The 576,716-nt window shown below is 44.1% G+C and overlaps 1 protein-coding gene, 1 non-coding gene and 1 pseudogene across 2 annotated transcripts; 2 read left to right on the forward strand and 1 right to left on the reverse strand.

Annotated features, from left to right (window-relative positions):
* Window positions 1–33,824: 33,824 nt before the first annotated feature.
* LOC126455840 (hormone receptor 4-like) lies at window positions 33,825–301,349 on the reverse strand. Its single transcript, XM_050091601.1, has 9 exons — window positions 301,300–301,349; window positions 300,850–301,243; window positions 272,324–272,656; window positions 237,217–237,953; window positions 148,603–148,945; window positions 135,862–136,009; window positions 108,331–109,637; window positions 108,182–108,288; window positions 33,825–33,960 (listed from the first exon to the last, which is right to left on the reverse strand). Exons 1-9 carry the CDS (start codon window positions 301,347–301,349, stop codon window positions 33,825–33,827), a joined length of 3,555 nt encoding a protein of 1,184 aa, XP_049947558.1.
* Trnad-auc (transfer RNA aspartic acid (anticodon AUC)) lies at window positions 56,537–56,608 on the forward strand. The gene has a single exon. It is a non-coding gene; the product is annotated as a tRNA-Asp (tRNA).
* Window positions 301,350–326,951: 25,602 nt separating the features above from the next.
* LOC126458984 (5S ribosomal RNA) lies at window positions 326,952–327,070 on the forward strand (annotated as a pseudogene).
* Window positions 327,071–576,716: the final 249,646 nt, after the last annotated feature.

A 576,716-nucleotide genomic window follows, 5' to 3' on the forward strand; every position in this document is an offset into this window, starting at 1 on the left:
ATAACACAAGAACGCTTTGCATACACTAACGTAGATTACTTACACACTGCGCACGTCAGGTCCGCCAACTGTAAAAACTCAACCATTATTACAATACTGGCCATTAAAATTGCTACACCACGAAGATGACGTGCTACAGACGCGAAATTTAACCGACAGGAAGAAGATGCTGTGATATGCAATTGATCAGCTTGTCAGAGCATTCACACAAGATTGGCGCCGGTGGCGACACCTAAAACTTACTGATAAGAGGAAAGTTTCCAACCGATTTATCATACCCAAACAGCAGTTGACCGGCTTTGCCTGGTGAAACGTTGTTGTGATCCCTCGTGTAAGGAGGAGAAATGCGTACCATCACGTTTCCGACTTTGATAAAGGTCGGTTTGTACCCTATCACGATTGCGGTGTATCGTATCGCGACATTGCTGCTCGCGTTGGTCGAGATCCAATGACTGTTAGCAGAATATGGAGTCGGTGGGTTCAGGAGGGTAATACGGAACGCCATGCTGGATCCCAACGGCCTCGTATCACTAGCAGGCATCTTATCCGCATGGCTGAAACGGATCGTGCAGCCACGCCTCGATCGCTGAGTCAACAGATGGGGACGTTTGCAAGACAACAACCATCTGCACGAACAGTTCGACGACGTTTGCAGCAGCATGGACTATCAGCTCCGAGACCATGGCTGCGGTTACCCTTGAGGGTGCATCGCAGACAGGAGCATCTGCGATGGTGTACTCAACGACGAACCTGGGTGCACGAATGGCAAAACGTCATTTTTCCGGATGAATCCAGGTTCTGTTCACAGCATCATGATGGTCGCATCCGCGTTTGGCGGCATCGTGGTGAACGCACATTGGAAGCGTGTATTCGTCATCGCCATACTGGTGTATCACCCGGCGTGATGGTTTGGGGTGCCATTGGTTACACGTCTCGGTCACTTCTTATTCGCATTGACGGCACTTTGAACAGTGAACGTTACATTTCAGATGTGTTACGACCCGTGGCTCTATCCTTCATTCGATCCCTGCGAAACCCTACACTTCAACAGGATAATGCACGACCGCATGTTTCAGGTCCCGTACGGGCCTTTCTGGATACAGAAAATGTTCGACTGCTGCCCTGGCCTGCACATTCTCCAGATCTCTCGCCAATTGAAAACGTCTGGTCAATGGTGGCCGAGCAACTGGCTCGTCACAATACGCCAGTCACAACTCTTGATGAACTGTGGTATCGTGTTGAAGCTGCTTGTCAGCTGTACCTGTACACTCAATCCAAGCTCTGTTTGACTCAATGCCCAGGCGTATCAAGGTCGTTATTACGGCCAGAGGTGGTTGTTCTGGGTACTAATTTGTCAGGATCTATGCACCCAAATTGCGTGAAAATGTAATCACATGCCAGTTCTAGCATAATATATTTGTCCAATGAATACCTGTTTATCATCTACATTTGTTCTTGATGTAGCAATTTTAATGGCTAGTAGTATATGTATATAACACAAGAACGCTTTGCATACACTAACGTAGAAACATAGGATTACTTACATAGTACGCACGCCATCATCAAACGACAGGTCCGCCAATTGTATAAACTCTACCATTATTACAAATGTTTTCAATCCAGAAAACGTATAAACCCCATACATTTTAATAATCTAATTACAACCCTATACAAAATTATGCATACATAATCACGGTGAGGGGGATTATCTCGTTGTGAATCCAAAGCACCTCCGCAGTACACACATCGTCCCGTGTAAATGTTATAAAACTGTGAGCATTAAACAGAATGAGAATGACCATCTCTATCAAATACATGTTAACACTATTATTAGATTATCTCTTACAACAGTTGAGTGTGAAGTGCAATGTCACTTCTCTCAGCAACACTTCTGGTTCGTATTGGACACTACAATCGCAGTAAGAAAACTTGCAGCTGCTGGCCAGTCCCATAGCACAGGTCTCCCGTTACCTCTGAGACCATACCTACGCAGACCTGTGGCATGCATTATCTATGTACTTTGGATGCCGCGTAAAAAGAGCCGCAACACAAGGATCAAGACTGACGTAAATCTAACAAAACCTGTGTCTATTATGCAACGAGGTTGCCAACCCGGACCGGAAGTACGTACTAAAATTTTTCGTTAGTATTTATTAAATTTGTGTGCAGAAAAATTGAGAAGACACCAACCTTAATCTGGTTAAAGTTCTATATACACATCTTACTGCGTAACTCTCTTCATTAAGGATGTTTTCTGTGTGTTTTACCATGTGAGTGTATATTTATATTTTACTTTTTCCTCCTCTTTGAAGAACGATGATGAAGCAGAACGCTTCTACCCTCGCCAATGAATACTGAATGCCGATGGACTCTCTAACATTAACGTGTTCTCAATAACTTACTTAGGATTTGCTTTCTGTTTTTCCAACATAAACCTTATCACAGCCATCAACTTTTATTTGTGCGACTGGTTGCAAATTTTTTCAAGAAATAGACACATCGTTGGTAAAGCTGGATATAGTACACAACTCCATACACAAAAAGCAGTATCCCGACTGACCGTGTGACTCCAGCCTAAACCGCTAAGGACAGAAACCTGAAATTTGGAGAGGGTGCTGATCTTATACTGTAGGTGTCGTTTAAGATGGGATTTTTCGAAATTACATCCCTAAGGAGAAGTAGGGGATGAAAGGCTGTCTGAAAATATGTCGCTATTAATACAATTTTGAAGCTAAAACTACGAAAATTGGTGTTTGATTTCGCAGTCATAATTAAACAAAAAAGGGCTTCAGCATTTTTGAAATTTAAGCTCAAATGGTTCAAATGGTTCTGAGCGCTACGGGACTTAACATCTGAGGTCATCAGTCCCCTAGAACTTAGAACTACTTAAACCTAACTAACCTAAAGACATCACACACGTCCATACCCGAGGCAGGATTCGAAACTGCGACCATTGCAGCAGCTCGGTTCCAGTCTGAAGCGCCTAGAACCGCTCGGCCTCACCGGCTGGCGAAATTTAAGCCATAGGGCGGTAAAATAGTGGTGGAAGTTTTTTAACGTAGTTCATTATCGAATTACTAATAAAGCATTTTTAAAGCAACATACACTGACGGAAAAAGTGCAACACCAAGAAGGAGTTTTGCAACATAAAAGAAAGTTGGTAGGCGTGTTTCTACATCTGAAAAATGATGTCTATACAAATTTCACGCCAATCGCATAAGAGTGGAGATAGTACCGCCAGTATGTGGATGCAAATCAGGTTTGCTTTAAATATATGCCGTAACGATCGTGAGTCTTAGTTACCTTTGAGATTGGACATGGTGGTTAGGCACGTCTTTCCGGGCGGGAAGGAGCGCCTGGTCTCCGGCACGAATCCGCCCGGCGGATAGGTGTCGAGGTCCGGTGAACCGGCCAGTCTGTGGATGGTTTTTAGGCGGTTTTCCATCTGCCTCGGCGAATGCGGGCTGGTTCCCCTTATTCCGCCTCAGTTTACACTATGTCGGCGACTGCTGCGCAAACAAGTTCTCCACGTGCGCGTACACCACCATCACTCCACCACACATAGAGGTTCCACTCGTCTGGTGTGAGACGTTCCCTGGGGGGTCCACCGGGGGCCGAACCGCACAATAACCCAGGGTTCGGTGTGTGGCGGCGGAGGGGTGAAGTGGACTGCGGTAGTCGTCGTGGGGTTGTGGACCACTGCGGCGGTGACGGAGCCTCTCCGCCGTTTCTAGGTCCTCGGTTAACATACAATACAATGCCTTTAAGGCGACAATGAACACCTCACTGAGTTTGAACAAGGTAATGTAATAGGACAACGAGTAGCTGAATGTTCCTTTGTGATACTGCAAAAAGATTTGGCAGAAATGTAGCCACTGTACACGAGTGCTGACAAGGGTGGTTACGGGAATGTGAAGACTGGACGGCCACGTGCCCCTCCCGGGAGGGAAGACCATCGTGTTCGGCTTATGGCTCTGGCCGTGTTTCTGCATGTGCAGCAGCAATCTGAGCAGCAGTTGGCATCACACTGACACAACAGGCTGTTGCAAATCTGTTACTTCAAGGACAGCTCCGAGCCAGACGCCCTGTAGCGTGCATTCCACTCTCCCCAAACCACAGCCATTTGATTCTTCAGTGGTGTTAAGCGAGAGCTCACTGGTGAGCTGGGTGGGGATCTCTTGTGTTCTCTGATGAAAGCTGGTTCTGCCAGTGACGGCCGTGTATTGGTTAGGAGGAGACCAACTGAGGACGTGCAATAAACTTGTCTGTGTGCTAGACACGCTGGGCCTACACCTGGAGTTATGGTCTGGGGTGTGATTTGGTATCACGGCACTCTCGTAGTTATCCGAGGCACTCTGGCTGCCAATTTGTACATCAGTCTGTCAATTCGACCTGTTATGCACCCATTTATGAACAGCATTCCAGGAGATGTTTCCTAACAGGTTAACCTTCGCCCGCACACCGCTGTCATAATCCAACATGCTGCGCAGAGGGTCGTCATATTACCATGACATGTTCGATCACCAGATCTGTCTCCAATCGAGCACAGTCATCGAACGACAACTCCAACGTCATCCACAAACAGCATTAACCGTCTCTGTATTGACCGACCAAGTGCAACAGGTTCAAAATGGTTCAAATGGCTCTGAGCACTATGGGACTTAACATCTTAGGTCATCAGTCCCCTAGAACTTAGAACTACTTAAACCTAACTAACCTAAGGACATCACACAACACCCAGCCATCACGAGGCAGAGAAAATCCCTGACCCCGCCGGGAATCGAACCCGGGAACCCGGGCGTGGGAAGCGAGAACGCTACCGCACGACCACGAGATGCGGGCAGTGCAATAGGCATAGAACTCCATCCCTCAAATTAACATGCGGCACCTGTACAACACAATGCAAGCACATTTGCATACTTTCATTGAACAGACTGGCGGTTACACCGGACATTAATGCACCAGCATTTCACATTTGTAATGGCTTATCTCGTACTTATGTTAACCTGCGATCTTATAATATTAATCACTTAAATACGTCACCTAGACAAATGTATTCCCGAAAATTAGTTACTCTAAATTAATTATTTTAATTGTATATTATTGTTACAATTTATTTTTCTGTCAGTGTACGTGAAAACTGATATTTGAGTCCTCAGTTAGAAAAAAAACTACCTGTTTCAGTGTTTCGGGAAAATGTACCTCAAAGGGCAGCAAACAGGGGACGAAAATTTTTATGAAATTATGCTTTAGGAAATGAAAGTTTTGTGGAAACATCAGCACAAGAACTCAAAAGGCAGGATTAACAAACGAAGACAGACTCTATCTCCCAGAATATTGTTTTGGTCAGGAGCACATTAGAAAAGACCGTGTTTCTACGGCCTAAACTAGCGTCAAAAGTTGCAAATTGTGAACAACATAAAAATTCGATTACAAAAAAAGAAGGTCTGTGGAGACCAACACAGGTTATATGAGCGAATCATGGGGTGCTAAGTTAGTTACTTTATAGACCCACGTTGTGGGTAATGCCTGATCCTACAGTGTGGTCTGTTGGGAAGCAAATTTGCAGCGTAGTTTTCTGAATATTTCTCCTGCTCATGTGCTCTATCATTATTATATTCACATTTAAAACAAGCTGCCACTCATTGCACCAAATGAAAATTCTCTCGAAGTCATCGTGGGTCCCCCATACAGTCACTCAACGACGATGTTTTCCCTTACACGACAGCTCCGTCAGCAAACAGGCTCGGACAGCTGGCATCTTACCCGACAGATCGCTTGTGTGCATGGAGGGTAGCAAAATTCCTATCGGACTTCCTTGGGGTCCTCCTGACGCTGCTTTTGTCTCTCACGAACACTCGCCGTCTAAGACGACTTATTGGGTTCTACTACTGTAAACCTAGACTCACAAGGAAACATCACCAACTCGGCCTCATATTTTAACGTACAAGATATGAGCCCAGCAATCGATAATTCGTGAAACTTTAGGCCATAATTGTGATAGTAAGCAGTTATGATTTCTGAAAATACAGTTTTCAAACTTCTCGCTCATCTGTTGTTTGTCACTTTCTCCGCCCCATGGCAACTGTCCAATGCCCGAAAGCGAAGTATACCAACAAGAACCCTCCTATTTGCGGGATGTTGACTGCGAGGGAAGACGAGGTGGAGGGTGGTCACTTCTGCCTAGCGTGTTTTGAAATCTTGTCCTAGAACACGCTGATTTGCCAAAACGAGTACCTAAGATGGTAACCTCATGTACGTGTAGCGTTGTCAGAAACAATCCGAGAACTTGTACGGATGTTACAGGGTAATTGTGCTGAGAAATAACTGTTAAGAAAAAATTCGATACGTGCGCTGTTTGCGAGTTAATTGGCATCGGAATAAATCAGAGTCTTGGGAGCGCAAATTCAAGCAGCCACCAGGTATGATTGGTGTTAGTTGTTCTCATAGCGTAGATGATAGCGCACGAGTCTCCTCAGCCTTTGGCTCGGGTTCGACCCTTCCTACCATTCCCAATCCAATTTTTGTGTCCCTCTCTTGTTCGGTTCTAGGAAAACACATGAAGCTCACGTTTGGCGTCATTTAGCTGGTGGAACTCTTGAATTTACGCGAGCTGTAGAGTGCTACAGAATACAGTGCTTCTTAAATGATACCTGTCCTACATCTACAGCTTTTTTAAAGTTGAAAACAATAATCATTTATCAGACATAGAAATATTCGGGAAGAGCCATAATGATTACCTAGTACGAGCCAAAATGAAGCAGAAGCTTGCTGTGCCTGCCAAAGGAAATGGAATATGAAACAACTGAAACATACTGTTTGAGAGTACCAGAACAGACTGAGACAAGAGATATAAAAAAAATGTAGTGGAGACCATATAGACAAAGAGTGGGAGTCTATTAAGAATGCCATTTTGATAACAGCACATGAAATACTGGGGAGAAACAAGGACATTTTGAAATGAAGACTAGCATGATGATGGATATTGGTATGAGTGGGACAAATTCCGTGTAAACCGCAATAGAACTGCGGATAATAAGAAGTAATGCTTCCGCATAAGACATTGTTGGCCTCTAGGTTCTTAAACATACAGCTGGAACTGCAGATTTATACAGTCATGATCAGACCAGCTTCAACCTAAGAACGTGAATCGTGGACACTAATGAGTACTGATCAGCAGCAGCTCAGGATATTTAAATGAACGTTCTGCCCATGATTTATGGGTAGTTCAGGACAACAATGGTTTCTGGAGATCTGCATCTGGATCGCCTCACCCAAGGAACTGACACTGTAAGAACAACAAAAACCAGGACAGCCTGGCTTGGGTATATTTTAGGCTAGATACTGGAAGAGCAGCAAAAAAAAAATTTTTTTGAATGGAGGCCAAAGGGAAGAAGAAAGAAACGAGGATAGACGATGTGGAGAAAGACATAAGATCACTGAGTCAGAGGATGGCGGAAAATCCCGCTAGAGAGGACGGAATGGAGGAAACCTTGTAAGAGGTCCATGACTAAGGAATTTATTGGCTCAAATGGTTCAAATGGCTCTGAGCACTATGGGACTTAACATCTATGGTCATCAGTCCCCTAGAACTTAGAACTACTTAAACCTAACTAACCTAAGGACAGCACACAACACCCAACCATCACGAGGCAGAGAAAATCCCTGACCCCGCCGGGAATCGAACCCGGGAACCCGGGCGTGGGAAGCGAGAACGCTACCGCACGACCACGAGATGCGGGCAAGGAATTTATTGCTAGCGCACTCGAGCAGATGTAATTTCGATGGATTGCTGACGCGTTGCCTGCGATATGTAAGCTATAAGAGAATCTCAGACCAGAGAGCAATGTTGGCTGGAGCAAGAGCTTTTGTGGACTGGCAAGACAGCCAATCCACGAGGACGGGAGGCCGAAGGGCACGCGTTTAAGCTCACGCAGGATGGCGTGAGGTCTGGAAAATGACAAGGAATTGAGACTAGCAAAAAAGGTACATAGCTGTTGGAATACTTAACTTTAATCCATAATTGGTGAACATCGGTCTGACGGTACATGCATCACAAGATAAATAGCAATTGATAATGGCGCCTTGCTAGGTCGTAGCAAATGACGTAGCTGAAGGCTATGCTAACTATCGTCTCGGCAAATGAGAGCGTAATTTGTCAGTGAACCATTGCTAGCAAAGTCGGCTGTACAACTGGTGCTAGTGCTAGGACGTCTCTCTAGACCTGCCGTGTCGCGGCGCTCGGTCTGCAATCACTGATAGTGGCGACACGCGGGTCCGACGTATACTAACGGACCGCGGCCGATTTAAAGGCTACCACCTAGCAAGTGTGGTGTCTGGCGGTGACACCACAAGAGCAGTGGCAGCAGCAGCAGCAGTAGTAGTAGTAGTTAGCAGTCTGGTGTATGGAGTTCGCGAGGCCGGTCGTGGGGAGCGATGGCGCGCCTGAGCGATGTAGTATAAGGTAAAAACAGCCGCGCGCATATGTAGTTTGTTAAACTAAATTTGTACTATTGTTATATCAAGTCCCATGTAAATGTTTCAAAAAATCTTTTAATAACAATCTTTTTTATATAATTAACTTTTTGACAGTCATTCAGATGCACAAATACATACTCTTGAACTAGACATCTGTCGTAGACTTGATTACCGTGTTACATAGCTGCTTTTCTGTGGCGCCTATTTTGTAGCGAAAATATGCACGGGGCGAAATTTTGTTACGAGACATTTTTGTACATCTAGCATCAAAGAAATGGTGCTACGGCGCCCGAATGCACTAATTTAGGTTCACACTTTATATTTGAATAGCGTCATCTCCCCTGAGCTGCGTTTTGGGATAGGATGAGCGAGAGACAAGAATGTGACAGCCATGTACGTTCAAGAGCGGTTTGGTATTTGACACTGCGGTGGCGAAACTGCCGAATGATTCAAAAAGAAAGAACAGATTTAAAATGTTTGTTAAAAACAAACTATCAGAGGTAGAACGGTAATGCGCATCTCACTGGATAAAGAAAGGTTCGCAGTTTTACGTTCGCAGACACTATACGCACTATGAGCACCAAGCGTTCTGCGAGAAACATCAAAACGGTAGTCAATTCCGTTCCACGGCCTACTCAACAGGTCCCTGTTTACTGAGTCGACAGATTCAACAGCTTGATTTCTCAGCTCTTGAGGAGTAGCTGCCATCGACGGAACACAGGCTCTGCATTTTATGTAACCGCACAGCAAAAAATCGCAAAGTGTGAGGTCTGTGGACCTGGAAGGCCAAAAGGAATGAACAAGATCTTCTTGTCCACCTCTTCCAATCGAACGCTGTCCATTGATTTTGTTAAAATAATGCCGCACCTCAAGGTGAAAGTGACACGGGGCGCAGTCAAGCATAAAAATGAAATCATTGCCATCTTCTTGAAGGTGAGAAAACAACCAACTTTGCAGCATGTCCAGCTATAACATTTCGGTCACAGTTTTCTCCGCGAAAAAAGAAAGGAGCATAGACTTCGTGAACAGAAACGGCACGAAACACATTGAGTTTTGGTGAGTCTCTCTCATGTACAACGACGGCGCAAGTATTTTGTGACCCCCAAATTCTTACGATTTGGCGGTTTACTTTACCGGGCAGATGAAACGTCGATTCGTCCGAAAAGATGAATCGTTCGGAAAAAAAATTGTTCTTTACAACACCCTGGACAACTGGAATGCAGCCGGTCGCTGTGGCCGAGCGGTTCTAGGCGCTACAGTCTGGAACTGCGCGATCGCTCCGGTCGCAGGTTCGAATCCTGCCTCGGGCATGGATGTGTGTGATGTCCTTAGGTTAGTTAGGTTTAAGTAGTTCTAAGTTCTAGGGGACTGATGACCTCAGATGTTAAGTCCCATAGTGCTCAGAGTCATTTGAACCATTTTTGAACTGGAATGCAAAATTCGTACCTTCTGTTGTAGCGGCGGGACGCAATTGCTGCACTAACTGCAGCCTGTGAGGCTTCATATGCAGGCGCCATTTCAGAACACTACATACCGTTGTTTGAGAAAGCTGAACTTCCCGGACTGCCCGACTTGTGGATTTCCATGGGCTCCGTGTGATCGCATCTTGGATACGTCCGACTTTTTCATCAGGCGTGCGTGGCCGACCAGTGCTCTTCCCGTTGCATGTGCAACCAACTTCGACGAATTTCGCATGTCAGTCGTACATCTGCTTGTGCAGAGGTTGTTTCATTGTGAATCGACTGCGGAATGCACGTTGCACTTGAACAATGGATTAACTTCGTGCAAATTCCAACAAAGAAAATGTGTGTTGCGGTGTAGTCGCCATGTTGCTACAAACAGCAGCGGAGCTGCATCAAAACTTTGTACCTTCCTCCATCCAGTGACCTGCGCAATGTGTTTCTATTTTTTTTTAGTTTGTCTGCAACAAACAAGTGAAATCTGTTATTTCTTTTTGTATCACCCGGTGTATAAACCATGTGATCAAAAAAGTATAAATCTGAAAACTGAATAAATCACGGAATAATGTAGATAGAGAGGTACAAACTGACACACATGCTTGGAGTGACATGGGGTTTTATTAGAACCAAAAAAATACGGAAGTTCAAAAAATGTCCGACAGATGGCGCTTCATCTGATCAGAATAGCAATAATTAGCATAACAAAGCAAAGATGATGTTCTTTACAGGAAATGCTCAATATGTCCACCATCATTCCTCAACAATAGCTGTAGTCGAGGAATAGTGTTGCGAACAGCACTGTAAAGCATGTCCAGAGTTATGGTGAGGCATTGGAGTCGGATGTTGTCATTCAGCATCCCTAGGGATGTGGGTCGATCACGATACACTTGCGACTTCAGGTAACCCCAAAGCCAATAATCGCACGGTCTGAGGTCTGGGGACCTGGGAGGCCAAGTATGACGAAAGTGGCGGCTGAGCACACGATCATCACCAAACGACGGGCGCAAGATATCTTTCACTTTTCTAACAATATGGGGTGGAGCGCCATCCTGCTTAAACATCGTACGTTCCAGCAGGTGTTTATCAGCCAGGCTGGGGATGATGCGATTCTGAGAACATATCGGCGTACCTCTCACCCGTCACGGTAGCGGTAGCGGTTACAATACAAGAATCACGCATTTCCTCGAAGAAAAAAGGCCCGATAACGGTAGATGTGGCAAATTCAACCCATACCGTGATTTTCTCGTCGTGCAATGGAGTTTCCACGACAGTTCTAGGATTTCGGGTAGCCCAAATTCTGCAGTTGTGGGCGCTGACAGACCCTCGGAACGTGAAATGAGCTTCGTCGGTCCACAACACATTACTCAACCAATCGTCATCTTCCGCCATCTTTTGAAACGCCTACACCGCAAATGCCCTCCGCTTCACTAAATCGCCAGGTAACAGTTCATGATGCCGATGGATTTTGTACGGATAGCATCGGAGGGTACGCCTAAGTGCCAACGAAACAGTAGTGTATGGAATGCCGCTGCGACGTGCGACTGCACGAGCGCTGACTTCCCCGTGCATAGACGAACCCGCTACAGTCTCCATTTCTTCCTTAACTGTCTCAGCAGCATTACGCCTTGTGCTCGGTCGGCCACTACGGCGTCTATCGTCTAAACAACCCGTGGCTTCGAACTTCGAAATCATTCTCGCCACAGCTGCATTTCTCAACGGACCTTTACCCGTTCGAATCCACTTCCTTTGGCGATAGGATCGTAACGCTGAACTAGCACATTCCCCATTCTGATAATACAACTTGACTAAAAGCGCCTTTTCAGGTAACGTCAACATGCTGCGACTGCTGGGCATCTGATTCTCTCTCTCTTTTTTTTTTTTACTTTATTGTTATTTTGACACCTGAACAATCAGGTAGGCTGGCAGCAGCACAATACGCCGCTCTTCAGCCGAAGAGAGTACAATGAGATAAACAGAGAAGAGACATCACTTAGAAAAACGGCGGGAAAAAAACAGTAGACACATGAACATAAAAACACAAGAAGCCGTTCACACTCGATGACAATCCACACTACGAACTGTTGACACGACGCACAAACACTGAAGAATACGATGGCACTGGTGAACAATGGAGTGTGACGGTGAAAACTGAACACTAAACATGACGGCACACACGATACACTGATGGCGGTGATCTCCGGCGCGCGAATGTCCACTGAGCGTGTGCGAGTCCGGGGACCTGCCAAGATGGGGACAGGGGTGAGGTGGGGGAGAGGGGAGAAAAAAAAAGGATGCCAATGGCTTAGGAGATGGGGGCAGGAGGAGAGGGACAGGGGAGGGGAGGCGATTCTCTCTCTCATTACAGCTCCTTTTATACACGATTGTAATGTGCAGTCACTGACGTTTTGCTGTCCAGCGCCATCTGTCGGACATTCTGTGAACTTTTTTTTTTTTTGGTTCTAATAAAATCCCATGTCATTCCAGGCATGTGTGGTCAATTTTTACCTCTCTATCTACATTATTCCGTGGTTTATTAAGTTTTCGAATTTATACTGACTTTTTGATCACCCGGTACATTAATTACAGAGGACGATACGTTTTAATATCAGGGTTCAATAATTTGATTAATGTAGGGTAGCATATGCAACAGACGACCATAGGTAACGAAGTTCAGTATTTGGTCGTAGGTCTTATTAACAACAGATTTAGAGCAAGAATTAGGGGATGAGCTGGGAACGGGGGAGCCGGGGTCATGGTGAGGTTAGGGGATGGGGTAGGGTGATATCTGCCCTGCTGCAAGCCTTCACGTCACGTTTCCCAAGCGCGGCCAACATTCAAAATAGTTTTTTCCCATGGCAACAGCGCGCCATTTCTTTTTGTCCTCAGTGCAGTAGGCTGGACGGCCGTGAATAAATTATGCAGATTGGCAGCGAACCGCCAGTGGCGTGGCGGCCTCGTGGCGAGCTTTGAAATTAACAGTTCGCTCTGGTGGTCGCAAACTGCTGAAATCCGGGCGCCGGTGACGAGAACGGATAGTCGCAACGGGTCTCTCATTGGCGTAACCCTGACGCTCCGTTAACGAAGCGTTTTCGGCTAAATACGGGCGCGTTTACGTATGCAACGTACTGCGTCTGCTCTCTCGGAACAGTGAGGGGAAGTTTTTTGCCGGCAGGTAATGAAATTATTGTTCTAAATAGGTAAGTACTATATTTGCCGCGCGGCACCCGTAGTTCATCGCATTGCCGCCCTCGGTGACAGGACTGAAATACTTTGATAACGTATCTCGTAGCATTTACACAACAGCCGCGACAAAAGAGGTTTATATTTACTCGCTGCCACGTGCCTGTCCCTTATTACTCTCCAAACCTATTTTATACATTCACATTAACCTTTCTCTGCGCTGTTGAAGTCCAAAGGGAAGTTTTAGAACTGATGTAATTATTCTTCAGTGTACTGGTATAGCTTCAATGAGTGTCGTGTTCCTAAACGGCAGTTTTATAGATTTCGTTGGAACTCAGGAAAAGCTTATATAAACTCTTTTAATCCAGCCGGCGTGGTAATTAATTACCCCACTCTTCAACCAAGAGATTTTTGTATACACGAGACAAAAAGACGAGGTGAAATATTTACAAATGATTTTAAAATTGACGAAATAGTTCACTGGAAAAATGTCAGTTGTTTGTGTACAGCTCCTAGGCAATCAGTTCATCAATGCAACAAATGATGGCAACGCTGTCGCTTCCCGAAATATTCAGGCCGTAGGATAATGATATCTGACTATTCACTCGCGGGCTATTTCGTCATGAATTACGCTGGGACGACTTGAATGATTTTAAAATTTGTAAAAGGATGGCTTTTATGGTCGTTTATATATCAAAGAAAGCTAATTTTCTTCAGGAAAGCAGAAAATAGGATAAAATTTAAAAACAGGTTGTAGAAACGGTGACCTTAAAAGCATTATTACAGTTTTACTAAAAGTCGAAGGGATTTCACTGGAAAAAATGTCTTCTTTCGGCAGGGACGGGGGTTGTTAGGTGTTTAGTAGGGTAGCAAGGTGTCAGTGTAAATATAGAGGTTCGTTGGGTAGTATGTACAAAAAAGGAGTTCTACATCTACATCTACATAGATTCTCCGCAATCCACCTTACGGTGCGTGCCGGAGGGTATCTCGTACCACAGCTAGCATCTTCTCTCCCTGTTCCACTCCCCAACAGAACAGAGAAAAATGACTGCCTATATGCCTCTGTACGAGCTCTAATCTCTCTTATCTTATCTTTGTGGTCTTTCCGCGAAATGTAAGTTGGTGGCAGTAAAGTTGTACTGCAGTCAGCCTCAAATGCTGGTTCTCTAAATTTCCTCAGTAGCGATTCACGAAAAGAACGCCTCCTTTCCTCTAGAGACTCCCACCCGAATTCCTGAAGCATTTCCGTATCACTCGCGTGATGATCAAACCTACCAGTAACAAATCTAGCATCCCGCCTCTGAATTGCTTCTATGTCCTCCCAAGTTGGAGTGGTTGTTGGGAAGACTGGGCGGGAGTAGTAGTTTGGGATGTGGGTGAGGCCACAATAAGAATGGGAACAATCGTAGGGAAAGATAGTGAGGGAAGGGGAAACGGGCAGTCATTATTAGGTGGGATAGTTGGGGTGAAGTTACACTTGGTATGAAGGATAAATATGGGGGCGGATTTCGTTGTCTGGGAGAGAGATACGATGGAAATTTCGTTGGGAATGGTTTGTGGTTACTAGTTTGTAATTATTACTTTAAATAGCTGGGTAGCTATATTTTGGTTGATTGACGAGCTCAAGTGGGAGCGATATTAACTTCCTGCTGCTGGGAATGCTTGATATTAATTCTTACTGACCATCATCGGCAAATCTGGTGGCAGCGACCATAATAGCTTTCAGAAAATTTCTAGCTGGTGTGATGATTAGCAGCTTGCTCTAAATGTAGAAAAATGTAAGTTAATGAGGATGAGAAGCAAAGCAATCTCATAATGTTCGAATACAGCATTAGTTGTGTGCTGTTAGATACAGACACGTTACGTAAATATCCAGGCGCAACGTTGAAAAGTGATATGAAATACAATCACTTCAGAGGATTGTTGTAAGGAAGGCGAATGGTAGATTACTAGGAAAAATTTAGGAAGATATGGTTCCTCTGTAAGAATGACCACTTATACTATTCCTAGTCACATTAATGTGACCGCATGTCAAGTGTCTGAATAACCATATTATGGGCACGGGCGGTCTCTGCTCCCCAGCGAGAGGCCTTGGTCGCTACGCCAGCAGCACTTTCGTCTAACAGCGTCTACCTTGTGCAGATATTAGCGACACCCTTAACAGTTTCTTTTCTCGATTTCTAGGATTTGTAGACCCCATGTACGATGAAGAAAAAACTTTAGTTTTAAATTATCTATCGATTCCGCCGATTTTGAGTCGATTACACTTGATGAGGTTTAGGTTCAAATGGCTCTAACCACTATGGGACTTAACATCTGAGGTCATCAGTCCCCTAGACTTAGAACCATTCTCCTGGCCATTAAAACTGCTACACCAAGAAGAAAAGCAGACGATAAACGGGTATTCATTGGACAAATATATTATACTAGAACTGACATGTGATTACATTTTCACGCAATTTGGGTGCATAGATCCTGAGAAATCAGTACCAAGAACAACCACCTCTGGCCGTAATAATGGCCTTGATACGTCTAGGGATTGAGTCAAACAGAGCTTGGATGGCGTGTACAGGTACAGCTGCCCATGAAGTTTCAAGACGATACCACAGTTCATCAAGAGTAGTGACTGGCGTATTGTGACAAGCCAGTTGCTCGGCCACCACTGAATAAACGTTTTCAGATGGTGAGAAATCTGGAGAATGTGCTGGCCAGGGTAGCAGTCGAAAATTTTCTGTGTCCAGAAAGTCCCGTACAGGACCTGCAACATGCGGTCGTGCATTATCCTGCTGAAATGTACGGTTTCGCAGGGATCGAATGAAGGGTAGAGCCACGGGTCGTAACACATCTGAAATGAAACGCCCACTGTTCAAAGTGCCGTCAATGCGAACAAGAGGCGACCGAGACGTGTAACCAATGGCACCCCATACCATCATGCCGGGTGATACGCCAGTATGGCGATGACGATTACACGCTTCCAATGTACTTTCACTGTGGTGTCGCCAAACACGGATGCGACCATCACGATGCTGCAAACAGAACCTGGATTCATCCGAAAAAATGACGTTTTGCCATTCGTGCACCCAGGTTCGTCGTTGAGTACACCATCGCAGGCGCTTCTGTTTGTGATGCAGCGTCAAGGGTAGCCGCAGCCACGGTCTCCGAGCTGATAGTCCATGCTGCTGCAAATGTCGTCGAACTGTTCGTGCAGCTGGTTGTTGTCTTGCAAACGTCCCCATCTGTTGACTCAGAGATCTAGACGTGGCTGCACGATCCGTTACAGCCATGTGGATAAGATGCCTGTCATCTCGACTACACGGCGTTCCGTATTACCCTCCTGAACCCGCCGATTCCATATTCTGCTAACTACGATTGGATCTGGGCCAATGCGAGCAGGAATGTCGCGATACCATAAACCACAATCGCGATAGTCTACAATCCGACCTTTATCAAAGTCGGAAAAGTGTTGGTACTCACTTCTCCTCCTTACACAAGGTATCACAACAACGTTTCACCAGGCGAATGGTCTGCCCGACGGGAGGCCCTAGCCACACGACATTCACATTCACCAGGCAACGCCGCTCAACTGCTGTTTGTGTATGAGAAATCGATTGGAAACTTTCCTCATGTCAGCACGTTGTAGGTGTCGCCACCGGCGCCAACCCTGTGTGAATGCTCTTAAAAGCTAATCATTTGCATATCACAGCATCTTCTTCCGGTCGGTTAAATTTCGCGCCTGTAGCACATTATCTTCGTGGTCTTCGTGGTGTAGCAATTTTAATGGCCAGTACTGTACTTGAACCTAACTACCCTAAGGACATCACACACATCCATGCCTGAGGCAGGATTCGAACCTGCGACCATACCAGTAGGGCGGTTCCAGACTGAACTGCCAAGAACCGCTCGGCCACAGCGGACGGCTGAAGTTTAGAGGTGGTTTTCGCAGAAACGGAGGGATGATGAGGCTAAATATCGTAGACTCTTTCAGTTTAGGCTGTAGACAAGCGACCTACCAAATACGAGTCGAATCGGTTGGCTGTGTCAAGGTGTCTTCGCCTTAATAGTGGTAACTGAAAGCCTTGCGAAGAACATGACCATATTTATATTTTATTGGCGGGAGGACCAGTTACTGCGTGATCACACAACTGCCAAACAATCACTCGAAGCCGTCACATGCATTAAATATTTGGCAGTCTGTGTATGGAGCGACTTAGAGTGGGACGACCCCATAAAACTAATCGCAGGAAATGTACGTATGGCCAAGGCCTCCCTTCGGGCAGTCTGATAGCTTGGACCGAGCCTTTTATGTTGACGCCAGTTTGGCGGCTTTGTGTAGACGAGGATAAAATGATAATGAAGATAAGACAAAACAACACCCATTCCCCAAGCGTAGAAAATCTCCGACCCAGGCGGAAATCGAACCTCATTCCCTCGCTTGACATTCTCCCGCGCTGACCACTCAGCTATTGAGGCGGATCATTCCACCCCCATGCGACATTTGCATCAAATGGGGAAGGGATAAGAAATCGGGTGTGTGAGTACGTCATGCTCTAAGCAAAAGTCACAAAAATCAGCGGATAGCCAAATGCGTATCCCTGCTTGCTCGTCATCAGTTGGTTTGTGAACAACTTCAACCGTTCCTATCGTGTATCGCTAATGATGACGTCAAATGTTGTCTTTATGATAACATAGGGGAAAGAGAGGCATGATTGAGCCCAAACAAAGCAGCAACTCTCTGTAAAATGACATGCGAGTATCCACAAAAAATTACAGTATGTTACACACCTGGTGTAACAACGACGGTGTGATGTACCACGAATTGTTTCCCCGAGCTGTAACCATCATTGCTGACACGTGTTGTCGAAGACAGAGACGTCTTGCAGAATCAGTTAAAGAATAACAACCAGGAAGACTGCGTGAAGTGATTCTTCTCGACAATAACGCCCGCCAGCATTCTGCTAGACTGACAAGAAACGCTATACAGGAGCTGGGCCGGGAAGTCATTCCACACCCACCATATTCACCTGATCTTACGCCCTTAGTTTTTCACCTTTTCCGCTCTTTATCGAACAACCTTCAAGGAACTTACTTTCCAGATGAAAATGCGCTCCGAACATGGTTCGACGGGGTATTTGCCTCAAAACTACGTGATTTCTACAATCGCAGAATCGAAAAGCTTCCCCAGTGTTGGCAGACTGTTGTAAATAGTGAAGGAGAATATATTATTGATGATTAAAGTCTCTGCTAAAAACGCTACATACTTATGCCCCAACCAAATGCTAGAGGGAGTCGTAGACGGAAAAAAACTGTAGGATAAGGCAGAGATTGGAATACATCCATCAACCGAGGCGATTGGGTGCCCTGAGACGAAGAGGTTGTCAGGAGACTGGTGACACCCCCGTCCTAGAAAGAAAAACATGATCTGCAATAGAATTAATGGAATTACTGAGCGAGATGTCGCAATGATAAGACACTGGTTTCGCATTCCGGAGGGAGGCGCTTCAAATCCCCGTCAGGCCATTAACTTTTTGTTGTTGCGTGGTTTCCCTAAATTGCGTAACCGCAGGGAAAATTCCTTTGAAAAGCAGTCGGCCGATTTCATTCCATATCGAATTCGAGCAACTGCTCCGTCTGTAATGTTCTATTCCACGAGGAGCCGTTTGGAGCAGATCCGAAGAAATTTCCAATCGTAGCTCACGTAACTCCAAACTGCACTGACATAATGGAAATGATGAGGCCGCAGAAAGTCCAATACGCGCGATCCAGAAACAAACTGCAGTTTGGATGATCAGACACACGGTCACTTACATAATTCACAATCGATCAGCCGTTTTACGCGATTATTAATTTTACATATAATTAGCACATCAAACAGAAAGATTCCATGAGAACTGTGCAGAATTATTTGACAACTGACTAATCACAATGATCACACAACCATAACTAAAATGAAGAGGACGAAGATGAAGAAGCGAAAAGAGGAAGAAGAAGAAGGAGGAGGAGGAATGTTGATTAAGAATTAATCTTTCCAAAGTATCAAGAGGCCATTCACATAACGGAAGAAACCCTTCATGCATCACACTAATCTTCTAAATGTTAATTTTTTGCTGTAATGCACTATGCACTACAATTTATAAAGTTATTAACAAGAAATTTCGTAAAAAATGGAGCTTTTGCCGAGCGTCTGAAGACCTTGAGTTTCAAACACGTGATCAGTGTTTCCAAGTTATGTTGTTGCATGCATTCCTTGTTTATATTTGTAACAGATAATCCAGTGAATAATGCAAAACGTGTATGGTTACATTTTAATTTCGAGCATGATATTTGTCTTTTCATCTTCCTTCCTTAGTTTCCTTCTCCAAACTGGTTTTATTTTAATGCCAATCGATCCTCTACTTCATGTACATCGCAGAGATTTTTTTTCTAATAGATATAATACACTAAACCGTAGTGCCGAAATAGAGAAGAACATAGTAACGAAACTGTGTTTTCTGTTTATTTTCATACTGACGTCGTTAGTAAATAAGCCCAGCTGACGGAACATTCTACTGCCACTTGAAATAACTATTAAATTACTAGTTAAGGAAGATATCATGCAGTGTAAATAGACACCGCGAAATTTAAAAGTGGCGCACGAGATGAAAGGAAAAGACCATTATTATTGTAGAGTATTGAAATCATTTTTTAAAAGTTGTAGCAAGATTTTAAACATCGACTGTAGAAAATAGTGTTTCAGAGCAGACTTTTGTAGCACCTTCTTCTTTTTATTTGATAACCATATTACTGTAAGTTGGTATTAGGACAGGATATGATTTGTATATTTTTTTTATCTGTTTGCTTAATGTTTAGCATGAGCTGTAAAAATTTACTGTTGATTCATAGAGGAAAATACTTACGTGTGTAAGGATACGTTAAATACTGACAATTAATATGTAATATTGTGGAAATCGATTAATGAACGGTCTGAAAACTTAGAACATTTGACCGCTGTAGTTGGGAAATATCTAGTTAGTTCAGGAACATATTTTTTCTTTGAGACAATAAAAGTATTTTTTCACCGCTACATGAGTAATTATTTCAGTAGTTCGATCAAATTATTTCCTCACTGACAGGATTTTTCATTTTCCACTTAATAAGCGAAAATTGATTTATTCATTGAGAAAGTAGCTGATACTTCAGTATATTTTGCAGTTATGCGGTGATAAGTGAGAATTATCCAGTTAACAGAATTTTTTGTGTATCTAAGAAAGTTTGTTGTAGAAAAGGTGCTGGAATGTTCCATTCCGAAATGACGAAATCTTCTCACTGTCTTTGAGCTCAAAGATATTTATATCGAAAGTTGTAACTGGGTTTCACCTTTTTCATTTAAGATGTTTTCGATGCTTGTGGAGTTAGAGCTGTTTTGGAATTAGCAAAACTACTTCCTTATTTACAATTAAAATCACTTATTTCTCTAAGCGAGACGACCATAACTCTTCTTTTAATACGCACTAGAAGATGGATACCTTTTCAACTGTTTAGATTGAAGATCTCTGAGGCAAAATAACTTACAGCGATGACTGCAGGGAACACTAGGATATTTTAGACAATCTTCTGAGTTAAAATTATTTTTCCATCCCTACAAACTAGATCGTCTTTATGGAACTGCTGCATACGTTTCTTGTTTCTGTCGAATGATTTTTGGCTGGGTATTTTATGTTAGTTCGTTCTCACCTAACGTACTCATTCCTAGGAAACGGACTGGCGGTTCGTCAAAGCGTACAGTACTCGTCACAAATAAATGTCCAACGTAAACAAATATTCGCATTTATTGAACCGGTCTACATGCCAGCGCAAACTCATTAAATTGCATTAAATGTGAGATTAACCTGATAAACAGAAATCAAAGCAATATTCTGTGTAAGCGGTCCATTAAAAGAATGCAAATTGGATTTCAACGCAAACTGATTAGGCACGAAATTAAAAATGATATTTATGCAGAACTGGTATTGCATACACAAAATTAAATTTTTGTATGCCCTTTAAATGCTGATTTAGTAACTTGCACAGACGTCCAGAGGGTCTCAGACCTTGACAGAAAAAAATAAACGATTTAAACTCTCAGGAGCACTTTTTGAATGGCCTGGTGATGTGATTAAAACCACATAAGCATCTTGCAAGCGGTATATTTTTCTTTGCTTTAACATGATACATATATATATAACTTACATGCATTCTAGTAGATGGCGATTTGTTTTGTTGTGGTTCATGCAGTTTTTCATCTGGATGTATATGTTCTTGAATACCACCACATCATACATATTGTAAATAAATAAATAAAACAAATGAAATAAATAAAATAAATATTGTAAATAAACTTTTTCTTTATAGTGCAAAGATTATCACTAACCAAAGATACACAGATATCATTCATTAAATACTGATCAAGGATGTAAATAGAGCAAAGATAATGTGTGTGGTGTGCAAAATGTAACATGTTAATAACAGAAAAATGTTTGCTCTTTAACATAAAGTTATTATTAAAAGACAGTAGGATAAATGTTTTAGTAGCATTTTTTACTGTCACTGGAAATTATTGAAGAAATATTTCAAAGCCAACCGACTGCTTATTATGAAGCAATTTATACAAATTTATACATACATATATTTGATTATCACTGTAGTTCATAAATTAATTTCAGGAACTACAAAATTAAAAAGTTAGAGGGTGGGATGAGAGCAAAAAATCTATTCACCATGTTAGTTTATATTTATACAATTACAGACTGCTATCTTAAACTGCAGTAGTGTGACTGTTAGGGGTGCAGTTTGTGTTTGATTTCTGAAAACGGCCCAATACGCATTTTAGTTCCTGTAAGAGGTCAGTTTTCCTTCTATTTGTTAGTGGCATGTAATATCTGTAAGTTATCATAATGTTAGCAACAGAATGTCCATATTGGTTCATGTGAGTGGCTATTGCGGTTTTATTTAAATTTTTTAGCCTAAAGTCATCCATGTGTTCTCGATATCTTATACTGAGGCTTCTGCCAGTCTGTCCGAGATAAAATCTGCAGTAATCGTTAAAAATAATTTAAAAAGCATTTGTGGCTGGTTGCGTTATTCACCAACTACCATTAAAGGCCACAGAGTTCATAAAATCCAACATGGATAAAATAACTGTTACGTTTATATCTAGGTTTTCGTGACATATCCACATATAAGATCTTTGTGTGGTCATTGTTTGCACTTTTTATCTACTGTGAAACTTTATTTACTTGACACAATTTCGACAACTGGTTTGATGTTTGACAGCTGTTCGTCCTTCAAAGATGTTTATTTATATTTACCGAAGGTGATGTTTAGGTTGTCGTCTATAGTTGTTGCGTATGTAATCGTTCGGGTTTGATTCTATATGGTTTGTCGTTTTAGAAGGGCAATAAAATTTCTAGGTTGTGTTCTGCTTTAGGTCTGTTTATTCATTTAAAATTCTTAGCAGTTGATTTTCCATGTCTATGTAAATTTGAGTTGCTTGTCATTTTGTGTAATAATTGGATCACCATGAATATTTTAGAGGAAACTGAAATTTATATATACGTGGAAAATCAACCACAAGTATTTTAGATGGACAAACACACTTAAAACACAAACACTATCAAGCAAATTTTGTTGACCTTCAAAAACAGTAAACCATATGGGATCGAAACGCAAAAATTGCACACTTAACTATGACAACAATCTAACCATCATTATAGTAAATATACATGAATGCAAACATACACTGTCCTTGAAATACATAACATAGCTGTCAAATTTCTAACTATTTGTCAAAATAAATAAAGTTTTACAGTAGACGAAGACAGCAAACAACGACCACACAGAGAAGCAATATGTATGTACGTCAGAAAAGTTTAGATGTAAGTATAAGTGTCAAACGTCTTAGACCTAAACTACCATCAAGTAGAAGATATTTATACTATTCACATTAAGTGCAGGTTGTATTAGAAAACGGCACTAATGCCGAAATAGGCCCATTTTACAGAATCAACAAACTTTTCAGCAGATAACTGGCATCAGTCACGCTGTGACGTATATTATGCTCTAAGCCCTACAATGCGTAAATATACCATAATGTTATATAAGACAGAGAGCATAAATATTTATGGTGCCGTGTATAAAATTTTTAAAATTATCTTGTGTGTGGGCTATTTTATGTCTTTAGGTGTTGAAATTATTAGCAGGGGCACTTTTGTTCTGTTCCTACGTGTGCTCTCTAAATCGCATAGCGAAGTTTCTGCCGATTTGTACAACATGAAATATATCACTGTATTGACAGCTAATTTTGTAAACACCCAAAACCACTAATTTGTTGTGTGTCCTGATGTTTTTTTTATGACGGTATCTTGCTCATAAGAGTTCTACAGTAAGAAATCTTATAAACTTTGGTTTCTTCAAACTGTGTGTCTCTTCGACAATTTTTTTTATTGTGACACCCTTTTTACTGTCATGCGTTTCCGGTTGTTTTTGTTGCTAAAGTATATTCTTGACACTGCACTCCTTACATCTGTCGTCCCTCGATGTTTGTGTAACACTATAACCTCATTTTCAGTTTTATCATTTTTGACTGGGATCTTTACGATTCTATGGATCACTTATTTAAAGCAAGCCAACGGAGAATGAGCGTGCAATGCGTACAGATATGGCAGGTACTTTTCATCTCTAAAAATAGAGTAGGTTTAGTTTTGTGAACCTCCCGGTGACCAATAACAACGGTGAAACTTGTTTGGAAAAGATTTTATATCTTTTTAGATTGGAAAAGTGTGTACTTCGTGATCGTATCTTTGTTCGTCGATTTTATAAACATTCCGAACAAGTTTCACCGTTGTTATTGGTCACCAGGAGGTTCAGAAAACTAAACCTACTCTCCTTTTCGAGGTGAACAGTATCCGTCATATCTAGATGCATTGCACACTCGTTCTCCGTTGTACTGTAGACTTCGTCTTTATCACTTCCGTAAAGCAGTATAATTTCATCGACATATCAACTGTGGTAACACACAAAACCATCTCACACCTGAACTGTACTGTAAACACACTGCAGGTTGGCAGATTAGGCCGTCAGTGATGACAATGCCTTAATACATTTTAAAAAGAGGTCTAGGCGGTATCATGGAATAATGTGTAAAAACGCTGTAAACTTAACAAGCTCTTTGACAATTTTAAAAATATTTGTAGAATGTATAGGATCTATAATCTGAAGTTCGTCCCGATTTTGTTAAAAAAAAAAAAACCTGCTGAATCTTGGTCAGATTTCTCTTTGCTCTTTGTCGTTAGCCTTCTCTCCTTCTCTGTCTGAACTGAGAGCATAAGGTGCTTTCGTATTATTCTTTGTGGTGATTAGATTAATAATATTTATTTGAAAGATACAATGTTTCTAATTAGTATTATCATTACTCCTTATCCTAACTTCCATTTTTAAATGTTTTTGCAGAGTCTTTTAACGGTGACGTTACTAATTTTGTGATGCTGTTGATTGGCTGCCATTGCTACATCCTTAAATGCACTTCTCATGGTTAATAACAGAAACAACATTTCCTCTAAATTCATGTTACAAAGTCCGATGACTTTTGCAGAAATATTACAATGCAAAGCAAATATTGGTATTGAATTACTGAAATTTATTCTCACGATCATGCATCATCCTGTTGGGAACGAGCCAATGATCACTGATCATGCCGATTTCCACCTCAGGTCTCGTCACTAACATAATTCCGCTTTCTCTTGTTGCTAGTAATCCAATACTATCAATCTTTAATACTCAGTTTAAGAGGGAGAGAAATTTAGCGGATACATTATGCGCTTCCATTCATGTACATCCCAGTTTCAGTGTTGCTCGGCACATTGCTGACATGCTGGGCTACATGACTCTAATGTAATCATGAAATACGATGAGACCAGCAGCGTGGTTCAAACGCCGACTTTTCGAGACAGCGTAATTAAGATATCGGAAAACTTAATAAGTAGCGATGGAAGTTCCAGTGTCAGCACAAGACGTGGGGTTCGCCACTCAGTTTAATATGTCCCGGTTGCCATCAAATTCACCAGAGCCGGGAAGCGCTGAGAGAACGGGCGTTTCACGGAATCTCGGTGCGGGCCCTAGAGAAACAAAACCTGCGTAAGACAGATTTTAACATATAATAGCGACTCACTCGTTACGGCTACTATCTGAAATATCAAAAGGTTAGCGAGAGTCAGAACCAAGCAGCAACAGTTAGAAGTCGTGGAGTAAAATCAACGTCTTCAGTACCCATGAGAATTGTAGCTGGATTAGAACCTACTGAAATATATATTCAAAGATTAGTATTGATTCATTATGAGGAAGTCATTAGTCTATCTATTGATATGAGTTAGCTAAAACATTTTCTTACAACAATAATAGTAAACATTAACTGAATTATCGGCCGATGCATGGCAGAACATAACGATGATACTAGATAAGAAACACTTCTTCATATTCTGCAAAATTATCTTCCTTTGGTCACGAGCCGGCTTTCGGCTACTTACGCCATCTTCGGGAGCCAACTGAAGGTCGCAAACACAGTTAAAATGACTTACCTGATACACAGATATTATTTACACAGAGGAACCGTCAAAACCAAAAACGTGCAGTGGGCCGCCCATGTGGCCCGGATGGAAGGTCACAGATGGTCTCGGAAGCTCCTGGATTTCACATCTACAGGAAAGAGATCTCAGGGAGACCTAAGAAACTTTGGAGAGATGGCCTCTGTGAAGATTTAAACCAAGCAGGAATAGATGTGGACTGTTGGCGGATAGCAGCAATGGACAGAATACAATGGAGGAGGAAACGTGTAGCAGCGTGCGGTCCACTGGGCCTGATCACGTAGAAGAAGTAGTAGAAGAAGAGAGGATATAAAAATTTTGACATGTGGAGTGTTTACATAGGCAAGTATTATATAGGAAAAAATTAACTTCTTTGCGACATAGGACTACTTACATTGGCAAAAAAAACGGAAACTAAATTTTTTTATGTGGGTGTGCATTTAACAACTAATGAAAAATAATTTTGAATTGCGATATTCAGTCGTCAAATGAGGATTGCCTAAGAAGTCGAAAGCTAGTTCCTGACCAAATAAATATAATTTTGTACATTAGAAATTGTTTTCTATTTAATATTATAACAGCAGACATTTGCAAATACAGACAGGCTTCATGCAAAAAGCAGAAGACATAAGATCATAATTTAAGCTGCCGGAAGTTGTTGCTGAAGAATTTAATTTCCCACTCTCTCCAATTATGCTTCCTCAGGAACAATTCAAGCTAGACGTAATGGATAATTGCAATAAAAGTATAACAGATAAATTAATAATGGGAACTTCACCACTGGAAACAATAAAGCTGAGATGCCAAGAAGATCAGTAGCTCCACATCTACACATATGGCCCATAAATGGTAAAACATCGAAACATTGACCTAGGAATATAGAGTAAAACTGTCTCTTTTTATCCAACTTCAGGACTACAAAGCAAACTTTTGGAAGATGAAGCCAACAGAACTGCAATAAATCAGTCAAACAACTACTTACACGCATGCGACAATGCAGTCATACTATGTGATCCCAGAGCAACAATATCAGTATTTGTAAACACTGAAGATCCAAAAGCCCTTCCAGTCAAAGAAAATGAAGACCCAGGAAAACAAAACAGTTGCAGTTAAGTGTATGTCATCTCACAATGGGCTTAGATTGCAATGAAAATGCAAATATTCTAACCAAAAAGAGCACAGAATTTAAACAGATTGTAAAAACCAACATATACACTCATCAAAAAGGTTTTGCATTACGTCGGTTCCGAGAACTTCTGAATATAGACGTTGATTGTTGATATTGTATCACAGACACAGTCCATTTGACTGTTCAGAGATGTCACTAAACCCGCCCAAAGATGTAAACAATCATGCACGAGCAGCGCCTGTTAGACGGAGGGGGTCCGACAACCGATCAGTTCTAGTCATTCCACCACGCAGGAGGTACACGGCTCGTGTTCTCTGTAGTTTAACCATGCCTAGACGGTCAATACCATGGTTAGATCGCGTCTGCATTGTTACCTTGTCTCAAGAAGGGCTCTCAACAAGGGAAGTGTCCAGGCATCTCGGAGTGAACCAAAGCAATGTTGTTCGGACATGGAGGAGATACAAGGAGACAGGAACTGTCGATGATATGCCTCACTCAGGCTGCCCAAGGGCTACTATTGCAGAGGATGACCGCTACCTACGGATTATGGCTCGGAGGAACGCTGGCAGCAACGCCACTATGTTGAAAAATGCTTTTCGTGCAGCCACAGGACGTCGTGTTACGACTCAAACTATGCGCAACTGGCTGCATGATGCGCAACTTCAATCCCGTCGTCAATGGCGATGTCCAACTTTGCAACCACGACACCATGCCGAGCGGTACAGATAGACATAACAACATACCGAATGGACCGCTCAGGATTGGTATCACGTTCTCTTCACCGACGAGTGTCGCATATGCCTTCAACCAGACAATCGTCGGAGACGTGTTTGGAGGCAATCCGGTCAGGCTGAACTCCTGAGACATACTGTCCAGCTAGTGCAGCAAGGTGGAGGTTCCCTGCTATTTTGGGGTGGCATTATGTGGGGCCGACGTACGCCGCTGGTGGTCATGGAAGGCGCCGTAACGCCTGTACGATACATGAATGGCATCATCCGACCGATAGTGCAACCATATCGGCAGCACGTTGGCGAGGCATTCGTCTTCATGGGCGACAACTCGCGCCCACATCGTGCACATCTTGCGAATTACTTCCTTCAGGATAGTGACATCGCTCGAATAGAGTGGCCAGCATGTTCTCCAGACATGAATCCTATCGGACATGCCTGGGATAGATTGAAAAGGGCTGTTTATATATGACGTGACCCACCAACCACTCTGAGGGATCTAAGCCGAATCGCCGTTGAGGGGTTGGAAAATCTGGACCAACAGTGCCTTGATGAACTTGTGGATAGTATGCCACGACGAATACAGGCATGCAACAATGCAAGAGGACGTGTTACTGGGTATTAAAGGTACCCGTGTGTACAGCAGTTTGGACCACCAACTCTAAAGGTCTCGCAGTATGGTGGTACAACAGGCAATGTGTGGTTTCCATGAGCAATAAAAAGGGCGGAAATGATGTTTATGTTGATCTATATTCCAATTTTCTGTACAGGCTCCGGCACTCTCTGAACCGAGGTGATGCAAAACTTTTTTTGACGTGTGTATCTTGCAGTGAAACACTATTAACAACGTATTTCAAGAAGAATTAGAACGACGCAACAAAATTTTATATGAAGGTGAAACATATGGGTGTATGATGAGAAGTGGCCATGAATTTAATGATATTGTACCTGAACACCATGATGATATACACTTCTTCGGTAATCAGAGTTTATGTTGGGGGTAGTGCAGATGACGTCACTGTCGTCTTGCCGGGCAGTCCTGAAGTCATGGCCGGTGGTAGGTTATTTCTGCCGTGCATCCGTGGGTGTCTGTACAGTCGGAATGATGTAATATTTATCAGAATTTATGTACTGGGATTTGCTGCGAGCGCTGATTGCAATACACGCACAAACTGTTTTGACATCACTATTCATTTCGCGAATTCTTTTTACGTGAAGGTCAATATTCTGATCGACAGTCTGTTCCTTGATCTCCATTTCAAGATTATTAATCCTGTGTTCAGAGAGGTGATAGATTATCCTTCACCCCTTTTAAACGCATTTCAAAAATGTGTGGAGTAACTATTGTGAAAATCATGTACTGACTTCTGTTTGGTCACCTTTTGTATCGGTTTCATTTGTTTGCGACAGCAAAAAAATGGTTCAAATGGCCCTGAGCACTATGGGACTCAACTGCTGAGGTCATTAGTCCCCTAGAACTTAGAACTAGTTAAACCTAACTAACCTAAGGACATCACAAACATCCATGCCCGAGGCAGGATTCGAAACTGCGACCGTAGCGGTCTTGCGGTTCCAGACTGCAGCGCCTTTAACTGCGCGGACACTTCGGCCGACTTGTGACAACAGCTAAAGAAGACCATAAGTGTATATGTAACTGAAATTATCTGTAGTTTTTATGTCCCAAAATAAGTTCAATTTAAAACAACCTTATAAATTATTTAATCCGTGCCATTACGTTTTGTCTTTATGCTTGTGAGTGAAATTAGCCTTTGTTGCGTAGTCAGCTAGCTGCATTCTTTATGAGTACAATGAGTTTTTACAAGCAGTGACACTACTTTTAAGCACACAAGCAGCGCAATGTTTTTCGGGCATATGTCGTTAGGTGATTTATTTTAGATATTTGGTCACAGTAGAGCAGCGTTTCTGATATTGAGGTAAGGACAAAATATTGCGTGTTGTACGAGGTGCAGTCAAGTTCTAAGGCCTCCGATTTTTTTTCTAATTGACTACTCACCCGAAATCGATGAAACTGGCGTTACTTCTCGACGTAATAGCCCTGCAGACGTACACATTTTTCACAACGCAGACGCCATGACTCCATGGCAGCGGCAAAGGCTTCTTTAGGAGTCTGTTTTGACCACTGGAAAATCGCTGAGGTAATAGCAGCACGGCTGGTGAATGTGCGGCCACGGAGAGTGTCTTTCATTGTTGGAAAAAGCCAAAAGTCACTAGGAGCCAGGTCAGGTGAGTAGGGAGCATGAGGAATCACTTCAAAGTTGTTATCACGAAGAAACTGTTGCGTAACGTTAGCTCGATGTGCGGGTGCGTTGTCTTGGTGAAACAGCGCACGCGCAGCCCTTCCCGGACGTATTTGTTGCAGTGCAGGGAGGAATTTGTTCTTCAAAACATTTTCGTAGAATGCACCTGTTACCGTAGTGCCCTTTGGAACGCAATGGGTAAGGATTACGCCCTCGCTGTCCCAGAACATGGACACCATCATTTTTTCAGCACTGGCGGTTACCCTAAATTTTTTTGGTGGCGGTGAAGCTCTGTGCTTCCATTGAGGTGACTGGCGCTTTGTTTCTGGATTCAAAAATGGCATCCACGTCTCATCCATTGTCACAACCGACGAAAAGAAAGTCCCATTCATGCTGTCGTTGCGCGGTAAGATTGCTCGGCAACATGCCACACGGGCAGCCATGTGGTCGTCCATCAGCATTCGTGGCACCCACCTGGATGACACTTTTCGCATTTTCAGGTTGTAATGCAGGATTGTGTGCACAGAACCCACAGAAATGCCAACTCTGGAGGCGATCTGTTCAACAGTCATTCGGCGATCCCCCAAAACAATTCTCTCCACTTTCTCGATCATGTCGTCAGACCGGCTTGTGCGAGCCCGAGGTTGTTTCGGTTTGTTGCCACACGATGTTCTGCCTTCATAAAGATACAGGCTATACAATAATCATAATAAGACGTACACTACAGTAGGAAGCATTAAGAAGTTTTCTCAGGAGAAGTGTCAATAAGAAGTTTTCATGGGAACGATCTGGAGAAATTTCATGGACTACTAAGTAGTAGCTGATGGAGCAACGAGCGGGGCTGCAGTCATATTCCGCTCGACTACTGGACATGACTGTTTGGTTGCCAGCCTGCATAAAAGTTCCATCCTATCGTCTCCAGAATAAGTTCCTGTCATAATAATGGTTCGATCATGAACGAAGTTCATTTAAAAAGGTGCACTAGAGTAAGCGATTGTGATTAAGACTTTGGAGAGAGGTGCCTAAATTGTTCCACTTTTGAGATTTCTTTAAATGTAGCCTAAACAATAAATTACAAAATTATTTGAACAATGCCATCCTCAACTGCAGAATGTTGTTCTATCTGATTTAAAGAACGGAAACAATGAAAAAATAAACACATTTCACTTAATTTTCTAAACATCTGCAAAGTGTACAGATTAGGAATTTGTTTTCCTAATTTGTACCAGTGGGTGCATAAATTGTATCACCCTTGTAAATTATGTCCCTGAGCTTGAAGATATTTACTAGTCTACATTTAAGGAAATGTTCCATATATGAATTCTCAAATCACTATTTGGAAGCATTGAAGTATAGCTTTTTCATTTCTTTCCCCACTCGTGCACACTTTCCGCGAGCCCACATTTTGCATTTCAGTATCTGATCATTCCTTTCCATTCGATGTTCCTCATACGACTAGCAATACCAGTCCTCTCTTTTAGGAATGAGCCTCTGTGATGGCTTTCTCATAAAGTCTCCAGTACACTTCCTTTAACAGGTGAAGCTGTAGTCCTAGATTTATTCTCATTTGCTTCGGTTAATTTGTTTTTCACATAGGCTAATCGTCAGCTAATAGTCTCCTTTGCTATGCCTTGAAATTTTGCTTGCAACTTTCATCATTTCCCTCAGATTCGGTGATATTTCTTGCAGAGACTCCTTTAGCCACTCTTTGCTCCTTCTGCACTGAAATTATGGGGCAATCCGTTTCTTCCAGCAATGCCTAAAGCAAGTTTTCTTGCGTCCAACTACATAAACCGAATGTCATCTCCTAAAATGTAAGAATATGTTCTTCCAATTCATTTTCAACTCGTTGGAAGACATCATACCTGCGGCCAAGAATTGTTGTATCACCGTTTGAATTTTTTATTTTTATTCTCCATGCATGCACATTCATTTAATCCATTATACACATCTAGATACACTGTTACAGCTAAATTCTATTCACCTGTGCTCCGCATTCCATAACGCCTCTCTCTTGCTATACTGTCAAACAGAATAATTGGCTCTGAGCACTATGGGACTCAACTGCTGAGGTCATTAGTCCCCTAGAACTTAGAACTCGTTAAACCTAACTAACCTAACGACATCACAAACATCCATGCCCGAGGCAGGATTCGAACCTGCGACCGTAGCGGTCTTGCGGTTCCAGACTGCAGCGCCTTTAACCGCACGGCCACTTTGGCCCAGAATAATTACTTAATAAATAAATAATTTAGAACATTTTTAGGTTAGGCTTTACTGTGACTGTTACTGACATTAAATGAAGCACCCAGAACCCATCTTAAATGACACAAATGACAATATTTACAATAGTATCATCTCTGTTTTCAGCAACTGCCTACACACACACACACACACGTTTTCACCAACTGACTACACACACACACACACACACACACACACACTCACACACACACACACACACACACTCACACACACATGTGCACACGTCCTAATATTTACCATAAATATTGACAGCCGCCAAGAGTACAAGAGATTGACCTCATTCACAGATAATTCATCACACCAACAGCTTGTACCCCTTGTCAGCTTAAAACTGTATGTACATAAACTACTGGCACAAATGTATATCTATCTGCATATTTTATAGCATTAACCAATGTATTACCCCAACCTTTAGGCAGCTAATATATGCAACATGAAATCTTAAGACTCCTTGCCATGTAAATGTTTGCTCTCATATAATCACTCTTTCCCCTCTCTCTCTCTCTCTCTCTCTCTCTCTCTCTCTCTTCAAAGAGTGTCATCTATGTATGATTTTACTGCTGTAGCCAATATGATCATTGTAATTCATGTCTGTAACATTTCACCTAACTGTTATTAACAAGTATGAAGTTTAAGCCATTTTAACATTTCAACTCATTGTATAACGAGTACGAATGTTCAGCTGTTTTAACTTGTCAAAATTGGATTTATATACCACCTGAAGTACGCACTCACATATTCGACACCTCAAAACAAACACCTCCAAATGCTTTAAACAATTATTCTGTAATAATGTTGTTACGATGTATATTCTTTGCACTTTGCGATTATGTCTTCTCTTCTGCTATATGAACCTTGCACCCAGCTGATTCCAGACGCCATATTTGTTTACAAATGTGACAGTACACATGTGATGTGTTACGACAGCAAAAGGAACCTGTGACCACTGGAGGTTTTCTAGTTTACTTATTTAAGGTTTACCATTAGATATCAGTTTAATTTTTTATCAGAAGTAATCCTAAACCATATTCTGAAATAGTGTCTTGTTTCTCCACTAGGCAGTGCCACAAGTTCCTCCAAAAATCGTAACACAACACACACACAAATGCAATACTAACTAATGTAAATCCACCCGATGATGGAGGTTTAAACTTTCGTAACGCGTCGTGGAAATAAAGAAAACGGTGACTGGTAACAGTAAACTTGTTGCTTCATTTAATAATTTAGGACGATGACCTGGTTAGGAAATTCACCACATCCTTTCTAAGTAGTGTGTTGCACTATTAATGCTAAATGCGTTGTTTAAAGTCCGCTATAAGAGCAAATACACTATTGGACCCTTTCGTTTGTATCCTTCACAAAATTACAGATTGCCCCTCAGGGGGTAATTACACCCAGGCTGGGAACAACTGCTGTAGATGAACTATCAACTACATAATTAAGTTTGTACGGAACCATCAATCTGCGAGTCCTACTGTTACTTGTTCAGTTTTATTTTGTAGAAGATGATACACAAGTGAATAAAGTGAGCTTTATAGCAACTTTTTCAGTGTTATTAAACGGATCTAACGCCTGAACGGAAGCATAGGAACTACAACAGAGGAGATGAGGTGAAGCCTGCGATTCCGCAATGTTAGCCGCGGTAGCTTGCAAGCTGCTGGTGGGGTATGGGAGTAGGGGGTAGGGAGTAGGTGGTAGGGGTTAGGGGAGGGGGTGTCAAGGGACAGCGCTAATTACCGCCTTGCGTGCGGCGGAACCGCTTGTCGTGCGGGCTGCATAACCAGCAGGCGCGCCGCCGCTGCTATTGCCTGGGAGCGGAAGACGGGCGAGGGATGGGGTGGTCCAAACTCATAGCAGCCACTCCTGCCACTGTCGCACACAACGAGTCGGCCTGTTAAGCCATAAGACATTAACGTGAACCACATTTAAGGGCAATATTTGGCCACAATAGGGTTGCCGTCAACATTGCCGTTACTTGGCTGCAACACACAGCAATTTTGCCCAATGGTCGAGCAATATTGCTGATGAAGACTAGATTAGATTAGATTAGTACTTGTTCCATAGATCATGAATACGACACTTCGTAATGATGTGGAACGTGTCAGGTTAATAAAAGGTGTCTATACAAGCTATTACATTAGGCAAAATATTACATGACACTAAACTATTTGTTTTTTTTTGAGGTTGGGAAATTACCCACTTACTATATCCAAAAATTCATCTAATGAGTAGAAGGAGTTGCCATTAAGAAATTCTTTTAATTTCCTTTTAAATACTATATGGCTATCTGTCAGACTTTTGATGCTATTAGGTAAGTGACCAAAGACTTTTGTGGCAGCATAATTTACCCCCTTCTGAGCCAAAGTTAGATTTAACCTTGAGTAGTGAAGATCATCCTTTCTCCTAGTGTTGTAGCTATGTACACTGCTATTACTTTTGAATTCGTTCAGACTGTTAATAACAAATTTCATAAGTGAATATATATATTGCAAGGCTACAGTGAAGATTTGTAGCTCTTTAAATAAGTGTCTGCAGGATGATCTTGGATGAGCTCCACCAATTATTCTGATTACACGCTTTTGTGCAATGAACACTCCGTTACTCAATGATGAGTTACCCCAGAATATGGTGCCTTACGAAAGCAGAGAATGATAATAGGCGTTGTAAGCTAATTTACTCAGATGTATATCGCCAAAATTTGCAATGACCCTAATAGCATAAGTAGCTGAACTCAAAAGTTTCAGCAGATCCTCAGTGTGTTTTTCCATTTCAACCCCTCATCAATGCATACACCTACAAATTTTGAATATTCTACCTTAGCTACCGATTTCTGATCGAAGTCTGTATTTATTATTGGGGTCATTCCATTTACTGTGTGGAACTGTATATACTGTGTTTTGTCAAAGTTTAATGAGAGCCCATTTGCAGAGAACCATGTAATGATTTTCCGAAAAACATCGTTTACAATTTCACCAGTTACTTCTTGCCTGTCGGGTGTGATAGCTATACTTGTATTATTGGCAAAAAGTATCAGCTTTGCATCTTCGTGAATACAGAATGGCAAGTCATTAATATATATTAAGAACAGCAGAGGACCCAAGACCGAACCTTGCGGCACCCCATTCTTGATTGTTCTCCAGTTTGAGAAATCACCAGTTTTTTGCATATTATGTGAACTGTTTATTTCAACTTTCTGCACTCTTCCAGTTAGGTATGATTTAAACCATTTGAGCAGTGTCCCATTCATACCACAGTACTTGAGCTTATCTAGAAGTATTCCATGATTACACAATCAAAAGCCTTTGATAGCTGCAGATAGCTGTACGACGTATTATCCACGAGTTACCACGGTTGTCGACCAGACATAGAGAATATATCTACAGCTATCATTTTTGTTATTAATGTCAGAATTGTTGCCACTTTCATTGTTACTATTATTATTATTATTATTATTATTATTACCATCATCATTATTACTATCAATATTAGTGGCAGCAGCTGCAGTAGCACAAGTACTGCCAGTATGAACTTCGTTACTCATAGTCCTCACACTGCCAGGTCAGGCATACAAATCGTTTTAATATTAATCATATTAAAACTGTTGTTTCTTAGGTAACTATGATGTAATAGATAAACGTATGTGTGAATCCCCGGTCTGATGTAAGAGAGAGCCTGATGGCTCTAATCAGATTAGGTTAAACAAATAAACATATTTCGTATTGTAGGGCAATATCTATCTCTGTCCTTGTCTGTAAATGCTTCTCTCTCGCTCTCATCTTTGTTTCCTGCTTCTCTCACCGATAGCGCCGTACTCACATGTCTGACAAGGAATCGTTTGAGTGAGAGGTCGTAGAAGGCCTACGGTGTTTACGGCATTCTACGCCCCACATATTGTCTATCATGCAACAAAATATTGGCTGCTAATGCCAACAGGTGGCAGGACAATGGTGAGCATAGCATGAGGCTACTGAGCACATATGGAAAGGCAAGCGCTCAGAACACCGCTGTCCCAGCCGTTGTCAGTTTTCGTGAGCGGAACTGCTTCTCCTCAGTCAAGTAGCTCCTCAATTGGCTTCAGTAGGGATGAGTGCACTCCGCTTATCTATAGCGCTCGGCAGACCTGTCAAAGTGCTAGCCAAGCCCGATAGCGCTTAACTTCAGTGATGTGACGGGAACCGGTGTTACCACTGAGGCACGGCCGTTGATGTTTGATAAATATCGCCGGAACATTATTTATTTATTTTTACATCCTACATTTCCAGCTCGTGAGAGCAGGGTGCGCTAACATTGTTCTTCTCAGCAAAATATATGAGCTGGCTGGTAGTGTGGCAGAGCGAACGCCAACTGAGACTGTGTGGGTGGAGATTTTCGGGTAAGGAATTTGCCTGATCAAAGATGATCTCCCGAAAACTTTGGTCGATTGGGACACTGGAACTGCACTGGTGTGCAAAAAAAAAAAACGACGAAAGTAACTTTTGCATGATGTGTCGCTGCTAACTAACATATTTCGACGAAACTTGGCCATACATAGGAAGAAGTGCCATAGTATAGTCAGACGGTAACTGAAAGAAATACGCTGTAAGTATCCTGTTTAGGTTTTTATGTTGGTAACGCCACGTAGCGCTCTATATGAAAATCACTGACTGTGCTGTGTGAAGTCTGTGCCTGGTGTGCATTGTTGCAATATTGCTATTGCAGTGTTGGGCAGTTGGCTGTTAACAGCGCGTAGCGTTGCGCAGTTGGAGGTGAGCCGCCAGTAGTGGTGGATGTGGGGAGAGGGATGGCGGAGTTTTGAGAGCGGACGGTTCAAAAAAATGGTTCAAATGGCTCTGAGCACTATGGGACTTAACAGCTGTGGTCATCAGTCCCCTAGAACTTAAAACTACTTACACCTAACTAACCTAAGGACATCACACACATCCATGCCCGAGGTAGGATTCGAACCTGCGACCGTAGCAGTCGCGCGGTTCCGGACTGCGCGCCTAGAACCGCGAGACCATCGCGGCCGGCTGAGAGCGGATGATCTGGACGTGTGTCCATCAGAGACAGTAAATTTGTAAGACTGTATGTCATGAACTTATATATATATATATATATATATATATATATATATATATATATGACTTTTGAACACTATTATTTGTTCTCTATCAAGATCTTTCATTTGATAACTATGCCTATCAGTAGTTAGAATCTTTTATTTAGCTGACATTATTGGCGCTCGCTGTGTTGCAGTAGTTCGAGTAACGAAGATTTTTGTGAGGTAAGTTATTCATGAAAGGTATAGGTTATTGTTAGTCAGTGCCATTCTTTTGTATGGATTTTTGAAAGTCAGATTGCGTTGCGCTAAAAATATTGTGTGTCAGTTTAGTGATGATCAGAATACGTAAAGAGAGAAATGTCTGAGTACGTTCAGTTGTGCTCAGCTGTTTGAAAATCGAATAACGTAACGTAACCAGCACAGTAATTCATAATTTTTCTAAGGGGAGGTTTCAACGCAAAGAGACGAACGTAATTAATACATCTACATCTACATGATCAGTCTACAACTCACAATTAAGTGCCTGGCAGGAGGTTCATCGAACCACCTTTAAGTTACTTATGTACTGTTACACTCTCGAACAGCACATGGGAAGAACGAACACCTAAATCTTTCAGTAAGAGCTCTGATATCTCTTATTTCGTTATGATTATCATTTCTTCCTATGGAGGTGGGCGCCAAAAAAATATTTTCACATTCTGAGGAGAACGCTGGTGATTGAAATTTCATGCGAAGGTCCTCCCGCAGCGGTGAAACGTATTTGTTTTAATGACTGCCACCCCAATTCGTGTATGATATCCGTGGCACTCACTCCCCTATTTCACGATAATAGCAACCAGCTGCCTTTCTTTGAAATTTTTCGATATCCTTTGTCAGTCCTATCTGATGCGAATCCTACGCTGGACAGCAGTTCTCGAGAAGAGGGCGGACAAGCGTATGTAACCAGTCTCTTTAATACACCTGTTGTATTCTCTAGGTGTTCTGCCAATAAATCGCAGTCTTTGGTTCGCTCTCTTCACAACATTTCTTTTACTCAGAGATATAATTAAAATGAAGTCAACGCGAGTTATGATTGACCTTGAGCGGTACAAAAGGCGGGGCATTGTTCTTAATACGGTGTATGGTGACTACGGACGGCAATGCATACTCAAACGTGATCCCATGCTGCACGAGGTTGGTAAGGAGTTTTTGTGGTGTTGGTTGGTTGATGTTGTGGTAGAGACCAAACAGCGAGATCATCAGTCTCATTGGATAGGGAAGGATTTGCCTGAAGCGATTTAGGGAAATCACGGAAAACCTAAATCAGGATGGCCGGACGCGGGATTGAACCGTCGTCCTCCCGAATGCGAGTCCATTTTGTGACAACTTCTGGACGGTTGTTGGCAGACCATTCGCCGAATATCACTTCGTTCCAAGAGCTTCTGCACTTGGCATATTCGATGCGGTCGCGCAGTGTTATCCATAAAAAGGAAGTCAGGACCAAATGCGCTCTTGAGAGGACGCACATTCGGAAGGAGAACATTGTCACATCATTGACCGGTGAATGTTGTTGTTGTTGTTGTTGTTGTGGTCTTCAGTCCTGAGACTCGTTTGATGTAGCTCTCCATGCTACCCTATCCTGTGCAAGCTTCTTCATCTCCCAGTACTTACTGCAACCTACATCCTCCTGAATCTGCTTAGTGTATTCAAATGGTTCAAATGGCTCTGAGCACTATGGGACTTAACAGCTGTGGTCATCAGTCCCCTAGAACTTAGAACTACTTAAACCTAACTAACCTAAGGACATCACACACATCCATGCCCGAGGCAGGATTCGAACCTGCGACCGTAGCAGTCGCGCGGTTCCGGACTGCGCGCCTAGAACCGCGAGACCACCGCGGCCGGCGCTTAGTGTATTCATCGCTTGCTCTCCCTCTACGATTTTTACCCTCCACGCTGCCCTCCAATGCTAAATTTGTGATCCGTTGATGCCTCAGAACATGTCCTACTAACCGGTCCCTTCTTTTTGTCAGGATGTGCCACAAACTCCTCTTCTCCCTAATTCTATTCAATACTCCATCATTAGTTATGTGATGTACCCATCTAATCTTCAGCATTCTTCTGTAGCACCACATTTCGAAAGCTTCGATTCTCTTCTTGTCCAAACTATTTATCGTACATGTTTCACTTCCATACATGGCTACACTCCATACAAATACTTTCAGAAACAACTTCCTGACACTTAAATCTATACTCGATGTTAACAAATTTCTCTTCTTCAGAAACGCTTTCCTTGCCATTGCCAGTCTACATTTTATATCTTCTCTACTTCACCATCATCAGTTATTTTGCTCTCCAAATAGCAAAACTCCTTTACTACTTTAAGTGTCTCATTTCCTAATCTAATTCCCTCAGCATCACCCGACTTAATTCGACTACATTCCATTATCCTCGTTTTGATTTTGTTGATGTTCATCTTATATCCTCCTTTGTAGACACTGTCCATTCCGTTCAAGTGCTCTTCCAAGTCCTTTGCTGTCTCTGGTAGAATTACAATGTCATCGGCGAACCTCAAAGTTTTTATTTCTTCTCCATGGATTTTAATACCTACTCCGAATTTTTCTTTTGTTTCCTTTACTGCTTGCTCAATATACAGATTGAATAGCATCGGGGAGAGGCTACAACCCTGTCTCACTCCCTTCTCAACCACTGCTTCCCTTTCATGCCCGTCGACTCTTAAAACTGCCATCTGGTTTCTGTACAAATTGTAAATAGCCTTTCGCTCCCTGTATTTTACCCCTGCCACCTTCAGAATTTGAAAGAGAGTATTCCAGTCAACATTGTCAAAGTACCATGTTCGAAAATTTGCAGATCAATACGTCCACGCCACATCAAGTCTCCCGGTACCATAACACCTGGACCACCAAAATGATCATGTTGGACGATATCCTCGGGTGACTTACGAGTTCCCACCTCTCGCCCTGTGAGAATACGTCCAGCACTATCGAACATGATATTTTTGGCAGTGCAAGTGTTATAGTGTGGGGAGGAATAATGATGCATGAGTGTACTGAGCTCTAAATCTTTGAATACGGTACCTTTACCGGCCAGACTTATGGTGACACTGTATGCGTTCCCATGTGCGCCTTTCGGGGCGCATTAGGTTCTGACCCCACTTTTATGCGTGAGAACGTGAGAACAAATGAAACAGTGCAATTGGAGGAGCTCTTGAAACGAGAGGGCATTCAGCGAATGGGCTGGCCTGCCTAAAATCTCTTCGAGCACGTATGGAATGCAGTGAGGAGACATATTGCAGGACGTTCACATGCGCCAACGACCTTCTAGCACTGGTTAACCGCACTGTTAGAGGAATGGAAAACTTATGCCACAAGAACTCCTTTCCAGTCTTGTAGCCAGCATGGGAGCACTTTAAAGAGGTTTCATTGGTGTCCGTAGTGATAACACACCTTACTAACAACCATGTCCCGCCTTTTGTAATGTCCAGGGCACCGTCATAAATCGCAGTGACGTCACTGTGATTATTGTCTTTGAAGAAGAATAGCATTTCTCTTGGTCTCATGCGCGTTTCTTTCAGTTACCTTCTGTTCCATACTTTAGCAGTACTTTATATTCATGTTCCTAGTTTCCTGGAACTATTTTACTTGACAGTGACTTAACTGATTTTCTTAAACTTTTTGTTCACTGCAAGGAGAACGGGCTGTTCTATAACTGGACCGTTACTGAGTGCCGGATCTTTTCAGCCATTTGCCAATTCCTTCATTTAACGGAAAAACAATGAAAATCTCGTAAAAAGATTGGTCGCGACAAGGTGAAGGAGACTATTTGTAATTTAAGGCTGGGGAGCAGGGTCGAGCTAACGGTAATCGCGCTCGAACGGTCTCGGCTTTTCCCGATCGCTCCAGCAGAACTGGATACAGTATCGAGCATGCCCGAACAGTCACGTGACTAGCATCCAGTGAGGGAAGGGGATACACGAGAATCTACGACTAGATACAAGGACAAGGTATGGCTCTGCTTAAAATTTGAGAATTTGGTGAAACGCATGAGGAAGTAGCATTAAATCCTACGATCTTACTAACTCGTTTGTTATATTCGACACGCGCAGGATTAGCCGAGCGGTCTAAGGCTCTGCAGTCATGTACTGTGCGGCTGGTCCCGGCGGAGGTTCGAGTCCTCCCTCGGTCATGGGTGTGTGTTTGTCCTTAGTATAGTTTAGGTTAAGTAGCATGTAAGCTTAGGGACTGATGACCTTAGCAGTTAAGTCCCATAAGATTTCACACACTGTTATATTCGAACAAATTTGTAATAAGGAGTTCCTATAAAGTACCTGTATGTATTGGTATATAGGCATTTGCGCTCCTTTTAAGGTAAGGGTGGTGACAAGGGAGCAAGCGTTGTCCAAGAAACATTACTTGATTCCGAATTAAGTAGTATATCTTACTTGGCTGTGGGAGAGTGAGTGGTAAGTAAACAGGCTGTTATAAATGAGAATTCGTTTCACTGTTAAAACTGTTGCTGATAAACATTACTTGATTCCGAATTAAGTAGTATATCTTACTTGGCTGTGGGAGAGTGATAAGTAGACACGCTGTTATAAATGAGAATTTGTTTCGCGAACGCAAATCGATTTGAGCCACAACGATATTTCCTAAGCAGTTCAAATTTTTTAATTTTTGTTCTTTATAACTGACGGCGAATTTTTATAGGTCACGGAGAAACAAAGCGCCTGCGAGAGAAACTGTTGCTGCTGCTCCATAACCCAAAGTACAGCGCCTCAGCAGTGAAACCTGACAGAAACGATAAATCGGTAGGGAGAACGAGAGTAATAGATCGTTACCCTTTAATATCAGATAAAATAGGGTTCCACACCAAGGATAGGCCCTGTCTAATTATGATATTATTAGTCAATAGCGAGCAGAGCCGCCTTTTGGGATTTTGCCGCCCCCCTCCCCTCCAAACACACACACACACGCACACACACCATATCTCCTCCTCTAGTCACTAGATCTCGGGATGAGCGAAAATTCAAGAACTAGACTGAATTGTTATTCTGATTTTTCATTTATTAATTGCTGTTTTTACCTAAGCCCAAGTTACTTATACTATTATGATTCATAGAGCATTAAAAAGCCTATAGGTCGATTAAAATTACTTGATAGTTGTCGCCACAGATTTGCCCCATCCGCTGCCGGCTACCGCTTGGATATGGACGTCACACAAACTCGGCGCGTCGCTTCACAAATGCTGTTAATGTGTAAGGCGGAGCAATATTGGAAGCTGCCGCCACGGTGTATGAGGACAATGGGAGATGCTCTGTCGACATTTGATTTTAAGTGACCAGTGATTGAACTCTGGCAAATGACGGGTTTTATAGGCCTGATTTTAAACTCGTGACCTAAACTAACCACTACCTTCTGATGTGCAACGTACCCTAGAAAACGGCGATCAACTATCTCAGACAGAACTAAAATCACGATCGCTTTGTTCACGTCGTGTAAGGTTAACATCCACGAGCAAAGTAAAGACAGAAAAAATTCATAATGTGTTTGTCTCCGTAGCCATCTTCCGTAGCAAAATTTCAGTTTAACCTTAAAGCAAACTGTAATTTCTCGTTGTCATAGGTTACCTGTAACTATCATTTAACTAGCTACACTTGAACTATCATTTAACTGGCTACACTTGATGCTGCGGTATGACCAAATGAGCAGCCCTGGTTGCAGATATAGGCGTCATTAGCAGATTCCAAACGAATAAAGAATGACTGGAAGAAAAATAAGATCAAATAAACAAAGTCAATACGATGATGAAAACGGCCGCAAAAGTATTAGAAATAAAAGATACATTAAAACAATTAATTCAACAAAAACGAATGGGCCTTTTGATTAGATTTGGAAAACCAAAAAATTTTGCTGTATTCGTCGAGATTTGAACCTCCGACAAGCAGTGGCTGATACAGAAAAACCTCAAGGAGGCGGCGCTAAAGATATCTTTAGCTACCTTTACTTTTACCGTAGGAGAAAGTAATCAAGTCACAAGCAATGGTTAAGAAAGTTTTATTTAAACTGATTATACACATATATAAGACAATGCCATCTTATGATATAAAAAAGTTACAATTGTGGTTCTCTTCCTTAAATCATAAATTGTATGCGCCTATTCTTCCTGGCAAATTGGTTAATTACATCGTGAAAAGGACACTGAATGTCAGGGTGAGTGTTCAACAGAGCAAAGCCAATATGTCGATCCTTCTTCATTGTCGACCTCAGCCATGTTGAAAACCTTTTTTCTACTGTAACAATAGATGCAGGGAGACAAGCAAATATTTTTTGCTGCGTTTGCAAAGTAGGATAGTCAGATCTAGGGCAAACAAACAACGCTTACATAACAGAATCACCAACATTAAGAGCGTTTATGCTCGTTTGCTTGTACTGAATAACCTCTCCCATTAGTCTCTTTTTAATCAGAAAGAGTGATTCTTCTTTATAGAACGGTAGTTCAGTTAAGCACTGATTCAATTTATGTGCCAGATCATTACTGTCATGTTTCAGTAGTTGTGAGGCCAAAAGTATGTTGAATTTTAAATGATAAATATTTTCTTCAGCAAAACGTTCTCTCATGTCAGTACTAAGATGGTCCAGTGTTGGAATAAAAACAGTTCTTTTCCAATATGTCATAGCATTATCATTATGATCGCAGTTTTCTCTGCCTGTAAGACGAGGGACACTAATCTCCACGTTTGACTCTTCCGTAACTGCCTTCGCCTCTTCAACAATATGAGCAAAGTTGCTATCGGCATTAGCACTCATGCTATCATACACCCTGAGCATCGAATCTAATTTTGCTTTTGCTATCACGACGTCCAAGCTAGGGTCTTGTAAGATTTTGCTGACTGGATATGTAATGCTCATAATGTCACTCATTGTAAACAGAGTGATGATAATCTCGCAATTAGAGAGAGCTCGAAGGAGAATATTGGCTTTGGCAGCCGTTGCTCTATCCCTCCAGCACTGTATTTCTTTAATAACTTTGCAAACTGTTCCGAGATCATCTGCGAATTGAATAACAGCATCATGTCGCTCAACTTATCTCGTTTTACAATGTGACCGCAGTGAGTATTTTAGGTGACTCTTCAATGCTGCGAACCGCTTGCTAGACGCTGTAAAGAACGATACTACTGTACTTTTTCAATTGTACCAAGTGAGTTTCTCACAGTTGTAACTTTGCAACTGCGAGAGACAGCGAGGTTGAGCTGATGACTTCGACACGGTGCTACTTGCGCGTTGATAGCATTCTTTTTAGTGTAGCCACAGCTCCTTTCAATTCTGACGTATTAACTGAGCAACCGTCACAGCCTATAGCCACACAGTTCTCCAGTGACAGAGAAAGGCTTTCCATTCTCGTTAGAATCGTAGTACCTACTACTTCACCAGTAAAGCTAATTCACCTTGACTCTCTTGAGGTTCATAGTCAGTGTTTCCACAACAATCATTGTCTTTATGGACGTGTAATTTGCCGTCGTGTAATTTGCCATCACCATCAACATATCTTGCAACTAAACTCAGTTGGGCGATGTGCGCTGTGTCCGTAGTCTCATCGAAGATTATGCTGTAATAACGAGAATCTTTGACTTCCTCCAGTATTCTCGATAGCATCACTGTTTCACAGCATGAAATAAGTTCGTTATACGTTGTTTTACTTGTGGCATTCGCTTTAGTGGTCTCAAGGTGATGTTTTAGTTGCAAGTCTCCAGCGTCAATTCTAAATCTTAGAAGAGCTCTAAAGTTTCCCTCGTTACTCATTATACTTTCACGATCATTTTGTTTTCTAATAATCTCCCATCGTCTTTATGCCCTGCAGAGGAATATTTTGCTTTCCCTGAAATACGATTATTTTTATTATTGGTACAAGATGGTCTTTGTTTTCCCTAATGCTTTCCATTCTCTGTCTTGACAATTGATTTATGGCCTCAAGCTCGCGGTTGTCGACAAAAATAATTTTGCATCTAAATTGCAGTTGTTTCAATGAAAATGCTTTTTCTGCATGGGTGTCAGGTAGCTTCTGTATTAAAAAGATGGCAGTTACAGTGATGTGCAACGTGAACAGTGAATTGTAAGATGTCCACCTGGTTGCCAGATGAGAAAAAGCAGTTTGCTTAGATGCAATGAATTAGAAGATACCTGACACCCACTGCAGATGCCTTGTAAAAGAGGCGAAACGCGTCTGGGTGCATAAATAAAGATAAAATTTTCAATGTGCAGCTGCAAAAAAGGCATTTTCTTTGAAACAACTACAATTTATACACAGCTACTGCGAAAATGGCCACTACAAGAAACGTGTTAATTTTGCATCTGTTGATGCTTCAACATGGTACTTGAGCTGAGAGCGTGTTTCAAGGACACCATATTTACCAGTAAGTTTGACAAACTTTTTTAGTGGTTCAGTCACAAGTTTCTTAGCGTTAATGGCTTTATTTTCTCCAACCATTTTATTATTGACAAAAATTGAACAGTTAATGAAAAGAAGTCCCTTTTTAACCCGGAGTGAATGAGGTGAGAAATTGTTACACCACCTATGAGGTGGGTATGCGATACCGAAAACTCTGATGACGAATTTTTGATACTGTAACCGTGTATTACGTATTTTTTTACTTGGGATATTAATAATTGAGTCTATTAAACAATATGAGTAAGTAAAATACTATGTTTAAGATATAAAATCTTTCTTTTGGGTGAAATAATGAGGTGTTTATATTTTCTCAGAAAAAGTACAAGTTTCAGAAGTTTAACATTTTTTCATACAAAATTCAAAAAAATTAGCATCTTTGATTGATTAATATAATGATATTACCTTCTAATTATAAAACAGAAGATCAATTAGCTCAGCACCAACAGTTCACCTACAAATTAGCACATTCTCCGCGCATAAAAATCGGGTGCTCCATAAATATTGGCTTCTCACGCTTCGAACAACAATATTTTGTTTTCTTGTCTTTATTTTCAGTACAGCCATCACACCTGACATATCTACCAGTCTTTTCTTTTTAGTTACGTTGTAATAAGTAATCATTTCCGGTTTTCTTTCGCCACCTGTCAACTGGTCTATGCTTTTATCGTGGTGTACAGTTGACATAACCAGCACAGGTTCATTTTTTGTAGGTACGTAGGACATCAATGTAACGTCATTCTGGAATCCAAATTTTCCTTTTTTTTTAAAAAAAAATTCCAGGTACACTTGTCTTGTTTTTACGGACTGTGCCGACAAGTCAATGAATGTTCTTTCAAGAGATGGAATATAAGGGGATAACTAGTAAACCAATTATCGAACGTCAAATTCCTACTTGTTTTAGTTATTTGCTCCACTAAACGGTTTACAATATCATATGCTTTATTACTAAGCTGGTAAGGTCCTGGTGGTTGTTTTCCCGAGTATACTTCCAGTTTGAGGATATAGAATGTCTTCGCTTCTACTAGAGCATATATTTTTATGTCGTATTTGGCTGGTTTGTTTGGCATGTATATACGGAAACGACATCTCCCTCGGAAAGATAACAGCATCTCATCAACAGTAAGGTTCTCAGACGGCATATAGTGTTGTTGAATATTTTCAACAAAATTAGCAAAAATATCTCTTGTAGCAGCCAGATTGTCAGTCTGTTTCCTTTCGTCTCGGGTGTTCTTATCATCGAATCATAAACAATTCTGGAGAAAGTCAAACCTCTGGAGTGACACTGTAGTCCGAAAGATTGCGACTCCAGTAACGTCTGCACGCCACAAATCGTTGAAGTTTTGTCTATTTGAGTGGTTTAGGCCCGCTGTATACAAAAGTTCCATAAATGGCTTCAAATCCTCCAAAGTCGCGTCGTTCATGTGGTGTTGCTCTTTATTTTCTGGATATTTTTCCCGATATTCCTTATTTGATTATTGGTGTGTGCAAGTATAGTATTCAACATACTGTTTGTTATAAAAGACTCCAACATTCAATCTCTGTTTTGGCATGTTTTACAGCACCTTTTACGCCTGGAGAACTAGTGATAATATTCTCTGAACGATTTACGAACATTTTGCCTAGGACAATCCTTCATCCATGTTCTACCATCTTTGGACGTATAAAAAATCCCACGTACTTCAGCTGACTGACTAGGATCCGCTAACGCAGATTTTGGCTCTTCCGAATCATCCGAAATACCCTCTTGCTCCGAATCACTTTCTTCACTTCTTTGAGAATTTTTGTCAATCTTTTCTTCGCTGTCGGAGTAACAGGAACTAGCATTTGAACAGTTTTCTAAATTACTTCTAGTATTTCCTGTAGCCGACGGTGATTTTATTCATAAGACATCTTGACAAATATAAAATCTAAAAATTAATCAAAGAATGCTATAAATATATATCTCATAAACTTGCTGATATCTCAAAACTGTAACACCAACTACGAGGTCGGTTGTGACGTATCCTAGCCATCTTTGCACACGTGTATCTCCCTCTGATGCTGGCACAGCAATAAACTCAACACTGCATCTTGACCCCCACTCCCTTACCTCCAGCTACTGTGACATCAAGATCTCTGTGGCAACAATGACATTCAATAATTAGAGCTTCAAAACACCCCGGATATGACATACCCGACCTCACACACACCTGGTTAACTTGTGATAACACCAGCCATCGATACCGTTCAAAGTTATCGTGCACTTGTCTCCGTTCAATCCGTCCCCTCTTGTTGTGCTCAGAAGTAGGAAAGATATAACCTTTTTGAAGTTTCCTTGGAGCTGTGAGAAGCTTGTGTTAATATAAAACACAAGCTTCTAATATTTCCTGACGCTAATACATCCAAATAATTGCCAATATCCGTGGGACTAAGAGAATCGGTCGATGAACTTTGTTGTGGAAGTTTCGACGAAGTGTTGGGCTCTGCCTGTACATATGGTGGTGTTTCTACTTTCCTTTTTCTTGTTACATGACGATCCAGTTTATTACATTATTACGACGTAGGTAAATTAGTTGCCAATTATTCTCGAACAAACACTTTATTCGCACTGAAAAATGCAACACTAGTACTCTTAGCACTAAAACACACATGGTCACACTCTTCGTATTTCTAATATCACTAAGCACTACACTGACTGCAGTTCGTGATAATAGCCAATAATTGCAGTTGTTCAGTTTTCATCACTTCCAAGTTATCGCGACGATTGTATCTTTCAAACTGACTAATTTACCTGGCGGCGACCCTGCTTCCCTTATGTATGTGGCTCGGTTGTTTCTAGAACATTCGCTGCCAGAATGTTCGCTTCCAGACTTTTATTGGGTGTGAACAAATACCTACTGTGAAAGCGACAAGCCAATATGTACCTTACGACGTATAATACAAGGGCGAGTTTCCAAAGATGACGTCATCCGGCAATTTAGGCGTGTGGAACTTTTATTGTCGATTCCGTTCCTTTCTAGTGCATTCGATAGAGGGTCTATATAGTAACAAAGCGTTTTAGGAATCTTCTCGAATGTCACTATTATCGGAGATGTAAGCATAAATAGTTTCCCATATCTAACTCGTAATACGGGTTAGGTAGGGGAAACTATTGTTACGTTATTAGTAAACGTATTGTTAAGAGTCTCGTAAAAAATATTTTTACTGAGAAATTAGTATGAATTACTATTATTAATACTTCTCAATCAACTGATCACTTTCACTCTTGAGTGATCTTTACCCTTGCACTTGCTACAACTAGAACTTTTTACTTATTCATTCTTCAGTCTTAATATTTCTGCTTCAGAATGTAAACGAGCTTCCTACTCGGCGAATAGTCCGTGTTTATAACGCTACGTATCGAAGGTTCTCTGTACAAGAAAACAGTAGAATATTCGCGACTTTTCTCGAACAAATGCCAGACAGAATAACGTATCGAGATCACTAGAATGGCCGCGTCTTTTGTCGTAGGTATGTGTTAGCTATATTATGTGCCAGACAGAAACCAATAAAATACGACAACGCGGACGCGCGTGCTGCATAAGGCAACTGGAGAAGATGGTATAGCAGCCGAGATGATAAAGTGGGGAGGCAACAAAGCAATAGACAACATAATTCACCAGATCTGGAGAACAAAGAAGTTGCCGGAAGGATGGAAGAATGCAGCTGTGGTACCAATACACAAGAAGAGGGACAAGAGAAATGCAAACAACTACAGAGGAATGTCGCTACTAGAGGTCGGATACAAGGTGCTGTCAACACTATTGCTCAAGGGAGTAGAACAGGTAGAAAGTACAGTTGGCGACTACCAAGCGGGATTCAGGAAGGGAAGAGATTGTGTAGAACAGATATTTATCCTGAAGCAACTCATAGAACATAGGGCCTTAAAAACAAAAAGACAGTAATAAGCTTCGTGGACTTCACAAAGGCATATGACTCCATCGACTGACAGACTCTTGTTAGGATCCTGAAGAACAGAGGACTTGATGGAACTACACAAGAACTCATAAAATAAATTATGACAGACACAAAAGCAAGGGTGAGATTCAGAGGAGCACTGTCAGAAGAATTTGAGATCAAGACTGGCGTTAAACAGGGAGATGGATTGTCACCATTGTTGTTCAATATAGCACTGGACGAAGTGATCAGGCAGTGGAGAGCAATAAACGAGGAAATGGGAATACCAAAGACCCTTGTGGGGGACAAAAAGGACAACAGGGCTCAAGTGGACTGCCTAGCCTTTGCAGATGACATAGCAATAGTGTGACGGAAGAAGACGCAAAGACACAACTCGACAACTTGAGTAAGGCAGCCAGAAAGGTGGGACTGAGGATCGCCTATAACAAGACAAAGACATTAAACACCACTGCAAACTGGGGAACACCGGAAGGCACTGTGCAAATGGTGGACAAATTTAAATACCTGGGAGGATTTATAACAGGAAGGAACAGGAGCAAGGAGGGAATAACAAAGAGGATAAAGAAGATGAGGTCAGCCTTCTGCATGACGAGAGAGGTATACAACAAATAGAATATATCCACAGAGGCAAAGATAAGCCACTACAAGGCAACAGTGAGGAATGCAGTATTATATGCTGCTGAGACGATGACACTAGGAAGAAATGGGGCAGAGCAACTAGAGAAAGAAGAGAGAAAAATACTGAGAAAAATACCAGATCCCAAAAGAGGTGGAGAGAGGTGGATGCGAAGACCTAGGGAAGAATTGTACCGGAACACGAGAACACTGTCTGGGGAAATCAGACTCAAAAGGGCAAGGTTTGCTGAGCACGTAGTTAGGATGAGTATGGACAGAATGACGAAGAGAGTGTGGGAAACAACAGGGAGGACAAGGGGAAAGACAGGAACCAAGTGGGTTCTTGAACTTCGGAAGGACTGGTTGGAATTGGAGATCAAGGCCGAAGGAAAGGAAAATTGGAGGAACAAATATACACCGACAAATATGCCGGAGATCAATGACAGAGAAGAATACAGGAAAAGATTAGAATGTCACCAGTGGAGCCGCCAGGAGAAACGGAAACTGAAGATCTCGGAAGAAGAGCGGAAGAGGAGAAGAGAAAGAATGAAGAGGTTCTGGGAGAAGAAGAGGAAAATGCAGTCCACGAAGGGGCTACCCGTGGTCCTATAGAGGCCGTAACGCAAGAAGAAGAAGAAGAAGAAAGTACAACTACTCGATAGCTCGATTCAGTCGAGCAGACTGATTGGGGGAAGGGGGGGGCGCGAGTGGCAATGAGGGCGACCTCATGTGTATCCACCACTGCCGTTAAATCAGGGTTTACTAATTATGCCATTAAACTACAAAAGGTTATTGCACTGACGACTCAGACGTGCCAGTTGCAACGATTAATTGACAGCCTTCAAAAATTCGGCTTCACTCAATGTTGTGGAAGCTTATCTAATGTAATCCGATTCCGTATATATGACGACGAATCGCGTCATCTGGAAAGGTCCATTAATGTTTGATTAGTGCCGTGTCTATTTCGTTAGCATCATTTTGTGTGTGTTGTATTTGATGTGGCTATCACGTGTGATGAAATGCGAAATAAAAGGGCCAGGTCGAGGATTCAGTATCAAAACACATCCCCGAGGATTCAGTATCAAAACACATCAATAGGAAAGCTGCACAAGGAACTGGTAGTGAACTAAACGTTGTTGCAATTTGGCAACGGCGAACGGTTCGCACGTGACGTTGGACCGTAATCCAAAGAAACCATTGTTTTATTTTATATGCATTTCATACGTAAAGGAAATCGGTAGTTGCAAACGCAATTGAGCTGATTCTGGCCGTTCATTGAATGGAGGAGGAGAATTGAAAGTGTATTATTGGGGCAGTGTCGTACTTCAATCGCAACGTCGTGCGCCCACATGAAGAATTCCATCACACAATCCATAATTATTGATTTAATTATTGCCCACTGCATTTAATTTATGGTTGATAATCGGTTGATATTCATAAGTCTACACAGGCTTCGTGTCGTCAACGGCGGCTATTTTCTAGTCATCGGAGAACCAACGCGCCTGCGAGAGAAATTGTCGTTGTTGCCCCATAACTCAAAGATACACCGTCTCAGTGGTGAAAAGCGGCAGAAACGATAAATCACTACGGAGTATGTGAGTCAATACATTCTGCCAGCTGAGTCACAGATCGTTGTCTTGTAATATGAGGTAAAACGGGATTCCACACTTTATATGTCTTTAATTACATTAGTATCAGCCAGTAGCGAGACACGAGTAATTATCTGTATCACATCATACTTCATTCTGCGTCCAATCGATGGAAAATCCGGGACAGAATGTAACGATATTACTCACCATACAACGGATAGGCACAACAAAAATATTGTCACAAAACAATCTTTCGGCCAACAGGGCCTTTGTGGAAAATAGACAACACACACACACACACACACACACACACACACACACACATATATATATATATATATATATATATATATATATATATAACCACAGGCTCTGTGAGTTGCGTTTTTGACAAAGGTCTTCTTGGCCGAAAGATTGTTTTGACAGTCTTTTTGTTGTGCCTATCTGTGGACTCACCATCTCCTCTATATGGTGAGCAGCAACTATCCTTTTCATAATATTGTTTCATTCTGTGCTCCGCGTTTAGAGGTCCTCCAACTCTGCAGATTTCCCAGTTCGTATAGAACGGAAATAAACTAGAAGATATGAGAATAATAAATCGAGATGGGATGGGAGATACGATACAGCGAGAAGAATTTGCCACAAACAACGAAATCGAATGGCGTCGCCTGGAGTAGACGACTTTCCTTCAGAACTGTCGAGATCCTTGGGAAAGCTTGCCACGACAAAACTAATCCACCTTGCGTGAAAGACGTAGATGTAGTAAGATATGAGACCGGGATAATACACTCAGATTTCAATAATAATGTAATTTAAGACGGATGGGAAAAGTGGCACAAGCCGGCCTCCGGAAAATCAGTTTGGTTTCCGGTGAAATATAAAAAGACTCGAGGCCACAGTGACCTTACCAATCATGATAGAAACTTTTATAGCAATAGATTAGGAAATGAGACAGTAAAAGTAGTCGATAAGTTTGCCACTGAGCAACTAAATAACTGACGATGGCTGACGGTGCAGGATATGATATGCAGATTGGCAATAGCTCTCCTTTTCTATCGAGTTAGGAGATCTTTTCTGAAGGCGTTTTTATTAAATGTAGCCTTGTGACGGAGTGAAACGTGTACGATAAACAATTCAGAAAAGAAGAAAATAGAAGCTTTTTTAAATGTAGTGCTACAGAACAATGTTGCAAATTAGATAATTGGATCGAATAACTAATGAACGGGTACTGAATCTAACTGTGAAAAAAAAAAAAAATAGAAATTTGTAATTTTTTCAAACATAGTTTCTGGAAATGTTAGTGGCCATAAAGTACTATCAACAATACAATACAAACAGTCTAGATCGCATAAAACATTTTATTTTTTAAACGGTAACAAGTTTCGAGCAATGATTGATCATTCTCGGACCTTCAGACCTTTACTGTCTAAATGGAGCAACGTGAAACTTATTAGAGGATACATGAAGATAAACACAAATGTAAAAAATGATATAACTGCAGTATAAGCCGAAGAAGCGACACGGTTGCTGACTGCTAAAGCGGGCGGTATGGAACACTAACCGTCCTAGGTCGGTGTGCAGAGCAATTAAGGGTGACGTACAGGTTGCCGTCGCATAAATAGCGAGTGCTCCCCCCACCAGCATTACGTCAGTGGTAGACAGTGGCCGTGAAATACGAATAAAATCAGTAAAAATGCAACTGTGGAATGAAATATTTAGATCACAACTACAGCTATGTAAATATAAAAATAAGCTTGCATAAAATATAATAAAAGAACATGTAAAAGAAGAATAATAAAGAAACAAACCATTAACATTCGAACTACACCCAAGTTGCCCTCTATGGAGAGGTGCGTAACGTATGTAGATCTGAGATGGCTCAAAAGGACGCCCGGGTAACCATAGTAAGAAGATCGATATGTTCCGCTTTCAAGTCAACGATACAAAAGTATGGTTTACAATTTTTGCTTTACTGTTCTCTGGGAATTGCTTTATATTGTTAGAGCCATTGCTACTGTTCCTGTTCTATCTAATGTATATGATATGTTATTTTTTATGTAATTATGATTACGTTCCGAGTCAAAAATTGTAAGTCCTACCTCTGTATCTTCGACTCGAAATCTGAATATATCGATCGTCATTCGTTGCTGTAATTACTAGTCATGCCCTTGGGAACCATACTTGCTATACGTAACTACGTTATGCCCAAGTCCCCATAAAGTGTGGCGCCTCTTTTAGAATCCTTGAATAATATAAGAAAGATCCTCATTCTTAAAATCATTTTAAGTACCTACTAAGAAAATAAATGTAGCTTACAGTGCTAATAATGCATGTAAAGGTTATGTCTGTCTAAGAATAGGCATACAGTATCGAGCGAGGACTCCAGGTTTGTTTTATGTTTTACTATATATACTACGTATTGCACGACAATGAGTCGTTCATTATTCTTTCATTATCTTGTCTGGCCTGATGCCTTTGTTCTGATGAATATAACTTCTGACTGAAATCATGATTATTGTAAGGATTCAGCAAACCTTCTTTACGTCAGTTCCTATCCTTTACTATCCCGCAGAACCTAAAGTTAAACGTGGCCACTGTAATTCTACTAGCTGAAGCCTGTGTGTTTTTGCGGACCGATATAAAACTATTTCCAGTTTTAATAGTCATTAACTGTATCTTCCGTTTTAGATTAGGCGGTATATATAATTTATTCAGTAAAGATATTTTAAAAGTAACTACACAAGACGAAGCTACTCACTAACTTCGGCTTGAGCAGAATTTAATTTGTTTTCCTTGAGAGAGAAATTAATTACTTCTAATATTAATGAAAAGCAAATTATGACGTGATGTCTTTGCTCATAATTCAAGGAGGAGCAGAGATATTGTTTGATGCTGGATCAAATTACTCTTGTTGCAACGAATTTATAGCTGATTTCATGATCTTAATGTTTTGAAATAAATTAAAATAAAATCAGAAGTCGGCTATAAAGGGCACCTCTGGTCTAATTCGAATGTTAATGACTTGTTTCTTTATTACGCTTCATTTGCATGTTCTTTTATTATATTTTATGCAAGTATATTTTTGTACTTATTAGGTCTACAACATCGCTTCAGTCGTTTAGCAATAGATGGCAGCAGCAGCAGGTGGTGGTGGAAGTGGTAGGTGTAAGTGTTATACAACAAGCTTAGACATTTGTAAAAATAACGCCATCAGAATGTTAGTCGATTTGTGATTGCATCATGAAGTTATTCTCTATTGAATACGCCAACTTACGAGCCAAATTCTCGTCATTTGCGAGAAGTTTTAATTTTCTGTTTTAACATGATGAAATCTGCGGCTGAGGATCATAAAATGCTGGGTAAGACCTTTGATGAGGCACCTATTAGTGAAAGAACGTGAAGAGAATGTTTTGAGCACTTCGAAAACGGTGATTTTGACATCGAAGATGGGCATGGAGGTGGAAGAGAGAAGGTTTTCGACCTACTGAAACCGATGGAAACAATCATAGGAGATCATATTCGAGAGCAATTGCTACATCTGAGCCGAGCACTAAAAGACAAACGACGTCAAAAGACACCAGATTGGTATGAAATACAGGTCATCGTCGGTAAAGCATATCTGGTCGTATAGGCCATATGTGTCATTAGTAAAATTGAGAACATCTCTAAAACACCTAAATATATTGTATTAATTTCTGGATTTCATAGTAAAGCCGTGATATGAATCTGCCGAACAATAAATAGGTATGCTCCACACGGACGTGGACATAGAGAAGACGACCTTCCAAAGATGCACAAAATGGTCATCGAGGTCAGCTGATATTGTATGTAGTGCTACGAAACAGTATGTGTACAGCGTGTGCAGTGACTGGGAGTGAGATATGAATGAACAGTGTAGCATTAGCCTTTTATCATTATTAAATAACTAAGTTGTACACTAGAGGTAAACAGAATGAGGTAGATCTGTTTTAAATAGAGTGTCCTTGTATTCTGGAGGGTGAAGGCTCCAATCTTCATCAAGCATCCTGTTTTAGGGTTTCCGTCGTTTCCCAAAATTATTTCAGGCAAATGCCGGGAGGGTTCCTGCTAGGAGGCCATTGCTGACTAGCTGCCCCAACCTTGTCATTCTAGACCTGTAAGTCTGCAAATGTCTGTGTACAGGGTGGTCCACTGATCGTGTCCGGGCCAAATATCTCACGAAATAAGCATCAAACGGAAAAACTACAATCAGATGGCGCTATGACTGGCCTGCTAGATCGCGCTGCCATAGGTCAAACGAATATCAACTGCGTTTTTTAAATAGGAACCCCCATGTTTTATCACATATTCGAGTAGTACGTAAAGAAATATGAATGTTTTATCTGTATATATATGAATTACTTTATTTTTGTTATTCTTAAATTGTAATATCAAGACGTGTCCAATATCGTTGTCAAAGAGATCTAGGGATAAATAAAACTACTACTACTACTACTACTACTTATTTTGGTGCTAATGGAGTCCGTGTGAGCTAAATTCAGTTCTGGGATGATTTTTGCAGCTGTCGTCCTCTTACTTTTCGTCACAATACTTTCAATGACCGTTCATCACGAACACTCAACACACAATTTCATCCGCGTTATAACTTACAGATGATATTTTTCCACTTTCCCTGATTTCAGTATAAATCTTGGATCGGTTCCTCTTGAAACACCAAACACTTGCGCTCCTTTGGTTACGGAATTTAGCCACCATACGAGCACCACGAGCCCACGTTCAAATTCACCGTATCTCCGACATAATGCACTCACAACTACGCAGAACACCGCTCTGACTGTCCGCCTCCGTAGCGTAGCGGTAGCGTTTCCGCCTATCACGCAGGGGGCCCGGGTTCGATTCCCGGCAGGGGACTGGGTGTTGTGTGTCCTTCATCATCATCATTGACCCGCAAGTCGCAGAAGTGGCGTCAACTAAAAAGGACTTGCAATGCGGTGGCCGAACTCCGCCGCATGGAGTTTCCCGGCCAACAATGCCATACGCTCATTTCCATTTACCGCTCTGACCACGGGTGACACTTGCAACGTATTGAGGAAATGAAACAGGTGCCGCATTGTTAGCTAGCACCTACATTTATGTTCGAGCATGAGTTTCTCTCGGTGTTACAACATTTTTGCCCAACACCTGTACGTGTCGCTACCGAGCCAAGTACTAAACTTAATCACGGATTGATCCGACTGGTTGAGTGCTGCCTACAAGGCAGTACAAGGAGTGATTTGTGATCTTGGGACATTTGATCAGAGCATGTCGCCTATCCCTCCAGCCGTAATTGCCAGAAGATGGATCCTGATGATGCCACTGTTTCTTCATGGAAGCAACTCTTTACGAGGCTGAGTAAACCCCACTCCGGACTTCACTCTCTCTCTCAGAAGGAATCTGAGAAGATACCGGGAATAGAATCCAGGGCCTAAAGCAACGAAGGCAAAGTTCGGCAACGGAGAAGTAAAAACTGCAAATACGCACGTAGTCCACTGTCGTATAAGCCAGGACGCAATGTTTGCTGGAAGCATTCTGCACACAAGACGAACTGCTCAACTCGTGAAGCTTTCTGCAACCGGGTTTTTATTTCCTCAGAAAATATTTTCGTAGCGAGTAAAAACGCAGATAGAAAGTGAAGAAATCCACAGCGTACCTGCGTTTCTTCCTCTATTTTCCAAGCAAGCGCAAAAAACATAAGAACAAGCACTGCGCTAATTCCACTCCGACAGTGTGCTTTTCTGATTTTAAAACGCGTGTTTGCTTTTCGACAGCATTCACGTTTGTTTGCAGTGGGATTCTGCCGTAGATTTCACACTTCTCATGGGTAACTCGTTTTGATCCTCCCTGAGGGCTGCGAAATTTCCTGCTCCCTAACGCGGAGAGAAGTCTGCAGATTATCAGGTGCGAATCGTCTTTAGACGTTTTAGCAAATGAGTTTCCTGTAGTAGAAAGTACGAGTTGTGTTCAACCTGTAGTGGGAATTTCGAAATCTCCCCTATTGTGTTAGTTAAATTAGGGCGATTTTTTTTGGTTGTGTTGGTAAGCATGTCTGAAGTGTATTTAGGGGAAGTCCGGGAGAGGTCGGCCACGGGTAAGACGCACCAGTGGCGTAATTCACAAATGCGTCGCTGGTGAGCGAGGAAGCTCTTAAGTGAACAAACGTGGTACAGAAGTGTTGCTGCCAATTTCGTGTTACTTCTGGATAAAATTCACATTTTCTATCCTGGTAAAGACAAAATGTTTTATCGTATAGTTACATGATTTTAGCGTTAAGGCTTGGTTTGCGCAGTATTGAAGCAGTTTTTTTTATTGCGAGCTTGAAGAATTTGTAGGCATGAAACTAACCTAAAATAGTCACCGAGTTCACTGTTTGCAGACAGGAATCAGGGTGATACGTCTCTCCCAGACAAACGGAAGAGATGGACCAATGTTATTTGGGAGAGAAAGAATACTAGTTTTAATGTGAGAGAGATGGAGCATGATTAAATTTAGCTTCAAGGCGTGTGCAATGAGCCCACTGAAGATGGGCGCCGTCGCAGACTATACCTATCTGTCGGAAGAGGTGACTGTGCCAATAAATGGGAGAGCAGAATCTTGTACACAGTCCAATCAGCCACTTCAAAACTCATTAAAAGACCAAGCACATCAGAAGAACAGATTCTGCACAAGTAAAATTCCTTCACTGGCGGAACTTCAACTCCACTTCTGCTAAACCTAAAACTTTCAAGATTTCCATCTCAAAACTGACTATTCCTAAGCCAACACCGGCAAAACGTTTCGAAGAGATATCGTCTGCTCCATATTTTGATGAAAACCATGAATTTTAAGACGAAGGCTGCAACTCTATCCAAAGAGCTAAACTCTGCTGAAAATATTGAAACTCTAAATGAAAAGAGTGATAAGAAAAGAAAGGAAACATAAAAAGCCGCAAAACGATCACAAAAGGAAAATATTAGTGAAGAGAAAAACAGAGTGAAGAATCTCAATAACAGAACTACTGCAAATAGCTCACCGTGTTCATCAGTTACAGACATTGTACAAGACTGTGAAAATAACTGTGATGAAATAGAAAAAAATGAATGTATTGGTTGTAGTGAAATCTGTCGCGAAAGTATTAAAAATTACGATTGGATTCAGAGTGTAGCCTATTCACAATGGTCAACATTTGGTAATAAGTGTAATTGCTGTGGTGAGAAAGACAGGCTGATGCTTGACCGAAACCAACAACCCAGTAGAAAAACCAGTGTTGAGTCAAGATTTATAATAAATTTCTTTGGGCTAAAGTATTTAATAGTGTAATTCTGTATTCATTGCAAAATAATCAAGCAAAATTGTGAAAATTTAATTCACTCTTTTCTTCATGTATAGCCATTTTAAACCACTTGTGTATGTTTCCATCTTATCACATCTCTTGTATTTTAAGCGGCAGTGCCTCAACAATATACTGTACTTAAGTTATGACACTGGGTACGAACATGCTACTAGAAATCAGAAAAAATTACGAAACACACAGATTTTATGCTGAAGGAAAACGACGGCTCAACTCTACCGGACTTACCCGACGGATGTTAAACACATCAGATATTTAGCCAGTTGTCAGTTGTCCAAAAGATTACATGCAGTTTGGTTGTAGGTGTCGGTGATTATTTGTTTCGTGTAAAAATGAATTAACGAATTTTTATTAAATTTGGGCTGCAAAGTTGTAGGAGCGTTAAATATTGCTTTTCCTTAGTCTGCTATAAGTAAAAAAAATAAAAGGGTTAACAAGCCATATAATCGATTCAAAGAAGGTCGTGAAAATGGAGGTGACGAGCGCTCTGGATGCTTTAACACATTAGCCAAGAACTCGAAGTAAAAGGAATGATTATCTACGGCCACCGAATCACAATCGGAGAAGTCGCTGACTATGTTGGCATATGAAGACAATGATTCGGTTGATTTGTGCATGAAAGGAGCGACGGCAAAATTTATTCCGAAATTATGGAATTTCGAACAAAATAAGCGGGAAATGCAAGTTTCTCAGGAGTCGCTAGTGAACAACGGTACAGAACAACTGAAATATGTCACAACACGCAGTACAACACTGGTTTACAAAAATAATTTCGAAACTACGGCTCAGTAGTCCCACTGCAGGGATTCTGGGTTGGCAAGACGGAAAAGAGCCAGACAAGTGCGGTCGGATGTGAATGTTACGCTACTTACAATCTTCAGTTTTAACGACAAATTGCATCATGTTGGCCCACCACGAAGTTGAATGATCAATAAGCAGCACTGCTTACAATCTGACGCTGTTTGCGTGAAGAAATCCGGAAAAAAACCGACCGGATTCATAGATACTCTGTTGGACAATAGCCCGCCTGTTTGAAAATTCTACCATGTTGAGTTTGAAACGGCCCCTTAGAAAAATTAATGAATTACTGTGCTGATAAACCTCTTACATTATTTGATTTTCAAACAGCTGAGCGGAACTGAACGTACTCAGACATTTCGCTTTTTACCTATTCTGATCAATATTTTTAGCGCAACGCAATCTGACTTTCAAAAATCCCTACAAAAGAATGAACCTGACTAGCAATAACCTATACCTTTCATGAATCACTTACCTCACAAAAATCTTCGTTACTCGAACTACTGCAATACAGCGAGCGCCACTACTGCCAGCTAAATAAAAGATTCTAACTACTGAAGTCACTAACTACTGATAGGCATAGTTAGCAAATGAAAGATGTTAATAGAGAACAAACAATGTATTTACCTTAATAATATTCAAAAATCATCATATATATATCAGTTCATGATATACAGTATTACAAATTTACTCTTTCTGATAGACACACGTCCAGATCGTCCGCTCTCAAAATTCTGCCATCTCTCTCCCCACGTCCACCACTGCTGGCGGCTCACCTCAACTGCGCAACGCTACGCGCTGTTCACATCCAACTGCCCGACACCACAATAGCAAATCCCAACAATGCAAACCAGCCACAGACTGCACACAGCACAGTCAGTGATTTTCATATAGAGCGCTACATGGCGTTACCAACATAAAAACCTAAACAGCCTACTTACAAGTTGCCATGTGTGTCACCCTAGTAATTATCAGCACGCGGTCTGAGCACGGGAATACAGCGAATCACTAACAAGGAGAACATGACTAGAGCCATAACCCGATTTCCCAAAAACTTCGGCCGGCCGGAGTGGCCGTGCGGTTCTAGGCGCTACAGTCTGGAGCCGAGCGACCGCTACAGTCGCAGGTTCGAATCCTGCCTCGATCATGGATGTGTGTGATGTCCTTAGGTTAGTTAAGTTTAATTAGTTCTAAGTTCTAGGCGACTGATGACCTCCGAAGTTAAGTCGCATAGTGCTCAGAGCCATTTGAACCATTTGAACCAAAAACTTCGCTCCGTGGAATGAGAGTAAAAATAAGCACACACGTGTCCCGGTTATCCGTCTCTGAGAAGATGATATTTGAAGTTTTCGATTCACTTTATAACGCAATTTAGTGAGTAAGTCTTTTTTCTTTTTAATAGTCACCGTGCAGTCAGCAGACGAACAAGAACAAAGTGATTTCAGTATACACTGGAAAAAATTCGTGGAATTATTTTCTATAGACATGGGTAGATAAATGAAAAAGAATAATAATAATAATAATAATAATAATAATAATAATAATAATCGGGTTTCGAACTCGGGACGCGAAAGTGTAAAGCTGCGATGCCAACCACTGTGCCACAACTTAAGTTGAACTCCTTACTTACTAAATTGCATTATAAAGTATATCTAAAACTTCGAATACCGTTTTCTCAGAGGCAGTGAAGTATCTACGGATAAGCCAAGACACTTGTGTGCCTATTTAGACTCCTGTTCCACTGAGCGAAGTTTTTGGGAAATCGAGTTATGGCACTTGTCGTGCTCTCCTCGTTAGTGATTCGCTGTATTCCTGTGCTCAGTCCGCGTGCCGATAATAACCATGACAGCTCAACATTGTAGAATTTTCAAACAGGCGGGCTATTGCCCAATTACATATTCGCCAATTCCCGCAGGTAACATCGTCAACCGATCACAGATCGGGAGCCTGCGCATGTCGGTGCCGGTTAACACAGAACTACAACGTCGTCTCCCCATTTAGGACGACGGCATGACGACTGGTCGTCCACAGAAGCGGAAAATCGCGTTACTTGGCTGGTCGAGGCGAAACTGACGACCGAACGTCAGACCCAAAAGCACAATTCGCGTCCGATTCACGGCCCGGCTAACGGACTAATCACGGTAATCTATTGTGCGTTATAACGCGTTTACGCCATGGTCGGCGAGCGAGCGCTTATTCCGTTAGGAAAAGCTTCATCCAGTGGAAATCAATTAAAACTGTCATTCGCTCGCTGAAGCGAAATACTGCGCCAACGGGGAATGTGTTGTGTGAAGGTGCGTACACGTCCGACAGGTGGAGCGACGAAATGTGTTCTGAACGCTAAGCTGATTCTAGTGGCGTATGATTGTTTAATAAAGAAAAGTGAAAACTGCCAAGAGAGGGGATTCCCTACATTAATAAGTAATGAAATGTGTGGGAGAGTTAATCTTTTCAATGAACTGTTTGTAGGCACATCTGACAAGTTTGAATGTATAAATTCATGGTCTTGTAGCGACGTGACAATAAAATCTGCAGTCGCTGGAAAATGCATAAGTACTGCCAATCTCTCTTTGCAAGATAAACTGCCGGTAAAAAAAGCGAAGCACCCAGAATACATCGCTGGGAATGTATGTGATAGAGTCGCAGTTTTCTGTGACAGAAAGGCCTCCATAGAGCATTAGTGTTATTCCTCTTTAGTGTTCCTACCAGGCCTGGCAGTTTATATAAAGGGCAAGAACAGCGTCAGATGTTGAGTGGTCATTGTGAAGGACACCGAGAAGCAATTCATAGAGGTGGAGGAGGAGGAGATTAGTGTTTAACGTCCAGTCGACAGCGACGTCATTAGAAAGGGAACACAAGCTCGGATTAGAGAAGCACGAAGAAGGAAAGAGGCCGTGCACTTTCGAAGGAACCAACCCGACGTTTGTTTAGGCTACACTACTAGCCATTAAAATTTCTACACCACGAAGATGATGTGCTACAGATGCGAAATTTAACCGACAGGAAGAAGATGCGCCGGCCGGAGTGGCCGTGCGGTACTAGGCGCTACAGTCTGCAACCGAGCGACCGCTACAGTCGCAGGTTCGAATCCTACCTCGGGCATGGATGTGTGTGATGTCCGTAGGTTAGTTAGGTTTAATCAGTTCTAAGTTCTAGGCGACTGATGACCTGAGAAGTTAAGTCGCATGGTGCTCAGAGCCATTTGAACCATTTTTGAAGAAGATGCTGTGATATGCAAATGATTAGCATTTCAGAGCATTCACACAAGGTTGGCGCAGGAGGCAACACCTACAACGTGCTGACATGAGGAAAGTTTCCAACTGATTTCTCATACACAAAAAGCAGTTGACGGGAGTTGCCTGGAGAAACGTTGCGATGCCTCGGGTAAGGAAGACAAATGCGTTCCATCACGTTTCCGACTTTGATTAAGGTCGGGTTGTAGCCTATCACGATTGCGGTTTATCGTATCGCGACATTGCTGCTCGCGTTGGTCGAGATCCAATGACTATTAGCAGAATATGGAATCGGTGGGTTCAGGAGGGTAATACGGACAGCCATGCTGGATCCCAAGGGCCTCGTATCACTAGCAGTCGACATGACAGGCATCTTATCCGCATGGCTGTAACGGATAGTGCAGCCACGTCTCGATCCCTGAGTCAACAGATGGGGACGTTTGCAAGACAGCAACCATCTGCACGAACAGTTCGACGACGTTTGCAGCAGCATGGACTATCAGTTAGGAGACCATGGCTGCGGTTACCCTTGACGCTGCATGACGGACAGGAGCGCCTGCGATGGTGTACTCAACGACGAACCTGGGTGCGCGAATGGCAAAACGTCATTTTATCGGATGAATCCAGGTTCTGTTTACAGCATCATGATGGTCGAATCCGTGTTTGGCGACATCGCGGTGAACGCACATTGGAAGCAAGTATTCGTCATCGCCATACTGGCGTATCACCCGGCGTGATGGTATGAGGGGCCATTGATTACACCTCAATCACCTCTTCTTCGCATTGACGGCACTTTGAACAGTGGACGTTACATTTCAGATGTGTTATGACCCATGGCTCTACCGTTCAAATGGTTCAAATGGCTCTGAGCACTATGGGACTCAACTGCTGTGGTCATCAGTCCCCTAGAACTTAGAACTACTTAAACCTAACTAACCTAAGGACATCACACACACCCATGCCCGAGGCGGGATTCGAACCTGCGCTCGTAGCAGCAGCGCGGCTCCGGAATGGAGCGTCTAGAATCGCACGGCCACCGCGGCCGGCGCTCTACCCTTCATTCGATCCCTGCGAAACCCTACATTTCAGCAGGATAATGCACGACCGCATGCTGATGGTCCTGTACTGGCCTTTCTGGATACAGAAAATGTTCGACTGCTGCCCTGGCCAGCACATTCTCCAGATCTCTCACGAACTGAAAACGTCTGGTCAATGGTGGCCGAGCAACTGGTTCGTCACAATGCGCCAGTCACTACCCTTGATGAACTGTGGTATCGTGTTGAAGCTGCATGGGCAGCTGAACCTGTACACGCCATCCAATCTCTGTTTGACTCAATGCCCAGGCCTGAGGTGGTTGTTCTGGGTACTGATTTCTCGGGATCTAAGCACCAAAATTGCGTGAAAATGTAATCGCATGTCAGTTCTAGTATAATATATTTGTCCAATGAATACCTGTTTATCATCTGCATTTCTTGTTGGTGTAGCAATTTTAATGGCCAGTAGTGTATTAAATTAACATAATACACGAGTGCAGGACTGGAATCAAGAATGCACAGAGCACTTGGGGTTGCAAATGTACAAATCTTCCGTTTTCCGCTGTGGAACGACTCTTTACTCGTAATCCGACCGTGTTAACTGATACTAAAGGTGCGAATGTCTCAGCCCGATGAGGGGACTGTTAATAAGACAAGGGTGCCGCGTGGAAGAACTGCAGTGGAACGTTCCTAAGGAACGAATAGACCTCGGATACGTGAGTAGCATCCTAACCACACAGAGCTATCTGTGCGTAAATATTACATATCATAAATTAAAATCCCCTTCCGCGTTTTTCTGTCAGTGTATGAAGGGTAATCTCAGCAACTGCTGCAGGGATTTTGATACACTTTTCGCCAACACGACGGGCGTACTGTAAATAACTGAACACATTTTTCTCCGCCAACTTCTGTTGAAAAGATATGGAATTTATTGTGAGACGCTTCGGTATATTCCCACTTCAGCCGCTATAATATCGTAAAGTTCCGAAAGGTGGCAGCGCTATATGTAACGTTCAAAATGGCGTCTGTAACAGAGATGCGTACCAAGCAGAGAGCTGTAATTGAATATCTTTTGACGCAAAACCAGATCAGTGCAAGTATTAATAGGCGCTTCTAGAGTGTCTACGGAGACCTGGCAGTAAACAAAAGCACGGTGAGTCGTTGAGCGAGGAGTTTCTCGCCATCGGAACAAGTTCGCGAAAAACTGTCCGATCTTCCGCGAGTGCTCCCGAAATGCTTGAACATGCTCCTCGGAACTGCTTGCGCGTTACGAGACTGATAGTGACAATTTTTTTTCCAACCTCGTCATAGGTGATGAAACATAGGTTCACCACTATGAACTAGAAACAAAACGGCAATCAATGGAATGGCGCCACACCATCTCCACCGAAGAAAATGTTCAAAGCCGCACCCTCAGGAGGGAAAGTTGTGGCGATGAGGTTTCTGGTACTGTGAAGGGGTTATTCTGTTTGGTGTCCTCCCTCACGGTGCAAATTTCAACTCGAAGTGTGTCGCGCTACACTCAGGAAATCAAATGAACGAGTTGAACGCGTTCGTTGCCACAAAAATGCAAAAGAACTACACCTTCTCCATCACAACGCAAGGTACCACACAAGTCTGCGCAAGACAGAGGTTCTCACAAAACTTCATTGGACTGTTCTTCCTCATCCATCCTACAGCTCGGATCTCGCAACTTCCGAATTTCGCCTGTTTGTCCCAACGAAGGATGAACTTCGTGAGAAGCAGTTCGTGGATGATGCGGAGCTTACTGATGCAGCAAGATGTTGGCTCCAAAGGCGACCAGTGGAGTGGCACCATGTGAGCATACAAGCCCTCCCATTTAGGTAGCGTAAGCCCTTCGCATTGAAAGGAGATTATCTCCAAAAATAGGGTTTTGCAGCCAAAAGACTGGTGAGTAATATCGCGTATTGGAATCCTGAATAAAACCAAAAAATGTGTCTCATTACCTACTGAAGGACCCCCGTAGATAGATTGATTCAAGAGGGAGGTTTGTGTATATAATTTAATAATATTTCGTGCAATGTGGCTGAACTAAGATGATGTTTGTACACTACTGGCCATTAAAATTACTACACCAAGAAGAAATGCAGATGATAAACGGGTATTCATTGGACAAATATATTTTACTAGAATTGACATGTGATTACATTTTCACGCAATTTGGGTGCATAGATCCTGAGAAATCAGTACCCAGAACAACCACCTCTGGCCATAATAACGGCCTTGATACGCCTGGGCATTGAGTCAGACAGAGCTTGGATGGCGTGTGCAGGTACAGCTGCCCATGCAGCTTCAACACGATAGCACAGTTCATCAAGAGTAGTGACTGGCGTATTGTGACGAGCCAGTTGCTCGGCCACCATTGACCAGACGTTTTCAATTGGTGAGAGATCTGGGTTTCGCAGGGATCGAATGAAGGGTAGAGCCACGGATCGTAACACATCTGAAATGTAAACAGAACCTGGATTCATCCGAAAAAAATTACCTTTTGCCATTCGTGCACCCAGGTTCGTCGTTGAGTACACCATCGCAGGCGCTCCTGTCTGTGATGCAGCGTCAAGGGTAACCGCAGCCATGGTCTCCGAGCTGATAGCTCATGCTGCTGCAAACGTCGTAGAACTGTTCGTGCAGATGGTTGTTGTGTTGCAATCGTCCCCATCTGTTGACTCAGGGATCGAGACGTGGCTGTACGATCCGTTACAGCCATGCGGATCAGATGGCTGTCATCTCGACTGCTAGTGATACGACGGCGTTGGGATCCAGCACGGCGTTCCGTATTACCCTCCTGAAGCCACCGATTCCATATTCTGCTGACAGTCATTGGATCTCGACCAACGCGAGCAGCAATTTCGCGATACGATAAACCGCAATCGCGATAGGCTACAATCCGACATTTATCAAAGTCGGAAACGTAATGGTACGCATTTCTCCTCTTAACCAGGCATCGTAACAACGTTTCACCAGGCAACACCGGTCAACTGCTGTTTGTATACGAGAAATCGGTTGGAAACTTTCCTCGTGTGAGCACGTTGTAGGTGTCGCCACCAGCGCCAACGTTATGTGAATGCTCTGAAAAGCTAATCATTTGCATATCACAGCATCTTCTTTCTGTCGGTTAAATTTCGCGTCTGTAGCATGTCATCTTTTTGGTGTAGCAATTTTAATGGCCAGTAGTGTATCTTTCTGTTAAGAGTATGCAGCAACGGGCAGTAGGTTTCCTAATAGGAGTGGTAGGGTTTTATCGCACTGAAATGTCTCATCAAAAGGTGGCCTATTAATCGAAGAGTACGCAATGCGAAACCATTGCCAACAAACTGCAAGGTTTCCTTGAGTTAACTCTTTTCTAACAAACAGCTATGTCATTGCCAAGTGGGAGACCTCTGTGCTCACAGTAAAAATAAATGAGTAGCCGTTATGAGCCGACGGATAGCTGCGAAATTATAGAGGTGCTCTCGCAGCAGCGCCGTTTATTAAACGTCTGTAGCTGACACGGGCGAGTTATAATGAATCAACGTAATTACAGCCCTCTCACGGGATGCCGCTCCCCTGTCAACGGGCTGTCATCCCAGCCGTGATGTATTTCATTACTGCCGCCGTGCTCCAGCGCAATGATATATACATTAGCTAGTAACACAATTCCGCGTGCGACGACAAAATAATGAACGCACTTTTAACACAGTTTTCCAACGGAACAGTAATTGCTGTTTAGGTATGAGAGTTTGGTGGGGGGGGGGGGGGGGGGTTGGGAATGGTAAGTAGAGGAACAGCATAACCACTGCTTCATATTTCGCTGAGCCTGATACGTCTGTCCGAGCTCTGAGCGCCCCAGCCCGCGCGAATTGTTACCGCCATGCAGCAGCGCTATCCAGTCGCTGCTGGGGGAACTGGTTAATCTTCGTGTTTTACGGTCCCTGCTTATACATATCGATAAAACTAACATCGCACTAGACTAATTTGGGACCGCTCTATTGAATGGGCCCGTAAAATTCCGTTTTAAAAATCATTTTCTTTCTAATGGGGGAACAAAAAAAAAATGGCTCTGAGCACTATGGGACTTAACATCTGTGGTTATCAGTCCCCTAGAACTTAGAACTACTTTAACCGAACTAACCTAAGGACATCACACACATCCATGCCCGAGGCAGGATTCGAACCTGCGACCGTAGCAGTCGCGCGGTTCCGGACTGCGCGCCTAGAACCGCTAGACCATCGCGGCCGGCCTAATGGGAAACAAACCGCCGCTGTCCGTTGACTGTCGGCTTCGTATGAAAGACATAATGAGCAACTGACTCAAACTATACATTGCAATTACGGAACTGAAATATCTGCCGGAACATCAGGGAGGAAGGAGCGACACCCGATATTGGTGAACCAGATCTCCACTTACAAACTCTCATACGTCAAAATATGGATCAAATCAAATTAAGAGCTAGAAGCACTTGTTGATCTTTAATATTTTGAAACTCATGTTTTCTACTGTAAGATCGTTACTTTCCATATTTTGGAAGGAAGTAATCGGCATCAAACCAAGAAAAAAAGTCCACTAAACGTGGGCTCTTAAGTGCATACCTAAAGAGCTTTGAGCGCTTGTTTAGTGGAAAAGATGTTTTTATGAGTAGGATAGATGAACAAGTGCTCATAGCTCTTGAAGTATACACTTTAACACTTACTGTTACAAGGTATTTTTTCCTTCTTTTGGTCCGTACTACCACCTCGAAACATAGAAAGCAAAGAGGTTTCAGAAAAAGAGATTGTGTCTCACAGTAGCGAATTTAACCAAGTGCACATAGCTCTCGAGGCAACGGCCTTGCGGGTACACCGGTTCCCGTGAGATCACTGAAGTTAAGCGGTGTCGGGCGTGGCCGGCACTTGGATGGGTGACCATCCAGACCGCCATACGCTGTTGACATTTTTCGGGGTGCAGTCAGCCTCGTGATGCCAATTGAGGAGTTATTCGACCGAATAGTAGCGTCTCCGGTCAAAGAAAACCATCATAATGGCCGGGAGAGCAGCGCGTTGACCACACGCCCCTCCTATCCACATCCTCAATGAGGATGACACGGCGGTCGGATGGTCCCGATGGACCACTTGTAGCCTGAAGGCGGAGTGCTCACATAGCTCTCAAGGTACGTATTTTAGAGCCCGGCCGTTGGGTAGTGCATTAAGCATGAGCGGATACAGATTGTCCAAAATACTACTCACATAGTTCACGGCTGTTATGGAGGCCCAGGTGAAAGTCTCCTCTAGCGCAGTACTGCTCCATTGTCCTATGCCCTTTCGTGTTTTTAGCAGTGATTCGTGTGGTTAATAGCATGTCTGGACACGACATGTGCAAACGACCTTCTGCACACGTGATTCATCCGATCAGGCAAAATATTTCGACCCAATCTCTAAGATCCAGTTCTTGTGTGTGTACAGATTAATAGGAAACATTACAGCACTTCCTTACACACACTTCAAGAACATCACAAAAGGAAGTACGCTAAGGGGCTGGTAAGGCCATCTCATAAGGATATGTACAACAAAAATAACCCACTTCTTGACAGATCATTAAACATAACAGAGTCACATGAAAACTCGAGAATGAGAGTTTCACTCTGCAGCGGAGTGTGCGCTGATATGAAACTTTCTGGTAGATTAAAACTGTGTGCCAGACCGAGGCTCGAACTCGGGACCTTTGTCTTCAGCAGGCAAGTGCTCTACCAAATGAGCTACCTAAGCACGACTCACGACCCGTCCTCACAGCTTCAGTTCTGCCGGTACCTCTTCTCCTACCTTCCAAACTTCACAGAAGCTCTTCTACGAACCGCGAAAGGCAAAGGTCCCGAGTTCGAGTCTCGGTCCGGCACACAGTTTTAATCTACCAGGAAGCCACATGAAAACTGACTGCATGATGGAGAGAAAGAAGACAAATTACATGTGCACTATGCCTGTGAAATCAGTTACGGTGAGTCTGCGTGGATTTTCTTGAGTCTTGCGAAGCTCTAGTCTCATTGTGACCTAATCCGCTGCTGTAGAGTCTTACAAGTGTGAGCAGACATGATGACTGCAGAGGTGCATGTGGAGGTCACCAGAATACCGACTTTACCTCTCTAACTGCAGATATCATCCTCGCCTCTTTACAAGTCCATGACCGTCCACGCTCCCTGCATGTGAAGTGATGTGGAGTCTGGAGTCGAGTGAGTACACTCCACAAGAAGTGTGAAGTCGCTCCCCAGTCTGACATGAAGATACTGCGCTCTCAGCGTCGGCTCTGCATGGGATTTCACTCTAAAATTTTTTAACCTCAATGACAATACTCTTTTCCCAACTTCTTCCTATAATATTTGTAGTTTTACTCCCACCATTGACTGTGCAAAAAACACAGCTTCAAATCTAGTGTCTGTCGGCCTGCTCTATACTGAGAATTCTCGGCCTTGGACCTTCTGGGATGGAATTACTCATTAGCATTCTGAGTGAATCCGCCGACACAAATTTTTACTACCTTAAATATGAAATATATAAACTGAAGCGCCAGAGAAACTGGTATAGCCATGCGTATTCAAATACAGAGATACGTAAACAGGCAGAATACTGCTCTGAGGTCGGCAGCGCCTGTATCAGACAAAAAATGTGTGGCGCAGCTGTTAGATCGATTACTGCTGCCATAAAGCCAGCTTATCAAGATTTAGGTGAGTTTGAACGCGGTCTTATAGTCGGTGCACGAGCGATGGGACACAGCATCTCCGAGGCAGCGATGAAGTGGGGATTTTCCCGTACGACTATTTCACGAGTGTACCGTGAATATCAGAAATCAGATAAAACATCAAATCTCCGACATCACTGCGGCCGGAAAGAGAACCTGCAAAAAAGGGTTCAACGACGACTGAAGAGAATCGTTCAACGTGACAGAAGTGCTACTCTTCCGCAGATTGCTGCAGATTTCACTGCATTAATATGGGCTTTCGGAGCCGAAGGTTCACACGTGTACTCTTGATGAGTATACTACATAAAGATTTACGCCTCGCCTGGGCCCGTCGACACCGACATTGGACTGTTGATGACTGGAAAATCATGTTGCCTGAGAAGACTGTCGTTTCAGATTGTATCGAGCTGATGGACGTGTACAGGTATGGAGAATCCATGAATCATGAATCCATGGTACCTTTAAGTCAGCAGGGGACTTTTTAAGCTTGTCGAGGCACTGTAATGGTGTGGGGCGTGTGCAGTTGGACCCCTGCTACGTCTAGAAACGACTCTGACAGGTGACACTTACGTAGCCATCCTGTCTGATTACCTGCATCCATTCATGTCCATTGTGCATTCCGACGGACTTGGGCAATTCCAGCAGGACAATGCGAAACCCGACACTGATTCATGGTGTCAGTTTCATCCAGCTCTACTTCTGCATTAGTCGATCCCATGCCACGCCGTTTTGCGGCACTTCTGCGTTCACGCGGGGCCCCTACACGATATTAGTCAGGTGTCTCAGTCTCTTTAGCTCTTCAGTGTATAACAAATCGAATCCCTGTATTTGCTGTAGGTTCCACAGGAATAGGTTTTTACTTTTTTCACCAAAGGACTTGGTGTTTGGTTACAATTATTAGCATCTCCCTGCAGGTTACATGTCTGTTTCCATGAAAATATGGAATTTTTCGCTTTACATGGTGTTGTGAGTTTTTCCATGTCTAAATAAAAAAATAATAATCTCATAAATCTTGCTAAAACAGCTGGAGAAATTTATCTGTAGACTTGAAAGACAAGCTCTCGTGGCTTGACGCCTTCCATTATTTGCCTTCGTCCAACTTTTTCTCATTACGTTCCCGAGTGGCGACGGCCAATTAAGGTCGTTGGATTAATGAAATCTGGAATGAGAGCTTTGATATTCTTCCGACAGAAACTGGGTGATAGGACTGGCGCCCTTTATTAGGCATGGGATGATGTGTGGCGGCACGGCTACCTGAGTGACAAGGGCAGAGTATGGCCTACTCGTCGCACCGACGGGGATGCCGGCATTTTGTTCTTTTGTAGTGAGGCGAGAAGGGTGTGAGGGACAGTGGCTCTGAGCACTGTGGGACTTAACTTCTATGGGACTTAACTTCTGAGGTCATCAGTCCCCTAGAACTTAGAACTACTTAAACCTAACTAACCTAAGGACATCAAACACATCCATGCCCGAGGCAGGATTCGAACCTGCGACCATAGCGATCGCGTGGTTCCAGACTGTAGCGCCCAGAACCGATCGGCCACCCCGGCCGGCTGATGCAGAAGAGCGCACTCCGAATTTGACAGGACGACCCGTTATAGGAGGAAAATTTTTTGGAAATCAGCGGCAGTATCTGAGAGTATAATTGCCAGCTGTTTCTGTGTCCTTCCACGCCTGGAGATATTCCTACACAGTGGAGACAAGGAACTAATCTTTCGGTGCGAAGACGAAGTGAGGAGTTGAGGGATATCGCTTCTGGACTGTCGGAGAGATCAGTGGTGTTTTGCTTGTGGACCGCTACAATGAACATTAAGAGTTGTTCACTTCTGGTCAGCTGGAGTGAAGCTGGTCACAAGAGTCAGAAATATTACTGTCATGGTGGTTCGGTCAGAATTTCTCTTTTACCACTGAGTGACAACAGTCGGTATTGTTTGTCATTTCGCGCTTGCTCTGTTTCGGTCGGGTCTTTATCCACGCGCGCAGACCGCCACTGATAGCATCTGCATCATCATCTTTGTGTTCTGAACTGTCGGCGACCGGTCAGTCTTGCAGGTGGTAATGTATTTGCAGCACAGGCATTGTAGCGACATGTCTAATTAATTTGACCGCTCCCAGATTGTGCTGTCGCCTTGTCGCCATACACAGCATGTGTAATCTGTGTCAAGGGCTCTCATTCCTGATCAATATTGTTCGTAATAGTCAGGGGGGTAATGCGTTAAGGCGTACTATAACTCATAAAGTCCGTAAAGCTCCATAACGCAATAGATGATCCCGTTCCTGTATACGAATTCAGCCAACATATCATTACCTACGTTACATTGTACTTTTTTATATTCCATTTAATATTTGTGTCTTGTAACAATTTAAGAATTCTCGCAGTAAATCACTTTGTTGAATTTCACCTTTGTTATCAGCGCCCTTTTCCAGATATGAGTGGTCAGCTATTGATTATCGCAAATAGAACTGTGTCGAAGGCGCAACTCTTGCCGGCCGTTGTGGCCGAGCGGTTCTAGGCAGTTCAGTCTGGAACCGCGTGACCGCTACGGTCGCAGGTTCGAATCCTGCCTCGGGCATGGATGTGTGTGATGTCTCTAGGTTAGTTACGTTTAAGTAGTTCTAAGTCTAGGGTACTGATGACCTAAGATGTTAAGTCCCACAGTGCTCAGAGCCATTTGAACCATTTGAAGCGCAACTCTTAAACTGACCACAAACAGGGTAATATCATAATTTCCTCCATAAATTGTCTTTTGCGTGATAGGAACTGTGGTAGTTAGAGAGGGGTGGGTGGGTGGGAGGGGTTGAGTGTATAAGCCTAAATAATATGAATTTTTTAAATGAATTTGAGTGACATGTCCACCTCTCAACCCGGCATCTCACAGGCTCACTAACAGAACACAATTCAAGGAACAAAATGTTGTAAGGCGAACAGTTGAAGGACTGAACTACGTCTAGCTCATATGAGAAATTTACAATTCCGTTCTGCGGCACAGAAGTATGAGAAATAAACGGCAGAGTAAAGCTTATTCAGGAAACTAACAGTTAGGTACTAATGTATGAAGTGGGCGTGGAATGTTCGAATGACACACGCGCACCAACATATACAATGACGGAAAAATGTTGTAACACCAAGGAGGAGTTATTCGACATAAACGTATGTTGGTAGGCGTGTTTCTACGTCAGACAGATGATGTCTATTTAAATTTCCGGTCAGTCGCACAAGACTGGCGCTAGTAGCGCCATTGTGAAGAAGCAAATCAGGTTTGCTTTAAATACAGAGGGGTAAAAAAAAAATGTATCCACTGTTTAAAAGTCCATAACTTGCAAACTAATAGACGGAGTTGTCTCATTTTTGGTAACTGTGTAGCTTAAAGTCCAACTGAAAGATATCACTGTAGGTGTTCGAAATGGTCATCATTAACATCCACACACAAACGATGCCGCCGAACTGCAGCACGAACTACTGACTGCAACGTGTTCAGTTGGATATTTGCACATGAATGTACGATGGATTCTCGAAGTTCATCCAATGTCCGTGGCCTTTGTCGATAAACGACGTCCTTTAGTGTTACCCACAGGTGAATGTCCAGAGGGGATAGGTCTGAGGAACGTGGTGGATACTCCACAGCGGCTCTACGGCCTATCCATCTTCCTGGTAGATTTTCGTCGAGATACGCCCTAACACGATTTTGTTAGTGGTCTGGGGCACCATCTTGTTGAAAGTAAACTCTTCCATCTCCATACAAATCTCGGATGGCAGGTAAAATGGATGTCAGAAGCTTCTGCAGGTACACCTCACCGGGAACTGTGCCGTCAAAGAAGAATGGCCCAATCAAGCCCCGGTAAGACAACCCACACCACACATTTACTCCTGGCAAATTCACGGCTTTGTCTACATGGACGTTCGGATTTTCGGCGGCCCAGTAGATGCAATTGTGGCTATTTACTGTACCACTGAGTTTGAACTGTGCCTCATCGGACCACACAATCATCTCTGCAAACGGCGGCCTGATTGGCCGAGCGGTTCTGGGCGCTACGGTATGGAACCGCGCAACCGCTACGGTCGCAGGTTCGAATCCTGCCTCGGGCATGGATGTGTGTGATGCCCTTAGGTTAGTTAAGTTTAAGTACTTCTAAGTTCTCGGGGACTAATGACTTTAGAAGTTAAGTCCCATAGTGCTCAGAGCCATTTGAACCATTTTGAACCATCTCTGCAAACTCTTCATCGTTGCGCACCATGTTAGTAAACCACTCGCAGTACTCCATTCTATGATCTGGGTCGACCTCGTTCATTGCATGTAGCAATCGTGGGATGTAACACTTCCATTTTGCTGTCTTCAAAATTCGCCGAATACTTGAGCGACTCACTCCAGTATCACGGGCACACTGTCTCACAGACTTCTGTTCAAATGGCTCTGAGCACTATGGGACACAACTGCTGAGGTCATTAGTCCCCTAGAACTTAGAACTAGTTAAACCTAACTAACCTAAGGACATCACAAACATCCATGCCCGAGGCAGGATTCGAACCTGCGACCGTAGCAGTCTTGCGGTTCCAGACTGCAGCGCCTTTAACCGCACGGCCACTTCGGCCGGCACAGACTTCTGTGGTGAGCGAGTGAATCGTTGTAGCACACGACGGGAGTTAGCTGGACTTGTTACTGTTACAGGTCGTCCAGATCGTTGTTTGTGTACATCTTTAACACAGCCTTCGGCTTCAAATTTGTCTCGAATGCGACGAATCGTTAAACGCGTCGGTGACTCTGTTCGATACTCATTTCGCCATTGCCGTTGAACCTCATTAATGTATTTGTACTTAAAACACCACTTCAAAGCTGACCTCCTTTCATCGAATGTAAGCCTTGCGCCAACCATGTTTACTAGAGTAACTAGGCGCAACTAAGAACAAAACACTGTCATCTGACAAAAGAAAACAAAGCAATACAACGTTTGTGTGGCTATTGCCGGAACTACAAACTATTACACTACCAAAGATGACACAACTCCGTCAATTAGTTTGCCAGTTATGGATTTTTAAACAGTGTATACATTTTTTTGGACCCCTCTGTACACTCTGAAACAGTTGTGACCATTAGTTAACTTTGAGACTGAACGTGGTGAGCTGATATTAGTCAAGAACGCGACAAATACACCTTCATCAGTATCTCACTGACTTTGTACGAGGTCGTCTAATAGGAATACGAGAAACCGGATGTTCCTGCTCTGATACTGCAGCATGACTTGACAGGAAGGTACCTAGTCATTGTACACGGTTACTGGTGGCGATGGTAACGAGAATCTACGATTGCAAGAACTCTGGACTCCGGACGGCCACGTTGCACTATTTAGAGGAAAGACCACAATGTTCGTTGTATGGCTAAGGCGCATTGAACTGCATCTGCAGAAGCTATTTGAGTAGCAGTTGGTACCACAGTGAACTGTTACGAATCTGTTACTTCAAGGACAGCTCCGACCCAGACGCCCTATAACATACATTCCACAGACTCCAAAACACCGCCGTTTGGACCGAGCGAGGTGGCGCAGTGGTTAGCACACTCGACTCGCATTCGGGAGGACGACGGTTCAATCCCGTCTCCGGCCATCCTGATTTAGGTTTTCCGTGATTTCCCTAAATCGCTTCAGGCAAATGCCGGGATGGTTCCTTTGAAAGGGCACGGCCGATTTCCTTCCCCATCCTTCCCTCACCCGAGCTTGCGCTCCGTCTCTAATGACCTCGTTTCGACGGGACGTTAAACACTAATATCCCCTCCTCCTCCACCGCCGTTTGCGACTTAATTGGTGTCAAGCAAGAGCTCATTAGAGGGCAGATTGAGGGTCTGTTTTGTTTTCTGATAGAAGTTCATTCTCTGCCCCGGTCCCAGTCTTGGATGTGTGGTGGATAGAATTAGGCCAACCTGTCTTTGTGCTAGTCACAATGGATCTACACCTGGAGTTAGGGCTTGGCGCGCGATTTCGTATGACAGCAGGAGCACTCCCGCGGTTATCCCACGCACCCTGACTGCAAATGCGTGGGCAATCTGATGATTCGACCCGTTTTGCTGACATTCATAAACAGCATTCCAGGGGGTGCTTTCCAACAGGATAATGCTCGCTTACGTACCGCTTTTGTAAATGAACGTGCTATATAGCGTGTAGACATGTTGCCTTGGATGCTCGATCACCGCATCATTCTTCATTATAGCGCATATGGGATATCTTCGGACGACAACAGCGTCCCCACAACCAGCATTAACCGTACATGTATTGAGCAATCAAAAGCAACGAACATAGAAGACACATACTGACATTCGGCATCCGTACAACACAATGAATGCATAAAGAGATTTTCACTCTGCAGCGGAGTGTGCGCTGATATGAAACTTCCTGGCAGATTAAAACTGTGTGCCGGACCGAGTCTCGAACTCGGGACCTTTGCCTTTCACGGGCAAGTGCTCTACCAACTAAGCTACCAAGCACGACTCACGCCCCGTCCTCACAGCTTTACTTCGCCAGTACCTCGTCTCCTACCTTCCTGTAGAAGCTCTCCTGCGAACCATGCAGTTTTAATCTGCCAGGAAGTTTCATATCAGCGCACACTCCGCTGCAGAGTGAAAATCTCATTCTGGGAACATCCCCTAGGCTGTGGCTAAGCAATATTTCCTCAATAGCCTTTCTTTCAGGAGTGCTAGTCCTGCATGGTTCGCAGGAGAGCTTCTGTAAGGTTTGGAAGGTAGGAGACGATATACTGGCAGAAGTAAAGCTGTGAGGACGGGGCATGAGTCGAGCTTGGGTAGCTCAGTTGGTAGAGCACTTGCCCGCGAAAGGCAAAGGTCCCGAGTTCGAGTCTCGGTCCGGCACACAGTTTCAATCTACCAGGAAGTTTCACAATGAATGAATATTTTCATGCTCGCTTTGATTATTCTGGCCGTTATATCGGTTTTTGCTACACCAGTATTTCACACTCGCTATGGGGTAAATCGCGCTTATTTTAAAATGTGAACTTGCAATGTTAATCACTTAAATATCCTACATACACAAATGTATTCCCGAAATTTCATTACTCTACGTTAATTTTTCTTTGGCGTTGCAATGTTTATCCGTCCGTGCGTATTTTTCTACACCTCTGCAACCAATAAAAATTTTATATTGTAATTTTCACGTATATAAAGCTAAAGGATCGAACAATTTTGAAAATTGTATTTTTTGAATTCAGATAACTGTATCAAACCCCTCAAAGAAACGGAGTTGACAGGGTTATTGGGTGGGGACTTCCATCTCAAACGGAGGCTCATTTACAATCACTGCTCCCGCGAACTGTTCTCGCCTGGAACAGGAAAGGGGTGAAGCGACAACGGAAGTGCAACTGCCTACCACCACACACTATACGATGACTTGCAGAGTGTAGATGTAGCATAGTAGTTCAACTCCAATTTTGTAAACGTGAACCCAGAGGGACTGGTATCACCCTATCGCAATACACGCGCGCCCTTCGAGTTCCTGTAGCAGAACTCCCTACCTCTCCACAGCCCTCTCAGAGATGAGCGGCTTATCTGCTGGGCAGCGTCCCGAGGGGCCAGCAAAGGGGAAGCCGCGATTTTTATCGCCGCTGCAGTGACGCGAGCAGCTGCCGGTGTCAACGGGCGCAAGAAAAACCAGCGACGTACGGCCATTAAAAGTTCCCCGGGGGCTCGTAAATATCACGCTCTACCGGCTCGGCAGCCGCGAGTGAGGGCGAAGCCGGCCAGCCGCGAAATTCCGCGCAGCAGTCTGCGTTCTGGAGCCAGAGCAACTGGGCGCCGAAGAACTTGCAGCGCCGGGTTTGTCCCCTGCCTGCCAGCTAAAACTTCTGAGGCGCATATATATATACAGGGTGCTACAAAAAGGTACGGCCAATCTTTCAGGAAACATTCCTAACACACAAATAAAGAAAAGATGTTGTGTGGACATGTGTACGGAAACGCTTAATTTCCATGCCATCTAGTTTCCCCTTTCAAGCTAGACGAGTTTCATTCTTTGTGGTTTTTTCATTTGATGCTTATTTCGTCAGATATTTGACCAGGTCACTATCAATGGACCACCTTATATATATATATATATATATATATATATATGTGTGTGTGTGTATGTATGTTGCACATTTCCTCCAAAACCATTAGACCGATTTCAACCAAATTTCGTACACGTATCACTTACTGCCTGGGAAAGATCACTGTGGGGGTAAGAACCATCTATCTATTGAAGGGATACGGGTGTGATTGAAAAAGTAGTACAGCCCACGCCGCACGAAGAGACATCCTTTAGTCATCAAATATTTGAGAATAAGAGCACTTAGAGACTTGGGAGAAAAATGACCATAATTTCAAACCGTTAAGAAACATTTTTCGCTGTTATCCCCCCCAAAAGCTGAAAGCAAAAATGTTTATCGCTTGCTACATTTTCGCTTTTCATGCAGTGAAACTGCTACATGAAGCATGACCTTTTAATTTATTACTTCCTTACCACTAACAGTTTTCAGGATACATATTGCAGACGGTATTCAAATATACCACTGAATCATTTTACGAAAGGTAGTTCAGGAGACACGAAATCATAAACACCGAGATGCGTGAAAAACTGCCACATCATGCAAAAAGTTTTAATCTACTACTTCGTTGCTACTAATCCCATTCGCAGATCATTTTGTAGACATTAGCGACATATACCACTGGATGTATTTGCAAAATTCTATCGTTGTGCAGCACGTAGTTCAGAATATACGACATCATAAACAATGAGCTGTGAAAATGAAATTACAGGGTGAAATTCGCTAGTTATACAGAAGAAATGTGTGTACAAATACTTGTGAAATGTAGCTGAAATATGTTTAACATGTACGCATGCAGGCAAAACCACGGGTAAGAATCTTATCCTAAAGCACTGAAAAGATTTCAAGCAAATTTGGTACACGTATTAGTTACCATGTGGAAAGAAACACTGTGGACGTAAGAACCACCAGCGTCCTATTGCGGTGAGAGTGATACCGTGGAGAGAGAACGGCAGGGGAAATGCAGAGAGAGAGAGAGAGAGAGAGAGAGAGAGACAGGAAGGGGGAAATGGACAACGAAACAGAAGAAGAGGAGATGATCAGATAGAGGGGAGAGGAGGAAATGCACATAGAGTGGAAGGCGGAGAGATGAACAGGGAACAGGGAGGGGGAGCAAGAGGTGATGGACAGAGAGCAGGTGAAAGACGAGATGGACAGAGAGGGGGGTAGTGGGGATGAACTAATAGAAGACTGGAACAGATACATACATGGGCAACGCCAAGTACTCAGCTAGTTAAAGTATATCTCTCAAAAATGGATTACAGGACGTAAATTATCGGGATTCAAACAGAATATTTCCCCCATGGAAATAAATAACGTCAGCCTTCGCTTTTGAAACTGTTGGTATCGAGTGTTGTTTATGAACAGGTAGTAGCTAGTTTAGTTGCGCCTTGAACTGTGAGCTAGTTCCACGTAGCAGAGGTTCGGAGCTATGGCTTCCAGAAGACATCTATTACGGGCATTTCGACGACTTTTCGTTGAGCCACGCCTGAAGCCTTCTTCACAAGAGACGCGTTTCTCATCGCGCAGCACGGCGGACGCTGAGAAACCACCTGCTACGTCTCATGAAACGTGACCCTCATCGTGATATGCTAGCGCTGCGCTCTTCAGCAGCAGTTGGCAGTATCTCAAATACTAAACACGCAGCTTGTTTAGGGAAACGTATGTGCGCGTAACATTGACTTGGTGGGTAAGTTCGTAGCGTTTTTCTATAAACACAACAGATATATATACACTACTGGCCATTAAAATTGCTACACCACGAACATGACGTGCTACAGACGCGAAATTTAATCGACAGGAAGAAGATTCTATGATATGCAAATTATTAGCTTTTCAGAGCACACAAGGTTGGCTCCGGTGGCGACACCTACAACGTGCTGACATGAGCAAAGTTTCCAACCGATTTCTCATACACAAACAACAACTGACCGGCCGTGACTGGTGAAACGTTGTTGTGATACCTCATTTAAGAAGGAGAAAAGCGTGCCATCACGTTTCCGACTTTGATAAAGGTCGGATTGTAGCCTATAGCGATTGCGGTTTATAGTATCGCGATATTGCTGCTCGCGTTGGTCGAGATCCAATGACTGTCAGCAGAATGTGGAAGCGGTGGGTTCAGGAGGGTAATATGGAACGCCGTGCTGGATCCCAACGGCCTCGTATCACTAGCAGTCGAGATGACAGGCACCTTTTCCGCATGGCTGTAAAGGATCCTGCAGCCACGTCTCGATCCCTGAGTCAACAGATAGGGACTTTTGCAAGACGACAACCATTTGCACGAACAGTTCGACGACGTTTGCAGCAGCATGGACTATCAGCTCGGAGACCGTGGCTGCGGTTACCCTTGACGTTGCATCACTGTAAGAAGCGCCTGCGATGGTGTACCCAACGACGAACCTGGGTGCACGAGTGGCAAAACGTCATTTTTTCGGATGAATCCAGGTTTTGTTTACAACATCATTATGGTTGCATCCGTGTTTGGCGACATCGCGGTGAACGCACATTGGAAGCGTGTATTCGTCATCGCCATAAAGGGCGTATCACCCGGCGTGATGGTATGGGGTGCTGTTGGTCACACGTCTCGGTCACCTCTTGTTCGCATTGACGGCACTTTGGACAGTGGACGTTACATTTCAGATGTGTTACGACCCGTGGCTCTAGCCTTCATTCGATCCCTGCGAAACCCTACATTTCAGCAGGATAATGCACGACCACATGTTGCAGGTCCTGTATGACCCTTTCTGGATACAGAAAATGTTCGACTGCTGCCCTGGCCAGCACATTCTCCAGATTTCTCACCAACTGAAAAGTCTGGTCAATGGTGGCCGAGCAACTGGCTCGTCACAATACGCCAGTCACTACTCTCGATGAACTGTGGTATCGTGTTGAAGCTGCATGGGCAGCTGTACCTGTACACGGCATCCACGCTCTGTTTGACTCAATGTCCAGGCGTATCAAGGCCGTTATTACGGGCAGAGGTGGTTGTTCCGGGTACTGATTTCTCAGGATCTATGCACCCAAATTGCGTGAAAATGTAATCACATGTCAGTTGTTGTATAATATATTTGTCCAATGAATACCCGTTTATCATCTGCATTTCTTCTTGGTGTAGCAGTTTCACTGGCCAGTAGTGTTCATTGATGTTTTAAGCACTATCTTGCTTCCCACTGTTAACGAGCAATTCTGGGGTGGCGATTGCATCTTTCAACACGATCCATCATCTGTTCATAATGCACGGCCTGCGTCGGAGTGGTAACACGACAATAACATCCCTGTAATGGACTGGCCTGCACAGAGTCCTGAATCCTATAGAACACCTTTGGGATGTTTTGGAACGCGGATTTCGTCCCAGGTCTCACCGACCGACATCGATACCTCTCCTCAGTGCAGCATTCCTTGAAGAATGGCCTGCCATTCCCCAAGAAACCTTCCAGTTTCTGATTGAATATATGGCTGCGAGAGTGGAAGCTGTCATCAAGGCTAAGGGTGGGCCAACACCATACTGAATTGCAGCCTTACCGATGGAGTGCGTCACAAATTTGTAAGTCTTTTCAGCCAGGTGTCCGGATACTTTTGATCACATAGTGTACGTTGAACATTATTAGGGAGTTCGAATTGACTGTCGATTTGGAATTGCGTTATGTCGAGGCCGACGGCCAATTCCTCCACCAATTGTTGAAGAAGTTACTGTTACTATCGAATTGACTGACGATTTTAGAATTGCGTTATGGAGAAGCCAACGGGCAATTGCTCCACAAATTGTTGAAGTAGTTTCTGTTGCCACGGCTGAGAATGGTGAACGTAATGTGCGATCTTCAAGCAGTGCACGAGAAACTCGGGCCAAAGGTTCAAAGACATGCAGATTGCACCGCATATGTTACTACGATCTGATTCGCCAGCATGTGAACCTTGCACTCAGGAGAGAGGTGCTTCTGACTCAGCTGTTTTGATGCACGATGGTGCTCCATCTTACACTGCTCGTGAGGTTACTCTGTTACTTCGCGACACATCTGGAGAAAACCGAATCAATTGTGGATCTTTCAAAACTGATCCCCAGATTTGAACCTGTGTGATTTCGACGTGAAGGGCAAGGTTTATCTACGGGATAATCGTACACGTCGGAAGGTGAAGACGAGCACAGCGAGGGAGGTAGCCAACATCTGACGTCAGATGTCTCGGGCAGCAATAGAGCAATCTCTAGTGTGGTTACAGGCTGTCGTGTATGCAGTTTGTCGTCACAATGAGCAAAGTTAGTGACCTGGAATGTGAAAAGTGTTACTAATTAACAAATTTTACCTTCTCATGTCGAAATTAAAATGTATTTTTTTCAAAGGCTTCTTTGCTCTTTGTGCCCGTATGTCCTTAAACATTTTTCCAGAAAGTTTCAATGATCTACAGTCACTCGTTTTTCACGGAAGCCCTATCAAGCAGCGAAAGTTTAATTACAACCGCCCTGTAACTGCAAATATGTGGTCAGTGGCCTGCGTCCTGGTTTTCATTAATATACTGGTAATATAAATTTTTCTATGGAATCTCTATTTAATTGGTTTCAAATTTTACCCAAGGCCTACCTTAGCCAGAAATACAACATCGCTGCAACCCGTTACTCACAATTTTCTGTACACTAGTATCTTTTAACGAATGTATACCACTCGTCGTCCTCGCATTTAGATTTACTAGTCTCTGTGGTGATGTAAATTTTTCAAATTTGACAGGACTGTACAATTCACTGTTCAAGTTCTTTAACCGCATCAGCTGGAATCCTCTGCGCTTCACTTTCGAGGACGTCAGACAGGAAACACAGATGACTGAAGTCAGGTCATGCTCCACCTATACACCTTACACCATACTGATGCGTTAGATGTTATCTTACATCAGCAGTAAAGTGTGTTCGTACCCCATCATGCTTGTACCACATTAGCCAATGTTGTGCAACATGCGGTAGTGCGTCAACGAAATTGGAGCCTAGAGGGGATTTAATCGAACACTTCATACTTCACATACATTTATGCTAACCAGGACAATATTTAATCATGAAATCGGTGGCAGTTCACATCCACAATTACCTCGTAAAGGCTTGTTCGTTGAAATGAAATGAAATGCCTTGCGACTAGGGCCTCCCGTCGGGTAGACCAGTCGCCTGGTGCAAGTCTTTTGACTTGGCGCTACTTCGGTGACTTACGCGTCGCTGAGGATGAGATGATGATGATGATGATGATGATGAAGACAACACAACACCCAGTCCCGGGCCTCTTTGCATCGCATTCCGCCGCGCTGACCACCCAGTTATCGAGACTCGTTCGCTGACCTATGATTACTGGGACGTTATAGATTCTAATATCGTGTACCTTCACCTGTGTCAGTTTTCCTTATTAATTGCGATCGACCCTGTACATATACTAACGAAATTCTATCGTAATGTTGACAGCTAAATAAATGAATCTCTTGTGCTCACAGCGTGAGGCAAATAATTTCATCTGATTCCATTTCAATGATCAATTTAAACTGGCGCTGTCACCAACAATCAAAGCCAGCTCCACCACGTGAAAAGTGTGAATGGTACTTTTCAGGCGCAGAGGAGTATTACTATAGACGTAAAATGAGAGGAAGAGGATGACACAGAATTAAGTGGCAAGATAACATCTGGGAGGACACAGCTAGGATAAACACCAAATGGACAAACAGTGCACTCCACGGAAAGCAATGGAAGAGGCTCGCAGAGGAGGCGTATGGCCGACAAAGCTCTAGTCACATGTAAAGTAAAGTAACTATATTTAAATCATACTTGTCACGTCGGAGATGCAGAGATAGAGCACGAACCCATTTCGTCCCTTGCGTAACTTGAAGTTATAAAAGTTTGCACCAACAAGCATGTGATATTGCTCTAGGGTAGAAGCTAGCGCGATTATAGCCGGGTCATTTCCAACTCTGCTGTTTGCTTCACAGCCGTTGTGTGAGCAGAGGAGCGGTGCTGCGTTAGCTAGCGGCTATCTTTGTGACGTGTCCACCTGGACGCATTCATAACCCTCAAAGGAACATTCAGTAACCAGCCAGACGATAAACTCCGGAAACCGGCCATTGGACATCACAGTAAACTTCCCAGGTCTTTCTGTCGGTTATGCGGTCAACTCAGAACACGAAGAGCTGATGGGATGTCTCATTTCAAACTCAAGGAATCACATTTTCGCATAACGTCTGCAACCTGATTGAGATATTTTTTTCTTTGTACAAGTGAGGATAGCCATCACCTACACTGCACAACACAATTAAAGGGTCACTATTTCTAAACCCCGCAATGTTCTCCCTTTTCGACGCACAAGTTTGAGATTTGGATCAAAGGTGTCCACAAACTTCCACTATAATGGTGCAAAATCATAGCGCCCTGCGACGTCACCCTCTGGATCGGCGATTCTTCGAAGAGCAAGGTGTCGACACATGCGAAAAAGATGGCCATAGTTCAGAAGTTCATACCGAGCGAGGTCGCGCAGTCGTTAGCACACTGGGATGACGGCGGTTCAAACCCGCATCCGGCCATCCTGCTTTAGGTTTTCCGTGATTTCCCTAAATCGCTTCAAGCAAATGATGCGATCGTACATTTGAAAGTTCACGGCCGACTTCTTTCCCCATCCTTCTCTAAACCGATGGGACCGATAACTTCGCCGTATGATCTCTTCCTCGAAATCAGCCAAACAATCAGAAGTTCATGTGAAATTTAAGGTAGCTTCATGATTACCGGTATTAAGGGGAGTTAGAACGGAAAAATTTTTGCTTCACATTTTCGAATTTTTATCTCATTATAAAATTTGCAATTTTACGAATAAAATGATATGTATTAATTTATAAAACTCACATGGGAAGTGTATTATTTCTTTTTTAAAATATAATCTACACTGGTTGAAAATGTTAAATTTTTTACGTGCATTACTTTAAGATCTTTTATATGGCTGGGGATCGCTGTGCCATAGGAGTTAAATTACGTGTTTGTATTGGCAGCACTGTCAAAAACAGTATCGTATCAAAAATGGTTCAAATTGCTCTGAGCACTATGGGACTTTACATCTGAGGTCATCAGTCCCCTAGAACTTAGAACTACTTAAACCTAACTAACCTAAGGACATCACACACATCCACGCCCGAGGCAGGATTCGAACCTGCGATCGTAGCGGTCGCGCGGTTCCGGACTGAAGCGCCTAGAACCGCTCGGCCACATTGGCCAGCCAGTATCGTATCAAGGCCGTTATTACGGCCAGAGGCGGTTGTTCTGGGTACTGATTTCTCAGGATCTATGCACCCAAATTGCGTGAAAATGTAATCACATGTCAGTTCTAGTATAATATATTTGCCCAATGAATACCCGTTTATCATCTGCATTTCTTCTTGGTGTAGCAATTTTAATGGCCAATACTGTAGTTCCCAATTCATGAATAATTTTCAGAGAGGCATTACCACTGAAAGGCTTTCCCCACGTTTTTGAGGTTTCTGCGTTATATTGCTCGCCACATCGCTATTCGAGTCAGGTCGTGTCATCCTTTAGAACTGTTACTTCTACTTGGAGGTACGAGGGATGTCCAGAAAGTAAGTCCCGATCGGTCGCGAAATGGAACCCACAGCGAAAATCCGATGAAGCTTTGCACTGATGGGTTGGGCGGTGTCTCCAGTATGCCCGTCGATCATGCAGTTCTGAGAGCACAGTGCGCACGTAATGATGCCAAAAGAATAATATATCCCGCCAAGTATGGGTGCCTCCCGAGAGATTTCGCCTGAATTCATACAACCCCACATAACGTAACTGTCACGTATCTCCTTCTTCATGACAACTCTCGGCCGCACACTGCAGGAGCTGTGAAGACGCTCCTGCATTATTTTCGATATGAAGTGTTTGATCACCCACCATACTGCTCGCAAGTAGCTCCCTGTGAGGTTCATCTCTGCTCACATGAGCTGCAGGTTATGAAGACATCGTGGCACCAAACGGTAGACCAGCTTAGAGAATTGGCGGAAAGCGCAGACAGCTGCCTTCTATGACGAGGGTATTGGAAAGCTGGTACAATGCTACGACATATGTGTAAGACAGCGGAAAGTTGGAAAGTTTCTGATTTTCACTGTGGCCGATTGGAACTTTCTTTCTGGACAATCCTCGTATATATCAGGGTATGAATAATTATCAGAAACTTGCAAGAGTACACAAGTAAAAGTACTACATCTATATCTACATCTGCATGGATACCCTGCAATCCCATTAAAGCGCCTGACACAGGGTTCATCGAACCACCATCACAATTCTCTATTATTCCAATCTCGTATAGCGCGCAGAAAGAATGAACACCTATATCTTTCCGTACGAGCTCTGATTTTCCTTATTTTATAGTGGTGATCATTCCTCCCTATGTAGGTCGGCGTCAGCAAAATATTTTCGCATTCGGAGGAGAAAGTTGATAATTGGAATTTCGTGAGAAGATTCCGTCGCAACGAAAAACGTCTTTACTTTAACGATTTCCAGCCCAAATCCTGTATCATTTCTGTGACACTCTGTCCCGTAGTTCGCGATAATACAAACGTGCTGCCTTTCTCTGAACTTTTTCGATGTACTCCTATCTGGTAAGGATCGCACAGCGCGCAACAGTAATTCTAGAAGAGGACGGACAAGCGTAGTTTAGGCAGTCTCCTTAATAGGTCTGTTACATTTTCTAAGTGTTCTGCCAATAAAAAGCAGTCTTTGCCTTCCCCCCCAACATTTTCTATGTGTCCCTTCCAATTTAAGTTGTTCGTAATTGTAATACCAAGGTATTTAGTCGAATTTATCGTGTAACAGAAGTTTAACGAGTTCCTTTTAGCGCTCATGTGGATGACCTCACACTTCTCGTTATTTAGGGTCAACTGGCAATATTCGCACCATTCAGATATCTTTTCTAAATCGTTTTGCAGTTTGTTTTGATCTTCTGATGACTTTATTAGTCGATAAACGACAGCGTCATCTGCAAACAGCCGAAGACGGCTGCTCAGATTGTCTCCAAAATCGTTTATACAGATAAACAACAGCAAAGGCCCTATAACACTACCTAGGGGAACCCCAGAAATCACTTCTGTTTTACTCGATGATTTTCCGTCATTTATTACGAATTGTGAACTCCCTGACAGGAAATCACAAATCCAGTCACATAACTGAGACGATATTCCATAAGCACGCAATTTCACTACGAGCCTTCCGGAAAGTGTTAAAAGCCTTCCGGAAATCCAGAAATACGGAATCGATCTGATATTCCTTGACAAGATAGGAGGTAGTTTACACTATTGCTGCTGGCACACTTCATCCTCCCATTTGCTCATTGAAAATACCGCATACGAGTGTAAAATTGTTCATTATTAATTATTGTCATTAACATCAATTAGCCTGCAGTGCTGGCCTAGTATTAAACTGCGCAACATGACAGATAGGTCGGAAAAGAAGCTTAGGAAATTATCCGGCTGTACCAGGCTATTCATATAAACTTATTCATTTCCACTGCAGGCTAACATGAGCACCGCAGCATCACTTTCTGCAGGAATGTCAAGGCTATAAAAATATTGGTTCAAATGGCTCTGAGCACTATGGGACTCAACTGCTGAGGTCATTAGTCCCCTAGAACTTAGAACTAGTTAAACCTAACTAACCTAAGGACACCACAAACATCCATGCCCGAGGCAGGATTCGAACCTGCGACCGTAGCGGTCTTGCGGTTCCAGACTGCAGCGCCTTTAACCGCACGGCCACTTCGGCCGGCTATAAAAATATTCTTTCGTAGGAGTCGTGCATTCGGAAGGAACCCTCTTCTTATTCAACGGACACATGTGTGTGAGAGGTTCGGCAAACGCCTTTGATTGAGAAAGAGAACCGCTTGGTAACGAGCGGCTGGGAAGCGGCTTTCGCCACCGCTGCGGTTGGCTCATCAGCCGCAGCGAGTGACCGCATTGCTCGCCTTTGATCCTCGGTGGCCGATTGTCTGGAGATTGCAGTCTACCCCCCCCCCCCCCCCCTTCCACCATTCCCTTTTGCTGAAATCGAATCCGAGCCTCACCCACTGTTCTTGCTCCTCCCACTCCAACCAGAGGGGAAGGGAGGTGGGTCCTCTCATTCCTCTCTGGTTCTCGCTCCACAGTCACTTCCATTGTCGAGTAGTCGATCGGCTGCTACTCTTCCGTTTCCTCTGCAGCCCGTCTCCTCTTCCAGAAGACATTAATGCTAGTCTCCTCCTAGTGAAATGAGCCACTGGAGCAGCACATGCCTGTGCGTGCTGTATCCTGAACCCTCGATAACTCGATAGCCGATTAAGTTCTTCCAAATGACTAAAGTCGGACCAACCTGATGAAGTCTGAAGACTTGCGTTTGGTGAAATAAAATCGTATTTTGCTGCTCACTACAGAGCAAACAGATTTAATTTATCGCGATTAATGAAAATTTGTGTCAGGCTGTAAAACAAACTGCGAACACGCTCAACCAGACGCTTTTGGAATCAAATTGGGATTTCCAACATACTCGGCGCACTGGCAGATGCTCTCATCTTATTCTTAAGAACCAAGGACAACTTACATCATTTATATCTGAGGTCCTGCAACACGGTCGCTAGGAAGGAGTTGTTCTTATGCAGCTGAGAAGTGGCGCTCGAAGCAATGTAGAAAATGGGATATTTTCGTAGGAATTATTTTTCACTGTTTCATCTCTGGAGTTGTATTGTCTCACCTAACATTGCCACCTCAAATATCTCTGGAACAACAATAGATGTTCAAAAACGGTTCTCACCATTATGAACATACCTCAGGGGCTTAGGAAACCAAACACTATGCGACATTTTAAAACGTAAACAAATACTATTTTCAACACAAACTTGTGTATTTTAAATGGACATCCCCTATTATTTCGTATGCAATAAATAGCATGAAAAATCACAAAAATAATGGCGTTGTTTGCATCGCAATACGTCAATTACACCTTGATAAACTGCGAAGCGAAGCTGACCCTTGAAATAAATGAAGGGCACAGCTAACGCACGTCCTGAGTCTCAAGCGTGCACCTCACGCTGCCTGTGTCAGGGGCTTACACAATGGAAAGGTGTACGCAATCCACAAAAGTAAACAAGTAACACGTTTAACCCAAAGTTCCGTTTTTCAGATTGTAAATGTATGTCTGTTCTACCGAAATGCCAACTAGAGATACAATTAGAGATAACACACTTGAATTCACTTTGCTAAACACACACACACACACACACACACACACACCTCAGTAGCAATAAGCGAAGTCCAATTTATTGTAAGCTGTATGAGGAGCTAACTTCCTTTAACTATACATTACTCATTGTTAATTACAATGTATTGGTACTGACATTGTTGACCCACTGTTTGAACATTTCGATTCTTTGTAGCTCAGTTACGAACGCCAGATCTTCAGGTAATCTGATGCTGCTCGATCTCAATGTTTAACCGGCTGAGTAATAGTGATTGATTTCTCTGAACAGTTGGCTGATCCAATTATGACATCCAAAAAAGTATGAACGATGTCAGATAATGAACAAATGAACTTCAGCAGCTTGTCTGAATATGTGAAACCAAAGGAAAACTGGCCCCGAAGTTGAACAACACCAATATTAAGATTATGCAACGGCTGTTCGACGTACTGGTGTAGATTTTGTGATGCATACAGGAGTGTGTTCTATGAGTGCATTTACCATGACAGTTGCTGTGTTTAGCATACTGGACTCGCATTCGGAAGGAAGATGGTTCACACCCCGTACTGCCTTCCTAATGTAGGTTTTCCGTGATTTCCCTAAATTGCTTCGGGCAAACTCCGGGATGGTTCCTTGGAAATGGCACGGCTGATATCCTTCCCCATCCCTCCCTAATCCGAGCTTGTGCTCTGTCTCTAATGACATCGATGTCGACGGACGTTAAACACTAATCTCCTCCTCCTACGACAGGTCTACAAAGGTGTCGTCTTTAAGAAATGAAGAGCGTAGTATCCAAATGTCCCGACAACACATTGGCCACAAAATGCCACCTAAACTGGACCCGTGTGGTTTAGTCTGGAGATATGTAACTCGTCCAGAACAGTGACTTTTTATGGATGTAAATGCAGACCTTTTTGTCAACATTCTGAAACAACGACTACTTGTGAAATATTTTCTGCTTTTCGTATTCGTTTCGGATAGTTTTCTAATGGTATATTCGAAACCCAAATTTTCTGACATAGTGGTCTGTGTGAGTCAGTTCACGGGTTGCCGAATGCCATGGCAAAACAACTCCAAAAGAATCATTCTTAGGTTAGCACCGTGCTGTTCAAACCAACTTCCGGGTTAATAAGAGCTTCATTATAATTTGTTTGCTCGTTTCACACACATTATATTCCACAGACTAGTAAGTATGCTGTTAGTACAGGGTGACAATTATTTAACTTCAAATGGCTGTGAGCACTATGGGACTTAACATCTGAGGTCATCAGTCCCCTGGAACTTAGAACTACTTAAACCTAACTAACCTAACGACATCACACACATCCATGCCCGAGGCAGGATTCGAACCTGTGACCGTAGCGATCGCGCTGTTCCAGATTGAAGCGCCTAGAACAGCTCGGCCACCAGCGGCCGGCAATTATTTAACTATATGAAAAAAACGTGAATTAGTTACAGACTACGGCGTGCACACACTTTATTCAACATGTAAATGTCACTACAGATACTCAGATTTAGGGTACGAGATGTTCGATATGCCTGTCATCATTGGCGATGATGTGGAGCAGACGAATAGGGAAATTCTGCCTGACCCGCTGAAGCGTCGGAATATCGATGCTGCAGATGACCTCCTGAATGGCTGTTTTCAACTCAGCAATGGTTTTGGGGTTATTGCTGTTTACATATTGTCTTTAATACAGCCCCACAAAAAGGAGTCGCATGTCTTCAGATCCGGAGAATATGGCGACCAATCGAGGCCCATGCCAGTGACCTCTAGGTACCCCAGAGCAAGAATGCGGTCCCCAAAGTGCTCCTCCAGGACATCAAACACTTCGATGGGGTCGAGCTTCGTCTTGCATGAACCACATCTTGTCGAAATCAGGGTCACTTTGGATAATGGAGGTGAAATCATCTATTTTAACGTTCACGTACCGTTCGGTAGTCACCGTGCCATCAACAAATACCGCACCGATTATTCCGTGATTGGACATTGCACACCTCACAGGGTGGAGAGATTTCTCGATTGCGAAATACGGATTCTCATTCCCCCAAAAGCGCCAGTTTACTTATTGACGAACCCATTCAAATGAAAGAGGAATTCGTCGCTAAACCAAACCATAATGCGTATACTAATTCCGATCTACATCTACATCTACATCCATACTCCGCAAGCCACCTGACGGTGTGTGGCGGAGGGTACCTTGAGTACCTCTATCGGTTCTCTCTTCTATTCCAGTCTCGTATTGTTCATGGAAAGAAAGATTGTCGGTATGCCTCTGTGTGGGCTCTAATCTATCTGATTTTATCCTCATGGTCTCTTCGCGAGATATACGTAGGAGGGAGCAATATATTGCTTAACTCCTCGGTGAAGGTATGTTCTCGAAACTTCAACAAAAGCCCGTACCGAGCTACTGAGCGTCTCTCCTGCAGAGTCTTCCACTGGAGTTTATCTATCATCTCCGTAACGCTTTCGCGATTACTAAATGATCCTGTAATGAAGCACGCTGCTCTCCGTTGGATCTTCTCTATCTCTTCTATCAACCCTATCTGGTACGGATCCCACACTGCTGAGCAGCATTCAAGCAGTGGGCGAACAAGCGTACTATAAACTTCTTCCTTTGGTTTCGGATTGCATTTCCTTAGGATTCTTCCAATGAATCTCAGTCTGGCATCTGCTTTACAGACGATCAATTTTATATGATCATTCCATTTGATATCACTCCTAATGCGTACTCCCAGATAATTTATGGAATTAACTATTTCCAGTTGCTGACCTGCTATATTGTAGCTAAATGATGTGGGATCTTTCTTTCTATGTATTCGCAGCACATTACACTTGTCTACATTGAGATTCAATTACCATTCCCTGCACCATGCGTCAATTCGCTGCAAGTTTTGGTCATATGTAAAATCGGTAAGCGGATCTAAATCCCCTATTCAGTCACTCGTTGACCACGATGGCACCGAAACAGAGGACGACCGAAGAAAGGCAGAAATACTGAATTCAGTGTTCCGAAACTTTTTCACTGCGGAAAATCGTAACACGGTCCCTGACTTCAGCCGTCGCACGGACGCCAGAATGGAAAATATTGAAATAAACGATATCGTAATTGAAAAACAACTGCTATCACTTAGTAGCGGAAAAGCATCCGGACCAGACGAGATACCCTTAAGATTCTACAGTGATTATGCTAAAGAACTTGCCCCCTTTCTATCAGCAATTTATCGTAGATCGCTGGAAGAACGTAAAGTACCTAGCGACTGGAAGAAAGCGCAGGTCGTTCCCATTTTCAAGAAGGGTCATAAATCAGATGCGAATAATTATAGGCCTATTTCGCTTACGTCAATCTGTTGTAGAATAATGGAACATGTTTTGTGTTCTCGTATTATGACGTTCTTAGATAATACAAATCTCCTTCATCATAACCAACATGGATTCCGCAAACAGAGATCATGTGAAACTCAGCTCGCCCTATTTGCCCAAGAAATTCACAGTGCCGTAGACACTGGCGAGCAGATTGATGCCTTATTCCTGGACTTCAGGAAGGCATTTGATACGGTTCCGCACTTACGTTTAGTGAAAAAAATACGAGCTTACGGAATATCGGACCATGTTTGTGATTGGATTCAGGATTTCCTAGAAGAAAGAACACAACATGTCATTCTTAACGGTTCAAAATCTGCAGATGTAGAGGTAATTTCGGGAGTACCGCAGGGAAGCGTGATAGGACCTTTATTGTTTACAATATACATAAATGACTTAGTTGACAACATCGGTAGCTCCGTGAGGCTATTTGCAGATGACACGGTTGTCTACAAGAAAGTAGCAACATCAGAAGACTCGTACGTACTCCAGGAGGACCTGCAGAGGATTAATGCATGGTGCGACAGCTGGCAGCTTTCCCTAAACGTAGATAAATGTAATATAATGCGCATACATAGGGGCAGAAATCCATTCCAGTACGATTATGCCATAGGTGGTAAATCATTGGAAGCGGTAACGACCGTAAAATACTTAGGAGTTACTATCCGGAGTGGTCTGAAGTGGAATGATCACATAAAACAAATAGTGGGAAAAGCAGGCGCCAGGTTGAGATTCATAGGAAGAATTCTAAGAAAATGTGACTCATCGACGAAAGAAGTAGCTTACAAAACGCTTGTTCGTCCGATTCTTGAGTATTGCTCATCAGTATGGGACCCTTACCAGGTTGGATTAATAGAAGAGATAGACATGATCCAGCGAAAAGCAGCGCGATTCGTCATGGGGACATTTAGTCAGCGCGAGAGCGTTACGGAGATGCTGAACAAGCTCCAGTGGCGGACACTTCAAGAAAGGCGTTACGCAATACGGAGAGGTTTATTATCGAAATTACGAGAGAGCACATTCCGGGAAGAGATGGGCAACATATTACTACCGCCCACATATATCTCGCGTAATGATCACAACGAAAAGATCCGAGAAATTAGAGCAAATACGGAGACTTACAAGCAGTCGTTCTTCCCACGCACAATTCGTGAATGGAACAGGGAAGGGGGGATCAGATAGTGGTACAATAAGTACCCTCCGCCACACACCGTAAGGTGGCTCACGGAGTATAGATGTAGATGTAGATGTAGATCCTCCTGCATTTCAGTACAATTTTCCATTGTTACAACCTCTCGATATACCACAGCATCATCCGCAAAAAGCCTCAGTGAACTTCCGATGTCATCCACAAGGTCATTTACGTATATTGTGAATAGCAACGGTCCAACGACACTCCCCTGCGGCACACCGGAAATCACTCTTACTTCGGAAGACTTCTCTCCATTGAGAATGACATGCTGCGTTCTGATATCTAGGAACTCTTCAATCCAATCACACAATTGGTCTGATAGTCCATATGCTCTTACTTTGTTCATTAAACGAATGTGGGGAACTCTATCGAACGCCTTGCAGAAGTCGAGAAACACGGCATCTACCTGGGAACCCGTGTCTATGGCCCTCTGAGTCTTGTGGACGAATAGTGCGAGCTGGGTTTCACACGATCGTCTTTTTAGAAACCATGCTGATTCCTACAGAGTAGATTTCTAGTTTCCAGAAAAGTCATTATACTCGAACATAATACGTGTTCCAAAATAATACAACTGATCGACGTTAGAGATATAGGTTTACAGTTCTGCACATCTGTTTGACGTCCGTTCATGAAAACGGGGATGACCTGTGCCCTTTTTTAACTCTTTTGGAACGCTACGCTCTTCTAGAGACCTACGGTACACCGCTGCAAGAAGGGGGGCAAGTTCCTTCGCGTACTCTGTGTAAAATCGAGCTGGTATCCCATCAGGTCCAGCGGGCGTTCCTCTTTTGAGCGATTTCAATTGTTTCTGTATCCCTCTGTCGTCTATTTCGATATCTACCATTTTGTCATCTGTGCGACAATCTAGAGAAGGAACTGCAGTGCAGTCTTCCTCTGTGAAACAGCCTTGGAAAAAGACATTTAGTATTCCGGCCTTTAGTCCGTCATCCTCTGTTTCAGTACCATATTGGTCACAGTGTGTCTGGACATTTTGTTTTGATCCACCTACCGCTTTGACATAAGACCAAAATTTCTTAGGATTTTTTGCCAAGTCAGTACATAGAACTTTACTTTCGAATTCATTGAACGCCTCTCGCATGGCCCTCCTCACATTACATTTCGCTCCGCGTAATTTTTGTTTATCTGCAAGGCTTTGGCTATGTTTATGTTTGCTGTGAAGTTCCCTTTGCTTCCGCAGCAGTTTTCTAACGCGGTTGTTGTACCACGGTGGCTCTTTTCCATCTCTTACGATCTTGCTTGGCACATACTCATCTAACGCATATTGTACGATGGTTTTGAACTTTGTCCACTGATCCTCAACGCTATCTGTACTTGAAACAAAACTTTTGTGTTTAGCCGTCAGGTACTCTGAAATCTGCCTTTTGTCACTTTTCCTAAACAGAAAAATCTTCCTACCTTTTTTAATATATCTATTTACGGCTGAAATCACCGATACAGTAACCGCCTTACGATAGCTGATTCCCTGTTCTACGTTAACTGTTTCAAATAGTTCGAGTCTGTTTGTCACCAGAAGGTCTAATATGTTATCGCCACGAGTCGGTTCTCTGTTTAACTGCTCAAGGTAGTTTTCAGATAAGGCACTTAAAAAAATTTCGCTGGATTCTTTGTCCCTGCCACCCGTTATGAACGTTTGAGTCTCCCAGTCTATATCCGGCAAATTAAAATCTCCACCCAGAACAATAACATGGTGGGGAGATCTAATCGAAATATTTCCAAATTGTCCTTCAGGTGCTCAGCCACGCCGGCCAGAGTGGCCGTGCGGTTCTAGGCGCTACAGTGTGGAGCCGAGCGACCGCTACGGTCGCAGGTTCGAATCCTGCCTTGGGCATGGATGTGTGTGATGTCCTTAGGTTAGTTAGGTTTAATTAGTTCTAAGTTCTAGGCGACTGATGACCTCAGAAGTTAAGTCGCATAGTGCTCGAGCCATTTGAACCATTTTACTCAGCCACAACAGCTGCTGAGCCAGGGGGCCTATAGAGACATACAATTACCATGTTTGAGCCTGCTTTAACCGTGACCTTCACCCAAATTATTTCACATTTCGGATCTCCGTCAATTTCCTTCGATCCTATTGCACTTCTTATCGCTATAAACACGCCTCCCCCTTCACTGCCCAGCCTGTCCCTGCGGTATACATTCCAACCTGAGTTTAGAATTTCATTACTGTTTACATCTGGTTTCAGCCAACTTTCTGTCCCTAGTATTATGTGGGCATTGTGACCGTTTATTAATGAGAGCAGTTCTGGACCTTTCTACAGACGCTCCTGCAGTTTACTATTACCACATTAATAGTGTTATTGCCTGTTGAATTTTGCTTACTCCTACCTTGCCGCGTCTCAGGAGGCGTCTTGTCGGGCCTAGGGAGGGAATTCTCTAACCTGAAAGACCCACATGTGCACTCCACACGTACTCCGTTACCCTTGTAGCCGCTTCCTGCGTGTAGTGCACGCCTGACCTATTCAGGGGGACCTTACATTTCTCCTCCCGATAGCGGAGGTCGAGAAATTTGCACCCCAGATCTCCGCAGAATCGTCTGAGCCTCTGGTTTAAGCCTTCTACTCGGCTCCAAACCAGAGGACCACTATCGGTTCTGGGAAAGATACTACAAATAGTTATCTCAGATTCCACCCCGCGAGCGAGGCTTCCGCCTTCACCAACTCCGCCAACCGCCTGTACGATCTGAGGATGACCTCTGAACCCAGACGGCAGGAGTTATTGGTGCCGACATGAGCAACAATTTGCAGTCGGGTGCACCCAGTGCTCTCTATTGCCACCGGCAGGGCCTCTTCCACATCTCGGATGAGACCCCGCGGCAAGCAGACAGAGTGAACACTGGCCTTCTTCCCCGACCTTTCCGCTATTTCCCTAAGTGGCTCCATCACCCGCCTAACGTTGGAGCTCCCAGTCACTAATAAACCCCTCCCTCCGTGTGCCTGCTCGGACCTTACAGAAGGAGCGGTCACATGTCCACCCACAGGCAGAGCGGGCGATGCCACACGGCCAGCCTCCACATTGACCCTCCGCCTCGTGCGCCGCGAACGCTGTTGAACCCGCCACTCCCCTTGGGGAGAGGGTGGCCCAACCGCGCCCGGTACCCGTGAAGATGTCTCGACAGCAGGGACAGTGGGTGAAGCGTGTAACACCTGGGGTGTACCATGCGACGCATCAGACTCCCCACTGCCGCTACACTCCGAGGCAGCAGCCTGAAGACGGCTGACCGCGGCCATCAACACGCTCAGCTGTTCGCGAACAGTGGCCAGCTCCTCCTGCGTCCGTACACAGCAGTCACACATCCTATCCATCCTAAGAGATCAATTTACTGTAGAGAGTTAATCAACTTTTAACTATACTGCTAATTAACTAAAGACGGCTGATAGTTGGCGAAACTGTGGTTACTAGACACTTCTTGTAGAAAACAATGAAAATAGCACCACCTGTCTCTGGACTGTATTGAAAACAAACACTAGCACTTCTGGCACTATGGCTGACTAAAGGGACTCTCTGACTGTATTCAAAACAAACACGAAATCTATGGAACACTATTACTAGTACTCGACAATTAAAGCTTCCTAAAAGCAAAAACGTACGTAAGAAGGACAAGTAAGAAAAATACAGTTAACACTTAAATTAACGTAGGTCGCTGCACAGCAGACGTGAAGCAGACGGCAGTTACGACGACACTGCCCTACGTCCAACCATGCAGTTGTACGTCCAAACACAAGCAATTCGGAAGTTATGACGATTTTATTGCATATAGTTCAATAACTGTCATCCTGTAACAACAGTGTACTGTCAAGGTGTCACAACACTGTATAAGAAAACACTACATACTTCAATGGAATGACAAATAACTATTCAAAAAAGTGACTGGTTGCAGTTTTATGTATTTACATTCAATTAACAGTCAGGGATTTTAAAATATCTATAAAATATCTATAATGAATGGGCGGCTGTTGTGACCGAGCGGTTCTAGGCGCTTCAGTCAGGAACTGCGAGACCGCTACGACCGTAGGTTCGAATCCTGCCTCGGGCATGGATGTATGTGATGTCCTTAGGTTAGTTAGGTTTAAGTATTTCTAAGTTCTAGGGGACTGATTAAGTCCCATATGCTCAGAGACATTTGAACCATTTTATAATGGATAAGCTTTAACGACATAGTTCAGTTTCAAATCAGCGGTTTTCTTACCTTTTTGACCGACTTTAATACATAATGTACTCTTCAGTGGATTCAAAATAGAGAATTTTTCTTCCTTATCCGTTGACATTTCATGATCGTAAGTTGACTCCCGAAAGGGGTGTAAGCTAACATTTGCATCCTGAGTACAGTAGAGTGTAGCGTTAAACAAGACAAAATTGCGTCACCAGTAAATATAGTTTGCAAAAATCCCGTCAGAGGCGACGACACCAGAGGCGGTTAATAATATCGAACTACGCCACATAGCTGTCAAACAAACGCCGAGTCCCATAGCAATTAATGATGTAATTGCTTTTGAAATAGCGGTTATTATCTGTTAATAATAACAAAGCGTCGCAATATCCCCGGTGGACGGGGTCTGTATTAACACCGTATCAGCCCTAATCAGTTAGTTTAATAGTCTATTTTTAAAGCTGTCTAACACAAAAGCTGTTTTATATTTTTTTCTTTGGCAACGTTAATCTATTCACGAGGTGATGATGTAAGCTAAATCAGTCCTGTTAGGGAAGAGGAGTTACGCTACATGTAGCAATCTACCACCTACGTACCGTGAAAATAACAATGATTCAAGCTGATACGGATTCATATCGACTGAAGTACTTGCAGCTCATTGTTCACGAATGGAACAGTAAAAGAGGGGAGGAGGGACGGCAGGAAGAATTAGAGATAGCGGAAGTATCCTCTGCTACACGCCATAAGATGGCTTGCGGAGTGGAAATGTGGATTTGAGCCTATTTTTTAGTGAATTATTTAGGAGAGATCGTCCAATGTGATGTGAGTTTTTGCATCTTTTTCCTCCTCCTCCTCTTCTTCTTCTTCTTCTTCTTCTTCTTCTCCTTCTTCTTTTCCTGCGTCTTCTTCTTTGGCATTCTGTCCCAGTCCCTTAATTTTTTGTCATGTTATCCAGAATTTAAAGATATCTTCTTAAGCTTCTTCTCATCTTCACAATTCTTCCTTCCATGTTCCATCGTTGCCGCTAATTTCTTCGTAATACAGATCTCAGCCAAGAAGCACTGCATTCCTCATCCTGTCACCTCATTTCAGTTTAAGTATTTTTCTTAACTACTACATACAAAAAGTATTCAATTATATTTCCTTTATGTTTGAATGACCATGATTCACTTGCATCCACTACATTCCACATAAAACTTTTGTCGAGTATAAGTAAATGAGCCTCAGCTATGCCTACGTCGTGAATACCTGAGTGCGAAATTTTTATGCAAACGGTCGCAGGTCTACATAAGACCAGATTCTGCATGGTTGTATTTAATGTGCACGGAGGTCCATTGTGGGCTGTAATTACCGTATGGCAGAGAAACATGGCAAATATGCTAATGTGTCAATGAGGAACCGATTTACGCCGGAGAAATATTAGTTCCAGTTTTGGTCACCAGGTGGAAAAGTGGCGCTGCAGAATCTTGTCGTCGTCTCCGGTGCTCATATTGAACAAATTGTGACAGCGGCCGTTAGTAACAAAATTAACGTTATCCCTTTCTGTTAATGGATTAAGAACGGGACGTGAGCAGTAAAGGTCAAACAAGTGAGAAAGGCGTAATGTTGATTCTTACTTGTTTGACTTTTTCTGCTCACGTCCCGATCCTTATTCATTACATATGAAAACATTTCTGTACGATTTTCTTGCACATCATAGGGTTGGATCCCCTCATTCGAAGGCACCTGATTGCAAAGCCTGGGCTACTCTCAGGTTGGAATCTCCGCTTTCGAAGATTGTGTCCGTCCGTCTGTCTGTCTGTCTGTCCGTCTGCCCGCCGCTTCCTGCTGTAGCTGTTCGTTCGTCCGTCCGCCTGCCTGCTCGCCGTCCGTCTGCGCCGCTACCGCTGCTACCTGCTGTCCGTCCGTCCGTCTGTTCGCCGCCGCCGCCGCCGCCGCCGCCGGCCGGTTCTCGCCGCCGCCGCCTGGTCGCCGCCGCCGCCGTCGCTGTCGCATTCCGACCCCGGTCGTCCGACCCTGGTCTTCGTCCGTCTGCGTCTTCGTCCGTCTGCGTCTTCGTCTGTTCCCAGTTTGTGTCCTTTCCTTTTCGTGCTGTGCGTTTTTTCTCCCTGTCATCATGTCCGCCCCCACCACCACCGCCATAGTTTACACTTCCCCTTCCGCCGCCTCCACCACTATAACGTGGTGTGCCCAGTCCCACCCCCCTCCTTCCATTCCACCTCTTCTCACTCTCCCTTCGCCCTCGCTCTTTGTCGCCCCCTCTCCAGCTTTTTCCTCCCGCTCCTCTCGATCTGATCCTTTCCCCCCACTCCCCCAGTCTGTCACTGCAGCTCCGGCTAGGGTGGTGGCCCGTCGGGCCACTGTCCATGCCCAGCTCCCCCCGTCGCCTTCGCCATCACCGCCGCCACCGCCACCGTCATCATCATCGTCGCCGTCGCCTTCGCCTTCACCGTCACCGTCTCCGGCGCCGCCTCCAGCCCCGGGACCTGCCACTCACCGTCACATTCCCGTTGTTCCCATCCCCCACACCTCCTCCGCCGCCGTCAAGCGCTCCAGTGGCACCCCTGCCTCTTCTGCTCCAAAAAAGGATCCGCCTTGTCCCCCTTCCCCCACCCCTGATGCCATGGATGTCTCCCCACCCGTCCCTGCCCCCTCCTCCTCCTCCTCTACCCCCTCCTCCTACCGCTACCTCCTCTCCCGTCCGGATCCCTCCCTCCTTGAAGCCCGGAACCTCACCCTCTTCCTTCGCCAGAATTGTCCTGGTGCTCCCATCTCCCTCCTCACTCCTCGCCGTGATTCGGTACTCATCTCCTCCCCCAGCCCTACCCTCCACACAGACCTCCTTTCCCGCATCCCTATCACCCGCTTTGGCCCTCATGCCTCTCTCACCCCTGCTCCCTCGCCACCTCCCTCCCACCAACCCCAACCTCCGCGTCGCCCGCCGATGCTCACCGCCGTGATCACTCGGGTCAGTCCAGTGATCACGGAGGAGGAGGTGTTGGCGGAGCTTCAGGCCCATCCCCATCTGGAGGTGCGTGCGGTTCGCCGGATCCATAACGCTGCCGGCCCCACCCGCCTTATGCACGTTTTTTCTGAGCACGCCCCCTTCATAGACCGTCTCCTGAAGGAGGGTGCCCTCCTTTTTAACCAGCATTATAAAGTTGACCCCTCCCGTTCCCCTCCTCAATCCCTCCGCTGCCAAAGGTGCTTGCGATCTAATGCGCACCCAACATCTGAGTGCCGCGAGGCCCCAACCTGCCCACACTGTAGGCAAGCCCAGTTTTTACGGCAGTGCCCCAATCTCCAGTCCCCCCCCCCTCCTGTAATACCTGTAACCTCCCTCATCACACCTACTCCCAGAAGTGTAAGGCCCGACTCCCTCCTACCACTCCTGAACTCACAATTCCTGTCCGCCCTCTGGACGCCCCCACCCCTCCCGGCAACTCCCTTTGCCCACCCCCTACCGCTGAGGACATCATCCGATTCCTCACCATTGTCCTGCAGAATGTTCATCCTTTTCAGCGCCCACACACCCTCCAACAGATCTCCCTCACCGCCCGATCCATTTTCCACCTCAAAATGTACGCCACCTACTCCAACAACCAGGCTCATTTCACCTTCTCCCGTCTTGACACTCTCGTTTAAATCCCTGTCATGACACGACAGCAATGTATCCTTTTCAACAACATCCGCTCCCTTCCCACCAACAAGAACCTCATCCTCCATACCCTTGCCACCCACCGTGTGGACGCCTTCCTTCTTAATGAAACCTTCCTCCAACCCCACCACACCGTCCACACTCCGCCCTACCTCCTCCACCGCTCTGATAATCCCCTCCCAATTGCGTGTGGCGGAGTTGCCATTGGGCACCATCGCCAGATCCCCGTTCGGCTCCAACCTCTCCTTCCCGACCCCACCGAACACCTGATCCTTAGTGTCTTCTTCCCTGGCCTTACCGTTACCTGGGCCACCATCTATGTCCGCCCCAACGCCCCTATTCCCTTCGACTTCCTCTCCCACGTCGACCGTACCTTCTCCTCCTACGTGATCGCCGCCGACCTCAACATCCATAGTCGTTCCGCTGCCCAGTTACGGCGGTGGAATCGGTTCCTCTCCTCCCTTCAAGGCGACCTCATTCCCATCCCCCAGCACACCCGTCCCGAATCCGACTCCACTCTCGATGTTATCCTCTCCTCCCCCAACCTCCTTGGCCGCATAACGGTGGATGTCCTGGAGCCTATTGGTAGCGACCATCTCCCTGTCCTCCTCACCATTTCAGACAGTCGTCACCCCCTCCCCAACCCCCGTCATGACCCTCCCCCCAAGTACATCCATGATTATTCCCGTGCCAACTGGAATGCCTACCGGGATACCCTCTCCGCCCAGGTCGATAGCCACCCTCTCACCTACCGCCATCCCGATGATGTCACCCATGCCGCCTCCTTTCTCCAGCAGACCTTGTCTGAGGCCGTGGAGGCCCACGTCCCTACTGTCGCCATCCACCCCCACCGTCCTACCTTACCCCCACAGGCCGTTCTCCTCCTCCGTGAATCCCGTCGTCTCTACCGTGCCTTCCTCCGCACGCGTGACCCGGACACACTACGACGCCACCGGCACCTCCAGCGACACATTCGTAATATGCTCGCGGCTAAGAAACGCCGGGACTGACGACAGACATGCACCCGTTTAAATGCTACCGTACCAATCAACTCGTCCAAGTTCTGGTCGGCCTTCCATCGCCTTACCGGAACTAAACCCTCCCCCTATTATCCTCTTCTCCATGATGATCACCCTTTCCCTGACACCCTTAGTAAGGCCAATCACTTTGCCTCCTACCTCTCCGATGTATTTTCCATTCCCGATGATCCCCAGTTCGATTACTCCCTCTTCCCAGATGTCCGCGATCGAACTGACACCTCCGTCCCTCCCCTCGCTCCTGGTTTCCAGTACTTGGACAACATTGCACACACGGAACTCAATGCCCCTATCACTACACAGGATCTCATTGCTACACTCCGCACAAAACGCAACACCGCTCCTGGTCACGATCGTGTCACCTACCGTCACCTTCGTGAAGCTCCTGTCTCTTTCCTCTCCACCCTGGCCAGGCTCTACAATGTAGTCCTGTCCGCCGGTTACTACCCCGACCTGTGGAAAACCTCCCGTATCCTCATGTTCCTTAAACTTGGTAAACCGCCGTCCGCCGTCTCCTCCTACCATCCCATCAGCTTTACCTCGGTCTTCAGCAAGGTCCTGGAATCTATCCTCACCCGACGCATCCACCAGCATCTCCGCCAGCACCGCCTCCTTCCCGTTACCCAGTGTGGCTTTCAGCCGTCCTTCTCTTCCGACGATCTTCTCCTTCACCTCACTCATCTCCTTTCCGAACAGCTCAATTCCCGTCGCTCCGCAATCTTCCTCTCCCTTGACCTCGAACGCGCTTATGACCGTGTATGGTATTCTGGTCTCCTCTTCAAGCTCCAAACCTTCGCCCTTCCCATTAACTACGTCTGTCTGATCGGTTCCTTTCTCTCCCGCCGTCCTTCCTATGTCACCATCCATAACACAGATTCCTACACCTTTTTCCCCTCCGCCGGTGTGCCCCAAGGCTCCGTCCTCTCCCCCCTTCTGTACCTTTTGTACACGGCAGACATGCCGCCGCCGTCACCCCCCATCCACCTTCTCCAGTTCGCCGATGACACCGCCTTCCTTGCCCTTGCCCCCACCCTGCAACGCTCCCAACGCCTTCTCCAATCCCATCTTGACTGGTTCACCGCTTGGTGCAACCAGTGGTTGCTCAAGGTCAATCCTTCCAAAACCCAGGCGATCATTGTAGGCAAAACCACTCCGTCCTTCCGCCTCCTTGATTTCTATCTCACCATCTATGGCCGTCCTATCGCCCTCACTCCCACCCTTAAGTACCTTGGCGTCACCCTCGACCGTCGCCTCTCCTGGACTCCCCACCTCCGGACAATCCAAGCCAAGGCACGCTCCCGACTCAGTCTCCTCAAGTTCCTCCCCTCCACCATCCTCCACACCTATAAGTCCCTCATCCGCCCTATCCTTTGTTATGCCCATCCGGCTTGGATCTCCACCCTCCCTACCTTTTATAATTCCCTCCAAATCCTTGAACGTCATGCTCTCCGCCTCGCCTATCGCATCCGTCTCCCCTCCCCCACGCGGATCCTGTACAATCTCATCCCCTTCCCCCACCACCTCCTTTTCCTAGAAAGGATACGGATCCTGTACACCTCCCGCAAACTCGATCCTCCTCACCCGCTTGTCTCCCCGATCCTCTCCCACCCCCGCCTGCTGCCGCGCCTGTATTCGCACGTCCCACCCGGTCTCCATCTCTCCACCCTCCTTACCCTCTCCCAAGGTGGCTTCCGCCAGCTCCCCCTCCCTGATGATGTCCTCCTCCCCTCCATCTACCCCTCCTATCAGCTTTGACCCTGCCCCACCCCCCACTTCCGGTGTCCTTTCCTTTAGGCACTATCCCTCCCTTCTCTTCCCATCCCTTCTCTTTCCGTTTCCCCCGTCCCCTCTTCCCCCGGGCTTCCCATCCCCCTTCCTCCCTCCCCCCTATCTCCCCTGCCCATGGCATCTCAGCTCTCCCCTCTCGCTCTCCCACTCCCCTTCCTCCTCCTCCTCTCTTGGCAGGTCCCCGGACTCGTACACGCTCAGTGAACATTCGCGCGCCGGAGATCATCGCCATCTGTGTGTCGTGTGTATGCCTCGATTTGTGTTTAGTGTTCTGTGACCGTCACGCCTCAACTGTTCACGTGTGCCGTCGCCGTCATCCGTGTTCTGTGCGCCATGTCACCAAGTGTTTCCTGTTTTTTCGAGTCCAGCGTGTACGGCTTCATGTTCATTGTTTTTTAAATCTACTTTTTTTGCCCGCCGTTTTTACTGTAGTGTCTGTATCACCCATATGACTTGTTATTGTTCCGCTTAAGGCTGAAGAGCAGCGTACTATGCTGCTGACAGCCCGCCTGTATCAGGTGATGAAACTTACAATAAAGGAAAAAAAAATTTTCTTGCATTCATATCGCCAGATTTGCTCCTGATGCCCAAAATTTGAACTGATTCTCTTGCGACGTAAATCGGTGCTGCGTTAACACATTAGAATGTGTACCAAGTTTCGCTGCCATAAGATAATTACAGCTGACGCTGGACCTCTGTGAGTAGATGCACTTTAATTAAACTACCCGATATTACAAGACGTTTGTAACTTAAGGGGTTGTGCTATACCTCCAGATACTGCCTCAATAAAAGTGTTCTTCCCCTTGCTGCAGCATGCACGTATACTGGTCTATTTCTCAAACTAATCGTGTCTGCTGAACGATTATTCTGCTTTGAAGCAGACTACCGTACCATTGTATTCGAACCACAACTTGTATTTGACCTGTACTTCGGCTGTGGTTATTCAGATAATTGCATTTTGACGGAGTATCTCTCCAAACATCAAGATTTATCTACATCGACACTTCGAAGAATGAAGATGGATGCGGTTGTGCTTTCTGGGATAGCAGCTGTCATACTGGAATGGAATTCAAGCTCTCTAAGGAATTCACGATTATGGCAGCCGAGATTTTGGCTATACTGCGAGCTCTCCATTCCGCCGAGAAGCACGTGCGCTATAAGTTAGTTATCCTTCCTGATTCCAGATCGTCCCTGGAACTATTAAGACATCTGCATAGCGGAAGATCCAGCAATCCAGTAGCATGTGACAACATGAATCAGCTGTTGCAGACCACGAATACGAATCAGTAACAGACTTTCAACGCGTAATGGCATTTGGAGCTAGACGCATGGGGCATCCATTTCGGAAATCGTAAGGGAATTCAGTTCTCCGAGGTTTTCAGTGTCAAAAGTGTTCCCAGAATACCAAATTTCAGGCATTACCTATGACCACGGACAAAACAGTGGTCGATGGCCTTCATTTAACGGTCGAGAGCAGTGATGGTTCAAATGGCTCTGAGCACTATGGGACTTAACATCTGAGGTCATCAGTCCCCTAGAACTTAGAATTACTTAAAAAAATGGTTCAACTGTCTCTGAGCACTATGGGACTTAACATCTGTGGTCATCAGTCCCCTAGAACGTAGAACTACTTAAACCTAACTAACAGGACATCACACACAACCATGCCCGAGGCAGGAGTCGAACCTGCGACTTTAGCGATCACGCGGTTCCAGACTAAAGCGCCTAGAACCACTCGGCCACACCGGCCGGCTGAGAGCAGTGATATTTGCGTAGATTAGTCAGTGGTAACAGACAAGCAACATTGCCTGAAATACACGCAGAAATAAATGTGGGAGGTAGTACTGTCGTATCGTTAGGACTGTGCGGCGAAAATTGGCGTTAGTGGTCTACGGCAGCGGACGACCGACGCGAATGTCTTTTTGCTTACAGCACGACATAGCCTGCAGCGCTTCTCCTGGGCTTGTGACCGTATCGGTTGGACGCTAGACTACTGGAAAGCCGTCGACTGTCATATGAGTCCCGATTCTGTTAGTAAGAGCTGCAGGTATAATAGACAGCCAACCATTTGCAATAAATGGTGATTTTCAAATAACCTTTAGCATGCTTTTGGTGGATTTAAACGCGTATTCGTCAGGTGGACGAACCTGCATAAAATCCGATAACATAACTTGTAATGAGAACGCCATGGCCAATATTACGTGTCAGAAAGAAACTCTCTACAGCAAGTGAAGGAATGTGACAAACAACATGGTATATACCAGCGTAGGACAAGTAGTGCTTACAAACTTCGCATTAGAAATCACTCAGTAAAGCTGTCTCCACATGACACGTGTCGACAACGGTCTGTTTGTCCATATGTAAAAATTAAGACTCCATGAATCAAGGGCTTGTCACGTAAGTATAGTAACGTCGAAACCTGGTCAGTTTTGACTTAATATTTGTGACCGATGGCTTATTTGTTCTAATATTTAAGAAAAATTAGAAGCAGGTTTTTTTTTTTAGTCCAGTTGGTTAAGATGGTATGGGCACGTTAAGAGGATGCATGGGCAGAGACTCCGCAAAATTATGGAAGAACTAAAGACGGATGAGAAAAGACCTAGAGGACGCCCAAGAACACGGTGGAAAATGGAAGTGAGAATATCTGTAGAAAGTAGAGGTGTGACCTGGCAGCAAGTGGAGGAAGAAAAGTGGTGGGAGGACCGAGCCAAATGGAGAGGACTCATCAGCACCCAGACCCGGCAGTAGCTGGAGCGTGATTCGGATATAGATAGATAGAAGAAGCAGGTGCTGGTAGAGCTGCAAAACTGGACAATGACGGCGGAAAAACTGAGTGGTGGAGACGAAGCAGGCTTACCTGTGCTTGGCCGGCTTGAGCCCGTAGCGCTCGGAGAGGAAGGACTTGGGCAGCGACAGCGACCGCTGCTGGGCGTCCAGCGTCCTCTGCGGGCCGCCGTCCTCGTCCTCGTCGTCGTCGTCGTAGTGGCCGGCGGCGCGGTGGTGGGCCTGCGTGGGCGCGCTGCCCGGCCGCGACACCGGGGCTTCGCGCTCGGCGCTCCCACTGCCGGCCGAGCCCGAGCCGAGGAAGCGGCCGCGCGAGCCGGCCGAGCCGCTGCCGGCGCTGCCCAGCGGCGTGGACGCGCCCGAGCTCTTGTGCGTGCGCGGGGACTTGGTCACGGTGCGGTCCGACGTCGTCACCCACACGTCGCTCGACGACGACGACGCGGACGACGAGGAGGAGTCGCCGCCGCCCTTGTTGGACGGCGACCGGCTGGCGCCGGGCACCGACACGGGCGAGGTCTTGGTGCTGCCGCGCTGGTGGTGCTCCAGCGGCAGCGCGTCCAGGTCCAGGGAGAGCCCGCCGTTGCCGCGCAGCGCCTTGAGCGCCTTCTGCTGCTGCTGCGGCGAGTGCTGCGGCGGGGTCGGCGGCCCGACCGCGTCCACGGTCTTAGGCCGCTCGCCGAGCAGCGCCGAGCGGCGGTGCTGCTGCTTGTCGAGCCCGTTGCTGGCGCGCCACTTGCCGAACCGCTTGAGGTCGTCGCCGGCGTCGGCGGCCAGCGCGGCCGTAGCCGCCGCGGCGCCGTCCAGCACGCTCTGGATCTTGCGCGTCAGGGCGTCGTACTCCTCCAGCCGGTCCAGCGACGGCGGCGACGAGCGCGCGCCCGACCCGTTGGAGCGCCGCGACGCGGAAGGCGCCGACCCGGCCGACGCCGCCTTCTCGTCGGGAGCGTCGTGGTGCGCCCGTCGTCCGGCGCCGTTGCGACTCCTGGACGCGGCCGAGGAGGCGGAAGAGGACGGGTAGCTCTGCGAGGCGCGCATCGACAGCCCTCCGTTGGCGCCCGCGGACGGCGGCAGCTTGCCGGCCGACGAGGACGGCGACGGCGTCGACGATTTGGTGGGCGGGTAGAGCGAGTCGCGGTGCGCGCAGTGCGGCCAGAAGTCGCACGTGTCCGGGTTGCACGGGTTGGCGTCGGCCGCCGAGGTGGGCGTGGTGACGCCGCGCTGCAGGCTGCGCCGCGGCCGCTGCACGTACTGCGGGGGCGGCGCCGGCACCTGCTGGTGGTGGTGCAGGTGCGAGCCGTCGTGGTGGTTGTGCGGGTTCGTCTTGCGCACCACGAACACGTTGAAGGGGCGGCCGTTGTCCTTGCGGCGCGCCGGCTCCTCCGGCTGGTCGGACGAGTGGTAGCGCTGAGCCAGCAGGGCCCTGGCCGCGGCGCGGCTCCGCGTCCCGTACAGGTACTCCGTGACCGCGCGGGCCTCCTCCGCCACCGCCTCCCAGTCGTCGTAGCGGCAGTCCTCAGACTGTGCCTTACCTGCAATTAAAAAAGAGAAATTTTCGAGCAAATACTAATAAAATTACAATGAAATTAACACCCTTAGCTGCTTACAGGCGTTGACATACGCCAACGGGGACAGATGAAAATGTGTGCCCCGACCGGGACTCGAACCCGGGATCTCCTGCTTACATGCCAGACGCTCTATCCATCTGAGCCACCGAAGACACAGAGGATAGTGCGACTGCAGGGATTTATCTCTGACACGCCTCCCGCGAAACCCACTTCTCAACGTATTGTCCCGCACTACATTCTAGTGCCCCGCCCATTATACTCATTACTCGCGGCGCGTTGCCGATTCCCGTAAGAGTTCGGGCACTGTTTGCGCATTCGCACAGAAGAAGAAGATGGTCAAGTGGCCGATGAGCCTAAACTATATATATTTACTAAGATGGTATCTGTTCTTTCGGACATGTCCGAGGAATATTGGTCCACTTCTCGAATGCAGTTGAGCTACGATTCTTCTTGCCGTGCATTCGACAAGTACTTCATAACTTCCCAGAGGCTTCTGGCACCTGATATCTACGTACAGGTCACAGTAGTTAGTTTGTGGCTGCAGAGCTGCGCCCGATACCGTCCCAGTTGGGTTTCACCGGATTCGGATAAGACGAATTTGATGGACAAGACATCAACCAGAGTTCGCTATCGTGATCCTCAAGCCGTTGCAGCACAGTTGTGGCCTTGTGACACTGACAGTTATCTTGCTGGAGGATGCCATCACTGTTGAAGAAGACATCAAGCATAAGGGGTTACAGGTGGTCCCTAACAATGTTCACGTTGTCCACAACTGTCAAGGTGCCTTCCATTACTACCGCAGCTCCCATTATTATTCTCGAATCAGAAACATACAAATTTGCAGTAACCATACACATCAATAAATATGTACATATATATACACAAATTGTATTTATATTGCATGTGCTCAGTACTTTGCAACCTCCAAGGCACTTGGAGTGGCTTGCAGGAGGTCAATCTTCGTGCAGGATGTAGGGCACAAAAGGCACTGGAGCATGTGGCTGGTGGTTTGTTCTTGTCCACAATCACAGGACGTATCTTCTGTTATGAAGCCCCATCGCTTCAGGTTGTCTCTGGATCGTCCAACTCCTGATCGTAATCTGTTTAAAGATTTCCACACCAGCCAGCTCTCGTTGTGTCCAGGTGGTAGTTCTTCAGCTTCTGGCTTCTGCAGGTGAGGCGTCGCCTTCTTCCGTAACTCCAGTCTTGCCTTCTCTGGTGAAATGGTGAGCTTCTCGGATGTTCTCAGGAAGCTCTTTCTACTGCTGAATATGCTTCTCCAATCTGGTACAGGTCATGCCAGACAAGTAGGCTCTCAACGAAAACTGCCTGGCTGGAATAGCGCCACCATGGATACGCAGAACAGTGGCTGCCAACAAGGAGAGACTGAAATTGGAACAGGACAGTGCCCATCCACTGCACGGACATAAACCACCACAGCAGCTCCCATGAAAGACGAGCTGAATGTCCCCCTTAACATAATACTGCTCCCACCGGCCTATGTCCGTGGCGCGCTGCATATTTCGAGCAGCTGTTCACCTGGATGACGGCGTATCTGGACATGATCATTGACCTGTTTTAGCAATGGTTCAAATGGCTCTGAGCACTATGGGACTTAGCATCTGTGGTCATCAGTCCCCTAGAACTTAGAACTACTTAAACCTAACTAACCTAAGGACATCACACACATCCATGCCCGAGGCAGGATTCGAACCTGCGACCGTAGCAGTCGCGCGGTTCCGGACTGAGCGCCTAGAACCGCTAGACCACCGCGGCCGGCTGCTTTAGCAATAAATGGGATTCATCCAACCAGGCGACAAGATTCCATTGATACGCGGTTCAGTCTCAATGATCCAGTGCGCACTGTAATCATAACTGACGATATAGTTGGGTCAGTCTGGGAACATGTAGGGTTCCTCTGCTGCGGAACACCACGTTCAACACTGTGCGGAGGACGGTGTGCTCCAAAACACTTGTGTCTGCGCCAGCACTGTACGCTGTCGTCAGATCTGCCACAGACCGCTGCCTATCCTGCTTTGGAGAGCGGGAAAGCCTCCGATCTCCATGTTCTGAGAAGAGGTATGGACGTTCAACTTTTTGTCTCCCCCTCGTAGTTTCAGCATTCTTTAGCCATATTCCATAGATGCTTACGACGGCTGACCAGATTCGCCGTTTCCGAAATTCTCTCTTCCGGGCACGGGGCCACAATAATCTGGTTTTTGTCAAAGTCGCTTAAGTAGGCGGTTTTCCGCATTTCTGCCACTTATCGTAGCTACAGTGGTTCCCCATTCGTCTCTTCTCCGTTCACGTGTTTTCCTCTCCGCGTCACGTGACCTCAGCGCTACCAGGTGGCATGCAACCTCTCGGTGGGCAGTGCTCATAATGTTTTCGCTCATAAGTATACAGTATAGCTTCGTTAGCTCGAACTCGCTTTAGACGAACGCGAAAAAAACGCTGGCGAACACGAAAAAAATATTGGTCCCAGCTCAAACACTTTAGTTCTTTTGGGAAATTTTATTGTTTAACACGAATTTCGCTTAAGATGAATTACGAACTCTTTTCCAGCCCCTAACGTAACTAAATTTCATTTTAACACAAATTTCCGATGTCACAGAATTTTTAAGTACTAATCTTGTTCCGAAATGAATGATGAATGAACTGTAGCTACAAAGGTAACTACCCATTGTTGACCCGTTTGGCTCAAAAATGGCTCTGAGCAGTATGGGACTTAACTTCTGAGGTCATCAGTCCCCTAGAACTTAGAACTACTTAAACCTAACTAACCACATCCATGCCCGAGGCAGGATTTGAACCTGCGACCGTAGCGGTCGCGCGGTTCCAGACTGTAGCGCCTAGAACCGCTCAGCCACTCCGGCCGGCGTTGACCCGTTTCTAATGTATTGTAGGTCGGCAACCGTAATTATCACCTCATCAATAAGCGTGTATGGTACATTGAAATAAATTCAATAACTTGTGCATTAACATTTACAAAAGTGTTCGATGCCAGCTGTTCTTTTAGTCTTAGACAAATCGAGTTTAGGTATTGAATAAAAATACGCAAATGGCCGCACGCGAAATATGGCAAAGAGGAAATACAAAGCTCTAAGTGGACAGGTAAGGCTTAAGATTCTAGATGAGGTGGACTATCGAACAGAGAAAACAGCAATGAACAGGTTGGAATCCCAAATCTATCTACGATAATTTAGAATGGAGAAAAAAATAATTAAAAAGTCATTTTGAGAACTTTTTTGTGGAGAACAGTGGTTATTCTTAATACTTTAAGATGAATATAAACAGTCTCAACCGCAACAAACCTTTAATTTTGTGGTTACCAGTTTCGGTCAGTTACTGACCATCTGCAGACCTCATACCGAATTATGAACACAGACTAGGTAAGAGGGATGTGTGCTAATAGTGGTAACATCTAAAATATGTCTCATACAAAAAACAATAAAAGAAGAAATTACACCAAAGTTGGTAGGCAATGGCCTTGAACGGAGAAGGCGTTACAAACTCCACGAACGCCAACTGCTAAGGGGAGCAATGCAGTTGCTGCTTAAACAGTCGGCACTCCGCCCGCTGCACACCGAATTATATCAGTGATAGCCAGTCAGGGATATAGGACGTAAAACAGTTGTTAAAGGAAGACACATTGAAAGGTCTCTGTAGGATTCCTTTCATGTTAATTTCTTAAATATGTTATTTACGGCATAAATTCCTCTTCTAAATTTACTGCGGTGTTTCTGACTATCTGGGAGGAGACTGAGCAGTGGAACGTGTTAGTTTTACGCATAAACAAGAACGATCTGTCACACTACTACACTTTAAAACACAGTTTATATGTAATTCATGTCACACAGTCTCATACGGAACCTACATCCGCTTTCTTTTATATACTGTATATGATAAGATACTGTCATCCCCCTTCCCTTCTGTGTGAGAGGATGAATGAGCAAATGTATTTCTAGTTGCATGCTTGATGGTAGCAGACAAGCCTGTCTGCTAGAGAACAGTAGGACCAACGTCGGAACAGGTAGCTACGCTTTCTAAAAGCAGAGAGGTTTCTATTCTTAGTATGGTCCTGTCCGTCCCTTGTCATGTTGGTATAGGAAGCTGCCTCTCTGGTCACTTCCGTTTGTATCTGTTAAGCACGCTCGGTAGCGGGCCAGGTCAGTCTGTCCGCGGCGAGCGTCTGAAGTGGTAAGATCTCCGGCTAAGCGCGTGTCTGCTAAGTCCGTAGGACAATGAATTTCTTAAGTTCAGCCTAACTGAAAATTTAATCACCTTTATTTCAGGTTTAGCTCTAAAATATCTAATGTTATCTTAAATTGCAACGCAGTGTAATTCGAGTGTGAAGTTCAGAATATATTCCGGTAGTTGCTTTGTCACTACTTTGTGAGTAAAGTGGAACCACGAGTTGATCAGTAACTCTAACTAAGATCATCAATCTTAAATGCGAATGTGTGTGAGATTATAACGTCTCGTCTTGACAATATTATTCAATATAGCAACTTTTCTTTATGTTCAACCCACGTGGGGTGTACTTTGTGAGACCAGTACCACGTGCTTATACAATTGTTTGACCCATCAGGTTAATAGTAAGACGATAGTAACCAGTTCCAGGTTTTTCTTTTGTAAATTGCTTTTCGATCTAATTTATTTTAATTATCAGAATTATTGTGGAGTTACACTCTTTGTGTAAACCAAGTTGACCACGTGAAGCATGTGGTGTAATCATCAAAGTAGCCCTCAGCTATTCTTTTCGGGAAGATTTCACAGAGAGTTAGTATGAATTTAGTATACCAGTGTGTGGTAATTACATGACGGACAGGATTGCGCTACGAACGTAAGTTCTTTGGGTAAAAATTGAATCGGTTGGTTGTGGTTAATTTCCTCTTAGATATGTTTCAACGTTCTTCGTGTGTTATTTTATGAATGCAATGTTGTATGCAGTCTCCCAATCTTGGCTCCGTATTTGATGTGTTCCGTAAGATTACAAACTCACATTTTCACAATCCTAAATAAGGCACCAGTTTAGTTATGAATCAAGTTTAATATGCTGAAATTTCAATGATCAATATTAAAATAAATTTCCAAATACAAACTGATTTATTTCTTTTTATTTAAATTCTCTTTATATATATATATATATATATATATATATATATATATATATATATATATATATACACTCCTGGAAATGGAAAAAAGAACACATTGACACCGGTGTGTCAGACCCACCATACTTGCTCCCGACACTGCGAGAGGGCTGTACAAGCAATCATCACACGCACGGCACAGCGGACACACCAGGAACCGCGGTGTTGGCCGTCGAATGGCGCTAGCTGCGCAGCATTTGTGCACCGCCGCCGTCAGTGTCAGCCAGTTTGCCGTGGCATACGGAGCTCCATCGCAGTCTTTAACACTGGTAGCATGCCGCGACAGCGTGGACGTGAACCGTATGTGCAGTTGACGGACTTTGAGCGAGGGCGTATAGTGGGCATGCGGGAGGCCGGGTGGACGTACCGCCGAATTGCTCAACACGTGGGGCGTGAGGTCTCCACAGTACATCGATGTTGTCGCCAGTGGTCGGCGAAAGGTGCACGTGCCCGTCGACCTGGGACCGGACCGCAGCGACGCACGGATGCACGCCAAGACCGTAGGATCCTACGCAGTGCCGTAGGGGACCGCACCGCCACTTCCCAGCAAATTAGGGACACTGTTGCTCCTGGGGTATCGGCGAGGACCATTCGCAACCGTCTCCATGAAGCTGGGCTACGGTCCCGCACACCGTTAGGCCGTCTTCCACTCACGCCCCAACATCGTGCAGCCCGCCTCCAGTGGTGTCGCGACAGGCGTGAATGGAGGGACGAATGGAGACGTGTCGTCTTCAGCGATGAGAGTCGCTTCTGCCTTGGTGCCAATGATGGTCGTATGCGTGTTTGGCGCCGTGCAGGTGAGCGCCACAATCAGGACTGCATACGACCGAGGCACACAGGGCCAACACCCGGCATCATGCTGTGGGGAGCGATCTCCTACACTGGCCGTACACCACTGGTGATCGTCGAGGGGACACTGAATAGTGCACGGTACATCCAAACCGCCGTCGAACCCATCGTTCTACCATTCCTAGACCGGCAAGGGAACTTGCTGTTCCAACAGGACAATGCACGTCCGCATGTATCCCGTGCCACCCAACGTGCTCTAGAAGGTGTAAGTCAACTACCCTGGCCAGCAGGATCTCCGGATCTGTCCCCCATTGAGCATGTTTGGGACTGGATGAAGCGTCGTCTCACGCGGTCTGCACGTCCAGCACGAACGCTGGTCCAACTGAGGCGCCAGGTGGAAATGGCATGGCAAGCCGTTCCACAGGACTACATCCAGCATCTCTACGATCGTCTCCATGGGAGAATAGCAGCCTGCATTGCTGCGAAAGGTGGATATACACTGTACTAGTGCCGACATTGTGCATGCTCTGTTGCCTGTGTCTATGTGCCTGTGGTTCTGTCAGTGTGATCATGTGATGTATCTGACCCCAGGAATGTGTCAATAAAGTTTCCCCTTCCTGGGACAATGAATTCACGGTGTTCTTATTTCAATTTCCAGGAGTGTATATATATATATATCACCGGTTGTCGTATGACGATTAAAAGATTATAATTAGTGTTAGTCTGGTTGGGAATTTGGTAAGCTAGACTGGATACCTGGTGAAACATTTGCTCAGTAATGCAAGGTTAACTTCCCCAGACAGCTCACAGCTTTTAACCCACTTTTATGGTCTTGAACATCAGCACCGATTTCATAACAAATTAATGCAACAATATTACAACATACAGAATGATTACACGAAAGCTAATGATAAATGAACAAACAGGCGCCTTATACGACGTAACCACTACAAACAGCATTTCGTCAATATATAAAAGAGATAACCAGTCATAATCGATTATGAGGACTCGTAGATTGTATTTTCAGCAAACATGGTTCTTAAGTGGCGCTAATTGTTCCCATGGAGACGGCGTGGTCATATCGACATGCGTCATCCAGCAGAAGAGGATTTCAGAGCTGCGAACGTGGATGTATGTCAGATACGTACTGGCATGAAGGTCAACATGTAGAAATACATGCCAAGTATTGCGTGTTGCTCCTAGATCATAGTGGCAGTGGAAATACTGCTTGACTGACGCCGTTATTTACCATCGAAGCGGTTCAAATGGCTCTGAGCACTATGGGACTCAACTGCTGTGGTCATAAGTCCCCTAGAACTTAGAACTACTTAAACCTAACTAACCTAAGTACATCACACACATCCATGCCCGAGGCAGGATTCGAACCTGCGACCGTAGCGGTCGTGCGGTTCCAGACTGTAGCGCCTTTAACCGCGCGGCCACTCCGGCCGGCACCATCGAAGCGGCGTGGAGGTGTCGATGTGCACGGTCCACAAGAGATGATTTCAAAGTTGCGGCGGCGACCAGTTGTCACAAAATACTGGCGTGCAAGTAAGACAATTGTATTATATGTCAGATACCCTAGAAGACATTCACCAAGTAACCAACAACATAACAACTAAAGTTGGGTACATCATTATATGCTTTAGGTGTCACTTCAGTATGAGGTCTGAAGATGGTCAGCAACTGACCGAAACCGATAACCAAAAACTAAAGGTTTCTTATGGTGGAGACTGTTTGTATTCATTTTAAAAACCATTAAAGATGTTGCAGCAGGTTCAGGAAACAAATTTAAACGACTTCGTACGGTGAAGTATGAAGACTTCGAGACGTTACTGCTAGAATGGTTCAGTCATATGCGTGCATCTAACATATATTTAAGTGGTCCTATGATTCAGTCAAAAGCAAATGAGACTACCAGAAATACAGGCATCGAAGACATCAGCTGTTCAGCTGGTTGGCTGCAGACTGGGTCCAGAAAAGACATTCAATTACATCTGTACAATGTTATGGTGAAGCAAATAAAGTTGACGAAGAAAGTGCGAACAGCTGGTTGCACTGATTCGACTAAGTGAGAGAAAAAATTGTATCGTGTGATGTGTTCAATACGGGTGAAACTGGACTTTCCTACAAACTTTTTACAAATCACGTCCTGGGGATAAAAGGTGATAAGTGTCACGGTGGAACATGCAGCAAACAACGCGTGACTGTTGCCCCTGTATGTAATGCGGACGACAGTGAGAAGTTTCGTCCCTGGGTGAATTTTAAGTTCGAGAAACCACGTTGTTCTGAAAACGTAAATACGGACATCCTCTCTCACCATAAGAAAGCTTGGCTCGACGGCACATCATTTCGCAAGTGGCTTCTTCGTTTCAACAGTCGAATGGTTGCTCAAAACAGACACGTTCTTCTTACATTGGACAGTTGTACTGCACATAACGTACAGGATCTGAACCTAACCAGCATAAAGGTTCAGTCTTTTCCACCAAAGGCGACAAGCCGCCTTCAGAGCTTGGACCAAGGCATCATTTCTCTCACTAAGAGAGCTTATCGCAAGCAACTGGCGCTGCTGAAAACACCACTGCAATCCCAAACTGGAATCAGCTTGACGCAATAAAAAGCCACTTGCGGCCTGGAACGCCGTGTCGACACATCATATACAGAATTGCTTTAACAGAGACTTGAGACATAGCAACACTGCAGATGTCCACGAATTAGACGATGCGAATTCACCTGAGGAACGGGCAATTCTGCAAGATGTTGGGGATCCTAGGACTAGTTTTGAGAAATTCGATACTGCAGACGACGGTGTTGCCGTATGTGCTTCTGTTGAATATGATGTGCCAAAATCTGTGACCGAGGTACAAGAAGGGTTATCATAAGAAAGTAAAGAGGAGGAGAAGACAAACACTATTCCACCCACGCGTCAGGAGATGCTTACAGCGTTGGACAGTTTAGAACGATTTGATTCAACATCCAACGTCACTGCTGGATTTACGAACGCTATAGTTACAATTGCTTATAAGATTACAAGATATTTTCGTTCCCGTGAACGTCAGCAAACCATGCTTGAACTTTTTCCAAGAAAATTGTGTAATTTGTGAGTACTTGTACTTTTACGGTCGCTTTGTAATAAGTCCACATTAATGTAAAATGATTGATACTGCAATATATTACACATTACTGTATCAATGTACATGGATAAGTGTTAAATTGTGTTGTTCATTTAACAAGATTTTTTTTAGAATGAACTCTGGATTTATCGGTCCCTTTGTCTACGGGTTAGCGAGACTGTACTGTACTTGAAGAAATGAAGAAATGTATTGTAAGACAGTAAAGTGTGTATCACGCATTTCTCCGCGTTAACTGTAACTCGTAGCTTCTACGCTCGGTAACAAACACATATGGAAATCGATGTTTTCGTCATTAACTATACATAGTTGGTTTCTATGGTATGTGGCATCGGTGGCCATCTGGTTGGCCGCACTTTAAAACACGCGAGCCGCCAGTTACGCCTCCGCGTTTCCTACACCCGCCACCGTGCCGCGAGTGCGCTGCCACGAACGCCCACGCCTCTGCCAATGATGAGCAAGCATCCCCTCTCCGGAGCTCCAGCGGAAGGTCTACGTAAGTTCAAACATCGATGTGCAGAGTCCATTTTGTGTGTCTGGCATTTCTTAACATTTACGGATTTCCGTGGCGGTCAGGGCTCCTCATCTACGGAATAGTTATTGTATTCAAGACTGGCCGAATTTAAACTTTTGTATTCGTATATATTTCAGTATTCAAATCTACTTTTGGCAACTAACGCTGCAACCACAGCAAAGAAAGTTTTGTATTACTTTTACTTTTTGATATTAGATGTAGAATAAGTTAATATTTGAATTCTCTGTCCGGAAAATCGCATCTGTTCCTCGCCCCTGTATCCACTAAAGAACCACTAAACAACAGGTATGTCACTTCTTACTATTTTCTAGTAAACGTGGTGCAGCCCGTTGGTATCTTAGCCGTCGTGAGCATTCACAATTTTCGAAGCTTCTGACTACGAACTACGTTGCCCATTACTACCATCTCGGAGGTGGACCAATATTCCGTTTAGTACCTTTTTTTGTATTGCCTGTAGCACTGCTCTGGTGTTATATCGTGCCAGCTCTTCCGACACATTTTTAAACTGACACACAAGCAAAATGATAGGACGACAGATATTATAGACAGAAGGAAACACTGTCTGAAGATACGAAACTTCCTATTTTAAAATAGTGTCCTTAACAGAAAATGAGATACTGGAAGACCGACAAATCTTTATCACATCACCATCATCTTGCTCTTATTTTTCTTCTTCATCTTATTTTTGTTCTTCAAAGAGTAAGGTTATAGCCTGCTCCATCTTCACAAAAGTCACCTTTTCCTTCTTCTTCCTGTATCTTACTTTCCTTTAGGTCTATAGTCTACTGAATGTCTCATTATTCTCACACCTTCCATTTCTTCAATATGTTTCTTCCATTTTGTTATCCTGTATTCTATATTTTTCATTATTGCCAAGAATATTTAAGTTTTTCCATATTTATGAATTCATTATTTGATCTATCGGAGTACGTCCTTTTAATTTCTTGAAAATTTCATTTCAGCAGTCTATATTCTTCTTCGATCTTCCGCACTTACTGTCCATGTCTCAATTCCATATGTGAGCATAGGTGTTACCATTACTTTGTACCCTTTTGTCTTTGGGTCTTTCCTGGGTTTTTTTGGCTAATGTTCTGCACGGGTAGTGCCACCTACACTCCTGGAAATTGAAATAAGAACACCGTGAATTCATTGTCCCAGGAAGGGGAAACTTTATTGACACATTCCTGGGGTCAGATACATCACATGATCACACTGACAGAACCACAGGCACATAGACACAGGCAACAGAGCATGCACAATGTCGGCACTAGTATTGTGTATATCCACCTTTCGCAGCAATGCAGGCTGCTATTCTCCCATGGAGACGATCGTAGAGATGCTGGATGTAGTCCTGTGGAACGGCTTGCCATGCCATTTCCACCTGGCGCCTCAGTTGGACCAGCGTTCGTGCTGGACGTGCAGACCGCGTGAGACGACGCTTCATCCAGTCCCAAATATGCTCAATGGGGGACAGATCCGGAGATCTTGCTGGCCAGGGTAGTTGACTTACACCTTCTAGAGCACGTTGGGTAGCACGGGATACATGCAGACGTGCATTGTCCTGTTGGAACAGCAAGTTCCCTTGCCGGTCTAGGAATGGTAGAACAATGGGTTCGATGACGGTTTGGATGTACCGTGCACTATTCAGTGTCCCCTCGACGATCACCAGTAGTGTACGGCCAGTGTAGGAGATCGCTCCCCACACCAGGATGCCGGCCCTGTGTGCCTCGGTCGTATGCAGTCCTGATTGTGGCGCTCACCTGCGCGGCGCCAAACACGCATACGACCATCATTGGCACCAAGGCAGAAGCGACTCTCATCGCTGAAGACGACACGTCTCCATTCGTCCCTCCATTCACGCCTGTCGCGACACCACTGGAGGCGGGCTGCACGATGTTGGGGCGTGAGCGGAAGACGGCCTAACGGTGTGCGGGACCGTAGCCCAGCTTCATGGAGACGGTTGCGAATGGTCCTCGCCGATACCCCAGGAGCAACAGTGTCCCTAATTTGCTGGGAAGTGGCGGTGCGTTCCCCTACGGCACTGCGTAGGATCCTACGGTCTTGGCGTGCATCCGTGCGTCGCTGCGGTCCGGTCCCAGGTCGACGGGCACGTGCACCTGCCGCCGACCACTGGCGACAACATCGATGTACTGTGGAGACCTCACGCCCCACGTGTTGAGCAATTCGGCGGTACGTCCACCCGGCCTCCCGCATGCCCACTATACGCCCTCGCTCAAAGTCCGTCAACTGCACATACGGTTCACGTCCACGCTGGCGCGGCATGCTACCAGTGTTAAAGACTGAGATGGAGCTCCGTATGCCACGGCAAACTGGCTGACACTGACGGCGGCGGTGCACAAATCCTGCGCAGCTAGCGCCATTCGACGGCCAACACCGCGGTTCCTGGTGTGTCCGCTGTGCCGTGCGTGTGATCATTGCTTGTACAGCCCTCTCGCAGTGTCCGGAGCAAGTATGGTGGATCTGACACACCGGTGTCAATGTGTTCTTTTTTCCAATTCCAGGAGTGTATTATGTCGTTATCGGATTCATAACAACTGTCACAATTTAAAAACTAAAAGTTAGATACCGATTCAACTGATTTTCCTTTTAGTATTATTTTAAAACATACTGGTCATTTTCCTTTAAAAGTCGTAACTTTGGTTTTACTATCTGATATTTTCAGTTGTAGAGTTTCCCTATTGAGTTCAAGTGACACAGGAAATTCTAAACCATCCTGACTTTTGCAGAATTATATGGTCATGGGCAAAGAGTACAGTATTTAAATGTGTGTTTCTAGGTATTAAACCTCTCAGTACCAACGGTGTGGAAGGTTACTTTATACTGACCTATTGCCAATATTGTAATCTGGTCAGGTAATTCATATTTTAAAATTTTGAAAAAAATGTTAATTTGTTGATGACTTTTGTACTAGACTCTATAAATATTTAAATTTTTCACTTATACCAAAACCAAAAATTTAAGTCTTAATAGTAGACCCTGTTACACGTAAATATCTCTTTAAGAAGCATGTTGTTGGGAGCAAAGGTCAACAACAGTTAACGAATTTTTTTCTTAATTTTTTTAGGGTGATCACAAAGTAAATCCCTCCTCTTTGGTTGGTATTCCACGATACTGAAAATGTGTTGGTATTGCTACGATTAATTATGCATCTGGCTTAACGTCTTGGCCCCATTATCTAACAAGGCCGTCAATGTATATACGTATTAAAGACAAAAGGAAGTGAGACACTGTACCCTTGTCGTATTCCTCTGTTAATTGCTATTGGTCCTGTTCTCCCTTTACCTGAATTAATTAAAATTTCGTTATTTAAATATAAACCTTTTTTTTTACTTGTAATAAAGTTTTAGCGTAACCTCCTCTTTCCTGTATATTTCACAGGACTATTCATTCTATCTAATCTTCAGATCATGTTCTCGTCTCTTTTCCGTTAACTGCCTTGTTATTCTAATACTGTCACTGTAGTATCGTCCTTTTCTAAAACTATATTCTTCCTCCAGTAGGACATAAGAAAATGATTTATTGTATTATGAAGTGGCCAAAAGCACGAGACAGCTGGTCACGCTCCACGCGTTCCAATTGATTTCACCCAGAGCGGTTTGCAGACGCGTTGTATGAACAAAATATAGTTCATAATCTAACATTAATTTTTTAATATGAGATTTGACATTATTTTAGAACAGGGTACAGAGGGAAGAGTTTCATTCAGGGTACACGTCAACTAAGCTCAAGAGTATGAAAGTTACCCCTAAGGGTGCAAAGGGTACACACTAACAACAGCTGGCAGCGATTACGTTGACCTGTCAATGAGCAACAAATGTCATCTAGTGCAGGAAGTGTATACGAATTTCACTACAGTCTGTGTGTGAACGGATTTTAACTAGACACAGCCCTCTACTAGACATTATGTACCGGTATATATTTGACGACCGTGAACCCAGGTTTTCAAGACCATGTCATACTTCCAATATAAATGCAATGGGATGGTTAACAGAGATGGCTAAAACGCAGACTCTAAATAAGAATGACAGCTTATATGTAACAGAGCCATACGTTAAAAAAATGAATTGTCACTCACTTCTCACTGGGTATTAATATGGTAACAAATGGTGAAAATAAACAAACAGAAAACATAATACTAAATAAGCAACGTGCCATTGCGAAAGTTCAGTAATTTTGTGAACTGTAGAACTGCGGAATAAAGGAAGATGAAAAATTGTTTGCAAACTGTCTGAAAAGCTACACAGTTCCGCAAAATAGGGAAACTGTGGTGCATAAACGGACGCCATCGGCTTGTCCCAAACAGTTCATAATTATGACGACGATGATGATAACGAGGAAGGGATCATCATCAAGATATGACGACACTCGTAGGTTTGTTACACTGCGTCGGAAGGTTGTTACAAATTGTATTGGTGGCTACAGTAGCGAATTTAAAACCGTAGGCCGTCAAATCTACGCTTAACCGAACAGATTATCACAAGACTACAGAAAATGGAACAGAAATCTGTTGCAATCGAATTGTCAGATTGAAAACTGGAGAAGGGCGAGTCACTCTCTTCGAATAATTTTCTCTAATCTGTATAAAGAGATGACAATGTGCCGTCATGATCTAGAAGTAGGAACCTTGGGTTTATTTATTTATTCATCCCAAAAAGATGAAGGCCGTCAGGCGCTCTCTTACTCTTAATCAGGCATTCTACATACTTTACGTTAAGTTCTCATAATAGCTCAACGTGCTATAAAAATTCCTACATTCAGTATGGTTCAACTACTCAAAAATACGCATAACACAGATAATTTGGTGCATAAGATCTTAGCATTTTAGTTTTGCACGTTGATATTCCGGTTGCTAAAGGTTTATATATCGATTGTCATTTTTATATGTAGTTCACAGTTGCTGTTTGAGTTTACTTAATGTCAATTTGTCATTTGGAGATAGTGAGTGGAGCTGTGGGTACGAGAAAATGGAGTGTCAAGTGGAGAAATAGGAACATTTCCGACATATTCTTCTGTTTGAGTTCAGTAGAGGGGTGACCAGGAACGGAGCCAGCCAGAAACATTTGCGCCGTGTATGGTGGTAATGCCATTGGACACAGCGCTGAAAGAAAATCGTTTTCTCTTTTTAAGGAGGATCATTCTGACATGAGTGACTCTCCAAGTTCTGGAAGACCTTCGGGGTTTGATGAAGATCGTTTAAACGCATTAATCCGCAGTGATGCAAGTCAGTGTACTCGAGAACTGGCAAATGTAATGAACTGTGATTATTCCACCACTGTGCGACATTTGCATCCAATGGGGAAGGTTCGAAATTCGAGTGTGTGAGTACCGCATGCTCTAAGCCAAAACCAGAAAAACGAGTGGGTGGCCACATGTGTACCTCAGCTGTTCGTCGTCCATTGGCTAGTGAACAATACCGACCAGTTCTAAATTGTATCGTTACTGGTGACAAGAAATGGTGTCTTGATTATAACACAAGGGGAAAAAGGAGTTGTTGAGCCCAAGCAAAGCAGCAACTCCCCGTACAAATAACTAGCGCGCATACACGAAAGATAATGTTATGCCTCTGGTGAACAGCAAGGTATGGTGTTCTACGAATTGCTTAAACGAGGTGTAACCTTCACTGCTGGCATTTATTGTCAACAACTGAGACGTCTTGCAGACGTAATCCAAGAAAAACGACCAGGACGACTGCGTGAAATGACGCTACTCCACGAAAACGCCCGCCTGAAATCTGCTAGACTGACAAAAAACACAATACAGGAATTGGGTTGGGAAGTCATTCCGCGACCACCTTATTCATTTCCTCTCAGATTTTCACCTTTTCCGCTCTCTATTGAATAACCTTCAAGGAGTCCGCACCCGGTAGCTGAGTGGTCAGCAAGACAGAATGTCAATCCTAAGGGCCCGGGTTCGATTCCCGGCTGGGTCGGAGATTTTCTCCGCTCAGGGACTGGGTGTTGCGTTGTCCTAATCATCATAATTTCATCCCAATCGACACGCAAGTCGCCGAAGTGGTTTCACATCGAAAGACTTGCACCCGGCGAACGGTCTACCCGACGGGAGGCTCTAGTCACACGACATTTACATTTACCTTCGAGGAACTTCCTTCCCGGGTGAAAATGCGCTCCGAACATGCCTCGACGAGTTCACCTTAAAAACACGTGATATTTACGGTCGCGGAATCGAAGCGTTTCCTTCATCATTGACTGAGTTGTAAATAATGGAGGAGAATATATTATTGATTATTAAAGTCTCTGTTAGATGTATCTGATGTTGATTAACTAAAGAAACACTGTTTTTTGCCTTGTTTCACAAATTTTGTTATGGTTACTACACAGTCTAGCTATCGGGTTGTAAGCCCATTTTCAAGTACATTACTGATTCCAGAGACGATGACGGAGAGATAAACATGATGAAAAGGCAAAGACTGACATCTCAACTGCTTAACGGACCGATCCTTGGCTCAATGTAAAATTAGTTCAATGACTATTTTCTTGAGAAATTACGTATGAAATTATACAATTCAGCAATTACACTAACTTGACTAAATATTTCTAGGAATAAGGTTAGGCATCAGCCTAGGACTTTTTATCTGATGAGGGACTGAGTCCGAAAGCTTTACTTCTATTCCGGAGTTGTGGTAGCATCTAAAAGAGGTGAATAATGGAACTGGGTTGGCTCGTCTCCAGGATAGAAAATAAAACTTTAGGTCTCAGTCCATCAGTAGATAAAAAGTTCTAGGCTGATGACCAACTTTATTCCTAGGAATGTTTAGTCATGTTAGTGTAATTGCTGAATTGCATAATTCCATATGTAATTTGCCAAAAAACGGTCATTGAAGTACTTTCTGCGTTAAGCCAGTGATCGATACATTAAGAAGTTAAGATGTATGTCTTTGCCTTATAATCATTTTTATCTTTGCCTTACCATCTTTGGAACCAGTAATGTACTTGAAAGTCGGCTAATAACCCGGAACCTAAGTTGTACAGTAACGATAATGAAATTTGGGCAACATGGCAAAAAACAGTGTTCGTTTAGTTAATTGACAATGTTTCAACAAGAACCCACAGTCGATTCAGTTAAAATGTATCTACTGTGTTTATTAAACTTTTGGAGAATCGCTATGTATTATGCACCAACCAAACAGCTGTTGTAGAAAAATAAACACAGTTTACAACAGTTCGTGAAAAGTAGACAAATAAAGACAAAAATTACGAGCACATCCATATGAACTCAAGTCGCTGGCAACAATGATCCTGACAGAAGAGGAACAGAAAGAAGAATCTTATAGAACGCAAGTATTGAAAAGGGGGCGGGGAGGGAGAAGAAGAGAAAGAAATATAGTGGCGCGGCTGATTGAGAAACGAGAAATAGAGGAGCGCCAGTGGGAGAAGGAGAAGATGCGATGATTTTCTTTTCTGGTTGACGGAGAGAACTGGCCGTATATCTCAATATTTTTCGGGAAAAGTTGTGAGGTTGACAAAAATAAGGGCTCCAGCTTTTTCTTTAATCCAGCAGGTCCTTGAGTCGTGCGCAGAATGCAGGGCAACTTCTTCCATCAGAGATAGAGTTTGCCGGCGATTTTGTTTTATAGATGAGCAGAGCTAAAGCGTTAGACTAGAGAGATTGTTGGTTTGTTGGTTTTTGGGGGAAGAGACCAAACAGCGAGGCCATCGGTCTCATCGGATTAGGGAAGGAAGTCGGCCGTGCCCTTTCAGAGGAACCATCCCGGCATTTGCCTGGAGCGATTTAGGGAAATCATGGAAAACCTAAGTCAGGATGGCCGGACGCGGGATTGAACCGTCGTCCTCCCGAATGCGAGTCCAGTGTGCTAACCACTGCGCCACCTCGCTCGGTAGACTAGAGAGACCTTGCGATTATGTTGAGATGACAAATACTTGATCTCTGATATGAGCTATTGTGGTACGTGTGTACTGAGGATACGGCAAAGTATACATTGCGTATGGCAGTCATCCTGCTAACTGCGTGTATGAAACACGTATAAGGTCCAACATTGCAACATGTTGAATAAGTAGCGCATACATGCATTCCTGACTAGTTCTAATAACAGTCTAGAGTTTTTCATTAGTTGTACCGTGTTGGATTACACCGCAGTAGTACAGGTTCGGCAAAATATGAGATTGCAATAGTTCACTTAAAAGGCGGAAAGAGACGAGACAGTCTACGGCTACTGTCGTCTGAAAAAATAAAAAACGATCTGTGTAATTTCGAGGTTGTGCTTCTCCCTCTGAAATTCTGTCAACGGCAGCTGTGTTGATACCTCGCGATATGCACCGGGCAGCCGTTTTCTGACCTCGCCAGTGCCACAGTATTCGACGCGGCGCTGTACACTTGTCGCTCAGAACGACAGGGCAGAAGGTTTAATTAAAACCTGCGGCATTTTTATTGCCGTTTTCTCCGGGCTCGAGCCGCATTCTGTTACGCAATCGCTCGTATTTGGTCTGGACAGAAGCGGAAAAAAAAGAGACCGTCGCAACAACTGAATGTCTAGTTAAGTGGCCTTTATTGAAATTCCTCTGCAAGCGGAAACCTTGAAATTCCCGTACTATGCATTTTTCTCGTAAGTAGATCGACTACACATGATGTACAACCGCCGATGTTAAAAGTGTACTAGTAGTGCGTTTAAGCTAAGAATTACATACGAAAACAGATTATTTTGTCTAGTTATTAATTAGAATCCGAACGTCGTGGTTTCTACTTTCCTCAGAACGATGGGGATTATTCTGACGGTTGTTCCCGTTCGGTGGCGTCGTATTTATGCTGTTACATGGAAAAGTTCTGTGACATGCCATTTACGCTCGAAGAAAAAAAGAAACCGAAGCACAACAAAGGAATTAACTGAATGACACGGGAATTAGTAGATGTGATATACATGATGTACATGAACAGACAAACAGACGATTACAGTTTCAGAAAATTTGGGTAATTTATTCAAAAGAAAGAGCTTCACAAACTGAGAAAGACAGTAAGACGTTGGTCCAGCTGTGGCCCTTATGCAATCAGTTATTGGGTTTGGCATTGACTCATTTCTTGGATGTTGTCCTGAGGGATGTCGTGCCAATTTCTGTCCAATTGGCACGTTTGACTTAACGTCTGATGCTGTCCATGCCTCATATATATAGCGTACCAGACCTCGTAACAATACTAGAGACAAGCAACAGCAATGCACTCTGGTGGCTGTTCTACTTGTCACAGAGAACTGCAACGCTAATCATTCACATATCGGCGTATGGTGTGTACATGTGCGAAGTGACGTTGATATCCAAGCATGTCTCTTGGGTGTTTACTTCTTTTGACAGGCAGTGTAATACAGCACCTTACACAGCATCATTACTACCTTGGCGTCAATGAAAATAAAATTCTAGAATGAATCTGTCACTCTGCAGTGAAGTATGTTGTGTTTTTAAACTTCCTGACAGCAGATTACAACCATGTATCGCACCGGGACTCGAACCAGGAATCTTGCCTTTCGTGGGAAATCCTGTTACAGACTGAGCTATCCAAAGGTAAGTTTATGGCTTCTAGTTCAGCCCTGGCTCATAGTTTTCTTTGTCAGTAAGTTTCAGAGATGTAATTATGAACAACTATAGGTCAAGTTTCAACAATGAGATTTTCACTCTGCAGCGGAGTGTGCGCTGACATGAAACTTCCTGACAGATTAAATCTGTGTGCCGGACCGAGACTCGAACTCGGGACCTTTGCCTTTCGCGGGCAAGTTTGGAAGGTAGGAGACGAGATACTGGCAGAAGTGAATCTGTGAGGACGGAGCGTGAGTCGTGCTTGGGTAGCTCAGTTGGTAGAGCACTTGCCCGCGAAAGGCAAAGGTCCCGAGTTCGGTCTCGGTCCGGCACACAGTTTTAATCTGCCAGGAAGTTTTATAAGTCAAGTGTCAAATGTGCTTATACAAGAAAGTAATTTCAGTTTCGCTGCTACAATTGACTCGGTATACCGAAAAAGCAGTGGTCGAAATAAAAGAATGGCTGAAAAGTGGGATTAAAATTTAAGGTGAAAGGATACTGACGTTGCTATCCTCATTGAAAGTGAAGAAGAATTACAGAAAGTGGTAAATGGAATGAAGAGTGTAATGACTACAGAATACGGATTGAGAGCAAATCGAAGAAAAACGAAAGTAATGAGAAGCATCAGAAATGAGAACAGCAAGAAACTTAACAGCACAATTGGGGTCCACGAAATGGAGAAAGTTACGGAATTTTGCTTCCAAGGCAGGAAAATAACTCATGATGGACGGAGTGAGGAAGAAATAAAAGGCAGACAAGCTCTGGAAACAAGTGTATTCCTGGCCAGGGAAGTCTACTAGCATCAAAAATAGGTCGTAATATGAGGAATAAATTTCTGAGAACGTACGTCTGTTATACAGCATTGTATGGTAGTGAATCACAGACTGTGGGAAAACCGGAACAGGAGAGAATCTAAGCATTTGAGAAATGCTGCTGCAGAAGACTGCTTAAAATTAGGTGGTTTGATAAAATAAGGAATGAGGAGATTCTCTACACAATCGCCGAGAAAGGAATATATGGAAAACACTGACAAGAAGAAGGGAGAGGATGGTAGGACAGCTGTTTAGACATCAAGGAATAACTTCCATTGTACTAGAGGGAGTTCTAGCGTGTAAAAGCTGTAGAGGAAGACAGAGACTGGAATACATTCACAGTCTGAGATAAAAGTTTAGCACAGGAGAGGAATTCGTGGCGGGCCGCATCAAACCAGTCTGAAGACTATTGACTCAAAGAAAAAAAGTTGTGATCTCTTAGTAACGGCCGCCAAGGTCATAATCATCTGATCGCGGTACACTGATAAATAGAGCCTATAAAGGGAAATCGTCGTCACTGAAAAATTTTATAGTCTGTAGAGTACAGCTCTAAGAAGTTACAAGATGCTGTTTACTCTCTTTTGAAACATATAGAATGATGACAGTTTTATTGTGAGAACAAATTACTGAAACGCACAGTTCTGAGCATGAGGGTTAAGCGGGGCTATGGGAAGTGTGATCGATAAGAAATGGTATGTGGGAATTTCCAGAAAAGCACAGAATACTATTGATCGAAACCGGTCATGTTGTAAGTAGACTGTTTAGGTTTTTTTGTTGGTAACACCACGTAGCGCTCTGTGTAAAAATCACTCACTGTGCTGTGTGCAGTCTGTGGCTGATTGGCATTGTTGAAATATTCGCTATTGTAGCGTTGGGCAGTTGGATGTGAACAGCGCATAGCGTTGCGCAGTTGGAGGTGAGCCGCCAGCAGTGGTGGATGTGGAGAGAGAAATGGCAGAATTTTAAGAGCGGACGATCTGGACGTGTGTCCGCCAGAAAGAGTAAATTTGTAATACTGGATATCATGAACTGATATATTTTATGACTTTTGAACGCTATTAAGGTAAATACATTGTTTGTTGTCTATCAAAATCTTTCATTTGCTAACTATGCCTATCAGTAGTTAGTGGCTTCAGTAGTTAGAATCTTTTATTTAGCTGGCAGTAGTGGCGCTCGCTGTATTGCAGTAGTTCGAGTAACGAAGATTTTTGTGAGGTAAGTGATTCGAAAGGTGTTGGTTATTGCTAGTCAGGGCCATTCTTTTGTAGGGATTGCGTTACGCTAAAAATATTGAGTGTCAGTTTAATGTTGATCAGAATAAGTAAAGAGAGTAATGTCTGAGTACGTTCAGTTTTGCTCAGCTGTTTGAAAATCAAATAACGTAGAGGTTAACCAGTACAGTAACATAGAGGTTTATCAGCACAGTAATTCACAAATTTTTCTAAGGGGACGTTTCAATGTCATCTTATAAACTCGCGATGTAGTATATATATATATATATATATTCCATGCGCACTAGAATTGTTTACCCGTCGTCCCGTTTCCACAGTCTCTTCCCTAGGAGTCGGAACCTTAGCAAGTCAGCCAAAAAAAAAGTGTGAAATCTTATGAGACTTAACTGCTAAGGTCATCACTCCCTAAGCTTACACACTACTTAACCTAAAGTATCCTAAGGACAAACACACACACACCCATGCCCGAGGGAGGACTCGAACCTCCGCCGGGACCAGCCGAACAGTCCGAACAGTCCATGCTGCAGCGCTTTAGACCGCTCGGCGCAAGTCATTCGACATTAATACAGCCCTTTTTTGATTATTTTTTTCCCTTTGACATTTCAATGGCACCTCCACCGTCCACCCATAAGGGAGAGAACCAGCGTTGCCTTACCCTAACAGAGCACGTATCCAAGTAGTAAGTCATATACAAGGGAGGACAAAAATATGGGAACACCAAAAAACACAACGCATTAGTATCCCTAACACGTTTACGAAAACAGTTTGCCTACAGAAGAGCATCCAGTTGTCTCGTATTGGATAAACACAGGTCCTGTGTGCATACCACTCTTCTTGCAAAACAGCAGCAAATTCAGGTAACTACGATGGAGGTGGGTAGTGATCACGCACACTTCTTTCCATTGTAGACCAGAATAGCTCAATAACTGAGATTTAGTGACTATGCTGGCCAGGGGAGATGCGACGACTGATCCACGTGCTGAGAAAAATCAGACTTGGACGATTTGTGCTGTGTGATATCGGGTCACATCGTACTGGAAGACGGCGCCAGCCATGGGGAACAAACATTGTACCATGGCATGGACCTGGTCAGCCAAAATAGTCACATAATCCTTGGCAGTAACACTACCGTACAGAGTACCAGTTGGATTCATACGCTGCAACAATATGGCTGCCCAAATCATCATTGAACCCCCGCTGTGTTTGACTCTTGGAATGTGAACTCGTACAGAAGTTGGACACAGTGTGCAATACGACTCATCCTACCAAATGACTTTCTTCCATTGCCCCATAATTCAGATTCATGGTTTCGGCACCACTGTTTTCTCTTGCGGACATTTGCATCACCGATCTGCGGTTTCGGAATTTCAGCTGGCTCTGCTAGTCCGTGTTCATGGAGCTCCCTTCGTGTTGTTTTGGTACGACTTTCAGTTCTGCAGCGATTTCTTCAACTGACGTCCTCTTATTTTTCGTCACAATACTTTTCAAAGACCTTATGTCACGATCACTCAACACAAAGTTTGGTCTGTATCGTGACTTGGTGAATGCTGTTTTTCCTCTTCCCCTGTATACGGTATAAATCTTCGATACGGTACCTTTCGAAACGCCAAGCACTCTGGCTACCTTGCTTACGGAAGAATCCATTATACGAGCGCCATGAGGTTCGAATTCCCTTAGCTCCCACATAATGCACTCACAACCACACAGAACACTTTTCTGGCCACGATTGATACTTGCAACGTATTGAAGACATTAACGGCTCTGAGCACTATGGGACTTGACTTCTGAGGTCATCCGTCCCCTAGAACTTAGAACTACTTAAACCTAACTAACCTAAGGACATCACACACATCCACGCCCGCGGCAGGATTCGAACCTGCGACCGTACTGACGACATTGTGCAGGTGCCGTTCATGGTCAAATACAACAGCGCAACCTGCATGCTTGACTAAGATCTACGTTTATTAGATTGAAATCCATATGATCAAATTGTGTTCAGCGCTCGTTGAATATAGAAATTGGAGAACAGAGCAGCAATCAATAGCGAAATCCGTCGTTTTACTATAGCAGATCTAGATTTCAACCATTACATAGCAATCTTCAGTGCATATAAGAACAAGAAATATTAGTCCAAAGTCTCACGTATTATACAATACTGGTTGATGTAGAACATACAGGACATATGCGACACTTTGGACTAATGTCTCCTGTTGTCACATGCACAGAAGATGACTATGTACAAGTTGAAATTTAGATCTGCTGTAAAAACGTCGGATTTCGCGTTCGACTGCTGTTGTTTTCTCGACTCTGTCAAACGCATTTCTAGCCGTGTTTCCACATTTTTGTCGAACCACTCTACGTGGCAGATCTTCAAGCGGTACAACCCTTCCCATCATTATCGGCCAGACTGTTTACACTGATGAACTAAAACACCATGAGCACCTGCTTAATAGTCTGTTCGTCCGTCATGGAACCATTACACCAGGGATTCAACGTGTCAGGGATTCGACAATCTGTTGGTAGGTTTGTGGAGGTAGCTGTATGTGGCAATTGATGTCTACTCGCAGGTCATGTAATTCCCGTAAATAACGGGCCGCTGATTTGCGTACGCGATGATGGCGCCCGATAGCGACCCAGATGGGTTCTATAGGATTTACATCTGGCGCATTTGCTCGCCGAGACATCAACGTGAGTTCACTATAACGCTCCTCAAACCACCGTAGAATGTTTCTGGCTGCCAGACACGGACAAGTACGAGGTGCATTCAAGTTCTAAGGCCTCCGATTTTTTTTCTAATTAACTACTCACCCGAAATCAATGAAACTGGCGTTACTTCTCGACGTAATCGCCCTGCAGACGTACACATTTTTCACAACGCTGACGCCATGATTCCATGGCAGCGGCGAAGGCTTCTTTAGGAGTCTGTTTTGACCACTGGAAAATCGCTGAGGCAATAGCAGCACGGCTGGTGAATGTGAGGCCACGGAGAGTGTCTTTCATTGTTGGAAAAAGTCAAAAGTCACTAGGAGCCAGGTCAGGTGAGTAGGGAGCATGAGGAATCACTTCAAAGTTGTTATCACGAAGAAACTGTTGCGTAACGTTAGCACGATGTGCGGGTGCGTCGTCTTGGTGAAACAGCACACGCGCAGCCCTTCCCGGACGTTTTTGTTGCAGTTCAGGAAGGAATTTGTTCTTCAAAACATTTTCGTAGGATGCACCTGTTACCGTAGTGCCCTTTAGAACGCAATGGGTAAGGATTACGCCCTCGCTGTCCCAGAACATGGACACCATCATTTTTTCAGCACTGGTGGTTACCCTAAATTTTTTTGGTGGCGGTGAATCTGTGTCCTTCCATTGAGCTGACTGGCGCTTTGTTTGTGGATTGAAAAATGGCATCTACGTCTCATCCATTGTCACAACCGATGAAAAGAAAGTCCCATTCATGCTGTCGTTGCGCGTGAACATTGCTTGGCAACATGCCACACGGGCAGCCATGTGGTCGTCCGTCAGCATTCGTGGCACCCACCTGGATGATACTTTTCGCATTTTCAGGTCGTCATGCAGGATTGTGTGCACAGAACCAACAGAAATGCCAACTCTGGACGCGATCTGTTCAACAGTCATTCGGCGATCCCCCAAAACAATTCTCTCCACTTTCTCGATCATGTCGTCAGACCGGCTTGTGCGAGCCCGAGGTTGTTTCGGTTTGTTGTCACACGATGTTCTGCCTTCTTTAAACTGTCGCACCCACGGACGCACTTTCGACACATCCATAACTCCATCACCACATGTCTCCTTCAACTGTCGATGAATTTCAGTTGGTTTCACACCACGCAAATTCAGAAAACGAATGATTGCACGCTGTTCAAGTAAGGAAAACGTCACTATTTTAAGTATTTAAAATAGTTCTCATTCTCGCCGCTGGCGGTAAAATTCCATCCGCCGTACGGTGCTGCCATCTCTGGGACGTATTGACAATGAACGCGGCCTCATTTTAAAACAATGCGCATGTTTCTATCTCTTTCCAGTCCGGAGAAAAAAAAATCGGAGGCCTTAGAACTTGAATGCACCTCGTATACTGCTGAAAGATGACACCGCCGTCGGTGAAGACATCAAGCATGAAGGGATGCAGGAGGTTCTCAGCTGTCAGCGTGTCATGCAAGCGCAGGAGAGTGTCTTCCGTAGCTTAATACTGCTCCCACCAGCCTGCATCCGTGGCGGGCTGCACTTTTCGACCCGCCGTTCACCTCGATGACGGTGTTTGTGTAGACGGTCATTCACCTGTGATTCAGCTGAAGGGCCAACACGTTTCATTTATAGACGGTCGAATACCGTTGGTCCCGTGCCCAGTGCAATCGTAACTGACAATGGTGTTGGGTCAACATGTGACCACTTAGGGGCGGTCTGCTGCGGAGCTCCTTGTTCAACAATGTACGACGAACCGTGTGCTGCGAAACACTTTTGGGTGCACCAGCATTGTGCTCTTTTGGCAGAGAAGCCACAGACCACTGTCTGTACTATTTACAGAGCAGACAAGCCTGCTGACCCCACGTTCTGTGAAGAGTCGTTGACGTCCAACCATTTAGCGCCAGTGCTAGTCCCACTTTCCTTCTATCTCTTTCCGTAGATGCTCACGACAGTAGCACGTGAACACTCGACTAGCTTCGCTGTTTTCGAGATACTCATTCACAGGCTCTGCCTAATAACAATCTGCCCTTTGTCGAAGTCGCTTATCTCACTGCATTTACCCATCTGTAGCCCATAACTTCCCCAGGTTGGTCCCCCATTCGTGTCTTCTCCGCTTACATCCAACGTCACGGAGGGCAATGGTTATAATGTTTTGGCTGATCAGTGTGTATTACTCCGAGGATGCGATAGCCTTGTGTCCTATATAGACAAAAGTATCTGGAAATGGCCGTGTTCAATAGTTTCTCTTTACGGGATGGGAAACTGTGTAACAAGATACTCACGTGTGTGCTGCATGTACTGCCTCCTGGAGGACTCCTGCGGCAGCTTGACGAGCACGCGGTGCTGGTCGCTGGTGGCCTGGTGGTAGTACTGCGTAGTCGACGGCTTGTCGCGGTAGTTCTTCACCAGGAAGTACTGGTACTCCGGCGTCTGCAGGCAGGCCGTATGGTAATATCACTGGATTGCGTTAGATATTTAAAAAACAGATGCAAACAAAGGAGGCGGCCTCCGCAACGCTCCAGAAATTACAGTGTATTCTAGTATTTTAAGTATTTTATAAGATAACGCTGCACTACGGTTCTAAAGTTTTTAGTTAGAACGGAAAGGAGCTCAGGAAACAGAAATTTAGGAATATAAAATACAAGGACTTATTTAAGAATTGTGTAAAGTTTCTTGTAACGCAGAGACTTTTTAAGACGTACAACTCCCAGAGCCCGGCCATAGCGGCCGTACTGGCCAGTTCCTATTACAAAGAACAAAATTCAAATATTGCTAATTTGATAACTCCATCTAGAGTTTCCAGTTGCGAGCAACATTTCGAACTCACTGATAATAATCTGAGACTGGACGGATCTTTAATTAACAAATCATAAACATAAGACTGTTATTTTATGTAGTTTTCCCCAGACAACGAGTATCAATATACAACTACATCTACATCTACGTGATTACTCTGCTATTCACAATAAAGTGCCTGGCAGAGGGTTCAATGAAGCACTTTCATGCTGTCTCTCTACCGTTCCACTCTCGAACGGCACGCGGAAAAAACGAGCACTTAAATTTTACTGTACGAGCCCTGATTTCTCTTATTTTATCATCATGATCATTTCTCCGTTTTAGGTGGGTGCCAACAGAATGTTTTCGCAGTCCGAGGAGAAAACTAGTGATTGAAATTTCATGACAAGATTCCGTCGCAACGAAAAAAGCCTATATTTTAATGATTGCCACTCCAATTCACGTATCATGTCTGTGACACTATCTCCCCTATTTAGCGATGATACAAAACGAGCTGCCCTTCTTTGTACTTTTTCGATATCATCCGTCAGTCCCACCTGATACGGATCCCACTCCGCACAGCAATACTCCAGAATAGGGCGGAAAAGCGTAGACTCTTTGGTAGACCTGTTGGATCTTCTAAGTGTTCTGCCAATGAATCGCAGTCTTTGGTTTGCTCTACCCACAATATTATCTAAGTGATCGTTCCAGTTTAGGTTATTTGTAATTGTAATCCCTAAGTATTTAGTTGAATTTACAGCCCTCAGATTTATGTGACTTATGGCGTAATCGAAATTTAGCTGATTTCTTTTAGTGCTCATACGAATAACTTCACACTTTTTTTTTATTCAGCGTCAATTGCCACTTTTCGCACCATACAGATATCTTATCTAAATCATTTTGCAAGTCGTTTTGATCATTTGATGACTTTACACGACGGTAAATGACTGCATCCTCTGCAAATAATCCAAGACGGCTACTCAGATTATCTCCTATGAGCCGACCGGAGTGGACGAGCTGTTCTAGGTGCTTCAGTCTGGAATCGCGAAACCGCTACTGTCTCAGGTTCGAATCCTGCCTCGGGCATGGATGTGTGTGATGTCCTTAGATTAGTTACGTTTAAGTAGTTCTAAGTTCCAGGGGACTGATGACCTTAGATGTCAAGTCCCATAGTGCTCAGAGCCATTTGACCCATTTGTCTCCTATGTCGTTAATATAGATCAGGAACAACAGAGGGGCTATAACACTTCCTTGGGGAACGCCGGGTATTACTTCTGTTTTACTCGATGACTTTCCGTCTATTACTACGAACTGTGCCCTTTCTGACGGGAAATCACGAATCCATTCGCACAGCTGAGGCGATACTCCATAGGCACGCAGTTTGGTTAGAAGACGCTTTTGAGGAACGGTGTCGAAAGCCTTCTGGAAATCTAAAAATATGGAATCAATTTGACGTCCCCTGTCGATAGCACTTATTACTTCATGAGTTGGTTGTGTTTCACAAGAACGATACTTTTTGAATCCGTGCTGACTGTATGTCAATAAATCGTTTTCTTCGAGGTACTTCATAATGTTCGAATACAGTATATCTTCTAAAACCCTACTGCAAATCGACGTTAGTGATATAGGCCTGTAATTCAGGCCTGCAATGAATCATTGCTTACATGGAGAACCATAAAATTTTGGGGGAAGAGTAATTTTCACATTCCTCATTTGGTTGATGTAGAAAATGCTCAAAATGGCGAATTTCCTGTACAGTTCCTGGCCTTTACGTTTGAATAAAAGGTGAAGTAGCACGGTGGCGTAGGCACGCCAGTTTCCCTTCGTTCGGTGAATTCGCGCCCAAACAGGTGTCCCAACGTAAGAGACAAAGAGACCGAGCCGGCCTCTGGACGAAACAGCACCAACGATTCGTTCCCTCCTGCTGTCATGTTGGCCGCTGGGATCTGCTTCTGAACTGCGGACCCACAGTTTGGTGCGGTGCCCGAATTTACAAATAGCGCCGAGAGCCACGCTTCATTCCCAGTCAGTTGCTGGTTCAAAATGGCTCGGAGCACTATGGGACTTAACATCTGTGGTCATCAGTCCTCTAGAACTTAGAACTACTTAAACCTAACTAAAGGACATAAATCCCTCAGGGAGTCACACCTAGTGATACGTGGCTGGCGACCACGGGGCCCCAAGCTGAGTTCTGGCATTGCTTCCACTTACTTATGCCAGGCTCCTCACTTTTATCTTTCCTATTTGGCCACCCTCTGCCAGCTCTTGTTCTTTTCCGACCCTGACGCTATTAGGTTTCGAGGGCTAGGGGTCTTTCATTTTCCAACCTATACTTCTCATACAGCGTCTGACCCGGAGCGGGCGGCTGCAAAAGGCGTCTGTATCCCTTGTTAGGGGTGGCCTCCAGAGCTGCGGAAGGCAACGGAATACCACAGCAGATTATCTTCCCTGCATAATGCAGTCTCCATTTTATGCACAAAAAATGGCTTCCTCTCATGTTAAATCAGTGTCCGGAGGTAAAATAGTCCCCCATTCGGATCTCCGGGGGGTGGGGGTGGGGGGGGGGACTGGGGGGGGGGGGGACAACTTGAAAGGAGGCAAAAAATCAAAACGAGAATTGGTACCTGGAATGTCAGAACTCTGCTACAAGCAGGAAAACTAGAAAACCTTAAAAGAGAGATGGAAAAGAATCATATGGACCTCGTAGGAGTTGCTGAGGTAAGATGGAATGGACATGGGGAGTTGCAGTCAAATGAATATGTATTCTACCACTCAGGAGGAGAAGTAAAAGGAATTAATGGAGTAGGAATGATTATGACAAAGGAATTGGCTAAATGTGTGAAATATGTAGACTATGCAAATGATCGGGTTATTGGTGTAAGGCTGAAAGGAGCACAAAAAGATTTACTGATTGTACTGATTGTCCAGGTGTATATGCCAACTTCAGAACATGATGACCAAATTGTAGAGGAAACGTACAATGTAATTGAGAGAATAATGGACGAAAATAAAAAATGCTGCAAAATAGTAATGGGAGATTGGAACGCCATTGTGGGAGAAGGGAAAGAGGGAAAGATAGTAGGCAGTCATGGTCTCGGAAAGAGAAATGACAGAGGTGAATGGTTAACTGACTTCTGCAGGGAAAGGCAGCTGATAGCGGCAAACACATGGTTCGAGAACCACAAGAGGAGGCTCTACACTTGGAAATCACCAGGGGATAAATACAGAAACCAAATCGATTTTATACTGGTAGAAGAAAGATACAGGAATGGAATCAAGAAGGTGCACACATTACCAGGTGCAGATATTAATAGTGACCACAACTTACTTATGGCATAAATAGAAATAAGAATGAAAAAACTGAAGAAGGCGACCATGGTGAAGAAATGGGATTTAGAGAAGATAAGATCCAACAAAGAACAAATTACAGAAATGCTGTCTCAGGACTTTCTAAACACATTACGAGACAAAGAAGCACTTGATAATGCCAACGAGTACTGGAATATGCTGAAAGAAGGAATCATTAAAGCAGGACAGCAAAATATAGGATATGTAAAAGGGAAAAGGTAAAAAAAAACCATGGGTCACACCTGAAATGATTTCCAAGATGGAGGAGAGAAGAAAATTGAAAAACAAGAACACTGAAGATGCAAGAAAGATATACCGAAGGTTAAATAATGAACTGCGAAGAGAAACAGAGCAGGCTAGGAAAAAATGGCTAAAAGAGGAATGTGATGAAATTGAAGAACTGGACAGGAAGGGAAGATACGACTTACTATACAACAGGGTAAAGACTATGACATGGGAACACAACAGAGCAGGAAGTGCTACTATGGAAATTTTGAGTAAAGACGAAGAGGTAGTGTACAAAGATCGTGACGATGTCCTCCAGAGATGGGAAGAATATATAAAAGAGCTATATGACACAAATAGCAAACCAGAAACTCTGGAACTTGAATCACACAACAGTGTAAGTGATGACGAGAAAGGACCGACCATCATAATGGAAGAAGTAAAGTCTGCCATAGCTGCAATGAAAAATGGCAAAGCAGTAGGTACAGATACAATACCGGGAGAAATACTAAAATGCTTGAACCATGATGGAATAAGGGAAATATTGAGGTTATGTAATAAAATATATGACAGTGGTGAATGGCCTGAGGACTTTCTGACAACAGTAATAATGCCATTACCGAAAAAAACAAGGAACCAAGAAATGCAGCGAGCACAGGACAATCAGCCTCATTTCACATGCAGCCAAAGTGATGTTAAGAATAATTAATAAAGGACTTGAAAAAGTAATGGAGGAGAATCTTGGCGAGGAGCAGTTTGGCTTTAGACGGAATACGGGCACCAGAGATGCAATAGGGCGCCTACGAATCTTGGGAGAAAGGTTTATTGAAAAAGGAAGAGACCTATATATGTGCTTCATCGATCTAGAAAGGGCATTTGACAATGTGGTTTGGGACAAGCTGGCGACTATAATGAGGGAAAAGAGAGTGGACTGGAAAACCAGAAGACATAAATTCATTATATTTTAATCAAAAAGTTTCAGTTAAAGTGAGAGGAGAAAGTACAAACTGGATCAGACTAGGAAAAGGAGTAAGACAAGGATGCTGTCTATCACCTACTCTTTTCAACCTCTACTTGGAAAATATGATTGACCAAGGAGTAGAAATTGGAGGAAGAAGAGTAGGGTATTTGAGATTTGCTGATGACATGGTCCTTCTAGCCACAGGGGAAAAAGAATTACAGGATTTGGTGGACACCATTGCAACTAACGGAAAAAAATATGGAATGAAAATTAACACAAATAAAACAAAAGTATTGGCATTAGGAGGAAATAAGGAAATAAAAATTATGCTGACTGAAGAAACACTGAAACAGGTGCAAAATTTTAAGTATCTTGGAAGCAGGATAGACAGCGACTGGAAGTGCACCACAGAAATTAAAACAAGGATAGCAATGGCAAAAGAGGCGTTTTATAAGAAAAGGAGAATCTTCTGCAGCGGTCTCAGAAAGAGACTCATAAAATGTCTTGTATGGAGTGTTCTTCTATATGTAGCTGAAACATGGACTATGAGGAAAAAAGACAGAGAAAGGCTGGAGGCTTTTGAGATCTGGACATGGCGGAAGATGGAAAGAGCAAGTTGGATGGAAAAAGTAAAAAATGAAGAGGTACTGAGAAGACTGGGAGAGAAAAGACAGTTACTAGATGTAATAAAGAAAAGAAAAAGAAATTGGATTGGGCATATATTAAGAAAGAGTGACGGACTGATAAAATCAGTTTTAGAAGGTTATGTAGAAGGGAAAATGAAGCGAGGAAGGAAGAGATTCCACATACTGGATGACATGATGGACGGTACAACATACAGCAGCCTTAAGAAGGAAGCAATGGATCGCAGAAAATGGAGGGGCAAAGGACCTGCTAATGTAGCAGATAACTGATGATGATGAAAGGACATAAAATACATCCATGCCCGAAGCAGAATCCGAATCGGCGACCGAAGCGGTCGCGCGGTTCCAGACTGAAGCGCCTGGAACCGCTCGGCCACAGTGGCTGGCCCACTCAGTTGCTGATCTCGACGCCTTCACCACACGTACAGTAGTGTTGTGGGAGGCACCGCTATTTTGTTACTGAAGTGTTGTGTCTCATTATCTTGGGAGCGGCCGTGCCTTAGCGCCATCTTTGTAGATTAGCATTATTCGCGTTCGGAAACTTGCATCAGTCGCGTTGATCGCTACCGAGCAATTACACTGCTCGTACAACGAGTACCAGGTATGGCGACCTCACATCAGACTGAGAAATTTTCTCGTTCAGCTCCTGTTTCTGTTTGTGTCATACGGATCTCATGGCTAGCATCTTATCGTTCTCCTGTTCAACCATTACTTGCTCTCTAGGGACTGGAAGCAACCTCGTTCAACTTCAGTGTCTTTCGATGTATTTTCTTCTTTTAATTCTTTGTGCTACAGCCACGTCGCTTTGAGCCAAGTCACACAGATTTTTGGGTGCATGTTATAAAACTTGTGATACGGCTTTCTCACGTTCATGGTTTTTACTGCAATTTTAATCATATTTACTGCCTATAATGTCTGTAACTTTCACGCTGTCCGTTTGTCATTAAATGAAGCTATCAATTAGACGACGAAACACATGTAGAGAGAAGTAGTCCGACGCCTTTACGGTCCAGAGGCCGCAGATCAGCAGGTGAATGTAACCTCTTGTCTGGAAGGAAAAGGCGATAGGTAGAAGAACACCCTACCGCATCAGCCACACTGTTCAAACAACAGACCAACGTTTATAGACCGATACCAAGTTTCCAAACAAATTTTACACTTCTGGCAGTTACGCCATCTCTGGTTTGTTACAGTTTTTGCAGATGTTTTATAAAAGGACGAAGTGATAAGTCAATCAGGCAACTGATGCAGCTTATTTCTAATAACATTTTTTTATAGAATCATGACGGAATTCTCGATGCATCGCGAGTGCTACTTAGAACTTCTTTTCAGTAAAGAAAGCTAACTATCGTAAATGAAGATAGACACGTGTTACAAAAACATGCTGCCCTCGTAATACTACTCTACCCAGCAACATTTTTTTTTTCAGAATGAGATTTTCACTCTGCAGCGGAGTGTGCGCTGATATGAAACTTCCTGTCAGATTAAAACTGTGTGCCCGACCGAGACTCGAACTCGGGACCTTCGCCTTTCGCGGGCAAGTGCTCTACCAACTTGCCCGCGAAAGGCAAAGGTCCCGAGTTCGAGTCTCGGTCGGGCACACAGTTCTAATCTGCCAGGAAGTTTCAACATTTTTTTTGCACCAAATTAAAGTTTACAGTACTTAGTCCTACTGTCTGTAGGTAACTTGATTGCTGGACTCCTTACTTCTGAAATGGCAGAAATTGCAAGAGTTCAGGCTGCAGTACTTCGTGTCTGACCACTGGCACCAATATTAAGTTTATTGTTGCGAAGTGCATAATGAAGCAATTTCTGGTCTATTGAGCGAACTTAGTACAAATTGGAAAAGACATATTTAAGCATATGGGATGCATACGTCTCAGTTTTGCTGCCATAGATGTATGTTACAAAGTATTTATCTAAGGGATGGACTACATGCGGAAGACATTCATACAGTCATTTCACAAACTTCAATCTGCACCACATTCTGACATGTGTTTATGCTAGTATTTCTAAAAAAGTATTTAGCAGTTAGTAACTTTAGTAAATAGTATACAATGAAATAGGAATGATCGATTAAGAATAATTTATTTTCATGAACTACCGTCGCCGATATGAAGTGAAGAAATATTACTGAAAACCAGTTATAAGTTGAAAACATTTTTAAATAGTAACTTTTGCCAACTAACACAAATTTCCATTTTCAAAACAGGGCAGCGTGTTGAGACATTAAAGAAACCCAGTTTATTTGCAAGTATTACATGTTCCATGGCACGACACCTATCTTTTCAAGTTACAGTTGTCAAGTAACTTTTCAAGTTGTGCTCGACCGTGTAAGTATAGTTAAACCATCCAAAATTTTAAAAACATACTCAATCTTATGTACCACAAAACTATGTAACTGAAAAATTAACGGTATCCTCAATACAGGTTTAACATATTACACAATACTTGAATATGTAGAACTCGTAGTATTTACCAACGCTACACGAAACATAACCTCATTTCTCACAACAACAAAAGCAACAAAAAATACTTGAAAGTGCGTATGGCGGTCTCAGCAGCGCATTTCTTCATGTGATTCTAAAATCGTTCACTTGATTGAGACACCGACAAGAAAATGTCGTATATTCCTAGGTACACTATCCTTTACCAGAAGAATAAACCAAGAAATACAACAGTCCATCTGCCTCTTATGAGGTGCATCTAGTTCTTACCAGTCAACCGGTAATTCATCATTTTTCTTTTGCACCCTCTTTCCTATCTTTCTGTCTTCAGAATCCATTGATTTCACTCTGTTCTCCACTATCTTATTATTAACCGAGAAGATTTTTAAATCTTGTCTTATTGTCTCATTCCTTGTTGTATCTATTCTGTTACAGCCCCTTACATATGTCATGAACTTCATCTCTGCCGCCTGTATAAGCAAGTTTTCTTTTTTTATTATTTCCCACGATTCGGAACCACAAACCAGGATACGTACAGCCATAATTTTGTAGAATATATCTTTCTAGTTTCTCTTCCCAATGTTCTACCAGTTATTTCGGAAATAGCTTGAAATTTATTAACCTTCTTCTCAATGTCTTTGCCACAGTTAAAACTGATATCACATCCTACATAACTGAAGTAGGATACTGGTTCTAAAATTTATTTATTATTATATTAGATCTGACTGGATTATGGAGGCCAGTTCTGTTGTGTCTAGACAAGACAGCCTAGACACAATGAGAGGAAGCCGAAAGGCACGCGCTAAACTAAAGCAGGATGGCGTGAGGTCTGAAACAGGATACGTAATGAATGCTATAAAGAAAAGTACGTAACTTCTGGAATACTTAACTTTAATCCATCCTTGTTGTACATCTGGAGATTGTGGCGATACAAGTGAGACTCTTTAGATACATGCAATGTTACTAATGGCGCCTTGCTAGGTCTTAGCCATTGACTTAGCTGAAGGCTATTCTAACTATCTGCTCTGCAAATGAGCGAGGCTTCGTCAGTGTGCATCGCTAGCTACGTCGTCCGTACAACTGGGGCGAGTGCTATCCCGTATCTCGAGACCTGCCTTGTGGTGGCGCTCGGTCTGTGATCACACAGTGGCGACACGCGGTTCCGACATGTACTAAATGGACCGCGGCCGATTTGAAGCTACCACCTAGCAAGTGTGGTGTCTGGCGGTGACAACACAAGTTCAATGCAGGGTGATTCTTATTAACGTCTAAAAGCCTCCAAAGTGACGTACATGACGCTGAGACAAGTCATTTAATGTAACACACGTGGGACAGCAAGTATCGGAAGTACTCCAGAAGTGGATGAGAGGTGCTGAACATATGTGACGTCACCAGATGACATAGCTCTTCACACGTGCAGCACCTGGGGCTTTCGGTCTGTCGCCCTGATTATCCCAACACGAGTCAAGTATTCTCGTCGGTGTGGCTCCAGGCCTATATACGCCACTTTAGCAGGTGGAGCTCAGGGTTCGAGTCTTGCGTCTGGCAGGCAGTACTTTTTTAACTGTGTGAAACAATTGCGTGTTTTCATTGAGGTATTGATATATTAATAATATATACCAGTCTCGCGGTGTTCGTTGGTTTATCACAAAGTGCAGCAAAACCAAATCCTGTCATACTGCGTCAGAACTAAATAAGCTTCCGAACTGCATCTTTACCAGTATGTTTCCTTTACTAAATAACGTCTGTAACAAAATAAAAAAGGGACAGTAAGAAAGAAACAGAAAATAAGAACAGCTTTTGCTTGGTTACAGCGAGAACAATAATTCTGCGCCTTCTACGTTTACAACAGATCACATTTTGAATGGCATTCGAAATTTGCACGGTTTGCTTGAATGCAAGTACTGCCTCACTCAGTCATCCCTTCATGCACGCGCTCAAATGTACCCTCCATATTATGGATCCGACGCGGCATGTTCAACGTTTGTCATTTTGATATATTTCAGGACATTTGCGGCCCCATGTCTCTTACATCAAACTACTTTTCTCAGGGTCATCTACGTAGCTTCCGAAGTTTTTAAAAGCTAATAAGAATCACAATGTATACTTAAATTATATATTATGATTTACATGTTTAATTTACATATGATATCTGTATGGTGCGAAAAGTGGCAATTGACTCTGAATAAAGAAAAGTGTGAAGTTATTCACATAAGTACTAAAAGAAATCCGTTAAATTTCGATTACGCGATAAGTCACTCAAATCTGAAGGCTGTAACTTCAACTAAATACTTAGGGATTACAATTACAAATAACCTAAATTGGAACGATCACATAGATAATGCTGTTGGTAGAGCAAGCCGAAGACTGCGATTCATTGGCAGAACACTTAGAAGGTGCAACAGGTCTACCAAAAAGCCTGCTTACACCACGCTTGTCCACCCTGTTCTGGAATATTGCTGTGAGGTATGGGATCTGTATCAGGTGCGACTGACGGATGACATCGAAAAAGTAGAAAGAGGGGAAGCTCGTTTTGTATTATCACGAAATATGTGAGATAGTATCACAGACATGATACGTGAATTGGAGTGGCAATCATTAAAACAAAGGCGTTTTTAGTTGCGACGGGATCTTCTCGTGAAATTTCAATAACTAGTTTTTTCCTCCGATTGCGAAAACATTCTGTTGGCACCCACTCACATAGGGAGAAATGATCATCACGATAAAATAAGAGAAATCAGGGCTCGCACAGAAAAAATTAAGTGCTCGTTTTTCCCGCGCGCCATTCGAGAGTGGAACGGTAGAGAGACAGCTTGAAGGTCGTTCATTGAACCCTCTGCCAGGCACTTTGTTGTGCATAGCAGACTAATCGTGTAGAAGTAGACGTAGATATTGGTTTCGGTCTTTGTAAATTATCTTCTGTTTTCTGTAACATCATGTGGTCGTCAGCTATAATAGCGTACGAGGGTCCCTCCAAAAGAAATGCACACTATTTTTGTAAAAATACAGTTTTCATTCTGCATGTGTGAAAGTTTTACAGTGTGTAGATACATCCTTCCCACTTGTTTTCAAACTTAGTTCAACCTGTTCCCGTGAGTGGCGCCGCCACAACATGTCTTCAAGGTGGCTGCTACACTTGACGTTCGTCAGAAGCAACGTGCTGTCGTAGAATTCTTGTGCTGTGAAAACGAGACACTGGGAAACATCCACAAGAGGTTGAAAAAGGTGTATGGAGATGCTGCTGTCGATCGCAGTACAGTTAGTCGGTGGGCAAGCAGGTTACGTGATGAAAGCGGGCACGGCAATATTTAGGATTGTCCTCGCAGCGGCAGGCCTCGTACTGCACACACTCCAGACAATGTGCAGAGAGTTAACGAATTGGTGACTGCTGACAGACGCATCACAGTGAACGAATTGTCACGCTACGTTAGGATAGGGGAAGGAAGTGTTTGCATAATACTGAAAGTGTTGGCGTTAAAAAAGGTTTGCGCCAGGTGGGTTCCCAGGATGTTGACAGTGGCTCACAAAGAAACAAGAAAAACGGTATGCAGCGAACTTTTGGAACAGTACGAGAATGGTGGAGATGAATTCCTTGGAAGAATTGTGACGCGTGATGAAACATGGGTCCATCATTTTTAACCAGAGACGAAGAGGCAATCAATGGAGTGGCATCGTACAAATTCACCCAAGAAAAAAATTCAAAACCACACCCTCTGCTAGAAAAGTTATGGCTACCGTGTTTTGCGATTCCGAAAGACTCTTGCTTGTGGACATCATGCGAAGTGGAACCACCATAAATTCTGATGCATATGTGACGACTCTGAAGAAACTTCAAGCTCGACTGAGTCGTGTTCGACCACATCGGCAAAATCAGGATGTTTTCCTGTTGCACGACAATGCACGGCCACATGTCAGTCAAAAAACCATGGAAGCGATCACAAAACTCGGATGGACAGCAATGAAACACCCGCCTTATAGTCCTGACCTGCCCTATGTGATTATCACCTCTTTGGGAAACTGATAGACTCTCTTCGTGGAACAAGGTTTCAAGATGATGACTCCTTTGTGCACGCTGCCAAACAGTGGCTCCAACAGGTTCGCCCAGAATTTTACCGTACGTGTATACAGGCGCTGGTTCCAAGATGGAGTAAGGCAGTTGAGAGGGATGGAAATTATGTGCAGAAATGAAAATATTGTTCCTCAAGGATGTATCTACACACTGTAAAACTTTCAAACATGTAGAATAAAAGATGGATTTTTAAAAAAATAGTGCGCATTTCATTTGGAGTGACCCTCGTATATAATGGTGCGTTATACCCTATTTTAATTCCTAAATATGTTTCAGCTTTCCTCTTCCTATCTCGTCAATATATAAATCAAATAAATCTCAGTGATTTACATTTGATGATTTATTGAGGTTGGATGCCAGATGCTGTCAAAAAACATGTTTTGAAGTAGATGTTCTTTTCTGTGTGCAAATAGGCGCAAACAGCGTTCCAGTACAACCAATGTCGAACATTTACCTGAGAAAGTTTGCGAAACTGTCAAATAACTGAAACAAGACCCAGCGAGATGTAAAGAGTGTGACTGCTTGCGGAGCTCTAGTTGCGACAGGGGACTTACCGGGGCAGGGGGCGTGGTGTTGACGGTGCCGGGTTGAGACCCCGGCGGCGGCGGCTGCGGGCCCGCGTGTCCCGGCGACGGTGACTTGGTCTCGGGCAGCTGCAGGGAGCGGGAACGGCGCACGCGGTTGCGGCCGTCCCACGTGTGGTACACGTGCGCAGACACCGTGCCCGGCTTGGGCGCGCCGCCGCCCCCGCCCTGGCGCCGGTACCGCCCTCCTCCGCCGCCGCCGCCGCCCCCGCCGCCGCCGCAGCTGCTGCTGCTGCTGATGCTGCTCGACGAGGAGGAGGACGACGAGTCGTTGGAGGCCAGCTGCTTCTTGCTGCCGTCCGAACCTGGGGACCTGCCGACACACGCTGCGTCTGCACCTGCCGCGGCTGAGCGATACACTGCGCGCGCCGGCCAGTGTAGTAACTCGAGGCGTGGCTATACAAAGTGAACCAACAATGGCGATCGACACATTGAGTTGCACGCGTAGTAAGACTTAGGGATGGCGGTTATTGTGAAACAATCGATTTGCGTTTATATCGTTTTCGTCCACGCCAGTTTAACCTGACTGTTTAAAACCGCTCAAAATAACCTTTTTCTGAAATAACTGGCTTTCGGTCTTTCGTGTTATTTCCTGTAATAAATGGAGAAATCGAACAAAAATTGAAAAAAAATTGGCTCAGTTACAGGATACACAGAATTCAAATATTAAATTACACAGGGAAACAAAAGGAAGTCCGTTACAAAAAATTCTAATCAGTAAGAGAATAGTGGTGATTTTGTAGTATTTCGAGAAAAGCAGCGAAGGGCGCTGCTTTTCTCGAAATACTACAGAATCACCACTATTTTCTTACTGATTAGAATTTTTTGTAACTCTGTTCAAAAATCACGTTGTAATAGGGGATCACAGCGCTATTTGTGCATTACCAACAGTCAGGCCCAATGAGTAAAAGCTGAGGTTCAAGAACTCTGGTTTTCGTGTTAATTTTCGTGTTTTCAAGGGTTACAAGAAGATAAAGGCATATTATGTAAACACAGGCAGCAGATCAGCTATTTTGTCTATGCTACACTGCTGGCCATTTAAATTGCTACACCAAGAAGAAATGCAGATGATAAACGGGTATTCATTGGACAAATGTATTATACTAGAACCGACATGTGATTACATTTTCACGCAATTTGGGTGTATAGATCCTGAGAAATCAATACCCAGAACAACCACCTCTGGCCGTAATAACGGCCTCGATACGCCTGGGCATTGAGTCAAACAGAGCTTCGATGGCGTGTACAGGTACAGCTGCTCATGCAGCTTCAACATGATACCACAGTTCAACAAGAGTAGTGACTGGCGTATTGTGACTGACTGGGCAGGTTCGTCGTATATCATCGCAGGTGCTCCTGTCTGTGATGCAGCGTCAAGGGTAACCGCAGCCTTGGTCTCCGAGCTGATAGTCCATGCTGCTGCAAACGTCGTCGAACTGTTCGTGCAGATGGTTGTTGTCTTGCAAACGTCCCCATCTGTTGACTCAGGGATCGAGACGTGGCTGCACGATCCGTTATAGCCATGCGGATAAGATGCCTGTTATCTCGACTGCTAGTGATACGAGGCCGTTGGGATCCAGCACGGCGTTCCGTATTACCCTCCGGAACCCACCGATTCCATATTCTGCTAACAATCATTGGATTTCGACCAACGCGAGCAGCAATGTCGCGATACGATAAACCGCAATCCCGTGGACCTTTATCAAAGTCGGAAACGTGATGGTACGCATTTCTCCTCCTTACACGGGGCATTACAACAACGTTTCAGCCGGCCGCGGTGGTCTCGCGGTTCTAGCCTCTCAGTCCGGAGCCGTGCAACTGCTATGGTCGCAGGTTCGAATCCTGCCTCGGGCATGGATGTGTGTGATGTCCTTAGGTTAGTTAGCCTTAAGTAGTTCTAAGTTCTAGGGGACTGATGACCACAGATGTTAAATCCCATAGTGCTCAGAGCCATTTGAACCAATTTGAACAACGTTTCACCAGGCAACGCCGGTCAACTGCTGTTTGTGAATGAGAAATGGGTTGGAAACTTTCCTCATGTCAGCACGTTGTAGGTGTCGCCGCCGACGTCAACCTTGTCTGAATGCTCTGAAATGGTAATCATTTGCACATCACAGAATCTTCTTCCTGTCGGTTAAATTTTGCGTCTGTAACACGTCATCTTCGTGGTGTAGCAATTTTAATGGCCAGTAGTGTATTTGTCTAGGTCGCGTTACTGGCGTGTTAATCGTGCCCTCTTTTCCGGTTCGGGTGGCGACTTCACAGCTTGCGCAGGTATCGGTCCGTGTGGGTCGGTTTTCAATACATACTGTGTCCCAGGTTTTCACCATCCCTCGTGACCAGCACACCTAGAAATGATAACCGTTTCTCCTTTTCTACCTTCATGGTAAATTTTATGTTGACATGGGGCTGTTCCCCCCCATAATTTGACAAAACGAAGGTATCATCGACGTATCTGCACCAGAGCTTAGGTTTACAAGGTGACAAGACCAGCACCTTTGCTTCAAAATGCTCCATGAAGAAATTTGCCAGTACTGGACTAATATGACTGTCATGGCGACACCTTTCAGCTGTTCGTCGAAGGTGCCATTTCACGTAAAATATATCGCTGAGTGGAAAATTGTAAAAAAAAGTGGGAACCATGTACGTAAGTTCTAAAGTTCTATAATATTTTTCAGCACACGTCGCTTAGCTACTTGCAGTTGTTTCAGCTGTGTCACTTCAGTCTTCATCACATTATTTATTTTTTATTTAATCAGTTACCTTCAACACTCAGTATTTAAACGCGTAAAGAAATGTAAACCATCAGAAGGTTGTTCAGATGGCTCTGAGCACTATGCGACTAAACTTCTCAGGTCATCAGTCGCCTAGAATTTAGAGCTAATTAAACCTAACTAACCTAACGACATCACACACATCCATGCCCGAGGCAGGATTCGAACCTGCGACCGTAGCGGTCGCTCGGTTCCAGACTGTAGCGCCTAGAACCGCACGACCACTCCGGCCGGCATCAGAAGATGGGCAAAAGACCGAAACCGGTGGTATGTTAAATAAAATCACCTTTTATTGTGACTGGCAGCGGCTATTATTCTACAACATAATTAAAATTTTAATCCTGAATGGTTTACAATGGCTCTTTTACTCACTCTGTTACATGTCCTCACTATTCCTAGAACAACTACAGAGATGGTACTTGTCATATCATCAATGATTTACTTACGTTATTAATTATCCTGTTCCTACCAATTTCAATACGGAAAGCATACAAATAAAAATACTTTGGAATGTATTTGAAAATAGAATGCAAGCGCTTTGCTCCCCAGCCAGACATCTCTGCACCAGCGACGCTTTTAATGGACGGCGTATATGTTATAGGAGCAAAAGCAGCAGTCGTAAAAGTTTCTTTCCTCGAATTATAGGAATGGATCCTGCCAATTCCGAGTAGACTGCATGTCATGAACTTTACGATTGCATTTCTCAAAAACACTGGAGTATTGAGCCAAAATATCTTAGAATCCTTCATTTCAGGTTGTACAGAAGAGACCTGCAAAATATGAGTCGAACCGATTGGCCGTGTGTAAGTCTGACCTACTGCATAGTGGTATTTTCATTCTGAATATTGTGCAACTGTTAGAGATGACGCAGTTGATGCCTTCTGAGGTACATCTTCCAAGGACCTACAGCGGAGAACTGCTGCACAGGACAGCCTTTCGTCACACAAAACGTGTTTCCTTTTATTTCACTTGTCAATTCTGGAACAATGTACACGAAGTGTTTTGGTGTGTTGTATTTCATCGAATGCAGCAAACACTCGTTTGATCGCGACACCATCGATATAAAACAACATTTCCATCATTTCGTAATTTCCGTGAATGTGAGAAATTTTATTTCGCCCCTTAATAACCGAATGTGAATCCATTTACTAGAAATAGTTTGCAGATAGTTCGTAATGAAAAACAGGGATGTAGATGTCGGCGTACACCATTAGCGGAGCTGTGTTTTTTTAAATTTCTTTTTATAGGGTTTTGGCTGATCGCACACTCAAAACTGGATATGATAGACGGTATAGTTCGTGAATTACCCCCACAACAGTACTTTCCGAGTTATCTCTTTCCGGTTAGCGAAGCGGCTCGCAGTTATTAAATCGGTGCGTTCAATGGAGTTGCTCCCGTGAGACCAACAGAAAACTACAACCCTAGCGGATTACTTTATTTTCACAGCGCATGTTCTGTTTGTTCTTTCTCCTGCTGCACAGAATCAACAGACAGATACCGAACACAGAAAATCCTTACGCCAGAGGTCAGTTGTATAGCACAATCTTTCCACCATTAGCAAAACTGACAGTTGCATGTTGTACAATATTCTGTGCAAATAATTGTGTTAACATAGCCATTTACGGACACGGCAAAGGCTCCTTAAAACGACAGACAGATCAAAGAAAAGGACGCAATGGTTTGCTAGTATTGAAAGGAGTCTGGTGGGGTACACTTACATGTGGCACCCGAATATTGTAATGATACTAATGTAAACTAAAATGAAACTGAAACTTCCTGGCAGATTAAAACTGTGTGCCCGACCGAGACTCGAACTCGAGACCTTTGCCTCTCGCGGGCAAGTGCTCTACCATCTGAGCTACCGAAGCACGACTCACGCCCGGTACTCACAGCTTTACTTTTGCCAGTATCTCATCTCCTACCTTGCCCGCGAAAGGCAAAGATCCCGAGTTCGCGTCTCGGTCGAGCACACAGTTTTAATCTGCCAGGAAGTTTCATATCAGCGCACACTCCGCTGCAGAGTGAAAATCTCATTCGAAAGTGAAACTATTATACTATAAACGATGTATATCTCTGATGGGCTCTATAAAGCGAATCGCTGGCTGTGCACGACCGCAGAGCCAAAGATACTGTTTCTGGTCTGAGATTGTAGTGCTGGAGTGAGAGAGTGCTTGGACCACAGCTGTGGGTAGCTGTTTGTGAGCGAAAGAGGACGGAGTAGGCTGTTTTTGTGGTGTGCTCTGTGAAGCCACTAAGTATGAGGTTATAAAGTAGGAATTACGAGTATAAGTATTATTGGAAATACAAATGTTGGAGCAGAAGTCTTTTCGCAGGCAGGGTAAATATGTTAAATATTTATGACTTTCGTTTTGCCAGTGCGTTAGTGTAGATGAGTTGGCTGATAATTGGCAATTGTTGAGTAACCCCAGAATGTATGTGAACAGATTTCATTTAAAGGCTAGTCAGATGTATCCCTTTTGTAAGGTTTCTAAGATTTGTTAATACAGGTATACTTAATTTGATGACTGTCTTTATGCTTTTTTAGTGAGGTTAGAAGAAAGATTAAGGAAAGACAAACCTACGTTTCTAGCATTTGTAGACTTTGAGAAAGCTTTTGACAATGTTGATTGGAATACTCTCTTTCAAATTGTGAAGGTGCCAGGGGTAAAATACAGGGAGCGAAAGGCTATTTACAATTTGTAAAGAAAGCAGATGGCAGTTATAATAGTCGAGGGGTATGAAAAGGTAGCAGTGTTTGGTAAGGGAGTGAGACAGGGTTGCAGCCTGTCTCCGATGTTATTCAATCTGTATATTGAGCAAGCAGTAAAGGAAACAAAAGAAAAGTTCGGAGTAGGTATTAAAATCCATGGAGAAGAAATAAAAACTTTGAGGTTCGCCAATGACACTGCAATTCTGTCAGAGACAGCACAGGACGTGGAAGAGCAGCTGAACGGAATGGACAGTGTCTTGAAAGGAGGGTATAGGATGAACATCAACAAAAGCAAAACGAGGATAATGGAATGTAGTCGAATAAAGTCGGGTGATGCTGCGGGAATTAGATTAGGAAATGAGACACTTAAAGTAGTAAAGGAGGTTTGCTATTTGGGGAGCAAAATAACTGATGATAGTCGAAGTAGAGAGGATATAAAATGTAGACTGGCAATGGAAAGGAAAGCGTTTCTGAAGAAGAAAAATTTGTTAACATCGAGTATAGATTTAAGTGTCACTAAGTCGTTTCTGAAAGTATTTGTATGGAGTGTAGACATGTATGGAAGTGAAACGTGGACAATAAATAGTTTAGACAAGAAGAGAGGGTTGGGTTGGGTTGTTTGCGGGAAGAGACTGAACTGCGAGGTCATCGGTCTCATCGGATTAGGGAAGGACGTCGGCCGTGCCCTTCCAAAGGAACCATTCCGGCATAAGCCTGGAGCGAGTTAGGGAAATCACGGAAAACCTAAATCAGGATGGCCGGACGCGGGATTGAACCGTCGTCCTTCCGAATGCGAGTCCAGTGTGCTAACCAACAAGAAGAGAATAGAAGCTTTCGAAATGTGGTGCTACATAAGAATGCTGAAGATTAGATGGGTAGATCACATAACTAATGAGGGGGTATTGAATTGGGGAGAAGAGGAGCTTGTGGCACGACTAGAAGAAGGGACCGGTTGGTAGAACATGTTCTGAGACATCGAGGAATCATCAGTTTAGTGTTGGAGGGCAGCGTGGAGGGTAAAAATCGAAGAGGGAGACCAAGAGATGAATACACTAAGCAGATCCAGAAGGATGTAGGCTGCAGTAGGTACTGGGAGATGAATAAGCTTGCACAGGATAGAGCAACATGGAGAGCTGCATCAAACTAATCTCAGGACTGAAGAACACAACAACAACATCGATAATACATGCTGTACGAATCACATTGCTTGTGACTCAGTCAGTAAAAAGGATGTAATTATTCTGAGTAATGTAATTGGAATTGTTTTGGGAAGCCAAACTTAACTTAGACTCCAATTTCACTATTGAAAAGGTCACTGTTAGTAATCCACCCAAATCAGTATCGCCTCCCTGTCCAGGTAATACGTTTTTCAAAAACATTGAATTTTTCTTAATGTTTTTCATTTCTCAGCCAGAATAATTTCATGTACATTTCAAAGTAATACGGCCAGCATTGCACACCGCTGAGCCTGTAGCTAGTGTATTTTATTATTCTTCGTGAGAGACCGGAATATATCGCGATCCACCGTTGCTGCTTTAGAGGTACGAGAATTTTATTTATTTGTTATGTGCACAGGGACCAGAGTTACCAGTTTTGAACAGGCCTAGAGGCTTCAGAACCTAAGGGGCTGAATATATTTTGTAGTGATTGTATTTCTTTATTGGTTTGGGAGTTGCGTTGCCCAATCAGTTCATATATAGTTTTTGCTAACAATAACACAGAGTTCGTACACCACTTGCAGTTGCTATACGCTACACGTTAACTCCAGATTTGTATGCTTTCACAGATGAGGCGTTCGTTCAATGTATCACAGAAAAGAAGAATTTTTAAAGAAGTTACACTTACATTCAAGTATTACAAAGAAGAAATCTACATACGAATCACTAATAACGGAACAAAACATGGGGCACTTAATCCGAAAGTATAGCCTGTCATTAACGTAGTTGTGCTGCAAAGAAGTACCACGTGCAAACCAGCAACGATACAGTAAATTTCAGTCTAGGGAGCCTATGTACACAGTGGTTATATCGTCTCTGTCTTGTGTTTCTAAAGCATGAGCAGTGCGTACGGTACTACGGCGAATATTACATTCTTTATTACTCCTTTCCTGTTCCATTCGCAAATACAGCTAGCGAAAAACGACTGCCCATATCCGTGTCAGCCCTACTTTCTCGTATCTTATCTTCGTGGTCTTCACGCGAGATTGATGTTGGCGGAAGTAGGATCGTTCCATCAGAATTTCTAAAATCACTGGGTGGGGGGGAGGGGGAGGGGGGAAAGTGGCAACAAAACTAGTATTAAAAAAAAATGGTTCAAATGGCTCCGAGCACTATGGGACTTAACATCTGAGGTCATCAGTCCCCTAGACTTAGAACTACTTAAACCTAACCAACCTATGTTCATCACACACATCCATGCCAGAGGCAGGATCCAAACCTGCGAGCGTAGCACCAGCGCGGTTCCGGACTGAAGCGCCTAGAACGGCTCGACCACAACGGCCGGCCTTCGGGGATTCGTGAAGCCGTGCTGTCACCGGTTCGAATCCGCCCGGCGTATTGAATACGAGTGTCGGTATGCCGGGCAGCCTGGATGTTGTTTGCCGGCTTTTTCTCGCATTACGAAACAGATCCGCGTTCTGCGTTGACGTTAACTGTGAGAGACACATTAAAATTTGTGCCGGACCGGGACTCGAACCGGATTTCCCGCTTATCACGAGCGTTGACTTTAACAACTTCGGCTATCTGAACACGCCTCCAGGACAGATCCAAGCCTACGTATGTCAGTGAACAGATGAATTCACCTATAAAACTCTTATGCATCCCATCTTAGAAAATTGCTCAAATGCGTGGAATTCATACCAAACATGACTGACAGAGGATATTGAAAAAGTAGAAAGAAAAGGATCCATTCCCCTTGAACAATAGGCCGTGCCATCAGTGCGGTGGCTTGGATGCCTCAGCCATAACGGAGCGGCATCTGTTGAGGCGCCAGACAAACATGTGGTTTGTGAAGAGGGACAGTAGCCTTTTCAGTAGTTGCAGGGGCAACAATCTGCATAGCTGACTGATCTGTCCTTGTAACATTGGCCAAAATAGCCTTGCTGTGGTGGTTATTGGAAACCGCTGAAAGCAAGGGAAAACTACAGCCGTAATTTATCCCGAGGGGGAGCCAGCCGTTGTGGCCGAGAGGTTCTAGGCGCTTCAGTCCGAAACCGCGCTTCTGCTTCGGTCGCAGGTTCGAATCCTGTCTCGGGCATGGATGTGTGTGATGTCCTTAGGTTAGTTAGGTTTAAGTAGTTCTACGTCTAGAGGACTGATGACCTCAGATGTTAAGTCCCATAGTGCTTAGAGCCATTTTTATCCCGAGGGCGTGCAGTTCTACTCTATGGTCAAATGATGATGATATCCTCTTGGGTAAAATTTTACTGAGGTAAAATAATTCTCCATTCGAATCTCTGGGTGGGATGTCGTCATCAGAAGAAACAAAATTGGCGTTTTACGGATAGGAGTGTAGAAAGTTAGATGCCTTAATCACGCAGGTACGTTAGAAATTTAAAAAAAATGAATAGGTTGAGGTTACATGTAGAGGGAATTAGTGAAGTTCGGTGGCAGAAGGAATAGTACTTCTGGTCAGGTGAATACAGGATTATAAATACAAATTCACATAGGGGTAATGCAGGAGTGAATTTAATAACGAATAAGAAAATAGGAATGCGGGTAAGCAATTATGAACAGCAGAGTGACACGAAGCATACAGCTGCTACAGTAGTACAAGTTTATATGCCACCTAGCTTCGCAGATGACGAAGAAATAGAGCAAATATTTGATGATAAAAATGAAATTATCCAGACAGTTAAGGGGAACGAAAATTTAATTGTGATGGGGGTTTAGAACTCGATATTAGGAAAAGGAATAGAAAGAGAAATAACAGGTGAATATGGATTGGGGGAAAGGGATGACTGAGGAAGCTGCCTGATAGAATTTTGCACAGAGAGTAATTTAATCATCGCTAACACTTGGTTTAAGAATCATTAAAGAAGGCTGTCTACGTTAACGAAACGGCGACACCAGAAGGTTTCAAACTGATTATATAAAGCTAAGATAGAAATTTCGAATTTTAAAATGTAAGACATTTCCATGGCCAGATGAGGACTCCGACCACAATTATTTGGTGTGCACTGTAGATTAAAACTGGAGAAGTTCCAAATATGTAGGAATTAAGGAGATGTGGCATTGATAAATAGAAAGAACCAGAGGTTGTTGGGAAGAGGAAGCACTAGGAAAGGTTGACAGTAACAGCGGAAAGGAATGAAGTGGAAGACAAATGGGTAGCTTTAAGAGATGAAACAGTGAAGGCAACAGAGGATCAGATAGGAAAAAGACATGGCCTAGTAGAAATCCTTGGATAGCACAGGAGATATTGAATTTAACTAATGAAAAGAAAAATATATAAAAATGCAGCGAATGAAGGAGGTGAAAGGGAATACAAACGTCTAACAAATGATACTGACAGGAAGTGCAAAACGGCATAGCCGGAATAGATGGAGGACAAATGTAAGGATTTAGAAGCATTTTTCACTAGCGGAAAAATAGATACACCTGCAGGAAAATAAAAGAGAGTGTTGGAAAAAAGAGAAGCAGCTGTATTAATATGAAGAGCGCAGATGGAAAACTAAGCAAAGAAGAGAAAGCTGGAAGTTGGAACGGGTATATAGAGGGTCTATACAAGGGAGATGAACCAGAAGGCAATATTATAGAAATGGAAGAGTATATAAAAGAAGATGAGATAGGAGATATGATACTGCGAGAAGAATTTGACAGAGCACTGAAAGACCTAAGTCGAAACAAGACCGTGGAGTAGACGACATTCTGTCAAAACTACTGATAGCCTTGGGTGAGCCAGTCATGACGGAACACTTCTGTCTGGGGTGCAAGATTTGTGAGACAGGTGAAGTGCCATCATACTCCAAGGAGTATGTAATAATTCCAATTTTAGAGAAAGCAGCTGGTGACACGTGTGAAAATTACCGAACAATCAGTTTCGTAATTCATGGCTGCAAAATACTAATAAGAATTCCTCGCAGAAGAATGGAGAAACTGGTGAAAGCTGACCTCAGGGGAGATCAGTTTGAATTCCGGATAAATGTTGGAACACGCGAGTCTATACTGACCCTACGATTTATCTTAGAAGATAGGATGAGGTAAGACAAACCTATGTTTATTGCATTTGTAGACTTAGAGGAAGAGTTTGACAACGTTGCCTGGAATGCTCTCTTTGGAATTCTAAAGGTAGGAGGAGTAAAATACAGGGAGCGAAAGGCTATTTACAACTTGTACAGAAACCAAACGGCCTTTATAAGGGTTGAGGGGCATGAAAAGGAAGCAATGGTTGAGAAGGGTGTGAGACAGCGTTCTAACCTATCCCCCTTGTTATTCAGGCTGTACACTGAGGAAGCGGTAAAGGAAACAAAACAAAAAAACAGGAATAGGAATTAAAGTTCAGGGAGAAAACTTTGAGGTTTGCCGATGAAATTGTAATTTTGTCAGAGACAGCAAAGGACTTGTAAGAGCAGCTGAACGGAATGTACAGTGTCTTGAAAGGAGCATATAAGATGAACATCAATGATAATGGAATGTACTCGAATTAAATCAGGTGACGCTAGGTTAATCAGATTAAGAAACGAGACATTTAAAGTAGTAAATGAGCCGGCCGCGGTGGCCGTGCGGTTCTAGGCGCTGCAGTCCGGAACCGCGGGACTGCTACGGTCGCAGGTTCGAATCCTGCCTCGGGCATGGATGTGTGTGATGTCCTTAGGTAGTTAGGTTTAAGTAGTTCTAAGTTGTAGGGGTCTGATGACCTAAGATGTAAGTCCCATAGTATTCAGAGCCATTTGAACCATTTTTTAGTAGATGAGTTTTGCTATGAGGGCAGAAAATGTGATGATGCCCGAAGTAGAAAGGATATAAAATGTTGACTGGCAACAAGGGAAGAAAAGCGTTGCTGAAGAAGAGAAATTAGCTAACGTTGAATACAAACTTAAGTGTTTGGAAGTCTTTTCTGAAGGTATTTGTCTGGAGTTTAGCCATGTGTGGATGTGAAATATGACGATAAACGGTTTAGACAGGAAGAGAATATAAGCTTTCGCGGTGCTACAGAAGAATATTGGGAAGATCATACAACTAATGACGAGGTGCTGAGTAGAATTGAGAAGGCAAGACTTTGTAGCACAACGCGACTAAAAGAAGGAATCGGTTGATTCTGAGACAAAAGGGATCACCAGTTAAGTACTGAAGACAAGTGTGAGGGGTAAAAATTGTAGCGGGAGTAAGCAGATTCAGAAGGCTATACGATGCAGTATTCATTCGGAGCTGAAGAGGGTTGCACAAGATAGAGTAGCATGGAGAGCTGCATCAAACCCGTCTTGAAGACCACAAAACAACACAACAGAGAAGGGTGGCGCAATTGATGACAGGTTTGTTTGATACACGGCAGACGGTAACAGAAATCTAATACATCTGGATTAGCAGACGTTTAAACATAGAAACTAGTTATTCTGTGAAAGCATATTCACCAAGTTTCAAGAACAGTATTAAGTGAAGTATACCTTGACGACAGTAATTTTTTTTTCATTTCCGTGTTTCGATAATTTTGAAATACTCACTGTAAGATGAAACTGTCTATCGTGTCTAGAACAAGTGAAGGCAGAAACTGGTCCAGATGCGCCTCTTGTGGGTGCGAAAAAAATGTAAAATATTTCACGAGACAGTTTCAATTCCGCACGCTACATTCCTGCACACATTGTTACGCGTTAAATGCCGTGGTGCTTCACGTAATATTTCGCAGGTTTCATTGCCGCGTAGCGCAGCGGCGCGTTTTTTTATTTAAATTTCGCAAGATGGCTCTGGGGGTCGTTGCCCCCTTCTAATTATTTCCGTCGTAATTAAAACGCCAGCACGCCCGGACTGGATACGTTGCCACCAGCAACTTCCAAAGCCCTCTTTCCGGGAATAAAACTTTGCTTCAGATACGATGAAGTACGTTCGCTCGGCAAGTGTTCAGAATTGCAAGTAAATGTCTGCGATGAAGGAGACTGCGCGTTAGTCAAATTCACTCAACCGAAGTGTTTTGTATATACACGTGCTCCAGCTAATCTGCGTTTACGAACGCAAATCCTACCTTTTAAGCGACGATATACGAGTTTTTATATTGCGCAGAGGTGTCTTCCTTTTTTCACTTGGACTCATCTATAATTCACGTGGAAACCTATTGTTGATTGGAATCCAGGTTAACCATGTTTCTTTAATTCTATCAAAATAGCTTGTTTCCGTCTCTGAGACTAAATTACTCCTGTTTCCTTTGCTCATTTCCTCTCGAACTGGGATTCTAGAATCTTTGCTCTAACTGTATCTCCCTTCACTGTTCGTTGGTCTTTAATATTAATCTCGTTAAGACGATTTCTAATAACTTCTGTCCGCCATTTTTTCTTTTAAGCGATGCTTCAAGGAGCCTCTCATGGAAGCTCTCGTTCGTGCAGGTAGATTATAAAAATGGAGATTCCTTTCCTCGTTATTACAATATGTGTCTCAGTTTTGTTATGCAAGTCTTACTTCAGTTTCTCTATTGACCATAGTGTTTTGAGGGTACAAATTTTTTCTTGTATTTCATCCTTTTTTGGGCAGATCTAGACGCTCTTGATGAAGTGTGATACGGTTATAATGAAGGAAACAGCGATCCAGTGTTTAGAATTGTAGAAATGGTATTTCTTCAATCGTAATACTTTTTTGTATGTGTTATTTCATAACTACACTTCGTTAATTCTTATCACGTCCCGATCTGTCTGTGTTAGTAAAACGGTGTAAAAATATGTATTTTTCGTTGGCTAAAAATGATAGATTTGACGATTTTCACAAATGATCGAAACGATTAATCAAATAAAACATAAAAAAGATTTTTTTTTCACAAAATGACACATATGCTTCATTTTCTATACGTTCGACCCCACGTAAACATTGTTGCTTCATTGCAGTGTTGCAGTGTTACAGCTAGTCTCGGAATAATAATATGACTTCCTTGTTGAATAAATCTGTAGTCACAGGCCAGTTTGAAATTTCTTGATCCGAGTTCGTCGGTCTCTCCATCACAGCCATTTTTCTGTATTACCATAAAGGGATATTGTAATTTATTGACGTTCTTAAGTTTTCCAAAATTTGTTTTCAAGGATTTTGCACGGCCTTTTTATAACTTCATGAATTCTGATAGTCTGAAATTATTCACAAGCAGCTCATTTTTTCTTCCAGTGCAGGGAAGTGAAGGATTTTATCGCTGTTGTTAAGCACAAAAGCTAATTTATTCAACACATCTTGTGCAACCTCCCTCATTCTTACTCCAGTTCTTCAAGGACACAGTTTTGTATAAGAGGTGTAACACTTATAAAAGCAGATATTTTTATTGGTGACTGAGAGCAGTGGACTCAACAGCATCAGTACCCGCTTCGTTTGCGGACTGATAATCATTCTGAGTAGTATGTTTTTTAGGTTACTTTGTATTCCCAGGTATATGTGGAGTGAACAAGCCATTAATACTTTCTTTCCTCTGTGGAGCAGGCCAGGTGTTGAAGTACGGACGCGCGGATGCAAAACGGTCAGTCTGTACTACAACAGTAGTCCATTTAGTGGTGCAGTTACGATTGTGCAGAAAACATCACATAGTAAATTATGTGACGTGTTTATGGGAAGACTATTTGACACAGACAATCAACACAATGATGTGAATACATATTAAGGTACCTGCACTTACATCCTGTATACGGAACAAGCGATTTCCGTGTCTACAGGTTTCCGTTGGAACTTAAAAGGCTTCAGACAGCTTTCAAAAAAATTGAAAATAAATTAACCAAGAATTTCGCATTTGACTGTATTCAGCGAATTATGTCTGTGAACGTTTAGATTTCTTATTTAACCTTTCTACATTGCGAACCAGCTAACCCGGGTCATCGTTCGTGTTTCACAATCCCAGTTGCAGGTTGTCTGTCTGACGGCTTCCACAGGCAACTGAAATTTTATTTTCAATATTTCATATAATTATTGACCGAATTCAAAAATGGTTCAGATGGGTCTGAGCACTATGGGCCCTAACTTCTGAGGTCATCAGTCACCTAGAACCTAGAACTACTTAAACCTAACTAACCTAAGGACATCACACACATCCATGCCCGAGGCATGGTCTAGGGGGCCGGCACGGTAGCTCAGCGTGTTCGGTCAGAGGGTTACGTGCCCTCTGTAACAAAAAAACTGAGTTAATCAATCAACAACGAACTTCACTGGACGTCTTACGACGTCCGCCACGAGCAGATGAAGCGAACAAAATGAGATTTAAAAAAATAAAATAAAAAAAGGGTTAGAGTCTTTGATTCATAATCAAAACGTCTTCGGTCAAGGGTTCGATCCCCGCCACTGCCTAAATTTTGATAAATAATCAGCATTGGCGGCCGAAGACTTCTGGCATAAGAAGTCAGCCTCATTCTGCCAACGGCCTTGTCAAAGAGGGCGGAGGAGCGGATAGAGGTTCAGGGCACTCTCTTGTCCTAGGGGTGGGAAATTGCCCCTAAAGGCGGAAGAATCAGCAATGATCAACGACATGAGGATGCAGAAGGCAATGGAAACCACTGCATTAAAGACACGTAACGTATCCACAGGACATGTGGCCTGTAATTGAAGAAGTGTCGTGATGATCTCTCCATTGGCAAAAGATTCCGGAATAGTCCCCCATTCGGATCTTCGGGAGGGGACTGCCAAGGGGGAGAGAAACCATGAGAAAAAGACTGAATAATCAACGAAAGGATAACGTTCTACGAGTCGGGGCGTGGAATGTCAGAAGCTTGAACGTGGTAGGGAAACTAGAAAATCTGAAAAGGGAAATGCAAAGGCTCAATCTAGATATAGTAGGGGTCAATGAAGTGAAGTGGAAGGAAGACAAGGATTTCTGGTCAGATGAGTATCGGGTAATATCGACAGCAGCAGAAAATGGTATAACAGGTGTAGGATTCGTTATGAGTAGGAAGGTAGGGCAGAGGGTGTGTTACTGTGAACAGTTCAGTGACCGGATTGTTGTAATCAGAATCAGAATGCCGACGCCGCAAGCTGAAGATGAACAGATAGAGAAAGTGTATGAGGATATTGAAAGGGTAATGCAGTATGTAAAGGGGGACGAAAATCCAATAGTCATGGGCGACTGGAATGCAGTTGTAGGGGAAGGAGTAGAAGAAAAGGTTACAGGAGAATATGTGCTTGGGACTAGGAATGAAAGAGGAGAAAGACTAATTGAGTTATGTAACAAGTTTCAGCTAGTAATAGCGAATACCCTGTTCAAGAATCACAAGAGGAGGTGGTATACTTGGAAAAAGCCGGGAGATACGGGAAGATTTCAATTAGATTACATCATGGTCAGACAGAGATTCCGAAATCAGATACTGGATTGTAAGGCGTACCCAGGAGCAGATAGACTCAGATCACAATATAGTAGTGATGAAGAGTAGGCTGAAGTTCAAGACATTAGTCAGTAAGAATCAATACGCAAAGAAGTGGGATACGGAAGTACTAAGGAATGACGAGATACGTTTGAAGTTCTCTAATGCTATAGATACAGCAATAAGGAGTGGCGCAGTAGGCAGTACGGTTGAAGAGGAATGGACATCTCTAAAAAGGGCCATCACAGAAGTTGGGAAGGAAAACATAGATACAAAGAAGGTAGCTGCGAAGAAACCATGGGTAACAGAAGAAATACTTCAGTTGATTGATGAAAGGAGGAAGTACAAATATGTTCCGGGAAAATCAGGAATACAGAAATACAAGTCGCTGAGGAATGAAATAAATAGGAAGTGCAGGGAAGATAAGACGAAATGGCTGCAGGAAAAATGTGAAGACATCGAAAAAGATATGATTGTCGGAAGGACAGACTCAGCATACAGGAACGTCAAAACAACCTTTGGTGACATTAAAAGCAACGGTGGTAACATTAAGAGCGCAACGGGAATTCCACTGTTAAATGCAGAGGAGAGAGCAGATAGGTGGAAAGAATAGATTGAAAGCCTCTATGAGGGTGAAGATTTGTCTGATGTGATAGAAGAAGAAACAGGAGTCGATTTAGAAGAGATAGGGGATCCAGTATTAGAATCGGAATTTAAAAGAGCTTTGGAGGACTTACAGTCAAATAAGGCAGAAGGGATAGATAACATTCATCAGAATTTCTAAAATCCTTGGGGGAAGTGGCAACAAAACGTCTATTCACGTTGGTGTGTAGAATATATGAGTCTGGCGATATACCATCTGACTTTCGGAAAAGCATCATCCACACAATTCCGAAGACGGCAAGAGGTGACAAGTGCGAGAATTATCGCACAATCAGCTTAACAGCTCATGCATCGAAGCTGCTTACAAGAATAATATACAGAAGAATGGAAAAGAAAATTGAGAATGCGCTAGGTGACGATCAGTCTGGCTTTAGGAAAAGTAAAGGGACGAGAGAGGCAATTCTGACGTTACGGCTAATAATGGAAGCAAGGCTAAAGAAAAATCAAGACACTTTCATAGGATTTGTCGATCTGGAAAAAGCGTTCGACAATATAAAATGGTGCAAGCTTTTCGAGATCCTGAAAAAAGTAGGGGTAAGCTATATGGTGAGACAGGTCATATACAATATGTACAACAACCAAGAGGGAATAATAAGAGTGGACGATCAAGAACGATGTGCTCGTATTAAGAAGGGTGTAAGACAAAGCTGTAGCCTTTCGCCCCTACTCTTCAATCTGTACATCGAGGAAGCAATGATGGAAATAAAAGAAAGTTTCAGGGGTGGAATTAAAATACAAGGTGAAAGGATATCAATGATACGATTTGCTGATGACATTGCTATCCTGAGTGAAAGTGAAGGTGAATTAAATGATCTGCTGAACGGAATGAACAGTCTAATGAGTACACAGCATCGTTTGAGAGTAAATCGGAGAAAGACGAAGGTAATGAGAAGTAGTAGAAATGAGAACAGCGAGAAACTTAACATCAGGATTCATGGTCACGAAGTCAATGAAGTTGAGGAATTCTGCTACCTAGGCAGTAAAATAACCAATGACGGACGGAACAAGGGGGACATCAAAAGCAGACTCGCTATGGCAAAAAAGGCATTTCTGGCCAAGAGAAGTCTACTAATATCAAATACCGGCCTTAATTTGATTAAGAAATTTCTGAGGACGTACGTCTGGAGTACAGCATTGTATGGTAGTGAAACATGGACTGTGGGAAAACCGGAACAGAAGAGAATCGAAGCATTTGAGATGTGGTGCTATAGACGAATGTTGAAAATTAGGTGGACTGATAAGGTAAGGAATGAGGAAGTTCTACGCAGAATCGGAGAGAAAAGGAATATGTGGAAAACACTGATAAGGAGAAGGGACAGGATGATAGGACATCTGCTAAGACATGAGGGAATGACTTCCATGGTACTAGAGGGAGCTGTAGAGGGCAAAAACTGTAGAGGAAGGCAGAGATTGGAATAAGTCAAGCAAATAACTGAGGACGTAGGTTGCAAGTGCTACTCTGAGATGAAGAGGTTAGCACAGGAAAGGAATTCGTGGCGGGCCGCATCAAACCAGTCAGTAGACTGATGACCAAAAAAAAAAAAAAGTTCTAGGGGACTGATGACCTCCGATGTTTAGTACCATAGTGCTCAGAGCCGTTTTTCTCAGATTCTGTCGTCAATAAAAGCAATGTAAAATGATAGATTCGATCTTAACGCCTCTTAGACAACGGATTAAAGTTGGAAACTGAATGTTTGGCAGTACCTTACGAACCATTACAGCATTAGTGTTAAGTACTTCGCTCTGTCAGTTTCGATAGCGGTAAGTAAAATTTAATGTAAAAAGAAACGGGACGTCTATGAATCTCTTTGTAGTTGTGGGGCTACGAGGTTTATTTAGTCGTTAGTACGGACCATCCGGCCTCCATAGACGAGCAGCAAGCTGTTATTAGCGAGGCCAGTGTTGTTAAAATGTTTTTCGATTGTCTTAATTGTGTTGCTAGATGATCTGTCTAGATTGCAGAGTTGCGTGCAGGATGTCTAAATACCGCAAGAACCGGAGTGATGTTTTAGCCATAGCTCAGGAGTTATTAGCGTGTTGCTTCATTTAAATTGAGATCGGCTCTGGATTAAAAGTTACAAACACTAAATTTGGTATGTGGTCCAGATACACATTTATATTCGTGTGGTTGGTGCCGTTTTGTAACAAGAGTTGTAATTCCCGATTTTGATAGTATCACTGGAGGTGTTCTTGTATCAATTTTGGTTGGGAGTCGAAATTATTCATTACATCGTGTAAAGAAGTTCAGATGAGGACCCTGTGACACGTTTGAGGTCGTTCCAATGACGCTTGGTGTAGGAATTTTTAAAGGATCTCCTGTAAGTAAAAAAAAAATTGTTAATTATAAAAATGTCTTGGGCTCGCTTTTATGTACAGAAACATACGCTTCGCAGAGAGAAAGCAACTGATTTCCTTTTAAGGAAAAATTCAGGGACTTAGTAGATGCCACAATTTGGTAACTGAAAGAGTTTGAAAGCCCCATCAATCGAACGTCTGACCATTGTTAGGAGGTCTATGCAAGAGTAAAAATCAACAAGCGTTTTGTATACGATTCGCTCCCATGAAACAGGGTGACTCAAAAGTCTATTGACATTTGAAAATTGAATACTTCACGACATAATGTAGGTAGAGACATAAAAATTGACACGCTTGCTTGAAATTACATCGAATTTTAGTGAAACGAAAAAATACGCACAAAATGGCCAACAAATGGCACTTCATACGATAGAAGATCAATACCTAGCCTAACAATTGAATTTTAACAAATACGATATTCTTTATAAAAAATGCCCAACACGTCGTCCGTCATTCATCAAGTCGAGCGACAGTGTTGCGAACAGCACCGTATGGCATATCGGAAGGTGCGGTGAGAAACTGCTGTCGGATGTTGTCTTTTAGCATCCCTAATGAGGTCGCACGATCGCAGGAGAGTTGCGTCTTCAGGTAGCCGCACAAGCAATAATCACAAGGACTGAGATCTGGGGACCTGGCAGGCAGAGCATGACGGACGTGGCCGTTCAGCTAACAATCGTCAGTTCCTCACCAAAAGATTTAGGCAAGCGATCTTTCACACGTGTAGCAGTATGAGGTGGAGCGCTATTGTGCAATAAAGTCGTACCTTCCGGTGTTCATCATCCAGGCTAGGGATGATCTGACACCCTCTCTCACTACAGCTCATTTTATACACGACTTACATGCGGTGTACTGAGGTGTTGCTGTCCAGCGGCAACTGTTAGCCACTTCTTGAACTCATTTTTCGTTTCAATAAAACGACGTGTCATTTCAGGCGTGTGTAACGGTTTTTACCTCTATTGCGTAAATTAGTGCACTTTCAAGTGTTAAAGGACTTCTGGGTCACTCTGTATATTCCATCTCTAATGACCGTGCTGTCCACGGAATGTTAAATCCGTGTCTTCCTTAGTTCCATATATAAGGCGGAAGAATTTGAGCACAAGAGTTAGTCTGCAGTGAAGCTACATCGAGTCCGCGTCGGTCGATTCTCTGATCAGCAGAGAGTTACTATTACGCAGCGACGTATTGCAAAAGTACTTTAAAATTTTACTGCAAGTTTTGGATTCTCTTTGTGGAGAGTTGAGCCAAGTAGACAAAGTAATTCTATGTTGTGGACCGTGCCGGTGAACTAACTTGCTAGACATTGATTTTGAACAGTTACATCGAGTCAGAACTTCACATATTGTTACTAATGAATAAGTACACGACACTGATGTATTCTGCAACATTTATTTTTCGCAAATTGGTTTTAGGCTCTTATGTCATCGCCAATTTTAATGGAGTAAAAGATTTTAAACTAGATGTATCTAGAGTATCTTAGTTGGTTTTCAAAGTTTCAGTTGTTAATGTTTGATTTTGAGCACAATGCAGCGTAAAACTATTTAGCTTGGATAAAATATGCTACACACTGAATAATAAACTACTTGACAAATTACAATAATAGTTTCGAGAAGAAAAATAAGGTTACATATTCCAAGGGCGTGACAGAACAAAATAATCTCGTCCTCAGCTGATCCACTATTACAAACCGGTAAAATATTAAATGTCAGAATATACAAATAAATGAAACGACTTTAATTACACAGCATAAAATTGTAACAGGCCAAGTGAAAATATAGCAACTGAAATATAGGAAGAATTGGACATACGACTGGGATGTGTAGTTTACAAACTGGCCTGGGTGGCATTATTAGCAGTGTCAGCAGTTACGTGTGGCGAGTAAGTGTCTAATCATTCAGTACTAAGCTTGGTAAAGGAGGCGTTACGTTTATTATTTTCCATTATTTCGAGGTAATTTATCTCGCTCCAATTGTCAGTGTTATGTAAGACTTCATATTGCACCTTGGTTCAAATGGTTCTGAGCACTATGGGACTTAACATCTGTGGTCATCAGTCCCTTAGAACTTAAAAGTACTTAAACCTAACTAATCTAAGGACATCACACAAATCCATGCCCGAGGCAGGATTCGAACATGCGACCGTAGCGGTCGCGCGGTTCCAGACTGAAGCGCCTAGAACCGCTCGGCCACACCGGCCGGCTACACCTTGGTACTGTGATGTTCTTTAACCTGACGATCTCCAAAAATAGAGCCTACTTCTATAAGTCTCTAACCTGTATGGTTTTTCTTCAGATGGGTGGAAATTGCCATGCCAGAATGGCCTATGTAAAATTTCCCACAATTATAATTTTTTTTTATATTCCACTTCCCAAAGCTGAGGTGCCTTTACTAATGGGCAAAAAGTATCCACGTAAAATGACGGTTTCAAAGCTCTTCGATTGAAGCGTTCTGGTTACATTCAGAAGGACTATCCCTCAACATGGAACCACGCACCACTGCACAGGGTGGTCCATTGATCGCGACCGGGCCAAATATCTCACGAAATAAGCGTCAAACGAAAAAACTACAAAGAACAAAAGTCGTCTAGCTGGAAGCAGGAAACCAGATGGCGCTATGGTTGGCACGCTAGATGGCGCTGCCATAGGTCAAACGGATATCAACTGCGTTTTTTTTTAAATAGGAACCCCCATTTTTATTACATATTCGTGTAGTACATAAATAAATGAATGCTTTAGTTGGACAAATTTTTTCGCCTTGTGATAGATGGCGTTGTAATAGTCACAAACATATGGCTCACAATTTTAGGCGAACAGTTGGTAACAGGTAGGTTTTTTAAATTAAAATACAGAACGTAGGCACGTTTGAACATTTTATTTCGGTTGTTCCAATGTGATACATGTACCTTCGTGAACTTATCATTTGTGAGAACGCATGCTGTTAAAGCGTGATTACCTGTAAATGCCACATTAATGCAGTAAATGCTCAAAGTGATGTCCGTCAACCTCAATGCATTTGGCAATACGTGTAACGACATTCCTCTCAACAGCGAGTAGTTCGCCTTTCGTAATGTTTGCACATGCATTGACAATGCGCTGACGCATGTTGTCAGGCGTTGTCGGTTGATCACGATAGCAAATATCCTTCAACGTTCCCCACAGAAATACGACCAGTCTACCTGTCATGAAATATACTATTCAATACCGTTTCAATCGCACGCGAACTATGTGGCGGACATCCATCATGTTGGAAGTACATAGCTATTGTGTCATGCAGTGAAATATCTTGTATTAAGATCGGTAGAACATTACGTAGGAAATCTGCATACATTGCACCATTTAGATTGCCAATGATAAAATGGGGCCAATTATCCTTCCTCCCATAATGCCGCACCATAGTCAGTGATGTTCCACTTGTCGCAGCCATCGTGGATTTTCCGTTGCCCAATAGTGCAAATTACGCCGGTTTACGTTACCACTGTTGGTGAATGACTCTTCGTCGCTAAATAGAACGTGTGCAAAAAATCTGTCATCGTCTCGTAATTTCTCTTGTGCCCAGTGGCAGAACTGTACACGACGTTCAAAGTCGTCGACATGCAATTCCTGGTACGGGTGCAATCGATTTTGACGTAGCATTCTCAACACCGACGTTTAGGAGATTCCCCGATTCTCGCGGAATTTGTCTGCTACTGCTGTGCGAAATAGCCGCGACAGCAGCTAAAACACCTACTTGGAATTCATAATTTGTTGCAGGCCGTGGTTGACGTTTCACATGTAGCTGGACACTTCCTGTTTCCTTAAATAACGTAACTATCCGGCGAACGGTCCGGACACTTGGATGATGTCATCAAGGATACCGAGCGGCATACATAGCACACGCTATTTTGATCACAATAGCCATAAATCAACACGATAACGACTTTTCCGCAATTGGTAAACGGTCCATTTTAACACGAAGCAAATACCGTCCGCACTGGCGGAACGTTACGTGATACCACGTACTTAATCGTTAGTGACTATTACAGTGCCATCTACCACAAAGCGAAAAAAGTGGTCGAACTAAAACATTCATATTTCCTTACGTACTACACCAATATGTAATAAAAAATGGGGGTTCCTATTTTAAAAAACGCAGTCGATATCCGTTTGGCCTACGGCAGCGCCATCTAGCGGGCCAACCATAGCGCCATCTGGTTTCCCCCTTCAAGCTAGACGAGTTTCATATTTTGTAGTTTTTTCGTTTGATGCTTATTTCGTGAGATATTTGGCCCGGTCACTATCAATGGACCACCCTGTATATCCAAGATGGTATTCGGTGCAACATTCTTAAACGGTGCACGTGGTCTTACCATATTGACAAGGTATTTTGAAAATTCCAACCTTTCGCAATAAAAAATCGTTCCTCATTGATCCCAGAAGACCCGCAAGCTTAGATATTTCGCTGAAAATCACTTTCACCTGAAGTTCCAACAGGAATCTGGCTGTCTCAAACAGATTCTGCCTGCGTGCTCACCTCTGTATCCACTTGCTGGTCCTTTGTTTTACCTAATAGTGTTAATCTTCTGCGTAACATATCGACGAAGGGCGTTCAGTAAGTAACGAAACACTTTTTGTGGAAGCAGGTTGGTTTTTTGCAGGATTGACACACAGTCAACATCGGTTTAGAAACCATCGTTCTTGTGAAACACAACTAGCTATTTATTCACATGAAGTGATGAGTGCTATTGACAGGGGATTTCAGATCGATTTCGTATTTCTGGATTTCCGGAAGGCTTTTGACGCTGTACCACACAAGCAGCTCGTAGTGAAATTGCGTACTTATGGAATATCGTCTCAGTTATGTGACTGGATCTGTGATTTTCTGTCAGAGAGGTCACAGTTCGTAGTAATTGACGGAAAGTTATCGAGTAAAACAGAAGTGATTTCTGGCGTTCCCCAAGGTAGTGTTATAGACCCTTTGCTGTTCCTTTTCTATATAAACGATTTGGAGACATCTGAGCAGCCGTCTTCGGTTGTTTGCAGATGACGCTGTCGTTTATCGACTAATAAAGTCATCAGAAGATAAAAAAATTGCAAAACGATGTGGAAAAGATATCTGAATGGTGCGAAAATTGGCAGTTGACCCTAAATAACGAAAAGTGTGAGGTCATTCACATAAGTGCTAAACGGAATCCGTCGGTCACATGATAAATGAGTCAAATCTAAAGGTCATAAATTCAACTAAATACCTAGGTATTACAATTACAAACAATTTAAACTGGAGGGAACACACAGAAAATATTGTGGGGAAGGCTGACCAAAAACTGCGTTTCATTGGCAGGACACTTAGAAAATGTAACAGACCTACTAAGGAGACTGCCTACACTATGTTTCTCCGTCCTCTTTTAGAATACTGTTGCGGGATGTGGGATCCTTACCAGATAGGACTGACTGAGTACATCGAAAAAGTTCAAAGAAAGGCAGCACGTTTTGTATTCAAAAATGGCTCTGAGCACTATGGGACTCAACTGCTGTGGTCATAAGTCCCCTAGAACTTAGAACTACTTAAACCTAACTAACCTAAGGACAGCACACAACACCCAGCCATCACGAGGCAGAGAAAATCCCTGACCCCGCCGGGAATCGAACCCGGGAACCCGGGCGTGACACGTTTTGTATTACTGTATCGCGAAATATGGGAGAGAGTGTCACAGAAATGATGCAGGATTTGGGATGGACATCATTAAAAGATAGATGTGATACGTGAATTGGAGTGGCAATCATTAAAACAAAGGTGTTTTTCGTTGTGACGGATTCTTCTCACGAAATTCCAATCACCAACTTTCTCCCCCGGATGCGAGAATATTTTGTTGACACCGACCTACATAGGGAGGAAAGATCGCCACGATAAAATAAGGGAAATCAGAGCTCGTACGGAAAGATATAGGTGTTCATTCTTTCCGTGCGCAATACGAGATTGGAATAATAGAGAATTGTCAAGGTGGTTCGATAAACCCTCTGCCAGGCACTTAAATGTGATATGCAGAGTATCCAGGTAGATGTACAAGGTGCATTCAAGTTCTAAGGCCTCCGATTTTTTTTCTCCGGACTGGAAAGAGATAGAAACATGCGCATTGTTTTAAAATGAGGCCGCATTCATTGTCAATACGTCCCAGAGATGGCAGCACCATAGGGCAGATGGAATTTTACCGCCAGAGGCGAGAATGAGAACCGGTTTAAATAGTTAAAATGGTGACGTTTTCCTTACTTGAACAGCGTGCAATCATTCGTTTTCTGAATTTGCGTGGTGTGAAGCCAACTGAAATTCATCGACAGTTGAAGGAGACATGTGGTGATGGAGTTATGGATGTGTCGAAAGTGCGTTCATAGGTGCGACAGTTTAATGAAGGCAGAACATCGTGTGACAACAAACCAAAACAACCTCGGGCTCGCACAAGCCGGTCTGACGACATGATCGAGAAAGTGGAGAGATTTGTTTTGGGGGATCGCCGAATGACTGTTGAACAGATAGCCTCCAGAGTTGGCATTTCTGTGGGTTCTGTGCACACAATCCTGCATGACGACCTGAAAATGCGGAAAGTGTCATCCAGGTGGGTGCCACGAATGCTGACAGACCACCACAGGGCTGCCCGTGTGGCATGTTGCCAAGTAATGTTGACGCGCAACGACAGCATGAATGGGACTTTCTTTTCGTCGGTTGTGACAATGGATGAGACGTGGATGCCATTTTTCAATCCAGAAACAAAGCGCCAGTCAGCTCAATGGAAGCACACAGATTCACCGCCACCAAAAAAATTTCGGGTAACCGCCAGTGCTGAAAAAATGATGGTGTCCATGTTCTGGGACAGCGAGGGCGTAATCCTCACCCATTGTGTTCCAAAGGGCACTATGGTAACAGGTGCATCCTACGAAAATGTTTTGAAGAACAAATTCCTTCCTGCACTGCAACAAAAACGTCCAGGAAGGCCTGCGCGTGCGCTGTTTCACCAAGACAACGCACCCGCACATCGAGCTAACGTTACGCAACAGTTTCTTAGTGATAACTTTGAAGTGATTCCTCATGCTCCCTACTCACCTGACCTGGCTCCTAGTGACTTTTGGCTTTTTCCAACAACGAAAGACACTCTCCATGGCCGCACATTCACCAGTCGTGCTGCTATTGCCTCAGCGATTTTCCGGTGGTCAAAACAGACTCCTAAAGAAGCCTTCGCCGCTGCCATGGAATCATGGCGTCAGCGTTGTGAAAAATGTGTACGTCTGCAGGGCAATTACGTCTAGAAGTAACGCCAGTTTCATCGATTTCGGGTGAGTAGTTAATTAGAAAATAAATCGGAGGCCTTAGAACTTGAATGCACCTCGTAGATGTAGATGGTACTCTACTAGCCGACGTCGGAGCCAACTCCTTGCTGCATCAGTAGCCTCTCCATCATCCACGTATTGCCGCCTGCGGACTGCATCGTTCATTGGACGAAACAGATGGAGGTCGGAAGGTGCGAAATCCTGACTGTCGGGTGGATGAAGGAGGAACAGTTTTATGAGGTTTCGTGACCGCCTCTCGTGCGCGCCGTCTAGTGTGGGGTATTGTGTTATCATGGAAAAGGAGAAGTTCGTTTACATTTTTGTGGCGACGAACACGCTGAAGTCGTTCCTTCAATTTCTTGAGAGTACCACAATGAACTTCAGAGTTGCACCGTGAGGGAGGACATCAAACAGAACAGACCTTTCAGAGTTTCAGGAGACTGTCGACATGACTTTAGCGGCTGAAGGTTCGGCTTTCTTCGGAGGAGAGATGATGTGGCGTCACTCCGTCGATTGCCGTTCTGTTTCCTATTAGAAGTGATGAAGCGATGTTTCACCGCCTGTGACAATGTTCGACAAAATTCTGTCACTATCAGCGCAGTTAATATCACACAGATGGTCCTTCGTTGGTCTTCTGTTCCGCGGCGAGAAACACAACGGGTACACAACATTGAGTATCGCAACTGGTAGAAGAGTGTGTCAGCACTACCAACAGAGACGTCCAGTTGTGCAGCGAGGTGTTTGTGATCCGTCGGTCACCTCAACTGACAGTTCCCACCCGTTCCAACATTGCCGGAGTCATAACTGTGTATGGCCGGCTGCACACATGATGTCAGACAGGTTTGCGCGACATTGTTGTGATGATGGCACACGCCTCGCCCACCAGCTCACCGTGCTTTTGTTCACTGCCAGCTGTCCGTAGACCTTCTGAAACCGTCTACCAATATCCGAGATGCTCTGATTTCAACGAAAAGAAACTCAATGATAGCTCTCTGCTTGGGACGCACCTCTGTTACAGACGTCATTTGAATTGCATTAAATGAGTATGTGCCAAGCAAGATCGTAAGAGGTGGAAAAGAGCCACCGCGGTACAACAACCGAGTTAGAAAACTGCTACGGAAGCAAAGGGAACTTAACAGCAAACATAAACATAGCCAAAGCCTTGCAGACAAACAAAAATTACACGAAGCGAAATGTAGTGTGAGGGGGGCTATGCGATGGCCGTTCAACGAATTCTAAAGTAAAGTTCTATGTACTGACTTGGCAGAAAGTCCTACGAAATTTTGGTCTTATGTCAAAGCGATAGGTGAATCAAAACAAAATGTCCAGACACTCTGTGACCAAAATGGTACTGAAACAGAGGATGACAGACTAAAGGCCGAAATACTAAATGTCTTTTCCCAAAGCTGTTTCACAGAGGAAGACTGCACTGTAGTTCCTTCTCTAAATTGTCGCACAGATGGCAAAATGGTAGATATCGAAGTAGATGACAGAGGTACAGAAGAACAATTAAAATCGCTCAAATGAGGAAAGGCTGCTGGACATGATGGGATACCAGTTCAATTTTCCACAGAGTACTTGAAGGAATTTGCTCCCCTTCTTGCAGCGGTCTACCGTAGGACTCTAGAAGAGCGTAGCGTTCCAAAAGGTTGGACAAGGGCACGGGTCATCCCCGTTTTCAAGAAGGGACGTCGAACAGATGTGCAGAACTATAGACTATATCTCTAACGTCGATCAGTTTTAGAATTTTGGAACACGTATTATGTTCGAGTATAATGATTTTTCTGGAGACTGGAAATCTACTCTGTAGGAATCAGCATGGGTTTAGAAACAGACGATCGTGTGAAAACCAGCTCGCGCTATTCATCCACGAGACTCAGAGGGCCATAGACACGGGTTCCCAGGTAGATGCCGTGTATCTTGACTTCCGCAAGGCATTCGATACAGTTCCCCACAATTTCAGGCGTGCCGCAGGGGAGTGTCGTAGGACCGTTGCTATTCACAATATATATAAATGACCTTGTGGATAACATCGGAAGTTCTTTGCGGATGGTGATGTAGTATATTAAGAGGTTGTAACAATGGAAAATTGTACTGACATGCAGGACGATCTGCAACGAATTGACGTATGATGCAGGGAATGGCAAGTGAATCTCAATGTAGACAAGTGTAATGTGCTGCGAATACGTAGAAAGAAAGATCCTTTATCATTCAGCTACAATATAGCAGGTCAGAAACTGGAGGCAGTTAATCCCATAAATTATCTGGGAGTAGGCATTAGGAGTGATTTAAAATGGAATGACCATATAAAATTAATCGGTGGTAAAGCAGATGACAGACTGAGATTCATTGGAATAATCCTAAGGAAATGCAGTCCGATAACAAAGGAAGTAGGTTACAGTACACTTTTTCGCCCACTGCTTGAATACTGCTCACCGGTGTGGGATCTGTACCAGTTATGGTTGATAGAACAGATAGAGAAGATCCAACGGAGAGCAGCGCGCTTCGTTACATGATCATTTAGTAATCGCGAAAGCGTTACGGGGATGAAAGATAAACACTAGTGGAAGACTCTGCAAGGGAGACGCTCAGTATCTCGGTACGGGCTTTTGTTGAAGTTTCGAGAACATACCTTCACCGAAGAGTCAAACAGTATATTGCTCCCTCCTACGCATATCTCGCGAAGAGACCATGAGGATAAAATCAGAGAGATTAGAGCCCACACAGAGGCATACCGACAATCTTTCTTTCCACGAACAATAAGAGACTAAAATAGAAAGGAGAACCGATAGAGGTAATCAAGGTACCCTCCGCCACACACCGTCAGGTGGCTTGCGGAGTATGGATGTAGATGTAGATGAAGACCTGTATAACACCGCCACCTATCGGAACTTCATGAATCTATAGGAATTGAAGTGGGAATATTCCACGATGTCCCACAACAAATTCCGCATTTTTTCAACCGAAATTGGCCGAGGAAAAAAAATGGGCAGCGTTACTTATTGAAGGCCCCTCTTATTTTCCCTGAACACAATGTGTAGTTGGGGAACTCTTCGGGCTAGCTGTCTCGAACTTAGATTGTGTGATCTATGAGTGCAAGTGTTTTAAGTTTACTCACTGTGTCCGACGAATACACATTGCGCGGAAAGGGAAGAAATTTTTGTCAGTGTTCGACTGCCCAATTGAGGGTGACTGGCAGGTTGTGAGTCGAAATATCGTGGATTGTGCGAGGGGCGTTTGAAAAGTCTGTGCAAAAATAAAAACTACTCACATGTTTGGGGCAAACCTTTCTTATTTTTCGACGTAGTCTCCACTTAGATTTATACACTTCGTCCAACGCTGTTCTAATTTGTTGATCCCTTCCGAATAATAGGAATTGTGCAAGTTTGCAAAATAGCTATTAGTTGCTGCAATCTCCTCCTCGTTTAAATAAAATCTTGGCCCCGTCAGCCATTTCTTCAAATTGGGGAACAAATAATAGTCCGAGGGAGCCAAGTCTGCGGCCGGTGTGGCCGTGCGGTCCTAGGCGCTTCAGTAGCCTAAGTAGTTCTAAGTCCTAGGGGACTGATGACCACAGATGTTAAGTCCCGTAGTACTCACAGCCATTTGAACCATTTTTTTGAGCCAAGTCTGGAGAATAGGGGGGATGTGAAACGAGTTGGAATCCTATTTCCATTAATTTTGAGACCACAACTGCTGAGGTGTGTGCTGCTGCATTGTCGTGATGGAAAAGGACTTTTTTTGCATTCCAATCGCCGGCGTTTTTCTTGCAGATCAGCTTTTAAACGGTCCAATAACGACGAATATTATGCACCTGTAATAGTTTTACCCTTTTCCAGATAGTCGATGAGGATTAACCCTTGCGACTCCCAAAAAACAGTCGCCATAATCTTTCCAGCCGAAGGAATGGTCTTCGCCTCTTATGGTGCAGATTCTCCCTTCGTAACCCATTGTTTAGATTGTTGTTTGCTCTCAGGGGTATAGTAATGTATCCACGTTTCATCGACAGTGACGAAACGACGCTTAAAGTTCTGCGGATTCTTCCTGAACTCTTCACACGATTCCGTCTTTGATCAAGCGTGAGCAAACGTGAAACCGTGCAAGGGGGCTTCATTAAAAAAAAAAAAGATTAATATTAAGGAATAAATGCAATAATTTTACTAACTGTGTGACCGGTTACGAAGTCTCGTAACCGGTTGGCCCTGACTAGTATTAGCACGCAATCTGACTGCATAAAATAAAAATAAAGAATGACAAGGAATTTCCATTAACACAATTGATTAATTAAGTACCCTGCAACTATAAAAGCTACGAAACAACAACGCACAAGTGTAACTGTTCTGTGTGTGGTAGTGAGACTCAACGTACATGTATCTGGCTCGGTTCTTTGTCAATACTACAAAATATTTTGAACACCATTTACAATGAACTTATTGAAAAACCAGAAATATTATGACTGCACATAGAAACCAGAATTACAAGTCTAATAAATGAACACGAGCCAGATGCTTTGTTGACTGTACCTGTGAGCAAGTGGGATTGTTATTAAAGAAAACTGTAATACCTTTTTACCTCATTATATATTGACAAAAATATTCTATTACACTAACATCATAAATCAAAAGCCCATCTCCTTTCTCAAATATATTCTGACAATTGCATCTTCTTCCATCTATAAATTACACTAACCGAACAGTACAACATTTCAGTCAACACTCAGATCGTCTACTCTCTCGCCCAACAGAACAACGACTGCTCTAGACATCCTCTGAACTACTGCTGCGCCCAGTGGAGGCGGCGGAATAATAATCTTTGGCGCAATCTCTGGCGCTGTGACTCAGTGTAGCCACCTTTCCCATCTTGTGGATAGCATTTATATGTACAAATGTTTATGCAAAATATTATGTACCCATTTATTCGAGATGCCCACAGCACTAGCAATCTCACGCATCTTTACTCTTTTGTCATAAATCACCATGTCACGGATTTTATCAATGATTTCTGGAGTCGTAATTTCCTCAGGGCGTTCAGAACGTTCAGCATCACTTGTGCCCACATGGTCACTCGGAAAATTTTGAAATTTCTTATAAACTGTTCTATTCGAAGGTGCAGAGTCACCGTAATTTTTATCAAGCTTCTCTCTGGTCTCCTGAGGAGTTTTGCCCACATGGTCACTCGGAAAATTTTGAAACCCCTTATAAACTGTTCTATTCGAAGGTGCAGAGTCACCGTAATTATTATCAAGCTTCTCTCTAGTCTCCTGAGGAGTTTTGCCTTTCGTAAAGTAATGTTTAATCACCACACGAAATTCTTTTTCGTTCATTATTTGACAATCACTCGACCCTTTTTGATTCGCACGAATGCCAAAGACAAAGAAATAGACCAATGTAGCTGAAACTTGGAATGCGTTCTTTCCAAAGATGCTACTAACTAAAGATGACCTCGATACGCACCGGTGGTGCCGTCTCTCGGACTTTGCACGGACTTTTCAAACGCCCCTCGTATTACACGACGGCTGGCTGCAACCCCGAAATTAAGTTAAGCATTTGACTGTTTCTTCATGGCGTACCACATTCCATTTTAGTCAGTGTAGCATTAATTTTCGTTGTATAGACGTACGGCTGGAGCACCGCTACTGATATACAACAAATGTATCACATAAATGAGCATTTTTTTAAATAAACGAATGCGACATCAACGTTATTATCTGTAAGCGGAGTCTACGTGGTCATAGAGGAGATGTGAGTCGCACAATGCTAGCTGGCTCTGCTCCTCGTAAGCTGAGCCCGGAGCATTTCCGCAGGAGCTGGCTGGGTCTTTGTTGATAGAGCCTCAGCTGTATAGTGGGGCAGTGGGGTAGTGGCAGGGGGGGTGGGGTAGGACGGGGGTGTTGGTTCGGTAGGGCCGAGCAGCGGGCGTTATTAAACTGGCGGCCCACGCCGACCCGGGGAGCGGAGCTTATAGGCGCTCCGGGGCTGCTGCCTGCGCCCGATGCAATTGTTCTGCTGCCGTTCGACAAGCAGGGCACGACCGCCTCAGCCCAACACTCCGGGCACTTCGGGCCTAATGAGCCAGAATCGACGGATCGTTCCCTCTCGCTAGCGTCCGATTACGGCCGGGCTTGAAGTGAAGACTTTGAAACGCTGAACAACTTAGCAGCCATATCAGTCCATTCTGCCGATGCATCAATAAGGAAACTTTAGGAATTGAGACAGTTTTCCAATTTCTACAAAGTCTTGAAATCTTGTAGCAAATTCGTCCCTTACATCGGACAGAAATCTTACAAACACTGCAATGCCTTCTTCAGAGTTGTCTTTTTTATACTCAAGCATTGTTGGGAAATGGATAAATTCCTGCCTTGCTATAGCTTTTACAAAAATATCCAGCTTACGACGAAAAGCAGACATGCTTTGTATCAGATCACATATTAATTTCTCATTCCCTTGTAACTCTATGTTGAGCGCATTTAAATATTTCAGAATATCCTTCAGAAGAGCCACAGCTAGCATACTGCGCTCGTTTGTTATGAACTCTAAGTGCTTCTTTGCTCCCTGCGTATCCAAGATTCGCAAGAAGGAGGTTACTTCTTCCTTTATTAGCCAGAAACGTTCAACAACTTGACCTTTACTTAACCAACGAACATTGTTGTATTGCAATAAATCAGAATACGCTGCATCACAGTCTGAAAGAAACTTCTTGAACTTTCGGTGTTTAAGAGAAGAATGAGATCTCATAAAATTAATCAACTGCACCAAGCTTCCATTACTTCTTTCAGTGTAAATTACTAACCTAGTGCGAACGAGGCGCCGAGATACTTATATATTTAAGAATATTTGGCGGTCCGCCACTTGCCGATCTCTGGTTTAGATTTTGCCTCTTCAAAGTGTCCACCTTTTGCCCTCGGGACAGTTACACAAACTCTTGGAATTCTGGATTGTGTTTTAGCAGATATTGCAGTCCAAACACATCTGTAGTTTACTCCATAGTTCTTCAACATTAGATGACAGAAGTTTTCTGAACTCCCTGTCAAGTTCATCCCGTAAGAGTTCAGTGTGGTTTAAGTCAGGAGACTGACTTGGCTAAACCATATTCTTCAGTTCCTCACATGTCTCGTTCAGTGTATAAGCTTGGGATCATTGTCCTGCTGCAGAACAAACTTCCCTAAGGCAATGCTGGGATGATTCCTTTGAAAGGGCACGGCCGATTCCCTTCTTGTCATCCACTAATCCGATCTTATGCGCCGTCTCTAATGACGCCTTGTTAACGGGACGTTTAACGCTAATCTCTTCCTCCTCCTCCTCTTACACCCACTTTATCACCCGCAAAACATCCCCAGACCATGACGTATCATCCATCATGGTTCACAATTGGAGGCATACACTGACACTTCGTATATTCTCCACGAAGTCGATGAACAAACATTCGACTATGGCTTCCAAATACTTCAGACTTAGATTCGTACTTGAATAACCCCTTGGACCATTGCTGCACGCTCCAGATTTTATGTTTCTGTGGCCATTGCAATTTTTTCACCTTATTTTATTTGCGTAATATAGGTTTCATGACCTCTATGCTCCCTTTTAAACCTTGTTCACGAAGACGGCGGGTACTCTCATTCTATTTACTCCCTCGCAAATTTCAGGTGCTGTACAAGTCCTCCGACGTTCAGTTTGTAACAGTTGAGCTGATCGTCCCTTTGTCACATTACTCGGGGTCTTCCAGATAGTGAGACACTTGCCGTGGAACAAATTTGTTTGAACTACTGCAATGTATATACCACTATGGAGTGGGCTAGGCGAAGTTTTCCTGCTATTGTTCTACTAAAATGACCTTCTGACACGGAGCTACAACTGCAGCACGTTTTTCAATTCCAGTCACCAGCTTCCGTCCCATTATGAGGTAATGTGGTATGAACTTGATCAGGCATTCAAACACGCTGCTATATACACACAATGTACTGTAAAGTAATGCGAACTGGTTGTTGAAATGAGACCTGTTCGAATGGAACCGTCTTAGGTAAAGGCACGTCATTGTTGTGGATACTCATCATCCCCCGTCAGTGCGAACAACCAGTGAGATAAGTAACAGAGGCACTTGGTCTTTAGCCGGCCGGAGTGGCAGTGCGGTTCTAGGCGCTACAGTCTGGAACCGAGCCACCGCTACTGTCGCAGGTTCGAATCCTGCCTCGGGCATGAATGTGTTGATGTCCTTAGGTTAGTTAGGTTAAAGTAGTTCTAAGTTCTAGGGGACTGATGACCTCAGATGTTAAGTCCCATAGCGATCAGAGCCATTTGAACCATTCTGAAATTAGTCTTTACACGTTCATACGTGTTTTATTGTAGGGACGGCGGTTTGATAGAATATTCCAAACGAAATCCTTCTTTTCACTACGAATCCGTAATTCTGATAGATGATCGAAAACTTTTAGCTGGTGGCGTATGCCTTCCGTTTTAATCTTTCCCGAGCGTCAAACGGTAGCAATAGCTTCAAAATCCGCGTCTCCAATGACAATAACGGGCCGGCGAAGCGAGCATATCTTTGGTTGTACGCTCCTTGGTGCTTGGACTGGCAGAGAGCTGAGAAGGTGTCCTTGTGCTGTGGCGTTCAGCGGAAAGCAAAACTGTAGTTATGTCGTTCTCACGACGCGAGAATATTTGTTGTGTTTCCGCGCCGCGGACTCGGCACACATAAGAAAGCTAACCCAGCGAAGGGGCTTTGGTCGTGCAACTCAGCGAATTTATCAATGTCCCTCCTCTATACATCCAATTCATTGGTGTACGATGAGATAGCTAGATGCTGCAAGCACGAAGTAGCCATCGAACGTGTTGACTCTGATGACACGATAAAACTGCAAGCTGCGATTATGGTCGACTACACGGCACTCAAGAGCGCTGTGGTCACCCAAATGATGGACATGATGGAGGCGTCCGATAAGAAGAAGAAGACACCTGCAAAACAGGCCGACAAGAGAACCCAACGTACTATTCTTTCACCAGCTGCAACATAGTCGCGTATATGAACAGTGATCCAATACTGTCAAATGTTTTTTTATTCCAGTCTTTGATCACAATGTCAATTCTTTTGACGATGACTGGTTTCAGTCAGTAATGACCATCCTCAGATCTTTTCTACACCATGTCCTATAGATATAAGGCCGTAATGGCATCGTCAAAACGGCATAGGACATGGTATAGAAAAGATCTGAGGATGGTTATTAGTGACTGAAACCGGTCATCGTCAAAAGAATTGATATTGTGATCAAAGACTGGAATAAAAAACATTTGAGACTATCCTTTGTCCATCGTACCGACTCCGGTGTGGAGGAGATAGTAGTAAGCGCCGCTGGAGTATAGAAGAAACTGAAAGAGTTGAACAACAAAAAAAGGTCGCCTATCAGGATGGAATTCCAGTTACGTTTTACAAAATGTGCTCTACAACATTGACCCCTTTCTTAGCTTGTATTTATCGCAAATTACTCCCACAGCACAAAGTCCCAAGCGACTGGAAAGAAGCATACGCGACTCGTGTAGGTTGTATAAGAAGGGTACAGAAACGGATCCGAAAAATTACAAACCAATATCCTTATCATCGGTCTGTTGCAGAATTCTTGAACGTATTCGCGTTTACTACCCCCATGAACCATGGACCTTGCCGTTGGTGGGGAGGCTTGCGTGCCTCAGCGATACAGATGGCCGTACCGTAGGTGCAACCACAACGGAGGGGTGTCTGTTGAGAGGCCAGACAAACGTGTGGTTCCTGAAGAGAGCAGCAGCCTTTTCAGTAGTTGCAGGGGCAACAGTCTGGATGATTGACTGATCTGGCCTTGTAACAATAACCAAAACGGCCTTGCTGTGCTGGTACTGCGAACGGCTTGAAACAAGGGGAAACTAAAGCCGTAATTTTTCCCGAGGGCATGCAGCTTTACTGTATGGTTAAATGACGATGGCGTCGTCTTGGGTAAAATATTCCGGAGGTAAAATAGTCCCACATTCGGATCTCCGGGTGGGGACTACTCAAGAGGACGTCGTTAACAGGAGAAAGAAAACTGGCGTTCTACGGATCGGAGCGTGGAATGTCAGCTCCCTTAATCGGGCAGGTAGGTTAGAAAATCTAAAAAGAGAAACGGATAGGTTGAAGTTAGATATAGTGGGAATTAGTGAAGTTCGGTGGCAGGAGGAACAAGACTTTTGGTCAGGTGAATACAGGGTTATAAATACAAAATCAAATAGGGGTAATGCAGGAGTAGGTTTAATAATGAATAAAAAAAATAGGAGTGCGGGTAAGCTACTACCAACAGCATTCAAAAGCAAAACGAGGATTATGGAATGTAGTCGAATTAAGTCGAGTGATGCTGAGGGAATTAGATTAGGAAATGAGACACTTAAAGTAGCAAAGGAGTTTGGCTATTTGGGGAGCAAAATAACTGATGATGGTCGAAGTAGAGAGGATATAAAATGTAGACTGGCAATGGCAAGGAAATCGTTTCTGAAGAAGAGGAATTTTTTAACATCGAGTATTGATTTAAGTGTCAGGAAGTCGTTTCTGTAAGTATTTGCATGGAGCGTAGCCATGTATGGAAGTGAAACATGGACGGTAAATAGTTTAGACAAGAAGAGAATAGAAGCTTTCGAAATGTGGTGCTACAGAAGAATGTTGAAGATTAGGTGGGTAGATCACGTAACTAATGAGGAGATACTGAATAGGATTGGGGAGAAGAGGAGTTTGTGGCACAACTTGACTAGAAGAAGGGATCGGTTGGTAGGACATGTTCTGAGGCATCAAGCGATCACCAATTTAGTACTGGAGGGCAGGGTGGAGGGTAAAAATCGTAGAGGGAGACCAAGAGATGAATACACTAAGCAGATTCAGATGGATGTAGGCTGCAGTAGGTACTGGGAGATGAAGAAGCTTGCACAGGATAGAGTAGCATGAAGAGCTGGATCAAACCAGTCTCAGGACTGAAGACCACGACCACAACAACAACAACAACATTCGCGTTTCGAATATTACGAATTTTCTTGAGGTGGAAAAGCTTCTATCCACAGTCATCACGGTTTTACAAAGCATCGCTCGTACGAAACTCAACTTCTCCTGTTCTCACACGGTACTCTACGGACCATGAATGAAGGCTAACAGGCAGATTCCATATTTTTAGATTTCCGAAACCCATTTGACACGGTGTCCCGCTGCAGACTGTTAATGAAAGTACGAGTACATGGAATAGGTTTCCAAATATGTGATTGCCTCGCCGGCCGGGGTGGGGGAGCGGTTCTAGGCGCTACAGTCTGGAACTGCGCGACCGCTACGGTCGCAGGTTCGAATCCTGCCTCGGGCATGGATGTGTGTGATGTCCTTAGGTTAGGTAGGTTTAACTAGTTGTAAGTTCTAGGGAACTGATGACCTCAGAAGTTAAGTCCCATAGTGCTCAGAACCATCTGAACCATTTTTGTGAGTGGCTCGAAAACTTCTAAAGTAATAGAACCAAGTAAGTTGCCCTCGATGACCAGTGTCATCAGAGACAAGGCTATCGTGAGGAGTGCTCCAGGGATGTGCGACAGCACCGCTGTTGTCTTCTATTTACGGAGGTGGCCTGGAGGACAGGGTAAGCAGCAGTCTGCAACTGTGTCCTGATGACGCTGTGGTGTACTCGAAGGTGTCTCGTGGAGTGACAGTAGGCTGATACAAAGATGACTCAGACAAAGTCTCCAGTTTGCGTGACAATTGGCAGATTGCTCTAAATGTAGAGAAATGTAAGTTGATGCACATGAGCACGAGAAACAATGCTGTAATGTTCGAGTACAGCATTATTAGTGTGCCGTTTCACACACTCACTTCGATTAAATATCTAGACGTACTGTTGCAAAGCGGTAAGAATTGGAACGAGCATGTAAGGATTCCCGTACGGATGGCGAAAGGTCAGCATCGGTTTATTGGAAGAATTTTAATAAAATGTGGTTCCTGAGTAAAGGGTACAGCATTTAGGGCACTAGTGCGATCCATTCTTGAGAACTGCTCGATTGTTTGGCATCCGCACCAGGTTGGATTGAAAGAAGACGTCGAAGCAGTTCCGCGGCGGGCTGCTAGATTTGTTACTGGTAGGTTCGATGCTTCTGGAACTCAAACTGACATCGTTGGAGGAAACGCGACTTTCTTTTCGAGGTACGATAAGATGAGAGGGTTTGTACGTAGGCATACAAACAATCGTTTTCCCGTGTCCATTATAATTATCCGGGCTGTTATGCCGTGGTCGGTTGATGAATTCTGTGTCGATTCCCAACGTTTCGTCTCCGACTGCAGGAGACATCTTCAAGGGGGTCCGTAGCTCGACGGCGACGGACAGCGGCCAATTGCACTGACGTTTTCAAAACACGTGACGTCACGCCGCGGCGCGGGAGCGCGCGGACACGGAATTTAGCGGCAGTCAGTAGCGAGCCAGTGGGTGTGTTGGACCTTCCATCGAGCTACGGACCCCCTTGAAGATGTCTCCCGCAGTCGGAGACGAAACGTTGGGAATCGACACAGAATTCATCAACCGACCATGGCATAACAGCCCGGATAATTATAATGGACATAATATTTCCGGCCGTGAAAGTCTACATTTTAGAATCGTTTCCCCTTTCTTTATTTGTGAGTGGAATAGGAAAGGAGATGACTAGTAGTGGTTCAGGGTACGCTCTCCCATGCACCATACGGCGGACTGCGGAATACGTGTGTAAATGTAGATGTTCGTGTACAACTCTCTCCTCCCCCATGGGCTGCCTTGGATCTGACGGAGCGGCAGTCAAAGCAGGGCTGCTACTTGTTGGTTTCGGGGATGCTGCAGTCTAGCTGTAAGACGCCCCCGCTGTTTGTCACAGCCATGCGACACCTTCGTGCTGAGGAAGCTCTTAGGCTCTCGATCGAAGCTCAGCCTCCAGGCCTGTACCCTGAGCCCCAGTGCTTCAGATGCCGTAAAGAGGGTCACGTGGGTAAATTTTGCCGCAGGGTCCGAAGTTGCTTCTAGTGCTAGAGCGTGCACGAGACACAAGAAATAAGAGACTCTGACATGCGCTCGCTGCGGTGGGTCGAGGCCCAAGAGAAAGATAGGTCGAGGAGCGTATGTCACAGCATGTGATACTACAGGTCTTCACGAGTGCCAGTAGCCGTCTCAGGCGGGGAACGAGTAACTATTTCAGATGAGTTTAATAGTTCTTGACTATGCGCTTAAATGCATGCAAGATTGAGCCGTGGTAAAAATTGCTGTTTTGAAAAGCGCGCCGCAGCGCGTAGTGTGAAGCAGTCGCTCTCCACTTCTGGCGGTGGCGCCGCAGTGGTAATCGCAGCTTTGGTGTCTCCCTCTGGTGGGAAAGGGGAAAGGTTGCCTGCTCACGTGCATTATGGGGCGCTATGAGCTCGCTAGGCGTTCAGTCTGGGTCCGTCTCTCGTCCCCAGCTTACTAGTCTGTCACTCGTCCTCATTTGTTAGGCAGTTAGTGTCTGTCTTTCGTTTGGAATGCTAGTATGTCTGTCATTCGGATCAACCATTAAAGCCGGCAAAATGAGAGCCTTTCCACTCCGCCACGAGTGGTCGCCCGGTCGGCGCTTAGTTCCTGCATCTGAGTCTGCGCGTTAGGCTACCAGTCTGCTCGAGTTGCTCAGGCAATGGTCATTGGCGGTTGGATCGATCGGTTGGTCGGTCGCGCACTGAGACACAAGATCACTTGTCCGTCTTGAGCGTCGGCGCATGTGAGGTCGCCACGTGAGTCCAGTGGGCCGCGGCGTACAGCGAGGGATAGTGACTGCGCGGTCGACACGAGAGCAACAGGAGTCAACCCACGACATCAGTCTGTCAGGTGCGAACTGCGACGCCGTGAGACGGGAGATCGGCGCGCCTTCCTACGTCCGTTGAAGCGGCTGCCAGCGGACGGTTCGGGAGAGGGATCTGGGGGTGCTGCGCCAGGTCTTCTCGAGAAATCGCAGTTTATTAGAAGTTAAGTGATTGGTGATATGTTGTTTGATTTACTCTTGTTAAATTCTACTTGTTTTCTTGGTGAGGTCACCAGCCGTTTTGCTTTGGGGTCGTCCCATAATTCTTCTCCATTTGCCCACGCGCGGGAAGGTGGTTGTTTATATATTGGGTGGTCCGTTTTTCCCTTGTGGAGTAGGGGCGGGTTAGAGCAACCTGCGGTTCGGGTTGTTCGGTAATCTCCCTATCAATCTACCGTACGTTAGCAGCTGCCTCTGTCATGTTTGTCAGATTGGGTGTGTTAACGAATTTATTGCTTGGAGGATGGAACGGCCTAATACCTGAAATATGTTTTGGTCTTTTCAGACTTTGATATTATTGCCTATGATGTTGAGAGGTGGTATCAAGTGTACTGTAGAGCATCTTAGCTATTGTTTTGCCAACCTTGTAGAATTTTATATAAGATTGCATTTCATGGGCTTTTATTTAAATGATCATTTTAGTATATAAAGTTGCCACCCTTTCACCATAACACTTTTCTTAGAAGTTAAAACCAAGTTGCACCTTCGGTGGCAATGTTAATATTTTAATTGTTAGTGTTTTGTACCATTTCCATCCCTCCTACGGGGGGTGCTTAGTTTGTGTGCTTGTGTAAATTGTTGAAAGTCTTAGTTTAAAGTAATCTGGTGTGTCGCAGATTTGCACTAGTGTAGTGTTTCAGAGGCTGTTGAAGGCGGTCGTAACTACGGCCGTGTCAAAAGGGAGCGGCAAGGTTCTCTGCCCGAAAGCTCATACAGTCAAAACTTATTTCTTTCTGCCTCTGAATAAATTGTAACTTTGATATTTAGAGGGTGCTTTCTGATTATAATTTTAAATGTTTCTTTTTAAAAAAATGCTTTTAGGCACTATTAAAGTGAATAAAATTCCCACTTGTTAAAAGGAATTTGGTTATGATTTCATCAGTTACTCCCTGGCAGCTACTTCCATGCTTACATAGTGTGATTAAATGTGTTAATGTTCTTGATGAATCGCTAGTAAATAAAATAAATTCTTAAGAATATTCTTTGAAAATAAATCACGGTTCAAAGATTTCGATAGCACACGAAAAAATTAAGACCTTTTGTGGGTACCTTTCAATTAATTACTGATTTCCCGTGGGCCCTGCACTGAGCCGAGAGTTCACGATGTGTGGTGGATAAGCCGGCCAGTTTGATGTTCGCTGCGGGGCCCGTATTTCTTGTGAGGCAATGTGACACAAACCGGCACGGGGCTGCCCGGTCTTCTCTGGCCTTAGACGAGCCGCACACGAGAAGACCACCACGAAAAAGAAAGGTTGTCGAAGGAGAAGACGGCAGCAGACGCGGCGCCCGAGACAACACAACCAAAAGTCGAACAGACTTCATCAGCTTCCGCCGACTGCGAATGTCCGTAATATGCCGCCAGTGGCAGTGATCAGTGTGGGGGGAGAGGGAGGGGGAAGCCGTGAGTCGAGGGTTGGAGGGGAGGGATTACCGGCCGCAAGCGAAAAGGCGGGCACTGCAGTCAGCCGTCGAGAAGTCGGAGCAGGGAAGGAATGAGATGGCAATCACATCGCTCTGCATCACCTTACGGAATGAGAGAGAGGTGCTTGCAACTGATATGGCAGCATTGAGGGCATCACACGGGGCCATCATCGCAGCGAATGCTGCGAAAGTCAACAGTGCGCTGCTAAAACAGTACGAGAAAATTATCAAGTACCTCACTGCCTTCTTGAAGGACAAATGGACCATCGACGGGTAGTGGAGGTGAGCCAACGGAGCGCCTCCACCAGCGGTCAACAAGGTCCAGGGGGACCGGTTGTGGCTCGTGGCAGTATCTGACTGGACGACGCTTGGAATGAGCAGCAACCACTCCAAACTGCCGGACGTCCCAGCCGACAGCTCCCCCACCCCCATCCTCTCACCGCCGCCCCCCCCCCCTCCAGGCAAAGTACTGGATGGTGAAGGGGAGGCCGCGGCCCCTGACGTGGACAACTGGGAAGACGCCAGGGGAGAAGCTGCAACCAGCTTGGGCCGGTGTGCGGACATTTGCCACGGCGGACATTTGCCACGATTTTACCTTCTCCGAAGGGTTGGGTCCCTTGTCTCCCCCTCCTCCTGCTCCTCCTCCTCCTCCGCTGGATTTCTTAACACAGGAGCAGAATCTCTATGAGAGTTTCGTTGTGGAAACTATTAAATGCATCTCGCATTCAAATCCATACCAAATTTCGAGCCACAGTAAAACTTCGCCGATCTTGGAGATTTTGCGTTCGTCTTTTTCGGTGCTCCTGCAGCAGCTTCCTGTCGTGTTTTGTGTACCATGGGGGATGAGTTACATCTTATATTAATTTATTTGGTATGAATCTCTCGAGTGCTGTTGACATTATTTCTTTGAACTTAAGCCACATATGGTCTTCACTTACACAGTTTGGAAGGATTGGAGACTGTCTCTTAGAAAGACGTCAAACGAATTTTTAGTTGGTTTTATAAATATGTATATTTCGCGTTCAGTTTTGGTGAATTTCTTTGTTACGGAATTGAGCCTCGCTACAACTGTGTGTTCACTAATTCCTGTACCCGTCGTGATGCTCAGGATTATTTGTGGCTGAGAGATCAAGCGTGTTTTCGTAAGCATTTACAATTTGAATGGCCTCGTGAACTAATTGTTCAAAATAATTTTATAAAAAGCTTTTAGAACAATTATGGGAGTTGTTTTCTATCTACAATAGGGTCTGTAAATGTATTTTTGTCAACATACGGAAGGTAGATTGAAGTCACTGCCAACTACACTCCTGGAAATGGAAAAAAGAACAAATTGACACCGGTGTGTCAGACCCACCATACTTGATCCGGACACTGCGAGAGGGCTGTACAAGCAATGATCACACGCACGGCACAGCGGACACACCAGGAACCGCGGTGTTGGCCGTCGAATGGCGCTAGCTGCGCAGCATTTGTGCATTGCCGCCGTCAGTGTCAGCCAGTTTGCCGTGGCATACGGAGCTCCATCGCAGTCTTTAACACTGGTAGCATGCCGCGACAGCGTGGACGTGAACCGTATGTGCAGTTGACGGACTTTGAGCGAGGGCGTATAGTGGGCATGCGGGAGGCCGGGTGGACGTACCGCCGAATTGCTCAACACGTGGGGCGTGAGGTCTCCACAGTACATCGATGTTGTCGCCAGTGGTCGGCGGATGGTGCACGTGCCCGTCGACCTGGGACCGGACCGCAGCGACGCACGGATGCACGCCAAGACCGTAGGATCCTACGCAGTGCCGTAGGGGACCGCACCGCCACTTCCCAGCAAATTAGGGACACTGTTGCTCCTGGGCTATCGGCGAGGACCATTCGCAACCGTATCCATGAAGCTGGGCTACGGTCCCGCACACCGTTAGGCCGTCTTCCGCTCACGCCCCAACATCGTGCAGCCCGTCTCCAGTGGTGTCGCGACAGGCGTGAATGGAGGGACGAATGGAGACGTGTCGTCTTCAGCGATGAGAGTCGCTTCTGCCTTGGTGCCAATGATGGTCGTATGGGTGTTTGGCGCCGTGCAGGTGAGCGCCACAATCAGGACTGCATACGACCGAGGCACACAGGGCCAACACCCGGCATCATGGTGTGGGGAGCGATCTCCTACACTGGCCGTAAACCACTGGTGATCGTCGAGGGGACACTGAATAGTGCACGGTACATCCAAACCGTCATCGAACCCATCGTTCTACCATTCCTAGACCGGCAAGGGAACTTGCTGTTCCAACAGGACAATGCACGTCCGCATGTATCCCGTGCCACCCAACGTGCTCTAGAAGGTGTAAGTCAACTACCCTCGCCAGCAAGATCTCCGGATCTGTCCCCCATTGAGCATGTTTGGGACTGGATGAAGCGTCGTCTCACGCGGTCTGCACGTCCAGCACGAACGCTGGTCCAACTGAGGCGCCAGGTGGAAATGGCATGGCAAGCCGTTCCACAGGACTACATCCAGCATCTCTACGATCGTCTCCATGGGAGAATAGCAGCCTGCATTGCTGCGAAAGGTGGATATACACTGTACTGGTGCCGACATTGTGCATGCTCTGTTGCCTGTGTCTATGTGCCTGTGGTTCTGTCAGTGTGATCATGTGATGTATCTGACCCCAGGAATGTGTCAATAAAGTTTCCCCTTCCTGGGACAATGAATTCACGGTGTTCTTATTTCAATTTCCAGGAGTGTATAATTGTATGAGTAGGGTACCTATTTGCGATGAAACTCGAGTTGTCTTTGAAATGTTCAGCAACTGTTTAATCTGAGACCGGGGGTTGGTAAAAGGAGCCAGTTATTAATTTATTCCGGTTGTCGAATATAACCTCTGTCCATACTAGGTCACAGGAGCTACCTGCTTCAATGTCGCTTGTGAGCTGCAACGCACATTACATTATTTTTCCTTAAGTTGTGCTTCTTGTTTCTGTTGTAGTGGAGATCATTACAATTACGGCTTTTCCCTCCCAAACCTAGGATGCTTTGTCCGTGTCCCTGTAAATACCAGAGCTAAACAATGTAGAACAACAACGTACGGTACAAGCCTAGCATTCTGTATTACTTCATTTCCTTATTTCTAACATTTTAAAATTGTACGTCAACTTTACATGACATGTCAATCATAGATGTTCTTATCTCTGTTTATGAACGTACTTTCAGTCATGTTTTGAACATTGTCCCGCTACACATTATTAACTAATGTTTCGCCGCAAGGGATATCGCATTTTAGCGAGTAAATTAATATGGAGTATGTCGTTCTTCTTACCAAACATTCATATACCCATTTCTCCTTTCCTTATTGTTTTTTGGGCTTGCAGTTGTAGTAATTAAAGTAGGCACAAATGCAGCGATCAAAAGGAAATGATTAGCGTACATTTGCATTCTGTTTACAACGTTCCTTTCTTGTTGCTCCCATTGCGATGGACTGTTTCTATCGCAATCAGTAAGCGTGAAAGGAAACTACCGTACAGACAGAGGGATCTATATTTATGCTTGGCAGAACTAATTACATTCTGACATAATCGTCGGAATTGCTTTCGTTTACCAAGCGATATAAATATTTCGATTTCGGGAGAGAAGCTCTGTATTTCGCCAAGATGTCGAAGAAGAAGGTCCCTTACGTACTGGTTGTATCGAGTAAGATGTGCAGACGGCGGTTTGAAAGCGGACAGAAGAAGTACGAGGAAGGGAGTCCCTTACCTGAGGGATCGCTACCTGGCGAAGGGGCAAGTGTGGCAAATGTCCGACGTGTCAAATGTCCGGCGTGTCAAATGTCCGGCATTCGCTTGGGCCTGCTGCCTCACCCAGTGACGACCGACAGAGCATGGTAGGAAGGGCCCTACAACCGCGCATGTCGCTGCCACACTGCTTCGGATTGACCTCTTTATGACGAACTGATGGCTATGACGCCGGTATCGATCTGCATGGTACCACTACTAACAAACTACCCCTGCACGTCCCGTCAGGTATAGCAAGCAGCCACGCTACTGCCCTTACTACCCACCCAGACGGTCGCAGAGCTCTTTTTCTCACGGCACTTTGTAACTTTTGTGAACGACATTAACATAGTGAGTTTAATATTGTGAACTACATCTGTACTGGGCTGAAATGGTTTCCTGTCTTTAGCTTTACGTGTGTTTCTGTGTTGTAATCCTGAAAAATGCCAGTGGTGTATTTATGGAAGTGCAGTCTGCTAAAATGAGTAGTCACACTATCTGAAACTGCATTACATTTAACTGCTGCCTTTAACTTCAACCAAATTAATTAAAAAACCAAATGTGTAAACTAAAGAAACGATCATGCGGAATTCTGTGTTGTGCAGCGCAGTGCACCACCACTTAGCGTCACAATACGTGATCTGCAGTTCCAACACATACACGTAATACACTACTGGCCATTAAAATTGCTGCACCACGTGGATGACGTGCTACAGACGCGAAATTTAACCGACAGGAAGAAGAGGCTGTGATATGCAAATGATTAGCTTTTCAGAGCATTCACACAAGGTTCGCGCCGGTGGCGACACCTACAACGTGCTGACATGAGGAAAGTTGCCAACCCATTTCTCATACACAAACAGCAGTTGAATGGCTTTGCCTGGTGAAACGTTGTTGTGATGCCTCGTGTAAGGAGGAGAAATGCGTACCATCACGTTTCCGACTTTGATACAGGTCGGATTGTAGCCTATCGCGATTGCGGTTTATTGTATCGCGACATTGCTGCTCGCGTTGGTCGAGATCCATTGACTGTTAGCAGAATATGGAATGGAGGGTAATACGAAACGCCGTGCTGGATCGCAACGGCCTCGTATCACTAGCAGTCGAGATGACAGGCATCTTATCCGCATGGCTGTAACGGATCGTGCAGCCACATCTCGATCCCTGAGTCAACAGATGGGGACGTTTGCAAGACAATAACCATGTGTACGAACAGCTCGACGACGTTTGCAGCAGCATGGACTATCAGCTCGGAGACCTTGGCTGCGGTTACCCTTGACGCTGCATTACAGACAGGAGCGCCTGTCATGGTGTACTCAACGACGAACCTGGGTGCACGAATGGCAAAACGTCACTTTTTCGGATTAATCCAGGTTCTGTTTACAGCATCATGATGGTCGCATCCGTGTTTGGCGACATCGGGGTGAACGCACATCGGAAGCGTGTATTCGCTATCGCCATACTGGCGTATCACCCGGCGTGATGGTATGGGGTGCCATTGGTTACACGTCTCGGTGACCTCTTGTTCGCATTGACGACACTTTGAACAGTGGACGTTACATTTCAGATGTGTTACGACCCGTGGCTCTACCCTTAATTCGATCCCTGCGAAACCCTACACTTCAGCAGGATAATGAACGACCGCATGTAGCAGGTCCTGTACCAGCCTTTCTGGATACAGAAAATGTTCGACTGCTGCCCTGGCCAGCACATTCTCCAGATCTCTCACCAATTGAAAACGTCTGGTCAATGGTGGCCGAGCAACTGGCTCATCACAATACGCCAGTCACTACTCTTGATGAACTGTGGTATCATGTTGAAGCTGCATGGACAGCTGTACCTGTACACGCCATCCAAGCTCTGTTTGACTCAATCTCCAGGTGTATCAAAGCCGTTATTACGGCCAGAGGTGGTTATTCTAGGTACTAATTTCTCAGGATCTATGCACCAAAATTGCGTGAAAATGTAATCACATGTCAGTCGTAGTATAATATATGTGTCCAATGAATACCCGTTTATCATCTGCATTTTTTCTTGGTGTAGCAATTTTAATGCCCCGTAGTGTAGAATAAGAATGATACATAAAATTACAAAACGAATTTTTTGTAAAAGTTAAATAACCGAAACGTTTCTGTAAACTAAATGCCGTATCATTCTAGGTACACAAACTTTACTAAAAAAAATTCCAAACGCTGAATGATACATACGCAAATGTAACACTGCACTGTAAGAATGAGTCTGTCTGGCAGAGTAAGTGAAATCAGCATTGAGCTTTATCTAAACTGGCCCTGATAATTTCTTTGAAATGCAATGCTTACATGAATGATCTTACTACGTTCTGATAATAATGTAAAACTTGGCCCCAGCTGATTTTTATGGCTTATCTGTGGCAACAGAAACTCGATACAGTTCAAAGTGATGAACATAAAAAAAACGCGGCTTAGTAGCAAACTGCATAAAGGAAAGAAAAAGGAAGACTTTCGCAGGTGCAATACAAAGACGCCCAACTATTCTAAGCAGATTAGCCTTTGACTTTAGCGATTGTGTTCCCCTCAGCGAAATGCGGCGACACATGATGTGGAAACAGTAGTAGTGAGGAACGGTCGTAGATATTGCATTTACTGCATAATGTAAAATAGGTTAGCATTCAAAAACTATATTGAAAATCTGATACCTTAACAATTACAGTCATCTTTAGAAAAATCACCGCTTTATTTCACAAATATTACTCTACCTTGATATTAATCAATAGCAAGGAGTGGTAAATGAACAACGTCTGAGTGCAAGCCATGTGGACTGATACAACTTTACTGGACGATGAAACTAACTAACCCAAACCAATAAAGAAAAATCCCACTAAAACTTTTACTTTTCTGCACACATCACACACTGCTCAGCCTAAACAATATGACCTTTGCCCACTGCGACGTTGAACGCCGCTCTCGAATACGACGAAACTTGTCGAATGTTCACGTGCTACAGTCGTGAGCATCTACCGAAAGAGAAGGACAGTGAAATTACCACTAGGCGCTAAATGGTTGGACGTCCACGACACTTCATAGAACACAAGGTTTGGTCTGCTCTCTAAAGGACAGACTGTGGCATCTCTGCTGGTGGACGCACGAGTGTTTCGGAGATACACTGTGTGGTGTCACCGCCAGACACCACACTTACTAGGTGGTAGCCTTTAAATCGGCCGCGGTCCGTTAGTATAGGTCGGACCCGCGTGTCGCCACTGTCAGTGATTGCAGACCGAGCGCCGCCACACGGCAGGTCTAGAGAGACGTCCTAGCACTCGCCCCAGTTGTACAGCCGACTTCGCTAGCGATGGTTCACTGACAAATTACGCTCTCATTTGCCGAGACGATAGTTAGCATAGCCTTCAGTTACGTCATTTGCTACGACCTAGCAAGGCGCCATTATCAATTGCTATTTATCTTGTGATGCATGTACCGTCAGATCGATGTTCACCAATTATGGATTAAAGTTAAGTATTCCAGAAGCTACGTACTATTTTTGCTACTATAAGACCTTGACCTGTTCCAGACCTCACGCCAGCCTGCGTGAGCTTAATGCGTGCCTTTCGGCTACCTCCTAGTGGCTTGGCTGTCTTGCCAAGTCACTACACACTGTTCGTCGTACATCGTTGAGTATGGACCTCCACAGCAAACCACTCCTACGTGTTCATACGTTGACCCAACGGCATCGACAGTTATAACTGCAGTGGGCACGGAACCATCGGGATTCGACCGTCGATCAATGGAAACGTGTCGGCTCTTCGGGTGTATCACATTTTTACTACACTACATCGATGGTCGTCTCCGAGGTGAACGGCGGCTCGAAACGTGCAGCGCCCCACGGACGCAGGCTGGTGGAAGCAGTATTGTGGCATGAGAGACATTCTCCTGCCCTCTCATGGGACCTACGGTAGCAATCGACGACGCTCTGACAGCTGCGAATCACCGGCATCCCTTCAGACTTGATGTCTTCCCCGAAGCCGATGTCAGCTTTCAGCACTGTAACTGTCCGTGTCTCGGAGCCAGAATGGTCCTACAGTGGTTTGAGGGGCATTATGGTTAACTGACGTTAATGTTGCGGCAACCATATTCGACTGATGTAAATTCTACCGAACCTATTTAGGGCGCTATCTGGCGACATCACCGCGCACGCAAATCAACGGCTCGTTATTTATGCGAATTACATAACCTGTGCGTAGGCATCTAATGCCACATACCTCCACAGCCCTACCAACAAACTGTCGGGTCACTGATCAGAATCAGTGATGCATTTCGTTCCAAAGATGGACAAACAAGCTATCAAGCAGGTGGTCATAATATTTCGACTCTTCAGCGTAAATTGTACGCAGGCAGGCAAAGCAGCGACAACATTACCTTAAAATCTTCACACTTCTCAAATTAATCTTCACCAATCATATTTCGAAAATTCAACGTCCTCTGCGTCTTTCGGCGCTCTGCAAGTTATTTCCAGACCCCTCAGCAGTGTGACCAACACTTCACAGAATGCTATTGCAACTACAATGCTACCGACAACCAAAGGTCATGTTGCTTGTACTCAGAACGTCTGTGGCATAACAGATAGGGAGGACGACGGTTAAATCCCGCGTCCGGCCATCCTGATTCAGGCTTTCTCTGATTTTCCTATATCGCTCCAGGCAAATACCGGGATGGTTCCTCTGAAAGGGCACGGCTGACTTCCTTCCCTAATGCAATGAGACCGATGACCTCGCTGTTTGGTCTCTTCCCCCAAACAACCCAACCCAACCCATAACAGATTGGCCATTGAGGACTACTGTTTGAGAAATGTCCAGAGTACAAATATAAAGTGCCACACATCGACTGGAAATATAGAGCTACTTTCACATTCGAATACCAAAATTAAACTAGAAAACTGACAATTGTTGTGGCACGTTTTCCCCTCTGCACTTAGTCTACTACTTCTATGTTTTCGTCCACTTCTATCTCGTGATGAGACCGGATTAGAGGGACATCTTACTCAGACGTACGGACAACATCACAGTCCTGCGTACTGTGATAAGCTCGATTCAGATAACTAACCAAAGCAGAGGTGAAGTAGAAGTTTTATATTGTTGTAATGGTCACCATACTAGTGTCTCTTTCTCTCTCGATAATACTCCATGTAATTGTTCGCTTGCTTGTCTACCTTGGCCAATGCGTTTCTCAACCTCAGCTTAACTGGACCCATCTTTATTAATAATCAAATATTTGCAAGAGACCACAAAACCTTACTACCTAAAATTCCTAGGTCAGGCGTTTACTCACTTCTCCAGTAGCCAAATATTTCGTTTCTTCTAAATTAATTTCTGATATCCTCTGTGCAACTTCTTAACCACGTAGTTCACGTGAGCCTAATCCCCTGCGAAAATGACTTGATCATCAGCAAAATACAAAATGAAGAGCTTGTCATCACTTACGTGCACACTCATGCTATCAAATGTGTCAACTCTTTATTGCAAAAACAGGCACACTTAATATTTGTCGGTTACAGCGCCATCTACGACGAATAGGGAACAATGATTTGAGTAAACTATACGTATTTTTTGGCACAGGATCCGAATATGCAATAAAAATGGTGGGGTTCCCATTTGAAAATACAAATTTAACCCCGCCCACTCAGGAGGAGTGGTTAGGAGGTGGTTATAGCACAGGCAGATATTACCTTTTTACATAGAACATTTTCTTCGTAAGAAACATCGTTTTCGAGATATTTGGTTATTCAAGTTAAAACAAACACCCTAGGTATTCTAACGGTTATTATTTCCGGCTATCGCTCTCACACAGCGCAGTCAACAGTACTGCGTCGTGTTGGCTACAAAAAGGCCGGCGCTTCAGAAAGAACTTCTCCTAGCCTGATCCCCTTCCTTATGATTGCAGAGACACATCCGCAGTGCGTGGAATCGGGCAGGGCTCCGCCTGTTCTTTCTTTTTATATACTTTTTTTTACGCCGTCGCTTCTCCCCAGCGAAAATCCGCGCCCGCCTTTGCTGATTCCACACAACGTCACACCAGCGGCAATGCCGACAAGCCACTGCTCATTCTGTAGCAGTCTTTTTTCCGTTTCCTCTCCCCTTCTTTTCGCCGGACTTACGCCTTCCCGCGTTCTGAAGCTCTTCACAGGCGATTCGACTTCAGTCTTCTCCTCTGAGGTACGATGCGGCAACTGAAGTGTGCTAAAACTTGGACATACTTCCGCACTTTAGTGTTGCGGTAAAAAAAATGCACCACCATTCCGAAACAATGTTTTAGTTGCAGTCGAGTCCACAGTCAACACGAATTTTCTAGACGTTAAATATTCTGCCAAGCAGCCCGCCACTAAATGAATTAAAATGTGCCTTTATTTTACTTTCGCTGCCGCTCATTTTGGTTAAGAAGCCACTTTCAAACGACTGAAGTACATCGCGTAGTTAAATTCAAACGTGAAACATTTTCGTTGGGTCACAAGTCTGTTGGTTCCAAATAACCGCTAGACTAGTACTCTAATCGTCCGAAGACGCGGAACTCTTTACCCACTTCCTTACAGCTGTTCGATCTTCATCCAGTTTTCTGAAACCCCTTCGCGATTAGCCATAATCTCACTCTTCCAATATCTTAATCTAATGTTTACATCTTTGCAGTTAAAAGAAACGCACACCTAATCACATGCATCCACACACACTAGACTGGCTCAGACACGTATACGTGCGTACACAGACAACAGACACACACACACACACACACACACACACACACACACACACACACAAACACACGTAGAGAGAGAGAGAGAGAGAGAGAGAGAGAGAGAGAGAGAGAAGGAAGGAAGGAACACTTGTCAGGCTGGCAACACGTATTTATACAAATAAGCAGACAGAGACACAAAGCGAACAGTGTTACGATGGAAATCGCTAGCAGTTCTTGCAATAAAAAATCTACAGTTCTTCGCAGATCTGGAGAGGTTTTCTACAGCAGTTAGCTGGTGGAATCTGAGAACTTCGAAATAAGAGAGATCGTGACGTGAGGATGTTTTGTAACTGACGTCACAGCGCGACCTCTATCCTCTGACCAGATGAGAGGAAACGCAAACAAAATAATAACTGTATGCAATAATTTATTCATCTAAAAATAATGGTATGAAATTTTCCCCATTTTTAAATATCATTTATAAAAACAAAATTGTCTTATTCCATAGTAAACTTTATAATATGGGAAAAATAAACCGCGAACAGTTACTGCATGGTCCTTTAGCAGTGTAATATCTCTTTGTATTCTAATAATTATCCCTGCACAATTCTATGAGTAAATTACGTTTCCTACTTGACCATCTATATACTCGCAGAATCGATGCGCAAAGTAGTACAGTACTATTACTATTCCATGAGCGCATAATTACTCTTTGTAATATTCTCTCTGGTGTGTTGAGAGGACTTCTAGGATCTTCTCTGTGCCAAATAGCCTCAATGAATAATTTTAATTTTGCTATCGAGATTACTGGAAGAAAGAGATTGAAAATATATTGTATGCTACTCAAGAATACTGAGCATTTACATCAAAGGTGTGTAAGGAATTTCATTATACGAGTATATGTATTCCCTAATTGGAGCCGGCCGGAGTGGCCGAGCGGTTCTAGGCGCTACAGTCTGGAACCGCGCGACCGCTACGGTCGCAGGTTCGAATCCTGCCTCGGGCATGGATGTGTGTAATGTCCTTAGGTTAGTCAGGTTTAAGTAGTTCTAAATTCTAGGGGACTGATGACCTCAGAAGTTAAGTCCCATAGTGCTCAGAACCATTTGAACCATTTGAACCCTAACTGGAAATTTGCACGGAGGTGTCGTTTCGTTGGTAATCAGAAGGGAACTCCCGATGAATTGGAAACGAACCTTCAATTATTAGATCCAAGAGCTCCATTATCTCATCGGATAATTAAACTCTATCAAGGCAAACTTTCCGCTTGATTTGAGGTTTCCCGACTGACTACGCAACGCAAGAATACCAAGACATTTTATTTACACGGGATTGCAGATCGCTTCGAATCATCGAGACTGCGGACAAGGAGAGTCATCGTCCGATTCTGGTTAAACAAGTAAAGCTTAATTATAACTTTGTTGAGCGACTGTGATGACTGTGATATGGCTGCTTATGAATGAGATCATTAATAAAATACTAATAACTAACTTTCCTCCTCACCAGCAACCAGTATAAACACCATATTAATTAAAATTATAGTAGCACTACCAGTTCAACAACGTTAGAGTTGCGTCTTGAGGCACATCTAAATAAAGGCGAATATCATATGCAGAATTAAAATTATAAAATTATTAAAAAATTTAGAGTGGCAAGAATCTAGGCAGAGTAATATAACATTATATACCAAAGACGTAGATGACGGAAGCTAATTGATATACAGAATCCAACTTACTTTTTGTCAAATCGTTTAGAGACAAATACTGAGCACATTCGACGTTCTGTCATTCAGTCAGTCCGCAATAATTGTCAAAATAGTGACGAAAGTCACAAGTTAAAACAAGCAGAGCGAAGAAGACGGCCATAAAAGGAAGCCAACTCTAAAAAGAACAATAAAACTGTAAAATAAAAAATGGTGGGTCCCACCGATGAAAGGGAAATTAATAGCATTCATGGTGAAATAAAGGACATAGTGAAAAGCATCAAAAAAGGGCCGTAGCATGAAATTAAAATGAATAAAGGGACAGTAAAAAGATGCAAATTAAGACTTCCGGAACGGACTAGATAGATCTCGGCGATAACCGCCATGGGCCGATGCCTGCGGGATACTGAGGGTTTACGTGAGTAACAAGTAAACAGACAAGCGCGGCTTACCCAGAAGAGGCGGACGGCGCGTGGAACCTGAATAAGAATTTTGAGACGGAGTCTCCCAGGATTCTTATTCAGACTGTTCACAATTTTAACTTATGGTACGTATCTATTGTAAGGACGCATCTCAAAACTCTTATTCAGATTATTTACAATTTCACTTGCCGTCCGTCTCTTCCGGGTGAGCCACGCCTACCTAATTTTTAGTTGTTACTCTTGCATATGCTCAGTATTCTTCCAGCAGCCGCCCATGAAGGTTCTCACCGGCATCTATCAGATTCGTTTCGGTAAGACTTTAAAACAAAAATTCTTATTTTGCACCTTTTTACTGTTCCTTTATTCAACCTAATTTTATTCTACGGCCCCTTTTTGGTGCTTTTATCACGATTACTGTTTAGTTTCGCTTTCATCGGTAACACCCTCTTTTTATGGTTTTACAGTTTTAGTGTTCTTTTTACAGCTGACTTCCTTCTATGGCCGTTCTTCTTCATTCCGCCTGTTTTAACTTGTGGCTTTCGCCACTATTTTGGAAAATTATTACAGCCGAAATGGGAATGACGAGGCGTCCAAGGAGCTCAGCTTTTGCTTGTAGACTATCTGAAAATAAATAAGTTCACTTCTGTATTTAAATTTGCTTCTAGCAGTTGTATATGATGTTTCATTCTTCCCCCTAAATTCTCGCCATTCTAAAATTTTTCAAAATAATTTTATAATTTTTTATAATTCTTAATTCCATTATGTACTATTCTTCTTTATTTAGATGTACCTGAAGATGCAGTTCTAATACTGTAATACCGTTAGCACTATTAAAGGATCATACAACAACTGTCTGCAGTTTATTTTTCACGATACTCGAGTTTAAATCCACTGAAGATACCATAATGTAAAACGCGAAACGTATCTGAAATATAAATAAATTGACACTGCAGCAAGAAAAAGACGTTTCAGTTAAAAAAAAATGTAAATACCATTGAGTGTTCAGACACGAATTAAAAGCTACTTTTACATTATACAGGCCATCAGAACTGACATAGATGTCTTATATAGACCAAGCGCGGCATGATCAGCTACCCTAGCTAAACTAGTCAACGGAATTTTAGAGCTTTTTTGCTAACGGACTTTGGGCGATAACAGACAGAAGGAACAGTTAGTGATCTTGGAAAAGCGTTTCTCTGGCATAGGCAGTTCAGAACGACTGAGGCGATGCGTAGCTGTGACGTGAGAGGCGACGCTAGTAGGTGTTTAAGTTGTTATTGTTGTGGTCGTCAGTACAAAGACTGGTTTGATGGAGCTCTCCTTGCTGCTCTACCCTGTGCAACCCTCTTCATCTCCGAGTATCTACTACATCTGAATCTGCTTAGTGTATTCATCTTCTCGGCTTCCCAATACGATTTTTACCCTTCACGCTTCCCTCCCACACTAAATTGGTGATCCCTTGATGCCTCAGAACATGTCGTACCAACCGATCCTCCTTAGAGTCAAGTTGAGCCACAAATTCCTCTTCTCCCCAATTCTATTCAGTACCTCCTCATTAGTTACGTGATCTACCCACCTAATCTTCAGCATTCTTCTGTAACCCCACATTTAAAAAGATTCTATTCTGTTCTTGCCTAAACTGTTTATCGTCCATGTTTCACTTCCATACAAGGCTACTCGACATACAAATACTTTCAGAAAAGACTTACTGGCACTTAAATCTATACTGGATGTTAACAAATTTGTCTTCTTCAGAAACACTTTTATTGTCATCGCCAGTCTACATTTTACATCCTCTCACCTTTGATCATCATCACTTATTTTGCTGCCCATATAGCAAAACTCATCTGCAAATTTAAAGGTTTCATTTTCTAATCTAATTGTCTCAACGGCACCTGATTAAATTCGACTACATTCCGTTATCCTTGTTTTACTTTTCTTGATGTTCATCGTATATCCTCCTGCCAACACATTGTCCATTCCGTTAAACTGTTCTTCCAAGTCCGTTGCCGTCTCAGACGGAATTACAATGTCATCGCCAAACCTCAAGGTTTTTATTTCTTCCTCCTGGATATTACTTCCTACTCCACATTTTTCTTATGTTTTCTTTACTGCTTGCTCAAAATACTGATCGAGTAATATCGGGGATAGGCTGGGTGGAGACTGAGGGTATATACAGACGACTGGCGGGAAAGGCGATGAAGCGAAATGGGCTGTATCCGTGCTTGTGATTATAAATGCGAAATGCGTTGGCATCACCGTGAAAGATAAATGGAAAAATTCCCTTACCCTTATGAACCACTTCAGGGTTCTTTTTCAGACTTCTGAATGGTTTGGTGCGGCTCGTCACGAATTTTCCCTTAGTTTCACAAAACAGAGGTGTAATTAGAACGATTACGACCAGCTGAGAACAGACACAGAGCAGCACGATGTTTGAGGCTGAGCAATTTTTTTTTTTTTCTGGTCATCAGTCTACTGACTGGTTTGATGCGGCCCGCCACGAATTCCTTTCCTGTGCTAACCTCTTCATCTCAGAGTAGCACTTGCAACCTACGTCCTCAATTATTTGCTTGACGTATTCCAATCTCTGTCTTCCTCTACAGTTTTTGCCCTCTACAGCTCCCTCTACTACCATGGAAGTCATTCCCTCATGTCTTAGCAGATGTCCTATCATCCTGTCGCTTCTCCTTATCAGTGTTTTCCACATATTCCTTTCCTCTCCGATTCTGCATAGAACCTCCTCATTCCTTACCTTATCAGTCCACCTAATTTTCAACATTCGTCTGTAGCATCACATCTCAAATGCTTCGATTCTCTTCTGTTCCGGTTTTCCCACAGTCCATGTTTCACTACCATACAATGCTGTACTCCAGACGTACATCCTCAGAAATTCCTTCCTCAAATTAAGGCCGGTAGTTGATATTAGTAGACTTCTCTTGGCCAGAAATGCCTTTTTTGCCATAGCGAGTCTGCTTTTGATGTCCTCCTTGCTCCGTCCGTCATTGGTTATTTTACGGCCTAGGTAGGAGAATTCCTTAACTTCATTGACCTCGTGACAATCAATGGTGATGTTAAGTTTCTCGCTGTTCTCATTTCTACTACTTCTCATTACCTTCGTCTTTTTTCGATTTACTCTCAAACCATACTGTGTACTCATTAGACTGTTCATTCCGTTCAGCAGATCATTTAATTCTTCTTCACTTTCACTCAGGATAGCAACGTCATCAGCGGATCGTATCATTGATATCCTTTCACCTTGTATTTTAATTCCACTCCTGAACCTTCCTTTTATTTCCATCATTGCTTCCTCGATGTACAGATTGAAGAGTAGGGGCGAAAGGCTACAGCCTTGTCTTACACCCTTCTTAATACGAGCACTTCGTTATTGATCGTCCACTCTTATTATTCCCTCTTGGTTGTTGTACATATTGCATATGACCCGTCTCTCCCTATAGCTTACCCCTACTTTTTTCAGAATCTCGAACAGCTTGCACTATTTTATATTGTCGAACCCTTTTTCCAGGTCGACAAATCCTATGAAAGTGCCTTGATTTTTCTTTAGCCTTGCTTCCATTATTAGCCGTAACGTCATTGCCTCTCTCGTCCCTTTACTTTTCCTAAAGCCAAACTGATCGTCACCTAGTGCATTCTCAATTTTCTTTTCCATTCGTCTGTATATTATTCTTGTAAGCAGCTTCGATGCATGAGCTGTTAAACTGATTGTGCGATAATTCTCGCACTTGTCAGCTCTTGCCGTCTTCGGAATTGTGTGGATGATGCTTTTCCGAAAGTCAGATGGTATATCGCCAGACTTATACATTCTACACACCAACGTGAATAGTCGTTTTGTTGCCACTTCCCCCAATGATTTTAGAAATTCTGATGGAATGTTATCTATCCCTTCTGCCTTATTTGACCGTAAGTCCTCCAAAGCTCTTATAAATTCCGATTCTAATACTGGATCCCCTATCTCTTCTAAATCGACTCCTGTTTCTTCTTCTATCACATCAGACAAATCTTCACCCTCATAGAGGCTTTCAATGTATTCTTTCCACCTATCTGCTCTCTCCTCTGCATTTAACAGTGGAATTCCCGTTGCACTCTTAATGTTACCACCGTTGCTTTTAATGTCACCAAAGGTTGTTTTGACTTTCCTGTATGCTGAGTCTGTCCTTCCGACAATCATATCTTTTTCGATGTCTTCACATTTTTCCTGCAGCCATTTCGTCTTAGCTTCCCTGTACTTCCTATTTATTTCATTCCTCAGCGACTTGTATTCCTGCATTCCTGATTTTCCCGGAACATGTTTGTACTTCCTCCTTTCATCAATCAACTGAAGTATTTCTTCTGTTACCCATGGTTTCTTCGCAGCTACCTTCTTTGTACCTATGTTTTCCTTCCCAACTTCTGTGATGGCCCTTTTTAGAGATGTCCATTCCTCTTCAACTGTACTGCCTACCGCGCTATTCCTTATTGCTCTACCTATAGCGTTAGAGAACTTCAAACGTATCTCGTCATTCCTTAGTACTTCCGTATCCCACTTCTTTGCGTATTGATTCTTCCTGACTAATGTCTTGAACTTCAGCCAACTCTTCATCACTACTATATTGTGATCTGAGTCTATGTCTGCTCCTGGGTACGCCTTACAATCCAGTATCTGATTTCGGAAACTCTGTCTGACCATGATGTAATCTAATTGAAATCTTCCCGTATCTCCCAGCTTTTTCCATGTATACCTCCTCCTCTTGTGATTCTTGAACAGGGTATTTGCTATTACTAGCTGAAACTTGTTACAGAACTCAGTCTTTCTCCTCTTTCATTCCTTGTCCCAAGCCCATATTCTCCTGTAACCTTTTCTTCTACTCCTTCCCCTACAACTGCATTCCAGTCGCCCATGACTATTAGATTTTCGTCCCCCTTTACATATTGCATTACCCTTTCAATATCCTCATACACTTTCTCTATCTGTTCATCTTCAGCTTGCGACGTTGGCATGTATACCTGAACTGTTGTTAGCAACACCAATTGAGAGTCCTTTAAAGATGAGCTGTCGTAGAATTTTGACTTATCTCGAAACTTTCGCTAGATGACTGACTTCACTTCTTAGATAAAGGGCTCGGATTATATTTGGAACCGCGCAAAGTGCATATAATTCACACTGTAAAAGTGTATTAGAAACAATTTCGGATATGATGCTCACTTAGTTAGTAAAATAACTTGGCTCCCAAAGTATGGAACTCACTCCGGTGTCAATTTCAGCCGGCCGCTGGTGGCCGAGCGGTTCTGGCGCTACAATCTGGAACCGCGCGACCGCTACGGTCGCAGGTTCGAATCCTGCCTCGGGCATGGATGTGTGTGTCGTCCTTAGGTTAGTTAGGTTTAAGTAGTTCTAAGTTCTAGGGGACTTATGACCTCAGCAGTTGAGTCCCATAGTGCTCAGAGCCATTTGAACCATTTTTTTTGTTAATTTCACGTAGTGCAGCAAGGCTAAATGACGTGCGCTGTCTCTGTGCAACCAGTTACGAAATCACTAGAAGACGTGTGATTAGTACTGACCCTCTGTCACCCGCTGCACTTGATCAACGCAGTTTCGCACTAAAATGCTGTGTCGTCACGATTAATGCGCACTGCACCTACCGCTGCGAATCGTGCAGGAAGATTGTCAGTGAGGTTCTGGAGAGTATGGAAAGGGTTATGGAGCCATGCCGACTTCAGGGCCGTGGCCAGCTGCGGTAGGTTTCTCAGTTGCTTATCCATGGCGCGGAGAGACTGATCGAGGTGGTCCAAGAGATTCCGGTTTGAGTTGAATATGAGGAGTTTAGTAGCCCGGGGAGTATGGTTGTCGTAGCGAGATTGAATACTGTAATGCCCAGATCCTCTAAAAATAAGCGAGAAATATACCTATTCAAAAGAGCAGATAAAAATTCACTTGACGCCTTCCTAAGAGACAATCTCCAATCATTCCAAATTAGTAATGTAAGTGTAGACCAGATGTGGCTAAAATTCAAAGAAATAGTATCGGCAGGAATTGAGAGATTTATACCAAACAAATTAACAAACGACGGAACTGATCCTCCTTGGTGCACAAAACGGGTTAGAACACTGTTGCAACGAAGCAAACATGCCAAATTTAAACAGACGCAAAATTCCCAAGGTTGGCGATCTTCTACAGAAGCTCGAAATTAAGCGCGGACTTCAATGCGAGATGCCTATAACAGTTTCCACTTTGTCTCGAAACCTGGCAGAAAATCCGAAGAGATTCTGGGCGTATGTGAAGTATGTTAGCGGCAAGAAACAGTCAATGCCTTCTCTGCGCGATAGCAATGGAGATACTATCGAAGACAGTGCTGCCAAAGCAGTGTTACTAAACACAGCCTCCCGAAATGCCTTCACAAAGGAAGACGAAGTAAATATTCCAGAATTTCAATCGAGAACAGTCGCCAAAAAATGAGTAACGTAGAAGTAAATATTCTCGGAGTATTGAAGCAACTTAAATCACTTAATAAAAGCAAATCTTCTGGTCCAGACTGTATACCAAATAGGTTCCTTTCGGAGTATGCTGATGCATTAGGTCCATACTTAACAATCATATACAACCATTCGCTCGAAGAAAGAAAGATACGTACCTAAAGACAGGAAAGTTGCACAGGTGACACCAATATTCAAGAAAGGTAGTAGGAGGAATCCACTAAATTACAGGCCCATATCGTTAACGCAGATATGCAGCAGCTTTTTAGAACATATATTGTGTTCGAACATACGAATTACCTCGAAGAAAACGGTCTATTGACACATAGTCAACATGGGTTTAGAAACATTGTTCCTGTGAAACACAACCAGCTCTTTATTCACATGCAGTGTTGAGTGCTATTGACAGGGGACTTCACATCGATTCCGAATTTCTGGATTTCGGGAGGCTTTTGACACTGTACCACACAAGCCGCTCGTAGTGAAATTGCGTGCTTATGGACCATCGTCTCAGTTATGTGACTGGATATGTGATTTCCTGTCACAGAGGTGACAGTTCGTAGTAATCGACGGAAAGTCATCGAGTAAAACAGAAGTGATTTCTGGCGTTCCCCAAGGTAGTGTTATAGGCCCTTTGCTGTCCCTTATCTATATAAACGATTTTGGAGACAATCTGAGCAGCCGTCTTCGGTTGTTTGAGGATGACGCTTTCGTTTATCGACTAATAAAGTCATCTGAAGACCAAAACAAACTGCAAAACGATTTAGAGAAGATATCTGAATGGCGCGAAAAGTGGCAGTTGACCCTAAATAATCAAAAGGGTGAGGTCATCCACACGAGTGCTAAAAGGAACTCGTTAAACTTCGGTTACACGATAAATCAGTCTAATCTAAAAGCCGTAAATTCAACTAAATACCTAGAAGGTGGTTCGATGAACCCTCTGCCAGGCACTTGAATGTGATTAGCAGAGTATCCATGTAGATGTATGGTAAACTCATCCTGTTGCTTTTCGAACGACGCACGAACACTGCGAGCTGAGTGACACGTTGCGTTGTCCTGCCGGTAGATGCCGTGGCGCCGAGAAAAAATAAACTCCTTGTAGTGGTCAAGAAAGCCCCCGAAATTAGATGCGTACTTGTGCTGATCCATCGTGCCTACCAGAATGACGAGATCACCCAGGGAATTGCACGGAAACATTTGCCAGACCACAACGCTGCCTCCTGCCGCCTGGAACCTTCCGGCGATTGTTGCTGTTCGGCGGAGCATAAAACTTGATTCGACTGGAAACGCAACCCGTCGCCACTCATTGGACGTCGAACTGCGAATTACTGCCTTTGTCATCCATGAACAGCAGTCGGCAAGGGGGTATGAACCAGGCGCCTGTTGCAAAGGCCCATATGGAGGAACGTTCGCTGAACGATAATGATCGAAGTACACGAAATGAATTAAAATTTGTGCTGCGGCCGGGACTCGAACCAACACCGACTCAAAGGAAGGCTTCGGCGCTTGTTCGTGACGTCACGTCAGCTAGGCACGAGGCCAACGAGTAATACCCTCGAGCTAGGCACGGCGAACGCCAGGTCTGTTGCAGGCATACTCATAATGGTGGTGTCTCCCTCCCTGACACAGGAAAATGTGAAACTATTGGCGGTAGTTGACCAACACACATTGTTCTGAGAGATTTCTGCAATCAATTAATTGTGCAATTCATTACACTTCTTAACAAATAGTGTACTCCTGAACTTAAATTTCCACCTGTGTTAAGGATTGACATACAAAAACAACTTCATGGTCCAGCAGCAACAGGATTCGTGCTTCTTTACCTTATTTGTAAATCTGAGGAAGTTACGAGTGTACTGGGTTGCTTTTACAAGAAACTGTGAACATATTGGCGCTCTTCTTTAGGTATCTTGGTTGACTATGGGGTGAGGAGCACTGAATGTTAATGAAATATCTTGCGATTGTGCACGTTGGGGGAGGGGGTGGGAGACAGAAGAAGAGGCAAAAGAGAGATACTTGATTTATCAAATAAATATTTTTTATCTTATAAAGTTTCTCCTTTCAGTTGGAAGAGGGGAATATTTATCTTTTCTAATGTGCATGTTTAAAAAAGTTTAAGCCCAGCAGTATTTTCGATGTACGAAGCTATTTTGTTTCCTGTTTAGAATTCCTTTCGTTAAAAACGACTGTAATCTAATGACTGGCAACAGGTGGAAATTTACAAATGTAAATTAGTTCACATTTCCAGTTACGATGTCAAACGAAAATAAATAAATAAATAAAAGAAATGAGCTCATTGTAAGGGGGTTGGGGTAAGTTTAGATAGCAAAATGGATCGAGTAAATATAGTTACTTGAGTGTAAAATTTCCGAAGCTTGCAAGGAGGCAAAGCGTCTTCTCATATTGATCTACGTTTGCTTCGACAGGATTCAGTAATACAGAACTATGATCTTCATTTGTAGCTTTACGATAGTAAGAAAATCTTTCATCTAAATAAAACTGCAGAATCCAAAACAATACCAAACATTTTGTCCAAAAATAAGAGATTTATAGTGATAAGCAGGCCCAGGCGTTTCTGCCTGCAACAGACCTGGTGTTCTCCGTGCCTAGCTGACGTGACGTCACCAACAAGCGCCGGGGCCTTCCTTTGAGTCGGTGTTGCTCGAACCTGGGTCTTCTTGCTTGCTAGGCAGAAATGCTAACCATTTCACCACTGCAGTACGATGGTCAACATTGCTGCACAAACTACCTAAGCTGAATGCCCTCCCCAACACAAACTTCAATTCATTTTTCCCTTACATATTGTCACTACTGCCAGGGCTCTCTGATATCGGGAAACACCCCAGCATTGGATGTAATGGGACGTCCTTGTATCATTGGTGATCTTATAGATTTTATAATTAAATGTTTCCCTGAACGGTCGCTCAGGAGGCACTGTTGGTAGCCGCTTGGTTCACCTGGGTGGTCTGTTGCACAACACCTGCACTTCTACTCGTCCGTGCACATCTCTGCAGCCGACGTTCACCTCTATCATCTATGGCCCATGGTGGACTACAATTGTCTCGATGCCGGCTTTAGGTGGAGCCAGTTTCCCATGCACAGTATACTTTAACTACAGCGGTACGTGAATGGTTTACAAACTTGGACGATTCGTAGATGCTTCTACCCTTTGCCCGAAAGCCAATGATCATGCACTTTTGGACGTCAGATAAATCGCTATTATTAGTGCTGATGAGTAAATGCGATAGCGTCAGCTGCATTCACGTGTCTGTTCGACATCCTTCTCCCTCCCCCCCCCCCCCTTTGATAGAACGCAAAGCAGCACGAACAGCATTGCTAACGAGTAGTACATTCGTGCAGAGAGGCAATTTTTTTAGCGTTGTTTATGTTCACTGATGTAAAAAAAAGTTGTTACATCCCCGGCATCACCCTCTTAGGGGTAGATCTTTATTCTTTCTATAATAGCATAGAAATAAAATAAATAGGAAGTGCAGGGAATCTACTGGCAAATGACTGCATGAAAAATGTGAATAAATCGAAAAAGAAAGGATTCGCTGTTTTGTCGAAAGTCGACATGTTGAGAAACGTGGCTGTTGTACTTAAGGTTTATAATTTATATAAAGAACAGCTACCAGTCACATGTATGGTTTAAAAAAAGTTTATTATCTTCAGACCATGACCGGTTTCGGATTTTTCTTTACAAATCTATCTTCAGATGACAGATTACAAGCATTCTTAGTTGGACCTAGTTTTGTTTGTGTTATTCGTTTGCTGCAGAGACCGAAAACGGTCATGGTCTGAAGATAATAAACCTTTTTTAACCAATACATGTGGCTGGTAGCTGTTCTTTATATAAATTATAAACCTAAAGAAAGGATTGTCGGAAGGACCGAAGCAGTACACAGAAAAATCAAAACAGCATTCAGTGAAACAAAAAGCACGGGTGGTAACATTAAGAGTGCATTGGAAATTCCACTGTTAAATGCAGCGGAGAGATCGGATTGGTGAAAAAAGTACACTGAGGTCGTCTATGATGGGGAAGACGTTTCTGATGACGTGGAGAAGAATTAAGAGTCGGCATGGATGAGGTAGGGGATCCAGTATTAGATTCAGAATTTAAAAGAGATGTGAGATTTCAAAACCTTGGATGCTAAATTACTTAATACACTCCTGGAAATTGAAATAAGAACACCGTGAATTCATTGTCCCAGGAAGGGGAAACTTTATTGACACATTCCTGGGGTCAGATACATCACATGATCACACTGACAGAACCACAGGCACATAGACACAGGCAACAGAGCATGCACAATGTCGGCACTAGTACAGTGTATATCCACCTTTCGCAGCAATGCAGGCTGCTATTCTCCCATGGAGACGATCGTAGAGATGCTGGATGCAGTCCTGTGGAACGGCTTGCCATGCGATTTCCACCTGGCGCCTCAGTTGGACCAGCGTTCGTGCTGGACGTGCAGACCGCGTGAGACGACGCTTCATCCAGTCCCAAACATGCTCAATGGGGGACACATCCGGAGATCTTGCTGGCCAGGGTCGTTGACTTACACCTTCTAGAGCACGTTGGGTGGCACGGGATACATGCGGACGTGCATTGTCCTGTTGGAACAGCAAGTTCCTTTGCCGGTCTAGGAATGGTAGAACGATGGGTTCGATGACGGTTTGGATGTACCGTGCACTATTCAGTGTCCCCTCGACGATCACCAGTGGTGTACGGCCAGTGTAGGAGATCGCTCCCCACACCATGATGCCGGGTGTTGGCCCTGTGTGCCTCGGTCGTATGCAGTCCTGATTGTGGCGCTCACCTGCACGGCGCCAAACACGCATACGACCATCATTGGCACCAAGGCAGAAGCGACTCTCATCGCTGAAGACGACACGTCTCCATTCGTCCCTCCATTCACGCCTGTCGCGACACCACTGGAGGCGGGCTGCACGATGTTGGTGCGTGAGCGGAAGACGGCCTAACGGTGTGCGGGACCGTAGCCCAGCTTCATGGAGACGGTTGCGAATGGTCCTCGCCGATACCCCAGGAGCAACAGTGTCCCTAATTTGCTGGGAAGTGGCGGTGCGGTCCCCTACGGCACTGCGTAGGATCCTACGGTCTTGGCGTGCATCCGTGCGTCGCTGCTGTCCGGTCCCAGGTCGACGGGCACGTGCACCTTCCGCCGACCACTGGCGACAACATCGATGTACTGTGGAGACCTCACGCCCCACGTGTTGAGCAATTCGGCGGTACGTCCACCCGGCCTCCCGCATGCCCACTATACGCCCTCGCTCAAAGTCCGTCAACTGCACATACGGTTCACGTCCACGCTGTCGCGGCATGCTACCAGTGTTAAAGACTGCGATGGAGCTCCGTATGCCAAGGCAAACTGGCTGACACTGACGGCGGCGGTGCACAAATGCTGCGCAGCTAGCGCCATTCGACGGCCAACACCGCGGTTCCTGGTGTGTCCGCTGTGCCCTGCGTGTGATCATTGCTTGTACAGCCCTCTCGCAGTGTCCGGAGCAAGTATGGTGGGTCTGACACACCGGTGTCAATGTGTTCTTTTTTCCATTTCCAGGAGTGTATTAGCGACACGGTTCTCTCTTTCTGGCGTTATCACATTGTGTAAATCCAGCTGGATATAAAACCCGTCCGTCATCAAGCCGTATAAAATGGAAAATGGACGCAACGGTAACTGGGTATGTAATCTGTTAGGTCCTTTTTCCATCTCTTGATGGAGGACGGATTTCATATCCAAGCACATTTACACAGTCTGATGATGCCCCAAAAGGGTAACATGCATCAGTGATATTAAATAATTTCGCAAATAAGACTGTTTTTATTCTGGAACCATTCGAAACTAATTGCTGTAGCACCCTGCATAAATTTGATGGAATAATTTTTGGCTTTGGAGGTTTTAAGATCGGTAAGACAGAAGAGATGGATAACATTCCATCAGAATTTCTGAAATTGGCAAGAAAACGACAATTTACGTTGGTGTGCTGAATGTATGAGTCTGGCGATATACCATCTGACTTTCGGAGAAACATCATGCTGACATGAATAATATACAGAAGAATGGAAAAGAAAATTGAGGATATGTTAGATGACTATAAGTTTGGTTTTAGGAACGGTAAATGCACAAGAGAGGCAAATCTGACGTTGTGGTTGATAATGCAAGTACGAATAATGGAAAATCAAGACATGTTCATACGGTCTGTTGGCCGGGAAGAAGGGTTTAACGATGTCAAATGGCGCCAGATATTGGAAATTCTGAGAGAAATAAAGGTAAGGTATAGGGAAAGACGGGTGATATACAATATATACAAGAGCACACATGGAACAATAAGGGTGGAAAAGGCCGCGAGTGATAGTCGCACGGCCTTGGGCGCCCTGCCGCGGTTCGCGAGGATCCCCCCGTCGGAGGTTCGAATCCTCCCTCGGGCATGGGTGTGTGTGTTGTCCTTAGCGTAAGTTAGTTTAAGTTAGGTTAAGTGGTGCGTAAGCCTAGGGACCGATGACCTCAGCAGTTTGGTCCCACAGAACTTACCACAGATTTCCAGTTAAGAGTGGAAGACCAAAAACGAACTTCTCGGATTAAAGAAGGGAATAACACAAATATTTCGGCCCTACTGTTCAATCTATGTATCGAAGAAACAATGACGGAAATCAAAGGAAGGTTCAGGAGTGGAATTAAAATTCAAGGAGATCAATGATAAGATTCACTGATGACACAGATATCCGCACTGAAACTGAAGAAGAATTACAGGTTCTGCTGAGTGGAATGGACGGTCTAATGAGTGCAGTATATGAATTGAAAGTAAAGTGAAGAAAGACGAAAGTAATGACAAATTGCACAAATGACAACAGCGAGAAACTTAATATCAGGATTGGTGATCACGAACTAAATGAAGTTAAGGAATTCTGTTACCTAGGCGGCAAAATAAACCTTGACGGACGGTGCAAGAAAGGCGTAAAAAGCAGACTAGCAGTGGCAAGAAGTGCATTCCTGGCCAAGAGAAGCCTACAAGTTAAAAACATAGGCCTTAAATTGAGTTAGAAAGTTAAGAGAATGTAGGTTTGGAGCACAGCATTTTATGGTAGTGAAACACGGACTGTGGGAAAACCGGAAAAGAAGAGAATCGTAGCATCTGAGATGTGGTGCTACAGGAGAACGCTGAAAATTAGGTGGTCTGAGAAGGTAAATAATAAGGAGGTTCTCTGGAGAATTGGCGAGGGAAGTAATATATGGAAGAAGGGACGAGATGGTTAAGACTTCAGCGAATAACCTCTATGGTACTAGAAGTAGCTGTGGAGGGTAAAAACTGAAGACAGAGACTGGAATATATCCACGAAATAGTTGAGGACGTAGGCTACTAGTGCTACTTGACAATGAGATGAGGAAACTTCCTGGAAGATTAAAACTGTAAGCTGGACCGAGACTCGTACTCGGGACCTTCGCCTTTCGCGGGCAAGTGCTCTACCAACTGAACTACCCAAGCACGACTCAGGCCCCGATCTCACAGCTTTAATTCCGCCAGTACCTCGTCTCCCACCTTCCAAATTTCACAGAAGCTCTCCTGCGAACCGCCGGCCGGTGTGGCCGTGCGGTTCCAGGCCCTTCAGTCTGGAACCGCGTGACTGTTACGGTCGCAGGTTCGAATCCTGCCTCGGGCATGGATGTGTGTATTGTCCTTAGGTTAGTTAGGTTTAAGTAGTTCTACGTTCTAGGGGACTGATGACCACAGATGTTAAGTCCCATAGTGCTCAGAGCCATTTTTTCTCCTGCGAACATTGCAGTACTATTACTCCTGGAAGAAGGGATATTGCGGAGACGTCGCGTAGCCACAGCCTGGAGGTTGTTTCTAGAAAGAAATTTTCACTCTGCAGCGGAGTGTGCACTGATATAAAACTTACTGGCAGATTAAAACTGTGTGCTGGTCCGAGATTCGAACTCGGGGCCTTTGCCTTTCGCAGGCAAGTGCTCTACGAACTTCTGTGAAGTTTGGAAGGTAGGAGACGAGATACTGGCGGAATTAAAGCTGTGAGGACGGGGCGTGAGTCGTGCTTGGGTAGCTCAGTTGGTAGAGCACTTGCCCGCGAAAGGCAAAGGTCCCGAGTTCGAGTCTCGGTACGGCATACAGTTTTAATCTGCCGGGAACTTACATATAAGCGCACACTCCGCTGTAGAAAGAAAATCTCATTCTAGAATGAGATGAAGAGTTTAGCACCGGAGTGGCGGGCCGCGTCGAACCAATCACAAGGCTGATAACTCAAAAGAAAAAAAAAATACCTATTTCACGTTATATTTTTCAAATTTGTAAATACTTTGTAATACACAATTTAAGTAGCCTATGTTCTTCCAGAGAATTCAAACTACAGCGATTGGACAAACATATGGAAATACACACAAAAAAATATTATCATGCCTAATTCGGTGTAGGAAAACCGATGTCATTCAAAAGAGTTCCCAGTCGTCTCTTAATGAATACAGGATCCGCATGGTTTTCAAGTTAATCGCATACCATTCTTCCTGCAAAATAGTGTCAAGTCCAGCTATCAGTCACGGATGTGGTCAGCAGTCAAGCACCCTTCCTTCCAAAGCAGAACACAAACGCTAAATAATATTGAGATATGGCGACTGTGGTCGTCAGGAGACATGCCACAATTCATCCTCGAACTAACAAAACCGGCCATGGACGATGCGAGCTGCGGGTACACGGGTCCTGCCATCTTGCAACACGCATCACGATTGGGATCAATCATAGCACCAAGTGGCAGACCGGATCAGCCAAAATAGTCTCATAATCCTTGGCAGTAATGTGACCTAGATGAATAACTATGGTGCCCTTGGAATACAACGATATCAGACCGGATCAGCCAAAACGGTCTCATAATCCTTGGCAGTAATGTGACCTAGATGAATAAGTATGGTGCCCATGGAATACTACGATATCAGACCGGATCAGCCAAAACGGTCTCATAATCCTTGGCAGTAATGTGACCTAGATGAATAACTATGGTGCCCTTGGAATACTACGATATCAGACCAGATCAGCCAAAACGGTCTCATAATCCTTGGCAGTAATGTGACCTAGATGAATAAGTATGGTGCCCTTGGAATACTACAAGATCAGCCAAGATCAGCCAAGATGGTCTCATAACCCTTGGCAGTAAAGTGACCTAGATGAATAACTATGGTGCCCTTGGAATACTACGATATCAGACGGGATCAGCCAAAACGGTCTCATATCCTTGGCAGTAATGTGACCTAGATGAATAACTATGGTGCCCTTGGAATACTACGATATCAGACCGGATCAGCCAAAATAGTCTCATAACCCTTGGCAGTAATGTGACCTAGATGAATAACTGTGGTGCCCTTGGAATACTACGATATCAGACCGGATCAGCCAAAACGGTCTCATAATCCTTGGCAGTAATGTGACCTAGATGAATAACTATGGTGCCCTTGGAATACTACGATATCAGACCGGATCAGCCAAAACGGTCTCATAATCCTTGGCAGTAATGTGACCTAGATGAATAAATATGGTGCCCTTGGAATACTACGATATCAGACCGGATCAGCCAAAACAGTCTCATAATCCTTGGCAGTAATGTGACCTAGATGAATAACTATGGTGCCCTTGGAATACTACGATATCAGACCGGATCAGCCAAAATAGTCACATAATCCTTGGCAGTAATGTGACCTAGATGAATAACTATGGTGCCCTTGGAATACTACGATATCAGACCGGATCAGCGAAAACGGTCTCATAATCCTTGGCAGTAATGTGACCTAGATCAATAACTATGGTGCCCTTGGAATACTACGATATCAGACCAGATCAGCCAAAACGGTCTCATAATCCTTGGCAGTAATGTGACCTAGATGAGTAAGTATGGTGCCCTTGGAATACTACAAGATCAGACAAGGTCAGCCAAGATGGTCTCATAACCCTTGGCAGTAAAGTGACCTAGATGAATAAATATGATGCCCTTGGAATACTACGATATCAGGCCAGATCAGCCAAAAGAGTCTCTTAATCCCTGGCAGTAATGTGACCTAGATCAATAACTATGGTGCCCTTGGAATACTATGATATCACACCGGATCACCCAAAACGGTCTCATAGTCCTTGGCAGCAATGTGACCTAGATGAATAAGTATGGTGCCCTTGGAATACTACAATATCAGACCGGATCACACAAAACGATCTCTTAATCCTTGGCAGTAATATGACCTAGATGAATAAGTATGGTGCCCTTCGAATACTACGATATCAGACCGGATCTGCCAAAATAGTCTCATAATCCTTGGCAGTAATGTGACCTAGATGAATAACTATGGTGCCCTTGGAATACTACGATATCAGACCGGATCAGCCAAAACGGTCTCATAATCCTTGGCAGTAATGTGACCTAGATGAATAACTATGGTGCCCTTGGAATACTACGATATCAGAACGGATCAGCCAAATCGGTCTCATATCCTTGGCAGTAATGTGACGTAGATGAATAACTATGGTGCCCTTGGAATACTACGATATCAGACCGGATCAGCCAAAATAGTCTCATAATCCTTGGCAGTAATGTGACCTAGATGAATAACTGTGGTGCCCTTGGAATACTACGATATCAGACCAGATCAGCCAAAACGGTCTCATAATCCTTGGCAGTAATGTGACCTAGATGAATAAGTATGGTGCCCTTGGAATACTACGATATCAGACCGGATCAGCCAAAACGGTCTCATAATCCTTGGCAGTAATGTGACCTAGATGAATAACTATGGTGCCCTTGGAATACTACGATATCAGACCGGATCAGCCAAAATAGTCTCATAATCCTTGGCAGTAATGTGACCTAGATGAATAACTATGGTGCCCTTGGAATACTACGATATCAGACCGGATCAGCCAAAATAGTCTCATAATCCTTGGCAGTAATGTGACTTAGATGAATAACTATGGTGCCCTTGGAATACTACGATATCAGACCGGATCAGCCAAAATAGTCTTATAATCCTTGGCAGTAATGTGACCTACTTGAATAACTATGGTGCCCTAGGAATACTACGATATCAGACCGGATCAGCCAAAACGATCTCATAATCCTTGGCAGTAATGTGACCTAGATGAATAAGTATGGTGCCCTTGGAATACTACGATATCAGACCGGATCAGCCAAAATAGTCACATAATCCTTGGCAGTAATGTGACCTAGATGAATAACTATGGTGCCCTTGGAATACTACAATATCAGACCGGATCAGCGAAAACGGTCTCATAATCCTTGGCAGTAATGTGACCTAGATCAATAACTATGGTGCCCTTGGAATACTACGATATCAGACCAGATCAGCCAAAACGGTCTCATAATCCTTGGCAGTAATGTGACCTAGATGAGTAAGTATGGTGCCTTTGGAATACTACAAGATCAGACAAGGTCAGCCAAGATGGTCTCATAACCCTTGGCAGTAATGTGACCTAGATGAATAACTATGGTGCCCTTGGAATACTACGATATCAGACAAGATCAGCCAAGATGGTCTCATAACCCTTGGCAGTAATGTGACCTAGATGAATAACTATGGTGCCCTTGGAATACTACGATATCAGACCGGATCACCCAAAACGGCTTCATAATCCTGACAGTAATGTGACCTAGATGAATAACTATGGTGCCCTTGGAATACTACGATATCAGACCGGATCAGCCAAAACGGTCTCATAATCCTTGGCAGTAATGTGACCTGGATGAGTAACTATTGTGCCCTTGGAATACTACGATATCAGACAAGATCAGCCAAGATGGTCTCATGACCCTTGGCAGTAATGTGACGTAGATGAATAACTATGGTGCCCTTGGAATACTACGATATCAGACCAGATCAGCCAAAACGGTCTCATAATCCTTGGTAGTAATGTGACCTAGATGAATAACTATGGTGCCCTTGGAATACTACGATATCAGACAAGATCAGCCAAGATGGTCTCATAACCCTTGGCAGTAAAGTGACCTAGATGAATAACTATGGTGCCCTTGGAATACTACGAAATCAGACCGGATCACGCAAAGCGATCGTTGGCAGTAATATGACCTAGATGAATAAGTATGGTACCCTTGGAATACTACGATATCAGACCGGATCACCCAAAATGGTCTCATAATCCTTGGCAGTAATGTGACCTAGATGAATAACTATGGTTCCCTTGGAATACTACGATACGGCACCACTAATCATCTCCGATTCCCCGCCATGTTGCACCCTTGGGATTTAAACTCGACCAGTATTTGTAGAAAGTGTAAAACGTGACTCATTCTTCCATTGATCCATAGTCCACGTTTTATGGTTACAGCAGGATGTTTTCTTGTTACGCGTATTTGCGTCACTAATGAATGGTTTTGGAATTCCATCTCGACCTGCAATTCCTTGCTGATGAATCACCGTGTCGTTAGACCTATTACTGCTCTTACAATGGCAGGTATTCAAGATTTGAGCGAGTTTGAACGTGGTGTTACAGTCGCCGCACGATTACTGGAGGTAGCGACCAAGTGGGGACTTTACCGATGACCATTCCACGAGTGTACCGTTAATATCAGGAATCGGGTAAAACATCAAATCTCCGACATTGCTGCTGCCGGAAAAAGATCGAGCAAGAACGGGACCAACGACGACTAAAGACAATCGTTCAACGTGGCAGAAGTGCAACCCTTCCGCAAACTGCTGCAGGTTTCAGTGCTGGGCCATCAACAAGCGTCAGCGTGCGAACGATTCAACGAAACATCATCGATATGGGCTTTGGTAGCTGAAGGCCCACTCGAGTACCCTTGATGACTGCACGACACAACGTCTTACGTCTCGCCTGGGTCCGTCAACACCGACGTTGGACTGTTGACGACTGGAAACATGTTACCTGGTTGGACGATTCTCAAATTGTATCGAGCGGATAGACATGTGCGGGTATGGAGACAACATCATTAATCCAAGGAACCTGCATGTCAGCAAGGGACTGTTAAAGCTGGAGGATGCTGTGTAATGGTGTAGGTCGTGTGGAGTTGTAGTGATCTGGGACCCCTGATACGTCTATATACGACTCTGACAGATGACAGTACGTAAGCATCCTGTCTGGTCACCTTCATCCATTGTGCATTCTAACGGACTTGGGCAATTCCAGCGGGACAATGCGACATTCCACACATCCATAATTGCTACAGAGTGGCTCCAGGAATCTTCTTCTGGGCTTAAACACTTCCGCTGGCCACCAAGCTCCCCAGGCACGAACATTATCGAACATATCCGGGATGCCTTGAAACGTGCTGTTCAGAAGAGATCTCCACCCCTTACAGATTTATGGACAGCCCTGCAGCACAGGTCAGTCCATGCCATGTCGTCTTGCGGCACTTCTGCGTGATGGCGGGGACCCTACACGATATTAGGCAGGTGTAGCAGCTTCTTTGGCTCTTCGGTGTATATTCCGATAGAGAAATTTCGCGACTGGTGTTCGGCAAGTCGTATGCTAGGGGTCGATCCCCTGCCAATCGCAGTTCGTTCTCGAGTTCCACGTGCTCCCCCCGTGTTGCCTGTATTGTAGGCGCATGCGGAGCTCTGTGTAGCGTAGCTGGGTGCAGGCCCGCAACACGGCACCCCTCCTTGCAATCAACTAGTTACGAAGTTATGCTATTCAAGTTATAATGTCACTAGCCACAACTGCGTTCCGAGAGTGTGTAATTGATCATTTACGGACCGTGACAGTTGGAAAGTTCTGACCACTATTGGGAGCGACAGCAACGGTTTGCCAGTGTCCGTGGGGGCTGCGGCTATTCACTAGCCTGAAGGTAAAGGGCTGGCTTTCCCCTAATTCGGCTAAAGGGTCCTGGCCTGGACCGACTGGGAGGTCTGTAAGGCGAGTGTTATTCCCACAGAATGACTGGCGTTCCCTAGTACCCTTTGAAAAAGTACTGTTATTATATTATACACTCCTGGAAATGGAAAAAAGAACACATTGACACCGGTGTGTCAGACCCACCATACTTGCTCCGGACACTGCGAGAGGTCTGTACAAGCAATGATCACACGCATGGCACAGCGGACACACCAGGAACCGTGGTGTTGGCCGTCGAATGGCGCTAGCTGCGCAGCATTTGTGCACCGCCGCCGTCAGTGTCAGCCAGTTTGCCGTGGCATACGGAGCTCAATCGCAGTCTTTAACACTGGTAGCATGCCGCGACAGCGTGGACGTGAACCGTATGTGCAGTTGACGGACTTTGAGCGAGGGCGTATAGTGGGCATGCGGGAGGCCGGGTGGACTTACCGCCGAATTGCTCAACAAGTGGGGCGTGAGGTCTCCACAGTACATCGATGTTGTCGCCAGTGGTCGGCGGAAGGTGCACGTGCCCGTCGACCTGGGACCGGACCGCAGCGACGCACGGATGCACGCCAAGACCGTAGGATCCTACACAGTGCCGTAGGGGACCGCACCGCCACTTCCCAGCAAATTAGGGACACTGTTGCTCCTGGGGTATCGGCGATGACCATTCGCAACCGTCTCCATGAAGCTGGGCTACGGTCCCGCACACCGTTAGGCCGTCTTCCGCTCACGTCCCAACATCGTGCAGCCCGCCTCCAGTGGTGTCGCGACAGGCGTGAATGGAGGGACGAATGGAGACGTGTCGTCTTCAGCGACGAGAGTCGCTTCTGCCTTGGTGCCAATGATGGTCGTATGCGTGTTTGGCACCGTGCAGGTGAGCGCCACAATCAGGACTGCATACGACCGAGGCACACAGGGCCAACACCCGGCATCATGGTGTGGGGAGCGATCTCCTACACTGGCCGTACACCACTGGTGATCGTCGAGGGGACACTGAATAGTGCACGGTACATCCAAACCGTCATCGAACCCATCGTTCTACCATTCCTAGACCGGCAAGGGAACTTGCTGTTCCAACAGGACAATGCACGTCCGCATGTATCCCGTGCCACCCAACGTGCTCTAGAAGGTGTAAGTCAACTACCCTGGCCAGCAAGATCTCCGGATCTGTCCCCCATAGAGCATGTTTGGGACTGGATGAAGCGTCGTCTCACGCGGTCTGCACGTCCAGCACGAACGCTGGTCCAACTGAGGCGCCAGGTGGAAATGGCATGGCGAGCCGTTCCACAGGACTACATCCAGCATCTCTACGATCGTCTCCATGGGAGAATAGCAGCCTGCATTGCTGCGAAAGGTGGATATACACTGTACTAGTGCCGACATTGTGCATGCTCTGTTGCCTGTGTCTATGTGCCTGTGGTTCTGTCAGTGTGATCATGTGATGTATCTGACCCCAGGAATGTGTCAATAAAGTTTCCCCTTCCTGGGACAATGAATTCACGGTGTTCTTATTTCAATTTCCAGGAGTGTATTATATTATTTTACTGTAATAAAATTCGGACAGTGTTGGCAGACAGCAACACTTAACAGAAATACTCAGAGCGTAAGCAGGACATGGCCAGTCGCAGTGGCTAATTTCTGCTCTGGAGGCTGATTAGCCGAAATGTCGGCGAAATGTCGTGGAGATGTGGGCAGCTTGGGAAATCGAGGTGTTGGTCGGTGGAAGTGGTAAGGTGCAGGAATGATGCTGGAGCCCACTGGAGCACTGATGCTGCGTATATGTATTTCGGAAGTTTTTAGTCAGTGTCCAGTAAAGTTGTTTTCGGGTGTGGAAAGTTCAGAAAGTGCTCGGAAGTGCATTCCCTTTCGTGCGCTTGTCAAACGTCTTACAAGGAACACCTTGAGGGCCAGGTCGAAAAAAAGGCCAATGCAGATTACGTCATTCGACGCCCCACATATTGTCTACCACGTAACCACAATATTGGCTGCTAATGGCAACAGATGGCGGGACTGGAGGTGTCCAATGGTGAGCACAGCGTGAGGTTACGGAGCGTACATGAACTGCTTAGTCGACGAGTAACTCGTAACAGTGCTACAGTTCTAGTGGTATTGATACAAAGCAGAGCAATGTCAGCGATAAAGCAAACTATGCGTTGTATCTACAACAATTTTTCCTGCTGTTGACTTATCGTCAGAAAGCTACCCGAGGAATTTCGCAGTGAGAAAGAAGTGGCAGATGAAATATTGGCGTTTCGCCGGCCGTAGTGGCCGAGCGGTTCTAGGCGCTACAGTCTGGAGCCGCGCGACCGCTACGGTCGCAGGTTCGAATCCTGCCTCGGGCATGGATGTGTGTGGTGTCCTTAGGTTAGTTAGGTTTAAGTAGTTCTAAGTTCTAGGGGACTGATGACCTCAGAAGCTAAGTCCCTAGTGCTCAGGGCCATTTGAACCATTATTGGCGTTTCTGCAAGATGAATCAATCGAATGTGTGGTCGTATACGATCGACTGTGCGGACAGTGTACTTAAGAAGTACAATGATGACGATACTTGCTTAATAAGGGGAAGTAGTACTGAAACAGATGTCGAGTCATGTAGTTCATCATCCTTGTCGGACAGGGAGTCACAAATTCCGTCTCCAGTGGAACGCAGTAAAGGACAATCGTTGTCCAAGGACAATGTACATAGAAGGTCATCCACAGCATTAAAAAAATTATGAGCAGATTTCGACTAAGTCCGCAGCAATATAACTGTGTACTGCGTAAGAAACACTACAGATGTTCAAGGGAGGAAAAGGCTAACTTGTTATAAAAACTTGTGTTCGCATTCGGGGATGCTCGATACAATTTGCAAGATGTGCATAATAGTGAACTACTGCGTTATACACATCTGATTACGCGCGACATAGATTACAGAGATTTCAACAGAAGCAGCGGATGGTTGCATAACTTCAAATGGTGCTACAGAAGTGGAAGACGTAAGATAACGAAATTTAAAACAATGCGTCAACTTGATTACGGAATCACCCCGAAAATTTTTAGATTATATAAACAAACTTATACCATCGTTCAGTAAGGAATTTATTTTCAACTCCGACCAATGAGGATTTCAAGGGGAAATGAATATGAAAGGAGCCAAGAGATTTTTATCAAGAGCAACTAATGTCAACGCCATAACACATTCGTATACAGTTATGCCAACTGTTAATGTTTATGGTAAATTGGCTGCAAAGTTATTTACCGTGGTGCGAGAAGTTGGGGGTACTCTGCCCCCTGCGATCCTTCCTTGTGTGCGTGATCTTGCAAAGGCAATAGCGATTATTTACGTCACATCAAGCAAGAGTGGGAGAATGGGCGTAAGATAACTACAACTACGATATGAGCACTGCGTTTGGCCAGTAGCTTTGTGATCACTGTGATGTGCCATTTTCCAGACGGTGTCCCCGGTGCAAGTTAATGGGTTGTTTTGAACATTTCTTGAATGTCAGCGATGTTAATTTTGTGAAGTGTGATGCGCTGATCTCACAAAACATTGTCTGCACCCCCCCTCCCCCTCCCGGACAGCCGGGCGGAGTGCGGTGTGGCCTCGCGGTTAGAGGCGCCAAGTCACGACGCTGCCTCTCCCGCCGGAGGTTCGAGTCCTCCCTCGGGCATGTGTGTGAGTGTTGTCCTTAGCGTAAGTTAGTTTAAGTAGTGTCTAAGTCTAGGGACCGATGACCTCAGCAGTTTGGTCCCTTAGGAATTCTCTCTCTCTCTCTCTCTCTCTCTCTCTCTCTCTCTCACACACACACACACACACACACCTCCCGGACACTCCTTTTCTGTCGCCCTCCTGATGCACGTAGTGAGTCATTGGCAGATAATATTTTTGCTGTCATAACTATTAAGGGAAGGTTTAGCATCTTTTGTTTAAAAAAATCGATTTGTTTAAATTACATTTTTGGATCCATGAAAGTGTTTAGAATCCACCCCTGAAACGGTTTTTCCAAATACGGAACGGAAATGTTGGTTATTTGCGGTTGAACAAAAAAATGCACCTGCTTGAAATCGACGTTTTTCACGCACTAACTTTTTTCTTTCCGAGAATGAGTTATTGTACTGGTGCTTGGAAGGAAACACCCAAAATTCATGTGAAAGTTTGAACGCGTGTGTTTGGAAGTTAGCCCCCAAGCATTTGCATTCTGTTGCGAAGACTGTGGAGATTGCGACTTTCCTGGCAGTGAGCAGATTCAACGAAGGGTATTAAGCAATTCCGAAGACCATGACAACGATGGACCTCACCCTGGGACTCTATTCGACGCAATTCGCCAAGCTTTCGGACGACCATCGGATTCAAGCGGCCGAAAACCGCTTGTCACCGGCCGTACGAGCGGCTCTGAAGCAGCGGAGGATGGCCCAGATCGAGCAGAACACCCTCTATGAGGAAGAGGAAGGACTAGTTTATGGACCCAGAATAGCAGTTGGAATGTAAGTTGCACAATATTGCATTTATATGTAATCAAAACTTCAAACGTGTTTTTCTCGAAATGACTTTTTTTTCTATCGCGCGGTATGGTAACTTCAAATCTACTGAACCGACTGGCATTATTCTCTGTTTCCGACGAAGATAACTAAATTGTCTAGGAGTTGTACCACTTTTATTCCGATCCATCAACTATAATTATTTTTACTAGGCTGAAGAAGTCGAAAAATCGATGGAAAAAACCCTATTTCTTAGTGGCCGACATTTTGTTTCCTATGGTCCAAATAACTTAAGCAAGGTACAACTCCTAAAGAATCTTATATACTTCGTTAACGTCAACTCAGTTTTGATTTCAGACGAGCCGGCTGACCTGTGACATACCGCGCGTGGAGGTCTACATCCAAATGTTGTTTCGTTCCGACGGCACTTCCGCCTTTTGTCTTCGACGTATTCGGTCTCAATTATTCCAGTTTGTAGAGGAAATATCAATAAACATTTTGAACAAATTTGAAATTGACATCTATAACACATCCCGAGAAAAAATTTCTCATAGAACACGCTTTTTTCCGGCAAAGATAGTAAACTTCCCCTTGACACGGCACTTTCAAGTAATCCTTAGTAAAGACTGAACTTGCGACCCTTGCTAGTCTATCGAGTGTGCTGTTGTTGTTTAGCGTACACGGACTCTTAAGAAAGAGGCTAGCTAAAAGAGCGTGGAGCAAATGGCTAGTTCGAAGAAGTTGTGTGACGACATACTTGGCCTCGGACATTAGAAGAGACTAAAGTGTGTTGTTTTGCAATGGAAATTTGAACTGTGAAGTTCTCATTTATGCTCTAACCCTCTTTGACTAAACATTTTTCCAGTGTTGTTTACAGAAGAGATGCGTGAAACCGGTTGGTTACGGCGTGGTCAATGATTAAGGTGCTTGTTTTACATCTACATCTACATACATACTACGCAAGTCACCGTACGGTGCGTGGTGGAGGGTACCCTGTACCCCTACTACTCATATCCTCTCCGCTTCCATTCGCAAACAGAGAGAGGGAAAAAATACCGTCTGTATGCCTCTGTATGAGCCCTAATTTGTCGTATCTTATCTTCGTGCTCGCTACGGGCAATGTTTGATGGCGGCGGTAGAATCGTTCGGCAGTCAGCTTCAAATACTGGTTCTCTCAATTTTCTCAATAGTGTTTCTCGAAAGAATTTCGGCTTCCCTCCAGAGATACCCATTCGAGTTCCCGAAGCAGCTTCTTAACACTGGTGTTGTTCGAACCTACCGCTAACAAATCTAGCAGCCCGCCTCTGAACTGTCTTCTTTCAGTCCGACATGGTGTGGATCCCAGATACTCGAGATGTACTCAAGAATAGGTCGCACCAGCGTCCTATATGCGGCCTCCTTTACAGGTGAACCACTCTTTCCTAAAATTCTCCCAATTAACCAAAGTCGACTATCCGCCTTCCCTACCACGGTCCTCACACGCTCGGTCCATTTCATACCGCTTTGCGACGTTATGCCCAAACATTTAAATGACTGGACTGTGTCAAGCAGGACACTAATAATACTGTATCCGAACGTTACAGGTTTGTTCTTCCTACTCATCCGCGTTAACTCACATTTTTTCACATTTAGAGCTGGCTGTCATTCATTACACTAACTAGAAATTTGGTCTAAATCATCTTGCATCTTCCTACTGTCACTCAACTTCGATACCTTACCGTACACCACAGCATCAGCAGCAAACAACAGCAGGTTGCTGCACACCCTGCCCACCAAATCATTTATGTATGCAGAGAACATTTGTGTATATAGACTCCAATCTAGTGGTCGGACTTGGGAGCTTTTGCAGGTGGTCAGGGCTTCAGGGCACTGAATAGTGGTTGTTTTAACCCTGTGTCGCTGGTCTAAGAGAGGTTGGTGACCCTCTTTAGCCTTTAGCCTAGGTGTAGCAGGGCTTAGAAATTATCCAGTCCGCCAACAACCGTTTCCGATGGAGTCAACAGAGCAATATGTCGCACCGCACTGCGCTACGAGTTCGTGGATTCTGGCCCCAATCACGATGAGGTTTCACCGGATGTTACAACAGCTCCGACACGACGGACGAGAAGGAAGCTTTCAAGTGTGCACAAAATGCCTTCGCGGCCAGCTACGGCGTCGTGTTGTTGGCGCCATTAAATTTGTTAACGATTGGAGGGAGGGTGGTGTGTTAACGCTGATGAAACAGTTTGCAGTATTGCAAGCAAAACTTGTAAGTTTAGTAAGCTGATGCTGCACAGATTACAGAAGGAACGGACACGACGCGAAGTGGAGTAGGAATCAAAAATCTTCCCCAAGGAAGAAGAAACAATGTGCTCACAATAAATATCCCAACGATGATATGTATAAATTTGTTACTATGCAGCACTTTACGTAAAATTATGAACAATACAACAAGATTGTTTCTTCAGATTTCATATCTTTTCCCGACTTTGTTTAGTGCTATTTTGATTATTTTCACAAGGGGTCCGATTTTGGCAGCTTTTTTCGAGCTTGCTAGGGGCAAGGCTTTTAAAATATACTTCTTCTAATAAAAAGTTTTGATTGTATTTTCTAAGAGGGAAATGCAAATGGTGCACAACGTTAGGAAAGTAAATATTACATCCTTAAAAAACACAATGTTTTAATACTTTCTATTTTAAAAATAAATAAAAAAGAAAATTGGGGTCTGGTTTTGGGCACTTTCCTCTGTTTATGTACATTTCTTTTTGATTTATATCCTATCAGAATTTAAAAAAAAGATAAAAAAACCAAAAAAGAAACAAACGAACACCGACCCTCAAACGAGGGTTGTCTAGAGAGTAAGTTCCGACCAGTCGCGAAATGGAAAACGCAGTTAAAGTCGGAAATGGTTTATTTGCACCTTCTACCACCGCTCTGATTTACACATTTGTTGTAGCTTTGAACAACTTTTCAGTACGATCGCCATAGTAAGCAGCTGTGTTTTCCACCATTCCGCCGGTTCTTTACGCTCATCTGCTGCTCTCTGTCTGTGCCGTAATACTGTCTTCATAGTCAGCGGCTCAGGTCAGCAGGTATGAAAATCAGAGGGAACTAAGTCTGAGCTGTAAGGAAGGTGACCAGACACTTCCCATCGAAAACGAGTGTGCGGCCGAGAATTGTCACGAAGACGATGACAGTTACGTCATGTAGCGTTGGATGAAATCAGGCGTAATTTCTTGGTGGGCAGCCATACTTGGAAGAATACACTATTTTCTAGGCATTGTGCGCTCCGAACTGAGAAGTGCAACGTGAAGCGATCGACGGAAATACTAGAGACACTGCCCAACACATCTGTGGAAGGCTTCATAGGAGTTTCACTGTGGTTCCCATTTCGCGACCGATCGGAACATAGAAGGAGCGTTCAGTAAGTAATGCAAATTTTTTCTCATCCAATTTCGATTGCAATATGTCACATTTTCGACAGCCGTAGTGCAATATTCTCGCTTCAGCCCCCTTTCGTTTAATGAAGTTTAGATAGGTGGCAGTGCTATACATAGCTTTTAAAATGAGTGTGTAACGAAATTCCGTTCCAAGCAGACAGCTGTCTTGGGTTTCTTTTGGCGGAAAACCATAGCATCGCTGATATTCATAGGCGCTTGCAGAAAGTCTTCGGAGACGAGGCAGTGAACAAAAGCACGATGAGTCGCTGGAGAGACGTTTGTCATCATCGCAACAAGGTCTGATCTCCCGCATGCCAGCCGGCCGGACACAGCTGTGGCTCCTGCCACGTTTGAACGTGCGGACACTCTCATTGGAGGTGATCGACAGATCACAATCAAACACCTAGCTGCTTAACTGGACATCTCTTTCGCATTGCTGACACACTCGACACCAAAGACAATAAGAGAATCTAATCAGCTTCACAGTCAGAGTCAGAGAGTGCTCGAAATCTGAAGGCAATTGTTTGCGCGTTACAAGGCTGATTGTGACAATTTTTGTCGAACATCGTCACAAGCAATAAAACTTGGGTTCATCACTTCGAATCGGAAACAAATCGGCAGTCTATGCAGTGGTGCCACGTCGCCACTCCTCCGAAGAGAAAGTTCAAAACCTCACTCTCAACGAAGTCATGGCGACGGTCTTCCGAGACTGTGGAGGGGTTATACTGTTTGATGTCCTCCTTCATGGTGCAACGATCAACTATGATGTGTGTTGTGCTATCCCCAGGGAATTGAAGAAACAAATTCAGCGTGTTCGTCGCCACAACAATGCAACTTACCCTCCTCCATGACAACGCAAGGCCTCACACTAGGCTACGCACCCGAGGGAAGCTTATAAAATATCATTGAACTGTTCTACCTCATCCACCTTACAGCTCGGATCGCACTCCTTCAGACTTCTCTCTGTTTGGCTCAATGAAGTATGCTCTTTACTGGAAGCAGTACGTGGATGATGGGGAGAGTATTGATGCAGCAAGACATTGGCTCTGAAGTCGACTGGTGGAGTTGTATGTAACATTCAGGCATACAGTGCCTCCCATTAAGGGGGGTGGGACGTCAAACGGGCCGACTTGGAGCAGGAGAGGCACCACAGGACATTTTAATTTCCTGTGTCTATACTTTTACAAATAAATTCATAAAACTTTGTCAGAATGACCAGGGAGGATTGAGGACTCACACTAATAGCAGTGGAAGTTCAAAAACGTAGCAAAAATCCCTTTTTTTTAACATGTGAATTTCACCATTTTTTCACTTACTACTGGCTGCATTTGTTTCTGTAGGTACACTTTTCTTCCTAAGTAAGAGAGATTCTTCGATGAATTTTTCACAGCATACAAGCAGTACTTACAGGTGTATGAAACTCTAGAATTTTCCAAATCTATTAAAAACGGGGGTAAAAATTGAGATAATTAACTATAAAATTTTATGAAACTTCCTGGAAGATTAAAACTGTGTGCCCGACCGAGATTCGAACTCGGGACCTTTGCCTTTCGCGGGCAAGTGCTCTACCAACTGAGATACCGAAGCACGACTCACGCCCGGTACTCACAGCTTTACTTCTACCAGTACCTCGTCTCCTACCTTCCAAACTTTACAGAAGCTCTCCTGCGAACCATGCAGAACTAGCACTCCTGAAAGAAAGGATATTGCGGAGACATGGCTTAGCCACAGCCTGGGGGATGTTTCCAGAATGAGATTTTCACTCTGCAGCGGAGAGCTTCTGTAAAGTTTGGAAGGTAGGAGACGAGGTACTGCTGGAAGTAAAGCTGTGAGTACCGGGCGTGAGTCGTGCTTCGGTAGCTCAGTTGGTAGACCACTTGCCCGCGAAAGGGAAAGGTCCAGAGTTCGAGTCTCGGTCGGGCACACAGTTTTAATCTGCCAGGAAGTTTCATATCAGCGCATACTCCGCTGCAGAGTGAAAATCTCATTCTGGAAACATCCCCCAGGCTGTGGCTAAGCCATGTCTCCGCAATATCCTTTCTTTCAGGAGTGCTAGTTCTGCATGGTTCGCAGGAGAGCTTCTGTAAAGTTTGGAAGGTAGGAGACGAGGTACTGGTAGAAGTAGAGCTGTGAGTACCGGGCGTGAGTCGTGCTTCGGTAGCTCAGTTGGTAGAGCACTTGCCCGCGAGAGGCAAAGGTCCCGAGTTCGAGTCTCGGTCGGGCACACAGTTTTAATCTGCCAGGAAGTTTCATATCAGCGCACACTCCGCTGCAGAGTGAAAATCTCATTCTGGAAACATCCCCCAGGCTGTGGCTAAGCCATGTCTCCGCAATATCCTTTCTTTCAGGAGTGCTAGTTCTGCATGGTTCGCAGGAGAGCTTCTGTAAAGTTTGGAAGGTAGGAGACGAGGTACTGGTAGAAGTAAAGCTGTGAGTACCGGGCGTGAGTCGTGCTTCGGTAGCTCAGTTGGTAGAGCACTTGCCCGCGAAAGGCAAAGGTCCCGAGTTCGAGTCTCGGTCGGGCACACAGTTTTAATCTGCCAGGAAGTTTCATATCAGCGCACACTCCGCTGCAGAGTGAAAATCTCATTCTGGAAACATCCCCCAGGCTGTGGCTAAGCCATGTCTCCGCAATATCCTTTCTTTCAGGAGTGCTAGTTCTGCATGGTTCGCAGGAGAGCTTCTGTAAAGTTTGGAAGGTAGGAGACGAGGTACTGGTAGAAGTAAAGCTGTGAGTACCGGGCGTGAGTCGTGCTTCGGTAGCTCAGTTGGTAGAGCACTTGCCCGCGAAAGGCAAAGGTCCCGAGTTCGAGTCTCGGTCGGGCACACAGTTTTAATCTGCCAGGAAGTTTCATATCAGCGCATACTCCGCTGCAGAGTGAAAATCTCATTCTGGAAACATCCCCCAGGCTGTGGCTAAGCCATGTCTCCGCAATATCCTTTCTTTCAGGAGTGCTAGTTCTGCATGGTTCGCAGGAGAGCTTCTGTAAAGTTTGGAAGGTAGGAGACGAGGTACTGGTAGAAGTAAAGCTGTGAGTACCGGGCGTGAGTCGTGCTTCGGTAGCTCAGTTGGTAGAGCACTTGCCCGCGAAAGGCAAAGGTCCCGAGTTCGAGTCTCGGTCGGGCACACAGTTTTAATCGGCCAGGAAGTTTCATATCAGCGCACACTCCGCTGCAGAGTGAAAATCTCATTCTGGAAACATCCCCCAGGCTGTGGCTAAGCCATGTCTCCGCAATATCCTTTCTTTCAGGAGTGCTAGTTCTGCATGGTTCGCAGGAGAGCTTCTGTTAAGTTTGGAAGGTAGGAGACGAGGTACTGGTAGAAGTAAAGCTGTGAGTACCGGGCGTGAGTCGTGCTTCGGTAGCTCAGTTGGTAGAGCACTTGCCCGCGAAAGGCAAAGGTCCCGAGTTCGAGTCTCGGTCGGGCACACAGTTTTAATCTGCCAGGAAGTTTCATATCAGCGCACACTCCGCTGCAGAGTGAAAATCTCATTCTGGAAACATCCCCCAGGCTGTGGCTAAGCCATGTCTCCGCAATATCCTTTCTTTCAGGAGTGCTAGTTCTGCATGGTTCGCAGGAGAGCTTCTGTAAAGTTTGGAAGGTAGGAGACGAGGTACTGGTAGAAGTAAAGCTGTGAGTACCGGGCGCGAGTCGTGCTTCGGTAGCTCAGTTGGTAGAGCACTTGCCCGCGACAGGCAAAGGTCCCTAGTTCGAGTCTCGGTCGGGCACATAGTTTTAATCTGCCAGGAAGTTTCATATCAGCACACACTCCGCTGCAGAGTGAAAATCTCATTCTGTATAAAATTTTAGTTTCTTCTAAACTTGAAGTTTAAAATGTAACAGTTCATTCATTTTTTCATAAATTAAATAAACTCTAGAGTTTCATACACATGTAGCTATAGTTTGTATGCTGCGCAAAATTCATCGAAGAATGTCTCTTACTTAGGAAGAAAAGTGTACCTATAGCAACAATTGCAGCCAGTAGTAAGTGAAAAAATGATGAAATTTCACATGTAAAAAAATGTATTTTGTTACGTTTTTGGGCTTCCACTGCTATCTACATCTACGTCTACATCTACGTGATTACTTTTCAATTCACATTTAAGTGCTTGGCAGAGGGTTCATAGAACCACAATCATACTATCTCCCTACCTTCCATTCCCGAACAGCGCGCGGCAAAAACGAACACCTAAACCTTTCTGTTCGAGCTCTGATTTATCTTATTTTTATTTTGATGATTATTCCTACCTATGAAGGTTGGGCTCAACAAAATATTTTCGCATTCGGAAGAGAAAGTTGGTGACTGAAATTTCGTAAACAGATCTCTCCGCGACGGAAAACGTCTTTGCTTTAATGACTTCCATTCCAACTCGCGCATCATATCTGCCACACTCTCTCCCCTATACAAAACGAGCTGCCCTTTTCTGCACCCTTTCGATGTCCTCCGTCAAGCCCACCTGGTAAGGATCCCGCACCGCGCAGCAATATTCTAACAGAGGACGAACGAGTGTAGTGTAAGCTGTCTCTTTAGTGGACTTGTTGCATCTTCTAAGTGTCCTGCCAATGAAACGCAACCTTTGGCTTGCCTTCCCCACAATATTATCTAAGTGGTCTTTCCAACTGAAGTTGTTCGCAATTTTAACACCCAGGTACTTAGTTGAATTGACAGCCTTGAGAATTGTACTATTTATCGAGTAATCGATAAATAGTACAATTCTCAAGGCTGTCAATTCAAGCTATGAGTATGAATTCTGAATCCTTCCTGATCATGCATTCAAAGTTTTATGAATTTATTTGTAAAAGTATAGACAGTAGAAATTAAAATGTCGTGTGGTGCCTCTCCTGCTCCAAGTCGGCCCGTTTGACGTCCTACCTCCCTTAAGGTGGGGCAAGACAGTCGCATCGAGCGGCGATCGTTGAAAAATAGGGTTTTGCAGCCAAAAGAGTGGGAATAACATGGTGTATTGTAATCCTGAATCAATCCAACCTTCTTAAACAAAAAAAGTTATTGATTGGCGACTCCATGGAGTGTTCTGTGCAACACGACCAGATAATGGATATAATTGGAAGGAGAAACAGCCTTGGTCGTATTTTTTTGTTTTATTATCCGCAAAATCGATTTTCGGTCACTTAGTGACCATCCTCAGTGCTGTAAGATACAATTAAAATTGTTAGGCACTGGTATTAACAAGCTTAGAGCGATCACATACAATTAAAATTGTTAGGCACTGGTATTAACAATTTTAATTGTATCTTACAGCACTGAGGATGGTCACTAAGTGACCGAAAATCGATTTTGCGGATAATAAAACAAAAAAATACGACCAAGGATGTTTCTCCTTCCAATTATATAAAAAAGGTTGTTGCGTTACCTACTTTCTGGAAACCTCTAGTGCAGGGCTTCCCAAATTTTTCAGCTGGTGGACCCCTTCTTCAGTCGAAAATCCATGGCGGACGCCTAGTCAGTCAAGAGCACAGTAACTTTAAATTACAGAGCGAAACCCATGTTCCCAATAACGCCCCTCCCCCCCCCCCCCCCTCACACCCACTGAAGTATCAATAGTCTTTGGTTTAGAGATGAATGAAAACAACTTGAAGGTCAAAAATATACTTATGAAACAGGTGGACACTGACAAAGCAAGTTTAACATTTAATAATGCCTGGGACCGCATACGTGCCAGCGAACACTGTGATTGGCTAACAAAGCTCGCTCCGCGCATGCGTCAAAGGTTTCAGCGCATCCACCGACGTAAGCCGGCGCACATACGACCCCCGTATTGTTGCGAAACAGTCGATCAGAGAGGCCTTATTCTCCGGCACTAAACTGTGTATGCGTTCTCACTTAGGAACCGCAAAGGCTGCTTGGGAATACGACCTGAAGTACGAAAAAAAAAGTGATGAATTTGATTTTTACATTTTTATTCAATAATTTTACTCATTATTTTAACGATTTGGTGAAGGGCGACAGCGGACCCCCTAGAAAGAGCCGGCGGACTCCTAGGGGGTCCGCGGACCACACATTGGGAAGGCCTGCTCTAGTGTGTAGAGCATGTGGGACGTGTCGCAATGGGAGGCCGGCCTTACCTGCGCAGCGGGTGCGAGCGGTGGTTGTGGGACCTGCCCCTGGGGGAGACCCTGGTCTCGGACAGCGGCGGCGGCGGCGTGGGCGGCCCGTTGGCCAGCGTCGAGCCGCCCCCGGTGGAGCCCCCACTGCCACCGCCTACGCTGCCGCGCTCCTTGAGCGACGGCGTCTCGGGCGACGAGTTGACGACGGTGACGGAGGAGGAGAAGCTGCTGAGGTTGAGCGAAGAGTCGCGCCGGTCGTCGAGCTCGTCACCGTCCTCGTAGCCGCCGACGGAGGAGTCTGTCTCGGAGAGGCGCGGCATGGCGCGCGCGCCGCCCAGCGCGCCGGCGCACGAGTCGAGGCTGCGGAAGCCGAAGGACGAGGACGAGCTGGTGGACGAGGAGTCGCGCTTCTGGTGGAACTGCGAGCGCCGCTGCAGGCCGGCCGCCGCCGCCGACGCGCTCGTGTCCTCCAGAGACTTGGTCTGCGGCAGGCGCGCCGCCGCCGCCCCCGCCCCCGCCGGCGTCCCCACGGGCGAGGGCGTGAGGCGGCGCGCGCGCAGGCCCACCCCCGCGGGCAGCGTGCTCCAGCCGGAGGGCAGCGGCAGCGGCAGCTGCGGGGGCGGCGGCGACGGCGGCGGGCTCGCCATTTCGTTCTCCACGACGAGCGCGTTGCTTCGCGGCAGGAACGGCGTCTTGCTGCTGCCGCCGCCGCCGCTGCGCAGCCGAGGCGCCGTCTGGTAGCGCTGCGTCGTGTCCTGCCGGCACACACACCACTATAGATGGGGGATCCGCTCCTGAACTGATTCATAGAGTTGAATCTTTCAAAGGAGTGAATAATCAGTGATTCAGAAAAAAAAACGGTAGCCCCAAACGTTTCCCACAGCAGAGAGAGAGAGAGAGAGAGAGAGAGAGAGAGAGAGAGAGTCGGAGCAGATCACTGCACGCCACACAACACAGCCAGCGCCGACCTCTGCCCTGCTTCTGCCTTGGCTGCCTGCATTGTGCACTGCCCCATTGGATTTTCTGTTTCACATATACCGTGGCGTCTCTGTGCTTCCGCTGCCGCGTGCAGTGTCTGGCGCACCTTAACTCACAAGGGAACCTCCCCATCGCACCCACCTCAGATTTAGTTATAAGTTGGCACAGTGGATAGGCCTTGAAAAACACAGATCAATCGAGAAAACAGGAAATGTTGCCTATCTTGCGCATGTTTCATAGTTCCACACAACTTCCTGTTTTCTCGATTGATCTGTGTTCAGTTAATCAAGGCCTATCCACTGTGCCAACTTATAACTAAATCTGAGGGGGGTGCGATGGGGAGGTTCCCTTGTTAGCATCGCACTCCACCGGCGATCGTTTCAGTCGCACGTCCTGCCCTCTGGACAGTTGATGCGAGCAACAGGACAGAGAGCCTCCTAGCAGAGAACATAAGAACTACTTGCAACAACCTGCTCGCAAGAGAACGGACGATTGGTCTCGGAGCGGGTGACTGCTGGCCGTTCACCACTCCCCCCACCCTTGGAACTCGCCCACTCAACGCTCATCCCACCATTCTCGACTCTAGCCAGAGCGTTCAGCAAAGCAACTCAGGTGTCACTCTGGTCTCTGCGGTCTTAGCTCACGCAGTAATACAGCTTGCGGCTCGACCTGCTCGACTCAGCGCCTCTGCATCGGAGTTCGTCTATACTGGATATTGTTCTTCTTACAAGGGAACTTCCCCATTGCACCCCCCTCAGATTTAGTTATAAGTTGGCACAGTGGACAGGCCTTGAAAAACTGAGCACAGATCAATCAATAAAACAGGAAGAAGTTGTGTGGAACTATGAAAAAATAAGCAAAACATACAAACTGAGTAGTCCATGCGCAAGATAGGCAACATCAAGGACAGTGTAAGTTCAGGAGTGCTGTGGTCCCATGGTTAGCCTGAGCAGCTGCAGAACGCTTCCCTCCAGTGAAAAGTTTACTTTTTTTATTTCTGCAACGTTATGTTCTGTCCGTTCATTCAGTTTGTATATTTTGTTTCTTTTTTTCATAGTTCCACACAACTTCTTCCTGTTTTCTCGATTGATCTGTATTCAGTTTTTCGAGGCCTATCCACTGTGCCAACTTATAACTAAATCTGTGGGGGGTGCGATGGGGAGGTTCCCCTGTTAGTAATACCGATATGTATATTACATAATTATGTTATGTATACGTCATTTGTTTTTATTTTATTTTTATTTGTTTAAACTGTTCAGATGAGGTTCCTGACGACTCTTCTTACTGTAGGATCTTTTATTATGGACACTCGAATTTACGCTTTAATTACGAGCGAACCGATAAACGTATCGCAAAATGTGATACAACAATATTTTCCTTGTTTTATTCTGCGTAAGGCTATATGCAGCACTTTGGTCTTACAGTCAAATTTATATATTTTTTCTTATTGTAGTACGGATTTTGCGATTTTAGGCGTCTTCGGAAGGAAACATTCACTTTAAAAATATATGGCTTGTGATGTATTTGTACGAGGTTAATGAAATTTTAATACATTATAGCCAAATACATTGTTAATGTAAATTTCAAGTTACAACATTTTCCAATCACCCAAAAAAACCACGATGGTGCAAAATAAATCAATAATCAAAAACTCATTATCTGTGTTACGTCAAAATAGGATCAAATAAGATCAAAATACAGGTATAGTACTGGAATAAACCAAGTTTAAAGAGCAATGTGCCTTCCATTTATTTTCTATTGTGAATGAGTGGTGAGTCATGAAAAAGACCTAGTTCATTTCAGGGAGTGAACAGTTCTGATCCGATCTCTGAAAAGAACAGTTTTGCCCATCTCTACACACCACACTACCTGTCAGCTCTGCTTACCGACCACATCACGGTGAAATTCGTCTGCTGGACATGAATACTGCTTTTTTTTTAGACAACATAGTTGCGTGGAGATAGCAGCGATTGGTGTACTTATAATCAATCAATCAAAATGACAGTCACAATTACGTTATTTATTCTGTCGCCAACGGGTTTCAATCCACGATGGGGTCATCTTCAGGGTGTGCAGGATGACGACTCCAGCGAGGGACCAAATGGTGTAAATTGCCCTGAAGATGACCCCATCGCGGGTTGAAACCCGTTGGCGACAAAATAAATAACGCGATTGTGACTCTCATTTTGATTGATTGATGAATTCTACTTATTTCATGCTAGCCATAGGGGCTGTACAGAATTATTCGTAAGTACCTCCAAATTTCGAATTAAGTCAGGTGATGCTGAGGGAAAGCGATTAAGAAATGAGACACTTAAAGTAGTAAAGGAGTTTTGCTATTTGGGGAGCAAAATAACTGATGATGGTCGAAGTAGCGAGGATATCAAATGTAGACTGGCAATGGCAAGGAAAGCGTTTCTGAAGAAGAAAAATTTGTTAACATCGAGTATAGATTTAAGTGTCAGGAAGTCGTTTCTAAAAGTATTTGTATGGAGTGTAGTCATGTATGGAAGTGAAACATGGACGATAACTAGTTTGGACAAGAAGAGAATAGAAGCTTTCCAAATGTGATGGTACAGAAGAAAGCTGAAGATTAGATGGGTGGACCATATACTAATGAGGAGGTATTCAGTAGGATTGGGGAGGAGTTTGTGGCACAACTTGATTAAAAGAAGGGATCGGTTGGTAGGACATGTTCTGAGGCATCAAGGGATCACCAATTTAGTATTGGAGGGCAGAGTGGAGGGTAAAAATCGTAAAGGGAGACCAAGAGATGAATACACTAAACAGATTCAGAAGGATGTAGGTTGCAGTAGGTACGGGGAGATGAAGATGTTTGCACAGGATAAAGTAGCATGGAGAGCTGCATCAAACCAGTCTCAGCACTGAAGACCACAACAACAACAACAACAACCTCCAAATTCTCAGAAGAAGACTCGACGACAACTACACGACATACAGTTAAAAAATAAATAAAAATTAAAAAAAAATTGAAAAAAAGATAAACACGTTCAAATGACTTTGAAATAATTTTTCTAAAATTAAGAAATATAATTGATTAGAAAAAACCTTGACGCTCGAAAGCAAACTAGGTGCCAGACAATTAACCTCTAGTGTCTTTGCCTCAGGGTGACGAGTAGAAAACTTGTCGAAATGATGTCGCGGAAACGACGCTTTGACTCGGCTGAGAAGACTCCACCATCGAAATTCGCCGAGAAAGCCCGCACACTCCTATGTCCTCTAGTACTCTTTAAAATTCAAATATTAAAAGTGTAACACTGAACTTTAAATTTTCAGTCGGCAACTCATTTGCTGTGCATGATTTCGAGCATAATTCAAAGGCACGTCAACTCTGTCTGTAATCTAGTTTATTTCTTTCGTCTGGACAAATAATTTCATGAAACGTTTGAGAGTTTTTCTTTTTTCACTCTATGTTTTTAATTTTCAAGTTCTCTTCAAAATGGTTCATATGGCTCTAAGCACTATGGGACTTAACATCTGAGGTCATCAGTCCCCTAGACTTAGAACTACTTAAACCTAACTGACCCAAGGACATCACACACGTCCATGCCCGAGGCAGGATTCGAACCTGCAACCGCAGCAGCCGCGTGGTTCCGGACTGAAGCACCTAGAACCTCTCGGCCACCGCGGCCGGCAGTCCTATTCAGATGCGGTTCAAGGCGCTACGGTCTGGAACCGAGCGGCCGCTACGGTCGCAGGTTCGAATCCTGCCTCGGGCATGGATGTGTGTGATGTCCTTAGATTAGTTAGGTTTAATTAGTTCTAAGTTCTAGCCGACTGATGACCTCAGAAGTTAAATCGCATAGTGCTCAGAGCCATTTGAACCATTTTTCTCTTCAGAAACCATGAAAAATAATATGCAAGATCATTCTGTGATAATGTTATAAATTTTCAGGGGTGATGGTGAAGGGTAAATGTATCAGTATCAGGTAAGGAACCCGGAAACGACCGAATCGAAATTTATATGCGAAATTGGTTACGATACCTTTGGCAGTGGAATGTATCAGTATCGTTGTTTCTAAGGTTGTAGGGCATGCACCTCTCAGATGTGGCAGTATGGACAAAAACAAGACAAAAATGTGTCTAATGTGAGTGAGCAGTGCTCACCCTCAACTGTGCGTTTTAGTGAACTTGGCTGTCTATTTGTGTTTGGTTTCCCACCCTTGTCGCGTTTACGCCGTTCTTCTTCTTCCTTCTACGTGTAGCAGCAGCGATTTGTATCGATATTTGCACTGTGTACCATCTTTGGTTTTCTGCATATAGTTTCCGGCTAGGGGGTCTGCAGTCAGTCAGTCGGTCGGTTGCTGTGGACTAGGAAAGTTATCTCCGAGAGGTGCAGTCGGCTGGGTCCACTGGCGGTCCCTGCGCAGTGTTGGAGCGTGTGTGGAGCTGTCCGATCGCTACGAGCTTCGTGGTTCACCGACCCAGGACGTCAAAGTTGAGTAGTGGTTTCAAGTACCCAAGCCACTTCCATTCATACCGTGTGGTTCGTTTCGGTGGTTCGCTGTTGGGGAGATTTTCCTGTGAGCAACACAGAGTGTTTGTATTGTTGAAATTTAGCCGCCATGCGGCGGAACTAAGTATGTTGGTTGACTACAATTCAAGTGCACCAGCGGAATTTTCTACTTTGTGGCCGTTAGTGTTCTGGTTACCTGCCCTGGCCACTAACGTAATTTCAGCCAGTGTCCTTTCCTCACCTATTGTCGCTGTCCAACACAGTGTGTAGTTTTGACAGCTTAGTACATATACATATTTGATTGTGGATAATCACGCCCATAACATTTTGTGTTTGAATTCTCATGTACCGCTTGGTGGCAAGCAAGTCGTCTGTCGGTCGGTCCGTGGCTGTCCCTTGGTTGTGTTCCGACAGATCAAGTGTAGTTGGGCCCACCACCTGTCTCACCTAAGTGAACGAGGGCAGACCGAACCCCTGGAAGCTTCTGGGTGCTGTTGTCTTTAATGTCCTCCTCACCGGTGTTTAACTGTCTGATTATAATGTATCATAGCCAATGCTAAAAAAAAATTCTTGGTTTTACTGCGTTTTATGTAAGTAAGTTTGAATTCAGGCAAGTGGGTATTTGCTGAAAGGTTATTGAAGTTGTGTTGTTTTTTCTTTTAGTCCGGTTTCAGCTACTTAAAACTTAAGGCTTATGGTTATATTTTTTAAAATTTTGGAAAATTAACTGTGGGCCTTCAGCCTTGGAACCTTATTCTTAAAATTACCTTTCAAGCTTAAACATTGAAGCCTTTTGCCTTTGAAAGGTTATGGTAATTTATTTTAAAAATCTTGAAAATGTTATTGTGGACCTTCAGCCGTTTGTATTGCATCTTGTTTAGTTTGTCTATCTATCTGCTTTCCACCTAATTGTGATATATATATATATATATATATATATATATATATATATATATAATTATTTTATTTGCTATTTTAACTGCATTTTTATCTCATTGATTTTTAATATTTCTTGTTTGGAGGCCTAGACCCGTGAAAGAATTGCATTGTGAAGTTCATAGTTGTAAAGGTTCGGCTATGTGCCATTTTGGTTGTAAATGTGTTATTAAATTAGAATAAATTACAATTTTAAGGTGAAACTGACCCCAATCTTATTTGGCCCTTTCTACAATCCTAATCACCCGTTCTGCCCAGCGGGCTTAGCGGGCATTTCAATTGACTCTAAACTGCATACCTTAAGAGGTACGAGCATTCTTTCATCTTCGCTACTCCGAAACACGTCTCTGCTGCTGAAAAAGTGCCCATAGCTCTAAAGGTATATATTTTACCGCCCATGTTTACTGGACAATGTTTTCTTGCTTTGCTCTATGCTACCTCCTCTCCAAAAATTTGGATGTTACGGCGTAAAGTTAAGCGCCGGCACAGCAGTCGGGAACGAGACAGCAGATTGGGCAGTGAAGAAGACGTCAGCCAATTGCACGCTGACTGACCCAGGACGACAAGGTGACAGCAGCGACCTCTATGCGAAGGGAACCCAAGCGCAGCGCCCGACTAGCCGCGGCCCAGATCAAGAATAGCATCAAGACTAGTCATTTCGCTTCTACTGTGTAGCATTGTCTATACTGAAGAAAATTGTTTATTTTGTCTGTCACTCTTTGCTTGCGACACATGTGTGTAAATACAAAGTTAAGTATTGTAATCATTTCCTTTTGTAATAAAACTCATTAATTCGATTTGTTTGAATTGTTCTCAAGCGATCCGTGAAGGCAGGTTTCGTAGACACCTCATATTCGATGACGTGGCAGGTCCCCCTCCTGGATGATGCCCTCTCTCCCTCCATTTATCCCTCCTATCAACTCTGATCCTCACCCCTCCTCCTTTCCTCCATCCTTTTCTTGGGCTCCCTCTCCCCCCCCTTCCATCCTCTTTTTTCCACACCTACCCTCTCTCTGCCCCCCTCCTCTCCCCCGAGTCCTTTTGCATTTCGCCCCTCGGCCTTTTCCCATTACCTCTCGCGTCTGCCCTGCCTGCCCCCCCCCCCCCCCTTATGGGTCCTCTCCCTCCCTTGGTCCCCCCCCCTTTCGTTTTCCCTTTCCTCCCTCCTTGTTTTCTCCCTCATCCGTCCAGATCCACCCCCGCCCCCATCTGCCCTAGGCTATGGTGTGTCCTCTTTGTGCCAACATTTTAGTGCAGTGTTTACAGTGAGTGTTCAGTGTTGTGTGTCTTTTCCAAAGAGTTGCGAACGGGCATCATATTGTCGCTGGGTGTGATTTTATATCTCTTGCGAACAGAAACCAGACTCCAGAATGAGATTTTCACTCTGCAGCGGAGTGTGCGCTGATATGAAACTTCCTGGCAGATTAAAACTGTGTGCCGGACCGAGACTCGAACTCCCGAGTTCGAGTCTCGGTCCGACACACAGTTTTAATCTGCCAGGAAGTTTCAGAAACCAGACTGTCGCCATGTTTTTTAATTGTCTGTCTCTGATGTTACCTGTCTGCATCCTGCGTATTTTTATTCGCTTTGACAACTCTTCGCTTTATGTTTTAACTTTCCCCAATTTTCCGCCGTTTTACAATTTAAGTCCCCGTTTTATCGCCGGCTTTTATTGTTTCTTAACTTCTCCTTACATTTTAAAAAGTCTGTAGGCTGCAGAGCAGCGTAATAAGTTGCTGACAGCCCGCCCCCCCCTTCGGGGACTCGAAATACAATAAAGGAAAAAAAAAAAATAGGACGAGGCAGGATCGAAGATAAACAATTGCTCCTAGCTCTTAAGGTGTGTACTTTAGAGCCCATGTTTACTAGACCTTTTTCTTGTACTGATCCATACTCCCGCGTTTGAAAGTTGCTTATCCTACAGTATTAGCAACAAAAGTACCGGAACATGTATTCCATCTGTAAGAGGTATCAGAACGATTCTCGCCTATAACTTTTGATACTGTCTTTTCCGACCAGAGTCTCTCATCTCAAACTGATACATTTAGCCTTCTCTGTCAGTCCTAGACGTTTGTTATGTCATCAAGGAATCACCTTGTATTTAAATATCGATGTTATTCTGTTATTATTAATAGTATGTAAATCAAGACAAACCAGAGAACTTTCAATTTACGGTGCGATTCGATATTAAATTTATTTTTTTCATGATTAAAGAAAATTTGATGACAGTTAAATATCACATCAATGTAACTTTTTATGTAGAAAAGAGTTGTTTCTTGAAGTGACGAATATTTTGACATCTCATTTACTTAGCTAACAGCAGCTGTTCATGGAAAGTTTCAGTTTTCCTTCAATTCACTGATAAACGTTTTCAAAATTGCTGTGATTACTTTCAAGTAAATAAGTATATTTTTGCAAACATAGAGCTCATGCTAGCCAATTTGATATCCCGTTTGTCCATTCCCCACTCATTGTTTGGTTATGGAAATTCTAGAGAGTTGTATTTTCGCTCCACTCAGACATTTGAGCAAAAAGCAGACACATGTCAATGTCTAGAGCACCTCTCCACGTTTTCAACTCCCTTTACACGTGCTCATTACGGGCACAGTTTCTGATGTAACAAATGCCATTATGTTCGTGCAATTCATTTGAGTCACTGCTGATGCCCGGGAAGGCGCAGCGACTGCAGCCCGCTTTGCAAAACTGCTCGTTGGGTGGCCAGTCTGCAGGCGTGAGCTAAATCGGTGCAACAAAACGGAGAGAAAATTTTATCTACATGTTTCGACACGCCTGTTTGCTGGTGGTGCGTTCTCCATCTGCTTCACAAAACTTATTACGCGTGGGACCATGGAGACACGATATGTGACATTATTCTGTACCTTTCCTAATTTGTACTCACTCATCTTCTGAAACTCGAGAAGTATTTATGAATAATCCGCTGTTTGACAAAATCGAGGCAATGAAATGGAAGGAAAACTTAATAATAACATGTCTACTCTTTTATCAATGGCGTGTTTACTATGCTAATGTAAAAAAGTAACTGTACAAATTTTATCAAAAAGCTTTAATCTAGTAGGGGGAGACAGGCTAGTCTGATGCTGTATTGACGTCGCGAAGAAAAGACATTGGAAACATTACCTTCAAGAGGCAACTAGTTACAGACGCATGGGGTATTCCTTGTACAATAAAGATAGATAAAGTAAAAATAATAATTGTGCTATATACATTGCGTAAACATGAAGGGACTGTTACTAAAGAGTGGAGGGACTCCGCTGAACACATGCTGAAGTCACTTTCTCTGGGAGATAACATCAAAAATGGTGACGATCATCAGAGAGAGGCACGAGAAAATATGTATGGCCAATATGAAAGTCCAGATGTCGTTCTACTATTTGCACAAGAAGAAGCTGCCGTTTGTATCGCTTAGCTATAGAATGAAAATGCTCCTGGTCCAGATTACATTCATTACGGACCCTAAAAATAGCAAAGAGCAGAACTATTCCATTTTTCACACATCCGCTGACTGAATCACTAAGATAATCAAGAATTTCTGCAGTCTCAAAGTATGCAGAGGCTTTGATAACACAGAAGAGCATGGGTAGAGTTCCAGTGGTTCCTAAGTGCTACAGATCAATCTATCTTCCTAGCACCTTGAGCGCTTGCTGTGCATCAGAAAACAGACCCATAGGAATATATACGACTTCAATCAGAGCTAATTTGGCTTCAGAAAGGACTGAACGTAGACGACGCAATTGAGTGTTCTCTCGCAACTGTGGACTACTGTAGCAGCAGGTCTGTCGTAACTATCGTGGTTGCTTTTGTAGGCGTATTTGGCGATCTGTGGTGGCTCGTAAGGTTTACCCGGTTGAAACCACCACCGGCCCCACAATCTTTGTACCAGAGCTCCGTAGATTACGGCGAAGAGCGCACTGTGGTGTGAGGCACAATATTCAGTGAAGTAATTGCCTCAGGTAGCTAAACGGGGACCAATTTTCTGGGATCTTAGCCTTGAACCATTATTAACAACTCTGAATGAAAACGTCCAAGTGCTGGTTTGTGGTTGCAGAAGACTCAAGAGCCAGGCTGAAAAGGAAATCACGTGGAATAGTGGTTCTCAGATATTAAATTAGAAATTACAGCAAATGAGGGTCCCATCATCTTGTCGAATGACAGGGCCTCTCGCTAGCGGAATTCTTCTCTGAGAACTGATGGAGCTCCGGTGTAATGCACTGAGATATCTAAGTATTTAGGCATACACTTGTATGAGAGACGTAACTTTCACACTCATATCCCTCAGATGTATGAGAAAGCTGTCAAAGATGTGCGCCACTGACGTTATCATCCCGTTGCAACTGTTCAGATATCATGACCTATTCCTCTCTGGAATAATAACGTTTGCAGCCAGTCTGGGCACACTGCGACACAGTCGTTATAAGTCACTTCTTAGGCGTATACGAAGGAGAGCGCTGCTAAGGAGCTTCTGGGAAACATTGGTGCAGGCACGTTTGATCATACTATGTCAAATGGATATCACTGTGTCTTTGCGTTCTTCGCAAATGGAACTTTCCCAAAGCGAGACAAATTACTGGCAAGGAAGTAACAACCGAACTAGACTTGAAATCACTATCGTCGACATAATAGTCATGAGATATGCAGTAAATATTTAGGTAATTAAGATAACTCTCATTTGTGTTTCTGTCTCTGTAGCACGTTTTTAATTAGATTACATGTTTCGATCACACTGGATCATCTTCAGATATGAGTAGCTGCGTCACCAACCCGTCTTGTCTGCTCAGAACCACATATTAGAATATGTGGTTCTGAGTAGAGAAGACGGGTTGCTGACTCAGCTGCTTATGTCTGAAGATGGTCCAGTGTGATCGAAACATGTAATCTAATTAAAAACGTGGAAATGAGACGGGACAATAAATGAGAATCATCTCAACCAGAGACAGAATTATGGAAAGTGCATTGATGACAAAGAGACTGGTCTAATATCACAAAAGGTCACAGAGTATATGCTATATTTCCAAACATCAAGAAGAGGATGCTCATTAGCCATATAAATCAATCTAGAGGCATGATAAATTGCCTGATAGACCATGGACCACGCCCTCAGTATTTTCGCAAGAAACGTCCAGCAAAAATGTGCACTTGTGACGACACTAGTGTGCCAGTCCATATGATAGTAGAATGCTCTGCTAATGAAAATCTGCGAGCTCATATGATAGGTTTTGGAGGGAAAGACAAATGGCACCAGGCGAATAAAGTATCAAATAAAAAATCCTAGAGGGAAAATATTTAGAATGTCTGACATCTTGAGGTATCGGATACTGTGCCGGATGTAAGCGTGGTTAGACGACGTTACTCGTTATCTTCATCACGTGCTACCTGAGAGTGCTGGTCGAGAGGAACGCTCTTCTTCCTTCGTCGACGCTTCCAGGCGTCCCGTCTGCTGTCCGCCCCCGCTAGCAACGTCCTTAGGCGTTCTCTTTTCGGTCCGGAGCGCCTGTCCGTGGGTTGTCGTTCTCTGTTCGGTCTGCTGCAGTTCCAGGTGTTCCCTATGCGGGCCGCTCCCGCTAGAAGGGCCCAGCAGCCTTTCCGCTTCGGTCCGGTGCGCTTGGTGTTCTATCTGGGGTTCGTTTCCCACATCCGCACCTGAAGGTCCACTGTTTGCCCCGTTGCCGTACCAGCAACTCCAGTGCAGGGATCCAGGCTCTAATGAATAAGTACCCAATGTCACGATTCATTAGGTTACTCGTCGCCTTTATCCCTACTGTCCTCCCCCGGTACCTGAGTGGTCAGCCCGACAGAATGTCAATCCTAAGGGCCCGGGTTAGATTCCCGGCTGGGTCGAAGATTTTCTATGCTCAGGGACTGGGTGTTGTTGTTGTTGTTGTTGTGGTCTTCAGCCCTGAGACTGGTTTGATGCAGCTCTCCATGCTACTCTATCCTGTGCAAGCTTCTTCATCTCCCAGTACCTACTGCAACCTACATCCTTCTGAATCTGCTTAGTGTATTGATCTCTAGGTCTCCCTCTACGATTTTTACCCTCCATGCTGCCCTCCAATGCTAAATTTGTGATCCCTTGATGCCTCAAAACATGTCCTACCAACCGATGCCTTCTTCTGGTCAAGTTGTGCCACAAACTTCTCTTCTCCCCAATCCTATTCAATACCTCCTCATTAGTTATGTGATCTACCCACCTTATCTTCAGCATTCTTCTGGAGCACCACATTTCAAAAGCTTCAATTTTCTTCTTGTCCAAACTAGTTATCGTCCATGTTTCACTTCCATACATGGCTACACTCCATACAAATACTTTCAGAAACGACCCCCTGACACTTAAATCTATACTCGACGTTAACAAATTTCTCTTCTTCAGAAACGATTTCCTTGCCATTGCCAGTCTACATTTGATATCCTCTCTACTTCGACCATCATCAGTTATTTTACTCCCTAAATAGCAAAACTCCTTTACTACTTTAAGTGTCTCATTTCCTAATCTAATTCCCTCAGCATCACCCGATTTAATTTGACTACATTCCATTATCCTCGTTTTGCTTTTGTTGATGTTCATCTTATATCCTCCTTTCAAGACACTGTCCATTCCGTTCAACTGCTCTTCCAAGTCCTTTGCTGTCTCTGACAGAATTACAATGTCATCGGCGAACCTCAAAGTTTTTACTTCTTCTCCATGAATTTTAATTGCTCAATATACAGATTGAATAACATCGGGGAGAGGCTACAACCCTGTCTCACTCCTTTCCCAACCACTGCTTCCCTTTCATGTCCCTCGACTCTTATAACTGCCATCTGGTTTCTGTACAAATTGTAAATAGCCTTTCGCTCCCTGTATTTTATCCCTGCCACCTTCAGAATTTGAAAGAGAGTATTCCAGTTAACATTGTCAAAAGCTTTCTCTAAGTCTACAAATGCTAGAAACGTAGGTTTGCCTTTTCTTAATCTTTCTTCTAAGATAAGTCGTAAGGTTAGTATTGCCTCACGTGTTCCAACATTTCTACGGAATCCAAACTGATCGTCCCCGAGGTTCGCTTCTACCAGTTTTTCCATTCGTCTGTAAAGAATTCGCGTTAGTATTTTGCAGCTGTGACTTATTAAACTGATAGTTCGGTAATTTTCACATCTGTCAACACCTGCTTTCTTTGGGATTGGAATTATTATATTCTTCTTGAAGTCTGAGGGTATTTCGCCTGTCTCATACATCTTGCTCACCAGATGGTAGAGTTTTGTCATGACTGGCTCTCCCAAGGCCATCAGTAGATCTAATGGAATGTTGTCTACTCCCGGGGCCTTGTTTCGACTCAGGTCTTTCAGTGCTCTGTCAAACTCTTCACGCAGTATTGTATCTCCCATTTCGTCTTCATCTACATCCTCTTCCATTTCCATAATATTATCCTCAAGCACATCGCCCTTGTATAAACCCTCTATATACTCCTTCCACCTTTCTGCCTTCCCTTCTTTGCTTAGAACTGGGTTGCCATCTGAGTTCTTGATATTCATACAAGTGGTTCTCTTCTCTCCAAAGGTCTCTTTAATTTTACTGTAGGCAGTATCTATCTTACCCCTAGTGAGACAAGCCTCTACATCCTTACATTTGCCCTCTAGCCACCCCTGCTTAGCCATTTTGCACTTCCTGTCGATCTCATTTTTGAGACGTTTGTATTCCTTTTTGCCTGCTTCATTTACTGCATTTTTATATTTTCTCCTTTCATCAATTAAATTCAATATTTCTTCTGTTACCCAAGGATTTCTATTAGCCCTCGTCTTTTTACCTACTTGATCCTCTGCTGCCTTCACTACTTCATCCCTCAGAGCTACCCATTCTTCTTCTACTGTATTTCTTTCGCCCATTCCTGTCAATTGTTCCCTTATGCTCTCCCTGAAACTCTCTACAACCTCTGGTTCTTTCAGTTTATCCAGGTACCATCTCCTTAAATTCCCACCTTTTTGCAGTTTCTTCAGTTTCAATCTGCAGTTCATAACCAATAGATTGTGGTCAGAATCCACATCTGCCCCTGGAAATGTCTTACAATTTAAAACCTGGTTCCTAAATCTCTGTCTTACCATTATATAATCCATCTGATACCTCTTAGTATCTCCAGGATTCTTCCAGGTATACAACCTTCTTTTATGATTCTTGAACCAAGTGTTAGCTATGATTAAGTCATGCTCTGTGCAAAATTCTACAAGGCGGCTTCCTCTTTCATTTCTTCCGTCCAATCCATATTCACCTACTACGTTTCCTTCTCTCCCTTTTCCTACTGACGAATTCCAGTCAGCCATGACTATTAAATTTTCGTCTCCCTTCACTACCTGAATAATTTCTTTTATCTCGTCATACATTTCATCTATTTCTTCATCATCTGCAGAGCTAGTTGGCATATAAACTTGTACTACTGTAGTAGGCATGGGCTTTGTGTCTATCTTGGCCACAATAATGCGTTCACTATGCTGTTTGTAGTAGCTAACGCGCACTCCTAATTTCTTATTCATTATTAAACCTACTCCTGCATTACCCCTATTTGATTTTGTATTTATAACCCTGTAATCACCTGACCAAAAGTCTTGTTCCTCCTGCCACCGAACTTCACTAATTCCCACTATATCTAACTTTAACCTATCCACTTCCCTTTTTAAATTTTCTAACCTACCTGCCCGATTAAGGGATCTGACATTCCACGCTCCGATCCGTAGAGCACCAGTTTTCTTTCTCCTGATAACGACGTCCTCTTGAGTAGTCCCCGCCCGGAAATCCGAATGGGGGACTATTTTACCTCCGGAATATTTTACCCAAGAGGACGCCATTATCATTTAATCATACAGTAAAGCTGCATTTCCTCGGGAAAAATTACGGCTGTAGTTTCCCCTTGCTTTCAGCCGTTCGCAGTACCAGCACAGCAAGGCCGTTTTGGTTAATGTTACAAGGCCAGATCAGCCAATCATCCAGACTGTTGCCCCTGCAACTACTGAAAAGGCTGCTGCCCCTCTTCAGGAACCACATGTTTGTCTGGCCTCTCAACAGATACCCCTCCGTTGTGGTTGCACCTACGGTACGGCCATCTGTATCGCTGAGGCACGCAAGCCTCCCCACCAACGGCAAGGTCCATGGTTCAAGGGGGGTGTTGTGTTGTACTAATTATCCTCATTTCGTCCCCATCGACGCGCAAGTCGACGAAGTGGCGTCAAATCGAAAGACTTGCACCCAGCGGAAGGTCTACCCGACGGGAGGCCCTAGTCACGCGACTTTTACATTTATTTATATCTAATGTCTCTCTTATAACATGACCCCAGTATCTGGGGGTCTGTTTCAAAACGCTCGCTTTATCATAGTTCATGGAATGAGTGAGTTCCTGACAGTGCTCGGCAATGGCTGATTTAGTAGCGTGTCGTAGTCGGGTGAGTCTTGATGTTCCTTGCGTCTGATGTCCACTGTCCTAGTTGTTTGGGCAATGTACAACATACTACATTGGCAAAGTATAATATAAATACCTGGTTTTCGTAGTCTCATCTCTTAGAAATCCTGATTTTACGTGATACTGCTGAAGTGAATATAGTATGTATAGTGAATAACGCAGAGTATTCACCAGCGTCAGAATTAACGCCAACACAGAGTCCGAATTTATGCAGTGGATGTGTGACCACCAGTGAAGCAGCTACGGCAGAACCAGCAGACTCAATGGGAGAGAATTTTTAGGTGACTCATATGGGTCTCACAGCCAGAGAGAGTGCTGTGGTGGATACGTTGAGTCGCACTTACTCAGCACATTGCCACTGCGGACTATAGCGCTAGCACACCGGACTGATAAGTGTCGTAGATATAGGATTCCACAACAGGGGCTTCCTGCAGAACATAACTTTGAGGTATCCCTGCGGTTAAGATCAGGAACTTCCAGTAAGAAGTCTGGTGCGATGGTAATGTAACGTTTTGACGATTTTGGTTGTTTACATTTAATTTTACCAATTATTGTAAGTGATTACTACAACGCATATACGGAAATGGAAGAAGATTCGAATTTGTACGAAGTAACGTTGTTGGTTTCGTATTGAGCCAAGTGCATCTTTCTGTGTGTAGACATGATCCTGCCGAGGTCTCCGCACAGGGTAGAAACGTTAACGTTTCCCATTTTCGAGGTAGTCATGTTTATTGGTATCAGAGATGAATTACTGTAATGTTCTCTGTGATTACTTACAATAAACTGTATCCCGATTTTTCATTTAATCCATACTCCTATCAAATGCCGTAATTCATCAGTTTCTTGAAGGATAGTGTCACCGACTGTGAGGAACACCATAAGACGAACTGCAACAGGAAGAGCATTAAGTGCTTGTTCACGAGGTAACTCGTGGTCTTGCTAAACCCACCTCGCCTGTCTCAATGACATGGTTTTGCCCGACGTATCTGTGTGGTACCGAAAGCACAGACTACTGGCGAAGAGCCTGTTTCTTATTATCGGTAGTAGGGACTAATCGTGAAGAGGATGTAGCAAAGTGCCATCGTAACATTGTGTTACCTTGGCTCACCATCCACCGTTTTTTGCACTGAGTTTTTCACAGTACTCACTACCCGATAAAGAAGTTTTCCGGTCCCTTTTACCATTGTTTCCCAGCGTTTAACCTGTCGTGAGATGTCAGCCGTATTTCACGATTTGGAAAAGTTATTTTATTTAACCTTGTTGCCGGATGGTCTGCATGCCGCCACAGTCGTTAGTTCATATATGTTGATTTCTTTTTCTATTTTTTTAGTCTGTGGGTGAATGAGACATCGTGGCCCCCCACGTGTGTGGGTGGCGTTAAGATTTCACAGTTAATGTTGGCATTTGAGCTCAATAATAATTTTTGTGAAATTGCTTTGCTTAAAACTTGCGCCTCAGTAATTGATACCGATATCACAGCAAATGGGTGGGTGCCGACTCTGCAAATTCTCCTTGAAAAACGCGTTTATCATTCCGCTAAAAACCATATCTTTTTTGAAGCATCTGAAGCGGATGTATTTCTTTGCCTTCTTTAAATTGAAGGGTGAGTAATTTACTTTATCTCGCGACAACGTGGATGCGTGTTACTGCAGGGTCGAAGGGTTCACTGCACGTCCCAGTACAAACATGACTGCTTGGTTGGTTTATTTGGGAGGATTGGACCAAACAATGGGGTCATCGGTCCCATTGGATTAAGGAAGAATGGAGAAGGAAGTCGGCCGTGCCCTTTCAAAGGAACCATCCCGGCATTTGCCTGAAGGGATTTGGGAAAATTACGGAAAACCTAAATCAGGAAGGCCGGACGCGGGTTTGATCCGTCGTCCTCCTGAATGCGATTCCAGTGTGCTAACCACTGCGCCACCTCATTCGGTCAAACATGCTTGCACGTCGCTAGTGCGGCGGTCGCTGACATGTGTAAAAGAGGATGAGTGGAGTAGCGAGAACTCATTGAAATAGAAGTGTGAGGTCTCATGAGTAATCAGGTTTTTTCCGCAATGCGCTCCTATTGGTCGGATAGAAAAGATCTATAAAGGCTAAACAACTAAAACGGTCACAGGGTCCAGAAACAGTTGCAGGTTGGCTATGTAATGGCCTCCAGGCCAACGGAAATTTGGTTTTCAGTATCTATAGGGTGTTCCAGAAATGTTACGACAAACTTTGAGGGGTTGTAGAGGGTATCTTGAGGAACATGTCGAGGATAGAAATGCGTATCCGGGAACGTCATCCAACGACGATACAGAGCCTCGTAGTAATAGGCACCGGCGCCTCCGCTAGACACTTCTGCAGCAAACGTGACTTTGTACGCTGGCGGACAGTAGGCGGAAGGTCTCGCAATGTTGCTCGTTGTTCAGTGATCGCGACTCATTTCCTCGACAGTCAGTGGAGAAGATGCAGCTAGCTGCTTCGTAGAAAAGACTTGTCTCCTATTTATTTTTATTTATTTATTTATTTATTGTTCCGTGGGACCACATTTAGGAGAAGTCTCCATGGTCATGGAACGAGTCAATACATGAAATTATAACACGATTGTAGAAACAGATAAAATGAAATATAAGAAACATATTCAGGCGACAAGTCGTTAGTTTAAATAAAGAAAATCAAGAATGTAACACTGGAATTTGCTTAATTTTTTAGCTCTTCCAGGAGCTCCTCGACAGAATAGAAGGAGTGAGCCATGAGGAAACTCTTCAGTTTAGACTTAAAAGTGTTTGGGCTACTGCTAAGATTTTTGAGTTCTTGTGGTAGCTTATTGAAAATGGATGCAGCAGAATACTGCACTCCTTTCTGCACAAGAGTCAAGGAAGTGCATTCCACATGCAGATTTGATTTCTGCCTAGTATTAACTGAGTGAAAGCTGCTAACTCTTGGGAATAAGCTAATATTGCTAACAACAAACGACATTAAAGAAAATACATACTGTGAGGGCAATGTCAAAATTCCCAGACTATTGAATAGGGGTCGACAAGAGGTTTTCGAACTTACACCATACATAGCTCGAACAGCCCGTTTTTGAGCCAAAAATACCCTTTTTGAATCAGATGAATTACCCCAAAAAATAAAACCATATGACATAAGCGTATGAAAATATGCGAAGTATACTACTTTTCGTGTTGAAATGTCACTTATTTCAGATACTGTTCTAATGGTAAATAAAGCGGCATTTAGTTTCTGAACAAGATCCTGAACATGGGCTTTCCACAACAGCTTACTATCTATCCGTAGGCCTAGGAACTTGAACTGTTCCGTCTCGCTTATAACATGCCCATTCTGTCTGATTAAAATGTCAGTTCTTGTTGAATTGTGGGTTAGAAACTGTAAAAACTGAGTCTTACTGTGATTTAGCATCAAATTATTTTCCACAAGCCACGAACTTATATCATGAACTACATTATTTGATAATGTTTCAATATTACACACAAGATCCTTCACTACCAAGGTGGTGTCATCAGCAAACAGAAATATTTTTGAATCACCTGTAATACTAGAAGGCATATCATTTACATAAATAAGAAACAGCAGTGGCCCCAGCACCGACCCTTGGGGAACACCCCATTTAACAGTGCCCCATTGGGACTGAACATCATTACCACTCTCAATATTGCGGAGGATTACCTTCTGCTTTCTGTTCTTAAAGTAGGAGGCGAACCAATTGTAAGCTACTCCCCTTACTCCATAATGTTCCAACTTCTGCAGTAATATTTTGTGGTCAACACAGTCAAAAGCCTTCGTTAAATCAAAGAAAACACCTAACGTTCGCAACCTTTTATTTAATCCGTCCAAAACCTCACAGAGAAAAGAGACTATAGCATTTTCAGTTGTTAAGCCATTTCTAAAACCAAACTGTACATTTGACAGCAAATTATGTGAATTTAAATGCTGCAGTAACCTTGTATATACAACCCTCTCGATAACTTTAGCAAACACCGATGGCATAGAAATAGGTCTATAATTGTCAACATTATCCCTGTCTCCCTTTTTATAAAGTGGCTTCACTACCGAGTACTTAAATCGGTCAGGAAAACGACCACTCCTAAAGGAAAAGTTACAGATATGCCTAAGTACTGAGCTAACATACGTGGAACAATACTTCAGTATTCTGCTAGATACCCTGTCATATCCATGAGAGTTCTTGGTCTTTAGTGATTTAATTATTAGCTCAATCTCCCTCTTGTCAGTATCATGGAGGAGCATTTCAGGTAACAGTCTCGGAACACTTTTTTCTAAGAGCGCTATATGATTCCCTGTTGGGACTAGGTTTCTATTTAGTTCACCTGCTATATTCAGAAAGTGATTATTAAGTACTGTACATATATGCGACTTATCAGTAACACGGACATCCCCACTACGCACTGATTCTATATTCTCGACCTGTCTCTGCAGACCAGCCACTTCCTTTACGACTGACCATATGGTTTTAATTTTATCCTGAGACTTAGCTATTCTATATGCATACCACATACTTTTTGCCTTCCTAATAACTTTTTTAAGCACCTTACAATACTGTTTGTAATGGGATGCTGCATTTAGATTTTGACTGTTTCTAACGTTTTGATATAATTGCCACTTTGTTCTACAAGATATTCTTATCCCTTTAGTCAGCCTCCCAGGCTGCCTGTTTGTGCTAGTACCCTGTTTTGAACGTTCTAACGGAAAGCAACTTTCAAAGAGCACGAGAAAACTCTTGAGGAAGGCATTATATTTATCGTCTACTGTATCGGCACTATAAATATCTTGCCACTCTTGTTCCTTGATAAGGTTTACAAAAGTCTGTACAGCAACTGGATCAGCTTTCCTAAAAAGTTGGTAACTATATTTAACATGTGTTGCAGCACAAAAATCTTTTAGACTTAAAATTTGTGCATCATGATCTGAAAGGCCATTCACCTTTTTGCTAACAGAATGCCCTTCTAATAATGATGAATGAACAAAAATATTGTCTATGGTTGTTCTACTGTTCCCTTGCACTCTCGTTGGAAAGAATACGGTTTGCATAAGATTATATGAATTAAGGAGGTCTACCAGCATCCTTTTCCTTGCACAATCACTTATACAATTAATATTGAAGTCACCACATATAACTAACTTTTTGTATTTCCTATAAAGTGAACCAAGAACCTCCTCTAGCTTTAGCAGAAATGTTGTGAAATCGGAGTCTGGGGATATATAAATAACAACAGTAAGAAGTTTAGCTCCACTAAATTTAACCACACCTGCACAACATTCAAACACTTTTTCAGTGCAGTACTTTGAAACATCAATTGACTCAAATGGGATACCGTTTTTCACATACATGGCTACTCCCCCACACCGCAAAGAGCTCCTAGAAAAGCTGCCAGCCAACCTGTATCCTGGTAAAGGAAGCCTCTGAATTATCTCCTTATTTAAGAAGTGTTCAGATATACCAATAATTTCAGAGTCAACATCTATAAGCAGTTCACTAACTTTATCTCTAATACCTAGTATATTTTGATGAAATATACTAATTCCCTCATTAATCGGATACCCAAGCTTTGTAGAAAGTGGTTTCTTTGTTAGAGAGACTTCCCTTAAGTAGGAATACCTATCAGCTGACTTCAATCTAAAAAAGGTACAGCTCTAACACCCACAACTACCGGAATTTTCCCATGAGTGATCCCACCACCCCCACCTATACTGTCACCTATAAGTTTTGCCAACCTCCCCTTCCCATACCTGTTGAGGTGCAGGCCATGTCTAGTGAAACCCATCCTACTGATAGACTCCACCGACACCACTGAAATGTGACTCATGCCTTCTGTCATCAGCGCACCCCCAAGTCTCATGTTATTACGCCTGACGGCTGTATTAAGATGAGGCCGATCGTGACGCTGAAACAGTTCCACGAAATGCACATTCGTGTTGCCAGTCTGAGTGGCTATCTTTTCCAGGTCACCATCTATGTCATACTCCCCATCCCTATCAATACTATTACCAGCCCCACCCACAATCACTACCTGATCCTCTTTAGTAAAATCCCTACATAACCCCCCTATGTTAAAAGCCACCTGAGTCAATCCTGCATTAGGCTTCACAATGCTGGTGACCTGGTACTCACTCCCCAAAACTTCCTGCAACTGCTGGCCTACACCTCTACCATGAGAACTACCTAACAGCAGAACCTTCTTCTTTCTCTTAGACTTTGCAACTGTCCTAGCCACCGTAACTGCTGAGGTCTGCTGCATACTTCCTACATCTACAGCTACTAGAGATTCCTCTCCACTAGACTCTGACAGTTGGTCATATCTATTACAAACACCAATAGTAAAACTATCTGAAAATCTCCTTCTCCTAGCAGATCTCTTGCCAACAGCCAGCTCCCATTCCCCAACCCCCTTCCCCCTCCTCATCCTATCTAGCTCCTCCTGTGCGTTTTTCAACTGCACCTGAAGGGCACAGATCTTACGCTCCTGCTCCTCTATCAACTTACTCTTGCCACATAACCTGCAGTTCCAGGAGAGGATCTCACCAGAATGCCCACTGGCTTCCCCACTGCATTCCCCCCAGTGAAAATACTTCGAACAAGTCTCACACCGCAATCCACTACTCACGAACCTACGGCAAAGCCCACATTTCTCACTCATGGTAAAATTTTACAATTATTGAAACAAGAAAGCAACTTTATCTAAGTTCCGCTACTACAATAAGAAGATGTTAAAAACTGACTACAATTATCACAAACTTGCTCTACAAGGGAAGTAACTACTATTATTGACAGTATTAATCAACAACAAGTGAGAATATAACAAAATACTAACACAGAAAGAAAATCAAACGTCTAATGACAGTAACGAAACTGAAAGCAGTTCGCAAAAATTTCTTCTGAAGTTATTTCACCGGAAAACACCAAGAGCACCGGTTGAAGACTACTAAAGTTCCTAAATAAACTACTATACACAAACAATTAATTAGTACTTAGCTTTCGGTGCGCCGCTACAGCTGCAACTGGTCAGCGCGGAATGTAAACACGGGTAAGAGGTTAAGTTGCTCGATACGAAACACTAACAAATATCAGGCCACAACACAAGAAATGCAGAGGTGAATGAAGAAACCACTAATAAGTCACTTATATAGTAAATATTATCACAAAAACAGTTAAAATATATATCTGAAACCTAAAAATAGATGAAAACTTAGAGAGCGATCTCACACGCAGTCACGCGCTTATGACGTCACACCAAAGATGATCCACTTCTCGCACCAATCGCATAAGAACTACTTGCGCTGTAACAGCCCAGCTATATTCTTTTTGCCTCTGTGGATAACAGTTTCGGACACAGGTTTCCATCTGCAGTTTGTTTTTCTCCTGTATATCGGAAAACAATGGATATTTTAGACGGTTTCAGGAGAAAAATAAACTGCGAATGGGAACGCGTGTCTGAAACCATGGTCGAGAGAGGCAACAGAACATTTCATTCATACTAGACCTTTCCACGCAGCAACTAGCTTAAGCTTCTCCTCTGACAATCAGTTGTAATCACTGAATAACAAACAGCATTGTGACACGTTCCGCCTACGGTCTGTCAGCATAAAAATTCATGTTTGCTGTGGTAGGGGTGACCAAGTGCCGGCGCCTGTAACTTAGACACCCTGTAGTGACTTTGGATGAAGTTTTTGGAAACGAGTTCGTATCCTCGACTTGTTCTTCAGGACACCCAGTACAACCCCTCGCAATTTGTCGCGACACTTGTTTGACACACTGTATATTACTAAATGACTAATCTGGAACTCAGTTCCAAGCTGGTAATCTAACAGCTTTTAGGGTCAACAAAAATTTGATTTTCGGTATTTCGGGTAATTACTGACCGAATTAAAAATCTGATGTGCTGTCATTATCTACTCATTAAGAGGTATTCTCTTAACCTGAAGGTTTAATACAATAAGTCAAGTATTAGATTTTGAAACTGTGTATACGCCAGCGTAACTTAAACAGAGCAAGTTATCCTCTTAGCGTGTTCCAACAAACTTTTTGCCACTGATACTCTCACCGCCCCGCCCCCCCCTCCCCCCCCCCCCCCCCCGGCCACCACATGGTTTATGGTTTCCACATTTTCACTCTTCACGCAGTAAAACTTCAACACCAGTCACGATGTTTTACTTTATTACTTCTTTACTGCTAACTCTATTCGCAACACAGTCTGCAGACAGTATCCACGCCACATACGATGTAATAAATACTGGATTGCGTGAAAAACTAGCTTTTCCAATAACGGAGTGAAAATTACCCAGATTGTACTTAGGCAGTGATTGATAACAATGGAAAGGGGGTGATATGGTTACTGGTTAATTACTACTGGGTTGGTGCATAAATTCGTTGCTTTCTTCCGTAAGTTAAACAAACAGAACACATACATATAACAAAGAATTTAGTCATCAATAGTATGTTCCCCTTTACTACGTACAACAGTCTGCCAATATTGGGATAAATTTTCGATCCCGCGACTGTAGCAATCACCTGGTTTTCAGGAGAACAACTCGTCGACCCATGTTCAGTGCGTATTTTATTCCAGAAAGAAAGTTCCTTGAAGGTTTTTTGATAGAGAGCCGAAAAGGTGGATATTTGAGGTGTAAGATCAGGCGAATAAGGTGAGTACGGAATAACTTCCCAAGGCAACTCCTGTGTATGGTTTTTTGACAGTATAGCAGGGCGATAAGGTGTTATCGTGGAGTATCACCACTTCACGCAGTCTTCCTGGTCGTTTTTCTTGGAGTGCGTCTGAAAAATGTCAGCAGTGATGGTTACACCTCAGAGAAGCATTTCGTAGCACACCACACAGCCGCTGTTTCACCAGATGCATAACATTATCTCTTGTGGGTATGCGCAGGTCTTTGTGGTGGGAGTTCCTTTCTTTTCCTTGTGTTAGCATAAAGACACCATTTCTCGTCACCAGTGCCGATCCAGGATAGGAATGATCGGTGTTGTTCACCAGGCAACTGATGATGAGCAAGCAGAGATGCTCAGATGGCCACCGGACGATTTTTGTGATTTTGGTTTAGAGCATGCGATACCCGTAAACTCGAATTTTGAACCTTCCCGATTAGATGCAAATGTCGGACGATAGTGGAATGATCACAGTTATCACATCAGCCAGTTCTCGAGTTCGCTGACATAGATTGTGCGTTTAAACGATCTTCAACAAATCCCGAAGGGCTTCCCGAAAATGGAGACGCACTAATATCAAAACGAGCCTCCTTACAACGAGAAAACCATTTTATTGTCGTGTTCTGCCCAATAGCATTATCCTTATACGCGTTGCAAATGTTTCTGGCTGCCTGCGCCGCTGTCACCCCTCTACCGAATTCAAACTGCAAAATATATCGGCATTGTTCCGGTTCATCCATTTGGCACTCCATTTCCTAGCTCATGTCACTATCTCCAGATGGCAAAACGACAATATGTACACTACAGGCCATTAAAATTGCTGCACCAAGAAGAAATGCAGAGGATAAACGGGTATTCATTGGACAAATATATTATACCTAAACTGACATGTGATTACATTTTCACGCAATTTGGGTGCGTAGATCCTGAGAAATCAGTACCCAGAACAACCACCTCTGGACGTAATAACTGCCTGGGCATTGAGGGAAACAGAGCTTGGATGGCGTATAGTTGCCCATGCAGCTTCAACACGATACCACAGTTCACGAAGAGTAGTTCAAAATGGTTCAAATGGCTCTGAGCACTATGGGACTTAACATCGATGGTCATCAGTCCCCTAGAACTTAGAACTACTTAAACCTGACTAACCGAAGGACGTCGCACAACACCCAGTCATCAGGAGGCAGAGAAAATCCCTGACCCCGCCGGGAATAGAACCCGGGAACCCGGGCGTGGGAAGCGAGAACGCTGCCGCACGACCACGAGATGCGGACACGAAGAGCAGTGACTGGCGTATTGTGACGATCGAGTTGCTCGTTTTCAATTGGTGACAGATCAGGAGAATGCGCTGGCCGGGGCAGCGGTCGACCATTTTCTGTATCCAGAAAGGCCCGTACAGGACCTGCAACATGCGGTCGTGCATTAGCCTGCTGAAATGTAGGGTTTCGCAGGGATCGAACGAAGGGAAGAGCCACGGCTCGTAACACATCTGAAATGTAACGACCACTGTTCAAAGTGCCGTCAATGCGAACAAGAGGTGACCGAGACGTGTAACTAATAGCACCCCATACCATCACGCCTGCTGATAGGCCAGTATGGCGATGACGAATACGCGCTTCCAATGTGCGTTCACCGCGATGTCGCCAAACACCGATACGACCATCATGATGCTGTAAACAGAACCTGGATTCATCCGAAAAAATGACGTTTTGCCATTCGTGCACCCAGGTTCGCCGTTGAGTACACCATCGCAGGCGCTCCTGTCTGTGATACAGAGTCAGGGGTAACCGCAGCCATGGTCTCCGAGCTGATAGTCCATGCTGCTGCAAACGTCGTCGAACTGTTCGTGTAGATGGTTCTTGTCTTGCAAACGTCCCCATCTGCTGACTCAGGGATCGAGACGTGGCTGCACGATCCGTTACAGCCATGCGGATAAAATGCCTGTCATCTCGACTGCTAGTGATACGAGGCCGTTCGGATCCAGCACAGCGTTCCGTATTACCCTCCTGAACCCACCGATTCCATATTCTGCTAACAGTCATTGGATCTCGACCAACGTGAGCAGCAATGTCGCGATACGATAAACCGCAATCGCGATAGGCTACAATGTGACCTTTATCAAAGTCTGAAACGTGATGATACGCATTTCTCCTCCTTACACGAGGCATCACACAACGTTTCACCAGGCAACGCCGGTCAACTGCTGTTTGTGTATGAGAAATCGGTTGGACACGTTCCTCTTGTCAGCACGTTGCAGGTGTCGCCACTGGCGCCAACGTCATGTGAATGCTCTGAAAAGCTAATTATTTGCATATCATAGCATCTTCTTCGTTCGGTTAGATTTCGCGTCTGTAGCACGTCATCTTCGTGGTGCAGCAATTTTAATGGCCAGTAGTGTATCAAAACGAGCTTCATTACAACGAAAAAACCATTTTCTTGTCGTGCTCTGCCCAGTGGCATTATCCTCATAGACGTTGCCGCTGTAACCCCTCTATTGAATTCAAACAGAATATATCGGAAATGTTCATGTTCATCCATTTGGTACTCCATTTCCTAGCGTGCCAGCTCATGTCACTATCTCCAGATGACAAAACGACAATGTGTAAACTCAAATAGCAACGGTTAATTGTAAAGAAAAAATGGCAATCGATAAATAAACCCACAGCAACCAGAATACCAAAATGCAAAAAAAGAAAAAGGAAAAAAGAAAAAATGGCGCTACGAGCTAATGCAAAAATGCACTTCGGTTTTCCAAAAGGGCTCAAAAGCGATACATGATGCCGTGTAAGTTCTTTCATACATTGTGAGAGTATTGCGACGTTAACAGCTCTGGAACGGCTACCAACTTAAGAATTCATCGCTGCGCGCTAAGCTATAGAGCAGGTCTTCCGGTCCATTTTGCCGATACGCGCAAAGTCACTCTCCGTCCGCGCGGCTGGAGTTAGAACACTGGCCGCAACCGTTCGCTTAAGCGTTGTCGGTGGTCGCCAGGCAGGCGAGTTCGTGGGTGGCGGTATTGTTCGGAGTGGCGGCTAACTCTGCAACCGCGCCACGAACTCGCGAGCCCACTGCTGGCAGTGATTGCGATGATGGCATTCAGGTGTCTGCTGACCGAGAGCTGATTGAACGAGACCGCGCGCGCCGCCCGCAGCCGAATTTAGCGGCACAGTGCGTCGGACTATCGGCGAGCGGACTGTGAGCACCAGTAGTTGCGCCTTTTGTGCCTACTGAAGCGGAATCGGGGTACTGCACCAGGCGACGAGCGATGATAATCAGCACAGTTCTACTGTCCTAACTTGAAAAAAACTTTACTCACATTCAGTTACCCCACCAGCGCGTATTGACGAAAGTTAGCTCATTGGACCAAAAATTACTAAGCCCCACTTCACGCCAGCACCGCCAAAGTCAGCCTCTACCCTCATATTGGTCTAAATTCGGCGAGGGAGAGACCGTACGTTTATTTACACTACTGGCCATTAAAATTGCTACGCCAAACAGAACCTGGATTCATCCGAAAAAAAAACGACGTTTTGCTAATCGTGCAGCCAGGTTCGTCGTTGAGTATACCATCGCAGGCGCTCCTGTCTATGATGCAGCGTCAAGGGTAACCGCAGCCATGATCTCCGAGCTAATAGTCCATGCTGCTGCAAACGTCGTCGAACTGTTCGTGCAGATGGTTGTTGTCTTGCAAACGTCCCCATATGTTGACTCAGGGATCGAGACGTGGCTGCACGATCCGTTACAGCCATGCGGATAAGATGCCTGTCATCTCGACTGCTAGTGATACGAGGCCGTTGGGATCCAGCACGGCGTTCCGTATTACACTCCTGAACCCACCGATTCCATATTCTGCTAACAGTCAGTGGACCTCGACCAACGCGAGCAGCAATGTCGCGACACGATAAACCGCAAGCCCGATAGGCTACAATCCGACTTTTATCAAAGTCTGAAACGTGATGGAACGCATTTCTCCTCCTTACACGAGGCATCACATCAATGTTTCACCAGCTAACCCCGGCCAACTGCTGTTTGCGTATGAGAAATCGGTTGGAAACTTTCCTCATGTCAGCACGTTGTAGGTGTCGCCACCGGTGGCAACCTTGTGTGAATGCTCTGAAAGGCTAATCATTTGCATATCACAGCATCTTCTTCTTGTCGGTTAAATTTCAGTGTGTAACACGTCATCTTCATGGTGTAGCAATTGTAATAGACAGCAGTGTAGGTTGAGATGTGGCTGTAGTTTTATTGCTGAACTAGTTGAGTACACGGCTTTGCACGAGTATGTACACCGACGAAAACATCGCAACACTAAGGAGTTGCGCGACGTAAACAAAAGTTGGCAGGCGTGTTTCTACATGTTAAAGATGAAGTCTGTTCAAATTTCGCAACATTCGGATAAAGGTGATGCTAGTTGCGCCACTAAGAGAATGAAAATCATGTTTGCTTTCAATATACGCTGTAACGGTCCATGAGCGTTAATTACCTTTGAGATTGGGCGCCATTATCAGAACCGCACTGAGTTTCAACGAGAACAGCTAATAGGGTTACGAGAAACTGGGTGCTCCTTCTACGATATTGCATAAAGACTTGGCAGGAATGTAGCCACTGTACATGATTGCTATCAGCAGTGGTCACAGGAACGAACAGTCCCAAATAGACCGGGCTCTGTACGGCCACGTGGCACTACCGAGAGGGAAGACATCCACATCTACGTGATTACTCTGCTGTTCGCAATAACGTGCCTGGAAGAGGGTTCAATGAACCACCTTCAAGCTGTCTCTCTACCATTCCACTCTCGAACTGCAAGCGGAAAAAACGAGCACTTAAATTTTTCTGTGCGCGCCCTCTTATTTTATCGTGATGATAATCGTTTTCGGCGTATGACTGAGCAGCAGTTGCCAATACAGTCACATAACGAACTGTGCCAAATCGGTTACTTCAAGGACAGCTTCCGAGTCAGATGCCCTGTAGCGTGCATTCCACTGTTCTCAAACCACCGCCATTTGCGGCTTCAGTGGTGTCAAGCGAGAGTTATTGAAGGGCAGGGTCGATGTTTGTTGTCTTTTCTGATGAAAACTGGTTCTTCCTCGGTGTCAGTGATGGTTGTGTGTTGGTTAGAAGGAGGCCAGTTGAGGGCCTGCAACTGACCCGTCTGCGTGGTAGACACACTCGGCCTACATCTGGAGCTATGGCCTGGGGTGCGACTACGTATGACAGCAAGAACACTCTCGTGGTTATCCCATGCACCACGACTGCGAATTTGTGCTTCAGTCTGTCATTCATTAACAGCATTCCAGTGTATGTTTTCCAACAGGATAACGCTCGTATACCGCTGTTGTAGCCCAAAATGCTCTGCAGTGTGTCTACATGTTGGCTTGGCCTGCTCGGCCACCAGATCCGTCCCTAATCGAACACATATGTGACATCATAGGACGACAACTCCATTCTCATCCACGACCAGCATTAACTGTCCCTGTATTGACCGATCAAGTGCAATAGGTATGGAACTCCATCACACAAACTGATATCCGGCACATGTGCAACCCAATGTGTGCATGTCTGCTTGCTTGCTTTCAACATTTTAGCGGCTACACCGATTATTAATGTACCAGCACTTCAGATTTACAATGGCTTATCTCGCGTTTGCACTGACTTGATTTCTTGCAATGTTAATCACTTAAATATGCTACCTAGACAAATGTGTTCCCGATATTTCATTACTCGACATTAATGTTTTTGGTGTTGCGAATTTTTTACCGTCAGTGACTTTATTTCAGTCTTCTACTAGACCATTTCCTCCTTAGATCTCCTTCTATCTCTTATACCCCTCTCTGTCCTGCTCCTTCCTTCTTTCTGTACCCAACTCCTGCTTTCCCTCTCCATTTCCTTCTCCCCTCTCCCTGTCTATTACCATCTTCCCCTCTTTCAGTCCCTCTCTTCCTATCTGCCAACGTTCCCGTCCCCACTCCTCTTCCACTGCTCTCTGTTTATCTCTTCCTCTCCCATATCTGTGTACATCTGCTCCTTCCCCCTCTCCGTTTCTTTATCTCCTCCTCGCCCACTTCTCTCTCCAAGTTATCACTCCCAAACCAATAGGAAGTTGGTGGTTGTTACCCCCACAGTATTTCTTAGTTGTTGTTGTGGTCTTCAGTCCAGAGAATGTTTTGATACAGCTCTCCATGCTACTCTATCCTCTGCAAGCTTCCTTATCTCCCAGTACTTACTGCAACCTACATCCTTCGGGATCTGTTTAGTGTATTCATCTCTTGGTCTCCCTCTACTATTTTTACCTTCCACACTGCCCTCAAATACTAAATTGGTGACCCCTTGACGCCTCAGAATATGTCCTACCAAGCGATCCCTTCTTCTAGTCAAGTTGTGCCACAAATTTCTCTTCTCTCCAGTTCTATTCAATACCTCCTCATTAGTTATGTGATTTACTCATCTAATTTTCAGCATTCTTCTGTAGCACCACATTTCGAAAGCTTCTATTCTCTTCTTGTCCAAAATATTTATCATCAATGTTTCACTTCCATACATGGCTACACTCCATACAAATACATTCAGAAGCGACTTCCTGACACTTAAATCTATACTCGATGTTAACAAATTTCTCTTCTTCAGAAACTCTTTCCTTGCCATTGCCAGTCTACATTTTATATTCTCTCTACTTCGACCATCATCAGTTAATTTTCTCCCCAAATAGCAAAACTCCTTTATTACTTTAAGTGTCTCATTTCCTAATCTAATTCCCTCAGCATCGCCCGACTTAATGCGACTACATTTCATTATCCTCGTTTTGTTTTTGTTGATGTTCATCTTATATCCTCCTTTAAAGACACTGTCCATTCCGTTCAACTGCTCTTCCAAGTCCTTTGCTGTCTCTGACAGAATTACAAAGTCATCGGCGAACCTCAAAGTTTTTATTTCTTCTCCATGGATTTTAATTTCTACTCCAAATTTTTCTTTTGTTTCCTTTACTGCTTGCTCAATATACAGATTGAATAACATAGGGGAGAGGCTAAAACCCTGTCTCACTCCCTTGCCAACCACTGCTTCCCTTTCATGCCCCTCTACTCTTATAACTGCCATCTGGTCTATGTACAAATTGTAGATAGCCCTTCGCTCCCTGTATTTTACCCCTGCCACCTTCAGAATTTGAAAGAGAGTATTCCAGTTAACATTGTCAAATGCTTTCTCTAAGTCTATAATTCTTCTTGAAGTCTGAGGGTATTTCGCGTGTCTCATACATCTTGCTCACCAGAGGGTAGAGTTTTGTCAGGGCTGGCTCTCCCAAGGCTATCAGTAGTTCTAATGGAATGTTGTCTACTCCCGGGGCCTTGTTTCGACTTAGGTCTTTCAGTGCTCTGTCAAACTCTTCACGCTGTATCATATCTGCCATTTCATCTTCATCTACATCCTCTTCCATTTCCACAATACTGTCCTCAAGTAAATCGCGCTTTTATAGATCCTCTACATACTCCTTCCACCTATCTGCTTTCCCTTCTTTGCTTAGAACTGTGTTTACATCTGAGCTCTTGATATTCATGCAAGTGGTTCTCTTTTCTCCAAAGGTCTCTTTAATTTGCCAGTAGGCACTATCTGTCTTACTACTACTGATATACGCCTCTACATCCTTACATTTGTCCTTTAGCCATGGCTGCTTAGCCATTTCGCACTTCCTGTCGATCTCATTTTTGAGACGATTGTATTCCTTTTTGCCTGTTACATTTACGGCATTTTTATATTTTTCCCTTTCATTTAGCCGGCCGGAGTGGCCGTGCGGTTCTAGGCGCTACAGTCTGGAACTGAGTGACCGCTACGGTCGCAGGTTCGAATCCTGCCTCGGGCATGGATGTGTGTGATGTCCTTAGGTTAGTAAGGTTTAATTAGTTCTGAGTTCAAGGCGACTGATGACCTTAGAAGTTAAGTCGCACAGTGCTCAGAGCCATTTGAACCATCCTTTCATCAGTTAAATTCAATATTTCTTGTTACACAAGGATTTCTATTAGTCCTCGTCTTTTTAACTACTTGATCCTCTGCTGCCTTCACTATTTCATCTCTCAAAGCTACCCATTCTTCTTCTACTGTATTTATTTCCCCTATTCTTGTCAATCGTTCTGTAATGCTCTCCCTGAAACTCTCTACAACCTCTGGTTCTGTCTCTTTATCCAGGTCCCATGTCCTTAAATTACCACCTTTTTGCAGTTTCTTCAGTTTTAATCTGCAGTTCATAACCAATAGATTGTGGTCAAAGTCCACATCTGCCGCTGGAAATGTCTTACAATTTAAAACCAGGTTCCTAAATCTCTGCCTTACCATTATATAATCTATCTGAAACCTTTCATTATCTCCTGGCTTGGCTTCTGCCATGTATACAGCCTCCTTTCATGATTATTGAACCAAGTGTTAGCGATGATTAAGTTATACTCTGTGCAAAATTCTACCAGGCGACTTCCTCCTACGGTACGGCTGTCTCTATCGCTGAGGCATGCAAGCCTCCCCACCAAAGGCAAGGTCCATGGTTCATGGGTGGGGGGAGTATTTCTTTAAAGGTGATAAACAAAGTACACGAGTTCCGCGAAACTGTACAGATACTACTCCATCGTGTTGTACTGTACGTCTCTGAATAGCCCTGAGTAATGAATGGGTCTGTCGTTGATTCATAGCACGTTCTCACATGGGACAATGTAAATGCGATACAACAGAGCCGCCTTATGGACAAGTAATGTAAAGAAAACCTTATCATGACTTCCTAGTAATCGGGCTCGGCCTCCATGTTTAACCGGAAGCTGTGAACGAGCGGTTCTAGGCGCTTCAGCCTGGAACCGCCCTATTGCCAGGGTCGCAAGTTCGAATCCTGTGTCGGGCACGGATGTGGGTGATGTCCTTAGGTTAGTTAGGTTTAAGTAGTTCTAAGTCTAGGGGACTGATAACCTCAGATGTTAAGTCCCATAATGCTTGGAGCCATTTGAACTTCCATGTTTACCTGCAGGAAAATTTTTGGAAATTTGTGGTACGGTCTTATAGGACAAAACTGTTGAGGTCATAGGTCCCTCAGCTTACGCACTACTTAATCTAACTTATATTAAGGACAACACACACACACACACACACACACACACACACACACACACACACATATATATATATATATATATATATATATATATATATATATATATGCCCGAGGGAGGATTCGAACCTCCGACGGGGGGAACGACGCGGACCGTGAGAAAGCGCACTAGACCGCGTGGCTACCCCGCGCGGCTACTTGCAGGAAATGAAGAATGTACATATAAATAAGCAGCAAGATACGTGCACCCATGTTACTTGTAAACAAGCTGGAAAACAGAAATGCTAGACGAATCGGTTGACAAATTTACTTCAATATCCAGTTAAAAGAAATGTACAAATGTGAGTGAAATCTTATGCGACTTAACTGCTAAGGTCATTAGTCCATAAGCTTACACACTACTTAACCTAAATTATCCTAAGGACGAACACACACGCCCATGCCCGAAGGAGGACTCTAACCTCCGCCGGGACCAGCCGCACAGTCCATGACCGTATCTCCTTAAGGTGACTTCTCCGACACCAGGTTCCCTACCTCAAATTGTGCAGTGGAGCATTCTCTATGTCCTGTTAAATTTTTACACGCTGGGGAAACAGGAGCAGATTGCATCAATTCACGATTTTTAATTTTGGAACAGGCAGTATTTACAGCTTCCCTTTCTGTCACTAATGTCTCTAACTGAGCGTGCAAACATTTCCAAAACAGAAATGCTAGACGAATCGGTTGACAAATTTACTTCAATATCCAGTTAAAAGAAATGTACAAATGTGAGTGAAATCTTATGCGACTTAACTGCTAAGGTCATTAGTCCATAAGCTTACACACTACTTAACCTAAATTATCCTAAGGACGAACACACACGCCCATGCCCGAAGGAGGACTCTAACCTCCGCCGGGACCAGCCGCACAGTCCATGACCGTATCTCCTTAAGGTGACTTCTCCGACACCAGGTTCCCTACCTCAAATTGTGCAGTGGAGCATTCTCTATGTCCTGTTAAATTTTTACACGCTGGGGAAACAGGAGCAGATTGCATCAATTCACGATTTTTAATTTTGGAACAGGCAGTATTTACAGCTTCCCTTTCTGTCACTAATGTCTCTAACTGAGCGTGCAAACATTTCCAAAAAATTTCCTGTAAGTAGACATGGAGGTTCAAATGGCTCCAAGCAGTGTGGGACTGTCATCAGTCCCCTAGACTTAGAACTACTTAAATCTAAGTAACCTAAGGACATCCCACACATCCAAGCCCGAGGCAGGATTCGAACCTGCGACAGTAGCACCAGCGCGATTCCGGACTGAAGCGCCTAGAACCGCTAAGTCAGAATTGCCGGCTACTCGCATTATAAAAGTGGTGTAAATGCAGGGATGATGTCGTTGTTCACCTCCAACTGTTCCATCCACACATCGAAGAAGCAACGAGGGAAATAGAAGAAAAGTTCAAGAATGGAATTAAAATTCAAGGGGAAAAAATATTAATGCATTCAGATCGTTTCGAGGTTAGGAGCTCGCTACACTCATTATGTGTGTAAGTATTGGGCTTACCTGGAAGGCAGGCGGAGGCGAGATGATGGGCGTGATGGAGGGGGGCGACATGGGCAGCGCGGGTCCGGCGCCGTCCTGGCGGTGCGGGGGCGGCGAGGGCGGCGAGGGCGGCGCGGGGGGCTGGAAGCCGGCGGCGAGCGGCAGGTAGGCGGGCCGCACGGGGCACTTGCCCGGCTCGCTGTTGCAGTGGTAGTCGGCCAGCCGCACCGTGGGGCGGCGGGGCAGCGTCGCGACGGCCGGCACCGCCGCCACCGTGGTGGCCGCCGCGGGCACCGGGGGCAGGCCCGCGCCGTAGCCCGCGCGCCGGCTCTCGTCCAGAGAGCGCTGCTGCACCTGCCGACACACCACTCCCTACATTCCCTCTTCTGATTTGCGCCAGCATCACGCTAACGAGGCGTTTGATATCACACTTAACGTACGGGAGTTACTACAAGGGTGAGCCAAGTCAAAACCTTAAATTTCTACACTACTGGCCATTAAAATTGCTACACCGAGAAGAAACGCAAATGATAAACGGGTATTCATTGGACTAATATATTATACTAGAACTGACATGTGATTACATTTTCACGCAATTTGGGTGCATAGATCCCGAGAAATCAGTACCCACAACAACCACCTCTGGCCGTAATAACGCCCTTGATACGCCTGGGCATTGGGTCAAACAGAGCTTGGATGGCGTTTACAGGTACAGCTGCCCATGCAGCTTCAACACGATACCACAGTTCATCAAGAGTAGTGACTGGCGTATTGTGATGAGCCGGTCGCTCGGCCACCATTGACCAGACGTTTTCCATTGGTGTGTGATCCGGAGAATGTGCTGGCCAGTGCAGCTGTCGAACATTTTCTGTATCCAGAAAGGCCCGTACACGACATGCAACATGCGGTCGTGCATTATCCTGCTGAAATGTAGGGTTTCGCAAGGATCGAATAAAGGGTAGAGCCACGGGTCGTAACACATCTGAAATGTAACGTCCACTGTTCAAAGTGCCGTCACTGCGAATAAGAGGTGACCGAGACGTGTAACGAATGGCTCTCCATACCATCACGCCGGGTCATACGCCAGTATGGCGATGACGAATACACGCTTCCAATGTGCGATCACAGCGATGTCGCCATACACGGATGCGACCATCATGATGCTGTAAACAGAACCTGGATTCATCCGAAAAAATTACGTTTTGCCTCTCGTGCACCCATGTTCGTCGTTGAGTACACCATCGCAGGCGCTCACGTCTGTGATGCAGCGTCAAGGGTGACCGGAGCCATGGTCTCCGAGCTGATAGTTCATGCTGCTGCAAACGTCGTCGAACTGTTCGTGCAGATGGTTGTTGTCTTGCAAACGTCCCCATCTGTTGACTCAGGGATCGAGACGTGGCTGCACGATCCGTTACAGCCATGCTGGTAAGATGCCTGTCATCTCGGCTGCTAGTGATACGTGGCCGTTGGGATCCAGCACGGCGTTCCGTATTACCCTCCTGAACCCATCGTTTCCATATTCTGCTAACACTCATTCGATCTCGACCAACGTGAGCAGCAATGCCGCGAAACGATAAACCGCAATCGCGATAGGCTACAATCCCACCTTTATCAATTTTAATGGCCATTAGTGTATTTTCATATACCACCGATGAAGGACGCCTTGTGAAACGGCAGGAAAGGCCAAGCCGGCAGATTTCCTTCCATGCTGTGGGGCAACAAGCAGCAAGTTACGACGCGTGCTGTAGTGACGTGGAATGAGACCAGTATTTCTGGCCACCCTGAGATATGCTGCACCCTGTTAAGGACGAATTAGTCTTCGTAGCCCCAATGTGTATGACGTTCCTTGCGGACGTAGTGGCATATTAAACAAAGAGAGCTTGATAACTCGACCATAGACGAGCATTGCCTGGAAATGGACACAAGGTACTATCTGAAAAGGCGTGAGTCTTCGCTTATGCATCAGCACATTGCCATTCCGTTATAAAGGAGACAGCTGAGATTAGAATAAACAGCAACGATTCTAACAGGGAAACTCAATACGGCATGAGGACGAGCTCTGGGCATCGAAAGACAGCAAAGAAGGATGCTTGACGCTTATAGGGAGGCGGGACCTGCAGTTTCAAACGTGGTGCCGGCTTCTCCCGCCACCTGACGTCACTCGGTCCCGCGATGGACCGGAGCTGCTACGAGCCGCCCAACTTACCTGCCGCGCACGAGTCGTTTCGGCACTTGGAACTGGTGCTGCTTCCACCAGTTAGCGATTTTTACTGGTGACGATGACGGCGAGGATAGCCATCGAACGCTCGAGTGCTTCATTTGAACTGGCGTCACTTGCGAACTCAGCAGATTTTGAAACTTCCTGGCATATTAAAACTGTGTGCCGGACCGAGACTCGAACTCGGGACCTTTGCCTTTCGCGGGCAAGTGCTCTACCATCTGAGCTACCCAAGCCAGGAAGTTTCATATCAGCGCACACTCCGCTGCAGAGTGAAAATCTCATTCTGGAAACATCCCCCAGACTGTGGCTAAGCCATGTCTACACAATATCCTTTCTTCCAGGAGTGCTAATTCTGCAAGGTCTGCAGGAGAGCTTCTATGAAGTTCAGAAGGTAGGAGACGAGGTACTGGCAGAATTGAAGCTGTGAGGACTGGTCGTGAGTCGCGCTTGGCTAACTCAGTTGGTAGAGCACTTGCCCGTGAAATGCAAAGGTCCCAAGTTCGAGGCTCGGTGCAGCACACAGTTTTAATCTGCCAGGAAGTTTCATATCAGGGCACACTCCGCTGCAGAGTGAAAATCTCATTCAGCAGATTTTGTTAAAATCTGTGTTTCGCGCTACTGAAATTCTTTTGGCCTGAGATGCCCCCTTTGCCTGTGCTGGTCTCCGTTTTATGTCCTCCTTGCTTCGTCCGTGGTAAGTTATTTGGCTTCCAAGGTAGCAGAAATACTTCGTGCACACCAATATTCATAATACGTTTATCGCTAATCTCATTTCTGCTCCTCCTCTTTGCTTTCGTCTTTATTCGGTTTTGTCTCGAACCATCTTCTTGTCATTGATGTCGCGCTTAATGGGAGACATTTTAGTGAGACGACTAGTTGTAATAGCATTTTCCAGTTGTTACACTTCATTGGTCGATTAAAGTTTGGTACTACAACGGCAGGCTATATTTAATTTTTATACACGACCACTCTCGTTTGTGCCACCCATTCATTCCTCCAATTGGCAGTCTACTTGACTAAGGCTTGCTGGAAAGTAATACCTCCGAGCGATGGAAGAACATGGTTTCTCTACCCGTCACCACAAAAGTAACGGATCAAATCGGCAAGATTTTAAGGAAAGATGACGTTCGACCGACTTTCAGACCAACTAAGAAAATAGGTCAAGCCCTTCGTTCCGTTAAGGATAAACGTCCCCCTCTGTCTGCAAGTGGAGTATACAAGATTCCGTGTGATAAGGTCTACATTGGAACTGCAAATAGAAGTGTGAATACACAGTTGAAGGAACATAAAAGTCTTTGCGACTAGGGAAAACAGACAAATCAGCCGTGGCAGAATATGTTCTTCAGTCAGGTGATCACGTAGTGAAGCTTTCGGAAACTGAAGTTTTATTTACTGTGACGAACTATTATCCATGGCGATATAGAGAAGCCATCGAATATAAACCTGGGGATAATTTAACAGAAAAGAAGAAGCCATGAAACTCAGCGATATATGGACAGTGGTGCTACGGAATCGATGAGAAGTTTTATCTTTGACGTACTATGATCGATACTTATATTTTATCTTTGACAAGGTTTATCTCTGCTATCACGTATAATCCAGACCACGCCCACTTTCCACGGTATGTAGGCCGCTCTTCGACGTCCGACTCGTCAGTCGGCTAGACTCAGCACAACCAGGAGAACCTCCAAAGATGTCCAACGCAGCCTTGGACGAAACGTCAGGTATAGAAGAATTCCATGGACCACGGTCATACAACCCGGAAGAATTCTCAGCAGCTGAAAAAGCTTTCTAAACAAAACACACGTTTATTGCTCAACATTGTCTCCCTGGCGTCAAAAACAGCACTTCCAGCGAGAGACCAGTCCGTTGATATCGTTACTATGGAATGTTTGACTTTCTTGACGGAGACACAACCTCACCTCACTATCAAATGAAATCCTCGAAGTTGTTCCTTATGCTTCGGAAACAGATGAAAATCGGATGGAGCCAAGCCGGGAGTGTATGGAGCGTGATCGGTGTCATTGAACCCACGGCGTCAGATGTTACAGATATCGCAGTGCTGGTGCGTGGTCTAGCATTGTCATACCGAAGGACAGAGTGGACAAATTCTTCGAATTCAAACTCGATTACAAAACTCTGGTTCTGTCGTACGGACGTACTTACGTTACACATCGCCATGTTACGCGCTACAATTCTGAGGCCTCTTGCAGCAGAGGGCTGCAGATATCTAGATTTGTAGAATAAATATGTGCATTGTCAATAACTTTCGTCTCATTAAAAAAAGTTTTAAGAGTTTTGTCGTAAAAAATTCGGAGGCTTTACGTTTCAGCAAACCCTCGTGCAAAATGGCTGATACTGTCATCCAATCAGCCGGCCCCACTGCAAGTTGCCTATATAACTGTTTCCAGGGGTAGCAAAAATTAGATTTTTAGGATTTTTTGTGACTCTGCCGAATTTAAAAATTTAAGATGAAGTCCTAATCTACTCTTTAAGAGCTATAATCTTCCGTTAAATGTTTAACACAATAAATCAATTATTGTAGTGAGACATTTTGTATGTATCTTGAGGCGTTGTAACTCACAGAGTGAAAATTACCCGGATTTTATTCATCCAGTACTTGAGAATGAGTGTTCTATCGACTTCCACCAAACTTTACACGTAATTTCAAACGGTTTCAAAAGTTTATCTTTCTGACGCTATCCACAAAACAATGAAAGAAAATATGCTCGTCGCATAGGCCTACTAGATTTTCGCTGCATCGAAAACTGTGTTTCAATTTATTAACGCACATTTTGCAGCAGATAGTATCCACATATGACACTGAATTTACCTGTAAAGTTATATCAGTGAACAACACATAAACTCATGCTCATAAATTAAGGGTAATTGCAGAATGTGGAGCCACACAAAGTGGAACTACACAAAACTGGTGCTAATAGCATAGGCACATAGGGAACACACACGACCCAGATCTGTAAGTCCACGGTATTGGTGATAAGCTGAGAAAACCGTCACGAAACAAATGTGCTACAAAACGCCACTGTTTCCTGCGCATGTACCCCGACATCAATATGGGATATGATCACCATGCACTCGTACACAGGCCGCACAACGGGTTGGCACACTCTGGATCAGGTGGTCGAGCAACTGTTGGGGTGTAGCCTCCCATTCTTGCACCAGTGCCTGTCGGAGCTCCTGAAGTGTCCTAGGGGTTTGAAGACATGCAGCGGTACGTCGACCAAGAGCATCCCAGACGTGCTCGATAGGGTTTAGGTCTGGAGAACAGGCAAGCCACTCCATTCGCCTGATATCCTTTGTTTCAGGGTACTCCTCCACGATGGCAGCTCTGTGGGGCCGTGCGCTATCATCCATCAAGAGAAAGGTGGGACCCACTGCACCCCTGAAAAGGCGGACATACTGGTGCAAAATGACATCCAAATACACCTGACCTGTTACAGTTCTTCTGTCAAAGACATGCAGGGGTGTAAGTGCACCAATCATAATCCCACCCCAAACCATCAAACCACGACCTCCGTACAGGTCCCTTTCAAGGACATTAAGAGGTTGGTATATGGTTTTTGGTTCATGCCAGATGAAAACCCGTCGAGAATCACTGTTCAGACTATACCTTGAGTCATCTGTGAACATAACCTTGGGCCACTGTTTCAATGACCATGTACTGTGTTCTTGATACCAGGCTTTACGGGCTCTCCTGTGACCAAAGGTGAGTGGAATGCACCTTGCAGGTCTCCGAGCGAATAAACCATGTCTGTTCAGTCATCTGTAGACTGTGTGTCTGGAGACAACCGTTCCAGTGGTTGCGGTAAGTTCCCGAGCAAGGCTACCGGCAGTGCCCGTCTGCGGGCACTGATGGTGAGATATCGGTCTTCTTGTGGTGTTGTACACTGTGAATGTCCCGTACTGTAGCGCCTGCACACGTTTCCTGTCTGCTGGAATCGTTGCCATAATCTTGAGATCACACTTTGTGGCACACGGAGGGCCCGTGCTACGACCTGCTGTGTTTGACCAGCCTCCAGTCGCCCTAGTATTCTACCCCACATAACGTGATCCATATGTGTTCTTTGAGCCAATTTCAACACACAGTCACCATTAGCACGTCTGAAGCGCCTGCACACTTACTCGCTGCGCCGTACTCTGACGTGTACCAACACACCTCTGTGTATGTGGACTGCTGCCAGCGCCACCGTGCGACGACCACAGCTCAAAAGCACCCCATGGTCATATCCCAAGGTGATTTAAACCTGCAAACCGCCCACCAGAGCTTTGGTTCACCATGTATCAGCATTATCCTTAATTTATGAGCATGAGTGTAGTTCAGGATATATAATGTCAAGAACATTGAGTTACCTGGAAAACTATGCGTTTTATGCATGAGAGTTCGATTCTTTAAAAACTCGAGGGTGGGGTGAGAGGGTTACCGATAACCTAATAATTTGTATATTTACTTTATCTGTCTGCTGTACTCCATTTATACTGATGTGATGAGTATAACTAACAAGCCACAGGTATGGGGAACTATTTGATAAACCGAAACAATAACATCAACTGGAATAATACAATCATTGTGCGCAATTTTGGATTTAATGACTATGTGTCAGAAATTTGATTCACATTTACAGTGTGTTTCCCAAACGATGCCAAGTGCTGCCTCCGGCAATGTGCGCGGATCAATAGGCGGTCTCCGATTACTGCATAACGCTCCAGCCTGCTGCTCGGATACTGCGGCCAGCGTCGTATATCAGTGCTAACCGAGAATGAAACCAGCTAGATCAGATGCCTGCAGGCAGCGATGGGCAAACGGGTGACGTGCGGGCAGTCAGGGAGCCGGCCTGTAGCGTACACGGATAGATGAACACTGCTTCCAGTGAAATTTGCACCCAATCAGAAATCTGCGCACAGTATTGCTGGAAACTACCAGCTCATTACGTCACAGCCTACCTGTACCCTGAGTCCTCGTTTCACCGAACACGCTCCGCTAAGCCTGCAGTGCTATTACCATGCAAATGACAAGGAACGTAAACAAGACATCCTGCTGCTGGAAAAAGTACAAGTGTGGTGTCACCGCCAGACACCACACTTGCTAGGTGGTAGCTTTTAAATCGGCCGCGGTCCATTAGTATACGCCGGACCCGCGTGTCGCCACTATCAGTGATGGCAGACCGAGCGCCACCACACGGCAGGTCTAGAGAGACTTACTAGCACTCGCCCCAGTTGTACGGACGACTTAGCTAGCGATGCAACACTGACGAAGCCTCGTTTATTTGCAGAGAAGCTAGTTAGAATAGCCTTCAGCTAAGTCAATGGCTACGACCTAGCAAGGCGCCATAGCAATTGATAGTTATCGTATGAAGCATGTCTCATCAAGAACGATGTATACAAATGATGGATTAAAGTTAAGTATTCCAGCAGCTACGTACTTTTCTTTATAGCATTCATTCCGTATCCTGTTTCAGACCTCACGCCAGCCTGCTTGAGTTTAACGCGTGCATTTCGGCCTTCTCTAGCTATACAACAACAAGAGTATCGCCAATTGTCGACATAGCGTTCTACGATGTGCCTCCGTACATACGCATGTGGCACTTGTTCTAGTTGTTTTAATGTTTAAATCTTGCTCTTACTTCTGTTATGATGCTACTCTCTCCTAATGTGAAAACTCATTATGCATTGTCATATTTTTTGTGTCACTTATTTGGTTATGAATACTCCATCCTGTTAAAGTACAGGGTAGATCAAAAAAATGTATACACTCTTTGAAATTGGCTATAAAAACCATACAGTTTGAAATGACAACAGTTTGCTATACGTCATTTCCCATTCGAAAGGATTTAATTATACTTTAAATAGGACGTTTGTATGAGTAATTACAAAGTCAACTGAGATTTTAGGGGGACTCTTCTCGGTTAAGGGGGGTAGGACGTCAAAAGGGCCGACTTGGAGCAGGAGAGGCATCACAGGACATTTTAATTTCCAGTGTTTATACTTTTACAAATAAATTCATAAAACTTTGTCAGCAACACCAGGAAGGATTCAGAATTCACTCTCATACCAGTGGAAGTTCGAAAACATAACGAAGTAATATTTTTTACATGTGAAATTTCATCATTTTTTTCACTTACTAACGGCTGCATTTGTTGCTATAGGTACACTTTTCTTCATAAGTAAGAGAGATGGTTCTATGAATTTTGCACAGCATACAAACCCTACTTAAAGGTGTATGAAAATCATGCCGTATGCTACGTGTGTATTCGTAGTTTTTAACCACAAGGGCCTGAAATGGCATAATGAGAAATAGAAACTGTTTTTGTAAATAAAACAACTGAAAACATACGGTTGTTTGGTCATTTTTCCTTGGTAAATAAGACATGGAAACAATGGCCTTGCCGCAGTGGTAACACCGGTTCCCGTCAGATCACCAAAGTTAAGCGCTGTTGGGCTGGCTAGCACTTGGATGGGTGACCATTCGGTCTGCCGAGCGCTGTTGGCAAGTGGGATGCACTCAGCCCTTGTGAGGCAAACTGAGGAGGTACTTGATTGAGAAGTAGCGGCTCCGGTCTTGTAAACTGAGATACGGTCGGTAGAGCGGTGTGCTGACCACATGCCCCTCCATATCCGCATCCATAGCCGGCCGGAGTCTAGTCTAGTCTCAAATAACAGATGGCAGTAGCGTTGTGACTCGCCGATGTCCGTGTACAAAGTGAGGCCATGGGGCAAACACGACCGACATTCGACAAGCGAAAAAGCAGTCTCAAATATTATTGGAAGTTCGAAAACATCAGTGAAGTGCAACGGGACTGGAGGCAGAAATACATAACTGAACCACCAACATGCATAAGCATCGCTCGGCTTTGCAATAAGTTCCAAACTGCTGGAACAATTACGGATATGCATAAGGGAAGTTCAGGCCGCCAACGCACAGCAACAACGGAAGAATCTTCTGCTGTGGTGTTAGATGTATTCGCACGCCCACCACAGAAATCAGCACGACAACGTGCAACGTGCATGTGAAACAGGCATGAGTAGGGTAAGCATAAGTCGTATTTTGCACACAGTGAAATGGAAAGTTTAGATTGCTTAATTACTACACGCGGTGTATGAAGACGATCAAGACAGAAGAAGCCAGTTTAGTAAATGGTTCCTTGTGCAGGTTGAACATGATACTAATTTTGTTTGCCATGTGGTGTGCTCCGATGAGGCACAATTTAAATTAAATGGCACAGTAAACTGGCGAAATCCTCATGTTTATGTCGAGCGAGCGGTCAATGCACCAGGACTTTATGTCTGTTGCGGATTATCACCAAGGGGACCTTTATTTACAGAAGGTACGGTTGGTTAGTAAAATGAGTTATCTGGAGATGCTGGACTCTAATTTGACCAACCATTCGTGCTTTGTTTGGTGACGAACCTTTTGCTTCCAATAAGATGGCGCTCGGCCCCACTTTCATACCGATGCACTGCTATCTGGCTAGCAATATGCCGGCTCGTTGGATTGGACGACGGGGATGCGCTGAGTACCCGCACGTTCTCCTGATTTGACGTCACATGATTTCTAGCTGTGGGGTACCTTCAAAAACGTAGTGTACGGCAGGAAACCAACCACACTAGCAGAACAGCGCCATGAAACTGAAACGGCTTGTCAACCAATTCATGTAGCTACTCTGCGAGATGTGATCATGAATGTACAGCATCGTGCTCAGAAGTTTTTGGAGGTTGCTGGTTTCCTGTTTGAACACTTACAGTAATTATTTCACTTTGATTCATTGTATTACTGCTGATATAGATAAGCTCATCCTTACCAAAGTATGTACACATTTCTTTGATCTGCCCTATACAGGGTGAGTCACCTAACGTTACCGCTGGATATATTTCGTAAACCACATCAAATACTGACAAATCGATTCCACAGACCGAACGTGAGGAGAGGGGCTATTGTAATTGGTTAATACAAACCATAAAAAAATGCACGCAAGTATGTTTTTTAACACAAAACTACGTTTATTTAATGGAACCCAGTTAGTTTTGTTAGCACATCTGAACATATAAACAAATACGTAATCAGTGCCGTTTGTTGCATTGTAAAATATTAATTACATCGGGAGATATTGTAACCTAAAGTTGACGCTTGAGTACCACTCCTCCACTGTTCGATCGTGTGTATCGGAGAGCACCGAATTACGTAGGGATCCAAAGGGAACGGTGATGGACCTTAGGTACAGAAGAGACTGGAACAGCACATTACGTCCACATGCTAACACCTTTTTATTGGCTTTTTCACTGACGCACATGTACATTACCATGAGGGTTGAGGTAAACGTACACACGTGGTTTCCGTTTTCAATTACGAAGTGGAATAGAGTGTGTCCCACTGGAAACGCGTCGACGTATGTGGTATCAGCATGATGGTGCACCTGCACATTCCGCAATTAACACTAGGCTGACCCTTGACAGGATGTTCGACGAGCGTTTCATAGGACGTGGAGGACGCATAAATTGGCCAGCCCGTTCTCCTGAACTGGACTTCTTTCTGTGGCGTACGTTAAAGGAGAGTGTGTACCGTGATGTGCCTACAACCCCAGAGGATATGAAACAACGTATTGTGGCAGCCTGCGGTGACATTACACCAGATGTACTGCGGCGTGTACACATTCATTACGCCAGAGATTGCAATTGTGTGCAGCAAATGATGGCCACCACATTGAACATCTATTGGCCTGACATGTCGGGACACACTCTATTCCATTCCGTAATTGAAAACGGAAACCGCGTGTGTACGTGTACCTCACCCCTCATGGTAATGTACATGTGCGTCAGTGAAAAAGACCAATAAAAAGGTGTTAGCATGTGGACGTAATGTGCTGTTCCAGTCTCTTCTGTACCTAAGGTCCATCACCGTTCCCTTTGGATCCCTACGTAATTCGGTGCTCTCCGATACACACGATCGAACATCTTTAGGTTACAATATCTCCGGACGTAATTAACATTTTACAATGCAACAAACGGCACTGATTACGTATTTGTTTATATGTTCAGATGTGCTAACAAAACTAACGGGGTTCCATTTAAAAAAACGTAGGTTTGAGTTAAAAAACATACTTGCGCGCATTTTTTTATGGTTTGTATTAACCAGTTACACTAGCCCCTCTCCTCACGTTCGGTCTGTGGAATCGATTCGTCAGTATTTGATGTGGTTTACGAAATATATCCAGCGGTAATGTTAGGTGACTCGCCCTGTATATCTTACTTATTACAATTTTATAATGCTCAAGTTTCAGCAACTGACAATAACTCAGTGATATTCAGGATTATCCACGAGTATTGTTCCTATTTAATTCTCGCACCAAATCAAAGATGAGTGAATAGATGTTAGTGTCAGTGGTGCCGAGATACTGCTGAAATAGCTGTAGAAATAACACCACTCGTCAGAATGACGTCAAATTGCAACGGAATATTATCGGGAACGTATGGCAGATGAAAAAAATACTGTGAATTGATTAATAGATGGCACTGTATGTGTCAGAATACGTAGATGAATGCACCTGTCATGCGCACGACCCATTGAAGTTGAAATAAACACGCCGGGTTCAAATGGTTCAAATGGCTCTGAGCACTATGGGACTTAATATCTGAGGTCATCAGTCCCCTAGAACTTAGAACCACTTAAACCTAACTAACCTAAGGACATCACACACATCCATGCCCCAGACAGTATTCGAACCTGCGACCGTAGTAGTTGCGCGGTTCCAGACAGAAGCGCCTAGAACCGCTCGTCCAAACCGGCCGGCAACACGCCCGGTACACGGCTTTTCCTCCATTCACGTCTGCGACGTTCGGCATGACTGTCTCAATGCAGGGTCGCGCTGTGCTTGTAAAGCTGTATTACAAGAATTATGACTGTGCACACATCGCTCGGCAGAAGTTCCGTACACTCATAAGTTTGCAAAAAACCCGTTGGTCGGTTGACTGCCGTGGGTCTGGAGAAAATGATTCGGAAATTCGAAAAGATGGGATTTTTGGTGTGCAACCTGGTAGAGGGAGGAAACGAATTGATTCGACGTCAGTGGAAGCAGTGGTCAAAGTAATGCAGGAGGAGAAGAGTGGTGGTGTGCAAACGTGTAGTGCACGGGGAATTGCCCGAACGTTGGACATACCCGTGAGCACGGTATTTTACTACCCATTCAAAATTACACATGTTGCTTCCTGTTGATCTGTCAGCGAGAGAAACCTTTGCTTTATAATTTCTTGCTAGCATGGAAGTGGACAACGATGGGCAGTGGAAGATTTTGTGGACTGACGAAGTCCACTCCCATCTCCCACGATTTGTCAATAGACAGATGTGGAACATGGACAACGGAAAATCCATATTCTAATCAACCAGTACCACTTCATCCCGAAAAGGTCACTGTGTGATGTGGGTTTACGGCATCATTTATCATAGGACCATATTTTTTCGAGGAGATAGTTGCTCCCGGTCCCATTACCTGTGCCGTCACTGGTAAGCGCTGTGAGTGTTTTTGCGCAACCACGTCATTCCAGCTCTCCAACAGCGTGGATGTGTGGATGGGATCATTTTTATCCAAAATGGCGCATCTCCGCACATTGCAAATCCAGTTAAGAAGCTGCTGAAGCGCCATTTCGGAAATGCTAGAATTATCAGCCGCCATTTCCATACAGCCTGGCCGTCCCGATCACCTGATCTTAATCCGTGTGTCTTCTGGCTGTGGGGCAATCTGAAAGATGTTGTGTTCAGTGCTCCGATTGCAAACTTAGCTGCATTGAAGGCTCGCACTGCGCAACATATTCTGAACGTGGTACCGGAAACATTTCGATCAGTTGTGGAACATGCTGTTCCTCGATTTCAGCTTGTTGAATAGCATACTGAACATGGTTTGCGCCAGTCACACGGAAATTAATAACCTGATCTGATTTTGGTTTATGCTTTTTATGTGGTTTTTGACCTCAGGACAATTAAAAACCGTTGTGAGTGATGCTTTTTATGCTGGTTTAGGCCTCAGGACAATTAAAATCGATTTTTCCCATCCGATGTTATATGACCTTGCCGTGGTGGATGGGCTTAGTAACTAACAGTATCACACTGATACACTCAAACACACTGAGTAGTACAGTTTGTTTAACGTCAAACGTACACCTTAGACATTGTTGTATGATTCATTTGTCACTTGTAATCTACCACTATTAAATTATGATGCATACAGTGCCATCTATTGCTACATGTTCTAACTATTTATTTTTCTTCTGCCATTCGTTTTTCCCCTTCTCCGGTATTATTCCGTTGCAATTTGACGTCATTCTGACCAGTGGTGTTATTTCTACAGCGTTTTGAAAGTTTAATTATAATCAGCCTGTATACTGATGACCTTGAGAACAATGTTTTAGTGTCTTCAGACACTTTGCAGGTGACGTAGTTACTCTATAATGAGGTACTATCTGAAAAAAGCTTCAGTGGTGTCTTGATAAGTGGTGAAAAGACTCACAATTTGCTTTATGTGTTCAGAAATGTTAAATTGTGCCCTCACAATACGAAAACAACGTAATATTCTATGATTGTACTATGAACGGGTCACAGCTGCAATTGGTAAACTCGTGTAAGTACGTACCTAGGCGTAAAAATTTGTATGGATATGAAATGGAACGATTACATAAGCTCAGTCGTAGACAAGTTCGTTGGTAGAATAGTAGGGAAATGCTATTGGTCTACAAGGCAGACTGCTTACAAAACGCTGGTGTTATCCATTGAAAAATGTTGCTTTAGTGTGTAGGACCTCACTAAACAGGACTAACAGGAGTTATTCAACGTATACAGAGAAGGCCAGCATTAATGGCCACAGGTTTGTTTGACCCATAAGAGAATGTCACGCAGGTGTTGAAGAAGCTGAACTGGCAGGCGCTTCAAGATCGAGGGAAGCTACTTAGTAAGTTTCAAGAACTAGATCTCAATGGTGAATCGGGGAATATGCTACAACCCTCTACTTAGCGATCCAGTAGGGATCGTGAGGACAAGGTCACAGTAACTACAGAACCCACTGAGGATTCCATCGTGCTTTATGAACCCGACTGGAACGTGAAGAAACCTTAATAACCTGTGCAATGAGAAGTACATTCTGCCATGCACTACACTGTGGTTTGCACGGTATGGATGAAGACGTAGAAGTTGGATTATTGTTACAAAGAAAATTTTTTCTTATTTTTAACTCACTAGGAATGTGAGAAGAAGCCACATAGTTAATGCGACAGCGCATAATATGTACATTGCACGTGCCATATTCTGATCCACCCGCTATACACAGTGTGTCCCAGTTAGGTTAGGACTACTTGTGCGAAATTCCAAACTGCAATGCTATCTCATTGTGAGCTGTGGTGTTACGATCCCCGAAGTTTCAACAACAGTTGTGTGGAAGTTCAAAGATCTAGCTTCACTGCAGCAAAATGGTTCAAATGGCTCTGAGCACTATGGGGCTTAACATCTGAGGTCATCAGTCCCCTAGAACTTAGAACTACTTAAACCTAACTAACCTAAGGACATCACACACATCCATGCCCGAGGCAGGATTCGAACCTGTGACCGTAGCGGTCGCGTGGTTCCAGTCTGAAGCGCCCAGAACCGCTCGGCCACTCAGGCCGGCCACTGCAGCTGGCGTTCTGACCACGAACGTAACAGAACATGCCTGACACTTGTCGGAAAATGGCGGTGGAGCAGAGAGGCAACGTGAAGTTTTTTGAGTCCACCAGCCTTTGTGGCCGAGAATCTATCGAAATCGACCCGAATAGTGAGACGCAGGTTCCTGGTCGCGCCCTGACGACAATGAGTCAACCCACAAAATGAAGACTGTTTGTGAGTTTTTGGTCAGCAAATGGATCATAGTTCTCGATCACCCGCCGTATTCGACGGATTTGGCCCCAGCCAACTTCTTGTTGTTCCCAGAATTGAAGTTGACAACAAAGGACACAATTATGGTGCAAATGAGGACATCCAAGAAAATTGTACTCCTGTAGTGAATGCAATTCAAAAAATGGACTACAGAGTCTGTTTCCAAACAATTTCAAAACGATTTTAGATGTGTGTTGATTCAGGGTAGAAGCTGAAGGGCCGGTGGAGCAGTTTATTGCTCTGAGATTTATTCCACCTGATTATCATTATGATTAAACCGAATGCTGGAATATGATATAGCACGAATTGCATACTATTATTAATGTATCGGTGCCATTGGTTAGCCACTTGAGAGCCTTCGTGCCACATAGATTGTATCAAATCGCTCGCGCAGCGGGCCAACGTCCATCTAACGTTTGTTACCTGTCGTAAGCACCCCAAACCACTACCTTTATATTTCTCGAAGATGCTTGGCATTCAAAAATAGTCCTGCTCTCCCGCTCTCAATGATACTCACTGTAAGCAATCTTGGCAAGCAACAAATCAACAAAGTAATATTGTAATGAAAAAAGGTGTAGCAGCAAATAAGAAGACGAACACACCTTGATTAATAAAATATAATTCAGAGGCGCAGTGCCCTCCGATAAAGCACATATTACAACTGCAAGGCATTCCTATTACAGTAATGTTTGGCACCTGTAGTTATTCCGAGAACACAAATGACAGAGTATCAGGCTAGCGTCTTCCCTTAGGCGCATTATGGTGACACCTCTCATTTATGTTCATAAATTATCTTCACAATGAATCAATCTCTATCCTTCAGAGCAATGCAATACACGTTAGCTCCTCCTATAACAACCTGTCTTCTCTTTACGTACATAGAATTTAGATACCGGGTTCACTCAGAGTTAAACAGTTAATTTTGCACTACCACGCAGGACTTCTAATGATGCAGCAACAACAAACACTCGCTCGCCTGAATATTACTATCTCACACAATGAATCTGGCATACAGTAAAACTCTGAAGGCTTTTCGGAAATTCACACCAGCTCCGAGGCATAAAAGAAATCACATTCCCATTACAATGAGACTGCATCTTGATTGTGATACGCAGTTCTACCGTTGTTCTAAAGTTCGTCACAGTCCCAATGAGACTTCGTGTAACAGAATCAAAATCACTGCCTCACGTACGCCTCTACTGGTGTATTAAATTGCGGAATAGCCTGCCGCTACTCAAGTGCTGTTCCAGACACTCTGACAGTGCCTGGAAAGCCATTTGTACTGTAAAAGTACTTACTGACCGAATAAAGTTAGCATTTCATTAGAGCGGTTAGATACGGGTCTGTCCGCCATAAAGGACACAGAGTGACCCTACAGAGCGAAAGCGCCAACGTCAGAACTAGCGCTCCCCTCCCCTTCATTCGTACCTCCGCGTCGATTATTAATCACGTCGTTACTCATTTTCTAAGGTAATGAAAGAAAATAGCATGTAAGAGAGGAGATCGTTTTCTTACCCCCTGTCCTCAATCACGTGCTTCAGACTACATTTGAAATACTTTTTTCTTAACCTGAAGGGTTAAGAATAACTGGGACTATTTTCTCTCGATGCCGATATCTCACAATAACGCCGTTTTAGTTCTACAGGGGGGTTCCCCTCAGCATTCACAATGCCACCTACTTTCTGATACCGGAAGGGTATTGTTGTTGGTTTGTGGTGTTTTAGGATGCAAAAACAACTATGGCCGGAAGGGTATTACTACGCTGAAGTTGTTATAGAAGGTACTAGAAACCTACCATTTTCTCGCGCAACTGGCACACCCATCTACATCCGGCCACATCAACCAGTGCGTCATCCCACTCGAGGTGACTCAGAGCCTTCTATACTGATCATTCGACGTATGCCTGCCCACTGCCTTCTGCATACTCTCATATACAGTTACTTTGTTTAATAACAAAAGTATATTAATTCACTTCACCTTATGGGTGGCGTGAATAACTTTGGTTTAAATCTGGGTGAAGCCCTTACATTATTATTATTATTATTATTATTATTATTATTATTATTATTAACATTATTATTGAAGCCTTTAAATTAAATTTGTTTAATAGAATGGGTATATTTATACAGTACTAAGTGACATAGTTGCTACGTTACAAGGAGGAGACTATTCTGAATGAATACAGTGATTTTGTGAACATAATCCATGATTTCTTTTTCGCTGCCAAGGTCCTATCCGAACTGGGACATACTGTGTATATCATATTTTATTTTGAAGCATGCTTTGTCGAGTAGAAGAGAAACGATTTTTAAAATCTGTCTTTGTCTTCCATCTGATCATAAGTAAACAAAATCATTATTGAAACTTCCTGGCAGATTAAAACTGTGCGCCGGACCGAGACTCGAACTCGGGACCTTTGCCTTTCGCGGTCAAGTGCTCTATCAACTGAGCTGCCCAAGCACGACCCACGCCCCGTCCTCACAGCTTTACTTCTGCCAGTACCTCGTCTCCTACCTTCCAAACTTTACAGAAGCTCTCCTTCGAACCTTGCAGAATTAGCACATCTTTCAGGAGATTTCTTTTTTTTTTTTTCCTTACACATGTTTATCCTTTTCACGCACAGCTCTCTATCTGCAGCCTATTTGTTTTCGTTTCCTGTGCTCCGCCAAAAAATAACATAAAAAAGTTGGGATGCTGCTGATGGTGAGACTCTATACTCTGTAATGTCTCTTGCAGCGGTCTCTCCGCGATATTTTCAGAAATTTTATAAATTATGTAACTCAGTACATATCTTGAAGTATCTCTTCTTATCGTACCGAATCCTAAACTTTAATATACGATGATTATCAATGCACAGTACTTTCGAGCCCTATTATTCCTTAGAATAGCTTCTCTGCTATCTATGTTTTCTCTTATGAAAAGAATGAAGGAGATCTTGCCGATTAGCCGTGAAAGAAGGAGGATGTATATGTATGTATTGTTGAGCTAGTCGCCATCTTGATGAGATTCTGTATGAGAAGGAATTTAATACATGAACTAAACTAAAGTAAGTGTGTTCGCGTATTATTTAACTCATTATTATTGACAGTGTCTGCTTACTACGCTGTGTTGCAAGGGATCAGTGGGGAACGTCTGATTTACACTGGACGAGTTCAAATGGTTCAAATGGCTCTGAGCACTATGGGACTTAACATCTATGGTCATCAGTCCCCTATAACTCAGAACTACTTAAACCTAACTAACCTAAGGACAGCGCACAACACCCAGTCATCACGAGGCATACACTGGACGAACCTGCCGTTTTGTATGCTCAAGATATCCAGTTTATTACTTCAAATAAATAGGCTAAAACGGTCTTACCAGCAGATCTCCGGTCTTCCCCATGTGATCACCGAAAGTTAATAATTATTACAAATGTTTTTAGGAGATCGACTGACAATTTTCGTCGCACCGAGACTTCGCAATTGCTTCACTGCCTTATGGAATTTAAGTTAAGCTCAATTTAATCAGGATAGAACAGTATTGAACTGTGTGAGTGTCATAAGCCTGCTTTGTGAATGAAAATTCCCTTAATATACGCATGTTTTTCACTATCCTGATCAGTGAAGCTAAATCAGGCCGGTGTGAGACAGGTTTTTAAGTTTCAGATCCCACAAAAAAATATTAAAACTCATTTACGTTAACGAAAGAAAAGGATGTTGCGAAAATATAGCTACCTATTTATGTTTTACGTTTTCAAGGGATATTGTGTTATTTTATGAAGAACGTCGTCTTTTATTTTCATACACAAGAAGTTTTTATTTGTTTTCTCATTACCTGCAACTTTTGCTCATGTAATAGGTGTTTGTTCTCTTTGAAAAAAATAAAAAATAAAAAAGTAAATAAAAAAACAAAAAAGGTGGTAGAGCAATTGTCCGTGAAGGGCAAAGGTCCCGAGTTCGAGTCTCGGTCCGGCACACAGTTTTAATCTGCCAGGAAGTTTCATATCAGCGCGCACTCCGCTGCAGAGTGAAAATCTGATTCAGAAAATCATTATTGCGTCCCACAGAAAATACGTGTAAATTTTCAAATATTTAAAAAAGCAGTAAAACTCATCGCTTGACGCAGAGTCCAAAGTTGTTTCTCGCCCAGATTCCGTTCGTTAACTGTGACAAAACTGGAATGGAATGCGCTGTGCTCGACGGTGAGTGCAATGCCTGGCTGTATTAATACAGAAAATATTCCACCAACGGCTCTGCCCACAAAAATATTCGCATTATTGTTTCAGAGGGGACAGACTGTCTAGCAGTGGGAGGAATTTTTTTGCGCGTTCAGAGAAACGCAATTTAGCTGGCAGGCAGGTGGCTGGCTGCGGTTTTGGAGCCCTGCAGCCGGCACGCGCGCTTGCTGCCGCTCAGACAGCCGCGCTCTCTGCGTGCTGTGAACAGGGAACATTCTTCTGCTGCTCCACAAAGCACGTTTTATATTGTGTTATGTTATATTTATAAACTGTTTTGAAATGTTCTGGATATTCAGAAGGAGTGGCGTCGTCAGAGTGACGCGATGTTCCGGCAGATTGTCTTCTGGCCATCTTCAGGTGGTCCTGATGATTGTCTTCAGCTGGGTGCCATATCGATAGAGATAAAAGAAAATAACGAACTTCCGTTCCTGGACATGATAGTCAAGAGAAGACCAGACGGCACACCATAACGCAGCATGTACTGTAAACCAACGCATACAGATTTATGCTTGGATGCCTGCAGCTGCTATGTCCCCTCTCAGCGAGAAGGCGTCCTCAGTGCAATTAGTGCAAAAGTGTCGCGAAATTTTCCAAAACAGTTGAGCAGCTGTGTTGCTGCAACTACAGACAGTCTGTATAAGAATGGTTTAAACTACAATACTGGCCATCAAAATTGCTACACCAGGAAGATTACGTGTTACAGACGGAAATTTAACCGACAGGAAGAAGATGCTGTGATATGCAAATGATTAGCTTTTCAGAGCATTCACACAAGGTTGGCGCCGGTGGCGTAACCTACAACGTGCTGACATGAGGAAAGTTTCCAACCGCCGGCCGCGGTGGTCTAGCGGTTCTAGGCGCTCAGTCCGGAACCGCGCGACTGCTACGGTCGCAGGTTCGAATCCTGCCTCGGGCATGGATGTTTGTGATGTCCTTAGGTTAGTTAGGTTTAAGTAGTTCTAAGTTCTAGGGGACTGATGACCACAGATGTTAAGTCCCTTGGTGCTCAGAGCCATTTGAACCATTTGAAAGTTTCCAACCGATTTCTCATACACAAAACAGCAGTTGACCGGCGTTGCCCGGTGAAATGTTGTGATGCATCGTGTAAGGAGGAGAAATGCGTACCATCACGTTTCCGACTTCGATAAAGCTCGAATTGTAACCTATCGCGATTGCGGTTAATCGTATCGCGACATTGCTGCTCGCGATGGTCTAGATCCAATGAATGTTAACAGAATATGGAATCGGTGGGTTCAGGAGGGTAATACGGAACGCCGTGCTGGATCCCAACGGCCTCGTATCACTAACATTCGAGATGACAGGCATCTTATCCGCATGGCTGTAACGGACCGTGCAGCCACGTCTCGATCCCTGAGTCCACAGATGGGGACGTTTGCAAGACAACAAGCATCTGCACGAACAGTTCGACGACGATTACAGCAGCATGTACTATCAGCTCGGAGACCACGGCTGCGGTTACCCTTGACGCTACATCACAGACAGGAGCGCCTGCGATGGTGTACTCAACGACAACCTGGGTGCACGAATGGCAAAACATCATTTTTTCGGATGAATCCAGGTTCTGTTTACAGCACCATTATGGTCGCATACGTGTTTGCGACATCGCGGTGAACGCACATTGGAAGCGTGTATTCGTCATCGCCATACTGGCGTATCAACCGGCGTGATGGTACGGGGTGCCATTGGTTACACGTCTCGCTCACCTCTTGTTCGCATTGACGGCACTTTGAACAGTGGACGTTACACTGGAGATGTGTTACGACCAGTGGCTCTACCCTTCATTCGATCCCTGTGAGACCCTACATTTCAGCAGGATAATGCACGACCGCATGTTGCAGGTCCTGTACGGGCCTTTCTGGATACAGAAAATGCTGCCCTGGCCAGCACATTCTCCAGATCCCTCACCAACTGAAGACGTCTTGTCAATGGTGGCGGAGCAACTGGCTCGTCACAATACGCCAGTCACTACTCTTAATGAACAGTGGTATCGTGTTGAAGCTGCATGGGCAGCTGTACCTGTACATGCCATCCAAACTCTGTTTGACTGAATGCGCAGGCGTACGAAGGCCGCAATTACGGCCATAGGTGGTTGTTCTTGGTACTGATTTCTCAAAATCTATACACCCAAACTGTGTGAAAATGTAATCAAAAAATGTTCAAATGTATATGAAATCTTATGGGACTTAACCGCTAAGGTCACCAGTCCCTAAACTTACACACTACTTAACCTAAATTATCCTAAGGACAAACACACATGCCAGTGCCCGAGGGAGAACTCGAACCTCTGCAGGGACGAGCCGCACAGTCCATGACTGCAGCGCCTTAGACCGCTCGGCTAATCCCGCTCGGCAAAATGTAATCACATGTCAGTTCTAGCATAATATATCTGTCCAATGAATACCCGTTTATCATCTGCATTTCTTCTTGGTGTAGCAATTTTAACGGCCAGTAGTGTACCTACCACTTGCTCCATGTCGCCATAACATCTTGGGGGTCCAGAACACTATGCGCTGAGGAGGAAGAGAAACCTGTTACGACTACTTTTATCCTGTCCGTTGGTAACACATCAGCAAAAATTGGGAAACTACTCCGGCAATACGCCAAGTGTCTATTTCTCCAGTCGCCCAAGTTTATAGCTTTTCTGACGTCTGTTAAGGACGACATAGGAGTCTACCATATCCTGTGCCGATATGGGAAAATGTAAAGGATGGACAAAGGAAAACTGATCTGGAAAATATTTCATGCAGCTTAAGATAGGCAACCCAGCTTACATCAGCTGTCCAGGGTGCTAATGACGAAACTTGCGTTGCCTATCTTAACGTATATGAAATATTTTACGGGACAAGTTAGCCCACACCGCAAATTTGAGAGACAATCCAGACTATGGAGGAAAGATTTGCAGAGCACCGGCCTGAATTGCAGTGGCACCTAATTGTTAAAACAAGTCAGTAGGTTCTCGGACAGCTTTTTGAAGGAATATGGAGGGATATGATCACACTATGAGCTAATAACAGCTGTTTCCAACAATGCAAGGCCTGGGATTTTGCCATGAGCGTGCTCAAGGGACATATGCAGTCTGAAGGAAGGAACGTTCACGACACGCCAATTGACAAGATGGGATCACACCTAGTAGAAGCGTCTGTACTCAAGCATCGACGTGAGGGGATGGCGTTGGTGCACACATTGTAAACAGCAATTCTTTCCTTCTTTTTTTTTCCTTTTTCCTACTGCCTTATTCCCGCATTGTGCGTAGGGTCGGTAGGGTTAAGGACGGATTGGGCACGGTGAATTAATTTTTAAGGGGTGGACGGATGCCCTTCCTGCCGCCACCCCATACCCCCCGGGACGGAAATTAGTGTACCCCAGCTGTCTGCATCTAGTGTAAATCGTGAAATAGTGTGAATGTGTTTGAAATGTCTGCAGGTCGTGTAACTGAGGTGGAACGTGGGGACAAGCCCGGTATTCACCTAGCAGGATGTGGAAAACAGCCTAAAAACCACATCCAGGCTGCCTGGCACACCGGCTGTCGTCGTTAATCCGCCGGGAGGATTCGAACCGGGATCGGCGCGCCTACCCGAGTTCAGGAAGCGGCGCGTTAGCGCTCTCGGCTATCCTGGCGGGTATTGTAAACCGCAATTGGGTCCTACTATCGTAATAACCCAACAACTTCATCGGCGGAGCTGGGCCTACGCAATTTGGAACCATTAACAACAGCAAAAGGGAGGACACGGATACACATGACTGCGCCATGCGGAAGACAGTCGGTCAACAGGGCCACCTAAAGATGACAGCAAGTCAGTTTGCCAAAATATCGCACCATTTCGACGACGGTACCTGGTTGAAAATCCGAGAACATCGAAAAATTTATAAAATCTGCGACGCTGGCGACGGTACAACTCATCCGCAGCAACTTTGGAATGCGCTCTGCGTTGTGTATTCACGAACATCCACGGAAAATTGAACACCTCGGTTAAATCAACATTCCGCTTCCAGAACATCCATCACCACACAGCCACGTATTACGTACACCGTGTAGTATCCGCCCCTGAAATTGTGAAGGGCTGTAGCTCCAAAACTAACCGTGATGGGAATTTGATTTAAAATGGATTTGTACACAGCCCGTTTAAATGATTCCAGTAGATGACAGAAACAACTATTGTTGGATTAAAAAAAAATTGTATGACTTTGCTGTAATTCTTTGGAAAATAACACAGTACACTATGTTTACACACTACTGGCCATTAAAATTGCTACACCAAGAAGAAATGCAGATGATAAACGGCTATTCATTGGGCAAATATATTATATTACAACTGACATGTGATTACATTTTCACGCAATTTGGGTGCACAGATCCTGAGAAATCAGTACCAAGAAAAACCACCTCTGGCCGTAATAACGGCCTTCGTATGCCTGGGCATTGAGTCAAACAGAGCTTGGATGTCGTGTACAGGTACAGCTGCCCATGCAGCTTAGACGATAGCACATTTCATCAGTAGTAGTGACTGGCGTATTGTGACGAGCCAGTTGGTTGGCCACCATTGACCAGACGTTTGCCATTCGTGCACCCAGGTTCGTCGTTGAGTACACCATCGCAGGCGCTCCTGTCTGTGATGCAGCGTCAAGGGTAACCGCAGCCATGGTCTCCGAGCTAATAGTCCGTGCTGCTGCAAACGTCGTCGAACTGTTCGTACAGATGGTTGTTGTCTTGCAAACGTCCCCATCTTTTGACTCAGGGATCGAGACGTGGCTGCACGATCTGTTACAGCCATGGGGATAAGATGCCTGTCATCTCGACTGCTAGTGATACGAGGCCGCTGGGATCCAGCACGGCGTTCCGTATTACCCTCCTAAACCCACCGATTCCATATCCTGCTAACAGTCATTGGATCTCGACCAACGCGAGCAGCAATGTAGCGATACGATAAACCGCAATCGCGATAGGCTACAATCCGACCTTTATCAAAGTCGGAAACGTGATGGAACGTGTTTCTCCTCCTTACATGAGACATCACAACAATGCTTCACCAGGGAACGCCGGTCAACTGCTGTTCGTGTGTGAGAAATCGGTTGGTAACTTTCCTTATGTCAGCACGTTGTAGGAATCACCGCCGGCGCCAGCCTTGTGTGAATGCTCTGAAAAGGTAATCACTTGCATAACACAGCATCTTCTTGCTGTCGGTTAGATTTCGTGTCTGTAGCTCATCATCTGCTTGGTGTAGCAATTTTAGTGGCCGGTAGTGTAATTTCAAAGAAAGTGTAACGTTCCTTATGTTGACCTACCGCAATAAATTTTCCCGTCATCTATTAGTTTGTATGTTACAGAAGTAAAACTTTTACTGAAACACCCTGTATAGTTTCTTTCATTAAAAACAGTCTCTCAATGATGACTAACTTTTGGGCTATGACATCACTTGGTTTTGTGGCGACGAACTCACCAAGCAGTGTTCGGAGCGTGTTTTTCATCCGGAAAGGAAGTTCTTTGAGCCGGCCGAAGTGGCCGTGCGGTTAAAGGCGCTGCAGTCTGGAACCGCAAGACCGCTACGGTCGTAGGTTCGAATCCTGCCTCGGGCATGGATGTTTGTGCTGTCCTTAGGTTAGTTAGGTTTAACTAGTTCTAAGTTCTAGGGGACTACTGACCTCAGCAGTTGAGTCCCATAGTGCTCAGAGCCATTTGAACCATTTGAAGTTCTTTGAACGTTGTTCAATAGAGAGCGGAGGAGGTGCAATAACACGAGAATAAGGTGGGTGCGGGAATGACTACCCAACCCAACGCATGTATAGTATATTTGTCAGTCTAGCAAATTGCGGGTGAGCGTTGTCGTGGAGTAGCACCACTTAACGCATTCTTGCTAGTCGTTGTTATTGGACTGCGTCTGCAAGACGTCTCAGCGGTGATGGTTACACAAATGGCTCTGAGCACTATGGGACTTAACATCTGAGGTCATTAGTCCCCTAGAACTTAGAACTAGTTAAACCTAACTAACCTAAGGACATCACAAACATCCATGCCCGAGGCAGGATTCGAACCTGCGACCGTAGCGGTCTTGCGGTTTCAGACTGCAGCGCCTTTAACCGCACGGCCACTTCGGCCGGCTGGTGATGGTTACACCTCAGGAAAGCAATTCGTAGCGCGCCACACGATGCAAGATGCATATCATTGTCTTTTATGAATTCTCGCAGGACATTGTACGGGTGGCTGCTGCTTTACTTGGGTTCAACCATTCCTTTCTTTTCCGTATGTTAGCACAAAGACATCATTTCTCGTCACCACTGACGATGCGGAATAGGAATGGTCGGTGTTGTTCACGAGCCAGTTGATGAAGAGCAAACAGAGATGCAAAGATGGTCACCCGCTGATATTTGTGATTTTGGCTTAGAGCATACACCCGATTTTTAAACGTTCCGCCACTGCATGCCAATGTCGCACAATACTGGAATGACCAGAGTTTATCACATTTGCCGGTTCTCGGGTACACTGAAGGGGATCATTGTGGATTAATACGTTTAAACGATCTTCATCAAACCACGGGGGTCACTAATGTCAAAACGATCCTCCTTAAAAAGAGAAGACGATTTTCCTGCTGCGCTGTGTCCATTGGTATTGCCCCTATACACGGAGCAAAAGTTTATGGCTGTCTATGCAATCAAAAATTGTCGTTTGTGTACATTCTACCCGACAATTTTGTGAATTTTACAACGTGCAATCACCAATTGAATCGTTTTCTTTCTATGACCTTGTCAGGCTACTGTACCGGTAAGGGTTAAGTTTTGACCAAATTGGAAACGTAGTTTTGTTCAGAAGTCTTTCTTTTTGATTACCCTTAAAGAAGAGGTTAACTTACTAATGTAGACGGAAGTCAGTGTCACAAGAGGGAGAACGTATGTTCAACATCGCGCCCTTTAGCTTAGGTGGCTTCTGTAGGCCAATTTCAGGTGATTTCCCGGCTTGACAGACCACACATGTCTGATACGAAATTCTTCGTCACTACTTGTTCTGCACTTCTGTCATGCGTCGTAAAGTTATTGGGCCGTGGTCGGCTGGCGCTGATGCCGTTTTTCTTTTTTGGCTTTTTGTCATCATCGAGTGGCGTCTTATTGTTCCCTCAGTTACTACCTTAACGAGTTGCTCTCTTGCCTCTGTCAGTGGCAGCAGCAGCGTTTATCGATACTAGTACTGCTGCACCTTCTTTGGTGTGGCCGCTATATTTCCGTGTCGTGGTGTGTGTGAGGCAGTTGGTCGGTTGCAACAGAGCAGCGAGGAAGTCCTGTGGCGTGAGGTCAGGCCGGGGCTGCTGGCGGTGTGCACACGCGGTCGGAGTAGTGTGGCCCTAGCTGTGAGAGCGGCGAAGTTCGTCGCCCACCGAACCTGCATACTGGAGTTGAGTAATAAGTGAACCTGTTATGAAACCTCAACTGCTGTGACATCTCTTCGTTGATTACTGGTTGTTGCTTCCTGGGCTGTTCCCGCAAGCAGCAACGCGATGGTGTGCTGGTGTCGGCAAAATTTTGTAGCCGTCTTCCTGTATGGTGATTAACTTTTGAAATGATTATGATTTATTAGTGAAGTGCACCAGCGGTATCTTCTGCCTTGTGGCCGTTAACGTTCCGGTTACCTGCCCTGGTCATTGGCATAGTTTTCTTACAGTGTGTTTCCCTCGCCGTGTTGATGCTGTCCAGCACAGCGTGTAGTTTGACAGCTTGATGTTGGTCTCCCTTTTCATTTGAGTGGTTATTGTGCCTTGACTGTGATTAGACGCCAATTATTAAGACATAGTCCTGCTGCGATCCTTGGCCTCGCTGATATTTTGGTTGTCGTGTCGTCGGTCGGGTGGAAGGTAATTGATTGGGTTGTTGGTTGGTTCTTCAGCCGTCCCTAGGTCGTGCTGCCACCCGATTATTAAGTTTTATGCTTGGCTGCCTGTCTCACCTAAACTGTTGTTAGAGTTTCCTCACCAGACCGACCCTTGGAACACTTCTGATCACCACTGTTCTGCTGTTTCTGATTTTCTTTTGTTGCAAGTACTGTGCCAGGCGTTCAGCCATGTATTAATTTTGTCTGTTCTATGTTAAGTATATGGCCTTCAGCGGAACCTTTTGCGAAGTATTTTAAGATTAGGCTTTCAGCTGTGTTTTATTTAAAATTCTTGTTTGCTCTGTATTTAGGCCTTCAGCTGAATTTGTTTTAAAATCTGTGGCTTTCAGCCTGTAATGTGTAAATTCCTGTCTGTAAGGTGTCTCTTTAATTATCCTGAAATCTTAAAATGGCCTTCAGCCGTACTGTGTAAATGTTTATCTTACGGTTTGTCTTTAATTGTTTTGATTAATTGTTTGTTTTCTTAAGATGGTTTTCTGTTGTACTGTGTAAATGCTTGTCAAAAAAATGGTTCAAATGGCTCTGAGCACTATGGGACTTAACATGTGAGGTCATCAGTCCCCTAGAACTTAGAACTACTTAAACCTAACTAACCTAAGGACATCACACACATCCACGCCCGAGGCAGGATTCGAACCTGCGACCGTAGCAGTCGCGCGGTTCCGGACTGAGCGCCTAGAACCGCATGGCCACCACGGCCGGCAAATGCTTGTCCTTAAAGGTTCCCTTTTATTATGTTGAAATATTATTGGGCTTTCAGCCGAGGAATTAATTTAAATTTTCCTTAATATGGCTTTTAGCCGAAATTTGTGAATGCTTGCCTTTTAAGAATTTCTTTTGCTGATCTGAAATTTTATTTGGACCTTTAGCGGACAAGATATTTTAATTTTATTTAAGTAAGGCCTTCAGCCATCTGTCTAAATTCTATATTTAAGGATATTTTAATTTTACTTAAGTAAGGCCTTCAGCTGCTTCTCTAAATCCTTGTGCTAAAAGGAATTATTTAAGCTTTATTATTGAGAAGTTACTTGGGCCCTCAGCCGTGAATTGATCCGTGTTGTTTCAAAGAGAAAACTGTGCATTGGTTTTCTAGGAATAAAGTTGTGTGTTCTTGTGTAACTAACAGCAACAGATCTTGACCCCTTTCCACAACCTCATCCGCTCTCTCCTGCGAACCCAGATTTCAGCATTTTGTAAGTTCTTGTATGCAGATAAATGGGCTTCGAGTGAAACGAGGGACAGTAATAAAAGAAGAGCTCTTGCAACGTAACGTGTTGTGTAAACTACAGCAGAGAGTACGCACCTGGACCCAGCCGGAGCGGCCCAGGTAGACGCCGTCGACCTCGCGGTCGCACCAGCGCACCGGCGACAGCTCCCTGCTGCAGCTGCCGGAGCTGTTGGCGACGGTCACGGTGGTGGAGACGGCGGTCACGCCCGACAGCAGCGAGGACTCGCGCCGCGGCAGCGTCGAGTAGGTGGGCTTGAGCTGCGCAGACACGCCGCCGCCGCCGCCCCCGGAGTTGGCGGTCGCCGAAGCGGATCCGGAGGACCGCGGCGTCGTGCGCGCGAACGACGCGGGCGGCGGGGGCGGCGCCGAGTCCTGCGGGGGCGGGCCCTGCTTCTGCTGCTGCTGCGGCGACGGGCAGTCCCACGGGTCCGCCGCGTTGCGCAGGTGCAGGATCGACACGTTCGGGCCCCTGCACACACACACACAAACAGGCAAGTAAAGAACATTGCTGTCACCTTTTGTAACAGCTCTGGTTCACGGAGCCACGAGAGTTTTTCCCGCTTTTCACATCTCATTTGGACGAAGGTGCAGTAGCTGCCGCACGTTGTCGAACTGGAATGAGGTAGGAACGATACATGCTAGTATCGTTGGAAACTGCGCCAACTGTATCGGATTGTGGTATGATTGGCTGTTGGAATAAAAGATATAAGGATCATTTCGGGTCCACGTGCCAAAACTCATATTTGCTTTTACGAGGTGCGACAATAAAGCAATGACACTGATGAGAGAAAAACATGTTCCTTACCGTTTTAGTGAAGTTTAGTATTGTCTCCTCCAGAGTAGTTCTCTTCTGATTGCACACATTTTTTCCTGCGCTTCTGCCATTGATGGTAACATTTCTGGAACTCATCTTCTGTAATATCCTCCAAGACCCTCGTCACAGCTTTTTGGACATCTTGTGTTGTTTGAAAATGGTGTCCCTTGACCGCCGTTTTGACTCTTGGAAATAGAAAAAAGTCGTTTCGAAAACAGACTTAATGTCCGACAGGGCAGCTGCAATCAGTGATTTTACAATGTAACTTTTAATCCAACTTGATTGCAATATGTTTATTCGTACGATCGGTTTCGGTTCCTCTAGAACCATCTTCAGAGCTGATATTTCGGTTACATGAGTAACCCGTCCAAATACAGTAACTTTCACATGCTGCGTCACATCAACGCAGCATGTGGAAGTTGCTGTATTTGGATGGGTTACTCCTGTAACCGAAATATCAGATCTGTAGATGGTTCTAGAGGAACCGAAACCGGTCATATGACTAAACATTTTGCAATCAAGACAGATTAACAGTTACATTAAAAAAAAAAAAGTCGGACGGAGCAATATCTGGTGAATAAGGTGGCTGTGGTAGTACTGAAATTTGTTTTGAGGTTAAAAATTGCTGTACTGACAGAGCAGTATGGGATGGCGCAGTATTGTGATGCAGAATCCAATTATCAGCAATGTTGGCATGGACACGAAGAACTCTTTTACGAAGTCTTTCTAAAATTTCTTTGTAGTAATATTGGTTAACTGTTTGTCCAGGAGGCACCCACTCTTTATGAACAATTCCCTTGGAACCGAGGAAGCACACAAGCATGCGTTTCACTTTTGACTTTGACATGCGAGATTTTTTTGGTCTGGGTGATCCCTTTGAGCACCATTGCGAACTCTGGCGTTTTGTCTCTGGATCGTACTGAAAACCAATTTTCATCATTAGTGATAACACGGCTCAACAATTATGGATTGATTTCTGTTTGCTCGAACAGATCGGCTGCCACGTTTCTCCGTGTTTCTCGCTGTTGTGGTGTGAGGATTTTTGGGGACCAATTTTGCACAAATTTTTCTCATACCAAGATCTTCAGTTATTATTAGATGAACCTTTTCTCGATTGATGTTCAGGTCTTCTGCAATCATTTTCACGGATAATCTTCGATCAGATCGTAGGAGTTCACGCACTCTGGCCACGTTGAAATCCGTCCGTGAGGTTGATGGTCGTCCATTGTCGTCTTCATCATCAACATTCGTTCTGCCTTCACTAAACATTTTATGTCAACGAAAAATTTGAGCTCTTGACATAACCTCCTATCCAAAAGCCTTCTAAGGCTTACCGTAAGTTGTCGTCGCGTTTTCACCCAATTTAACGCAAAAAGAAATGGTATACCGTTGCGCAATATTATGCGGTTCCATTTCCGTAACGAGAGACACAAACACGTGTTAACTTACTACAGCACAACTCACGACTGAGCAGTTGCAACGATGTGCCGCTTGGACTAGAAGCTGTTTGTAGACCAAGGTAAAAGATATTGTGCCTACACAAGCCTGCAGGGTTACCACATCTTGCAAATAAAATCAGTCTCATTACTTTATTGTCGCACCTCGTATTAATTACCACACATTTACACATGGCTTGCTGCATATGTGTCTGGCATATAGAAATCATCTGTATCTCTGTCCATCTTCACCTACCACTATCTCTGTCAAATTTTCTTCTCCACTGTCACCCTCAGTCCATCTCATCCTCTCACATCTATCCATCTCCTTCTCTCTACTCTGTGCATCTCCCCTTCCCGCTGTCTCAACTCAGCTGTGTCCACCCGTTATATAGCCTCTGGAACATATTCCAGTACAAGCAGCAAAACACACTAGATGACAGAGTTTATTAACCCTTTCTATCCTACCGCCAACACTCCTGGATCTCTGTGGGCCTTACCCCCACGTTTACATATGTGTAGAATTACTAAATTGACATTAACATTTTATTTGTAAAGTCAGGGGAGTATTATTCATCATCATCATCATCATCATCATTTAAGACTGATTATGCCATTCAGCGTTCAGTCTGGATCATAGCCCCCTTATAAAATTCCTCCATGATCCCATATTCAGTGCTAACATTGGTGCCTCTTCTGATATTAAACCTATTACTTCAAAATCATTCTTAACCGAATCCAGGTACCTTCTCCTTGGTCTGCCCCGACTCCTCCTACCCTCTACTGCTGAACCCATGAGTCTCTTGGGTAGCCTTGCTTCTCCCATGCTTGTAACATGACCCCACCATCTAAGCCTGTTCGCCCTGACTGCTGCATCTATAGAGTTCATTCCCAGTTTTTCTTTGATTTCCTCATTGTGGACACCCTCCTGCCATTGTTCCCATCTACTAGTACCTGCAATCATCCTACCTATTTTCACATCCGTAACCTCAACCTTGTTGATAAGGTAACCTGAATCCACCCAGCTTTCGCTCCCATACAACAAAGTTGGTCGAAAGATTGAACGGTGCACAGATAACTTAGTCTTGGTACTGACTTCCTTCTTGCAGAAGAGAGTAGATCGTAGCTGAGCGCTCACTGCTTTAGCTTTGCTAGACCTCGCTTCCAGTTCTTTCACTATGTTGCCATCCTGTGAGAATATGCATCCAAAGTACTTGAAACCGTCCACCTGTTCTAACTTTGTTCCTCCTATTTGGCACTCAATCCGTTTATATTTCTTTCCCACTGCCATTACTTTCGTTTTGGAGATGCTAATCTTCATACCATAGTCCTTACATTTCTGATCTAGCTCTGAAATATTACTTTTCAAACTTTCAATCGAATCTGCCATCACAACTAAGTCATCGGCATATGCAAGACTGCTTATTTTGTGTTCACATATCTTAATCTCACCCAGCCAGTCTATTGTTTTCAATGTATGATCCATAAATAATATGAACAACAGTGGAGACAGGTTGCAGCCTTGTCATGCTCAGAAAACATTTGAGTAATAAGAAATAGTCAAAGGGCGAATTACCCGGCAAATACTTTAGTTGCAAATTGTGGACCACAGTTGTTGGTGGAGAAGCCAAACAGCTAGGTCAGATGGGTTGCAGTGTACGTCTAGTATCGCGACTTGGCAAGGAAAGCGGAATATATACAAAAGTGTAAAATGATTAGTAAAATACTAACAAAACTTACTACTGCGTTTGAAAGACAGAGAAATTATATTTTGGAATTCTGATTAATAAATTTGCGTGTAATTCCTGTACATATTACTGCAGCACGTCACTGTGCAGTTTTGTCTAACGCAATGTGCGTAGTAAAGAAATAGGTCCAGAACTTATTATTTCATCAAGATAGGTCCATAGCCTGTTTCTTGGTAGTTCCATTAAAGTCTTACAGCAAAAGCAACTAACTACCACAGTGCTTGGGAGATGAAATCACGAGAAGACGCCATATTGGTGGACATTTTAGCGATCTTGTGTTTTGCTTTGACATATCAAGACACAACTAGGCCCCTCACCCATCATGCTACTCCAGTAAAAATGGAGGCATCTATGTGTCATCTCTAGGAACACAGAGAAGGTAATCGCGAACGTACTCGCACTGACGACTGATTTACGTCATGTTTAGACGCGACTGTATTTATTTTGAGAGTATCGTCGTGCTCGATGCTTGGAAAGTTGCCTATAGTCTTGAGCCCGAAGCACCGTCACTCTGTTATCGCTGTAGAAAATTTTGCTTTCCGTTGGGCCATCCGGCGCACACACAATAGAGCCACGCTAGTATAGGGCTAACGGCACTGACTCTTGGACGAAGTCTGCCATATCGCTGCCGGCGCGCCGCTGATGCAGATTCATCTGGTAGTCTAAACTTCCATTACTAGATGGATTTATGTCAATTAATGAGTTGTGTTTTATCGTCTTACACCACACTCACATTGCACACTTCAGTGTTTACAAAGTGCACCAGACGTTGCATGTGGTTAATACTTCAGAAAATAGAGACTCTGGCTATTGGAGACAGTGCCACAACCTACCGAAAACGCATACATGTCTTACAAATTCACTTCATGATGGTGGTTTAAATCCCTGAAACGTGTAGCGGAAGAAAAATGATGACTGATAACAGTAAGCTTGTTGACTCAATTGAAAGATAAAATTATTGTATTATTAACGGTAATGAAAAATATGAGGGAAGACAGAGATGATTAGCATTTATAGTAGAACATGAGTATGTACAAGGTGGACAGAAACAGTCTGAAAAGCTTGTAAGGATTTTGCAGAGTGGGTGCTAAGAAATAATTGTTACGAAAAATATTCGATACGTTGCGCAGTTTCCCAGTTAATAAGCACTGACGCTACCAAATCAGGCCGCTGCGGGCGCAAATTCAAGCGGCCCGCCAGGTATAATTAGTGTCAGCTGATCTCAAAGAGAAGACAATAGTGCACGACACTGATCTGCCTTAGGCTCGGGTTCGATCCTTACTGTCTAATGTCCGATTTTTGTATTGCTCTCTTGTCCGGTTCTAGGAAGCCAAACGTAGACCACTTTTGGCGACACCGTCTCTAGCGGGCCTGACCGGCTAGCTTTAGTGGCAGTTAAAGCGGAACTGTTATTTCTTACCACAACCTACCCTGCAACATCCTCACAAGTTTTTCACACTGTTTCTGACCACACTGTACAAACATAGGCGCCCAAAGAGAGGATAGAAGGGGACACTTGTCCTATTTTGGAAACTACGTGCAGATGTTTTTTAACAGAACTTTCACGAATTCCTAGTAAAGTTTGCGACTCTATCACACTGCACATTTACCATTTCCGAACACTCCGAGAAATTCAGAGGCTATAGCACTCACTATATGTCTGGGGAATTTTGGCTGTCGCACTGTTCATGGGAAATTATACCAATTCCGTGATGCAGTTTATGCGAAGTGATGAGAAACCTTTATAGAACAGTGTTGAAACAGTATCTTCAATCTCTTCTCAGTCACTTTCTCGTAGGCCTATAGCCCTTCCGGAGCTGCAGAAAGGGACTTGTCTAACGTTATGGCGCGCAGATTTCGACGCCCATTCTCAGTACAAAGTAAACACAACAGTATAGGTGCCGACATCCGTCTCCATATCCCATAAGAGCATTCCCTCTGACACGCAATCGAATGTCTCTGGACATTCCATTTTACTTGACAGAGTTATTGTAAAGAGACTTATACAAATGAAATGACACAATTTCAGACACTATACTGGTTTCATACAGACGTGATTTTATGTATATAGACTGAAGCAGCGAGTGAAGACTGTCTGTTATCAAGTGTTACAATAAACGCAAATTGCAGTGAAGCAATGCGCTATTTCAGTTGCTCCCGTGATTTCTTATCTCCTCATTGGTTAATCTAAACTCATAATATTTAATTGTTTAAATATTGGAGGGAGGAGCGTGTGTCCCACTGACTTCTAGCTAACATCATATCAGAATACATTTAACATTATGCAGATATTCCTAGTTCCTCTCCGTACTTTTTGTGAGTGTGCGGGGACGGGAAGCACGCTGGATTTTGGACAGGCAAGGCCGTGACTGATGTAAAGAAAAAAGCGACCCTGTTTATCGGCACAGGCCACAGCCTCTGGTGTTGATTCCATGAGAGTCACCATGCCCGAGCAGCCACGGAGGGTGTCAGGTGTTTACGACCGAGTCCTGTCCTGCGGCAGACCTAAGGACAGAGAAAGGAGAGGCTGGCTCTTTTTCATATTCTGAAAAGTGCGTTCAGGAGATAATCTTACTAAAGAAACACAGCTCTCAGTCAAATAAGAACCTAGCCTCTAGTGTAGAGTCTCTACTTTTAGAGGATCTTTGAATGAGGCTAGTTTCTGGGACCGAAAATGCATGATTGGTAAACATGTTTGTGTCATGGAGATGGAGCTGAAGCGGATGCTTTTTGGAAGGAGGAGGACGAATGGGGAAGTCATTGACGTTTCATCGCAGTACGTTTTACTTGGCAGGAGTTTCGTGCATGACGGAACCTCGTCAATGGATGGCTTAGCGTTGATATCCTGCTATTGGCAGGCATATACGGAGAGGTGTACGCATCTTGTGCACATCAGTAGCGTTCATTCGGGGACACAGAGCTGTGCGCATCATAGCAGACGAGCAGAGTCAAGCGTTCCTGCTGACAGCAGCTCGATCCTCGTCCTGTACCACTGAGCTACACACAGAATGGCGGCACTCTGCATTTCTCTTGCTAACTAATTACGATCAGGATGACTAACAGCACCTTTGTCATAGGACAACTCAAGTCACTGCGATCATCGCTCTCCAGTGCAGCATTGCTTTAGTAGATGCATAATAGCAATAAGGTCAACAGTCATTGTATTCGTTTAGACAAAAGTTCGTGAGTAATTTTTAGAATGTCAGTTGTGTCTAAGGGACAAAATTTTTGGTTATTCAGGTAACGCTGAAAACAAATAAGTTTAAAAATGGCTCTAAGCACTATGGGACTTAACATCTGATGTCATCGGTCCCCTGGACTTAGAACTACTTAATCCTAACTAACCTAAGGACATCACACACATCCATGCCCGAGGCAGATTCGAATCTGCGACCATAACAGCAACGCGGTTCCGGACTGAATGCCCTGAACCACCCGGCCACAGAGGACGGCCAAATACGTTTACTTGGTACAAATAATATATGGGACATTTGTAAGGTCAACTGATATTTTTTCATTATTAGATCCATTTAATATGTGTTTTGATTGAGTAAATTAATGTGTTAATCAAAAGCTGGTTTTCGTTAACACCATCCATTCATATCAAATTTTTTCTTTGTTTGAGGGTGAGTCAAATGAAAACCTTAAATTTTTAATAACAAATCGAAATTTCGCACCGTTATCCTGTAAGTTGGTAAGCGTGCTACAAGTAGCGTGCAAAATGGCCTGTAGGTGGCAGCAAGTACAGATGCACACATACCGTCGCAGTATCAGTATAAAGATGGCCGTCCCACTTGCAACTTGCACCAGGGAAGAATAGTGTTCTGTTATTCGGTTTTTGCGTAGTGAAGGTGTGAAACCTATTGAAATTCATCGACGAATGAAGGTTCAGTACGGTGATGCATGTTTGTCACAGCAGCAAGTCTACAAACGGAGTAGGAAGTTCGCAAATGGTGTGACTTCAGTGGAAGACGCTCCTCGTGCAGGTCAGGCACAACGAGTTGTGACTCCACAGAACATTGCAGCAGTTGAAACCATAGTGAAGGAAACCGGCGAGTGACACGGAATGACATTGCAGCATGTTCACAAATTAGTCATGGGTCAGCGCACCACACTGTGGATGATGTGCTCCAGTTTCACAAAGTGTCTGGACAATGGATGGATGCCACGGCAGGTGACTACTGAAATGAGGGAACGACTAGTTGATGCTTGTGAAGAACTTATTCGGTGCTTTGAACGAGAAGGTGATGGCTTCCTTGCAAGAATCGTTACTGGGGACGAAACCTGGGTTCACTTCCACCAACCGGAAACGAAGAGAGCGAGCAAGGAATGGCGCCATTTCTCATCGCCCAAAACCAAAGGAGTTTATAACAGAACCATCAGCAGGGAAGGTTATGCTGACTCTCTTTTGGGGCGAAAAAGGCGTCATTTTGGAGCATTACATGCCTTGAGGAACCACTGTCACCAGTGCATCATACACAGATCTTCTAAAAAAATCATCTGCGGCCTGCAATCAAATCAAAGCGACGTGGATTGCTGTCAGCAGTGATGCAACATGACAATGCAAGGTCCCACACCGCCCGTACAACAGTTGCAACAATCACAGACCTGTATTTTGAGTGTCTTCCTCATTCACCATACTCACCAGACCTTGCCCCAAGTGATTTCCGTATGTCTGGACCACTCAAAGACGCAATGGGAGGAATGAAGTTCCGTTCTGATGAAGAGGTACGCCACGCGGTGCATGAGTGGTTGCGCGGACTACCAGAAGAAATTTTTTCTAAAGGAATTTATGCACTTTGTAAGCGCTGGAGAACTTGCATTGAGCGTGGGGGAGACTGTGTTGAAAAGTGATACAGCTGTGTACCACTTCTGCACAATAAATAATATTTTTAAAAAAATTTAAGGTTTTCATTTGACTCACACTCGTAATTCTCCACTTTAGAATCTGTAGCTAGACCCGTAAATCATTCGCGTTATCCATTCCATTTTCAGGAAAATTACACCTTGGGTCTTAAAGACATGTACAGGTCTTAATTAACTTTCTAGTTGAGGGTAAACATTTTTACTGGCAAAGAGTTTTATAGCTTGTAGACTTTCCGCTTAGTCTTCCTCGAAAAGAGGTTCCCTAAATTTACATAGCAGGGCCTAGCAAGAACAACTTAGCCATTTAAATCCACAGAGCATCATTTTTGTAGTTTTGTACGAGCTACATAGAAGTCTGTTCAATTATAGCAGTGGGTTTCCGAATTTGTGTCGCGTCTGCCGCCATCATTACCGGTTAAGATCTCCGAACACTGGAGCGCAGTTTTTAGGACTGGTCATATTGGGAATTACACACTTGTGCTTGCTTCTTTTTGTTTCTCGCTGTAGGGGATAGGGCTGCACCTTGAGGATACTGTGCATTACAGAACATGACGTTTAATTGCTGTTATTTCAACCTAGTAACTAAGTTTAGAATCAGAAAAAGGAATGTACAATAAAAGGAAGGAAGATACCGAGGCTTTTTTGAGACAGAGCACAAGCTCAAAATGTTTGAAAGACGAGGAAAGGAATCGACCGTTTCCTTTCAAAAGTATCAGCCCAGCATTCGCCTGAACTGATACAGGAAAGTCGAGGTAAGCCTAAATCTGAATTATCGGATGCGGGTTTGAACCGTCACCCTCCCTAATGCGAGTCTAGTGTGCTAACTACAGACCGCCATAAGCACTTTCCCACATTTTGTGCTGTTTTTGTTGTTGCCAGACATGAGGTTGTGTTTTGTGCAGCATTTGTAAATATACACTCCCCGTATAATATATTAAAACTATTTCTAAGATATTGTTCATTCTTTGGCTACAAGATTTTACGGCGAATAAAATTCTAATTACACAGGGTGGTCAGAAACAGTCTGAAAAGCTTGGAATGGCGTTGCTGGGTAGGTTGTGCTGAGAAATAATTAGTAAGACAAAAATTCGGTACGTTGCGGTGTTTCAGAGTCAATCAGCATTGAAGTTAGCCAATCAGCCCGTTGCGGACGCAAATTCAAGTGTCCCGTCAGAGACGCTGTTGCTAAACGTGTTCTTCGTTTCGTTTCCTAAAGCCGAGCAAGAGAGTTCTAAAAATAATTGCACATGGGACGGTTGTAAGTATGGAATCAGAGCAACAGACTAGCAGTCTCGTAGGCTAATATCTACGCTATGAGAACAACTGACACTAACTGTACCTGGCGAGTCGCTTGCATATGCGCGAAAGTCTGATTTGCTAATTTCAACGTTAACCAATTCGGACACGGCGCAGCGTATCGAATTTTTTTTTAACGGTTATTTCTCATCACAACATATCATGAAACACCCTAAAAAGCTTTTCAGACTGCATCTGGTTTCTCCGTATACCTTGTGTTCATTTAAGCCATATTTCATCAGTCATAGGCCATCCTGTACCTTTAAACAGAAGGTCTTCCACTATGGAACATTTGGTATTTGCAATTGGACTTAATTTCTGTAATGTCTTAACAATTTTACATGTCCTTAAAATGGAAATTTGTATCAGTTATCAATAGCTTCTATTTCGGAGTGTATTTAACCTGTAACTGACTTTTTGATAGTAAATCAGTTCCTCGTCAGGCCGTGAAGACACAAAGGATGTTTACCAGCCGGCCTGCTAACCTCTATCTTGCAACGCCATGCGGATGCGGTATGGAGGGAAAAGTGTTCAGCACACGGCTCTCCCTCCTGTTATCCAGACATTCGAGACTGTGGAGCCGCTGGTATTCGGTCATGCAGCTCCTTAATTGGCATTACAAGGCTAGATACACCTCGTACCATTCCTCGCACCAAAACAAAATCCTTGGCAGCACCGGAAATCGAAGCCAGGTTCTTTGCAGGCAGCCATCTACGCTGACTATTCAGATATGGAGCTGGACATTTTTTGTAGCACTTCTATTAAATTTGATTTCATTTGCTGATTGCTTCTGTGCTTTTATAAACCAACGGATAGACTGCTAAACACAGTATCGACAAAATTTCCTCGATTGCAACATTTTTAAATTTCACCAGAGTGTTTGATGCTAAATACGTGACCATGTTATGCCTTGGAACATTTTTTACAGTTTGAAAAAAAATGGTGATTACAGAGATAAATTGAAGCACACGGTAAGTGAACGGTATCACTTAAGAGCGGAATAAGAAAATATATGAAGCTTCTATTATAGTATCTTATTAAACTCTTTCAGTCAACTTAAGTAACACGAGCAGGTCAACGACCCATAACTGTCATGAAAAGCTTGCTTTCAATGGATTTTTGCCTCAATATGCGGGAATTGTTTCGTTCGAAATCCAGCCCATTGAAGAGTTGCGATTCTATTCAACCAATTATCAGAAAAGTTGATAGTGGGGCAGACGGGGGTTCCAAGTTGGGAGTAAATGGGTGGGGCTCATCTCTTCCGGCATTAGCCTTGCAACTAAGGGAAACCTCCCGAAAAATTTCGTCGGAGCCGGGGAATTGGAGCTATATAAATTTGTTTCCGGAAAAACATCGTTCGACGGGAACATTGGCCCAGCCAACAATCAAAATGCTGTATATGTGTAAAGCGCGTAGACGTTGAATGAGTATGTTCACAGGGGAATTGGAATTATATTAATCTGTTTCCGGAAAAATGTTCTTCAATGGGAACTCGGTCACAGCCAAGAATCAAAATTCTGTACACGTGTAAAACGTGTGGAAGTTGAATGAGTGTGTGTGTTACTACACCGAGTCAATTGCTGATAGCATACGTTTTGAAATTTTGAAACATGCGCTTGGCCTGCGACTATGCTAAGCGATGTTAAACTCGCAGCATACTGGAATGCAGGAGACACTTTTCTTTTGCGCGTCGGAGAATTCAGTTGATTTCTTGGAGAGTCTTTGTGAAATCGAGGCATTGTTGTACGCTGATACTGCGGAAATTTTGTACTCAAGAAAATTTACGTCATTAGTACTAAAAACTCATTGCCAGAATTTGTTCCAGTTTATTTGGGGAAAATGTTGTGTGAAGAATAAAAGGTGATTTATATGCAAAAAGGTACGTGTTAGTGATTATTTTCTTAGAAACTTAGATTCCTTATTACGAAGTACTACGGCGTTCTATAGATCGCCTGGATTAACGCAAAACTGGACTGGTAGCACAGACCTGCAGGCATGGACACTTTTGTTTGGAAGAGGACTGTTCTTCTTTTCTGACTGTGTTAATGAAATGTACTGGAGGACCTACGATCTAATTTTCATTAATTACTCTGTAACAGTAAACCGACGGATTCCGATCGGTTTATAGCGAAAATGTAATGACTTTACATGATGTTTCAACTTTCGCCGAGAAGTTGAAGGTTCGTTAAGGAACAACCAACTAGGTTCTTCAGCAAGCCTTTTCCAAAGTACAGTAGAGAATTTCAGTATTCTGCTCTCAAGAAGAGAAAGTTACTACGCTAACTACACGCAGTCCAAATGTACAACTTTGAATATGGTTGAATCTTATGCAAAGAATTTTAGGTAAGATTCTCTATCTGTCATTTAGTTCTTTTCATGAGGTTAAAGTCAACCAGTAGAAAGATATTTCAAGTTAGCATGCTATACTTTATTTTCATTCCCTTATCGAGAGTATACTATTACAGAAGACGCTTAAGTCTGGAAAATGTACCTAAGTAGAAAACTGAAATGAAATGAGCATTGTTGGCCTGGAGGCCGCACCCGGGGACGTTCGGCCGCCGAGTGCAAGTCTTGTTTCAGTCGACGTCACATTGGGCGTCTTGCGTGTCGGTGGTGAGGATGAAATGATGATGAGGACAACACAACACCGTCCAAGAGCGGAGAAAATTTCCAGCCAGGCCGGGAATGGAACCCGGGCCCAGTGCATGGGGGGGCAAGCACGTTACCACACAGCTAAGCTGTGGGACACCTAAAGCAGAAGACCCGCCGTTACTGCAGTACACAACAACCAACCGAGGCGGTTGGGCGTGAGGACCGAAAGGCAATTTAGAGGGTCATAAGAATACGTAACACACAAGTGATTTATTCAGAGTTGGGCACATGGGCCATAAATAGGCAACTCTTAACAGAACACGTCTCTTGCACGTCAGGATTTAGGATCTGTCTGCCGCTGTTTGTGGCCAGTAACAGGAGGAGCGAGCGGCCGCCCAGCACCACTGTAAGTAGACCTCACATGATTTGACTGGGAAAGGATGATTGGTCACCTGCGTAGCACTGCATGAACAGTGCTGTCACGACAGTGTCAGCACTGCTGGTAAGGCACATGGGCCGCTGCTTCTCTGCCCTGGTCTGGGAGGAAGGTATCCAGACTGTTACAGTTCTGTTACTAATACACTACAGGCCATTAAAATTGCTACACCACGAAGATGACGTGCTACACACGCAGATTTAACCGACAGGAAGAACATGCTCTGATATGCAAATGATTAGCTTTCCAGAGCATTCACACAACGTTGGCGCCGGTAGCGACACCTACTACGTGCTGACATGAGGAAAGTTTCCAACCGATTTCTCATACACAAACAGCAGTTCACCGGCGCTGCCTGGTGAAACGTTGTTGTGATGCCTCGTGTAAGGAGGAGAAATGCATAGCATCACGTTTCCGACTTTGGTAAAGGTCGGATTGTAGTCTACCGCGATTGCGGTTTATCGTATCGTGACATTGCTGCTCACGTTGGTCGAGATCCAATGACTGTTAGCAGAATATGGAATAGGTGGGTTCAGGAGGTTAATACGGAACGCCGTGCTGGATCCCAACGGCCTCGTATCACTAGCAGTCGAGATGACAGGCATCTTATTCGCATGGCTGTGACGGATCGTGCAGCCACGTCTCGATCCCTGAGTCAACAGATCGGGGCGTTTGCAAGACAACAACCATCTGCACGAACGACGACGTTTGCAGCAGCATGGTCTATCAGCTCGGAGACCGTGGCTGCGGTTACCATTGACGCTGCATCACAGACAGGAGCGCCTACCATGGTGTACTCAACGGCGAACCTGGGTGCACGAATGGCAAAACGTTATTTTTTCGGATGAATCCAGGTTCTGTTTACAGCATCATGATGGTCGCATCCGTGTTTGTCGACATTGCGGTGAACGCACATTGGAAGCGTGTATTCGTCATCGCCATACTGGCGTTTCACCCGGCGTGATGGTTTGGGGTGCCATTGGTTACACGTCTCGGTCACCTCTTGTACGCATTGACAGCACTTTGAACTGTGGACGTTACATTTCAGATGTGTTACGACCCGTGGCTCTACCCTTCATTCGATCCCTGTGAAACCCTACATTTCAGCAGGATAATGCACAACCGTATGTTGCGGGTCCTGTACCGGCCTTTCTGGATACAGAAAATGTTCGACTGCTGCCCTGGCCAGCACATTCTCCAGATCTCTCACCAATTGAAAACGTCTGGTCAATGGTGGCCGAGCAACTGGCTCGTCATAATATACCAGTTACTACTCTTGATGAACTGTGGTATCGTGTTGAAGCTGCATGGGCAGGTGTACCTGTACACGCCATACAAGCTCTGTTTGACTCAATGCCCAGACGTATCAGGATCGTTTTTACGGCCAGAGGTGGTTGTTCTGGGTACTGATTTCTCAGGATCTATGCACCCAAATTGCGTGAAAATGTAATCACATGTCAGTTCTAGTACGATGTATTTGTCCGATGAATTCCCGTTTCTCATCTGCATTTCTTCTTGGTGTAGCAATTTCAACGGCCAGTAGTGTAGTTATGCCCGATGATTATAATAAAAATGCAGCTACCCACAGAGGTCCATTGTGGCCTGAAATTATCGCATGGCAGCGAAACTTGGTATGTATTCTATTGCGTTAATGAGGAAGCGATTAATGCTGAAAAAAATTAGTTCCAGTTGTGGCCACCAGGTGTAAATGTAGCGCTATGAATGTAAGAAAGACGTATAGAAACGTTTCCGTATGAAATGGATTATAAATGGGACGTGGACAGAAAGGGTTAAACAAGTGAGAATGGGATAATATTGGTTTTATTAGTAAACGATACTTAGACAGCTTGCTCGATATGAGCACTAGAGATATGCATGAGATGCTGTACAGCACCAGATTTGCGCTAGTGGCCGAAATTGGAACTAATTTTTTTTTCCAGTTTAAATCAGTTCCGTATTAGCACAGTAACGTGGCTACCAAGTTCCGCTTCCACAGGAGAGTTGCAGCCCATACTGGACCTCTGTGAGTAGCTGAACTTCAGTTTTAAAGACCTGGTACATGGTACATTCCTACCCTTTCACAAAAGGCCATCTGACGTGGTAATTTTCCCCTCATTTTGATTTCTTTATATTCAATGAGCCTGTGCGATAGTGCACCTTAATAGTCCGATTTGTAATTTTCCGCTGTTTAATACCCATGTGGAGAAAATTATAAGTTCAAATGTATTTCCGTTTGGAGGGTAAATATCGACTGCAAGCAAAGAATCACGAATTGGTAACTTACAACGCTTATGTAACGAGGAAATAACAAAATAAGTGACTTCGCTGTCATTGTGTGTATGTTGGCATGCACTATCTTTCTCTTATTATTGTTGTACGTGCCTAATGAGCTATAAATGCAGGATGAGAGCTCTTGTTACAATACGGCACATTTAACGTTACGTTTCGAGGCAATAAAAGTCGAGCATAAGATTTATGAGGCGACTCGTACGTGTGTAATTGGCCGGAAACCAATCAGCACACAGGCGCGGCTACGTCAGGCCAGCCAATGGGAAACCTCGTTTCCATCAACTCAGATAAATGACCGTCGCCAGGAACGAGGTACCCAATAATTGTTAACGGTCGCTGAGCGCCAGTGTTGCGTCAGTGCGAGCGAGAAACAGCTGCCGATAGCCGAGTTCATTCAGCGAGATTGGCACGGGGAGTATGATGGGGAACGATTGTTTACTGTCCGGGTAAAATGGCTTGGTGAAGAACACCAGTCGCGGCGTCAAATCATGCCGAGTGATGCCGTCAATTACTACTACGAGAACCTCTCGAAGCATCTGCTTCCATGCGATCTCCGAGGTCTGAATGTCGTGTCACTGCACTGTAAGTCAGATGTAATAGGTTCGGATGCCGCCTGGGCCACGAGCATGAGTTTTTAAATGTGCCAATACCATTTGAGTCCTCTAAATACGGTGACAGAGTTCTTACAATACACTAAATTCAACTGCAATTCTATTCTATGTTTTGATCCACAAACTGTATAAAATTTAAAACCTTTTTCAATATTCTGTTATTTCAGTGTATGGCTGAAAAAGGCATAGCAGAAATTACAGCTTTGTCAAATGGAGATATACGAAAATGGTACATGGCCAGAAGACGTCCAGTCCCAAAAAATCGCTTATCGAGAAATGTACAATATACAGTACAGAAAGCACTATCTATCATGCTGCAAAAATGATGTTGGGGACATTGAATTATAGACAGTTACGTATAATGTAAGAGAACATAAGAGAAGAAACTTTTGTTTCTGAAAAGGAAGCGGTAAAAAAGATTGGATTCAGAACTTCTTTGGAAATAGACCACAACACATCGCTCTTAAAGGAACAAAATCGCAATTGTAGAGGTAAATTCCGCAGTACCCCAATGAAGTGTGATAGGGCCATTCCTCTTTCCGATGTATATGTATGATCTAATAGAAATCGTCGGAAGCTCTTTAAGAGTGTTCACAGATGATGCGTTTGTAGCATCACCATAAGACAGCATCGATTTCTAAAATAACCCACAAAGATTGAGGAATAGTCCAGTCTCTGACAGTTGACGCAGAACGTAGACAAATATAATACGTTGCGCGTAGATAGAAAAAGAAATCCAGTATTATGCAACTTGATGAGAAATTGCTGGAAACAGTGCATACCATAAAATATCTACGAGTAATTACACAAAGCGATCTGAAATTGAATGACCACATAAACAAACAGCGGTTAAAGGAGATTCCAGACTGAGATTCGTAGGAAGAATCTTAAGGAAATGTAATTCATCCACGAAAAAAATTTCTTACAATGCCCTTGTTCGACCGATTCTTGAATAGTGTTCATCAATCTGGGACCATTACGAGGTAGGCTTGATAGAAGACAGAAGATCCAAAGAAGAGTGGCATCTTTCGTCACGGGATGGTTTATTCGGAGCGTGAGCGTTCCAGAGGTGCTCAACAAACTCCTACGCTACAAGACAGGAGTTTTACTACTAGAATTTCTTTTGAATACTTTCAGAGAAGAGTCAGGCAACATATTACTTCCACATACATACATCTTGCGAAATGACCACGATGACACAATTCGAGAAATTAGAGCTAATAGAGAGGCTTCCTCGTTTGCGAGTGGAACGGGGAAGGGGGATACAGTTAGTGGTACAGAAGTACACTCCGCCACACGCCGTCAGGTGGCGTGCGGAGTACTGGTGTTGATGTAGATCTACACTGAAGAGTCAAAGAAACTGGTTTAGGCATGCGTATTCAAATACAGGGATATGTAAACCAGAATACGGCGCAGCGGTCGGAAACGCCTATACAGGGTGGTCCATTGATCGTGACCGGGCCAAATATCTCACGAAACAAGCGTCAAACGAAAAAAACTACCAAGAACGAAACTTGTCTAGCTTGAAGGGGGAAACCAGATGGCGCTATGGTTGGCCCGCTAAATGGCGCTGCCAGGGGTCAAACGGATATCAACTGCGTTTTTTAAAATAGGAACCCCCATTTTTTATTACATATTTGTGCAGTACGTAAAGAAATATGAATGTTTAGTTGGACCACTTTTCTCGCTTTGTGATAGATGACGCTGTAATAATCACAAACGTATAAGTACGTGGTATCACGTAACATTCCGTCAGTGCGGACGGTATTGGCATCATGATACATTACCAGTGTTAAAATGGACCGTTTACCAATTGCGGAAAAGGTCGATATCGTGTTGATGTATGGCTATTGTGATCAAAATGCGCAACGGGCGTGTGTCTGTTGACACCAACAGAGACATCACTCGGGCAGAAACGTAAAGTACTCACGTTTTTACTTATTTTCAATATTAATGCAGTTTCCCCAATTTTATGTATTTTCCACAGCTTTCCTGTTTTATAACTTGTTATAACTTGAGACACACTGGAAGATATGGCGAGGTTGTTACGAGTCTTCATTCCACCTGGGAGGCTACCTGACTGTGAAAAGGGGTCACCCACGATTGTTTCAAAAGAATGGCGGTTGGAGGGAGGAGGGGGTGTATGTTCATGATACATCCAGAACGAAAGGAGTGTTTTGAGGGATGTATGTGACGCTTAAACTGTTAACAACGGGTATCTACAAAGGAATCCACAGATTTCCTATGGCGATCATGTAAGCGTCTGCGACTTATGACTGGTTTCTTTAGGTGATGGTGGAGAGAGAGAGAGAGAGAGAGAGAGAGAGAGAGAGAGAGAGAGAGAGAGAGAGGTTGGGGGGCGGGGAGGGGAATGCTCGGCACTTAAACTGTTAGCAGCGTTTATCTGCAAACGCGTCGACAAGTTACAACAGGTTACGCTGTAGTGGGACGCTCTATCGCTGAACGACTGTGTGTCAGTTGTGACAGCTTCTAGGCCAGAGATAATCATACATACATTATTCAAATTTCTCTACCACGCCTTGGGAGAAGGCCAGGCGTAGTGTTACACGTACACGCATCTCTATCCCGTCCACGATCTGACGACCACCATTGTGCGAGGAGTTCCATGCCGTATCGGCATTATCCGACGAATACAGGGGAGGAGCTCCTCGTAATCTACGTGCGTATCAGTATTTGATATTTCCACCTATGTCTTGGAATTTCCTTCCCACTATCACTTACATATCTACCTGCGTGAGACTTCTGCTGGCTGTTCGAAATGTTAAACATATTTCAAGTGACGTAATATGTTATTAACTCGCCCTGTCCCTGAGGTGTCCAGCTCCGGAGTGTCCCAGTTTTAAAAGATGGAGTCGGGGACGTGTGGCTCAGTATTAGTGACTTTAATTCAGGAAGTTACAGCAATGTGGGTGCCTGAGCATCACGAATTCGACGCGACGTCTTGAACAGCCTTGCGTAATTGGATAAAATACGAAAATTGCGGAAAACCCAGTAAAAACACGAAGATAAGTCAAGAATACGTAAAATTGAGAAAAATATGAAAAAATACATGAAACTGAGAGCGATTACGCTTCTGCCTGGGTGAGGTCTCTGATGGTGTAACGTAGTACTAAAATGATATTAACAAATAGACCTAGAATGATGTAATTTGTGATAAACATACAGACAACGCTTACATCATCACCATATCTTCCAGTGTGTCTCAAGTTATAAAACAGGAAAGCTGTGGAAAATATATAAAATTGGGGAAACGGCATAAATATTGAAAATAAGTAAAAATGAGAGTGCTTTACATGTCTGCCTGATTGATGTCTCTTTTGGTGTCAATAGACACATTCTCTCACTAAGCTGTCCTGCTGCAGCGTAACCCCTCCAACGCACGTGCCCCAGTTATAAGAGATGAAGATATGGAGCGGGTGCAAGATCCTAATTGATTCACAAGGGGAGGCCGCCAATTGTGAAATTCAGATTCGATTCATACTGCGCATAATAAAAGCTCATGGCCAGAGGTGTAATGTGGCAAAGCACCCAGATGCACTTCTCAGCTGTTGTCGAGAAAATCGACAGTTAAAAGATACCGTTGCGGTGAAATACTCTCTACGATTAATAATTTTCTACAGCGTCGTGGCGCAGCGGTAAGCGCTCGGGTTCGTAATCCGAAGGTCACCGGATCGAATCTCGCGCCATGCAACTTTTTATATTATTTGTTTTTTGTAATTCAAATATATATATTTGGGTAGCCGTCTCTTTCCGGGAAACAAATTTTGTGATTTTCCGTTGCCGAATCTCATGCTTCTTTTTAAATTCGGTGACCCATGTTTTTGAAGCTTTGAAGTTGAAATCTGGGAAATGACTTGCAGCGACCAAGGCCCACTGCTGCAGGTTTCTGGTAGTAACTTGCTGGAAGTTTTGTCGAGCTTCTACGAAGCGATCATGCACCCATGAATCGATGGTACAATATTTATCAAATTTGCTGCAGCCACGTTTGATTTGCTCTTCCCACCTGGATAAATAGCCCATACTTGCCAACGAGAGCACCCCTTTTTTTGTAGAGTTTTCAGACTCCAGCCTGGATGTTCTTTGGCCAGATTGACAGCTCTAATTTTGTGATCCAGAGAAATATAGTCGTACCCTTTTTTTTCTTCTCGTCCGACTCGTATTCGTCTGACGATTCGTTGGCAATGGGACTCGTTTCAACGTCTTCGTAGGCATTATTATCGTCGATTTCATTAATGTCTATCAGTTCCTCATCATGAACAAGGGTTTTTCCGGCGAGCATTTGCAGCGTATTCTGGAACATTTCTTCCCCAATTACCATGGCTTCTTCGTTGATTGATGATGACGGTTCTGCTGCGATGCGATTACTGTTACGAAGGAGGCTTTCAAAATACACCAACGCATCTTTCAATTGTTGTTTCGCCACTTCACTGCGTATAGAGTCTTCTTCTATCACATCACTTTCATGCGAAGGGCCCGGATCGCTCTCCAATTGTACCGCCTACATTTTTCCGTTTGTTTAACGGGGTGTACCAAAGCTCTCACGTACGCACTGATTTTCGACGATGTTATAAGTTGCGCTAGGGACGGCATCTACCTTCTTTCGAAGTTAGCAGGCAACTACGCTGTTATGCGGCGGCTCGTTTCGGCCCAATCAACATCTGTCTTCCAAGTGTAACGAGCGAGTAACGGAGTTTATATTTCATACCTGCCACAGCAAATTTGTGTTCGTGGGGTCTATAATCTAATTCGAACGTTTGACTTACACTATACGGATTCGTTTCGAAATATCATTTCTACGTCTTCCGTTAACTGTACATGGTAAACATTATGAAGACAGTTAATGACATTTGTGAAATACAACTTTGTTTGCGGAAAACATAATGATGTTCGAAGTCACCAGTTTTTACACGACAAACGACTTTCAACAACTTATTATATGCATAATTGTTGCAACTGATTGCTGGCAACTATATATATATATATATATATATATATATATATATATATATATATATATATATATATATATTACAAAAAACAAATCATAAAAAAAGTCACATGGCGCGAGATTCGATCCGGCGACCTTCGGATTACGAACCCGAGCGCTTACCGGTGCGCCACGACACTGTAAAAAATTAGTAATCGTAGAGAGTATTTCACCGCAACGGTTTCTTTTAACTGTCGATTTTCTCGGCAACGGCTGAGAAGCGCATCTTGGTGCTTTGCCACATTACACCTCTGGCCATGAGCTTTTATTATGCGCAGTATGAATCGAATCTGAATTTCACAATTGGCGGCCTCCCCTTGTCAGACCGGAGGGGAGGAGGTTGTCGCCATTTTTAAGTTACATGACGATAGGACCTTGAAAATAACTAGCGCATTTGCCTGAGTAATTCCTCTGGGTGACATTGATCAATTCCCGAATTCCCGGTGGTTCCTCAGGGGATAGTGAGTGGGTGCGCCGAGGAACACAACTGGGTAACCTGACACAGGATGATGTGTGATGTGATCGTTATCTGAGTTTCAAACAGTACTGCATAACTACTCATGATACAAGAAACATAGTCCGAAAGCTAATAAAATAACCTATACCGGTTCTGTCGTCGCCAGAATTAACAAAAATCTACATCGGTTACCAACTTATGGCAGTGTTTTGTCAGAACCATGGTAGGGGAAAAGTTAGGAAACCGGAACGGAGAAATGCTCCTATCTTAGCACAAAAAAGACGAATATGTCCTGGACAGAATTGGAGAGGTAAAAGAAGGGAACTAGCTTTTTGATTTATCTGGAAGCTTCAGAGAGATTCAAATCAAACCACATGACATATTCGCGCCTTTTTGCCAGTTGATCCTACTTCCCCAGTGCAGTCCACCGCAGTGAGCTCCCCTAGACCCATCCCATTACGTTTATGGTGAGGGATGCAAGAACAAACAGACACAAATTTATGTGTTTCTAGAGAGTGGGATGCATCTACAACGGGAAGCGCTGTGTCGTCCGCACAAGACACAACCAGGCCAAAAGAATCACAGGCGCAAAGGTGCGAGCTGTTGCCAGTGCCATAGAGACTCGCCACTTGCTCCAGTTCCACCAGCGCTGAGGATGAAGATATCGACTTCGCCTCGGCCAATTGCCGGCCGAGTACAATCTGCCAATGACCGGACAACGGAGAAACCTACTCGGAAGATGGAAGAGCAGCTCTCGTCCACTTGGTTATAGATCATCGTCCAAGACTGAGTTACACAGGGAACGTCGTATAGCGAACTCTTAGAAGTGAACAGACAGTTGTTGTAATTGCATTTGCTATGTACTCTGAAGTTAATCTAAGATTATTTGCACGTACCCACTGAGGGCCTTTTTTGTACTGTATTACAAGTAGTGTTGCAGACTTCTTATTCGTCAAGACACAAAGATAAGTAAACCTTGTAACTCATTTGTGTGACATTGTTACTAATTTGTTTGGGTGTTTCAGAGCATGCGCTCTCTTTATCCTGGTACCTAACCCTGGGGCGCAGCTGTGTTATAGTGACAGGGAGAAATTGTCTTAGTGGTGTACTGCACCAGAAGCTGTTTCACGAATTCACAAACTCGGCCTCCACAGCAGTAGCGACGAGGCCTTTACATTTCTTACATATTCCATCCTCACAATCGTATTCTGCACTTCATTCGAACCCAAACTCGATAAGGTAGAGTCAATTTTGTATGAATTCATGTAAGAGATATGCAAATCTAATAAGTAAATCGGAAGTGTGCACCGAGGTTGAAAAAGTCGAGGCTGGCGTACACAACATGATGGCCACAGGAATTTTCGTTCTATAGAGCCAACCAGCCCACTGGGAGGCCCATCCCTTCAGAGGGGTGAGTCAACACACTTACTTCGGCTGGAGCTACCGCCCAGAGAGAGCATAGCTTTTGCCAGAGTGAAGGGATAACGACCCCCGTGTTCGACTTAAAAGCAAATTCCACTACAGTGTGTGGGAGCGCCCAGAAGAAGCATTTTTTGACGGACCAACAGTGTAGTTACGGAGTTCTCACGCGTAACAGAGATGCTACATATTTCTACATTGGTCGACTTAAACGAAACGTCATTCTCCCGTTTAAAAGAGCAATGCTGATTGGCGGAATATTTATGACACAGAGAGCCAGAGGAGTGAGGGAAACAGCGAATGATATGCCCTTGAAATTTTTCCAGAAAAAGGAGCCGTTCCATTGTCGCTCTTGGAGTGGGAACACGTAACGAGAGCGAGTGCACTCGTACGTGTATGCAAAGAGCGAGGAACAAAGTCTCTCCTCAGTACTTCACTGGGACAGCACCTCTGTCGTTAGTGAATCGGAGTGATACTCAATACTGAGTCGCTCGCGATTAAGCATTGTTCACTGTGTTGGCCGCCACACTTACTGTGCTGTGTGAACACGGACAGAGTACTAGTTAAACGCTTGCAAGCGAATATTGAGTGGCATCATGGTGGACTGGTTATCTGACCAGTGTACCGCGCCAATAGTTAGACTAGGGACGGATAGGAGTCCTTGACTTCATCAAGCTTTAGGGAGAGTTTGATCGGCGAAGGTCAATCCAGACAGAAAGAGATAGTTGTTATTTGTCAGCAGCGAGTGACGCAGGCAGCAGTCGTCGCAGCTCATGGTATTGCGCGCTACAGCGTATGTGAGCCCCATCTGTCCTCCATAACAGTACACTCCATTACATTTCTCACGCGACAGCCTTGACTGTACCTAGAAAAGTTATTCAAGTTGTGTAGGTACGGCTCTCAGCCATTCTGCCAAGTAAATAACATTCTTAAAGAAAAGGGAGAAAAGAATCTTTCCATACTTTGTAAAGCAAAAGTATTCCTGTTCATAAGAGGCAATCTACTGTTCCGAAAAGAGCCCAGAAATGTATTATTTTATAAGATAAAGTTTCACTTGATTTCTCAGAATTTTTTTGCAATAATTAATATTTTTCGTTCGTTTACTGTTTATCTTACACTAACTAACAATACTCCAGTGCTCCAGTACCCAAGTATTCCACTAGTTACGTAAGAATATAGAATATTTTTGTGTCTTTTCCTTACTGGAGACGACTCCAGAAGATATTTGTTGCTGAATGTTTTTCAGGCAGTTGGTACATTAGGAGCGTCTGTCTGACTTCTGTAGTAGTGTGAGGTGGAAATTGTTTCTTGCAGGTGCCAAAGGGTGCTTGTCGGATCAGTACATTGCGCAACTTGACAAAATAAAACCCACACACTCACAATATTGCACGAAATAACAAATGCAGTGTTGGATGACATGATGGCATGTTTCATGTTATACGACATGACATCACGTAACACGTTACTTTACCTGACACTATGCATTACATTACATGAGGTAGGTACTAAAACTAACAAGTAAAAAAATCATGAATATGTCAAGACGATTTGATTTAAATGTCTTTGAAGCTGCTAGGTAAGCAGAAAAGCCAGTTGCCTTCTTTTACATCACTAATTCTGCCCAGGACGCATTCGCCTTTTATTGTCCTACGATACGAGCATTTTCCATTCTGGTAACGATATAATGGATAAATTCACCACTCATCTCCATTTGAATTAGTTTGTAGCTACTAACCGGTCGGCTGTCCATGCGACGCTGAATAAACACTGAAAAATGTTCTTGCCAATGCAAACTGAGTGTGGTGTGGTTGAAGGCGAGCCTCTGACGTTATCGCTATGTGCTGATGCTACTACAACTCTTATAACGAAGTGCAAATTTGCAAACGGAATGTACTCGACAGTGAATCAATACAGTCAGACTCGTACCTCGTTCACAAATTTTTGCACCCGCAAGCAGAATAATGAATATTCCGATGTCAAAGTGTGTTTGATATTTATGAGTTTCGTACCTGAATGCACGTCACTGCGAATCAGCTCATTAATATTAGTCAAAGTCTGTATGCGGTGTTGACATCATCGTTTTGCGGGAACAATGAGTGCACGGGTCGTTGATACACAATGAACCTGCAGTTTATGGAAATGCGTCTCAGTCAATCCTGACAAAACGTAACGAATTAACGTTTGGTTGAGAGCGACCTTCAGGAGACCTGTCAGTAGCACAGAAATGGCACAGAAATAAAAGTAATGGAAAATAAATCTTTAGGTGGGGCGAGGAGCGTCAGGAACTTGCAATACGAAGAACAGGTAACCTTATCAATGACCAAAGCGTTGGAAACACACTTTCACCAAAGAACACTGCTCGGATTATGAAAGAAATACACTGACTGGCAAAAAGAGTGATTCAGCCAGAAGACATGGTCGGTTGTCAGTGCACAGGGTGACCCAAAAGTCCATTAACATTTGACAATTCAACATTTTACGGAATAATGTAGGTAGAAAGGTACAAATTGACAAACATGCTTGAAATGACATGGGATTTTACTGAAACTATGACACAAAAGCAACAATTTGCATTACAAGACTATGTTACTTATAAGAAATGTTGGCCGTCATTTATCAACAAATCAACAATATCTGTAGCCGAGGGACAATGTTGTGAACAGCACTATACAGCTTATTAGTAGGTATCGTGAGATATTGGTGTAGGATGTTGTCGTTTTGCATCTCTAATGACGTCGGACGATCGCGGTAGACTTGTGGTCTCAGGTATCCCCACAACCAATAATCACACGGACTGAGGTATGGGGACTTTGGAGGGTGAGCATGACGGAAATGTCGGCTCAGCATGCGATACTCGCCAAACGATGTGCGCAAGACATCCTTCACGCGTGTTCTAATATGGGGTGGAGCGCAAACCTGCATAAAATTTGAATCTTCCAGCAGGTGTTTATCATCCAAGCTAGAGCTGATGCGATTCTGCACCATATCGGAGAGCCTCTCACCCAACACGCTGACAATTTGAGAAGCAGCACCCCGCTGTCCAGCGGCATACGTTGGCCGGTTTTTGCACTCGTCTTTGATTTCAATACACTCTCATGTCATTTCAGACATGTGTGTCAAGTTCTGACATCTCTGCCTACATTATTCTGTCAATTAGTGCATTTTCAAATGTTAATGGACTTTTGGGTCATCCTCTACTTCATACGCCAAAGGCCTTGCCACAGTGGTAACACCGGTTCCCGTCCGATCACCGAAGTTAAGCGCTCTCGGGCTTGGCTAGCACTTGCATGGGCGACCGTCTGCGTCTGTCGAGCGCTATTGGCAAGCGGGCTGCACTCAGCCTTTGTGAAGCCAATGGAGGAGCTACTTGACCAAGAAGTAGCGGCTCCGCTACAACTGCCGGTAGAGCTGTGCACCAACCACATGCCCTCCAAGTCCGCATCTAGCAACACCTATTGGCTGAGAATGACACGGGGTCGGTCGGTAACGTTGGGTTTTCCGAGGTCTGTGCGGAAGGAGTTTTCTGTACTCCGTACACGTACACAAGATTCTCTGTCACAACTAGAACAGCCACCAGAGTGCATAATGGCTATTCGTGTTTGATATTGATGCCAGGCCTGGTAGAGCATGTAAAGGACGTCAAGAGAGTCGAACGTTGAATGATCAGAGTGAATGACACGAAGATGAAGAGTACTCGAGTGAGAAAGCGTTGTCGGCACCTAACATAGAAAGGGCCCTCACTGTGGATCTCCTTTTAGCTGGGTAGTCGAGCTGTGCAATATCCAGATTTGTGCGGTATTCGTATGTGACAGTGGCTCGAAGATGGAATGGATGGGAACTTGAAGGTAAACATACTCTTCGCCAAGGTTCCAGTCGACCACGTCTGAGCACGACAAAGGAGGATAGCCGTATTACGCACCAAGCACATCTGCCCCTGCCTTCCGAGAACGAATAATTGGTTCCCTGTAACATTTTGTGTCGTCCGGCATCATTGGTCGCAGACTATCAGCAGCTAGACTAGAGAATTGCTGTCCCATGCTTAGGCTACCATTAACACCTTAAAACAAATGACTGCTTCTGGACTGGTGCCGTGACTGGGAAGCATGGACTGCTGATTGTGTTCATCGATGAACTTTGGTTCTGCACTAACTGTATGACCGTCGTCGGCGAATATGGTAGGAATCTGGAAGAATTCCCATTTTTGCAATGTTTTGGCAAGCTACAGCAGTGTTACTCCTGGTATTACAGTGCAGGGGAGAGTTCAAATACGTCTTGAGGTCACGATTTTCGGTAACTGAGGGAACTCTAAACAGCGCAGCGATGCGTCACGGACATCCTGGGTCCTCATGGGTTAGCTGTAATGCGACAGTACAGTTGTGCCATTTTTCAACAGGACAATGCTCTTCCAAACACGGTCCAGGTCTCTATGGACTGTCTAAGTGGTATTGTGGTCCCCCTGTGGCCAGGAATACACTACTGGACACTAAAATTGCTACACCAAGAAGAAATGCAGATGATAAACGGGTATTCATTGGGCAAATATATTGTACTAGAACTGACATGTGATTACATTTCCACGCAATTTGGGTGCGTAGATCCTGAGAACTCAGTACCCAGAACAACCACCTCTGGCCGTAATAACGGCCTTGATACGCCTGGGCATTGAGTCAAATAGAGCTTGGATGGCGTGTACAGGTACAGCTGCCCATGCAGCTTCAACACGATACCACAGTTCATCAAGAGTAGTGACTGGCGTACTGTGACGAGGCAGTTGCTCGGCCACCATTGACCAGACGTTTCAATTGGTGAGAGATCTGGAGAACGTGCTGGCCATTGCAGCAGTCGAACATTTTCTGTATCCAGAAAGGCCCGTACAGGACCTGCAACATGCGGTCTTTCATTATCCTGCTGAAATGTAGGGTTTCGCAGGGATCGAGACGTGGCTGTACGATCCGTTACAGCCATGCGGATAAGATGCCAGTCATCTCGACTGCTAGTGATACGAGGCCTTTGGGATCCAGCTCGACCTTCCGTATTTCCCTCCTGAACCCACCGATTCCATATTCCGCTAACAGTCATTGGATCTCGACCAACGCGAGCAGCAATGTCGCGATACGATAAACCGCAATTGCGATAGGCTACAATCCGACCTTTATCAAAGTCGGAAACGTGATGGTACGCATTTCTCCTCCTTACACGAGGCATCACAACAACGTTTCACCAGGCAACGCCGGTCAACTGCTGTTTGTGTATGAGAAATGGGTTGGAAACTTTCCTCATGTTAGCACGTTGTAGGTGTCGCCACCGGCGCCAACCTTGTGTGAATGCTCTGAAAAGCTAATCATTTGCGTATCACAGCATCTTCTTCCTGTCGGTTAAATTTCGCATCTGTAGCACGACATCTTCGTGGTGTAGCAGTTTTAATGGCCAGTAGTGTATCTCCAGACCTGTCTCTGACAGAACGTTTATTGGACCATCTCGGACGTCAACTCCGCTGCAGTGCCAGTATCCGGGATATCAACGACCAGGTACGGCGTTTGCGGGCCATATTGACTCATGAGAGGATACGACGACTATACGACATGCTTCCCAGCTGAGTCAGTGCTTGCATCAACGCCAGACTGTGTGCAACGTCATATCGATAAATGGTCTCATATTGCCATATTGCTTGTGTACAGGGTGTTACAAAAAGGTACGGCCAAACTTCCAGGAAACATTCCTCAGACACAAAGAAAGATAATATGTTATGTGGACATGTGCCCGGAAACGCTTACTTTCCATGTTAGAGCTCATTTTATCACTTCTCTTCAAATCACATTAATCATGGAATGGAAACACACAGCAACAGAACGTACCAGCGTGACTTCAAACACTTTGTTGCAGGAAATGTTCAAAATGTCCTACATGCATCCACCCTCCGCCGCATGGAATCCCTGATGCGCTGATGCAGCCCTGAAGAATGGCGTAATGTATCACAGCCGTCCACAATACGAGCACGAAGAGTCTCTACATTTGGTACCGGGGTTGCGTAGACAAGAGCTTTCAAATGCCCCCATAAATGAAAGTCAAGAGGGTTGAGGTCAGGAGAGCGTGGAGGCCATGGAATTGGTCCGCCTCTACCAATCCATCGGTCACCGAATCTGTTGTTGAGAAGCGTACGAAAACTTCGACTGAAATGTGCAGGAGCTCCATCGTGCATGAATCACATGTCGTGTCGTACTTGTAAAGGCACATGTTCTAGGAGCACAGGTAGAGTATCCCGTATGTAATCATGATAACGTGCTCCATTGAGCGTAGGTGGAAGAAACTAAAATGAGCTCTAACATGGAAATTAAGCGTTTCCGGACACATGTCCACATAACATCTCTTCTACATTTGTGTGTGAGGAATGTTTCCTGAAAGTTTGGCCGTACCTTTTTGTAACACCCTGTATATGACTCGATTTTGTGACAACTGAAATAATATCATACACGTTCTCAAGTTCTGCTCGGATCTTCTGAATTCTCCGAAGGGTGGAAATCATCTCTTTACGAGTCAACATCTATTTCAAAAATGTAAATCTTGCAAAACTCTGCTGACTCTAACCGTCCACATGATATAGAATGCTATAGATAACGGCTCCTACAGAGATACCGCGAATCTTGACTTCAAGTATTTTATACACTTACGAATTTCAAAGCTAATCGTTTTTCTTTGACTTAAAAGCGCTACTGAAATTTAGAAAGAACTTCTAAACTGGTTTATGGCCATTTCTCAGGCAAAACCCTAAGATAATGCAGATTCGAAAAGTTCAAAATGGTTCAAATGGCTCTGAGCACTATGAGACTTAACGTCTGTGGTCATCAGTCCCCTAGAACTTAGAACTACTTAAACCTAACTAACCTAAGGACATCACACACATCCATGCCCGAGGCAGGATTCGAACCTGCGACCGTAGCTGTCACGTGGTTCCAGACTGAAGAGCCTAGAACCGCACGGCACCGGCCGGCGAAAAGTTCAGTGACTAACAGTTAAACTTTCAAAAGTGCAAAGGAAATATATTGGTGAATCCAGGATGAAGTTTTCACTCTGCAGCGGAGCGTGCGCTGTCAGATTTAACCTGAGTCCCGGACCGGGGCTCGAATTCGGGACCTTTCCGTTTCATGGGCAAGTGCTCTACTGACAGAGCTACCCAAGCACGACTCACGACCTGTCCTCACAGTTTACTACCGCCAATACCTCGTTTCCTACCTTCCAAACTTCACAGAAACTCTCCTCCGAACCTTGGAATACTAGCACTCCTGGAATAAAGGAAGTTTTATATCAGCACACACTCCGCTGCAGAATGAAAATGCTATTGTAGAAACATCCCCCAGGCTGCGGCTAAGCCATGTCTTCGCATTATCCTTTCTTGCAAGGTTCACAGGAGAGCTTCTGTGAAGTTTGGAAGGTAGGAGACGAGATACTGATGGTAGTAAAGCTGTGAGGACGGGGCGTGAGTCGTGCTTGGATAGCTCACTCGGTGCAGCACTTTCCCGCGAAAGACAAACGTCCCGAGTTCGAGTCTCGGTCCGGCACACAGTTTTAATCTGCCAGGAGACTGTTAGTGAATATTAATGAATTTTGCAAAACTCGTGACTGTATCGTGCAATGAGTTCCATCTTATAGAAGAAGATGGGTGCAGTGCCAATGCCTTTGGCACTTCTGCGATCTGAAATTATATGTCCAAGAAAGTTAACTTTTGTATCATAATGGTTATCGACGAAATTATGTAGAAGACTGATCTAAAGACTTTGGGTGCCGGTAGAAACTGCATTCACTGACAGCTGCAACACAGGTATTTACCGTGGAGTTGAAAATTTTCAAAAAAATGGTTCAAATGGCTCTGAGCACTATCGGACTTGACATATGTCGTCATCAGTCCCCTAGACTTAGAAATACTTAGACATAACTAACCTAAGGACATCACACACATCCATGCTCGAGACAGGATTCGAACCTGCGACAGTAGCCGTCGCGCGGTTCCAGACTGAAGCGCCTAGAATCTCTCGGCCACCGCGGCCGGTTTGAAAATTTTACGTATGCAAAAGTTTAAGGCATAATGGGACAGAGCGTGTGTATTTTTTGTAGCAAAAGAGCCGTTAAATGGGTCATAATAATCACAGTAACGGTCGTAAAAACGCAAAGCTATGTAGTTTCATGCTCCAGCAAAGGGATTCGAACATAATGAATAGACGAATACTGCTACTTTGAGTAAATGTGGTCTAGTATTCAAGTACTGTATTTAAGGATAGTGATAGGAGACCCAATAGCTACTATTACAAACTAGCTCACATTGCGTGCCAGCCATCACGAGCAAAAAGAATTATTAAAGCAGTCTGCTTACTAATACTTCAAAGCGAGAGAGAGAGAGAGAGAGAGAGAGAGAGAGAGAGATAGAGATAGAGATAGGGAGGAGAGATTGTCATGGGTGCTCACAGATGTGAGGAGCATAACTGGATATTTTTATCCAAGTGGGACAATGTTTCCGAACCTGGTACAAAGAAATACGGTATTCCATTTGATGAAGGATGAAGTTTTCACTCTGCAGCGGAGCGTGCGCTGGCAGATTAAATCTGTGTCCCGGACCGGGGCTCGAACTCGGGAGAGTCCTTAGAAAATGTAGTCCAACAACAAAGGAGGTGGCTTACAAAAGACTCGTTCGACCTATACTTGAGTATTGCTCATTAGTGTGGGATCCGTACCAGGTCGGGTTGACGGAGGAGATAGAGAAGATCCAAAGAAGAGCGGAGCGTTTCGTCACATGGTTATTTGGTAAGCGTGATAGCGTTACGGAGATGTTTAGCAATCTCATGTGGCAGACTCTGCAAGAGATGCGCTCTGCATCGCGGTGTAGCTTGCTGGCCAGGTTTCGAGAGGGTGCGTTTCTGGATGAGGTATCGAATATATTGCTTCCCCCTACTTGTACCTCCCGAGGAGATCACGAATGTAAAATTAGAGAGATTCGAGCGCGCACGGAGTTTTTCCGGCAATCGTTCTTCCCGTGAACCATACGCGACAGGAACAGGAAAGGGAGGTAATGAGTGCCCTCCGCGACACACCGTTGGGTGGCTTGCGGAGTGTAGATGATGTAGATGTAGAATTTAAACAAAAACGGTACGCGATAATTTGTTCCGCACGAACATGACTCGAAAACAATACGTGCCGCCAGAAACGTATGTGAAGCATGCGACCTAAACCAAGAGCATGTAACAATCTCACACAAATATGTGCAGCAGCATGATGAAACGGCATAGTAGTGTCCGTCGTTACCAAAACTTAGCCCAGAATGGCGTTCTGTGCCGGCTACATTTTCTCCTAACTGAAATTCGCGCAAGGCATCTGGTTGGCTCTTGCAGTCAAAGTCATCTCCGTGAGACATACCATGCGTTATTACTCAGAGATTCTGTGATAGGCAGCTAGGTTGTGAAACCTGTCAGAAATACGATACTTTCCAAAGAATAGTGGACTGAGGCATTTAGGAAATAAGTTGGCGCAAATAGCAGACGCGTTTCAAATACTCGCTTAGTGAAGAGAACAGGAGCGTATGATAACGGACGTGGAACCAGCATTGTAACAGGATTTACAAATTTCTGTTTAAGGTAGAAAAGAAGACGTCGTTCGTAATGGATCGAAATCATCTGATGCGAAAGTAACATCGGAAGTAGTCCAAGGCAATGTTATATTTCCGCTGCTAGTCACGATACTCATGTGAATTATCTGGCGAATAACGTCTGCAGCTCTCCAAGACTGTTGATAGATGTTGCCGTTACATATTAGTAACTCGCAGCGCTACGAAACTGTAATGAAATGCAGCTACATCTGCATAGAATAGGTACTTTGTGCAGGGACTGGTAGGCGACCCTCAACGAACATACATGTAACGTATTGTGCCGTCTCCTGGCGTATTATCCCCTGTGAATATACTTGAAAAAAAAAAAAAAGACTTAATACTTTTCTGTAATATGTGAAAAGCATTGACATATTTTTCATGTGAAGTGCATCGAGTGAAAAGGACAAAGACAATAATCACGGTTTATTATCTGTGTAGACAATGATTAAAGAACACAATATATACTCTGTTAATTTTCATTTGTCAGATAAAATAGAAGGTATTGTACCTGTTCGAGTAGTACCACTGATTTAGAAAAACGCACTCTTCCTACGTTCCATGTAATAACCGTAATAATTGTTAATTTATCTAAGTCGTTTTTAGAATACAAAATGTTATTTGTACTATTGAAACCATCTTTTATTTATAGAAGAACTGTGTCCTTTCCTGCAGTAATTAAACGTTTTATTAATTACGATCTTACACTATTGTTGTCCGCCATTACGGTAGGCACAACTATTTTTGGTAATTACGTCTCTTCCAGTCCAGATATTATTCAGATAATTTATTCAATTTATGCATTTATGAAAGCATTAAATTTCTCAGTCGTAATTTTCATTTTCTGATGCAAATTTTTCCGTACTGGGCCATAGATATCAAGTACGTTATTTTTAACGTTGGCGCCATTACAGAGAAAGCTGTAACTAAATCTGCTTCATGCAATTAAAGTTAACAAACCAGTTTGCTACTAATAAATATACGTACATATGAATCCTAAAGTTTCAAGCCCAGAGAACAAAAGAGATGATGTTCATACGTTGTTTTTGCTTTGGCTTGAAACAAAGTATCTACACGATAACGTAACTGCAATAAAAGGAAATAATTATAATGAATTATTTAGCACACCGGAGTGTTGGGTGTAATAAGTCTGTGTTAACATTTTTACGGCTTAGAAGATTGTAAGAAGATCTGTGATATAAATAATTAACCATTATCAATTTAAAAGACAATTTCATACATCGCGTTAGATTTACCCTACACACAGATCATTCATTCACATTTACACGCACACATTATGTATATATACCTTCGGTGTATATATACCTCCTGGAATTGCCCAAGTCCGTCGGAATGCACAATGGACATGAATGGGTGCACGTGAGCAGACAGGATGCTGTCGCACGTGTCACCTGTAAGAATCGTTCAAATAACTTACGGGTTTGCTGCCGGGTGACGTCGTCGACCACCGCCGATACTTCGACAGGAGCACACCCTGCCATTCTCAAGGCACAAATGCAAGGAGGAAGAAATGTGCATTTGTGCCTTGAGAATGGCAGGGTGTGCTCCTGTCGAAGTATCGGCGGTGGTCGACGACGTCACCCGGCAGCAAACCCGTAAGTTATTTGAACATTCAATTCTCCGGGAAAAGTTAAGGTCTCACATTGTAAGAATCGTTTCTAGACGTATCAGGGGTCTCATATCACGCCAATTGCACACACCTTTACCAGCTCGAAAAGTCCCCAGCTTATACGCAGGGTCCATGGATTCATGAGGTTGTCTCCACACCCGTACACACCCATTCGCTCGATTCAATTTGAAACGAGACTCGTTCGACCAGGCAACATGTTTCCAGGGGAGCAAGCAAGGTGCCTCCACGTGTGCATTTTACTCACATGCTACATAGAAGAAAGCAAAGTGCCGGCACTCCCCGGAAACGTTGCCCAATCGGACAACGGCCAAACCTTCCACCATCGGAAACCAATGCAATCAAAAGCCAAAAACAAAAACAGGTCCTCTTCAGGGCCAACCCTGACGATCGTCAGCCTGAACGTCGAGGGAATCACCAAGAATAAAGAGGATGTAATATCGCAACTATGCCAATCAGAAAAATGGGACGTACTGTGCCTGCAGGAAACGCATAGAGATGAAACAGCAAACAGGCCCAATATCAAAGGAATGCGCTCGGCAGTAGGAGCACCTCACAGAAGGTATGGGAGCGTAATATTTAGCAGACCCGAGATGATGCTCTCTTCCACGAGTAAGACAACCACCAACAACATTGAAGTGTTAGCTATAGAGAGTGGATCATTTACAATATGCTCCGCATATAAACCCCCCTGCCAGAACTTACACATTTCAACGCCAGAAAGCTTCAACAACGAAAGGACACACTTCGTTGTGGGCGACTTTAACAGCCACAGCACCACCTGGGGCTACGACGAGACAGACGCCAATGGTCAGCTGCTAGAACAATGGGCTGAGGCAAATAACCTCTCACTTCTCCACGACCCCAAGCTCCCCTGCTCCTTCAACAGCAAAATTTGGAAGCGAGGTTACAATCCCGATATTTGCTTCGTCAGCCGGAGCATCTACGACACCTGCTGCGAAAGAGTATATGATGCACTCCGAAAGACACAACATCGACCTATTGGAATTCACGTCTACTCAACAATACCTTTCCGTAGGGGATTCAACTTTAAAAAGGCTAGGTGGTCAGAATATTCCCAAGCGCTGGATGAGGAATTAGCCAGTATGACCCCAACACCAAACAATTATCTTTGTTGAGACTTTGCGAAAGGTATCTAGAAGCTATATTCCTAGGGGCTGCAGACAACACTATATCCCATGGCTCTCAAATGCCTCAAAGGACATCCTGGAGAAGTATCAAGTATTGTTCGCGGAAGACCCATTCAGCGACGAAACCATCACCTGTGGCACAGCTTTCATGTCAGCCCTCAGCGAGGCACGCGAGAAGAAGTGGATAGCAACCATAGAAAGAATGGACATGTCCCACAGTAGCAAAATAGCCTGGAACCTGATTAAGAATCTGGGTGTTGACCCATGGCTAAGCAAGGCCCCGGCCAACGTAACTCCAAACCAGGTGGCCAACCAACTCCTTCTAAACAGCAAGTTCAACTCCAAACCTCAGAAAACTAAAATCACACGCCTACTGCCAACGGAATACACCAACTTCCAGAAACCATTTACCATGAGAGATTTGAAAAATGGCATAAATACCACGAAGAATGGGAAATCCGTTGGGTTTGATGATATTTACATGGAACAGATTAAAAACTTCGGCCTTGGCGCCAGGGACTGTATACATGGACTTTTTAACGAGTGCCGTGAAACCTTTCAAATCCCGAAACTGTTGAGGAAGTCAAAAGTGGTGGCTCTCCTTAAACCTGGGAAGGACCCAGAGTCTCCGAAGAGCTATCGACCCATAACCCTTCTCTGCCACCTGTTTAAGCTCTATGAAAGATTGATCCTCAACAGAATAGAGAAGATCGTTCACTCGAAGCTAATTCCATACCATGCAGGTTTTAGACCTGGAAAGTCCTGTACCAGTCAAATTCTGGCATTGACAGAACATATCGAGGATGGGTTTGAGAATAAACTAATCACCGGGCTGGCACTAGTCGACCTAAGTTCCGCCTATGATACAGTAGATCACCGGACACTACTGCATAAAACCTACGAGACCCTGAAAACTACCACCTAGTCAAGATAATCGAATCCCTGCTCCAAAATAGACAGTTCTTCGTAATGCTTGAGGGGAAAAAGGAGTCGATGGTGGAATCAGAAAAGTGGGCTCGCCAAAGGGAGCGTGTTGGCGCCAATTCTATTCAACATATATACAAATGACCAACCAACTCCAGACAAAACCAAAACTTTTGTATATGCAGACGACCTGGCAATAACAGTTCAAGGCAGCAGGTTTGAAGCCATCGAGGAGAAACTAGAAACCGCCCTTTCTACAATGTCAACCTACTACAAAAAGAATTCTCTAAAACCCAATCCCTCCAAAACTCAAGTGAGTGCATTCCATCTGAACTCGAGGCAGGCAAAGTACAAGCTCAATGTTACCTGGGATGGGACATTACTAGAACACACAGAAACTCCCACCTACCTTGGCGTCGTGCTGGACAGAACATTGACAGACAAGTATCATTGAGAAAAAGCACTCAAAAAAGTAGAAGCACGAAATTCCCTAATAAGAAAGCTGCCCAATAGCAAATGGGGTGCCAAACCTACCGTGGTCAGAACTTCAGCCCAAGCTTTGTGCTTCTCAACTGCCGAATTTGCCTGCCCGGTATGGTGCAGATCCGCCCACGCAAAAAAGTTAGATATTAGCTTGAATGAAACATGCAGGATAGTGACAGGCTGCATGAAACCAACACCCATAGAAAATCTTCACGGGGCCGCAGGTTTCAAATGGCTCTGAGCACTATGGGACTTAACATCTGTGATCATCAGTCCCCTAGAACTCAGAACTACTTAAACCTAACTAACCTAAGGACATCACACACATCCATGCCCGAGGCAGGATTCGAACCTGCGACCGTAGCAGTCGCGCGGTTCCGGACTGAGCTCCTAGAACCGCTAGATCACCGCGGCCGGCTCGCAGGTTTCACAAACCCTGACTCACGTAGGAAAGCCCATGAACATACCGAGAAGCTAAAACAAACCTTTGATGCCCGTCACTCAATATTTGGGCTAGAGTGTGGCCCCAGCAGACTCAAATCCGGACGCCGTTTCCTAAGTTGCGCCTTAGATGAGCCCCCCCCCCCCCCCCATCTACTATCCACTAAGAGAGGACCCACCAAGCGGCGTTTCTGGTGATTGGAAAACCCAGAGAATGCTTAACCGCATCAGAACTGGGGTGGCTCCTGTGAAATCTAATCTGATCAAATGGGGTTTGTTGGACGAAACTAACGACAAATGCGACTGCGGCACTCGACAGGACATGGAACATCTCCTACAATGCCCTGCCTGCCCCCACAGATGCACCCTCGACGATCTATGGCTGGCTAAAGAAGAAGCATTGGACATTGCCCAATACTGGGCAAACAAATTGTAGTTTCCGGACACGAAAAAGTTAAGTAAAGTAACATGTATCCAGTCATCAACAGTCCAATGTCGGTGTTGACTGGCGCAGGCGAGGCGTAAAGCTTTTTGTCGTGCAGACATCAAGGGTAAACAAGTGGGCCTTCGGCTCCGAAAGCCCATATCGATGATGTTTCGTTGAATGGTTCGCACGCTTACACTTGTTGACGGCCCAACATTGAAATCTGCAGCAATTTGCGGAAGGGTTGCACTTCTGCCACACTGAACGATTCTCTTCAGTTGTCGTTGGTCCCGTTCCTGCAGGATCTTTTTCCGGCCGCAGCGGTGTCGGAGATTTGATGTTTTACCCGATTCCTGACATTCACGGTACAATCGTGAAATGGTCGTACGGTAAAATCCCCTTTATCGCTACCTCGGAGATGCTGTGTCCCATCGCTCGTGCGCTGAGTATAACACCACGTTCAGACTCACTTAAATCTTGATAACCTGCCATTGTAGCAGCAGTAGCCGATCTAACAACTGCGCCAGACACATGTCTTAGATATGCGTTGCCGAACTCATAGACGTATTCTGCCTGTTTACGCATCTCTGTATTTGAATGCGTATGCCTATACCAGTTTCTTTCTTTTTTGGCGTTTCAGTAGATGTATAAAATTACCCTACAGTATTACACATAAATAGGCGGAAAGACCCGTTCCTGTTTCATTAAACGATGGCAATAAATTACTGGAATCAATAAGTACCGTAAAATATCTGGGGGTTAACTTGGAACGACCACATAAACAGACTGAAGGGACAGCAGATGCCAGGCGGAGATACATTAGAGGAATCTTAAGCAAATGTAATTCTTGTATGACAAAATCGGTTTGCAAAACACGGTATTAAGTTACATATCATTGTGGCTAGCGAAGTAAGTTGTATTGATTGCTGTACCACACATCAAAGTGAAAGAGATAAATTGTTTTATACATAGTCATCTAGTCCCTTTAAACAACGGTCGGAACATTCTACTAATAGTTGAATCATCGACGATATAAATCTGCTCCTTAGTCATCGAGCCATTCATCAGACTCTGTGTGTACCTCGACATCGTCGTAAAATCTGCGATGGCTGAAAATGAGTTTCTCGATTGTTTAAACAATGTCGCCTGTGGTTGACGTCAATGGCTTTCCTCCTTCGTGAAAATCACTTAAGTATGTGCGGCCTTGTGCACATTGTTAGCACCGCTTCATTACTGCTGAACGCGACATTGCAATCTGTCCATATGTAAGACGTGTATATTTCTATTGTGTATTGTCAAACCACTATTTATGAAAGATGTTTATTTTTTATTAATAGGATTAAGTAGGAATAATTAATATTTGTCATGTTGGAAGTAATTGTGGTAGCACGGAATGTCTGCACCAAAGTATTGTTGGCAGGATATAATTTTAAAAAGGGCGGGAGAGACCGCGTATGGATATATTTTAAGGAAAGAGCGGGAAAGACCGCGCATTGATACATTTTGTATTGGTAGCAGGGATTGTCGGCACCAGAAAGCATTGTTGGCGGGAGAGACCGCACTTAAGCGATCGTAGGAAGTCAGTAGTAAGCGAGATGTGAAGCGAATCGGTAGCAAGCGAGAGGTTGAGAGGAGCGGTGTGCCTGCCAGCCTGCCTATGATTTACAAGAGATTACAAACGTATGTACAGAGACATCAGCTAACCGTTATCATAAGAGGAACTAATACTATTGAATCATTTTTTTGAGAAACTCAAAACTACTGGAGGTATGTTTGCGCAATGCTAGTTGTAAGATTATTGTAAAAAGTAAATCCCATTTGAACATTTGTGAAATCTTTTCATTCAGAATATAATTAATTTTTGCCAGCAATATTGCATTACTGATTATAATCCATCCCATCAACGTAAAACTCTGAAAAAATTTTATTGTTGTCAGAAAAAGTTTAACTATGAATTACGTAATTTCAGCCAAATTAATTAAAGAATAACGTCAACTTTGCTATTAAAGAATAAGTCAGTTTTGGTAATAAATACAGCCTCTTATTATGACAGCCCACCACAGGTAATACAGTAGAGTAAAAAACCGAGTATGTATATTCATGTCGCAGTTCGATGTAGCAGTCAGATGGCGATCCAGTAACAGTAAAAAAGGTAAGGAACAGTGTTGGGTTATTGCAGGTAACGACTGAGGGCCACGACGACGACACATTCTGTGTTTCGTCGAAATAATCATAAAATCACTTTTAATAAGCAGCATTTAAATTTGTATGCGAAGATTGAGAAAGAGAATTAATTTCAAAGGGAAGATTTCATTTGTTATTATTGAGCAAGAGATAGAAATCCTAAGGGAAGATTTCATAGGTTATTGTAGAAGGGAAGGTTGCGTAACAAAAAAAAGAGATATAGATGAAACGGGAAGGTTTTACATATAGCTTTCCCTTCTTTGCTTAGTACTGGGTTTCCATCAGAGCTCTTGATATTCATGCAAGTCGTTCTCTTTTCTCCAAAGGTCTCTTTAATTTTCCTGTAGGCAGTATCTATCTTACCGCTAGTGATATGCGCCTCTACATCCTTACGTTTGTCCTCTAGCCATCCTTGCTTATCGATTTTGCACTTCCTGTCGATCTCATTTTTGAGACGTTTGTCTTTCTTTTTGCCTGCTTCATTTACTGCATTTTTGTATTTTCTTCTTTCATCAATTAAATTCAATATCTCTTGTGTTACCCAAGGATTTCTATTACCCTCGTCTTTTTGCCTACTGGATCCTCTGCTACCTTCACTACTTCGTCTCTCAAAGCTACCCATTCTTCTTCTACTGTATTTCTTTCCCCCATTCTTGTCAATCTTTCCCTAATGCTCTCCCTGAAGCTCTCTACAACCTGTGGTTCTTTCAGTTTATCCAGGTCCCATCTCCTCAATTTCCCACCTTTTTGCAGTTTCTTCAGTTTTAATCTACAGTGTCTCCAGGCTTCTTCCATGTATACAACTTTCTTTCACGATTCTTAAACCAAGTGTTAGGTATGATCGACTTACGCTCTACGCAAAATTCTACCAGGCGGCTTCCTATTTCATTCCTTACTCCCATTCCATACTCATCTACTACGTTCCCTTCTCTCCCTTTTCCTAATATCGAGTTCCAGTCACCCATGACTATTAAATTTTCGTTTCCCTTCACTATCTGAATAATTTCTTTTATTTGATAATACATTTCTTCAATTTCTTCGTCATCTGCAGAGCTAGTTGGCATATAAACTTGTATTACTGTAGTAGGCGTGGGCTTCGTGTCTATCTTGGATACAATAATGCGTTCACTATGCTGTTTGTAGTAGCTTACCCGCACTCCTATTTTTTATTCATTACTAAACCTACTCCTGCATTAACCATATTTGATTTTGTATTTATAACCCTGTATTCACCTGACCAAAAGTCTTGTTCCTCCTGCCACCGAAATTCACTAATTCCCACTATATCTAACTTCAGCATATCCATTTCCCTTTTTAAATTTTCTAACCTACCTGCCCGATTAAGGGATCTGACATTCCACGCTCCGATCCGTAGAACGCCAGTTTTCTTTCTCCTGATAACGACGTCCTCTTGAGTAGTCCCCGCCCGGAGATCCGAATGATGGACTATTTTACCTCCGGAATATTTTACCCAAGAGGACGCCATCATCATTCAACCATACAGTAAAGCTGCATGCCCTCAGGAAAAATTACGGCTATAGTTTCTCCTTGCTTTCAGCCGTTCGCAGTACCAGCACAGCAAGGCCGTTTTGGTTAATGTTACAAGGCCAGATCAGTCAATCATGCAGACTGTTGCCCCTGCAACTACTGAAAAGGCTGCTGCCGCTCTTCAGGAACCACACGTTTGTCTGGCCTCTCAACAGATACCCCTCTGTTGTGTTTGCACCGACGGTACGGCTATCTGTATCGCTGAGGCGCGCAAGCCTCCCCACCAACGGCAAGGTCCGTGTTTCATGGGGGGGTGACCTAAAGCTTAGCAAATCAAGAGGCTACCAAACTCTTGCCAGCGTCGCAAGGCAGAAATTGGGGGATCTGTACATTCGGTAGTGGAGAGATGATGTGAATGTTGACGGTACGATAAATTACCCTAGACCAGCAAATCAGTCGTGGCCGAACATATGAAAACTGGCCGCTCTATAGATTACAACAAAGCCAAGATATTTAGACATCTTTGATCCATCGGAGACTGTGTGATCAACAACGCCATTGAAATTAGAATTCAACACGGTCTGCTATTGAGTCAGGCAGAGAATCGTGCACTGTGCCGAGAAAAAGCACCTGAAGGCAATGGCGCGGGGACTTGGAATTCCCTAAACTCCTAGCACATGTCTGTCATCCTATCCCTTCTGTCAGTGTTCCCCATATGTTCCTTTCTTCGCTGAATCTGCGCAGAGCATCGACATGCCAGTTTTATTATCTCTTTTCCGCTTCTTCTACAGTTCATGTCTCACTACCATACAATGCTGTGCTCCAAACGTATATTCTCGGAAATTTCTTTCTGAAATCAGATACGATATTTGATACTAGTAGACTTTTTCTGTGCTGGAATGGCCTCTTTGTCTGTTTAGTCAGCTCTTTACCTCTTCCTTGGTTCGTCTTTCTTGTGTTATTTTGATTCCAGGATAGCAGAATCGCTTTGTCTACTTTATGGTCTCTATTTTTCATAATTTTTCCACTAATCTTATTTCTGCTACTTCTCATTATTTTCGTACTTCTTCTCTTTGCTCTCAGTCCACAGTGGCCCACAAGACTGTTCATTCCATTCAACACGTTCTGCGTCCGCCCCGGTAGCTGAGTGGTCATAGCGACAGAATGTCAATCCTAAGAGTCCGGGTTCGATTCCCGGCTGGGTTGGAGATTTTCTCCGCTCAGGGACTGGGTGTTGTCCTAACCATCATCATTTCATCCCCATCGAAGTCGCCGAAGTGGCGTTAAATCGAAAGACTTGGACCCGGTGAACGGTCTACCAGACGGGTGGCCCTAGTCCCACTACATTTTTTTAACACGTTCTGCAATTCTTCCTCACTTTCAATGAGGATGTCAATATCATCAGCGAATCTAATCATAGATATCCTTTCACCCTGAATTTTAATCCCACTCCTGGTTTCTTTTATCGTCATTGCTTTATCGATGTATAGATTGAAAAGTATGCTACTGGCCATTAAAATTGCTACACCAAGAAGAAATGCAGATGATAAACGGGTATTCATTACACAAATATATTATACTAGAACTGACATGTGATTACATCCTCACGCAATTTGGGTGCATAGATGCTGAGCAATCAGTACCCAGAACAACCACCTCCGGCCGTAATAACGGCCTTGATAAGTCTGGACATTGAGTCAAACAGAGCTTGGATAGCGTATACAGCTACAGCTGCCCATGCAGCTTCAACACGATACCACAGTTCATCAAGAGTAGTGACTGGCGTAATGTGACGAGCCAGTTGCTCGGCCACCGTTGACCAGACGTTTTCAATTGGTGAGAGATCTGGAGAATGTGCTGGCCAGGGCAGCACTCGAACATTTTCTATATCCAGAAAGGCCCGTGCAGGACCTGCAACATGCGGTCGTGCATTATCCTACTGAAATGTAGGGTTTCGCAGGGTTCGAATGAAGGGTAGAGCCACTGTTCCAAGTGCCGTCAATGCGAACAAGAGGTGACCGAGACGTGTAACCAGTGGCACCCCATACCCTCACGCCGGGTGATACGCCAGTATGGCGATGACGAATACACGCTTCCAATCTGCGTTCACCGTGATGTCGCCAAACACGCATGCGACCATCATGATGCTGTAAACAGAATCTGGATTCATCCGAAAAAATGACGTTTTGCCATTCGTGCACCCAGGTTCGTCGTTGAGTACACCATCGCAGGCGCTCCTGTCTGTGATGCAGCGTCAAGGGTGACCGCAGCCATGGTCTCCGAGCTGATAGTGCATGCTGCTGCAAACGGCCGGCCGAAGTGGCCGTGCGGTTAAAGGCGCTGCAGTCTGGAACCGCGAGACCACTACGGTCGCAGGTTCGAATCCTGCCTCGGGCATGGATGTTTGTGATGTCCTTAGGTTAGTTAGGTTTAACTAGTTCTAAGTTCTAGGGGACTAATGACCTCAGCAGTTGAGTCCCATAGTGCTCAGAGCCATTTTTTGCTGCAAACGTTGTCGAACTGTTCGTGCAGATTGTTGTTGTCTTGCAAACGTCCCCACCTGTTGACTCAGGGATCTAAACGTGGCTGCACGATCCGTTACAGTCATGCGGATAAGATGCCTGTCATCTCGACTGCTAGTGATACGAGGCCGTTGGGATCCAGCACGGCGTTCCGTATTACCCTCCTGAAATCACCGATTCCATATTCTGCTAACAGTCATTGGATCTCGGCCAACGCGAGCAGCAATGTCGCGATACGATGAACCGCAATCGCGATAGGCTACAATCCGACCTTATCAAAGTCGGAAACGTAATGGTACGCATTTCTCCTCCTTACACGAGGCATCACAACAACGTTTCACCAGGCAACGCCAGTCAACTGCTGTTTGTGCATGAGAAATCGGTTGGAAACTTTCCTAACGTCAGCACGTTGTAGGTGTCGCCACCGGTGCCAGCCTAGTGTGAATGCTCTGATAAGCTAATCATTTGTATATCACAGCATCTTCTTCTTGTCGGTTGAATTTCGCTTCTGTAGCACGTCATCTTCGTGGTGTAGCAATTTTAATGGCCAGTAATGTAGGGTCGAAACACTACATTCTCGCATTACACATTTTTTTCCGACCACTACGTTATGGGTCTTCCGTTCTTATTTTTCCCTATTGTTTTTGTGCAAGGGCGTACTGAAAAGCAATGCTTCCGCAGTTTTGATGTGAAATCTCTTAAAGCTTTTTTCAGTAAATCAAAAAGTATTAGCATTCTCCATCTAGAGTGTAACAATGTGCTGTGTAACATATCTATGTTGGTGCGTGAGAAGCCGCTTGCTGTTTCGAATTCAAGGAGTTCGTCCACATTCACTCTCCTTCAACATGTCAATGCCAGGCCACACACAAGCGCTGCGACATCTCCAACAATCCGACTCCTTGGATTCACTGTTACCGATCATCCTCTACACAGTCCCGTCTTGACCCAACCGATTTTCATCTGCTTCCAAAACTTAAACATCACCTCCGGGGACTTCGCTTTGATAGTGATGAAGCGGCAAACGGAGATGAGGATGTGACACCGTCAACGAAGTCAAATAGTCTACAGATACGGTATCAACAAACTGGTCTCTCGGTGGGAGAAAGTGTTCGTCGCAAGGGTGACTATGTTGAGAATTAAATATGTAGGCAAGAAGCATAAAGATTTAGAGTGTTAATAAAGTTTGTTTTATTTAAAAAGCTTTATCAGTTTTCACATAAAAATTCGGAGGCAATTCTTTTCAGCACGCCTTCATACATGTTGCATATTACCCGTCTTTCCCTATAGCTTACCTATATTTTCCTGAGAACTTTGCACATCTTGCACAACTTTTTATTATTCAACGCTTTTCCTAGTCCGACAGATCGCAAGAATGTGAAAATGTATAGTTAGTTTTAAATTACATTATTCATTCTGAATGGAACAGTAAAGATCGCCAGGTTGGACGGAGAAAACCTACGCATGGGGGCACTGTGCGACCCCACATAAGGACCTTTTAACGCAAATTAAGCACTGACCTATATTGTCCGCAACACATAGTACTGTTAAAATTTCTGCAGTATCGGACTCCTGACTAATGTAGTGGCGTGCTTGTTCCGGGTGAAAGCACTCTGTTTTTGTCAGCCCTTTAGCGCCGCCTGCGCCTGCCATGGAGAAAGCTGTTTACACTGTAAACATAAACATAAACAACATCCTATTAGGAGAACACGCAGTGCTGCCCCGCCCCAACCCCCTGCCACTACTGAACTTCTGACGTAAGCAACAACTAACGACGGGCCGTGACTCTACCGATCCGTCACTACTGACCTTTTAGGGGGAAGTTCTTAACTGATGGATAAAAAGTCCACCAAATAACCTCTAACCTCAACAGCAACTACGCAAATGAGCTTAAAGTGTACTAACTAGAACTAGTTCGAGTATATACCGCACTGTACGTAACTGGTGAATGAACTTCTAAAAGCTAACTGTTCCTTTATTTTACACCTCGTTGCTTTAACGTAGCACAATTTTCAGATGTTGCTTTAACGTAGCACAATTTTCAGATTGTAATAGAATATGCCTTCAATAGAGAAGCTGAAACCGGCCGCGGATTAAAATAAAGATTTTTTAGCAATTGGAATAGTTATTCATCAGTTTAGTTCACAGTTACGGAGAAAGGGCTGTCTCCAAACATGGAGAGGTATCTTTCTGAGACAATTACCCCAGAGAGCAGTCAGATATTAGGTAGTGTTAGACCCCTTCCCCATAAGTCTTTTTTGTATGTAAAATTTTGTGTATGCTTTTGGAAAGACGCATGTAATTCATATATTGACTGAGGACCAAAGAGTCCATTCCCCCCAAAAAAACATATTTATACTACCTGAAAAAAAAGAACGCGGTTTTCAGTTTCTTCAAGGCAGCTAGGAGATTCGTGCTGTTCGTTTTGTCTTTTACCATCCTGATCTTGCCACACAAGCATATTTTCCTGTAGCTCTGAATTATTTCTAATATAGTCAACTATTTTTATTGAGAATGTGTTCAAATATGTTTTTAAAATACCAGTCTTCGTGTTACTATTAAAATCATTGTACTGTTAATTCCACTTTTCAGATTTTTGTGGTAGATATGCAACGTTTTAACGTGGCACTCATCCGCCATTGGCATGATTTTGTTACTAATTTTCAATATCTTTTCTCTTCTTATCCTACAGCATGAACCTGCAGTAAAATGTTTCAAATAGCTCTAAGCGCTATGGGACTTAACATCTGAGGGCATCAGTTCCCTAGACTTAGAACTACTTAAACCTAACTAACCTAAGGACATCACACGCATCCATGCCGAGGCAGGATCCAAACCTGCTACCGTATCAGCAGCACGGTTCCGGACTGAAGCGCCTAGAACCACTCGGCCACAGCGGCCGGCTCTAATTCCTCCTGAAGTTGTAATCATTTGTTAGTCTGTACGTGTACATTACATCCACCGATTTCCCTCCCATTCAGGTAATTCCTTTGTGGTGCGTCTTTTTTTGTATTAGAGTGTGTGTGACAAACGTAACTATTGCTGACCAAATTGTTCTTGTTCTGTACTCTATGGTACCCCATACCACGCGAGTTGGTAGCTCCGTATGACGATGCCGGATAGAAACTTGCAACGTTCCTTATGCTCGGAGTCTCCAAGTACAAATACGCGCACCGCGATGACGTACGCAGATCTCACCTGAATCAACGACATGGTGTCACTCCTGCGATCAGTGTAGTCGTAGGGGGCACCACTGCATTGTGGCTCTCTCCGATAAGATGTATGTCTGAACTGACTTGTTCGAAGAGACAGTGTGAGATTTTTTTTTTTTTAAAGAAAACTGATATTAAACTCATGTTCAGCAAAAACAGAACACCTTGACAGACAAGAATACACACACACACAGCACAAAAAAATATATATCACACCAAAACACACACACACACACACACACACACACACACACACACACACACACACAAACGCACACACAAATGCATACACGAACAGACCACAGATACCTCAATAGTTACACTCATAAGTTTGGCAATAACATTCGATCTTTGGCAAAAACATTTGACAGTCGGCAACAGAAATCAAAACATTGCTTTAAAACAAGCGTTCAGTGCATAGTGTTGTGGAATGGGGAAAAAAACCGGAAATTGGCGTTCATAAGAAGAAGAACAACAACAAAAATGCAACAGGAGCGTAATATGTAGGAAATTGTCCACACAACCTGTAAGTACAGTTCAAAACATTACTACTTAATAGGAAATACCAACCACCAGAACTGTTTATAACCGATAGGCACAATGACAAAAATGTAAATAAAATAGCTAACATATGTACATATTCCAGGCCACTGATGATGCCTTGCAGAAAATAAAGGCGAAACGCGTATGGCACTAAAATTGTGTTTTATTCAGTTGCTGTCAGACGGTCCATAAGTAAAAATTATTAATATACCGTAATATTACACGCAACTGAGGAAGACAGGACTATAAAAGTTGAAGAGATAGGAAGTTCATATTCACAGGATATGTATATTAGTATGTTCTGCAGAAATGGTTAGCATTTGAAAGATCTCGGTCCGTGGGTTCGAGGTCAGTATCGATATCGCGGCGCACCACCACCTACCGGTAAAATGTGCCTGCTGTTCTCGTTGTCGCTATAAACCGAAGGTAACGCGTCAGTACGACTTGAGCAGACGTGCAGGATGCCTCGTAGACGTATGCGCGAACGGTGTTGTCAAATCAGCGAGTTTGAAAGAGGGCGCATCATTGGCATGAGGGAATGTGATGCATTCGTCCGGAAAATTACTGCTCGTGTGGGACGAAGTGTTTCGGCAGTGCAACGGGGGTGTCCAGAATAGTTCACGGAACGCTGAAGAACACGGCGGGATGGGTCAGGTGGCACCACCCAGACCGCGCCGAGATGATCGATACCTTATCCGAATCGCATTGCAGGACAGATCTGCCTCCTCTTCGCCTCTGGAGCAACAGTTGAACCGTGTAACGCACTGTACACTATCAAGGGTGACGGTCCGTCGCCGTTTATTACAGCATGGGTTACTTCTGCATCGTCCACTTCCCGGCCTACCTTTGACGAACTTTTAGAAACGAGCTAGACGGAAATAATGTATGGAACGACGTCGCTGGGGTCCAGGAATAGCATCAGATAGTGTTTCCGGACGAATACAGATGCTGTTTGTTTGAAAATGATAGCCGCATTTTGGTTCACCGCAGACAGTGGAGCTGCATCACAATGATTTCATTCGCACAAGATATACAATACCAATTCAAGACCTGAAGGTGTGGGGTGCTATCGGGTACAACCACAAATCACAGTTGGTGCGTGTGCAGGGCACTGTGACGAGTGTGACCTACGTAAGTGACATCCTGCGACCCGCAACCATACCCTTTATGCACAACACCACAGACGCCATTTTTCAGCAGGGCAATGCACTACCACAAGCTGCTGCACGCACACGTGCCTTCTCGATGTCAAGGACGTCAGTCATTATCCCTGTCCCACCAGATCGCTAGGCTTGTCACCAGTAGAAAAGGTGTGAGGTACGGTGAAACGACAGGTGCAGCGCTGTGACCCAATGCCAACGCACCACAGATGAACTTCGCAACCAGGTGAATGGCTATGCCACAGGACGTCTTTCACGCTTTATACGCGTCGATGCCATCACGCATGGAACAAGTTATCAGAGCCCATGGCGGACCCTGCGCCGAAGAGGCAACATGACACATGCTGAACCGAGATGACTAAATGCTAATCATTTCTGCAGAACATACTAATGTAATGTACATGTCCTGTGAATATGGACGCCATATCTGTAGTCGTTCAAGATGTTATGTTTTTTCGGAACATAAGTGTGTTATTATTACTTCTTAAAGAAAAATATGTTCCCAATTTGAGTGTACCTTTCGTATACTATTTTAGATGCTATTTTCGGTGAAATGAAATGTTACGATGCAAGTGGTGAGTCATTATTGAGCTTGAAGATCTCACACGGAACATTAACTGCTGGTGGAATGTTTACGGTAGTGTTACGGATATCTGTCGTTTTCAGCTAATGGTCCGCAATGTTTGGACACTGTAAAAATAGTTAAGCCTGTAGTAGAATTTAAAACTTTGATCAGAAGTTGCACGTCGCGCTGGACCAGACCATGAGCTGACTACTACAGCATTCCTAATCCACTCACAAACGCTTGAAGGAAAACGTAGATGGTGAGTAGTCAGAAAATTTCTAATTACCAAATTAATTCCTAGAAAGCAGTTCTAACCAGAATGAACGTATCTGTATTTTTCGATGTTTTTTCTTTTATACTTACCGATTTGAGCGTCCGGAGGTTGAAAAATCAGCCAACCAGTAGAGATGGGTCGTTCGCGTACTAACGGGTCACGGTTCAGCAAGATGAACGGAAGGAGCGAGGAACGAATTCCAAGGAACGGTCTTTCGTAGTTCACTTCGGTCGCGGCTTTCTACTTACAGTTCCCGGGAACGCGAAACGGCCGGTCTCGTTCCAGTCTCGGGCCCGTTCCCCTCTGTCTCGATCTCGATCACGGTCTCCCTCGGCCGGACTCGTCCTTCTTCGCGTGGCCACTCGTCTCAGTTCCACTGCCGGCTGCTCCTAGTTAGTTCAATATCGAGTTGTTGTTCGTTTAGTTTGCTGTGCATTCCAATTCTAGATCAGTTCCAAACCTACTTCGAACTTTGTTTCTTTTCATATTCTATTCAGCGTTCACGACCGGTAATTAAAATGTATTTTACAATTACGTAAATTACATAAAAATTACGTGATATGTAATACATACATCTTTTCAGGTAACAAAAGGGCATATCAGCTTCCTTCGCTATTTCGATAAAAGGCAGAAGACATAACAATAAAAAGGCAAGATTTTTTTATTACACATGCAAAGGAAGTCGGCATGTTACACAGGAGTGGCAATTTTTCGTCTTTTTTCGATCCGAGGTAAAATGGAATGTTCATTGTTGTGGAAGACAGACCGACTTGCAACCGAATGAAGCCCGCGCTCTATAATCGAGTGTGTGGTGTCACATTTTGTATAGAGAATATTATAACTCCTACAAAATTATTAGAGTGGTATAGGCTGGCGTACGATCGTCCACGAATCGTCATCTATTGTTTCGATGTTGTTGTTATTAGCTTATTTGTCGTTTCTTTCCTGCCTAATTATTGCATGTTTATCTATTTAACTCGTAGCGATCAACAAATCGTGCGTAATTGGCGAGCAGTCTGCACTCGGGGCCTTCCATCTTCAGTCACCTACGCTGGTAATTTTCAATTTTTCATAAAAACAATATATGACGCACAAATGAACGATGAACGAGTAAAAACGAACGGTTCCCAAAAAAGAGCGATCACCAGTGAACTAGATTCCTAGGATGAACGAGTTTGCCCATCTCCACCAACCAGTTGCAAGTAAAGGCTTATTAGCCCTTGACCATGGTTTCGATATTCGTAAAAATATCTTATTCACATCACATGGTGGCTTCATCTGATCTATTGTGCAATCATGTAATGTAATATGGCCACTACTTGTGAAGAAGATATTTTAACAAACATATAAACCATGGTCGAGGGCTAATAAGCCTTTACTTGCAACTGGTTGGCTGATTTTTCAACCTCTTAACACTCAAATCGATACGCATGCGATAGCAAGCGCTACCAAAATGTTCTAAAACGCCGCTCATGAAAGCAGGATTTTTACGGGGTTCGTACTTCGGGCTCTATTGGTGCTAGATAGTGTCAACTGTTTAATAATTACAATTCCTTTGTCACAAAATTGCTGTAATAGGACCATGAAATTACTTGTTACATAGACTCAGGAGAAAGAAGAACAGACACAATGTAACTACATTATTTTTGCGCAAAGGTAATGAAACAATGGAATGAGGCAGTGATCTTTTCATGCGCGGGGGCGCATAATTTTTTAAACACAGCTTAAACATATGCGCTGACTCACACCGCAAAACACTATTATTAAGTGTTATACAGCCGCATACGGCGAGTTCTTGTCAAAGTGTACTATAGAAGCTGTAACAATGGTCCCCGTGCTGACGCGATGTCATTATACGTCTGTCCTCTTGGGTGCTAGTCACTTGAGGCCATTGAGTCCCAGCACAGCTTTGATTACGTGCCTTTTGGACCCAGTTATTCCCTATTTGCGTGATACTTGTCGGATACCTACGAAAACAAGGAGCAGTATGGTGGAACGGTAAACTGGAGTGTTGATTCTGACGCCGCACGTGCTGCTGGACGTTCACACCTGGTATACCACGACCTTTTCACAAAAAACAACATTCAAATCAAAATCTTAAACATGGTTGCCAAGCAGCAACTGTGTAAATCTGAAGGGGTTGAAAAATCAGTCAACCACTTGCAAGTAAAGGCTTGATAGCCTCTGACTGTGGTTTCGCCATTTGTATAAATATCTTCTACAGAGAGAGAGAGAGAGAGAGAGAGAGAGAGAGAGAGAGAGAGAGAGAGAGAGAGTGAGAGAGAGAGAGAAAGAGAGAGGCCTTATTACATTACCTGATGGCTTCACCTGATCTATTTTGCAACCATGTAATGTAATAAGGCCACTACTTCTGAAGAAGACATTTTTACAAATATCGAAACCATGGTCGAGGGCTAATAAGCCTTTACTTGCAACTGGTTGTATGATTTTTCAACCTCTTAACATTAAAATCGGTACGCATGGAATAGCAAGCGCTACCAAAATGTTCTTAAACGCCGCTCATGAAAGCAGAATTTTTACGGGGCTTGTATCTCGGGTTCTATTGCCGATAGAGAGATAGGGTCAATTTTTTTTGCATAGCTGTTGGGCTAGGTACCATTTATATACGCAACACAAGGATAATCTAACGGAAACTATTCTACAGTACAGGGTCAAGGTTTGAGTTTTACACACCTCCTCCAGCTTAGGAAATGGAGCAAATCGACAAGTTCTTTTAGAATTAGATGAGGTCTACGGTGCACCTGAAGTGGTTTACGGAGGCATTTAGTTTATGGATACTTCCTGATAAAACGTGGAAAAAGCGTTTTTTCACCATTGTTTCGCCGTCAGCAGTGGATATCTAAATGACTAACTGCAACAACGGTACCTTCTGTCGGCATTTATCTAAAAGTGCCATATTCCCGTTTTCAGAATTATTTGTCCTTTATCGAGAAACATCTCAAAAATATTTATTTTGAATACCAAAACCGAGACTTGGATTCTAAGACGGCGATGCAGAGCAAATGACCTAGTTTCTGTACAAGTTCTAGGTAATCTATCACTCACTGTACTTGATTCTATCTGCTTTCAAAATTTCGAAGTTTGTACTTGACTCAACAACAACAACATGATGTGTTGCTAGGATCCCCATCTCAAACAAAATTGAAAGTTTTCTTGATATATGTTTCCGAGGTACATACGTTCAAAGTTAATTTACTTCAACACGATACATTTAAACGCCTAATTCTTCGAAAGATGAAGCCCAAACCTATGAAGTAACATAGTGTGAAGATTTGTGTTGCATGCTCTAATACATTCTGCAAACCTCAATTAATAACGAGGCAGAAGCAATATTTGAACAGAACAGGAGCTAGAAGACTGCGAGAGAAAGAGAAGCACAGGCCGAACAGTAATACAATGGACATGCTTTGTGAAAGCAAATACGGAACCCCTGCGTGTAATAGTAGACGAAGGCGGTAACTGTGACTCATGTGGTAAAAACTTTCTGCGATCCTTGTCTATGGACGGTGACATACTTGGAGACAGCAGTTCTTGAGATCCGATCGGAAAGCCGTGGCAAGGCGTCTCGCACGCCATCTACCCCAATAACCATAACAGGCATCAGCTATTCGCGTGTTGCTGCAACTCGTTCCACGGCTGGTGCGTGACAACATTCCATATATCAACAGTATCTTTGCAAAGGTGCAAAGTGGATGTTTCCTGAAAACCACCAACAAGTTCGTTCTCGTTCGCCTTCTGGCGCCCGTTATTATTCTATTGTAATTCTTCGCAGTTGAGAAATATTTTACTTTCAAGTGAAATGCTTTCACTTGGGAGTCACGAAACGAAATTTCACGCAACGTGTTGAGAGGGGAAAAAATTGTAAATAGGCTGCAGCGAGTGCCAATACGCCCCTACTCGTAGGAACTAAATAAAAAATAAGTCCACACGTTCAGATTTTAAAAATTTGTTTGTTTGTGCAAGGTAACTTTGGCGTACGACTACTTTAATATAAGCTCAATCCTCTGAATTACTTAACCTCAGGTTGGTACAGCACTACAAATCACACTACTGCAGTACAGGTTGTTATTCATTCTGCAGTCGCCATATGCCAGAACATACACTGAAAAGCCAAAGAAACTGGTACACCTGCATAATGTCGTGTAGGGCCCCCGCATGCACGCGTAAGTGCCGCAACTCGACATAGCATGGACTCGAATATGTCAGAAGTAATGCTGGAGGGAACTGACGCCATGAATCCTGCAGGGCTGTCCATAAATCAATAAGAGTACGAGGGAGTGGAGATCTATTCTGAACAGCACGTTGGAGGGCATCCCATATATGCTCAACAATGGTCATATCTGGGGAGTTTGGTGGCCAGCGGAAGTGTTTAAACTCAGAAGAGTGTTTCTGAAGCCACTCTGTAGCAATTCTGGACGTGTGGGATGTCGTATTGTCCTGCTGGAATTGCCCAAGTATGTCGGAATAAACAACGCACATAAATGAATGCAGGTCATCAGACAGGATGCTTACGTACGTGTCACTTGACAGAGTCGTATCTAGACGTATCAGAGGTCCCATATCACTCCAACTGCACACTCCCCACACTATTACAGAGCCCCCACCAGCTTGAGCAGTCTCCTGATGACATGCAGGGTCCATGGATTCATGAGGTTGCCTCCACACCCATACACGTCCATCATCTCGATTCAATTTGAAACAAGACTCGTCCGACCAGGCGACACGTTTCCAGTCATCAACAGCCGAACGTCAGTGTTGACGGGCCCAGGCGAGGCGTAAAGCTTTGTGCTGTGCAGTCATCAAGAGTACACGAGTGGGCCTTCGGCTCCGAAAGCCCATATCGATAATGTTTCTGTGAATGGTTAGCAAACTGACACTTGTTGATGGCCCAGCATTGAAATCTACAGAAATTTGCGGAAGGGTTGCACTTCTGTCACGTTGAACGATTATCTTGAGTCGTTGTTTGGCCCGTTCTTGTAGGGTCTATTTCTGGCCGCAGCGATGTCGCAGATTTGATGTTATTCACGGTACACCCGTGAAATGGTCGTATGGGAAAATCTGAAAGTCACCGCTACCTCGGAGATGCTGTGTCCCATCGCTCGTGCGCCGACTGTAACACCACAGTCAAACTCACTTAAATCGTGATAACCTGCCATTGCAGCAGCAGTAACCGATCTAACATCTGTGCCAGACCCTCGTTGTCTTATATAGGCGTTGCCGACCACAGCGCAGTATTCTGCACGTTTACATGTCTCTGTGTTTGAATATGCATGCCTATACCAGTTTCTTTGGTATTTCTGTGTACAGACTGACGTTATAACTTCAGCACAAACATGAACCAAAGTGGGCCGCTCGAAGCACAGTGATATAGCAACCATACAGCGAGTCTGGCAATGGACCGCAATTGCTAAATGTATATGGGAAATGGGTGTTCGTCCTAATCTCTTTTTTCACCCCCCTCCTCTCTCTCTCTCTATCCATCGACTCTTCCCTTATCTCTTTTTCCATCTTCTCTTCCTCCCGTTCTCTCTGCTCATCAGCTCTTTACTCTGTCCATCTCCTCCTTCCCCCTCTCTATACCCATTTCCTTTCACATTCTGTCCACCTTCTCCCTCCCCTCTCTCTGACCTTGAGCCTGTTTTACTGCTATTGGCAACGAATCGTTGATTGGAACTGAAGTACATTAAAACGAATGGTTATACCGTTTGGGATCATTGGTACATGGGGTATGAGAGACCTAGATTAGATTAGATTAGATTAGTTTTTCGTTCCATAGATCCGTACTGAGGAGATCCTCGTGGATGTGGAACATGTCATTTTTTAAGCTGAAATAACAATACTAATAGTATGAGTATATAAATCATTTGTTTCAATTAAAAAATTCGTCAATGAAGTAGAAGGAGTTGACCAATGGTAAGTCTCTCAGGCTTCTTTTAAACTAATCTTTATTTGTAACTAAATTTTTTATGTTTGCTGGCAGATTATTGAAGATGAGTGTTCCTGGGTAGTGGACCCCTTTCTGAACTAAAGTAAGTGCTTTTAAGTCCTTGTGCAGATCATTTTTGTTCCTGGTATTGTATGTATGAACTGAGCTGTTTGTTGGAAAAAGAGATATATTATTTAGGACAAATTTCATTAAGGAGTAAATATACTGAGAGGCAGTAGTTAGTATACCCAGTTATTTGAAGAGGTTTTTATAGGACGTCCGTGAATTTACTCCACAAATAATACGTATTACACGCTTTTGGACTCTGAAAACTTTTGTTTGACTTGAAGGGTTACCCCAAAATATTATACCATATGACATTATGGAGTGAAGGTAGGCAAAGTACGCAAGCTTTTTCATTTTTATGTCGCCTATGTCTGCTAACACTCGAATTGCAAACACAGATTTGTTAAAGGCGTTTCTGCAGTTCTGTGGTGTGCTCCTCCCAACTGAATTTATTATCAAGTTGTAATCCAAGGATTGTAAGACTGTCAACCTCTTCTATCTGCTCTTCTTCATACTTAATGCATATGCTGGGTGGAAACCTCTTACAGGTTTTGAATTGCATATAGTTAGTCTTTTGGAAGTTTAATGTCAGTGAGTTGGCTTTAAACCATTTATTAAAATCCATGAAAATATCATTAGCAGAACTTTCTAGAACTACACTCGACATACTATTTATTGCAATACTTGTGTCATCTGCAAACAAAACGAACTCTGCTTCTGACAGTGTAACTGATGAGAGATCATTAATGTACACAAGAAAGAGCAATGGCCCTAAAATGGATCCTTGTGGAACACCACATGTAATTTATTCCCATTCTGATGATGACTTAATTCACTAGTCCCTTGCACTGGCACCCTTTGTTTCCTGTTAGCGAGGTATGACTTGAACCATTTTGCAGCGCTGCCCATGACACCATAAATTCTAATTTATTTAAAAGGATGTTGTGGTTCACACAATCAAATGCCTTTGACAAATCACAGAAAATACCTGCTGCTTGTAATTTAATATTTCTGCTGGTGGATGTGTGAGGATAGTAGCTTAACTGACAATATTTCCATTAGTTTCGATCTGAAAACGGGTCGATTTTCGGACCGTTCAGATTCCATAAACGAGTAGTACTCTAATCGTCAGCAGATAAGTCATCAACAAAACTTTCCTATTTTCTTTGCCAACCGACAACCAGAAAAGAAAAACAAAACAGCACATACTTGTGTAAACAATTTTTCTTTAAAATTATAAGTAAAGAGAAAGAATATGTGTGGGAGAAACAGGCTAAAGGTTTAAATGCTTCGCTATTGTAGTTAAAACTGTCTGTAACAAACAAAACGAAACTGCGCATTTTAACTGCACAGAATTTCCCTTCTCGTAGTCTGTTGTAACAGAAAATCTGTATATTCTTGTTTTAAAAAAATGGTAGCCTACGCCGGCCTAAACATTTATTAGTGTACCGTGTCTAGGCGCTTCAGTCTGGAACCGCGCGACCGCTACGGCGCAGGTTCGAATCCTGACTCGGGCATCGATGTGTGTGTTGTCCGTAAGTTAGTTAGGGTTAAGTAGTTCTACGTTCTAGGGGACTGATGACCTCAGATGTTAAGTCCCATAGTGCTCAGAGCCATTTTTAGAGTACCGTGTAAAATTTTCAAGTAATTAGGTCAATAACTTTTGTAGATAGTTTCTTCCAATGTTTCCCCTTTTTATGCCCGTTTGAACGTTTGTTAGAGCACTGAAGCCAATCAGTCAACTACTTTTCGAGGTTTTTGGTAAGAAAGTTAAAAAACGACTTGCCTTTATATAGTACTATAGATTTTATATAAATATTAATATACAACTAACATTTAATAAACATGTAGCCTATGTCTGTCTGAATGTTTATCAGAGTGCCTTACAAAATCTGAAGTAAATCGGTCAATAACTTTTCGAGAATTTGGTAGCAACGTTAAAAAAACAACCACTTGTGCTTGTATAGCAGTAGAGGTGCAAATGCACAGTTCAGTTTACAGTTTCAGTTTAAACGTATAAGGGAATTAGTCAGGGAGTCACGTCAGTGACAGTGTGTATGGAACGACGTGAGATCTTGATTCACGCCTGGGGCTTTTAATGTGTCATTGTTATAAATAAAGAGCAGCTTCGCGTGTTTGCCGGTGCTATGAACATGCTAAATCAATATGTCTTTTACCTTTTATATTCAATTTATTAAAGATTTGACTGATCTGTTACTGTCCTTACATCGATTGGTATCTGAACTTTCACAAAGATGTTCTTCGGATCTTTCCATCGTTTTGCCTGAACCATTTAGTAGACCAATAAACGGTAAACCATCGTTTATAACAGTTACCGATATAGAGAAAGCTTTTGACAATATAGGCCAACGACCTTGCTGCAGTGGTAACACGGGTTCCCGTCAGACAACCGAAGTTAAGCGCTGTCGGGCTTGGCTAGCACTTGGATGGGTCACCGTCCAGTCTGCCAAGCGCTGTTAGCAAGCGGGAGCACTCAGCCCGTGTGAGGCCAGTTGAGGAGCTATTTGATTGAGAGGTAGCAACACCGGTCACGAAAACTGACAACGGCCGGGAGAGCGGTTTGCCGACCACATGAACCTCCGCATTCACATCCAGTGACGCCTCAGATCTAATAACACGACGACCGGTCGGTACAGCTGGGCCTTGAAGCCTAGTTTGGTCTTCTTCTTTTTTTTGCGATATTGAGTCAAGTACAAACTTCGAAATTTTGAAAATAGATAGAATAAAATACAGGGAGTGATAGATTACATAGAACTTGTACAGAAACCAGACTGCAATGATAAGAGTCGTAGGCCATGTTTGGCAACAGGAGACGAAAATGGAGAGACAGAGCTGTAGCCTATTCCCATGTTATTCAAGCTGTACACTGAGCAACCAGTAAACGGAACCAAGCCGAAATAAAGACCAGAAATACAATATTTACGGTTTACCAGTGACGCTGTATGAATTTTTCAAAGACGAAAATCAACAAAAGTCGGAAAAGAAGCTAACAGTGTGTATTTGTTTTCAGTTAGGTGATGCTGAGGGATTTAAATTAGAAAATGAGATACTATAAGTATACATGAATTTTGATGTCTGGGCGCAAAAATAACTGATGATGACAGAAGATGTCCTTTCATTGATAAACCAGAGCGAATGACTTTCGAAAAATGTTAGGACTCTGTTTTGTCGTACACAAGCTCAAAATTAATTCTAAACGGTCCTTGGTCAAGCGGTTCCTATGTTTTGATTTGTTAACTGTCATGGAATAAGTTCGTTCACATATATTAGTTGACCGCACAAAAGCTATTGCATTTTAAGATTCACTCGTATTTAGCAACCAGTAAACCCCGCCTCTCCCACTCTTCCATTTCTTTAAAGAATCGAGGATCAATGTATAACACAGCTTCAAGTGACTAATTACTTTTCAAATGAGTCATCCAACACTGGATGAGTACAGTTCGAGTATTTGCGCACCTTTTTAAGAAAAACTTGTTTATGGTTATCTAACATGATAATTCAATGTAGGAGGCGATCCATAATTCTATTTCTAATCTGCGTTTGAAAATCAATTTATTCGCCAACACAGCTAAGTTAACACAATTACTGGATTAGTAGTTTCGGCAATATATATGCCATCCTAAGATTGATGAAACCGGGCAGTGCTTAAAACACAATGCTTAAAACACTGTATCACATAAGGACTATTCAACATGCATAAAAAAGTCGAGGCATTACAGTGACATACCATGTGTTCTGTCATAAAGTGTGTACAACGTTGAGTTCTGAGCGCTGTGCGGCTGGTCCCGGCGGAGGTTCGAGTCCTCCCTCGGACATGGGTGTCTGTGTGTGTCCTTAGGATTATTTAGGTTAAGTAGTGTGTAAGCTTAGGGACTGATGACCTTTGCAGTTAAGTCCCATAAGATTTCACACACATTTGAACATTCTGAACGGCGGTGTGTCTGAAATGTTTTCCTCGGCCGTCTATAGGAACATTCTGCGATTTCAACGCGGAGTGTCGCGATTCTGAGCTCCATCGCAGAGTCGTCAAAAGAAGCGTTGAATGGTTGGTAAGAGGGGGTGTGACGACCTTCCAAATGCGTGACACGTCTACGGTAGCGTTGGGCAGAATGGTGACACAATTTGGTGATAACATGACACCAGTAACCCACCTTACACTTCGGATGATCCTCTGAGCTATGGCGTTTTTTCGCTAACGTCGAAACCTTGTCGTCTGAAGCGTCGCCGAGTCCGGGGTGGCATCGCAAGGCGTCCCGCTGTCGCACCACAACAGAGGAAGGTTGTAGACACTTTTGGGCTAAATTTCAAATTCATACGTCGCAATGGGAGACAATCACGGTGTTTCGAAAAAAGTGATCCTTTAGTTCTAGGGAGTATTATACAGAGTTTCTAACTTTAAGTTGACTTATTCTTTCAAACTTTAAGTAATTTCTCTAGAATATAGTGTTTCTTATCAATGTAGATTGCGTATCGTAGAGTACATTACGGGCGGATGTTATTATTTCCTGGGATAGGATCCTGATTCCAAGATTTCTGCTGGCATGACCGAATGTCATACATATGTAACAGAACTTAATGTAATTATATAAAATTTTGCTGCTTCGAAAAATGTACTTTTACTTCTACATTATTACTGTGCGTTGATAACTTGGTGCGCTGTATTTCAGCTTTGTTTCAAAAGTTAATTCATAATGTTTCAGTAGTTCGAACTTTTTTATTTCCTGATCCGATTTTTCATAAAATAGAAACCAAACCACCTTCACGCACAGACTTCCGTAACAATTACGGATATTGTTACAGAGAGAAAAATTTTCTGAAAACATGCTAAATAAACAAACATAGCTTTTTCAACAACTTTAAGCTTATTTTTCTTATTAAAAGAAGTATTTCATAGTTCCAGCCTTTTCATAAGATAAGGGCATATCGGAATTTCGTACAAATTGTCTTGCAATTGAGATTTTTGTATCATCATATAAATAACAATATGTGTAATCTTCGACTTACCTGAATTTTGTTTACAAATGTGATGTGAGACAAAGGGTGCGTGTATGTATTTAAATATGTCTACTCATATTGCGCCTAAATAGTACGTAAACACAACTTGAAACAGTAATTTTTCTGTTGCGACTTAGTTTTATATTAAAAGGACCAGTAGTAACTCAAATTCGAAAACCACTGTATACAGACCTAGCAGCTGAAGATGAGTCCACAGGACTGGAAATTGAAATAAAACCCATTTATTTGTGAGTGAAGGTGGTTTGTTGTCTGTTTTACGAAAGTAATATAGTCACGTAAACAACACTGACACCCGTACATAAAATTAAACTGATTAATTTAAAGAATAAATGTGTAGGTCAATGTTGCCTGCTGTGGTGTCAATGTATTTCCGCGTTAAAAGGCATTTCAGTGTTACATTAATCACAGTAAGTTTTATTTTATTAACAACTAGCTGAGTATCCTGGGTAGTCCAGGTATGTATTTATTTCAGTCTTCTGTTAGACCACCTCCTCCTTCTTCCTTTCTCCGGCCGTATCATACTTCAACCCCTCTCTGACCATCTCCTCTGCCCCCTCTCTCTGTCCAGTTCCTCCATCCCCCACTCTCTATTCATTTCCTCCTTCCCCTCTCTTGACCTACTGCCTCCTCTCTCTGTCAAACTGCTCCTCCCGCCCCTCCCCTTTCATCCCCTGTGTTCCTTTCCACATCCATCCCCTGCTCTCTTCTGTCTCTCTGTCTATATCCCCCTCACCCTCTCTGTATCTCCTCCTCCACCCAGTCTGTGCCCATCTACTCTTTTTCCCTTTCTGTCAGTCCATCTCCTCCACGCCTTTCTCTTTCTCCAATTCACGTTATCATGCTCAATCCAATAGGAGTCTCGTAGTTCTTACCCTCATAGTATTTTTTCCAGATTGTAACTAATATGTGCAACAAATTTGGTTGAAATCGTCTTAAGGATTTAAGTGTGCTTTTTATCTGTAGCTTTCACCACGTACACACATATCAAACTATTTCATATACATTTAAGATCTTTCACACGTAGTTGCACTCATATTTCACATGTATTTTTAGCAAAATTTGCCTTGCAGTTTCGTTTTCACGCAGTTCAATTTTGATGACGTCCTATCGCCTGAACTAAGCGCTGTACAATAATACAAATTTGCTGGTACATTCAGTGGTATATTTGGATACTACGTGCGAAACGCGTTGCGAGTAGAGTTAGTAGTAAAGACGTAATAAACTAAAATGTCACGCATGATGCGGGAGGTTTTCATGCATCTCAGCGATTATGACAGTATATCTCCTGAACTATATGTCGTACAATGACATATTTTTCTAGATACATTCAGCAGCATACGTGTGTACTCTCTGCGAAATGTGTTGATAATACACTTGGTAATAAAGAAGGACAATTTTACTTCATAAAGAGCAAAAATATAGTAAGCGATAAACTTTTTTTCTTTCATCATTTTGTAGGGGTTGTCAGAGAGAAAAAGTTTGATAAAGTTTTGAAATTATGACCAAGCGAGGTGGCGCAGTGGTTAGCACACTGGACTCGCATTCGGGAGGACGACGGTTCAATCCCGTCTCCGGCCATCCTGATTTAGGTTTTCCGTGATTTCCCTAAATCGCTTCAGGCAAATGCCGGGATGGTTCCCTTGAAAGGGCACGGCCGATTTCCTCCCCCATCCTTCCCTCACCCGTGCTTGCGCTCCGTCTCTAATGACCTCGTTATCGACGGGACGTTAAACACTAATCTCCTCCTCATGCTTTTGAAATTATGTGTAAAGTTTATTTCAAGTCTCTAATAGCTCTCACTCTCAAGTACTGGATAATTAAAGTATGGGTATTCGCACTTTGTGGGGTATACTGCTTTTTTATTACCCACCCACGATCCCCATGCCTCCTTTTGAGAGCTAGGTGGTACCTACACCCACTGCGATGTCACGTTTAAATGAACCAATGGTTTGAAGGGAGATACATACTGTATATATACATCCATCTTTATAGTATGTGTGGATGTTTTGTTAGAATTATTGAACAGAGTGGTTCAGACATGTTGAATTCAGGAATAGCAGTTAATATTTGCATCAGCAGACATGATGCAAAATTACGTAATCGAGTGCTCAGACATCGTAAATATTTAGTTCCGTGAAGGATTAGTAGCAACTTTAATACTTTTATTCTTTAATAATTCCATATCAAAGATATTGTAGCCGAGTGAGTTGTGACAGCCATTCTCGGCTATAAGCTGTATGTGTTTTCCATTTCGAATCGGTAATATTCTGAACTGACAGGCTGGCTTCTTAAATCCTTATGTAGGCGATACCACGGTCAAATGACTTAACGAATCGGACTCAGAGCGAAGTTACTCCCCACCTCACTCTCCCCCCCCCCCCCCTCCTCTCACAACCCTTGGTAGCGAAACGCTGAGTCTAAAAATTTCTCCCTCCGGCGTGTATCGAGCCGAGTGTTCGGCTAAAGTTTCACCGTCTACGCTGGAGGTTACCTGACCGTAGAGATCGGAGATAGTCCAAAATTTGTTCGCTACTTACCTCTCGCGGTAATTGCAGCAACCGACGGAAAAATACAACCTATACAAATCGACGTGCTGTGTGTTAACCTCTATAAAACGACAAAAGCCTTCAATGTCATAGTCTGCAACTATTATTCAAACGTACACCAGTTAGATACCAAAATGCAATAATTACGTGCCCTATTTTGCACCATTGATTATTAATTAATGCATGGTTTATTTGTTACTAGCCATGAATAATCCGCACCAACACAATTGCGGACTAACAGTGCGTCTAATTTAGCGTTATTTATGAAGCACACAGCTTTACGTTTAATCCTTCACGTCACGGGGCAATAACGATGAGTCGATGAGTGGTCTTCATAAAATCCTATCACTGCATCTAAAACCAACAAAGCATAAGCGGGATACATTCCATGCGCACATGGAATGTGCCTCTGAAAGTAATCTTGTGAACGTAATGAAACGAATAACTGGCAGTTGCACTTTCATAGGAAAAATACTTGCATAGTCGTCTCTGAGTGAGACAGTCCGGCCATTACAGATGACATCTTGGCGCTTGTAATCCACCTATGACCTATGTACTAAGAGAGGAGTTACATAGAAGCAAATTATTATGGATGGCTGAATCATCATCATTCGCGGTTAGGGATAAGCATCTCTGACAGCAAATCTTCAATAGTCGTATTTGCCAGGTTCCGATTACAGAGACACTTACTTTGCCAGTGAACACCACATGACTTAATGGCCTTTGTGTCATAAGACACACCACGAAAAAAAATCGGTAGATGTGTCATATATGTACAGAAAAGCTAATGATTACAAATTCAGAAGAAATGTATGGTTTATTCAAGAGAAAGAGCTTCACTTATTGAACAAATGAGCAACGCAATGGTCCACCTCTGGCCCTTATACAAATTGTTATTCGGATTGGCATTGACTCAGTTGTTGGATACTCTCTTCAGGGATATAGTGCCAAATTCTATCCAACAGGCGCGTTTCATCGTCAAAATATCGAACTGGTTGGAGGACCCTCCTTATAACGCTCCAAACGTTCTCAATTGGGGAGAGATCCGGCGACTTTGTTGGTCAAGGAAGGGTTTGGCAAGCACGAAAACAATCAGCAGACAGTCTCGCCGTGTGTGGGCGCGCATTGTCTTGCTGAAATGTAAGCTCTGGATTTGCCACAAAGTGGAACAGAATGGGGCGTACAATATGGTCGACGTTGCTCTGTGCTGTAAGAGTGCCGCGGGTGAGAGTCAAAGGGATCCTGCTACGAAAAGAAACGTCAACCCAGACTAATACACCTGATAGTCCGACTGAATGACGAGCGACGGTCATTGTGCTATCCCGCCATTGTCCGAGGCATCTCCAGACACCTCTTCCCCACCGCTGTGGCCGTTCAGTTGTAGGCGCTTCAGTCCGGAACCGCGCTGCTGCCACGGTCGCAGGTTCGAATCCTGCCTCAGGCATGGTTGTTCTTAGGTTAGTTAGGTTTAAGTCTAGGAGCCTGATGACCTCAGATGTTAGCCGCGCGGGATTAGCCGAGCGGTCTTAGGCGCTGCAGTCATGGACTGTGCGGCTGGTCCCGGCAGAGGTTCGAGTCCTCCGTCAGGCATGGGTGTGTGTGTTTGTCCTTAGGATAATTTAGGTTAAGTAGTGTGTAAGCTTAGAGACTGGTGACCTTAGCAGTTAAGTCCCATAAGATTTCACACACATTTGAGCATCAGATATTAAGTCCCATAGTGCTCAGAGTCATTTGAACCAATTTGAACGCCCCGAACAGCAGTGGGACACCTTCCTGACTTTCGTTCGCCAAACGGCCCGACAACCAAGAGTGATGATCTGAGACCATTTCTTTCCAGCAGAACCCGTTTGATTGTCATCCACAACAGCCTTAGATCACAGCGATACGTGGACAATATTCTACACCCCGTCTTGTTGCCCTTCGTAGCAGGCCAACCTAAGCTTACATACTGTTCTACGTGCATGACAAACCTTACTTTGACCAGCAAATTCGACGGATCTCTCTCCATTTGAGAACGTTTGGAGCAACATCGGCATGGCCCTCACCAGCTGGGATTTTGACTATCTAACGCACCATCTGGCCAGAATCTGTAACAGTATCCCTTAGGAGGAGACCCAAAAACTCTATCAGTCAATACCACCCGGGTAACTGCTTGCATTTGGACCAGAAGTTGTACCAAGGGATTATTGACTTGCTAAATTTGTGAAGCTGTTTTTCTTCATATAAATCATCCAGTTTTTTTGATATTACAAGCATTCCTTTTTGTACATTTACACCATATCTACCCACTTTCATCCAGTTTGGATAATTCCTTCGTGGTGAGTCTATTTTGGAGCGTATTGTGATACACTGTTATAGATATAAATAACATTCTTTACTTGTTATTCAACAGGAAATAAAATGAGCCCCCTGGCGATGATGAAACTTAATCGAAACATGTATATGTGTTAAAGAGAAAAATAGGATTGTAATTGAGAGCACTTCGAATCTCGCAGAGACATACGCACAGGACACGATACATAGAGCTCTCCAAAGACAGTGTTCGTCATTCGTGTGATAATGTATCCGCATCCCAGTCGAAGATATCTTTGTGTCTGCTTACATACCATTTTATTTTTACAAATCCGTATTGATCACACAGATTTCTTACACTTTATTACCGGTTTCGGCTAGCCATCTTCAGCTGAAGATGTCTGTAGTCGAAACCGGTAATAAAGTGAAAGAAATCTGTGTGATCAAGACGGACAGGTAAAAAAAATGATTGCGGTCTCATTTACAGACTTTATGTCTTCAATGAATTACATAACCATGTTGTGGAACAATAGAGTACGCGCTGAAGGCTGAGTGGTAAAAGATTTTCGTTTAGCGACTTCACAAGCACGTACCTGATGTTTCTAAAGTATTATTGAGTCGTTTTCTGCAATTAATTCCCACTTTCAGCGTAAGAAGAACGCAACATATTCAGATCCGCACATCCAGAGGTAGTATACCAACGATAAGAGTAACAAAAGAAATGAAAACTTCAAAATTTTTGACTGTTAGCACTGATGAGAATTTAAACGGGAAAAACAAATTCTGGAACTCCTAAAGCAGTTCAGCTCAGCCACATTTCGCTTGTACCTTGCGCCTCGCCAGCAGTGAATCTGTCCGGCACCATAAAGTCACAATGGGGGCAGGTAGCATCAGGAGTCCCCAAGGTTTGGTATTAGGTGCTACGCTCGTTTCATTGTATGTCGCTGATGTGTCATCAGTTTTATCCCAGTGCAACTACCACATGCACGTTGATGACCTCCAGTTGTATCTAAGTGCAAAACAAGTAAACCTGAAGAAAGCTATCGAAAATCTCAGTACCGACTCATCCAAAACCCAAGTGGTACTAGTTGGTCATTCTAGGCTCATTAGCCCAAAATATCGGGAATTCCTACCGTATTTAACCCTAAAGGTGACAAATAACAACTTCTCTCCCTTGGCGAAGAGTCTGGAAGTAATAATAGATGAAAATCTAAATTGGACTGAGTATGTAATTGCAGTGTGCAAGGAGGCATCAGCATCTCTCCAGGAGCTACCTGAAAAATAAACTTGTACAAATACTTATAAATCTAATTATTGATTAATGAAATGTTATCCTGCAAGGTATTTCTCAGGAAAGCAAGTGACGCCTGGAGCTGATTACGTATGCCTGTGTCTATTATGTCTTCGATGGTTGACTCATTGATCATATCTCATCATCATGTACACAACTTTCCTGTCTTCGTGCAGACTAGCACAGACATTTCCATACCCTCTGTCTTCTCTACTGTCTTATCAATGTACACTGTCCTTCGTATTTCTCCTCGATATTAACTGTCTTATCTGAACAACATGGCAGAAACACACATTCCCATCAGAGCAAAATTGTTTCTGTTCCACTCCATCATTCAGCCACTTTCTCGAAATTATTCTCAGTAGCAAGAACCCGACTCTGGGATAACATCCTGCAGTAAGTTAGAGAATTAGAGAACTGAATAACACCTCCGGCTTCAAAGGACAGTTAATGACACATGTAGTATAGCAACAATAATGATTATCATTGGTCCTGTACGTACTCGTTACTCTTGTTCTTCCTTCGTTCCAATCATATCTTCCTCGACCTTTGCTTGCAGGAGAGCTTCTGTGAAGTTTGGAAAGTAGGAGACGAGGTACCAGCGAAAGTAAAGCTGTGAGGACGGGGCTTGAGTCGTGCTTATGTAGCTCAGTCAGGCGGCAGAGCACTTGCCCGCGAAAGGCAAAAGTCGCGAGTTCGAGTCTCGGTCCGGAACACAGTTTTAATCTGCCAGGAAGTTTCATATCAGTGCACACTCCGCTGCAGAGTGAAAATCTCATTCTCATATCTTCCTCGTTTCCCTATATTCTTAGAAGGTGCAGTCTCCTTAAAGTTCCTTACCCCATAATCCGCTATATGAGAAACCATCTATTTTATACACCTGTAAGTTCTTTTATATCTGTCACTATTAATATTATTATTACTATCGTAATTATTAGTGGCAGCAGCAGCAGCAGCAGTAGTAGCAGAAGTATCGCCAGTAATAACTTTATTAACATGTAGTCCGTATTACTTGCTTCCACTGTGACTGAAGACACTCAAATCATTTTAATACTATTTTTTATGTGAACATTGTTATGTCTTAGGTAACTATGACGTAAAAAGCTACTGTACGTGTAAAATCCTGGCCCGATGCAAGAGAGGACTTGATTGCGGTAATCAGATCAAATTATGTAAATAAATAATTGTAAGTAATGCTTTGCGTACATATCTTCGGCAGTGAAAGTAACCCACAAGACGAGAAGTATCGTTTTCGGTCAGTATCTGAAATGACGGATAGTAAGATCAACATTTGTCCTATCTAGTACAGCTCAGTAATTCATTCTCTTACCACTCTCAAAGCAATGAAGCAAATTTTTCTAAACTTGAGGAGGAGAAACAACGTAATGCTATAATATTGACTGATTATTCCCATGATGGTTCCAAGCTGAAATTTGGTGGACCGCTGCTTCGGTAAATAAGAAATATTACTGAAAATTTTCAATGGAATCAAAAGAAACCGTTTTCTGAATTCGTTATCAAAATTCATTTTAGATTCCAGCTTCTGATGTGTCTTTCATTTTAACGCGACATCTGACAATATTCCCGAACCTCCGTTTTTTTTTTTTACCTCTATGTCGAAGCGAGATGACTTAGAGACGATGAGCGAAAGAAACTCATCAGTTTTCATAATTTTAACGTGCCACCGTACAGAATTTATAAGAGAGGTGGAAAAAAAAGCTTAGGAGTCTCATTTCAAGTGATTGTAAGAGGAACAAAGAAAATTTAAGGAAAATCCGATAATATTGGCTTCGGCATCTCATTCATTTGACACTGAATGATGGAAATTCGTAATAAAATTAAACAACTAGTAGCTTAAAATTATCACAGGTGAAACTACCCCCGTATATTCTCAGTGTGTTCCGTGGAATCTACGTCCCGCCTATTAACTTTGCTACAATAGTGGAACAAACGGAACTGCAGTGTCTCTGTGTCTTACGAGTGATAAGAGTACAGTGAGAAATAGCGCCCGTTCTGGCTTGCCCGCCACTACGCCTAGTTCAAATGGTTCAAATGGCTCTGAGCACTATGGGACTTAACATCTGAGGTCATCAGTCCCCTAGAACTTAGAACTACTTAAAACCTAACTAACCTAAGGACATCCTGCCCGAGGCAGGATTCGGATCTGCGACCGTAGCAGTCGCGTGGTTCCGGACTGAAGCGCCTAGAACCGCTCGGCCACAACGGCCGGCCACTAGATCTACTGCTTGCCAATATGCGACCACTCTGGCGAAGAGTTTACGAGCGAATCTGAAGAGTGAAACGACAGGCTCTGTAGTATACGTTGCTGGTCCGCCACTCTCGGAAAGTAAGCTTCACTGATGCTTGCCTAACTGGAGAGATATAATGGAAAACCGAAGGTGCGAGGGCGGGTCATTTCTCATTTCTAGATAGCTGGGCTAGTAAGAGCATGGCCTGCAAAAGCCGATGTTAAAATTTCCAGTCAGGGCCCGTTAGATAGTTCTAACCGTTAGAAAATTTAATCTATTGAAGCATTTTAAACGTATCAGCTGAATCCACTGCTTGTATGTGAGCCTTTTATCATTTCCGAGGTTAATATCGATTGAGGGTTTCCCCCTGTTATAGACTGCTGAGCCAAAATACGAGGCGTGTTTTTTAAGTAAGTACCGTTTTGAAATTAAAAAAAGACATTCTAAGATATCTCAATAATTTATTTTTTACATGAAAGCCTGTACTTTAATCTACTTTTCTACATAATTTCCGTCAATAGTGAGGCACTTGTCATAACGTTGTACCAGTTTTTGAATACCGTCCTCATAGAAGTCTGCCGCCTGACTTGTTAACCACTGCATCGCCACTGTTTTGACTTCGTCATCGTCTTGAAGACGTTGGCCGTCCAGGTATTTCTTCAAGTGCAGGAACAGGTGGTAGTCACTGGGCACAAGATCGGGGCTGTGCGGAGGATGATCTAGACTAGAGTTTCCCATCGAAAATATATGATGAGATCTTTGGTCTGATTCGCCGCTTGCGGACGGGCATTGTCTTGCAGCAAAACGATGCCCTTGCTCAACTTCCATGGACTGTTGCTTTGGTTCTGGTGTGACGTAGGCCACCCGTGTTTCATCGCCCGTAACAATTTGTCTTAAGAAATCATAACCGTCGTTGTGGTACCGCTCAAGGAAAATCAATTCACTGTCTAAATGTTTGGTTTTGTGCACATCCGTCAACATTTTCGGTACCCAACGTGCGCACAATTTTCGGTAATTCAAGTGCTCGGTCACAGTGCCATACAAAATACTACGAGAAACATTAGGAAAGTCATCCCTCAAGGAGGAAATCGTAAAGCGTCTGTTTTCACTCTTCTTATTGTCCACTCCTTGCACCAAACTTTCAGTAACGACCGAAGGACGCCCACTCCGTTGTTCATCATGCACATTTGTGCGGCCACCTTTAAATGCTCTCACCCACTTTCTTACCATTCCATCACTCATAATGTTCGTAAACTGCACAGATCTCGCGATGAATATCGATCGCTTTTAGGCCTTTAGCACTAAGAAATCTTACAACAGCCCGTACTTCACAGTCGGCGAGACTCACGAGTATCGGAGGCATCTTAAGCAGTCAGTAATAAACGTAAACAAGGAAGAATCAGACTGTAATGGCGTCAGTGCGTGGTTTAAAGTACAGGCTTCCATGTAAAAACAAAATTATTGAGATATCTTAGCACGTCTTTTTTTAAATTTCAAAACGGTATTTACTTATAAAACACGCCTCGTTTTATTACCACTGCCCACCGCGAGGCTGAATGTATCTTTGTTGTGCTGTGGGCGGGCAAGAGACGCAGTACAGAAAGAATGTAAGCGGTTTTGACAAAGGGCACATTGTTGTGGTGCTGCGACTGGAAGCGAGCATCTCTGAAACCGCGGAGCTCGGCATCTGTTTTCGTCCCACAATAGTGAGTACCTATGGAAAGTGACTGAAAGATGGTGAAACAACGAGCAGGCCGGATGGTATTGGCCGACCACGTCTCATCAGAAAACGTAGAGGTCGGAGACCCCCCACTATGTAATCCAGGATAGGCAGTGATCTGTTGCAGATCTGACGACACAGTACAATGCTGACGCAGGCACAAGTGTTTCGGAGCACACCGTTCAAGGCCAATGTTGAACATGGAGTTCACCATGTCACGACCCCTACGTGTTCCCATGTTGACCCAACGATATCGCCAGTTACGGCTGCAGTTGACACAGCATCACTGAGTTTTTACAGTGGATCAATAGAAACGTGCCACCTGTCGAATTAATCGCGTTTATTGTTACACCAGGTCGATAGTTGGGCCTTTACACTCCGTCATCCAGGCGAATATATGCACGAAACATGCACCGCGCCACAGATCCAGGTCTGTAGGGTACGGCGAACATTGAGTTGGGCTTCCATGGGATCTGTGATGGTAATCGAAAGCATCATGACGCGGTGAACTACGTTACCATTATTGCGGACCACCTGCTTCGCTGTCCGCCCCCGGTAGCTGAGTGGTCAGCGCTACAGAATGTCATTCCTAAGGGTCCGGGCTCGATTCCCGGCTGGGTCGGAGATTTTCTCCACTCAGGAACTGGGAGTTGTGTTGTCCTAATCATCATCATTTCATCCCTATCGACGCGTAAGTCGCCGAAGTGGCGTTAAATCGAAAGGCTTGCACCCGGTGAACGGTCTACACGACAGGAGGTCCTAGTAACACGAAAAAAAAAAAAGACAACCTGCTTCGCTTCACGCTTAACGTTTCCCCCCCGTCCAGTGACGACATCTTCCAGCAAGATAACTTTCCACGTTGCAAGGTCAGAATCGTGCTACAGTGGTTTTAGGGGCATTATAGTAAACTGACACTGACGTCTTGGTCAGAAAATGTACCTGATCTGTACCCATTAGAACACACTTCGGGCAGGCTGGAGTGGCCGAGCGGTTCTAGGCGCTACAGTCTGGAACCGCGAGACCGCTACGTCGCAGGTTCGAATCCTGCCTCGGGCATGGATGTGTGTGATGTCCTTAGGTTAGTTAGGTTTAAGTAGTTCTAAGTTCTAGGGGACTGATGACCTCAGCAGTTAAGTCCCATAGTGCTCAGTGCAATTTGAACCATTTTGTACACATATCGGGCGCCATCTGCGTGCCAGTAAAACGCGGGAAGTTCTTGACCTAAGCGTAGACACCTGGTCCCACGTACTTCAGGATTTCTGTCGAGGAGTTATAGAATCCATGCCAAGCAGAATCTTTGTTATACTGTGTTTGAAAGGTGGAACAACACACTGTTAAATAGGTGGTATAATGTTTTGGCTCGTCGGTGTATGGCTGGCTCTGAGCACTATGCGACTTAACTTCTGAGGTCATCAGTCGCCTAGGACTTAGAACTAATTAAACCTAACTAACCTAAGGACATCACACACATCCATGCCCGAGGCAGGATTCGAACCTGCGACCGTAGCGGTCACGCGGTTCCAGACTGAAGCGCCTTTAACCGCACGGCCACAACGGCCGGCTCGTCAGTGAATCTTTGGCGTTGTAACCTAGCAACGAATGTGATAGCGACACGTGAGAGTGGACTACCTGTCCCCCCTGTTTGAATTTAGAGCGCTTCGTCGGCAGGCCTGGTCTCAGAATGTGCTCCTCGTTCAATGGTTCGGAGTCTTTGTGCCGTCGATGGCCAGTACACACGCCACACGCCGAAAAGCTGCGGTGCGCCACACTGCTTAAAATACCACTGTTGCAAGACACACTCTCAGTGACTGCATCGGAGGACATCTCGTGCTAAACACAGTATAGTATGAAAGGGCGGGCTAGTGACAGACTGAGGGCAACTGGGCCGAAGGATGTAACAGTTGTCTACGCGTACTCCTTTCACTGCACCCGCAACGGATCACCGAGGAAAATTACTGCAGTTGTAAGATTTCTATAGTATGAGAGGTGGCATTTTCGTTTGTAATATTGTAAGATGGGCATGACATTTTGATATTTGTTAAGTTATTGATGTGCACACCAGGCAGGCTTCCTAGACACTACACGATTAATTTGGAAGGACTCTTGCAATCCATCCAGCTGGGAAACAACCTTGGCCTATGAAAGACACTTAAACTTCATCGCATGCACACCACGCAAGATTTGCATTATGCTCTCACTCTCGGACGCCACTGGCTTAATTGGGTATTTCATTATTATTATTAATTTAAACTATCTCATGAGTGTTTTCAAAGAAAAAGCCTTATGCAAAACTTCGTATAAAAAATAATCCCCTTTACAATTCCATTTAAACTTCATCCTTACGAGCACAATAGCATCAGAGTAAGAAGGGCAGAGGAACAAAATGATTTCATTGCTACTTTTGTATGCTGGGAAATTTCACAACATTTTGAGGTAACATTTACATAAATAGCAATTTTACATTTTGGAATTGAAAAGACAAAGAGTTTTTAATATTCAACCACGATTTTAGTAAGAAACTGAAATCAATTGGCATGTCGCACATACACTGTAGCTTAGGCCGATTTGAGGCTTGATGAACTGCAAGTAGCCAATATCAAATTGTTCGTCTCGCCTTCACCTACACCAATGTGGTACTTTGTAAACAGCTATCGCTTCACATTGTATAAAGTACTCCACGTGTATAGTTGCTATTGTATAAGTACTATGCCCAGAGAAATTAAAATGAATGTAAAATCAGATGAACGGGGAATGATAACATCTGAAGAACAGCTAATGGAATAGAAGAGAATAATCGCGTTTGTTGGCCTGGTTACTGACAGGATGTGCGGAAAGCGAGCTATAGTAAAACAGTTTGTTAATCATTTGTCGGTGTGGAAACATGCGTAAAATATACGCGGACTGGTGGAGGTCGACTTAAAAAAGACTGTAATAGCGCGCGCTACAATTATTCAGAAAAAAATTAGAAAATATTTTATGTTGATAGTGTTGTGGAAGGAGGAAAATATAAATAAAGACAGTGTGAGGGCCTAGTACCTTCAGTTGGTCGTTAAAAATCAGTAAACAATCGCCCATTCGCTTGGATATAAACATAGTATGTGCTGTTAACGTGAATGAAATTAGGGTCTGTGTGCCTTTCGTCTGAACATTCTACCATAAACTGTTCTACATATACTATTGGATATCGATAAACTGCTGTGTTACGTCGATCCATCACTTATTTAGCTTCAGCGACAACTTTAGAATTACGTTATGTTTAATAAAGGTGCGTCACCTTTTTAGTTACAGCTTCTAAGGTTACGACATCACTCGCCTTCTTCTTACGTCACGAGGTAGGCGCAACATATTGGCCGACATTGTTGATAACAGAAAAACACGAACAGCAGAAGCGAGCCAAAAGTAACTGAGTCACGTGTTCATCCAACATCTAAGAAGAACTTTTTTTTTAATCAATATACGGATTAAAAATTTGCCCTTCGTATTTAATGAAACAAATAATTTTAAAAGGATTCTCGCAGGCGAAATTACATTGAAGATGCTTTATTTAGTTGGTGACCCTCGTGTATGTCTGTCATGCATCACCCCTGCCCTGGCGTACGGGACCTCAAGTCCCACCGCCACATCCTCACCTGCCCATGTTAGGCAAAATTCTTCTGTCTGACTCATATAGCACTATCACCGTCGGAGGGTGGTACGGGGCCAAAAGTCCCACCGCCACACCTCCAAAGTGAATTGCAGTGACGGAGTCACTGCCCTGTGGAAATTCACTGCCTCACCAACACAGTTTGACCGCAATAGACCGGTGATGCTGTATTGTAACATATCACCCCGGACTACAAGTCCATTAATATAATAATAAAGAAAAAAGTGTATGTCTGTACGTTGCACCGACACACCCTGACGGTGAATTGCAGTAACGCAGTCAGTACCCTGTGAATAAACATACTATTTCAGTAACACAGTTGAATCTCAATTGATCTGCCGGCCGGCGTGGCTGTGCGGTTAAAGGCGCTTCAGTCTGGAACCGCGCGACCGCTACGGTCGCAGGTTCGAATCCTGCCTCGGGCATGAATGTGTGTGATGTCCTTAGGTTAGTTAGACTTAATTAGTTCTAAGTTCTAGGCGACTGATGACCTCAGAAGTTAAGTCGCATAGTGCCCAGAGCCATTTAACCCTCCTCAATTGACCGGTGATGCTGTATAGTAATACACTCCTGGAAATGGAAAAAAGAACACATTGACACCGGTGTGTCAGACCCACCATACTTGCTCCGGACACTGCGAGAGGGCTGTACAAGCAATGATCACACGCACGGCACAGCGGACACACCAGGAACCGCGGTGTTGGGCGTCGAATGGCGCTAGCTGCGCAGCATTTGTGCACCGCCGCCATCAGTGTCAGCCAGTTTGCCGTGGCATACGGAGCTCCATCGCAGTCTTTAACACTGGTAGCATGCCGCGACAGCGTGGACGTGAACCGTATGTGCAGTTGACGGACTTTGAGCGAGGGCGTATAGTGGGCATGCGGGAGGCCGGGTGGACGTACCGCCGAATTGCTCAACACGTGGGGCGTGAGGTCTCCACAGTACATCGATGTTGTCGCCAGTGGTCGGCGGAAGGTGCACGTGCCCGTCGACCTGGGACCGGACCGCAGTGACGCACGGATGCACGCCAAGACCGTAGGATCCTACGCAGTGCCGTAGGGGACCGCACCGCCACTTCCCAGCAAATTAGGGACACTGTTGCTCCTGGGGTATCGGCGAGGACCATTCGCAACCGTCTCCATGAAGCTGGGCTAAGGTCCCGCACACCGTTAGGCCGTCTTCCGCTCACGCCCCAACATCGTGCAGCCCGCCTCCAGTGGTGTCGCGACAGGTGTGAATGGAGGGACGAATGGAGACGCGTCGTCTTCAGCGATGAGAGTCGCTTCTGCCTTGGTGCCAATGATGGTCGTATGCGTGTTTGGCGCCGTGCAGGTGAGTGCCACAATCAGGACTGCATACGACCGAGGCACACAGGGCCAACACCCGGCATCATGGTGTGGGGAGCGATCTCCTACACTGGCCGTACACCACTGGTGATCGTCGAGGGGACACTGAATAGTGCACGGTACATCCTAACCGTCATCGAACCCATCGTTCTACCATTCTTAGACCGGCAAGGGAACTTGCTGTTCCAACAGGACAATGCACGTCCGCATGTATCCCGTGCCACCCAACGTGCTCTAGAAGGTGTAAGTCAACTACCCTGGCCAGCAAGATCTCCGGATCTGTCCCCCATTGAGCATGTTTGGGACTGGATGAAGCGTCGTCTCACGCGGTCTGCACGTCCAGCACGAACGCTGGTCCAACTGAGGCGCCAGGTGGAAATGGCATGGCAAGCCGTTCCACAGGACTACATCCAGCATCTCTACGATCGTCTCCATGGGAGAATAGCAGCCTGCATTGCTGCGAAAGGTGGATATACACTGTACTAGTGCCGATATTGTGCATGCTCTGTTGCCTGTGTCTATGTGCCTGTGGTTCTGTCAGTGTGATCATGTGATGTATCTGACCCCAGGAATGTGTCAATAAAGTTTCCCCTTCCTGGGACAATGAATTCACGGTGTTCTTATTTCAATTTCCAGGAGTGTATATCACAAAACAAAACAAAATTTCAAGGGTGTCACTGAAAGCAAGTGATTTTGTAGTAATGTGAATTGCAGTGACGCAGTCAGTGCCCGGTGGACCGGTGATGCTGTATTGTAACATATCACAAAAATGTTCAAGGATGTCACTGAAAGCATAAGTAGTAAGTGACTTTGTACTAATGTGAATTGCAGTAACGCAGTCAGTGCCCTGTGGATAAATTTACTGCCCCACTAACACTGTCAGACCGCAATTGACCGGTGATGCTGTATTGTAACATATCACAACAAAAAAAATTCAAGGGTGTCACTGAAAGCATAAGTAATAAGTGATTCTGTAATAATGTTGGATGGTTTGTAGAGCCAACGAGGTTCCCTTCCGTTATTGGGTGCAGCAACGCAATTTTCTCAGCAGAACAATCGAAAATTGTGAAAACTTTTCACTATTTAACGTTGTGTTATTCGATGGTTACATGCATTAGTAAGGAAATAAATAAAGTGGAAAGAAAACAAGATGTGTACATACAAGGAGGTCCTTGATGAAAGCTGTAAATAATACATACATAGCTGCGAAGCAGGCAATGCTCTTTACAGCGCATCCCCGAGATATGAATCCAGTGCCACAGTCCACTGTTTGCGAAGCGAAGCCACCAGAGTAAATGTGACATTACATCAATGACACCATTAATTCTATTGCCTTCACTTGCCAATGAACTCGTAACTTCAGACGCAGACTAACGGAACGAACTTTTTCAGTGGCGATCAAACTCGAAGCTTCCGCCGCAGTGGAACTTAGAAATAAGACAGTGATTTCTATCCTGGTATCTGGAAGAGAGGTGGCGTCGAAATGGCACATTAAATTTTGAATGTAGCTTAAAATGAAAAGAATTTCACTCTCCCAAATTGCAATGGTTTAACAAGATACAAATCATCTCCATTTTTCGCGAGTAATAACCGCAGTTTACCGAGAAATTCTTTTAGTCTTCTGCCTGTCACTTAGATTTGCACGCTAGGGTAACAGGTAACAAAGAGACCACTTTTGGAAAGATGAAGATAGGCAGACATTATCGTCTGGTTTCTTTCTCCCGGCTCGCCGATGGAGTATAATCGGCAGTCACATTTAAAAAAAGACAGTGCCGAGAAGGCGGAGAAAGGGCTAAGGGAAGGAAATACTCGAGGGAAACAATGGGCCTCATTTTGCTTCTTTCGTAGCTCTAAAACTGCTTTGTATTCGGGCGAAGGGAATGCCTTATTATCTCACAAGGATAGAGCGGGAACTGTTCGGATGTGAGGCAACGAGGCAATTTATGCTCACTTAACGGAAGCGATGCGCGCGTATCGTAAATTCTGACCCGCAATATCGTCGTAATACAAAGGTGTCTTTAGGCTTCGCGATATATTGTAGCATCGTATGCATGAAACAGGTATTGAGTAATTGTGAAGAAAACATAGGCCGCCTGACAAAAAGAGTGAAGCACCCAGAACACATAGTCGGTTGCAAATGTAGCTTCGTCGTACACACACATACACACACACACACACACACACACACACACCATCGGCAGGAATGTAAATGACTGAAGTTGTAACTCTTGTCTGTGAGAGGTAGATCGGCCACCAGAGTTCATTAGAATTACGAGGTGTGCAAGAAAAGTACAGCGACTGACAACATTACGAGCGATCAGGGAATGCTGTATTGTCCTCTAAGTGTAGACCGGTGTGTTCATCCTTTCCACATGCTCAGTCCGAATTTCAACTTCTACAGCCACCATGTGATTTTTGAGAGCGTCATAAGTGAAGTTGTGTTTTTGTTGTGTGTCACAAAAATGCCCGAGGCAGGATTCGAACCTGCGACCGTAGCAATCGCGCGGTTCAGACACAAGGGTATCGTCAGAAATGTCCCAAGGAAGTGCGATAGGACCGCTCTTGTTCTCAATAAACACAAATGATGACGGACGGAGTAAGCAGCAGTCCGCGGCTGTTTGCTGATGACACTTTGGTATACGAGAAAGTGTCTTCGTTGAGTGGAGGATAAAGGATTAAATGACACAATTTATAGTTGGTGTGATTAATGGTAGATTGCTGTAAACGAAGAAAAATGTATGTTAATTCAGATGAGTGGAAAAAACTGTCATTAATGTTCGAATGCAACATTGGTAGTGTGCCGCTTGACACAGAGCCGGCCGGTGTGGCCGTGCGGTTAAAGGCGCTTCAGTCTGGAACCGCGTGACCGCTACGGTCGCAGGTTCGAATCCTGCCTCGGGCATGGATGTGTGTGATGTCCTTAGGTTAGTTAGGTTTAATTAGTTCTAAGTTCTAGGCGACTGATGACCTCAGAAGTTATGTCGCATAGTGCTCAGAGCCAGCCATTTTGCTTGACACAGTCACTTCGCTTAAACATCCACGTGTGCAGCTGCAAAGTGATTTGAAACGGAACGAGCATGTAAGTGCGGTAGTAGGGAAAGCTAATGTTCGATTTATTGGGAGAATTTTAGTAAAGTGTAGGACATCTACACTGCTGGCCACCGTAAATGCAACACCCTGAAGGAAGCATCCGAATCAAGTGAAATTTACACCATGGGTTTGCAGCGATGAGATATGCAACTGATTAGAATTTCAGCGCAGACGCACATCACGCGCGCCTGTGGCGCCACCTCATAGCGCCATTTAAGGCTTGGCGATTTCGACGAGTGTACGTTCGGCACGTGTGTTTACCTTGTGGTTGTTTCACAAGACGATCAGTTATGCCTCGTAGACAACAGTGAACATCGTTTGATCAAGTATCCGAGTTCGACAGAGGAAGGATAGTGGCTTACCGAGATTGTGGATTATCATACAGAGAAATCGCTAGTCGTGTTGGACGAAACCAAACAACTGTAATGCGGATATGTGACCGTTGGATGCAGGAGGGTACGACGGACCGACGTGGTCGATCCCATTCACCTCGGTGCACCACTGCACGTGCTGATAGGCAAATTGTGCGCATGGGAGTGACGGATCGCTCAGTGACATCCCGAACCATAGCACAGAATATTGCGTCTGTAACGCATCATCCAGTGTCTGCGCGTACCATTCGACGTCGTTTACAGCACAGTGGTCTGTCCGCAAGACGTCCATTGCTTCGTCTACCATTGACGCAGAACCACAGACGTCTCCGTCGCCAATGGTGTGATGACAGACGGATGTGGACGGCGGAATGGAATGACGTTGTCTTTACTGACGACGCACGCTTCTGTCTGCAGCACCACGATGGTCGGATTCGAGTGTGGAGACACCGTGGAGAGAGGATGCTGGACAGCTGCATTATGCACCGCCACACTGGTCTTGCACCGAGTATTATGGTATGGGGCGGTATTGGATATTACTCTCGCACGCCTCTAGTACGCATTGCCGGTACTTTAAATAGCCGGCGCTACATATCCGAGGTGCTGGAGCCAGTTGTCCTTCCTTACCTTCAGGGCTCGGCCACAGCCATATTTCAACAGGATAATGCGCGACCACACGTGGTACGCATTGTCCAAAGGTTCTTCGTCAATAACCAGATTGAATTGCTTCCCTGGCCGGCTCGCTCTCCGGATGTTTCGCCGATAGAAAACATGTGGTCCATGGTTGCTCAACGAGTGACCCAGATTACATCCCCAGCTGCCACACCAGATGATCTTTGGCAACGTGTGGAAGCTGCTTGGGCTGCTGTACCCCAGGAACACATCCAACGTCTCTTTGACTCAATGCCGAGACGTGTGGCAGCGGTGATCTCCAACAATGGCGGCTACTCTGGCTACTGATTCTGGCAGGAACCACATGTCACAGACGTCTGTAAACGTAATCATTTGGTACTTTGTCAACATGTTATCTACAAAATAAATTTTGTTGTGCTACTTCTTGTCTTTCTTGGTGTTGCATTTACGGTGGCCAGCAGTGTATTAAGTAGACAGTGTATAACTAGTAGTGCGACCCAATTTTGAGTACTGCTCGAGTGTCTGGGATCAAAATGGTTCAAATGGCTCTAAGCACTATGGGACTTAAGATCTGAGGTCATCAGTCCAATAGACTTAGAACTACTTAAACCTAACCTAAGGACATCATACACATCCATGCACGAGGCAGGACGCGAACCTGCGACCGTAGCAGCAGCGCGGTTCCGGACTGAAGCGCTTAGAACCGCTCGGTCACAGCGGCCGGCATGTCTGGGATCCCCACCATGTTTAATTAAAGGAAGACATCGAAGCAGTTCAGAGGCGAGCAGCTACCGGTAGGAAAAAAGACAAGGATTTCTGTTCAGATGAGTATAGGATAATATAAACAGCGGTGGAAAATGGTACAACGGGAGTTGGATTCGTCATGAATAGGAAAGTAGGGCAGAGAGTGTATTACTGTGAACAGGTCTGTGATAGAGTTGTTTGTATCAGAATCGACAGCATACCAACACCGGCAACGATAGTTCAGGTGTGCATGCCGACGTCGCAAGCTGAAGATGAAGAGACAGAGAAAGTATATGAGGATAATGAAAGGGCAATACAGTACGTAAAGGGAGATGAAAATCTAATAGTCTTGGGGACTGGAATACATTTGTAGGGAAAGGAGTGGAAGAAAAGGTTACAGGAGAATGTGGGTTTGGGATAATGAATGAAAGAGGAGAAACGCTAATTGAGTTCTGTGATGAATTTCAACTAGTAATAGTGAATACTCTGTTCAAGAATCACAAGAGGAGAGGGTATACCTGGAAAAGGCCGGTTAGTAGGGGAAGACTTCAGTTAGATTACATCATGGTCAGACAGAGATTCCGAAATCAGATACTGGATTGTAAGGCGTAACCATGAGGAGATGTAGACTCAGATCAAAATGTAGTAGTGATGACGAGTAGGCTGAAGTTTAAGAGAGCAGTCAGGGAGAACCAATACTGGAAGAAGTTGGCTACAGAGTTGAAGGAATGAAGAGATACGCTTGAAGTTCTCTGAAGCCATAGAGACTGCGATGACGAATACTTCAGTAGGCAGTTCGGTTGAAGAGGAACGGACATCTCTAAAAAAAGACAGCCACAGAAGCTGGAAAGGAAAACATAGGTATAAAGAAAACTGCGAAGAAACTATGGATAACAGGAGAAATACTTCAGTTAATGGATGAAAGAGGTACAAAAATGCTCAGGGAAATTCAGGAATACAGAAATTCAAGTCAAACGAAGGGAAGCTAAGGCGAAATGGGTGCATGAAAAATGTGAAAAAAAACGAAAAAGAAATGACTGTCGGAAGGACTGTCTCAGCACACGAAAGTCAGAACAACTTTCGGTGAAGTTAAAAGCAGGGGTGGTAACATTAAGAGTGCAACAGGAATTCCAACGTTAAATGCAGAAAGAGCGGATAGGTAGAAAGAGTACACTGAAGACCTCTATGAGGGGGAAGATTTGTCAGATGTGATAGAAGAAGAAACGGGACTCGATGTAGAAGAGACAGGGGATTCAGTATTAGAATCAAAATTTAAGAGAGCTTCGGTGTGCTTAAGATCAAATAAGGCGGAAGGGATAGATAACACTTCATCAGAATTTCTAGAATTTTTAGAATTTTGCTGGAAGTGGCAACAACAAAACGACTATTCACGTTGCTTTGTAGAATCTATGAGTCCAGCGACATACCATCTGACTTTCGGAAAAATATCGCACACACAATTGTGAAGACTGGAAGAGTCGACAAGTGCGAGAATTATCCTACAATCAGCTTAACAGCTCATGAATCCAAGTTGCTTATAAGAATAATAAATAGAAGAATGGAAAAAAATTGAGGACGTGTTAGATGATGATCAGTTTGGCTTTAGGAAAGGTAAAGGCACCAGAGAGGCGGTTCTGACGTTGCTGTTGATAATGGAAGCAAGACTAAGGAAAAATCAAGACACTTTCATAGGATTTGTCGACCTGGAAAAAGTGTTCGATAATTTAAAATGGTGCAAGGTGTTCGAAATTCTGAGAAAAATTGGGGTAAGTGATGCGGAGAGACAGGCAATATACAATATACAGAAGAGCCAAGAGGGTATAGTATGTGTGGACGAGAAAGAACGAAGTGCTCGGATTAAAGAGGGTGTAAAGACAGGGATGTAGCCCCCCGTCCCCCCTCCCACCCACTGTTCAATCTGTACATCGAAGAAGCAATGGTGGAGTTAAAACAAAGGTTGAGGACTGGAATTAAAATTCAAGGTGGAAGGATATCAATGATACGATTCGCTGATGACATTGCTGTCCTGTGCGAAAGTGAAGAAGAATTACATATCTACTGGATGGAATGAACTGTCTAATGAGTACGGAATATGAACTGAAGATAATTCCAAGAAAGACGAAGGTAATGAGAAGTAGCAGAAATGAGAACTGCGAGAAATTTAACGTCAGGATTGGTGAACACAAAGTGCATGCTACTTAGGCAGCAAAATAACCAGTGACGGACGGAGCAAGGAGGACATCAAAAGCAGACTAGCATTGTCAGAAAGGGCATTCCTGGCCACGAGAAGTTTACTAGTATTAAACATAGGCCTTAATTTGAGGAAGAAATGTCCGAGAATGTACTTCTGGAGCACAGCGCTATATGGAAATGAAACATGGATTGTGGGAAAACCGGAACGTAAAAGTCTCGAAGGATCTGAGATGTGCTGCTTTAGACGAACGTTGAAAATTAGGTGGAATGATAAGGCGAGGAATGAGGAGGCTGGCCATGCGTTTCTAGGCGCTACAGTCTGGAGCCGGGCGAACGCTACGGTCGGAGGTTCGAATCCTCCTCGGGCATGGATGTGGGTGATGTCCTTAGGTTAGTTAGGTTTAATTAGTTCAAAGTTCTAGGGGACTGATGACCTCAGAGGTTAAGTCGCATAGTGCTCAGAACCATTTGAACCAATGAGGAGGCTGTGGGCACAAACGGAGAGGAAAGGAATATGTGGAAAACACTGACAAGGAGAAGGGACAGGGTGATACGACATCTGTTAAGACATCAGGGAATAACTTTTATGGTACTGAAGGGAGCTGTAGAGGGTAAAAACTACAGAGGAAGACAGAGACTGGAATACACCCAGCAAATAATTGTGGACGTAGGTCGCAAGTGCTACTCTGGGATGAAGAGGGTGGCAGAGCAGGGGAATTGGTGTCGAACCGCATCAAACCAGTCAGAGGACTGATGATACACACATACACACACACACACACACACACACACACACACACACACACAATAGATTCGGTCAACGGGGAAGTATCGTGACGCTTCTAAAAAATTTGAAGCCTGTTAGGAAGACGACGTTCTTTTCGCGAAACATAACAGAGAATATGTCTGTGCTGTAGGCCCACATTGTGGAGGGTCCAACCACACTAATGTGCCGGTCGGAGTGGCCGAGCGGTTCTAGACGCTACAGTCGGGAACCGCGTGACCGCTACCGTCGCAGGTTCGAATCCTGCCTTGGGCATGGATGTGTGTGATGTCCTTAGGTTAGTTAGGTTTAAGTAGTTCTAAGTTCTAGGGGACTGATGACCTCAGCAGTTGAGTCCCACAGTGCTCAGAGCCATTTGCACCACACTAATGTGACCAGCGCCTGTGTTCGATATTAAGGTTCAATATCCACTCACAGACGGCAGGTGGAAGCACGAGCAGTGGAGGATACATGAAGTGTGTCTGGGGGTGCGGATAACGGTACAGTCGCCCTCGAAGTGCGGAACGAAAAGATTTATCTGACGCTCAAAGGCGTATGACTATTGGCTTTCGGGCCAAAGATGAAAGTATTTCCGAAACCCCTAAGGCTACCGCCGTGGTTAAGGTAGCCGTGCACGGCAAAATGAAGCCCTCCAAACAAGACGCCGGGGGACCTGTGATTCACCACAGACCATGGATGACAGAGGTGAACGTCGGTTACGGAGGTGCGTATGGGCGAATAGACTGGCAACTGTTAAGCGACTGACCGCCCAAATAATCCAAGAGGCTACCAACAGCGTCTCCTCAACGACAGTTCAGCGGGTTGCTGCGTATGGGCCTCCGCAGCTGGCGCCTGATGCATGTGCCCATGCTAACTGCTGCTCATCGCTAACGAAGGCTGGATTTGCATGCCACTACGCCAGCTGTACGTCTACTGAATGACGACAGGTGGTCTTCAGATGAATCTCGTTTTTTGCTCCATCGGACACCCTGCAACAATCGTCGGGACATGAGGAGGGAGCACTCCCTGGGTGACCTTACATTCTGGAAGGCACAACGGATCGACACAAATATGAATCTATCTTTGGGGATTCCGTTTTTCCTTGGCTGATGGCGTCTACCGGCAGGACAGCTCGCAGTGTGCGTGCGTGTTTCGAAGAGCATCAGGATGTGTCTACCGTGCTCGTCTTGCCATCACACTCCCGGTATTTGAAACCAATCGACAATCTGTTGGACCATCGCAACATGGATCCTCATCCGAGAAACCTAGAGCTGACAACGGCAATGGAGTCGGCTAGACTCTACATACTTTCAGAACATCATTGACATTCTTCCTGTACGTCCGACAGCGGTCCGCTCCGCAAAATGTGGCTTTTGAGGCTTTTGACAGCTGGTCACCTTAATGTGATTGGACACTATATATGTGAGCATTGACGAAAACCTTTCTCGACGATTTCTCTGATATTCACTTTCACATTCGTCTTTTTTTCTTTTCTTTTTCTTTTTATAACTTTGTGCCTGCGCTGTGGGCCTTTATGGTTATTAGAGCGCCTTATTATTCAACAAAATCATTTTCCCTTGAATATGGTGACAAAAATGCACAATGATAACAACATGATGGGAGCGACACACTCAACCAGGATCGCCCCCCTAATACATATAAAACACCGCACCTTGTTACATAACCAGACAAGATCACTTTTGGGTGCAGAGAACGTATCAATACATACTTTGACGATGAGAACAATGGTGTTATTTAAGAGTCCAACTCCATTTAACAGGCCCTTTTACTAATGCTACATTGTCAGATTGTAACAAATCGAAACAAATGTGGGAAAAGGGTTAAACGACAAATACAACAGGACTATAAACAGTAGGGAAATAAACCAACGATGCACCATGAAGGAATTATCCGAATGAGATATACACTACTGCCCATTAAAACTGCTACACCATGAAGATGACGTGCTACAGACGCGTAATTTAACCGACAGGAAGAAGATGCTGTGATATACAAATGATTAGGTTTTCGGAGCATTCACACAAGGCTGGCGCCGGTGGCGACACCTACAACGTGTTGACATGAGGAAAGTTTCCAACGGATTTCTCACACACAAACAGAAATTAACCGGCGTTGCCTGGTGAAACGTTGTTGTGATGCCTAGTCTAAGGAGGAGAAATACGTACCATCACGTTTCCGACTTTGATAAAGGTCGGATTGTAGCCTATCGCGATTGCGGTTTATCGTATCACGACATTGCTGCTCGCGTTGGTCGAGATCCAATGACTGTTAGCAGAATATGGACTCGGTGGGTTCAGGAGGGTAGTTCGGAACGCCGTGCTGGATCCCAACGGCCTCGTATCACTAGCAGTCGAGATGACAGGCATCTTATCCGCATGGCTCTAACGGATCGTGCAGCCACGTCTCGATCTCTGAGTCAACAGATGGGGACGTTTGCAAGAGAACAACCATCTACACGAACAGTTGGACGACGTTTGTAGCAGCATGGACTATCACCTCGGAGACCATAGCTGCGGTTATCCTTGACGCTGCATCACAGACAGGAACGCCTGTGATGATGTACTCAACGACGAATCTGGGTGCACGATTGGCTGGATGACTCCAGGTTCTGTTTACAGCATCATGATGGTTGCATCCGTGTTTGGCGACATCGCGGTGAACGCACATTGGAAGCGTGTATTCGTCATCCCCATACTGGCGTATCACCCGGCGTGATGGTATGGGGTGCCACTGGTTACACGTCTCGGTGACCTCTTGTTCGCATTGACGGCACTTTGTACAGTGGACGTTACATTTCAGACGTGTTACTACCAGTGGCTCTACCCGTCATTCGATCCCTTCGAAACGCTACATTTCACCAGGATAATGCACGACCGCATGTTGCAGGTCCTGTACGGGTCTTTCTGGATACAGAAAATGTTAGACTGCTCTCCCGGCCAGCACATTCTCTAGATCTCTCAGTAACTGAAAACGTCCGGTAAATGGTGGCCGAGCAACTGGATCGTCACAATACGCCGGTCACTACCGTTGATGAACTGTGGTATCGTGTTGAAGCTGCATGGACAGCTGTACGTGTACACGCCATCCAAGCTCTGTTTGACTCAATGCCCACCCGTATCAAGGCCGTTATTACGCTCAGAGGTGGTTGTTGTGGGTACTGATTTCTCAGGATCTATGCACCCAAATTGCGTGAAAATGTAATCACATGTCTGTTCTAGTATAATATATTTGTCCAATGAGTACCCATTTATCAGCTGCATTTCTTCTTGGTGTATCAGTTTTAATGGCCAGTTGCGTAAATGGATAGATGTGAGGTACCTGTACAGGAAAACACTTTACTACAATTTCTGAGGAATTGGATGATATATTCAAGACAGGGAGCTTCACAGTTGAGCAACTCATTAACATGTTGGTCCACATCTGGCACTTCTGCAAGCAATTATTCGCTTGACAGTGCTTGACAGAGTTGTTGTACATCCTTCTGAGACATGTGCCAACTGGAGCGTTAGTTCATCAAAATCCCGAGACAGCTGGAAGGCTCTGCTTCAAACTTCCTCAACTGAGGAGAGATCTGGTGACCATGCTGGCCAAGGTAGAGTGTGACAAGCAGGAAGACAAGCAGTAGAAACCGTCGCCGCGTCAGGGCGGGCATTATTTTGCTGAAATGCAAGCCCATGATGCCATGGAGGGCAACACAACGAGACCTGAATATCGTCGACGTACCGCCTTTCTGTAAAAGTGCCACGGATGACAACCAAAGGGCTCCCGCTATGATATGGAATGCCACCGCATACCATCATTCCTAGTTGTGGTTGTTGGGGTTCATGATGTTTGGGGGGGAGGGATGGGGTTGGGCAACATTGACGCTGGTATCCCACTGCTGTCCGGGGCTTCCCCAGACACATCTTCAACCTGAAATCTCACTGACAGGTGCAGAATTTTCTTCAGTGATAAGTCCCACTTCGAACTGAGCTCCGGTGACCAGAGAAGTCGCGTCTGGAGACACCCCAAACAGCAGTGGGATATCAATCTGATTGTTGCCCGCCATACGGCCCAACAGCCAGGGGTGATGGTTTGGGGCGCCATTTTCTTCATAGCAGGACCCGTTTGGTTGTCATACGCGGCTTCTTTACGGCATAGCGTTATGTCGATATATTCTACGGAATTTTGTCGTCCTTCATGGCATGCCGTCTAGAACTTACATCTCAGCAAGATAATGCCCATCCGCACACGATGAGTTTCTACTGTTCGGGTAATTCCTTCGTGGATGGTCGGAATTTTAATTTTCCTTTTCTTTTTTAGTCGTAACTGTACATCGCACGGGACATGCGTATTACAAGGTCTCAAGTTCAAATGGTTCAAATGGCTCTGAGCGCTATGGGACTCAACATCTGAGGTTATCAGTCCCCTAGAACTTAGAACTACTTAAACCTAACTAGGGACATCACACACATCCACGCCCGAGGCAGGATTCGAACCTGCGACCGTAGCGGTCACGCGGTTCCAGACTGAAGCGCCTAGAACCACACGGCCACACCGGCCGGCAAGGTCTCAAGTAGTACAGCAGAAACGCAGTATGTTGTTGCCTTCCTGCTAGCCAAACCCTACCTTGGCCGGCAAGGATGGTGGATCTCCAACCAGTTGAGAAGGTTCGAAGCATTATGGGCAGGGCCCTCCAACTAGCTCTCGATTTTGACGATGTAACGAGCCAATTGGACAGAATTCGGCGCGACGACCCTCAAGAGGGCATTCAACAACTCTATCAGTCAATGATAAGGAGAATAACAGCTTGCATAAGAACCAGAGTTAGACCAATGCATTATTGCCCTGCTTAATTTGTGAAGCTCTTTGTCTTGAATAAAACATCCAAGTTTTCTAAAATTGTCATCATTTGTTTGTCTGTTCATGTATATCACATCTAATGATTTCTCGTTCGGGTAATTCCTTCGTAGATTTTAATTTTTGCTTTTTTTTGAGTCGTAACTGTACATCGCACGGGACATGCGTATTACAAGGTCTCAAGTAATACAGCAGAAACGCAGTATGTCGTTAGATGTTTTTGGATTATTTTCTTTCCTTTGTACTCTGAAATTTGACGTTTTATTAGCAGATATTCTAGTGCTATTCAAACAGTAACAAAGTCACTTCCGACACTCCCAAGAGGATACGCAAACAGAACAAGGGGACAGGCAAAATCATGCGAGTATATAACCAAGTGCACACATACTGTTGTTGACATAATCATTAAATAAACGAGGAATAATGAGAAGAAATATTTTATATGTTCTGCAAATGTTTTGTAACTGTGCAATTATTCTCTAATTGGACGTGTTTATAATTGTCTCGCTTTTCAAACTCTCCGGCGACCAAACACAAACAAACGTTAGAGCAGTACTTTTGCCACGACAAACATGAGAACGACCAATTTCGAAGCGGTATCAGAATAATGATTAATTCCTGTGTTCTGCAAAGCCAAACGAGTTATGAGGGAGACATGTAAAGAGAGGAAAATCAGTGTACTTAGCACTCCTGTTTGTATGTGTTTTCCAGCCTCTATTCGAAGAACTGCGATTTCATATGTGGTTCCAATTTTCTTCGTCCTTTGGCATATTTTGTGTCGCATGTATTTCTACATCATCCCACTGTAATTGTGTAACTAATACGCTCCGTAGATTCCACATAATCATCTCCAACCATACGTCATTTCACAAAAAGTCTTTCCAAATGTAATAGTTTTGGCAGCTGCACATCAGCAGACTTATTTGGAACAAGGGTAATTTAAACCACAGTTAGCTCTTAAATATATAGACTTTTTCTTTATTAATACACTACTGGCCATTGAAATTGCTACACCAAGAATAAATGCAGATGATAAACGGGTATTCATTGGACAAACATATTATACTAGAACTGACATGTGATTACATTTTCACGCAATTTGGGTGCATAGATCCTGAGAAATCAGTACCAAGAACAACCACCTCTGGCCGTAATAACGGCCATGATACGCCTGGGCATTCAGTCAAACAGAGCTTGGATGGCGTGTACAGGTAGAGCTGCCCATGCAGCTTCAACACGATACCACATTTCATCAGTAGTAGTGAGTGGCTTATTGTGACGAGCCAGTTGGTTGGCCACCATTGACCAGACGTTTTCAGTTGGTGAGACATCTGGAGAACGTGCTGGCCAGGACAGCAGTCGAACATTTTCTGTATACAGAAAGGCATGTACAGGACCTGCAACATGCGTTCGTGCTTTATCCTGGTGAAATGTAGGGTTTAGCAGGGATCGAATGAAGGGTAGAGCCACGGGTCGTAACACATCTGAAATGTAACGTCCACTGTACAAAGTGCCGTCAATGCGAACAAGAGGTCACCGAGACGTGTAACCAATGGCACCCCATACCATGACGCCGGGTGATACGCCAGTATGGCTATGACGAATAGACGCTTCCAATATGCGTTCACCGCGATGTCGCCAAACACGAATGCGACCATCATGATGCTGTAAACAGAACCTGGCTTCATCCGAAAAAATGACGTTTTGCCATTCGTGCATCCAGGTTCGTCGTTGAGTACACCATCGCCGGCGCTCCTGTCTGTGATGCAGCGTCAAGAGTATCCGCAGCCATGGTTTCCGAGCTGATAGTCCATGCTGCTGCAAACGTCGTCCAATTGTTCGTGCAGATGGTTGTTGTCTTGCAAACGTACCCATCTGTTGACTCAGGGATCGAGACGTGGCTGCACGATCCGTTACAGCCATGCGGACAAGATGCGTTTCAACTAGACTGTTAGTGATACGAGGCCGTTGGGATCCAGCACGGCGCTCCGTATTACCCTCCTGAACCCACCGATTCCATATTCTGCCAACAGTCACTGGATCTCGACCAACGCGATACGATAAACCGCAATCGCGATAGGCTACAATCCGGCCTTAATGAAAGCCGGAATCGTGATGGTACGCATTTCTCCTCCTTACACGAGGCATCACAACAGCGTTTCAGCAGGGAACGCCGGTCAACTGCTGTTTGTGTTGAGAAATCGGTTGGAAACTTTCCCCATGTCAGCACGTTGTAGGTGTCGCCACCGGCGCCAACCTTGTGTACATGTTCTGAAAAGCTAATCATTTGCATATCACAGCATCTTCTTCGTGTCGGTTAAATTTCGCGTCTGTAGCACGTCATCTTCGTGGTGTAGCAATTTTAATGGCCAGTAGTGTACCTTAGGGCCGTCCTGTACTTCCTACTTTTATGAACAGAGGTTGTGTTTCCGGTACGACGTCGTCGTGAAGAGGAAACAGAACTCAAGAAAGCAGTAAATAGAAAATTTTCTAAGGAACAGGTATTTCTCGAGAATATAATTTACTATGTACTGTTACATCTTTTCCAGCCTACAACCCCGTCTCCTTCAAGTCCCTTAAATTCTAGACACCTAGACGGAGTTGTGCGAAAGTTGGTAGGCGAGTTTCTACATCTGAAATCTGACGTCTAATCAGATTTCATACCAGTCGCACAAGAGTGACGGTAGTTGTGCCAATATTTTTATGCAAATCAGGTTTGCTTTGCCTTGTAATTGTCGTGAGAGTTAATTACGTTTGAGATTGAACATGGTGAGTTGATGTTAGGCAAGAATGCTTTTAAGGTGACAAAGAGGCTATTATCAACACCTTAATGAGTTTGAACAAGAAGCTGGATGTTACTTGTGCGATATTGCAGGATGACTTAAGAGGAACTTACCTACTGTACATGATTTTCTGGTAGCAGTGGTCGCAAGATGAGCGGTCACCAGTCGGCCACGTGCCGTTACCGAGAGGAAAGACGATCGTGTTCGGTGTATGGCTCTGTCGCATCATACTGCATCCACACCAGCATTGTGAGCAGCAGCTGGCACCATGGCTACGCAAGAAACTGTTATAAATCGGTTACTTCAAGGTCAGCCCCGAGACACATTGTAGCGTGCATTCCACTGACCCCAAATCACCTCCATCTGCGATTTCAGTGGTGTTAAGCGAGAGGTCATTGGAGGGCAGGGTGGAGGTCTGTTGTGTTTTCTGATGAAAGTTGGTTCTGCCTCGGTGCCAGTGATGGCTGTGTGTTGGTTAAAAGGAGGGCAGTTGAGGTCCTCGAACCAACCTTTTTGCGTGCTGTACACGCTTGACCAACACCTAGAGTTACGGTCTGGAGTGCTAATTCGGATGAGAGCAGGAGCACTCTCATGCTTATCTCAAGCAACCTGACGGCAAATTTGTTCGTCAGTCTGGTGTTACTATGTGTTGTGCTGCCATTCATGAACATCATTCCAGAGCGCGTTTTCCAACAGGATAACGCTCGCCAACATACCGCTGTTGTAACCCAATATGCTGCACGGACCGTCGACGTGTTGGTTTGGCCTACTCGAGCACCCGATCTGCCTCCCATTGAGTACGTATAGGACGTCATCGGACGAGGACTGTAGCATCAACTGGTTCAAATGGCTCTGAGCACATTGGGACTTAACTTCTCAGGTCATCAGTCCCCTAGGACTACTTAAACATAACTAACCTAAGGACATCACACACATCCATGCCCGAGGCAGGATTCGAACCTGCGACCGTAGCGGTCGCGCGGTTCCAGGCTGAAGCGCCTAGAACCGCTCGGCCAGAACGGCCGGCAGACTCTGCCATCATTCACAACGAGCATTAGCCTGTACTGACCGACCAAGTGCGACAGGCATCCCACAAACTGACATCCGGCACCTGTACAACACAATGCATGCACGTTTTGACGCTTGGACTCAACATTCTGGTGGTTACACCGGTTATCAGTGTAAAAAGCATTTCACACTTGCAATAGCTTTTCTCGCGCTTACGTTAAGCTGTGATCCTGTAATGTTGATCACTTAAGTATGCCACCTTGGCAAATGTATTCTCGAAATTTCATTACTCTGCATTAATTATTTTTTGGTGTTGCGATTTTTTTTCGTCAACTTATATTCAGAATGAGTAAAGACACCAACGTGAGGTTTGCGTTAAGTTATAGGGGAGAACGTGGCGAGGTTCCTGACGCACGTAAGTACCTTCTAATGGTTATAGCTGCCGAATTACGACGCTGACATTTTTTAAATGTTTTTGTTATGGAGTTCAATCTGAAGACTGATTTGATGCAGCCCTCTATGCTAGTCTACCTCGTGGAAGGCTCTTCACCTTTGCATAACCAGCGCAATTACTACATCCGTTCACCGAGGGAGGTGGCGCAGTGGTTAAACACTGGACTCGCATTCGGGAGGACGACGGATCAATCACGCGTCCGGCCGTCCTGATTTAGGTTTTCCGTGATTTCCCTAAATCGCTCCAGGCAAATGCCGGGATGGTTCCTTTCAAAGCGCACGGCCGACTTCCTTCCTCGTCCTTCCCTAATCGGATGAGACCGATGACCTCGCTGTCTGGTCTCCTTCCCCAAAACAACCCAACTACATCCTTTCCTACCCGCTTACTGTATTCAAGCCTTGGTCTCCCTCTACAGTTATTATGCTGAACTCTTTCCTCCATTAGCAAACTGACGACTCCTTGATGCCTCACGATGTGCCTATCAAATTCTTTTGTCGATTTCTGTCACAAAATTCTATTTTTCCTTATTCGATTCAGTATCTCCTCACTTGATTTTCCATCTAAGCACCAAATTTTTCGACATACTCCTGTAGGTCTACATTACAAAAGCTTCCACTTCGTTCTAGTCTGAATAGCGTATCTCCATGGTTCACTTTCGTTCAAAGCTGCGCTCCGCACAGTTACCTTAAGAAAATGGTTCCTAACTCTAAAGTTTAAATTCGATGCTAAAAAATTTCTCTTTTACAGAAGATCTTTTCTAGCTACTACCAGTCTGCATTTTATATCCTCTCTACTGCGGCTACCGTCAGTTATTTCGCTGAACGGATAGCAAAATTCATCTCAGCTACTTTTAGCGTTTCATTTTCTAACCTAGTTCTGTCGGCATCGCCTGACTCGACTACTTTCCAAGACCCTCGTTTTACTTTTGCTGATGTTCATCTTACAGCAGCTTTTCAAGACGCTATCTGTTCCGTTCAGCTGCTCTTCTAAGTACTTTGCCGGCTCTAACAGAAGTAAAATGTTTTCAGCAAATCTCGAAATTTTAATTTCTTCTCTGTGAACTGTAATTAGCTCCCCAAATTTATTTCACAGCTAGATGAATGTGCAGACTGAATAGCATAGGGAATATGTTACTACTTTGTTCTGATCCGTTCTCAAGTACTGCTACCCGCTCATTTCCTTCCACTTTTATAGCTGTAGTCTCGTTGGTGTAGCCTGCAAGCTGTAGATAACTTTCCACTCCCTGCATTTCTTACCTGATACATTCAAAATTTCAAACAGTGTATTCCAGTGAATATTGTGAAAAGATTTCTGTAAATCTGAAGATACTATAAATGTTGCTTCGCCTTCATTGAAGCATTTTCGAAGATAAGTTGTAGACTCAGTATGGCGCCACATATAGATTCCCCTTGCTTTCAGCTGTCCTGGCCACCCTCCACGGCAAGGTCTACGACTCATATTTTTCTTTAAAAGTGAAGTATAGGTTATTATCTGTGCCGCTTAAAATAGCCTGAAATCTGGGTATGTGAATGAAAAAACTTAAAATATTCTCACAGGTACTTATAAATAAGCCCCGACACTTTAAACGTCTGCAGAATGTAAGGGGTTGGTGCGTAAGTTCGTAGGATTTTTCCAAAAGTTTCATAAACACGACAATGCACGTAACAGGGACTTTTGTCATCAATAATACACTCCTGGAAATGGAAAAAAGAACACATTGACACCGGTGTGTCAGACCCACCATACTTGCTCCGGACACTGCGAGAGGGCTGTGCAAGCAATGATCACACGCACGGCACAGCGGACACACCAGGAACCGCAGTGTTGGCCGTCGAATGGCGCTAGCTGCGCAGCATTTGTGCACCGCCGCCATCAGTGTCAGCCAGTTTGCCGTGGCATACGGAGCTCCATCGCAGTCTTTAACACTGGTAGCATGCCGCGACAGCGTGGACGTGAACCGTATGTGCAGTTGACGGACTTTGAGCGAGGGCGTATAGTGGGCATGCGGGAGGCCGGGTGGACGTACCGCCGAATTGCTCAACACGTGGGGCGTGAGGTCTCCACAGTACATCGATGTTGTCGCCAGTGGTCGGCGGAAGGTGGACGTGCCCGTCGACCTGGGACCGGACCGCAGCGACGCACGGATGCACGCCAAGACCGTAGGATCCTACGCAGTGCCGTAGGGGACCGCACCGCCACTTCCCAGCAAATTAGGGACACTGTTGCTCCTGGGGTATCGGCGAGGACCATTCGCAACCGTCTCCATGAAGCTGGGCTACGGTCCCGCACACCGTTAGGCCGTCTTCCGCTCACGCCCCAACATCGTGCAGCCCGCCTCCAGTGGTGTCGCGACAGGCGTGAATGGAGGGACGAATGGAGACGTGTCGTCTTCAGCGATGAGAGTCGCTTCTGCCTTGGTGCCAATGATGGTCGTATGCGTGTTTGGCGCCGTGCAGGTGAGCGCCACAATCAGGACTGCATACGACCGAGGCACACAGGGCCAACACCCGGCATCATGGTGTGGGGAGCGATCTCCTACACTGGCCGTACACCACTGGTGATCGTCGAGGGGACACTGAATAGTGCACGGTACATCCAAACCGTCATCGAACCCATCGTTCTACCATTCCTAGACCGGCAAGGGAACTTGCTGTTCCAACAGGACAATGCACGTCCGCATGCATCCCGTGCCACCCAACGTGCTCTAGAAAGTGTAAGTCAACTACCCTGGCCAGCAAGATCTCCGGATCTGTCCCCCATTGAGCATGTTTGGGACTGGATGAAGCGGCGTCTCACGCGGTCTGCACGTCCAGCACGAACGCTGGTCCAACTGAGGCGCCAGGTGGAAATGGCATGACAAGCCGTTCCACAGGACTACATCCAGCATCTCTACGATCGTCTCCATGGGAGAATAGCAGCCTGCATTGCTGCGAAAGGTGGATATACGCTGTACTAGTGCCGACATTGTGCATGCTCTGTTGCCTGTGTCTATGTGCCTGTGGTTCTGTCAGTGTGATCATGTGATGTATCTGACCCCAGGAATGTGTCAATAAAGTTTCCCCTTCCTGGGACAATGAATTCACGGTGTTCTTATTTCAATTTCCAGGAGTGTATATTCTACTGCGCTATTTTCAACAGCCTGACAACGATGCGGTAACTTTAGGATTCCGCGATTTTAGAAACCACGTGGTTTTGAGGCGAAGAGCTCGTCGAGCCAGGTTCGGAGCGCATTTTCACTCGGAGAGGAAGTTCCTTGAAAGTTGGTCGATAGAGACCTGGAAACTCTGAGGACGCAAGATATGGTGAATCAGGGCGGTGCGGAATGGCTTCCCAACCCAACTCCTGTACAGTGTTTTTTGTTTATCTAGCAGAATGCAAGCGGGCGTTATCGTAGAGTAGTATCACTTCAGCAGTATTCCTGACCACTGTTCTTCGACTGCGTCTGCAAGATGTCTCAGTTGTTGTCAGTAAATGATAGCCGGCCACAGCGGCCGGCGCGATATGAATCCCCGAAACCCTTCGAGAAAGAAATAAAAAAATAAAAAAAACGTGAAATCCCGGCTAGTAGCGAGAAAAGTTGTTTTGTAAACGAAACGATTGAATCGAAGTATGATCTTACTCTCCCTTTAATTAACTGTTTAACGCTAAAAAAGCCAAACTGAACTGAAACAATTAGACCCAGCGGTATGATATGGAAGTTGTAAGATAAACTTCTAAGCCGCAGAAGAGACTTAGTACGAAATATGTCCGCAGGATTGAAGTGGTGGGCCAAACTAGTCCAGCAGCCGTGGAGCGACGCGTATCGGTTCCGGATTAATTGAGGGCGGGGGAGAGTCGATAGTAGAAGTTGAGCCGGATGTTTCACAGGAAGTGCAGTCTAATGAGGCCCGACTGCCGCTAGAGGCGCCGCTATCGGATGCCGACCGGAACGGATCGCCCGGTCTGTGTAGCGCTTCATTAACTGCGCTTCATTCGGCCGGCGCACCGCAGACCACGGGCCGTGTCTTGTGCGTGGGTGGGGGTCAGCGGCAGCCAATTGCCCGCTACGCTCTTATACATATGGCACACTCTCACACACACACGACCAGCAAGTTTTCATATGAAGTTTCTCACAAAGCTCAAGCGCGTGCACGTTTCTGTTGCTGGAACGACACTTCCGTGCGCGGGATTAGCCGAGCGATCTAGGGCGCTGCAGTCATGGACTGTGCGGCTGGTCCCGGCGGAGGTTCGAGTCCTCCCTCGGGCATGCGTGTGTGTGACTGTCCTTAGGATAATTTAGATTAAGTAGTGAGTAAGATTAGGGACTGATAACCTTAGCAGTTAAGTCCCATAAGATTTCACACACATTTGAACATTTTTGACACTTCCGTCAATTTTTTTGGGAAAAATCCTACTAGTTACAAGAGATAGGCGTTCAACACAAACTCCTGGCTGACTGCGGTTTCGCAAACTGTGAAATACAGAAAGTCCGTGACTAAAGCACAAGTCTGTGTGTAAATCCCACAGCCGTTCTTCAGCTATGATAGACACAGCCAAACGTAGTCCAAGCTGGCGGCGTAGGTCGCTAACAATAACTATGCTGGCGAGTACGTTGTAAGCGTCTAATGTGAATACATCGATAGCTCCTTCTGACAGTGCGGACAGCTTTATACGGCATCGGAGACGACGGAATCACAGCAAATGTGTCGTGCCTCCGTTGATATAGCGAGCGCCGTTATCCTATGATCTTGTTTAGAGCGCGCGCTATAATCGATTATAAAATGGCTCTGAGCACTATGAGACTTAACATCTATGGTCATCAGTCCCCTAGAACTTAGAACTACTTAAACCTAACTAACCTAAGGACATCACACATCACCCAGTCATCACGAGGCAGAGAAAATCCCTGACCCCGCCGGGAATCGAACCCGGGAACCCGGGCGTGGGATAATCGATTATAGTTCACTGTTCTGGTGCGGGTGGCACTCCGGTGGTGATTTGCTATTACGTCGCTGGCGTGTGTTTGCGGTGGCCGGCGGAAAGCGAGAGGGAAGTCGGTTTTCCGGGTATTGCACGGAACGTGAAGTTCGCTCTGCTTGACCTGCTGGTGACTAGCGCTAAGGTTGTTGTGCCTCGTAATATGAGCAGAGTGGCCTGGGGCGGAGGCGACTCGCCGCTGTGCTGGCAATGCGGTGGTGATTAATTAGAGTTGGCGTACTTGTTCTGCCTAGAGAGCCTGTATAGGGAGAGAGTGGCCAACCGGACGATACGGCGGCCATTTTTGTGCAAACTGCGGGGGGGCTTTTGAATGGCCAGTAGTGGAGTAGTGGAGTACAAACTCACCGAATCAAAAGCACAAGACAATATGGCGAAATCATTCGTTAAATGCTTTTGTTTATAAGAATAACGTGTTATGATAATTTTCACACAGCCAATTTACAGGTCTGTTTTCAAATTTAACTATGTATATTGCAAGTTGTTTTATAAGTAGTAAAAAGCAAAAACGACTTACTTCGCATAGATGAGAGTACTTGGTTTGTTTCCACAAGGCTTCTGTTTGATTTATGTCAGCCCTGTTGACTGCGATTGCCCACTGCTTTCGTCTTTCTTCATTGCGTGGAAATGCTAACACGCGAAATTCACCTTCGCGTCTATTGGAACAACCAAATGCAGCACAACCTGGCATCGTTTACGAACGTTTGCAGAACGAATTACAGATGTCAAAAACAATACTGTACAATTACTAACGTGTCTACTTCAAACATGTAGGCCTACCGACTTCATCACAAAACGCTTCATTATTTCAACTCGTATTTAAGTTTGCAAACGCTAATTACGTACTAAAAACGATATACAACTAAATCGAACGTGCATGCAAAACGCATAACAAGTCTCTCAATAATTCAGATACCTTTTAATCGTTTCCAAAAGTCCTCTGAACTTCAATTCAACTCAAAAGCACCGCGAACATAGGAAGCGCGAGAGACGTTTGGCGCCATTTTTCTGCCAAAGCAAATCAACCAATCACGGGCAACTTCACCTATGGCCACACTCTCCCTATACTGGCTCTCTAGTTCTGCCTGCCTGTCTGATGTGGAGGTCCGGTGGTGTCCTGTGATACTGTGGCCCGGAGACAACTAGTTGCTGAATTTTGGAGTCGTCTGCCAGGTTAGGGTGTGGGCTCGGTTGGCTCGTCAGATCTTCCGCTGGAAGCTCCAGCAGCGGTTTCTGAACTTCATTCTGATGTGGGACGGCGTTGTTGGAAGTTTTTGCTGTGTGTGTGTGGCACGTTACGATATTTGTTGGTACTAATTATTTGCTCAAGTGGAGTATCTTTTGTTTATCCCGCTGAGTGCGTCGTTGCCCATTCGGTCTGCTCAACGTTACCCTTGGTGGTGCCTGTTTGTTCCTTTTTGAAGGAATTCACGTAGGTGGTTCCTGTTACCTGCCCGGAGTTGCGTTCATGTCTGGTATATTTAGCATTTGATGTGTTAGGTAAAGTCTGCCTAAGGAAGGCGGATTTGGACAGTATATGCATAAAGTGAATTACTGCTGCTTGGTATATGTGGTCTTCTGGGACCGGAACAACACGATCTCGTCAATTTGGTTTGTGTAACAGCATTTAGTGGTATAGCTGTGTTATTATCAACTTGGCGGAATAGTCGCGTTTAGTGTCGTTAAGGCACTTCTAAGACTGTGGTTTGACTATTCATGTGCGCTTGGATTTCATTGTTTTGGTTTAAGAAGCGAGTAAGATTTGTGTGTGTTGGCTTCGGGCACTTGTTAAGAGCGCCCGAGTTAACGGCGCCGTGGTTATCATGTGCTGTCGGGATGTTATATCGTTATTTGATTTCTGTATTTTATCTTGTGTTGATATTGTCTGCCGTGTGTTACAGAACATAACCAAGGTGCGTAAGTGATGGGCAGTTGTGGGAGGCATGTCGGGAAGCTCTCAGCGGTTTATTTTGGGGACCGTTTCTAATGGGAAGGCTCGTCTGTGATTCCGTTGGGAGTTGCCCTTGCCCTTTGGTTGTATCAAGTTATTATTTTGTTATTGTATTTACTGGTTGTGTATTGCGTTTCTTTGATTTTAAAGTGCCAAGTGTCATTATCTATCTTAAAGTTTTTTTATACAGGGTGTTACAAAAAGGTACGGCCAAACTTTCAGGAAACATTCCTCACACACAAAGAAAGAAAATATGTTATGTGGACATGTGTCCGGAAACGCTTACTTTCCATGTTAGAGCTCATTTTATTACTTCTCTTCAAATCACATTAATCATGGAATGGAAACACACAGCAACATAACGTACCAGCGTGACTTCAAACACTTTGTTACAGGAAATGTTCAAAATGTCCTCCGTTAGCGAGGATACATGCATCCACCCTCCGTTGCATGGAATCCCTGATGCGCTGATGCAGCCCTGGAGAATGGCGTATTGTATCACAGCCGTCCACAATACGAGCACGAAGAGTCTCTACATTTGGTACCGGGGTTGCGTAGACAAGAGCTTTCAAATGCCCCCATAAATGAGAGTCAAGAGGGTTGAGGTCAGGAGAGCGTGGAGGTCATGGAATTGGTCCGCCTCTACCAATCCATCGGTCACTGAATCTGTTGTTGAGAAGCGTACGAACACTTCGACTGAAATGTGCAGGAGCTCCATCGTGCATGAACCACATGTTGTGTCGTACTTGTAAAGGCACATGTTGTAGCAGCACAGGAAGAGTATCCCGTATGAAATCATGATAACGTGCTCCATTGAGCGTAGGTGGAAGAACATAGGGCCCAATCAAGACATCACCAACAATGCCTGCCCAAACGTTCACAGAAAATCTGTGTTGATGACGTGATTGCACAATTACGTGCGGATTCTGGTCAGCCCACACATGTTGATTGCCAAAATTTACAATTTGATCACGTTAGAATGAAGCGTCATCCGTAAAGAGATCATTTGCACTGACATGAGGATTGACACATTGCTGGATAAACCATTCGCAGAAGTGTACCCGTGGAGGCCAATCAGCTGCTGAAAGTGCCTGCACACGCTGTACATGGTACGGAAACAACTGGTTCTCCCGTAGCACTATCCATACAGTGACGTGGTCAACGTTACCTTGTACAGCAGCAACTTCTCTGACGCTGACATTAGGGTTATCGTCAACTGCACGAAGAATTGCCTCGTCCATTGCAGGTGTCCTCGTCGTTCTAAGTCTTCCCCAGTCGCGGGTCATAGGCTGGAATGTTCCGTGCTCCCTAAGACGCCGATCAATTGCTTCGAACGTCTTCCTGTCGGGACACCTTCGTTCTGGAAATCTGTCTCGATCCAAACGTACCGCGCCACGGCTATTGCCCCGTGATAATCCATACATCAAATGGGCATCTGCCAACTCCGCATTTGTAAACATAGCACTGACTGCAAAACCACGTTAGTGATGAACACTAACCTGTTGATGCTACGTACTGATGTGCTTGATGCTAGTACTGTAGAGCAATGAGTCGCATGTCAACACAAGCATCGAAGTCAACATTACCTTCCTTCAGTTGGGCCAACTGGCGGTGAATCGAGGAAGTAGAGTACATACTGACGAAACTAAAATGAGCTTTAACATGGAAATTAAGCGTTTCCGGACACATGTCCACATAACATCTTTTCTTTATTTGTGTGTGAGGGATGTTTCCTGAACGTTTGGCCGTACCTTTTTGTAACACCCTGTATAAATGATTTTAAATTGTAATGCCAAGTTAACTTATTATTGGATCTTGGTCTGTGGAGTAAAAGTTGTATTGCCAAGTTAACTTATTATTGGATTTTGTCTCTTGGGTGAACTCTAAAAGCAATATTGTAAAAGGTTCTGTGATTCTATGGTGGCAAGCCTCCGTTATTGTTTCTAAAGCTCATTCTTTTAACCATTTGTTAAGTTCTGGAAGTTAGATGAATTTGTTGTTACTTAAAAAAGTTTAGTATAGGTAATTTAATAAATTGTGTACAGAGTCTACTGTTTGGATATTATTGAGTGGAAATCCTTGGATAGTTGCCCTATAAGAACACACATTCCATTTGGTAGCAGAGCGTGGTTACTATCCACGGACCTCTGGGTTATGTGTCCAGCACACTACATGCTGGGTGTATGCGACGCCGGCTGGTCTTGAAAGCAAATGAGTAATCTCGCTCTCTCTGGCTACATCCATACGCTATAAATATCTTGAAGTAAGACACTCTCCGTTGCAAAACCTTTTTTATTTTCGGGCATCATCAGGTTGGCCTAGGGATGAAGAATAACAATAGCGAGGCATATGCAGATTAAAGTGGAATTAATACACTGAAGAGCCAAAGAAACTGGTACAGCTGCCCAATCTCGTGTAGGGCTTCCGTGAGCACCCAGAAGTGCCACAATACGACGCGGCATGGACTCGACTAATATATGAAGTAGTGATGGAGGGAATGAACACCATACATCCTGCAAGCCAGTCCATAAATCCGTAAGGGTACGAGGTGGTAGAGCGTTGCAAGGCATCCCAGATACGCTCAGTAATGTCAATGTCTGGGGAGTTTGGTGGCCAGCGGCAGTGTTTAAACTCAGAATAGTGTTCCTGGGGTCACTCTGTAGCAATTCTGGACGTCGGAGGGTGTCGCATTGTCCTGCTGGAATTGCCCAAGTCCGTCGGAATGCACAACGGACATGAATGGATGCAGGTGATCAGACAGGATGCTTACGTACGTGTCACCTGTTAGAGTCCTGTATAGAGGGATCAGAGGCCCCCATATCACTCTGCCTGCACACGCCCCTCACCATAACAGTCTCCTCAGCTTGGTCAGTCCAGTGCTGACATGCAGGTTCGAATCCAGCCTCGGGCATGGATGCGTGTGATGTCCTTAGGTTAGTTCGGTTTAAGTAGTTCTAAGTTCTGGGGGACTGATGACCTCAGATGTTAAGTCTCGTAGTGCTCAGAGCCATGTTTTGACATGCAGGGTCCATAGATTAATGAGGCTGTCTCCATAACCCGTACACGTCCATCCGCTCGAGACAATTTGAAACGAGACTCGTCCGACGAGGCAATGTGTTTCCGGTCATAAACATTCCAATGTCGGTGTTGACGGGCTCAGGCGAGGCGCATAGCTTTGTGTCATACAATCGTCAAGGGTACGCGACTGGGTCTTCGGCTCCAAAAGCTCGTATCGATGATGTTTCGTTGAACGGTTCGCACACTGACACTTGTTGATGGCCCAGTATTGAAATCTGCAGCAATTTGTGGTAGGGTTGCACTTCTGTCACGTTGAATGACTCTCTTCAGCAGTCGTTGGACCCGTTCTTGAGGGACCCTTTCCCGGCCGCAGCGATGTCGGAGATCTGATGTTTTACCCGATTCCTGATATTCACCGTATACTCTAGAATGGGCGTGCTGAAAAATCGCCACTTTATAGCTACCTCGGAGATGCTGTGACCCACCGCTCGTGCGCCGACTATAACACTATGTTCAAACTCACTGAAATCTTGATAACTTGCCATTGTAGCAGCAACAACCGATCTAACAACTGTACCAAACACTTGTCTTATATAGGCGTTGCCGACCGCATAGACGTATTCTGCCTGTTTACTTATCCCTGTATACGCATGCCTATACCAGTTTCGTTTGAGCTTCAGTGTATAAAAACACAAAAGAGACGAAGTTCCAGGCCGCGCAGCCGTCTCTATAATCAAACATAACTGTAAACTCACGTAAAAAGTAATGTGGAAAAGCAACATTTGTCCATTAATGCCCACATATGGCATTAAGGTAAAATTTTATAAGCAAACCATCATCCTATCGTCATGGGATGAACAAAAGCATTACTGAATCTTGAACCAGGAATACAATACCAAAAATAACTATAGTATCTGCTGGACAGGATAACTATGACCAACCAGGTACAATTTAAAAGATCTTACTACCACGGAGCCAACCACGTTCCGGCGTACACAGCGTGGAGAGTTACGTACAGCTGACAAATAGTAGGTAATGCGTTCGAGAACGATTCGGCCTCATAGATATAGAGCCGTAGATGCAAGATTATACGACCGTAGTAGCAGGCATTAAAGGTAGACAGCGCTGGCTGATCAACGTCTTTACCAAAAGCGTTTGCATAACTAAATAACATATGCGGAGAACTAATTAGGTAAAACAGTGAATTATTAAAATTGAATTTACTCCAAGAATATTAATAAAATAGGTGCAAAATCACAAAGTTAGTACAGGTAAAAAGATACCTATAAGGTGTAAAATTTGTAAAACCTGTCAAGCAGATAATCTAAAACGACGCTAAAACATTAGTCTGAGCGATAAAACCAATTAAAAGATAAGGAAAGGTAGCGTCACATTCACAAGAAAAGCTACTGGTGGGTTGGAACAGTGGCTACCATAATATCATAATAAGACTGGTTTCTGCTAAGCAATTGATCATTCAATAAAATACACTTTCCCCTGTGCCGGAGTTCAGTTTCCTCTGAAAGATTTAGCCTTTTCCCTTTGCTGGCGGTATGGAGCGCAAGTAAATTGCACAACGTCAGGGAGCGATGCCAGCTAGATTTTAGGTGTTCTGCGAAGCCCGAATTTTATTTAATTTCTCCATACTTGTTAAGCAAATATTCACTAAATGAGTTTCGAAAGTTCCTACCAGTATGGCCACATATGAAGCTTCGCAGTCGACGCAGTCTATTCTGTAATGGGAACCAATTTCACTGTTAATACCAATGGAGTGAGTATTCGGATGAGCCGAAAGAGAATTCTGTCCTTATCTCCTGCAGCTCTAGTCCTGTGACCTTGGGGGCGGTGCATTTTAGCCCGTACAGCGCTTAGCGGGTTTTGAGTGTTATTACTTCGCTGCACCTTCAAAGATGCCGTGAAACATTGTGTATGCGTTTTTCAGACATTTTGCAATACGGTACCAGTAACTGAAGTTGGCTATAAAATGTGAAGAGCAATCGTATTGCGCTTCTTCGCCACAGTATTACAGTTCAGATTCCACTTAATTTACGTTTTTTCCTGTAACGGGATAAGAAGTGACAGCCAAAAATATTTTCCGTTGGTTTTTAATTGCACTTGTACATATTGTCGAATCTCTGTTCTAATTAATTACGTTACAATGACACAGTAGACGGAGCCCAAGTGTCACGAAAAAAACAAAATTGTTACAGTAAACACGGTAAGCTTTTTTCACTGTCTTCTTGACCATTATAAGAAGTGACAGCCAAAAATATTTTCCGTTCGTTTTTTATTGCACTTGTACATATTGTCGAATCTCTGTTCTAATTAATTACGTTACAATGACACAGTAGACGGAGCCCAAGTGTCACGAAAAAACAAAATTGTCACAGTAAACACGGTAAGCTTTTTTCACTGTCTTCTTGACCATTATTATTTCCAATTTGTCTTTTTTTACACTTCCACTGTTTATAAATAAGTAAAATATCTATAAAAAATTTTCGCCATTTCACCAGAAAAGTAATATCTTACACTACGAAAAAAAAAAATTGCAGGTTCATTACTCGAATTCTGGAGTAATAAAAGGAGTGACAGTCACCAATACACTTTTCAACACAAACGTGTAAATCTATCGAGTGCAGTAAAAGCGATGTGTGGAAATACACAACAGGTACACGTGGAAGACGAAGAATGGAATAGACAACAAAAAAACCTGACCACTGAAGATGCTTTAAAACACAGTGAAACGCTATTACATTTGCTAAAGACGGCAATTAACCTATACAATTTGCAAAGAATAAATTTTACGTAATTTGAGTACTGTGTTTAAAAGTAATTTTTATGGTACATGATGAAGCTGAGAAAAAGGTATTGGTCATGCTAGTTCAAGTTTAGTTTCTCTCTCATTAAAAGGATTCAGTGTAAATGTGGAATAACTTCCTTTCGTCATTTATAAATATTTCATATGCACACATTAAGCAAAAAGCAGAGTTGGTATAACCAGTACTGTCGAGCCTGGTGTGTAGGCAGCGAATCATATTTTCGGGAAGAGAACAGGCTAATAAAATAAGTAAGGTATTGCAGTTTGCCGTGCAGTGATTTATTTCAGGAACATGCAGTTCTTGCAGTGTGCCGACAGAGTAGAGCTGAGTCATGTGCTGCAAGGTAAGAAAAAACTGTAGGGCCTTAACGAACCTTCTGAGAGAAAATTAGTAACAATATTTATTTGCAGAATTTGACATCAATTCAGTAGACGCGTTTCTCTAACAGGGCGAAGTTTTCAGTATGTTATATTTAACCATGGTGTGTGACTGTTTCTTGACAAAGCTATTCTGAGTGTTACTGATAAACATTCTTTATATTCAATCCCATTGACAAACAGTCAGATATAATTTAGATTAATTGGTAACACATATCAAAAGTAATTTCCACAGATATGCTCGAGTTTATAAGGACGGTGATGATGATGATGAGGTCCCATATTCCGAGGAGTGTAGGGGACGATGCGGAAGACCCGCACCACTGTACTAGGCAACGTCCTAGTGGAGGTGGTTTGCCATTGCCTTCCTCCGACCGTAATGGAGATGAATAATGATGATGAAGACGACACAACAACAACCAGTCATCTGGAGGCAGGAAAAATCCCTGACCCCGCCTGGAATCGAATCCGGGACCCAGTGCGCGGGAAGCGAGAATGCTACCGCAAGACCACGAACTGCGGACTAAGGACGGTAGCTAATCTTATTCCAGTTCAGGATTTGTAACCAGAATTTGGAAGTTATACGGTTTACAAGTAAAACGTAATGGTTGCATAACTTTCATTCAGCTACAAGAGGAGAATCATACCTACAAAGTTGACCTGTTTAGAAAATTTCAAGCTGTAGAGAAAAGAGATTTTTTCCCATTTTTGTCACTGCTCACAACGAAAAATATGTTTTTAGTGTAGGTATTAGCTGAAGGCAACACCACGTCATTAATTTGCAAACGGAGGATTTTTATGATGTTGCTGTGCTTGAAGTAGAAGCATACTAGCTGCAGTACCCCAAAACAATGATATTAGCTAGACTTTTTCACAATCCAGGATTCAGTTTGTAACAATAAGCATGTACTGTTATGTTCGTGACAATAAAGGCGCAGTGAGAAAAATGAAGTTTATTAAGTGGTCAAGAAACACAAGTCTCCCTGGTGGAGTTTTAAGTTATATGCAAATGAAGGTGCGTTTGGTACATTGAACACAATGATTAAGTGGCTGAAGGCCAACGCGAGTGACAAACAGGTTCAAGTATAGATTCACTTGGAATGTTTTGGAGTTAACAACACTAGTAGTCACAGTCTTTGCAAAGGCAGGCCACATGCACTTAGTTGATGTAAGGCCAAAGTCTAGAGAAGGAAAAGTCCGTACCCTAAACTCGGTACGGATTACAAGTTCAACACAGAACGGACCACTAAGGTGGTCGGCGCCTGGTCTAGAGGACTCGAAAGTAAGACTTGTTCGATACCTAAAACTGAAGTGCCATTTCGCCCAAGCCTCTTATGTGGGTGTGGTCGTCCAGTGGTGAGTGTAGTATTAACCAGTTGTTGGTTTCGCCTAATCATTCTCGGTCGTTTTCTTCAAGTGATTCTATTTTTTATATGTCTTCACGGTTGGCGATTTCAGAGAAAGTGTCCTCTTCACGTGGTCTCGTACCCTTTAGAGGTGGAGGATATAATGTTATTGGGCTTTCCGTCGTATGAAAGCTGTGAGTACCCTTGGAAAGGCATTCACCTAGCTGTATATTAAATGATCAACTTATGAGATGAGACCTATTCTCTGAAAGACATTAGTTTTACGTAATTTACGTAACTGTAAAGGTGCGCATCTAGCGTGAACGCTAATACATCGACTGCGCAGTCAAAGAAACATTTTAACAGAAGCTGAACTGAGCGTTCCGCTTCAATCTAAATAAAAAATTGACGGTAAAAAAAACCTTTATAGATCTTCAGATTTTGTCGTACTTCTTCATGTAATGTGAAAGCGTAAAGAAGGTCGTCTTTAAGCCATAAAAGTGAGCGGTCTTGCCAGTGTGCAGACAACATTTATTGATTAATAAAATTCAAGTAATTTATGTTCGATACTGTAAATCGGCAAGCTATTGTTATGGGTGTCGAACGGTGCAAGAATTGCCTCGAAGGAAGGAGAAAAGTAATGTCTGTAATTTGGAGACAAAAACATGAACCAAGAAGTTAGCACAGGGCAAGCTGAAATCTGATCGTATTTTTTTTACCACCATGTCATATTATTTTTATAAATGTCAAACAGCCTTTACTACAGCAGAGAATACTGCGGCATCCTAGTCGTAGGCAGAACGCCGCAGCTTGTCTTCTATACAACTCATAGCTGCCCCATTTACTAATGATTTCATTTGTAGATGCAATTTTTTTTATTGTTCATTGTTAAAGGTCCCTTAGGTAATTATAAAATTCATAATGATTATGTAGAGAAATACGGGTCGTTCTTTTCCAAATAATAGAAGCCTTTGCGTAATCAAAAACTAGCCTCCTCCTGACAACGATCAGGAGCCGACCAGAAGACGGACGTCTTCGACCGCTTCCGTGTTTCCTGTGGCAAGCTGTGCCCAACTGGAAACACGACATTCTAGTATGAAATACAATATTTACATAACTATCAGATTAAAATTGAAAAAAATTGAAATATATTTAACTTATTTCTTTTTCTTTTATCATACTAGAAGGAGTGGCACCGGCCTTTTGTGGCGGTCCCGGTCGTAGTTGGTCTTGTCATAGAATTTCGCTGCAATTTTGCGAAATCTGTCGATGACGAGTGGTCCTCTGGTGCATCGTGGTGATACTTGCCAGGGAAATCTCGTGGGACATGGTAAATGCGTCGGAGCGCTTTATTTTGCAGCTTCTGCAGTCGATCGATATGTGATTTAGCTGCATTTCCCAAGATCGTGCACGCTTAGTCCTTTATCGGGCGCACACACGCTCGGTAGAGATGTAGTCCGTCTGTTATAGGGAGCGACGATTTGTCGTTAGAGAGTTGGTACAGTTGACCCAGTCGTTGAAACGATTTCCGCCAGGCTGCATCAACATGTCTCTTCCAGGTGATGCCTCTGTCGAAGGTGACTAAGTGCCATTCCACAGTTGTGCACTGGCCTGAATACTGTCACTGTGCATGGATATGGTGCAGGCTACCAGAGGCCACGGGACATCGTGTAGAAAAGTAGTGCCTGCGATCACAGCTTCGTGAGCGGGGATGCTCGCTCTGCTAGCAGCTGATCTGGCGCCTCTTATGGCGGCTGGCAGAGACTCCGTGGACAACATTTCGGCGTGTTGTTGTCCGAAACATTTACAAACATGCGAAACGAAGGCGGATAGGTGTTTGACTTGCAGGATTTTGTGCCTTTTGCGGCGTACGACGCCTGTAGCACGGCCACCTGCGGGATGCAAGAGTGTTGCAGGATTGCAGCTTGCTCTCTTGTAGGAGGCAGACAGCAGATGCTTTCCTGTATAAATCACAACGAACTATCGAAGTCCGCAGGTGAACTCACTGTTTATACAGATTAAAATTGCAGTGCCAGAAGGTTGGTTGTTAAGCTGATTAGGGGAAGGGGACCAAACAGCGAGGTCATCGGTCCCATCGGATTAGGGAAGGAAGACGGCCGTGCCAATTCAAAGGAACCATCTCGACATTTGTCGGAAGAGATTTAGGGAAACTACGAAAAACCTAAATCAGGATGGCCGGACGCAGCTTTGAACCGTCGTCCTTCCGAGTGCGAGTGCCATAAGGGAATCAGAAATGTATTTCATGATAATTTACTTAAAAACTGGAACTTTTAGAATGTAGTGATCCTATATCCCCGTCGTATTTGGTACGAAATTTCGTAGTTATTATTGATTTATTCTTTCATTTTGGTCCTCAGAAACGATGGGTCGTCGTTTGAAAATGTTGAGTGCTACCTTTGTTCGATCCGTTCGTAGTATTCATTCGTGGGTCATTGATGGGCATTGTCGCATATTGGTACAGAATGATCCATTGATAGTGGCCGGGCCAAATATCTCACGAAATAAGCATCAAACGAAAACACTACAAAGAACGAAACTCGTCTAGCTTGAAGGGTGAAACCTGATGGCGGTATGGTTGGCCCGCTAGATGGCGCTACTATAGGTGAAACGCATATCAACTGCGTTTTTTAAAATAGGAACACCCATTTTTTATTACATATTCGTGTAGTACGTAAAGAAATATGAATGTTTTAGTTGGACCACTTTTTTCGCTTAGTGATAGATGGCGCTGTAATAGTCACAAACGTATAAGTACGTGGTATCACGTAACATTCCGACAGTGCGGACGGTATTTGCTTCGTGATACATTACCAGTGTTAAAATGGACCGTTTACCAACTGCGGAAAAAGTCGATATCGTGTTGGTGTATGGCTATTGTGATCAAAATGCCCAACGGGCGTGTGCTATGTATGCTGCTCGGTATCCTGGACGACATCATCCAAGTGTCCGGACCGTTCGCCGGATAGTTACGTTATTTAAGGAAACAGGAAGTGTTCAGCCACATGTGAAACGTCAACCACGATCTGCAACAAATGATGATGCCCCAGTAGGTGTTTTAGCTGCTATCGCGCTAATCCGCACATCAGTAGCAGACAAATTGAGCGAAAATCGGGAATCTCAAAAACGTCGGTGTTGAGAATGCTAATCAACATCGATTGCACCCGTACCATATTTCTATGCACCAGGAATTGCCTGGCGTCGACTCTGAACGTCGTGCACAGTTCTGCCACTGGGCAGAGGAGAAATTACGGGACGATGACAGATTTTTTGAAAGCGTTCTGTTTACCGACGAAGCATCATTCAGCAACAGCGGTAACGTAAACCGGCATAATATGCACTATTTCGCAACGGAAAATCCATGGTGGCTGCGACAAGTGGAACATCAGCGACCTTGGGGGGGGGGGGGGGGTTAATGTATGGTGCGGCATTATGGGAGGAAGGGTAATTGGCCCCCATTTTATCGATGGAAATCTAAATGGTGCACTGTATGGTGATTTCCTACATAATGTTCTACCGATGTTACTACAAGATGTTTCACTGCATGACAGAATGGTGATGTTCTTCCAACATGAGTGATGTCCGGCACATAGCTCGCGTGGGGTTGAAGCGGTGTTGAATAGCATATTTCATGACAGGTGGATCGGTCATCGAAGCACCATACCATGGCCCACACTTTCACCGGATCTGACGTCCCCGGTTTTCTTTCTGTGGGGAAAGTTGTAGGATATTTGCTATCGTGACCCACCGACAACGCCTGACAACATGCCTCAGCGCATTGTCAATGCATGTGCAAACATTACGAAAGGCGAACTACTCGCTGTTGAGAGGAATGTCGTTACACATATTGTCAAATGCATTGAGGTTGACGGAGATCATTTTGAGCAATTATTGGCTCAAAAAAAAAATGGCTCTGAGCACTATGGGACTTAACAGCTATGGTCATCAGTCCCCTAGAACTTAGAACTACTTAAATCTAACTAACCTAAGGACAGCACACAACACCCAGCCATCACGAGGCAGAGAAAATCCCTGACCCCGCCGGGAATCGAACCCGGGAACCCGGGCGTAGAAAGCGAGAACGCTACCGCACGACCGCGAGATGCGGGCAAGAGCAATTATTGCATTAATGTGATATTTACAAGTAATCACGCTGTAACAGCATGCGTTCTCAGAAATGGTAAGTTCACAAAGGTACATGTATCACATTGGAACAACTGAAATAAAATGTTCAAACGTACCTACGTTCTGTATTTTAATTTAAAAAAACCTACCTCTTACTAACTGTTCGTCTAAAATTGTGAGCCACATGTTAGTGACTATTACAGTGCCATCTATCACAAAGCGAAAAAAGTGGTTCAACGAAAATATTCATATTTCTTTCAGTGTTACACGAATATGTAATAAAACATATGGGTCCATTTGACCTATGGCAGCGCCATCTAGCGTGCCAACCATAGCGCCATCTGGTTTCCCTCTTCAAGCTAGACAAGTTTCGTTGTTTGTAGTTTTTTCGTTTGACCCATTTCGTGAGGTATTTGGCCCGGTCACGAGCAGTGGACCACCCTGTAGATTCCACATGTGATCGGCGTTTCCTACGATTTCTTAACTGAATTAATTTACGAGTCATGCACGTAGGACCTGTAGTTGTGTATAGTGTCCCATTTTGCGCATAGTGGCTTGTAGTTTCATTATTTGCAGCTGACGATCAGTTTTCATACAACGAATATACTAACGAAGTATAAGTTCGTTATCTTCTAAACTGAATTTGGAACAGTGGAACTGCGTAGACCAGTTCATCTCTATCCACGACATCTGAATTTAAAATTTTATCACAGGAAGAGATCGTCATTATTTGTCAGGTAGTATGATTAATATACCGTCGATCGAGAGCGCGGAAACGGACCTTGACTACCCGGATCCATTAGAACAGTTTCAGTATCTCAGGAAATGAAAATCTACATCAACGTGATTACTCTGCAATTCGCAATTAATGGTCTGGCAGAATGTTCATCGAACCACCTTCACACTATTTCTCTGACGTTCCACTCTCCAACAGTGCAAGTGAAAAACGAACACTTAAATCTTTCTGTGTGAGCTCTGTTTTCTCTTATTTTACTACGATGATCATTGCTCCCTCCGTAGGTGAGAAAAAAAAATCGCACTCTAAGGCGATGGACGAAATATCATGAGAAGATCTTGCCGCAGCAAAATATGCCTTTGTTTTAATGATTACCGCCCCAAATCATATATCATATCCGTGTTTTATTGATTACCGCCCCAAATCATATATCATATCCATGGCGCTCTCTCACCTGTTTCGCGATTTTACAAAACTAACTGCTGTTCCTTGATGTCCTCCGTCAGTCCTATCTGGTGCGGATCCCACATTACACAGCAACACTCCAGGAGAATGCGGACAAGCCTGATGTAAGCTGTCGCTTTAGTAGATTTGTTGCATTTTGTAAACTGCAGACTTTTGTTTGGCTTCCGGACAACATTATCTGCGTGATCGTTCTAGTTTAAGTTCTTCGTAATTACAATCGCTCAGTATTTAGTTGAATTTACAGCCTTTAGATTTGTGTGATTTATTGTGCGACCGAAAGTCCTTTTAGTACTACTCTGGATGGTTTAAAGTCGATTGTCAGTTTCGGCACCATACAGACATCGTGTCTAAGTGACTTTGCGATTGTTATTTATCATCTGTGACTTTACAAAACGGTAAAGGACAGCATCATCGGCAAACAATCTAAGAGGACTACTCAGACCGTCTCCTAAATCCTTTATGCAGTACAGGAACGGCAGAGGTCCAATAAGACTTCCATGCGGAACGCCAGACACTACTTCCGTTTTGTTCGATGACAGTTATTACGAACTGTGACGTTTCTAACAGGAAATCAGTGTTTTATGAGAAACGGTATCAAAAGCCTTCTGGAAATATAGAAACATGGTATCATCCTGAGATCCCCTGCCGATAGCGTTCATTACTTCGTAAGAATAATGAGTTAGTTGTGTTTCACAAGAACGATATTTTCTGAATCCGTGCTGACTGCGTCAATAGACATGTCCCTTCTAGGAAATTCGTAACAGTATATGTTCAAAATCCTACTGCAAATCGACGTCAATGATAAGGGTGTGTAATTCAGAGGATTATTCGTATTTCATTTCTTGAGTGTTGGTGTGACCTGTGCGAGTTTCCAGTCTTTTAGTGCGGATCTTTGTTGAGCGAGCGGTTGCATATGACAGTATTCTCTGAAAGGAAGTTTATTGGTATGTATTTGGACCGAATGACTTAGCTTTATTAAGTGCTTTAAACTGCTTTCCGAAGACGAGGATATATATTTCTTAGTTACTTATGTTGATGGTTGTTTTCAATTCGAACTGGAAGATTTATTCCGCCTTCTTTGGTGACGGAATTTCGCAAAACTACACTACTGGCCATTAAAACTGCAACACCACGAAGATGACGTGCTATAGACGCGAAATTTAACCGACAGGAAGAAGATGCTGTGATATGCAAATGATTGGCTTTTCAGAGCATTCACACAGGGTTGGCGCCGGTGGCGACAGCTACAACGTGCTGACACGAGGAAAGTTTCCAACCGATTTCTCATACACAAACAGCAGTTGACCGGCGTTGCCTGGTGAAACGTTGTTGTGATGCCTCCTGTAAGGAGAAGAAATGCGTACCATCATGTTTCCGACTTTGATAAAGGTCGGATTGTACCCTATCGCGATTGCGGTTTATCGTATCGCGACATTGAGGGTCGGGTTGGTCAAGATCCAATGACTGTTAGCAGAATATGGGATCGGTGGGTTCAGGAGGGTAATATGGTACGCCGTGCTGGATCCCAACGGCCTCGTATCACTAGCAGTCGAGATGACAGGCATCTTACCCACATGGCTGTAACGGATCGTGCAGCCACGTCTCGATCCCTGAGTCAACAGATGGGGACGGTTTCAAGACTAGAACCATCTGCACGAACAGATCGACGACGTTTGCAGCAGCATGGACTATCAGTTCGGAGACCATGGCTGCGGTTACCCTTGACGCTGCATCACAGACAGGAGCACTTGCGATGGTGTACTCAACAACGAACTTGGGGGGACGAATGGCAAAACGTCACTTTTTCGAATGAATCCAGGTTCTGTTTACAGCATCATGATGGTCGCATCCGTGTTTTGCGACATCGCGGTGAACGCACATTGGAAGCGTGTATTCACCATCGCCATACTGGCGTATCACACGGCGTGATGGTATGTGGTGCCATTGGTTACTCGTCTCGGTCACCTCTTGTTCGTTTTGACGGCAATCTGAACAGTGGACGCTACAGTTCAGATGTGTTACGACCCGTGGGTCTACCCTTCATTCGATCTCTGCGAAACCCTACATTTCAGCAGGATAATGCACGACCGCATGTTGCAGGTCCTGTACGGGCCTTTCTGGATACAGAAAATGTTAGACTGCTGCCCTGGCCAGCACATTCTTCAGATCTCTCACCAATTGAAAACGTCTGGTCAATGGTGGCCGAGCAACAGTCTCGTCACAATACGCCAGTCACTACTCTTGATGAACTGTGGTATCGTGTTGATGTTGCATGGGCAGCTGTACCTGTACACGCCATTCAAGCTCTGAATGACTGAATGCCGAGGCGTATCAAGGCCGTTGCTACGGTCAGAGGTGGTTGTTCTGTGTTCTGATTCCTCAGGATCTATGCACACAAATTGCGTGAAAATGTAATCACATGTCAGTTCTAGTATAATGAATACCCGTTTATCATCTGCATCTCTTCTTGGTGTAGCAATTTTAATAGTCAGTAGTGTATGTTGAATAACTCTGCTTTAGTGGAGATGTCATCATTATTATTACCACTGGTAGGATGCAGTGAGCCGTAGTGGTAACACTGGTTCTCGTCAGATAACCGAAGTTAAGCCTGTCGTGTGGTGCTAGCACCTGGACGGGTGACCATCCAGTCTGCCGAACGCTATTGGCAACCGGGGTGTACTCAGGCCTTGTGAGGCAATCTGAGGAGCTCCCTAATTGAGAAGGTGCGGTTCCCGTCTCGTAAACTCACATATGGCCGGAAGGGCGGTGTGCTGACCACATGCCCCTCCATATCCGCATCCAGTGACGCCTGTGGGCTGAGGATGGCGCGGCGGCCGGTCGGAACCGTTAGGCCTGCGTGGACTGTTCGGGCGGAGATTAAATTTTTAGCATGCAGTGAAGGTATTGATTGTGTCTTCCCGCTGGTGTTCTTTACAGACGACCAGAATATCTTTGGATTTTCTGTGAGATTTTGAGACAGAGTTAAGTTGTGGAAGCTGCTAAGAGAATCTCTCACTGAAGTCCGCGCTAAGTTTCGAGCTTCAGTAAAACATCGCCAATCTTGGAGATTTTGTGTTCTTTTAATTTTGGCATTATATTGTATGTATTGTATGTTAACCGGGGCCGGCCGCGGTGGCCGTGCGGTTCTAGGCGCTGCAGTCCGGAACCGCGGGACTGCTACGGTCGCAGGTTCGAATCCTGCCTCGGGCATGGATGTGTGTGATGTCCTTAGGTTAGTTAGATTTAAGTAGTTCTAAGTTCTAGGGGACTGATGACGTAAGATGTTAAGTCCCATAGTGCTCAGAGCCATTTGAACCATTTGTTAACCGGGAGAGGCTCCGTCCCCGCTGCAGCCGCAGTGGTCCACAACCCCACGACGACTACCGCAGTCCACTTCATCTCTCCGCCGCCCTACACCGAACCCAGGGTTACTGTGCGCCCCCCCCCCCCCCCCCCCCCCAGGGCCCCAGGGAACGTCTCACACCAGACGAGTGTAACCCCTATGTTTGCGTTGTAGAGTAATGGTGGTGTACGCGTACGTAGAGAACTTGTTTGCGCAGCAATCGCCGACATAGTGTAACTGAGGCAGAATAAGGGGAACCGAGGCAGATGTAAAACCGCCTAAAAACCATCCACAGACCGTCCGGTTCACCGGACCTCGACACAAATCCGCCGGGCGGATTCGTGCCGGGGACCTGGCGCTCCTTCCCGCCCAGAAAGCCGTGGGTTAGACCGCACGGCCAACCGAGCGGGCTAATTTTGGCATACTTTCTTCGTTGCTTCTACAACAGTTGTGTGACCTAATTCGTGGGGAATCTGCGCCATCTTTTCTTAATTTATTTGGTATAAAATGAAGCGTTGCCTTTGAATCGAAGAAAAAACATATTTTTTTTATTTTATTGAAGCGGTTTATATTATATTACCTCGATTTTTTGTGTAAATGTTAATGAATTCGCTTCTTTTAATGTGGACGGCGCTGAGGCACGAACGAAGTTTTTTTCACAGGCAAAGAAAGACCTCACTGCTGGCTTCCGGTCCACCTCGGCGCGCGCAACCTGTGCTCCTCTTAATTAAATTTCTACGACTGTTGTCTCCTCCACCGCCTCTAGAGCGTTGGTAATCGGAAAAAAGAACAGGTTCTTCCCTGTAATTAGATTTAGGAGCCGCCGACTGCTTCAGAGGGCGCCCGATTATAACATTATTTGCACCGTAATCAACAGGGGAGAACGGTTACTTTCATTTAACTCCAGTAACACTATTTACTTAATAAACCTTTTATAGCAGAACTGTTATGTGAATAAGATGAAACTTTAAACATTTTTTTCCTTGTTATCATCGCATGACATTAAAGAAAATACACATACACTTTTCTAAAATTACTTGGTTACTGTGCAATTCATACTTTGGTGTTTGGCAGAGGATTCATACAAACACTTAACAAACTATTTCTTGGCCGTTCCGGTTTCGAATACCAAGTGGAAAAAAATGAGAATCTAAATATTTGATTGCAAATTCTGGTTTCTCTCATTTTACTGCGATGGTCATTCTCTCTATGTTGGTGTGAGTAAACAATGTCTTGTGAAAAATCTCGCGACAACGAAACACGCCTTAGTTTTAACGATTGCCATCCCAGCAAGAATATCATATCCGAAACACTCCACTACTATTTATGGATAGTAGAAAACTAGCTGTGCATCTTAGAACTTTTCCGATGTCTCCCTGATTTCCATGGTCAGGATTCATACAAGGCGCAGATACTCCAGAAGAGGACGGACAAGCGTAGCGTAGCTAGCTAGTCTCTTTTGGTGTCTTCTTGCATCTCCTAAGTGTTCTGCCAATGAGATGCAGATTTTGTTTCAGATGGCATTTTCTATGAGATAGTACGATTTTAAGCTTTTTGCAACGGTAATCGCTAGGTATTTTGCTGAATCTGTAACATTGTGTGTAATTTATCGTGTAACCGAAATGTAACGGAATTTTATTGGTGGACCTCACCCTTTTTGTGATTTGGAGTTAGTTGCCACTTTTGGCACCAGGCAGGTATCTTGTACATACCATTTTGAAAATCGATTTCACCTTCTGATGACTTTACTGGACGCTTTTATAAAGAACAGCAGAGCGACTGTAACACTTCCCTGGGGAAGACTTGATGTCACTTCGGTTTCACTAGATCACATTGCGTCAATGTGTGATCTTTCTGTGACTTTTCTAAGAGGAAATCACGAATAAAGTCGCACAACGGAGACAATACTCGAAAGGCATAAAATTTGTTTTGTTGCCTCTTGGGCGCAGATCTAGAAACATGGAATCAACTTGAGATCTCCTGTGGACATCACATTTTACTTTGTGTGAATAAAGGACCAGGTCTGTTTCGCAAGAACGAAATCTTCTGACTCCGTGCTAGTTGTGTCAATACATCGTACCTTCGATGTGTTGGAACATATGTTCGAAAATCCTACTTCTTTCATTTTAAGAATAACCCACCTCTTCTGGTTGTGGCCACTACTCCATTTCAGCATTATTAGAACAAAGAAGAATAAAATGTGGAATACGTCACCCAAAAACGAATGCAGAAATCTACACGCAAATCTCTAAAACATTACATTTACGACGTTCATGTGAAGTGTCCATCTCATCGGGGACAGAAATCGAAAGAATGTTCCCAAACAGTTTCTCAATTAGAGTTACACAATCCTTAAACAATGCGTTTACTAGAACGAAATGATACAACAAAACGCACAAAAACCTTGATGAAGTGGGATCATCAGATCTAAAGGACCGGAAGAAGTCAGGAAATTTTACAAGCACGGAGTTTCGAGAAAGGACAGCGAAGAAACAAACAGCAGACATGGTCGGAGCAACGAAAAAAAAATCACTTTCTAAGCACTACAGAATGTCGTCCTAAAACAATGGCCAGCTAGTGTTGATTTTAAGTAGTACTAAGCGACCCATTCGCTAAATAAAAACAAATAAATTTAGTGAAAGTAGGAGTTACAGTGCTGTCACGTAGAACTGCAACACCAAGAACATACGTGAAATTGCTTCGGTATGCAAATGATTGGCACTTCAGCGCATCCGAATAAAGGTGGTACTGTCTGTACACAGGGTGAACCAAAATTCGTGCTGGGACACCGCAGCGGGATTGCTTGCATACTAACTGTACAATAATCTATCAAATTTTGTACCGTGCATATTTTCGTTTAAGGGGGGTACGACGTCAAACGGGCCGACTTGGAGCAGGAGAGGCACCACAGGACATTTTAATTTCTACTGTCTATACTTTTACAAATAAATTCATAAAACTTTGTCAGCATGACCAGGGAGGATTGAGGACTCACACTCATAGCAGTGGAAGTTCAAAAAAGTAGCAAAATACCTTTTTCTTACATGTGAAATTTCATCATTTTTTCACTTACCACTCATAGTAGTGGAAGTTCGAAAACGCAGCAAAATACCGTTTTCTTACATGTGAAATTTCATCATTTTTTCACTTACCATTCATAGCAGTGGAAGTTCAAAAACGTAGCAAAATACCTTTTTCTTACATGTGAAATTTCATCATTTTTTCACTTACTACTGGCTGCATTTGTTTCTGTACGTACATTTTTCTTCCTAAGTAAGAGAGATTCTTCGATGAATTTTGCACAGCAGTACTTACGGGTGTATGAGACTCTAGAATTTTCCAAATCTATTAAAAACTGTGGTAAAAATTGAGGTAATTTACCATAAAATTTGAGTTTTTTCTAAACATGAAGTTTAAAATGTAACAGTTCATTCGTTTTTTCATAAATTAAATAAACTCTAGAGTATCATACACATATAACTATAGTTTGTATGCTGTGCAAAATTCATCGAAGAATCTCTCTTACTTAGGAAGAAAAGTGTACCTATAGAAACAAATGCAGCCAGTAGTAAGTGAAAAAATGATGAAATTTCACATGTAAAAAAATGTATTTTGTTACGTTTTTGAGCTTCCACTGCTATCAGTATGAATCCTGAATCCTTCCTGATCATGCTTTCAAAGTTTTATGAATTTATTTGTAAAAGTATAGACAGTGGAAATTAAAATGTCCTGTGGTGTCTCTCCTGCTCCAAGTCGGCCCGTTTGACGTCCTAAATCCCTTAAAACTGGACACAAGTGAAAAGGAAATTTGGCAAACCGCAATCGTAAGTAAGACGAGTGTTTTCACTTAGTGTAATGTAGCTGTGCTTCCCAATTAACGCAACAAGTAAAGTTTTGTGGTAGAAGACTCGAGTTCGAGAGTTCGATTACGGGTCTAGCAGCAAATTTTCTAAAATATAACTTCAGACAGCGTGATATGTTACCTGACTTCTTGGTAGTCGTTCAGAAGTTACAGCAGATCTTACACAAAACATGCATTTATTTAATATTAACACAAAAATAAGAACACAGCTGTTTACATCATTCCATTTTTAGGGACTTATTTTGACTCTAAATGTTTCCGTTCTTGTATTCCAGGCACTACACAATTTCAGCGTTTGGTTGGTTGGTTGATTTGCCCTTTCAAGGGCTCTATCCCGGCAATTGCCTAAAGCGATCTAGGGAAATCACGGAAAACCTAAATCAGGATGGCCGGACGAGGGTTTGAACTGTCGTCCACTCGAGCGCGAGTCCAGTGTGTTAACCACCGTCCGATGCCCAATACACGATAGAATAACCCATGCCAGGCAGATGGGCGGACTACACTCTTGACATTGTAAACTGGCTGGTTCAACTGGCTCTGAGCACTATGGGACTCAACATCTGAGGTCATCAGTCCCCTAGAACTTAGAACTACTTAAACCTAACTAACTTAAGGACATCACACACATCCATGCCCGAGGCAGGATTCGAACCTGCGACCGTAGCGGTCACGCGGCTCCAAACTGAAGCGCCTAGAACCGCACGGCCACACCGGCCGGCAACATTGTAAAACGACAAACGTTATACAAGAGGACATGTTCAAACGCAAGAATAATCCAAGATAATCTCAAGTTGCCTCCACGAATCCAGTACGCAGACAGCGTTAAATGACTGCTCATTCAAAACCACACTAGATACACACGGATCCGCGAAAACAATTCAACAAACGACTCAGACAATACTAAAACCAGTCACTGTGGAGCAACAAGGACGAATTACACATCTACACAAAAACAAAGAACCCAGAAGCCGTCGGAAGACCAAATACACGTCGTCCGCTGAGACGATCGACCGAACGACCAACCAACGGTCGCTCTCGATCAAATCCGGCAAGGCAAACGTCCCAGTATGAATCGCCAACTAACAGCTTGTTACCATGAGGTCACTTCGGCGGAGGGACACACACACTACGGTGGCGGTTTCACTACTCGGATTTAACGATCCATTCAACTTAAACTAGCTGAATCCGGTCCTTGGCGTGGTCGTGCGCTCTCGCAACCACATCCTTCCATCGGGTAGTGCATGTTGAGTTGAGTTATTTAGTTGTTTGGGGAAGGAGAGGTCATCGTTCTCATCGGATTAGGGAAGGATGGGGAAGGAAGTCGGCATTGCCCTTTCAAAGGAACCATCCCGGCATTTGCCTGGAGCGATTTAGGGAAATCACGGAAAACCTAAGTCAGGATGCTCGGACGCGGGATTGAACCGTCGTCCTCCCGGGGTAGTGCATGTATTGCCAGCTGTCTCGGCGAGTCCTGGGGCTGTGCGGACTTCACTGGTCCTCCGTCCCAACTCAACTAAACTCCGACACACGACGACCCGGAAATACTAGACAGTACCACTGTACTCGCTATCGATAAACGCCGCTGCTGCCACTCGCGGACAGACAAAGCGAGCAAACGTAGTGGCGCCAGTGAACGCACTGAGAAAACGAGGAGTCACAATCCGAATACACGACGCCAACATGTCAACGGCGCAAACGCGAGCCGGAGCATGGCTCACTGTTGGACAAGAAGATGCCACGTAGTCGTCCGAGAAAGCCTTATCAGCGGAAGGAGAGTTCGAAAGAGTCGACCATCCGCCTGTCTTCTAGAATCATACAGTATCAAGATTTTTCAGGCATTCGGATGTGATAGTGGCACGATGTTGGACTGCATGGGAATGTGATGGCAGGGATATTTGTCGTAGAGGTTCTAGTGGTCTGACCACCGTAAAGGAGGGTCGCCGGATAGTGGACGAAGTGAATCGGAGCCCCTTCACATCTGGGCCAGCCATCCGAGAACAAGTGACGCTCTCTCTGCAACATTTTGTGTAATCCCGTCATCCCGCATCATTATTTTGAGAGCAGCAACAGCTGGACAGGGGAATTCCTGTGCTACGCATAGCATGCCTTTAACATCACAACACAAACAGCTGTTGAATGCTGATGAACTGCGTCACAAGGTCGGCGAGTGTGGCGGCAGTCTCTGGAGAGGTTCCATTCTTAAAATGTTTTGCAGAAAGTCAGTGATGTTACACTTGGCGTCGTGGTGTGGGGAGTCATCGGCCGTAGTTTCAGGTCTCCGCTGATAGTGACTGAGAGAGCCCTGCCGACAAAACTGAGTTGAGGTACTTAGGGAAAGCAGGAAAAGGTGTGGACGGCGCCTAATCAGTTCAACAATCATTTTAAAGGAATTTAGTACACTGACGGCTGAAGGCCTTGCTAAGAAAGAACTCAAAATTGTCAGCTGAAGGCCACACGTAACTTCAGAATACTCAACAGCTGAAGGCCTGAGTTACAAGTGAGGAAAGCAGTTACACGTTAACAAATACTAAAATATTTTCTTCTTAAACAATCACAAAACAGTAATAAGATATAGTAACAGCTGAAGGCCTTATTAAAAAAGAATTCAAAATTGTCGGCTGAAGGCCACAAGCAATGTTACAAAGAATTAAGGGCTGAAGGCCTGAATTACAGCCGGCCGGGGTGGCTGAGTGGTTCTAGGCGCTACAATCTGGAATCGCGTGACCGCTACGGTCGCAGGTTCGAATCCTGCCTTGGGCATGGATGTGTGTGATGTCCTTAGGTTAGTTAGGTTTAAGTAGTTCTGTTCTAGGCGACTGATGACCTCAGAAGTTAAGTCCCATAGTGCTCAGAGCCATTTGAACCATTTTTCAACCTGAATTACAAGTGAGGAAGGCAATTACAAGTTAAAACATTAAGGTAAATTTTAAACATTTATGACAGCTTGACCAAGTAAGACGGAGTGACCCTCAGACGTGCTCCATGGATCGACCTGAGGAAGGTCACTGCAGCTGTGCAAGTGGTGAGACTGGCAGCCAAGAGTAATGTTCACCTAAGGAGGGCAACTCAAACTAGAGGCGGTTTAAACGCCGATCAACCCTCTTACTAAATCCACCTAACGCCAGATAACCAGTACAACAACGGAATAATTCAGGCGAGGGAGAAGTGACAGGCAGCACTGTGTCTCCAGAATCCGGTGTTTAGCACACCAAAAGGCAGAAGGAACCACTAGAACCAAGGTAGACAAGGAAAACAATTATCCCTATCTCAACCAAGGAAGCTGTCAAATTACCCACCATACCGGACAGCATCGGCAAGACGAGGAATAGTACACTGCCGGAAATTGCGCTATCCTCCATGGCAGATAACTGAGGCGTTAGCGGCCACTAGGCTGTAAGATACCGCTGGTTGCACTTCACCTATAACAACACCAAATTCCAACTAACATCAAGCAGTAGAAGACGGCTAATAGCTTGCACCAACTTGACAGACTCCACTTGTTGCGGTTGGTCTCAACGACCCCGGGAGGAGCAACATGCAAACAACAGCGAGATTTCAAACACTAGAGCTTTCACTACTGGATAAGGTTCACTCAACTTCAATCATCCTGGGTTCGGTCGTGGGCTAAAGCCCCTCGATCCGACAGTGCCTGCATGCCGCCAGCGGTCCAAGCCTGTCCTCACGCTGCAGACCTTCTCGCCGCTCCGTCCGTAGCCCCTTGCCTCACACACACGACGACCTGGAAATACCAGCTGTCGCACCAGAGATAGTGCCACACTACTGGGTATCGATAACCGCTGCTGGTGCCACTCGTGGACAAACAACACTAGCAAACTCAGTGGTGTCATTAACACAAGAAGGAAGCGAGACGCCACTACCACTATTACAAGACGCCAAGTTATGAACGGCAAGAACGCGAGCCCCTCACGGCTCAAAAATGTCCCCTGCTGCTAGTTCGCTTGTGTCCGTCCTGCTGTAAACCAGGTTTGAGGCAAACAAAGTCGAACGGCGACTAAGTGCAAGGCGTACAGATGTAAACGCACCTTTAGGTACTGAGTGTGCATGCCTTTATTTGAGACAGCAGTTACGAGGGATCTTCAATAAGCAATGCAACACACCTTTTTCCGAAAGCAGGTTGATTTTCAAAAAAATGGTTCAAATGGCTCTGAGCACTATGGGACTTAACATCTGTGGTCATCAGTCCCCTAGAACTTAGAACTACTTAAACCTAACTAACCTAAGGACATCACACACATCCATGCCCGAGGCAGGATTCGAACCTGCGACCGTAGCAGTCGCGCGGTTCCTGACTGAGCGCCTAGAACCGCTAGACCACCGCGGCCGGCGCAAGTTGATTTTATTCAGGATTCCAATACACCACGTTATTCCCTATTCTTCTAGCTACAGAACCCTATGTTCCAAAGTAATATCTGCTCAATTCGATGGTCTTACGTCACGTTGTGGGGAGGCACTGTATGCACGCATGGTACCCCTCTACTGGTCGACGTCGGAACCAACGTCTTACTCCATCAATAACCTCCCGATCATCACTGTACTGTTTCCCGCAGAGCACATTCTTCGTTAGGCCAAACCGATAGAAGCTAGAAGGTGCGAGGTCCGGACTGTAGGATGAGTGAGGAGCTTCAGTCGACTGAAGTTTTGTGAGCTCCTCTCCAGTGTGCAGACTTGTGTAAGGCCTTGCATTTTCGTGGGGAAGCAGAAGTTCGTTTGCATTTTTGTGGCGACGAACCTACTGAAGTCGTTTCTTCGGTTGCCTGAAGACGGCAAAATACACTTCAGAGTTGATCGTTGCACCATGAGGAACGACATTAAACAGAACAACCGCTTCAGAGTCCCAGATGGCCGTCATCATGACTTTACCGTCTCAGGGTGAGGCTTTGAAGTCTTTCATGGGAGGAGAGGTCGTTTGATGCCACTCGATGGACTGCCGTTTTGTTTCTGGTTCGAAGTGATGAACCCACGTTACGTCGTCTGTGACGATGTCCGAAAAAAATTATGACTATCAGCCTCCAAGGCGCAACCAATTCTACACAGATACTCCTTCGTTGCTCTTTATGGTTTTCTGTTAGGGAAACACTCATCTTCGAGTACCCCAACCAGTGGACAAGTGTGTCAGCACTACCAACAGAGACGTCTAGGTGAACATTTATTTATTTATTGCCAAATTATAGACCTGTTACCTGACGTTTAAAACAGGTCGTACGTCTTACAATGTTCGTTTTTCATCTTTTTACAGTTTTCTTTTTTTTTGTTTTATCTACAACATTTGAAAAGAATGATACTTTTCAAAATAACAATAATTTAAGGTTGAAATATAAATAAAATTTTGTTGTTTTTTAAGAAGAACATAAAAAGAAGATAGGATAGAGATTTGTTAGTACCATCAACGAATGTGACTGACGGTGAATACCTCGGAATGGTTTCTTCGAGCCGTGACCGCCAGTCACACACACACACACACACACACACACACACACACACGCACGCACGCACGCACGCACACACACTCATACACACACACACAAATGGTTATTAGTAGAGAAATAATGTTGCTTATCCTATTTATTACTAATCCTATGTATTAACTACTTTAGGTGCCCATCCATGTACAGCATTTGGTGTTTTCTTGGCTAGAACGCCAGCACTATTACTTATTTACAGTCACGTCTCAGCTTCCTCCTCCTGTTCATCCTCATTGTCACTATTTTCGCTGTCACTGTGGGTATAGCTGTCCACCCTCTGCAGATTGTTGTTAAGCTGCACATAGGCATGTCTGTTATCTCGTGTCCGCATGTACTCTTCATGTGTTGTTTTTGAAATACTCTTTGTCAGTGCGTTTAATTGTGCCTATTGTTCTTCGTTTCTTATTGCTGTGTATATATCTGTATCTGTGTAGTCTAAGCGCAGTGTATGTCTATTGTTCTAGGTGAACAGCGAGGTTTTCGATTGTGGTCCGTCGATCACCTCGAGTGAGAGTGTCCGCACGTTCTAACGTTGCAGGAGTCACAGCTGTGTGTGGCCGGCCGGCATGCGGGAGATGGGACGGGTTTGCGCGCCCTTGTTGGGATGATGACAGACACCTCACCCAACGACTCCGCCGTGCTTTTGTTCACTACCACGTCTCCATAGACATTTTGCAAGCACCTATTAAAAAAAATAGCAGCCCTCTGCTTCGAACGCATTTCCATTCCAGACGTCATTTTGAAGGCTACGTATAGCGTCACCACCAATTGGAATTTCATGACTCTATAGGGCTGAAGCAAAATATTCCACGATGTCCCACAACAAAATCCTCATTTTTTTAACCGAAATTGGCCGAGAAAAAAAAATGTGTTGCATTTCTAACTGAACGAGCCTCGTATTTGAGAGAGGCGCCGTTGACGCCGCGTGTACAGTGACAGCTGAGCCGACGACACGTGCTGGCCGCAGACGGGCCTAAATGAGCGCCCGGATCCCGCAGCTGCAGCGCAGCGCACGCGCGTCCATATCGATTCCGGCTGCAGTGGCGGCCGGACGTTCCCACGGGCCGGGATCACCCTCTGACGTCACGCGGCCATCCCCAGTCAAGGTCCCGGCGCCAGCCCATCAGCTGAAGCGCCGGCCGTCGGCGGCGCGCCGCTGTGTAAACACAGCCCGCCGAGGGGGCGGCGCGCGCGTTCCGTTATGAATCTCGTGGAGGGCTGCTCTCCGGCATACGCAGCCTCGATCACCGAACAGGTTCAAGGCTACGTTACAGGAAGTTTGCTCATTTCCGATTTGTTTTTCTTGTCTGATTTGATGCCACTCGCTATGACTCCTCTCTTGTGCTAGTCCATTCGTTCCACCCACAAAAAACTTCATAATACACTACTGGCATTAAAATTGCTACACCAAGAAGAAACGCACATGATAAACGGGTATTCATTGGACAAATATATTATACTAGAACTGACATGTGATTACATTTTCACGCAATTTGGGTGCATAGATCCTGAGAAATCAATACCCAGAACAACCACCTCTGGCCGTAATAACGGCCTTGATACGCCTTGGCATTGAGTCAAACAGAGCTTGGATGGCGTGTAAAGGTACAGCTGTCCATGCAGCTTCAACACGATACCACAGTTCATCAAGAGTAGCGACTGGCTTATTGTGACGAGCCAGTTGCTCGGCCACCATTGACCAGACATTTTCAATTGGTCAGAGACCTCGAGAAAGTGCTGGCCAGGGCAGCAGTCGAACATTTTCTCTATCCAGAAAGGCCCATACAGGACCTGAAACATGCGGTCGTGCATTATCCTGCTGAAATGTAGGGTTTCGCAGGGATCGAATGAAGGGCAGAGCCACGGGTCGTAACACATCTGAAATGTAACGTCCACTGTTAAAAGTGCCGTCAATGCGAACAAGAGGTGACCGAGACGAGTAACCAATCACGCCGGGTGATACGCCGGTATGGCGATGACGAATAGACGCTTCCAATGTGCGTTCACCCCGATGTCGCCAAACACGGATGCGACCATCACGATGCTGTAAACAGAACCTGGATTCATCCGAAAAAAATGACGTTTTGCCATTCATGCACCCAAGCTCATCGTTGAATACACCATCGCAGGCGCTCCTGTCTGTGATGCAGCGTCAAGGGTAACCGCAGCCATGGTCTCCGCGCTGATAGTCCATGCTGCTGCAAACGTCGTCGAACTGTTCGTGCACATGGTTGTTGTAAACGTCCCCATCTGTTGACTCAGGGATCGAGACATGGCTGCACGATCGGTTGCAGCCATACAGATAAGATGCCTGTCATACCGACCGCTAGTGATACGAGGCCGTTGGGATCCAGCACGGCGCTCCGTATTACCCTCCTGAACCCACCGATCCCATATTCTGCTAACAGTCATTGGATCTCGACCAATGCGAGCAGCAATGTCGTGATACGGTAAACCGCAATCGCGATAGGCTACAATCCGACCTTTAACAAAGTCGGAAACGTGATGGTGCGCATTTCTCCTCCTTGCACGAGGCATCACAACAACGATTCACCAGGCAACGCCGGTCAACTGCTGTTTGTGTATGGGAAATCGGTTGGAAACGTTCCTCACGTCAGCACGTTGTAAGTGTTGCCACCGGCGCCAACATTGTGTGAAAGCTCTGAAAAGATAATCATTTGCATATCACAGCATCTTCTTCCTGCTGTGGTGTAGCAATTTTAATGTCTAGTAGTGCAGAATCGTAATGTTATGCCACAAGGCTCAGTGGGCTTCTCTTTGACAAGTGATTTCAATTGCTTTGCTGTCCCATGGTCACTTACTTCGATGTATGTCATTCTGACGTCCGTGCAACGATTTTAAAGAGGAACATATGTAATCTCCCAACTATGTTTGTACCCATCTGAAATTTAGCTAAGCTTTTCCTTCCACTCTATACAAGTCTACATATTACCAAAACTACGTCCCCACAAACTGTTATACAACTTAAACTCGTATGCTAACCTCTGACTAAACAGAACCTAATTTGAACCGAACTGTAACTGATCTGAATGCTACTTGTCTTTATATTAAATGCGTAGCTGAAGTAAAACAATTATCTGGCCCTAATCAACACGTTGTTGCAGGTTTCTCGAAAGTGAAACAGCGGACAGCAAGCAGGTAGCGGCTAAGCTAGATTTCTATTGTATGTGTTGATTTGTAGTGATAAACTGTGAGGTAGGAGGAGTAACTATTCCTATGAAATGATATTTGAAGACAACGATTTTAGAATGAAGTTGTTGTTGTTGTTGTTGTGGTCTTCAGTCCTGAGACTGGTTTGATGCAGCTCTCCATGCTACTCTATCCTGTGCAAGCTTTTTCATCTCCCAGTACCTACTGCTACCTACATCCTTCTGAATCTGCTTAGTGTATTCATCTGTTGGTCTCCCTCTACGATTTTTACCCTCCACGCTGCCCTCCAATACTAAATTGGTGATCCCTTGATGCCTCAGAACATGTCCTACCAACCGATCCCTTCTTCTAGTCAAGTTGTGCCACAAGGTCCTCTTCTCCCCAATCCTATTCAATACTTCCTCATTAGTTATGTGATCTACCCATCTAATCTTCAGCATTCTTCTGTAGCACCACATTTCGAAAGCTTCTATTCTCTTCTTGTCCAAACTATTTATCGTCCATGTTTCACTTCCATACATGGCTACACTCCATACAAATACTTTCAGAAATGGCTTCCTGACACTTAAATCTATACTCGATGTTAACAAATTTCTCTTCTTCAGACACGCTTTCCTTGCCATTGCCAGTCTACATTTTATACCCTCTCTACTCCGACCACCATCAGTTATTTTGCTCCCCAAATAGCAAAACTCATTTACTATTTTAAGCGTCTCATTTCCTAATCTAATTTCCACAGCATCACCCGATTTACTTCGACTACATTCCATTATCCTCATTTTGCTTTTGTTGATGTTCTTCTTATATCCACCATTCAAGACACTGTCCATTCCGTTCAACTGCTCTTCTAGGTCTTTTGCTTTCTCTGACAGAATTACAATGTCATCGGCGAACCTCAAAGTTTTTATTTCTTCTCCATGAATTTTAATACCTACTCCGAATTTTTCTTTTGTTTCCTTTACTGCTTGCTCAATATACAGATTGAACAACATCGGGGAGAGGCTACAACCCTGTCTTACTCCCTTCCCAACCACTGCTTCCCTTTCGTGCCCCTCGACTCTTATAAGTGCCATCTGGTTGCTGTACAAATTGTAAATAGCCTTTCGCTCCCTGTATTTTACCCCTGCCACCTTTAGAATTTGAAAGAGAGTATTCCAGTCAACATTGTCAAAAGCTTTCTCTAAGTCTACAAATGCTATAAACGTAGGTTTGCCTTTCCTTAATCTTTCTTCTAAGATAAGTCGTAAGGTCAGTATTGCCTCACGTGTTCCAGTGTTTCTACGGAATCCAAACTGATCTTCCCCGAGGTTGGCTTCTACTAGTTTTTCCATTCGTCTGTAAAGAATTCGTGTTAGTATTTTGCAGCTGTGACTTATTAAACTGATAGTTCGATAATTTTCACATCTGTCAACACCTGCTTTCTTTGGGATTCATGTGTATGAATGAAGTATACATTCAAAAAAGACAGAGCAAAACGTCACACATAACACTGGTCCTAGCAATACTATGCTTAACAAAGTGCAAATGATTTAAAAAGGGTACGCAGTTAACAGAGAATTTCTATAAAAACCAAGCAGCCTAATCAGTTGATATGTTAATGCACGACTCAGGAAAGTGAGGTGGTATTTCTCTCAGCGCTTAGCAAGTAAACTAGCTGACAGTAATCATTCCTAGCTGCGCAACGCTGCAATATTACCTCAAACTTCTTCTCTTTAAAAATAATACCATTATTCAAAATGTATATTCTAATCGCTTTCTGATGTGCTCGTCTTACTCATCCTTGCTCTCCTTTACAACCAATCTTTCTTCATCTAACAGATACCATCACAAGTCAACACAGCACTACCGAATACGTCCGTCACCTATCATACTACAACTAAGAATGTCTCAGACTGCGCAGAGACACAGACTGTGCCACGAAAAGACCAAAGATTGTTTAACAGTAACGTAGCGTTCCCTCTCTCTCCGACGTGCACATTGATTACATACAAAAATCAAAATGACATGACCACCCTACATATACACTAAACAAAAGGATTGGTCTAGTGAATCAGTACTTCAGTTGGTACGAGTTAGTGGTTCGTTTCAAGTGTGAAGCGGATCGCACTTAGGATAATCCTTAATTCCTTGCCGAGAAAGTTTTCAGCAACAAACTGTCTGTGGTGGCATATTTTCGTGGCAGCGATTGAGTCCTCTAATGAAACTCAATCACTCAGTAAGTGCAAAGAGTTATCTTCAGTTGTTGGATACAAACCAGTTCAAGCATTTTATGTTAACTATTACTGATCTGAAACTTCCTGTGTGCCGGACCGAGGGGACCTTTGCCTTTAGCGGGCAAGGGCTCTATCATCTGAGCAACTCAAGCGCGACTCACGCCCCGTTCTCACAGCTTTACTTCTGCCAGTACCTCGTCGCGTGCCTTCCTAACTTTACAGAAGCTCTCCTGCGAACCTTGCAGAACTAGCACTCCTGAAAGAAAGGATACTGATTTTTCTTCAGAGCCGCATTGCTCTATATCACAGGCACGGATCTATTGTGATTATTTTAAGAATGTTCCGAATAATGAATGCATGATTTGGCCATTTGAATCAGCTGACGTGGGCCCAATTGAGCAATGTTTTGATATGAAGATACGACAGATTCGTCTCATGGATTTTCCGGTTTCAACAACCTGTAGGTTATTGTGCTCAACACGTGTGAAGAGATTTCATCAGAAATTCCACTGACTGTCAGAGCTGCTGCGACGGGTCTCAACCTGACACCTGTTATGACTTCCGAATAATTTACATTCTGCTTAAGTTGAGGCATTAAGACCAAACCTGTGCCAAACCGGAGAGCTTGTCCTACATTTCTCTACGAGTATCCCCGGGCTGTACGTGTGGTCGCAGCACTATCTCGTGAAACCGCTGTCTCGACCATGTGGTATCGGTTTTCGACTTCCGATAATAGACTCGCAACGATTTCTTCCGCCACTGACCCATTAGTTGTGTGGCCGGCTAGTGGTTTGCTCCGCTGAACTCGAATAGTGACATGGCGCTGTTCCGCAGCGACGGAAATGTTTCCGATGGTTTCTAGAGATTGAAGATGTTCCCTTGTCTCTAACATTAGCGCGTCATTTCTGGTTAGTTCATTTTTCCTTCCACTCCATATTTTCCTTGCCCCCTCTTGTCAGCTGTAGTTACCATTCGAAACAGCTTTAAAAATGCATCGTATCTGCAGTTCATACAATTGAAATTTCTAAACATGACGGGGATGTTACAACAGAATTAATGCCGCATTGTTGCTGTTATTGCATCTACAATACTAATTTAATGCTGGTAGCTATCTGACCCACAGTATTTGAACTGCACCGTATGTGGCAACAGCACTTGTTTTTCGGTCGTTCAGTGTTGGACGAGGATGTGGAATCATAAGCCTGGGACTATGAGTTCCATAAGGGTAATGTCGTCGTTGAACATTTCACTTTCAATACCTGACGCTTCCTCTTCCCTCACACGGATTGTAGCATACTACTATCTATGTTGCTGTAGCTGTTCTTATATTCCACTCGTATGTGAGTATCTGGTGTTGCTCGGGTGTGTATTTATTGCAGTCTTCTGTTAGTCGGCCTCCTCCTTCCGCGTCTCTCAGTCCATCTCCCCCCCCCCATCCCTCCCTCTATCCATTTCCTCCTCCTCCCACTGTCCATCTGCTTCTCCCACACTGTCCATCTCCTCACCCCTCTAAAGATCAATCTCAGGAGTTAGTTCCTTTCATCTATCTCCTCCTCACACCTCATCTAAATTCATCTCCTCCTTCACCCTCTATCTGTCCATCTTCTCCTCGTTACCTTCTCTCTCCCTCTGCTCCTCTCCCTTCTCTCTATCTCCTCCTCTTACTTTCTCTGTTCATCTCCTTCTCTCACTCCTCTCTCTCTCTCTCTCTCCCCTACTGTCTGTGTCCATCTCCTACTTTCCCATCTCGGTCTGTCCATGTCTCCCTATCCACTTCTCTCTCCTCTCTCCACGTTGTCACCCTACGCCATCAGAAGCTTGCTGAGTTTTACCCCCACAGTATTTCTTTCCAGATAGTAAGTAGTATGTGTAAGAAGTTTGGTTGATTCGGGGGTATAGGAGGAGTTTTTTACCTGCAGCGCTGCACATGTGTCTTACAACGATATAATTTTGCAGATAAATTCAGTGGTATATATGAATAATGTCTGCAAAATAAGCTGCGAATAGTTTAGTAGTAATAAACTAAAACGTCATGCCTGAAGCGGCAGTTTTACTGCAGAAACAGCGATAATGTGGTAAGCGATAAAAAATTTTCCTTTCATCATTGTGTGGAGGTTGCCAGCTAGAAAAAGTCTTATACAGGTTTGAAATGATGCGTAAAGTTGGTTTCAAGCCAGTGAGTTCTCTAGTTGTCAGACACTGGGTGAATGAATTCTAGATATTCGTTGTGACGAGGGCTTCGCTTCTTTATCACCTCCATCCGTTTGATAGGTACGTGCTTCTTACACCTAAAGCTATTCTTTCCAGACAGTAAGTGATATTTGCACAAAATTTAGTTGGAATCGATCCGGTGGTTTAGGAAGAGATGTGGAGCACATCACCTTCTTCTTCTTTCGCTTGTGCCTTTAACCCGCGGTTAAGTAGGGTCGGCATGATTAAGAACGGATTTGACAAGGTTAATGTTAAGGGGTGGCCGAATGCCCTTCCTGCCACCACCCCATACCCCCTGGACAGAATTAGTGTATCTCAGCTGTCTGCAAGTAGTGTAATCTGTGGATAGTGTGAATGTGTTCAGATGTCTGCGAGTCGTGTAAATGAGGCGGTACATGAGAACCAGCCCGGTATTCACATAGTGGAATGTGGAAAACCGTCTAAAAACCACATCCAGGCAGATCGGCACACTGGCCCTGGTAGTTAATCCGCCGGGCGGATTCAATCCGGGGCCGGCGCGCCTGCCAGAGTCTAGGAAGCAGGACATTAGCGCTCTCGGCTAACCTGGCAGGTAGATGTGGAACTCATATCCGTAAGAAAATACATAGATTTTCGTAATATATGTAGATAAGTCTGTTCATTAGGTCGTTAATTATAAACCACTTTTCCAAGTGTCTTACAGCAGTGTATAGATCGGGTTCATACGGAATGGCTTCAAATGGCTCTAAGCACTATAGGACTTGACATTTGAGGTCATCAGTCCCCTAGACTTAGAACTACTTACAGGGTGTTTCAAAAATGACCGGTATATTTGAAACGGCAATAAAAACTAAACGAGCAGCGATAGAAATACACCGTTTGTTGAAATATGCTTGCGACAACAGTACATTTTCAGGCAGACAAACTTTCGAAATTACAGTAGTTACAATTTTCAACAACAGATGGCGCTGCGGTCTGGGAAACTCTATAGTACGATATTTTCCACATATCCACCATGCGTAGCAATAATATGGCGTAGTCTCTGAATGAAATTACCCGAAACCTTTGACAACGTGTCTGGCGGAATGGCTTCACATGCAGATGAGATGTACTGCTTCAGCTGTTCAATTGTTTCTGGATTCTGGCGGTACACCTGGTCTTTCAAGTGTCCCCACAGAAAGAAGTCACAGGGGTTCATGTCTGGCGAATAGGGAGGCCAATCCACGCAGCCTCCTGTATGTTTCGGATAGCCCAAAGCAATCACACGATCATCGAAATATTCATTCAGGAAATTAAAGACGTCGGCCGTGCGATGTGGCCGGGCACCATCTTGCATAAACCACGAGGTGTTCGCAGTGTCGTCTAAGGCAGTTTGTAGCGCCACAAATTCACGAAGAATGTCCAGACAGCGTGATGCAGTAATCGTTTCGGATCTGAAAAATGGGCCAATGACTCCGTTGGAAGAAATGGGGGCCCAGACCAGTACTTTTTGAGGATGCAGGGACGATGGGACTGCAACATGGGGCTTTTCGGTTCCCCATATGCGCCAGTTCTGTTTATTGACGAAGCCGTCCAGGTAAAAATAAGCTTCGTCAGTAAACTAAATGCTGCCCACATGCATATCGCCGTCATCAATCCTGTGCACTATATCGTTAGCGAATGTCTCTCGTGCAGCAATGGTAGCGGCGCTGAGGGGTTGCCGCGTTTGAATTTTGTATGGATAGAGGTGTAAACTCTGGCGCATGAGACGATACGTGGACGTTGGCGTCATTTGGACCTCAGCTGCAACACGGCGAACGGAAACCCGAGGCCGCTGTTGGATCACCTGCTGCACTAGCTGCGCGTTGCCCTCTGTGGTTGCCGTACGCGGTCGCCCTACCTTTCCAGCACGTTCATCCGTCACGTTCCCAGTCCGTTGAAATTTTTCAAACAGATCCTTTATTGTATCGCTTTACGGTCCTTTGGTTACATTAAACCTCCGTTGAAAACTTCGTCTTGTTGCAACAACACTGTGTTCTAGGTGGTGGAATTCCAACACCAGAAAAATCCTCTGTTCTAAGGAATAAACCATGTTGTCTACAGCACACTTGCACGTTGTGAACAGCACACGCTTACAGCAGAAAGACGACGTACAGAATGGCGCACCCACAGACTGCGTTGTCTTCTATATCTTTCACATCACTTGCAGCGCCATCTGTTGTTGAAAATTGTAACTACTGTAATTTCGAGAGATTGTCCGCCTGAAAATGTACTGTTGTCCCAAGCATATTGCAACAAACGGTGTATTTCTATCGCTGCTCGTTTAGTTTTTATTGCCGTTTCAAATATACCGGTCATTTTTGAAATACCCTGTAAATCTAACTAACCTAAGGACATCACACACATCCATGCCCAAGGCAGGATTCGAACCTGCGACCGTAGCAGCAGCGCGGTTCCGGACTGAAGCGCCTAGAACCGCTCGGCCACAGCGGCCGGCTCATACGGAATATTCTGTCCAGAGGTGATAGAGATAGCGCAGTGGAAGACAGCGTGCTCTGTAGTTCCTTCATCTCCGCGTTCGGGGACGTGTGTCTCCTGAGTTCACGAGGTGCTCGCGAGTGAGGAATACATACATTTCTGAACAATGCGCTCACGGTTGGCCCGTCAGCCCCTCAGCTCACGTTTGTGTACTCACCTTCATACCAGAAATCTTTTGCTAGCGTGGGTCATATAAGCTTCTATTATACAAAACGGCGGAAACGCCCGTCCAGATACCGGGTATCCGGTTCCACACGCTGGTTGCCTATCTAAACGCTTCCAGGGACCACAAAAAAATTGATTTTCAACATTTTGTATAATAACTGATCGAATTTAAAAATTTCAAATTCCACCATAATATACTCAATAGGAGGTAGAATCTTAAGTCATAGTTTTGACACAGTCAGTCAGATATTAAAGTGAGAATCTGTGTATTTGTTTTAAGCAGCGGGATTCACAGTGCACAAATTACTAGGACTCCCGTATTTGAGAATAATAAGATTTAGGGACTTCAACAAAATTTACAGACAGCATAACCCTTTTCGAAACTTACTCTTCCTGGCAGTCTCCAGAAATAACGGAATAAAGATCATCACTAACTACATATTCGCTGTTCATGCAATAAAACTTGAGCGTTAGGCATGGCGTTTTAATTTATTGCTTCTTTATTACTGTATACGCAACATATTTTGCAGACAGTATCCAAATGTACCACTGAGTAGACCTACGAAATAGTATGATTGTTATACGACTGTACTACGTATCATTCAGGCCGAGGCACACGAGAAAGACAGGCGGCGGCGCGTAGGCCTGAACTCGCTCAGCAGACGAAATGCGTTTTTAAATCTGTTAACTCGCCGCTGGGCGCGTACGCACTAACGAGAATAGCATCTGCTGATATGAACTCTCACTGATTAGCACTACTGCAACAAAATTTAATTTAAAATCAATACTCGATGTAAATGGCATAACGGCTTGTTTATAGCATTTAGTCTCTTCTGCTTAACAGTCCTAATTTCATACAGGAAGTGGTGCCTTATGCAACTGATAACCATTTTGGCATGATTTCAATTTTATTATACCCCAGTACACCTGTGACAAATTACAAGTAGGCCTATGGACTTCCGATCTCTGTAGGACTAGTAACAGAAAGACTCCATAATAGCGGATTCCAATAGAAGATGCTATTTTCGTTTGTACGTTGTAATGTTGTTGCTTTAATTTGTTCTGAAAGCGGTGCTGATAGACAATACCATAAAAGTGGGTTAAAAGCTGTGAGCTATCTGAAGAAGTTAACCTTGCATTACTGCGCAACTGTTTCACCAGGCATCCAGTCTAGCTTACCAAATTCCCAACCAGACTAACATTAATTATAATCTTTTAATAGTCATACGACAACCGGTGATATATATATATATAAGAGAATTTAAATAAAAAGAAATAAATCAGTTTATATTTGGACATTTATTTTAACGTTCATCATTGAAATTTCAGCATATTAAACTTGATTCATAACTAAACTGGTGCCTTATTTAGGATTGTGAAAATGTGAGTTTGTAATCTTACGGAACACATCAAATATGGGCCCAAGATTGGGAGACTGCATACAACACTGCATTCATAAAATAACACACGAAGAACGTTGAAACATATGCAAGAGGAAATTAACCACAACCAACCGATTCAGTTTTTACCCAAAGAAGTTACGTTCGTAGCGCAATCCTGTCCGTCATGTAATTACCACACACTGGTATACTAAATTCATACTAACTCTATGTGAAATCTTCCCGAAAAGAATAGCTGAGGGCTACTTTGATGCTTACACCACATGCTTCACGTGGTCAACTTAGTTTACAAAATAGTTCAAATGGCTCTGAGCACTATGGGACTTAACATCTATAGTCATCAGTCCCCTAGAACTTAGAACTACTTAAACCTAACTAACCTAAGGACAGCACACAACACCCAGTCATCACGAGGAAGAGAAAATCCCTGGCCCACTTGGTATACACAAAGAGTGTAACTCCACAATGATTTTGATAATTAAAATAAAATTACACCGAAACGCAATTTACAAAAGAAATACCTCGAACTGGTTACTATCGTCTTACTATTAACCTAATGGGTCAAACAATTGTATAAGCACATGGTGCTGGTCTCACAAAGTACACCCCACGTGGGTTGAACATAAAGAAAAGTTCCTATATTGAAAAATATTGTCAAGACGAGACGTTATAATCTCACGCACATTCGCATTTAAGATTGATGATCTTAGTTATAGTTACTGATCAACACGTGGTTCCACTTTACTCACAAAGTAGTGACAAATCAGCTACCGGAAGATATTCTGAACTTCACACTCGAATTACACTGCGTTGCAATTTAAGATAACATTAGATATTTTAGATCTAAACCTGAAATAAAGGTGATTAAATTTTCAGTTAGGCTGAACTTAAGAAATCCATTGTCCTACGGACTTAGCAGACACGCGCTTAGCCGGAGATCTTAGCACTTCAGACGCTCGCCGTGGACAGACTGACCTGCTGGGCTCCTACCGAGCGTGCTTCACAAATACAAACGGAAGTGACCAGAGAGGCAGCTCTCTATACCAACATGACAAGGGACGGACAGAACCATACTAAGAATAGAAACCTCTTTGCTTCTAGAAAGCGTAGCTACCTGTTCCGACGTTGGTCCTACTGTTCTCTAGCAGACAGGCTTGTCTGCTACCATCAAGCATGCAACTAGAAATACATCTACTGATTCATCCTCTCACACAGAAGGGAAGGGGGATGACAGTATCTTATCATATACAGTATATAAAAGAAAGCGGATGTAGGTTCCGTATGAGACTGTGAGACATGAATTACATATAAACTGTGTTTTAAAGTGTAGTAGTGTGACAGATCGTTCTTGTTTATGTGTAAAAGTAACACGTTTCACTGCTCAGTCTCCTCCCAGATAGTCAGAAACACCACAGTAAATTTAGAAGAGGAATTTATGCCGTAAATGACAACAGATTTAAGAAATTAACATGAAAGGAATCCAACAGACCTTTCAACGTACACACCTAGTTCCGAGTTAACAGGTGTAGAAACTTAGTTTGTCTGCTGAGTCGAGCGAACGAGAGAGCGAATGCAGGCCTTCCTTTGTGATGTACGTGTCGCGGCCTATCTTTCTCGCAGGCCTCGGTTCAGGAGATATGACGTTACAAACATTGAGATGCGGAAAGCTAGCATTTCTTAAATTTGAAGCTGTTACATACATGGGAGTTCGATTTGTTGAATAATAGGTCGTTGTGGTGGTGGTGGTGCTGCGTATTGATTCAGAATGCAAGCAGTTGCTTGGGGAGATTGGGGACCTTTACATTAGCAGGTACACAGAATACCTCCAGACCAAGGCGATATGGCCTAGCAGGTTAATTCCGTTTGGTAGCTGTCCCAATGAGCCCCACATGTGGGTAGTTACCAAGCTCACGTACAGCCTGCTGGCAGTAGTTAACTCGAACGGATGGTACAGGAAAGTAGCGTTTTGTTTAAACTTCTCCAGTGCAGCAAATATTTGTCAAAGTTTTCACAAGTCGTTAACAGAAGACTTTTGTTACATTTAGAACATACATGATCACATAAAATGTACTTACAGTGAATTGTGTATTGAAGCAACCTTCGAAACAAAGTCATACACTGCATTATGAGTTTGTAACAGTTCTGTTACGACAAACTCTGAAACTGTATGTACTCCTTCCTTCGATTTTGGATGGTTTGATAAACAATAAGTGGATTATATACGGCAAAATTTAGCAGCTTTCTTTCCTTGACGACAGTTCGTACTTTCTAATTTCTTCATATTCCTCACTTCCCGACAAAGATCTTAATCGTCAGTCAGCAAACTTACCTGACAAAGATTTTTTTCCATCCGACGTCAAGAGATGGCATAGTCATACAGTTTTATCTGCGATAGTGCTACTGACGTATACGTAGTCGGGATACCACCAGTGTAGACGCTGAGGGCGAGCGAGTACGCGGGTTCCGGTCCTTGGGTTAATTTTTCTGAGCGATATTTTTTTCATCTTTCTGGTGCAAAGGCGAGGATCTGAGGTACTTCATTTGAATTTGCTTTTACTGCGGCCTGGCTGAGCGTTGTCAGTGCAGACCTGCAATAATCGGATGTTTTCTTCAGCCCTGAGCTCCTGGCAGCTATAGACAGTGTTGGGCCCTTGCTTACGTGCGTTTACACAGGTCATATTTCCTGCAATGTATGACTACAGCCGTCAACAGTGCTACAATGTGGCAGAAATCCACTGCAATACTGCGGTGTGGACTGGCGGAGAATATTTTGCATGGCCGGGTCATAGCTGCCTCTGCCCTAGACAGTGAATGCTTCCCTCTCGCTCCCAGTTTTTCTCCTCTTTTTCTTGCTCCCAGTGATGCAGTGCCAAATCACATAATGGAGCGGTGAAGCAACATTATTTCGCTTCACTTCGAAAGCTGGCAAGTACACAGACACATTCGATTTCTAGTTAACAAGTGGGATAACGAGAGACCCATGTATTTCATAAATGTGATACAAACATGTTCAGCTGGAGCAACGGAACATGCTAAGTAGTATGTACAGAGATTGCTACTTTAAAAGGGACGCAATTGTGTACTACATAGGTTAAGATTACTTAACTCTTTTAAAGCTGCACTATAAGTGTTTCTGTGTTCATGGGCGGCAACTTTCCAACCGTCCTTTCGTTTTTATTAATGTCTCAGATTGAATTACTTTTCATATTCCGTAACTCTGGTTGTAGATTTATAGCTTTTATGAAATTGGTAACTCTCTCATTGTAGAAACATAGTACACGGCGTTCCAGAATAGTTGTGTCTAACTTCGAGGGACTGTAGAAGCTGTCTTGAGGAAGAAATCGAGGATAGAAACCTGTTTCAGGAAACGTCATCCAACGACGCTACACACCGCTCAAGTTATAGACGTCTGCCCCTGCTACTAGGGTAACCCTTCGGCAGAAAACGTGACTTTGTACGATGATGGATCATAGACGGAAATGAAACTTCCTGGCAGATTAAAACTGTGTGCCGGACCGAGGCTCGAACTCAGGCACTGGCGGAAGTAAAGCTGTGAGGACCGGTCGTGAGTGATGCTTGGGTACCTCAGATGGTAGAGCACTTGCCCGCAAAAGACAAAGGTCCCGAGTTCGAGTCCCGGTCTCGCACACGGTTTTAATCTGCCAGGAAGTTTCATATCAGCACACACTCCACTGCAGAGTGAAAATCTCATTCTCATAGACGGAACGTCTCGCAATGTTATTTGTTATTAAGTGATAGCAACTGATTGCCACGATCGCCAGTGGAGAAGATGGAGCTAGCTGCTGCGTAGAAATGCCTTGGCTCCTATGAAAGCCATGCTCTGTTGCATCTGTCGAACCCTATACAATTTCCAATGTTTTCCGGAGTACACACAAAAAATGAATGGTATCTGGAAAACCGTGACCGAAACCGTCATCCACCGAGGGAACAGAGCATCACATTCATAGGAGACAAGGCCTTTCTACGCAGCAGCTAGCTCCGTCTTCTCCAATGGGGATCACAGCAGTGAGTCGTGATCACTGACTAACAAACAACACTGCGAGGCGTTCCGCCTACGGTCCGTCAACGTAGAAGTCACGTTTGCTGTCGAAGGGGTGGCCTAGTTACAGGCGCTGGCGGCTATAACTACAGTGGCGTGTGACGGCGTTGGATGACGTTTACTGAAACAGTTTCCTATCCTCGATTTGTTCCTCAGGACACCCTCTACAACCCCTCGGAGTTTAACACAACGTATCTGGGAGACTCTGTATAATATTCACATGAATGTGTTATCGTTATTTCCTACTTAAGGAATCACTAGATTCTTTCCACCAAAGTGGTGCAATCGTACACTACAAAGAGGCATATCGATAAGAGCACTTTCAGGAGGTATGGCATGTGAAACTTCTCCACAGACCAGCAGTACCCAGGGCGATTTCTATGAAATTTTTCCACACAAGCGATTTATCATCTGGCACCCCCCTCCTTTCCCCTATTTCCCTTACACACTTCCACCTGTGTCAGTTTTCGCTACCAACTGCGATACACACTTAAACATCCTGGCAGATTAAAACTGCGTGCCGGACCGAGACTTGAACTCGAGACCTTTGCCTTTGGCGGGCAAGTTCTCTACCAACTGAGCTACCCGAGCGCGACTCACGGCCCGTCCTCACAGCTTTAAATCCGCCAGTACCCCGCCTCCTTCATTGCGATACACACTGTATACAAATCTTGAAATTCAGTACTTCTGATGCCCCTTTCAACATGGCGCCCCACGCGGTGGCTTGCGTCGCTTCGGCCTTAAACCAGCCCTGGCAGTAGCAAAATACCGAAGAATGAATGTTAATTTGCTTGTGAACTGGTATACAATCTTTCTTACTGAACTTGCCAGTTCTCAGACAATTGCTTTTGCGTTTCTTCAAAATAGTATTTCCGCATTCACGAAGAATGTACCCAGTACTAGTTCACAAGTTAATGTTTCGGAAGCCATCTCCAACTTAAAAAACAAATCGTCGAGGAAACCCATTGTCTCTCTTCCTTCTTCCGCCTATCTCAGATGAAGCTTATAAATATGTTATCCCAGTCACATTTTCTTGCTAACATTTTTCCTCTCGGATTGCAAAAGCAAGAAAGCCACACTTTAGTAGCACACTTTCGCCCATATAGTGGCAATGCTATGGCCCGTGGAAATACATCTTGTAAATGTGTGGCCGCAAACATTGCCGGACATTAGTGGCTGGGAATGTCCCTCTACATTGGGATAAAGAAATGGCTCAAATGGCTCTAAGCACTATGGGAACATCTATGGTCATCAGTCCCCTAGACTTAGAACTATGTAAACCTAACTAACCTAAGGACTTCACTCACATCCATGCCCGAGGCAGGATTCGAACCTGCGACCGTAGCAGCAGTGCGGTTCCGGACTGAAGCGCCTAGAACCGCTCGGCCACAGCGGCCGGCTACATTGGGATACTATTGGTGTGGCTGTAAATGTTGCCGAGCAACATAGCCGGAATGTTTTGCCAGCAATATGCAATTTTTTACGCCGAAGAAAACGTGTATTTCACTCTGACCTTACGCACAGCCTGGGACACACCTTGTTTCGCCTACAGACAGCAGCTGTGCCTCCCGCCTGCTGGTAGAGCCAGCTTTTATGCTCTCCGACTCTGCGTATTTTACTGCTCTGCGCTGCAAAACAGATGACGCACCCCTCCCCAGGGCTTCCTCCGCCTTCACTAGTAGCCCGTTTATCATCTTCCTGCGCCCCCTCTGACCTCTGTTCGCTGTCACGTCCAAAACGTCAACGGCTTTATTCGTCCGGATGTCTCATATTTCCGTTTTCCGTACGTCATGTTTGGACTAAAGGAGAGCGAGTCGCCGCCAGACAGAGGCTGTCGATCAGTGTGTAACTGCTTTTCTACACAATGCTTCGCTACGTTTATGACGTTTCCGGACACAGACTTTTCTAAAAATACGTCACAGGTAGGCCCACCTGTTCGACATCCGATCCACAGGTGAGTCGAGAGACAAATAGCAGGTGAGATTGTAGCGGGGCAGAGACGATCCCAATAAAGATTATCAGAGGAGAGAAAAGGGGTAGGGGGGCTGCTTAAATTTCGGCATTTACCTTAAAGCCAACGAACACCTCCTTAAAACCTTGATAGGTAACAGGCGATTTGACACTTACCCGTTTATTTCCGGGAGAATACATCCCAGATATTAAAATACGAATACCTGATGTGTGTTTGTGTATTTCTTCAGAAGAAAGTCGATGGTTTGCTCCAAATGTGCAGAGTCCGTACTCGCTGTCGCTAAGAGCATGCCCACATAGGTTTTTTTCCCCTTTATTGCTGTTTTATTCCTTCACCTGTGACGGGGACAGAGAACTGTAAGTGGTACACTACTGGCCATTAAAATTGCTACACCACGAAGATCACGTGCTACAAACGCGAAATTTAACCGACAGGAAGAAGATACTTTGATATGCAAATGATTATCTTTCCATAGTATTCACACAAGGTTGGCGCCGGTGGCGACACCTACAACGTGCTGACATGAGGATAGTTTCCGACCGATTTCTCATACACAAACAGCAGTTGACCGGCATTGTCTGGTGAAACGTTGTTGTGATGCCTCGTGTAAGGAGGAGAAATGCGTACCATTACGTTTCCGACTTTGATAAAGGTCGGATTGTAGCCTATCGCGATTGCGGTTTATCGTATCGCGACATAGCTGCTCGCGTTGGTCGAGATCCAATGACTGTTAGCACAATATGGAATCGGTGGGTTCAGGAGGGTAATACGGAACGCCGAGCTGGATCCCAACGGCTTCGTATCACTAGCGGTCGGTATGACAGGCATCTTATCCCTATGGCTGCAACGGATCGTGCAGCCACGTCTCGATCCCTGAGTCACCAGATGGAGACGTTTGAAAGACAACAACCATCTGCACGAACAGTTCGACGACGTTTGCAGCAGCATGGACTATCAGCTCGGAGACCATGGCTGCGGTTACCCTTGACGCTGCATCACAGACAGCATATCAAGGCCATTATTCCTGCCAGAGGTGATTGTTCTGGGTACTGATTTCTCACGATCTATGCACCCAAATTGCGTGAAAATGTAATCACATGTCAGTTCTAGTATAATATATTTGCCCAATGAATACCTGTTTATCAACTGCATTTCTTCTTGGTGTAGCAATTTTAATGGCCAGTGGTGTACACTGGCGCTCTTCAGTCTAGGACGTTTGACGTTGCTTCTCTAGAGTATAACTTTCAGATGCACTTGATAATGGCCAATTACAGAAACCAGTCGTGTGAACTTAATAAAGCTCTTTAAAAAATAGGAGAGGCATTTCATTAATTGAACATCAGTTGCCGAATTAGCAGCATCATCCAAACATGGAGAAACTAATAAAATTTATAAAATACTACCAAAACCAGGCAGACGTCCTTGCTGTGCGTATATTTACCCCTGCATAGATAAAAAGTATGATGTGTATATAATCTAGAATTCATATTCGTTGTAGAACAATGTCTAAAAGTAATAATTCGTCCTTATGAGATTCCATTACTTTTATTGCTATAAACTGATGAGCTACATAATTTTTTTTATTAATAAATCTCCTGAATGAACAGCATGTAGAATTGTGCCATTCGCTATATAACTGAACCAACTCAAAATAATTTAATGTAATGCTATCATTTAGCGTAACGCGAGTAGATAAACAATATTTTTGGTTTTCTTATTTTCTGTTCAAGTGTACAGAGTTTTTGGAGTCCTTACTCTTGAGAGAGCAAAATATAGTTGACCATGAGTAAACAAGTATTTTCTAAATTTAATCCGGCAATGAACAGTTGCTGTCCTTGAGCTTTGGTGATTGTCAACACGAAAGCAAAACTCTCAGAAATCTGTAGTAGTTTGAAAGTGAAGGGCAAATCGGTGGGAATCTTTGGAATGAAAATTATATTCCATCTCAAATCCAATCACCAATTACTGATCATAGTCATAATTACTATTTGATATTATTTAGGACTGAGGAATCAATACCGTTTTTGTCATCGATTGAATGGTATAGAAGTTGATATGCTGCAGCACCATCTAGACGCGAGTTCAGCAAAATGCACAGTGCGAAAATATTCTTTGTACTCAAGTACCTATGTATACCAATTGTTGTGACGATCGATTGTACAGTACAAAATTCAATGTGGCGCAGCGCCGTCTGGTGGCGAGATACAACAAGGTGGGCTGCATAAAAACCTTCTACATGAAAAAATACGTATATGTCCTACTTTCATGGTAATCGGTCAAACGGTGTCGAAGTCTATTGATCCCAAACAGACATATCAACATCCATTTTAATACGTAAGATACAAGCATAGTTTAAAAAACATTAAAATGATAAAATGCATATGTGTTTTAGTAATTATTAAAGGGAATGGTTGTTCACTGAAGATTTTAAGTAAAAGATTACTGACTTAAAATGAAAGAAAAATGATCGTGCTTTATTTAAAAAAAAAAAAAAAACATAGCATTCCACTTTCTCTGAAGTGTTATACAGGGTGTTTCTAAAACGACTATACAGTTTTGAAAATTCTTATAAACTTATTCCTGTCGTAATTTTTTGGGGGAAAATATATCGAGTTCTGCCTTACAGAATGCGTGAGTACAGAATCCCACCGCTGTAAGCGCTAGCAACAGTTCTAGCAAAGATAGTTGCATTCACTGACCCTGAGTGAGCTCGTTGTATGTTTTGGTTAGAAGAATCAAAGTCTGGCACAAATGTGCAACGTAATTTTCATACCGAGTGTAGTAAAGATCTACTATAGTAACGTAACTTGGAAATAGATGATTGGTAAGCCATAAAAAATCCTCAGTTCGAAAGTGTGTGTCTGATGACGCCGCAGAGCAGATGAGGCAAAGCTTTGTTAACTGTCTCTAAAACTCGACCCGTCGTAAATATCACGAGCTGGATGTTGCATATCTGACGGTATGGCCTGTGTTAAGAAGGCATTTGCATCTCAAAATGTACAAATTAACGATGGTTCAAGCACTAAACACACTAATAGACTTTCCCGTAAGTACCTTTGTGAGGAAATGTTACATTGATTGGATGTCACTGAAAACATTATCTTTCGTGATCAGTCGACTTTTCACTTGAGTTGTTAAGTTCACTGATACAACTGTAGCTACTGGAGCGGTGGAATATGCTCGTGATTAATGTTTTTTGCACATTGAGGAATAAAAAGGCGTATAGCCTTTACTTTTTCCAAGAGACGAAAATTGTGTGTTTACATAAGCTGGAACAGTTTCTAATCCAGCTAATTGACGAGGCTGACCAAGGAGACAGTGTACACTCCATGCAAGATGGCGCACCTACGTCTGGGATTTCCTCTATAACCGCTTTCCTGGTAAATGGACCGATCGCGGAGTGCCGATTGCATGGCCCCACTATCACCAGAAACGTCATTTCTTGATTTTCCTTGTGGGAATTCATCAAGGATACAGTGTTTCTATCATCCTAACTGGCTTCCCTAGTAGAGATCAGAGCAAGAACCTGTGTCGCGACTGAACACTATATGCCTGACATGCTGCAGTGAATTCGGCAAGAAATCGACTCCATATGGGATGTGTACCACACAATCACTGGAAATAGCATTTAAACTGTTTACCTGTAACATAAAAACTTTATATACTTTGTTAAAAAATCACACCACAACCAAGTCCGTCAATCATGTGAATAAGCCTGCATCAATTTTCAAAGTTGTAAAGTCCTTTTACAAACACATTATACAATATCTGATCAAAAGCATCCGGACACCTGACGGAATATGACTTACAAGTTCGTGGCGCCCTCCATCGGTAACGCTGGAATTCAATATGGTGTTGGCCCACCCTTAGCCTTGACGATACCTTCCACTCTCGCAAGCATATGTTCAATCAGGTGCTGGAAAGTTTCTTCGGGAATGGTAGCCCCTTCTTCACTGAGTGCTGCACTGAGGAGAGGGATCGATGTCGGTCGATGAGGCCTGGCACGGCGTTCCAAAACATACCAAAGGTGTTCTATAGGATTCAGGTCAAGACTCTGTGCAGGCCAGTCCATTACAGGGATGTTACTGTCGTGCAACCCTGTCCGTAGCTCGTGGTCGTGCGGTAGCGTTCTCGCTTCCCGCGCCAGGGTTCCCGGGTTCGATTCCCGGCGGGGTCAGGGATTTTCTCTGTCTCGTCATGACTGGGTGTTGTCCTTAGGTTAGTTAGGTTTAAGTGGGTCTAAGTTCTCGGGGACTGGTCACCATAGATGTTAAGTCCCATAGTGCTCAGAGCCATTTTTTTTTGTCGTGTAGCCACTCCGCCACAGTCCGTGCATTATGAACAAGTGTTCGACCGTGATGAAAGATGCAGTCGCCATTCCCGAATTGCTCTTCAACAGTGGGAAGCAAGAAGGTGCATAAAACATGAATGTAGGCCTCTGCTGTGATAGTGCCACGCAATACAACAAGGCGTGCAAGCCCATCCATGCCGGCCGGAGTGGCCCAGCGGTTCTAGGCGCTACAGTCTGGAACCGCGCGACCGCTACGGTTTCAGGTTCGAATCCTGCCTCGGGCATTGATGTGTGTGATGTCCTTAGGTTAGTTAGGTTTAAGTAGTTCTGAGTTCTAGTGGACTGATGACCTCAGATGTTAAGTCCCATAGTGCTCAGAGCCATTTTGAACCATAGTGCTCAGAGCCAAGCCCATCCATGAAAAACACGACCACACCATAACACCACCGCCTCTGAATTTTACTGTTGGCATTACACGCACTGCAAGATGACATTCACTGGACATTCGCCATACCCACACCCTGCCATCGGATCGCCAAATTGTGTACCGTGATTCGTCACTCCACACAACGTTTTTCCACTGTTCAAATGTTCAATGTTTACGCTCCTTACACCAAGCGAGGCGTCTTTTGGCATTTACTGGCGTGATGTGTGGCCTATGAGCAGCCGCCCGACCATGAAATTCAAATTTTCTCACCTCCCGCCTAACTGTCATAGTACTTGCAGTGGATCCTGATGCACTCTGGAATTCCTGTGTGATGATCTGGATAGATGTCTGCCTATTACACATTACAAATGGTTCAAATTGCTCTGAGCACTATGGGACGTAACGTCTGAGGTCATCAGTCCCCTAGAACTTAGAACTACTTAAACCTAACTAACCTAAGGACATCCCACACATCCATGCCCGAGACAGGACTCCAACCTGCGACCTTAGCGGTCGCGCGGTTCCAGACTGAAGCGCCCAGAACCGCTCGGCCACACCGGCCGGCTACACATTACAACATTACGACCCTCTACAAGTGTCTTCGGTCTATGTCAGTCAACAGACGATGTCGGCCTGTACGATTTTGTGCTGTACGTGCCCCTTCACGTTTCCTCTTCACTATCACATCGGAAACAATGGACCCGGGGATGTTTAGGAGTGCAGAAATCTCGCGTACAGACGTATGACCCAAGTGACACCCAATCACCAGACAACGTTTGAAGTCCGTGAGTACCACGGAGCGCCACATTCTGTTCTCTCACGATGTCTAATGACTACTGACGCCGCTGATACGGAGTACCTGGCAGTAGGCGGCAGCACAATGCACCTAATACGAAAAAGTATGTTTTGGGGGGTGTCCGGGTACTTTTGATCACATATGGTACATTTTCAACCTTTCTTCACCAGTTGCCCCTTTAACAATGTTTATTATGTAGATGAGGGTAAAGATCACTTGTCTTTTGCAACTGATTTTTTTCTTATTATTATAAACACAATAATAAAAATTCAGTTCCAAAAGAGGAGTAATAATTATTCTTACTTACTAGTGTTCTAGGGACGTATCATTACTAACTTAAGTTGTATCTAGTGAACAGTTGATGATCGGAGTTTTGTGCGACAGAATTTCAAGAAGGTTATGCGATGGTAAAAATGGGACATAGGATTGCAAAAAAGAATGTTTTGGCAATGGTTGCAAGAAAGAGCGTCGGGTGTCCACTTAATTTTTACCAAAAAACGGATCATTTTTAAACAGTTTGAAAAGGAACTGGGGAAAAAAGGGACACAAATCGTAATGACAAAATTTAGTGGACATAGAAGTTCACTTTAGCATTATGTACTCAGATGATCCCAAATGGCTTTTTAAAATTATTCTGAATGCCCCTTAACTGTAGTTTTTACTTTTATGTACTCTATCAAGAAGTACGTTTGAAGACACATGCGCTGTTTCTTTGTGTTAACCCGATACACAGTGTCTGACTTTGCACCACGTCCAACACCGACGGACGTACCTTTGTTAACAGCACAACATGGCCTGCAGTGCCTTTCCTGGAGTCCTGTCCATATCAGTTGGACCCTAGACGACTCGAAAACGGTGGCCTAGTTAGATGCGTTTCTATTTCAGTTGGTAAGAGCTGATGGTATGGTTCGAGTGTGGCGCAGCCCCGACGTAGCCATGGGCTCAAGTTGTCAACAAGGTACTGTGTAAGCTGGTGGTGGCTCCATAATGGTGTGGGCTGTGTTTACATGGAATGGACTGAGCCTTCTGGACGTTCAGCAAGCTGGAGACCAATTGGAGCCACCCATGGACGTCATGTTCCCAAAAGCGACGGAATTTTTATGGATGACTACGCGCCATGTCACTAGGCGACTGTTGTTCGTGAATAGTTTGAAGAACATTCTAGACATTTTGGATAAAATACACTACTAGCCATTACAATTTCTACGCCACAAAGATGACATGCTACAGACGCGAAATTTAACCGACAGGAAGAAGAAGCTGTGATATGCAAATGATTAGCTTTTCAGAGCATTCACACAAGGTTGGCGCCGGTGGCGACACCTACAACGTGCTGACATGAGGAAAGTTTCCAACCGATTTCTCATACACAAACAGCAGTTGAACGGCGTTGCCTGGTGAAACGTTGTGGTGATGCCTCGTGTTTTTTTTTTTTTTTTTTTTGGTCATCAGTCTACTGACTAGTTTGATGCGGCCCGCCACGAATTCCTTTCCTGTGCTAACCTCTTCATCTCAGAGTAGCACTTGCAACCTACGTCCTCAATTATTTGCTTGACGTATTCCAATCTCTGTCTTCCTCTTCAGTTTTTGCCCTCTACAGCTCCCTCTAGTACCATGGAAGTCATTTCCTCATGTCTTAGCAGATGTCCTATCATCCTGTCCCTTCTCCTTATCAGTGTTTTTCCACATATTCCTTTCCTCTCCGATTCTGCGTAGAACCTCCTCATTCCTTACCTTATCAGTCCACCTAATTTTCAACATTCATCTATAGCACCACATCTCACATGCTTCGATTCTCTTCTGTTCCGGTTTTCCCACAGTCCATGTTTCACTACCATACAATGCTGTACTCCAGACGTACATCCTCAGAAATTTCTTCCTCAAATTAAGGCCGGTATTTGATATTAGTAGACTTCTCTTGGCCAGAAATACCTTTTTTGCCATAGCGAGTCTGCTTTTGATGTCCTCTTTGCTCCGTCCGTCATTGGTTATTTTACTGCCTAGGTAGCAGAATTCCTTAACTTCATTGACTTCGTGACCATCAATCCTGACGGTAAGTTTCTCGCTGTTCTCATTTCTACTACTTCTCATTACCTTCGTCTTTCTCCGATTTACTCTCAAACCATACTGTGTACTCATTGGACTGTTCATTCCGTTCAGCAGATCACTTAATTCTTCTTCGCTTTCACTCAGGATAGCAATGTCATCAGCGAATCGTATCATTGATATCCTTTCACCTTGTATTTTAATTCCACTCCTGAACCTTTCTTTTATTTCCATCATTGCTTCCTCGACGTACAGATTGAAGAGTAGGGGCGAAAGGCTACAGCCTTGTCTTACACCCTTCTTAATACGAGCATTTCGTTCTTGATCGTCCACTCTTATTATTCCCTCTTGGTTGTTGTACATATTGTATATGACCCGTCTCTCCCTATAGCTTACCCCTACTTTTTTCAGAATCTTGAACAGCTTGCACCATTTTATATTGTCGAACGCTTTTTCCAGGTCGACAAATCCTATGAAAGTGTCTTGATTTTTCTATAGCCTTGCTTCCATTATTAGCCGTAACGTCAGAATTGCCTCTCTCGTCCCTTTACTTTTCCTAAAGCCAAACTGATCGTCACCTAGCGCATTCTCAATTTTTTTTCCATTCTTCTGTATATTATTCTTGTAAGCAGCTTCGATGCATGAGCTGTTAGGCTGATTGTGCGATAATTCTCGCACTTATCAGCTCTTGCCGTCTTCGGAATTGTGTGGATGATGCTTTTCCGAAAGTCAGATGGTATATCGCCAGACTCATATATTCCACACACCAACGTGAATAGTCGTTTTATTTTGCCACTTCCCCCAATGATTTTAGAAATTCTGATGGAATGTTATGTATCCCTTCTGCCTTATTTGACCGTAAGTCCTCCAAAGCTCTTTTAAATTCCGATTCTAATACTGGATCCCCTATCTCTTCTAAATCGACTCCTGTTTCTTCTTCTATCACATCAGACAAATCTTCACCCTCATAGAGGCTTTCAATGTATTCTTTCCACCTATCTGCTCTCTCCTCTGCATTTAACAGTGGAATTCCCGTTGCACTCTTAATGTTACCACCGTTGCTTTTAATGTCTTCAAAGGTTGTTTTGACTTTCCTGTATGCTGAGTCTGTCCTTCCGACAATCATAGCTTTTTCGATGTCTTCACATTTTTCCTGCAGCCATTTCGTCTTAGCTTCCCTGCACTTCCTATTTATTTCATTCCTCAGCGACTTGTATTTCTGTATTCCTGATTTTCCCGGAACATGTTTGTACTTCCTCCTTTCATCAATCAATTGAAGTATTTCTTCTGTTACCCATGGTTTCTTCGCAGCTACCTTCTTTGTACCTATGTTTTCCTTCCCAACTTCTGTGATGGCCCTTTTTAGAGATGTCCATTCCTCTTCAACTGTACTGCCTACTGCGCTATTCCTTATTGCTGTATCTATAGCGTTAGAGAACTTCAAACGTATCTCGTCATTCCTTAGTACTTCCGTATCCCACTTCTTTGCGTATTGATTCTTCCTGGCTAATGTCTTGAACTTCAGCCTACTCTTCATCACTACTATATTGTGATCTGAGTCTATATCTGCTCCTGGGTACGCCTTACAATCCAGTATCTGATTTCGGAATCTCTGTCTGACCATGATGTAATCTAATTGAAATCTTCCCGTATCTCCCGGCCTTTTCCAAGTATACCTCCTCCTCTTGTGATTCTTGAACAGGGTATTCGCTATTACCAGCTGAAACTTGTTACAGAACTCAATTAGTCTTTCTCCTCTTTCATTCCTTGTCCCAAGCCCATATCCTCCTGTAACCTTTTCTTCTACTCCTTCCCCTACAAGTGCATTCCAGTCGCCCATGACTATTAGATTTTCGTCCCCCTTTACATACTGCATTACCCTTTCAATATCCTCATACACTTTCTCTATCTGTTCAGCTTGCGACGTTGGCATGTATACCTGAACTATCGTTGTCGGTGTTGGTCTGCTGTTGATTCTGATTAGAGCAACCCGGTCACTGAACTGTTCACAGTAACACACCCTCTGCCCTACCTTCCTATTCATAACGAATCCTACACCTGTTATACCATTTTCTGCTGCTGTTGATATTACCCGATAGTCATCTGACCAGAAATCCTTGTCTTCCTTCCACTTCACTTCACTGACCCCTACTATATCTAGATCGAGCCTTTGCATTTCCCTTTTCAGATTTTCTAGTTTCCCTACCACGTTCAAGCTTCTGATATTCCACGCCCCGACTCGTAGAATGTTATCCTTTCGTTGATTATTCAATCTTTTTCTCATGGTAACCTCCCCCTTGGCAGTCCCCTCCCGGAGATCCGAATGGGGGACTATTCCGGAATCTTTTGCCAACGGAGAGATCATCATGACACTTCTTCAAGTACAGGCCACATGTCCTGTGGATACACGTTACGTGTCTTTAATGCAGTGGTTTCCATTGCCTTCAACATCCTCATGTCGTTGATCATTGCTGATTCTTCCTCATTTAGGGGCAATTTCCCACCCCTAGGACAAGGCCGTTGGCAGAATGAGCCGGAAGTTTCCGGCCGCCAATGCTGATTATTTGTCAAAATTTAGGCAGTGGCGGGGATCGAACCCGGGACAGAAGACGTTTTGATTATGAATCAAAGACGCTACCCCTAGACCACGGGTAAGGAGGAGCAATGCGTACTATCACGTTTCCGCCTTTGATAAAGGTCGGATTGTAGCCTATCGCGATTGCGGTTTATTGTACCACGACATTGCTGCTCGCGTTGGTCGAGATCCAATGACTGTTAGCAGAATGTGGTTCTGTGGGTTCCGGAGGGTAATACGGAACACCGTGCTGGATCCCAACTGCCTCGTATCACTAGCAATCGAGATGACAGGCACCTTATCCGCATGGCTGTAACGGATCGTGCAGTCACGACTCGTCCCTGAGTCAACAGATGGGGACGTTTGCAGGACAGCAACCATCTGCACGAACAGTTCGACGAAGTTCGCAGCAGCATGGACTATCAGCTCGGAAACCATGTCCGCGGTGACCCCTGACGCTGCATCACAGACAGGAGCGACTGCGATGCTGTACTCAATGACGAACCTGGGTGCACGAATGGCAAACGTCATTTTTTCGGATGAATCCAGGTTCTGTTTACAGCATCATGATGGTCGCATACGTGTTTGACGACGTCACGGTGAACGCAAATTGGAAACGTGTATTCGTCATCGCCATACTGGCGTATCACTCGACGTGATGGTATGGGGTGCCATTGGTTACACGTCTCGGTCACCTCTTGTTCGCATTGACGGCACTTTGAACAGTGGACGTTACATTTCAGATGTGTTACGACCCGTGACTCTACCTTTCATTCGATTCCTGCGAAACCCTACATTTCAGCAGGATAATGGTCCTGTATGGGCCTTTCTGGATACAGGAAATGTTCGACTGCTGCCCTGGCCAGCACATTCTCCAGATCTCTCACCAATTGAAAATGTCTGGTCAATGGTGGCCGAGCAACTGGCTCGTCACAATACGCCAGTCATTACTCTTGATGAACTGTGGTATCGTGTTGAAGCTGCATGGGCAGCTGTACCTGTACACGCCATCCAAGCTCTGTTTGACTCAATGCCCAGGCGTACCACGGCCGTTATTACGGCCAGAGGTGGTTGTTCTGGGTACTGATTTCTCAGGATCTATGCACCCAAATTGAGTGAAAATGTAATGACATGTCAGTTCTAGTATAATATATTTGTCCAATGAATACCTGTTTATCATCTGCATGTCGTCTTGGTGTAGCAATTTTAATGGCCAGTAGTGTAATTGTGGGTATTGAGACGCGTCATTGTAACTACTAAGACAGTTAAACTACCGACGTTTCGATCGACTTGCTGCGGTCTTCATCAGGATGGTCCTGCTGTTTTAGTAGTTACAATGACGTGGCCCAATACTCTGAATTATTTTATCCAGACGTAAAAGCGTACGGACTTATAACATTCTGCACAATTGGAGAAAATGTTTTGACCTCATGGGACATAATCGAGAGATCAATTCGTGCAAAAAAACCTGCACCGATAACACTTCCCCAATTAAGGTCAGGTATAGAGGCAACGTTGTTCAATATTACTGCAGGAGTCCTCCAACGACTTGTTGAGTCCATGACACGTCGAACAGCTGCACTAAACCGGCCAAAAGAAGGTACAGCACTATGTAAGGAGATACCCCATTACTTTTGTAATCTCAGTGTGTTTTAACTCGGGCATGTGACTATGGTCTTAGATGGTGATTAATAGTGCACCCCGTATCTGATGCATCAGACGCTGCCTACCGTGTACGCTGACGCACTCGCCTCGTACCAGACGGAGCGGAGAAGCAGCGGAAACGAGATTGCAGCGTCGGAAACCCGGCAGCGTGTACAGACGAGGCGCTCACGATTTTCGGCCGGTATGCGGGCGGAGCGTGGATATTTCAGATCCGGCGAAACGAGCGAGCGAGCGAGCGCCGGAGATCGCAAGGCACTTCGCTCGATGCCATCAGCTGCACTCGCGAGGTTATTGCAGGAGGCGGAAGCCAGTAACAGGGAAGCGAGCTGCGAGTTATACACGCGGCACAGTGTTCTGGTGGATTCCATTTGCTGCAGGCATTCCCCGCTCGCTATTTCACCAGGTTGGTTATTTTCTAGGCACTGTCTTTACGGCCAACTCGTGTCCTGCCCTACTGTATATGACGCTCTTCCACTTCCCGTGGTTCGCCATTCGTTGTTTTAAAACACATATCGATAGTAGTACACCGCTAAAATGGCAATTTCATTTTCAGTATTTTTCACTTAATTTTTTTTAAAAAAATAAAGGAGCACAAGAAAACATTTCTGAAAGGCATAAAAGATCACCTTGTAGTATAACCTGTCAATGGCCTTGAGGCAGTGGTAAAACTGATTCCCGTCAGATCACCGAAGTTAAGTAGTGTCGGTCATGGCTAGCTCTTGTTGGGTGACCATGTCGGTCTGCCGAAAGCCGCTGGTAAGCGGAATGTTCTCAGCCTCTGTGAGGCCAATTGAAGAGCTACTGCCGGCCAGAGTGGCCGAGCGGTTCTAGGCGCTACAGTCTGGAACTGAGCGACCGCTACGGACGCAGGCTCGAATCCTGCCTCGGGCATGGATGTGTGTGATGTCCTTAGGTTAGTTAGGTTTAAGTAGTTCTAAGTTCTAGGAGATGATGACCTCAGCAGTTAAGTCCCATAGTGCTCAGAGCCATTTGAACCATTTTTGAACCATTATCCAATACATACATCACACCACACTACCTCCACACCCACTACAGTCATCTACACTTAACAGTTACCCTTAAATCACACACAACACGTACACTCCGCGAAGAAAGGTGCCTATGGGCGCGAAGGATTTTTTTTTTAAAAGAAAAAAAAGCACGTTTCCAACTGAAGTATCTGAACCTTCCCCTTAACTGCCTAATCTATTCATTAACAGGTGCGCATGTCATATTGACTTCGTAAGTTATCGATGTGCACTTCAAAGAGAGAGAGAGAGAGAGAGAGAGAGAGAGAGAGAGAGAGAGGTGGCATTACATTCGTTAGTATTACATACGTGTGTGTTGTGCTACGATTTTTGTTGGAACTCGTGGCACTGTCTCCCAGTGTAACATATCATGTGTATAATGTCACACACACGTCAAAAAAAGTTTTGCATCACCCCAGTTCCCATAACCCCTGAAGACAGACGTTGACTGTGGATATTGTATCACAGACACAGTCCCTTTGACTGTTCAGAGATGACACTAAAACCGCCCAAAGATGTAAACAACCATGCATCAGCAGCGCCTATTAGACGGAAGGGGTCCGATCAGCTCCATTCATTCCACCAGGAAGGAGGTACACGGCTTGTGTTTTCTGTAATTTAACCATGCCTAGACGGTCAATACCGCGGTTCGATCGCGTCCGCATTGTTACTTTGTGCCAGGAAGGGTTCTCAACAAGGGAAGTGTCCTGGCGTCTTGGAGTGAACCAAAGCGATGTTGTTAAGGCTTTCGTGGCCACTTGTTGACAAACTGCCTATTGGCTTCTGTCTCGGGTTCTTCGGCCGACGTTCATCTAATGATTATTCTGACGTTTCGCCAGCACGAGTGGTTGGCATTGTCAAAGCTTCACCCTCCATTGCCGGAGTTCACCACCGGCAATGGAGGGTGAAGCTTTGACAATGCGAACCACTTGTGCTGGCGAAACGTCGGAAAAATCATTAGATGAACGTCGGCCGAAGAACCCGAGACAGAAGCCAATAGGCAGTTTGTCAAAGCGATGGTGTTCGGACACGGAGGAGATGTAGAGAGAAAGGAACTGTCGATGACATGCTTCGCTCAGGCCACCCAAGGGCTACTACTGCAGTGGTTGACCGTTACCTACGGATTATGGTTCGGAGGAACCCTGACAGCAACGCCACCATGTTGAATAATCCTTTTCGTGCAGCCACAGGACGTCGCGTTACGATTCAAACAGTGCGCAGTTGGCTGCATGATGCGCAACTTCATCAAGACGTCCATGGCGAGGTCCATTTTTGCAGCCATGACACCATGCAGATGGCCCTAACAACATGCCGAATGGACCGCTCAGGATTGGCATCACGTTCCCTTCACCGATGACTGTCACATATGCCTTCAACCAGACAATCGTCGTAGACGTGTTTGGAGGCAACCCCGTCAGGCTGATCGCCCTAGGCACGCTGCCCCTGCTGTTTTGAGGTGGCATTATGTGGGGCCGACGTACGCCACTGATGGTCATGGAAGGCGGCGTAACGGCTGTGCGATACGTGAATGCCATCCTCCGACCGATAGTGTACCATATCGGCAGCATATTGGGGAGGTACTCGTCTTCATGGACGACAATTCGCGCCCCCATCGTGCACATCTTTCGAATGACATCCTTCAGGATAACGATATTGCTCGACTAGAATGGCCAGCATGTTCTCCACACATGGATCCTATCGAACATCCCTGGAATAGATTGAAAAGGGCTGTTTCTTGACGACGTGACCCACCAACCACTCTGAGGGATCTACGCCGACTCGCCGTTGAGGAGTTGGACAATCTGGACCTGCAGTGCCTTGATGAACTTGTGGATAGTACTCCACGTCGAATACAGGCATGCATCAATGCATGAGGACGTGCTACTGGATATTAGAGGTACTGGAGTGTACAGAAATCTGCACCGCCACCTGTGAAAGTCTCGCTGTATGGTGATACAGCATGCAATGTGTGGTTTTCATGAGCAATAAAAAGGGCGGAAATGATATCTATGTGCCGGCCGGTATGGCCGTGCGGTTCTAGGCGCTTCAGTCTGGAACCGCGTGATCGCTACGGTCGCAGGTTCGAATCCTGCCTCGGGCATGGGTGTGTGTGATGTCCTTAGGTTAGTTAGGTTTAAGTAGTTCTAAGTCTAGGGGACTGATGACCTAAGATGTTAAGTCCCATAGTGCTCAGAGCCATTTGAACCATTTGATGTCTATGTTGTTCTCTATTCCAATTTTCTGTACATGTTCCGGGACTCTTGGAGCCGAGGGGGTGCAAAACTTATTTTGATTTCTGTATTTCGTAAATAAAAAAACAATAGAGCCCCCTGGAGACAGCGCCAAAAGTTCCTCGAAAAATCGTAACGCAACACACACGCACGCGCACACACACACACACACACACACACACACACACACACACACACACACACACACACACTAAGAAATGTAAATTCACCTGATGATGGAGGCTTAAATCTTCGAAACGCGTCGTCGAGATAAACAGTGACTGGTAACAGTTAACTTGTTTCATTCGATGTCAACAACAGTTACAGTAAAGCCTAACCTAAAATGGTCGTACTAACACATTTTTTAAGTAACAAGACATTTGAAGCTGTCTTGTACATGGGAGTTCGCCCCTTTGCACGAACCCGTCTGGCAGTTTCTTTTCCGGCCAGTACTGATTTACGACGCAAGCTCTGTTTCCAAATATATGGATAACGAAATTCCACTTAGAGCAAAGTCGATTTGTGTTTCCTTTGGAATGCTGTTTCCTGGATGCAGGCAACGTCGAGGTGGAGATACCTGAATGCATCCATTTCTTCGTTGTCGATGCGGCTGTGCCCTGCCGCTGATGCTGTCACTTAGTGAATGGATCTGGCGGTTCCTGGTTAGACAGTGAGTGTTTCTGCTGGATGATTGACGGCACTGAGACATGGTTCTAAGATAAAAAAAAGACGTATATCGATTTCATTTACGTGTACATTCGACACCTAACAGTAAAGTAATCTGGCCATCATCTATCACTAATATTTCCAAATTCAGATTGACATGCTGGCCGTTTGAAGATACGGAGTACCACCAGGAAAAGAAGATGTAACAAGCCGTCGTGTCCATATAAGATGTTTTCTTATTCTGTGTATGAGCAATATGTCCTGAAAATTGACCGAATCTTTTTGCTTCAACCTGTGTATTGACCATCCTAATATCCTCCCCAAAGTAATCCCAAATGATTCACGTTTGTTGATGGACTCATGTTGCCAAGTTTGTTTCGAGTGTGCTGCGGAAGTTTCGCTGGGAAGCCCTTACACATCCTGCACGCAGTCTGGATCCCCTCATCGATTTCCATTGTTTTGGAGCCCTGAAGGAAGACATTCGTTGCTGTCGATTGGCATCGGCGACAGATCTGCACGTCTGGTTCCGTAAGTAACCGCAAACATTTTTGCATGAAGGCATTGACCGTCTTATCTCACATTGAGATAGATGTGTTAACAGTTTACATTTAAAATAATAAATAGTTTACATAATTTTTTCCATCTGTGTCTTTTCATTTTACTGCCTCTTATACATCTCTCAAGAAATACCACAAATGCATTATCTACAATTTAATTCGGATATGTATTTTGTAATAGAGAAGCGGGTAATGGAGTCTAAGTTTTTCTATGGCATTCATGGCTAGAAGGTATATAAAATAAGAACTGCTGATTTATTCCTTTCCCTGTTATTTCCCTGTGATTGAAAACCAGTACACAAAAGCTCTGTGAGTAGCTATGGCTTGGTAGGTTGGATCATCAACATTGCAACATTGTAACAAGGAGTACGAGTGTTGACAGCTATTCATAGGAGTCCGCAAGATGGGGCAGTTGCCCCCTCCTGGTATCTGGGAATAGGCTTTTAATTCAATACCAAATTCTCTGGAATTTCTAGCAGTAATTTTCTGCGGCTGCATTAAACTGCAGGGTCAACATTACTGGGCACGACGGGAAATTCTGTGACTCACCAATGACTATCTGTCTATGGACACTGTTCACGAGAAGTTACGTTGGTTCTTTGGTGCCGTGGCGGTTTCGGCGCTTTTCTGCAGTCAAGACTGATGCGAACTTTTAAAGAACAATACTGATACAGTATCAACAATCTTTTCTGTCTCTTCCTCGTACAGAGCCATTTTCGTGCTACAGAAAAGGGACCGATCCAATATATCGAAGAATGGATATCAGTACTGCATAAACCAAGACAATAGTATAAATGCCTGTCGTCCGTCCCCAACTTCAACTGCGTTATAGCGGAATCTCAATAGCACTTTATCGTTTGTCTGCGGACCAAGACGAACTTTGGTGACCTGTAAATTCTGCATTGAGTTTTACATGGCACAGCCGTTGCAGTAGGCTCTGAAGAACACAACCGTCTGTACTTGTTTTAGTGTGCAACACATCAGTAGAAACAGAGAATTTCATTTTATACGCTAGGAGAGAGGAAAAAAGTATTGAATTTCTGGGTCGAAAAGATGTCCTCATTGGGAATAGGAATCTTCTCAACTCTGTGACTTGTAACACAGCACCGCAAGCATTCATAGAGCTACGAACTCAAGTTCAGTGGGTACGGCTGTGCAATAATGCGACTCTACCGAGGGACGAGTGTTGACTTCTTTCAGTCCTAAGTTGTTGAGAGTGGATTCTACCGGTCAGTTTGAGGGTACTTTTTTAAGATTTATCACGTTCAGCTCGTCGGTTACAGGTAATAGGATACACTTGATATAACCAAACCAAAAATGTACTTTTCGAAACACAATTTGTTCAATTTTAGTTATTACAGACGACATTAACAAACAGAAAGAGTTAATTTGATGAAACGAATCCGCTAACGTGATGAAAGATGTTTTGCAAGCAAAAAAAGTGTTGTAAATGACGTCAAATCTAAAAAGCGTTTTTTCGAATTTTACAACCTGTTGCTCCACTTCGAGGAGTATTAATATTGACTATTTTTGTCGCCATTCAACAACTTTATCTCACTTGTCTTTTTTCTATGTTTCAAATGTTTAATTTTCGTTTCGTATCACACAACGGGGCTCTCAATAAATTTTCTGTAAATATTTCCTATATTTATTTCATAATTCTTTGGATATCCTGTCTTTAACCAAATGAGAACGAAATTTTACATCATTGAACCAAGATGATGACATCAATACTCAAGGTCTACGTTACATATGCGATTGAATATGCGTACCGTCTCGGAATCAAAGTAATCTGTCTTTAAAATACTAACTGGATAACTATCAATCGTTTTAGGTACTACACATCTTGTCAATTTTGATTCTGGGGCACGACACCTTTCAAAATTCACAGAAAATAGTGATTTCATAATTTTATCCCCTCTTGAAAAACTTTCTGCGGACGCCCATACAGCTATAGCAAACTGGCAAACATAATACAGGTTACAGGTTCGTGTAAGTATGTATGCTTCATACAATGATCCATAAACTGAACGGTACACAGTACCGTATAACAAAAATCTGAATTCATATCGAGTTCAAGGAGCAGAAAAATAAAGAAAATCTTTTCTATGTATGAAGAGTTTCACCCGGGATATAACATTTATCATCCACACGTGTTCTATGAAGCGCATTTTACCATTTCTGAAGGGCAGAAATCTCTGGAGAACTGGAGAATATTATAAATCATAGGACTGCAGACTCAATTTGGAACTGGCACAAGAAATGCATAGCTATAAATCAGCAACTCTCCGGAGTGCAGCAAACGACCGTTGCTGCAAGCAACGGGATGAGCTGAATGTCCTATTTAATTGGGTTACTGACTTCTACGCTGCATTACATATTTATGGGCCACCAAGTCGATGAAGTGGCGATATTTCGCAGCTAGCCACTGAGGACTTGTTGATGTATGGGCCCATCCAGTACGGTTCATCTCCTGCGCGGTCGACAGCATAAGATGTAAGATAAGAACAGACGTAGACTCGAATTCATCACGTTAGCTGGTGCTTCTTGCAACCGGTTACGGGACTGCTGCCACGCACTGTATGTTTTAAAATTCCATAAGGACCCTTGACGACCACGCTAAGTAACAACATTAAATTAATGAAAACCTTCGTGGCAGCCCAAAATATTTGCATTGTTTCCTCTCTCCACCCCTGTTCAGTTTCTGTTCGTCATGAAAACCTTTATAGCAGTAGATCATTGGCCTCTAATTTGCCCCTCCTACCTCTTTTAACCCAGCCCGTTCAAGATCCTTTCTCAGCTCCCTGAACCATTTGTCGTAAATTTTACGTCCCTATAAAGTATTTTAAAAATATCTTTTGTCACCCTTTTCCCATGTAACCTAGACTGATTTTCGATAAATTTGAACCCGTCAATTGTTACTGAATTACACACTAAAACAAAAAAAGATGAAACATGAAATAACTCCCCGAATGGGAAGTCGGCAGATGGGATTTTCATGTAAAGACAAACAAATTATTCAAGAGAAAGAGCTTCACAAACTGAGCAAGTCAATAACTCGTTAACAAGTTTGTTTGTGTGGCCATCCTCCGCAGCAAGCATATAAATACTTGTTTTGCAAATCAAACTGCCTTTTCCTGCTGCTAGTTACTTTATTTATCCCATACGCGTTTCGCCTTCTCCTGCTCTAAACCATCATCATTGGGATCTATAATGATACAATTTTGTTAGTTATAGATTATGAAACAGTTCACTTTGAGATTTTTTGTAAAAATGTAATTACTTACGATTTGCTGATCTGTATTTCCTCACATCTGGTCTGTAGGTCGCACTATCACTTTTATCACTGTTCTATATTCACATCTTTGTGTTTCCGCCATCCACACACTGTTCACCATGTTTCTCACTCTTTTTTTGTGATGGACTATCGTTCTTCTGTTACTATATACAACTAATTCGTCGTACACTTCTTTTCACAGCGCAAATATTGCGATTCCATTACGTGTTTCATCGTCTTTGGTATGTTTACCTATTTGTTGCCGACCCAACGAAGTATATGTTCGTTACTAACTTCTGTTTATGATGTTTATACCGTGTGTGTGCGTATGAGTAAGACAGAGTGGGGGGATAGAGCCGAATTTCTTACTTACTTTTTTTTCAACATTCTGGGGAGGGGTCGTGGATGAGTGATGTGAATATAGAACAGTGATAAAAGTGATAGTGCGACCTACAGACCAGATGTGAGGAAACGCAGATGAGCAAATCGTAAGTAATTACATTTTTACAAAAAATCTCAAAGTGAACTGTTTGATAATCTATAACTAACAAAACTGTATCATTATAGATCCCACTGATGATGCCTTAGAACAGGAGAAGGCGAAATGCGTATGGGATAAATAAAATAACTAGCAGCAAGAAAAGGCAGTTTGATTTGCAAAACAAGTGTCAATAACGCGTTGTTCTAGCTCTGGTCCTGCAAGCACATTATTCGGTTTGGCATTGATTCATTGACTTGTTTGACGTCCTCCTGATGGATATCGTGCCAGATTCTGTCCCACTGGCGCGTTAGATCGTCAAAATCCGGAGCTGGTTTGAACGTCCTGCCCCTAATGCTCAAAACGTTCTGAATTGGTGAAAGATCCGGCAACCTTGCTGGCAAATGTAGGGTCTTTCAAGCACGAAGACAAGGAGTAGAAACTCTCGCCTAGTGCGGGCGGCCATTATTTTACTGAAATGCAGGCACAGGATGACTTGCCATAAAGGGCACCAAAACGGGGCGTAGAATACCGTCGACGTACCTCTGTGCTTTTAGGGTGCTACAGACGAGAACCGTCCAGGCCGTCTTCAGACACATTTTCGCTGGTCATCGCACTTCGGACTCTTCACTGTAGACAATTCTACTCCAGTCAGTGAGATTCCAGGACGAAATTTCAAATATAATTTCAGCTGAAAATCACAGCTCCCTATGCGAAAGTCTTACATGCTGCACAATCTGTTTGAAGTACGAGGGTTGCCCAGAAAGTAAAGCACCGCTACGAATGCGAAACGTTACGTGTGTATTATTTGAAGTCTCAAGAGTGAGCGCGCCAAGTTTCCATCACTTCACGCTATCTGCAGCGTAGCTGCAGGACAGTTTCAAAATGTCGTCTGTATGTGATGTACGTCACAAGCAAAATGCGGTCATTGAATTTCTCACTGCAGAGAAAGAAGCGGCGGGGAAGATTCACAGACGCTTGTGCAAAGTCTATGGAGCATCTGCTGTCGACAGAAGTACAGTAAGTTGCTGGGCACGGAGGGTGAGGTCATCATAAAGCGTTTCGGCGGAGCTCTACGGTTTGCAGAGGTCGGGGAGACCGACCACGGCTGTCACACCTGACACGTAGCAATAATTCGCGAGGACAGCCGCATTACGACAACTGGCGCTGCATCTCTCAATAGCAAAGGAAGTGTGGATGCAATTAACTGCACTCTCGGATATTCAAAAGTGTGTGCAAGATGGATCCTGCAGTGTCTAACGGTGGATCACAGATCGCATAGAAAAAACATTCATCTTGATTTGCTGCAACGTTTTGAAGCAGAGGGAAGGCCTTCTTGTCCCGGACTGTAATAGGTGATGAAACCTGGGCACACCATTTTCAGCCCGAAACAAAACGAAAGTCGACGGGATGACGCCATTCCCACTCCCCACAGAATAAAGGAATCAAAGCAACTCCTTACGCCGGTAAGGTCATGATCGCCGTGTTCTGGGACTGTGAAGGTGTGATTCTCATTGATGTGATGCCAACAGGAGGTACCATTAATTCAGATGCACATGTCAACACATTAACATAACTCAAGATTAGCTTCCGGCGACTTCGTTGCCACAGCAACCCAGGAGATGTTTTGCTGCAACACAACACTAGAGATGGGCAGACTGGTTCATCCTTGAGAACTGGTTCACTGGTGATCGCTCTTTTTTGGGAACCGTTCATTTTTACTCGTTCACCGTTCATTGTGCTTGGTATATAGTTCTTATGAAATACTGAAAATTAGTAGCATAGGTGACTAAAGATGGAAAGCGCCAAGAGGGGGCACTTACCTCTCCCCTGGAGTACAGAGTTTTTATTCATAACAGAATTCCCAGACACTTATAATTTTCGTGATTCTGCGAAACATGTCGTTTAGCCACCTGCAGCGTTACGTGGCTGATCGCCGTGAATTAATATAAAGTGGCGCACGAAAAACCGGCCACGAATACAGCTTGCTCGCCAATTACGCACGATTTGTTGACCTCTATGAGCAGAACAGATAAACATGTAATAATTAGGCAGTGAAGAAATAACAAATAAGCTAATGGAAACAACTTCGAAAGAATAGATGGCGATCGTTAAGCGACAATGAGCAGTCTAGGACTCGTGGCCGATTTTCGTGCGCCACCCTGTCCCACTGAAACAATTTCGTAGGAGTTGTCATATTCTCTTTACAAAATGTGACACCATACACCCGATTACTAAGCGGTTGTAAGGCGGTCTGCCTTCCATAACAATGAATATGCTCTTTTACCCTGGATCAAAAAACAACGTAAAATTTCCTTCGTGTGGGCCGTGCCGACGTCCTTTGCATGTGTAATAACAAAAAATCTTGCCTTTTTACAAGTATTTCTTCTGCTGTTTATGGAAATAGTGAAGTAAGCTGATACGTCTTCTTTTTTTACCTGAAAAGATGTATATATTAAATAACACGTAATATTTATGTAATTTACATAATTATAAAGTACATTTTAATTACCGGTCGTGAACGCTAAATAGAAAACGAAAAGAGCCAGAAGTTCAGAGTTCATAAAAGTTTGAAACAGATCTAGAATGGGCGTGCACATCGAACGAAACGAACAACAACTCGATACTTAACTAACTAGAAGCAGTCGGCAGTGGAACTACGACGAGTGGCCACTCGGAGGAGGACGAGTTCGGCCGAGCGAGACCGAGACCGAGACAGAGGGGAACGGGACCGAGGCTGGAACGAGAAAGGCCGACGTGCCGTTCGGGAACGAGGCCGACCGTTTCCCGTTCCCGGGAACTGTAAGTAGAAAGCCGCGACCGAAGTGAACTATGAAAGACCGTTCCTTAGAATTCGTTCCTCGTTCGTTCCTTTCATTTTGGTGAACCGTTCCTTAGGACCCATTAGTTCGCGAACGACCCATCTCTACTTCACACAAATCTGAGGACTGCTGAGCACATCGCAAAACAGGATTGGCAGTGTTCCCAATCCACTCTACAGCCCTGACCTAGCACCCTCGGGCTTCCACTTGCTTGGAACATTAAAGGATACCATTCGTGAAAGACATTTTGAATAGGATGAGGAAGTGATTCACACAGGGAAGCACTGGCTTCGGCACCAGGACAGGGATTGGCACCGACAGGGCATACACGCCCTTGTTTCGCGCTGGAGGAAGGCCATAGAGCGGGATGGAGATTACGTAGACAAATAGGGTGTGCAGGTAAAACACCATTCTTTCGTGTGTGTAATTCTCACTATGTTCAATGAAGAATTATTGAAGAAAAATGCGGTGCATTACTTTCTGGGCAACCCTCGTACAAAACTACCTTACTACGCAGCAACAAGACATAGACTGTTATCCCCAAGCTCGAAACAAAACCTCACGAACTTTTGGTTTATATGACAAACGATGTATTATGGCTTGACGCTCTAGACTATCCCAGAACCGTTACTTGGTCAAATTAACAGTTTTGCCTCCTTTTCTGCATACTTGAGTGAACAATTACAAAGAAAATACGCTCTTGATGTTACCGAAATTTGTGAAGACAAAAATAATCACATATTGCTATACATAATTTTGAAATGAAGTTCTTGTAAATTTACGGAGATGTTACATTGCCAAAACAATAAACAGTTCGCATTTTTTAAAGAAAACTAGAGCTTGCTTTTGAAAAATTACAACTGTTTCTGGTTTATTAGGTAATAAAATAGTATAAGAAAATTTCGGAAGCAAATTAGCGTGAAGTGCGAAATATGTGCCACTTATGATCAAATGAAAAAAAAAAGGAATATACAGGATAATCAAACTCTCTAAAATCACAGATACAAGCAGTGTTCCAAAGAATCACAGGAAAACTTGGAAATGAGAGAAATTTAAATAAATATTTCCATACAATGTATAGATCCCTTTTTATACTTCAGACTCGCAGTTATAGGTGAAACATAGTTGACAAAAGAATGGAATCGAAAATTCCACCAAACAGACGTAGTATCGTAATCTCCTAGTGCACAAAGGTCCGCCTAATTCCGGTTCGTTATAACCTCTTGGTATTAATCTCATCTTAGAGACCGCAATATCCAATCTGCTCCTCCTCAATTTGTGTAGGTCCCGTTCATTAGCGGTTGCTAACCTGCACCCTGGCAGGAATAATTAATACCGTATTACGTAAGCAGATCGCCCGCCTGGTTTCGCGATGTTCCAGGGGAGGCGCAGCGCCACTGGGATATCTAGGCAGAGCACCTCGGCGTTCTGACGCCCAGGGAAATATTAACTGTGGTCCATACGGAGGCCCATGACGAAGTGGGCCTCACGCGGCTGTTGACAGGGCGTCTGCCACAACCGGCGAAGTCACGTTCTTTTGATTACGTTCCTGTGGGAACGTCACTAATGTTAGGCAACTGTGGCTTTCAGTGAAGGCTACGGCTGTCGCTTCCTATTCGCAGGTGAAGCTGTCAACGGTGCTGCTATCAGGTACTCCACACTGGAGTTTTACAGACATTTTTAGATTGATAATTTCGTGGGCGAAATGCACGATCCGATACCACCCGTCTCTTTTGACCAGTGACGTAATGTGTGACATCATGATTTGACAATGTGAAGAATATGTGGAACTTGTTATTAAGCGTTATCCGTGGCTGTCTTAGTAACTGGTGTACACTATGCTGTTTATTCCAAATACGTCGTGGTTTACGGGGGTGTGGTTAGGAAGGAACCTGGAGCACAGCAGAAGTTGTTGCTAGAGAAAGGAGTAGCGATCATACTTATAGCCTGGTTGTCAGAAATATTTGAGTGTTTCTTCCACTACGTGGCATGATTTCCAAGGATGAGTTTGGGCAGGAACATAAAAGCATAGCTTAAATTGTTGCGAGTGAACGATAAGTATTATATTCCAGAATGAGATTTTCACTCTGCAGCGGAGTGTGCGCTGATATGAAACTTCCTGGCAGATTAAAACTGTGTGCCCGACCGAGACTCGAACTCGGGACCTTTGCCTTTCGCGGGCAAGTGCTCTACCAAGGTTCGCAGGAGAGCTTCTGCAAAGTTTGGAAGGTAGGAGACGAGGTACTGGCAGAAGTAAAGCTGTGAGTACCGGGCGTGAGTCGTGCTTCGGTAGCTCAGATGGTAGAGCACTTGCCCGCGAAAGGCAAAGGTCCCGAGTTCGAGTCTCGGTCGGACACACAGTTTTGATCTGCCAGGAAGTTTCAAGTATTATATTTATAATCGTCCACAAGATAGACCATTTTGGACATAAAAAAACATGTTCAAAATGTTCAAATGTGTGTGAAATCTTATGGGACTTAACTGCTAAGGTCATCAGTCCCTAAGCTTACACACTACTTACCCTAAATTAAGGACAAACACACACACACCCATGCCCGAGGGAGGACATGAACCTCCGCCGCGACCAGCCGCACAGTCCATTACTGCAGAGTCTAGACTCCTCCGCTAATCCCGCGCGGCCACAAACAAACATAAGAGAGACACGAAATATTTCAGCCACTTAATGAAATGAAGCTTACGGGACAATCGCGGGCATTAGGGGGCATTTGAACAGGGACAAACTAAAAATACTACTAAGACCAACGTCATCCCAAGACAACCACATACTAGAATTATACCGTGCACGACTTCCTCCAGAACAAACCGAAGAACAAACAAAAAACACACAGTTGAAATAAAATATTTCACTTGACCTATACAGTTCAAACGAATACAGCGATACCAGACATCCGACGAGAATACCGTAATAACCAGTACTGCAAATTTCACTTAACTTACGTAACTCAAAGGAAGTCACAGATAAATTACATCTACAGTCTTGTGTATCACAATTATTTGGCTGTTTTAGAATGTGGAACCTTTTTTGAGGGTGAGGAAATAATGGTTTTCAAATTTGTGTTTCGCTACTTTTATTTGGGTGGCGGTGATGGTGGTGGTGGTGGTGGTGGTGGTGGGGGGGGGGGGTGGTTTCAGTGTCGATATATGAGTTTGAGCTATATAGTTCTAATGAAAATCGACCTACTGGTTTTTATGGTTGTGTCAGGTGTTCTCTGTATCGCCGTCTTCGTTTGAGCTACAGGGCATGTGAAATATTCGATTCCAGTTGTTTGTTTCTTGTACTTTCTTTCACTTTAATCTGGAGGAATCGACATGCACTTTTTTCGATTACGTGGTCATCTTGGAATGAAGTTAGTCTTATTGTACATTATTTTGTTTGTCGCCGCCCAAAGTCACCTAATTCCCGTAGTTGTCCCGTTAGTCTCATTTCATGAGGTGAATGAAATATTTTGGGTGATTCTTATGTTTGTTTGCAGTTTTAATGGTCTACTTTCTGATCACCTCCTTGAACCATATAAGCCGTCTGTTATTAAATATTATCTGTGGTTGTTTTAGTAACTAGTGTAAAGTATGTTGTTAATTCGGAATGTGACATCCTGGATCAGTGTGGACGTGTGGAATCGGACGCTGTGCTAATCCCAATGTCTTAGTGAATACTGCACGTACCGCCTTGCCGAAGCATTCTGTGAAAAAAATTTTACGGATTTTTCAGTCATTGTAATTATTTGTGTTCTTCACGGAATTACATCTGGTAAGATGATCACCACCTGCTTTCACTGGCACGCTCCATTTCGAGGTGATACAACAGTTTTCAGACCATCGTTGCAAGGAAACTGTGAATGTGGCTGTGCTCTTACGAATGTAATTGTTGGGAATGTGAATGGTGGCCATACATGCGCTTTTCCTACACCCTTAAAACTAATCGCTACTCGACGTTCGTCACGTGGCGCTACAACCCTAGCACATCGTCTGTCAGCTGCGCATCGGTTATGAGTCGGAGGGCTGACAACACACACAGAAAGCCTTTATGCCTGCTGCGGTCAGTGACAGCTACGTGTCCTACAGGCAGTTCCCGATGACTGATTGCTCTTATACTGATTTTTTCATGAGTCGTACGTATGTGATACCGTTTATCAGTCATTTCAGGAATTTCTTTTGTGGTGGTACATTTCATATGGTGTTGAGTCTTCTCTTGCTTCCTTCGGAGTGAAGGAATGATGGTAGGCAGGTTGGGGTTGAACGTCCCGTCGACAACAAGGTCATTAGAGAAGGAATACTGCCGAGAATTGGAAAAGGATGGGAAACGAAATCGGAAGTCACAGAATGAGATTTTCACTCTGCAGCGGAGTGTGTGCTGATATGAAACTTCCTGGCAGATTAAAACTGTGTGCCGGACCGAGACTCGAACTAGGGACCTCTGCCTTTCGCGGGCAAGTGCTCTACCACTACCCGAGTTCGAGTCTCGGTCGGGCACACAGTTTTAATCTGCCAGGAAGTTTCATATCAGCGCACACTCCGCTGCAGAGTGAAAATCTCACTCTGGAAACATCCCCCAGGCTGTGGCTAAGCCATGTCTCCGCAGTATCCTTTCTTTCAGGAGTGCTAGTTATGCAAGGTTCGCAGGAGAGCTTCTGTAAAGTTTGGGAGGTAGGAGACGAGATACTGGCAGAAGTACAGCTGTGAGTACCGGGCGTGAGTCGTGCTTTGGTAGCTCAGATGGTAGAGCACTTGCCCGCGAAAGGCAAAGGTCCCGAGTTCGAGTCTCGGTCGGGCACACAGTTTTAATCTGCCAGGAAGTTTGAAATCGGAAGTGTCCTTTCTAAAGGAAATCATCCCGAAATGCGCTTTATTCCATTCAGCGAAAATATCAGAACACTAAATCTCAAAGACTGGACAGAAGGTTGGACCTCAGCCTTCCTGAATGCGCAAATAATTAAGTCACCTGACACGGTTATCTTCATTAAGAGCCAATCGTTATGTGTTCATTCTATCTACTCATCTTTCTTTCTTATATCTTGTGAGATATATCTCATATCTTATTGCGTCCTGAATAGTTCGACGAGCGAAATTTTTAAAGTTTTATTCCTACCACGTCCAGACAGTAGAGGCCATTTCGGCCTACGCGTTCATCAAGAGAGCCACTGGATAGTACTGCTGATATTACGACAAAACACTCCGAGCAGACGGAGGTTTCCGACACCGGTCAACGGTCGAGTGCGTAGAACAGCTAGCACGGTGTTTGACGAAGTAATATTTTGTAGCTGAGGCACTTGCTTGCTACTGAGAAACTCACATGCTACAAGTTTAACCGGGCCTAACAACCCCTGCTCTGGGTAGGAAAAACTGCCAGGAAAGTTGTAGGAAGCCAACTTAGCCGTTCCCGTCCAGTACGGCTATGTCAGAAATGTGGTTATAAGGGTATCAATACTCGAGCTTAGGGTCTCAAAGCATTCAGAAGTACCACCAATCTGCCTGAGTCTTGAACTGGAAAGAATGACAGGCTTTTGAGTTTCAGATAATCCACGACCACCTCTTGATAATGAAGATCTGGTGACTACCTACCAACTGAGTGACTCATGGAGTACCGGCGAGGCGTGACTAAGGTCGTGAGACTTGGGAAACTTCACCAATTCGGTGAGCTGGATGCAGCCAGAATCCATTCTTTGAGAGCCTTTGGCCGATGGACGGAGAGCTGTCTACGGCTCGTCTGGGGAAGACGCGCCCTAGCAACCACCTAGGCCACTTAGATGTCATCGACCATTGCCTTGGTCGAGCCCTGTGTGGGAGACCGGGGCACTGCTGTTCGTATAAGGACATCTGGTGTTGGCTGTTGCACCCAAGCGCACGATATGGGGGCCATGAGTAAGTGCGAGAATGCGTAGCCGGAAATACGCCGGAAGATCTGGTGGACTGCTTGGCACCGAAGTAGCTGCTGTCCATGACTCGCGACAACAGACGTCACCGGCGGATCGGGCGTCAGCGCATTCTGCAATCGGCTGCGTTTGCAAGCACACTGCAAGGACGGCCGGAGTGCTGTATAAGGCTCCTTGAAAAAACTCCTGTCAACAGTGCCACTGTTTGCCTGCACGCCACAACTTAAACACGTCATCCCTCATCTCACCTATCCTCACGCGTGTCTCTCCGGAATAGACCGGGTCGTTAAAAATCTAATAATACAGCAACCATTTATGGGATCACTAGATTTTATTAATAACAGCACTGGAAACCACCTTCTCAGCTCTGCTGTCAGCCTGTCTGACAGCAATGTTGAGGACGTCGGTTCAATTTCCAGAACTGTCAAGGGTTTCTGCCTTAGTGGGATGACTAGAAAGCGATGGAGTCAGCTTTGTGTTGCCAACTGAGGAGCTGAAAGAGTGACAGACAGCTGTTCCATGGTCTTTAAAAACTAACAACAAGTGGAAGAACTATCTATTGACCTCACCTCCGCCGGCCGAAGTGCCCGTGCGGTTAAAGGCGCTGCAGTCTGGAACCGCAAGACCGCTACGTCCGCAGGTTAGAATCCTGCCTCGGGAATGGATGTTTGTGATGCCCTTAGGTTAGTTAGGTTTAACTAGTTCTAAGTTCTAGGGGACTAATGACCTCAGCAGTTGAGTCCCATAGTGCTCAGAGCCATTTGAACCATTTGAACCTCACCTCCTCGAACCACATCCGAATGATGCCACTGGCAGAAGGTGACACGGCGGCCGGTCGGCATCTCGGTCCAACTCCAAAGCTCTGAAAACATCGAGGAATGGTATTGCGGGGAGGGAGGGGGGAGTGCATTAATATCCCCTACCTCACACACAGATTTCACTTCAGCTACAAGAGCGTGTACATACATTTCCCGCTACAGTCTGGAACCGCGCGACCTCTGCGGTCGCAGGTTCGAATCCTGCCTCGGGCATGGATGTGTGTGATCTCCTTAGGTTTGTTAGGTTTAAGTAGTTCTAAGTTATAGGGGACTGATGACCTCAGATGTTAAGTTCAAAATGGCTCTGAGCACTATGGGACTTAACATCTTAGGTCATCAGTCCCCTAGAACTCAGAACTACTTAAACCTAACTAACCTAAGGACATCACACACATCCATGCCCGAGGCAGGATTCGAACCTGCGACCGTAGCAGCCCCGCGGTTCCGGACGGCAGCGCTAGAACCGCACGGCAACCGCGGCCGGCACATGTTAAGTCCCATAGTGCTCAGAGCCATTTGAATCATACATTTTCGCAGACGATATCAATGATCTTTTTAGAACGGCAATGGATATGAGAATTCTCATCTCGTTCTAAGTTTCATTGACTGAATCAGCTCACCCTATCATTTACATTTTTGCATTTAACTTGAGAGGAGTTAAACCAACTATGACATTCGGCATAGCAGAGGCGGCTCTGGAACACTACCAAAAATTGACACTAAAACCAATGAAAGACGAGTATTCATCCAGTACGGAATAGCGCAACGACAAAATATTGACATAAACAGGTTGCTCTAACTAAAATATGATTCACGAAAAGCTTAAAGCTTATAATTTGCTTAAAAGAATCTTCTGAATAAAATTATTTGCAATTGAAGCTCTTAATTACTGTATGTACCATCTCTTCAAAAAAAAAAAAAAAAAAAAAAAAAAAAAATGGCTCGGAGCACTATGGGACTTCACTTCTGAGGTCATCAGTCCCCTATAACCAAGAACTACTTAAGCCTAACTAACCTAAGGGCATCACACACATCCATGCCCGAGGCAGGATTAGAACCTGCGACCGTAGCGGTCGCGCGGTTCCATATTGTAGCGCCTAGAACCGCTCGGCCACATCGGCCGGCACCATCTCTTCTTTAAACAATTTTCGTCATACTTCTGACTGTTAGGGTGCTAAGGTAATAATTCACTCGTGCATTTAGAATAAATCTTTTATAAGGTGCGATAATTCAACATTGTTTCTGCTTCTTAGTTATCAGTTGAAGTTTTCTTGGAGTACATTTCATTTTCTTCCAGTCTTGAAAACTTGCATTTCATATTGATTCTGTTTGTTATTTTGTCCATACCGACTACTGCATTTTAGTATGATTTGTTTAATTATTCTATTACCCTGTTACCTTGTCAAGTTCCAGATATAGTTCCGTATTAAATCTTAATGTGTATCCTGATTCACTGCTGCTTTTCTTAGGATTCTTTTCTTCTCAGTTACTTCTAATTTTTCGAGCTATCTCTTTGTAGCCATTTGAAAGGCTTCTACTGCATAGAATATTTCTGGTGTAATCATTGTTTCATAGACTTTTGCATTCCAGGATAAAGATTCTTGGTATACATTGTTTGTTAATGTTTGAAAGGCCGTCTCCATTTTATGTATTCCAGTTTCTGTTACTATCTGTCCTTTTATGTTGTCTGATATCCTTTATCCTAGATATTTAAAACAGCCTACTTTAGATATTGTGCCGTTATTTATTTTAAGCTGATTTACTATATTATTATTCTTTTAGATTTTTTGATAATGATATAACATTACTCTTTTGCTTAAAATTGCGACACCAGTAGGACAGACCTAACAGTGTGTTGTGGGGAGTGGCCAACAGAGAACTACATGTCTGCTGCTACTGACAAGACATTATACCTACAAGACACGTCTGCTCCAAACAGAAGTGACGTAATAAAAAAATGGTTCAAATGGCTCTGAGCACTATGGGACTTAACATCTATGGTCATCAGTCCCCTAGAACTTAAAACTACTTAAACCTAACTAAGCTAAGGACAGCACACAACATCCAGCCATCACGAGTCAGAGAAAATCCCTGACCCCGCCGGGATTCGAACCCGGGAACCCGGGCGTGGGAAGCGAGAACGCTACCGCACGACCACGAGATGCGGGCAGTGACGTAATAAGCATCTCACCTTTCGCGTATGCAAATCCTGCTCTCGCCTCTTCTCAAACAGTTAATCAGAATACACATTTCACTACTGATCGTTTCACTCGGAGCAATTTAAGCTGCACACTTAGGTTCCCGCCTAACAACACACTCGGAAATCGCCACATATTCCGAAAAAACTGCGAAATATTCGTGACAATGAAGAATAAGTATTTTAAAGGTGTAATGTATTCGCAGTTGCGAATATAGACAATAGTCAGCTGTATAATGGAATGATGACAATTAAAATTTATGCCGGATGGGGACCCGAACCCGGATTTCTCGCTTATCGCCTTACCGATAGGCTATCTGAACACGCCTGACGGCCAGGACCAAACTTCCATATGTTGCTAACCAGGTGTCTACAACATGCACTTGTACATCCATTATATATATTCCTGTACAGGGAAGAATTTTTTTTTAATTGCATTTCGCTTGCATGGTGTCGATGGATAAATACGATATTGCAATGTCTGTGTTGTTCAGAAGTACGATGGAGTGTTCTTTCAGACATGCATGCAGGTTTGTTCAAAGGACATTCCATTGTATTTCTGTAGTTCACTTATAGCAATCTGAACTGTCCTCTTAGGTTCCTGCCAAACCAGACGCTTGGAAATCACCACATATTCGGAAATAAAAGGGTAAATATTTATTTCCTTCGTCGTTTCCTAATCAGATGGAAATATAAATAACATCGCATATTGCAGAACATACTTGTGCTACGTTCATAAGAAAGTCCCAGGATGTGTTAACAACACTGGTTGGTCGTTTTTGGGGAAGGAGACCAGACAGCGAGGTCATCGGTCTCAGCGGATTAAGGAAGGACGGGGAAGGAAGTCGGCAGTGCCCTTTCACAGGAACCATCCCGGCATTTGCCTGGAGCGGTTTAGGGAAATCACGGCAAACCTAAACCACGATGGCTGGACGCGGGATTGAACCGTCGTCCTCCCGAATGCGAGTCCAATGTGCTAGCCACTGCGCCACCTCGCTCGGTGTTAACAACACTAAGATAACGGAAAAGAACAGGGCACGATACACATCTAATTCCTTCACCACTGGAATCCAAGACGTTATCCGTTACGCTATGCCGTTGTCATCATATAGTGACGTCTTGTATTGGGTACCATAGAGTCTCTTGAAGGCTTATATACACACAACAAAAAAAACGTTTTGCGTCACCTAGGTCCCGAGAGTTCCGGAACCTGTACAGAAAATTGGAATAGAGATGAACATAATCATCATTTCCGCCCTTTTGCTCATGAAAAGCAAACACTGCATGTTGTACCACCATACAGCGAGACCTTCACACGTGGTGGTCCAGATTTCTGTACACACCGGTACATCTAATACCCAGTAGCACGTCCTCCTGCACCGATGCATGCTTGTATTCGTCGTGGCCTACTATCCACAAGTTCATCAAGGCACGGTTGGTGCAGATTGTCCCACTTCTCAACGGCGATATGGATGTAGTTCCCTCAGAATAGTTAGTGAGTCACTCAGGCCTCCCAAGGGCTACTGCTGCAGTGGATGAGCGCCCTTTTCAATCTATCCAAGGCACGTTCTGTAGAGTTCATGTCTGGAGAACATGCTAACCACTCCAGTCGAGCGATGTCATTATCCTGAAGGAAGTCATTCACAAGATGTGCACGATGGGGGCGCGCATTGTCGTCCATGAAGACAAATGCCTCGCTACTATCCTGCCGATATGGTTGCACTATCGGTCGGTGGATGGCATTTACGTATCGTACAGCCGTTACGGCGCCTTCCATGACCATCAGCGGCATACGTCGTCCGCACATAATGTGTGTCTAAGGCGTTCAGCCTGGCCGGGTTGCCTCCAAACACGTCTCCGACAACTGTCTGGTTGAAGGCATATGCGACACTCATCGGTGAAGAGAACATGATGCCAATCCTGAGCGGTCCATTTGACATGCTGTCGGGACCATCTGTACCGCGCTGCATGGTGTCGTTGTTACAAAGATGGACCTCGCCGTCGACGTCGGGAGTGAAGTTGCGCATTATGCAGCGCACAGTTTGAGTCGTAACACGACGACCTTTGGCTGCACGAAAAGCGTTATTCAACATGGTGGCGTTGCTGTCAGTGTTCCTCCGAGCCATAATCCGTAGGTAGCGGTCATCCACTGCAATAGTAGCCCTCGGGCGGCCTGAGCGAGACATGTCATCGACAGTTCCTGTCTCTCTGTATCTCCTCCATGTCCGAACAACATCGCTTTGGTTCACTCCGAGACGCCTGGATACTTCCCTTGTTGAGAGTCCTTCCTGGCACGAAGTGGACGCACAATATCCACAGTCAACGTCTGTCTTCAGGAGTTCTGGGAACCGGGGCGATGCAAAACGTTTTTTGATGTGTACAGTTGGTGCGCCATGAACTGACATTCACTGATAAACGCGGCGTGTTTGTGAAAATGCGCCATTACCTTGAGGCGACCTATTTCAAGTTATAAACAGCTAAATATTCCAAAGCAAATATGGTGTCTGCCGCATCGAGTTACTTCCGTTTCGAGCAGACGCGTGCTGTAGGTTTAACGTCTTCATTGTTAGTTGCTTAGTTGGGTACAGGTAATAAGAGGGCAGTTATGGGTAGGCTGCGGTGTTCAGGTGTTTCAGATAAAAGCTGTGGAGTTCATGTGGGCTGAGTATCACAATTTGCTCAGGGACGAAACGCAGATTTCGTGATAACAACATGCAAGTACACACTTGTAAACTAAATTGAGTGACTGCCTATAAACACTGCAGAGGGACTCTCTACAGCCATTACCTGGACACTGCGAATAGTGAATCTACATACTTTGTCTTGTGTACACATTTGAATGCCATGTTCCTTGATATTTGCTAAATATGGTGACCTTATTGGGTTCACAACTTGTGCAATAACAATAATGGATAGTGAAAGAAATCGAAAGAGAAGACATTGGTGGAAACGTGAACTCTTTTCAGATGTGCCTTTGTTTCGGCTTTGAAAGTAAAAGAATCATGTTTTTTTTTTTCATTATCACTCTATCACTCACTGGTACTTCAGTATTTTTTGGCCGGCTCTTCGATAACTAAGTACTTCTTGTTGTGATTTTTATATACGGAAATACTAACTTCCCACAAACATTGTGCCACGTGAAAATCTTCACCAGTTGGTGCACTTTGTCCGATGGCCACACCTTGATTTTTTTTTTTTAACAAGAAAAGCAAAAATAATAAAAAAACCGATGAAGCTTTTGCTATGGCTCAAAGAGAATAATTAGAGGCCATGTCAACCAAGAGGCAACGGTCTTGCCTCAGTGGAGTCGGCACGGTAGCTCAGCGTGTTCGGTCAGAGGGTTAGCTGCCCTATGTAAAAAAAAAAAAAAACTGAGTGATTGGATCAATAAAAAAAAAGTGAATACACCGGTTCCCGTGAGATCCCCGAAGTTAAGCGCTGTCGGGTGTGACCGGCACTTGGATGGGTGACCATCCAGCCATTTTTCGGGGTGCACTCAGCCTGAAGACAGAGTGCTTTTTTTTAAGTCAACCAAGACGTCCACACTACGAAGCGTTGTGCAACATAAGCTAAGAACTATCTCATGCCTCCTATATCAAACAGGAGCAAAAACTGCTGAGATTTTGTTGTAAAATCATGTCTATAAACAAGAAATGTCTCTCAACTGTCAATATATATAATTACTCTACTGTCTATGGACACTGTCTAGATAAAAATATCCCCAGACTTTGTATACTAGAGTGTACAAGGATTGTCGTAGCACAGAGCGTATCACACAGTTGCGAAGCAAAATCAGACTAGCATAAAAGCTCCTTTCAACCCACTTTTAAGTAAGCTCAAACTGCACAGTGCTATTGTGTCCCCGACTGTTGGAGAAACATCGTTCCTGATGCGACGGTTCGTAGAGCGGGCAGCGATGCTAGAGTGCGACCCGAGCGGCAACGGCGACCGTTAAACTCGACGGCAGAGCGCTCTGGCGGCAGCTCTTGCTAAGCGCGGGCGGGCTGCCAGCCCGATTTGCATGCGGGATGAGGATGATTGAAAGGAAATGTGCCGGAAACACGGAGCGCACTGGCCCAGTTGTGCATTTCCATATCCATTTTGAGGCACTCCGCGCGCAAAGCTGGCGGGAAGGATCGAAAGAAACAAAAAAACGGGCAGTCAGAGAGAAAGGCTGTGCGAACTTTACACTTAAAGCCACGCGTTACGACAGCCAGTCAGCCTTCGCTCGACTGTTTGAAAGATGCTGTCATTTGTTGTTGGTACCCAAATGTAAGTGTTCTGAACCCTGTACGCTGCTCCACACCGACGGAAAATTTACGTCTGTGTTATGCAGGCCTGTGGTTCTTCACTTAACTACTCGCAAAACGTAACGCACAGTACGCTGCCTGACGAGGCAGACAGTTGGCCCACCCTGAATCTTAGGGGGAACTGGAGGATATTAAGGATCCTTGGCTTGGCCAGCCTGGTTGTGGCTTTTAAATGGTTTACGACTTTCGTCTTCGCAAATGCTGTGATAGTTCCCAACTCCAAGACAGAAAAATAGATGCAAAAACAGTTAAAACGCGATTACACGCTGAACTGTGTTTACACGATTCTTAGACAGATGGCGCTACGACTTCCCTCAGTTAGGTTAAATGACGACTGTGAGACAGTAAGGGTAGGCAGTCACAACGTTTAAACGAAAATAAATTAACCAAATTATGAAAACAGCGTACCCAGTACGACGAGATAAAAACCAGGGGCAAGCTGGCCACATTTCCAAATGAAAAAAACAGGGATTCTTGCGTTTATACCTAACTCCATTAGTGCACTTACTCTTATCCTTCTTTTACGGTTGTACGCAGCCCGTGGTCTCGCGGTCGCGTTCTCGCATCCTGAGCACGGGGTCCCGGGTTCGGTTCCCTGCCGGTTCAGGGATTTTCCACTTGCCTCGAGATGATAGAGTGTTTGTATTGTCCTTATGATTTCATGATCATTCATGAAAGTGGTGAGACTAGACTGAGCAAAGGTTGGGAATTTGTACAGGCCCTGATAACGGCGCAGTTGCGCGCCCAAGAAACCAAACATCATCATCATCTTTTTCAGTTATCGTGATGTTTTGAAATCGATAATAGGCCTATGACGATGCAGCAGCTGCTAAACCCATAGCAAGAATAAATCTTCATTTTGTGAATTGGAAAGGAAAATGTAGGTATATTGCACATAAATAAAGTACTTTTCTTCAGAAATAAAAAAGATGTATATTTTTCCTGTACTAGCATATTATGTTTTCTGCAGTGTTTTTTCAGTTACTAAGTACTTAGGTACAATTTGTTACACCTAAAAACTATGTAATATTACTAATCAGTAATGAGATATAAGTTATACGTTTCGTATCAAAATCTAAGATTTCGTTTGACTGTAGATTGTTAGGGCAAGCATGGATACATGCCAGACAATATTTCAGAAGCACAGCTAACAACGCTGCATCGCTCACATTCTTGACAAATTTAAGTTCCTTAGGATCGCAGTTCCATTGGGAAAAATGTTTTAAGTGATGCTCCTTTATACATCCTTTGAATCTGGTTTTACTTGTCACGGTGGCCATTAAGTTAAGGTTGACAAGTTACAGGTGAGGGTAGGTAATACCTGATTTTCTTTTCAACACATCTCTTTGTTTAGGCATACGACTAATTAAACCAAACTTGGTAGGCATATGTACTGTCAAAATATACGAGGTATGTTCACAAAGTAAGTTCCGTTTGGTTATATGAAACAAACGTGTACAGATACAGAAAAAATGTTTATTGTACAAAAATCTACAACTTTTAAAACTACTTTTCTACGTAGCTTCCGAAATTTTGTAGGCACTTGTCATAGTGCGGCACAAGTTTTTGTATGCCTTCTTCATAGAAGGTTGCCAACTGTGTATTCAACCATGTGGTAACATGTTCTTTCAGTTCGTCATCACCGTTGAAGTGTTGATTACCAAGGACAGATTTTAGGTGTAAGAAGAGATGAAAGTCGCAAGGAGCGAGGTCAGGGCTGCACGGAGGATGATCAAAAGCATCCCAGTGAAATTCCCGTAAGAGTTGTTTGGCCACATTCGCCGTGTGAGGTCGGGCACTTCATCACGTCCTTCATTGAACAGTGTGACCCATCGTCTAACCATTGAATCACTCACAGCATTTTGTCTGTAAACCTCGCAGATTTTCCGATGAATTTCCTTTGGCTTAACTTTCTTTGCATTTAGAAAACGAATCACTGGTCTGATTTCACACGCGGTGGCATTTCCAATTACGGCTGTCATTATAAAGGAGCACTACAAAGCACACGTCGGCAGCAGCGATCTGAAAATGACATACATGTCTTCTCCTCGAGTTATAGTAACTGCCGCGCATGCTCTGAACTGCGATCGTAGCGCAGCCGCGGATAGAAATACTGTAGAAACAGAACTCACTTTGTGGACGACCCTCGTATATTTCTATAACGTCCTACGTCTAGGAAGCTTGTTTTCCACAAATACTTAATTAAATTAAGGGGTCAGAGTGGGGGACAAAATAACAATTAAAAGAAGGGGAATAGAACTTTGGCAAGAAATCTGGGATGGGGATGAAACAGGAAGAAGGACTCACCAATTATTACCAAACGTTCAGGAAAGATTAAGGCTGAAACATTTCCAGCCAAGTAAGGGACTGCTGCACTTCCTCACTGGGCATGGCCCGTACCCGGCATATCTATGCCGGTTTGGGAAAAGAGCGACACACCGGATCATGTAGTCTACGAGTGTCCGCTTTTCGACGATGTTGTAGCTGATTTACGGAACTCATTGCCTAACACAGATACTTTTCAACTTATTCGAGACCCTACCACTTTCACCATCATCGACAAACTGGCTAGCGAGGTATCCGCCAAGGTGCTAAGGGAATATAGAAGGGAGATCGAGTAAATATAAAACTAAAACTTGGCATCACGCACCATCCCATACCGCCAGGGTGTGTACTGGCCGATCGTCAATAACGATCGGGATCCGACGCATCCAGGACCAGGGGGAGGGTTCGACCACACCGACTAGAGACTACAGCACACCAACTATGACTGATAAAAAATTATTATTATTGTTCTTTGTAGAAGTAGATCGTAGGAAATTCCTTTTCTTAAACCTGCAGCGATTGCGGTAAGGTCAGCCCAGTGCCAGGGGCACGCCCACTGGGATTAGCTCGGTGGGCATGGCCATGAAATAGTAGGTTTATATTATATACTGGCACACCTGTAACGCTGCAGGATGTAGTTGTTAGTAGTAGAGTAGGTTAGAGTTGATGGCATTATTGACTAACAATTATAAAGATACCCATAGATCATATAGATAGATAGAAGATGAACATCAACAAAAGCAAAACGAGGATAATGGAATGTAGTCAAATTAAATCGGGTGATGCTGAGGGGATTAGATTAGGAAATGAGACACTTAAAGTAGCAAAGGAGTTTTGCTATTTAGGGAGTAAAATAACTGATGATAGTCGAAGTAGAGAGGATATAAAATGTAGACTGGCAATGGCAAGGAAATCGTTTCTGAAGAAGAGAAATTTGTTAACATCGAGTATAGATTTAAGTGTCAGGAAGTCGTTTCTGAAAGTATTTGTATGGAGTGTAGCCATGTATGGAAGTCAAACGTGGACGATAACCAGTTTGGACAAGAAGAGAATAGAAGCTTTCGAAATGTGGTGCTACAGAAGAATGCTGAAGATAAGGTGGGTAGATCACGTAACTAATGAGGTGGTATTGAATAGGATTGGGGAGAAGAGAAGTTTGTGGCACAACTTGACTAGAAGAAGGGATCGGTTGGTAGGACATGTTTTGAGGCATCAAGGGATCACAAATTTAGCATTGGAGGGCAGCGTGGAGGGTAAAAATCGTAGAGGGAGACCAAGAGATCAATACACTAAGCAAATTCAGAAGGATGTAGGTTGCAGTAGGTACTGGGAGATGAAGAAGCTTGCACAGGATAGAGTAGCATGGAGAGCTGCATCAAACCAGTCTCAGGACTTAAGACCACAACAACAACAACAGAACTAACTTCCTGTGGCTAAGAAAACAGTAGAATATAGAATATGTAGTAAATGCTGCTAATGTAATATTGTGTCTAATTTCGACCCACTAATGTTTTTAGGTGGTGGGTTAGATTGTATAATATTGGTTTTGATTAATAAAGATTTTTTTTGTTTAAGGGGCTCCGGAAAGGCTCAAAATCATGAAAAGTTCAATTTTTACTTTTTTTTCTGAATCTGCAGACTATTACCTTTTAATACACTCCTGGAAATGGAAAAAAGAACACATTGACACCGGTGTGTCAGACCCAGCATACTTGCTCCGGACACTGCGAGAGGTCTGTACAAGCAATGATCACACGCACGGCACAGCGGACACACCAGGAACCGCGGTGTTGGCCGTCGAATGGCGCTAGCTGCGCAGCATTTGTGCACCGCCGCCGTCAGTGTCAGCCAGTTTGCCGTGGCATACGGAGCTCCATCGCAGTCTTTAACACTGGTAGCATTCCGCGACAGCGTGGACGTGAACCGTATGTGCAGTTAACGGACTTTGAGCGAGGGCGTATAGTGGGCATGCGGGAGGCCGGGTGGACGTACCGCCGAATTGCTCAACACGTGGGGCGTGAGGTCTCCACAGTACATCGATGTTGTCGCCAGTGGTCGGCGGAAGGTGCACGTACCCGTCGACCTGGGACCAGACCGCAGCGACGCACGGATGCACGCCAAGACCGTAGGATCCTACGCAGTGCCGTAGGGGACCGCACCGCCACTTCCCAGCAAATTAGGGACACTGTTGCTCCTGGGGTATCGGCGAGGACCATTCGCAACCGTCTCCATGAAGCTGGGCTACGGTCCCGCACACCGTTAGGCCGTCTTCCGCTCACGCCCCAACATCGTGCAGCCCGCCTCCAGTGGTGTCGCGACAGGCGTGAATGGAGGGACGAATGGAGACGTGTCGTCTTCAGCGATGAGAGTCGCTTCTGCCTTGGTGCCAATGATGGTCGTATGCGTGTTTGGCGCCGTGCAGGTGAGCGCCACAATCAGGACTGCATACGAAGGAGGCACACAGGGCCAACACCCGGCATCATGGTGTGGGGAGCGATCTCCTACACTGGCCGTACACCACTGGTGATCGTCGAGGGGACACTGAATAGTGCACGGTACATCCAAACCGTCATCGAACCCATCGTTCTACCATTCCTAGACCGGCAAGGGAACTTGCTGTTCCAACAGGACAGTGCACGTCCGCATGTATCCCGTGCCACCCAACGTGCTCTAGAAGGTGTACGTCAACTACCCTGGCCAGGAAGAGCTCCGGATCTGTCCCCCATTGAGCATGTTTGGGACTGGATGAAGCGTCGTCTCACGCGGTCTGCACGTCCAGCACGAACGCTGGTCCAACTGAGGCGCCAGGTGGAAATGGCATGGCAAGCCGTTCCACAGGACTACATCCAGCATCTCTACGATCGTCTCCATGGGAGAATAGCAGCCTGCATTGCTGCGAAAGGTGGATATACACTGTACTAGTGCCGACATTGTGCATGGTCTGTTGCCTGTGTCTATGTGCCTGTGGTTCTGTCAGTGTGATCATGTGATGTATCTGACCCCAGGAATGTGTCAATAAAGTTTCCCCTTCCTGGGACAATGAATTCACGGTGTTCTTATTTCAATTTCCAGGAGTGTAGATATATAATTTATTCAATTCCGAAGACTACAACTATTTTAAAATTTTTTTTGAAATGTGTTCTACATGGGCGTGCCCCACTGTGGCGGTGTTAAACTGCTGTCAAATAGTGTTATTATTAACGTCCGTGTTCATCAGGTACATTTTAGTGATGTGAGATAAAGTATGTGTTGTGGCTAACCTGTGATGGTTCAATATATATCGCTGGTGTGATTGTCGATTGTTTCATGTTTATTTACTCTGTCGTTATCTCGAAAATATTCGTAATTAATTCTGTTTCTTGAGTCTCTGTTTTGTTGAAGTATAATAATGAGTAAAAGTAAAGTTATTAGAAATCCTCTGAAGGCTTTTAAGAAAAGGAGAAATGTTGGAAAGCCAAAGGTATGTGTTATTACTGTAAACAATAAAGACGATAACCAAGTGAGTGAACCTAACCTCTCAAGTACAGCTGCCCATAGCAGTCAAAGTGGGAAAGAAAATACTTCACAGAAGAAGCTTGGTTCAATGAGTGAAAACTATGAATGTTTTATGGGCGAATCGGATGTGAATGAAATATTTGATATGTCGGTTCTCAAAGGAATTTTTTCAAACTGTGTAAGATGTATTCATTGTAGTGAAGTTGGTCTGGAACTCTCCATAATAAAGCACATAGGACATGCTAGTGAAATACAACTAAAATGTGAAAAGTGTTCATACATGACCACCTTTTGGAACAGTGTTGCAGTAACTGCAACTGAAGAAAATGGTAGCAAAATCTACGAACACAACAACGAGCGATGCTTGCTTTAGACAAGGAACGCCTTCGGGCTGCAGACAGGGCTGTAAAGAGTCTAGAAATACAAGCAAGAGTAAACAGGAGGAGGAACAAGAGGAAGCTGGAGGAGGAGTTTGCAGAGGATGAAGATAATCCATCCTATGGACCTGGAATGCACTAAAAAGTTAATCCAATCTTTGTCGCTCGATTCCCAAAACTTTTATTTTCTCATACTAATTACATGTTTTTTAAGGAACTTCCAAACATATTTGTTTCAAACTTTCAGTAAACGTTACACAGTACCTTCTGCATAATTTAACCCAGCCTTTTTCCAAAAAACTGTATATTTTTGAATATATAAATAAAAAATAGCAAAAAAATGTTGTGAATTTTCATTACAATTGAAAAAAAATCGTCTTTAATAACTGAACTAAAGTTTTGTAAAATCCCTGTGTTAAGTTGTAGCCCATATTCCAATAAATAATCTGTAAAAAGTTCAACTTCCTACCTCAAATACTTTGTGAGGAAAGATGTAATTTATAAGCGTTATTTTAACATTGCAATTATAGTGCGTTCGGGAGCCCCTTAAAAAAGAAACTTAATTAAAGGAGAAATATTATTACTGGCATTTTATGTCTCGGTTTAAGAACCTTGACAATTATGCAGTATTGCAGTGGCTGTGTTATTCTGAACTACGATGCAAAGTTTCTTTGGACATACTTGTCGAAAGGAACAAGCACTGCTGCGGCTACAGCCGTTACGTTAGATGTCTTCGCAATTGCGAATATGGACAACTATCAGCTTGATGACAGTCAACCTCTGTGCCGCGCCGGGACTCGAACCCAAATCTCTCGCTTATCGCGAGCGATCGCCGTACCATTTGGCTATCCGTGCGCGACCTACGGCCAGACCCAAGTTCCATACGACGTCCATCATGCGTCTACATCCTGTACTCGTACATACACTATGCTTATTCCCGTACGGGTGGGTCATTTCACGTGAAAGTCGCTTGCTCGGTGGCGGCGTATAAATAAGATATCGCAGTGCCTGCGTTATTCCGAACTGTGTCACTAAGTTCCTTTGGACATGCATGCATGTATTTATCCGCCGACACCTGACTCGCGGCTTGCAAGTAAAACGTCTCACCTGTACGGGAACGTGAATAAGGGATGTACGAGTAAAGTTATAGACGCATGATTCACGACGTATGAAGTCTGGCTGTGGGTCGTGCATGGATAGTCTAATGGTAACGTGATCGCTCACGATATGCGAGAAATCCGGATTCGAGTCCAGTCCGACACAGATTTTTATTATCGTCATTCCATTCTAAGCTGATACTTCTCCATATTCGCAATTGCTAATACAGGGCTATTACAAATGATTGAAGCGATTTCATAAATTCACTGTAGCTCCATTCATTGACATATGGTCACGACACACTACAGATACGTAGAAAAACTCATAAAGTTTTGTTCGGCTGAAGCCGCTTTCAGGTTTCTGCCGCCAGAGCGCTCGAGAGCGCAGTGAGACAAAATGGCGACAGGAGCCGAGAAAGCGTATGTCGTGCTTGAAATGCACTCACATCAGTCAGTCATAACAGTGCAACGACACTTCAGGACGAAGTTCAACAAAGATCCACCAACTGCTAACTCCATTCGGCGATGGTATGCGCAATTTAAAGCTTCTGGATGCCTCTGTAAGGGAAAATCAACGGGTCGGCCTGCAGTGAGCGAAGAAACAGTTGAACGCCTGCGGGCAAGTTTCACGCGTAGCCCGCGGAAGTCGACGAATAAAGCAAGCAGGGAGCTAAACGTACCACAGCCGACGGTTTGGAAAATCTTACGGAAAAGGCTAAAGCAGAAGCCTTACCGTTTACAATTGCTACAAGCCCTGACACCCGATGACAAAGTCAAATGCTTTGAATTTTCAGCGCTGTTGCAGCAGCTCATGGAAGAGGATGGGTTCATTGCGAAACTTTGTTTTCAGTGATGAAGCAACATTTTTTCTTAATGGTGAAGTGAACAGACACAATGTGTGAATCTGGGCGGTAGAGAATCCTCAAGCATTCGTGCAGCAAATTCGCAATTCACCAAAAGTTAACGTGTTTTGTGCAATCTCACGGTTTAAAGTTTACGGCCCCTTTTTTTTCTGCGGAAAAAAAAAACCGTTACAGGACACGTGTATCTGGACATGCTGGAAAATTGGCTCATGCCACAACTGGAGACCGACAGCGCCGACTTCATCTTTCAACAGGATGGTGCTCCACCGCACTTCCATCACGATGTTCGGCAATTCTTAAACAGGAGATTGGAAAACCGATGGATCGGTCGTGGTGGAGATCATGATCAGCAATTCATGTCATGGCCTCCACGCTCTCCTGACTTAACCCCATGCGATTTCTGTCTGTGGGGTTATGTGAAAGATTCAGTGTTTAAACCTCCTCTACCAAGAAACGTGCCAGAACTGCGAGCTCGCATCAACGATGCTTTCGAACTCATTGATGGGGACATGCTGCGCCGAGTGTGGGAGGAACTGGATTATCGGCTTGATGTCTGCCGAATCACTAAAGGGGCACATATCGAACATTTGTGAATGCCTAAAAAAACGTTTTGAGTTTTTGTATGTGTGTGCAAAGCATTGTGAAAATATCTCAAATAATAAAGATACTGTAGAGCTGTGAAATCGCTTCAATCATTTGTAATAACCCTGTACACATAGTGGACAGTTATGTGTCACGGACGATTTTCTTGGGTCGCAATGGCGTCTATGTGAAAACTGGGACTGTACCGGCAAAAGCGAGCCACGTGTTCGGCATAGCCGCGGAACAGAATGTTTCGACCCCTGCTTCTCCTCTCAGCTTGTAATATTTCTGGCTTAGTCAGCCATCATATTAGGCTCCAAGAAGCTGTTCCCAGAGCAGTGGAGATGCAAGAAGTATATAGATGACAAAATGTGGTGTGGGATACCTGCGACAGATGTTAGATTCGGTACCATTCCCGTGAGAAAGACCGCCTGCATAATGCTACTGCTCTGTGATTGGCTGCTGTGTTCGGAGCAAGGGCGCCAAAACGTTAAAGTATACTTATATTATTAGTTAAACTATTCATTGGAATGACTACACTTTTTAATATAAATATCTCTCAACAGCTGACTATGAATCAGTCATTTTAGGATTATTAAAAACAATTTAAATCAAAAACAAAAGACTGACGAAATTGCAGACGAAGCACTTCGGAAGCGTTCGGGTCACGCCTTTTCTGGTATGGAGCGCGAAGTGTTTCGGGCTGTTCGTCAATATGGATTAGGCAGTCGAGATGTACAGTCATGTTGTCTGTGGCAGGATGTGTTTGCCAGTATTCAGTATTAAAAGATTCACTCCGGTAGTCATGAGGCACAGACACGTGCCACAAATAGTGTAAAGATACATTTTCGTAAACATTGTGTTTGATCATGTACTTTACTGTACCAGAAGGTGTTGCATTAAGATCATGCAGTCTTCTCGTGTGGCTATATTAAAATACGGGAGTGGCATCCCAAAGAAGTGATACATTATTTCAGAGCGGAGCCTCGCTAAAAGTCAGTTTCAGCCTCAAGATTCAGAACCTACGACCTGCGTGCTGTTTTCTGCGCTGGGGACATCAACTTGAAGACAGCAGGTTAGTGAACTATAACAGAACCTTCGTATTCCACACAGTGCAGTGGAAACAACAAGGCGCCTCACGTGTACTGCATGCACAGAACAAATGTGCTCAGTGACACGTCATCTGCAGTAATGCAGAGGAGGTAAAGCAGGATGATCGTTATTAACACCAACAATCAATTCATTCTTCCTTTCTTGCCGTAAGCTGCACAGTTCATGTGATGATGGGAGAGTAGATCTTAACCACCCACGCACAAAATAATTTTGTAACCTCACATTTCTGTCACATCGTTCAGTATGGTTATCTCGAAAACAGGATAAATTGCTTTAGAATGGAGAAAGACGTGTAAACTACAGTAGACGCTTGCGCACAGTGGTTACCAAATGTGATCACCCTACTGGAGCGTAGCAGTACATCACAGCCTGAGTATGACGCACAGTCTCATAATAAATGTTTCTTAAGGTTTTAATCAAATTCCAACTCCACCGGATGATACTCAACATATGATACGTGAACTGGACAATATCATTGAATAAACATCTTTCGCCTACGACTACATGAAACTGCAGAAGTATGTGCATTACTGACTTCGATATACATTGAGGTAACAAAAGTCATGGCACAGCGATAAGCACGTATACGAGTACAGGTGGTGGTAGTATCGCGAGGTATAAAAGGGCAGTGCGTTGGCGAAGCTGTCATTTGTGCCCAGGTGAGTCAAGTGAAAAGATTACCGACGTGATTATGGCCGCACGACGGGAATGAAAATGGCTCGAAGCACTATGGGACTTAACATCTGAGGTCATCAGTCCCCTAGACTTAGAACTACTTAAACCTAACTAACTTAAGGACATCACACACATCCATGCCCGAGGCAGGATTCGAACCTGCCACCGTAGCAGCAGCGCGGTTCCGGACTGAAGTGCCTAGAACCGCTCGGCCTCAGCGGCTGGCGACGGAAATTAACAAGATTTGAATGCGAAATGGTAACTGAAGCAAGACACATGGGACATCTATTTCGGAAATCGTTAGGGAATTGAGTATTCCGCGATCCACAGCGTCAAGAGCGTACCGACAATACAAAATGGAGTAAGACGCCAGCTCTCGGCCGATACACGTCGACAGAAAGGAAAGTGAAATGTGTGCCTTTTTCTGTTTTTTCCTCGTAATATATTTGTTAAATTTGGTATGTGTGTCTCTGCTTAGGAGACAGTATTCCGCGATCCACGGTGTCAAGAGCGTACCGACAATACCAAATGCAGTAAGACGTCAGCTCTCGGCTGATACACGTCTACAGAGCGGCAAGTGAAATGTGTGTCTTTTTCTGTTTTTTCGTCGTAGTGTATTTATTAAATTTCGAATGTGTTTCTCTGCTTAAGAGCTTTAATCTCGCGTTTTTGTAAGTGTGAATTCATTCTGTCTGTAGCGCAGTAGCTGAACACTGAACAGCCAGCTACGTTGCTTATTAATGCATCAGCGTCCATTGATGACACACCAAGAGGGTAGCATCTCTAGGATTGTCTGCTTTATAGTTCACTTCTTACTAGGATGGCTAAGATGTATGCTTGCTGTGTGCGGACGCAAGAGGAGGTGGCCACAGTTAATGCACTTTTGGCTACGATCAGTCACCTCCAGGCTGCTGCCTCCTGGTGTAGCGGTGGCTGAGAATCTGGCGCGTCGCATGCGAGACCTCAGGTGTCACTTGGTTTGACCATGGTCACTGCTTCCGAGGCACCTCCTAGAGCACCCGACGCGGTGAATCCGTCGTCACAGCTGGGTGAGTAGCGGGTAGTAACGCGTTTTCGTCGCTGGGGGCAGAGGGCCAACGTGGAGACTGGTCGCTTGTCTCGTACGTTCACCCTCTGAGTGGACAGATGGCCGCTGCTTCAGCAGGGTCCGGGCAGGCACAATGGGGGAGAGGTTTACAAGCTACTGGGAGCGCGCTATGGAGCCTCTTAGGTAGCTAGCGTTGAGGGCTGGAAAGAAAGCCAATATGGACCTGGTATATGTGTCGGGGGTCCTCATCCGAGACGTGGACGCGGCGTTGCCTATGGCTATCGTGCATGCAGGGTACAGTCGGTACCAACGACGCCTGAGGCGATGCTCAGTTCGTATGCACGGCTGGAGGAGTTGGTGGCGAAGACTGCTGGCCTCGAGCGCGGGGTGCAAGCATAGCTCGACATTTGCAGTGGGATTCCCTGAGTTGATCGGGGTCCTTTGGTTTGTAGCCGAGTGTAGGGTCTCAACGAAAGACTTCGTCGACTCCGTTACGTTCTTGGCTGCAGATTTCTAGTCCTGTGTTGTCGTGTGGGGATTTGCAGAACTCCCCTTCATAGGTCAGGGGTGCACTGCACAAAGGAAGCAGGTACCTGGGTAGCAGATACTTGTGGAGTACACATGAGGGTCTTTTAGGCTAGGTTGTAGTCTGAGGCGCTCTGACGAACACTCGCCAGTCGATATGCAGCAAAGGAAGTCAAACGGCATTCAGAATAAAGACACTTCGACTGTCACAATTTTATGAGTAATCTGTTGAAGTATTCGTAATAAAGTTCCCGAATTTATTGCCCTCCAGGAAATTTCTCGCTCTCGAATTATTCTTGGGACCGAGAGCTGGCTGAAACCCGAAGTGGAAAGCTCTGATATAGTTAGTGAGTCGTGAAACGCAAATCGGAAACACAGATTAGAGGCCATAGGAGGGGAAGTGTTCATTGCAGCTGATAAAAATGTTGTCTCTATTGAGTCCCGCGTAGCAGGTGTAGGTGAAACCAAATTAATTGTTGGATGTTTTTACCGGCTATCCGATTTTGCTGCGACAGTTCTAGGGTCATTCAGAGATAGTCTGCGGATGATAGTGCATAAATACCCAGACCATGCAGTACTTGTTGTAGGCGATTTTAACACGCCGAGTATAGACTGAGATGTCTATGGATTCATTACGGGGGGTACAGACAGACAGTCATGCAAAGTACTTTGAGCACGTTTTCTCAAAATTGTCTTGAACAGCTAGCTCCGGAGCCCACACGCAATGGAAATATCTTAGACCTTGTAGCTACAAATAGGCCGGACTTTATCGACAATGTCAGTATAGAAACGAGGATTAGCGATCATGATGTCACTATAGTAACTACGATTATGGAAGTTTATAAATGAGTTAAGAAGGTTAAGAGAGTGTTTCTGCTAGGAAGAGCAGATAAGCAATTACTATCGTCTCACTTAGACACTGAACTGGCATCAGTTAGTTCCAGTAGATGGATGTGGAGGAATTATGTGGAAAGTGTAAACAGACTGTAAATCGTAGTCTGGAGAGTTTCGTGCCTATTAAGTGGATAAAGGCGCATCTCCATTTAATAACGAAATTCGATGGATGCTGAGGAAGCAGAGGCTTTTGAACTCTTGGATAAAAAAGGAACGCATAAATAACGATAAGCGAAGCGTACAACTACTACCACCGTCACACCTTAGCAGAAGATTCTGGTCGCACTTAAAATCGCTAAGCAGGTCTGGGGCTTCCATTCAGTCCCTTGTTGATCAGTTTGGTGTGACAGCTGAAGATAGGAAAACGAAAGGTGAAGTTTTAAATTTCACGTTCAAGAAATTGTTCACATAGGAGAATCGTACAAACATAACGTCATTTGACCATCGGACTGACTCCCGTATGGACGACACAGTAGTAACCATACTTGGCATAGAGGAACGACTGCAAGATTTAAAAACAAATAAATCACCAGGTTGCGATGGAATCCCAGTTCTACTTAACAAAGAGGCATTGGCCCTTACCTAGTTTGCATTTATCTTGAATCCATCCCCCAAGCGCCAGGTCCCAAACGACTGGTGAGGAAAAAAAAAAAAAAAAAAAAGACGCAGGTGACTCCAGTTTATAAGAAAGGTAAAAGAACGGACCGGCAAATTCATAGATCAATATCCCTAGCTTCTTTCTGAATCCCTTAAAATATTCTCAGTTCGAATATAATAAACATTGTATAATGTGAATCTTTGACCAACAGCCGTTTTTATTTTAATCCCAGATATCAACCGGTTTTCGTCTTGGACCATCTTCACGGATAAGGGTTAAATTGGTTTAAGTCACCACTTTGTCCGCTCCCGGTACCTGAGTGGTCAGCGCGACAGAATGTCTATCCTAAGGGCCCGGGTTCTATTCCCGGCTGGGTCGGAGATTTTCTCCGCTCAGGGACTGGGTGTTGTGTTGTCCTAATCATCATCCTTTCATTCCCATCGACGCGCAAGTCGCCGAAGTGGCGTCAAATCGAAAGACTTGCACACGGCGAACGGTCTACCCGACGAGAGTTCCTAGTCACACGAATTTACATTTTTAGCAATCACATTACATTTATCATTACTGAAATAATCTCTAGAGGATGTCATGAATATCAATATATGACACAGGGCTTTCAGAAGCAAACATACGAATACTAAATGTACATTTATGAGAAATGGTGTGGCGCCACCCCATGGGCAGCCGTTTTGTTTCTGGTTCAAAGTGATGAATCCATACTACATCCTTTGTGATGCTGTTCATCAAAAATTGTCACGATCAGCCTCGTAACGCGCAAGAAATTCCGCTCCCTATATTCTTCTGTTAGGCGGTGAGGAAGCCAGCGGGCACAAATTTTTGAATATCCCAACTGATGGACGAGTGTGTCAGAGCTACCAACAGAGACGTCCAGTTGAGCAGTGAGGTGTTTGAATGTGATCCGTCGATCACCTCGAATGAGAGTGTCCGCACGTTCCAGCATACAGGACTCACAGCTGTTTGCGGCCGGCCGGCAAGCTGGAGGTCGGACAGACATGGGCTACTTGGTTGTGACGATGACAGAAGCCTCGCCCAACGACTCACCGCGCTTTTGTTCACTGCCAGCTCTCCGTAGACATTCCGCAAGCGGATTTTGCGTCAGAAGAAACTCAGTAACGACTCTCTGCTTGGAACGCACATCCGTTACAGATGTTTGGAAGGCTATGTATAGTTCCGCCACTTATCGTAACTACTTGAAACTATAGGGGCTGAAGCAGAAATACTCCACGATGACCCACAACAACTTCCGGTTTTTTTTAACCGAAATTGTAGGAGCAGAAAATGTTTTCCATTATTTATTAACCATCCCTTGTACATTAACAGTGCGTACTGAGTCGCACGTAAATGGCACAGAAATTGAATTATCAGTGCAACTGTGAAGTCACAGATGAAAAGGTCATATCCAGTAAAAATTAAAAACGAAAACCCCGTCCTTTTATTACAAGGTCATATCATTGCGAACCGCAATTACTCAATACACGGAGTTAACGGAGAATGTTTTATTTTACGAAACAGAGAAGGAATTTTGCAAAAGTTTTTGTTTTGTGGACAGAGTTAGGGTACTATATAAGTGGGACCCTGTGATTCGATTGGACGAGACGACAGGTACTTAATCTGTGATGGAAGGTACAAGCTCCTCTTGAAGATATCCTCTGAAGACGGAACTTTGAATTTCAATAAGAAATTCACGCGATCATGTCATAATAGTCACGGAAGGCTGACAAACTGTTCGACACCACTGTTGAATGTGTGACCCTGTGAATTCGGATAACCAAGTAAATTTTCTAGTGGGAAAAGCAAATACCAGCTCAGGCCCTTTGGTATAAGTATCAGACTTGGCAAGGCATTTCTGGATGGGATCCCTTACAGGACTTGCCGATTTCTTGTCAAAAAATACTGCTCTATGAAGGCGTATGAGATCATTGGACACACCGATATGGCTTACTTATTGAGAAGAAGGGATCGGTTGGTAGGACATGTTCTGAGGCATCAGGGGATCACAAATTTAGTACTGGATGGCAGTGTGGAGGGTAAAAATCGTAGAGGGAGACCAAGAGATGAATACACTAAGCAGATTAAGAAGGATGTAGGCTGCAGTAGGTACTGGAAGATGAAGAAGCTTGCACAGGATAGAGTAGCATGGAGAGTGCATCAAACCAGTCTCAGGACTGAAGACCAAAACAACCAACAACAATCGAATAAGCTACCTACGTACCTAATCGTTGATTTGCTCGTAGTCTTAAGAGCAGTGTGCTACTGCGAGTTTTGCTTTGATTCTGTCACGAGATGGGCTGTGGGCTGTAGGCAGTACATTTTATGAGATTTTTCGAAAGCGCTTCCTGGACTGTTGGACTAGGAAAGAAGGAAGGCTACGATTTAATGTCCCGTAGACGATGAGGTCACTGCCATTCACGTTTGAGACAGGTGATTTTCAAGTAATACTCCGTTCTGTAATCGATATTTACAAAGTTATATTGTACCCCGTCATTCCCTACGTTTCAGGAAACTTTTATTTGGCATCATAGAGAGGGCATTCCTGGCTAACAGAAGTCCACTAGCGTTCAACGCCAGCCGCAATTTAAGGAAGTAATTTGTGAGAAGGTACGTTTGGAGTGCGGCAATGTATGGAACTAATCTCTGACTGTGGGAAAAAACGAAAAGAAAAATAAGATCGAAGCGTTTGAGGTGTGGCGTTTGGAAACTGGGTGGACTGATAGAATAAGAAATGGGGAGATTCTCTGTACAATCGATGAAGAGAGAAACTTATGGGAAACGTTTATGAAAAGAAGTGATAGGGTGATAGAGCACGCGTTAAGACGACAAAGAATAGCTTCCGTGGTACTTGTGGAAACTGTAGAGGGAAAGACAGACTGGAATATATCCCGGAAATAACAGAGGCTGTATGGTGCAACAGTGAGAGTGCAGTTGGTGGCGGTCCACACAAGACTGCTTGGAAAAAAAAAGTGCTTCGGCAGCTGTGAGCATTTTCGTTACGTTATGCAGTGATTCAAAAGTCTGGGAAGCTTATTTATAGTGTACTCCGATGATTATGCCAGTCACGCGTACTTGTGTACACCTTAATTTACTGCACAATACTGAATAGCCCGTCTCTCTCTCTCTCTCTCTCTCTCTCTCTCTCTCTCTCTCTCTCTCTCTCTGTGTGTGTGTGTGTGTGTGTGTGTGTGTTTTCTTTACTTCGCAGCAGTTCCCCCTAATGAAGACAGACTGTTTTATTTCTCAGCTGCTTTTCTCTTCTAAAGACGTGAAACAATGATCGTGTTAAGTTGCGGTGCGTTCCATTACAGGGGGAGCGCTTGGCCGAAGCAAGTAAACAACAGCTGCCAGTAGCGAACTTTATTCAGTATGTTTACCGTTTCGGTTCCAACAACTAAGACACGGCTTGCTAAAAGTTTGCTCTTCTTGTACAGGAAAGACATTCTTTCGCCGTAAAATGGGGGCCGTCATCGGCCTTCCAATTAAGACGAAGTCTACACTTTAAGAGAGCTGTTTACCGGCTAAAATTCTATTTTTCTTTTGTTTACTGAGGATTAAAATTAACACGTTACACAAATAACGCAGACGTCCTTTCAAAGGAATAATAAATATTATCTGCACGTTTTGTTTCTTATGGCGTACTCTGAAGAATCAACACAGACAGTTAGTGAATTCTCAACGCTTTTTGAGAGAACGCTGGTTGTGTATAACACAGAAATTAGTTCACCGTTTTAATCTTTCTTGCAAAAGTCTGTACTGTTTATTATTTAGTTTTTACATAGCTTCCAGTTCTCCAGCAATTTAGTCAACTACTTAATTACTTGTTGTTGTTGTTGTGGTCTTCAGTCCTGAGACTGGTTTGATGCAGCTCTCCATGCTGCTCTATCCTGTGCAAGCTTCTTCATCTCCCAGTACCTACTGCAGCCTACATCCTTCTGAATCTGCTTAGTGTATTCATCTCTTGGTCTCCCTCTACGATTTTTACCCTCCACGCTGCCCTCCAGTACTAAATTTGTGATCCCTTGATGCCTCAGAACATGTCCTACCAACCTATCCCTTCTTCTAGTCAAGTTGTGCCACAAACTCCTCCCCAATTCTGTTCAATACCTCCTCATTAGTTTTGTGATCTACCCATTTAATCTTCAGCATTCTTCTGTAGCACCACATTTCAAAAGCTTATATTCTCTTCTTGTTCAAACTATTTAGCGTCCATGTTTCACTTCCATACATGGCTACACTCCATATATACTTTGAGAAACGACTTCCTGACACTTAAATCAATACCCGATGTTAACAAATTTCTCTTCTACAGAAACGCTTTCCTTGCGATTGCCAGTCTACATTTTATATCCTCCCTACTTCGACCATCATCAGTAATTTTGCTCCCCAAATAGCAAAACTCCTTTACTACTTTAAGTGTCTCATTTCCTAATCTAATTCCCTCAGCATCACCCGACTTAATTCGACTACATTCCATTATCCTCGTTTTGCTTTTGTTGATGTTCACCTTATACCCTCATAATCTTATACCCTCCTTTCCCTTAATTACTTAATGTGTTTATAAACTACATAATTACTATGTTTTGCCTAAAAATAGCCTGATCAGTCGCCTTCGCCAGAGCGCGCTATCAAGATGCTTGTTTATTTTCGGTGCCTTGACGCCACCTATCGCCAAGGAGCAGAGCCGGACGGTTGCCGAGATTGACAGGGAAGTGAGCATGATCAGCTGGCGATGGCTGTGTGTGCAGCAACAATTCGGTGGACAGTAACCACGGATACTGGTCGACCACAATGTTATTGCACCTCGGGGTGAGGGCGTTGCAGCCGGTTCGTGTCCTTACCTGTGCTCTTGAAGCCGATCAGAATGTGCTCCGTGGTTTTAACGAATAGACAACTTTGGAGGGAAACCAGTCGCACTTTCACAGTGTATATGACAGCCGAAAAAGATTGACGTCGTTTTGTTTACTGTTATTAGATTAGATTAGATTAATTATTCATTCCATAGACCCACAAAAGAGGGGATTCTCCTCGGTGTGGAACATGACAGACAAACACATTACAAAAATTAAATTAGAAAAGCTTGATTTTCATTGATTTTAATATTATTTGATTAATCGTATGGCTAGGGCCCCCCGTCGGGCAGACCGTTCGCCGGGTGCCGGTCTTTCAATTTGACGCCACTTTGGCGACCTGCAGTTGATGAGGATGATAGGATGATGATGAGGACAGCACAACACCCAGTCTCTGGGCAGAGAAAATTCCCCGATCCGGCCGGGTATCGAACCTGGGCCAGAGGATTGACAACCTGTCACGCTGACCATTCAGATACCGGGGGCAGACATTAATTTTAATGATCCTCAGTCAATAAACAGTAAAATTATGTACATGAATTAAAACTGAACTTCTAATATTTACAGGTTTTATACTTACATCTACTTACATTAAATCCATCATTCACACAGTAGCTAGTTACTTGGCTATTACAACGAAGTATTGTCAAAAATTAAAGTAAATTACTCATTTTAAAAATCCTCAGTTAAGAAGAGTCAAATTATGTACAAGATTTAAAATTAATCTCCCACTATTTACAGACTGAAGACTTACATCTGCTTTCCATACATCCATCATTCACACAGTAGGTAGTTACTTGGCTGTTACAACCAAGTATTGTCAAAAATTAAAGTATAATAAATTTTCATTAAAATGGTCTACTGCACTTATTGAGAAATTCATGGATGGGATAGAAGGAGTTGACCACCAAAAATTCTTGTAAATTATGTTTAAACTGTGTCTTGTCTGAAACTAAACTCTTAATGGTTGCTGGTAACTTATTGAAAATAAGCGTTGCTGAATACTGGACTCCTATATGGGCAAGAGTAAGTGATTTTAAATCTTTATGTATATTTTTCTTATTCCTAGTATTGATACTGTGTACTGAACAGTTAGATGGAAAAAGAGATGTATTATTTACAACAAATTTCATTAAGGAACAAATATACTCAGAGGCTGTGGTTAGTATGCCCAATTCTTTGAATAGGTTTCGACATGATGTTCTTGGATTTACACTACACATTACTCTTATTATACGCTTCTGTACTCTAAAACATTTTTCTCGATTTGTGGAGTTACCCCAAAATATGATACCATATGACATAATGGAGTGAAAATATGCAAAATATGACAGTTTTTTTATATTTATATCTCCTGTGTCTGACATCATTCGCATTGCAAACACAGACTTGTTTAGGCGCTTTAGCAGTTCGTCAGTATGTCGCTCCCAACTGAATTTATTATCAAGTTGTAATCCCAAGAATTTTACACTCTCAACTTCTCTTATTTCCATGTCATCATAATTTATACACACACTAGAAGGAAATCTCTTCGAAGTTCTGAACTGCATACAATGGGTCTTTTCAAAGTTTAATGACAGTGATTGGCCATGAACCACTTATTAATGTTAGTTCAAATGGCTCTGTGCACTATGAGACTTAACTTCTGCAGTCATCAGTCCCCTAGAACTTAGAACTACTTAAACCTAACTAACATAAGGACATCACACACATCCATGCCCGAAGCAGGATTCGAACCTGTGACCGTAGCGGACGCGCGGTTCCAGACGGTAGCGCCAAGAACCGCTCGGCCACCCCGGCCGGCTATTACTGTTAGTAAAAATTCGATTAGCTGCCCTTTCTAAATTTATATTTGATTTACTATTTATTGCAATGTTTGCATCATCCGCAAATAAGACAAACTTGGCATCTGGTAATGTAACAGATGACAGGTCATTAAATATGCACAAGAGAAAGTAGTTGACCTAGTATGGAACCTTGGGGAACACCACATGTAATTTCTTCCCAGTCAGATGATGACTGATTGCCTACTGTTGAAGTATTACGTAATGACACCCTTTATTGTCTATTAGTGAGATATGACTGAAACCACTTTGCAGCACTACCAGTGATTCCATAGTATTTTAATTTACTTAAAAGAATTTCGCGGCATGTTTTCGATACCGGTGACGGGAGGCCAAGTGTAATAATATGATGGTTGGATAGGACGACACCAGTACGAGGAAGACAGCTGTAAACTGTACTAGTGTATCGCCGAAGACAACAGGTACACATCCGAGCTGTCGACAGCGTCAGCGCCATGCATCAGGGAGAGCTGGTTTGTATTTATTTTATTTCTTTTTTTTACCGTAGTCAGTCTGGCGGATGACGGCAACTGAACAGTGATACGGAGCCTGTTACGTATGTCGTTAATGCGTGACTGCGTGATATCGAGGTGCAAGTATTTTTGTGAGCGAATGCTAGCGTCAGATCTATCGCAAGTATGAACATCACGGTATGTGTCTTACTGTAACGTCTGACTGATTTAGCCTTGTGCAATTTTTGGATTGAAGCCGAATTAATCGATCTTCGTTCGTATAACGGCATATCTTTGAAATCAGCTGTACTGAACTGATAACGATCTAGGGCGCTGTGGGTATGGTTATGTGCTGCTGAACTTGCACCTTGATTCTACTAACGATTATTCGAGCCAACACCTTGATTGGAATTATAAGGAAGGTGATTCCCCTCCAGTTATGGAAGCTGATGATGTCTCCTGTTTTGGAAAGTTTGACGAGGAGTCCCTCTCTCAACTTCTGTGGCATGTTCTCCACGTTACAGATCTTTATGGTTGGCTCTGAGCACTATGGGACTTAACTTCTGAGGTCATCAGTCCCCTAGAACTTAGAACTACTTAAACCTAACTAACCTAAGGACATCACACACATCCATGCCCGAGGCAGGATTCGAACCTGCGACCGTAGCGGTCGCGCGGTTCCAGACTGTAGCGCCTAGAACCGCTCGGCCACTCCGGCCGGCACAGATCTTTATCAAAGAAGGATGGAGAAGATAGGTGGCTGTGCTTGGGCCAGTGATCAGAAGTTCTGGTGCAATATTATCTGCGCCTGAAGTTTTTCCATCTTTAGCTGCTTGATTGTTGTCTTGACCTCATCCTTTGCGGCTCCGAACTAATCGTATTTTCTACTATTTCAAGATCATTTTTAAATGATAGAGCACAGAAATCAGTCCTCTCCTTGCAGGTTCTATTCGGCAAACCTAGATTTCGGCTAGTACCTATCCATTACCAATGCACCATTTAATCGCATCAGTGCATGTTCTAGTACGTCAGTCACCTGTTTTTCGGGCTTCTGTCACAGTTCTTTCAAGGCTTGAAAGTAGTCTTGCAGGAACTGTGACAGAAGATCGAACAACAGGAGACTGACGTACTGAACATGCATTGATATTATAAAATGGTGCACTGATAATGGCTAGGCGCTAGCCGAAATATAGATTCGTCGAATAAAACCTGCAAGAAAAGGCCGACTGATTACTGTGCTCTATCCTTTGAAAGTCATATCACAGTCGTCGAGTGCACCCACGTTCCTAATGGAAGGTAACTTGATTTCAGGATCACCTTCATCTTCAGGTTCTCTCGCTTGTTGATACTCTCCACTATCATCTCTATTTAGCGCCTACACAAATTGCTCACGCCATCTTGAAAGTTATGCATCATTGTTGAGGAGGAGGTGTCCTTGTTTGCTCCTCACAGGTCGACTGCAGGCGACTGTCTTTTTTTTTCTCAGTGATTGTTATTACGAATTACACGTGTAACAAGATCACCTCATCAAAATTTTGTGTTTTCGTAAGATAATATGACTACTGAGTATCCTTATTAGTAACGGTGGAATCTGTAAAGAGCCAGTTAGAGCTTCTAGGAAAATAAAACGCGTTTTGAGCCGTATCGAAAGGCACAATTCTTTTCTGCGCCTCCGAAGAATCATTTTGGGCCGAATGTCATGCTGGGGCCGCTAAAGAGCGAACAGCGCTGGCATGTGACTGGTGACTGCCACCGTAGCCGAGCTGGTGGCAAGGACGGTCGGCGGAGTGGTTACTCATCTGCAGAAAGTGGAGTCAGCAACAGAACAACTTTCGGAGCCCTGCGTTGTCGTCGTGGTGGATAAGCCTGCGGGCCGTATTGTCGGCAGTAGTCATTGAGTCCGTACGGTGGGCTGGGTATATAGCGGTAGGGGTCAGTTTCTGCATGGAGACAAGTGAGCAGGTTCTGAGCAGAGCCGTGAGCGAGGGCTTCGAGAATGTGACGTGCTGTGGTTCTGCCAACCGGACGTCAATGCAGTCTATACGGGGTGTCACCACTGTATGGACACCACTGGTAGAGTGGCTGGTGTCTTTCCCTGGCCGGATGGACAGCGATTCCAGTGGAGGCGAGGGAAGGATCTGCTGCAAGTCAAGTTGAGTGCTTTTTCGTTCTGCAAGCAAGTTTATGGCTGTCGAGTGGTAAGTTGTTTATTGATGGCCACACAGGAGTGCAAGTATGTGCGCTGTGGCCGAAAGCACTTTCAAATGTTTAGTATACGCTGTGAGCGTGATTAATTGTATGAATACTGAAGTGTTTGGTTCAAACTGGTCCGCGGGCACGAATCACTTATTGACACAATTCTCCTGAGAATTCTTCTTTTTACTTGTTCTATGTGAATAATCATCTGTTTGCGTTTTGTATAAGAATTTATTAAGAAATATATGTGAGTACTTTGGTAGTGAGTTGTATGCATCTTGTTGTTTAGTTATCTGTTGACGGTAGTACACTAAAGCGCCAAAGAAACTGACATAGGGATGCATATTCAATTACAGAGACATATAAACAGGCAGAATACGGCGCTGCGGTTGGAAACTCCTATATAAGACAACAAGTGTCTGGCGCAGTTCTTAGATCGCTTACTGCTGCTACAGTGGCAGGTTATCAAGATTTAAGTGAGTTTGAACATAGTGTTACAGCTGGCAAAAGAGCGATGGGATACAGCATCTCCGAGGTAGAGGTGAAGTGGGCATTTTCCCGTACGACCATTTCACAAGTGTACCGTGAATATCAGGAATCCGGTAAAACATCAAATTTCCGACATCACTTCGGCCGGAAAAAGTTCCCGCAATAACGGGACCAACGACGACTGAAGAGATTCGTTCAACGTGACAGAAGTGCTACCCTTTCGCAAACTGGTGCAGATTTCAATGCTGGGTCATCAAAAAGTGTCAGCGTGCGAACCATTCAACGAAAAATCATCGATACGGGATTTCGGAGTCGAAGGCCCGCTCGTGTACTCTTGATGACTCAAAACACACAGACATTGGACTGTTAATGACTGCAAACATGTTGCCTGGCCGGACGAGTCTCGTTTCAAATTGTATCAAACGGATGGACATGTACTGGTACGGAGACAACCTCATGAATTGATGGACCCTGCATGTCAGCATCGGACTATTCTAGCTCGCGGAGGCTCTGTAATGGTATGGAGGGCGTGTGTGGTTGGAGTGATATGGGACCCCTGATACGTCTAGATACGACTCTGGCAGATGACACATACGTAAACATTCTGTCTGATCACCTGCGTCCATTCATGTCCATTGTGCATTCCGTCGGAGTTGGGCAATTCCAGCAGGACATTGCGACCCACCACATGTCCAGAATTGCTACACAGTGGCTCCAGGAACACTCTTCTTCGGACTAGTAGCGAGAGGATAGGGACGTGTATGGGCATGGTATTGTCAGTGGAGAGCCTGTGTTGGTAGGACACGCAATGTAAAGTGAGAAGAAATGATGTGTTTATTTGTTATTTGAAAATATGCAAGGAAATGTGTCATGATGGACGTTGTTGATAATGTTTGGGTAGTGGAGTTATTGACAACTATACAATTTTTGGACCTGGATGTCACATGAATAAGATAAAATTTTCCAATTACATTGTTTTCTCTTCAACAAAACCTTTCTTCTTTCTAACTATGTGCCCCCTAATAGCTAGAGTCTATAGTAATTCGAATCTTTTTATTTAGCTGGCCGTTGTCACTACTTGCTGTAATTGCTGTAGTTCGTGTTACGAAGATTTTCTGTGAGGTAAGTCACTTACGAAAAAGAATGGGGTTTACAATACCGGAAATCGTGACTGACATGAGTTTAGGCAATTAGCAGAGTCGGAGGTATTTTCATATTTCTTTAATTTCATTGGATTTGTATTATTGTTAGGATTTCTTACAATTCAGGGCTATTCTTTTGTATTAATTATAGGAAGTCATATTGTCAATTTATAGCACTCAGATTGAGTTTGGCTTGTATATAGTGGGTAATAAATGAGTAGGTTAAGTTTGAGTTGTCCTTCTCAGGGAAAACTCTGTAGGTCAGTGTTTAAGAAAAAAATAGTTAAAGAAGCAGTTTCAGTAGTAATACCCAGTTGGTAAGCAACACCCGTAACGTGGGGACTACCTTAACTGGGACCGAGCGAGGTGGCGTAGTGGTTAGACACTGGACTCGCATTCGGGAGGACGACGGTTCAATCCCGCGTCTGGCCATCCTGATTTAGGTTTTCCTTGATTTCCCTAAATTGCTCCAGGCAAATGCCGGGATGGTTCCTTTCAAAGGGCACGGCCGACTTCCTTCCCCGTCCTTCCCTAATCCGATGAGACCGATGACCTCGCTGTCTGGTCTCCTTCCCCAAACCAACCAACCAACCTACCTTAACTGACCAAGGCTACAAGAAAGAGTACTGTAGTCTACGCTAACTTATTGTAATCTACGGTAACTTACGGAAATTTTACAACTCTAATTGTTGCAAATAAAGTCAATAACCTTAATTACAGAAATAATATTCAAGTGTAAAATATACCACACTATTGTTCTATTAATTTGGAAAACAGCATACAAACTAATGCGAAAACAAAACAGTTATGCGCAGTAAAAAGGAACAAATGTGCTTACTCAAAGCTGTGTCGTCATCTTCTAACTTTTCTTTTATAGTTAATTAAGGTAAGTCACAAGAACTGCACAATTGTATGAAGATTTATTATGAACTCTATGGGCACTGTGAGTTGCATATCATTTGTATGTGTAAGTTACTATAGGTTTCATCCCAATTTTTCTTTTGTTTAGCTGCAGGTAACATGATGAAGTCATTTCGAACGAAATTGATTGTGACGCGGTAAATGTGTATCGCTATATCTGTGGTGATTTCTTGTTAATATTAAGAGGCGAGAGGAAGCCGACAGTGCAGATCTGCAAGAGCGCGAAGATGTCGAGGTTGGGAATCGTAATTAAATTTTACGCCTTGAGGAAGGCAGCGTCTCTGCTCCCCGTGAGAATGAACAGTCTGGTGTTAAGCCGTGGATAAAAGCGTGAAACTTCTGCCACGCGAGGAAGTTGCAACTTGAGCAGGCGCATCTTCCATAGACCTTCTCGTAAAAGTTAGCGACCTTGATTTACGAGAGTGGTCGCTGAGCATTGGGTACACGTTGTCTCGACGATATAGCTGCCCTCTCTTACTATAAGAACTCTGCCATTCCAAATATCACTTACACGCTGATAACCTTCACCTGTATCCAAGTGAAAGTCCAACAAAGCTACACAAAATCATTCATTCTATGAATAATGACCAAACTTCTCCTGTCAGAGTGGATGAAAAGACAGAAAACGCGACCAGTTTCACTCGCTTACAAAAGACTTATTACCCCTTGGACCAGAAAATCTCTTCCACCCTCAAACCTAGATTGAGACGGAACACACAACTGCATTCTGTAGGAGCGTGTCACCGCCACTTCATTCACCACATAAATGTACACACAAATTATTTCCTCTAGAACTTAAAAAGTCGTAGAATCACTAATACTCTCCATATTTGACTGGGCTATCTTGTTCTTAAAGGACATTGGCATGAGAACTTGAACGGGCCGAAACTGGCGTTATTTCAATGCGATACATGTATGAGGATAGCAGACCTTCGTCTGTGCGAATGTGCACAGGTTTCCCGAACCCCTACGGGAATCGCCAAAGTGTGCGCGAGTAATGAGTGGATGGGCAAATATCTATTAGGTACGTTACATATGTAGAATTGTGGACAGTTGGGAATGTGAGTCTCACGGGAAACGTGCAAGGGATAAGTACCTGCAGTCGCGCTATTCATCTGTGTCCTCGGTGGCTCAGATGGATTGAGAATCTGCCGTGTAAGCTGGAGGTCCCAGGTTCGAGTCCCGATCGGGGCACACATTTTCAGCTGTCCCCATCGAGGTATATCAACAACTCCTGTCGGCAACTGACGCTTTCAATTAATTATTAAGATAGTCCTTTCCTCTTGGTAATGCCACGTGGTCGTCTGGAGCCCAGTGTTCTCCCGACCGTGCGTACAGTCTATTCACCAGCGCCTCTGACAATCATGTGCAGTAGCTATATTCCTGACAAGTCTTTCTGCAATATCGCAGGAGGAACACCTAGCTTCTCGTAGTCGTTGAAGTTCAGTGAGGTGTTGATAATGGCTTCCTTGTCGCTTTGAAGGCATTCTTCACAAACATCAGTTCACCACGTGCAACGTCAAAGGTACCTAACACTCACGACCGTTACAGCGTGTATTTAAGGCAAAACTGACTTACATCTTCATAGTGGCGCTGATAGTGCCAGCCTTTTACGACCGGGGTGCTATCTGAATAGACACCATCCTCCGTTTGTTTCGCACAACTTCTTGGTCGGGGTTCTTCTCTGGCCCGGGATTGGATGTTAGTTTTGTCGTATCATTTCTCCATCATTCAGGAAAATGAATAAACTGGAAAGTGAAGTGACTGGGAATTAGTACGGGCGCTGATAACCACGCCATTGAGCACCGCCACGAACCAAAATCATCATGATGATGATCCTTCTTGGTGTTTCGATTTTCCGTCAGTGTAAATGCATTGGCAAGGTGTAAGGACTTATAATATTACTACTATTGTAGGCTTCTGAAGATGACTAATTTGTCTAAACCGGTAAAACGAGATAAAAATAACTGTTCAACTGAAGACTGAATTTTACTCTGAAATATACACGGAAATTGTTGAAAAATAAGAGCTATGGATAGAATTACAAAGATTTTACATGCATAACTTCAAATAATAAACAGATGAAATGGTTCAAATGGCTCTAAGCACTGTGGGACTTAACATCTGAGGTCATCAGTCTCCTAGAACTTAGTACTTAAACCTAACTAACCTAAGGACATCACACACATCCATGCCCGAGGCAGGATTCGAAACTGCAACAGAAGCAGCAGTACGGTTCCGGATTGAAGCGCCTAGAACCGCTCGGTCACAGCGGCCGGCTAAACACATGAAGTACTTTTTAAAATGATCAAACGTTTGAAGCTGTGTTATACATGGAAGTTCGATTCATTAAAGAATCTGAGGTGTGGAGAATGTCGGCAGTGAGGTTACTGGTTATGTTGTTGTTGTTGTGGTCTTCAGTCCTGAGACTGGTTTGATGCAGCTCTCCATGTTATTCTATCCTGTGCAAGCTACTTCATCTCCCAGTACCCACTGCAGCCTACATCCTTCTGAATCTGCTTAGTGTATTCATCTCTTGGTCTCCCTCTACGATTTTTACCCTCCACGCTGCCCTCCAATACTATATTGGTGATCCCTCGATGTCTCAGGACATGTCCTACCAACCGATCCCTTCTTCTAGTCAAGTTGTGCCACAAGCTCCTCTTCTCCCCAATTCTACTCAATACCTCCTCATTAGTTATGTGATCTACCCATCTAATCTTCAGCATTCTTCTGTAGCACCACATTTCAAAAGCTTCTATTCTCTTCTTGTCTAAACTATTTATCGTCCACGTTTCTCTTCCATACATGGCTACACTCCATACAGATACTTTCAGAAACGACTTCCTGACATTTAAATCTACACTCGATGTTAACAAATTTTTCTTCTTCAGAAACGCTTTCCTTGCCATTGCCAGTCTACATTTTATATCCTCTCTACTTCGACCATCGTCAGTTATTTTGCTCCCCAAATAGCAGAACTCCTTTATTACTTTAAGTGTCTCATTTCCTAATCTAATTCCCTCAGCATCACCCGACTTAATTCGACTACATTCCATTATCCTCGTTTTGCTTTTGATGATGTTCATCTTATACCCTCCTTTCAAGACACTGTCCATTCCGTTCAGCTGCTATTCCAAGTCCTTTGCTGTCTCTGACAGAATTACAATGTCATCGGCGAACCTCAAAGTTTTTATTTCTTCTCCATGGATTTTGATACCTACTCCGAACTTTTCTTTTGTTTCCTTTATTGCTTGCTCAATATACAGATTGAATAACATCGGGGATAGGCTACAATCCTGTCTCACTCCCTTTCCAATCACTGCTTCCCTTTCATGCCCATCGACTCTTATAACTGCCATCTGCTTTCTGTACAAATTGTAAATAGCCTTTCGCTCCCTGTATTTTACTCCTGCCAACTTCAGAATTTGAAAGAGAGTATTCCAATCAACATTGTCAAAAGCTTTCTCTAAGTCTACAAATGCTAGAAACGTAGGTTTGCCTTTCCTTAATCTTTCTTCTAAGATAAGTCGTAGGGTCAGCATTGCCTCACGTGTTCCAATATTTCTACAGAATCCAAACTGATCTTCCCCGAGGTCGGCTTCTATCAGTGTTCCCATTCATCTGTAAAGAATTCGCGTTAGTATTTTGCAGCTGTGACTTATTAAACTGATAGTTCGGTAATTTTCACATCTGTCAGCACCTGCTTTCTCTTGGATTGGAATTATTATATTCCTCTTGAAGTCTGAGGGTATTTCGCCTGTCTCATACATCTTGCTCACCAGACGGTAGAGTTTTGTCAGGACTGGCTCTCCCAAGGCTGTCAGTAGTTCTAATGGAATGTTATCCACTCCAGGGGCCTTGTTTCGACTCAGGTCTTTCAGTGCTCTGTCAAACTCTTCACGCAGTATCAGATCTCCCATTTCATCTTCATCTACATCCTCTTCCATTTCCATAATATTGTCCTCAAGCACGTCGCCCTTGTATAGACCCTCTATATACTCCTTCCACCTTCCTGCTTTCCCTTCTTTGGTTAGAACTAGTTTTTCATCTGTGCTCTTGATATTCATGCAAGTGGTTCTCTTTTCTCCAAAGGACTCTTTAATTTTCCTGTAAGCAGTATCTATTTTACCCCTAGTGAGATAAGCCTCTACATCCTTACATTAGTCCTCTAGCCATCCTTGCTTAGCCATTTTGCACTTCCTGTCGATCTCATTTTTGAGACGTTTGTATTCCTTTCTGCCTGCTTCATTTACTGCATTTTTATATTTCTCCTTTCATCAGTTAAATTCAGTATTTCTTCTGTTACCCAAGGGTTTCTACTAGCCCTCGTCTTTTTACGTATTTGATCCTCTGCTGCCTTCACTATTTCATCCCTCAAAGCTACCCATTCTTCTTCTACTGTACTTCTTTCCCCCATTACTGTCAATTGTTCCCTTATGCTCTCCCTGAAACTCTGTACAACCTCTGGTTCTTTCAGTTTATCCAGGTCCCATCTCCTTAAATTCCCACCTTTTTGCAGTTTCTTCAGTTTTAATCTACAGTTCATAACCAATAGATTGTGGTCAGAGTCCACATCTGCCCCTGGAAATGTCTAACAATTTAAAACCTTGTTCGTAAATCTCTGTCTTACCATTATATAATCTATCTGATACCTTTTAGTATCTCCAGGGTTCTTCCATGTATACATCCTTCTTTCATGATTCTTGAACCAAGTGTTAGCTATGATTAAGTTATGCTCTGCGCAAAATTCTACCAGATGACTTCCTCTTTCATTTCTTAGCCCCAATCCATATTCACCTACTATGTTTCCTTCTCTCCCTTTTCCTACTGACGAATTCCAGTCACCCATGACTATTAAATTTTCGTCTCCCTTCACTACCTGAATAATTTCTTTTATCTCATCATACGTTTCATCAATTTCCTCGTCATTTGCAGAGCTAGTTGGCATTTAAACTTGTACTACTGTAGTAGGCGTGGGCTCTGTGTCTATCTTGGACACAATAATGCGTTCACTATGCTGTTTGTAGTAGCTTACTCGCACTCCTATTTTTTTATTCGTTATTAAACCTACACCTGCATTACCCCTATTTGCTTTTGTATTTATAACCCAGTATTCACCTGACCAGAAGTCTTGTTCCTCCTGCCACCGAACTTCACTAATTCCCACTATATCTAACTTTAACCTATCCATTTCCCTTTTTAAATTTTTTAACCTACCTGCCCGATTAGGGAATCTGACATTCCACGCTCCGATCCGTAGAACGCCAGTTTTCTTTCTCCTGATAACGATGTCCTCTTGAGTAGTCCCGCCCGGAGATCCGAATGGGGGACTATTTTACCACCGGAATATTTTACCCAAGAGGACGCCAAAATCATTTAATCATACAGTAACGCTGCATGCCCTCGGGAAAAATTACGGCTGTAGTTTCCCCTTGCTTTCAGCCGTTGGGAGTACCAGAACAGCAAGGCCATTTTGGTTAGTGTTACAAGGCCAGATCAGTCAATCATCCAGACTGTTGCCCCTGCAACTACTGAAAAGGCTGCTGCCCCTCTTCAGGAACCACACGTTTGTCTGGCCTCTCAACAGATACCCCTCCGTTGTGGTTGCACCTACGGTACGGCTATCTGTATCGCTGAGGCACGCAAGCCTCGCCACCAACGGCAAGGTCCATGGTTCATGAGGGGTTAATAAAAATAACAAAAAAATATTTTGTTTGTGTCTGTATGAGTGAGTGAGTGATTTCGTGTGTGCGCGTGTGTGTGTGTGTGTGTGTGTGTGTGTGTGTGTGTGTGTGTGTGTGTGTGTGTGTGGGTGTGAAGTGTGTGTGTGTGTGTGTGTATGTGTGTGTGTGTGTGTTTTGTGTGTGTGTGTCTAGCCCTATGCTTGTGTGTGATGTACGAACATTTGGCGACAGTGGTTGACAAGGAATTTATAAAGCCTACCGTCTGGGTTCAAAGGCCGCCCTTTGTGCGAAAAGTAGCTGCTGCGGCGCTGTCAGCTGTCAGCCGGCGCCTGGGTTCGCCCTTCTAGTGTGTCCTATACAGTAGCGTGGGCCCTGAGGGCCCCCGGTCTGCTGTAGCACCAATTACAGCTCCCCGGTCGCTACGCTCCGGGAACAGCGACAGAGCCCTAACGAGACGGCAAGCGTCCCTCCCTCATCTACATGTACGTCTATCGGACTCTCAAGTGGCATCGTGTAGGCAAGAGCCCGCTAACACACCCATTCAGCCTGTCACTGCCTCAGCTACTTGGTGTTTGCCTGTGAGTTAATACCATGGTAACAACAGAGAATGTGCTGTCTCACTGTGAGTGTAGACCGTAGTAGCAAGGGGTAAGATAACAGTGTGTTACAAGTATCCGTATTACTAAACAGATTGTAACACCCCAAGAAACCCGAAAACCCAAATAAGAATGTCATGATAATTTAAAGTAGGGAACAGTGTTATCCTGACAGGTACGACAACTTTGACAATACTATAACACCTTAAAGTTTTGATGAACACCAATTTCATTAATTACTTAGTATGTCATGATATAAAGGTAGAAAGAAAGAAAGGTTATTTTTAACTAGCTATCAAACATCTCAGTAATAACTGCAAATCAGGACGACGAATGTTAGGTCCAAAGTAATATGTCGGTCAGAGATAACATTTATTGTGAAAGAGAGATGTAAACGCGGCGAAAAGGAAATTCAATGCGTCTACAATGCTCGATCATGCATATGTTAGTCGCTTGATAGCTTGCTTGATATCATGTCGTGAGAGAGCAGCGTTTGTTATAGTACTACAAACGGAACGCTACGAGATTGTTAATATTAAAAAAAGAAAGTACTATTGCGTGATAGAGATGCGCGGACTTCGTTCTCAGTTATTCTGACTTGAGAACTTGAACTGAAGTGATATTCTGATAGTGTACGACAATTTAATGAACTCTAATTATTGGAAATATTGCCGGCCGAAGTGGCCGAGCGGTTCTAGGCGCTTCAGTCTGGAACGCGCGACCGCTACGGTCGCAGGTTCGAATCCTGCCTCGGGCATGGATGTGTGTGATGTCCTTAGGTTAAGTAGGTTTAAGTAGTTCTAAGTTCTAGGCGACTGATGACCTCAGAAGTTAAGCCCTATAATGCTCAGAGGCATTTTATTGGAGATGATATTGTTAGAATCAACCTTCATCAAAGTGAACAGTTACAACGAAGAATGGACATAGTATCGAAGACTGCAATACCTGATTAGCCTTGAGTAGGAAACGTTAACACGACCACACGAAAATAATGCAAGTACGCCGAATGTAAAAGTTGTAATTGTCACGACCAACGAGCTGAAAAGAATCGTAATTGATCTGCTCCTGCAGTGTGCGTGTGGTGTGATGATTATAAACTAACTGCTAAGAAGGAACAATAAAAATTGTTCGCCAGTAATGGAAATTTCACGAGTTGGCTCCACTATTAGTTAAACTGTGTGAAAGTTGATGATCAAAATTAATTGACTGTGAACATTTTAATTGATAGAGTGATTTGATGAACATTGAGCATTGAAAGGAGTGTTTTTCCGAAATAATATTACGACGCACGAAAGCAGGATAGCATTATAGATTATCTCTGGATTTGCGTCATGCCGTAGTGAACAATTCTGCCTAGCAACTTAACAACTGATACTGAACCGCAAATGAATTTTTCCTCGCTTCAGTGGTGTGAAACGACGCCGATGATGAATGATTCGCACAATACTGTAATAACTAACCAGCCGGGCATAGCAAATCATCATAAAACCGTAACAGACAATTAAAATCAGCAGTTCACATCGCTGAGAAGACTGTGCGGACTCGCAAACGGACTTTCATACATTACGCGAGGAACAATTTTCTTTAGAGATTTTCAGGTGCTGTTGCACGTTATCCGTCGGGGACAACCGTCACTGCGCGTCGCGTCTCCATTCCACCGACTGAGCTGTAGCAGTAGCGGCTCAATATCAACAGCGAGGGGACGTCACATCATGAAACAGTCGCCCATCACACGATCCCACCTGCAGGCATCCTACCTACCGGCTTACAGGTGAACTAAAATTAGATTTTCTCCATATTATATAGTTATTTACCAAATTGTTTTAAAAAAGTTTGTTGCTGTCAAGTTCTTCTCAGTAAGACGTACAATATTATGTTAGAGGTTTAACACAGTAAGTCAAGGCTTACAATGAGAAACTACATATACACCCGAAAAAAAGAATTAATTATTCGAATAGGACGGAATCGGTAGATGTGATGTACATGTGTAGGGAAACATGATAGCAATATCGGAAAAATTGGATGATTTATTCAAGAGAAAGAGCTCAACAAATTGAACAAGTCAATAACGCGTTGGACCACCCCTGTCCCTTATTAAGCAGTTATTTGGCTTGGATTTGACTGACAGAACAGGATGCCCTCCTGAGGGATACCAGTTCCAAATTCTGTCCAATCTGTTCGTTATATCGTCAAAATACCTTTGGCAGGAGAACCCTGCCCATAAAGCTCCAAACGCTCTCAGCTGGGGAGAGATCCGCCGACATTGCTGGCCAAGGTAGGGTGTGGCAAACACGAAGATAAAAAGTAGAAACTCTTGCCATGTGTGGGCGGGCATTATCTCGAAGAAACGTAAGCCCAGGATGGCTTGCTATGTGGGGCAACGAAACGGGGCGTAGAATATCGTCACAGTACCGTAAGAGTGCCGGGGATGGCAAACGAAGGAGTCATACTATGACGAAATGGCACCCCAGAACATCACTCCTAGTTGTCGGAACAAATGACAGGCGAGAGTCACGTTGGTATTCCACTGGTATCTGGGTCCTGTCCAGACACTTTTTCGCTAGTTATCGAGGCGCAGTTCGAAGGGGGACACATCATTAAAGCCAATTCTACTCCAGTCAATGAGATTCGAGGCCGATATCATGTCAGGAGATTCCCCGGACAGCACTGGGATAGCAACGTGACTCGCCCGCCATACAGTCCGACAACCAGAAGTGATGGTCTGGGATAGAATTTAATATCGTAAGTGGTGGCAACAGTACAGGATAACAATGTATTCTATATACTACTACCCATGCACAAACAATGAAAAAGACAATCGCACGTAAGAAACGTACACCACACAGACGCAAAACCAATACCCACACACTATATCGTTGTTGTTGTGGTCTTCAGTCCAGAGGTTGGTTTGATGCAGCTCTCAATGCCACTCTATCGTGTACAGGCTTCTTTATCTCCACGGACCTACTGCAACCTACATCCCTCTGAATCTGTTTAGTGTATTCATTGCCTTGGTCTACCTCTACGATTTTGACTCTCCGCGCTACCCTTCAATAGTACATCGATGATTCCTTGATGCCTCAAAACGTGTCCTACCAACCGATCCCTTCTTCTAGTCAAGTTGTGCCACGAATTCCTCTTCTCCCCAGTTCTATTCAGTACCTCCTCATTAGTTATTCATCTACCCATCCCATCTTCAGCATTTTTCTTCATTTCGAAAGCTTCTGTTCTCTTCTTGCCTAAACTATTTATCGTACATGTTTCACTTCCATACATAGCTACACTCCATACAAATACTTTCAGAAAAGACTTCCTGACTCTTAAATCTACACTCGATGTCAACAATTTCTCTTCTTCGAAACGCTTTCTTTGCCATTGCCAGTCTACATTTTACATCCTCTCTGCTTCGACCATCATCTGTTATTTTGCTCCACAAATAGCAGAACTCATTTGCTACCTTCAGTGTGTCATTTCCTAATCCAGTTTCTTCAACATTGTTAGAACATTGCCTACAGTTGAAGTTTGCCGTAGAAATTTTATAATGAAGCATATGGTCTTGATTTACAGTCGAAACAAATGTCAGGAAATGCAACTGTACACGGGAGAGTTATTAAGAAACGTTTTGCTAAGTTCTCTAAGTGTGAGACCTTTGTAAAAAGGTGTAATGTTTTATGGCTTAATGAAACACAGTTACACTTGGAGTTTTTGTTCTCATTTATCAGTCGTTAAAAGTAGTTCCTCATTTTCAATTATTTTCATGACTCTGTCTGCTCACTAGCATTATCCATCGCGAGTTGTATACTGAAAGGCATTTATGAAAATTGGTTCAATATCGTCTTGCATTACACATCACAAGTACTGCAAGTGAAATTTGATTTTTGACAGTAACATCATTATTCCTAACAGCAAGAAGTTGCAGAGCAGACGAGCGTTCCGTGCGCATAGGTACGGCAATAAATTTAATTACCATCAAAATTCATGTCCGCTGTAAAGCACAGTGAAAATTATATCAGTATCAGTTCAGAGGCTTAATATTCGCAAATCTAGGTATGTAAGATTTCAGTAAGATGCTGCCTTGTAAATTTTCAAGCAGTTTTATCGGAAAGTCAAATACTGTAATTTTTATTTTCATTTGCTGTGTAATTACAATAACATTTTAGTACAGTGATTGTTTGCAAGACTGAAGTTAAAGAGTATTCAGGTCCAACGTTTTAAACGGAGTATTTTATTTAGCAGTCAGGCAGCGTACGCAAATTTAATTGAAAAGGGATTACTTTCTCGGAAACGAATTGTTCGATGTACCGGCTAGTCAGGATTTCGCATCGTGTAGCATAAGCTCCACATATTGACGTTCGAAAATAAATTTTCGTGTAGTTCTGTTGCCCTGCACTGAGATTTACATATTTCGATATCAAAAAGAAGTTTTACAAATTTCTCAGATACCAACTTGACACTGAAGAAACTGAGTTTAAGTATAAGAGACACTTTCAATTACAAGTAAAGATGACTTTCGTAATTGATTTAGGTTTTGTAAAACGGTCTTTAACAACCTTTCTCATTTCATGAAAATTATTATTACACTGTATCATGTCAAGTGAAATGTTAGGGATTCCATTTATCAGAGACAAAACTGTGAAAGTAGATACGCCCCAGGGCGTTGCTTTGTAATGTCACAGTGCGCGCTTGGCACCGCAGTACCTAGCGCCTCATACACAACATAATAAATGACATTTTCTGTGGCTACTTTTTACGTGGAGCCAAACTGCGCGTCTAACTAAATAATTTCCGACTGCACTCAGTTACATTTGTGACCACTGACAATCAATGAAATGAAACAAGATGGACGTGGATTCCTACTAAGGACGTCCACGTCTTTTGACTAGAAGTTGTGCTGGAAACGGGGGAAGACGTATCTACACCACAAGACGTAAAAACGGTGTTACACATGTTCGTAATAAATTTTACACAACATCCACAAGCAAAAACTGTTTTTAATCTATAAGAAACAAAAAGTGGAAACATGTTATGTATATCGTTCTTGCAGTACTGCCGTTGATTATGCTTTGTCAGCATAACCGGAATGCTTTTGGTGTAACACAAACGTAACTTGCATTACAGTTAAGATAGAAAACTCCAAACAATAGCTGTAGATAATCGTTCAGTCATGATTGTCACATTGTTCAACATACCTGCAATCTTCGTTAACAGAATCAAACTGTATTCATCAAATTTTTTCATTATTCGCTCAGTCAAATATTTACAGATTCTTGTGGGCGTGTTTTTAATTAATTGACAATTGTCGGCATCATTAAAACAGCGATTGCTTTACTCTGTCGGTTCAGCAAAAGCATTATACAAAGTATCAGGAGCACTCTTATTTATTTGAGCGCAATTTGTCAGTGTCGTCAATTAACAGCATTCGACGCTTTCATGGGCACTAACAATCACCTTCTCGATAAATAATTGTGCCATGGCCCTTTCAGAAATGCTGCATAGCGAATCGTGTTTAACGAGGTCACCTACTGTGTGCTCCAAGGACACACGGAGCGTCCCTGTGATCTCGCCGCTGTGCCAGTCACGAGCTTGTTACGCTCCTGTCCTCTTAACAATGCCAACATATTTAACATAGCTTTTTCGTTTCGGTTATTATCGCGACGCTGTGTTCTTTCCTTGGCTGACAGTTGCTGTTGCTGTTGTTGTTGTTGTTCTTGTGATCTTCAGTCCAGAGACAGGTTTGATGCAGCTCTCAATGCTACTCTATCGTCTACAAACTTCATTATCTCCAAGTACCTACTGCAACCTACATCCTTCTTAATCTGTTAGTGTATTCATCTCTTGGTCTCCCTATATGAGTTTTACCCTCCACATTGCCCTCCAATACTAAACTGGAGATCCCGTGATGCCTCAGAACATGTTGTACCAACCGATCCCTTCTTCTAGTCAAGTTGTGCCACAAATTCCTACATCTACATCTACATTTATACTCCGCAAGCTACCCAACGGTGTGTGGCGGAGGGCACTTTACGTGCCACTGTCATTACCTCCCTTTTCTGTTCCTTTTCTCCCCAAGTCTATTCAGTACCTTATTATTAGTTATATGATCTACCCATTTAATTTTCAACATTCTTCTGTACTACCACATTGCGCAGGCCATACATGGCTACACTCCATATATACTTTGAGAAACGACTTCCTGACACTTAAATCAATACTCGATGTTAACAAATTTCTCTTGTACAGTAAAGCTTTCCCTGCCATTGCCAGTCTACATTTTATATCCTCCCTACTTCGACCATCAGCAGTAATTTTGCTCCCAAAATAGCAAAACTCATTTACTACTTTCAGTATCTCATTTCCTCATCCAATTCCTTCAGCATTACCTGATTTAATTCGACTACATTCCATTATCCTCGTCTTGCTTTTGTTTATCTTATATGCTCCTTTCAAGACACTGTCCATTCCGTTCAACTGCTCTTCCAGGTCCTTTGCTGTCTCTGAAAAAATTACAATGTCGTCGGCAAACCTCAAAGTTTTTATTTCTTCTCCATGGGTTTTAATTCCTACTCCAAATTTTGACCAATATACAGATTGAATAACATCGTGGAGAGGCTACAACCCTGTCGCACTCCCTTCTCGACCACTGCTTCCCGTGTCCGTCGACTCTTATAACTGCCATCTATTTTCCGTAAATATTGTAAGTAGCCTTTCGCTCCCTGTACTTTACCCCTGCCTCCTTCACAATTAGAAAGAGAGTATTCCAGTCATCATTGTCATAAGCTTTCCTTAAGTCTACAGATGCTGAAAGCGTTGGTTTGCCTTTGCTTAATCTATCTTCTAAGATAAGTCGTAGGGTCAGTATTGCCTCACGTGTTCCAATATTTCTAAGGAATCCAAACTGATCTTCCCCGAGGTTGGCTTCTACCAGTTTTCAAAAACGGCTCTAAGCACTATGGGACTTATCTTCTGAGGTTATCAGTCCCCTAGACCTTAGAACTACTTTAACGTAACCAACCTAAGGACATCACACACATCCATGCCCGAGGCAGGATTCGAACCTACGACCGTAGCGGTCGCGCAGTTCCAGACTGTAGCGCCTAGAACCGCTCGGCCACACCGGCCGCCTTACCAGTTTTCCATACGCCAATAAAGAATTCGTGTAAGTATTTTGCAGTCGTGACTTAGTAAACTGACAGTTCGGTAATTTTCCCACCTGTCAGCACCTGCTTTCTTTGGGGTTGGAATTATGATATTCTTCATGAAGTCTGAGGGTATTTCTCCTGTCTCATACATCTTGCTCACCAGACGGTAGAGTTTTGTCAGGACTGGCTCTCCCAAGGCTGTCAGTAGTTCTAATGGAATGTTGTCTACTCCAGGGGCCTTGTTTCGACTCAGGTCTTTCAGTGCTCTGTCAAACTCTTCACGCAGTATCATATCTCCCATTCCACCTTATCTGCGTCCTCTTCCGTCTCCATAATATTGCCCTCAAGTACATCGCCCTCGTATGAACCTCTATGTACTCATTCCACCTTTCTGCCTTCCCTTCTTTGCTTAGAACTGTTTTCCATCTGTGCTCTTGATATTCATACAAGCGGTTCTCTTTTCTCCTAAGGTCTCTTTAATTTTCCTGTGGTCAGTATCTATCTTACCCCTCTTACATTTGTCCTCTAGCCATCCCTGGTTAGCCATTTTGCTCTTCCTGTAGATGTAATTTTTTGAGGCGTTTGTATTCCTTTTTGCCTGCTTTATTTACTGCATTTTTATATTTTCTCGTTTCATCAATTCATTATCACTACTGTTACCCAAGGATTTCTACTAGCCCTCGTCTTTTTACCTACTTGATACTCTGCTGCCTTCACTACTTCATCTCTCAAAAAAATGGTTCAAATGGCTCTGAGCGCTATGGGACTCAACTGCTGAGGTCATTAGTCCCCTAGAACTTAGAACTAGTTAAACCTAACTAACCTAAGGACATCACAAACATCCATGCCCGAGGCAGGATTCGAACCTGCGACCGTAGCGGTCTTGCGGTTCCAGACTGCAGCGCCTTTAACCGCACGGCCACTTCGGCCGGCACTTCATCTCTCAACTTACCCATTATTCTTCTACTGCACTTCTTTCCCCTACTCTTGTCAATCGTTCCCTAGTGCTCTCCCTGAAACTCTCTACAACGTCTGGTTCTTTCAGTTCATCCATGTTCCATCTCCAAAATTTCCCATCTTTTTGCAGTTTCGTCAGTTTTATTCTACAGTTCATAATCAATACGTTGTAGTCAGTGACCACATCTGCCCCTGTAAATGCTTTCCAATTTAAAACCTGGTTCCTAAATCTCTGTCTTACCATTATATAATCTATCTGAAACGTTTCAGTGTCTCCAGGCCACTTCCTCGTATACAACCTTCTTTTATGATTCTTAGCTATGATTAAGTTATGCTCTGTGCAAAATTCTACTAGGCGGGTTCCTCTTTCATTCCTTACCCCCATTCCATATTCATCTACTACTTTTCCTTTTCTTCCTTTGCCTACTATCGAATTCTATTCTCCAATGTCTATTAAATTTTCGTCTTCCTTCACTATCTGAATAATTTCTTTTATCTCATTATACATTTCTTCAATTCTTCGTCATCTGCAGAGCTAGTTGGCATATAAACTTGTACTACTGTGGTAGGCGTGGGCTTCGTGTCCGTCTTTGCTTCAATGCTGCGTTCACTATACTGTTCGTAGTAGCTTAACTGCACTCCAAATGTTTTATTCATTATTAAACCTACTCCTGCATTACCCTAATTTGCTTTTATATTTATAACCCGGTATTCAACTGACCAGAAGTCTTGTTACTCCTGCCACCGAAATTCACTAGTTCCCAGCATATCTATCTTTAATCTATTCTCTTTCCTTTTTGAATTTTTAACCTAAATGCGCAATTAAGGGATCTGAGATTCCACTCTCCGATCCGTAGAACGCATTTGTCCTCAACCAAATTTAATTTAAAATGAAAAACGGATTTTTAAAATTAAAACGAATTATGCAGTATGACTTAAAGCAGGTAAAAGGCCACTATTATTGAATCAGTTTAAAAACGCTTTTTAGCAGTTATTTGCATGATGTTATATGCATGATCTTTACTGGAAGGGGCCTCAGGGGGCTGGAAAGCATTCGTAATTTCAACCGCGCAGAAAGATTCTTGCATTTTTCTAAGCAGATATTCGCGGAGGGGGGGAGGGGGGTGGGTTCTTTCTTCAAGTACCTGGCACTTAAGTTTTTTCTGTTACACTCTCTCGCGAGTCAACCAGCCGAACCAGTCGTTCCAACATTTTTTTCGGCGAGCAGCTGGGAGAGCAATATCTCTTCTTACGATATTTCGATTGATAACCGTACACACATCTGGGAGATAAGTCGGTGACTGAATTAAAACTACCTGATACATTGGTATGCTGTGTAGTAAATGCGATTGCGTCAAAGACAATACAGTTGGTACAATAGTGTCAGCCGTAACTACAACTTTATGTGCGTACGATAAACTGTAATTTCTCCCTGGTAGCTTAGCTACACTAGTACGTTATAGGTTATTAACGCCAGTCTACGAAGGTGATGCTGCCTGCGCTAATATTTGGGAGAATAACTCCTCCAAAAGAACTACGGCTGCTATCTGACGTGTTGGAGCAGTCGAGATTATATCTGTGAAAGCAGCTCTCCAAAAGGTTGGAGAGAACTTGCGCTGTGACTTAAGTACAGCAAATGGACAAAAATATTATCATGCCCAACACCAAAATCATTATCATGTCCAGTTTTGTGCAGGAAAATTACTCGCATTCGAAATAACTTCCAGCCGTCTCGAAATGTGCGAGGATCGTTCAATAAGAAATGCCCCACTTTTTTTTTTCTCAGAACATATTTACTGCTACGTGTCAGAATTTGGTGACAATATACATCAGCATGTCTTGTCTATGTCCTACTTTTCTACGTAGTCTCCTCCACGTTCTATGGCCGTATGCCAGCGTTGTGGAAGAGCATGTATTCTCTGCTAGTAGAAGCTCTTGTCCTGTAGTGGTAGCCATGTGTTCACTGCATGACTGACACTCTCGTCACTTTCAAAGCGTGTTCCCCGTAGAGAATCTTTAAGCGACCAGAAGAAATGGAAGTCCGAGTGTACCACGTCTTAGCTGTAGTGTGGGTGAGGCAATGATGTCCAACCCAATTTGGCGATGTGTTCCCGGGTTCTCAGACTTGTGTGTGGGCATGCATTATCGTGTTAGAGCATGATTTCTGCTGGATTTTTGTCTGATCGAACACGACGAAAACGGTTCTTGAGTTTATGCAGAGTCTTTACGTATGCCTCAGAAGTGATGGTTGACCCTCCTGGCATCACATCCACGAGAATGACGCCGTCACAATCCCAGAAGACTGTCGTCATGACTTCTCCGGCAGAAGGGGTTATCTTGAATTTCTTCTTTTGTGGTGAATTAGGATAATGCCACTCCATGGACTGCCTTTTTGTTTCCGGCGCAAAGTGATGCACCCAGATTTCGTCCCCCGTAACGATCTGCGACAGAAAGGCCTCTCCGTCGGTCTCAAAACGCTCCAACAATTTAGATGAAATAGCCTTTCTTTGAATCTTGTGGTCCGCTGTGAGCATTCGTGGAACCCATCGTGAGCACCTATTTGAATATCCGAGAGTCTCGATCATTGCAGACGCACTTCCAATGCTGACCGACAAGTGTAGAGCCAACTATCGAGTTGTAATGCGTCGGTCGGTACGAATAATGGCATCCGCACGATTCAGCATGTCTGGAGCAGTGGCTGGGACCGTGGTTGATCATGGAGCTCTGTACTCCTATCAACTGCTTCATCGCCATACACTGAACGCAAACGTTTATGGATGTTCACCACGTTTTCTTTTCCTGCGCACAAGAATTCAATAACAGTACACTGCTTGTAATGTGACTCGCATGTAGACGCCAATTTGACGATGTGCTACGGGTCTGCCATCTGCCAGAACGGTTCGAAACTTCACCGGAGCACTTAACAGACATCCAATGTGAAGCACCAAAAAGGACGTTTGTCTATGTTTATTAATGGCTTTTTAAAAAACTGTAGGGCACTGCTTATTGAACGACCCTCATATACGAAGGTTGGAACTTTAATAGTGGCAACTATTTATTTACAGCTCTTACAAAATAGATACGTGTTTCAAAGTTTTACTTTGAGAGTAGTCGTCAGCATCGTGTGTAACTGTGTAACCCGTTGCCAGCGATGTGGAAGTCGTAAGGACACTCTTAGCAGTGCCAGTAGTGTTGACAGTTGGAGCGGTGCGGTCTATTGCCCGACGAACGTGTAGCAGTTCTGAAGCGAAAGCCGTGAAGTGTTTCCTTCAGTTTATAAATCAAGTTGAACTTACGAGGGCTTAAGTCAGGGGAGTGCAGTAGGTGGTACAGCCCTTAGCAGCCCCATCAGTCAAACAAATAAGTTACAGCTTTTACTGTACGTGCTTGAGCATTGTCCTGCAAAATGATTGCCAGGTCCTGCAAAAAGTGTCATCACTTCTATCTCTAAGCTGGTCGTAGGTTGTGTTCCAAAAATGAACGGCATACAGACAGAAGTGATGACACTTTCTGCAGGACCTGACCATCATTTTGAAGGACAATCCTCAAGCACGTACAGTGCAAGCTGTTACTGATTTGTTTGACTGATGGGGCTGCTAAGTGCTATACCACCTACTGCACTCCCCTGACTTAAGCCCTCGTGAGTTCAACTCGATTTCTAAACTGAAGAAAACACTTCACGGCATTCGCTTCAGAACTGCTACAAATTCGTCGGGCAATAGACTGCGCCGCTCGAACTGGCAACACAACTAGCACTGTTAATAGTATCCTACGATTTCCATATCACTGGCAACGGGTTATATACACTCCTGGAAATGGAAAAAAGAACACATTGACACCGGTGTGTCAGACCCACCATACTTGCTCCGGACACTGCGAGAGGGCTGTACAAGCAATGATCACACGCACGGCACAGCGGACACACCAGGAACCACGGTGTTGGCCGTCGAATGGCGCTAGCTGCGCAGCATTTGTGCACCGCCGCCGTCAGTGTCAGCCAGTTTGCCGTGGCATACGGAGCTCCATCGCAGTCTTTAACACTGGTAGCATGCCGCGACAGCGTGGACGTGAACCGTATGTGCAGTTGACGGACTTTGAGCGAGGGCGTATAGTGGGCATGCGGGAGGTCGGGTGGACGTACCGCCGAATTGCTCAACACGTGGGGCGTGAGGTCTCCACAGTACATCGATGTTGTCGCCAGTGGTCGGCGGATGGTGCACGTGCCCGTCGACCTGGGACCGGACCGCAGCGACGCACGGATGCACGCCAAGACCGTAGGATCCTACGCAGTGCCGTAGGGGACCGCACCGCCACTTCCCAGCAAATTAGGGACACTGTTGCTCCTGGGGTATCGGCGAGGACCATTCGCAACCGTCTCCATGAAGCTGGGCTACGGTCCCGCACACCGTTAGGCCGTCTTCCGCTCACGCTTCAACATCGTGCAGCCCGCCTCCAGTGGTATCGCGACAGGCGTGAATGGAGGGACGAAGGGAGACGTGTCGTCTTCAGCGATGAGAGTCGCTTCTGCCTTGGTGCCAATGATGGTCGTATGCGTGTTTGGCGCCATGCAGGTGAGCGCCACAATCAGGACTGCATACGACCGAGGCACACAGGGCCAACACCCGGCATCATGGTGTGGGGAGAGATGGGGAGAGATCTCCTACACTGGCCGTACACCACTGGTGATCGTCGAGGGGACACTGAATAGTGCACGGTACATCCAAACCGTCATCGAACCCATCGTTCTACCATTCCTAGACCGGCAAGGGAACTTGCTGTTCCAACAGGACAATGCACGTCCGCATGTATCCCGTGCCAACCAACGTGCTCTAGAAGGTGTAAATCAACTACCCTGGCCAGCAAGATCTCCGCATCTGTCCCCCATTGAGCGTGTTTGGGACTGGATGAAGCGTCGTCTCACGCGGTCTGCACGTCCAGCACGAACGCTGGTCCAACTGAGGCGCCAGGTGGAAATGGCATGGCAAGCCGTTCCACAGGACTACATCCAGCATCTCTACGATCGTCTCCATGGGAGAATAGCAGCCTGCATTGCTGCGAAAGGTGGATATACACTGTACTAGTGCCGACATTGTGCATGCTCTGTTGCCTGTGTCTATGTGCCTGTGGTTCTGTCAGTGTGATCATGTGATGTATCTGACCCCAGGAATGTGTCAATAAAGTTTCCCCTTCCTGGGACAATGAATTCACGGTGTTCTTATTTCAATTTCCAGGAGTGTACAATGCTGGTGACTACTTTGAAGGTCAGTAAAACTTTGAAACACGTATCTATTTTGTACGAGCTGTAAATAAATAATTGCCACAATTAAAGTTCCAACCCTCGTTGAAGTACAGGTCCTGTATGGTTTTCAGTGGAATCTTATATCATTCTTAGTGCAAAATGGTGCGACGATCAGGTGTCGATGCTGGAGGAGGATAGCGATCATGAACCCTTTTCCCCAAAGTAGACCACAAAGGCTTAAAAATATTCAGATTTGGTGACTGTGGTGGCTAGGGTAGATGCTATGACTCGTCCTCGAACTCACGAAATCAATCCTGGTCGATGCAGGCTATGTGAACACAGCTTCACCATTCGGGAAGAAACAGTCCACTACTAGGTGTACCTAACCAGCCTAAATAGTCACATAATACTTAGCAGTAATCCGATATTGATGAGTAACCAATGGGCCCCTGGAAAACCACGATATTGTTGCCCAAATCATCACCGAACCGCTGCCATATTTCATCCTTGGGACGTAAACTAAGACTGAAGTTGGGAACAATGTGAAACAAGACTCATCCGACCACATGACTTTCTTCCAGTGCTCAAGTCCAGTAAGTATACCTGTAAGTATGGTTTGTAAGCTGCGCAAAACTCATCGAAGAATCTCTCTTACTTATGAAGAAAAGTGTACCTATAGCAACAAATGCAGCCAGCAGTAAGTGAAGAAAATCATAAAATTTCACATGGAAAAAAATTATTTTGTCATGTTCTTGAACTTCCACTGCTATGAGTGTGAATCCTGAATCCTTACTGGTCATGCTTGCAAAGTTTTATGAATTTATTTGTAAAAGTACAGACAGTGCAAATTGAAATGTCCTGTGGTGCCTCTCCTGCACGAAGTCGGCCCGTTTGACGTTATACCCTCCTTAATAGGCTATGGCAGCAGACGACCAACACAAATGCCTTTGCTAACACAACACCATGCCTGCAACGCCTTTCCAGGGCTCGTGACCATATCGGTTGGACCATAGACGAGTGGAAAACAGTGGTTTAGTCAGATGAATCCCCTTTTAGTTGGTAAGAGCTGATGGTAGAGTTCGAATGTGACGCAGACCACACGAAGTCATGGATCCAAGTTGTCAACAAGAAACTATGTAAGCCAGTGGTGGCTCTGTAATGGTGTGAGCTGTGGTTACATGGAATGGACTGGTTCCTCTTGTCCAACTGAATTGACCTTTGACTCGAAATTATTAGGTTACTTGGAGACTATTTACAGTCATTCATGGGCTTAATGTTCCCAAACAATGATACGCCATGTCACTGGGCCACAACTGTTCGCGACTGGCTTGAAGAACATTCTGGATAATTCGAGCGAACGATCTAGCACCGAGATTGCATGACAGTAATCTCATCGAACATTTGTGGGACATAAGCGAGAGGTCAGTTTGTGCACAACATCCTGCACTGGCAACGCTTCCGTAATTTTTGACGGTTGTAGAGGCAGTACGGCTCAGTATTTTCCAGAGGACTTGCAACGACCTGGTGAGTCCGTGTGCGTTGAGTTGGTGCACTGCGGTGGGAAAAAGGAGACCCAAAATGATATTATTAAAAATGAATCGTGGCGTGGCAGGCCTTGCTTGCACTTAGGCAGCAATGTGAGTGCTTCTTGCAGTTTTCTGCTGCTATCGCCGTTCAGCAAATCAGTCCCTGCCACGAGATGTTGGGGACGGCCTTGGTCGTCCTCTGCCTGCACGTCTCACGCTCCATGCACACGGCAGGTTAACGACCGAAGGCTGCAAGTGCGCTAGATGCCTTGCGTAATTAAATACGCGGTGGGCTGTGAGACGGAAATTACAAGAGCCCTGGGAAAGGTTCTTCCCGGGAGTTCGTTCCTCTTTCCACTTTCAGTCGGCTGCCGGATTAACAGCCATCCGGTGGGAATGCCGTGAAAATAGCCACTCATTTTCTCTCTGGATTTCTCTCCTAGTCGACGTATATTACGGGAGGCAGTAACAGCGAAGCAACGGAATACATGGCCAATGGAGAGCTGTTAACCATCGTGTAGGCAAATGAACTGAAGCCTGTCTACACCGCGCGTGTTCCTGCGTAACTGGCAGAACTGCCAAAAGCTGTACCCCCGCCTCTCCATAAAACCATCTTTCCTGAATTTTTGCTATGCAGATTTATCACTTATATATTTTTGTTACTAGGTTTAATAAAAGTGAAGCATTATAGAAAAATGGACTTTGAAGAAGTATACTGATCAAATGTATTGCAAACAACGAATTACAAATGAATCATTGTAGTAAATAGATAACAAATAGTATAAAATTGAAAGTAAACCAATATGCATACCTTATTCACTGTAACAGCTATTGTAAAATGGTTATAGTAAGATGTATAATAAAGAAAAGAGTTTGTGTCTTAGAAATTTATTATTCTGTATAAGGGGTGATTAAAAAATTTCCATTTGAGGGCACTGATGCAGCGTACATGCAAATTAAAGCGAGTCGAATGTGGGTGTGCAAACACCGACATGTAAGTAAGGAATCAGAGTGCATTCGTTCCTTCCGACGTGCGTGCGGTAAATGAGGAACCTGAACTATGGCGAAGCTACTACCAGATGAATCCATATAGGACCAACGTACTGTTATTGCTTTCTTGGGTGCCGAAGGACAAACACCGGTAGACATCCATCGGAGAATGGGGCAGCATGTCCGTCGAAAACCACGGTTTTAGAATGGTGCGACTATTTCCGCCCTGGTAGCAATTAGACGCAAGGCGCCAGTCGATCTCGGAGGTCAGTCAGAAGTTACGCCAACTCAAATGGGAAACAGTCGAGCACCCACCCTATAGTTCTGAACTCTCCCCATGCCATTACCGTGCCTTTCCCTTAAAAAAGGCTTTGAAGGAACGACGACTTCTTCAAGGACTGATGACCTCAGAAGTTAAGTCCCATAGTGCTCAGAGCCATTTTTGAACTTCTTCACGCAGAAGGACACGGTGTTTTGCCAAACGGCTGTCTTCAATGTGGTACATCGGTGGGATGGTTGTCTCAGTGCTCATGGAAATTTTTTTGATTGGCATGCCCATTCTGGACTGTAAGGCCTTCTAATACAAACTTTCTGATCTCATATAATATTTCTTTGCATTTCGTGGCTTTAAGCGAAGGAAACTCGTTGAAGTCAAATTTAGAATGTCTGTTTCTAAAGACATGGATAGCTAAATCTGCGCCGGCCGAAGTGGCCGTGCGGTTAAAGGCGCTGCAGTCTGGAACCGCAAGACCGCTACGGTCGCAGGTTCGAATCCTGCCTCGGGCATGGATGTTTGTGATGTCCTTAGGTTAGTTAGGTTTAACTAGTTCTAAGTTCTGGGGGACTAATGACCTCAGCAGTTGAGTCCCATAGTGCTCAGAGCCATTTGAACCATTTGAGCTAAATCTGCTTTCACCTATACTCTACTTCAACTACTTGTTGTATCATTATTATATGTGTGGTATCTGTTCATTCCGACTTACATGAGAAGTAATACATACATTTTGACGGTATTTCCTGATATCTTCAGTGTGGGTGCACCCCAGGTCCGACCTTTTGCGGGTATCATGCTGAATGCTGTGAGAACAATGTGGATGGCGACCAGGGTTGTGAGCGCGCTCGAAACGTTAAGGCGACCGCTTGCGTAAAGCCGGAAATCTGAGTTCGAGTCCCGGTTAGGTACAAATTTTTACTTCTCGCCACTGAAATATTTCAGTGCCCTCATGAGGCTGGCGTCGGTATCTCTCTTTCATCAGTTTTTGTATCAGCTTGAATCTGCTGAGACTGCGTTCACAATGTGCTGCAGTCACCTGCATCTTCATAAATATCCTCAAAGTTATTTCTGTGCTTCGATAAGCATCTCTTAATTACATTTTGAAAGAAAGATGGCTCTGAGCACTATGGGATTAACAGCTCAGGTCATCAGTCCCATAGAACTTAGAACTACTTAAACCTAACTAACCTAAGGACATCACACACATCCATGCCCGAGGCAGGATTCGAACCTGCGACCGTAGCGGTCGTGCGGTTCCAGACTGTAGCGCCTTTAACCGCTCGGCCACTCCGGCCGGCGAACTCATGTTTACTGGACATTTTTCCCTTGTTTTGGCGCACACTACCACCTCTGAAAGTCGCCTGCCCTACATTCTTATCAAGAGGTGGTAGTGTGCACCAAAACAAGGGAAAAATGTCCAGTAAACATGGGTTCTACAATACATACATTAAGAGCTACATGTATTCCACTGCGTTCGCTTATAACTTTCTTCTCGTTTATTTTCGGTACAGGGACCCTTACCTCTGATACAGCCGGCCGTGGTGGCCGAGCGGTTCTGGGCGCTTCAGTCCGGAACGGCGCGACTGCTACCGTCGCAGGTTCGAATCCTGCCTCGGGCATGGATGTGTGTGATGTCTTTAGGTTAGCTAGGTTTAAGTAGTTCTAAGCTCTAGGGGACTGATGACCTTAGATGTTAAGTCCCATAGTGCTCAGACCCATTTGACCCATTTTGAACCTCTGATACATTTATCCTTCTACATCGTCCTAGAAAATTTGGAACATCATCAGGAAATCACCCGTCTACAAAGGGAATTCAGAAGGCTCTGTTACAAACTTCTACGACTTGTAGAGGAGTGTGAGTACACAATATTTTGTTAGGAAGTCATGTCCGGAAATGTATCGTTTCTGTGCTACAGCCGTTTGAAAACATGTTTGCTATGTAGATACGCAATAGGGTAATCATGGTGGGGGGATGTTAAGCCGGATAGGCTGATGTCATTCTGAACTGGTTCGAGCGTCATTCATGTGTGTGTGAGTATTAGAGCAACACTGTCTGCAGAATACACCGGCATGATCCCTGTGAATATCGAAGCTCACAGTAATGGAAGAGCTGATCATCGCCTTTATCAAGATCGTTCTCTACATCGTCCGACTCCATGGCGTACCATTTCCGCTACAATTACGCTTCGTCTTCGAAAAGGGGTACCCTACCGTCAGCAGGCGTGACTGTTTTGCTCCAAAGAGACGCCGCACACCCGATTTGTAAGAGGCCGTACTGCATCACGGTGAAGAGAACCCTCCAATGAGTACACGAACAGTGTCTTTCGCTATTAAGGAGCAGAATTGCAAAGCAAGTGATGTACCGGCTCACGCCTAATCAGTTACTTGTACATGTGGTCACGTTATCAACATGTTTTCAAGTGCTTGAAGCACGGAAACGGTACGTTTCCAGAAGAGGGTCCCAGTTCAGAATATTATCTGCTGACTCCGTTCTACAAGTGCTAGAAGTTTGTAACGGGAACATCCGAACACCCTACATATACATACATCTACAAGCGCCGACGCCTACAACTTGTGCCGTCGTTGAACAACGTTTCTGGCCCCTATACAACGAGTTATTTGGCTTTGAATTGACTGATACAGTTGCTGGAGATCTTCCTGAGCGTTGTCGTATCAAATTATACCCGATTGGTGCTTTGGAATGTCAAAATCCCGAGCTGGTTTGAGGGCTCTTCCCAACATGCTCAAAATGTTGTCAGTTGGGGAGAGATCCGGCGATCTTGCTGGAAGAGGTAGGGTATGGCAAGTACGAAGATAAGCAGTAGAAACTGGCGCCGCGTGCTGGCGGGCATTATTTTGCTGAAATGTGAGCCCAGGATGGCTTGCTATGAAGGACAACAAAACGGGGCGTTGAATATTGTCTACGTAGTGCTGTGCTGTAAGGATAACGTGGATGACAAAAGGGATCTTGCTATGAAAAGAAATGGCGACCCCGAAAATAATCCTGGATGTCGTTCCTTTGGGCGAGCGCCAGTCAGGTTTGTATAACACCGCTGTCTGGGACGTCGCTAGATACGTCTTCGCTGGTCACTCGCGCCTAGTTTGAAGTGGACCACTGAAGACAATTCTACTCCAGTCAATAACACTGCAGGAAGATGTGTCTGGAGACGTCCTGGACGGCGGTGGGATACCAGTCTGACATACGACCCAACAATCAAGAGTGGTGGTCTGGAATGCCATTTCCTTCCTTAGCAGTACATGTTTGGTTGTCATTCACGGCACCCTTGCAGCACAGCGGTACCTCGATGATATTCCACGTCCCGTTTTATTGTCCTTCATGGCAAGTCATCCTGGGCGTACATATGAGCAAAAATGGCTCTGAGCACTATGGGACTCAACTGCTGTGGTCATAAGTCCCCTAGAACTTAGAACTACTTAAACCTAACTAACCTAAGGACAGCACACAACACCCAGCCATCACGAGGCAGAGAAAATCCCTGACCCCGCCGGGAATCGAACCCGGGAACCCGGGCGTGGGAAGCGAGAACGCTACCGCACGACCACGAGATGCGGGCATATGAGCAAGATACTGCCTGCCTGCACAAGGTGAAGAAAGGTTCGTTTGGCACTGTTAGCCGGGAGGCTCCAACTGAGAAAGTTCGGCCGCCGGGTTGCAAGTCTTATTTCAGGTGTTGCCACAATGGGTAACTCGCGTGTCGGTGATGATGACAACAATCGAACCCGGGCCCGTTGCATGGTACTCCAACAAGTTATCTCTCAGGTAAGCATGCGGACACAAGGTGAAAGTTTCTAATGCTTGTCTTCGTGCATGCCAAACCCTACCTTGGATAGAAATGTTGCTGGATCTCTCCCCAACTGAAGAATTGTGGATACGGCCCCCCAAAGTGCCAGTTGGTCAGAATTTGGCACGATATTCCCCAGGAGAACATACAAGAACACTGTCAATCAATCCCAAGCCGAATAACTGCTTGCATAAGGACCAGAGGTGGACCACCGCGTTGTTCAATTGTTCAGTTTCGTAAGCTCTTTCTCCTGGCTAAATTTTCCAATGTTTTTGTTATAGTACTCATTTGATTGCTTGGGCGTGGTCTTGTGGCTAGCGTTCTTGCCTTTGGATCACGCGGTCCCGGGTTCGATTCCCGGCCGGCTTGGGGATTTTCTCTCCCGGGGAGTGGGTGTTTGTGTTGTCCTCCTCCTCCTCCTCCTCATCCTCCTCCTCCTCCTCATCATCATCATTCTTGACAGTGGCGCGAATGGACTGAGTAAAGAATTGGACTGTGTACAAATTGGGTCTTAGTACGGGCGCTAATGACCTTGCAGTTGAGCGCTCCACAAACCAAACATCATCGTTTGTTTGCTTGTAAAAGTACATCACGTCTTTCTATTTCCATCCCATTCGGGTAAAGCCTTTGTTGTGTGTCGTTTATCTTGGAGTGTATTACAATAAGATACTGTGTCTATCGCTTGGGGCGGCATAACGCATGGTGCGTTATTACCCTGACTATATACGTCCAGTATTTGAGAAAGAGAGCATTTAGACACTCCCAACAAACTATACACGTAATTTCAAACCTTTACGGTACTATATCTTGCTGGCATCCCCCTCAAAATGATGAAAGGAAAGAAGTTTATCGCTTACCCCATTTTCGCTGTTCATGCTGTAGAACTGCAGCATCAGGCATTTTAATTTGTTATTCGCAACGCATTCTGCAGAAGGTATCTAAATATACCGTTGAATGGAGATACAACATTATATCACAGTACCATACATGGTTCTTGAGACAGGGTATTTCATACATGGGATTCCGGTTTTTAAAGAATCGGGGGTTGCTATTTTCAAAGAAACGGCGCTTCTTGTTCTACATTTGCCTCCCTATCACTGCGGCGTAATACGTACAGGTAGACTTAGAACATAATTAAAAATTCAAATTTCATTAATAAACTGCAACAATATTGCGAAATATGAGCTTCAAACAACTTATCAAAATTCAGATAAGTTAGAATAATGCATCAAAGTAATGAATTCACGTCGGTCGATAGGTGAACACCGCGTCATTTTCGAAGCACAAGTGAAACGAGTGATTGCTCTGCGTGACAAATCCTCAGTGAGCGGGGTTACGCCAACCACAAAACCAAACGACGCCGTACGCAGGAAGACAACACACACCGTAAACAACTAGTGCCACCACACATCCGCTATTTACGTCAGACGTTATCTGCAGTGAAATACGCATCAAAATGGGATTGTTGTGGACAGGTTTTTAAAACATCTGAATTCTGTTTGCTCCAGCGTCAGACACGACCCGTGAACTTTCCTTGCTGTATACTGACTATCAACAGTGGGCAGCAGCAAAACAATAGACTCTGGCGACTGATTTCACGCAGCCTACCATAAATTCTCTCGTTGCCAACTTGCTCAAATCAGAGTAGAACTTGCATCCGACGGTCTCAATTATTTTTTGGATGTTTTCCAAAAACTGTCTTCCTCTTCAGTTTTCGGCCCCTACAGCTCCGTCAGGTGCCATTGGAGTTATCGCTTGATGTCTTAACACGTGTCCTATCACGAAATTCCTTTTTATCGTCAATGTTTTCCACATGTCCCTCCACCGATTAATCCTGTAGAAAACCACCTCATTTCTTACCTAGTCAGTCCACCCAATTTTCACCATTCAACCTCAGCACGACATCTGTAATGCTCCGAATCTCTATTCAGGGTTTTAAACAGACCATCGTTCAAACCGATACAACGGTGTTTTCCAAATACTCATTTTCAGCAATTTCTTGGTCAAATTAAAGCCGATGTTTGATATTAGTAGACTGTCTTTGGCCAGGAATTCCATCTTCGCCTATGCTAGTCTGCTTTTTTATGTCTTCCTTGCTTCTCGCGTCATGATTTATTTTGCTTCCAATGCAGCAGAATACCCTCAGGCCTTCTGTTTCGTGGTCCCCATCTTTGTTATTAAGTAACCTCATTTATGCTACTCTGCATTGTCCGCCTCTGGTAGCTGAGTGGTCAGCGCGACGGAATGTCATACCTCACGGCCCGGGTTCGATTTCCGGCTGGGTCGTAGATTTTCTCCGCTCAGGGACTGGGTGTTGTGTTATCCTTATAATCTTCATTTCATACCCATCGACACCCAAGTCGCCGAAGTGGCGTCAACTCGAAAGACTTGCACCAGGCGAACGGTCTAACCGACGGGAGGCCCTAGTCACAAGACATTTCCATTTACACAGCATTACTGTCGTATTTATTTGCTTCACTGTGAAGCACTAGAGTGAGTTCATTATACTGTTCGTTCCATTCAACAGGTCCAGCAGCTCTTCCTCATTTTCGCTGAGCAAAGTAATGTTGTCAGTGGATCTTACCACTGACGTCCTTTCCTCCTAATCTTAATCCCATCCCTGAACCTTTCTTTTACATCCGTTATTACGTCTTTTACCTATAGACTGAACACTACAGTAATACGTTCGTGGTGATCTATTCTTATTTTCCCTGTTGGTTCTTGTACAAATTTTATATTACCCGTCTTTCCCTGTGCCTTACATCTTCCTAAAGCCCTGGTCATCTTGCACCATTTTGCACTGCCAAACGGTTTTTCGAAAGAGAAAAATCCCGTAATAACAATTTCTTGTGGCTAACTAGCCGAATGTAAGTCTTTTCAGTGACCACCACTTCAGCGGCTTGCATATCACTGACATAACCTAGCTTATCCAATCGGGGGAAACTGCAGTTGAACGCGGAATCCGAGGCAACTGCCGCTCTTGGCGACACTTCACATCATGGAGAGGTGAAGGCTAGGTTGAAATCGGACTGAAAAAGTCAGTGGTCCGTCTAAGATACGTTCCCTTGACCATTCGGTTTCCACGCACGTACTTTACCAGTAAACAAGAAGTTCCGTGTGAAAAATTCTAATGACTTCTCTATCAAATGCAGCAGCAGAATTATCTCTCTGGTTCCTTTTCCTTTCCTAAATCCAAACTGATCGTCCTCTAACAGCTCCTTGAATTCCTTTCATATAGAGTTCGTTATTCGACGGAGCTCAGATGGAGATTTATGGATTGTCCTTCTTCCCATGTATGCAAATCTATAAGAGTGAATGTAAATCGAATCGGTTCACAAGTGATCTTGAACCACGGCCACCCTTTCAGCTCTTTGAAGGCCGGGCATCATTCAAACCGAGCACATATGAAGGGCTTATTTCAATAGTGGTACAAGTCCATTACCTCCACTTTTCTGTCTATAATGCTTCTGAAATTAATGAGCCAAACAAACAGAAAGAAAGGTTCATCTCTAGCAAGAAGCCATATGCTTGAATATTTCTGGTATCTCAACTGCAGATTTTTCAGTGTTCATTTAACTTTAGGACTCTGTATCTCAACATGAACAAAAATGGACTTGTACCACTATTGAAATAAGCCCTTCATATGTAGACGCTTTGAAAGGGCAGCGATCACTGTGGCTAACCACATATTTGTCTCACTTCTCTCAACTAACCAACTAACTGTTGATTTGAGTTTCACTAGACGGTACGAGAATCACAGTGTAGGACTTTTGTTACGTGTTTAGTACACGAACAGGCATTTTTGCTGTTGTTCTTGGAAGTCTGGTGCACTTCTCTCTGTGCTTCATACGGTTGATTTTGTTAGTAATTATTTATATTTATGTGTCGACCTTCCATAAATCTACATGTAATGTTAATTTTCATCGAATAGAATTTTCTGCATTTCATAGACGGATTTCTGTGTGGTTAGTGGCGCTAACCATGACCTTCTTCTCCATCCAGTATGTCTCGCCAAAAAAGAATAACAGATTAAGAATGTTACCGAATATTATTTAATGAAATTCCTTCTAGTGCCTACAGCGTTGACAGGGTTTAAAGTGATGACTAGGACCCTGCATTCACTTTCGTCGAGAGGTGTAAAAGAGTTTGTTAGCTCCAAAAATAGTTTCTGTGGATGCTGCTTCATCTCCTGTATGGAAAAATAATTTACCATCCCAGATCGAGCACAAAAACATACGTAGAAGAGAGTATTCGCCACGAAAGCAGTAAACGTCGGCCTATTCACTCATCATCTAGAAGATGTGCAGTCTGCAGTTCAAGAAAAACCCTGGTCCGAATTGTGTGGATGTGTTCAGCGTACAAAGTACCTTTCTACCCGAGAGCAGGCAAGAACTGTTTCAAGAGATAACACGAAAATTAAAAGATAGTTATACGAAAGCTGAAACACCAGCTGTCTAAATTGTATATTGTGATGGGGCGATGGTTAGCTGCGGTGACCACATTTAATGCTAATATTTTGTTAACAAAAATTTTGTTAACCAGAATGAGCAATATTTTGTTGTTGCTACGGTGCATTTTTATAAAATACTTTAGAAAACGTATTACAATAATGAAACTAAAGTATTACAAGTGTATCAAGTTTGAAATATATAAATTTTTGTTCATACACGTCTAGGACAAATTTTTATGGCGTTTACCTGCCCTTAAAAAAGCGCCCTTAGCACGCAACTATTTCTCCATCTTGAGCTGTGTGGTTACCCTGTAACAAGTTTCATCAAAGCTACTACTAAGCAACGGTGGACGAGTCGCTAATTACATACATGTTTTTGCGTTCCACTGGCGGCAAAGGTATCTGTTCTGCACTTCTTCACGCAAAACGACGTGTAGAAATGTTTTATACTACAGGAGGAGTATATGTAGAACCTCGTCGTTTCAGCTAGATCTACATCGAAAGCGACCTCCACTAATTGAACCCGCTTGCTAACACCATAAAATTGCGACGTCAAATCTTGTACACGATATTTTCCGGCAGAACGCAGCTAAACACTCCTGGCCACGAAAGCATTTCGATATTTCCACCAGGTTCCCGTTATTCAGCGTTGATTGAAAAGACTTCAGTTCTAGCTTCAGGCCATTTATTGCCTGTTTACGTCACCCGTCTTCACTTGCTCTGTCAATATCTCTTTTCGCGTTTGGCTTTAATGTAATTAAATTCATTGATCGCGCCCATGGAGCCATTCTCTACATATATTTATTCCATATTCCCGTGTTCTCATCTATTTCTACTCACCACCTGTATGAATTTATTATTTATTCTACTTTTCCCATTACATTCTTTCGCATCTCTTAAAATAATTAATTTTTATTCTTCGTAAATATCTTTCTTTTTTCTTATTTAAAATACACGACTCACATCCGTATAACGATCGTCAGAGAGAAGCCATGAAGTAAATATTTGTTTGGGTTTCTTTCCGTACAAGGCGCCCGTTGGTTATTCCACATATCATGCTCAACATATCCACTTGATTTTATGTTATTGTAGAACTAATTTAATACAGGAGGAACGGTTTACACGATACACTGTAATCCATTCGTAATACACGTTGGAAGCAGAAAACTGTCCAGAATAGAAGAGTGGAAAAACGTATTGTAATTACTGCGGCCGTGTAAGTTTGCTTGTTACTTCTTACAAATTATACGAGATAGATCATAGCACTAGAGTAAGAAAGTAGCAGAACTCATACTTTCAGAAGAAATGCGTTTTAGAAACGATTGTTTCACCACTATCCGTTTCATGCTGGCTTATTGAAAAGCGAAAGTCTTGTAAAAAACACATTCATCTTTGACGGAGTTTAGGATAGTATTTGCGATTGCTAAGTGATGTGAGCCATGGAGTATAACGAAATACGAAGGGCATACACGAAACTCTAGTTTAAGGTTATCCATTACACACTACTTTAGTAATTATAAGTGCTTATGGAAACGTTGGAACTTACAGTGATGTGAATGTGTATGCCCGAGCAGCTCTAATATTCCTTTAAGTTGTAACAGCCTTTTGGTTTTTACCCGGAAAAAATGAAACCAATGATTTAGCAACATCCGTGATTATGTACACAGTATACAATCCAATCATTAAATACTGATATGCTACACATACATATATGCACAATGTAACTGAGAAGGCTGGTTGAGGTTATTCTTTTCAGATGCAGCTGAGATTGTACGATTTTGGTCTTAGAACCGTACACCCAATAAAGGAAAAATGACAGCTGCAGGCGGTACTAAATCATTTAAAGAGTTCATCGCAGCTACGATCCCAGTTTCCTCCTAGTGGTGGCAGCAGTTGTGGTAATAGTATTGCTACCATTTATGTTATTTATTAGTCAGTTATGTTATTCATATTGTCTTCATATACATCAAATCTGTTTCAGTTCTATTACTCGCAATGCTATTTAATTTCAATTATCGCCATTTCTTAAGTAACTTACTTTGCGTGTGAAATCCATGTCCGATGTAAGAAAGGGGCTGAAGGCCTTGATCTCACAAGGTTAAATGTATAAATACATAAAATATCATTGTCTTAAACTGTAGTACGCTTATTAAAGGAAAAATCCAAATTATAACTCTTACACAACTGCTGCTGAGGATGATAATTATCCAGACATACATGTATTACAAAACTAAACTCCGCCCGAACAGGTCTTGAAAGGCCCAACGGGACCGACCGGCCGCCGTGTCATCATCAGGCCATGAGCTACACTGGATGCGGATATGGACGGGCATGTAGTCAGCACACCGCTCTCCCGGCCGTATGTCAGTTTACGGTATCGGCGCCGCTACTTCTCAGTCAAGTAGCTCCTCAGTTTGCCTCACAAGGGCTGAATGCACCCCGCTTGCCAGCAGCGATCGGCAGTCCGGATGGTCACCCATCGAACTGCTAGCCCAGCCCGGCAGCGCTTAACTTCGGTGATCTCACGGGAACCGGTGTTATCACTGCGGCAAGGCCGTTGGCATACATATATCACAGATCTTCTGATATTACACTGGTCATGCATTTTCCTCTAACCACGTTCCACGACTTTCCCAAATCTATTGAGGTAAATGCCTGGTTGATTCCTTTGAAAACGACTCGTTTTATTTCCTTTCCATCCCTGTGCGATAAGTGTTTCTAAGCCATCACTGACAGTATATTCTAACACTATGTATTCAAGTGAAAGAGCTGCACAAATTGAGTGAATAACGCGTTGGTCCACATTTGGCCCTTATGCAAGCAGTTATTCAGCTTGGCATTGATTAACTGAGTTGTTGGATTTACTCCCGACGGTTATCGTGCCAAATTCTGTCCAGTTGGTGTGTTAGATCGTCAAAATCCCAAGCTGACTGGAGGGCCCTGCCCATAATGCTCCAACCGTTCGTAGTTGTGGAGAGAACTGGCGAACCTACTGGCGAAGATAGAGCTGGGAGAGCTTGAAGTCAAACGGAACTCTCGCTGTGTGCGGGCGGGCATTATCTTGCTGAAATGCAAGCCCTGGATGGCTTGCCATCAAGGGCAACAAGTACGGCCTAGAATATCATCGACGCGCCGCTGTGCTGTAAGAGTACTACTAATGACAACGAGAGGGGCCCTTCAATGAAAAGAAACGACACCCCGCACCACCTTAGTTGTCTGGCTGAATGTGGAGCAACAGTCAAGTTGGTATCCCACCCATGTCTGGGGCGCCTGCAGACACGTATTCGGGCTGCACTCTCACTGACTGGAGTAGACGTGTCTTCAGTGATGAGTCACGCTTTGAACTGAGCTCCGACGACCAGTGAACATATGTCTGGAGACGCACCGGACAGTGTTCGGATACCAACTTGACTGCCCCGCCACAAGGACCGAGACCCAGAAATAATTGTCTGTGGTGCCATTTCTTTTCATAGCAGGACCGCTTTGGTTGTTATCCGCGGCACCCTGCAGCACAGAGGTACGTCGACGATTTTATGTCTCGTTTTGTTGTCCTTCATGGCAAGCCATTCTGGGCGTACATTCCAGCAAATAATGCTCGCCCGCATTCGGTGGGATATTCCATTGCTTGTCTTCGTGCATACCAAACTCTACCATGGCCGGCATCCAGTTCGGCATTCTGATGATCTGAAGTGACACTCTGACAATATTTGCCACAATAAGCCTGAGGAGTACACCTAAAAACTCTATCAGTCAATACCAATTGCGTTAGTCCAGAGGTGAACCAATGAGTAACTGGCTTGCTCAATTTCGTGAAGCTGTTTCTCTTGAATAAATGATCCAAGTTTTCTGAAACTGCGATAATTTGGGTGTCTGTACATGTAAATCAAACGTACTAATTTCCGTCCCATTCGAATAATTCCTTTGTAATTGTATGTTTTAGGTGACGTCCAGTGATTAGTCCGCGTTCGATGTTAGTGAGCTCTCCTCACTGGCTCGTTCCACTATTACTACTTCTTTACTCACAACACTGCACTCGCGGCCTCCTTTTATTCTGGCGGGTCGCGCCTCTACATCTAGTGATCAATCCAGCATTACGGAGCGATGTCAAGATACTTTTTCCAAAGCTGTTTCACAGAGGAAGACAGCACTGTAGTGCCTTCTCTATATTGTCGCACAGATGACAAAATGGTAGATATCGAAATAGATGACAGAGGGATAGAAAAACAATTAAAATCGCTCGAAAGAGGAAAGGCCGCTGAACCTGATGGAATACCAGTTCCATTTTACACAGAGTACGCGAAGGAACTTGCCCCCTTCTTGCAGCCGTGTAGCGTAGATCTCTAGAAGAGCGTAGCATTCCAAAAGATTGGAAAAGGGCACAGGTCATGTCCGTTTTCAAGAAGGGACGTCGAACAGATTTGCAGATCTATAGACCTATATCTCTAAAAGCGATCAGTTATAGAATTTTGGAACACGTTTTATGTTCGAGTATAATGACTTTTCTGGAGACTAGAAATCTACTCTGTAGGAATCAGCATGGGTTTCGAAAAAAACGATGGTGTGAAACCCAGCTCGCGCTATTTGTCGACGAGACTCAGAGGGTTCCCAGGTAGATGCCGTGTTTCTTGACTTCCGCAAGGCATACAATTCCCCACAGCCGTTTACTGAACAAAGTAAGAGCATATAGACTATCAGACTAATCGTGTGATTGGATTGAAGAGTTCCTAGACAACAGAACGCAGCATGTCATTCTCAATGGAGAGAAGTCTTCCGAGGTAAGAGTGATTTCAGGTGCGCCGTAGGGGAGTGTCGTAGGACCGTTGGTATTCACAATATATATAAATGACCTTGCAGATAACATCGGAAGTTCACTGAGGCTTTTTGGGGATGATGCTGTAGTATATCGAGAGGTTGTAACAATGGAAAATTGTACTGAAATGCAGGAGGATCTGCAACAAATTGACGCATGGTGCAGGGAATGGCAATTGAATCTCAGTGTAGACAAGTGTAATGTGCTGCGAATACATAGAACGAAAGATCCTTTATAATTTAGCTACGATATAGCAGGTCAGCAACTGGAAGCAGTTAATTCCATAAATTATCTGGGAGTAGGCATTAGCAGTGATTTAAAATGGAATGACCATATAAAATTGATCGTCGGCAAAGCAGATGCCAGAATGAGATTCATTGGAAGAATCCTAAGGAAATGCAATCCAAAAACAAAGGAAGTAGGTTACAGTACACTTGTTCGCCACTGACTGAATACTGCTCGTCGGTGTGGGATCCGTACCAGATAGGGTTGATAAAAGAAATAGAGAAATCCAACGGAGAGCAGCGCGCTTCGTTACAGGATCTTTTAGTAATCGCGAAAGCGTTACGGAGATGATAGATAAACTCCAGTGGAAGACTCAGCAAGAGAGACGCGCAGTAACTCGGTACGGGCTTTTGTTGAAGTTTCGAGAACATACCTTCACCGAGGAGTCAAGCATTATATTGCTCCCTCCTACGTATATCCCGCGAAGAGACCATGAGGATAAAATCAGAGAGATTAGAGCCCACACAGAGGCATAACGACAATCTTTCTTTCCACGAACAACACGAGACTGGATTAGAAGGGAGAACCGATAGAGGTACTGAAAGTACACTCCGCTTGCAGAGTATGGATGTAGATGTACTGTACTTCCTGCTCTGTAATCGCGTTTGTCACCACGCGCATACCCAGCGGAGGAGGAATGTCGAGCAGCTGATACGCCCTACCCCCATCGCCCCTTCTAGAAAAGAAAAAAAACCTTCACAAACTAAATTTGCATTCTGCCCCGCCAACTGACAGAATTATCATCTCAGTCTGGAGAAAGCCAGAACACGTAACGGACGTTGGCAGTAGGCGTACGAAAATCACAAAATCTCGAAAGTACATGTTGGCCCACGGGAAAGAGCATACTTCCAGTTTGTCTCCTCGATAAGATGTACGTATTCTCGCGCCATCTGCTGCATCTAAATGGACCACATAATAAGCCATCGAGTTCAGTGTGGACCGAATGCCAGGCTGGGGGCATATTGAGGCAGTGTAGGAGTTCAATCGTGCACGAGCGTTGCGGTGGTTTAACGCACAGTGTACCGTGGAAGAGACAGCCATTTCCGTGTTCCAGGCAGAACGACAGTATTCACATGGATAAAACAATGAAATGATATATGTTCTGTAACAAGTGTGAAGCATAAGGAATCTGAAATAATGGTTCGAACGCCGGAAAATTTCCGACGAGTTCGTGCAGTTCTGCAACGAAGCCAACAGAGACCTGTCTGTCACCATTACAGACGTAAGAAATCCCTCACACGTCTTTGCAGAGGTTTCTGAAACAGGATTAAAAGTTTCATTCTTACAAGCTGCAAGTGGCTAAACAGTTACGCGCAAGAGATAAGCGCAATGTCTCCACAAAATTACCGGGCAGAATTGACCAGAATGACGGATTTCTCACAAAACTTGTGATGTTTGGCGAGACAAACTTTTATCCGAATGGGTTTTTCCATAAACAAAAATTTTGATATCAGTCAGACATATGCTCACAGCTCATTCATGAAAAGGCCCAGGGTTATCCCACGGTTGTCGTCTGGTGTTCTGTTGTACAGCGCGTTGCAATCGTCGGGCCATATTCTTTTGAAGAGAACAACGGCCGGCCAGTAATGTCAATTCCGAGCGGCCATGATTAACAGTTTCTTCATTCCACAGCTGCAGATACATCGCTGTGTAAATGCGATATGGCTTCACCCCATAGGGGCCACAATTCAGCGATTACAAAATGGTTCAAATGGCTCTGAGCACTATGGGACCCAACTGCTGAGGTCATTAGTCCCCTAGAACTTAGAACTAGTTAAACCGAACTAACCTAAGGACATCACAAACATCCGTGCCCGAGGCAGGATTCGAGCCTGCGACCGTAGCGGTCTTGCGGTTCCAGACTGCAGCGCCTTTAACCGCACGGCCACTTCGGCCGGCTGAGCGATTACACTGTGGTGTCACTCTGCATCGATAACTCGCGCGACTCGATGACATCCGATGGCGGATGAGATCGCCTGATATTCCAGCCCTTGCCTTTTACTGTGGGGTCTTCTCAAGAACGAAGTTTTTTTACATCAACATCATACACTGACGAGTTGAAAGCCGCAGTCAGGGATGAGAGGAAGGTTAAACCTCAAGAAATGTTTGCTAACGTTATGAGGAGCTTCCGCCAACGTCTTCAGAACAGCATCGTCAATGGTGGAAGCCATTTTCGTGGTGTAATCTGTAAAAAAATATTCGAGTGTTTGGATCCTCAGTAATGGCAATGAGTGTGGAACAGTTATTTATAAGTCATATCGCTGTTAATATACGCTAAAACTCTTAATAACCAAATGAAAATGTACTGCTTCCCGTGTGCCACCCTGAAGTTCGCTGTTTACCGCGAAATAACATGAGTTTCAACCGCCCCCCCCACCTCTCGCCCCCCCCCCCTCCCACCCCTCTGCTTCTCCACTTCACGCTGGTACCTTAACTGCAGCTCAGATTCGTGTTTGTCACCATTAGCAATAAACGTCAGTTTTAGATAAACCGGAGCGGATAAGCAAAAAAATAAAGTCAACCAAGGCTTACAAGAGGTTGGATTGTAGGTCTGTATTCTGCCTCACGTAGGCAATAGAGTATCTTCCACGAAATTAAGGCACAGGAAAATTGGTTACCAGCGGTAAAATGACAAAGAAACTCAGTCGAAATTTAAAATTTTCTTAGACGACGTCCTTGTCTATTGACGATAATATGACTTGAGAGACCAAAACCTCTCTACCATTCGTGACCAAGCAATATTATTTTCATATATCAATTGTCAGACACTGGGAGCGTGGTATCGCCCAAATATCGCGGCGTCACACCAAAGTCGACAAAGCACATCGATACCAGAGACATCAGCGATGTCTCGCTGCAATCCACAACTACGGGTGGGAGAGGTTGAAGAAGACACATCATCTCTCTCCCAGCACATCAACGTGCTCGCACACAGGTCAAGATAGAGGCGAACTGGTAAGAGTTTTGCCCAATTCGTGACATCAGCTGAAGCAGTCAACATCATCATCATGTCATTGTCATTATCATCATCATCATCATCATCATCATCATCTAGTAGGAATAAAAAGTTATTCAACTCTCAGATGGACATGTACTTTTGTGAATGTTGAACATTGTACTTCAAAAACAGATTTTGTGACTATGCATCAAAGGATGCTTTAATAGTCAATGACAGTCGTTTATATTTAACGCAAAGAATTGTATCAAGTCAAGTAAATCTTTTTATCAGACATGTAATAAAGTGAACTGATATTTCATACATTGTAGATCCAATAAGCCATCTCCCAGAATAGTCAAAGAACCCACAGTTATGGTTGGACAATTGTTGTTACTTCTGGTCATAACAGAAAGTATACAATTTCCAGAACGCTATTAAAATTCTAAAATGTGTGTAAAATTTTTATTGTTTTTTATGTAATAGGGAATTACGGTGTTTCTGATTAATAACGAAAACTGGCATGGGTGAAAGTATATTGTAATAGAATCTAAAACGCCACAGTAAACGAGTTCCTGCGTCGTGGACCGTATGAAAGGAGCGTTCCCCCCTGTTTGTCTTCTCCACGAAATGCGGCACCACACGCAGGCCACAAATCTGTGACCGCTCCATTTCCGTGATTAACAACGCCCAAACTGCGACTGCTTTTAATGGAATTAGGAAGCTGTTACCACTACTGTTCTTATCGTGACTGACTGGAGAGAAGGACAATGTGGTTCCTAGTTAAATAAACTAGTTCGACCGCTGACAGTCGAGTCCATTAACGCCCAACTACTGACAAATAAGAAGTCGTACCTAGTTAAATAGACAGAATGCACTTTGGGCGCTGAAAAGGCAAAAATGCAAAAATCAACATCGCATGTGTCCCAATGAATTGCAGTGGGTCGATTACGGCTCATATTACATTGGGTGATGAGAAATTTTTTTACGAAATTCGGTGATGGATCCTGCAGATTCGAACAAGATAAAACACTTCTGATATGGGTTTCTAGATGTTCAGTTTTTTACGAAATATTCGGTATTTCAACCCCGTGTTCGGTGTTTGATACCGAAGTGTGAGTGGTTCAGTATTATTAGAATTTCATTCATATTTATAACTCAGTCATTGACTGGGAAAATTCAAGTCAATAAACTTTTTGCCGCGCGGAGTGGCTGTGCGGTTTAAGGCGCCATGTCACGGACTGCGCGACCCCTCCCGTCGGAGGTTCGAGTCCTCGCTTGGGCATGGGTATGTGTGTTGTTCTTAGCATAAGTTAAAGTAGTGTGTAAGTCTAGGGACCGATGACCTCAGCAGTTTGGTCCCTTAGGAATTCACACCCATTTTTAACATTTTTGAATAAACATTTTTGCGTGCGCTTGTGAGCTGGCACGTAATGCACCCGTGACGTTTATTGATCGTTGTCGATCTAATTCTTTGTCAACATTCGGCTGCCATCACCCGCACCCGCCAGCCTGCGCCTCACAGTGGTTGATCAGTTGAACCTCTGAGTTGGACTCAGTTACGTTTTTACTTGACTGTGTGCAGTGTTTCGTACGACCTTCTACACCCACAAACTCGTTTTTCTGGAAAACGTTTTTAAGCGGAGAAGAAACGCCTAACATAAAAAACTATCAAAATGATAATACCTGTTCCACGCAGCACTGCCTATATGGAAGAGTCTTCAGGCACATGAATTACTTAAGGTCTGGCGCTAGAAACAAATTGAGTGCGCGTACGGTAAAAGAATTATGCGTTCTTTGTAATTTGAAGTTTACAGCACGCAAAGACTTTTACCAAAATATTAAAGGTAACAAAAATTTGCTGAAGGCAGTTGTTGTTGTTGTTGTTGTTGTTGTGGTCTTCAGTCCTGAGACTGGTTTGATGCAGCTCTCCATGCTACTCTATCCTGTGCAAGCTTTTTCATCTCCCAGTACCTACTACTACCTACATCCTTCTGAATCTGCTTAGTGTATTCATCTCTTGGTCTCCCTCTACGATTTTTACCCTCCACGCTGCCCTCCAATACTAAATTGGTGATCCCTTGATGCCTCATAACATGTCCTACCAACCGATCCCTTCTTCTGGTCAAGTTGTGCCACAAACTTCTCTTCTCCCCAATCCTATTCAATATTTCCTCATTAGTTATGTGATCTACCCATCTAATCTTCAGCATTCTTCTGTAGCACCACATTTCGAAAGCTTCTATTCTCTTCTTGTCCAAACTATTTATCGTCCATGTTTCACTTCCATACATGGCTACACTCCATACGAATACTTTCAGAAATGACTTCCTGACACTTAAATCAATACTGGATGTTAACAAATTTCCCTTCTTCAGAAACGCTTTCCTTGCCATTGCCAGCCTACGTTTTATATCCTCTCTACTTCGACCATCATCAGTTATTTTGCTCCCCAAATAGCAAAACACCTTTACTACTTTAAGTGTCTCATTTCCTAATCTAATTCCCTCAGCATCACCTGATTTAATTTGACTACATTCCATTATCCTTGTTTTGCTTTTGTTGATGTTCATCTTATATCCTCCTTTCAAGACACTGTCCATTCCATTCAACTGCTCTTCCAAGTCCTTTGCTGTCTCTGACAGAATTACAATGTCATCGGCGAACCTCAAAGTTTTTATTTCTTCTCCATGAATTTTAATACCTACTCCGAATTTTTCTTTTGTTTCCTTCACTGCTTGCTCAATACACAGACTGAACAACATCGGGGAGAGGCTACAACCCTGTCTTACTCCCTTCCCAACCACTGCTTCCCTTTAATGTCCCTCGACTCTTATAACTGCCATCTGGTTTCTATACAAATTGTAAATAGCCTTTCGCTCCCTGTATTTTACCCCTGCCACCTTTAGAATTTGAAAGAGAGTATTCCAGTCAACATTGTCAAAAGCTTTCTCTAAGTCTACAAATGCTAGAAACGTAGGTTTGCCTGTCCTTAATCTTTCTTCTAAGATAAGTCGTAAGGTCAGTATTGCCTCACATGTTCCAGTGTTTCTACGGAATCCAAACTGATCTTCCCCGAGGTTGGCTTCTACTAGTTTTTCCATTCGTCTGTAAAGAATTCGTGTTAGTATTTTGCAGCTGTGACTTATTAAACTGATAGTTCGGTAATTTTCACATCTGTCAACACCTGCTTTCTTTGGGATTGGAATTATTATATTCTTCTTGAAGTCTGAGGGTATTTCGCCTGTTTCATACATCTTGCTCACCAGATAGTAGAGTTTTGTCAGGACTGGCTCTCCCACGACCGTCAGTAGTTCCAATAGAATATTGTCTACTCCGGGGGCCTTGTTTCGACTCAGGTCTTTCAGTGCTCTGTCAAACTCTTCACACAGTATCATATCTCCCATTTCATCTTCATCTACATCCTCTTCCATTTCCATAATATTGTCCTCAAGTACATCACCCTTGTATAGACCCTCTATATACTCCTTCCACCTTTCTGCTTTCCCTTCTTTGTTTAGAACTGGGTTTCCATCTGAGCTCTTGATATTCATACAAGTCGTTCTCTTATCTCCAAAGGTCTCTTTAATTTTCCTGTAGGCGGTATCTATCTTACCCCTAGTGAGATAGGCCTCTACATCCTTACATTTGTCCTCTAGCCATCCCTGCTTAGCCATTTTGCACTTCCTGTCGATCTCATTTTTGAGACGTTTGTATTCCTTTTTGCCTGCTTCACTTACTGCATTTTTATATTTTCTCCATTCATCAATTAAATTCAATATTTCTTCTGTTACCCAAGGATTTCTACTAGCCCTCGTCTTCTTACCTACTTGATCCTCTGCTGCCTTCACTACTTCATCCCTCAAAGCTACCCATTCTTCTTCTACTGTATTTATTTCCCCCATTCCTGTCAATTGCTCCCTTATGCTCTCCCTGAATCTCTGTACAACCTCTGGTTCTTTTAGTTTATCCAGGTCCCATCTCCTTAAATTCCCACCTTTTTGCAGTTTCTTCAGTTTTACTCTACAGGTCATAACCAATAGATTGTGGTCAGAGTCCGCATCTGCCCCTGGAAATGTCCTACAATTTAAAACCTGGTTCCTAAATCTCTGTCTTACCATTATGTAATCTATCTGATACCTTTTAGTATCTCCAGGGTTCTGCCATGTATACAACCTTCTTTCATGATTCTTAAACCAAGTGTTAGTTAGGATTATGTTGTGCTCTGTGCAAAATTCTACCAGGCGGCTTCCTCTTTAATTTCTTCCCCCCAATCCATATTCACCTACTATGTTTCCTTCTCTCCCTTTTCTTACACTCGAATTCCAGTCACCCATGACTATTAAATTTTCGTCTCCCTTCACAATCTGAATAATTTCTTTTATTTCATCATACATTTCTTCAATTTCTTCGTCATCTGCAGAGCTAGTTGGCATATAAACTTGTACTACTGTAGTAGGTGTGGGCTTCGTATCTATCTTGGCCACAATAATGCGTTCACTATGCTGTTTGTAGCAGCTTACCGGCACTCCTATTTTCCTATTCATTATTAAACCTACTCCTGCATTACCCCTATTTGATTTTGTGTTTATAACCCTGTAGTCACCTGACCAGAAGTCTTGTTCCTCCTGCCACCGAACTTCACTAATTCCCACTATATCTAACTTTAACCTATCCATTTCCCTTTTTAAATTTTCTAACCTACCTGCCCGATTAAGGGATCTGACATTCCACGCTCCGATCCGTAGAACGCCAGTTTTCTTTCTCCTGATAACGACATCCTCTTGAGTAGTCCCCGCCCGGAGATCCGAATGGGGGACTATTTTACCTCCGGAATATTTTACCCAAGAGGACGCCATCATCATGTAATCATACAGTAGAGCTGCATGCTGAAGGCAGTAACTATCAATAATAAATATAATTCTTTATGTTTACCAAGTGTTTTATTGCGTCTTCTTTAAGCTCTCGCCTCAGAAAATCCCTTCGCCAGGCAATATTCCGTAATTTTGTCAATTTAATCTGGTAATTCTAGTCCTAATACACATATTCCTGAAAATCTTCCGTTTTCGAATCGTTAATGAAAATACATTTTACTAAGTGAACAAACCAGAAATCCATAGGAGAGTAGAAGATGTGTATATTCTTCTTCTTCTTCTTCTTCTTCTTCTTTATCGTCTCCTTGTTCCACGTCACGTAGGGCTGACGTTGCTGTTCTGGATCGTTCTCCTCCATAGTGCTCTATCCATTGCCTCTTCTTTCTTCCATCCTTTTTCCCTTAGGTCCACGGATATCTTATGCTTCCATCTCATCTTCAGTCTTCCTCTCCTTCTCGCTCCTTCAATCTTTATATCTTTGTTTCCGATATACTCTTCCCCTTTTCTCTGTAAGTGTCCGTACCACCTTAGTCTTCTCTCTTGTTTCTTTTTCCCCATGGGTCGTACTTTCAAAACTCCTCTATATGTCTATATTCTGGGTGACAAAACTCATGGGGTAGCGACACGTGCATATACAGATGTAATTGGAAGGCGTGCATTGGCGGAGCACTCATTTGTCGTCAGGTGATACATATGAAAAGGTTTCCAATGTGATAATGGCCGCACGACAGGAACTAAACAACTTTAAACGTGGAACGGTAATTGGAGCTAGATAGTTGCGATACTGCATTTCGGAAATCGTTAAGGAATTCAGTATTTCGTGACCCACAGTGTCAAGAACCTGCGGAGAATACCAAATTTCAGGCATTATCTCTCACCACGGGCAAAGCAGTGCCGACGGCTATCGCTTATCGACCGAGAGCAGCGGCGTTTGTGTAGACTTGTTAGTGCCAACAGATAAGCAAGACTGTGTAAATCGATGTGAGACGTAAGCTGAATGCACCCGTTAGAATAGTGCAGCGAAATGGGCTATGTCAGCATAGCAGCATATCACCGATGCGAGTTCCTTTGCTATAAAAGAAAATGGTTCAAATGGCTCTGAGCACTATGAGACTTAACTTCTGAGGTCACAAGTCGCCTCGAACTTAGAACTACTTAAACCTAACTAACCTAAGGACATCACACACATCCATGCCCGAGGCAGGATTCGAACTTGCTACCGTAGCGGTCGATAGGCTCCAGACTGTAGCGCCTAGAACCGCACGGCCACTCCGCCCGGCCCTTTGCTAACAGCGCGACACAATCTGCAGCGCCTCTGCTGGGCTGTGAACATATCGGTTGGACCCTAGACGACTGGAAAACCGTGGCCTAGTCAGATGAGCCCCGATTTCAGTTGGTAGGAGCTGATGGTAGGGTTAGAGTGTGGAGATGTCCCTACGAAGTCATGGACCGAAGTTGTCCTAAAGGCACTGTGCAAGCTGATGGTTTATAATGGTGTGGGGTGTGTTTACATGGAATGGACTGCGTCCTCTGGCGCAACTGAGCCAATCGATATCTGGAAATGATTATGTTCAGTTACTTGGAGACCATTTGTAGCTGTTCATGGACTTCATGTCACCAAACAACGACAGAATTTTTATGGATGACGATGCGCCATGTGACTGGTCCACAACTGTTCACGATTAGTTTGGAGAATATTTTCCACGATTCGAACGAATGATTTGGCCACCCAGGTCGCCCGGCATGAATATTTGCGGGACGTCATCGAGACGTCAGTTCGTGCTCAAAATACTGCACGGCAACACTTTTGCAATTGTGGACGGCTATAGAGTAACATGGCTAAATATTTCTGCAGGGCAGTGCCAACAACTTGTAACGTCTTGTTGGGTCCATGCCACGTCGAGTTGCTGCACTACGCGTGGCAAAATGAGGTTCGAGACGGTATTAGGAGGTATCCCATGACTTTTGTCTCCACAGTGTAGTCTGCTTCCAGGCACGCATGTACTTGCGCGTCATGTGCGCCCGGATCCAGCGTATACACACTACTGGCCATTAAAATTGCTACACCACGAAGATGACGTGCTACAGACGCGAAATTTAACCGACAGGAAGAAGATGCTGTGATATGCAAATGATTAGCTTTTCAGAGCATTCACACAAGGTTGGCGCCGGTGGCGACACCTACAACGTGCTGACATAAGGAAAATTTCCAACCGATTTCTCATACACAAACAGCAGTTGACTGGCGTTGCCTGGTGAAACGTTGTTGTGATTCCTCGTGTAAGGAGGAGACTTGCGTACCATCACGTTTCCGACTTTGATAAAGGTCGGATTGTAGCCTATCACGATTGCGGTTTATCGTATCGCGACATTGCTACTCGCGTTGGTCGAGATCCAATGACTGTTAGCAGAATATGGAATCGGTGGGTTCAGGAGGGTAATACGGAACGCCGTGCTGGATCCCAACGGCCTCGTATCACTAGCAGTCGAGATGATAGGCATCTTATCCGCATGGCTTTAACGGATCGTGCAGCCACGTCTCGATCCCTGAGTCAACAGATGCAGACGTTTGCAAGACAACAACCATCTCATCTGCACGAGCAGTTCGACGACGTTTGCATTAGCATGGACTATCAGCTCGGAGACCATGGCTTCGTTTACCCTTGACGCTGCATCACAGGCAGGAGCGCCTGCGATGGTGTACTCAACGACGAAGCTGGGTGCACGAATGGCTAAACGTTATTTTTTCGGATGAATCCAGGTTCTGTTTACAGCATAATGATGGTCGCATCCGTGTTTGGCGATATCGCGGTGAACGCACATTGGAAGCGTGTATTCGTCATCGCCATACTGACGTATCACCTGGCGTGATGGTATGGGGTGCCATTGGTTACACGTCTCGGTGACCTCTTGTTCACATTGACGGCACTTTGAACAGTGGACGTTACATTTCAGATGTGTTACGACCGGTGGCTCTACTCTTCATTCGATCCCTGCGAAACCCTACATTTCAGCAGGATAATGCACGACCGTATGTTGCAGGTCCTGCACGGGCCATTCTGGATACAGAAAATGTTCGACAGCTGTCCTGGGCAGCAAATTTTCCAGATCTCTCACCAATTGGAAACGTCTGGTCAATGGTGGCCGAGCAACTGGCTCGTCACAATACGCCAGTCAGTACTCTTGATGAACTGTGGTATCGTGTTGAAGCTGCTTGGGCATCTGTACCCGTACACGCCATCCAAGCTGTGTGTGAGTCAATTCCCCGGCGTATCAAGGCCGTTGTTGCGGCCAGAGGTTGTTCTTCTGGGTACTGATTTCTCAGGATCTATGCACCCAAATTGCGTGAAAATGTAATCACATGTCAGCTCTAGTGTAATATATTTGTCCAATGAATATCCGTTTATCATCTTCATTTCTTCTTGGTGTAGCAATGTTAATGACCAGTAGTGTATATTGCTGCGAGTGCTGTAGCATTGTAGGCGACTCTCTGGTAGTTCCACGCATCTTCTGTCACCTCTTGCAAGTGTTTCATTCAGAACAGATTTACAGAAATGCTGTATGATGTACCTCCGCTAGTAAGCGGAAGCAGGTGCTTTATTCACGATGGGTCTCCAGCTCACTTCGGTTCCATTGTTCGAGATGTACTGGACGATATTTACCTTGCAGATGTGCCAGCATAGCCGCACAATATAGCCTGACACCGGCACGGAAACCCATCCTCGACCTGAGCGTTGCGCGAATTCACCACCACTTTGTTTCGAAAGGGTGGACATCTCAGTTGAATGTCGCCAGCTGACCTACATACCTCGAGCGATGTCGTTGTTACCTGTTTAATACATAGCAGGGCACTGCAGGTCGTGAGCATTGCACGTCCAGGGAAATTTCTTCACAATCATACACGTATGACTCGTATGACTGCATGTAATACCATTACATTTATGATGGAAGCGGCAGAAGAGGAAGCATAAATCTCATTAAAAAGTTTCTTGAGAGAGTTGTAGCACTACAAACAGAATAAAGAGAGAGGGAGGAAAATATAGCCAGAATTACTTCTCAAGGTTTGGGAAGGATCCAAAAGAACCAGAAAAATATATTTTAATTTTAGGTAATATTGACGAAAATGCTATCTGGGGCCTGAAAAGTGATCTACACATGACAGGTGTTCTTTATTTTACGTGTAATTCTTTTAAGCTTCATTGTCTATTCCGATATATGTTTTACTTCTTCGTTTTCGACCATTCTTTCTGGTAGCACATTGTCGGACTAGTTCTTTGTTTATGCAGTCATTTCTCTTCTCTAGAGAGTAACTATTGACTTGGGACGTCTGTCTCTTCCAAATTCAGGATGAAAGCATATCATGATAAGATTTTCTCATGAAATTACTGGCCACTGTGGACAGAGAAGAAGATTTACGGGATGTTCTGAATGGACGTACAGTCTAACGAGTAAATATTGTATTGAGACAAAGGTAGGGAGGAGTAGCACAAATGAGATGAGGAAGAAACATAACATCAAAATAGGTTGTCACGTAGTAGACGAAGGTAAGGAATGCTACTTCCTTGGAAGCAAAATAATCCATGACGGACGAAGCAAGGACATAAAAAGCGGACTAGCACAGCCAGAGAGCGCATTCCATTAAAAAAATTATTTATCGTACTAACATGATAGTTCGCAGTCTCGCTAGCTGTAGCTTAAAAATTATGCGAAATATGCGGCTGTGCAAAGGCTTCAGCGGTGGAGCTGCACCCCTACCGCGGAGTAATCATTCACAACGGAGCGCCGATCTTTACGTGATCCTCTTCCGTACAGTTTTATGCTGCTCGTATCTTATTCGTCTCCTGCTCCAACCTCTTTATCTCAGAGTAGCACTGGCTCCAAATTTATTTGTTGGATACTTTCCAGTCTCTGTCTTCCGTAACAGTTTTTGATCTCTACATCTCCCTTCAGCACAAAAAATTTATTCCCTGATGTTATTCCCCTTTAAAGCTGCAAAATTTAGCCTCTCCGATTCCCTTCTATTTTGGTTTTCCCGCAGTCCATGACTCACGTCCACGGAATGCTCTGCTCCAGACGTACAGTCTCAGCTCATCAAGTCAAGGATTATGGTTTGTACCCGTAGAGATTTTTGATAAGATTTGGAATTCTTTTTTTGTGTTATGTTGTTTCTTGTACCATACGTTATTCTGCTTCCAAAATAGTATAGTTCCGTGGCTTGGTGAACTACGTGGTCGCTATTTTTGATGCTACTTTCATTAAAGATCTCCTGTCTGCTCTCCTTCTCTACGTTTCTAACGACCATGACGAAAATCTTTCATTTTTTTGTCGCCTGCCTCCTGACTGGTATGATGCTGGTTGACACCAAATCCTCTTCTGTGTCAACCTGTTGATCTCAGAGCAGCACTAGTAACCCATAACCTGAATTATTTGTTGGATCTGTTCCAGTCCCTGTCTTCTCTCATACAGTTATTACCCTCTACACTTCCCTCTAATGTCACGGGAGCTCGTCCCTGATGTTTTAACTCATAACCTACCATCCTGTCTCTTCTTCTTATCAATGTTCTCCACAGGTTCCTTCCTCGCCGATTCTGCGGAGGCCTTCCCCAGTTATTGTCTTTCTACCCTGGTTCCTTATCTTTCTCACTACCTGATGTTCAACATGTGAAATCGCCGTGTTATGAAAAATACTCTGTGAGAGAGTCAGCTGTGAGACAGCTCCATCCTTTAGGTGTGGATTAATTGAGCAGAAAAGATTAAACTAACACTTTAGAAGTTTGCAGCCCTAGAAGTGGAGTATTCACAAGATGTCAATCAAAAACACTGATCATGACGAAAGATTTGCTAAATACAAATTTAAAGTGTGATTTGGGGAATAGTCCGAATTTATTACTAAAGATTAAGTGAACGAAACTATAAAAGGACAGCATGAAATTATTCGATGCATAGTAAAACAATGATTTCGATGTAATGGAAATAAATCAAGGAATTTTTAAAAAGTTATTTCGTCGGAAATGGGAATTTGCTGAAAATCGTTTCCTTTTCCTAATGAATTCGCAGTAACCTGCCTACACAGTAGTAACAGTGACTCTGTGACTTGAAAGAGAAACTGAAGTAAACCAGGCAACTCTAAATATACTAGAATGAGATTTTCACTCTGCAGCAGAGTGTGCGCTGATATGAAACTTCCCGGCAGATTAAAACTGTGTGCCGGACTGAGACTCGAACTCGGGACCTTTGCCTTTCGCGGACAAGTGTTCTACCAACTGAGCTACCCAAGCACGACTCACGCCCCGTCCTCACAGCTTTAGTTCTGCCAGTATCTCGTCTCCTACCTTCCAAGCTTTACAGAGGCTCTCCTGCGAACCTTGCAGAACTAGCACTCCTGAAAGAAAGGATATTGCGGAGCAAAGATCCCGCGTTCAAGTCTCGGTCCGGCACATAGTTTTAATCTGCCAGGAAGTTTCATGTCAGCGCACACTCCGCTGCAGAGTGTAAATCTCATTCTGGAAACATCCCCCTGGCTGTGACTAAGCCATGACTCCGCAATATCCTTTCTTCCAGGAGTGCTAGTTCTGCAAGGACCGCAGAAGAGCTTCTGTGACGTTTGGAAGGTAGGAGACGAGGTACTGGCAGAATTGAAGCTGTGAGGATGGGTCGTGAGTCATGCTTGGGTAGCTCAGTTGGCAGAGCACTTTCCCGCGGAAGGCAAAGGTCCCGAGTTCGAGTCTCGGTCCGGCACACAGTTTTAATTTGTAAATATACTGTCGAATACGGGAAACCTAAACCGCAATTGATGCCGAGTCCCTCGGTTCCGTTCTTCGTAACGCACCGTTGCTGCAGGAAACTGTTCGCATACTCGTCGATATACCGTGAGCAGATTGCTGCTGGAGTGGATATCTGCCACCAAATGCGCACCTGCAAGTGTTCTGCTGTGAACTCGAACATTGGAATTCATCAAACTCCACTGCACTGGAGAGCTGCTTTCAGAGTCTGCCATTCCGGTTGAGAGCGAAGCCAAAACCTCTACTGTCTCATACTGCATCAGAAATCCGAGTCCGCCATTTTTAGAAGTTGGAACGAAGACTGCCTGCCTTTATCCGCCTGGAAAACCTTGTCTTTCGACCCTTAAAAAGTTACATTTTCTTCACCGATAGCGTAACTGTTTTATTGTTTAAAATGCCCTGCCACAGGCTGGCTAAGACGTCAAATCCAAAAAAGTCCCTTCCGTCCCTGTATTCGCGAAAAACTCAAACTCTACGTCGTAGTTGCGCCGCACTTTAGCCACCAATCTGTCTTTTTTTCCACAGCTAGAGCGGTTTTTTCTAGCTATACGTAAAGAATTAAGAGATAAAACTAACTTTGTCCCCATACGACAGCCTGCTGGGTCACCTGGCAACCTACAATTTCGTAGAGTCTGCTGCCGTGTATTTTAGGGCTACTAAGAGTAAGGGCAATAACATTGAGAGTGAAACGGGAATGCCACTGTTAAATTCAGAGGAGAGAGCGGATAGGTAGAAAGAGTACATTGTAGGCCTTTGTGAGGGGGAGGACTTGTCTGATGACGTGACAGAAAAGAAACAGGAGTCGATAGGGAAGAGATAGGGGATCCAGTATTAGAATCACTATTTGGAAGAGCTTTGGAATACTTAAGACTAAATAAGTCATAAGTGACAGATAACATCCCATCGGAATTCCTAAAATCACTGGGGGAAGTGGCAGTAACAGTACTATCTGCGTTACTTTGTTGAAAACTATCTATGTTGGTGTGTAAAAGGTATGACACTGACGGCATACCACCAGACTTTCGAAAAACATCATTCACACAGCTCCAAAAATAACAAGAGCCGATAAGAGCGAGATTTATCGCACAGTCAGTTTAACAGCTCATACATTCAAGTTGCTGACAAGACTAAGGTGGTCGCTGTCTATAGGAGACGTTGCCATCCCTGGAGTCTGAAGAAGGAGACTGTCTCTGGAAGTCCGCCATGTTTTCTGCGGTATTAGACTGGCTGGGCTGAGGTGCAGACGCTCTTGGGGAGCTCTTGTTGGTACGGTTAGAAAAAGGTATGAGTTATATCACCGTCGATAACGTTTGCAATGTGTCGATTAAAGTCAATGTAGTTAGAAAAGTGTTAAAAAACGGTTTAATTGTGATTATTTTGATGCTAATCGCCCACGTCATATCAGCTAATCCTCGTCTTTTTTCGGCTCACTCTCAATTCAGCTTCCGCAATCAGTATGAAGCGGTACTTCCAGTACGCTCCATTTAACCATTGCTTGCCAACGTTATTTGTCACTAGGATTACTGCCGTGTGTGGTGTAGTATAAGGCAAAGCAACGTGGTTGTGACCGTTGAGACTAATTGTTGACCAACAGCTCTGCGCTCTATTTCGTGAATATTTGCGAGCGAAATTTGGTCAGTTGAGAGAACCTGTGATGACGTTTTAACCACAGTTTTTGTGGGATAAACTTGGTTTTTATGGAGGTTTATTAGAAACGAGAGTGTGAGCACATACTGGGTCCAATATGCGCATGTGTGAATCTCGCGTTGCACGGTGATACACTGCACGATACTGTAAGTAACAATTGCCCGTATTCTTTAGTGTGACGAAAATTCTCTCGAACGTAGGATACCAAATGGGAAATCTTAACAGTTTCCATTATTTGGAGTTTGCCAAACCAAGAATCTTGGATCACGTTGTATAACCCAGTTTTGGAAGTGGTCTTGAGAATAGTAAAAGTAGATACTTGTAAAGAATATGACTTGAAATCGATGTAAAAAAATTACTACTTCTTTTTCTCTTTCAGTGGGGACTGTTTTTTCCAACTCCTCTGTAAGGAATAGCCTGAAAGATATAATAAGAGATACTGGATAAAGCATTAATGGAACAAAATCAATGAATGTTTAGTTACGGCAATGAGTAAGCACTGAATGTGTTAGTTCGACATACAGCGCAATCCGTTGTATCCTTGATTAATTCAAGTTGCGTGGTCAGTGTAGAACCACTAAACACTAAGATAAAGTCGAACTGATTTCAACATATAAAACCCATGTACCAAGACCAATAACATACAGTAAGAGACAGATTTGTCTAGTAAAGTGGAAAGAGTAGTGAAAGGAGTAAGAAGAAGTTGTATAGGTAGAAAAAGACGAAATTATGAGAGAACATGAAAGTACACTACTGGCCATGAAAATTGCTACACCAATAATAAATGCAGATGATCAACGGGTATTCATTCGACAAATATATTATACTAGAACTGACACGTGATTACATTTTCACGCAATTTGGGTTCATAGACCCTGAGAAATCAGTACCCAGAACACACACCTCTTGCCGTAATAACGGCCTTTATACGCCTGGGCATTGAGTCAAACACAGCTTGGATTGCGTGTACAGGTACAGATGCCCATGCAGCTTCAACACGATACCACAGTTCATCAAGAGTAGTGACTGCCGTATTGTGACGAGCCAGTTGCTCGGCCACCGTTGACCAGACGTTTTCAGTCGGCGAGAGATCTGGAGAATGTGCTGGCCAAGGCAGCAGTAGAACATTTCCTGTATCCAGAAAGGCCCGTACAGGACCTGTAACATACTGTCGTGCATTATCCTGCTGAAATGTATTGTTTCGCAGGGATCGAATGAAGGGTAGAGCCACGGGTCGTAACACATCTGAAACGTAACGTCCACTGTTCAAAGTGCCGTCAGTGCGAACAACAGGTGACCGAGACGTGTAACCAATAGCACCCCATACCATCACGCCGGGTGATACGCCAGTATGGCGATGACGAATACACGCTTCCAATGTGCGTTTACCCCGATGTCGCCAAACACGGATGCGACCATCATGATGCTGTAAACAGAACCTGGATTCATCAGAAAAGATGACGTTTTATCCATTCGTGCACCCAACTTCGTCGTTGAGTACACCATCTCAGGCGCTGTTGCGTGTGGTGCAGCGTCAAGGGTAACCGCAGCCATGGTCTCCGAGCTGGTAGTCCATGCTGCTGCAAACGTCGTCGAACTGTTCGTGCAGATGAGATGGTTGTTGTCTTGCAAACGTCCCCATCTGTTGACTCAGGGATCGAGACGTGGCTGCACGATCCGTTACACCCATGCGGATAAGATGCCTATCATCTCGACTGCTAGTGATACGAGGTCGATGGGATCCAGCACGGCGTTCCGTATTACCCTCCTGAACCGACCGATTCCATAATCTGCTAACAGTCATTGGATCTCGACCAACGCGAGTAGCAATGTCGCGATACTATAAACCGCAATCGCGATAGGCTACAATCCGACCTTCATCAAAGTCGGAAACGTGATGGTACGCATTTCTCCTTCTTACACGAGGCATCACAATAACGTTTCATCAGGCAACGCCGGTCAACTGCTGTTTGTGTATGAGAAATTGGTTGTAAATTTTCCTCATGTCAGCACGTTGTAGGTGTCGCCACCGGCGCCAACCTTGTGTGAATGCTCTGAAAAGCTAATCATTTGCGAATTATAGCATCTTCTTCCTGTCGGTTAAATTTCGCGTCTGTAGCACGTCATCTTCGTGGTGTAGCAAATTTAATGGCCAGTAGTGTAATTTAAATTGATCCACGATAGTTCCATTAAACACAACGGACGGTATCCGTGCAAATATATTGATTCATTCAGTATATCGTCTAATACTTTACATCTCTCTCTGAGGACATGAATGTCATCAGCGAAACTTATGACTGATATTCTCTCCCATTCTCTATCAAGCACACGAATCTACGTTATATAGTCTTACCGTTCCCTACGGACTAAGCTTAAGCTTATTTCATAACATGAACGCGTCAAGACAATGCTTGGGCGCAGGACAGCTCCGTGTATTGGCGTCTGATCCTCTATTGTCCACACACACAGCGAGCGCCACAGGCAGTCGAGTGTGTTGGAGGGCTCAGGTGGCCGGCTCGCTTGTCGCTGTCCACGGCTACAGAATTCCACGTTATTGTTAGCTCCGCTATCGGATTCCGCAGCAGCGGCAGCGGCAGTGGGACCGCGCGGAATAACTAATTACGCGACGAGCGGTCGGCCGCAGGCAGCGTTCGACGCCATCCGCTATGCGACGCCCACGCGGCTCGAGGGGCGCCAGCAAGTGCCGCAGTGCGGCCGCTGGACCAGCAGGCACGGAGTGAACGCCGAGGCGAGCGTCCGCGCAGAATATGAAAGCCGTAAAACTACCTAGGATAATACTACTTTTTTGCTGTCAGTTATTAAGCTCATCTAAAAAAAAGAAAGCCAAGAAAAAAATCCTCTTGATTTTACAGGTAGCTCAAGGCAAATAAAATTCTAGACATTTATACAGCTGTTATAATAGTGCTAATAATAATAATTATTATTATTATTAATAATACACTAATGGGTATTAAAGCTGCTACACCAAGTAAATGACGTCCTACAGACGCGAAAATTAACCGACAGGAAGAAGATGCTGTGATAAGCAAATGATTAGCTTTTCAGAGCATTCACACAAGGTTGGCACAGGTTGCGACAACTACAACGTGCTGACACGAGGAACGTTTCCAACCGATTTCTCATACACAAACAGCAGTTGACCAGCGTTGCCTGGTGAAACGTCGTTGTGATGCCTCGTGTAAGGAGCAGAAATGCGTACCATCACGTTTCCGACTTTGATGAAGGTCGGATTGTAGCCTATCGCGATTGCGGTTTGTCGTATCGCGACATTGCTGCTCGCGTTGGTCGCGATCCAATGACTGTTAGCAGCATATGGAGTCGATGGGTTCAGGAGTGTAATACGGAACGCCGTGCTGGATCCCAACGGCCTCGTATCACTAGCGGTCGAGATGACAGGCATCTTATCTGCATGACTGTAACGGATCGTGCAGCCACGTCTCGATCCCTGAGTCAACAGATGAGGACGTTTGCAAGACAACAACCATCTGCACGAACAGTTCGACGACGTTTGCAGCAGCATGGACTATCAGCTCGGAGACCATGGCTGCGGTTACCCCCGACGCTGCACCACAGGCAGGAGCGCCTGTGATGGTGTACTCAACGACGAACCTGGGTGCACGAATCGCAAAACGTCATCTTTTCGGATTAATCCAGGTTCTGTTTACAGCATCATGATGGTCGCATCCGTGTTTGGCGACATCGCGGTGAACGCACATCGGAAGCGTGTATTCGTCATCGCCATAGTGGCGTATCACCCGGCGTGATGGTATGGAGTGCATTGGTTACATGTCTCGGTCACCTCTATTTCGCATGGGCGGCACTTTGAACAGTGGACGTTACATTTAAGATGTGTTACGACCCATGACTCCACCCTTCATTCGATCCCTGCGAAACCCTACATTTCAGCAGTATAATGCACGACCGCATGTTGCAGGTCCTGTACTGGCCTCTCTGGATACAGAAAATGTTCGACTGCTGCCCTGGCCAGCACATTCTCCGGATCTTTCACCAATTGAAACCGTCTGGTCAATGGTGGCCTAGCAACTGGCTTGTCACAATACGCCAGTCAGTACTCTTGCCGGCCGCGGTGGTCTAGCGGTTCAGGCGCTCAGTCCGGAACCGCGCGACTGCTACGGTCGCAGGTTCGAATCCTGCCTCGGGCATGGATGTGTGTGACGTCCTTAGGTTCGTTAGGTTTAAGTAGTTCTAAGTTCTAGGGGTCCGATGACCACAGATGTTAAGTCCCATAGTGCTTAGAGCCATTCAGTACTCTTGAAGAACTGTGGTATCGTGCTGAAGCTGCATGGGCAGCTGTACCTGTACACGCAATCCAAGCTCTGTTTGACTCAATGCCCAGGCGTATCAAGGCCGTTATTACGGCCACAGGTGTTTGTTCTGGGTACTGATTTCTCAGGATCTATGCATCCAAATTGCTTGAAAATGTAATCACATGTCAGTTCCGGTATAATACATTTGTCCAATGAATACCCGTTTATCATCTGTATTTATTATTGGTGTAGCAATTTTCATGGCCAGTAGTGTACTTTCCTATTCTCTCACGATTTCGTATTTTTTTGCCTATACGACTTGTACTTACTTATTTCACTAGTCCTTCCACTTTACTAGACAAATCTCAGCCCCTTGCTGTATGTTATTGCTCTTGGTACATGGGTTTTATATGTTGAAATCGGTTCCACTTTATCTAAGTATTTAATTGTTCTACATTGACCACGAAACTTGAATTAATCAAGGATACAACGGATTACGCTTTATCTCGGACCGACACATTCAGTGCTTACTCATTGCCGTAACTGAACATTCATTGATTTTGTTCCATTAATGCTTTAACCAGTGTCTCTTATTATATCTTTCAGACTATTCCTTAGATTGGAGTTGGAAAAAAAAACAGTGTCCACTGAATGAGAAAAAGGACTATTAAGTTTGTTACATCGATTTCAAGTCATATTCTTTACAAGTATCTACTTTTACTATTCACGAGACCACTGGGTTATACAACGTGATCCAAGATTCTTGGTTTGGCAAACACATCACACTAAAGAATACGGGGCATGTGTTACAGCCGGCCGGAGTGGCCGTGCGGTTCTGGGCGCTACAGTCTGGAGCCGAGCGACCGCTACGGTCGCAGGTTCGAATCCTGCCTCGGGCATGGATGTGTGTGATGTCCTTAGGTTAGTTAGGTTTAATTAGTTCTAAATTCTAGGCGACTGATGACCTCAGACGTTAAGTCGCATAGTGCTCAGAGCCATTTGAACCATTTTTTTGTTACTTACAGTTAAATCTTGGATCAAGAATCAAGAAAGAAGGTTGTATACATGGAAGAACTCTGGAGATACTAAAAGGTTTCAGATATATATATATATATATATATATATATATATATATATATATATATATATATATATGTGTATATATATATATATATAATGGAAAGACAGAGATTTAGGAATCAGATTTTAAATTGTAAGACATTTCTAGGGGCTGATGTGGACTCTGACCACAGTCTATTGTTTATGAACTGTAGGTTAAACCTTAAGAAACTGCAAAAAGTTGGGAATTTAAAGAGATGGGACCTGGATAAACTGAAAGAACCAGAGTTTGTACAGAGTTTCAGGGAGAACATAAGGGAACAATTGACAGGAATAGGGGAAAGAAATACAGTAGAAGAAGAATGGGTAGCTTTGAGGATATGAAATAGTGAAGGCTGCAGAGGATGAAGTAGGTAAAAAGTCGAGGGCTAGTAGAAATCCTTGGGTAACAGAACAGATACTGATGAAAGGAGAAAATACAAAAATGCAGCAAGTGAAGCAGGAAAAAAAAATACAAACGTCTCAAAAATGAGATGGACAGGAAGTGCAAAATGGCTAAGCAGGGATGGCTAGAGGACAAATGTAAGGATGTAGAGGCTTATCTCACCAGGGGTAAGATAGATACTGCCTACAGGAAAATTAAAGAGACCTTTGGAGAAAAGAGAACCACTTGCATGAATATCAAGAGCTCAGATGGAAACCCAGATCTAAGCAAAGAAGGGAAAGCAGGAAGGTGGAAGGATTGTGTAGAGGGTCTATACAGGGGCAATGTTCTTGAGGACAAATGGAAATGGAAGAGGAGGTAGATGAAGATGAAATGGGAGATATGATACTGCGTGAAGAGTTTGACAGAGCACTGAAAGACCTGAGTCGAAACAAGGCCCCGGGAGTAGACAACATTCCATTTAAACTACTGATGGCCTTGGGAGAGCCAGTCCTGACAAAAGTCTACCATCTGTTGAGCAAGATGTATGAGACAGGTGAAATTCCCTCAAACTTCAAGAAGAATATAATAATTCCAATCCCAAAAAAAGCAGGTGTTGACAGATGTGAAAATTACCGAACTATCAGTTTAATAAGTCACAGCTGCAAAATAATAACGCGAATTTTTTACAGACGAATGGAAAAACTGGTAGAAGCCGGCGTCGGGGAACATCAGTTTGGATTCTGTAGAAATGTTGGAACACGTGAGGCAATACTGACCCTACGACTTATCTTAGAAGAAAGATTAAGGAAAGGCAAACCTACATTTCTAGCATTTGTAGACTTAGAGAAAGCTTTTGACAATTTTGACTGGAATACTCTCTTTCAAATTCTGAAGATGGCAGGGGTAAAATACAGGGAGCGAAAGGCTATTTGCAATTTGTACAGAAAGCAGATGGCAGTTATAAGAGTCGAGGGACATCAAAGGGAAGCAGTGGTTGGGAAGGGAGTGAGACAGGGTTGTAGCCTTTCCCCGATGCTATTCAATCTGTATATTGGGCAAGCAGTAAAGGAAACGAAAGAAAAGTTCGGAGTAGGTATTAAAATCCATGGAGATGAAATAAAAACTTTGAGATTTGCCGATGACATTGTAATTCTGCCAGAGACAGCAAAGGACTTGGAAGAGCCGTTGAACGGAATGGACAGTGTCTTGAAAGGAGGATATAAGATGAACATCATCAAAAGCAAAACGAGGATAATGGAATGTAATCGAATTAATTACTTTTGAATACATTACGGGAAAGGCAGTGATTAATGTCTTACAAATATTTACTATTAAAACAGTCTTGATCACGATTTATTTATCAAGGTGACCGGTTTCGACCACTGCTGTGGTCATCGTCAGACCTACAAGTTGTATACAAAGTTTTAATTAGAGGGCTACATACATCAAAGAAAATACATAAAGTTATAAAGGTATAAAACGAAGAATTAACTTGAGTAGGACCCTCTTTCTGTTGGAGAATCACTACTGGAGAAACCAGTGCACGTCTTACTATATATAATGGAGGCTCCATCCACTTCTGACTGCATGATGTCATTACTAACCAATGAGTTATAAGTCGAATTACAATTTAAAATTTCTTAGTTAAAAGAACATTGTCAAGAATTAAAATTACATACACACTAAACTTAGCTTATTAAACAGCTATTGTCAATTAAGAAGCGTTAAAAATATTTAAATATGTAGGAAAAAGGAACTTCGGTTTGGCAGTACATGGGTTGCACTCTCAATGCCTGTTAGTGAACCATTTGGAACCAATGGTTGCCATGGTGAGGTTGGACGCCGTTGCAAAGATGAGGCAGCAGGCTTCTTTCCACTTAAGTTGTTGTAAAGTCGATAGTCGAACTAGTGGTTGCCATGGTGAGGACAAACGCCAGTGCAAAGATGTGTCAGCAGGCTTCTTTCCATCGAAGTTGTTGCAAAAGTGGAATGGCGAAGACTGTCACGTCAGACGATGTATTATTGAGCAGCAACATGTCTTTATTGAAACGATTTTCAATGAGTAAGCTGCAATATTCTGTAGCTGACATGTATACTACATGCTGCACAAATATGATACGAAGTAGTTGTCCTTATATATGAAATATTGTCTATGAAGTTGGTATGTAAATTACATGTGACAATTTTTAAAGGCATTGCTATTCCTCAAGTTATATGCCGGTCTTATAAGCAATTAAAAATAATGAAAAAGGAAGGAATTTAAAATTATAAAATTATGAGCCATAGTGTCAAAAATAAAAGAATGTGAATTAGAAATATGCAGGCTAAAAGCATATAAGCAAAAATTCTAAAACAGTTAGTCAGTCATAAAATAATGTTTGGTGAAATAAAATTACAATGTAAAGATAAAATATTTCCTAAAAGTCTTAATAATTTTAATTTAAAAAAAAAACAAACAAAGGACAGAAGAGTAAACATTCTGAAGCAGATCATCGAAATGCTCAAAGAAATGTTTGTCTTTGAACTGAAATTGTTCATTTAAAACAGATAATGGATTACTTTTATGAAGTGAAAAGATTTCAATTTCTTCTAAGGTATTTAGCAGTGGTCCTTTTGGCACAGTATGTAATATTTTCAAATTGTTATAAATACAACCCTCAGAATGACTGAATCCATCACGATGTTGACCAAATATTGATTTGGTACGTGCAGTACCAGTAGTATGTTCTTTGAAACGTGTTAAAAAGTTGCGGCCAGTTTGGCCAATATACTGTTTCTCACAGTGATTACATATTATTTTGTGAACGCCTGACTTTTGGTATAAATTTGAGTCTCCAATTGTGTGTTTCAGTTTCATCTGTAAGGGGTTATTAGTCTTAAATGCTATTGTCACGCTTGTGTTCTTAAATAATTTATTTATTTTATCTGAAATAGGTCCCATGTATGTCATTTTTATAAATCTCTTCTTGGAATTTATAACAGCATCATTTGTTTCTTGTAATTTTTGATATAACGGGTCAACCTGATGGGAATTATAATTGTTAGCGACTGCTATCTGTTTTAATGTATCAATTTCCTTCTGTATTGTATCATGTTGGAGAGGTAATTTCAGTATCCTATGTATCATAGTTTCAAAAAATGCCATTTTGTATCTTGATGGATGGCATTATGTAGCATTTATTATTACGTCGGTTGATGTAATCACGTGAAAATGTAATCACATGTCAGTTCTAGTATAATATATTTGTCCAATGAATACCCGTTTATCATCTGCATTTCTTCTTGGTGTAGCAATTTTAATGGCCAGTAGTGTAATAACAGTCATAACCAATCCGACTAGCCGTTGCCAAAAACAACCTCTACATACCATATCTTGCTTTTGCGGACGACTTGGCGATACTAACAGACGAAGAGTAGACAGCAGTCAAATTGCTGGAAATACTCAAAGAATGCGTAGAAAAAATAGGTTTACAAATTTCATTTGAGAAAACTGAATTATTTTGTCCAAAAACAGAAACTGCAAGCTTGAAAGCAAAATATGGTAAAATTAATGGGGTCCAATACTTAAAAAACTTTGGAGATTTCAGCGAACCAACAGGCATTGAAATATTTCACAGCAACATCGCCTCCAAACTTCCAGAACAAAAAATCAATGTCGAAAGGGCCACATATTCGACACTACAATATTCTCATAAAACCAGCAATCTTCTACGCAAGTGTAACACTAACCCTGATCTGAAAACAACAACTTGAAGAGATCAAAAAAGAAAGAAAGATCATTAGGAAAATTCTAGGAGGAAGACATACGCATGGCTGTTATAGGCTACAATCAATTAACAGGACAGAAAAGTTTTCAAACATCGAAACTGATATTAGGACAAGGCCAATGAAATTCGTACGTCATCTCTGCCGACTACCTGAAAATTGATTGACGAAGAGAATAATAGGCTATGTTACCTCACTTAAGAATTCCACACTTTGGCTAGATGAAATTCGAAAGGACCTAAATGATGCAAACATAAGACCAGCTGACAATCTAGAGACACCTTCAGACAAAGAGTAGACAAATGGGAAGTTTTATCAGAGCAACCAAAAGAAAGACAGTACACAGCAAAGTGGTCGGATGAGAGTAAAGAAGCGTTTTCGGAAAGAATGAAAGCCTATTGGAAGAACAAGAAGAACTCAAAGAAAAAATTATTGGGTTATTTGCTTAACGTCTTATATTTCTGGAGAGAATTCGCCAATAGTAATAATAATAATAGTCATATTAATTTTCTAGATTCTGAGAAAAATTCTGGTTTGTCAAAGAAAGCAACAATCAGACAAGGTGTCACAACCAGGAACTACGCTCCGCAACAGAATTAAAGGTAGGTTGGTTTGTTGGAGGATACCAAACAGCGAGGTCATCTGTCCCATCCGATCAGGAAAGGATGGGGAAGGAATCAGCCTTGCCCTTCCAAAAGAAACATCCCGGCATTTGCTTGGAGCGATTTGGGGAAATCGTGGAAAACCTCAGTCACGATGGCCGGACGCGAGTCTGAATCGTCCTCCTGAATGGGAGTCCAGTATGCTTGAAACGGTACAGTAGTTTCCGTTCCAGGTTTCGCAGCTCGCTCGCACCGGGCAATACAAACGGAGGCGGCTCCGCCGCCAATTTTATTGCACGAGGCGGCCGGTCGCGGGTGCAACAGAACCCATGTGGACGGCTGGAAAGAAACGTGCCAGGCTTAGTAGTACGTACTTATATGTGTCGTGTATTATGCATTTCTTGTACGTGAATGTGAATCTGCACATGAACTTTCCTAATCCTCCTCACACCTTTCCATAAAGCGAGACCAAATCTTGTTTGGGAAGTAGTTCTGTAGTATAGTTGTGCCAACCTTACTCCTGGGTAGGGGAACTGAGAGACAGTACAAGCAGGTAAAAGTCAAAGACGTTCCAGTGTCACAAGATTTGGGGTGGAGAGGTTGGTCACGGCCAAATGGTTCGACCATCTACTCCACCGGGCACAGGAAGACCTACGGGTGCCCGCGATATTCTGGGAGTGATACAGAAGACGGGTAAGGGCAGACATGCACTTGGTGCGACTGTCTCGATGTTCACAGGTGGAAGAGAGGTATTTGAATATTTGCACTAATTCTTTCATTTCTAGCTTCGGATTGTGTAAGGAAATGAATCTTCTCGTTTAATTTCCGAAATTTGACCCCCTGTGTTAATGTATCTGGTCCCCACTTTGTCCGTTATCCTCCTCACATAGTGGATGTCCCATGTAAAATATTGGGAGACTTTGGTGGTATATATTTGGCCAACGCAATTCCGTCTTGCCCGTAGAAATGTGCGTGCAGATTAGTATATCATATACTCGAGCTATAAATTGTATAATTGTAATATCTGTAAACTGAAACAATTGCTACAATCGCTGTAAAGTCGAGTGATAATGTTTGAAAAAAAATAGGTAATCCAATTGTCATCAATCTTTAACATACCCCAAAAATCACGTAGGAGTCAAGTTAAAGGAATTCATTTAAAATAAAAGATATAGAATGCAGGGACCGACACATCAGCGTGTGAGCCCTCCAGCCCCTCGGCTAGCATCGTAAAGAAAAGGGCACTTCCTCTAGGTAGCGCTCTCAAGCTCCCCTCCCGAGTTATCTGTCGCACAATTTTCATTCAGAGCTTGACGACATCAACTTTCATCTGCTGTCCCTAGGCAAGGAGGTTTGGCGGCAATCTTTCATGCTAACCATTTAGTTGTACATTTGTTCGCCATTTCAGCCAATAAAGTTTTTGATCCCTTTTTCTTCGAAGGTGCTACTGTAACTGGACTACAGTATCTGGAGATGTTAGAGAATTGGCTGTTCCCTCAGCTCGAACAAGAAGCACAACAATTCATATTTCAGCAGGATGGAGCGCCACCACATTGGCACTTATCTGCCCGTAACTACCTGAACGTCAACTACCCGAGGCGATGGATCGGCCGCCAGGCAGCCCGTGACAGAGCACGTCATCACTGGCCTCCAAGAAGCCCTGATCTTACCCCTGCGATTTTTTCTTATGGGGGTATGTTAAGGATATGGTGTTTCGGCCACCTCTCCCAGCCACCATTGATGATTTGAAACGAGAAATAACAGCAGCTATCCAAACTGTTACGCCTGATATGCTACAGAGAGTGTGGAACGAGTTGGAGTATCGGGTTGATATTGCTCGTGTGTCTGGAGGGGGCCATATTGAACATCTCTGTTTTTGAGTGAAAAAAAACCTTTTTAAATACTCTTTGTAATGATGTATAACAGAAGGTTATATTATGTTTCTTTCATTAAATACACATTTTTAAAGTTGTGGTATTCTTTTTGAATCACCCTGTAGTATGGCGGCCTGCGACAAAACCTGCGGGTTCGGTGACGCTTAAAACTGCGAGGTATCGACACATGCCAGAGGTCTGAAGCTCATGTGAGCTGTAAGGTGGGTTAACGGTGTCACATAGCCACCAAGTTTCACAACAATTCCGCCCACGCCCCCGCCACTTTGGACATGCCACACAATGGGAAAGTCATCACACCCCCTGTTACCCACATTTTACCCCTTCCTCGACTGCTCTGCGATAGAGCTCAAAATCGCGACGCCTAGCGTTGAAATCACGCGGGTTTCTTACGGGTTTCAGAGGAAAACATTTCCAACACATTGCCACTTGGTTCAAATGGTTCATTTGGCTCTGAGCACTATGGGACTTAACTTCTGAGGCCATCAGTCCCCTAGAACTTAGAACTACTTAAACCTAACTAACCTAAGGACATCACACACATCCATGACCGGGGCAGGATTCGAACCTGCGACCGCAGCAGTCGCGCGATTCCAGAATGAAGCGCCTAGAACCGCTCGGCCATAGCAGCCGGCTGTCACCATAGCATTCGTTGTAGTTATTAAATTGCGTGAAATATGTACCTCTCATAGGAAATATTAATATGACGATTCTCAGTTTGTTTAAAGATCAAGTAAGGAACTTCATATAGGTAAAACGATTCCCATTAAAACATGAAGTAGGATAGATCAGTTAGTTACTGTATTAATACGGAATAAAATACAAAGATCCTGTTTTTTATAAAACTAATGTGATGTGCGGTAGGCAGCCTTAAGTTTTTTTCGATGTCAAGGTGTATAATTATCTACCATTTGCCACTTGCTCCCACACTGATACAGTTGACGACGTCAGTGAACTTTTGTTCAGTTCAGTGGGGTTGCAGCTCTACGATATCCTTAGAACTGGGTCTTCGAAGTGGCAAAATTTGCCAAGAATGTACTCCCGTTGAACGTCGCACTACTAACTGTCATTTTCGAGCGCGAATATTGTGAAGATGACCGCTGCTAGGGAACAGGTAATTTAACACAGTTTAATGCCACGTCTTGAAGCCTTTTTTGTCGTCGCTGAGCGACGGTGTGTTCGTAATGTTTTTCTAGACCACCCATAAGAAAGCCATGTGATTTTGATGGTAGGCTTCGCGGTTCTGACCCGCATCGAAGAAACATCAAACGAAGGGCTCAAAAGTAGTTAAGAAGGGGACATAATGACCTTCCCATCATGTGACATGTCTACAGTGGCACTGCACGGAATTGTCGTGAAAGTTGGTGCCAACGTGACATTAATCTAAGAGTTTCAAATGGTTCAAATGGCTCTGAGCACTCTGCGACGTAACTTCTGAGGTCATCAGTCGCCTAAAACTTAGAACTAATTAAGCCTAACTAATCTAACGACATCACACACATCCATGCCCGAGGCAGGATTCGAACCTGCGACCGTAGCGGTCTCTCGGCTCCAGACTGTAGCGCCTAGAACCGCATGGCCACTCCGGCCAGCAATCTACGGGGGTCACTCCAAAAGAAATGCACACTATTTTTTTTAAATCCATCTTTTATTCTACATGTTTGAAAGTTTTACAGTATGTAGATACATCCTTTAGGAACAATATATTCATTTTTCCACATAATTTCCATCCCTCTCAACTGCCTTACGCCATCTTGGAACCAGCGCCTGTATACCCGCACGGTAAAATTCTGGACCAACCTGTTGGAGCCACTGTTTGGCAGCTTGCATAAGGGAGTCAGCATCTTCAAACCTTGTTCCACGAAGAGTGTCTTTCAGTTTTCCAAAGAGATGATAGTCACATGGAGCCAGGTCAGGACTGCAAGGCGGGTGTTTCAGTGTTGTCCATCCGAGTTTTGTGGTCGCTTCCACGGTTTTTCGACTGACATGTGGCCGTGCATTGCCGTGCAACAGCAAAACACCCTGCTTTTGTAGATCTGGTCGAACACGACTCATTTGAGCTTGAGGTTTCTTCAGTGTCGTCACATTTGCATCAGAATTTATGGTGGTTCCACGTGGCATGATGTCCACAAGCAAGAATCTTTCGGAGTATAAAACACCGTAGCCATAACTTTTCCAGCAGAAGGTGTGGTTTTGAATTTTTTTCTTGGGTGAATTTGCATGATGCCACTGTACTGATTGCCTCTTCGTCTCTGTTGAAAAATGGTGGAGCCATGTTTCATCACCTGTTACAATTCTTCGAAAAAATTCATCTCCACCATTCTCGTACTGTTCCAAAAGTTCGCTGCATACCGTTTTTCTTGTTTCTTTGTGAGCCACTGTCAACATCCTGGGAGCCCACCTGGCACAAACCTTTTTTAACGCCAACACTTTCAGTATTCTGCAAACACTTCCTTCCCCTATCTCAACGTAGCGTGACAATTCGTTCACTGTGATGCGTCTGTCAGCAGTCAGCAATTCGTTAACTCTCTGCACATTGTCTGGTATGTGTGCGCAGTACGAGGCCTGCCGCTGCGAGGACAATCCTCAATATTACAGTGCCCGCTTTCATCACGTAACCTGCTTGCCCACCGACTAACTGTACTGCGATCGACAGCAGCATCTCCATACACCTTTTTCAACCTCTTGTGGATGTTTCCCACTGTCTCGTTTTCACAGCACATGAATTCTATGACAGCACGTTGCTTCTGACGAACGTCAAGTGTAACAGCCATCTTGAAGACAGGCTGTGACGGCGCCACTAACGGGAACAGGTTGAACTAAGTTTGAAAACAAGCGAGAAGGAAGTATCTACACACTGTAAGACTCACACATGCAGAATGAAAACTTTATTTTTACAAAAATAGTGTGTATTTCTTTTGGAGTGACCGTCGTACTTTACAACTCACATGAACTTCTGAGCTCTGGCGTTTTACTATAGTTCAATTCTTTTATCTTGGTGGTTCGCGCATTCCCGCCCAGACGCGGGAGATTGCTGCGTTGCCAGTTGTACGCGCCAAGAGTAGCAGCGCCATAGCATAGTTCGCAAACTTACGTTTAGGGGGGAGCGCGCAGTTTATGAAGTAAAGCCACCACGGCCGTATTAACCCTTTCGCTGCTACAGAGACGTGCTCCCCGCATTCCGCGAAGTGCGCGATTTTCTCATCATTGCACTGCTCGCCTGTGCAGACACATGATGTTTCGACTGCTTTGACACACTTTATCATTCGATTTCACAAAAACTATTTGGCCCAAAAATTTGATTTTTACACATCTTCTTGACTGATACCTTCCCCCCATAAATGACATAATTTTGTTTCGATGTCCAACGCAGTTATTGTGCAGCATTAGATGTAGTAAACCATTGCACGAAATTTTGAAGAGTTTGCAGAGGTAGAAGTCCATAGCATATACTTTTCGTATGGTCGATTTTAGTTGCCACTAGAAATTTCAAAAAATTACATTCAAACGAATAAAGTTCATGAAGTAAGACACTTCGATATTGTTTTTAAATTAAGAAAATATTAAGCACCGGTCAAGGTTAGAAGTCAGAACCTTTCGCTTAGCAGCCATACACTTTAACCATTACGCTAACACAGCTTGTCCTTCAATGTATCTCCCGGAGGAGTTTAAAATACTGACAAACAATGTTGGTATGATTATGAATTACTCACGTTTCGTCGAAGTACAATAGGAAATAAACAATTACCGCTGTTCTTTATTGCGAAAAACGGTTAGTGAGAATGATACAAACACCTTTCCTTGCTATCGCCTGAATTATGAGGCTTATTGCTTGTTTGGTTTAATTAATTAATAGAATATGAAGCATTTGGTATAAAGAATGCTTTTTCCAAACTTCCTATAAAAGAAAGTCTGCTATCAAGACATTGCTTTTGTTCAATTACTTTATTTATGACTGAACGTTTCTAAAACTGAAGGCACTCGTCCGTGCTCTGCACTGCAGTCGAGCTCTGGCAATGTCGTTCTCTGTTCATTGGCTGACTGTGTTTTGTGACGTCAGATGTGCAGAACGAACTTAAACTCGGCCGCCGTCATAAATGACACGCACTTTAGCACGTGTCAGTACCTTGCTATTTGAAGCGTCTATGAACCCCAGGGCGACGTCACAACGCGTCACGCTTTTGCAGCTTTACGGGTTAAGGTTGCAGGCACCTTTGAGCAAAAATTAAAACTTTTGCGTCGTAGCGGCAGATAAGTAGGGGTTTCAAAGAAGTGCTACTTTAACTGTGATGTGCATTGTGTACGAGCTGTGCTCGCCCCACTCCCTCCCCTTGAGTACGCGACCAGTCCAGCAACCAGTCGGCCAGCGTCCCGTCCCGGCCGGCCGTGCCCAGTTCTTGCGAGCGCCGCCGCCTCACGCACGTACACTCATGCGTCGTGGCGCGGCCTTGTATGGTTGCACGTGATTGCCGGCGAGGCGCCAAGGCCAGCCGGCCGATCCGCACCAAAAAAGCGTCCATCGCTGCCTTCTGCTGCTCTCTGGGTCTCCGGTACACGCCGTCACCGGCGAATGAGACTCGGCAGTGGCGGTCGAGCTCGCTGGGCCAACCTTTTCATACCTTGCGCATGCGCATCAGAGCTAACAACAGTCCAGTCAGATTAGTGTGACCACCTATCAAAAGCCTGAATAAACACCATTTGCAGCGATAGACAATCGGGAATAGACAATTAATAAAATATAACCGGCTGTTATATCTGAAAACCCTGCACTAGCAGGACAGAGCGGGTGAGGTTATACTGGGTGATCAAGAAGTCAGTATAAATTTGAAAACTGAATAAATAACGGAATAATGTAGATAGAGAGGTACAAATTGACACACATACCTGGAATGACATGGGGTTTTATTAGATCAAAAAATTACAAAAGTTCAAAAAATATCCAACAGATGGCGCTTCATCTGATCAGAATAGCAATAATTAGCATAACAAAGTAAGACAAAGCAAAGATGATGTCCTTTACAGGAAATGCTCAAAACGTCCACCTTCATTCCTCAACAATAGCAGTAGTCGAGGAATAATGTTGTGAACAGCACTGTAAAGCATGTCTGGAGTTATGGTGAGGCATTGGCGTCGGATGTTGTCTTTCAGCATCCCTAGAGATGTCGGTCGATCACGATACACTTGCGACTTCAGGTAACTTTATGACTCTGAGCAATATGGGACTCAACTTCTGAGGTCATCAGTCCCCTAGAACTTAGAACTACTTAAACCTAACCAACCTAAGGACATCACACACATCCATGCCCGAGGCAGGATTCGAACCTGCGACCGTAGCGGTCTCGCGGTTCCAGGCTGTAGCGCCTAGAACCGCACGGCCACTCCGGCCGGCACTTCAGGTAACCCCAAAGCAAAGAATCGCACGGACTGAGGTCTGGTGACCTGGGAGGCCAAGCATGACGAAAGTGGCTGCTTAGTACACGATCATCACCAAACGACGCACGCAAGAGATCTTTCACGCGTCTAGCAATATGGGGTGGAGCGCCATCCTGCATAAACATCGTACGTTCCAGCAGGTGTTTATCAGCCAGGCTGGGGATGATGCGATTTTGTAACATATCGGCGTACCTCTCACCCGTCACGGTAGCAGTTACAAAACCAGAATCACGTACTTCCTCGAAGAAAAAATGCCCGAAAACTGTAGATGTGGTAAATCCAACCCATAGCGTGACTTTCTCGTCGTGCAATGGAGTTTCTACGACAGTTCTAGGATTTTCGGTAACCCAAATTCTGCAGTTGTGGGCGTTGACAGACCCTCGAAGCGTGAAATGAGCTTCGTCGGTCCACAACACGTTACTCAACCAATCGTCATCTTCCGCCATCTTTCGAAACGCCCACACCACAAATGCCCTCCGCTTCACTAAATCGCTAGGTAACAGTTCATTATGCCGATGGATTTTGTACGGATAGCATCGGAGGGTGTGCCTAAGTGCCAGCCAAACAGTAGTGTATGGAATGTCGGTGCGACGTGCGACTGCACGAGCGCTGACTTCCCCGTGCATAGACGAACCCTCTACAGTCTCCATTTCTTCCTGAACTGTCTCAGAAGCATTACGCCTTGTGCTCGGTCGACCACTACGGGGTCTATCGTCTAAACAACCCGCGGCTTCGAACTTCGAAACCCGTTCGAATCCCCTTCCTATGGCGATTGGATCGTAACGCTGAACTAGCACATTCCCCATTTTGGTAATACAGCTTCACTAAAAGCGCCTTTTCAGGTAACGTAAACATGCTGCGACTGCTGGCGCATCTGATTCTCTCTCTCATTACAGCTCCTTTTACACACGATTGTCATGCGCAGTCACTGACGTTTTGCTGTCCAGAGCCATCTGTCGGACATTTTGTGAACTTTTTTTTCTTTTTTTTTTTGTTCTGATAAAACCCCATGTCATTCCAAGCATGTCTGTCAATTCTTACCTCTGTATCTACATTATTCCGTGGATTATTAAGTTTTCAAATTTGTACTGACTTTTTGATCACCCGGTATTTGTGGAAAGGGGCCAAATAGGTTGCTGTCATTTACACTCAACATATAAGTTTTATTAGTTAAAACACACAATAACATAAGCAAGAATTAAAAACTCTCAAGGTTTTAACGAAGGAGCTCCTTTGATTCGATTTATATCGGCCGAAAGCCACATACGAAAATCCAATGCCCAAGGCCTAAACAAGGAATTGAGGTACAGGAGTTCTTCTGGAAGTTTCACATCTTTCAAAAAAAATTTTTTTTACTTCAATAAAAATAGCCTGAAGGCCTACTATTAAACAAGAACAGGGTAACGTATTAAGGCCGAAACAAATATTTTGAATTTTAATTCTAAATAGGCCGCATATCAACCAAACAATTTAACGGCTTAAAGATAGGAAGAAGGGCTTTCAATTTGAAAAGGCTGAGGGCCTTAGCTTAAAACATTTCATGCAAACTCGGCTGAAGGCCTCATACGCAAAAAATAACAATGTCATGGCTTAAGGGCAAGAGCTAAATCTTGAATTTTCAGTTTAAGAGAGTTTTAAACTCGGCTGAAGGCCACTCACCACGGAGAAAACAATTTCACTGCTTAAGGCCTAAAGAGGACAAAGCTTACAATTTTAATAAGCTAAAACTCGGCTGAAGGCCATACAGAGTACTTAAGACCAAAAGGAAATCTTTTTGTAAAACACAAGGAGCGGCACTCAGAAGGTTCCAAGGGTTGGTCTGGGAAGTAACACAAACGCACGTTTAGGTGAGACAGGCAGCCAGACCGACAACCTCTTACTCAGAAGGCAACCCAACCAAAAGCCAGCTGACAAACCAACCAATAAAATCAGCTCTGCTCCACCCGACGAGCAAAATGACAAGACGTCAATAGCACAGCGTTCTGGATGCTGGTGCCCAATCCAGCCAAGTCAGAATAAACGTCCAAAACTACCAACACACCTCAGCTGTC

This window comes from Schistocerca serialis, chromosome 2, assembly GCF_023864345.2.
Source record: "Schistocerca serialis cubense isolate TAMUIC-IGC-003099 chromosome 2, iqSchSeri2.2, whole genome shotgun sequence".
NCBI classification, from domain to species: Eukaryota; Metazoa; Arthropoda; class Insecta; order Orthoptera; family Acrididae; genus Schistocerca; species Schistocerca serialis.

What these genes read in the sequence shown, in the direction of transcription:
- LOC126455840 (XM_050091601.1), bottom strand. Translation starts at nt 301,349, where the DNA reads ATGAGATGTGAAAAGCGGGAAAAACTCTCGTGGCTCCGTGAACCAGAG. An exon ending in GCCGCTCCGGCTGGGTCCAG is followed by an intron (nt 272,657 to 300,849) that starts GTGCGTACTCTC and finishes GTGTGTCGGCAG; the next exon opens with GTGCAGCAGCGCTCTCTGGA. An exon ending in CGCTCGCACCCGCTGCGCAG is followed by an intron (nt 148,946 to 237,216) that starts GTAAGGCCGGCC and finishes GTGTGTCGGCAG; the next exon opens with GTCCCCAGGTTCGGACGGCA.